The sequence below is a fragment of the Marmota flaviventris genome, chromosome 14 (assembly GCF_047511675.1).
Source record: "Marmota flaviventris isolate mMarFla1 chromosome 14, mMarFla1.hap1, whole genome shotgun sequence".
Lineage (NCBI taxonomy): Eukaryota > Metazoa > Chordata > Mammalia > Rodentia > Sciuridae > Marmota > Marmota flaviventris.
Window position 1 is genome coordinate 94,688,495 of NC_092511.1, and position 576,716 is coordinate 95,265,210.

Sequence of the window (576,716 nt, forward strand, 5' to 3'; positions counted from 1 at the left end):
GGCAGACATCCTACCTGTCTTCATGTGGATTCCTCCATCAGTGCTGCTGAGTACATCATCAGTTTTGCTAAAAATCTGACAATTCAAAGTGCAGGATGGTTAACAATATGGAAAAGTAGACTCTGAAGATCTTACTGCCATTTACTGTGTGACCCTGAACAGCCATCAAACCTCATTTTTATCTGTGAATAAGCAACATGTGGGCGGTGACCTTAAGGGTAGGAAAAGGGAAATACAATCTTCAAAAAGCATTTTTTTGAACCATAAAACACAGTATATGCAAAATGGCTAAACAACTATTGAAATTAAGACAATTCAGAGAGAAATTTTAGTGTGAACCTTTTATTTTGACAAAAACAAACTTTACAGAGTTTACATTCTCAAACTCCCAAACTTTCACTTACTCAAAAAATGAGAGACAAGGCATCCTAGACTCCAACATTTTAGGTATGAATAAACTAGTACCAGATTTTTAAGTTATATAAGCTAGTTGCATTTTACATACCACAAAAATAAATTGAGACAAACATTCACTAGTTTCAAGTGTACCCATAAGAAACACATGAACATACCTGTGTTTTTTTTTACCACTCTCATGTCAATAAACATCTAAGTGTTTGACATATCTAAGTGTTTAACGGTAGGCACAATTCTATGAATATTAAATTCTCAAATTATTTGTTTTTTATAATCGTGATTAGGAAACTGAAAAACAGGAATGTAGAGTTCAGTAGCTGAAAATGCTACACTTACTGCACACAATCACATGTGAAAAAGAATGTTACCATAGTTCCCCCTTTTGGGAATGACTTTTTGAAAATTTAAAATATTATTTTACCAGAAAATTTATCTTTGGTGTGAAGAGCAAGTTAAATGATGTACTGATAATCTCTGAAGACCTAGCAAATTATAGATTTTGTGAATAGTTACTAATATATCTTTAAGAGATTAATGCTGACTGTTCAACAGTATCTTCAGAAGGTTCTGAAGTGTCTACTCCTATAGTTGCCATAGCTATACATGTCTATGAAATTTAAGATTCCTCAATGGGAAGTTGTAGCTTATTCTTATATAAGACACAGGTAATATGTAGAATCAGACTGTTTTGCACTCTCAAGGAACCTATTTTCAATTACAGAAAATTACATTGTTTTTTTTTCACCCATAAATGTGAATGAAAGCACTTCTCAAATGTACATGGTCCATTTCCCAATCCTAAAACAAAAGTGAGGGCACACAAATGGATAATCATTTATGTTTTATGTGAATATTTTTTATTCATCTTTAAACAAATCCAACTGCCATCTACAGACAGATGTGACAAATTTGTTACCAATTTCTATGTCTTGGGAAATTAAAGATCTAAGAACTTTAAATGTTGAGGCTATGTGCAATGCATTCCTGGATTCACTCTGCAAGCTATTTTCTCACTCCTCTGTCCTGTAGGGTGTATCAACTTAAGTTTCAATATCAGGAGAATAAAAAGACTAAGGGAAAAGGCCTTGATCAAATTTATCCCCTATGAAAATTTCTAAACTTATTAATGAAAAGACTTAATATGCTTGCGAGATAAATCTTGAAGTAATAATTATAAAGCCATTTACTCTCACACAAATGAGTGAAATGTAATTAATAATCATACTTAAACAAGTCTTTAATTTTAATGAATGGTATTTTTCACTTATATACAAAGGAATTCAATAGCTAGCAGCATTTAAATATGGAAATAGTTCCATCTCTACTCTTTTCCTTATATAAAGTGCCATTTTTAACTGGGCAGATTTAACACCCAGCTTTTCAGTAACTACAGTATAGCTCTTTGAATATATTCAAAGAAAGGTAAGAAAATTGACTTACTATTTTAAACAATTGCAAAATGTTGCACAAAGCATAGAAACTGTGAGTGTATTAGTAAAATAAAAGTCTCTTACCCAAGAATCATTAAGCAGTAAGTTGATTAAATAATTACTTCATAGAAGCATTGGTTCGCTAATATTTATGCCTTTTTTTTTTCTTCTTATTCCAATTGTCTAAACCAGAAATGGTTTCTGCTTAAGCACCATTAGGGTTATGTCAAACAAAACAGAACCAATGGTTGTATGATTCCTCAGAACACAAATCCTAACAAACAGACTTTCAAAATAGGAAAACAAATTAAGTGTCAATCAGAATGAGAGGCAATATTTTATTCAAACACACATAGGCTGCTGAGTGTTCTCTTTAAACAAGAAGGTGTAGTTATAAATAATGTACCGTAATACTTGAGTGCAGTGGAGTTAAGATAGGTGAAATCCAGAGTACAGATTAACTTAAAAGTGACTGTTGCTTAATTCTTTGTTCAGTGATTAAAACTGAAATTGCTTTAAAAAATAATAACTAACCTGCTACTTGCAATACGAATAGATTGCCAACAGGATTCCCATTTTACTCACATTATTCTCTACTCAGTACTTTTGCATCTCAACTCTGATCTTGCCTTCAGTAGTACCTTAAAAAGCAATTACTAAAAGTACAGGGCAGCATGTAGTTTTGTTCACACTTAAAAATACTACCAGTTTCATTACAATTTGCATTTTTGTTGTTCTTGAGAGAGTAACCACTTAGAAAAACAGATACATAAAAAGTGCAACATTGTATCCGTTAAAACAAAGGAATTCAGTTATCAATTCAGTCCCCCTAGATACATTTCTAATCCTCAGAAAAAGGGACCACAGGTCAGAGGGGTGGAATGGGAAGAGGCAGAGGTCAATGTATGATCAATCAATTAATAAAGAAATCTACTTCACCCAGAAAGCTAGCTGGAGGGGAATTCCTCTCTGCCCATCACAATCCCTCACAAAAGAATGCATCAAATTTTTTTTTTTTCTGGTCTCCTTTCCTTACTCCAGTATTCTAATATTCTATCCTGAAGACAAACAAACCTTAGCATTTCTAAAAGAAATTATTTTTACCCAAACACATTGGACTTCGGTCTTAATTTGAATGAGGATGAGTGGCCTTTAAGAGATCGTTCCTCCTCCTCTTCCCCTTCCTCCAGCGGCTGCTCTGGGTCCCTGAAAGTGGGTGTGGTGTGGATGATCTGGGTTCTGAAGCGGATTTTGTTGAGTCTGGGTTTTATCCGCCCACTAGAGCTGCCAGAGGCTTTGCGACCGGGATCCTTTGCTTTGCCTCCAGCCCATCCCTCAGCCAAGTGGAGATGGTGATGATGGTGGTGATGATCCCCCGCATCCTCCAAGACATGAGAGAGTTTATAGGTGATAAGGTGCGACGGGAGCACCTTTGAAAGTCTCCAACGTCCACCCCCGCTACCAGCAGCGCTCTCCCCATCATCGTCATCCAGGGCTCCCACCAGGTTCTTAATCTCCTCCGCGATACTCTGACTCAGGTACTGAGAGGCCTTTTTCCCGCTGTAGTCCCTGATGTCCACGTCTGCGTCGTAGGCCCCCACAAGTAACTTGACCACCTCCACGTGTCCGTGCATAGCTGCCAAGTGCAGGGCGGTGTAGCCGGCGCTCGTCCGGGCGTTGATGTTCACCGGCAGCTGGTGTTTGTTAGCGAAGTTGACCAGCAGGGCCAGGAGCTCTTGCCGGCCGTGCTTGGCGGCCCAGTGCAGACAGGTGAAGCCGGTGATGAAGTCTCGCTTGGTCAGGAGGCCGGGCTCGCAGGTAAGCAGACCTTCTAGGCTGTCCCACTTGCCGTCCGAGGCCGAGAGCATCCAGGCGTGCTCCAGGGGGTCCAGGGTCACTGAGCCGCCGCCACTGCTCTCCTCCTCGGCGGACGACGAAGCCACCGACGCGCTATCCGAGTCGCCCCCGCCTCGGCCGCGACCTCCCCCGGAGGAGCTTCCAGGGCTGCTGCCCCCAGGACACCCGCTCCTCTTCAGTTGCGGGGAGCTGCCCATCACCAGGTCCCGGAAGTTCTGGCGGGCAGATCTCGGGGTGGTGGGCCCTCCAAGGGAGCTGCTGGGGTCCGCCTCCTCGCAGCCGTGCGGGGGGGGATCCAGGTCCTCGCGGGGGCCCGGGACAGGCATCTGGGGTAGGGCCTGGACGCCGCGCCTGGAGTTCTTCCTCCGGGCCCCGCTGTTCGGAGGCTGCCCTGGAGCGGCGCTCGGGCGCTCGGGATCGCTCGGCTCCCGGCCCTGCTCGGGGGGCGCCTCGGGGTCCACCGCCTCGGAGCCCGCTGCCTCTGGGCGCGGGCCGCTTTCCCCGGACCCAGTCGGGGGGTCTGGGGCTTCAGTCTCCGCGGTCACCTCGATGTGAGGCGGGTCTCCGGGAGGCGCGGCCTCTGGTGGCGTGGACCCGGAGCAGAACCTCTTCTTGAGGTAAACATACTTGGCGCCATCGGCGGGATCTGTGCGGACTGTGGCCACGGCGTTGACCAGCTCCTTAAAACGGGCGCGGGCACGGGCGCGCTGCTCTGGCTCACCGCCCAGGACGCCCCTAAAGTGGTCCACCAGTTCGGCCTGCCGGGCTCGTCCCCCATGTTCCGAGAGGAAGGCTAACACGGCCTCGGGGCCCAGCTCTGCTGGCCCCTCCATCCGCCGCTGCTCTGGTTCTCCGTCGGCGGGCGGCTCAGCCCGGCCCCATCACAGCGCGGTCGGAGGTCCGGGAACCCGGAGAGCTCCCGCGGCTCACGGCTGAGGCGGTTGCAGTCAGGACTCAAGACACCGCCTGGCCCCAGCCGCGCCCGGGCAGACACGCCCCCGACAGCCCCGCCCACCCTGTTGGCCCCTCCCTCAAGCCCGCCCATTTCCTGTCTCCGCGGAGGGCTGCAATCTCGGCTCCCGCCGGTCGCTGGCGGCCCCGCCCACTTCCGGTCTCTGTGTGCGGGTCCACAAACGCCGTTCCCGCCAGCTGCCTGAATCGTTGGGACGTTTCTCCTCACGTCTACTTCTTCCTGTCTCAACTTTCCTTCATTCACCCTCGCCCCCGCACCTACTTTTAAGTCCTCGAAAACGTTGAGAGGCACTCCTTTGAGGGGCTTGCCGGGCGCGCGGGAAACGTTTGGCGTGGTCCATGGCGGGTCCCCGCGGCCCCAGGGGCTTGGCCACGCCCCACCCTGAGCCCAGCAGCCGAGGCCACCCCCGCCCGTGGGGCGGCCCCGGCCGCGCGCCGGCCCTGCCCATCCCGAGCCCCGCGGGTGGTTCCTCTCGGGTCACGCCCAACCCGGCCTGCCTGGCCGACGTCTTCCCGGGCCAGGTCTGAAACCGCCGCTTGGCTGCCTCCAACCTGGATCGATGGAAGAGGCGCAGCGCCCGGTGAGTTCGCCACCCTCCACCCTCTGCCGAGGGCTCCGGGGACGCGCGCCCCCAGGGCACTTGCTCAGCCTCCGCCCTCCTGGCCGCCTGTGGTCGCGCTGGGATTGTGATCCGCGCTCCTCCCTGGGCGCGGCCGGTCCCCGGCGGAGATTCGGGTCTGCTCGCTGCCGACCCCTACCCGCTGAGGCGCCGGGCCAAGCTCCGGGGAGATGGGGAAAGATCTTTTTGCTTGACTTTTCAGTCTGTGCCCAAATGGGAAAATTAGATGTGGAACTGTTGGCTGGTCCATCACTTTCCTAACGGTTTCTGAGCGCGCAGTGTAGATTGACACAACCGGAGTGATCTGGTGGAGTGGTGCACACGTCCTGAAGACTGGCTGGGTCGACTCCGGCTTGCGCGGCTTTCCCCAAGCCGTCTGTGGTTTTCAGGTGGTGTCCATTAGGATTTGAACCTTTTCGTTTCCCGCCTTGGCACCCGTGCTTATTAAAAGAACACGGTCCAGCGTTTTAGATGACTTTGTACATTACGTTTCAGGTTGCTTTGGCACATGTATCTTGTTTGCCAGTTAAGACACTGGTTCTCAAAGTGGTCACAGGTATTTTCATAGTAACACCGTGTGTGGTTTGCCTTTTGTAATTCTCATTCTCTTAGAAGCGTACTGAGAGTTTTCCAGAAGCCAATGGGATATGTCTTTGCATATGTGTGGGTTTGTTTTATGGAGCTTGGACAAGAGTTCTGCTCTGATTCAACCCAGGTCTCTTTCTACTCTATCACGTATTTAGAAAAGTCTCAGATTTTCTCTTTGTTACCATTGCCCCATGCTCACGTTGTTGAAGAAAATATCAAAGGATTGTGGTGAGTAAGGTGTGTTATAAACTGATTCGTTGAGTGATCTTCAGTATCAAATCATACTTGAACAGAAGAGAGCACCTCAGTTGATATTGGATTTCTTGTCGATTTCCAGCACTTAAGCTTGCTCTGAAGCTGTTTTCTAATTAAACTTTTTATTTTGAGATCATTGTAGATTCTCATCCAGTTGTAAGAAAGAATATAGTAATATCCCTCTACCCTTTATGCAGTTTTCTCGATATTTGGCAAAATGTAGTAGAACATGAATATTGACTGATACAGTGAAGATAGAGGCCCTTTCCCTCACCAAAAGGTCTCTCAGATTGCTCTTTTATAATCACACCCACTTAGTTCCCTGTCCCATCTCCTCTTTAATCCCTCTTAATCAGTAATTTGTTATTCATTTCCATAAATTTTCATCTCAAAATTTATGTGATTACTGAGTCAGTAATCTTTTGGGATTGGATTTTTTTTCACTCAGCAAAGTTCTCTGGAGATTCATCCAAGTTGTTGCAAGCATTAGAAGTTATGAATGTACCACACTTTGTTTGAAGGCCATCTAGCTTGTTTTCAGTTTGGGGCTATTATGTATAAAGCCGCTGTAAACATCTCTGTAATTTATAATGTAATGTCATGTAAACATTAGGTTTTTTTTTAAATTTGTTCTTTTTCAATTTACATAACAGTAGAGTGTATTTTGACATACATACACAGAGTGTAATTTATTCTAATTAGGACCCCATTCTTGTGGTTGTATTTGATGTGGAGTTTCACTGGTGTATTCATATGTGAACATCAGGAGACTTATGTCCAATTCATTCTACCATCTTTCCTATTCCTACCCTCCTTCCTTCCCTTTATTTTCCTTTGTCTAATCCACTGAATTTCTACCCTCCCCCTTGGTTGTATGTTAGCATCTGCATATCAGATATTAGAGAGAACAGTCTACCTTTATTTTTTGGGGATTGGCTTCAGTTCTCCCAGGCTCATTTATGCAGTTGCTGGGTTGTGTGGTAATTGCGTCTTTAGTTTAATAAGAAACTACCAAACTGTTTCCTAATATGTTTGAACCATTCTTACCAGCAGTGTATGAGAGATCTACTCTCTTCACATCCTTGTCAACATTTAGCGTTGTCCTCATTTTTAGCCATTCCAATAGGTATGTATGATGTTGTGGTTTTCAGGTGCATTTCTCTAATGTCTAATGATGTTGGACATAGATGGTATTTCCTTTTTTGTGTAATGTCTCTTCATCTCTTTTTTTGAATTTTCTAATTGAATCTTTTTTTTGGCTGTTGAAGGATTTTTTAAAAAAAATGTATCTTAGATACCAGTCCTTTTTCAGATATGTAGTTTGCAAATGCTTTCTCATTCTGTACTTTTGTGTCTTCATCCTCTTAATAGGATCTTTTGCAAAACAAGAATTTTAAAAATTTTATGAGGTTCATTTTATTAAGTTTTCCTTTTATGGATTTGTGCTTTTTTGGTGTCAGTTTAAGAACTTTTTGCCTAATCCTAGATCCTGAAGATTTTCCCTTTTTTTTTTTTCCTTAAAAGTTTCATAGTTTACAATTTACATTTAATCCCATGACCCATTTTGAGTTAATTTTTCTGTAAGATGTCAGACCTTAGTCAAGAGCTCATTTTTGGTTTAGGGGGATGCCTAATTGCTTTGGTTGAAAAAGTTCTTATTCCTCTATTGAATGGCTATACTTTTGTCAAAAGCCAGTTGAACATATTTATGCTAGCCTATTTCTGGGTTCTGTCAACACATATACCACTGATTCTCGTAACATTGTAAGTCTTGTAATTTACTTGTAAAGTTGTAAGTCTTGTAACCTTGTAAGTAAGGGTAGACCCATTCCTCCTACTTTTTTAGGAGGAATGTTTCCCTTTTTTTCAAAACTTTTTTAGCTAATTCTTTGCCTTTCTTTAATTTTTAGCTAATTTTTTTGCCTTTCTTTAATTCTTGCCTTTCTTTGTAAGTTTTAGAATCATTTTGTGTATATCTAAAAAAAAAAAAAAAGATCTTTTTGGGATTTTGTTAAGAATTACATTATTTATTTTTAATAATTTTTTGAGAGAGAGTTTTTTTTTTAATATTTATTCTTTAGTGTTCGGTGGACACAACATCTTTTTGTATGTGGTGCTGAGAATCGAACCCGGGCCGCACGCATGCCAGGCAGTTGCCCTACCGCTTGAGCCACATCCCCAGCCCCAAGAATTACATTATTATATCTGTATATCAGTTTACTGAGGATTGATATCTTTACTATGTTGTCTTCTACCTTATAAACACAGTTTTTCTTGTCATTTCTTAATATTACTTTGATTTCTTTCATTATGCAGTTAGCATACAATCCTGCATGTTTTGTTGGAGTTATACCTTCATGCTTACGTATTTAATTTTTTAAGGAAATGTAGATGATAATTGCTTTTAAATTTCATCTTCATTGGTAACAGGAAATATAATTGTTTTTTGTATGTTTATCTTGTATCCTGTGACCTTGCTAAATTCATTTGCTCTAGGAGTTTGGATTCCTTGAGGTTTTCTATGTGGATAATCATGCCATTTGCAAATAGAGACAGTTTTATTTCTTCCTTTTTACCATTTCCTTCCAGCCTTATTGTGTTGGCTGGATTCTAGCCCTTTGTTACTACTTTTTTTTTTTTTTTTTAGCATTCAAATCAGTAACAGTGGTGAAAGCAGAACAGTCTCCTTGTTGTTGTTTTTCCTTCTTTTTGGGGAGAAAGCATTCAGTCTTTTCATGATAGCTATGAAGTTTTTTGTAGATGCCCTTTACTGACTTCATGAGGGATAATGGTCTATAGGTGTATGTATTGTCAGTCAAGGTAATAGTAGCTTCATAAAATGGGTTGAAAAGTATTCTCTCCCTTGAAAGAGATTGTGTAGAATGGGTGTTAATTCTTTAAATGTTGGTTGTTAATTCTTTAAATGTTTGGTAGGATTCTTCAGTGAAACTGTCTGGGCCTGGAGATTTCTTTTTGGAGTGTTTTAATATTAGAAATTCAAGTTTCTTTAATAGTTATAAGGCTATTCACTATTATTGGGAAAGTTGTGGTAGTCTGTGGTTTTTAAAGAACAGAATCATTCCTTCCAGTTTTCAAATTTACATAAGTAGAGTTGAACATAGTATTGCCTTAGTATCCTTTGTTGGCATCAGGGTCTGTAGTGCTATTCCCTGTTTGAGTCCAAATGTTGGTAATTTATGTCTTTTGTCTTTATCAGTTCTGATACCAGTTTGTCAATTTTATTGATCTTTTCAAAGAACTGGCTCCTTGTTTTATTTATTTATTTTAATTTTTCTATCTTTAGTATAAGTAGTGATTTCTGACCTTTTCTTGTTTTCGAAGTATTTTTCTTTTCTTTCCTTGCTTGGGGTTTATTTTGCTTCTTTTCTAGGTTTTTGAGGTTCTTAGATTATTTATTTGAGACTTTTACTATTCTCATGTATTCATTTGGTGGTATGATCTAGCTTTAGCCTTTCTAGAAATAAGATAACAAATGTGCTTTCTTCTTAGGCTGCTACTAGAATTGAAATGGTCTAAGATGTAATACTGTGTACATTGTAGGTTAAATGAGGCATTTGTGAACCTACTCAGGACTATTCTGAAACTAAGCAGGTTACTAAAATGAATTTTTGGAAAATACAACTTATTTGTATGATTATAGTTCATATTAGCTTTAAATGAATATAGACTTTTTGTAAAAGTTCGGTACTGAGGTAAATTTTAAAGGAAGAGATGGCCATAGATTATTAGAGAGTAGCTGGCCAGGTATTTTAGGCAGGAAGACTGTTTCAGATTCTGCTCACACAGTCAACCTTAAAATAACATGAGAAGCTTTTCAGTTGTATTACAAATCTTAAAAATATGGCTTTAAAATTTTTTAACGTATGTTTAAAAATTGAGGACTTTAGTCATTATTTTCGTCTTCTTTTAGTTTAATTTTACCTTTTTAGTAGTCCAATAATCTTTGCAAATGTTAACATATTCAGCCTATTTTTTTATGTATGAAATTGTCTTATTTCTTATTCAATTTTTTATGAAGTTGACTTTTATGGCTTTAACTGTCTGCTCTAGTAATTGAATGTGACCAGATGCTGATGCTAAAGTTCAGTGTGGCAAGTAATTTACTTGTGTTATCACATTTTATAATTTTCATTCCTATTGAGTACTGTTATCTCCCTCCTTCTCTCTTTCTTCCTCTCTCTCTGGATGAGAGTCGACTTTCTCAAATTTGGTTGAACAAAATCTCTCTTGTTTGGTTCTTGTTGTCATTGTACCTCCTTGCCCCAGGCCCTTACACATGGTGTTGCTGGTGACTTAGTGCTCCAGCATTTTGCATCTGTTGTCACCAGACGTAGTTCATTCTAACAACTTTTTAGAACCATACATTTATACTGATGTCATGTTAGCTCTTCTCTGTTGTGACATAAGTCATTGAGATTTTTTCTAGGGACTCTCTGTTTGGTAGAAGATAGGCTTTTTCTTATATAGTAACAGAGATTCTATTGTATAGAAAATAATTATAATTTAGTTTCTGCATCACTCTGAGGCCCAAAAGAACCTAACACTACTTTATAATTTGAACAGTTGAAGAAAGTATTTTAATTTTGTTTTGTATTTGCATATTTCCTGTATATTATATTGTTTATAAAAATTACATATATCAAGAGGACTTTAGTCATTATTTTAATTATTTAGTTTATCAGATTTTTTTTTTAGCTACTGCTTTCCCATTTATTGATTAGTTTATCTTTTAATACAAAGATTCTGTTACTGTTATGGTTTGGATATAAGGTGCACCCCCCCCCCCACCTCCAAGCTTATGTTTATGCAGGAATATTCAAAGGTGAAATGCTTAGATTATGAGGGCTATAAACTTATCCTTGCATGCTAATTTTGAATGACCAGGTGGTAACTGTAGGCAGGTGGGGTGTGGCTGGAAAAGATGGATCACTGGTGTGTGTGTGGGGTCTATCCTGAAGGATGCATCTTCTCTGTGGTCCCTTTCCTTACTCTCTTTAACTCTGCCATTACCTGATCAGGTTTCCTCCACTGGGACCTTGCTCCCTGGGGTGCTGTCTCACCTTGGGCCCAGAGAAATAGAATTGGCCAACTGTGGACTGAGATCTCAGAAACTGTGAACCCCAAATAATCTTTATGCTCTAAGTTGCCTTGTCCCATGTCCTGGTCATGGCAACTTAAAGGCCAAATAAAACATTACATTTCTATGAGTTAACTTTTTTTATTGAAGTATAATGTACATAGACTAAAATCCACCTGTTTTAATATAAAGTCCAGTGAGGGTTTGTTTTTGGTTTTTGTTTGTTTGTTCTCTTTTGCTATGTCAGGGATCCAACTAGGGCTTGACACATGCCAGGTAAGTACTCTACCACGGAGCTACATCTCTAGCCCAGAATTTTGATGAGTGCATATGTTGATGTAACCATAGTTAGGATACTAGTTTCATCACCCTAGAAGTCTCCTTTGTAGTCAGTCTCTCTTGCCACCGTTCTCTGACAGCCACTGACCAGTTTCTCTGCCTCTCATTGTGTCATGTGTAGGTATTATTGTAGCCTTTAAGCTGACCTCTTTGTTAAATGAAATGCTTTTAAGATTAGTTCATGTTCTTGCACATTCCTTTTTGTTGCTGAGTAGTATTCCATTCTGTGAATGTGCCTATACTACAGTTGAGCTCAATTTTTCCACTTAGTGTTTGGGGCTGTTTCCTATTTGGGGCAATTATAAATGAAGCTACTATATGTATTCATTTGTACATTTTTATGTGAATGTTTTCATTTTTCTTGAGTAAGTGTCTAGTTGTGGGACCCCTAAGTAGCAGCTAGTGTATGTTTAACTTAATAAGAAACTACCAAACTGTTTTTTAAAATGGTTATACTATTTCGCATTCCCACCAAATGAATGAGAGTTCTTGTTCCATTTCCTTGTCAGTACTTGATATTGTCAGGCTTTTTTTGTATGTATGGTGATATCTCATTGAGGTTTCAGCTTGTATTTTACAAGTGACTGAAGATGTTGAACATTTTGTCATTTGTTTATTTGACATCTTTGGTAACATGCCTATTCCAATCTTGGACTATTTTCTAATTATTATCAAGTTATGAGTTTTTTTTTAAAATACATATTTTATTAAGTCCTTTATGAGATAAGTGAATTACAAGTGTTTTATTGCCGCAGTCTGGCTGGGCACAAAATAACTGAGCCACCACACAAACTTGTAGATTCCAACAGCAACTCTTTATTCCCGACTCTCACCGGCTCTACACGCACATTCTGGGAAAATTCCCTCCACCGGGCTCTGCGTCCCAAATACTCTCAGAACCCCGCGGGAACTCAAGGAGCAGGCGCCTGAGGCAGCAGGATATGCCCTATTCCCAGCAGGATCCACCCTAAACCCGGATCCACCCTAAACCCGGATCCACCCTGGTCCTTGAGCAGGGTCACCTTTCTCAAACATTCATGCAATGTCACTGCAAATGACCTGGGTCCAAGGCAAACCCATTTCCACAATGGAGAGTCCTCCCTCTAAGTAACATGGGGTAGGCTGACAAGGATATTGCCATGCGTCATTCCTACTTGGCAATGGCTGTCAGCATCTCCCCCCTTCTGATTAATTAAACAACAAGCAATGTGGCTTAGGGACCGTGCCTGTTAGGTTGTCCAGTTCAACATATGGTCCTTACCCGTCATCGGATGATCTGACCTCTAGTCGTCAGCCTCCTGTCTTAGGTTGGTACCACTGCAATTGGATCATACCCGTCACTGACTACCGGTCCAGCATACAGCCATACTTGTGGATAGGCCTATGCATCAGTGTGGGGGCGGTGAGGTTCTTTGCCTCACCTCTGTTGGCCCCCAAATTTGGCCTTGGTGCCAGTGGGGGGGTGAGGTTCTTTGCCTCACCTCTGTTGGCCCCCAAATTTGGCCTTGGTGCCAGTGGGGGGGTGAGGTTCTTTGCCTCACCTCTGTTGGCCCCCAAATTTGGCCTTGGTGCCAGTGGGGGAGTGAGGTTCTTTGCCTCACCTCTGTTGGCCCCCAAATTTTAGACCATCACTAGCAGAAGGGAGGAGGATACAGAAATGCCACGACACCAAGCCAATTGACGGCTCCTTTGGAAAAATTGTATCAACGGTGACACCATCAGCAAAGATACCCCAGCACTACCACAATTTGCTGCATCAACAGATAGTTCACAATGCATACAAGTGATACATAGTCCAGGCAGGTTCTGCAAGCAGTTCAAAGCGGAGGAATCTATCAATATGTCCATTTCCTCCCAAAGTAAATCGACTCCTTGATTGAGCATTACTTGTTGAGTCATTATTCATTGATGCATCAGTTTATACAGTTTACTGTGATAGCTATCAAAGAAGCTGTAGTTTGGTTTTATCTTTGTCTTCACCGGCACTGGGATGAAGATAGGAATTCTGGCAATGATGCTAAAAAGAAATTATGTAACATTACATTATCCTGAACAGAATTATTAAATATAATGAAAAGGAAAGGTGAAAGTAAACAAACAGATCTGTTAACTACCTTTAAAAACAATCCTTAACAGCTGTTTACCTAATTTAAATTAAACCATTTAAATGACGTGAATAAAAAAAAAATTCGGATCCATTTTTTCATGAGCACTCCTCATATACGAAATATGGACATACGCACATACAGACATACAACACAAAACACAGGAGTGCACACAAACGTACAACACATAAGACAATAGTAAAGGCCTTGTAGCTTTACCTAGGTGAAATCTCCATTGCAATGTTTAAAAACTCCACAGTCAAAAAATAAAACTGATCAGAAAAACATTAACCTAGGTCTGTGTGAGCTCAAAAAATAAAATAAAACTTTATGATGTGGGAAAAGGCAATAATAAAATAGATATTGAAAAATCTATTTTAATCTGGTTAATTAATATTTTAATCCTGGTTAATCACTGTCGCAGATGTAAGAATAGCCAAGCTGGAGCTCTGGATATCAGCTGTTATGGATTTGAGTCAAATCATCTTCTTTTTGGTCTGTAGAAATTGCTTTGGTTAGTCTCTCTGGAATCCAAATCGGCTGCTGTTCTCCCTGTGGAAACACACAAACGAGAACCCTGACTCCAGACAATCACTGGGTCAGGACCTTTCCATTGTCCTGTTAGAATATCTTTCCAAAGTACCTTAGGCTTATGTACATTTTTTGGATACATATGCCTTTCTGCAGCACTAAACCCTGATGAATCCAAATTTTAAAAGTTTAGAGTAAAAAGGGTTATTTATTTTAAGTTTATCTTTGGGGGATATATACTCCTTTCCAATTCCCTCTTTTTGCTTTAATAAGTACGTTTTAATAGTTTGATGAGCTCTTTCAATTATGCCTTGTCCCTGAGGTTTGTATGGAATTCCTGTTATGTGAGTAATGCCAAATGATGAGCAAAATTGTTTAAAAGAGGTAGAAGTATAACCAGGACCATTATCTGTTTTTAACTGTTTTGGAACGCCCACAGTGGCAAAATTTTGTAAGCAATGAGCTATAACATCTTTAGTTTTTTCTCCGGCATGAAGGGAGCCCATCAAAAATCCGGAAGAAGTATCAACTGTAACATGTAAATATTTTAATTTTCCAAATTCTGGCAAGTGTGTGACGTCCATCTGCCAAATATGGTTAGGTATCAGTCCTCTAGGATTGACTCCAAGATTAACTTGTGGTAAAAAGGTCACACAATTTTGACATTGTTTTATTATATGTCTGGCTTGTTCCTTAGTTATTTTAAAACGCCTTTGTAAAGTATTAGCATTGACATAGAATATTTTATGAAAATTTGTAGCTTCTTCTAGCGTAGAGAAAATATGTATGTCATGTGTTGTTTTATCTGCTAAATCATTGCCCAAACTAAGGGCTCCAGGCAATCCTGTATGTGCCCTGATATGTCCTATAAAGAACGGATCTTTTCTGTCCCAGATTAGACTTTGTACAGTGGAAAACAAAGAGAAAACAGTAGAGGAAGGAGAAATCCTACCAGCATCTTCAAGGGATACTATAGCATTAACTGTATACTGACTATCAGAAAATAAATTAAATACAGAATCTTTAAACATCACAAAAGCTTGTAATACTGCATTAAGCTCTACCTTTTGAGCTGATTGTTTGGGTACTAAAAATGTAAAATTTTGATCAGGGGTAACTACTGCTGCTGTACCATTATTTGACCCATCAGTGAATATATTTGGAGCATTCATGATAGGGGTTTTTCTTGTCATTTTTGGAAAAACTACAGGATGCTTAGACCAAAAAGACAACAAAGGATTAGATGGTAAGTGATTATCAAATGAAACATTAGATTTACACCATCGCACCTCTCTAGTCTTTCTAATTCCAGTGAATGGAAGCTCCACCTTTCTAGTTATTTTTCACATCCCATATTGAGCCTACAGCAAGTGCTATCATTTCTACCTTTGAAGTAGATCCAAATTTCAACTAACATCTTATTTCTCCCACTGCTAACATTGCTGACGTCATCTCTTTTTTCTAGACTAATGCAGTGGTCTCTTAACTGATCTTGTTTTTATGTGCCATTTTTCTTTTTTCTTTTTGAACTGAGAATTTAACCCAGGGGCACTTAACTACTGAGCCACATCCCCAACCTTTTTTTGTATTTTATTTAGAGACAGGGTCTCACTGACTTGCTTGGGGCCTCACAAGTTGCTGAGGCTTAGAACTATCGATCCTACTGCCTGAGGCTTCCAAGTTCTTGGGATTTACAGCCACCATTCCCAGCCCATTTTTCAGTTTACTCTCAACTGCAAATTGCTTTAATGAACCTTTAAAAACAAGGAGAGTTCATGTTCCTTTTATGCTAAAAACCTTTAAAAGCCAATTCCTTGAAATAAGTCATAAGAACCCTATCTCTGTATGATCTGGTACTCTTCCTATGTAACTGCTCTCTCCCCTTCCTTCTCCCTATATTCTGGCTTTTATCCTTTGTGTGTGTGTGTGTGTGTGTGTGTGTGTGTGTGTGTGTGTTTTGTTTTTTTGTACTCCTTAGGCACACATCTGCTCCTAGACCTCTGCAGCTGTTCACTTCTCTACCTAGAATGCTCTCTCTCCAGATATCTTCCTCATCTACTCTGTTCCTTTGACCTCTTCAGATCTTTGATGAACTGTCACCTTTTTAGATGGGACTTATCAGACCACCTGGTTCAAAATAGCACCCATCCCCATGCCAAGCCACTGCCACATTTCCTCTTTCCCTTCTATTTCTTTATTGTGTTTATCATTATATAGATAGCATTGTATTCTTTACTTTGATTTTTGTTAGGTCTTTCCTAATTTGAATAGAAGCTCCTTAACAGCAGGAATTTTTTCCCCCTCTTTTGTTAAGTTATATATCCTCAGTGCCTAGGATAGTTCCTAGAGCTGACTAGTCACCCTCTTAAATCAACACAGCATCTCCCCACTTCCAGTGAGCAACAAATTAAACAGAGGGAGTACCCCTGCAGTGGAATCTCCTAAGAACCAATCTAGAAAGAACTTGTAGAGGGATCTTAACAGCTAAAAGTTGTTGAAACCTCCTCTTCCACACCAAGAACATGGGAAGTGTGGTGGAACGGGCCCACTGGGAAGTGCTCACCCAATTCAGCTCTCCACACAGCCTCTGCAGGAACCCGGGCAGTGCCAGAGTGGATGTCTGGTATTCGCAGAAGTGAGAGTGCAGATCCCAGCAGCAAGACAGTTTTGGATCCATGCAGAGGAAAGGGGACAGGGAAGCCAACATTACTGCTGCTGCTGCTGCTGCTCACTGACACTGGGGATGGGGGAGAGGAACTGCAGGCAATTGCCTGAGTCTTAAAAAGCCTAGAGGAACTGTTGCCTGATCTCTCCTGCAAAGCTACCTGGATATCCAGTGGCATAGAAGGATGGTTCCCAAATCATGTAAGCAGCTGGTGGAAAGCCATGATGAGAAGTTGCCTGAGTCCCCAGGAAGCTTAAAGGGGAAGATGCCCAGATCATTACCGTAGCCCAGGAGAAGTCAGCCAAGGAGGAAAGTTTTCTGTTTCCAACCAGAGAGCAGTGGCTTCCAATCTGACCTGGCCTTCAGCCTCATCCTCAGCCACAAATGCCAAGTGTTTACTGTTTGGATACTGGCTGGCCTGTGCCTTGGTTATAGTTACCAGAGGAAATCGGCACCTGCCTTTCACACCCTGGGGTAGTGGAAGCTAGAACCTTGGTGAACCAGCTGAGTAGTAAGGGCAGTACCCCAGTGAATTGAATGGGCCACAAGGAATATTTTTGCACCACAGATCACCCACAGAGAACCCATAACCACAGGACCTGTGCTTTTAGAAGTTACTAGGCTCTATGCCACCATGCAAAGGATCCTGTAGAGGGAAGAGGGTACATAGTGATTCATAGCAGTCACAGAGACAGTGCAGAGCCCTGCATCTGCAACTCTTGCACACTACAGAAACAATCAGCAGACACAACACCACACTCTGAGAACAGTCACCTGCAGGACCCTGAGCTGACAAACCAGAACCAGCTGGTGGGCAGTCCATAGCAATTGGGAGTGGCTGCTATGCCCCAGCACTTCTGGAAGGATACAAAGACGAAGAATGATGGACATCTTCTAAACATCCCAAATTCTAATGAAATCCAAACCAAGATTCAACAAGAGTTTTCTTCAGCTTGGCATAGTTTTCTATAAATAACTCTTAACATCAACTTTGATCATCTGTATTACTCTTTGATTAATAGTTGTTACCAAAATAGCCCACATTGTACCTTCAACCCATTTCAAAGTTTTTCTTCTAATGGTTTAAAGCATTAATTACATTCATTTGGTTTGTTTTCCTTACATTATTTGTTAATACCTCAAATAACCCCCATTTTTTTCTTTTTACCTTACCTTATATTATTATTTTCTATCTTTCTTTCTTTTGCTTTGTCTTTTCTTCCGCCTTTCAGCCCTCATATAATGTTATAGCAATTTTATTATATTTAATAACTAAATTTTCAACCTGTTCCAGAGCTTTACTACAAGTTTATACTGGGACTAGAAGAGCTGTGGATAATCAATATCAACACGTTCTTTGCTATTGATAAGGTTGAATAGTATATGACTTGGCTCTGATGTGATTGTAGTAAATAGAGTTAAGTGACTTCTCTCAAAATGATGCTAATACTGGGATCACACATTAAAGTATCAATACCTGGATATTTACCTAACCCAGGGCTTTTCAAGAGAAGGAAGCTCACCAAGTGGTCCTTGCTTAAAAGAAGCAATAATAGCCATACCAGTTGATGGGTAAACATAGAAGCAATATGAAAAAGCAAGGGAACAAGCCACCCCAAATAGCGCATAACAATTCAGCGACTGATTCCATTAACAACACAGTGGAGGAAAGGTCAGAGAATTTATGATGTTCATAGTTTAAATGTTCATTGAGCTAAAAGATGATGTATGGAGTGAAATTAGAAATCATGGGAAGTGAAAGATCACTTCAACAAAGAGGAAAGATTCTGAAAAAAAGAACCAAACAGAAATCCTGGAAATGAAAGACTCAATAAACCAAATTAAAAATTCAGTGGAAAGTAGCACGAATAGGTTAGAACACTTTGAAGATTTGCAGGCCTTGAAGACAAAGTGTATAATATTGCATATAAAATTAACCATAAAGAAAAGATGTTAAGAGACCATGACTAGGATTTTCAACAAATCTGGGTTAACATCAAGAGACCAAATTTAAGAATATGAAGCAATGAAAAAAAAAATTCAAAAACAACAAAAAAAAAGCACCATAGGGAAGAATTACACTAGAATTAACATTCAATTAAAAGAGAATCAAGTCTAAATTAAATCAAATGGCAGAAAATAAAAATTACCTTTCTGTAACAATACTGAATGTAAAGGATCTAAACTCTTCAATCAAAAGACATAGTAGATAGGCAGATGGGATTCAAAAATAAGACTCAACAGTGTGTTGTTTGCAAGAAACTCACAGAGACATCCACAGACTGAAGGTGAAAGGATAGGAAAAGATATACTATGCAAATGTTACCCATAAACACAGGGATAGCTATTTTCAAATCAGACAGTGGGCCTCAATGCAAAATTAATCAGAAGAGACAAAGAAGGTCACTTCATACTGGGAAAGGTAATTATCCAACAACAAGATAAAATGATTGTAAATATTTATGCCTGAAACTGTGGTGCATCTGTGTACATAAAACAAACTCTTCTCAATAAAGAATCAAATAGACCACAATACAATAATACTGATACCTTTCTCACCACTAGATAGGTCATCCAGATATAAATTAAGATTCCTAAGAACTAAAAGATACTATTAATCAAATGGACCAAACAGACATCTGTAGACTATTTGATCCATTAATGAGTGAATTAACTTTCTTCTCATAAGTGCATGCAACATTTTCTAAAAAAATTTAGGCCATAAAGCAAGTCTTAATAAATATAAAAATTAGAAATAATTCCTTGCATCCTATCAGACCATAATGGAATGAAATTAGAAATCAGTCACAGATAGAATACAGCATACACTCCAACACCCAGAGATTAAATACATTTTTGAATGACAAATGGATAGCAGAGGAAATCAGAGAAGAAAGAAAAAAATTTATTAACAAATGAAAATAGTGATACAATGTATCAAAATCTCTGGGAGAGTATGAATGCAGTTCTAAGAGAAAGTTTATAGTAATGAATTTATATGTTAAGAAGTAGAAAGATAACAAATAAATAATCTAACTGTACACCTTAAGGCCTTAGCAAAAGAACAAACCAACACAAAAATCAGTAAAAACAGGAAATAATTAAAATCAGAGCCAAAATCAATGAAATTAAGAATTTTTTAAAAAGCAAAGGATTAATAAAACAGAGTGTTGGTTTTTTTGAAAGAGTAAAGCAAGATTGATAAACCCTGGCTCAACTACTCAAAAGGAAGGAAGACTGAAATTAACAAAATTAGAAATGAAAAGGGAAATATCACCACAGACACTACTGAAATCCAGAGATCATTAGAAACTATTTTGAAAATTTATACTCCCAGTGAGCTAGGAAATCATTAGGATATTGACAGATTCCTAGAGATGTATGACCATGAAGATATAGAAAGCTTACATAATCAGTGTCAAGTAATGAAATCAAAGCAGTTTAAATATTAAATAGATCAATCTCAGGTAATAAAATTGAAGTAACTATCAAAATCCTTCCGACAAAGAGAATCTCATCAGAGGGATTTTCAGCCAATTTCTGCCAAAATTTAGTTCTCAAATTATACCGTGAAATAGAAAAGGAGGAAACTGAGAAAATCATATTATGTAATCAGTATTACCTCGATACCAAAACCAGACACAACAAGGAAATAAAATCAAAACACTGTACAGATTCAGTGCAATTCCCATGAAAATACCAATGACATTCTTCACGAACTAGAAAAAGTAGTTAATAAAATTAATTTTGAAAAATAAAAGATTGGGATAGCCAAAGCAATACAGAGCAAAAAGAACAAATCTGGAGCTATCACAATACTTGACCTCAAATTATACTACCGATCTAGAATAACGTATAGAATGGTACTGACCCCCCAAAAGGCAAGAAAACCAATGGAACAGAAGACACAGACAAACCCATGTAAATAGTTAACTGATACTATACAAAGGTGCCAAAAATATACATTGGAGAAAAAATAGCCTTTTTAACAGATGGTGCTGGGAAAATTAGGTATCCCTATGTAGAAGAGTGAAACTTGACCCCTTTCTCACCCCGCACAAAAGTCAACTCAAAGTGCATTAAAGACATAAGCATTAGACCAGAAATTCTGCAACTTCTAGAAGAAAATGTAGGCCTAACGCTCCCAAAATATTGGCACATGGATTAACTTGCCTTAACAAGTCTCCTAAAGCACAAAAAATAATAAATGGGATGACAACAAATTAAAAAGCTTCTCCATAGGAAAGGAAACAAGAGCATGAAGAAAGTGCCTACAGAATGGGAGAAGAGCTTTCCTCAGATAGGACATTAATATCTAGAATGTATTAAGAATTGAAAAAACTTAACACCCCCCTCAAAAAAAATCCAATTAATAAATGGGCCAAAGAAGAACTAAACATATTTCTGTTTAGAAGGACGAATAGCCAAAAAATATATGAAAAAATGTTCAACATCTCTTGCAGTTTGGAAATTCAGTTCCAAAGTACATTCAGATTTCATCTCATTCCAGTCAAAATGGCAGTTGTCAACAATCAAATAATATTAAGTGTTGGAGAGGATGTGGGGGGAGTGTACTCATACATTGTTGGTGGGATTGTATATTAATGCAACTACTCTGGAAAGCTATATGGAGATTCCTCAGAAAACTAGGAATAGAACCACCATATGACCCAGCTATCCCACTCCTTAGTATTTATCTGGAAGTATTTATATATTTTAGTATTTATCCAAATTTAGCATACTGTAGGGATACAGCCACATAAATGTTTATAGCAGCATGGTTTATATAGCCAGGCTATCTAACCATCCTAGGCGTCCTTCAACAGATGAATGGAAAAAGAAAATGTGATATATATGCACAATAGAGTATTACTCAGCCATAAAGAAGAATGGAATAATGGCATTTGTCAGTAAATGGATGGAACTGGAGACTATTATAGCTAAGTGAAATAAGCTAGACCTATAATGTCAAAGATTGGATATTTTCTCTGATATTTGGAATGTAGCCCATAATGGCAAGGGTGGGGAGAGGAGGGAGGGGTAAGAAGAAGAGGAGGGGAAGGTCAGTCAAAATACAAGAAAGATCAGTGGAGTAGTTAAAGGGGATTGAGGGAGAAGGGACAGGATAAGGGAAAAACAGAAGAATGACTCTGACAACCGTTTTTTTTGGTACTGGAGATTGAACTCAGGGGCGTTTTTACCACTGAGCTACATCCTCACCCTTTCTTAATGTTTTTATTTTGAATATGCCGCTATGCCTACTACTTCTCAAATTTGATTTTTTTCTATCACCTTACCTTCTCCCCAAATTCAAGCCATCTACTTTTCATTTAAATAAGCCTTCAGATTTAGTTTCAAGGTTATCACACACAAGGAGATATACTTTTATTGTGTCTTTTTCCTTAATCCGTCCTGTCTATACATGCATTTTCCATGACTTATTCTTCATTCTTCACCATATCACATTCTTATGATTTCTTGTTAAAAGTGAGTCATACTGTGGGAGGCCGTCACATCATGTGACCAGCGTTTTTCCTCTCCTGATTGGTTTGAGGCACTGTTGGTCATCCCCTCCCGCCCCATGATCTGGCTTCTTTTTTAAGTAATGTAAAATGCAGCCAAATGTGTCTTCATGCGTGGGCATGCAATCTTAAGGGTAGTAAAAATGCAGCCAAATGTGTCTTCATGCATGAGCGTGCCTTTCTACATCCCCAAGGATCAAGCTGTGTTCACCTGTTCCTTTGTGATATAACCCCTTGCCCTGTTTGGGACAGAATGTTCCATGGAAACGCCCTTTGGGTGTCCCCTTCTCTTACTGTGCCCTTGGGTGTGGCCTTCCTAGATGTCAGTCAGCCTGCTGACAGCAGACATCATGAAGCTAGACTGAGCCCCTTGAAACCTGACCCCTTATCTCATTTGAATGGCTTCTCCTTAATAAAAGGGGTCAGCACACTCTCACTCTCTCTTTCTGAGGACTCTTAAGGTCAGAGGAGCTGTCACAGCACCCCCAAAGAAAAAGGTATTTCTGTCTCTTGTGTGGTTATTTCTCGCAGCCCAGTTCCCCTGGAGTGACCCCTGAGTGTTTTAGTCGCATGCAACGCGACATCATACAATCTTGAGTTGTTCTAGTTTTCATAGGGGAGGGGAAAAGTCATATGCTGAGATTGCAGAGATTTATTTTATACCTCAAAATGCAAAACTTACAGGCATTTTCTTTGTAAGTTGTTAAGACAGAAAAGGCATTACTCTCCATGCTGTAGTTTCATTCATTCACTGGGAGGGGCTGGAGTGTAGCTCAGTGTTAGAGCACTAAGGTGGGAACCTTAGAAGATCTTTAACTTTGCTTCCTACTCAGCACAGGACCGCCCCTTGGTTCTCTGTGAAGTTCAGAATATCTTTTCACACTATGAGGTAACCAAAATGCATCTAGATTTTGTCCAAGTTCTTTTATGTTTTCACGTATTACACCTAAATTTTTTAAAGTTCTGGAAAATACTTTCTAGTACTGTGCATGTCAAAGAAACTTGATTTTCCCCCAACGTTATTAGCTTGTTGCACCATCAGAGGATCAAGGGGCAGCAAAGTGTATTCAAATATCTGTGATCTACCTTGAGGCAGAATTTGACACAGTGAAAGGAAATTACTGAGGGCAAGAGCTGTCTAATGAGGAGAGTGGCCTGCTTGTGGGGAGCACAGGCTCAGACCCTGGAAGGTTAAGCAGCAGTGTAGTCACATGAGTGTGGCATTCTTCCTGAGCACCAGCAGGGACACAGAATTTCATATTTGGAGAAATTAAACAATGAATTTGGTAGAAGAAAGGGGTTCACTGGTCTTAGGCTATGAAGATATGAATGACGTTAGAGGAATTGATTAGTATATAATTCATGAGTGGCTGAGTGAGGAAATTATTCTGGACTCCACAAAGACTCCACTTAGTGCCACAGAAAATATCTGGCTAGGGTACTTGCTCACACCTTTGCATTATATAAACTGAGTAAAGCAGTAGAACATTCTATGCTCAGTGTCACTTATTGACATAATTTACCATCTGTTCACACTTGAATGTGTATGTCTATTGTAAGCAATATGCCACACACCTGAGTCCCTGAAGCTATATTGTATTCACTGGTCAATTAAAAATTTTAGTAAATTAAGTTCTTAAAAATTACTGTAAGAAAGTGGCTTTCAGTTTTTAACCTAATGATAGTTTGATTAGATTTTGTGAAATGTAGTTGGGTTGTTAAGTAAAAGTTGCTTTAAAAAAAAGGTTTAGAATGCCACTATTATGTACAATTATAATGTACCAATAAAACATGTTTTTTTCTTTTTTAAACAGGGAAAAAACAAACAAAAATAAGATAGGTTTTATATTCATTCATCATTAAACTTTGACTAATAACACCTAGGTTTAATTTATCTAAGTTCATATCAGGTATTTGCTTTTGTTGATTTATTTACAGTGGTCACTCAATCACTGAGCCACATCCCTAGCCCTATTTTGCATTTTATTTAGAGGCAGGTCTCACTGAATTTCTTAGTGCCTCACTTTTGCTGAGGCTGGCTTTGAACTTGAGATCCTCCTGTCTCAGCCTCCCAAGCTGTTGGGATTACAGTTGTGTGCCACTGTACCCAGCTTATTTACTGTATTTTTAAAAAATATTTTTTAGTTGTTGATGGACCTTTTTATTATTTTATCTACTTATATGTGGTACTGACAATTGAACCCAGTGCCTCACACATGCCAGGCAAGTGCTTTACCACTGAGCCACAACCCCGGCCCCATTTTCTGTAGTTTTGAACGTCTGCCAAAACCTACATAAAATCTTAGTGTGTAAATGTTCTGACCAGGAAGCATGAATAAGTCATATAAAAGTAATAGGAGGAGCTGGGGTTGTAGCTCAGTGGTATAGCGCTCACCTAGCACATGTGAGGCCCTGGGGTTCAGTCCTCAGCGCCACATAAAAATAAATAAAACAAAGGTATTGTGTCCAACTACAACTAAAAAATAAATATTTAAAAAAATAAAAGTAATATGAATAATTGTTTTTAATATTTTCCACTGGTACTACTTGACAACTCAAATTTCCAAAACAAGTTTTACTTTAGAAGCAGTTTTTAGAAGTTAGCAGGACATCATTTAAGGTAAAATAACAAAGAGAATGATAATTGAGTGAATGCCTCAGTTGGCATACAAAGAGCTTGATATATTCCTAAGAAATCCTACAAAAAAAAAAAAAAATCCTGCAAATGGAATTCCAATCTGCTAGGCCATTCACCATTCTACTTATTTTGAATAAATCACAGCGCTAGCTCCTTGGAGTTTCTGAAGGAGTAAGACATGACCCTTGACCTTATGAGTCTCATAATGTCAGTGATCCAGTGATCTTCCTATTTGTGACAATCTCTTTCCAAAGTACAAAAGTAAGGCACTAACAAAATCACAACCTACCCTTGATTTAAAAAAAAAAAAAAAATATATATATATATATATATATATATATATATATATTTAAAAAAATATATATATATATATTTTTTTTTTTTGGTGGACATTTATCTATCTATCTATCTATTTATTTGAGGTGCTGAGGATCGAACCCAGTGCTTCACATATGCTAGGCAAGTGCTCTATCACTGAGCTACAACCCCAGCCCCCAATTTGCCTTTTTTGTAGTTTATATTTCATATGTGTGTGTGTATTTATGTGTGTATAAGTGTAGTGCACACAAATACATATTTTTAGAAACCTAGATATCAGTAATTTAACTCCTACCAAAGTCTAACAAATACTTTTATAAAAAGTTGTAGTATTTAATTAATCATAGCAAGAAGTGCCAGAACATTGGGCTAATTGGAGAAGGATCAGATTCTCTACATTCTTTAAAATCTCAGTTTGGAACAGGGAGAGCCATACAAACAGAGGCACATGTTTTGTCCCAGGGCCCTTGGGAGACTGGCCTTTTCCTGCCAGCTAGCTGTGGGGAAATGTTTGGTTCTTTCCAACCAAATTGATACCATCTTGATAACAACTTTCCTTCCCTTACTGGGAAACATTCTGCAAATGACTTATGGCGTTTCCTTGGATAAAACAATGAACTTCTAGGGACAGAATCCTTATCTACATAATAATAGATATTTAGCCTAGATTTTGTTAAAGTTTAATGAATGAGTGAGTATAAAACCTATCATTCTTTTCTAAGAAAATTATTATATTTACCAACCCAATTGCCTACTAAACTACATTTTACAGAATTTAATCCTATGCTATCAGATTAAAAGCAGTGTGTGTGGGGGGGCTGGGGTTGTGGCTCAGTGGTAAAGTGCTCTCACCTTCCATGTGTGAGACACTGGGTTCAGTTCTCAACTTAGTACCACATAAAAACTAAATAAAGCTATTGTGTCCCTCTACAACTAAAAAATATTTAAATACATACATATATATATATGTATATGTATATAATATATATACATATATATTTAACAAAAAGCAATGCCACTTTCTTACCATTCGTGTTTTTAAAGTTGTATGGTTGACAGGTAAATCAGATGTGTGGCACAACACTTACAGTAAACACATTCACACATTAAGGTATGAGCAGTTGGTAAGTTGTATCAAGAAGTGACCACAAGCATTGAATGTTCTGTCTAACTCAGTTATCATTAGATAACGGGGCCCCTAACTAGGTATTCTCTTTGGCACCAAATGGACTCTTAAGTGGACACTTCCAGTTTCCCCTCATTTGTCCCTTCCAACCTCATTCATACTTTGCAGCTTATGACTAATGAAAATGAACCCCTTTCTCCCACTAAATTCTTATATTCATAGTTTACTTCCTCCAAATATGAAATTCTCCCTCCCTTCTAGTGTTATTTTTCAACTCATGAAGACACAAGAGTATCTGTATGTTCGTAACAAAATTTTTGTTGTGTACTTCTATATAGGAGCAATTTTCATCCCGTAAGAATCATTTCATATTGGAAGAATACATTCATCTAGTTAATAAAGATTTGAAAAACGCTCATTTTTGTATTGTTAAGTCACAGTAAAGAGAGAGTGTCCATGTGTACTATATAGTAGTGTGGAGAATAGGACACTATACCATAGAATGGGAGAGTAAACAAAAAACCCTAGTGCAGAGTATCAGATGCTACCATTATATATAGGAAAGAGCCCTGTACCAGCATGTGTGCTTATATTTGTATAGTCTCTTTGGAAGGATACATAAAAGGCTGGCAGTATCCCAGCAAAAGATCTGAGTTCTAGGGAATCAGGGATGAGAAGGGAATTCATTTTGCACTGTTCTTATTGGTACTGTTTATATAGTTTATTTTACTACATTCATTCATATACAGTTAAATATATGTGTGTGTGTATATATATATATGTATATAGATAGATAGATATTAGATATACAGGTACATTCTTTTTCTCCAGTTCTGGGGCTTGAACTCAGGGTCTTGTAGCACATATTAAGCAAGTGCTCTACCACTGAGCTATATCCTTGGCCTTTTAATATTCCTTTTCATTTTATTATTTATTTATTTATTCATTCATTCATTTATTTATTTTGGTACTGGGGTTTTAACCTAGCAGTGCTTTGCCACTGAGTTACATCTTCAGCCTTTTTTTTTTTTTGAGAAGAGGGTCTCACCAACTTGCTGAGGTTGCCCTCAAACTTGCAATCCTCCTGTCTCAGCCTCCTGAGTCTTTGGGATTACAGGTGTGCACCACTAGGCCCAGCTTAGTATTACTTTTTAAAATGTTGCATTTCATTGTATTTTATGCTGCACTAGGTTAGCAAGTGCCTTGAAATGAACAGAGCTTCACTTACACCTCGTGTTTTAGTTAGCTTTTTGTCATTGTGACCAAAATATCTGACAAGAACAATTTAGAGGAGAAAAAGTTTATTTTGGCCCACAGTTTCAGAGATTCACTTCATGGTTAGCCAACTCTGTAGCTCTGGGCCTATGGTAATGTTATGGCAGAAGGGTTGCTGGAGGAAGGCAACTCAGGACGTGGCAATGAGGAAGCAGAGTATACCACTCACCAGGGACAAAATATAACCTCCAAAGGTATATCCAGTGACCTACTTCCTCCAGCCACACCCTACCTGCCTGCAGTTACCACCCAGTTAATTCATATCAGTGTGTTAGTCCACGAATTGGGCAAGAGCTGTCATAATATAATCATTTCACCTCTGAAAGCATTGCCTCACACATGAGTTTTAAGGGACTCCTCATATATATATATCATAATACTTCTCATCCATCATTTTCTATTGTTGCAAAAAGTGACATTTGGTATTTGGTTTGCAACTTGGGCCATTTAGAAGGAGCACCAACTTTGCAGTTGGATCAGACCTGTGTATACAGCTACTGGATTGTATGATTATTCAGCCTTTCTGATTCCTAATCTTCTCTATTAAGCTGTGAAAATGGTAGTAAGTATAGCTCAGGGTGTTATAAAGATGAAATAAGAAATTGTATTAAGTCAGGGACAATGGCACATGCCTGTAATCCAAGCTACTGGGAGGCTGAGGCAGGGTGATTGCAGGTTTGAGGCCAGCCTGGGAATTTAGTGAGACCCTGTTTCAAAATAAAAAGGATTGGGAAGCTGGGCACGTGGTGTACACCTGTAATCCCAATGGCTCCGGAGGCTGAGGCAGGAGGATCACAAGTTCAAAGCCAGCCTCAGCAATATAAAGGCCCTAAGCAATTTAAGGGACCAGGGATGTGGCAGAGTGTTTAAGCGCCCCTGGGTTCAATCCCTGGTACCAAAGGGGTGGTAGGGTGGGGAGGGCCTGGTAATGTGGTTCATTGGTAGAGCACTTGCCTAGCATGTGCGATGCCCTGGATTTAATCCCTAGTACACACACACACACAAAAGAGAAGAAATTGTACTTTATGAGCTAACACAATGATGGGCATAGGAGTTCTGTAAATAATAGTTGTTTTTATTTTATTTTAATTTATTTTTTAAATAAATGACAGCAGAATGCATTATAATTCTTATTACACATATAGAGCACAATTTTTCATATCTCTGATTGTATATAAAGTATGTTCACACCAACTCGTGTCTTCATACATGTACTTTGGATAATGATGTTCATCACATTCTACCATCCTTGCTAACTCCCTGCCCCGTCCCTTCCCCACTTTCTCCCATGCTCCCTCTCCCTACCCCTCTATGAGTCAGTCACCTTATATCAGAGAAAAACATTTGGCATTTGTTTTTTTGGTATTGGCTAATTTCACTTAGTATTATCTTCTCTAGGGCCATCCATTTACTTGCAAATGCTATGATTTTATTCTCTTTTATTGCTGAGTAATATTTCATTGTTATATGCCACATTTTTTTATCCGTTCATCTACTGAAGTACATCTAGGTTGGTTCCACAGTTTTGCTGTTGTGAATTGTGCTGCTATAAGCAATTCACAAAACTCAAAGTGGATCAAGGACCTAAGAATTAAACCAGAGACTGTCTAAATAGAAGGAAAAGTAGGCCCTAATCTTCATCATTACTAAGACTTCCTACAGCGCAAGAATTAAATCCAAGAATCAATAAATGGGATGATGGATTCAAACTATAAAGTTTCTTCTCAACAAAAGAAACAATCTGTGAGGTGAATAGAGAGCCTACATCTTGGGAGCAGATTTTTACCCCTCACACATTAGATAGAGCACTAATCTCTAAGGTATATAAAGAACTCAAAAAGTAAAACACCAAAAAGAAAACCAAATAACCCAATCAATAAATGGGCCAAGGACCTGAACAAACAATTCTCAGATGAGGATATACAATCAGTCAACAAATATATGATAAAATGTTAATCATTTTAGAGAAATGCAAACCAGAACTACTCTAAGATATCATCTCATTCCAGTCAGAATGACAGGTATTATGAACAAACAACAATAAGTGTTGGCGAGGATGTGGGGAAAAAAGTACAATCATACATTGCTGGTGGGACTGCAAATTGGTGCAGCCAATATGGAAAGCAGTATGGGGATTCCTTGGAAAACTGGGAATGTAACTACCATTTGACCCAGCTATCCCTTTCCTCCTCGGTCTATACCCACAAGTTATTTTTATTTTAATTGGGTGACTAAGGGACTTGTCTAAGTTTTAAAATCCATACTTTCCCAGCCCTTGGATCATTCTTAACATTTCTATTTCCCTGGCATGCCGCAGTGGACCATAACTAGTTTTGAGTACCACCTTGGCTTGTAGAGTATTTTATTAAATATATATATTTTTATAACTTTATTTTGTTTATTTACTTTTTATGTGGTGCTAAGGATGGAACCCAGTGCTTCATCCATGCTAGGCAAGCTCTCTACCACTGAACTACAGCTCTAGCCCCTCATGGAGTATTTTTTAAGTGAAATAACTTACTTTCTGTTTTAATCCTGCAGAGTCTTTTAAATAAAAGCAGCAGTCTTTGCCCTTCTCTCTGTAAGTGGGAGTTTACTGGTTTCTTATAATTTTTGAGTATGTATTCTTGTATATGGTGAATATTATTTATTTTTTGCTTATTTAGTAAGCCAAAAAAATTTAAACATGAGTCCATAGTATAGACTTGCAAGTCAAAACTCAGTGATGACGGCAATATTAGATCCCATTCCTAGTGTAAATATATTATTTAGGTAAATGTTTATAATGTAATGTATTTGTTTTATTTTTAAAGTCTTTTTTTTTTTTCTTTTCCAGTTCTTTCATTCTCACATGGCATTCAGAACAGCTTCTATGCCCTCCCCATTATGTGAAGCTGAAGAGAGAGTGAGTCTTTTTTTAATATATTACATATTGTCCCTAAATACTTTTATAATTTAAAAATAACTACTTATAGAATTTGTAGACTCTTATGTAAGTATGCATAATGTTCCTATTAAATTGTTTTCTATTTATTTTTTCACTTGTTATTTATTTTTTAGTTCTTTTGTTTCTGGTTTTAAGCAGATTAAAACTCCAGGTGCTTCAACAACAACATTCCATAAAAAGACTAGCATGGTTAGATTCCAGCACAATTCTGGGAGGGGAAGAAATAAAGACTAGCACTGCTTTGGGTGGGCACATTGCAGAGCATGGTAGGGGCAGACAACTTTGGATGACAGAATGTGGAGACCAACTGGGTGGCCTCGCCAGATGCTTTTCTGCTGCAAGATTAGACCTGATGTTTCCAAGGTCCTTCTGAGTGTGCCTGTACAGTAGGAATGGTTTGGTAATGCATATTAGAAGTTATATTTAAAAAAAAGGGTAAATTTAACTTGATGAAAGAGCTATCCTGTTAAAAACAGAAAATTGCAAGTAAAGCATGGTAATTCAATGAGATGAAATAATTTCCTTTAGTTCTGGGCTCCCATAGCTAGAGTCCCTTCTTGTTTTCAAGATGGTTTCAGATGGCTGGGTTTTTATGCAGAGCTCCCCTTCAAGCTCTTTCAAGTTACTGGCTGAACGCAGTTCCTTGCTGACTGGCCTTCCATTCGTTCCCAGAGACCATTTTCTTTTCCTTGCCACATGGCCTCTACTATTCTAAAAGCCAACCAGGCAGAACTTCTGGCAGGTCTTATCTTCTTTGGGTTTCAGATTTTTTTAGCCACATCCATCCCCACCCCACCCCCACCCTCCGCCAACCCCAGATCTTTTTAGCCAGGAATGCCCAGACCCTGTTAAGGGCTTGCTTAGTTAGGTCAGGGCATACCTATGATTGTCCTTTTTCTAGAGCTACCTGAGTTGGCACCTACATCACATATGCAAGTTTTCTCAACTGAACCTAGATTAGTTTTATTAAATAACTGAGAGAAGATGTGTGCATACCAGAGGCTATTTCATTATTCTGCCCACTGCACATGGTAAAAAGCAATCCTTTCTCACCTGACCTGTGTCTCCTCCCTAGTGGTTAGTCTGTCACTACCTTTTGAGATATTTCCTTCCATATTCATATAGATATAAGAATATATACATACATAAAAAAAGTTTATTTTCACACAAATCACAGTAAATAAATCACTGTTTGGATACTTAGTTTAAAAGAGTCATACATGTCCTGGCATGCATCAGTATATGCTTCAATTTGTATATCTATACATTTGAGTTGTTTCTACTATTTGACTATTAGGAATAAAACTGCTATGAATGTGTGTCCTTGTTTGGATGTATGTTTTAACCTCCAGGTTGGATTTTTGTTTTTATCTAACATTTTTCCAAATTCACTGTACCATTTTGTATTTGCACCAGCACATTCTCAGCATTCCATTTGTTCTTCTATCTTCAACACTTGACATCATCAGTCTTTTAAATTTTAGTTATTTTATGTGCATCCAATGATATCTTATGCCTTTTTTGGATTAATGAGTATTTTTATGATTGGTTCCATTTTATCTCCACTCTGTTTTTTCTTTTTAAAAATGTTGATCTAAGCTTTAATTTATCACATTTTACCTTCAAATAATACCATAGTATATATAATATAATTTTTCTTTTTTATTATATAGTATGTATCATGGAGGTGCTAGATTCTTCTTCCAGCTTTGTTCTAACAGGCTGATAAATTGCTGTCTTATCACATTGATCACTTTGAGACTTGGTTATCAGCTTGGTTAGGGCCAGTCTATTTCAGTCATGCCTTCATACTAGGGAACTTTTCTAATTCTTGGGAAATAGTCCTTAATCCTAAAATGTGGACTATCTAAGATTGAGGTGTTTCTGAGGCCTCTTTAACTTACAGACTTAAAATTTAAGAACCTCCTTTCTCTCCAGGATGGTACTCTTTAAAAATGCTCAGCTCCTAGTGCTGCATGACAGAGTCTCAGTATTCCTTTTGTCCTTGTGCAGTTTGGCAGTTAACCATGTATTTGAGGGGAATGTGTTTGCATATTTTGGGCTTCTTCCATTCTGGAATTCCCCCACCCCCCCTCAATTTCTAGCCAGTGTTCCTGCCCCAATTTTCAAATGACTTCTTAACCCAGTAAGACTATTTCAGTTCTTCCTGAGCTCCATCTTTGTACCCTCAAGGGAGAGTACAAGTGGTTGGGGGTGTCCTGAAGGATTTGCTGTGTGAATATGTATCTCACAGAGTAGATTCCCTTCCCTCTAGAGTTTTCATTCTTTCCAGAGTCTGTGTCCCTGTGACTTGAAAGAGTTGCTTATAATTGTTATCAGCAGGGAGGTAAGTTTGACGTGAGTTATACTGTCACTACTGGAGCTGAAACTATAATTTTGTATTGTACTTTTTTTTCACTTCATGTCTTAATGAAGGATTTTTCCAAGTCATTAAAAATTTATCGTAAACATTCAATGACTTTAAATTCTCCATTTTGTGAGTGAATATGACATATTTTATTTGAATGTTTTTAGAAATGAAATGTTTTACTGTTAAAATTTGTGCTGGACTTTTGTATTGAAGGGAATAAGAAATTTGTGTTTTGAGGATCTGGACACTGATTTTTTTTTTTTCCTCACAATGTACTTGATCATTGTCTTAGGTGAATAGTAATAATTGTAAAATCTTTACTTCCTTTGATAAATTCATCCTTTCAAGTGTGCCTTTTTCCTGTTCAGTCAAGGTCATTTTAACTGTGGCTGTTGTTTTTGTTTTCTTCAGAAAAGAGAAAATATCCGATCCTTGACTATGTGTGGCCATGTTGGTTTTGAGAGTTTGCCTGATCAGCTAGTCAATAGATCCATTCAGCAAGGCTTCTGTTTTAATATTCTTTGTGTTGGTGAGTGCCACTAACTCTTCCTCTGAATTCTTCCTCATGTTCCTTGTGCTCATTCCGTTGTTAGTATAAGCAGTATGAAGCTCATGTTATCAGTTTGAGATCATGAGCCCAGGGATTTTCTTACTTATTTAAATTATTTCAGTTTTGTTTTTCTTAGCTTTAAACCTTTTGTTGTTCCATAAACATTTTAGTGCTCTTTTCGGAATTCTGAGTAACTTAGTATACACATTAATTTCTCTGCTGATGACTTAGAACCAGCATTATGTATTTTTTTCATGGACAACCCTATCTTTAAAATATTTGCAATCCTTGAAACTACTCTGGGAATTCGCAGCTGTTTCTTCTCACCCATTCTATGTGCCTATGAAGATGTACCTTTCTTTCTTTCAGGGGAAACTGGCATTGGAAAATCCACACTGATTAACACATTGTTTAATACTAATTTTGAAGAACATGAAGCCTCACATTTTTGCCCAAATGTTAGACTTAAAGCTCAGACATATGAACTCCAGGAAAGTAATGTTCGGTTGAAACTGACCATTGTGAATACAGTGGGATTTGGTGACCAAATAAATAAAGAAGAGAGGTATGTGTTTTCTTTATGTATTAAAACAAGTTTTCTTATTTCAGGATCAAGACATTTGCCTTTTGCCTTGTGAGCTTTGGTTTGATTTTCCTCTATGGCAATCCATACCTTTCCTCCCATACATTATTATTATTATTATTATTTTTTAGCAATTAAGCAATGTTTTATTCTTATTAACAAATTGACATTTTTCTGCCAACTTGTCTATTTTCTTTAGAGTAATTTGAATCAAATTACTAAAATGTGTATTTCAGCAAAAATAGTTTTAATTATTTCCTGATATTTGGTGTATATTCAGTGATTGATATTAGTTTTCAGACCAAGGATGATTATTGTTGAAAATAAAATATATACAAGGCCAAATATATACAATGGGCAAATACATGGTTCATGAGTTATTTTTGCAATATGCCAACTAAAATAGTTATATTAGTAAGCATTGTAGGAAAGTTTTAATAGTGAAATTTTAATTTATATTTTAGTATATATTTTCTATATTTTCCTATAGTATTATGAAGATTAATGATAGATTCTATATCAACTTTAAGCTGCGAAAGAAAGGGGTAAATAGATTGGGTGAAATTAATTACTTTTTGTTGTTTTTTGAAATGTATATATTTTCCTTATTATAGGCAATTTTTTAGAGGGAAAATATTTTGTACAAATTGACCAGATATATATTTGCATATAGCCTTTTCGACACTGCATTGTGTTTTAAATATGAAGAAATTATTTATGTGGATTAGTGGCAGGTATAAAAGCCTTTGATACCTTGTTTTAAATGTTATTAATATTTGTAAGATGGATAGCAACTTAGAACTAATGAAAGTATTTTTAATTCAACTTAAACATAGTGTCATTATAATTGGCCTGCTAACTAAATTTCTTTGTAGGATGAAATAAATTCACAATACATTTAGCTTTCTATGTAAATTTATCCTTGAGTTTTAATTTGCCTTTCTTCATTAATTTATTTGTTGGATTGTTTTTTGGCAATTACCAAAATAATATGTAGATACGTTTTCACTGCATATCAGTTGGAACCCGCTTTGGTCATCTCCTCAGGCCCTGTCCCATTTCTCTCCCCAGAAAAACTACTGCTGTGAATTAGGTATTTTCCCAGATGTTTTTCAGTTTTTTTTATTTTAACAAAGATTTATTGATGCATAATTTAAATAGAATAGATTTCATTGCTATCAAATATACAATTCAAAATTAGTTTTGACAAAACTTGCAGTTTTGTAACCACCATCATTTCTTTAATATAGGAAATGGCTTTGGGCTTGGCATTTGCCTATCAGTCCTTAGCCACAGACTTTAGGAGTATGCTCTTCAGATCTACAGAGCTTTTTGTCTGCAGCTCTTCTCTGTCTAGTGTTCTGCCCCACAGATTTCAGTCATCTTGGTCTCCCTAAACTTCTTAGTCTTTGCATCTTGGTGAATATATAAGGCTACTTGCTGTCTTTCAGTATTCTGCCCAGTAAATCTGTTTCCATGCTGGAAGCTGAAAAAATCTTAGTGTTCCCCTCATTTATTCCTTTTTCAATGATCATAGTTTTATACTGCCTGTTGTCCAACATCCCAACATCCAAAATCCCTTTTCTCATATATGTTGTCTTAGTTTTTAGGTTTTAGGTGGAAAGGTAAATTCAGTCCCAGTTATTTCCATAATGAGTAGAGACAGTTTACTTTTCTTTTCTTTTATTTATTTATTTTTTTAATTCTGGACTGTACTAGGGAGGATTTGTGTATTTTGTTGAACAGTAAGGAGTGATTGAGGGCATCTTCACCTTATCCTCATCCTAGAGGTAAAGCTGTGTTTTTTACATGTGTTAGGGGTTTTTTTGTTTTCTCTTGGTTTTGGTTCTAGTTTTGGTTTGTTGACTTTGAGTTTTGTTTTAGATAGAATAAGAAAGTTTATTTTAGTAGTACATTTTTTAAAAATGTGAATAGACAATGTTGGTGTTTGTTTTTCGATGTTGGGGAATTGAACTCAGGGGCTCTTTATCTCTGAGCTATGTACCCAGCCCTTTTTAAATTAAACTTATAATCTTGGATACCACTTTGGGATCACTTTTTCATATTGTGTTCTGTTCGGTATTTTTCTTTTAGTGTTTTTGTAATTGTTCATTTATTTATTTATTTGCTATGCTAGGAATTCAACCCAGAGCCTTACACATACTAGGAAAGTGTTCTACCACTGAGCTATATCACGCCTTACTATTCCACAAAATACACAAATCCTCCCTAGTATAGTCCAGCATAAATAAATAAATAAATAGATATTGTTAGCTTTCTGAAATGAGATTGAAGAATTTTAATTCTTTTTCTATTTTTTTGGATTAGAGTTAGTTTTCCCTGAGATGTTTGCTAAAACCAACCAAGAAAGCTAATTTGGAGTTACTTAACTTCACTTAGTGTTTATAGGACTATTCTAGAGTTGATCTTTTTTATTTTTTGAAAATGTTTTGGTGTTATATTTTTCCAGGAATCTGTTTTGTGTAAATTTTCAAATTATTAGCCTAAAAATATTGGTAATACACTCCTACTATCTTTGTATTGTCTATATCATCTGTAATGATACCTATTTTACTTTTCAGATATTGGTTATTTGTACTAGTTTTCATTTTCTTTTTTTAAATTTTTTTTAGTTATAGATGGACACAATATCTTTATTTTATGTATTTTTATGTGGTGCTGAAGATCAAACTCAGTGCCTTGTGCATGCAAGGCAATACTACTGAGCCACAACCCCAGCGTCTTGTTTTCTTTTTCTGTTTGATGAGTCTCAACAGAGCATTGCCAGTTTATTTGGTCTCTTCAAACACCAAGTTTTGACTTTCTTGTTCTCAATTTTATCCTTTTTTTTCCTATTTCACTATTTCTATTTCTTATATTCTGTTTATTTAGCAAAAAATAATTTACGGATTTCATTTTCAAAAATCGAAAGCAAGGCATTTGATAGAGGAACATTCACATGTAGGTCACACAATAGGTCATGTTTTAAGTCATGAATAAAAGCTTCTTTGGAATTTTTATATCAAATATGTAATTGAAACAAATTTTACTAGTATTTTGGGAAGGGAATCCTGTTAGGTTACATTTAAACCAGTTTCCTAGAATTACTTACTGATGTTCATAATAATCACTCTGATAATGAAGTAAATTCTTTATTATTCTAGTTCTTATAGCAAACAGAATTATATGATCTTTGTCTTCACATTGTTTACCGTCTGGACAGGGAGAAAAGGTATTCTGTGGGTTTAAAAGAGGTGATGATCCTCAAGAACTAGAATTGTCAGGCAACTTTATAGAAGAATTAAGTTCTATCCACATTTATCAAGTTCTTTAGCTGCACAAGGTACTGCTCTTTTTGGTCTACAAAGATGATTGCAAAGGTGACCAGGGAATTTGAGGTAGGAATTATTTGCTATTTATTTTCACTTGGATTTGTTTAAGGAGGATAGTTAAGGGTAGAAAGGTAAGTTGAATAGGCAATGATTTAACATATCATAATGAAGTAGGATGTTCACAAACTACTCTTGAATTGCTGTTAGCACACTGGCCTGCATGTGCCTTGTGATTTGATTTGCATCCTAAAGGATGAATAGACTGAGACAACCAGAGGGAAGACAACATTCTAAGGGGGAGTTATCTGAGTAAGAACTTGGAGCAGAGAACATGATTGGCCATTTCTTTGTTCATAATTAGCGAAAAATAAAACCATGCCAATCAGTATTCCTAGATACTTTCAGCTGATGTTTGCTTTTCCTCTTTACTATGTTCATGCCTTTACAAATCTGATTTAGAGAAAGTCCTGGACTTTGATTGAAATATATTTTTAGTTGATACCCCGAGCCTTTTAGTTAGTTAAGTAACATGTCATGGTTACAAACTAGATTCTTAGCTTTCTTGAGCAGTCTGATAAGTATGGGAACCTTTATTATAATGGGACACAACATGTGAATGGATATGGAAATGAATCATTGTAATTCATTACTGTATCAAGCACAGTTTGTTCTGATGGTTTGTGAATATTACCTTTGTGTATACGTTATACACATTGTTTTTTTTTTTTTTTTTTTCAGTAAGTTATGTGTTTAGGTTAGCATATAAACCCTTTATTAATTGGTAAAAATACAGTCCTCAAACTTGAGAGTTTTACAAGTGTCTTATCAAGGTAGCATAGATATGTTGTATTAAATATTTAAATAATTATATTTTCAGCTACTTACCAATAGTTGACTACATAAATGCTCAGTTTGAAGCCTATCTCCAAGAAGAACTGAAGATCAAGCGCTCTCTCTTCAACTACCATGATTCTCGCATCCATGTGTGCCTCTACTTCATCGCTCCAACAGGCCACTCTCTGAAGACACTTGACCTCTTAACCATGAAGAATCTGGACAGCAAGGTGGGTTAGGAAAGTAATCAATAAATTAGACATTAAATGTGTGTGGACTGCTTAAATATATTTATGGATAGATAGTGTATGTATTGTGACTTTTATCTGTGCATCTTTAAAACATCTATTACATTTCTGTCAGCTTATTTTCTGGAGGAATTCAGTTTGGAAGATGAGATGCAAATACAAAACATTAAAATAAAAGTTCAGTGTCATTATTTTTAATATAGAAATTATGTAACACTAGTTTTAGGTTACAACACTATTAAGCAAGAGGAAGAACTTCATTGACAAAGATTAAAGTACAATGTTTTATCACATATTTAGTGAAATATGTTTTAATTTGAGCCATACCAAGGTAAGTTGATATGAGCCAATATAAATTTAGGGAGCTTTAAAAAGACTGTAAATTGACTCAAGTTTAACTTTTATTTAAAGCTAAATATATTGCTTAAATATATTGCTTTATAAGTTAAAACTACTTACTGTCTTATACCAAAAGAAAATTCAATCCCAAGTAGTGAGAAAGGCAGCTTTCAGAATCCTGGATACTAATTTTATAAAGTATGGTTTAAAAATATAAGGGCATTCTGGTTGTTCTGCTTTCCTCTGTATAGTAATACAGTAATTGATGTGGAAAGCATGAAGACTACTAGTGAAACCTTTGTGCATAGGTTGATTTACTTTTGGCATAGTCCCTAGGCTTTAGCAAAAACTTGGTGAAGGTTAATAGACTTATCATGTGAAGAGATGTGATAGACTTAATCATTTAACCAGTTATCTTCATAGTGGAGCCTTATGTGGGAATTCATATTTGTGAAAGGAACATAAAACCAAGAGCATGGGAGTGAGGTTGTGGTTTAGCGGTAGAGCGCTCATCTAGCACATGTAAGGCCCTGGATTTGATCCTTAGCACCACATAAAAAATAAATAAATAAAACAAAAATAAAAGGTTAAAAAAACAAGAGCATGCAACATAAGCTGGAGAGAAGAAACGTGACAGTAGTATAAAGTGTGAATAAAGACTAGTGCAGTGGCACATGCCTGTAATTTTAGCAACTTGGGAGGCTGAGGCAGGAGATCACAAGTTCAAAGCCAACCTCAGTAGATTAGGGAGGCACTTTGCAACTCTGCGAAACCTTGTTTCTAAATAAAATACAAAAAAGGGCTGGGGGTGTAGCACAGTGGTTAAGCACCCCTGGGTTCAGTCTACACACCCCCGTCTTCCTGCCCAAAGACAGTAGTGTAATTTGGTGCCTATGGAGTCTGGTTTCAAATGTTGGATCTGTCGCCTATTACTTATTTGATCTTGGGCAAGTGCTTTTAGCCTTCTGAGTCTCAGTTTTCGTACTTATGTACAAACCAGCAAGAAGCCCTACCTTAAGGCCCAGGTGTGAAAATTAACTAAATTAATCCATGTAAATAGAGGGTTTAACAAATAGACAATCTTAGTAAGACAGCTATCATTACTTTGTGAGAATTAAATGAGATAATGTATTACAAAGTCCCTGTTATATTGTGCACATGAAATACAAAATGTATAGGCATGCAAATATGTTGGTTCACATTTCTCAGTGGTCAGAATATAGACTATATTTCATAAAGTTTTTTTAGTACAGTGTATAAATATATATTATATAATCTCCAGCTTTGATGATTTAAAGATGTTCTTTACTTTTTATGATAAACTATAAACTACCTTATAAAAAACAAGCACCTGCTTCTGTTATTTGTATAAGAATGCTGTTTCAGAGTTAGCTGAGGTCTACAGGCTTAATACACTAGTATAAAATAGATAGTAGGAGTCGGGTATGGTAGTGCGCACCTGTAGTCCCAACTGCTTCAGAAGCTTAGGCAGGACGATCCCGCCACACCAAGATTTTGAGGCTGACCTCCTCAGCAGAGTGAGACCCATCTCATAAAAAAGATAGGACTATAGCTTAGCATACAAGGCCCTTGGTTCAGTCCCTTGCAATACAAAACAAAACAAAATAAAACAAGAAGTTAAATATATATAAAATATAAAGTAATATAAAATAGGCCACTCACTGGTTCAACTTCAGTCCAACTACATACCAGCTATTGCCTTTTGGGGCAAACTAACTAGGCTTTAGCTTTTACATTTGTAAAATAGGAGTACATGCTCATGCTTGTTATAAAGATTACCTGATATCCTTCAGCAGATGAATGGATAAAGAAAATGTGGTATATATACACAATGGAATATTACTAAGCCATAAAGAAGGGTGAAATTGTGGCATTTATTGGTAAATGGATGGAACTGGAGAATATGCTAAGTGAAATAATCCAATCCCAAAAAACCAAAAGCTGAATATTTTTTTTAATGATATGCAGATGCTAACACACAATAAGGTGGGAGAGGAGGGAAGAATAGAATTTCACTAGATTAGACAAAGGGGAATGAAGAGGGAAGGAAGGGAGAATGGGAATAGGAAAGACAGTAGAATAAATTATAAATTTCCTGTGTTCATGTATGGATGTACGACCAGTATAACTCCATATCATATACAACCACAAGAATGGGAAGTTACACTCCATGTATGTATTATATGTCAAAATACATTCTACTGTTATGTATAACTAAAAAGAACAAATAAAAAATTCAAGAAAACAAAATAAAACAAAAACCCAAAAATAAATGTATCAAAAAATGGAAGATATTATTAATAGGAAAACTGTGTGAGGGAAGGAGGTATATGGGAATACTCTGTACTTTCTTTTTTTTTTTTAGAAAGAGAGAGAGATAGAGAGAAAGAGAGAATTTTAATATTTTATTTTTCTTAGTTTTCGGCAGACACAACACCTTTGTTTGTATGTGGTGCTGAGGATCGAACCCAGGCCGCACGCATGCCAGGCGAGCGCGCTACTGCTTGAGCCACATCCCCAGCCCACTCTGTACTTTCTGGTCAGTTGTTTTGTATACATGCTGCAAAGAACAGTCTTGAAATTAGAATGCAAACAAAAAAAATTACTCGAGATAACTTTAAACATTTATCACAGTGCCTGGCACATAGGAAACACCTATGTTGCTTATTATTCTGTTACTTGAAAATACTTTTAATTAGCAGGCACAAACTTGTTCAGAATATTCATATTTTGGTATTAGAGGTCCTTACTAACCTGATGTCCACCTTTAGCCTTCAAGTCTTAGAGAAGAGTTAGCAGGGAGTAATCTATATTAATATGATCCCTTAGTTGATTTTCAGGAATAAACAGGAAAGATAATGATCACTTACTTGTTCAGCAGTCCAGTCTGCAAACTCTTAGAAAACTAGCTCTAGATGCATATCATGTACTGCCAAAGACTTTGGAAAGCATCACAATCTTGTTTTGTTATTTGCAGTGCTAGGGATCGAACTCAGGGCCTCAAGCATTTTAGGCAAGCACTCTGCCGCTAAGCTACATCCTTGTCCGAGTGTTATCTTTTAAATAATACTGTATTTCATTCAAACAAAATGAAACATTTTATGGTATTATAAAAGAAAATCTGCATCATGCATTCATTGAAGATTGTCATTACCCTGTCGAAGATTGTTGCTGCTCTTTTCTGCTTTATTCAGTTGATGGGAGAAAAATGCTAAACTTGGGTCTTCTTTATCAAAATCCTGCCTTTAGTTTTCTATTGTATAAACCAGACAGGAATGTTATAACTAAATTTTTGTACATGTTTAAAGAGAAAACTTGAGGCATGCTTCAATTATGTCATTTGGTACTTAACATATATGGATGTGCAATATTTTTATAGTAGCAACTATTACCCACAAGACACCTGGCAGGCCTAGAGCCTAATTTACACAAGAGTACTAGATAAAAATGAGCAATGATCTTAGTTCCTCAGACCTCCAGCCTTTCTTTTTTTTTTCTTTTTTTTTAAAGAGAGAGTGAGAGAGAGAATTTTTTAATATTTATTTTTTAGTTTTCGGCAGACACAACATCTTTGTTTGTATGTGGTGCTGAGGATCGAACCTGGGCCGCACGCATGTCAGGCGAGCGCGCTACCACTTGAGCCACATCCCCAGCCCCCTCCAGCCATTCTTAACATAATTTTCTATTATTCCTATAAGCCAAACACTTGACTACTTTTTAAGAAAGTTACTTTTACCTTTTGTAGAGGATGAAAAGTGTCCATCTTTGGCAGTATGTATTTTTTTCTCTCCCTTTGATAGGCATGTAAATGTTAATGTTTAGCATTCAGTTCACTTCTGCCTTTTATTGTGGAAGTAATCAGAAGTTATTGACCTGGCATAATTTATTGAATATGTAAGTATAGAATACTGAAACCAAGAACTTGTTATCCAATCCCCCCCACCCCGCCCCTTGGTGCTGGGGATGGAACCCAGAGATGCTTTTCTACTGATCCACATTCTCAGCTTTTTTTAGTTTGATTCAGGGTCTTATTAAATTACTTAGGTCTTTACTGAGGCTGACCTGGAACCTGCTCAGACCTTCCTCAGACCTCCTAAAAAGTTGCTGGGATTACAGGTGTGTGCCATGGTGCCCAGCAGTATTCAATTTTTTAGGTAGTTTAACATGAAACCTGTTTACTAACAATTGTAAAGTTTTCTACCATTGATGGGAATTTAGCTGGAAGAACATCTGTCTCCTTGGATCATATAGAAGACTGAAATATCCAAGTATATATACTGAATCATTGTGAAATTGGAGAAGATAAAAGTTTAAGAATGTGGGCTGGGGCTGTAGCTCAGTGATTTTATTTTTACTTTTATTATTTTGAAATTAACATTGCCATCTCACTCTCAAAGGACTGGATTTATTTATGTGTTAATTGATCTTCAGGATCCCACATCTCTTTCTCCCTGGCAGTGATAGAACTTTGAATAATGCTAATGAAGTTATTTCTTTGTGTCATGAAGACTTGTAGCTGGTATTGGTGCAGTTTCCTTTCTGTGCCATATAGGTAGAAGTCTTTGATGACTGGGACACTGATAGGGAAAAAATCAGGGCTAAAATGGGAGGCAGAAAGAGAAATGTCACTTGTTTTTTCATTTTGCTGAGGGACCAGTCACTAATTACTTAATGCTTAGATTATTAAGAAATAAAAGTTGTTAGTGAATTAAGCAGGCATTTTCAGTTTACTCTTTATTATATTTTACATATTTTCTGTGTGATGGAATTGTAAGACACTTCAAGGGAGAGAGAATTAAATGAGATTTCTAAACCGGGATTGAACTCAGGGACACTGAACCACTCGAGCCACATCTCTAGCCCTATTTTGTATTTTCTGTAGAGACAGGATCTCACTGAGTTGCTTAGCGCCTCATGATTTCTGAGGCTGGCTTTGAACTCTTGTTCCTCTTGTCTCAGCCTCCCGAGCTGCTATAATTACACACATGTGCCACAATGCCTGGCCTGAAAGGTTAATCTCAACAAGAGCTCTGCTTTCTTTGTATTATTATTATTGTTATTGTTGTTAGTGTGTGTTTATGGTGTTGGGGCCTTGCATATACTACACATACTAGGTAAGTGCTTTACCACTGAGCTATACCCCCAACTCATTGGGTCTACGTTTTAAAAGCAGTTACTATGAGGCCAGTATCTATAGGGATGACTATGTAAGGGATATGTGTGTTTTTGAGAGAGAGAGAAAATGTGTGTGTGTATGTGTCAAGTGAAAGCCAATGATTATCTGAGTCAGAGGTCTACTTATTTTTTCTGTAGAGGGCCAGAAAATAAATTAGGCTTCCAGGCCACATGGTTTCTGTGGCATCTACTAGTCTCAGCTGTTGTAATAAGAAAGTAGCCCATGAATGAGCATGGTGATGTTCCAATAAGTCTATTTATATAAGCTGGAACATAGTTTATCAATCTGGTCTGGGGTAAGGAATTTTATTTACAGAGACTGAATGGTTTTGTGTGAACAAATAATTACAAGATTAAAAATGAATCCTCAATTATATGATTTTGTATTTCTTTCTACCTAATAGGTGAACATTATTCCAGTGATTGCCAAAGCAGATACAATTTCTAAATCTGAATTACAGAAATTTAAGATCAAGCTCATGAGTGAATTGGTCTGCAATGGTGTCCAGATATACCAGTTCCCAACAGATGATGATACTATTGCAAAAATCAATGCTGCAATGAATGTAAGCTCCTAAAGGAATGTCAAGGCTGTTTTACATGTGAAAATAACTTGTGATTCATGTCACTGCTACAGTAGTCTCCCTTATCTGAAGTTTTGCTTTTTGAAGTTTTAGTCACCCATGGTCAATATTAACTAAAATATTGAAAATATTAACTAGCAAATTCTAGAAATAAATAATTTCTAAGTTCTAATTCATTGTGTACCATTCTGATTGATGAAATCTCATCACAGGCATTGTGTCAACTTACATTATAAAAGGAAGGATGGGCATAGCATCATGTATTTTAAGAGAGAGTGTCCTCATTCATGTAATTTTTATTAGCAATATATTGTTAAAGTTTTCTTATCTTATTATTAGTTATTGTTAATTTCTCTTTGTGCCTAATTTATAAGTAAATCTATCATATATATTTTATGTGTGGGAAAAAATAGTAAATATAGGGTTTGGTACTATCTGCAGTTTCAGTTATCCAGTGGGGATCTTGAAATGTATTCTGTCTGGATAAGTGGGGATCATTGTGGTGTATTTTCCCTTGTGTTTTCCAAAAATACTTCAAACAAAGTGAAATTTTTAAAAAGCACAAGAAGAAATAAGCATTTTTAAAACTATTAAAAGATAATGAAAATATATTTCTAAGCATTTTTTCCTTCCTCCCTGCTTTCATCTGAATAAAGCTATGCAGTTGTGAGCTCTGTTTAATTTGTGGAGCTCTATTTAATTTGTCTAAGAAAGATTGCCTTTCTGTCCTGTTTTAAACGAATGTGAGCATACTCTACAACCTCCCTTGGAATGTTTTAGAGTCTAAGTCTTCAGGGAGATCTCTTCAAGCTGGTATTCATGTACACCCTCCTTTATAGTACCCATACATACATCCGAAACATTGACTAATCAAGGATGACTAAATTCTTTTTACTTTCTTTAAACTATCACGTTTCTTAAATATCTGGTGTTATTTTGAAGGATTGTGGGATTGGGACTAAGACAGATTTAATCATATGCTGTATAAGAGTTATGGACCTCCCCAAGACTGTTAACTAATCTATAAAATTAGGTTAATAGTACCTATTTTAAGAGTTGTCACAAGGATTAAGTGATACACTCCTAGTTAAGTACCTAACAGTGATAATCTTTAACTGGTTTTTTGTTTTGTTTTATTTTTTTAGAAAATGAAAGTAAAAATTTATTATACAAAGTAAAAATAATAGTTTGCTTTAGAGTAGGAGTCACTTATCACACAAAAACACATGGGATTCTTGAGACATCCAACTCCATTCTGGCCTTTAGGGGTCATTCACATATTGTTTGTGTTTCATTAGTTCATTAAAACAACAAATGTTTCTTGTTCCAGGTACTTCTTTTTTAAATTTGTTTAAATTAGTTACACATGACAGTACAATGATCTCAACATATCATACATTTGAATCAGATGGGGTCTAATTTCTCATTTTTCTGAGTATACAGGTTGCAGAATCACATTGGTCATGCAGTCACATATATACCCACAGCAATAATAATGTCTATTTTATTCTGCTGTACTTCCTTTCCCCCCTTGCCCTCCCCTCCCCTCCCATCACTTCTCTCTACACAATCTAATGTGACACCCTTCTTTTTTTTTTCCCCTCACATCGTCATACATGTATTCTGTATAACGATGAGGGTCTCCTTCCATCTTCCATGCAATTCCCCTTCTCCTCCCTTTCCCTCCCACTTCTCTTCCCTATTTAGTGGTAATCTTCTTCTCATGCTCTTCCTCCCTACCCCATTTTGAGTCACCCCCCTTATATCAGAGAAGACATTCGGCCTTTGTTTTTTAGGGATTGGCTAACTTCACTTAGCATAATCTGCTCTAATACCATCCATTTCCCTGCAAATGCCATGATCTTGTTATTTTTTTAGTGCTGAGTAATAGTCCATTGTGTTTATATGCCACATTTTTTTTATCCATTCATCCATTGAAGGGCATCTAGGTTGGTTCCACAGTCTAGCTATTGTGAATTGTGCTGCTATAAACAGTGATGTGGCTGTGTCTCTATAGTATGCTGTTTTTAGGTCTTTTGGATATAGTCCAAGAAGGGGAATAGCTGGGTCAAATGGTGGTTCCATTCCCAGCTTTCCAAGGCATTTCCATACTGCTTTCCAAATTGGCTGCACCAATTTGCAGCAATGTATGAGTGTACTCCCCCCCCCCCCCCCCCCGCCCCCCACCCATCCTGTCAGCATTTGTTGTTGTTTGACTTCATGATGGCTGCCATTGTTACTGGAGTGAGATGGTATCTTAGAGTAGTTTTGATTTGCATTTCTCTGATTTCTAGAGATGGTGAGCATTTTTTCGAGCATTTGTTGATTGATTGTATATCCTCTTCTGAGAAGAATCTGTTCAGGTCCTTGGCCCATTTGTTGATTGGGTTATTTGTTTTTTTATTGTTTAACTTTTTGAGTTCTTTGTATACTCTAGAGATTAGAGCTCTAGCTGATGTGTGAGGGGTAAAAATTTGTTCCCAGGATATAGGCTCCCTATTTACCTCATATTATTTCTCTTGCTGAGAAAAAAACTTTTTAGTTTGAATTCATCCCATTTGTTGATTGTTGGTTTTAACTCTTGTGCTATAGGTGTCTTATTAAGGAATTTGGGGCCTGACCCCATGTGATGGAGATTAGGGTCAACTTTTTCTTCTATTAGACGCAGAATCTCTGGTTTGATTCCTAGATCCTTGATCCATTTTGAGTTAACTTTTGTGCATGATGAGAGACAGGGATTCAATTTCATTTTGTTGCATATGGATTTCCAGTTCTCCCAGCACCATTTGTTGAAAATGCTATCCTTTCTCTATTGCATGCTTTTAGCATCTTTGTCTAATATAAGGTAGTTGTAATTTTGTGGGTTGGAACTTACCTCAACATTGTAAAAGTAATTTCTCTGTTTTGGTGCCAGTACCATGCTGTTTTTGTTACTGTTGCTCTGTAGTATAGTTTAAGATCTGGTATAGTGAGTGATCACCCGTTTCACTCTTCCTGCTTAGGATTGCTTTAGCTATTCTGGGTCTCTTATTTTTCCAGATGAATTTCATGATTGCTTTTTCTATTTCTGTGAGGAATGCCATTGGGATTTTGATCGGAATCGCATTGAATCTGTAAAGTGCTTTTGGTAATACGGGCATTTTAATAATATTAATTCTGCCTATCCATGAGCAAGGTATATCTTTCCATCTTCTAAGGTCTTCTTCTATTTCTCTCTTTAGGGTTCTGTAGTTTTCATTGTATAGATCTTTCACCTCTTTTGTTAAGTTGATTCCCAAGTTTTTTTTTTTTTTTTGAGGATATTGTGAATGAGGTAGTTTTCCTCATTTCCGTTTCCGAGGATTTGTCACTGATATACAGGAATGCCTTTGATTTATGGGTGTTGATTTTATATCCTGCCACTTTGCTGAATTCATTTACTAGTTCTAGAAGTTTCTTGGTAGAACCTTTTAGGTCTGCAAGTATAGGATCATGTCATCAGCAAATAGTGCTAGTTTAAGTTCTTCTTTTCCTAAAATTATACCTTTAATTTCTTTCTTCTAATTGCTCTGGCTAGTGCTTCTGGAACTATGTTGAATAGAAGTGGTAAGAGAGGGCATCCCTGTCTTGTTACAGGTTTTAGAGGGAATGCCTTCAATTTTTTTCCATTTAGAATGATGCTGGCCTGAGACTTAGCGTAGATAGCTTTTACAATGTTGAGGTAAGTTCCTGTTATCCCTAGTTTTTCTAGTGTTTTGAACATAAAGCGATGCTGTATTTTGTCGAATGCTTTTTCTGTGTCTATTGAGATGATCATATGGTTCTTATCTTTAAGTCTATTGATGTGGTGAATTACATTTATTGATTTCCGTATATTGAACCAGCCTTGCATCCCAGGGATGAATCCCACTTGATCATGGTGCATGATCTTTTTGATATGTTTTTGTATCTTATTTGCCAGAATTTTATTGAGGATTTTTGCATCTATATTCATTAGAGATATTGGTCTGAAATTTTCTTTCTTTGAAGTGTCTTTGTCTGATTTTGGAATTGGGGTGATGTTGGCCTCGTAGAATGAATTTAGAAGTACTTCCTCTTTTTCTATTTCCTGAAATAGATTGAAGAATATTGGTATTAGTTCTTCTTTAAAGGTTTTATAAAACTCTGCTGTATATCCGTCCAGTCCTGGGCTTTTGATAATCTTTAACTGTTGATTCTCTTTCTTACCTTTTATTTTCTGATTTGTTTATTTATTTATTTATTTATTTGGTGGTGCTGGGGATTGAACTAGGGACTTGGGCATACAAGGCAAGCACTCTTAACAACTGAGCTATGTCCCCAGCCCTCAGACTTTTTTATATACCATTTTTATTAAGAAATCTAAATTAATTCTATAAAAATCTAATATAAATGATCTTCATTTATCAGAAAAATATATATTTACAACTTCTATTTATAATTTATATATTAAATATAGATTATATTTAATTTTACTTCTTGTGCTAGTCTAGAATAATTTTTCAGAAAGGAACAATTAAGAAACTAAATAATGTCAGTTCCTTAATATTAAACTAAATAGTACTCAATACTTCTTGCATTAGAGTTTCCTCTATATTAATCCTCAACTTCAGATAAACTTGTTTACTTTCAGCCCCTGAATCAAGTTTTTTGTTCACAATCTCTTTTCTTCTGCTAGTTGTTGCCACTCTGCTTGATCTGTCTAAATCCCATCCTTCCAAATATAGCTTGGTTTATATCTTCCTGCTCCCAGTAATCTCTGGCTTCTCTCAATTTCTGTAGCATTTACTATACTAGCATAATTTGGAACTTTATATCTTAATTTGTATTAGTGCCGTATATTCTGAATCTACCCTAAATACAGATACATAATTTTATTATCTACATAGTGATATATGTATAATTTCTTCAACACTGTATTTTAGGACTCTCTTAGGGCTAAGGTAATACTGATCAAAAAAAAAAAAAAGCACACTAAAAATTATTTCTTTTTTTTTTTTTCTTTTCTTCCTGTATTCCCAACAGCATAATGCCTTGCATTGGGAGATGCTCAGGAAAGAATTTTCTTCTTAGGGCCCCGAATTGTTTTATATAGTATAGTCAGTACATATTCAAAGCCAAGTTTTAAATCTGAGGCATAGCTGGTCATTAGATTTTTATAGATTTGTTGCTTAATAAGTTATTCTCTATTATTTTCATAATTTTTATAGCTTATCAGTTGTCATGTTGGTATGAGAAAAAGAGATTGATGTTATGGTTCTTTTACAGGAGCATTTACCATTTGCTGTTGTAGGAAGTATGGATGAGGTAAAAGTTGGAAATAAGATGGTCAAAGCTCGTCAGTACCCTTGGGGTATTGTACAAGGTAAATGAGATAAACAATGACTTTAAAAATATATATATATATATATAGTACGAATTATGGTGGCACATAACTGTAATCCTGGCAAGTCAGGAGACTGAGGCAAGAGGATTTCAAGTTTGAAATGAGATTGGCAACTTAGGGGGAGACTCTATCTCAAAATAAATAATAGAAAGGGCTGGAGATGTAGCTCAGTGGTAAAGTGCCCCTGGGTTCAATCCCCAGTACCACAAAAATAAAACAACAAAAAATAAAAGAAAAAGAAAATAAATTATCTGTGTTGCCTCATAATCTGATGTATTTAATATATTCTTTTGAGGTAATGCTTATTTTGAATTATGATTGGTTGTTAAAGGACTTAACTATATAATTTTTTGGCCAGTCTGTAGTGGTAAGGCAGAGTAACCTCATTCTCACTGTAGCACTCCCATTTTATCTCCCCTGAAGGCATGCAGAAGGTGAGAAGCACTGGTTGGGTATTTTGATCAAAATTTGGATTTTTTTTTTTTTTTTTATGGGTGCTTGGGATTGAACCCAGAGCCTCACTGAGCTACATACACCAGCTCTTGATCAAAATTTAAATGTGTAAAGTGGTATTTAAACATGATATATAAACTAATTACCACTTAACAGTAGGGAACAATAAATTATGTTCTTGTAAATTTATATTTTTTTTTCTGATCAAAATAGGGAATAATAAATTATGATCTTGTAAATTTATATCTTTTTTTTCTGATCAAACAAATAAATCATTGAACCAAGCTGAAAAAATTAAATCCACTTGACATTTAGGTTATCTGGCATTTAGTATTTAGTACTATCTGGTTCATTTATTTGTGATATTAATGGGGAATAGAATACCCCTATCCATTTACTGGCCTTCCAAATACTGCTTTTTAAAAATTGACAACTTTTTAAATTTTTATTTTTAATACTTTTAATTTACTAAAAATATAGAAGGACCAGGCATGGCGGTAAATGCTTCTAATGCCAGCTACAGGAGGCTAAAGCAGGAGAATTATGAGTTTATGGCCAGCCTGAACAACAAAGTGAGATTCTGTTTCAAAAATAAATAAATACATGTAATATAAGATTGTTAGTCACAGTAGCATGTTTATTTATAGTCATTGGTCGCCATAAAGTTACATAAAGGCCATATTAGTATATTCACTAATTTTGATTTCATAAATGTATTATAGAAAACGAATTTGATAATTATGTATAAATGATATTCTTAAGTTTGAACAGTTTTCTACTTTGAGGTGAAATAATATTACATACTCTTAAGAGTACTATGTGAAATGTTATATTATTTGTAAATATTAAAAACATTCGTGAAATATCTTGAGCATGTGATAATATATTTCTTTACCATTTTCTGTTGGCTATTAAATTTAAAGTCAGTCTCCCAATCTGTTAATTAACATTGCCTATAATACAGTGTGTATAAGGTAAGACTTTGGTTACTTGTATAAAATAATTGTAGCTATTAACCATATCAATCATTTTGATGTTTTTCACATGTGTTATTTATTCATTCAACAAACACCAATGTGTATGCCAGGAATTAAAAGCTAATGTTGCTTTTTCTTTTTTTATGATTAGTGGAAAATGAAAACCACTGTGACTTTGTAAAGTTGCGAGAAATGCTCATTTGTACAAACATGGAGGACCTACAGGAGCAGACTCATACTAGGCACTATGAGCTCTATAGGCGTTGCAAACTGGAGGAAATGGGCTTTACAGATGTGGGCCCAGAGAACAAGCCAGTCAGGTAAGGAGTCTTTCTTGAGAAGCCAGTCAAAAGAGGAAGTTAGAAAGGATTATACCTTTTTATGTATATATTTATATACCAGTATAATGGGAATATGTTTTTTAAAAATTTCCAAACCCAGGAAATTGAATCATTTAACAATGAACATTTACTGTGCTTTTTGAATCACTTGAATCCTTCTTGCTTCTGATGGGTCTTTAACTCCTTGTCTGAATCAAAGCCCATGATTTCAGAATACACTGGAATGAATAAGTGAAGGAAAAACACTCATTATTTGGTTTTATTTCTGTATTTATCTGAAACAGATGAAAGTATATTGAATAATTATCATGCAAAAAGTTGGGCTACAAATCATATTAAGTAACCTAAAACTTGATCATTTGGTTTTTATCCTGAAGAATGTTTTATGATGACTGAAACTTAGCAAAGCATTTTGTAAGGAAAGAATGCAACTACTTCTAGGGAGTTCGAGATTAGGTTGTTTCTTACATTATTACAACATAGTTATAAGAATTTTTTAGAACCTGAAGACCTTCTTGCTTCAATGATTAAAGCATAGAGAATTCAATGTTTCTATAAATGTCTTTGGAAATTTTATATGGTACTATAGCCTTGCCCTTTTTTTCTTTTTTGGTTGAGACATGTACACTAGAAATCTTAATCCTTTATATCAAATCTGATTATAGCATTTTTTGTTCAGTTTTGCTTGGAATAAAGCATGAGATCCTTTGGGCAAACACTATTTTAAACTTTGTTTTGAGACTGAAGATTCCTTTTTCATTCTACTATTTATATTCCATTTTCCTGCCTGTTAGCATGTGCCCCAGAGTAAACACAACAGTCAAGAACAGGAAAGTCCAATCAGTGTTGTAATTGCCCTTGATCTTCTGGAAGATTAAATCTTAGATGAAGTTAAATTTTATTAGTATATAATATTGTAGCATGATAAATTAAGAATTATATGTACTTGATCTTTCCTCACCAAATTTGGGTATGCTGTATTCTGGTCATGGACCAATGATTGTGATAAACTAATGATTTTCTTATTTTATTGTATTATATCTTTACTAAAGATTAATCATCTCAAGTTGGCTTCCGTAGTGTTTCCCAAAGGAGGCTTCGCTTCTCGTTTCTTCCAAGCCTCAGGGTCAGTGCAAAGGTCTCTGTGTGCACTAAGGAGGCAGATACCCTGAGAGAGCAAGCGGGACAGCTTTGGAGTAGTACTCTCTAAGAAGAGGGATCCAGGTTGCCTGGTGGACTCATCATAGTCACCTGTAGATGATTAAGAAATACAGGGTCAGAATTTCCAGGGATGGAGTCTAGAAATCTACATTTTAAAATGCTCATTCAGTCTTGCAGCCAATAATTACTATTTGTCTACCGTCTGCTCAGCATGCTAGACTTTGGGTACGTATGCACAGTGGGTCAGATGGACCTTCTGGGGTGGGTGTGGAAGGAGGACACTCTGCCCTGTGTGAGCAAGAGAGGATGGGTGGTAGTCAGTAGTGGAATTGGGAGACCAAGTTTGGAGACCAGGTACAAGTTCGTAGAGACTTAAAAAAGGTTGATAGTGATAGAGGAATGAGAAGCATTTTTAGGATATATAATTTTAAGAATCCAGTGGTGGATTGCTTTGATGTGGGATGCAAAGGAAAGAGAATCAAGGATTACTTCAGTAACTCGTTTTATTTATTTGAACCACTTGGTATCAATCCCAAGGCCTCATGAATGCTAGGCAAGTGCTCTACTACTGAGCTACATCCTGAGCCCTCATCACCATTTTTATCTTGGAAACAGGGTGAATAGATGTCGTGTTTATTCCTACATGAACAAGGTGGGACAGGGAGAATTTAGCATTGGCGTTGTTAATTGAGAGGTTTTTAAAATATTAAATTTAAGATGCTTATTAAATATTCATAGCTGGCTGTGGTGGCATATGCCTGTAATCCCAGCAACTCAGGACAGGCAAGAGGATCTTAAGTCCAAGGCCAGCCTCTGCAACTTAGCTAGGCCCTAAGCAACTTAGCAAGCTCAGTGGTAAAGCACTCCTGTATTCAATCCCTGTACCAAAATAATAACAATAAAAATAATGATAATTATAATTTTAAAATTCAGTTAATGTGTTTGAGTAGGTTATTACATAAATTAAAAAAATTGAAAATTTGGAATTTGAGAAAATAGGGATGAGATAGTAATTTGGGAGTCACTAGTGAAAAATACTAGATACTGGATAAAATCATGAGTGGTTTTGAAGTGTCTGCTTTTTTGTTGTTGTTGTTGAGTTGCTGGGCATGCATGCTATGTACTCAGCTCTACCACTCCCCACCTCCAATGTGTCCAAATAGGGTGGGAGCAGTACGGAGGGGAACTGGATCCCAGTGTGAGAATAGCTTCTACTTGTTTCCCTTAACAGGGGAAATTTCTTTGGTTTAAGCTGAGGCAGAGTATTTCTACCAGTGCTTTCTTATTTGTTACTAAATGATGTGATGAGGCTTCTGTAGCCTGATATATCGGAAACTTTCATTTTTTAGAGTTTTCAAGAATTTACATTTTATTTTCAGGTGAATCTTTCATATTTAATTTGGTAGTCTCTATAATTTGGTTGTCATGTAAAATGTATATTAATCTAGCAATTTTTAAAAGAACTTAGATGCACTTGTTAGGATGACCTTTATTTCTCTTTGTCTTCATCAGCCCTCTTCATTGGTTTTCCATTTCTACTTATGCTGAGTCATAGTTGGTATCCTAAGCTGCCCACAGTGATCATGTATATCCAGATACATGGCATTATACTCTTACTGGTTTTAAAAACTTGATTTTAATGTTTTATATTGGTTATTTAAACTATATGAAACATGCTTTTATAAAATTTTGAATCCCCAAGTTTAAGAATTTCAGATTAGCGTACTAGTCTTTTCACAGTTAATTACCTTTAATATTTCAGTACAAAATCACTATCATTTAAGGGTTGTAGGACCTATAGTTTTGAAAGGAAGATTTATGTAATATTTTAGAGTTGCTTATTATATTAACATTTTTTGTCTTTGGAGCCCTCAAGAGATAAATAACTCACTTTCTGTGTTTAGTCAAGAGTAGACTTAGAAAAAAGTTCATCAATCATATTCAAACTATACATGAAACACCCAAACAGGTCACCTAGAGAAGGGCGTGGGGACTTTCCTTGATGGCATGAGCATCTGAGAATGTTTTTTTCTTCTTTGGTTTTCAACTTTGTCAGTGAGATCTGCAGCTATAACATGTGGTCATTAAATGTTCATAACAAAGCTACTTTTATACTTAGGAAAGAAATAGTATAGCAAGAAAGCTTTTTCATTTAATAAGTCTATGATATAGTAAATAGTGGTTGCAGTCATTTCACAAAACTAACCCTACAAACTAGTCATTTCAGATCCCCTAAGAGTTTCTTTACCACCTTTTGAATGATAGTGCAGTTTTCTTTAATTAAAATTGCCCTCATAAGTGTGTGTTGTGCAAAGTTGAAAAGTGGTATGATATGATGGAAAATATTCAGAAGCAAGCACTTTACTCTCCCTTCAGAGAATGCCTTGCTTGAAGCAGTCTGATTTATGATGTTTGGGAATAGGGGCTTTAGAAGAAGTATGATCTGGTTCACATCCCAGCTTATTACTTTAAAGCTATGTTATTTAGAACAAATTATTTTACCTCTCTGAACTTTCATTTTCTTACCCATAATATAAAACCAATGCTTGTTCTTGAATGTATGTTACTGTGGAAATTAAATATTGAACATGAGTTCAAAAGTGTTCATTGCTTGTGGCAGATATTCAACAAATGTTAGGTCTCTTTTCTTTATCCTGTAGATTTATTTTCTTCCTAAGCAACTCCAGTACTTGTACAAAGTCGTGAGGCATTTTTTAAAGTTACATTTTATGTGACTTCAAGATATTATGTCAATTGAATTTGTTCTTAAAGGGTGTCAGTCCAGTGTGATACCAATAACACGTGGTGAGGTTTATAAAATTTGTGAAGGGAGCTGATAAATGTAGGGGCTTTTAAAAAATGAGACTCAAACAGGAAACAAAAAAAAATAGTACAAAGTAAAACGCCTCTTTGGGATCTGAGGCAGTTTATGTGGTACCTAAGACATTTTATACATTTATAAGCTTTGCTCATGCATGGTAGGAAAACCCTACGACTAAACTACATATCCAGAGTAAGCTTTGTTGTTGTTTGTAGTTGTAGATTGACAGAATGCCTTTATTTTATTCATCTATTTTTATGTGGTGCTAAGGATCGAATGTGGTGCCTCACAATGCTAGGCAAGCTCTCTGCACTGAGCTACAGCCCCAGCCCCTTAAGCTTTGTTCCTTATGAGGATGTTCTTACAGATGTTTAGCTTCAGTTCCTGGTATTATCTACTACACATATCATAAATTTAACTATCAGCCACAATAGCTATTGTGCAACATTTTTTACTGTTTTTCCTTGAACTTTGTCTAGTTACAATGTTTAAGATTAGTCAAATTCCTTAATTTCATCACATTTTGAAATTTGTTTTTATGTATTTTCATAAGTAGTAGAAATTTCTAACTGACACAGAAGGAAAGTGAATTTATATTACCTGTCAGATCTTCAGGGTATTCTCTCAGAGATCTAAAATGGAAGAGATCAGCATTTCTGACATATAAGTAGGTTAATTATGCCTCTGGAATATCACTAGTAAGAAAGGGTAGTTGTCCATAGAATTCCAGGACAATCTTTGCTCTGCTTGATTTTATCTGCCTCTACTAACCAGAAGTTTCTGTTACTGAACAAACATTTATGAAGAGCTTTGCTAGATAGCCAAGTGAAGATGACAAATGGAGATCCCATTCCTGTTCTCAGGATTTGTGATCTGTTAGGAGAGAGAGTCAGCCAAGATATAAATGACAAGAAGTGGCTTGGAAGGAACAATTGATTCTAACTAAGAAAGTGGAGAAGCCTTCTAGAGAAAGTTGCATCTGCATTTGGCCTTGAGGGATAGAAGAATATGAGGGCAGAAGGAGGGTGGGGAGTAGGCAGCATCAGAAACAAAGAAGGTACAATACAGCTTGAAATGTGAGGTATGTTTTAAGAACAGTAAATAGATTTGTGTGGCTGGAACATTAAGGGAATTGGATTTGTTTGTTGGGAATGAATCTGGAAGAGTAGAGTTGAAGGAGGTGGGACCTTATTCTATAGAGAGCATAACTAATTGGGAGAAAAATTAAGGAGGTCTATGGTTTTGGTGGAAAATCTAAGGAGTGGCAGGAACAAAGTGAAAAAAAGAGGACCTAGAAGTCTAGAGATGATTTAGGAGATTATTTCAACAGTAAAGGCAGAAAATGCAAAGATCAAGTTGGGCTGTAATAGGATATCTGTAGAAATGGAAGGAATATAGACTTTAATGATATCAGATAGAGAAAAGTATAAGAGATATATCCCAGGTGACTTTATTTCTTCAATGTTTCTGGAGTTATGCCAGTTAACAGAGACTGAAAAAGGAAAATGTTTGGGAGGGTACTTTTGTGAAGGACTTTTTTTTTTTTTTTAATTAATTCTAGTAGCTACATTAGCTGTAGCACTGGAGGCCTTTTATCAAATGCTATAGGACATGGCATGTTTCAGATTCTGTACGTCAGCAGCTACTGGTACATCCTATTATATATCTGAGGTCTACTTTGAGGTATGTGAGATTTATCAAATTTATTACATCATCTTTTGAACATGAGAATAACACAAATAACTTTTTGTAGTGTTCAAGAGACCTATGAAGCCAAAAGACATGAATTGCATGGTGAGCGTCAGAGAAAAGAAGAAGAAATGAAGCAGATGTTTGTGCAGCGAGTAAAGGAGAAAGAAGCCATATTGAAAGAAGCCGAAAGAGAGGCAAGTTTGATGTGATTTTTTTCGGTGTCCTATTTCTTTGGATACAATGTAGTTGAGACACTTTTTACTTTTTTTAAAATTTTATGAATTCTGTCTTTAAGAAAAGCAAGTCCTAATATCCATTTGGAAAGCATACATTCAAATTAGGATAAAAGAAAAAAAAAGAGAAACTAGGATAGGATCATAAAATAGGCAGGGGTTAGACAATAATAATACTGCAATAACTTGTACACAAATTTTTCTCTGAACTTCCTTGCAGCCAATCCAGAAAAGGAAATCTTATCAGCTCTCATAGGCATTAAGTCTGCACCAATAAAAGCCTGATAAGCAGGAATTAGCAGAGGGCTTAGGGTACAGAAGTGGAAATAAGCATTGGTTGTGGGCTGTCACAATGCTGTTCTGCTGTCCAGAATGCATCACAATGGAAAAGGAGTACACAGCTTTACCAAGACTGTTGTCTGAGCTGCTTTGTTTACTCAAATTGTGTAATGGATGTATAAGTGAGAATGCTCAAGTGTTGGAATCACATACTCATGTTGCGTTGACATTTCTAGGTTTCTACTTTCTTTTTGTCATTGAGTAAAAAGGAAAGTACTTAATGCCAACAGGTAACCAGTTTACAAGAATCCTATTGTGTCATGAGTAGGGCTAAAAACAACTCATTTCTGTTGGTATTGTGAGATAATGACTAAATCTTCATACACTGATTTCAGACCTCACCTAGGTTTGGCCATATGAGTTATCATCTTGCATGATGATAATAAAAATATTTTTATGTGAAAGTTTTAGTTCATGACCATGTCTTATTGTACCTAATTTTAAAAAGTATTACTGTGAATTACATTGTTGGTCTTGTTTCATGCTTGGAAAAACTAAATTATAATAAAATATGGAGCCAGGAGTAGGATGATGACACTGGGGCCTGTTAGTCTTAGTTCTGTGTGCAACACTCTTTAAACCATTTGACTTTTTGAATTTTTCTTTTATAATGTGTTCCCACATAGTGATATTGATACATTTTGGCAGTAGATGTTCTGAGGTGGCATAAAAGTTGAGAACATGAATCTCCTAATATCTGGTGCTCCTCATTCTACCCTGAATTGAGAATATTGCCTCCCTCATGAGTTGTTAGGATGCGGACACATGGGAAACCAGTGGGAATAGTTGGCCAAACATTGATATTTGCTAGGAAGTTCTTTCATGAGAGCTCGTTGATTCCTGCTGTCTGAAGGGCTGGAGAGAAGTGATGGTTGTAGAGGTCCAAGGCATTGCCAACCTGAGATTGAACCTGGACCACAATCTCTCAGTCTTAACAAAGTTTTTTCCATAGACCAAGTTTTTCCCACTCTCCTTCTCCCCAGAAGACCCAGGGTCAGCAAAATGGGTCAGGTCCAGAATGCAGATAGTGTGTGATGAAGAAGGGTAACATTTAGCTGCCTTAGGTAAATCAATAGGGCCATAATAAAATGGAAACTGTGTCTGTATGAGTTACTTCTGATGGAGTCAGTAGTAACCATGTGATGTATACTTTGGGATAAAAAGCCTTAAAAGCTTAAAATCAAAACTCCAACTCATTCCTTTACCCCTCTATCAGCAGGTCTGCTCAGGAGACAAGTTTATTCCTATGGATCCTGCTCCTCTGCTCCATCTTTCTAGTTTGTTCCTATGGATCCTGCCCCTCAACTTTTAAAGGCTACATTTTAAAGTAGCTATTTTAGCTGGGCGTGGTAGTGCACACCTGTAATCCCAGTAACTCAGGAGGCTGAAGCAGGAGGATCTCAAGTTTGAGGCCAGCCTTAGCAACTTAGAAGTACTCTGTAACCTTTCAAGATATTTTAGTATGCAAATAAAGTATGTCACTTCGATTTAAGTAATCAGAGATTCGTCTCTGTTTACATAAAACCAATCTGCCTGTATAGGCTCCCTTCCTGAGCTTCTACTCTGCTCGCCTCCCATGTGATAGGGGTGCACCATGCTCAGAGAGCTGTGACTCTTACACCATTGACCTGCTTTTTGTTTGTATTTTGTAGTTCTGGAGACAGAACCCAGGGCCTTGTGCATACTGGACAAGTGCTTTCAACCACTGAGCTGATCCAAGTGATCTATTTATTACATCTCTTTTTTTTTAATATTTATTTTTTAGTTATAGGTGGACACAATATCTTTATTTTTTTATGTGGTGCTGAGGATTGAACCCAGTGCCTCATGCATGCTAGGCTAGTGCTCTACCTCTGAGCCACAACCCCAGACCCTACATCTCTTGTTTTGAAAAGCAGAAACTATTTAAATAAGCAAATACTAAGGAGCTGATACTTCTCAGAAAAGGCATCCTCTGGAATGAAGGAATTATAGGTTAGAAGGGCCTTACTTAGTCATGTTTCAACCTTGTCTCATTTTCAATACTTCTGTCAGGGGCTCAGTGGCTCTCAGGACCATTTACTTGTTCCATGTATGGAACATGAAATTTTTATTAGGTAGAATTTAGCCATCTATTGTTTCTACCCTCATTCTCTGACTTAATGAATTATTTCCCCAACTATTTTGTTATTGTTGTTGTTGGCATTATAGCAGGCATTACAAAGCCATAGATTGATTTTTTTTTTAAATTTAAATTTTATTTCTTTTTTTAGGTATACATGACTATAGAGTGTATTTTTCCATATTACGCATACATGGAATATGACTTATTCTAATTAGGATCCCGTTCTTAATGGTTGTATGATGTGGAGTTTCACCGGTGGTGTATTCATATACAAACAAAGGAAAGTTGTGTCCAATTCATTCTACTGTCTTTCCTATTTCTACCCTGCTCTTCCCTTCATTCCCCTTTGTCTAATCCCCCCTGTCGTGTGTTAGCATCTGTATAACAGAAAATTTTGCCTTTGGTTTTTTGGGATTCACTTATTTCACTTATTAGTGATAATGTCTAGATGCATCCATTTACCAGCAGAAGTCTTGAAGTTATTGTTTTTATGGCTGAATAATATTTCATTTTCTTTATCCATTCATCGGTAGAAGGACATGTCGGTTGGTTCCATAGCTTAGCTATTGTGAATTGAGCTGCTTTAAACATTGATGTGGCTGTGTGCTGATTTTAAGTCAGCACATTTTAAGTTATTTTAAGTATATACCCAGGAGTGAGATAACTGGATCCAATGGTGGTTCCATTCAAAGTTTTCGGAGGACTCTTCATACTGTTTTCGAGTGGTTGCACCAGTTAACAGCCCCATGAACGTACCTTTTCTTCCACATCTTTGCCACTATTTATTGTGTTACTTGTATTTTTGATGATTGCCATTTTGACTAGAGTGAGATAGAATCTAACTGTAGTTTTAATTTGCATTTCTCTAATTGCTAGAGATGTTGAACATTTTTTCATATATTTGTTGACCATTTGTATTTCTTCTGTGAAGTGCCTGTTCAGTTCCTTTGCCCATTTATTGACTGGGTTATTTGTTTTTTTGGTGCTAAGTTTTTTGAGTTCTTTATATCCTGGAGATTAATGTTCTATCTGAAGTGGAAGTGGCAAAGATTTTCTCCCATTCTGTAGGCTCTCTCTTCACGTTCTTGATTGTTTCCTTTTCTGTAAAGAAGCTTTTTAATTTGATACTCTCCCATTTGTTGATTCTTGATTTTATTTCTTGTGCTTTAGGAGTCTTGTTGAGGAAGTCAGTTCCTAAGCCAACATGATAGAGAGTTGGGGCTACATTTTTTTGCTATTAGGTGCATGGTCTCTCGTCTAATGCATTGGTCCTTGGTCCACTTTGAGTTGAGTTTTGTGCAGGATGAGAGATGGGGACTTAATTTTATTTTGTTACATATGGATTCCCAGTTTTCCCAGCACCATTTGTTGAAGAGGCTTTTCTCTAGTGAATGTTTATGGCACCTTTTAGATAACTGTATTTATGTGAGTTTTTCTCTTATCTTCTTTTCTGTTCTGTTGGTCTTTCTGTCTGTTTTGGTGTCAATATCATGCCATTTTTGTTACTAGAGCCCTGTATTATAATTTAAGGTCTGGTATTGTGATGCTTCTTGCTTCGCTTTTCTCACTAAGGATTACTTTGGCTATTCTGGGCCTCTATCTGGTCTTGGGCATGTCTTAGTTGGTAGGCTTTGGATGGCATTTTTAATTTCATTGCCTGAAATTCATCTGTTTAAGTTTTTCTATGCCCTCTTGATTCAATTTTGGTAGGTTGTCCTAGAAATTTGTTGATGTCTTCAAGATTTTCTGTCATATTGGGGTATAAATTTTCAAAATAGTTTCTGATTATCGTCTTTATTTTCAGTAGTGTCCATGGTGATATTTCCTTTTTTTTTTTAATCATCGATTTTAGTAATTTGAGATTTTGCCCTCTTTCTCTTGATTAGCTTGGCTAAGGGTTTATCAATTTTTTATTTTTATTTTTTTAGAGAATGAGCTTTTTGTTTCATTGATTTTTTTTTTTTAATTTATTTTATTTGGTTCTTCAATTTCATTGATTTCAGCTCTGATTTTAATTATTTTCTGTCTTCTGCTTTTGGTGTTGACTTGTTCTTCTTTATCTAGGGCTTTGAGATGTAACGCTAGGTTATATATTTGGTGACTTTCTATTCTTTTAGTGAATTAGCTCAGTACAATGAACTTTCCTCTTAGAACCGCCTCCATAGTGTCTCAGAGGTTTTAATATGTTGTGTTGTTATTCTCAACATATTTTTTTATTTTTTCATTTCACCTCTGATTTATTCTGCCATCCATTGGCCATATATATAATAGTGTAATATTTAGTCTCCAGGTGTTAAAATAGCTTCTTTTTAAAATTTTATTGTTTATTTCTAATTTCATTCCATTATTATCTGATGGAATACAAGCAAGGTATTATCTCAATTTTTTATTATTATTTATTTTTGTATTTTCTAAGATTTGTTTTGTGGCCTAAGAATGGTCTGTTCTAGAACAGGATCTGGTTGCTGCTGAGAGGAAAGTGGATTCAGTCATTGATCGATGAAATATTGTATGTATGTCTGTTAATCCTTTTGTATTTTTTAGTTCTGTAACTTCTTTATTTAGTTTTTGGAAGATCTGTCTAGTCATGAAAGATGTGTGTTAAAGAGAGGTGTATTGTGTTCTATTTGGTTATTGAAATTGAGAAGCCTTTGCTTGATATACAAAGATACTGTATTGTTTGAGGCATACTTATGATTGATATATCTTGTTGATGTATAATTCCCTTAAGCAGTATGAAATAGCCTTCTTTGTCCCTTCTAATTAACTTTGGCTTGAAGTCCACTTTGTCTGATATGAGGATAGAAACCTCTGCTTGTTTACGAGATCCTTATGAATAATATGTTTTTTCCCATCCTTTTACCTTTAGTCTGTGGATATTTTTGCCTATGAGGTAATTCTCTTGGAGACAGCATTGTTGGGTCTTGGTTTTTAATTCAATCTACTAGTTCCTGTCTTTTGATTGATGGGTTTAGGCCATTTACATTCAATGTTATTATTAACAAATGATTTTTAATCCCTGTCATTTTGATTTATTTCTAATTTTTAATTTGAATTAATTTCTCCTTTGACTATTATTCTAGTGTAGTTCTTCCCTTTCCTGGTTTCAGTTTTATTTTTCATAAAATATTTTGAGTATATTTTGTAGTGCAGGCTTTCTAATTGTGAATTCTTTTAACTTTTGTTTATCGTGAAAGGTTTTTATTTCATGATCAAGGCTTAATTTTGCTGGTATAGTATTCATGGTTAGCATCCATTTTCTTTCAATGATTGGTTTTTCTCTAATATTACTTCATTGAAAAGATTGTACATTACTTTGGTTTGTATCTCTGAGTCTTCATCTATCCCAATAAATCTTATATTTGGTCCTTCATGGTGGACCATATTTCTTGGAAATTCTGTGCATTGTCTCTTATCATCTTTTCTCCATGGTCAACTTTATTTTCAAGATCCTATTTTTTTGTTGTTGTTGTTGTTGGTTAAAACTCTATCTTCCAAGTGGTCTAGTCTGCTGGTAATGCTTTCCATTGAATTTTTAATTTGTTTTATTGATTCATTTATTTTGAGGATTTCTGCTTGCTTTTTTACAGAATCTCTTTATTGATCTTTTACTTATTGTATTTTCTAATTTTACTCTTTACCTCATCCTATACCATGAACTTTCTAAACTGACATTTCTTCCACTGTGGTGTTGATGGATTCTGTTATTGAAGTATTCTGGTTTGTTGGGGCAGTTTGTTTCCTTGCTTTTTCATATTGTTTGTGTTTCCTTGCTTTTTCATATTGTTTGTGTGTCTACCCATGTAACAGTATGGGTAGAATTCTACTTTTTGGCTTATAGTGTCCCTGAAGATTTCCAGTAACTCAAAATTTAGGGATAGGTAAATAAATAACAACAACCTTTCTGTGACATCTACAATGCTAATTGTTACAATAAACAGAAATGATCTAATCAGTTATAATAGTAAAAAGGTTTACAATTTCAAATGCTGAATAGGGAGAGCACAGAAGAGATCTAAGATGTGATGATTATGAGGGAGAGGAGAGAAATATAAGTTAAAAACTAAAGGAAGAGTGAAAGAAAAATAGAGTTTGTTAGCAGAGGAGAGAAAGAATCAAAGGAAACAGATAAGTGAGAGAAGAAATTGTAAAAAAAAAAATTTAAAAAATAAAAGAATACAAAACAAAACTGAAATGTACTAATCAAATATCCCAGTCCTCAGTACTTAGTCATAAAAAATAACTGCCTTCAAAAAATGCTTGAAGTTAGAAAAAATTGACAACTATGTATGCATTTACATCACAATTAATGAAAAAAAAAAGAAGAAAAATTTCCCCATGAAAAGTTAAAGAATTGTTTCCTTTGGAGTTCAAAAAATTCTCAGCTTCCCTTCTCCTCAGTGTTAGGTGTAGTGGGATAAAGTGTGACGTCTGCCCCACCCTCAGAGTGTGGTTGTTATTGTATGAAAGTAGATCCTATAGGTGGAGCTTCTGGATGTGAAGTTTAGGCCTAGATAGGTTCTAGGTTCTTTGTTGAATAGCAATTGATTTGAAGATTTTAAATTGGCACACCTCCAGGGCCCAGTAGTTGCCTGTCCACGCTAGGAGACTATACTCCAGGAATCTCCCCTAGACCAGATGTGCAGTAGAAGAGCCAATCCTCTGTCCCCTCCATTACCCCTGGACCCCTGCGTTTCATGTTCATTCAGGTAGGTGCCTGACCCTTTCGAATTTCTGGCTGGTCTCCTCTCCCTGCTTGTATTGCAAGCAGCTAGATTGGAGGGGGAGGGCTTTTGGCCAGGTGGGTATCCATGACCTCTATTCCCCTGTATAAACCCCTTTCTGTGTTTGATTTTCTCCTAGTCACTTAGGCACACTCTATGTCATGCAGTGTGTGTTTGCCAGGCCTATATTTTGGGCCCAGCTTGGGTTCACCAGGTTCTGCTCACCCAGCTGTTGGGGGCTAGCAGCTTGGCTGCAAAATGGCTCCTTCCTCTGTCTTCCATGGACAGCTGGGAGAGATGCACCTTCTTTCCTGCACAGTGATCTTGTGCAGCATGCCTTTCAGGTTAGTTCATCATTGTTTTAACCACAGGCCTCCTAAAAATGTGGGTTCTTTAATTCCTTTATCCATCCACTTTGCTCAAGCTTGGTGGTGGTGGGGGTGTTTTAGCTTGCCATGACGGTGGTGCTTGGGATTTCTTCTTTATTTTATAATATTCAGCTTCCTGAGTTCTTCATATGCTTTGAATGACCAGCATTAATTTCCAGAAAAGTCACTTATTTTTCCCACCCACCTGCTGAGAAGCTGCCTATTTGCTTTCTTGGTTTCACATCATGAAGCAGCCAGGAAAGTGACCTCTTCTATTTCTCCATCTTGAAACCCAACTATGATTATATACCATCTTTTCCAAATACCAAGTCCAACTATTGCCCAAACCAGGTACCTACCTGGATCCTGACTGATGGGATTCATCTGCCTGCCTGTATCAGAAATAAGCAAATGATGTAAAAAGATAAAATAAATTTTATGCAGTTTGATCAAACTGGGGAAAAGCAGATAGATTGTTTTTTCCCAGGTCCTAAGATAATGGTTATAATTTATAGAAATATGTGTAAATTTAACTTGGCTATGTAAGACAGTGAATGTGTCAGTTAAAAACTTTGTTTTCCTTGGTACAGAAAGGGCCAGGGGGTATTTTTCAGTTTTCAATCTCAGCTTGAGGAAGTTCAGGATGCAGAAAAGAACTTCAGGATGCAGAAAAGGGCTTATCAGGAAGTTGCTTTTTATTAATTTGCATGAATGCTCAAGTGCTACACAGAACTGACAATATTAATCTCAGTATCTAATCAGACTATAGGACAAAAAACAAGTTTATCTTTTAGATTTTAAATTCTGCACTTTGATGTTGGTAGGCATGCACATAGTTGATTCATGTGGAGTCTGCTCAAGTCCCCAGATTGTTATTTTTAAGGTAAACTACAATTAAACTAGCTTTACGTGTTAAAAAAATCTTTGTCCTTATACCCAGTGCTGATCCAAATAATGAAGACAAGGTTTTGAAAAAGATGGAAAAGACATTTATTGATTTGCTTGAAAATGAGAAGAGTAGTAGACTAGTATCTCAAGAACTATTGTTCCCATTACAAGGGGGAAACAAAGGAGTTTTAAAGGGAAATTCGGGGACCAGGCTCAGGGGACCAAGCTCAGGATGTGCCTATCAGAAGATATGATTCCTATTCAGATGGTGGCTATTTTAGTCAGCTTTGCGTTGTTGTGGCCAAATACCCAAAAAGAACAATGTAAAGGGGGAAAGATTTATTTGGGGCTCACCATTTCAGAAGTCTCAGTCCATAGCTGGCTCACTCCTCATTCTGAACCCAAGTTGAAGCACACATCATGGTGGAAGGGCCCAGCAGAGGAAAGCTGCTTAGCTCATGGAGGGGTTAGGAAGCAGAATAGGAAGCAAGGAAGGGGCCTCAGGTAAAAACCACCCTTGTGGGGTACACACCCAGTGACCCACCTAATCCAGCCATGCCCTGCCAGCCTGGTTACCATTCAGTCAGTGCATTCAAACTAGGATGGACTGCTTATGTTATAGCTCTCACAGTCCATTCACTTGACCTGCAAATATTCCTGCATTAACGCTGGAGCTTTTGGGGACAGCTGTTATCCAAATCATAGCAGTGGCCTTTAGATAGCCGACTGCTCAGACTTGGCACAGATGCCTTTCTTCTTTTGATCAGTGAGCTGAAGTGGATGGCCTGAAATGGGAAAAAAAAACATTAATTTGAATCCTTGAGGTTTTGGGGGAGTGAAGAAGGAGAGGAGGAAGGGTTGGGGGCAGTACATGTTAGTTTTAAAATAAGCTACCAGAGGCCAAGCAGCTGGGTTCATACTCAAAGCATGAAGTTGACCCCCATTTCACACCTTCATTCCTTGTGTACTCCATTAAGCTTACTTGCAGCACTTCCCATACATTTTATCTGTATGTCCTTTCATTACTAGTTCTTCCATTATGTTTTGCTGGGTGCTAGGAGTAGAAAGATGAAAAAAGCAGAGCTCCTAAGCAATCCTCAGGAAGAAGTTGCTCATACAATTAATTATAACATGGAGTGCTAAAGGTTTCTTTGATGGCTGTAATAGAAGGGTGGAGAGAGCTGCGATTCCTTGTTTGTTTTGTTTATGACTAGTATTTCTTGAGTGCTTATTCTGCCAGACATCATACTTTAAAAATGTTAAGTACCGCCCCTCAATTTTTTAAAAGCTTCCTTTTTAATAAAAATGCTATTTGTTTCTCAGAGTTTTATGCCATTCGAGAAATATGCCTTCTGTTGTTCGCATAAGGAATTCCTTAAATTGGGGAGCAGAATAAAGTTAAACACAGGCCTGCCTTTAAGTTGACAATGTTCCCTTCATATGATTTATCAAAGTGATTTTCAGCCCCAAGGAAATAAAAGTTTACTGGCTAATGGTCTTTATTTTTCTTTCTACATTTCTGCTTTTTTATGAATAGGGAAAGAAGAACCCCCTTAGATTCTTAGTTGGAACAGACTTCTTGTTTTCAGATTAACACGAGAAAAATTGGAGCTTTACTAACATCTATACTTCACATATACATGAGAGATATCCAGTCAATGAGTAATTCTCAGAGAGGTGCTTTTGAATTTAAGATACTATAGAATCTTCAACAAAGAACAGTGAATTTTTAAAGAATTAACAAGAGAAAAGAAAAGGCAGATAAACGCTAGTTAGTAAGGCTTGTGAATAAAAGGTCTTCTGAGGCTTTCTCTAGGCTGCTGGTAAAACCTTTGTTCTCCTTGTGAGGGAGATGCAGGGTACTCTTTGTAAATCTCTGCCCTGCTTTTAGGCATTATAAGGAGAACAGAGATCTCTTGTACATCTGTTTCTTAATTGTCTTCAGCTAAGTAGGCCTTCATATTTTAGAGGGGCAAATTCAGGTCTCCCACAGCTGCATTGAATGTATTTAGCCTAAATTTATTTATTTTTTACTGTCTCTGTTGGATATGTAATCTGTTTTTTTCCCATTATAGTGTAAATTCTACTAAAATATTTTTCAAGCTTTTTTGAATTCAGGATTTCTTTGTTTGTATTTCAAGGAGTTACTGAATGACTGTAAATATGCAGTATATTTGTAAGGTTCTTGACAAACTGACAGCTAACATTTGCTTTCTAGTAGGGTTTGCCAGTATAACTTCACATTAGCTTTATTAGGAAAATAAGAGGCTATTTTCTTTATGATAATTTCCTTCTGCTCTTTCATGGCCCTTATTTTTTTTGAGCATGGTCTTGAGAAACTTTATTAAAGAGGCTTTGAAGAGACTCTTGTAAAGCAATAAAATAAAAAACCCAGAAAAAGGTCAGTTTTGTTAATGAGGCTATGGTTTTATTTCATATGGTTCAAGCTTTTTTTTTGCATGGGAAATCATTATTAAAATTATCAAGGCAATTCCATATGTAAACTTTTACTTGAAGCATGAACTTAGCATTAGGAAAATGATGACCATAAGTAGAAGTTGGGGTTATCTAGTTGCTAAGCCAGAGAGCATTGTTGTGCATGTGCTGCCACACTGTGTCAGTAATGGAAATTACATTTTTATTTCACAGCTGCATGCCAAATTTGAGCACCTTAAAAGAATTCACCAAGAAGAAAGACTAAAACTTGAAGAAAGGAGAAGAGCTTTGGAAGAAGAAAGGATCCTTTTTTCTAAAAGGAAATCTAGCTGTGACATATTGTTGAACCAATCCTATATGGCATCGGGTAGTAACATAAAGAAGGACAAGGACCGTAAGAAGTAAGAGCCCCTACCACTCTGCATCTGTAGCCCTTCCCTCCTCTACTGTCTCCTGGCTCTGCTCCCTGCCCCGCCCCCCCCCCCCGCCCCCCCCCCCCGAAATTCCATACTGGGGATCAAACCTCCAGGGCCTTATGCAGTGCTAGGTAAGCATTCTAATACTGGGCCACACCCACAATCCTCCTGGTTCTACTTGATCTTCCTAATTCTAGTTCCTATTTACTTACTCTCTGCCTGCCTCCTGAAACTCAAACTGCTGCTCCTTAAGAGCCCAAGCACAGACCTTATCCTTCTCATTTACTTCTCTTTTCCCAAAGCTAGAACAGTACCTGGCACATACTAGGGGATTTGTAAATATTTGGCAACTGAATGAACAAGATAAAAATATACATCATAGTAGAAAAGGGTCAGTTAGCTGGGAAAAAATTAGCTATTTCACAGCCCAGCTGTGCCCTTAGTATACAGGTAATGACTGTTGACCTACCATGAGTTATTTTGTGTCTAAATTGAAATTCTGTACTTTGTTGGGGGAAAAAACCCTAATTCTTAGGCTCACTTTTCTTTTAACCAATCCTTTTGATTATTGATTTTGTGAGAATTTTTATTTTAATAAGGGACCCAGGCTATCGATTCGAACTCCTGTGCTTTGATGTCAGAACATGTGAAACCAATGATGGACGTAAAGATGCAGAGGAAGGTAGAGAGGGCCACAGTACAAGGGGGCGGCCATGAGTAGCAATTGGATGATAATCTCAAGCTTGTAGGTTTTGGTATGTGTTAAAATCAAAGTTACCAAAGTTTTAGAAAATAAGTTTTTTTCCCCCCCTTTTTGATCTCCTTCTGTACTTTGTGTCCTTCATTTTATTTCTTCCACTTAAAATGCCCTTATCGGTTTACCTATTTGAATATAGTGAAATTCATGATTTGTTCTGTTCAGAATGCTCCTTTGTGGTCTTTGTCTCAGTTTACTCCAGCCATCTGTGCCCTAGCAAAGTCATGTCTTCCTATGATAGACCCAGAACAAGACTTAAATTTTCTCAATGCCTGTGTTTCTTGCAATTTTTTGTTGAAATAATGAATGTGATAGTATAATAGTGATATTTGATTCAAGCATTGGATTTCAAAAGATAGACTGATATTATAATATTATAATAGTACTGCTTTCCAACATACTTTTTAAAAATTATAAAGCTAAATAATATTTTGCTGTATCCTTGTATCTCAGATATTACTAAAATTAATTTTCCTTTCAAATTAAAGACCGCTTACATTTACATAGTAAAAATTGTCACCCTACTGCACTTGAAAACCATGCAGTTTGCAAAATCAGAACTGAATTCATAGAGCTTAGAATTTATCCTCAAGAAATTATGGTTTGGTGGTTGTTTTTTGTTTTCTTTTTCAAAACGCTGTAGCTAAATATCCTGTAATATATTTTCTTTGTAAAATCTTTGTAAAACTAATGACTCTGGTAATTTTTACTTCCTGTATTGTTTTGTGTTGTACCAATCAAAAGTTTTTTTTCTCTTTCCAGTTCCAATTTTATGTAACACAGGAGTTCCAGAGCACAGAAGGTCATCACAAGCAAAAGTAAAAAGTTATAAGTATGCTTTGATTTTCTTGTTGTTTTTATTTGCTTTTATCACTATATGTGTTTGGCACATGTCCACTGTTACTGACATTTATGGAAAAATATTTCAAGTATAAGGTCGATACATAAGCCAGAGTAGATGATATTACTTAGATATTCACTGTAGAAATCTCAAGTTTCTGTTTTGCAATGAATGTAGATATCGTCTCCTGCTGCCAAGTTATTTTGTCACATATTATGCCAAAGAGCAAAGACTCAGTGCCATCAAAAATACAGAACTCCTTCATACTATGGCTGATTACATTTATATTCCAGGATGAACTTTTTTCATATATACTAAACAAACAAATACACAAAAGTGAGGGAATGTTTCAGAATGTATTACATAGCTCAAACTCTAACTTCTCAATAGTTTTATAGAACTTTGAAGGTTTTTTTCCATTATCCCATTGGTAATATTCCTACCTTTTGTGTCAAATTATGTAACTGAATGACTTTATGCCTGATTTATGCCTTGTTGTGGTTGATGTATTGCTGTGATGAAACAAAATATGTTGAAAAACTAACCAGGTATATAAACCCTTTTACCTAGTGATATTCCTGAACCTGGGTATATCATACAATTTTCATTAGGGTATCTTACTACTTGTTTAAGGTTGTCTTTCAGGGCAAAATATAAGAAGATTGAATCAATTTTATTAAAAATATTTCTTTACGAACTTCTGAATATTAAATACATTATTTCAAGGAACAGTGCCTTAGTATTTTCACATTTTAGTGGTTCTAACATTTTCACAATGGTTGTAGGTATGTAAATTTTTGTATTTCAATATTCTAAATAAAACCAATATTCTTGAAAAAATACATATCCACATATTTGCTAAAAATGTGCTTGCTTGCTTTATTTATTTATTTAGTTAGTTTGGGGGGGCATACTGGGGATTGAACTCGGGGGCACTCAACCACTGAGCCACATTTTGTATTTTATTTAGTCACAGTGTCTTACTGAGTTGCTTAGCCCTCACTGTTGCTGAGGCTGGCTTTGAACTTGCGATCCTTCGTCCTCAGCAACCAAAGCCGTTGGGATTATGGGTGTGCGCCACCACACCTGGCTTATGATTTTTATGGGTGATAGTGATATTTCACTACTTGTATACAATGTGTAATGATCAGATCAAAGTAACTAGCATATATTCATTACCTCAGATGTAATCTTTTTTTTTATGTTGGGTACATTCAAAATTTTAAAATATTTACGTACTTGCTATTAACCATAGTTACCTACTGTGCCATAGAAGTTATTCCTCCTATCCAGCTGTACCCCTCTACCCATTAACCATTCTCTCTCCATCTTTCCCCCACGTACTTCTCAACCTCTGATAACTCTATATTTTGCTCCTGAGGAGCATCGGTTTTAGTTTCTACACATATTTCTGGGCCTGACTTTACTGAACATAATTTTCTCTAGTTATCCATGTTGCTACAAAGTGACAGGATTTCTATTATTATTATTATTATTATTATTATTTGTTTTACTTAGTTGTACATGACAGCAGAATGCATTTCAATTCATCGTACACTAATGGAGCACAACACAACATTTCAATTCTCTGGTTGTACATGGTGTAGAGACGCACCATTCATGCAGTCATACATGTGCCTAGGATATTGATGACCATCTCATTCCCCCATCTTTCCTACTCCCATAACTCCTCTCTTACCTTCCCATTTGCCCAATCCAAAGTTCCTCCATTCTTCCCATTCCCTCCCCCCACCCCCATCATAGATCAGCATCCACTTATCAGAGAAAACATTCGGCCTTTAGTTTTTTGGGATTGGTTTACTTTGCTTAGCATAATATTCTCCCACTCCATTCATTTACCTGCAAATGCCATAATTTTATTCTCTTTTAATGCTGAGTAATATTCCTTTGCTTATATATACCACAGTTTCTTCATCCATTCATCTGTTGATGGGCATGTAGGTTGGTTCCACAGTTTAGCTATTGTGAATTCAACTGCTGTAAACATTGGTGTGGCTATGTCACTGTAGTATGCTGATTTTAAATCCTTTGGGTATAGACCTAGGAGTGGGGTAGCTGGGTCAAATGTTGGTTCCATTCCAAGTTTTCTGAGGAATCTCCACACTGCTTTTCAAAGTGTTGCACCAATTTGCAGTCCCACCAGCAATGTGTGAGTATACCTTTTTCCCCACATCCTCTCCAACACTTATTACTGCTTGTATTCTTGATAACTGCCATTCTGACTGGGATGAGTTGAAGTCTTAGAGTAGTTTTCATTTACATTTCTCTAATTACTAAAGATGTTGAACACTTTTTCATATATTTATTGATGATTTGTATATCTTCTGAGAAGTGTCTGTTCAGTTAGCCCATTTAGTGAGTGGTTTTTTTTGTTGTTGTTGTTGTTTTTTGTATTAAGTCTTTTGAGTTCTTTATATATCCTAGAGATTAGTGCTCTATCTGATGTGTGTGTGTGGTAAAAATTTGCTCCCATACCGTAGGCTCTCTCTTCTCCTCATTCATTGAGGATTTCATTTTTCATATGGCTAAATAATAATATTTTTTTTTGTGTGTTAATTATCCATTAATCTGTTGATGAATCCCTAACTTGTTTCCATATCTTGGATATTGCAAATAATGCTTCATTAGACACAGGAGTGCAGATACCTTTTCATTATGGTGATTTCATTTTCTTTGTCTCTAATCCAATCATAGAATTGTTGGATGATGTGGTAGTCTATTTCTGGTTTCTTGAGGAAGCTATACTGTTTCCATAATGGCTATTGCTAATTAGCATTCCCATCAGTAGTATATGAGAATTCCTTAAACTACATCCTTGCCTATATTTGATTTTTTTTTAGAATAGTCAGTGTAACTGGGGTGAAAATGATATCTCATTGTAGTTTTGAATTGTATTTCCCTGATGATTAATGAAGTTAAGAATTTTTTCCATATACTTGTTAATTTTATATCTTCCTTTGAGAAATGCCTGTTCAAATAATTTGCCCATTATAATTGTTTTTTCTTGATGTTGAGTGGTTTGAGTCCCTTATATATTATATGTATTAATCTTTTATTGAATAAATAGTTTACCAATATTTTATTCTCATTTTATAGATCATCAATCAAGTCTGTTTTTTTTCTTGGATACATAGAAGCTTTTTTGTTTAGTATAATCCTCTTTGTCTATTTTTGCTGTTATTGCCTGTTCTTATGGGGCCATATCCCCAATTTTTTGTCTAGACTTACACCCTAAATTGATTCGCCTATGTTTTTCTCCTGGTATTTTAAATAGTTCAGGTTAAGTCTTTTCTTGGTTGTGTTGATTTTTGTATACATGGTGAGTGATAGGTCTCTAGTTCTTTCTTCTTCATGTGGATATTGAGTTTTTCCAGCATCAGTTATTAAAGAGATTGCCCTTTTCCAGTGGGTGTTCTTCTTGTCTTTGTAAAAATTCAATTGACTATAAATTTGTCATTGTTTCTGGTTTCTCTATTCATTTGTCTCTGTGCTGGTTTTTTATGCTTGTATTATACTGTTTTGGTTACTATAGATCTGTAAGGTTTTTTTTTGGTTTATTTGCTTTTGCAGTACTGGGGATTGAACCCAGTGGCTCTGTACCAGAGAGCTACATCCTCAATCCTTTTTATTTTTTTGAGATAGGGTCTCACTAAATTGTGAGAACCTAGAAATTGCCATTCTCCTTTTCCAACCTCTCAGTTTTCTGGGATATGAATCATTCATCATATCTGGCCTGTAGTCTGCTTTGAAATCAAATATTTGTTGATGACTCCAGCTTTGTTCTTTTTGCTCAGGGTTGCTTTGGTGATTTGGGGTCTTCTGTGGCTCCATATTAATTTTAGGAGTTTTGTTTTTATTTCTTTGAAAAATATCATTGGTGTTTTGGTAGGGATAGCATTGAGTCTGTAGATTGCTTTGGGTGGTATGTATATTTTAATAATATTAATTCTTTCATTCCACATATGTGTGGTGTCTTTCCAGTTTTAAAAAAATTTTAGTTGTAGATGGACACCTTACTTTTATTTATTCATGTGGTGCTGAGGATCTAACCCAGTGCTCCACGCATTCGACGCAAGCACTCTACCATTGAGCCACAACCCAGCCCTCTTTCCAGTTTTTGTATGTTCCCTCTTCCATTTCTTTTATTGGCGCTTGATAGGTTTGTTGTTGTTGTTTTTTGTGTGTATGTGTGTGTGTGTGTGTGTTGAGGGGGTTCTTTCATTTCCTTAATTCAGTTTATTCCTAGGGTTGTTTACAAGTTTTTTGTTTTGGGGTAGCTATTGTAAATTAAATTGCTTTCTTGGTTTCTTCTTAAGCTAGCTCATTATTGGTATGTAGAAACACTATTTTGTTTTTATATGTTAATCTTCAATCCTGCAACTATAGTGAATGAACTTGTCATTTCTAACAGTTTTTTGCTAGAGTCTTTAGATATTTCTATATTTGAAATCCTGCAAGAGTAGTTTGATTTATTGCTTTTCATTTTTTTCTTCTCTTGTATTTCTTCTCTTGACTAATTGCTGTTAGTAGAATTTCTATTACTGTATTAAATAAGAATTGTAAGAGTGGACATCCTTGTCTTGTTCCAGATCTTAAAGGAAAAAAATTTTCCTTATTCAGAGGTTTGTCATATATGGCCTTAATTGTATTGAGATATGTTCCTTCTATATCTGATTTGTTAAAAGTTTTCACCATGAATAGATGTTGAGTTTTGTCAAATGCTTTTTCTGTATCTATTAGCATGATCATATAGTTTTTATCCTTCATTTTATTGATGTAATGAATCACATTTATTGATTTGCATATGTTGAACCAACCTTGCATCCCTGGAATAAATCCCACTTGATCATAGTATATAATCTTTTTAATGTGCTGTTGGTTTCAATTTGCTAGAATTTTTTTGAACTTTTGCATCTGTATTTATTGGGGATATTGGTTTGTAATTTTCTCTTTTGGTTGTTTTGTCCTTGTCTGGTTTTTGGTATAAGGGTGATGCTGGTTTTGAATGAGTTTGGAAGAATTCCCTCCCTTTCAACTTTGCAAAATAGTTTTAGAATTGTGTAACAGTACCTTTTTTTAAGTTTCGCAGAGTTAAGCATTCGAGCTATTTGATTCTGGGGTCTTTCTTGGGAGACTTTATTACTGACTTAATTTTGTTAGTTATTACAGGCCTAAGTTTTTGTTTATTCATGTTCAATCTTTGTATATTATATGTGCTCAGGAGTCCATCTATTTCATGTTTTCCAGTTTGTTGGTGTATGACTAATAATAATCACTAATCATCCTTTGTATTTCTGTAATATTAGTTGTAATGTCTCTCCTTCTCCTCCTCCTCCTCCTCCTCCTCCTCCTCCTCCTCCTCCTCCTTCTCCTTTTTGACCTTTTTCCCTTAGGCTAGATAAAAATTTGTCAATTCTGTTTCTTTTTTTAAAAACTGACTTTGTTTTATTGATCTTTTGTATTTTTTTGTCTGTTTCATTTATTTCTGCTCTGATGTTTATTATTTCTGCTAATATTGAGTTTGGTTCATTCTTTTCTATTTCATTAAGTTGTATTGTTAGATTTTTTAAAATTTAAAATCTTTCTACATTTGTGTGTGTGTGTGTGTGTGTGTGTGTGTGTGAGAGAGAGAGAGAGAGAGAGAGAGAGTTTATGATTCTGGGGATTGAACCCAGGGCCTTGTGTATGCAAGGCTAGCACTCTTAACAACTGAGCCCTGCTTTTTTGATTATAGTCATTTATGACTGTGTCTTAGTACTGCTTTTATTGTACAATATAAATTTTGGTGTATTGTGTTTCCATTTTTATTTATTTCAAGAAACCTGAAATTTCCCTTTTAATATTTTTTGTTAATCCATTGGTTGTTCAGAAGTATTTGTTAATTTCTATGTATTCACACAATTTTCTTAGCTTTTATTGTTGATTTTTAATTTTTATTCTGTTGTGGTCAGAGAACATGGTTGCTATAGGTTGGGTCTAGAATATCCTCCAAAGCTCCATATGTTAAAGCTTTGATTCCCAGCTTGCTTTTACTGGGAGGTGGTGGAACTTTTAATGGTGGAGGTTTTTTTTTTTTTTAACACTATTGTTATCTTTATTGGTTGTTCAAAACATTACAAAGCTCTTGACATATCATATTTCATACATTTGATTCAAGTGGGTTATGAACTCCCATTTTAACCCCGTATACAGATTGCAGAATCACATCGGTTACACATCCACGTTTTTACATATTGCCATACTAGTGACTGTTGTATTCTGCTATCTTTCCTATCCTCTACTATCCCCCCTCCCCTCCCCTCCCATCTTCTCTCTCTACCCCATCTACTGTAATTCATTTCTCTCCCTTGATTTTTTTCCCCTTTCCCCTCACATCCTCTTATATGTAATTTTGTATAACCCTGAGGGTCTCCTTCCATTTCCATGCAGTTTCCCTTCTCTCTCCCTTTCCCTCCCACCTCTCATCCCTGTTTAATGTTAATCTTTTTCTCATGGTCTTCCTCCCTGCTCTGTTTTTAGTTGCCTTCCTTATATCAAAGAAGACATTTGGCATTTGTTTTTTAGGGATTGGCTAGCTTCACTTAGCATAATATGCTCTAATGCCATCCATTTCCCTGCAAATTCCATGATTTTGTCATTTTTTAGTGCTGAGTAATACTCCATTGTGTATAAATGCCACATTTTTTAATCCATTCATCTATTGAAGGGCATCTAAGTTGGTTCCATAGTCTAGCTATTGTGAATTGTGGTGCTATGAACATCGATGTAGCAGTATCTCTATGGTACAATCTTTTAAGGTCTTCAGGGAATAGTCCGAGAAGGGCAATAGCTGGGTCAAATGGTGGTTCCATTCCCAGCTTTCCCAGGAATCTCCAAACTGCTTCCAAATTGGCCGCACCAATTTGCAGTCCCACCAGCAATGTACAAGTGTACCCTTTTCCCCACATCCTCGCCAGCACTTGTTGTTGTTTGACTTCATAATGGCTGCCAATCTTACTGGAGTGAGATGGTATCTTAGGGTGGTTTTGATTTGCATTTCTCTGACTGCTAGAGATGGTGAGCATTTTTTCATGTACTTCTTGATTGATTGTATATCCTCCTTTGAGAAGTGTCTGTTCAGGTCCTTGGCCCATTTGTTGATTGGGTTATTTGTTTTCTTATTGCTTAATATTTTGAGTTCTTTGTATACTCTGGATATTAGGACTCTATCTGAAGTGTGAGGAGTAAAGATTTGTTCCCAGGATGTAGGCTCCCTATTTACCTCTCTTATTGTTTCTCTTGTTGAGAAAAAACTTTTTAGTTTGAGTAAGTCCCATTTGTTGATTCTTGTTTTTAACTCTTGTGCTATGGGTGTCCTATTAAGGAATTTGGAGCCCGACCCCACATATGTAGATCGGAGCCAACTTTTTCTTCTATCAGACGCAGAGTCTCTGATTTGATATCAAGCTCCTTGATCCATTTTGAGTTAACTTTTGTGCATGACAAGAGAAAGGGATTCAGTTTCATTTTGTTGCATATGGATTTCCAGTTTTCCCAGCACCATTTGTTGAAGATGCTATCCTTCCTCCATTGCATGCTTTTAGCCCCTTTATCAAATATAAAATAGTTGTAGTTTTGTGGATTGGTTTCTGTGTCCTCTATTCTGTACCATTTGTCCACCCGCCTGTTTTGGTACCAGTACCATGCTGTTTTTGTTACTATTGCTCTGTAGTACAGTTTGAAATCTGGTATCGCTATACCTCCTGATTCACACTTCCTGCTTAAAATTGCTTTTGCTATTCTGGGTCTTTTATTTTTCCATATGAATTTCATGATTGCTTTATCTTTTTCTACAAGAAATGCCATTGGGATATTGATTGGCATTGCATTGAACCTATAGAGAACTTTTGGTAAAATCGCCATTTTGATGATGTTAGTTCTGCCTATCCATGAACAGGGTATATTTTTCCATCTTCTAAGATCTTCTTCTATTTCTCTCTTTAGGGTTCTAGTTTTCATTGTATAAATCTTTCACCTCTTTTGTTGGGTTGATTCCCAAGTATTTTTTTTTTTTTTTTTTTTTTTTTGAGGATATTGTGAATGGGGTGGTTTTCCTCATTTCCATTTCAGAGGATTTGTCGCTTGTATACAGGAATGCCTTTTATTTATGTGTGTTGATTTTATATCCTGCTACTTTGTTAAATTTATTTATTAGCTCTAGTAGTTTCTTTGTATACCCTTTTGTGTCTGCTCAGTATATAATCATGTCACCTGCAAATAGTGATAATTTAAGTTCTTCTTTTCCTATTTTTATGCCTTTAATTTCTTTCGTCTGTCTAATTGCTCTGGCCAGTGTTTCAAGAACTATATTGAATAGAAGTGGTGAGAGAGGGCATCCCTGTCTTGTTCCAGATTTTAGAGGGAATGCCTTCAGTTTTTCCCCATTTAGAATGATGCTAGCCTGAGGCTTAGCATAGATAGCTTTTACAATGTTGAGGTAAGTTCCTGTTATCCCTAGTTTTTCTAGTGTTTTGAACATAAAGGGATGCTGTACTTTGTCGAATGCTTTTTCTGCGTCTATCGAGATGATCATATGGTTCTTATCTTTAAGTCTATTGATGTGGTGAATAACATTTATTGATTTCCGTATATTGAACCATCCTTGCATCCCAGGGATGAATCCTACTTGATCATGGTGCACGATCTTTTTGATATGTTTTTGTATCTGATTTGCCAGAGTTTTATTGAGGATTTTTGCATCTAAATTAATTAGGGATATTGGTCTGTAGTTTTCTTTCTTTGAGGTGTCTTTATCTGCTTTGGGAATCAGAGTGATATTGGCCTCATAGAATGAATTTGGAAGTTCTCCCTCTTTTTCTATCTCCTGAAATAGATTCTTTTTCATTCTTTAGTATTGGTATTAGTTCTTCTTTAAAGTTCTTGTAAAACTCTGCTGTATATCCATCCGATCCTGGGATTTCCTTGGTTGGTAGTCTTTTGATGGCTTCTTCTATTTCCTCACTTGATATTGGTCTGTTTAGGTTGTTTATATCATCCTGACCCAATCTGGGTAGTACATATGTCTTAAGGAATTTATCGATGCCTTCACTATCTTTTATTTTATTAGAGTATAGGGTTTCAAAATAATTTCTAATTATCTTCTGTATTTCTGAATTGTCTGTTGTGATGTTGCCTTTTTCATCCCGTAAACTAGTAATTTGGGTTCTCTCTCTTCTTCTCTTCGTTAGCGTGGCTAGTGGTCTATCAATCTTATTTATTTTTTTCAATGAACCAACTTTTAGTTTTGTCAATTTTTTCGATTGTTTCTTTTGTTTCGATTTCATTGATTTCAGCTCTAATTTTAATTATTTCTTGCCTTCTACTGTATTTGCTGCTGATTTGTTCTTCTTTTTCTAAGGCTTCGAGTTGTACTGTGAGGTCATTTATTTGTTGGCTTTTCCTTCTTTTAAGGAATGAACTCCATGAAATGAATTTTCCTCTTAGTACTGCTTTCATAGTGTCCCAGAGATTTCGATATGTTGTGTCTGAGTTTTTATTTACCTCTAAGAATTTTTTAATTTCCTCTTTGATGTCTTCTGTAACCCTTTGTTCATTCAGTAGCATATTGTTTAATCTCCATGTGATGTAGGCTTTTTCCTTTCTCATTTTATTATTGATTTCCAATTTCATTCAATTATGATCAGATAAAATGCATGGTAGTATCTCTACTCCTTTGTAATTGCTAAGATTTGCCCTATGACATAATATATGGTCTATTTTTGAGAAGGATCAATGTGCTGCTGAGAATAAAGTGTATCTGCTTGATGTTGGGTGGTATATTCTGTATATATCAATTAAGTCTAAATTATTAATTGTATTATTGAGCTCTATGGTTTCTTTATTCAACTTTTGTTTGGAAGATCTGTCTAGTGGTGAGAGAGGTGTGTTAAAATCTCCCATGATTATTGTGTTGTGGTCTATTTGACTCTTGAACTTGAGAAGAGTTTGTTTGATGAACGTAGCTGCACTATTGTTTGGGGCATATATATTAATGATCATCAATTCTTGTTGGTATATGTATGTAGTGTCCTTGTTTATCCCTTTTGATTAACTTTGGCTTGAAGTCTATTTTATTTGATACAAGTATGGACACCCCTGCTTGCTTCCGGGGTCCATATGAGTAATATGATTTTTCCCAACCTTTCACCTTCAGTCTGTGTATGTCTTTTCCTATCAGATGAGTCTCCTGTAGGCAGCATATTGTTGGATCTTTTTTTTTTTGTAATCCATTCTACTAGCCTATGTCTTTTGATTGGTGTATTTAAGCCATTAACATTTAGGGTTACTATTGAGATATGGTTTGTATTTCCAGCCATATTTGATTATGTATGTTACTTAACATGATTTGTTTTTCCTCTATGATTAGTTTTTCCTTTACTGTACTACCTCCCGCTGTTGGTTTTCATTTCCTCTTCCTGTAATGTTTTGCCAAGGATGTTTTGAAGAGCTGGTTTTCCAGCTGCAAATTCTTTTAACTTTTGTTTATCGTGGAAGATTTTTATTTCATCTTCAATCTTGAATCTTAATTTCACTGGATACATGATTCTTGGTTGGAACCCTTTTTCTTTCAGTGTTTGAAATATGTTGTTCCAGGATCTTCTAGCTTTCAGAGTCTGTGTTGAAAGATCAGCAGTTATCCTGATTTACCCCTAAATGTAATCTGCTTCTTCTCTCTTGTGGCTTTTAAGATTCTCTCCTTATTCTGTATGTTGGGCATCTTCATTATTATGTGTCCTGGTGTGGATCTCTTATGATTTTGTACATTCGGTGTCCTGTAGGCTTCTAGTATTTGGATTTCTTTTTCATTCTTTAAGTCTGGGAAGTTTTCTAGTATTATTTCATTGAATAGATTACTCATTCCCTTGGTTTGGACCTCTATACCCTCTTGTATCCCAATAACTCTTAGGTTTGGTTTCTTTATGTTATCCCATAGTTCTTGGATGTTCTGCTCATGATTTCTTAACATTCTCGCTGAGCTGTCTATGTTCTTTTCAAGTTGAAAAACTTTGTCTTTGTTGTCTGAAGTTCTGTCTTCTAAGTGTTCTACTCTGCTGGTAATACTCTCATTTGAGTTTTTAATTTGGTTTATTGCTTCCTGCATTTCCAGGATTTCTGTTTGTTTGTTTTTTTATATCCTCTTTCTCCCTATAGAGTTGATCTTTTGCTTCTTGGATTTGTTTATGTAATTCATTGTCAAAGTGATCTTTCAGTGTCTGAATTTGCTGTATAATGTCTTCCTTGAGACTCCAGATCATCTGAAGCATGTATATCCTGAACTCTTTGTCTGACATTCCATCAGCTGCAGATATTACCTCATCTAATGTATTGTTTGTGGTCCTTTCTTTCCTTGTCTTTTCATACTGCTCATGATTCTTTCTAGATTTGTGAAACTGTTGTGTTAATGTTTTTCCCCTTATATGTTTGTATTGTTCTTGTATAACTCAATCCCTCTTTTGCGGAGAAAGACAATGTTAACAGTTCCCAATATCAACAGTACATTATCTAAGCACAAGTTTTCATTATTAATACATTTATAGTTAGATTCTAAGTCTATAGATATTGGTTTTAATTATTACTTAAGAATACATTCATTAGTTTCATAAAAGGCATACCATATCTGGTGGCATATAGAAAACTTTATTTCAGACGAAGGATGTTATAGAGGGAAAGGAGTGAGGGTATGAGGTTAAACGAACTTAGTACCTTTGGAGAACTCTAACCAATAGACTGGTAATTTATGGAAGAATGAATAGACTCAACCTCCTATCTGTAATTAGATAGTTACCCTACATATAGATAGCAAAAGTTAGGAGATTGAAAATGGGATAGAGAGAATACGAATGAAAAAAAAAGAAAAAAAATAACAAGGAAGAAAAGAGAAATAAGAGAGAAGGAAAAGGAAAGTAAGATAGAAATAAAGAAAAAAATGGGGGGAAGGTGGGGTATATGCAATTCCTCTATATTATATTACTTTGGTGATTCGGTTGTTCATGCACAGTTCTTGGTTTCACATATGTTGAAGTTGTGGAAGAGAGAGAAGAAAAGAGAGAGAGAAAGAGAAAAAAAAGTCTCTCACAACACTGTTTTCCTTGCTTCCAGTAGGTGGCGTTGTCTATTCCTAGCTTGAACCTCTGTATTCAGGGTGGTGGGTATAGCCAGTGTGAAAGGACATGAGCTTCCACCTGTATCTTCCCTACTCTAGTCTCTGAGGTAGAAACCAGGTGCCTGTACAGTTGTTGTTTTGCGTTGATAGCTACAACCCCCCAAAGCTTGTGGGAAATATTTTGAGTTATCGCAGCTAAGGGTGGGGGAGTTGGAAACCAGGTACCTGGATCAGTTGCAGAACCGTGCTGGTAGCCACACCCCTTTGATGGGTTTTAAGGTTTGATAGGCTTCCTCTGGACTAGCACACGGGGCGGGGCCGGGCGTCCTCCTCCGGTCTGGCTTGGCGCCAGGCGGCTTCCTCCTCCGGTCAATGGTGGAGGTTTGTGACAAAGCTTATTGGGATTTACCCTTGAAGGAGATTGTGGGACCCAGGTTCCCTCCATTTTCTTTTCTTGGCATCCTGGCCCCAAGGTGAATGGAAATCACCAGAATATTGGAGAAGATAATGCTAAGTGAAGTTAGCCAATCCCCAAAAAAACAAATGCCGAATGTTTTCTCTGATATAAGCAGGCTGATTTATAGTGGGGTAGGGAAGGAGAGCATGGGAGGAATAGACAAACTCTAGAGAGTGCAGAGGGGTGGGAGGGGAAGCTAGGGGGCAGGGGGTTAGCATGGTGGAATGTGATGGACATCATTATCCAAAGTACATGTATAAAGACATGAATTGGTGTGATACATACTTTATATACAACCAGAGATATGAAAAGTTGTGTTATATATGTATAATAAGAATTGTGATGTATTCCACTGATATTTATTTTTTAAAAATCAATTTAAATTTTTTTTTAATTTAAAAGAAAGTGAATAAAAAGCACCAGGATGTACTGCTTTGCCACTGCTTCACCTACCCAAAGCAAGAGGTTCCAATTGATGACCTTTGATTTGAACCTTCCAAACTGAGCCAAATAAAATAAACCTTTCTCTTTATAAGTTAATTAACATAGATGTTTGTAACAGTAATGGTAGTCTTTCAGATTTGTTGGTTTGTTTTGATTTAGTTTGGTGGTATTGGGAATTGAACCCAGGACCTTATGCATGCTAGGCAAGTGTTCTACCACTGAGCTACATCTCTAGCTCTCCATGCTTTCAGTTTTAAAAAATCTGTGAGACTTGTTTTGTTGCCTAACATAGGATCTGCCCTGGAGAATGTTTCATCTTCAATGAGAAGTGTGTGTATTCTAGGTGGACACAGTGGTACATGCCTATAATCCCAGCTGCTCAGGAAGCTAACACAGGAGGATCACAAGTTCAAGACCAGTCTGGGCAATTTAGCAAGACCCTGTCTCAAAATAAAAGGGATGGAGAATGTAGCACAGTGGTAGAGCAGTTGCCTAGAATGTACAAGGCCCTGCATTCAAGCCCCAGTTCTGAAGGGGAAAAAAAAAAAAAAAGAATGTGTATTCTGTAGCAGTTGGATGTGACAAGGTTTCCTACTTGATTTTTTTCATCTGAATGATCTGTTTATTGATGAAATGAAGTATTAAAGACCCCCATATTTTTCAGTCTATCTCTCCCTTTAGTTCTAATAATATTTGCTTTATATTTTTTAGTGGTTTGCTGTTAGGTGCATGTATATGTCTAATTGTTATGTCATGTTGCTCAGTTTATTCTCTTCCTAGAGACTTTGTACAGTTTTTTACTTAAAGTCTTCATCTGAATATAGCTATTCCTTTCTGGTTTGCGTTTCTGTTTGAATAGAATATTTTTTTCTACTCTTTTTACTTTTATTATGTGTGTCTTTATTGGTGAGGTGAGTTTCTGGAGGGAGCATGTAGTTTAGTCATGTTTTTATCCATTCAGCTCGTCTATAGCTTTTAATTTGGGGCATTTAGTCCATTTTTTCAAGATTATTACTATTAATTAATTTTGTTAAATTATTTGTTTCTTTTTAAAAGTATACTTTGTCCCTTTTTTCTCACTTATTGATAATCTTTGTGATTTGATAGTGGTGTTTTTATTTTATTTCTTACTTGTGTATTTATATTTCCAGTGAATTTTATACTTTTATGTGCTTTCATGATGGTAGTTATCATATACGTAGGATTCTCTGAAGCATTTCTTGTAAAGCCTATCTGGTAGTGATGAATTCCTTCAGGTTTTGCTTGTCTAAAAAAGTGTTTCTCCCTCATTTCTGAAGGATAGCCATAGTGTTCTGGGCTAGAAGGTTTTTTTTCTCTCAGTTCTGTCTGTGAATATATCATTCCCATTCTTTCCTGACCTGCAAGGTTTCTGCTGAGAAATCTGTTGTCAGTCTAATATGGATTGTCTCATATGTGACTTGAAATTTTTCTCTTGCACCTTTTAGCCATTCTGCTAATGTCACTCATGCTTTTTATTGTTGTTGTTCTTCTCCAAGCTATCATCTTATCAGAGTTCATTTAATTATGTATTTGAATTGTTTTAAGACATGAGGTATTTGCCAGTATTTTAAAATAATGATTTATTTAGGCTATGTGAGATTCTGAACAGTATCCTTTTTTAACAAAGCTGTGTAAGTTGTAAATAAAATCTTTCATTTCACAGCACAATTTATCTGAACAAAACTTTAAATTTAATTTTTGTATTTGAAATTCACAGATATCTAACCTTTTGAAATTTTAGCAAATTAAGTAATAAACATCATTAAATAGCTCTGAAGCTTATTCTCAGGAAATATGACACCCAGGTTGTGGTAGGTGGCAAGTCCTTAAGGGCAGGTGATGGGTAGTATAAAGCCAGGCCAGTATCACGGTTTTTAGTATAAGTCTAGCAGATGGCTCTTTGGGGGAGGTCAGTGATGTTTATTATGTAAGTTAATATTACATGTAGTCATCATGTTTGTCCAAGGTATATATATGTCAGCTCTCCTTAGCTGTTATAAATTTTTTGTTATGTGCCAGATCAGCCATTGGAATGGTAAACAAGTCATCCAACTTTGTAGTTGTGAAGAACTTAATGTAGATCTGCCTAAGATTCTGGATTAATTGGTGGGCAATCATTTTGTGCTTTTGATGACTTTGATATGAGAAAGCCGCAGAGACTGAGCAGACTGGGGCAGGCTGACTCTTTAGAGACACTGCAACTTAATAGTTGTCAATACTGGGCACACAGTAGAGTCATCTAAGGCATATTATACTTCAGCTAACCACAATGTAAAGTTATGAATTTTTTGTGTGAATTTGGAATTCCATGCAAGATGTTAAGAGTTCTGTAAAGAAGAAAAAAACAAAAACAAAAAACTTACACCAGTAAGTTCAAGTTCTAAGTATATTAGAAAGCTAATTTATTCTCAGTTTTTTAGATGCAAGGTTAGAAACTGAGTTTTATTTTCCCATTTTGTTTAAATTAATAAACCTGGAAACAAAATAAAGCTAGTTTTATTTTGTTTTAAAAATGTCCTCATTAAATATACCAAAAAAAAAAAAAAAAAACCCAAATTGCCTCTAACCAACAGCCATTACTAATATTTGAAAACACTCCTCTGATCTTTCAATTTCTTTTACATAGACTATGAGCTTCAAGTCAACACAGAAGAAAAAATTATAGGGATTATTATTTTCTCTACATTGTAGATGAATTTGGTTTTTAGGTCCTGTTTTTCTCTTGGTCTAGAAATTGGGAACACAGACGTGATTCAGGCTATTCTCTCCATGCCATCAGGGAGCAAACAGACCAGTATGGCCAAGTGAGCAGATTTATGTGGTCTCTTAAAAGAGTACTTGCTACCCACAGAGCACAAAAAAGCATCCAGGGAATAACTGGGTTTTGAAGGATTGGGAGCATCTTTATATATCCACTATATGAAAGGAAAAGTGCAGTCCAGATACAAGTAGAAGCATCCTTTCAATAAAACTTGTATGCTCTGGAAAAATAGCTAATATGTAGGAGTAGGAAAGGAATGAGGGTAATAGGTTTTAGAAGTAAATAAGGAATGAATAAGAAATAGTTTGTAAAATTAATATGGCAGTCAATAGAGCATTTGAAAAATTTAATCCTACAAGTTTAGACATTTCTCCAGAATTTGTGGTAAAGAGGTATTGGGGGATAGGAGGGAGCTAGGCTGGGGCAGGCTGACTCTTTAGAGACACTGCAACTTAGTAGTTGTCAACACTGGACACACAGTAGGGTCACCTAAGGCATGTTAAAAAAATATTGATGCAGAAATAATAAAAATGGTGGCTATAAAGGTAAATCCAAACAAATAATGTATAAAACAATTACATCTTTTGGAATTGAAAATATATGGAGAATTAAAATATAAGATAATAGTGTCATAAAATTTGGGAGGGTAGAGTAAACCAAGTAGTCTAAGATTCTTGCATTAACTGGGAAAAGGATAGAAGTCCCAGTCAACCAGGTAAGTCAAGAGTATGTGTTACAATCAATAGGATGAAATGTGTAACTTCCAAGCAAATAGAAGGAAAACTGGCCTAAGAAAAATTGATAATCCATAAGAAAGCAAGAACATAGAGGAAATAGAGCAAGTATGACAATCAGAAAGCACACACTGTTATGGTGAATTTAGATTCCAAATATGTCAGTAATTACATGGGATACATGCTCTAGTTTTGTTAATTTTTTTTTTTAATCAGCAATGCAGTGAACTAAAACTCTGTAGACACAGAAAGGTTAAAAGAAGATAGGAAAGGATAAATTGTGAAAATTAAAGCTAATGTATAGCATTGCTAAGGATGAAGAGGGATATACTTCAAATAAGAGAATAAATAACAATTTTAACATTTCAAAATTTCTTTGAGCAAAGTAATAGTCTCAGCATATTTAAAGCAAAGTTGACGGGACTACATGATGAAATATGCAAATCCACACTTAGTGGGAGATTTTAACATACCTTTTGTGTATGAAAGAACAAGAAAACCTAAAATAAGTACACATGAGAAGCACAAAACACATATTTAAACAATTTTGATCTGGTGAACATATCTAGAACAAGTGTTCCCACTGCTGCAGAATACACATCATAATCAAGTACACTCGAAACATGGATAAAAATTAACTGTGCTCATCTATGATGAAAGCCTCAATACCACAATTTGAATCTAGTCATACGAATTATGTTCTCTGATCATAACATAATTAAAGTGGAGGTCAATAATGAAAACATAACTTACAAGTTCCCATATGTTGGTACTGGGAAAACTGAAAATCCATTTGTAACAGAATGAAATTAGACCCTAACTCTCACCCTGCACCAAACTCAACTCAGTGGATCAAGGATTGAGGTATTAGACCAGAGACCTTGTGCCTAACAGAAAAATATGTAGGCCCAACACTCCATTATGTGGACTTAGGAACTGACTTCCTCAACAAGACTCCTAAAGCACAAGAAGTGAAATCAATAATCAACAAATGGGATGGTATCAAATTTAAAAGCTTCTTCACAGCAAAGGAAACAATCAAGAACGTGAGAGGGAGCCTACAGAATGGGAGAAAATCTTTGCCACCTGTACCTCAGATAGAGCATTAACTTTCAGGATATAAAGAACTAAAAAAAAACTCAGCACCAAAAAACAAACAAACAAATATAGACCCACCTACATCATCCTCTGCAGAGCCCAGACACACAGCAGGCCTGGTCCACCCCTTCAGGTCTGGTCCACCCCTTTCCCAGTGAGGCAGACACTGGCAGAGCCTAGACTTTGGCATAGGATCACCCCTTTCAACCAGCAGACTACCACTAGAGGTCAAGCCCAGCGGCCCAGGTCCCCCCACACATACCTCTGCAGGGCACAGGTGCACAGCAGGCCTAGTCCACCTGTTTCCCAGCGGGGCAGACACTGCCAAATCCTACCTAGCCTTTGGCACATCACTGCCCCTTCCAACCAGCAGACTACCACTGGAGGTCAGTCAAGCCCAGCCCAGATCCACCCACACCAGCCCATGTGGGATTCAGGCTCTCAGTAGGCCTGGTTCACCACTCTCCCAGTGGGGCAGACACTTCCAGAGCCTAGCCTCTGGTGCAGGACCACCCCTTCCGACCAGAAGACTATTAGGAGGGGGTTAAGCCCAGCAGCCCAGATCCACCCACCCCATCTTATGCAGGACCCAGACTCAGGATGCAGTAGCATTCATTGAGGGACACCAGCAGGGTCTGGAAGCCCAACATCAAGGGCTTCCAGACATGAGGTACAGATATTCTGCATGGATAATACAAGAATATAGGTAAGAAACTGTAATATCTCAGATTCACACTGCAAGAAAGGAAGACACATAGACAACACGAAAAAACAAGGGAGGAAAGTGCCCCCAAACAAACAAGGACACTATAACAACAGAACCCATGGACAGCAAAATTGATGAAATGTCAGAGAAGGAGTTCAGAAGGTTCATAATTAAAATGATCTGTGAGTTAAAAGAATGATCTAAATGAGCAAATACAAAAATTGATCACTCCAACAATGAGATAAGAGAGCAAATACAGAGAGCAAAAGATTACTTCAACAGATGGAGACCCTGCAAAAAACAAAACAAAACCAGAAATCCTTGAAATGAAGGATACAATAAATCAAATTTAAAAACTCAATAGAAAGCATAACCAACAGACTAGATCACTTGGAAGAAAGAACGTCAGATAATGAAGACAAAGTATACTATCTGGAAAATAAAGTTGATCACACAGTGAAGAAAGTTAGAAACAATGAACAGAACATCCAAGGATTAAGGGACAGCATCAAAAGACCAAAGAGTCATTGGGATAGAGGAAGGCATAGAGATTCAAACCAAAGGAATGCACAATCTCTTCAACAAGATAATATCAGAAAATGTCCTAAGCATGAAGAATGAATTGGAACATCAAATACAAGAGGCTTATAGGGTAGCAAATATACAAAATTACAATAGATCTACACCAAGGCACATTATAATGAAAATGCCTAGCATACAGATTAAGGATAGAATCTTAAAAGCCGCAAGAGAGAAGAATCAGATTACTTATAGGAGTAATCTTACCATTACTCTTATAAGTAATTACAATTCATGTATCAGCAGATTTTTCAACCCAGACCCTCAAAGCCAGGAGATCGTGTAACAACATACACCATGCTCTGAAAGAAAATGGGTGCCAACCAAGAATCTTATATTCAGCAAAACTAAGCTTTAGATTTGATGATGAAATAAAAACCTTCCAGGATTGTTGAGGGCCACAGCTGAGTCGGGATGACGCATGGCATTCTGCCAGAAGGGAGTGGTTGAGAGGTGATGCCAGCGAGCCATTGAGATGATGATGGTTATGTTAAGCTGTGTATTCAGTTGTATATGGACCCCTGCTATCCGGCAATAGGGTGGCTCCTGCTGCCTCAGGCGCCCACCCGCTACTTTGGAGTTCCCTTGGAGTTCTCACCGTCCCGAGTGGGGTAGACGCGGAGCCTGAGGGAGAGCAGAGAGAGTTCCCGGGGAGGGTGCGTGGAGTGCTGGTGGAGTTTGGGCAATAAAGTTTCCTGTTTGAACATACAATTGCTTTGTGATGGCTCGGTGATTTGTGCCCAGCCAGACTGCGGCACAGGATAAACAGAAGTTAAAAGAAAGCCTGTACTACAGAACATCTTCAAAATATTCCAAGAAGAAGAAATGGAAAAAAAAATGATGAAAATCAGCAGAGGGAGGGAATTCTAACGGAAAATCTAATCAGAGGAGAAATCAAGTCACGTTAAATACCAAAAATAAACATGTCTCAGAATGCAAATCATGTCTCAATAATGGCCCTGAATGTTAATGACCTAAACTCACCAATCAAAAGACACAGACTAGCAGATTGGATTTAAAAAAAAAACAAACAATATGCTGCCTCCAAGAGACTCATCTCATTGAAAAAGACATTCACAGACTGAAGCTGAAGGGTTGGGAAAAATCATACCACTCACATGGACTGTTGAAGCAAGCAGGGGTTTCCATCCTCATATCAAATAAAGTAGACTTCAAAGTAACGTCAATCAAAAAGGATAAAGAAGGACACTACATACTGCTCCAGGGAACCATACACTAACAAGACTTAGCGTTATAAATATATATGTCCCAAACAATTCAGCAGATATGTTCATCAAAAAAAAAATTTTCAAGTTCAAGAGTCAAATAGACCACAACACAATAATTTTGGGTGACTTTAAACACACCTCTTTCATCACTAGGTAGATATTCCAAACAAAAGCTTAACAAAGAAACTTAAAAACTCAATAATAGAATCAATAACTTAGACTTAACTGACTTATATAGAATATTCCATTTTTCAAAAAGAGAATATACTTTCTTCTTAAAAGCACATGTATCTTTCTCTAGAATAGACCATATACTATGCCACAAAGCATCTCTTAGCAAATGTAAAATAGAGATACCTTGTATTCTGTCAGATCATAGTGGAATGAAATTAGAAATCAATGATAAAATAAGAAATACAATCCACTCTAACACCTGGAGACTAAATAATATGAACAATGGGTTACAGAAAACATCAAGGAGGAGATTAAAAAATTTAAAGGTGAATGAGAACATAGATACAACATATCGAAATATCTGGAACACTATGAAAGCAGGTCTAAGAGGAAAGTTTATTGCATGGAGTTCATTCCTTAAAAGAAGAAAAAGTCAAAATAAATGACCTACCATTACATCTCAAAGCCCTAGAAAAAGAGCAAATAAATCAATACCCATAACAGCAGAAGACAGGAAATAATTAAAATCAGAGATGAAATTGAAACAAAAGACAGATTGAAAAAAAATTGACAGAACAACAAGTTGGTTCTTAGAAAAAATAAATAAAATTGACAGACCCTTAGCCATGCTAAAGAATGGAAGAAGAGAGAAAATTCAAATCACTAATGTGATGAAAAAGGAAATATCACAAAAAATACTACAGAAATACAGAAGATAATTTGAAATTGATTTGAAAACGTGTACTCCAAAAAAAAAAAAAAATAGAAATACAACTAAAGTCATATAATTTGCCCAAATTCAATCAGGATGATATACACAATTTAAATATGATCAATTTCAAGTGATGGAATATTAGATGCCATCAAAAGTCTACCAACCAAGAAAAGCCCAGGACCAGACGGATACAACTGAGTTGTACAAGACCTTTAAAGAAGAACTAATACCTATACATTCCAATTTATTTCAGGAAATAGAAAAAGAGGCAGCACTTTCAAACTCATTCTATGAGGCCAGTATCACTAATTCCAAAACCAGGCAAAGACACATAAAAGAAAGAAAACTTCAGACCAATATCTCTACTGAACATAGATACAAAAATTCTCAATAAAATAATGGCAAATCAAATACAAAAACATGTCAAAAAGATCATGCACCATGATCAAGTGGGATACATTCCAGGGATGCAAGGTTGGTTCAACATATGGAAATCAATAAATGTAATTCATAACATCAGTAGACTTAGAGATAAGAATCATATGATCATCTCAATAGATGCAGAAAAAGCATCTGACAAAACACAGCACCCCTTCATGTTCAAAACACTAGAAAATTTAGGGATAACAGGAACATATCTCAACATCATAAAGGCTATCTATGCTAAACCCCAGGCCAACATCATTCTAAATGGAGAAAAATTGACGGCATTTCCTCTAAAAACTGGAACAAGACAGGGATGCCCTCTTTCATCACTCGTATTTAACATAGTTCTTGAAACACCCAGAGCAATTAGATGAAAGAAATTAAAAGGGATACACCTAGGAAAAGAAGAACTCAAATTGGCACTATTTGCTGATGATATGATTCTGTACCTGGAAGACCCTAAAAGTTCCACCTGAAAACTTCTAGAACTAGTAAATGAATTCAGCAAAGTAGCAGGATATAAAATCAACACCCATAAATCAAAGACATTTATGTATATCAATGACAAATCCACAGAAAGGGAAATGAGGAAAACCACCCCATTTTCAATAGCATCCAAAAGCATAAAATACTTGGGAATCAACGAAAGAGGTGAAAGATATATATAATGAAAATTACAGAACCCTAAAGAAATCAAAGAATACCTTAGAAGATGGAAAGATCTATCTTGCTCTTGTATAGGCAGAATTAATATTATCAAAATGACCATACTTCCAAAAGCACTATACAGATTTAATGCAATTTTGATCAAAATTCCACTGACATTCCTCATAGAAATAAAAAGCAATCATGAAATTCATCTGGAAAAATAAGAGACCCAGAATAGCTAAAGAAATCCCTAGCAGGAAGAGTAAAGCAGGTGGCATCACTCTACCAGATTTTAAACTATACTACAGAGCAACAGTAACAAAAACAGCATGGTATTGACACCAAAACAGACTGGTAGACCAATGGTACAGAATAGAGGACACAGAGATTAACCCACAAAACTAAAACTATCTGATGTTAGACAAAGGTGCCAAGAACATGCATCGGAGAAACGATAGCCTCTTCAACATGATGCTGGGAAAACTGGAAATCCATATACAACAAAATGAAATTAACCCCCCATCTCTCACCATGCACAAAACTCAACTCAAAATGGATCAAGTACTTAGGGATACAACTAGAGACCCTGCATCTAATAGAAGAAAAAGTAATCCCTAATCTCCATCATGTGGGACTAGACCCCAACTTTTTCTTTCACAGTTCTGGGCAAGTTAACCCTTCAAGGACAGCACTTGAGAAGGGGAAACTACTTTTCCCCTTTCTTCACTCCCCCTGCCAGCTGTTACCATGGAGCCCAGTTAGTAACCTCTTCTCTTATATTTGAAATATAAACATTTCTGTGAAGGTCCCACCAAAGGCTAGAGACTTTGTTAAAGGTGTCTTATCACACTTGGCAATTGCAAACACATTTCCAGCTTATAAAAAAAAATCTTTTCAAACACTAAATACATACATTGTTACTTATACTAGATAGTTTTTAGTAAAGGTGTGTTTAGCACCTGGAGTGCTGATCTCTTTCAGGATGGCCAAATATAAGTATTGTAAGATAGAGCATCAGGAAATAGGAAGCTTAACTACCTTGAACTCTTTTGTAGAGATTCTTTTGCTGATAGTCCTAAGATAGATTGTGATGAAGATTTCTGGGGAAGCTTAATTGAGATTTTCTTGGAGGAGGGGGTGCCACTACAATACTGCTGGTTGGAATGCAAAATGGTTCAATCATTTTGTAAAAGTTTGGCAGTTTGTCTTTTTATTGCTGGTATAACAGATTACAAACAGTGGAAATATAATATTCTTAGAGTTTGGGATGTCTGAAGGCTGACATTGGGTCTCATTTTGCTAAAATCAAGGTGTTAACAAGGCTGTGTTGCTTCTAGAGGCCCTAGGGGAGAATCCTTTTCTTTGCCTTTTTCAGCGGCTACCTTCATTCCTTGGCTTGTGGCCCCTACTCCCACCTTCAAAGTGGATTAGGCAAGTTGAGTCCTCACATTACTTGAATCTGATCTTTTTCTCTGCCTCCTCTTTCTTTCTCAAAGATCCTTGTGATTATATTAGGAACATCAGAACAATCTCCCTCTCAGCCTTAATTCCACTTGGCATGCAATTTACATTCACAGATTCTGAAGATTCGTATTTTTAGGGGAACTTTTTCTGTTTTGCTGCTGAGCAACTCAGCAGTCCCAGTCCTAGAAATGTATTCCAAGAGATTTTAAACATATTTCTCTTCAGGGAGCTGTTTAAATGTTTATAGCAGCTTATTTTCTTCAACAATATAGATATTTATCAGAACAATCCAGATATCTATCAACTGGTAAATACATAAACATGTGTGAGGTTCATCTATACAATGAAAATGAACAAAGTACTGATTTTTTCTTATATGACTTTTACATGTATTATGCTACGTCAAACCAGACAAAAAAGACTATGGGCTATGTACTGTTGTTATGTTTTGAAAGTTAGGTATCCCTCAAAAGTATGAGACAATGCAAGAATGTTCAGAGGAGAAATGACTGGGTTGTGAGAGTCTCAATACAATCAGTGAATTAACCCCCCAAGAGGGATTAACTATATGGTAATTAAAGTGGGCATGGCTGAAGGAGGAATTAGGGCATGCTTTGGGGGTTTATATTTGTGTCTGGTGTGTAGAGTCTCTCTCTACTTCCTCATCACCTTGTGAGATGCTTTTCTCCACCACACTCTTCTGATGTCCTGTATCACCTTGAGCCCTGAGGAATGGAGTCAGACTCTTAGGGACCGAGACCTGAAACCTGTGAGCCCCTAAATAACCCTTTCCTCCTCTGTACGTGTGCTGGTTGGGACCTTTAGTCACAGCAGTGAAGAAGCTGACGAAACAGTTCTAACTATTTATCTAACACCTCTCCCACAAGAAGTCAGCTATGGTGTCAGGCCTGCTGGGAGTGGTGGAAATATTTCACATCTTTATTTTGGTGGCAGATACATAGCTGTGTACATTTGAATAAAGAAATACAACTGTATACTTAAAGAGTTATTTATAATATGTAAATTATACCTCAGTAAACCTGATTTTTTTCTTACAAAGTAAAAGTTAAAAAATGCAAAAATGGGAATTTTTTAAAGGATATTGTAACAGGGTAGATATTAAAACCTTGTCAATAAATCTGAAAATATAGGAAATGACAAATTTTTTTTTTTAAAAAAATGTAAGAGTTCATAGAAAACTTCTTAATAAAAGAATTCTTAAAAATTAAAGTCTTGGGGACTGGGGTTGTGGCTCAGTGGTTGTGGCTAGTATGTGAGGTGCTAGGTTCAATTCTGAGCACTACATATAAATTAATAAATAAAAGGACCATCAACATATAAAATTTTTTTTTTAATTTTTGCTAGGTACAGTGGTACACACCTGTAATCTCAGCAACAAGTTCACAGCCCTAAGCAATCTAGCAAGACCCTGCCTCAAAATAAAAAATTAAAAGGGTAAAGCCCACCTGGGTTTAATCCCCAGTACTAAATAAATAAATAAGTCTCCATGAAAGTTAGACTTCAAGTTCATTCAGCAATCCTGTGAGACACTGAAAGAATAAAGCCAGTATTTCATTCCTCATGGTAAGTAATACTTCTCCCAGAAACACTCATGCCCTTATTCCTTGGACTGGTGAACATATTACCTCACCTGACCAAAGGGACTTTGCAGATGTGTTCAGGTTATAGTCCTTGAAATGGGGACTGGACTGTCTGGGTGGACCCAGTCTAACCACTTGGTTCTTGAAAAGCTGTGAGCCTTACTCAATTGTGAGCAGAGGGAGAATGATGTGATGACCAAAGCAGGGTCAGAGAAATGTTGTACTGCTGGCTTTGAAGGTGGGAGGGGCCACTAGCCAAGGAATGCATAAACTGGAAAAGGCAAAGGAGCAGATTCTCTCCAAGAGCCTCCAGAAAGAACACAGCCCTGATGACACTTTGATTTTGGCCCAGTCAGGACTGAGTCAGATTTCTAATCTTCAAAACTATACGATAAATTCATCTTGTTTTAAGCCACTAAGTTTGTGGTACTTTGTTACAATGGCATGGAAAATAAATGCATTCCCCATGAAAAGGTGAAAGAAGCATTCTCAAACCCAGAAGGCCAGTATGCTTTTATTTCAAAGTCTGAGGACTTTGAAAAATGATAATAGGATTTCATTCATGAACAAAGATGTAAAAATTCTGAACAAAGAATACAAGAATTTCAGGAATACATAAAAAAAGAATAGTACCTCATGTCTATGCTGGTTTACTCCAGGAATGCAAGGTTGTTTTAACATTGGGAAATTAATTCACAGCATGAACCCTAAAGAAAAAATCATGCTTATCTTTATAAATTCAGAAAATATCAATATAATTTAGCATATTTTCTAAATTTAGAAAACTAATGAGAAAAAAACTCTTAGAACACTGAGTAAAAAGAAATGTTATTTTGATAAAGGATATTTACCAAAATATCCAGTAGCAAGCATATATTTAATAGTATTTTTTTCTTCTTTTTGGTAGCGGGGATTGAACTCATGGGCACTTGACCACTGAGCCACATCCCCAGCCCTATTTTATATTTTATTTAGAGACAATGTCTCACTGAATTGCTTAGCACCTTGCTTTTGCTGAGGCTGGCTTTCAACTTGCAATCCTCCTGCAAGCCTTCCTGCTGCTGGGATTACAGGTGTGCATCACCATGCCCAACTAACAGTGAAATATTAAAAGCCACTTCCTTTGGAAGTAAGCCAAGGTTGGCCACTTACATTCAACATTTTGTTGGAGGTTGTAGCCAATACAGGAGTGGGACATGGTGAGAGCTGTGTTGGAAAGGAAGAAATTAAAATGTATATATAGCTGATGTGGTTTGGGTTATTATAAACCCTAACAAAGATGTAGACAAAGTTTTTAGCAAGTTTTGGAGGTACAACTGCCCGCCTAATAATTTAAGAATAGTTGTCTGTAGCCTGGTTTTAAAAACCTAATTCTTTCTATACCCTGTGCAAAGAATGTTTTCTTCCTAAATTGTCTCCTTGGCCCCATTGTGTACTCTCTTCAGCCTCAGTGTCTCTACTGATATTTACTGGTTTGGGCTCAGGCTTTTACTGCCATACACCTATGCTACCTGTAGTTCAACCCACTCTCTTGGGTTCAAACAAATGAAATTGTGTCTTTGCCAGGCCCAAGCAGCATCACATGAAACCTAGCCTTTGATTAAATTCTTACCTCTATAGAAACAGTCACTCACCTGTGGACAGAGTCACAGCATTTAGCAGTCACTCACAGGTGAAAGCAGCATAGGCCTAAACCTTAAATTCCAGAAGTAGAAAGCCAAATACACAAAGCAACCCACTTGGCCACGTAATATTTTGTAGATTCACCAAATCTATGAAGCCAGAAATCTGAATAATGTTCACTTCCAGGGAGGAGGAGGGACTGGAAGACAGTCTTAGGGGAATTTGGTGCTGACTAATTTCTTGATCATGGTGAACATGACTATTCTGTGAGAATTCATCAAGTTGTATACTTAAGATACACCTTTCTGCAATGTTATACTTTGATAAAATGCTTAGAAAGAAGGGAGAGAAAGAGAGAAAGAAAAAGTGCTGAGGTACACACCTCACCAGTTTCCACAAAGCCTCCTAAGGCCCTTTGGTCTGTGTCATCCATTCTGTGTTATCTCCCACTGTCCTGATCAGTGCCCTAAATGTGAGAATTTTCCATGGGCCTAAAACCCCCATCTTCCTCATCTGAGTTGTAAACAAATTCAATTAAGAGTGGCAGCTGAAGGCATGAACTGATGATCCTGATTTCCAACAGAGACCAAGCTTAGTGGGAGGTGTACTTTTCAAGGGAAGTCCAGGATTGATCAGATTCACCCTCGCACTCCCAGGCAGTGCTGAATGGTGCAGGCCTTCTGAGAATCATGCACTCCAAACTCACTCAAATTACCACCTTTAGTAGGATGAAAGCAAAAACTAGAGTGATGTCTTAAATATAATATGATCACCTATTTATGTGCTGCTGTGGCTTAGTTGCTTTTAAAGCTTAAAAGCCCCCAAAAAGCAAGTGGACAGGTAGAGGAACTGAGACTAAGAGCCATGAATGAGATGGTGATGGCAGTGCCAGGAATGGATTCTGGTCTCTCCTATCTCCACTCCAGGCTGAGCAAACCAGGCGTCTCTAACTTTTCAAGGGTTGTTCCTCCAGGTAACTTGGCTTAGTGTGTCTTATTCATCAACACAGGCTTGTCACAGGATATCTATAGGCAAAAGTGAGCTGAGGGCAGTGGAAACAGCTAGTAATGTCCCTCAAGTTGGACAAGTTAAGGAGAGAGCACAGTGTAGTATTCCCTAGGACTTGACCTATATCCCCAATTTCTCATTTAGGAGTTATTAGTTTTAGTGTTAGGTGTTACCCCATATGGGATAAAGAGTAGCTTTACAAAGATGTTTAAAGAATAAAATGTCTTCAAGACAAAGTAATTTGGTGGGATATCAGGAACTGGGGAAATTTCAAAAGAAGCCCCCAGGACCTTTCAAATTATATAATATAGTAAAGGCTGTTTTTCTATAAAACTGTTTAGAAGTTATATTTATATGCACTAAGTAGATTCACGGTTTATACAATGCTGTCAATCCAATTCTTATTTTTCATTTGCTGAAATCTTTCCTTTTAAAAATGTTTAGAAAATTATTCTGTAAAAAAAAATAAGTGAATATGACACTGAATGAAAAATACTGTTAGAATGATATTATTGAAGTGCTCCCTTTCATATAACTTCCTCAGATCTGTGATTTTAACCAGTATTTCCCATGGAATTCCACTCCAAAATTTCTTAGAAGATAAAATGTTCTACTGTTTTTGACTAGCAATATCCAAGTGAAACTTAATTGTGTTTTCCAACATAAAAAAGTGTCTAATATTTCTTTTAAAGATACAAAGAAGTACACAATAATGAAAAGGGTAAGTGTATGTCTTGCTATTGCTTGTGTGTGTGTGTGTGTGTGTGTGTGTGGTGGGGGGATCCATTCACACTCATGTTCACATCCACCCAGTGTTACCAGTGGCAGAGAGTCATCTCTCAAACTGTCTGATGTTCCCTAGCCACTTATGTATTGGTATAAATTGGTATACTGATTTTTCAAATGCTTACTTCTTAAGAATTAGGAAAGCAGGGAGATGCTACTTTCCTTTTTTCTTCCTGTACAGCAACAAAAAGTAATATAATAAAATCCCTGGTTCTAGACTTTTCCTAACAAAAATATATACAGTTTGCCTTAACCAAAATAATTTTTTTTCAAACAAACGGAGGTGAAAAAAATTCCCACCAGTAGATGAAGCTAAGGTATCACATTGAGTTGGAAGTGACTATCTTAGGCTCTTAAAATAGCTATCTTTTAGGTGAGCAGCACTGGTTTTGTGCAAATTGCAGAACAAATGTAAGGCTTTCCCAGTGTCAAAGTGAGTAATGCCAACTTAAAGACAAGTAAGGATTTAACAAATTATTTGAAACTATCCAAGAAATACCTGAGAGATGTCCAAGAGTGTTATAAATCATAATGGAATATTCCTGGAGATGGCTGATTTAAGGAAAATCTCTTGGTATCTTGTAGAAATCAGTCATTTAGATAAAAATAAGATGAACAATTCTTTTTTTGCCTAAGAGCCATGTAAGACCTTAAATAATGACATATTAATTATAAAAGGAATCTCTAACTCTAGATAAATTATTCATCCTGATGATTTCTCTGATGTGTTAAGACAGATGGATAATCATCCAGCCACACATTTCCTCCATCACTTTATGCCTCACATTCAGGTAAAGGTAACATCATTCATTGCGTATTCCCAAAATGCCCTCTTTCTACTTGTGTTTTCAGGAATAACAGTAATGAATGAGCTGAGACCCCTGCTTTTCCTGACTTTAAGGTGTGACTGTTATTTAATATAATGCCATTACACAGTATATACCAAGTACTTCCTAGGATGTTGTATTATTATTTCATTGATCTTCAGACTACTCCAAGCAGTAATTGGTACTATCCCCCCTTATAAAGATGATGAGACAAGTTCAGGGAGATTAAGATCCATTCTCACCCACTTCCCCCACCTTGCTGATTACTCCTTTTCTACCTCCTGGGTTGAATCAGCTTGTCAAGAGAGTGATGGGCTCACTAGGCTTCCCTTCTCAACTTTACTACACCACACCTCAGCCATGCACCAGCAGCTCCATGACTGAACCTATGACCTTCATCTGTCTCCTAAGCTTCAGATTGATATTTCTAACTATCTGTATAAATCTCCTACCTATGTGGTCCAAACAGCAGAAGGTTCACTGGTCCTAAGTGGCCTATGAATGCTCACTCCTCACACTGTGTACCCTAATATCACTAATAGAGCATCATCTGTCTCCCTTGCTTACCTGGCTCCCCAATCTTCAGGGCTTTACCCCCATGTCAGCTCTGTGCAACAGCTTCACCTGTCTCTGAGCACCTGGATCCAAAACTGCCAACCTTGGTCTATGGGACTTTGTAACCAAAGTTGGCTCAACTAGGGAAAGCCACCTGACTCAAGTGTGTACTGGAAACCTGCTGGGTTAATGAATGCTTGGAGAGCTGGGGAATAAAAGGTCTTGACACTGTATATGACACCTTGTCTTCATCAACCAGGATGACAGAAGCTTCACAGGCACAACTTAATATGGGGAACTGGTTGTATAGATTTTGGAGAGGAAAATGGAACCCTCAAACAGGAGGAGGTAGTAGTTGCAGTGAGCAGTATCCATTCCAGGGCAGGGAAACAGGAGTAGACAGCCCTGCTGACAGGTGCAGCAAGCCATGGGATGGAGATGCCTCTCCCCACTTGCCTGGCAGCACCCACTGGCTCCCTGTCCTGGCAAAGCCAGTGTGTTCTGAGGAGTCCCAACCCAGCATTGCAAAGAAGGATAAGTATGCATGGGTGTGAATTCTTGGCTACAGAACCAGTCAGATTCTCCCTAAAAGAGTTTGGATGCAAGAGAGTAGTGGTCAGGAGCTGCAGTGGGGTTGATGGAAGTTTGGGATGCACTGTCTGTGGGCTGTCCGCTGATGCTCACCCTGCCCATTGAGAGTCTAAATGGAGTAAAACCCAAGAAGACACCACAGAGAGAAGTGACAATGTTGATCTTCTAAGCCATGTTTTCCTGCAAAAGAGCAAAGGTCAAGAAATCCTCCTTCCTTTGGGTTCCAGAAAATGACTTACTACCCAAACTGCCTTTCCCAAGAGACTTAGAAATGGTACTCCTGTCCATCTAGGATAAGGCCAGCACACAGACCCTCTGATTTCCCATTCTTTGCCTCATAAATGATTAGTTAAAGTACTCATCCCACTGATAATTGAATTTATTTTAAATGATCCCTTCCAGAACTGTAATTGAGATATGCTCCTTTCCCCAGGGCCCTAAACCTGAACCCCTAAACCTGAGCCAGCAAACAGCTCTCCTAGGGCCCTCTAGAAAATGAGTTGGCCAGTAGGGAAACCATTCTCTTCCTGCCACTCTGCTTCCTCACAGAAGTTCTTCTGGCCTTGCTTACTTGATACCAGAAAGTCCTGGAGACTCTAGCAGGCCTTATATCAGCATGTTCTCTCTATTACAGAACCCCCACCTACTTAGAAGAATCTTTTCAAATAAAATATTTGTTTTTAACTAAAACCAGATTTATTTTTTATTTGAAAAAGGCTTCCTGGAAAAAAAAAAAAAAGGGCGGGGGGCGCAGAGAGAAAAAGAAATAATCAGGTTGGTGATAGAGTCTAGGTATTTGGGGGACACTTACAGTGGGAAGGCATGAGAGCTGTGGTCTAGGAACCTAGGGAGAGGTTTCAGAGGGTTGGATAGCAGGACTGCTTCTGACTTTGGGTCTTGGCACAAGAGGACAAATGACAACCAACCGTCTTAGTGGTTTGTCTTAAAGAAATTTTTCAATTTCATATGTAAAATTTGGTGGCATCAATCTTTATGCTTCTTTGTTTTCCTTTTAACTTCTAGGATCTGTGATGACATCTTCACTTTGATTACTAATATTGGTAATTTCGTACTCTTTTTTTCCTTCTCAGTCTTGTCTAGCTTTTCAAAGAAATATCTGTTGATTTTTCTCTGTTTTCTATATTTTATTTAACTGATTTCTGGGGTTTTTTCATTATTTCTTCTTCTCCTGTTCACTTTGGATTTATTGGCTGTTTTTCTACTTCTTAATATGGAAACATTAATTTGAGAACTTTTGAAATTCCCCTCTATTGTCTTAGCCATACCTTATATATTTTTATTTATTGTATTTTTCTTATCGTTAAGTTGAAAGTACTTTCTAAATTTAAGATTTTTTTTTGAGCCATGGATTAAAAAAAAACAAGCAAGTGTGTTGTTTAATTGCTAAATGAGTTTAGGAATATTTCAGATATCTTTCCATTATTGCTTGCTAGTAATTCCAGTGTGGTCAGAAAACATTCTTTATATAATGTCAGCTCTCTTAAATGCATTGAGGTTTCTATTATGGTAGTAAATGTGATCTATCTTAGTGAATGTTCTGTGTATATCTGAAAAAAATGTGTATTGTGCTTTGTTTGGAGTGATCCACATATGTCAATTAGATCAAATTGAATGGTGGTGTTTTTTAAGTCTTCTATACCTTTATAGATTTTTTTGTCTACTTGTTCTATAATTACTGACAGAATAATTTTCAATTATAGTAGTGGATTTGTTCTGTTAATGTCTGTAGGTCTCTTTTTAGTTCATATATGAAGTTTTATTTCCTGTATTTTGAAATTCAGTAATTGGGTACATATTAAAGATTGTTATCTTGATAGAGTGACCCTTTTTTATTAAGAAATACCACACTTTATCCCTGATAAAGTTTCTTATTCCAAAATCTATTTTGACTTTCACTAGTATAGCCACTTTTGCTTTCTTTTTATTTGTATTTTTATGATCCTCTTATTTTTAACCTACTCTGTACTTTCTTGTTGTTAATAGTAAGTCATTGAGCTCTACTTTAAAATTCAGTCTGACAATCTCTGCAATATTAATAGTAGAGTGTATAGACCATGTATAGTAATGTAGTTGGGTTTCTTTAGTTTTTTTATCCCTTTTTTTCCCCCTCTCTTTTCTCAACTTCCTTGAATTAATTTAGTAGGTTTGATATTTCTATTTTATTTTTCAGGTTATGTGTCATACCTTTTTGTTTCAAAAATCTGTGATTGCTTTAGAGTTTATAATATTTATCTTATGTAATAACTAAATTATAAGTAAAAATATATGTATTGTACCAATTCACATATTTTGTAAGCATTTTATTATAGTATGCTTCCAACTTCCATTTTATTGTTCTCAGTTTCTATGTTTTTGTGTTCATGCATTTTATTACTTCTAATATGTTCTGAAGTCCACAGTAGACACAATACCTTTCTTTCTTTCTTTATTTTTATGTGGTATTGAGGATAGAACCCAGTGCCTCATGCATGCTAGGCAAGTGCTGTAACTCTGAGCCATAACTGTAGCCCTAATTGATTGTCTTTTAAAGTGATCCTTAAACATGAGAAAAACAGCCTCTCACATACCCACCCCTTTCCAGTGCTCTATATATTCAAGTTTCCTTTGCCTAACCTTTTTCTTACATTCATATTTTTAATAAACTGTGTGTGCCAGTAAGGAATTGTTTTGTCTTTTGTATGTCTTTGTTTCTGAAAGGTAGTTTCACCATATGGAACTTTGAGTTGATGTTTCTTTTTTGTTCTGTACTTTGAAAGGTCTCCTTCTTATAGGGTTTGCATTGTTAAGATGATCTCTCATCCTTAACTTTGTTCCTCTCTACGTAATTAATGTACCTTTTTTTTTTTCCCTCGGACTTCTTTTAGATTTTTGTCGTTATCACTGGGTTCGGCAATTTGATTATGCTGTGCCTTTGTGTGTGTATTTTATATTCTTTCTGCTTGGTGTTCACTGAGCTTGTATCTATTCATTTATAGATTTCATTCATCAAATTTGGAAAAATTTTGATCACTATTTCTGCAATTTTTTTTCTGTCCACCTACCCTCTTATTTTTTTATCCCAAGTACAAATATATTAGTCCACTTGATACTGTTGTTGCTCACTGATGCTCTCATATTATTATTAGTCTTTTTCTGTGTGCTTCACTTTGGGCAGTTTCTGCTGTTCTGTCTTCAAGTTCACTGATGTTTTCCATGAGTTATTTAATCTGTTGTTAAGATCATACAGTATATTATATCAATTTTAGTGTTTTGTCTATGCTATAAACTTTTTGGTTTCTATTTCTGTTGATTTTTCTTACTATTGTGAGTCATATATTCCTATCTATCTGCATGATATGAAATTCCTTATTGAATGCCAGATGTTGTAAAGTTTACTTTCTTAACAAAGGAGTGCTAGGGTTTGTTATATTCCTTTAAATAGTTTTGACTTTGTTCTGGATGCTATTGAATTCCTTGGAATCAGTTTAATCTTCCTGAGCCTTGGGTTTAAGCTTTGTCCAAATAGCCTTATTCTGGGACTAATCTAGTCCCCACTGAGGCCTCCCTCTTTTGTAGGGACTGGTGGCCTCTTGTTAGGTGGCTCCTTGTTGTTTGGTGGGAGTTCAAACCATTCCTGGTCCCATGTTTTTTCTGGGATTTTTCCTCCTTCTCCTCACTCCAGTTCTTTCTCAGCCTTGGATGCAGACCATAAAAACTCCAACACTTGGACCCTTTTGCAGCTCTGCAGATTCTATTTGTTTTCTTGTTTTTTCCCTGCTTTTTGGTACTAGGTTCACAAATTCTGCTCACCTTGGACTCCAGGTCTGTCTCCATTAGCTCAGGCTCTGTTTGGATTTGTTTTCTTGTGCCACAGCCTACAAACTCTCAAGGAAGTGACCCAAACCTTCACTGGGTTCACCTTGTGTTATGGATTGAATGGTAGCTCATACCACAACTCATTTGTGAAGTTTTAACCTCCATACCTCAGAGTTTGGCTATATTTGGAGATAGACATTTTTAAAAGGTGGTTAAGCTAAAATGAGGCCACATAGGAGGACCCTAATCAATGGTGACTGGTGTCCTCCTAAGAGGAAGAGGCTATGGACAGAGACACACAAGGGTACACACATGGAGGAAGGCTGTGTGAGGTCACAGTGAGAGGTGGCCATCTGCAAGCCAAGGAGAGAGGACTTGGGAGAAACCAATGCTGCTGACAACTAGATCTTGGACTTCCAGCCCCAGAACGGTGAGAAAATGAATTTCTGTCATTTAAGCTGTGGAGTTTTGGTATGGCAACTTGAGCAACTAGTTGACTTTGTTCTGGATGCTATTGAATTCCTTGGAATCGGTTTAATCTTATTTCCTTTCTTTCCCTCAGGAATTGCAGAACACCTGTGTTCCAAAGTCTATATTTGATCTGGTTTCCCATTACATAAGTAGAAGGGAAAATCCAATTCCTGCTCTTCCACTGTGTCTTGAGGCAGATGTCAGAACCAGCTTTTCACTACTCAGCAATATCTACTCCCACTATAATCATGACCTCAGACATGACCCCTCACAGAATATCAGATAGTAGAGTTTGTAAAACCACAGACACATAGAGGAGAAAGGTTAGGCAGCTATAAGAAGGACCTTAAAATGAAGGTGACTTATAGAGATGTAAGCCTATGTGACACTTTTGCTGACTCTACACACTTGACTGGACCAGAGCCCCTCTTCTCATTTTCCTGATGACTGGAATTCACCCCAGAGATGGCTTTCTGCACCTATACACAGACTGCAGAATAATGGGAAGGAAGAGGAAAAGCCACTTCCCTCCTAGGGGTGTGAGCAGAGTCTGCATGTCACTGCCACTCATGTTCCTGGTGGCACACTGTACCTCACTGCAGGCTGGTCTGGGAAATGCATCTACAGAGATATGGTCTGTTTGGATAGGATTTCTATTTCTATTCTTATAGAAGGGGAGAATAATAATTCATCCTGGGGGTGCCATTCTGACAGTTGTTTCCACACAGATGAGACTTTTCTGTCTGATGAGAGTGGAAGAGATGCCTTTAAGTGGGTTACAGGAGGGGAATTTGAAATCACAAAGCCCTGTTTATCAGACAGTATCAACAGTAGCTGGGTGCCACAGTTGGTTACCATGATAATTGTTTGGAGATAGTGCATTGCTGCTGTCTCATGGATTTGAAAGGTGTCTGTGGAATGACTACACAGGGATGTCCTTCAACAGCAGTTTTATGCCTGTCAGTGAAAGGAGCTGATGAATGAGTAAACCTAAGAGCTTTGACCCAAAATCAATTCCTGAGGCAAGCTGGAGACTATAGAATAGAGAATATAAAATGTAGGGGTTGAAAGCAATTTTGAGACATAATTGATGTAGTATCTTCCAGGAGCTTTATTAGACCATTATATGCCAGCACAAATGAATACTTATCAGTTATCACAGAAATGTTAGATAACAGAGAGAGTGTATTTGCCTGAGAGAAATAAGAGCCAAATGTACATCAGGGTCTATTGCCACAGCAGACTTCCAGCTATGTTCCATGTAGGACCTTTAAGGGTATCACAGGTAGAGGTCACCCATGCACATGGGTTTCTAGGCCCCCATTTCTGTTTCAGGAAGAATCACTCCACTTTTATCTGTTTTACAAATCTTAGCTGACTTCCAAAACAGATTTCATTTGAACCTAATGTTCTAGAGCTTTGGAAATAAAGTATAAACAGCTCTTTTCCAGTTTTACTTAGGATGCAATTTGGACATTTGTACTAATATATAATTCCAGGGTCTGGAGAGTGACCTGTTTACAACTGAAGGGAAACTTTCCTCCCTTGTAAAGGATCTACAGAGATATGGTCTGTTCAGATAGGATCTCTATTCTTATAGAAGAGAGAATAATCATTCATCCTGGGGGTGCCATTCTGACAGAGACGGTTCCAAACATGACCCCCAAAGGCCATACTGGATCACTCTTAACCATTCTCCAGTTTTCAACGCTGTACATCCTTCTACGGCCACCTCATCTGAATTCCCTCTGGGGCAGGTGGCCAAGTACAGGGTGCAATGGGACCTTCAGTGCTCGCCTGTATAGTCAATTTTGCCACAACTGTATTATCCTTCTGGAAGAACACCCATCACTGAAAATTATCTTTGATGCAATACCTTGCTGGTTTTTATATATGTGTATATGGTTTCACAATTATTCATACTGATACATAGGGATTAATATTAGTGCATTCATTAATACTTTCCTTTAAGGTGGCTATGACCTTGATTCAGCCATTGTTTAATCTGCCTGAGTTTTGAGTAATTGGTGGATAGGTATTTATGTCTTGATGTCTTGATCTAAATTATTGACATGTTTTCCTTGACAAGTCAAGCCCTGTAGTGTGCCCTAGACGCCTCCCTTCAGATTGACAGTGATTTGATTTGGCCCCATGGAAGATTCTGAAGTCTTTGATTAAAATCTAGGTCCCTTGATGAGTTAATTGAAAAGATATAAATCAATCATGCTCTCAATGAACAGCTGAAAACCATGCCCAGACTGATTTACATTTACTGGGGCCATATGCATACTTAAGAGGAACATTAAAGGGCTGAGTTCAGGGTGAAGTATTGAATTTGCCATGATTTTAATAGCTCAGCAGTGTTATAGAATCTGCCCTGTCCTTCCCTTTATAAGTGCTCAACGACTCATGGCTGTCATCAGAGAATAAAGAAGAGGCCAGGAGTGAGCCTCTTAAGAGTCGGCATCTCTGCAGTTGTACAGAGCACATCCTGACATCTTGCAAGGGCTGACATCAAACACAGTCAGTCTGGAGAGTGAGGTGTTTCCATGTCAGAAACTGAGCATTAGAATTTTGCCTTTGAACATCAAAACCAAGAGAAAAAAAGCCCCAACAGCATTGATATCCACAAGACAAGCTCTGAGACCAAAGATTGGCGTACTTGTGTCCAGTTCTCTCAGATACAGGGTGCAGGGCCTCCGTCCTGGCTCTGCTCTCTGCTCTCCCTCTGTTTAACTCTGCTAGGAGGGTTTTCCAATTTTTATTACCCCAGTATTTATTACAGAACCAAGTAAACAGAAACATGCATATGTACTTTCTCATTACACTACTTTCTTAAAATAGTAACACGCTTTTTTTTTTTTAATTCTACACCTTGCTTTCTTCATTTAACAATCTGTGTAGAGATCTTTGCAAATTCAGCCTCACTTCTTCAACCCTTTGCAGCCAGGTAGGCTCCATGGCATGGAGGTGCCATGACACTTTCACATGGCCCCACATGTGGACACTTGGTACAACAGTGCTGCATTAAATACCAGAACCATATGTTATGTCTTTGTGCACAGGTGTGTGGGTGTGGGTGTGTATGACTTCACTCCCCTTTCTGGGTATGCTCTCTGCCTTCCTTCTGGCCTTGCCAATAAGGCACAGTCACACTGCAGATTCTGGCCAGTTCATTGGATGAAGAGCTATGTGTCAGCATCCTGTGAATTTGCTTTTCTCTGATAAATGAGGCTGAGCATCTTTCCATACAGAGTGGGATCATTGCTGTTTCTTATCTGGGAACTGTGTTCATTACACACATCAGATAAAAAGCAGGAACATCAGTCTTAAAGTTAGAGCAAGCAGTGTTTATTTTTCTGTTTTCTTAGTACTTTGTTGCTCTGATTGCCAAAAGGCCAAGGGCCTAAAAGATACAGAACATGAGATTTGTTCCATAAACAAACAGCAGGCTGGGATTATTTAAGAGAATTTTCCATGCCCCAGAGGACAAGGAAGCTCAGTCAGTTGGACTGGAGGGAAGGACAGTTTGGAGCTGCCAGTCCCTGAGAAGGGTCCCCATGGTCCACCCTTCTCATCAGGTTGAACCCTGCAGGTGTGATTGGTGAGGTGATCTTTTATAACATTCAGATCTATCCTTCCACCTTTTGATCTAGTTCCCAAGTCACTGTAAGTCACTCCCCACATGCCTGGCTCCAGCCGACTGGCCTTTTGCTGCCCTTTACTGTCCCTATTCAAACAAATCCAGAACCAGTGTGGGCATCCCTTCAAGCCCTGCAGGCAACTCTGATGCCTCAAATTTAATTCAGAGACTGCAACAGGATTGGCTGTCGGGGGCTCGGCAGCCTGTAATGCTGAATTACTGGAACTGGGTGGTGGTGACACATGTTTATTATTCTACCATTGTGGAGGTCAGAATTCCAGAGTGGACCTTAGTGGGCTAAGATCAGTAGGCAGGCTGGTCCTTTGGGAGGATCCAGGGCAAGCAGTGTACCGTCATTGTCTCAGCCCCTTCCTCCAGGGTCAATGCCAGTGATGCCTTGTGTCCTTCTTACCTCTCTTTACTCCAATGCTCACCTGCCTCCCTCATCCACTTTCAAGGAACCTATGATCACTTGGGGCCCCATGATGAATCAGGACATTGTCCCCATCTCAAAAATGACTGGTTGGCAAACTGAATCTCCCTTCATCTTGAAATGGAACAAAGTCATAAATTCTATGGGCTAGGATACCTTGGGGGCCATCACTGTAAATCTTCAGAATGTTTCTGTACTGTCCTCACTCCCTGCCACTTTCTTATCCCACTTCCTCAGAGTTGCCAAAATTTTCAAAACTGCAGATTCCTTCTCTCCTTTCTGGTAGAATTGGTCTCTTCTCTGGCTCAATCAGGCTCAGACTCCATCCTTCTCAGGAGGACTTTAGATATAGGGATGGGCTCTGGAGACATTTTCACCCAAATTATTTGTAGCTTCAAAAGTCCCACTCCAAACACTCTGCATTCATGTTTACTGTGATTCACAGAGTATACTTTCTGTGTGGGCCCCTGCTTGAGGATAGGCTTGGAAGGGAGGAAGGAAGATGTTCAGGATGGAACAGAAAGGTGGAAGGAGAACAGGACACCTGATTAAATTGTAACATGTCCTTGCAGAGCCCTGTGGAGTCCAGCTATGCCAGATCACAGGTGCCCTGTCTCAGCCTGGATATCTCTGAGCTATATTCTAGTTGCTGCCCTGTTTAACATCCCATGTCTTCTCCAGAAGGGAGCAATGCTTTGGCATCACCCTTTCCTGCTCTGCTCTGGGGCCTGGCTGGAGTTTCAGTTGATCCTTACACATGCTGTATCCTTAAACTGCTGAGGGTATAGGAGCACATGACCTTCAGGTGCTGTCCTGGAAGAGCACTCTGGACCTTGCCCACCAATCGGGGCCCATGGACTGCCCACTAGTTCATCTATAGGTTACAGGGATCTTTTGCTCTGTTCCCAGATCTCTACCCCACATCCCTTGGTCTTCTCCCATTATAGCCCTCCCCTGGTCTCTCAGTCAGTTATTAGCAGCCATTCTCTCCTTATGGAGCTGGAAAGGTAACTTTAGTCCTGAGTGACTCTAAAAAGGGGGAGAATTAATTACATAGCAAACTTGCTAAGATTGACAACCTGTCAGCCACATCTACTTGTCAAAATCTTCCATTTAGACTTATAAAAAGTTGTAAAAATAGTACATAATTCTTGAATGCTTTCCTCCCTGCTTCTCCTAATATCAAAAACTTACACAACTACAATAAAACTATCTAAACCAGAAAATCAGCATTGACACAGTGCTAAATACCCTTCTACAGACTTTACTCCAGTTTGTCTCTTGTCCCACTAACATCCATTCTCTTGCCCAGAGACCCATACTGCCTCTGTCAGTCCTCTTTAGTCTCCTCACATCTGTGACAGCTCCCCAGTAGGTTAGGACTTATCAGCATATCTCAAATATGGGGAAGCACCTACAAGATTTATGTCCCTATCTTTTTTTTTTTTTTTTGGTAGTTGTAGATGGACAGAATATCTTTATTTTATTTATTTTTATGTGGTTCTAAGATCGAATCCAGTGCCTCGAATATGCTAGGCAAGCACTTCACCACTGAGCCCCAGCCCCAGCCCCACTGTCCCTATCTTACCAAACCCTTTCCCCACCAAAGGGAGGAAGGGAGAAAATGTCATCATTGCTCAAACCTACTGTATTAAGTGCAGCCTCCTTGACCATGTGGCATGTTTTTTATGGAAGTGGATATGTGGGGTCCCAGACTCTCTCTAGGACCAAAACAGTGCCTCACTGAGCTAATTCAGGTAATAATCCTGGTATGTGTGAGCTTGTGTGAGGTGTGGCAGCTGCATGTAAGTATTTGTCAGAGTTTGTGTTGTGTGTGTTTATGTGTAGGTTTCTCTAGCAATAGCTATTCTCAAAGTCACATTAAGCCATTTAATTGTTTCAACCAAAATCAGACAAGACTCAGCCTCATGGCAGGCACTCTGATGAGACACTATCCTAAGTTCTGGGAAAATAACTTGCTTATCAACAAGATGCTGTTCCTCCCTGGGTACGTGCTGATCTTCAATGGGAAACAACCCTGCTGACTGGGGTAGATTCCGCGGCTCTGGAAGCCCGAAGGCCATTAGGGTAACAAGTCTGCTTTTCTTGATGGGTAAGAGCAATGGCCAGTGAGTTACTGTTAACTTTCTGGCATCTTGTGACAAATGGGCTTCCGGTAGGTTTTCTGATCTACCCTCAGAGGACCAAGGAGTCTTCCAGGGCTTCTGCCCTATCCTAAATGCCAAGCACTGGCTTCCTTAAATGACCTGTTGCACCCCAGGGGTTGCCCTGGACATACCAATTTTTCCACCAGCATTTACTCAACAGCTCTTTCAAGAAGCAGATGCAATGCCTGCTACCAGGAAGGAGGACTGGGTGTTGTGGAAGGTCAATGTCAAGAGTATAGGGTCTCCAACTGTTTCTCAAAGTGAGATCTACGTTGAATGTTTTTTATAAGTGGGGGTTCCTGGGTTATAAATAAAGCTCAGTGATAGGGTGCTTTCCTAACATGCACAAGGCTCTGGGGGGTAGAACCCCAACATCACAAAAACAAACAACAATGAAAAACAAAACGGGTTCCTGAGTACCATTTGACCATCAGATTAGTAGTTCTCCCTTGAGAAAATTTGCAGCATTAATGTGCACCAAGGGACTTCATACCCACCAAAGTCAGAAGTTATTCAGGATTTTTTGATTATTGTTGTGTTGTTTAACCCATGACAATAAATGTTTTTACTGATTTTTAAAAAAAGTATAGGGTCTTTGGATGCTGTGGGCAGGGTGAGGGGCAAAGTCAAGGGTGAAAATAAATAGTACTTTCAGTCACAGAAGCCTGAAAACTTCCTTTATTGCATCTGTTGAGTGGTAAGACACACCCAGGGAGGCCAATAGCAGGCTTCTAGAGAGCCCTAGTGAGAGATGTATTTGACTCTGCATGGACTCCCTCAAAGTATGGACTCTACATGATGTGGTTGTCTTGGCAGGAGAGGATAAGGTCCAGTTATTTCACCTTGCCATCCTAAGAAGGCTTTTCTCGGGGTTTGCCAGAGCTGGGGTAAAATTGCTGCAAATGCAGTTGGTGATCAAGGCCAGCACCAAGCTGGAGGAGACCCATTGGTGAAGAAAGATGTTGGGCATCCCACTCAGTTGCTGGAAGGCCTTGGGAGAGCTGTCAAGGCTGGAAGTTCCAAGTGCCACATTGTGCCTTGTCCACCTTGGGAGGATGCTGAGAAGTCAGCACATGAAGGCCAGGATTATCCAGGTGACATGGCACCCACTGTCCTCAGTCCCACAGGGACACAGACCTGGCCAATTACAAGTATCTCCACAAGGAGAATGCTCTGGAGATATAGACCATTTCATGAATTTATCATATTTGATAGGTATGAATTTACCCCTGACTCTGGCCTCTCAGGTATGATACCTTGCCTCTTCAGGAGTGACTTGTGTCATAGAGACCTGGGAATTTCCATTGACACACGAGTTACTGAGGGGCACAGCTGACTTCTCAGCTGGCTCAGCTCCCATAGATAACTTAATTGCTTCCACCTCCAGCTTCAGTCCACCCTACTGACCCTCCCCCTGAGCTGTCTGGTTGCAGTCCTGCAGTACTGATAAGCATCTATATCATCTATTCATGGCTGAGACCTCAGGGATGGGGACATAGGCCACCTGCAGCACAAGATTTCCCCATCTCAGACTTTTCTATTTGTGGTGCAAAGCCTGCTTTTCTGCTCTAATTGCAGCAGTTCCCACTGAGCCACATCCATAAATAGCTGAGGTGGTGCATAGCCCTGCTGGTGTCGATACTGGAATCACAGCTGCCAACCTGCATGAGTGGGGACAAGTGAAGACCTCATCCTCTAGAGTCCTCAGATGCCTTCCATGCACATCTGCCCAGCCTCACCTGCCTGTTACCTGCTAGGCTTCCCTGGGACTGGGTAGGCTTCTGTGTCCCCACATTGCACATAAGCTTAGGGGCTTGGTAATTCAGATGCACAAGGCACTCTCTGTTTTACCAGATTAAGTGACTTGTCCAAAGGCCCCAGCTGGCCGTAGAAAATCTGGCACTCTAATGACTGCACCCCACTGCAAGGTAAGCTCATTGGCCATGCCTTCTCCACCATTGTCACCATGACTCTGGGGGACCTTGGTCTGCAGTGGATTCTGTTTCATAATAACATGTGAAACAAGCAACCATAAAAGAGAGAGCTACTAGCATTCTAAGGTTGACTGCTAGTGGATTTCATTTACATATAATTGTGTCCTGTTTCTAACAAAGGGTTGAAGTGACTCCACATTTAAAAAGGATGAGAAGAAATGGGCTGGGTTTGTGGTTCAGTGGTAGAGTGCTCACCTAGCATGTGCGAGACACCACATAAAAATACAAAAAAATTAAAGGCATTGCATCCAACTACAACTAAAGAAATTTTTTTTTAAAGTGGGGGGACAAAAAATAAAAGCAAAATAGAAACTTAAGAAGCTGTAAAGCAGGACTCCTGCTGTGCGGCTAGAAACTCTCAGGCTGGCTTCCTGCTGATGTCCTGTATTGGCAGGCCCACAGCTCTGAACCTCACAGAGTGATGAGAGCTGGATTAAGATGGTGTGAAGGCATGAACAAATGGTGGCATCACTTAAGTGTATAAGACAAAGAGCTGTGATTTTAGGAAACTGACCAGAACTTTTTATAGATTGAACTTTTTATAGATTGTGGATTGAAACAAAGCAACACAAATATTCTAGGGGGTGCAGTCATGGCTCAAAATAGGGAATCACCTAGCCCCCCCAAAAATGTAGGTTTTATTACTTATTTTTGAGTAATTTTATTCAAATTTGCAACCTAACTCCTGATTATTTTTTGTTATTTTTGAAAACCAATTCAACCTCAAAGTACAATAATCGGCCAGCATTGAAACATTTCCTACAGGGCTAGAGGCAACCTTGGTGAAAGCCAAAGTTTCATAGTCGGGTGGTATAACTGGCAGAAGTGTCAATGGAAGTCCACTTTCACATAAACCCACCCTGTACTACACAGGGGTATTCCCTGTCTCCAGCTCAATGAAGTCAAGCCTCAGAGCCACACGGAAGTCAAGATCTCTGACTTAATCATCTAACAGTGACAAGCCACTCACAGTGGTTTAAAATATCTGCCATTTATCTGCTCAGAAGTCAGACACTGGGTATAGACTCAGTGGTCAGTTCTATTGGTGTCCTTGAGGTCCCCCATGTGGATGCAGTCACCAGGCTAGGAGACTGGGCTGGCTCTGGGTCCATGGTGGCTATGGCTATTGGCTGGGCTGCATATCCTCAGCAGTCTTACTCTCAAGGCAGTGGAAGAGGTTCCAGCAGCAAGAGCAAGCAAATCCTGAAGTGCAAATACCTTTCCACCTGTGCTTACACAGCAGTTGCTAGGGTCCTCCCAGGCAAGCCATGGGCTAGGGAACAGGGAGACCACACAGGGTGGGTCAGACTTCCTGTGATGAGGGACCTTGTTTCTACACCACAACTGCCTATAGCAACAAGCACAATAGCACTGCTCATGGCTTGTAGTTACTGACAAGCTTCCCTTCTGAGAATCCCCTCACCAGCTAACCATCAGCAACAAGGTCCCCAGAGGAGGGCAGTGGCTGCTTGCTGCTGAACCTTACAGTTGACTTTGAACTTTTCTATGAGTGTAACAGAGACATGGAAACTATGGGTTTTGAATGGGCAGATCTACTGACTACACTTATTTCCATCACATAAGGCTGCTTTAAAATTAGTAAAGGTTTCTAAATTAGAGTATTTGCTATAGAAAATATAGGGACAAGAATGAAGAAGAAGGAAAAAAACTACATGGAATCTGCAGGCTTAGGAGCTGATATATTGATGTACATCTTCTAGTCATTTTCCTGTCAGCATAACCCAGAGGTGACAGCTTAACCCTGCGTGTTCATTTAGTTTTGTCTCCACTCCCGCAACAGTGTCTGTCTAGAGCTGCCAGAATTTTCCACACTGGTGTCCATTGTAATCTAGAAAAACAATCTCAAATGTTGAAATCCCTAAAGATCAAAATCAAGTCTAAACTAACTTCCCCAAAATCACAATCCTGGAAGATTAAAATCCTGAACATTGAAATCCAAAAAGCTAAAACCCCCAAAGGCACAATTATTTAAAGGTGGCAGGGGGACTATCAGAGGGGTGGAAAGTGGAATTCTGTGGAAGGGATTAGCACTTTTTCAGCTGCATCAAGTTAGGCTGATTGAAAATCTAGAAATATGATGCAGCATGATTTTGAGTGTCTACAAGGACGTTTCCAGACGTTATATGGATTAGGTGGAGAAGATCTCCAGAACTTCAGCAAAATTGGCACCATTAGAAAATGAATGTGCAGAGAGCCATGCGCTGGGGGCGGAAATGTAGCTAGCTATTCTTTGTGATGCAAGATTTCAAAAATTGTTAATGGTCATGAAAATCAGCCAGCTCTTAGGGATCACCCCCACAAAATTGCCCATAAGTTATACCTGTAACGTGCTTGTCCAAATGTCAAATTTTCTTTCCAATTTTTTTCAAAAAACTATTTTAAATTGTTAGCATTATATTTTTATATGCTGCATATTTCATCTTCACATCATTTCTAATATTGGAAGTATAAATTGCACAGAGACTTTTAGAGAGTTCTAATTTGCGCTTTTTTTCAAGTTTGATTCTACATGAAATTGACAGAATTACATTATATAAATATATGAATATAATTACAGTGAGTTCCATATATATATAAAGCACCAATTTAAAAAAAAACAATAAATAAAAGACCAGTAAAATAGAGGAAGGTGAATAGGGAATGACGAAGCACTAGGGACTAAAGTCGAGCAAATTATATTCCATGCATGTATGATTAACCAAAATGAACCCCACTATTATGTGTAACTACAGTGCATTAAACATTTAAAAAAGAAAAAACTGATTCCTCTTTAACGCATTAGCACAATGTCGATTTTGTGAGCATTACGCATATATGTAAAAACATTGACACTTCCTCAATAAATGAAAAGATGCTCTTTTTGTACATCTGTATTTATGAAAGATAAAATGTCTTAAGACCTTGGCTCCTTGGGTGACTGCATATACTCTGATGACCCAACAAGATTTTTGATCAATCGCATCAGAAGAATTATATTGTTCATCACAGTGTTTCAGATGACCACAGTTATAAAGCTGGAGGACACAGTGACCAACAATAACGATGTACCCTTACACATTTTTGTGTTTTGACCCATTTCTTTAAGAATTTAGTTTAATTGCTTATAACTGTTGTACCCATGTGACTTGTTTGTATACCAGTGCTTGGGAAAACACATTATTGCCTATTTTATTATGAAAAGTAACCTGCAAAGTGTTCTGTTATGTTTTTATATATTTCTCAAATACACTTTTTAAAATGCAAATTAATGTCTCTTAAACAATTTTTTAAATAATTTTTTTCCAGAATTATATTTCTGAGATTTTTATTTGGGAGGATTTTCAACTTTAGGGACTTTGATCATTTAGATTTCGACATTCCAGATTTTGGTAGGATTTTGTATCATGGAATTATGACCCAAACACCATTCATTCATATATATGTACACACACACAGATGCACATATATCATAGAGGAGTTATGCAGTTTCCTGTGGTTGGGCGTTTAGGTGGTCTTTCTACTTATTTATTATAGTTAATACTTCAACAAATATCTTTAGATAAATTTTTTTGTTCACATCTCGGATTATTTCCTTGGTTTGATTTCCCAAAGCGCCAGAGAGTAGGAACATCTTGAGGCTCCTGGTACATTTTGTCCAACCTAAAGCTGCCCTTGGAAAGCTCCATTGGCTGAGATTCTCTGCTGACCAGTCCATGGGGACTCCTGTCACTGCCTGGGGCCTAACTTGGTATCTGCCATGGAGATCCTGAGTAGAGTTCCATGTACTCAGCCCTTCATGCCACCACTGCATGACTGTGGGTAAGTCTCTGGTGTGACAGGCCACTGGATGGTGAGAGGTTTGTTCCCCTGTTATCTTCAGAGGCCATGTGGACATCAAGAATCTGTATCCTTTTAGAGGGGAAGAGCTCAACCCAGGTAGCAGAGCTGTTGACCATGGACTACAGAACAGAAGGCTGGTGCTTCAGAGGCCAAAAAACACATTACATTTCATGATGATGCCCCTGGTGCTCAATAAAGTCTTGTTGAGCATGGAACCCAGGGAGGATGGAGTCAGCAGTTGTGAAAATGCCCCCAGTGGCCTGTGGGTGGGAGGATGTTAGAGGTACAGATCAATCCTAGCAGGAAACAGTGACAGCTTCCTGATGTGGACGTGTGTGTTGTGCCTTCCAGCACTTATAAATTGGCACATCTACAACTCATCAGTGGAATTTGAATCTACACAGCTCCATCTGAATACATGTTTGTTTGAAAGCATACCTTCTCTGCCTTGTTCTCATGGGCAAGTCTGATTGCCATGTGCTAGCTGCCCAGGGGCAGACTCCCCTGACTTCGGAGCTCCTGTTTGCTGACATGAACACAGAGAGCCACCGTTCCTAAGTTCAGCAGCATCTTACTGTCTCTGGTAGCTTGTAGAAAATGCTGGATCTGGAGCTTGGTTCCAGGCCTGTTGGACAGGATCTTTAGGGGAGGGCTGCGTGCTGGCACTTTTTTCTGGAAGGTGCTAACTTGCAACTGGGTTGAGAACCATGTGACAGATGACTGGAGAAGCAAAGATGTCCCCCTTATAACTCACTTTCTAACATTTGACGGATCTTAGCTATTAGGAGACAACAGCAAAATTTGCCTAAGCTCATTCAGCAGTTTCTTTTTTAAAATGAAATTGTGAAGAGCATTTCTGTTGAAATTTTAAGTGTTTCAAAGTAAAATGCTGCTGTCGTGGAATGATGGCTGTCCCATATACGTGGTTACCCAGTCCATGGCTGTCATTAGACTTGTGGGTCAGACTGAGGCCCTGGAGCTGCAAGTGCCCTCTTCCCTGTGGAATAGCAAACTTCAAAGACTTGGCTTTAATTAGCACCTCATGAAACAAGTCCTAATAAGAAGTACTTAGGTAATGAACTGATTATAAAACTGTAAATTAGAATGTCAAAAGCAGAGGTCCCCAAGGACATAAGCTGCAGCCTAGGACTGCTCAAGGGATCCACACTGTCTCCTTTTTGTTGAGAAGAATGCTTTCAGGTGATGCTTTGCAGTCAGCAATTTCTTTTGGGTATCCAGATCATTAGGACTCAAATCAAAGAAGTAGAAGTAAATAGAGTAGAGCAGAATAGACTTCAATGGAAAAGTTAAATCATTGGACAGTGAGTAGACACCAAATGCTGACTCTGTGATCATCTGTTTCAGCCTGAAGCAGCCCTGACTGTACTGGGGCTCTGCTAAGGGTGGGAGCTCCCTGCTTTACAAGGCAGTCCAGGCCCCCCATTGGGTGTACAACTACAGTAGATGAGGAAATCCTGGATTTCCAGACGGGGTTCTCAGTCACCTGGGGAGAGTGACCTCCAGTGAGTCTGATTTGGCCATTACCATGCCTAGCACAGCCCAGGACATAGCCACCCACCCCTTTGAGTGGCACTGCTTATCCTTATCCTTCTCTGTCTCATGTGTAGGTCATGCTCCTCGATGGGGAGGCAAACATCAACTGCCTTCTCTCTGGCATCTCTAGCATCATCTCCTTCCCACTCTTAAAAACTTTCCATTTTGTGATAATTGTGGATACACATGCATTTGAAGAAATATACAGATTCCTTATACCTATCATCAAGTTTCCCCCGATAACATCTTACAAAACCACATTTTGAACTATGTCACCGCAAATTGGCATTGCAGAAATCCCCTGACCTTATTCCGGTGTCCTGTTTTACATGCACGTGTGTGTCTCTGCCTGGGTGTATATACAAGTGTCTAGTTTTCTGCAAGTCTAGCACATGTGTAGATCCGTGCAGCAACTCCCACAGCATACATGACAAGGGCCCCTCCTGCCACTCTGTTGCACAGCCACCTTCAAACATTCCTCCTTCACTCTCATCCCTACCCACCTCTGGTCCCTGTCAACCACTCATCTATTCTTCATCTCTAGACATTTATAAGTTTTAGAATGTTATTTAATGGAACAGCAATAAGAGCAGGCATAGAAAGCAACACCCTCACACACCATTGGGGGAATAAAAAAAAGGATAAACGCTTCATCCTTCTATCTATCTAAAGCCTATCTGCATCTATTAATGAAATGGTAACAAGCCAAATGTCATGTATGCATGTTGTGATTTAACTTTTTTTTTTTTTTTTTTTTTTTTGTGGTGCTGGGGATCGAACCCAGGACCTTGTGTATACAAGGCAAGCACTCTACCAACTGAGCTATATCCCCAGTCCCAATTTAACTTATTTTTAATGCACATCGTAAGAGTGCGAATTTAGCATTTTCATGTCCCAAGTGGCCCTGGAAAAACTGATGTGATCTCCCCACAACTTTAGGGAGCCTATCAATGGTGAGCTGGCTCCAAGGTCAAGACTGCTCCCACACAGAGCTTATCTCTATGCCTGGGTTGCTCTTTTACTGAAGGTAGAACAATATGTGAGTCTGTGATCCTGGAAATGCAAGTTTGGGTAAACCCACAGTAAATAACTATGCATTGGGACCCAAAGCACATTCTAAGTGAGAATTTTTCTGGCATTTTTGAAAATTCCAGAGAAGTCCAGTATGTGCATATTAGCTTTACATATAATTCCACCAAATAATGTTAATCATGGGAATGTCAGAAACAACAAAGTAATGTTTCTTAAGGCAGGAGCCCCTCCGTTAGAGTGAACAGACTGGTGATGCAATGTGTCTTTGTGAAGCCAAGAATGTAGGCTCCGGAGAGGACTAGGAGTGTCTGTCTCCCAGTTGGGCTGATTGTTTGCTATAAGACTTGGGGAAATTAGCTAACCTCCCTGAACCTCTGCTTTCCCATCTGCAAAATGGCCATGACAAGAGTCTTTATATGTAGAGTACTGTAAATGTAAATGAGATAATCGTGAAAATTGTCTTCACGGGTGCTTAATCAACAACAGCTAACGTTGCCTGGGCAGCCGCCAAAGAAAGCGGCTACTGCTCCGCTCCAATGGTGTTTAGAAATAAGATTCATGCAAACATCCCTTCCCAAAAGCTCAGACACAGATTGATCTAGGTAGCTTGAAACTGGGAAAGTGACTCAATTGCCAACATTTATTTTTTTTGATCATGTTTCAGTTAGGGATTTGTTTAAGAATTCAAATGCCACCAATTAGAGAAACAAACAGCAGTGGATGTCATGGTTTACACCAGGTGTAGTGAGTTTGCTGCTCAATTCAGCACCTTCTTTGGCAGAAGGGATTCAGCTTCACATTTTCAACTGCGTCTGCCTCCGTGAGGTTCTGAAGAGACTTGATGCCATGCCTCAGGGGCAACTTGCCCAGACACCTCTCAGGAGACATATCCTCAGCTGTTGTTACTCTCACAAGGGCAGCCGTCTGTGGGATAGAACCATGTGTCAACCTTGCACCTGCCCTATAAGGTACCTAGATTCCTTAGGTCACCGAGGGAAGAACGGATCCAGGACATCTGACCCCATGTTTGTGGGTGTGCTCCAGATTTTCAGAGTAGTGTCAGCCATAGCTGTACCATGGGCATCTGGGAGACTTCACCTCCGACCTGCCATCAGAATCCCCAGTAGTTACCCAGGGTGGGACATGAAAGCTTTCCAGGTGTGGCCAAGGTGAAGAATTGGGGCTGTGGGCACACAGGGGCCAATCCTCTGGGCAGTGTGGAGTGGGTACCTCCTTAAGGCGGGCAGGTGGGGCTGGCAAGAGAAGATCCAGCACCCTACCGACTGCCTCCAACGGCTCTGGCAGTTTCCCAGCCACATGTCCAGGACAGGGGACCTCAACAGCAAACAGCCAGGAATGCACTGCCATCACCAAACCAGTAATTGTTGGTCTCTGTGAACTCTCCTGGTCATACAATGCTTGCTGCTCCTGGCTACTTGGTGCTGCCAAGTTTCTATTAAGTTTGCTTCCAGAAGCTTAGAGGATACCTCTCACCTCAGCCACCACACTGAACTAAACATCTGGGCCAAGTGCAGGGTTGGATCCAGACCCTGCACAAATGAGGTGAGCCCCATGCCCAGTAGGCAGAGAAATTCTGTCCTCAGAGGTCATGAGTGATTTCCAGGTTGAAGGTCATCCCTGGGCTCACATTCGGACCACAGGGCAAGGTGCTGCGTGCAGGACAGTGGACAGGCGGTGTACTCGGAGTCTTGGGCTAATGAAAATGGAGGGTTTAGGGAGAAAGGCGTGTATGATGTGGAGTAGGAGGAAAGTGGGAGAGAGTGGGTGACTGAGGAGGAAAAACCATGTAAACTGAGGTAAGGAAGAAGCGGGCAAGGAATTGACCACAGAAAATGGGGGGCCGGGGTGGGGGGGACAGCCTCCTTCCCACACACCCAGATGCCCAAGAGAGTCAAGCTGTCCACTTCACACAATGAAATAAAATACAAATAAAAAATTGTGAATAAAATAAAATACGAATAAAAATGAAAATAAAAAATAAAACTGCAGGAAAAGTTCCAGAAACCAATGTAACTTTTCTGTCCCATGGCAACAGAAAGTGGAAAATAAAAGGGAAGACTACCCCAGTCCAGTCTGTGGCCCCACACAAGGCTGCTGTGGGCTGCCGTGGTTTTTATGGTCCTGGAAGGAGGTGCAGTGGAATTGAGGCCTGTGGGTAGGGTGGGTGGTTCATGGGGGAAAGTGCTCACCTCACCCACCTACACCTTCCCAGCAGCTGCCCATCCGGCCTGGAAACAGGCTAGTTTTTAGATATAGCCAAAATGCCCAGACCTTAACTACTACAGGGCCCCGTTTGCCTTTTATGCAAGTTGGCCTGAGATGTTTACAAGCACTAATTCATGAGAATTGGTGATGGAGCTAGGAGGGCAGCAGTGGTGGGCACTCCCACACTCTGAGGTACATGTTTCTAGCAGTGCTGGTCCATGTTGTGTAATGTGGTTTTCTGGGTTCAAAGCAGAAACTCCATATTTACCAGCTCAAAGCTGTAACCAAGTTATGAATCATAATAAGATTCTAGGAACAGCCAGCCCAACACATGGGAATTCCCAGGGAGTTACATAAGCTCAGAATCTGGCTGAGGTTTAAGTTTCAAACAAATCTGAGAGTTGCAAGAGCATTCAATGGAAGAGACAGAAACTGGGCTTGCTGCCTTCCTGAGGGATGTGGGAACACGTCCATTTTAAGGCATTCTCTGAGTTTCAGGTGGAGAGAACATGGGACCACAGGCTCACTGGGGACAAGAAAGGCTGCTTGGTCTTCTGGTTGGGACACTTGCTCCTCTAGAATTTACTCATCTGCCAGCATCCAGGCATCCTGTGCGCCCAAAGGTGGCCATGGTTGCTCTGGGGACTTGGTGCCCGGTGTTGGCTGTTGAGGTCACTGGGCTGAGGGGGTGGTTACCACGGGATGTGCCTGTGGTGAGGGGTTGGGCTGCTGGTGACTCCACTTCCCTGTAGCCCTGGCCACATCCTTTGTAGCCACAGGCTGGTTCTGGAGTGAGGAGGGCTCAGGCTACAGCCTTCAGGGTGCTCTCCCACGCCTCCCTCCCTCGTGGACTCCTCTTGTTAAAGCTTCATTCCTGCTAGAAGGAGAGAGAAGGATGTGTATGCAAATGTGAGGCATGTGTGCATACATGTCCCTTGTGTGCGCACATGGCACACACATGAATCATTGGGAGCCGGGTGCTGAGACTACTACTGTGCTACTCTGCAGTGACTTTCTCTGGAGATGGAACTCCAGGGACCCAGAGTAGAAGGCAGGAGTGAGGCAGCTCCATCAGGCTATCTCAGAATCTCCCTGGGAAAAGAAGGCTCCACCCAGTGGCGCCATTGCTGCCCTCATACCTCCAGGGTCATGCAGGTGAAGGCACTGGGTGGGCTCCCTCCCTGAAGTAAACATGAAACCCCAGGACAAATGTGCCACCGAGACCAGGCACTATCAGGGGACCCTCCCATGTCAAGGTAGGTCTGGAGGATCCAAGATGGGACATCCAGCAGCTGCCCCTGCTGGCTCCGGAGGAGACAGAAAGGGAAGTGGGTATTGAGCAATCTTGAGTGTCAGATGTACAGAATGAAGGTCCTCTGAGAGAAGCCTGGGATGGGGCAGAAAGATGAGTGACCACAGCTGGAAGGGGAAAGTAGCAAAAGGATGTGGTAGTTCTTGGGCATCAGTAAAAGGATGTGCTTGCAGGAGCTGGGATGAGGGGTGTGGGCACATGGTGATGGCAGAGGGGCCGGGGGCACAGGAGTCAATCCAGGCCAACTGCCAGGAGCTGCCCCTCAACTCAGGGAAGAGGCAGAGGCTGCATTGAGCATGGGAGTCCTTCAACTCGAGGAGAATTTCAGATGCAAAAGCATCAAAACCACCAAGGCTGGGCATAGGGAGAGAGGGCAGGGGGCCAGGGCCAGTGTGCACCAGCTGGAGAAAAAGAATCAGAGCCCATCACAGGTGAAGAGCCCAGGAAGAGTTTTTAGAACAACAGTTGCCTCAAGCAGCTAAGGCAGAGCAGGCAAAGGAGCAGAGGGCACCAGGTTGGGTATTGAGACAATTATTGTCACACAGCCCCCCAAAAATCTACAAAGAAAGTTTATCCTTCTGCCTGATGGGGCTCCCGTGTGGCCAGGAGGCCACTTGGCACCTAGCTCAACTCCCACCTGAAGAAGAGGCAGAAGGGCCATAGCTTTTTCTCAAGGGACATGGAGTGAACAAGGTCAGATGTTGGTGGACTGAGGAGCTTTCCTCCTTGTTAGGGCTTGGTTTGGCAATAGTTAAACCAACATGGCCCCAAGTGATGCTCCCTGAATCTGGTTGCAGGATGGTGGCTATGCTGCCTGGAATAAGAACTCAGACCCTGCCCATGTTCTCATAAGGACTCCCAGGGGTCTGGGCACCTGTGGTAGGAATACCTGTCATATGTCTGGTAACATGGTATTCGGGACACCTCAGTGTCGACACCAAGAGCCTGAGGGCCCAGGGTCTAAGCTCGGCTCCTCTTCCTAGCCTCCATGCTATGCTTGGATGCAGATGTTTGCCTTCACAGCCTCCAGGACACTGGGGTGGAAACACCACGGGCAGGACATTCTCTAGTATGTGTGACTGGGAGTCTGTTGTGGGCAGGCACCAGGCTGGGGTCCACGAGCTCTTCAGATGACTTCAGATGGACTCTCCTCACAGGTGCAAACTGCCTGCCTTGCCAAGACCCTGCAGGAGCCTGAGGTTACCTCCTCATTTGAGATTTCTTCCTGGGGATGGAGGGGAGCAGCAGACATCAAAATGTAGAGAAGTGTGGATTAGGATTTGTTGGGCAATTATACAGAAGAGAATTTAACATTGGATGAGGCAGTCTTGGCCCTGTCCTCAGCCAGGGCCACAAAGTCAGTTGAAGGCAGATATGAGGTTGATCCTACCCCTGACTTCTTCCTACTCTCCCCATTCTGTGGGTCCCACTCCTTGTGTGGTGGCCTTTGCCCTTCACCCTGTGGTCCAGGGAGCTCCAGGCACTGTAAGCCAGGCTGCAAGAACACCACCCTCAAGGTTTTCAAAGGACTGCACCTGCAGATAAGAGGAGGGGTTTTCCCCCAAACACTGTATTGCCATCCAAGTGGAATCGTATGGCACGCTGGGCCACTTGGGGCTGTGTTATCAGAGACCATAGAGGGACCGTTGAGAAAGTGCTGTGGCTGCAAAGAACCTCACCCTCCTATTGTGAGTACAGTTTCAAGAAACATTGTCATTGTACACAGGAAGTCAGGTGGGGACGTGGTTGATGAGCCACTCAGCCAGATCTACCAGCACCAAGACCCAGCTGCTAGGGTAGGAGTATGGCCTTTGGAGCCAGACGGCTGGAGATGGAATCCCAGCTGCTCCACATTTTGGTCACCTGCTGAAATGAGATGGTAAATAATTCTGCCTCCATTTCCCCAACTGAAGTGGGGGTGAACATAGTTCCTGCCTCATAAGGCTGATGGGAGGACAAAAATGAGACAGTGCATGTTGAGCTCTAAGCACGGGGAGAAGAGATGAGTGCTGAGTGCATACTTAGTACACACTTGCCGTCATCCCAGACAAGGATGCCACAGAGCTCAAGGGGAGACCTGGCCATCCACAGTTCCTGTATTAGTTCTCTGTTGGGTTCTCTCTTGCTCCCTGTGCTGCTGCGGTCTCTCTGTTTTGCGTTCAGCTTTCCAGCAGGAAAACCTTTCTTGCTTTGGCTGGAACCCCCCACCTCAGTTCTCATGCTTCTGCTCTAGTTGCTGGTGCTAAAGTGAACCAACCCCTGGTCAAATGGGTCCTGTTCCCCAGAAGTGGGGTGGTGAGGAGGGGGTGCCACAGGCACACAGCAAAGGGGCTCACTGCAGGCTTTGCTGGCTGTCTGTTCTGCGGAGAAGGGGCTGTGTGTGCACCCAGAGTCTCTGGAGCTGGCCAGAAACAGAAATGCAGCCCTGGAGCACTGTCAGCATCTAGGCCAGAAGAACCACACATCCAGGGAGGAAGGAGAGGGTGGAGTCTGGTCCTGTGTCGAGTAAAGATGCAAGTCTCTCACCCGTGTGCTAAGGAGGGCCTGGCCCCTTGCCCACCTCCCCAACAGTTCCACAGGACCTGCTAAACAGGGGCATCCTGATGGGTCCTATGATAGGCCCAAAGTTGGAGGTTTCTGGGCGTCCTTCAGCCTGCCCTCTTCCCTTCCTCTCCCTTCCTTCCGGAGTATTCCTGATGCTCTTGTTAAGAAATGATTGCAAATGTGTGAAGACCTGCCTCAGGATGGCCTCCCTCCTGGACACGAGGCTAGCTTCCTCCTCGGCCTCCTCATTGGCCTCGATTATCCCAAGAACCCTCAGGGCTGAATGTTTCCCCCACATCCTTGCTGCTACCTTTGTCAAAGATACCATCACCTCATCCCTGCCCTCTGCAGCGGCTTTCTCACAGGCTTCTCATTCTTAGATCCATTCCCCATAGTGCCAGCAGAGGGCGCCTCAAAACCCTGGGATGCAGTCAAGCACCATTCTAAGAGTCTTTTAAAGGTTTTCTTTGAGAGGGACCGAAGGGGAGGAAGGGAGAGGGGGGAGAAACACTGGGTAATGATATTGGCCAAATGATATTGTTAAAATGTGTGCATTCATGAAAACATAACAACAAATCTCACCATTGTATATATCTATAATTATTTTATAGTACTAACATTATACGCAATCAAAAATATGAGGGAAAAAATAGAGATTTTTTCTCCCACTTTGGTCTAGAAGGCTCTGTGGGATCCACTCCTGCTGGCCTGCCCATTATCCTCTCAGTCCCCCCCCCCACCCTCTCCCACCCCTCTTTCCCAGTTTCTTGACTCTACCAAGCTCTCCCCGGCCTTGGGCATATGCATTCAGAGTTCTCCCACCCACACATTCATCCCCCTCCCTTTGCCTTGTTGATTTTTGCAAGAGATTACATTGTGAGGATCCAGATAAGACGCGGACACTCTCCTGAAGTGGCCTCCATGCCATCCTCTCCCCAGACTAGATCAGATCCTCTGGTCATGCCCTGATTCGCTTTACTAGAGTGACTATTTGCCTCGTAGCTGTTGTCTACTTGTGTTGATCATTTAACTTTTGACATGGGTACTGCCCGCTCTGCATGAGCACAAGCACTGCTGTGGGCTGGACAGTGTCCCTCTCAGATCCACATGTTGGACCCAGCACCTCAGATCCAGACAGCATCTGGAGGCTGATTAAGTCAATACGACATCAATAGATTGGGCCCTAATCCTATGTGACCAATAACCTTATAAGAAACGGATATTCAGGCTGGCTGTGGTGGCCTGACCCATCAGTTTTCAGACAGCAGCTCTGGGAAGGCTTCAATATCTGGGTGGGGTCACTGCCTTCATTCATCTCTGGGACGCTGGTGCCGGGCCCAGAGCGGAAAGAACTGAATGTGGGAGGAGAGGCTGCAGGCATGAGAGAAGGACACAAACACAGGGCTGAGTCCCGAGGTGACCTCGACAGGGGACTTCCCTCCATTTCTCCCCGAGCTCACCGGCTTCAAGAGTGGGAGTCCTGAGGAGCTCTGAAGGGTTGACTGTGTCTGCCCTTCCCAATCCCCAGGCAGGAAAGCACTGGGGGATTGTCCTGGAGGGGCTGCATTCTTCTGCTGCCTGCTCAAAGCCCCCTCTCCTCAGTCACAGCTGTTTGTGGCTGTGGTTACCACATCTGTGTCGCCTTTCTTTCGGACGGGAACTCTGGGCTCCTCTGGGCTGTCTCACCCATCTCTGAGTGTCTGTTCATGGAGAATGAATGAATTCTGATGGAGCTGGAGCAGACCAGAGACACCCCCCCGCCCAGAAGACTCTTACCATAATTAAGCAGAAACCCTCACCATATTTGTAATGTATAAGTTTCTCTTGTCAGACAGCTTTATAACAGAATATCAGCAAAAATTTCTGAGAAAAAAATCAATGTGGGTTAGAACTACCTATTCTCTGTATGGACTGAATTACTCTGTCTTGCAAAAGTTAAGTTTGGCCAAAGACTTGATGATGTTACTTCTGCTTTTGTGGTAAAACCTTTAAAACCTCTGACTAGTCTAAAAAATGGGACAAAAAGCATTTTCTGTGAACTCACACACACAAATATGTGTGTGTGTGTGTATAAAATTTTGTTATGTAGACTCCTACAAAATGTCAATCTTCAAGCCCCTCCTCCCACTGGGTATAAAGTTCAAAGAATTTTCAGATTCTTGGTCCAGAGAATGTTTTGGGTGATAGCCTCTCTGGACTCTGCAATCAATGATCCTGATTCTTGAAAACGCCTTAGATATGCAGCCTCCTCTGTCCTACATCAGAGCCACTGGGGGAGCATGTGGCTGTTTCCGCCATGACACATCCTTGCCATATGCAGACTTTCATGTGGATCCATCTTTTAGGACATTAAAGAATATGACTTATTCCAAACTGACATTTCTTTCTCCACATTCATAATTATGTCCAATTCTGTTCCTCTGGGACTTTTTCTTAAAATATATATTTTTTATAATTTTATTTATTTACTTTTTATGTGGTGTTGAAGATCGAATCTAGTGCCACACTCATGCTAGGCAAGTGCTCTACCTTTGAGGTACAGCCCCAGCCTCGCTCTGGGACTTTTTAAAATCCACTTTCTACGTCTCATTTTCCTGTCTGTGGTATCGTGACCCTCTGATGACCTACCTGCTGATGAATGGCTATAGCCTTTCTGGGGCTGTGTCCTGGGGAACATAGGAGTCTGTGCCAGCTGTTTTTGCATGACTTGTTGAAATTTCCCTCCCATTTTTGCTAACACTCTTCATCCCTGTGGTTTGGGTGAGGCTGACACTGTTCACAATGGCTGAGTCAGGGAGGCCAGCCTGGGTCCAAACTCACTTAGCAAGAGTCAATGCCAAAATTTGACTGGACCATTGGAAAAGAGCAGTCCTATTTGTGCAGGTATTATGATGTCTTTCTAAACCTGTTAGTAACTATATTGCTGAAAAGTGAGCCAATGTGGAGGACAGCAAAGCCAAGTGATACTCAAGAACATCATCTGAACGCCTGGATCCGTCAGCGCCCACCTCAAATCCATCTAAACCAGTGTTTCTTAATGGACTGACTCACTCTTGGCATTTGGGGCAGGATCTTCCTCTCTGTGTAGACATATTCTACTCATCACAAGATGTTCAACAACCTCAGTTCTGACCAGCAAAATGCAGATGTGTCCCTGTCAGTGGAATACCAAAATCCCCCTCCCACTGTTTCCGCATGTCCCGCTGACTGACCACGGTTTTGCAGTTATTTGAGTCAAGTTTTACTTATTCACTTGGTTTTCTGGCATTTCCAAAGGAAGGGTCCCTGACCAACAACACCCTGCCATCACTTTCTTGGGTGTCTGGGGTTCAACCCAGGTGGTCTTGGTGTAGCCTCTCAAAGCACAAGACTGATGGAGGGAAGCGTCAATGGATGGCGATCGTGTGGCCAACACTTTACTCATGCGCATGGATGGATGAAGAATTGCCCATGGCGAGTCCCAGAGAACAGCACAGAGAAGACAAGTGTCAGTGTAGTGCAGCCAGCCTCTGACACTGGGGACAACATCCAGAGCTGCATCAAACAACAGTGCCCACCTCATTTGGTGGTTAACACTGACAGCAGAGTCTTCATGGTTATAAACGGCACTTTAGTATTTCTGCTGTGTTCAAGAAAAGTCCAGAGATTGGAAGTCGGGAATCCTGGCTCTGCCATCCACTTAACTCAGAGCTAATAATAAAATTTACAAAGTTGCAATTTCTTCATCTGTTAAATGGAAATGATGAGAACCATCTCCAAGGGGCTGTTATAAGAATTACATAATATACATGAAGATACTAAGTAAATAGAATTTGGAATATAGAAGCTCCTTGGACTCCTGTCCCAGTATCCCCATTGTAAATTGAAAATATCGTACGTGGAAGAGGCATTCAATGCACCCACCCTCCTCCACATCTTAGCCCCCAGCACAGCACGCTGTAGGGTGTCAGTTGTTTTTTCCTGGTGACAGAGGGAGTGACATTGCAGCTGCCCAGCATTGAGTGAGGGGAGAGAACCGTGTATTGATAGCCTGGGGAAAAAAATTCAAACTCAAAACAAAGAATATTTTCTACTAAATATACATTCCTTCCCATCATCATAAGCTGGCAAACTGTAAGCTGAATCATTGTAAGTCAGGGACATCTGTAGCCTCTTCTCCCTCTATTTGAAAAGCCTCTACTCTTCCCACAGTGCTCTGGGAGGAACACTGAGGAGTCCTCAGCCAAGAAGCTTGGCTCCCTCTCCTGAGAGTCCTCAGGAGACTCTTGGCATCTCTGAGATTAATCCATCCTGCACAAGGCCAACGCAGCGTTGTCTTCCCGGCTCTGCTGAAGACTCAGTGGGGACTCTCAATGCTTGTTTCTCACCCTGCAGCACAGAGTGGGGAAGGTCACGTGAAGGGCTGGGCTATGGAGCCTCCCCACTGGGAAGAAGACCCAGTTTTCCCATGTTCAGGCACACACCCTGACAGTGTCAGTCAGAGGCAGGCATGCTAGCCCTTGCTCACAAGATTCACAGAGGCTGAACCTCTCTGTTCTGGAGGCCCTGTCCACTGTGGATGATGAGAAATGTCTCTGCTCCTCAGGCTGAATCTATAAACTTGCCTAACACTTTCCTCTAGTTGTTAAATTAGAAAAAGCAAATTGGTCCTGTCTGCTCAGTGTGCATGGATTCAGATGAGCAGGGTATGTGATTTGAATGTAAAATGGCCCCAGGCCCTAAGGGGTTGCTGCCTCATCTCTGCCTGGCAGAGGGACCTCAGTGGCTGCCATACACGCTTTCCAGATGAATTGTAATGGACACTGCCTATATTCACCTCTTCCCACATTCACGTACTTGATGTTACAGTCATGCGTCACTTAATGTTTAAATATGTTCCAAGAAACAGGTTGTGAGGCACTTTCATTATTGTGCAAACAGCAGAGTCACACAGACCTAGATGGTGTAGTCAAAATCACTGGACATGGCCTCTTGATGCCAAAAAGAAATATGGAAAACGTGAGATGTATGAGCTGCTGCCAGCTTCATACAGTGTACGGTCTCAAAGTAATTTTTTTAATAAGTAGAAGTATGCTCTCACAACAAATAGTATAATAAATACACAAACCATTAAAATTTGTGTTTTGTCATTATCAAATATGATATCTTATGCATACTTTTGTGTGTGTGTGTGTGTGTGTGTGTGTGGTACTGGGGATTGAACCCAGGGCCTTGTGCATGCAAGGCAAGCATTCTACCAACTGAGCTATATTCCCAGACCTATGCACAATTTTTTTATGTACTCTACTTCTAATGATTGGCAGCACAGTAGGTGTTTATACTGGCATCTTCACAAATGTGAGTTGTGTTTCCTAAGCTTTTATGAAGGCTAAGACATCAGTAGGTGACAGGAATTTTTCAGCTCCATTATAATCTATGGGACCACTGTCACATGTGTGCTCTGTTGTTGACTGACATGTCATTATGTGGTGCAGTCCTACATTATGGCTATAGTCCTACAGAGGACTATGGGTTGGCACCCTGATTTGGAGGTGGATGGGTCAACTTGGCATTGGATAAACAGACTGGAGCTTGAGGCACAGCAGTTCCGTAAGCTCTGTGACCTGGGCCAGTTCATTTAATCTCTTCTTACCTTGATTTCTCATGTAGCAAAACAAGCTAAGAGTTTCTTCCACACAGACATAGCGTAATGCCTTACTGCTCATCCCTCTAGCTCCTATCCATGCCGTTAAAAACTCTATACAAGTTCACTTAAGTTTTAAAGAAAGGTAAATTGGCTCTGTACTAAGCCTCTTTCTAGTTCAAGGGTATATATATGTGGGTACACATCTCAGCTAAGAGGGCAATGAACCTGTTTCAAGAAACACACAGTCTCCTTGGCATGCTTCCGACTGGTAGGCCAGTCCTGCTAGCTGTCAGTCAGATCAACTTGGGACAGACTCCCCCTTTCTGGAGTCCCTTCCTGTGGCAGGGGGATTCAATGTACCCTGTTGAGAGCCACAGCCGAAGTGGCCCCAGCAAACTTCCAGCTGATTGGCTCCTCTGCAGTGATGCTCATTGGGCTGTTTCCCTGCCCTTTCAGACCACAGAGCTGCTCATTGGGGGACTCTTTTGGCTCCGCCCACACGACCCAGCCAATTGGCCTCAAGAGCAGGAGGAGGGGGTGTTGAGAGGCTCGCTGGAAGCCGGTGGCAGTTGGGCTCTGAGGGAATTCCTGAAGAGCTCCTGTGGTGCTGCATGTGTTCTAAAAATAAAGTTCGTTTCTGCTTGACAAGTGGCTCTGAATTGTGCCCAGCCAGGCTGTGGCAGTACCCCTATCCTGCTCTTCAGAGAACATGGTATGGGCACCCCAAGAGTCAGAGATACAAAATCAGGGCCATCAGTGTGCTCACTGGAGTCTATGCCAGGCAATTCTGGTTGACAAGGACTTAAATAACTACAAGAAAGGAGAGAGGCCGAATCCTCCATAGAATGTCCTCTTTCTCTTCCAGGCAAATGAACCCCTGGAGCAGAACTAGAGGTTCTGGCCAGCCTCTTGGCCGGCCTAGCTTCTGTGGCATACTTCTGACTGTCCAGCTAGTGGACCCTCAATGTGTGCTGGGTATGCTTCATGTTCAGTGACACTTGCTGGCCATGACTACCCAGCCTCCTCGATGGCCCAGCACCCGATACACATAGACCAGGTGTCTTCCTGGTAGGAACATGAGGTGCCAGGTATGCAAGCCCTGGGAATGGGCCATGGGCATGCAAACAGTACCATCCCAGCTCCACTCCCACCCAGGGCTGGGCCTTTCAGCTTAGGCCTTGCAGCCTGTACCCCAGCCCCGCTGTCCCCATCATGCAGACACAGGCCTTTCCATGTTCATTTTTATTTAAAGACTCAGAAACACAGGCATCATAGTTTGTCACTACTGTCAATTCTTCCAAAATCACACGCTGACATTGTGTATAACAGAAACACTATGCGTGTGTGTGTGTGTGTGTGTGTGTGTGCGAACTGTGCAAAGTACAAAGGATTTCCCAGTTGGTTGGCTGAGCTGGTTTCAGGGTGTTCAGCCTGGCATTCAGGCCCCGCTGCCTACCATCCTGTCTCCCTCCCTCATCCCCTTGACACTCCGGGGGGCCAGGCTGTCCTATCTCCTAGGAGTCTGCTGACCTTGCTCAGTCAAAGCTATGGACCCTAATGTGCTCCTCAAAGAAAATCACCTTGGCTGCCGAATGCCACTGCACAATTAGAAGTGGACATTGTGGGGCCAGGATGGGGTATGAGGGTTCAGGACAAAGTGCTGGTTTCATCTTCATCACTGAAACGTCTGTCCTGGGAGGCAAGAAGGCCTGAAGGGAAGGGCTACTTCTGCTCCTGCACTGTTAAGAAGGCTGAAGGACTTGGATATGTTGAAGACACTCAGACAACACATGGGGGCTGGTTGTGTATTTCTCCCACTCTCTGGCAGCCCAGTGCCCACTCCAGGAGCTCCACCCACCTGACAGCAAACCCTGGAGTTGGCTGGGCCCACAGCATCGTTCTCCTTCCCAAGAAGGGTCCAATACTCATCCCTGACTCTGCCATGAAAGGGGCCAATGTCCTCCAAAGACACCTAAACACTTGCCCCAGCTCTCTATCATGAGGTGGGGGTGCTCGGCTGGGTGGGCTGAATCCCCACTCACAATCGCTAAGTAGTGGAGCACATTCCCACCATGAGCACCATGTGGGCAGAGACTGGGAGAGGAAAGTAAGCCCGAGTTAGTAATTGTTGCTTGGTAGCTGCCCTCTTTAACAAAAAGAAAAAAAAAAGACTATTTTTTACCTGGAGACTCAAATTAGTTCTGGTTCTGCTGGAGAATGTTTCTCACCCAGGGTGTTAATCTCTTTGGTGACAGCATGAATTTAAACATGCACAAGATTTTTTTGTGTGTGTGCATGGTGGGCAACTAATTTGGCAATGATGATGACTAGATCCCTTCTGGTTGTCACGAACCCAGTGTGTAAACTAGATTTTCTCTTTGATTCAGAACAAATTTCTCATGTCCATTAATTCTATTATCATCTGGAGGGAGAGGAAGAGCCATTTTCTAGATGTGATTCCCCCAGTGTGGAAGCCACCTGGCAGTTATACATAGCCAAGTCATGTCCCCAAATAGGAACTCGGAAAATAAGTGGTCTTCATTTCAAAGTCTTTATGCCAGGCAAGCGAATGCATTTCTGGAATGTGCTGCATCCCTGAAAAACACTGACAATGTCCACTGCCAAAGGCTAATTATTCAGCCTAACGTAAGGCTGAGTGGTTTTTGTAGAGAGCAGGGTTATGCATTACGACTTTGAGATGATAAAAATACATTCCTGAGGTAAGTCTCAAGGACAAAACTGTCTATGACAGGGCTCCTCAGGTCACTTTTCATGGGAAGGGGCTGTTACACTAAGGAATACATATCTGTTGATGTCACTTGGGGGAGGTCCCAGGGTAAAAGCCACTCTTCCTCCTTCTCTCTCTTCCCAGCACTCCTGGACCCTGCAAGTGTACAGCACAGCATCACAGCCCTGTTCTCACTGTATCTCTGGTCTCTAGCAGAGGAAGCTCTGCAAGGCCTGATATGGGAAGAGTTGTTTATTTTTCAAAAATAAGGAGAGAGAGAGAGAGAGAGAACCTTTGAACCTTTGCAAGGTGGTGATCTGAACTGCAAATTTTAATAACAAAAAAAAAAAACATCATGTTTTGAGAATGCTAATTACAGTCATTCTCTCATAAGGAATTTTAAAAAAAGCATCTGCCTTCCTAGGCAGGGGTCAACCCGCATGTTCTTTTACCGCCACACGAAAGGGCAATTAGAGTAACCCTCCTAGACACATTTCCAGTCCTTGAATAATAATCATCACTGTCTAGACAGAGCCTGGGGTTTTGGTAAGGATTTAAAGAAATTGGCTGTTTCCAACTCCCTCCAACCACCTCGGCAGACCCGCTCTCATCCCAGGGAGCACTGGCCAGCGCTCTGATGTTGAGGACAGGGGTTTCTCAGTGTGCTCCAAAATTCATATGGTAAATATAAAAACCCTGCCCTTTGATGTCGCCTCAGACATTTTTTCTTTCAAGCTCACCCAAGTCATTACTAGTTTTACAAAAAGGCAGCACCAGATGTATGAAAAATAGGCAATGTCTGACCTATTAGAAATATATAAAGTCTAACGGCTGTACGTTAAAAAGATGTAAGAAAGAAGCAACGCAGAGGGACAGCAGCTGTGAAACAAAAGGTGTAGCTTACAATCCTGGCAGGAGACAAAGCCACCGGGATTCTGTTCCAGTGCCCAGCAGGAGCTGCGCGGCAGGCCGGCAGGGATTCCCAGGGTCTCAGGGGAGGCCCCCTGACCCCTGCCTGCCCAGGAGGGGCTAGATGGCAGGTGACTGAGGTATATAGAGGGGTGATGCCCAGGGCAGCCTGGAGAGACATTCCCCAGTGCTTCTGGCCCCAGCCCACCTGCCCAGCCCCGAGGCCTCTTGCAGCTCCCAAACTTGCATAGGTGGCAAATAACGCTGTGGCGCCCTTCGAGGGCAAAGCGCGGATCTGCCCACGTGGGCATCCTCTCCTACAGTCTACTCACAGGGCACAGCGACCTCCGCCAACAGCCCGGAGGGCGCACTGACTTGGGCTTTTGGGTGAAGGCAGGACACCTGCACACTTCCAGACCCCACCCCGATCCAGGTGTCCCTGCCAGGTGCCTTGGAGAGGACCCGGGACCCTGGGCGGCTGCGGCTCCCTCTGCTCCTGGGCGGAGCTTCCCGGGGCGCCACCCCCGGTCAGTGGCGCTGGAGCAGCCGTCCTCAGAAGCTCTCCACGAAGCTGCCCGGGAAGAGGCCCGTGCGGCCGTTCCGCTGCAAGGTCCCCTTGTACCAGCCGTCCTCGCGCTTCTTGTGGACGAAGACAATGTCACCTTCCTTCAGCTCTATCTCCGCCTCGCTCTGGGGTGGGTAGGAGACCACCACGCGGTACCTGAGGGACAGATGGCGTAGCAGGTGAGCCTGGTGGACAGGCTGGCTTCCCCGGTAACCCCCAAACCCTGCCGGCCGGACCAAGCCCGCGACTCTGCTTTTCTTCTGCCTCCCCTCGGGGTGAATCTTGCAGTTTGGGACTGCTTTTCCCACTTCACAAATGTCTATTTTTTTTTTCCCCCAAAATTCTTTTCCACTTAATTTTTTTTTTAAAGAAATTTCCCTTTGTGTCTTCTTGGACACAGATCTAAGACTAGCTGGAACGTTCCTTCTTGTTCGTCCCAGCAGCACCCCGTCACTTCACACTCTCCCTGTGCCCTGACTGCGCAGAGCCACTGTGCCTTCCCGGGAGAGCTGCAGGGACTGAGGAAGGCCAGAGCCTTGGCTTTGTCCTCAGCCTGTTCTGACTGTGTGCCTCAGGCTCATGTCCCCAACTTGTTCAAGTGTCAGTTTCTTTGTCTAAAAAGCAGGGCCCCTCACCTGCGCCACTAGGTCGCAGATGGCTGTGGCTCGTATGATGTGTAAAATGTGATTGGAAGATGGTTTTGTTCCAATGGTCATTTTTCTAAATGTGCTTCAGAATCCTAAAATCATGTTGCCTTAGCGCTTCGACTAGCTGACGCCATGTCACCAACATCCTCCAGAACTCATTTTCCCCACAAGAACTGGGCTCCTCCCTCTCTGAAGCCTCCAAGGCCTCTCAGAGTCTCTGTTTTCAGACCAACATAAGATGAAATGGGACCAGGATCAGAAGCCTTCCCTCTGTGGCCTCTGCATGCACTGAGATGGATGGCTTGCTGTAGGCTGGAGCTGTGACCAGATGCAGCCCTGCAGCCTCTCTGGGCTGAGGCAGGTGCTCCCCAGATGTGAGACCATGGTCTGACCCTCTGGCCAGTACCTTGCCAAGGACCCAGAGTCCCAAGGTCTGCACAAAGCAGACCTGACAAGCCCTTAGCTATAGCCCCGACAGACTCTCTCCTTCACCAGACCCCAGCCAGGCTCCTTGAGCCCTCTTCTCTGTTAGGTTTCACCCTGGTCTATAAAGTCTTGGACAAACACTGACAGTTTCTAACAGCTCAAGCTGAAACACTAGCATGGTCCTAACTCTTCTTAAAGTACCTACCTAAGAAGTCTCAAGGTGCCAGAAGAATTCACTGTTTGTTCCAACAATGCTTGAGGATAAGGCCTCAGCCTCAGTCTCTGGGAGGATGGGAATCCAGCTTTACTCCAGTTACCAACCCAGTTGGGTTTCACATGGATCTAACACCCACTTTCTCTTTCTGTAAATTTCTACTCCTTTGACACTCTTGAGCCCCTACTCCTCCTTAATCCCTCATTTTTCTTTGAAATGCTCATTCACTTAAATTTGAATCAGAATTCAGTTCATGGTGAATTCCTTTCCCTGTGGCAAAAGTATATCATATTTCTGCTTAAAGTCTGTCCAAGGAAGAGGAGCAAGGCTGAGGGGCTGCCATGCTCCCCTGGGGACCAGCCTGCTTCTAAAGTATTCCCAAGGGAATACAAGTGCCAGGGAAATCCCTATTGTCCCTTCTGGCAAGGAGGACCTCTAGCGACTGAGGAAGCTTTGCAGGGGCACATGTGCCCAGTGTCTGGCTGGGCCTCTGCACCCTCTACACTTAGGGCAGGTAACAGTTGTGCAGCAAAAGCTGGAAGAACACTGCATCCAAAGCACACCTCTGGTCCAAAATCCAAATCCTAAAGGAATGGGTTTTATGGCAGCCAGGATATAGCTGTTCTCTCTCAGGGAAAACCCCACCTGAAAGTTATTATAGCTATCATTTTGCTGAGGTGACACTGAGCTAGTCAGCAGAGCCTAGGCCTGGCAGGGAGAAGGTTCTTAGCACCCATGTCCCCCTAACAGGGCATCCATCTCCAAGGACACTGGGGCTGCCTGAGGGACACATACCAAGGACGTGCTAGGTGGCCTTCCTGTAGGCCCTCCTGGCCTTATGGTCATCCATACTGGCCTTCCTTTATACCATACAAATGGAAGACAGCACTGACACATTCTGGCCCTCCTCTGCTAAGAGTGTTCACCACTTCCCATCTCTCGCAGAGTAGAAGCACAAGCTGAGAAAGGGCTTCTGTGTCTGGACATCCTCAGTGCCTGTGTGCCGCTCAGCATCCTCCTAGCTCAGCTCTGCTGGCCCTAGGTGCAGCAGGTGCACCGACCTCAGGCTCCTGCATTCGTGGTCACCTTTGCCTCCAGTGCTCTTCCCTATCATGGCCAAGACCGTCCTGCCCTACTCACTACCTTCGACAGGCCTGTCTGTTTACCTGTTTCCTTGTTTATTTTCTGTCTGTCTGGCCCCTTGGCAGCAAGCCCCGTGGTGGCACCTGCTCCCTGCTGCATCCTGTACCTGGAATAGGAGCACTGGCGAGCAACTACCTCGTCAATGGCTGCGGCTCTCTGCACTGTTGAGGACATGCGGCAGGGGAGGCTGCAGGCCTTGTGTGGGACTGGAGGGTGGAAAGCTAGAGCTACTGGGAGGGGCCTCATCAAGTGCCAATTAGCCACGCCTCCTGGCCAGTTCCTTCTCCCTGCAGGGCTCTTCTCTCCCTCTTGTCTCTCCTTTCTCAGAAAGCCATAATCTTGTTCCTCAGCTGTCAGTTGGCCTGTTGGCCTCTCCTGTGGGCAATGGCAGGCAATGGGACTAGAAGAGCGCAGGGGGCCACTCAGGCAGAGTTTAATCACAGACAGCCAGCAGTCCTGCAGGCTGCCAGCAGCTACCCCACCCACACAACACTGACTTGTCCTCCCGTCTACACTGCTCTCTGGGGCCCGCCCCTCCTGCCTCGCCCTAGGCCCTCCTCCTGAACCTGGACCCAGCTGTCCTGTACACTAGGGAGCCTCTGAATCATGGAGGGAGTTATAAAGATTAGGCACCACACCTGGCTCTCCCAGGTCTCCTGGCTCCAGACCTCTTACAGTCCCTTTTCTTCTGAAGAGCACTTAAGAACCCCGGATGACATGCTGGTTTCTGACAGTTGGCATCTACGTTGGGTGGACCTCAGAAGCTCAGAACTGACTGAAATTCTCAGCCTGAACCAGGGGGCACATAAGGAGGCCAGCACTGCTGTCCCCTCCCATCCTGGCAATGCTGGGACCAAGGCCCTAGTCTACTGGCTAGGTGGTGGTGTGGGAGAAATAGGCAATCCTTTACCTTTCATCTTCCTGGCCAGCCAGCTGGGAAGACCTGTTCCCTGGGGCCTGCCTCTTCCTCCCTGCCCCGTTACCCACAGCCACACAGTGGGACCTGAAGGAGACCTGCCTCATCAACAGCATCTGGCTATCTTGAGGGGTCCTTAAGGTGCTCACTATCTGGAGTCTCTGACCTGGTATATTCTGGTCTTAGAAAAGTTGGGACCTTACAAAGCAAAAAAGAGCCCCTAAGACAGCAATTGTGGCTCATGGATTTCAGGAGCCCTTGAGGCAGATTCCTAGGCCTCTACTGGGTCTACTTGATAACATGGGGCTAAAGACTATGGATTTTAAACAAGTTATGGAAGAAAATATTTGCATGCAGGTCCCTTAGAATCGGAGCACTGAGAGCATACAAGTTGGAAGGAAGATTCCATCCCTTCCCAAACCAGCCTGCTCACAGTGCACGTGTCTGGCTTGGCCTGAGAAGCCATGGTTTGGGGGAAGCTCGTGGTGTTATTGGGCTCGAAGAAGGGGCACAGACAAAAAGCCCTAAGCCCAGCCCCAGAGAGCCTACAGCCTACGGCACATGGATCCAACTTGCTTCAGACAGGCAAAAGCAGGAGGCAAGGCTTGTTGGGTGTGAGTGCTGCTATTCAGAGGCAGCAGGGCTAGCCACGCTCCAGGTTCCAGTACTGAGTCAGACTGGCCAACTCGATGTGCTTTGGGATGGTTGCAGGTGCAGCTGGACTGGACCAGTTCCCATTGATGTCTGAGGGCAAGCCAGACACTGGTTCTCTGGAGAGTGGAGGAGGAAAGGAAGTAGAGCGCCTCCCATCTCCTCCCAGACCAGTGTCTAGGAGGACAGATGGCCCCTGGGATGCAGCCAGCATTCTGTGAAATCAGACAGCATGCACACAAACCTGATGGTCCCTACCCCACCAGCACAGAGGCTGCATGTGTCCACCAGGACTGGGCTGTCCTACCTGTGGCTTCCTGCCATCCTCCACTTCCTCTCTGAACACCTGATCCTTCTCTCTCTTCCCCAAGGAAAGAAAGGCAAAGGGCAAGATGATTTCTCAGACTCTGAACGCAAGTTTTGGCTTTTGCCTCAACAGCCAGATGTGAAACAAACAAGCGACTTTAAAAATGCAATTTGTTAGAGAGAAGTAATTTGGTGCTTCTGAGCAATTCAATGATTTAATGAGCCCAGATGGATGTGAGCTGAATTTATATGAGATAAGTGTTTAACGTTTCTGTCCAGATCATTCCAAGACTCTGAGCTATTCTCCCTGCTGCATGAAAGTAATTGACACTCCCTGTTATAGACACAAAGGGCCATGTAAGCAGTTGAGGATGACAGCTACTCTTATGTCATGATCATGGCTTCATAAATCAGAGAAAGACTCTGCCCTACTGAGTATAAATAAGGTTTGTCAACCACAGCTAATATTCACACACAGGGCTCAGGGAATCCACACAGACAAAATCAGGAGGAATTCTTATTACTAGTGCAATTAGCTCCATGTGTGAGTTTGGGGTGTCCCGACTTTATCTAGTGTCATCTGCTTCCCTACCTGACAACAGGGGTCACAGGGTGGCCCTCCCTAGGGTGGCCTTTTCAGAGCATTTACTTCAACATGGTTGAGGACAAGTGGGCCTCTGAGAGGTGGCACCAGGTGGTTATGGAATAATGTCCTGCTAGCAACTTAGAAATGACCAAAAAATGCATCTATACCCTGGACACTAAACTGTAATGCATTACAGATGCTCCTCAGCTTATCACGGTGTTACTCCTCAGTAAACCCATCATAAACTGAAAACATCCCAACAGGAAATATAGAGGTAGTAGAGTTTTAACCTGATACCACGTGAGATTCACATCCTATAACCATACCCCAATAATCAGTTCCCCAAATAACTTTCAAATTTGGCTTCTTGAGCACATTGTCCACAGGGTAAAAAAAAAAACATGTTTAGGTGGCCTGAAGATTAAGTCCCCTTGGGATGGATTGGTAACCAGTCCTTTGATTTACACAGTAGTCTGGGGGTGTGGCTCAGTCAGGTCTAGTCTGGAGACATATGCGTTGTCAGCCAGCTGATGTGGCAGGTTTACCAGAGCTTGCCCAGGTATACTCTCCTGAGTGGCCTCCCTCGGGGCTCCCTTTGCAATACTTTTTTTTTTTTTTTTGGTACTGGGGAACGGAACCCAGGGGCACTCAACCACTGTGTTCCAGCACCCGCCCCCCCTTTTATTTAGAGATAGGCCCTCACTGAGTTGCCTAGGGCCTTGCTAAGTTGTTGAGGTTGGCTTTGAACCCATGATCCTCCTGCCTCAGCCTCCCAAGCCTCTGGGATTACAAGCATGTGCCACTGCCCTTTGCAGCACTTTTAACCTAAACTTCCTTCCGCTAAGAGCACTGAGCAGCCCCCACTGTCTTCCCAGATCCTCAGGAGAGCAATGGTTGAGACTTGGGGTGGGGGATGGGGGAACCTGCACCAGGAGTTTCACAAAAGACGCAAGAAGGACACTGCTGTGTCTGGAACTCAGCCACTGCTTCAGCACTGCAGGATGGACCCCTCGACTCTGACTGCCCCACAGTGCCCTCCTGCCATATTCCACCTTGCACGCCTCCGTCCTTCCATGAATATCTGTCCTGTGAGCGAGGCAGCAGGACCCTGGGGGGCAAAGACTCTTGCAGCTGCATCCCACTGGCTTCCCTCTTCCAAAACATGCTGCAAAATGAGGTTTCTTTTTAAGAATTTTTTTTTAGACTTTATTTTATTTATTTATACATGGTGCTGAGGATTGAACCCAGGGCCTTGCATGTGTAAGGTGAGCACTCTACTGCTGAGCCACAACCCCAGCCCCTACCAAGTGAGTTTTATTCACAAGCCTGCAGGGCCAGATTCCAAATGCTGTCTGGACTGGAGCTGTCTCAGCCTAAAGAGCCAGCACGTCCATAGTCACAACCTGTCCAGGCTCCGTGGACACCAGGCGGCCTGTGGCTGCCCAGGTTGAGGTTGAGGGGAACATTCCTGGGACTCATCTGCAGTTTGGTGTCAGGCTATTATTTTGCAAACACTGCTCTTTAATGAGCTCTGCAGAGTGCTTGGGGTCAAGGAGCATGCCCAGAGTCTTTAGGTATAATAACCCCCTGATTAGACCAGATATTCTGAGAGTGGCAGTGGCTGTCTGAATCTGCTAGTTAATCAGAGACTCCCATGATTTTTTAGAATAGAGTCTTTCAAGATTTCTTATTGAGGAGTCTGGAAGTCACGTCTTTGAAGATAGACTTAGAGGTGTAGGGAGCAGGTACCCATGGGAGATACAAGAACAGCTATGAAAGATCTAGAAGCCTGTCATTCTTCTGACAAGCCAAAAGACCCACTCTGTAACCTGCGATGAGACACTGGGACCCATGTTCAGTATTCACAAGGCAGTTGGTGTTTGCCCATGGAGGGAGGAGATTCGGACAAGAAGGAGCTGCCCCAAGTTGGAGGAGGCTCCCTTGGGAAGGGAAGTGGGAGAAGGCAATGTGCACGTGTGGGAATATATTTGTGTATGTGTTCCAGAGTTTGTGTGCATTTTGTGTGAGTGTATGTGTGTTAGCAGAGTGTGTGTATGTGTGTGGTTTGCGTGTATGTTCGTATGCTATGCAGGTATGTTCACATGTGCCTGTGTTTGGTGTGCGTGTATATTTGTAAGTTATGTGTTTGGTATGCATGAGTGTATGGTGTGGTGTGTTTGTAGGCGTGTGGTGTATGTAATATGTGTGTGAGGTATGTGTGGTGTGTTCACATGGTGAATGTGTAGTGTATCATTATATTATGTGTTTTCATGCTGTGGGGGGCAGTGTGAACTCGATCACTTGAAGGTCCAGGGTCACCATGGGGAAGGCAATTCCCTGCACAGCACTGTTGCATGAAGAGGGGACACAGCTGCACCTTGGGTGGACAGGGCAGTGCTCCTGGATTCTGGAGGATTTGCCAGGGCTGTGACTTGCTCCGCACTATTCTCAAGCTAAGGATGTCAAAGTCCCTTTATAGGACCAGTGAGCATCCTCTGAAGGGGGCTGCTGTCTATGCACCCCACAGAGTAAGGCTTTTCAGAGTCTGGACTCTGTGGTCAGAAAGCCCTAAGCCGAATCTTTGGTTAAGCCACTAACCCATCTGTGTGACCTTGAGCAAGTGATACAGCCTTTCAAGAAACCTCAATTCTCTCTTCTATAAAATGGGGAGGCTGAATTCACGGGATTGGTAAGGAAGATTATATCACATAGAGGGCACTCGGAAATGCTGGCAGATACACATATCATGCGATGCCTGACCATCCTGGTGTCCACAGCCAGCAACTCTCCTAACTCTGGGATGTTCTGAGCATCACATCTGTGCAGAATATTCAGTTGACCTCAGCCTGCTACTGACTGCTACTCTAATAGTAGGTTGTAACATGGTGCCACGCTTTCCCTCCTCGGCCTTGTGGAGACACTGACCCTTCCTGCGGCCCCAGTTGATGCTCCCAGAGGCACAGCTCAAAGGCACCATCTAGATATCTGTCACTGCACTGAGAGCTAAGAATGTTGCTCATTTTGATATGGTTGAAAAGGAAATCCAAGGCAGATTTTAAAACGTGAGAAAGTTGTAGGACACTTAAATTTCAGTGTCCTTACATAGAGCTTTCTGAAACACCAGACTATTTGTCTACATCTGGCCTGTGGCAGCCTTCCTACTAAATGGGTAGAGTGACGAGTTGCCACAGACGTTGTAAGGCCCACCACATCTACAATGTTTTTAGTATGCGGCCCTTGACAGAAAATGTATATGCCTTCTTTGGTCTAGATGGAAACTTATCTAGCCCCTTGCTGGAAGTGGTAGTCTCAGAGGTTCGCAGGTGCTCAGGATGGTGGCTGCCTTTTGGGGCTGTGGTGCTAGCACGACTGAGCAGCAGTATTTTAGCAGAAATGCCAAGATTGTTTTCTTAGGAGATGGTTCATATTTTTATTACTTAAGCAACATCCTAACATGTAGGACCTGAGTAAGGAAAATATCTTCTTGCTATCCTAATCGCACATATGGTAATCTTAATCCTCAGGGAAGCCCCAAATGTCCCTGTTCCCCAAATCAGCCTCCAGACCTTGGGGGACCACCCCGAAGCATGGCCACAAATGCTGCCAGCCCACACTCCCCTTACCTCTCTCTAGGCAATGGCTTAGGCTCAGGACGGATGGCAGCCATGGAAAGAGATGCTTGCCGGGAAGGGGACAAGGAGAAGTTCAGATCCAAGGAGCCGGCTTTCCTGTGCAGTGGCTCTAGCCCCATGGCTCCCTGCATCTCGCTCTCTATGGGGCAGGAGCCTGCCCTGCCATGGATGGACAGCGAGGATACTTCGGGGCCCATGGCGCCCTGGAGTGAGGTGTCCAAAGCCATCTGAGGGTCATGGGTTGGAGAGATGGATGGCGGGGAGCGCGACTTCTTCTTGGTGGATGCCCCAGCTAGAAGTTTCAGCAGCCCACTCTTCTTCTCTTTCTAGAGAGACATAAGTTTGAAACCAAATGTGTTAACGCTCCTAGAGAAGTACAATCCTCTTTGGAACTTTAAAGATTATCTTGTGAAGCTGGTTAGAGGAAGAAAACAAAAGCTGAGATTGAAGGCTCATTGTGCTTCTTTTCTTAAAACTTGGAAGAAGTGTCCCAGACGGACCATGCAGCTCTGGGGCGAGTTGGTGCCATTCCCTTGGGAAGATGCTGCATGTTGGCCATTCTGACACACAAGTCCCCTCCCCACTGCAAGGCCCTGGTCCAGCCTGGAAACTTCATGGGCTGAGTCAGAGGAACCAGCCGATAGCATTATTTGCTTTCTGAAAATATTTCTGGTGGGGCTTCACATGAAGCAGGGGTCACAGTGGGACCTGGCTCTTCTAAGAAGAGCCCCCAAAGAGTCCCTGTGTCATGTCTTGCTGATGTCACACAACTTTTGAAAGAAAATTGCAGGGCTGTGCAGCCTTACCTGAGGGGTTGCTTATTCCAAATTGGGCTTCTTGACATAACTCCCTCACCCCCTGAGGATGAGCTAAGGAATGTGTTTTCGGTTCATTTGGAAACCTCAGCAGCATTTTCTATAAACTATCCTTTGCATAAAGTGGCTGATAGAGCACACAGAAAGTGTGCTGAGGTGTGTGTGTGTGTATTCTACATGTTCCCAGCAGAGCCTGCATGCCAGGGAGGAGTGCTTGTCCCTGAGCAGAGGGCAGCTGTTCCCTCTCACACCAACAGTGCTGTTCCCTCTCACAGCAACAGCAGCGGGAGGGTTGGGACCCTGCTCTTTGGTTCACTTTTCCCTGAATTCCCTTGCTGGAAAATTCCCTGGTTCAATCTCTACCCTAGCTTCCTTTCCTTAAGAGAGAGAGAGAGCCGCTATGGGATGAAGTTGACTGTTCTCATGTGCAAAACGGGTGAGTCAGCTGGAAGGATCTGTGCTTACAATCACCAGCTCGGTGTCCACGTCATCCCCTGAGGATGTGCAAACCCATCTCCTGGCATGGACAACCTTTGCACCCTGCAAATGGCTGTCTGCTGGCAGAACAACAGCCCCAGGGTTTTCATCAGCACCCCAGGATTTCTCTGAGTGAGCCTCACCCAGTAGGTCCCATGCTTTATGGAGTCAGAGCTGGCTCTCCATCAACACAGGACAGCCAGGCTGGGCAGTGAGACCAGCCTAGAAAAGGAGCCCAGGCAGTGTCCCTGGATGGCCTGGAGCAGCTTTCAGGTGTGCCACTCCTGTCTGTGCTGGGTTCTGTGAGCATAAAGGTTAAGTGGATGGGGTCTGGGCCTCAGCCTCCCTCAGCGGTCTGTGGTGATTACTTGGAAGACATTTAAAACATTGCCCATCAGCACTCTAAGAAAATTGTACTGTATCCCTTCATTGAGGCTGGGCTCTGTGTGTGTGTAAGTACTGGTAAGCATGTGTGTGTGGGGATGTGAGTGTGGACGTGTAGTGTGTGAGGTTTTCATCGCTGTGAACAAAATACCTGACCAGAACAACTTAAAGGAGAAAAATTTTACTTTAGCTCATGATTTCAGAGGTTCAGTCCATGGTCAGCTGACTCCATGGTTTGGGCTGAAGGTGAGGGAGACCACTGTGGCAGAAGGGCCTGGTAGAGAAGGGCTGCTGCACTCATGATGGCCAGGCAAAGAGAGGAAGGGGAAGGGGCCACGGGGAAGATGAACCCTTCCAGAGCACACCCCCCTGTGACCCACTCCTCCAGCCACGCCCCACCTGCCTACCATTACCACCAGTCAGTCCATTCAAACCGGGATGAACTGGTTAGGTTATGGCTCTCATGATCTGTTATTGACACAGGAGCTTTGCGGAGAAACAGAGAGAGAAACACAAACACTGACTGGGGTCCCACTGCATACTTGTACCCAGACTCTGGCTCAGCTGACACCAACAGTCTGGTTGCCTGGATAAGGTGGCTATGGCTGCCCAACTGCCTGCGCTGTCAAGTTGCTCCATGTGGCATCTGCAGGTCAGAGTGTCCCGGTTTCGTTCACTTTCTGGGCTGGAAGCCCTCATGGCCAAAGCCCCACCCTGTGGTGTGCAGGAGCTGGGCCTACAGGAAGGTGGATCAGGCTGTACCAGATGATGTCTGCAATTTTCGTTAAGTGTACATAATTATTGCATAGACAACTCAGTGATTTTAAGTTTTGGGTACTCAGCTGCTGCTCATGGTCTCATGGTAGAAGACTGTCATCATGAGCAGCTGCTCATAGCGCCTGGTCATGGTGGCCACAGAAGCCCCAGCTGCTTGGGAGAGAGGGACATCCTAACATGACCCAAGTCGGCTGCTACTCCATACCCATGGCCTCCTCACTGGGCCTGAGGCTCACCTGAGCTGGCCTTCCCTCATCATGGATGGTATTTAGGACATCTGCCTCCATCCTTCCTACCAGCATCAGTGTTGGCGGGGCCCTGGAACACTGAGGCCCCCAGTGCTCCAGGCCCATGGTCTATCTCCCCTCATCCTCAGTCTCCCCCAGGAACATTTCCTTAATGTGTTGTGCATTGTGCTAGGCCCTGGAGGGAGACCGTTATGAGAATAAATGGGGAAGAAAACCTTTAACCTGATAGACACAGGTCTAGTTGGAGTATTACCATGCTGGTAGCTTAAGGGGAAATGTAGCACCAAGTCTGTCTCCACAGGATCCTTTTGGAGACAGCCGTATTCCCAGGAACACACTTTGGGAATTGCAGTAAGGAGGGCTGGCTAGGCTGGGGACAAGGCCATGCACAGGGGTGATCTTGCCCCCAGGGGACAGGTCTGAAGAAATGTTGAGTTATCACATCCAGGGGGTACCTCTAACATCTAGTGGGCCAGCGTGCTCCTAAATATCCTGAAACCCAGGGGGTAGTTCCCATGACTGTTGTGTGGCCCCAAACATCAATCGTGCCAAGGCTGGGTATCCCTGGTCCATAGGAAGAGGACAGGAGCCAGGATGTGTGGAAGGAAGCAAGGCCCACCTGGGTATGCAGCCTGAGCTCATGGCCCACTCTGAGGATATGGCCCTCCTCCACTCCCAGAAAGGCAGGTCAGAGGCCTGGCAGTGGGCTTATGACCTGCTGCACAGACCCTGCCCCCAGACTTTTCCCAACCACCTCTATTTCCTCTCCCCTGAGAGAAGGCTAGGCTGCTACCCATCCCTTCCAACCTCTCGAGGGGTAAGGCTGTGTTCATCTTGTTTACCCCAGCACCCAGGGCCTGCTGCTGTGCTGGCACACAGCAGGTGCTCAATTCACATTTGCCTAATGAACTGAGCACAGCAGTGAGCGCTCTCATGGTGCCAGAGCAGAGAACAGACTTAGGGCACAAATGCTTGCTCACAGGGTGCCACAGGCCATGCAGGCCTCGATGGTGCATGCAGGTGAGCTGGGGGAAGACGAGGCTCTGCCATCTGGCCCTGGGCCACTGAGAGCACTGTGGTACAGCCTGAGCGGTATGTTTAGGAAAGGGGAGGGTGGGCAAATGTGATAGGTAATTTTCCTATCTCAGATTTCCAGGATTAAATATGACTGATTATTTTCTTAATTTGAATCAGACTGGAAAATATGTTTGCCTTCTAGAATGGGATTCTGCTAAGGCCTGAGGCATCCGGTTCTTATGGATGGCTGCAGGATCCACATGATAGCCACCATCATGCTTGTGGAATTCATGGAATATGGAGGTTCCAAGCACTTCCTTGGGGTTTGTGACGCAGGTAAGAATCAGCCCAGGACCACTTTTCATGTGTCCAACAGGCTGACAGATCCGTTTGGGGGTCAACACTGCAGGAGATAACTGGCTTCACAGGATGTTCTGAACTAAGAGTTTATGTTTAAAAAGGTGGATTTGCTGGGATCGGGAATAAATTAATGATTTTCATGAGCAGAGTGGGACGAGAATGCTGTGTGCCTTTCACATTCTGGAGGTTGCTGCTTCATCACTAGTGTTCCCAGCAGAGCTGTGTCTCCATCATTGCTGACACTCCTCTCCCCTGGGGGCAGATCACCAATGACCACCACAAAGCCAAGGTCCAATCAGCCAAACTGTCTGGAACCAAACTGTCTGGCCAGGCGCTAGTGGGCTCCAGGACTGGGCAGGGCTGAGGATGGCAGGCAGGAGAGGTGGCCAGAAGCTCCAGTTGTCAAGATCTGGAGCTGAAAGCATCCCTCCTTCCACATTTACCCAGAACACCATCACACGAGCCATGTGTGCACACTGCTCACACTTACACATACACACACACTATGAAATCAAGTTATGCTCTACTTTCAAACAATCACCATCTGGACTCATATTTAAAAGAGATCTGGGGGGACTGGGGAAGTAGCTCCGTGGTTGAGTACTCGCCTCTCATTTGAGAGGTCCTGGGCTCAAGCCTCAGCAATGCAAAAAGAAAAAAAAAAATTGTGAAGGTGCTCATTCATATTGCACACATTAGAGGAAAACTTTAAGGTACGCAAATGGTATAGTAAAATTTGTTATGATTAAGATAGGCGCTTACCTAAGAACCTTAACTGTTTTAGAGAATAGTAGTATAAAAACTCGGCAAAAGGGAAAAGAAATTTGAAACTTAAATGAACATCTACTGTTAGTCAAAGATCAATCAGAAGTTATGGAAAAACTGTATGAAATTATTAAGAAAGTCTGTGTATGAGGGAGAAGTCATGTGCCAAGAAAAAAAGCAAGGGAAATCCAAAGGCCAGGCTTACTCTTTTTTATGACTTGATCTCATGGGAATTAATTAGGATCTCTCAAAGACCGTACTGATTCCTTCTGAGGGCAGCATCCCCAATGACCTAACCATCTTCCTCTAGGCCCCACCTCTTAAAGATCCCATCAGTGAAGGGAACAGAAGTTGATTTTTTTAAAAGCAGCATTAACCTTTTTAGAGATACTGTTTATTTCATTCAATTCATTTTTTTTCTTTATTTTTCTGAAACGGGGTCTCACTAAGTTGCTGAGGCTGGCCTCAAACTTGTGATTCTTCTGTGTCAGCCTCCTGAGTAGCTAGAATTATAGATATGTGCCACCACACCTGGCATTTAGAAAATACATTATATATTATATTACATACAAAAGTTTTGGTGGTTCTGGAGATGAACCGCAGAGCCTTGAGCGTGTCTGGCGAGTGCACCACCATTGTTCTGCACTCCCGAGCTGCTTTCTTTATTAGCCTGTGCTAAAGGGGGCGGCCATAGCACTATTTCTCTCCAATAGATTTGCCATCTTAATTCCTTTTTGTGTAGGGCAATGTTTAAAATCAGTTTGCACTGGCTGGGCACAAACCAAACGTCAGTCCAGATACATATGGTGAGAAACAGGCAGAAGTGGACTTGCTTTGCAAAGCTTAGTCCTAGTAACCCGGAAGACCCTCAACTTACAGGATGCCAGACTGACTGTACCTGGGGGGCAGCCACAAAAACTGGCTGCGCCCACATACCCATCCCCATTGCTTCTAGCTTTGCCATTGTGTCAAAACCAATCCCAATTCTCAGTCTCTACAGCAATCTATTAAACAACATCAATATCTCGGCCAACTCAGCAGTCAGTACTAAGGAAGCAAAATGAGTTTAGAAAGAGGATCAAAAAATTCTCAATGCCACCTCAATCTATAAGCTGTTGGAAAGGGCAGGTGGCAGATGGCAGAGACCTGTAGGAAGCCCTGGTTCAGAGAAAGGAGCACCTTTTATTCTCCAATACCTATGAGAATGACCCCCAACTCCATGGTGATGAAACAGCTGGTAAGTCAGAAACCTGGGCAGAAGCCTGGTGCACATGAACTTGGCAGGACAAACAATGCCCGAGGCTTTAAGAAGCTTTGAGATATTCAAAAGAAAGAAACAAGGGTTGAGGGAAACATGGAATCCTTATCTTTGTTGAGTCTGGCCCTAAGGCAGCAAGTTATACTTGGAAGCTTTTTGATTATTATTTTATGTTTGGAAATCTTCCCATCAAAGATGGGGAAAGGGCAATTAAAAGCTAGGCCCTGCTAAAATTTTAATGGAGAAAGGTTTCTGCTTGAAAACACAGTTCCTGGAATCACAGAGAAAGGCTTATAACAATATAAATATACAATACAGTCTCAGAGAGGGCAGAGGGATAGAAGATCCATAATGAATAAAGAGGAAGAAGTTAACAAGCTAATTAAAAGAGACAGAAAAAATTGTGCACTGAGCTATTGGGTATTTTAAACATTAAAACGCATCTTCAAAAATACCGCATAGCAAAAGACAGAAGATAAAAAAGGCTAGCTCATAAAAATAGTGAGGCATGGGAGGCAGCAGAGAGTGACAATCTGACTGTGCTTTCTCCATCTTTTCTATTTCAAGTGGAAGAGCTGCCCACTGCTTCGTGTGGCTTTTCTTGCTTTTATCAGAGGTAAAGTCTTTGCGGGCACCCTTCTGCCTGTGGCTCTGCACTGGGCACTTTGAACAGGGAGCAAGAAAGGACGGAACGGAAAGGAGGCATTTGTCCTTCCCAGCAGAGCCACACACATCACCCCAGGGACAGCAGACTCACTCAGAACTAGGGTGAGGAACAGAAGGAACCCCAAGCTCCCCCTCATCTGGGTTGCGACACGTGGGAGCAGGTCTGGATGATCAGTCAAGTCCAACACGGCATGAAACAGCCCCTGAGGGGAGGAGAGGTCTCTCTGAGGAGCTTCAAGAAGATAAACACCTGCATCACTTGGGTGTGTGAGAAGCCCAGGATCCTGTGCCAGCTTGGAAGACAGATGGAGCTGGGTGTCCGTGTCATTTATTAGTTGGCCCATCTTGAACAAGTTACTCATCTGTTCTTAGCCTTAACTCCCTCACATGTAAAATGGATTACACGAATATCTAAATATAAGAATTCTATTTAGAAAGAAAGCTTCCTAGAAGCCAGATGCTATACTAAGTCTTACTCATACATTACCTCGTTTTATTCTTTTTTTTTTAAATTTCCATATGACAGCGGAATGCATTACAATTCTTATTACTCGTTTTATTCTTAAAAAAAAAAAAAGAAACAACTACAGAACAAAAGGTGGCTCTGAGATGGTAGATGACAGATACAGGGTAATCAACTAGAAAGTTGCACAATCTGGACTTAAACCCAGGACTTGTTGAATCCAAATTTTAACTGTGGTTCTGTTGTGTTGTCCTGAGAACTAAATAAGACAGTGCATGAGTCCCAGGATGGCATTGCCATTTGGTACTGCTATCACAAAATACTTGAGGCTGGGAAATGTATAAAGAAAAGATGTTTATTTAGCTTCCAGTGTGGGAGGCTGAAGGATCAGCTGGCCCCATCAGATAGTTCTGCCTCACTACATGGAAGACGGCATCATGGTGAAAGTTTGTTTATGAGGGAGAAGTCATGTGCCAAGATAAAAAGCAAAGGAAATCCAAAGGCCAGGCTTACTCTTTTTTATGACTTGATCTCATGGGAATTAATTAGGATCTCTCAAAGACCTTACTGATTCCTTCTGAGGGCAGCATCCCCAGTGACCTAACCATCTTCCTCTAGGCCCCACCTCTTAAAGATCCCATCAATTCAACATTGCTACACTGGGACCACACTTCCAGCCCATGAGGCTTTGGGGGGATATTCTCAACCCATATCCAAATGGTAGCAGGCATTCAGCAAATGGATGACACCCCTCTAATGCACTGTTCAGATTTTCTCATAAGTCAGTTCACGGGTGGGCACTGAGGTGTTTACACAGATGATTCCAAAACTCTAGCAGGGGTTCTGTGCCAATGCTGGCCAGTTACTCATCCACCTATGACACGGGCTAGCACCCCCCTTTCCCAGCCTGCTTTAGGAGAACATTTCGAGAGTAGCTTTCACAGTGTGGTAGGGAGATTACTGAGCCCTGTGCGCGGAAAAGTGTCTGGTACACAGTCCACTCTCAAGACAGGACCCCTGAGACTTAGGTCACAAGTGATCCATGCCAGAGCTCTTCACCCATGCATCTGGCACCTCAGTCAGCCCTCATTTCCTGTTAGTACAAGCCTCATCAGAGGAATTACAGCATGTCTAGTTTATCTTATTAAACTTTAATTTTATCTTCCTTACATTTTTTTTTGTGGTGCTGAGGTTGAAATCCAGGGTCTCACAACATCCTGAGCCCTGTGATATCTAATTTAATCAACCTGTAAGGATGAGGTGAATAGGACTGAAGAGTCGGCTACTTCTCTATGGTCTTCTGGAAACCTCTAGGGCTCAGAATGTTCTCGGAACCCCCAAAACAGCCCAGTCTGGACCGATTCCTGAAAATGTCTCCGAAGCTCTGAACCTGAAGTAACACACCAGTCTCTGACCTACAAGAAGGAACACTGAAAAGCACAATTAACATGCTGTCTAACATGGCACAATTAACATGTCGTCTTTCCATATTTTGTTCAAACTCAGTTTGCAGGGTGAAAGGCACCGGGTGCACTGCTGTCAGCTGCCCTGGTGAGTCTGGTGACAACACAGTGCCTGGAACCCTGAGACATGGGGTACACCCACTGGCTGGGCCCTTGCCAAAGGAACTGGCATCTGTCACTCCCCACTGGGAATTTCAGATTTCTTGTACTAGGGCACCTTCTCCTGCCTTTATGATCAGCTACTGGGCTCTTCTGCCAGCACCCAGGTGGACGTGCTCCTCAGAACCCCCGTCCCTCCGTCCTGTTGGGGTGTCCCTGCCTGAAGCCACTAACAGGATTGGCTCTTCAGTTCTGCTTGTGGTAGGAGCATTTCTAATCCAGCGTCTCAGATGAGCTCTTGGTCTTTCATCTGCAGCTTCATTCAAAGTCTTTTAACACAGAAATCGTACCAATAAAACCACCAAAAGATGTCCCGAGGAGTTCCCTTCTGCCCAGCCCCAGCTAACGGAAGCTGAAAGTAAGAGTGTCCTTGGTCCTCGTCCTAGGTGAGTGGTTAGGAGAGTCCAGGGGATGCAGGGGCCAAGGAGGGGAGTGAGGCCAGGACGGGGCTAGCATGGTCTCCATGTCCTCGCACAGGAATGCTGCTTCACCTCCTCCTCCTCCTCCCTAACAGAGGACAGAAGTCTGAAGGCACCCAGGATGTGGGGTCCAAACCTCCATATCTGCTAAGAGCCACAGCCAAGTAATATGACGCAGGGCAGTTTTGGTTGAAAGGTGACGCCAGCTAGCCATTGAGATGATATGATTATGTTAAGATTTGCATTCATATGGATATTGGACTCCTGCTGTCCGCCTCGGCCTGCTACGGGACTCCTGGAGAGTTCCCATTGGTTGGGGAAGTGCGGTAGGAGGGAATTCCGGAGGAGGGACTTCCGGTTGGGGTCCGGGAGAACACCACATGGGTCGGTCAGCAATCTTCCCGGGAGCATACGGGGCATTGGCGGCAGTTTCAAAAATAAAGTTTGTTCCTGCTTGAGTGGCTCTGGATTTTGTGCCCAGCCAGACTGCGGCACATATCCAGTGAAAATATCCGAGTGACAGCTGATGCATGACCCCACTGGGATGCTCCTGGGCCACTCTGGGTGAGGCAGAAGGGATTCTGGTGCCCACGTCCTTTGTGACCTTGGTTCTGTGACTTCATACAATAGCGTATAAAACATACAACATTTGGACTTTCCAGTTAAGCTGGGCTGTCAAAGACCAAGTGATCCTGGTCTTTCAAACAAACTCTGAAGAGATCCTGGGCTTTCTATGAACCTCTAAGAGGTGATTGTGAGGATATTGTCTCTGAGTGAGCACAAGCCTTGGGATGCCCTGTGGGATCGTCAAGTTGGGAGTGGTAAGGACACAGGACCTTTAGCAGATTCACAATGCAATTCACGCCCCTTCCCTGACATTAAGAAACTGGTTGTTTAATTCATTTGAAAAAAGAGGGGACTAAGCGCAGGGCTCTGCCCAGTGTGTGGGTGGGCAGCACTGACTAGGCCAGGCCTCCCTAATTGTCCACTGCAGAGTCCTGCATGGCCATGTCTGGCACTGCCCCAGGCTAGATCACGGGTGGATGCTGGAAAGCAAGGCCCCCCAGGGAGAACAAAGAGAATAGAATGTATTTTCCCACTTCATTAAATAGTACCAAGGCAGAGGAGCTGTAATTAATAAGATTAAATACTCTACCTGAACTCAAGGGAACAATGACAGACACAGAGCTAGGAGGGAAGCGCTGATAACATGGCAAATTGCCTTTTCTAACTATGTAACACTGTCTCCTCACCTACTCCCCTCCTTAGACAGTACTTTGGTGCTCCCCTGGCTAAGTGTGCCAGGGAGACCTTTGTAACAGCCTCCATGGTTTCAACCCAGTGGAAACAGTTTTATGACTATTGGATGGACCCAGAGCAGCCGTGAGCTCCCTCTCAGAACCCAGCTGCCATGCTGTGAGGAAGCCCAAGCTACAATCCCATGGGGGAGGCCCGTGCAGGTGAGGTTCCAGACCACAGCCAGCCTCAACTGCCAAACACACAAGCAAACACGTCTCCAGTGGCCCTGGCCCCTGCTTGCAAATCATCCTCAGCCTACAAGTCCTCTCAGCTGAGGCCTGGACATGACGGGGTAGAGAAAGCCACCCTGCCATTCCCATCCAAATGCTAGAACCCCTAGAAACCGTGAACACGACAAAGCGATTGAAGTTTTAAACCCTCAAAGGATTAGGGTGAATTGTTATGCAGCAGGAATAACTGGAGATTTCATTTTCACCTTCCATGAGATATCCCAGTGCCAGATGACACTGCTACGGTGAGACTATCACTGTCACTGACTTTAATTACAAAGATCTTATTTATAAGCTTCAGACTCTCTCTTACACACAGCATTTTAAAGGATGCAAAGGGTTGAAACTAAGGGCATTCTACCCTTGAGCTAATCATTTTAATTAGGAGGACTCTCTGTTCTCCTTTTAGGGATTTCAGGAAGGGTTCTGGCCTTTTTTGAGACAGGGTCTCACGAAGTTGCTGAGGCTGGCCTCAAACTTGCTATCCTCCTGCTTCAGCCTCCAGAGTCACTGGGATGACAGGCACGTGCCGCCACCATCCCCAGCTATACGCAGCATTTTTTAATGAACAAATGTGAGACAGGAACATGAAAGCATGTCCCAACTGACTTTTTTGGGAGAAAGTTTACAGAAATATTGGAAACATGTCTAATTGAACGCACACAGGCATCCAAATAATACATGAGAAGCATTCTGCAAGGAAAGATGTCAAGACTTGAACTTCAAGTATGTTTTTACTTGATAATCTAATGCAATCAAACCAAACAGCAGAGTCATAAAACCAACAAGAGAACATTTCACACTGATGGGGCAAGTTTGGAACTAGAAGGTCTGGTCTCAAGTTTAAAACATAACTGGGAATCGAGGTCGAAAGATTTTACTCAAAGGACCCATATTTCAGACAGCCCAGGGAATCCAAACCATGCAAGTTTGAAAGTCTAAGAGAGACGGCCAGACAGCTTTATGGGAACTGAGAGGGAGAGAAGGACAGAAAGTGCAGCAATGGAAATGTGCGACTTAACAAGTCCATTAGGTCATCAAAAGCATTTAAATGGCTTGCCCGAGAAGTGGCCTCCCATCAGCTGTCGACTCCTCTTGTGGAACGCAGAGCCCTGGAGGCTCTTTCCTCCCTGTGGTAAATGGCACACTTAGGGGACCTTCTTCTCAGGGTCTCAGCCTTGTGATCATTCCTGTAATACTTCAGTATCAACATGACAGCTGAAGAGGCACTGTGTGCAGAAATCGGCCAGCAGAGGGGAGGTTTCCTCTGCGTCCATTCCCAACAAGCCGCTGTGGAGCATCTACTGAGTTTGTATTCCCTCAAAATTCATGGTTAAGGGGCTGGGGATGTGGCTCAAGCGGTAGTGCGCTCGCCTGGCATGCGTGCGGCCCGGGTTCGATCCTCAGCACCACATACAAAGATGTTGTGTCCACCGAGAACTGAAAAATAAATATTAAAATTCTCTCTCTCTCTCCCTCGCTCTTAAAAAAAAAAAAAAAAAATTCATGGTTAATCCCAACTCCCAGTGTGATGGTGTGGGAGGTGATTAGATTATGAGGGAGAGACCACGTGACCAGGATTAGTGTCCTTCACAAAGAGACCTGAGGGAGTCTGGTCGCTCCTACCACCATGTGAAGACACAGCTAAAAGGCACCAACCATGAACCAGGAACGGGCCCTCCCTGAACTCGGAGTCTGCTGATCCTGGACGTGCTGCCTTTAGAACTGTGGGCAATTGATTTCTGCTTCGGATGAGCCATCCAGCTGATGATATTTTGTTACAACAGCTAGAAGGGACTCAGACAGGAGACAGGAGGCTCATCATTTTAATTAGGAGGACTCTCTGTTTTCCTTTTAGGGGTTTCAGGAAGGGTGTGGGGGGACAAGAAAGGGGCATCCTCCAAGGACCAGGGCTGAACAGGTGTGGTCTCTGGGTGTGAAGTCTGTGCCTTTGTGGGGGAGGAGGGAGCAATTTTCTCTCCCTTGGGTCAGAGGTCCTAATAGTCACTGTGTGAGTGTTGTGCAGCCAGAGAGAGGGGTAAGGGGTGTGAGCGTCAAGGGCTTCCATGGTCCCCCAAGTCTCATGGTCACTCAGAGACGATCTCTTCACAATCACCCTCTTGGAGGCTCATGGAGGCCCCGAGAACTCTTCAGAATTTATTAGATCCAGGGCTGGGGTCATGGCTCAGAGGTAGAGCCACACGCCTAGGTGAGGCACTGGGTTTGATTCTCAGCACCACATAAAGCAAAATAAAGACACTGTATTTACCTATAACTTAAATATATATATATATGAATTTATTAGATCAGTACCTCTTAGTCTTTGACATAGTAGGCCCAGCTCAACCTGAAAGTCCAAATAGTTTGTGCATTAGACTTCGCTGTCTGAAGAGTGTTATACCAATATCTCACTTTGGGGTACCCAGTATGACTTTGGATGACCCAGTACCTCACCTTTGGGCTACTCAGTGTCTCAACATGGCGTTACTCAGTACCTCACTGTGGGTCCTGTCATACGTGTTAAAGCCATCCACATAACGTTATCTCGTTCCATCTTCAACCTGAGTCCCTGTGGCACTGTGCAAGCCCCCACACTGTTCTCTGGGGTTGGAAGTGAGCATGCTGGGTGTGAATGAGGCTGACTGGAACAACTCAGGGGAGCTGAGGCCGAAGGCAGGCCAGCACTCAACCACTGAGCTCCAGCGCCAGCTCCCTGGAGCAGAAGGAGAGTTTCTCTCCTGCAGGGTCTTCTGCAGTCTTCAGTCTTATGCTAATGAGCTAATTTTTCTTCAATTTTATTTTGGTAAGAATACTTAGCATGAGCTCTGCCGTCCCAAAACATCTTTAAATACACAATACAGCCCTGCTGACCTCAGGTGCAATGTGATACTGCAGACCTCCAGAACTCACTCATCTGTGGGCATAAAGTTTCAGTTAAGCAAAACGAATAAGTTCTAACAAGCTAAATTTTACTACAGGTTTTTTTTAAATTTTATTTTCAAAGAAGATAGGATGCTAAAGATTTGGAAAATAATTACTTGCCCAAGATAATCAATGCCAGCATTGCTGTGGGCACGGTGGGTTCGAGGGCCCACTCCGCGTGGTTTTAGAGACACAGCTGGTTTACATACCTGCAGTTCTCAACCTGCATGATTTTGCCCCCCGGTGGACATTTAGCCATGTAGACATATTCTGAGTTGTCACAGCAGCAGCATACTGTTGGCATCTAGCAGATAGAAATCCAGGGTGCTGTGCAACATCCTACTATGCACAGGACATTCTCCCACAACAAGAATTATCTGGTTAGAATTGTGCCAAGGTTGAGAAGCCCTGGTTATGATAGGTGCCAGGCTCTGCCTTGTCCCCCTTGTTTTGTGGTACGGTCAATCACAGAAGCAGAGTTGCCTGGGTGGACCAGCTACACCTGGGCTGCTTCTCAGCATCCTGTTTCTCTCCCAGCTGTTCCTAAAGACCTGAGAAGCTGCAGGTAGAGTTCTGAATAGCCCTTGGGAGGCAGCTGGGCCAGCGGCCACTTTGTGTGCATTGCCCTTGGGGATGAGGAGACGGAGGAGTGACAGAGTCCACTTAGCAGGCAGATCACACTGAATGGAATCTGGGGATGGGGGTGCTGCCCTTCCTGGGGCTGCATGGGGCAGGCTGGGGCTTTGGAATAGTGTCTAATTTGGACTAGTGTCTAAGCTATTGATCCCTGTGTCAGAGAGTATGGAACCATAGTTTATCAGAGCCACCTGGACCTGTCCACTGTTTCCCATGATGGCAGAGAAGTGTGTGACACCTTGGAGAAAGGCAGTGGGAAGTTTCCAGAATGCCTGAGCCTGGGCTGGTCTGAAGTGCCGATGACCCATAAGCCTGTGGCCTGTGAACCCAGTTGCTATTCTGTACTCACACCCATTCAAAGGTGTCATGCATTACTGTCACAGGTCCCCAGAGCGATATGTCCTACTCCTAATCGTGCCATGTTTTTCCTGAGCAGCATACCCTATGGACAGCCCCCTACCCCTAGAGCTCTGGGGCACGTGAGTAGCTCACCCTTGCAGCCTAAACGGCCCATAGGACTTTCTTTTCTCACCTGATACACAATTGTCAGCCTCATAGCCTGTGCCCTTCTTCCTATCTCGAATAACAGCCGCCGACAAACATGCCATCCCCACCTCCCGGTCCTGCCCAGCCCCGTCCTATACTGCAGTGCTGCACATCAAATGGAGGCCACCAGTCACCCCAGCCAAAGCTGAGGAAGCCCGAGGCATGAAGAGTCTCCGGCCCTGGAGCCCCTGTCAAACCCACACTGACCTCCAGCTGCACAGGACAAGGATGGTGTCTAGTGACTTTCTGCCTGTGAGGGGTGGGTCACCTGAGGAGTAACGACAGCCCTGCTGAAGGGCTGGGGGACAGAAAGACGCCCCAGGAAAAGGACCCCCTGGGCCTTTGGTGGTGGACGTATCCAGGAGGCTCAGGGGCCTCTCAGCCAGGCTATTTGAGTTGAGGAGCAGGTGGGCCAGCCTGGGCAGCTGCAGCAGGACACTAGCTCATCCTCTCCTCCTTCCACCCGAGAGCAAGTCCTCCTCCAGTTCTCCCAAGAGACTCGTTCAAGTTTTGGTTGCTTTTGGAAACCATCTCTGACACCTTGACTAGTATTTAAGAAGTTATTTCTCCTTTCTCTCCACTACTGTGTCCCCTTGCATGGATTCAATTATCCATGGTGAACTGTAACCTGAAAGTGTTCTATCTGGAAAATTCTAGAAATAAGCTTCCCTATTACTTATTTTTGTTAATCTCTTACTGTGCCTAATTTATGAACTGAACTTTCTCATAGGAATTCATGTATAGGAGAAACATACTATAATATAGGGTTTGCAACTATCCATGCACCCACATGAAATCTTGGAATGTAGCCCTCGTGTATAAGGAGGACTACTCTATCTTATGCGCTTGCTACAATGGACTGTGAGGGTTCAGACCTTAACCGTTTTGTCCTGTATCCAGGGCTAAGAGCTAACTTGGCTAAAGGGCGTGGAGGCGTGAACCTGTAATCCCAGTAACTTGGGTGGCCAAACTAGGAGGATCGCATGTTCAAGGTCAGCCTCAGCAACTAGTGAGACCCTGTTTTCAAAATTATGTTTAATTATCTGGGAGTGGTGGCGCTCACTTATAGTCCCAGGGGCTTGGGAGGCTGAGGCAGGAGGATTTCGAGTTTAAAGCCAGCCTCAGAAACAGTGAGGCGGTCAACTCAGTGAGACCCTGTCTGTAAGTAAAATACAAAATAGGGCTAGGATGTGGCTTAGTGTGATTAAGTGACCGTGAGTTCAATCCCCGGGGGGGTGTGTAGAGGGGAAGTACAATTAAAAAAGAACAAATAAAAATTTTTAAAAAAAATTTTTTTAAAGGACTGGGGACTTAGCTTGGTGGTAAAGTGCCCTGGGTTTAATTCCCAGTACAAAACAAACAAACAAATAATAGTGGGCCTAGAAATCTCTGTATTCTGAGCATGATGTCAACTTGCATTTCAAAATTTTTCATAATTTGTAAAGCTGCCCATGGCCAGGGATATGTCCCATTCAGGCAAGGCGTGGGGTCAGTTCCAAGTTCTCAGAGGTACCCAGGCATGAAATCATGTCCAGACCAGACCCTGGGGGCTGCTTATTTGCCCAAGTGTGGAGCTGCTCTCCTTTCTTTTCCTTTCCTTAGGAAAACTCTCTCACAGAGTACGACAGAGTCTATCCATTTGGATTAATACTGTTAAATGAGGGAGGATTAAAATGCTGAGGTTTCAGTTCTCTGCAAATTCTTTTGGACTCAGCATCTGAGAAGCAGGAGCAATGCCTTTCGCTGTTCTCTCGCTCCCTTGCCCCAACACCATTATCTTGTCACTAAGGTAAGAAAGGCCCTGCTAACCCAGTAGAATTTATAACATAAAATTAATTTCTTTAAAATTGTTTCAAAGGAGATTAGGGCAAAAGGCAGGATGAATACAAATAAGAAGCCCTGCTTGCTCAATGATGTGTCTGGGCTATGGGACAGTGTTTTCCCATCAGGATAACTTTGCTTTGTGTTTCGATCCCCACCAGGCCTCTGGCTTGTTTTCTGTAGAACAAATACAGTGCCTCTGTAAATTATTAGATTAAATGAAATGCATTCAAATGCAGTCTTGTAAAATCTGGCATCCTTCCGAAAGATACCTGGAATGGAACCAGAGAGACTGAACACATTCTTATTTAGTCAGGTGTGCCTGAATATTTCTTAAAAATGAAACAGATGGATGGAAATCACTTCCTCCAACCAGCAAGGCAGCAGCAGGTCGGTTCAGTTACATACGGGAGAAGCAGCAGGCTCCGTGCATGGGGCCAGGATTTCTGAAACGAATCGAAGCTATTATTTCCATTAGCACTTATTGCTGGTACATGACATGCCAGGCATTGCCAGGTGGCCCTGCCAGCTCCGTGGGATCTGTTGGATTTTCTTCCTGCCTTTGTCTGGTTCTCAAGGCAGACTGCTTCCAGGAAACAAGGGATGCACACACAACCTAGAGACCACATCAGAGACGCAGGTGAGGAAGAACTCAGGGGGTCCTCTCCTGCTGCCACTCACTGAGACAGCCCAGAACCCTGTCCAGGTAGCACCTCCCTAAATAATTGCCCTGCTTTGATCTTTTCTCCTTGTCTAAGGATTCACCACCATGGAGTCACATGTGGTTGTTATTATCAGATAAAAATCATTAGCGAGAGCAAGAACTGGAAAGATACTGAGATGTCAGAATCCAGGTGTGCACCCGTCTACACGTTCACCCAGTCCAGGGGCCTGTCTGCTTTTCCCTGAGTCACTAGTATAATCCTGGGAGCAAGTGGCATACCTCTCAGACCAAATTACATGGACTGCCATCCAGATAGCTCCTGGCTTCTACAGAATGGTCCAATGTGTACTTTCCCTGTGGCTGAATAAACAGTCTTAGCAAAGAAGAATGGGGGAAAGGTTTAACAAGATGTGCTCCGTGCAAGAGCCAGATGACTTATCCTTGGACTTTGCATTTAGCTTATCTCCTGTGATTAAACACTTGGGACCATTTTCTACTGAGGACATGATATAAAGGCTGAGTCAGTGAGGGGAGAGTAAAAAAAGAAGGGTCTTAGCACCCATCCCAGCATCTGTTCTGGTAACATGTGTGGCAGCCCTCTCACCCACAAAGTACAGCAGCTCCTGACCCCACATGAGCTATTCCTATGATGACTTTTGTCAATGATTCTGCCTTAGGCAACGGAAGTGATGTCTTATCGGCCAAGAGGAATGAAATGTCAGTACCATTTGCCTGTTGAACTTTTCTCTATTCAGAATGAAGGTATTTCTGCCAAGGGTCTAAGGTGCAGTCTACAGAGCTGGGTGCCCTGGCTCAGACCTCCACTTCTGGACATCTCTTCATGACCCCTGCTCCACCAGCATGGGCCATACTAGGCGAGGTCACAGGTGCCTTCACCACCCCCCCCCCAACCTGGCTGCTCCAGGCATCAATCATTCAGGGGCTCCCTCTCTGGGTTTTCACAACACTGTACATGGCACTGTCTGAGCTGCTCCACAGAGCTTGGTGAAACTGCCCGTCCTCTTCCAGACTAACTTGTCTGAGCCAGGGCTTAAAGGAGGCACTTCATGAATATTGTTAAGTCAATGGGTAACAAAACAAATGAGTGGGGCCTAGACCCCACCCCAGCATATGTCCCGAGAACTTTCTGCCAGGACATATGTAGAGGGCAACTGCCCTAAATCTGGGGTTGTCTCCCCAGATTTGCAATAGGGAAAGAGTGAATCCTGGGAACCAAGAGATCACAGGAACTTCGTGTGACCCAACAAAGTTCTGGAAGAGCTGATCTTACATATGGGGTGTGAGTCAGCGGGTGACTGACAGCAAGATCTTAGGCTCGTGCATCCTCAGCACTGCACACTGTGGATCTGCTTTCCAGCCCTAATATTCTTAACAAGGAAATAAGTCATTCTGAAGTCCTGTTATTCCCTTTTGGTGAAAAAACCCCTGAGCCCTTAGATGAGAGGTATTCTCAGCCTGTTGGCCATGGCCCTACCACCACAGAGGGAACAGGTGAAATCTTTCTTTATGGTTGAGAATATAGACTTGCCTTTCCTCATCATAACACCTCTGTGCTTGCCCATGGCCAGGAGGGGCTTCACTATAACCCAAACACACAATTCTTTCCATTAAAATGGCCAATATTGAGCAACTCCAAGGAGCAGGATAATCATGCACATCTTCCATAGGTTCTCCATCCTGGAACATGCTTCAAAACCATTCTTGTCTAGGCACAGACCCTCCACAGAAGCATAACCAAGATTCCCTGTGGTTGTGGTGACTACACCTGGCTCCCAACTTCATATCTGAGCTACTGGAGGAATATGGACTTACTTCCCAGAGCAAAGTTGGTTTTCTGGCTATCCTTCATGAGATCTGGGAGTTCTTTAGTTTGTCAAAAACATACTGGCCAAGCTTTTCAGTATTCGCAGAGAATGCCAGTCTTATTACTATTTGCTTGTTTGGATCTTGTGGGTTTGTCTGTAAACAGAAGTACATAAAATTGCATTGTGATGTAACTCTGAGCCACCTGGGCCCAGTTGGGCCAGGTACCCAATTTCTATCAATGAGTTGGGGGAAAACTTGTGAGCCAATGGGATGTGTGTCATTTCTGGGCCGAAACATTTATCTTCTTGGAAGAAACCCTCCAGGGGTCTCTCTGTATCTGCCATGGCAGACCTCAGTGGTAGAATGCATCCTGGGAGAAGGGGTGTAGATTAGTCTCTGTCTAAATGGCATAAGAGGTATGTTTGCATGAAAAATGAAGCAGTGTTTTAAGGTTCTCATATGCTACCCTGAATGATATAAGACAGACTCAGAAATGGTCAGATCAGGAAGGGAAGCAGTAGAGTAAGATCAAATCAAAGTAGAGGTACTATTTCAAATATTGATCTGAAATAAATATGTAAATCATGCTCAGTCTTCTGGCTCTAAAATCTGCATATTCACAAAAGTATGCTACATTCTTTTTTCTTTTTTAAAGAAAGTAAATTTATTGTCTTAACTACTTTTGATACCGACTCGTTTTGACATAGGCATGCCCCTGAGCCACCACACAATCCCTGTGACATGCTTTCCCTCTACCACCAATTTTTTGCTCACGAATCTCCCTATCCCCAAGAAATCACTGAGCTGTCATTATACAATACTTCATATTTTCCAAAATTTCATATCAATGGACACATCCAATATGCATTCTTTTTTTTTGTCTGGTTTACGTAATGATTTCATGCTTCATCTCTATCTTTGTGTGTATCAGCACCTCATTTCTTGTTATTGCTGAGTTGTGTCCCACTGTATGGATGAGCCACACTATTGTTTCAATTCTTTAGTCAATTGACAGGCTGTTTCCAGTTTGAAGTTGTCACCAATAAAACTCCTGTGATTATTTACGTGCCAGTCTTTGTAAAGGCATACATTTCAATTTCTTCTGGGTAAATAGCAGTGGATGGCTGAGTCACAGGTGAGTATGTTTAACTTCTTAAACATTTACTAACCTACCTTCCTAAGTGATTGCATCATTTTACATCTCCATCATCAGTGGATCTGAGTCCTCAGTCTAATCCTTTAATTACTCAGAAAAGTATTTTTTTCTTTTTCAGTGCTGGGGATCAAACCCAGAGCCTCACGCATGTGAAACGAGCACTCTACCACTGAGCTACACCTTCACCCGCAGAAAAAGTCTTTTAAAAAAATGTCTTGAGAGGATGACTTCTAATATCAGAAGGATTATTTTTAAAAGGGGAAATGCATCATAATATGGTAGAATTCACAGAAGTCGGTAAATTCTGCATGTTGTGTAGTATGTATGTGAGTCCGTGTATGAGTTCATTTGTTTATAAGTGTATAGGCATAAACAACTGAAAACATGATGTATGCACATGTATATGTAGGCCTACTTTACACACATGGATATTTGCATGTATGTGTATATGCCTAGGCTTGTGTGCTGTGTATATTTGTGCATGTATGTGAGTATGCATTTATACACACTGTATGCTTATATGCATGTGAATGTATGTATATGAGTGCACATGTGTTCACTCTGTACATTTAGAGTCAACACAAGATAAACCTTTTGACAATAGTTCAGCCATAAAAGCAACTCTTTAGGGAATGAGCTGACTGTCCCTGGAGGTATGTTAGCAGACTCTGAAATGATCCCCTTTAGAAATCATGCAGACAAGACTGCTGGGTTAGTGGGTTCCAGTGGTTCTGCTCATGCAGCTAATATCTCTCTTTTCAATACTGAGCTCCATGAATGGGAGCCCTTGTGATCAGAGGGTCCCTGTGTCTTCTAGTGACCTCTTGCTGGGTATAGCTTGTACAGGTGACTTTTTTTTTTTTTCCTGAGAGAACACTCTGAATGTGCATACCCTACCATGTCTACATCACCTCTGGCTCTCAGAGGCCTAAAAGCCCATCTCAAGAAATCAGAGAGTTCTACAAAGGATATAAGCCATTCATGCTGAGAAATGCACAGTTCCTCCACATCTCTCAGTGTTATTGGGGGTATTTTTCCCAATGATCCTGGTATTTTCCTAATATCAATATCAGAAGCTATGGTTCTTTATGGTGTCGAGTCGTTTAAATAGCTCGATTTCAGTGGAAGCAAATGTGAACATCCACTTCTATAAGTCTTGGGAAAATGATGGGTTCTTTCCCTGCTGCTTCCAAAGTACCTCCTGTTTCCAAGTTGCACAGTCATCAGAAATTTGAAATGTTCATACTTTCTCCCATCCCAGAAGGGTCCAGAGGACACACCTTTCACCATGACTGTAAAAAAAAATAAATGTGTGGAGAAAGCCTGGCATGATTGGAGAGCACTGTGATTGCTTTTCACCGTGGACCAGCCTTTACAGTGAGACCTGTGGCCTTTGGGTTGAGAAACCTGGGAGTAATTGGATCCCAGGGTGATAAGGGTCAAGGGGTGGCTCTGAATTGCCAAACACAAAGTGGGCATGGTTACTATAATAGATAGCAGTCAGTGCAGAAATCAAATCAGAAAGCTCTGACTGGTGCCGAAACCTGAGCATTTGGCTAGTTGATCCTGTTGTCCACAGAAGAGAAACAGATGGGCAGCCTACTAAATCTACCTGATTAGTGTAAGCAGAAGAGTTCTAGGCCTAGTGAGCATAAGTCAAAAAAGCAGAGAGTCAGAGCCTCTTAATCGATTCCCAGACTTGAACCAGTTTATACACCCAGAATCCCCAAGATGAATGGGAGGAAGATTTCCTTGAGAAAGGACCCCAGGAACAATGCCAAAATTTTATATTGTTAATCTTTCTTCCAGCATTCCCCCAAAGGATCTACTTTACTGGGTAAATGTGCACTGGTAAAAGGACATGATCAAATTTTGTGGGGACTGCGGGACACTGGCTCTGAACTGACACTGCTTCCAGGTAACCTGAAACGTCACTGTGGCCCCGCAGTCAGGGTAGGGGCTTATGGAGGTCAGGAGATCAATGGACTTTTAGCTCAGGTCCTCCTTGCAATGGGTCCAGTGTGTGTGCTAATGGCTTCTATTTTTTTTTCCACAGCTGTGGCACGTATAATTGTCACAGACAGCAGCTGGTAGAATCTCCATACAGATTCTCTGACCTATGGAATGAGGGCTATGACAGTGGAAGAGGCCAAGTGTCAGCCATTAGACCTACCTCTACCTAGGATAATTGCACACCCAAAGCAATTCATCATCCCTGGAGGAATAGTGTCACCATCAAGGACTTGAAGGATGCAAGGGTGGTGGATCTCACCATATATATATATATACTCATTGATTTGCCAATTTGGCCTGTGTATAAAGCAAATGGATTTGGAAAATGACAGAGGATTACAGTACGCTTAGCCAAGTGGTGAGCATAACTGCAGCTGCTGCACCAGATGTGGTTTCTTTGCTTAAGGATATTAACACGCCACATCCTCTGGTAGCTGGTGTGTAGCAATCAATCTGGAAAACACTTTTTTTGTTAGTAAAGACCATCAGAATTAATTATATTGTCAGCTGGTACCTTCATCATCTTAAAATTTGGGGTCTCCTAGAATCAGGGTCAGTAGAGCAACCTTTCAGTCCTGTGTCATAATCTAGTTCACAGTTTCTGGATATCCTTTCCCTTCCCCATAGTACCACACTAGTCTAGCACATTGATAATATCATCATACTGATTGGACCTAGTGGGCACGAAGCAGCAATTACTTTAGACTCATTCATAAGACATTTGTGTTTCAGACGGTGGGAAAATCTGACTCAAATTCAGTAGTTTTCCATCTCGGTTTTTAAGGGTCTAGTGGTGCTATCCCTCCTCCCAAGGTGAAGGGTAAGTTATTGCACTCGGCCCCTGCTATACCTATTAGGCTTCTTTGGATTTGGAGGCAACACATCCCTTACTTGGGTGTGTTATTCCAACCCCTTTACTATTGAGTCCCCCCAAACACTAGTTTTTTAAGTGGGGCCCAGAACAGGAGAAGGCTCTGCTCAGGTTCAGGCTCCTGTGCAGGATGCTCTGCCACTCAGCCCATGTGATCCAGCGGATCCAGTGGTGCTTAAAGTGTACATTACAGATAGGGATGCTGTTTGGACCTCTGGCACCCCTTATATCTGAATTACATGCAGGCCCTTAGGATTGTAGAGCAAAACCCTGCCATACCTCTTCCAAAAACTATTTTCCTTTTGAGAAATAGTTTGGGCTTGCTACTGGGCATTAGGATAAACTGAATGCTTAACTGTGGGCCCCTAAGTGACCACAATCTGGCAGCTGCCCGTCATGATCTGGGGTTACACCAAGCCACAAAGTTGGATATGCACTGCAGCAAACCAATCCTCAAATGGAACTGGTGTACATGAGATCAGATCCAGGCAGACGCTGAGGGCACAAATAAGTACATGAGAAAATAATGCCACAGTTCCCTCTCCTGCTACACTGCCTTCCTTCTCCCAGCCTGCACCTGTGGCCTCAGCGGATACTCCCTTACAATCGGATGACAAAGGGAGGGAACGCTCAGGTTGATTTAGAGATACACAAGAACCACTCAAGAGTAGACAGCTGCAATGCTGCAGCCACTCTCTGGGACATCTCTGAAGGACAGTGGTGAGGGAGTTCTCCCAGAGGGCAGAACTTTCAGCAGTGCACCTGGCTGTGCACTTTTCTTGGAAGGAGAAATGGCCAGCTGTGTGATTATATAATGATTCATGAGCTGTAGCCAATGGCTTGGCTGGATGATCAGGGACTTGGAAATCACACAATTGGGAAGTTGGTGACAAGGAAATTTGGAAAAAGATATGTGGATAGCCCTCTCTGGAAAAGAAACATGATGCTATTTGCCTCCCATGTGAATGCTTACTGAAAGGTGACTATAGCCAAAGAAGGATTTTAATAATCAAGCAGATAGAATGACCTGTTCTGTGGATACCAGTTGGCCTCTTTCCCCAATCATCCCATTGAGCTCATGAATGGCCATGGTGGCAGAAATGGAGATTATCTATCATCACCATGCATGATGGCCATGCTATGGCCAATGCTGAGTGGCCAATCTCCCAGCAGCAGGGACCAGTACTGAGCACCCCCCCCCCCCCAATAAGGCACTGTTCTCCAGGGTGATCAGCCAACAGCCTGGTGGCAGGTTGATTATACTGGGCCAGTCACATCCATCATGGAAAGTCTGGTGTTTGGCCACTGGAATAGATTTGCCTTCCTCGCAAGGACGGCTTCTGCCAAAACTGCCATCCAGGGACTAGCAGAGGGCCTTCCCCACTGTCATAGTACTTTGCACAGCATTGCTCTGACCAAGAAACTTACCTCACAGCCAAAGATGTGCAGCAATGGGCCTGTGATCATGGAATTCACTGGTCTTGCAATGTTCCCCATTTTCTAATTGTTAATAGAACAGTGGCATGGTTCTTCAGAGACTCAGTTACAATGCCAGCTAGGTGACAATACCTTGCAGGGCTGGGGGATGCTTCTCCAAGAGGCTGTATATGCTCAGAATCAACACCCAATATGTAGTGCTATTTCTCCCATAGTCAGGATCGTGGACCCAGAAGTCATGGGTGGAAATGGGAGTGGCACCACTCACTATGATCCCCAGTGATCCACTAGCAAAACTTCCTTCATGTTCCCACGATGTTACGCTCTGCTGGATCTCTTCATTCTAGAATCAGGGGTGCTTCCACCTGGAGGCATGACTCCACTGAACTGGAAGTTCCCTCTGCCACTTGGCCACTTTGGGATCCTGTGCCTATATATCATGGGCATAGTAAAGAATTGCTGTGCTGGCTGGGATGACTGATCCTGAGTACCAGGGGTACTACTAGTACTGTTGTACTAGACTGGATTTGCTGTAAAAGTATTCTGTAGGTGTTATTAAAACTTACAACTAAATAAAATTAAGTAAAGGAGAGGACTTCAAATGTGTACCTTGATAATGTGGTGGGCTTTGCCTAACCAGTTGAAAGCCTTAGGGAAACTTAGATTTCCTGGAGATGAAGAAATTCTGTCTCAAGACTATAGCAAGAAGTCCTGCTTGAGTTGCCAGTCTGTTGGCCTGCCCCACAGATTTTGGATCTGCTAGCCTTTGATCATTTGAACCCATTCCTTCAGATAAATAAATTATCTATATCCATCTGCCCATCCATCCAACTATCCATCCATCTCTGCTATAGGTTCTCTGGAGCTACAAACCAATAATTACTTTTTAAATGTTTCCATGGGTAGCAAAAGACATCATTCACATTTTAATATTAAACAAACCTAAGGTATTTGTGAGGTGATTTTAAATAAGAGAACAAATGAGCGGAAGAAGTCAGGCTCTGCAGTTAGAGATCACCCATTCCTGTTAGTCTTATGAAGAGATCCTTAAGCAATAACATTTTTATTAAGTTGACTCAATAGCCCTATCTGAAATATGGCTCAAGTGTGAATTCTCTGAAAAGATTAATGAGCTTCATTCTTCTACCATATGCAATTACATCTTGTAGTCTGTTGAGATGTGGCCTGGAAGAAATTACCAAGCATGTAACATATCAAGCAAATAAAAGTCAAGTCTGGCCAAGAGTGACTTCACCCTCCAGGGAAATGATGGTAAAGTTGTCTCATCCCACTGAAGTGACAGAGCCACCCACCCCCCACCACCTGGGTGCGTGAACAAAACACAATAAAGTCACAACCAACACAAACATGACCCCACTGCTATCTTTTTGTGCTTCCTCAGCATGGCCTGTAGGTACATAAGCACCCAGCAATTCTTCTGAATGTTCAGCAATGTCCCACCACACTGACACGGTCTGCTTCTGGTGTGTCTGTCTGTGAGTCTAAGCATTACTTTCTGGTGTGTTTTATGGGGCATGTATATGTCTTTCTTTTGAACTGATGCCATCAGCTGAGTTTTTCTGGGCGAGGAAGACTGGAAAAATATATCCATGTCTTTACAAGCAATACCAAGAATAGATCCACTGAAAAGGAAGAGGGTAAGGCAGTAGACTTTTGAAGGGGAACTTCCCACATACTTGATGTGGGAATCAACATGCCCAGCAGCTCCTGGCCTCTCCTGGGCCTGTGTCCCACATCTCCTGCCGTGCTTTCCAGGAGGGCTAAGCGGTGTGGCATTATAGCACAAAACCACTCAACAACCCTGATGAACTATTAGTGGTTGCCTGTGAGGAGGGTGACAGGAACCCTGTGGCGATTACATGTGACTCACATGATTCGATTTCTAGAGTTTATTACTATTTAAAGATGAATTTTGCTTTAATACCTTGCAGATGAAACTGTACTTGTGAATAAAATAGTTTTCTTTTGGTTTCCTCTATTGTCAGGTTATAAACTGAAACTTTAAAAATCCTTTTCTAGCAGGACGTGGTGGCGCACATTTGTAATCCCAGCTACTCGGGAGGCTAAGGCAGGAGGATCACAAGTTCACAGCCAATCTGAGCAACTTCGTGAGACCCCATTTCAAAATAAAAACAAAAGGGGTGCAGATGTAGCTCCAAGTGGTGGAGTGCTTTGCCTAGCATGTGTGAGGTCCTGGGTTTAATCCCTAGCCCCCTACCCTATCTTTCTATCCAGGTTTCTATGGTGGACACAGGAAAAATGAACCAGGAAATGGTAACTGTAGAGGATACAAATGAATACCATGTTACAAATAGGTTGCCTCAAACCATTAGGATTCATTTTTGAGTAGCCTAGCATCTCAATTTGGTGACGATAAGCATATTTTCTTCTAAATTGCAAAATCAGCTCTCCTTTTGATCTTTAATGGAAGCCTCAGGGAAGAAGTCCTACTCTGTATCTATTTCATACCTATGGGATCCTCAATCAACTCTCATTCTTAACCTCTTATATTTTCATCCTAAATACTCTACTATGTACTCATGAAATTAGTTAATTCACTCTTCCCCAAAACTCAGGATGGTAGGTGCTGTCACCCCATTTTACAGGTCAGGAAACTGAGACCCAGGGAGGAGAAGGGATTCGTTCAAAGTCACACGGCTTTGAACAGGAGTCCCAGTTCATACCAGGCACACCACCCCAGGTCCACCCTGTATGTTAATTAATCTCTCTGCCTTATTTCTCCAAAGTTAAGCTTCACTCATTGTTGAATAATGTGGGTTCCTGCTGCCCTCCAAAACCTGTCTGTTTCCTGAGTGCTCAGTGGCATGAACCCCTGGGTACCCAGGAAATGAAGGTAGCTGGTAGAAGCTAAGGGCAGAAAGTGGACAAAGGGGTCTACTTTTATGCCCAGTCATTTTCTAGCAGTGTGACTTTGGACAGGCCACCTCATCTTGCTGGACCTTCATGTCCATAATTAGTCTCTGAAAGGGTCCTAGACATCCTCAATCAACCTGAGGTCCAGAGGATCACTGATCAAGTCCCAGCCCAGTGCAGAGACCACAGAGTCTCTATGGGAGAACGTAAGGGATGGCCCAGCCTCGCGTGCCTGAGAGAGACACACATAGGAAGTCTCTATCCACCCCTCACCTCCATGTTGACCAGGTCAGGACACCACCCTGACCTACTTACTCATGGTCTACTCCAGGCTGAGAGATCCATCACCATGAGTAAGAAGTGGCTGTCCTGTCTCAGGGAAGTGATACTCTGGCACATGCCCCATCCAAGGAAAGCTTGCCTGTATGGACAGCTGCAATTCATGCTTTTCAGATGGGTTCATTTTTAGCCTGGAAATTTCTCACCAGCACATGCCCCGGTCCTCATCTCTTAGCAGGCGGCTGAACTACAGGCGAGGGAGGAGCAGCTCTGAAGTCACCAGGGCTCCTACCCACATGGAGCTGACTCCAGGGCCTTCTGCCCAGCCAGGTTGCCAACATCGGTTCTGGGGACGATAGAGCTGCCAGCAGGCATGTGCCAGATGGATGTGGGCTCCCCCAGCCCACAGCGGACTGACTGCCACATGCCTCAGTGTGCAGCCACAGGGTTTCCAACAGTCCCACGGTCCCGGGAGCCCAGGGACGTCTCAGGTATCATCCTGCTGTGGCCAAGGCAACATGTGACAACCGCAGGGTCTCCATATGTTTGGGCCTGACCCACAAGCCAGCCAAGGACAAGTCCTCCCCCAAGATCAGAGTGAGGATTCTGCCAGAGGTACAATTCACTTCTGGAGCTCAGACACAGAACTGAGTCAACATTCCCAGCAGGGCACCCCCTGCCCTGGATGGGCTACGTTCACCCCACCAGAGAGAAGGCAGGAGCACAGATGTGGCTTCAAAGAAGTCTAGAAACATCTTGGCAGTTGCTGAGAAGTCAGGGGCAGCAGCCCCCTTCCCAGGCTGCACTGGGGAAAGAGTGAAGGTGGGATCCTACAGGTGAAGGCCTGCTTATTGCAGGAAGCCCCAAATTGAGAAAAACAAAAATCTATAAGCTAGTGATTCTTCACTACAATAAAAGCTGCTGGTTGTTCCAAAAAGCATCATCCTCAAGACTTCTTCAGATTAGACGTGCCTGGGCTTTTCTTAAAAATATGATCAAAATCCTATGGGATATGTGCCTTTTAGAAAAAAACTATGTCATGCATCACCGATACACAGGAGACATATTTCATACATACATGCATATGTCAACAAGTTCATCTGCAGACTCTTTTCCCACACCTTCCATGCCACTTGCAGGGCCCCACTGCTGTTGCTATGGTCACACTGCTGAGATCCAACTTGTTTCCCACGGTCTTAGTTATACAGGCCATGTCATCCACGTGGACTTGGTCAAGGGCTTCACTGAAGTTGAGTCTGACGTGGAACTGAAGGCTGACACCTCTGGTTCATTCCCCATCTCCAGGGCCGGCCAGCCTCATAGCTTCCTGCCAGCTACTACCCTGGATGGCTCCTTGTGGGACTCCCAGACAAGCCAGACCCACCTGGGGCCATGGCCTCATATGGACTGCGAGGCCACCAAGTCAGCACACTGAAGCCGAGATGGCCAAAACAGAAGAGTGAAGAGACCAGAGTTCTTGTGCCCACTCTGCTGCCAATGCTCTATGGCACCTGGCAGATCTTTCAACAACTCTGAGTCTCAAGAGCATCATGGAAAGTTGGATGTTAAATAAAAAGATCCTTAGAGGCTCTTTCCAGTTCTAATATTCTATTATTCTGTGAAACTGGAACTATTTTATCCATAAGCAGAAAGTTAACTTTCTTCTGGCCCATAAAGTAAAAAAAAAATCCCCATAAATCATAGAAGCAAACTTATGGCCAGCAGATTTTCCAGCTCTCCTTAGCCCACAAAGATCACCAGATGCTGGGCTCTGAACAAGGCACTCTTTAAAGGGTATGGACCAATGGTTTTGTGATTTTTTTGAAATCAGTTTTATATCAGGGTTCAGCACACATGATAGCATCAGTGATGATCTCTCCCCAGTACACTGGCACCTCCTGTGTGTGGTTATGTGTGCCGATCCATTCTAGCCTATTGCACTCTATCTGTCCTATCCAAAAGAAATCGAAAGCATTGGGCTAAATCTACTAGATGGGGCTTTTTCTTTCTTTCTTTTCTCTTCTTTCTTTCTTTTCTTTTCTTTTTTTTTTTGTTCCATGGATTAAATCCAGGAGCACCTAATTACTAAGCCACTTCCCCAGTCTAGTTTATTTTTTATTTTGAGTCAGGGTCTCACTAAGTTGTTTAGGGCCTCCCTAAGTTGCTGAGACAGGCTTTGAACTTTCAATCTTCTTGCCTCAGCCTCCTGAGTCTCTGGGATTACAGGTGTGTCTCACTGAGCCTGGCTAGACGGTTTGAAGAGGGCTGCTGTAGAGATCACCTCGTGGGAACACTGACACCAAGGAGACAGTTAAATAAACTTTAGGTGCTTAGCAGGAGAGCTGTCTCAGAATGGGGCACAGCTGCTGTAAGAGGAAGACTAAAAACAGCCAGGGGCTCAGATCAGAGAAGGCCAGGCACCTGACCCATGTCCTCTGATCGGGCCTGAATCCCATCTTCCTGCCCAACCCCAGATAGAACACAGGGCTGAGCAGTGGCAGGTAACCAGGACCTTCAGGAGGTGCTTTGCTCCTGCCACCTGCCCATGGACCCCTCACCTTAGGCTACATCCTCTGGCCTCTGGTCAGGCTGTCCCTTAGCAGGGAGGGTCTCCCACTTGTCCCCTGGGAAGACTTGCCTGTACCCTGTTGACCATGCATCTTCTTGCTGACCCTTTGTCCCCTGTTCTTAGGCCTGCAGCACTTTCCTGCAGTTGGCTGTTTACCAGTTACCTGAACAGTTACCTGGACTGGGCTCTGCCTTCCTCCGGGCCAGGGCTGTGCCTTCTATCACTGTAAGCCCCAGTGCCCTGTGCTCTTCCTGGCTTGTGTATGTTCCCTGCAGTAAACAGATGAGTGTGTGAGGGACCAATGAGTGTGAAGGGCCTCTAATTGGAGGTCAGGGACCCTGACTGTGGCCCCATAGGGGGGCACAAGCACCCTTCTCTTCTGGTGACTTTCCCCTGGACATCCTCTGAGGGATGATCAGTCCATCTGGTGCTGATGTGTCGGTGGGGACTCAAAACCAGAAAACTATCACTAATGGACCCAAAAGGTGGTATTTGATGGTTGTTTTTAAGAGTAAAAGAGTAACTTGTATCCTATATAGCCTCTTAAAAAGGTTTCCACTCTATGTTTTGTGGATACCATATAATTATTCCAAAAGTTTTATCCAGACCCTTCTTTAAAGGCACCAAGACCCTTGATGGGGAGACCACCAATGATGCCTACCTGCTGCAACTTCTGAAGACCATGACGCCCACATCCAGGTCTCCACACTCTGGGATCTTCCCCATGCCCTAGAGTGCCTCCAACCTCTCCAATCTGCGGACTACAAAGGAATCCAGACAGCCCCGAGGAACCCTACACTCAACAGTGACTCCAGGGGTCCGGTCCAGATTGACAGCTTCAGAAATGTCCCTCTGAGGTCACCCAGGACCACCCTGAGCAGACACATCTCCAAGCAGAACAGACTCCTGGTCAACCCAAATGAACCTGGATTTTGGAAGGGTCCCAAGTGCTGTCGAGAACGCTAAACATATCATCAGACAGTTATCAGAACTGTCTCCCTCCTAACCCCATTCTTAATCCACTCTCCACCATGGCACAGTTGCTCAAGGAGGTGTTGCAGGCTTGGTCTTCAGTGGATGGTAGGGCCCCTGGTGACCTGTGTACTTCTGGGGAAGCAAGAAGCTCTCTAGAAAGGAAACGCTGGTGGCCCAGTCACAGTGTAGCCCATCAGGGAGCAATGTGAGCAGGTAGGTAGGCATTTGGTACAACAGCATGGAAAGGCTCCTGCACATGATGGTAGATGTCCAGGTCCCAAAGGAGAGCTCTAGACCTGGACTAAGACTATAGAAAGAATTGCCACCCTGACAGCACTTGCATTGTCTTGAAGGACTCCATAACACATAGGCTCAAGCAGGGCTGAAAGGCCAGTCCCCAGGTGTAAAACAGCAGAATGTTGGCCTCCCAGGACCAACCTCCAAGAAACTCTACCACAGCAAAGAACACCATACAACATACAGCTGGGTCTGGGGTCTCTTGCTCTGCACACCCAGGGATGCCAGAGAATAAGCCCGCCATGCTCCTAGAAGACTACCCAGTTTCCTCTCTTATCCAAGGGCCCCATCAATCATAGGTTTCTCTCATTCACATGCTTAGAAGCACCTGGATGGAATTCCAGCAGGGCTTGGTGTTATGGAATTCCACACTGGCACTGAGGTCTGGTCTCAGTGAACAGCAGAGCTGGGAGCTCACTGTCTTTTCCTAAAGAAAATTTTTCAAGAGAAATAGCCTAGTAATAAGAGAGAGAGAGAGAGAGAGAGAGAGAGAGAGAGAGAGAGAGAGAAACAGTCTAGAGAACACCTCCAAATACATTTTGAAAGTCCTTTCATCATAATTTGGTACCTGCATGTCTAAAATGAACCACCAACAAAGATGTGAAACTGACCAGTATGTGCCCAAAGTCTGTCCAGATGTAGTCATGGGAGGACAGGGGGCTGCTTCAAGTCATGCCTGTCTCAGAACCTGGCTCCTCGCCTGTGCCTGCACCACTGGTTCATTTGCTTCTGATTAATGAATAGAATCTAAACCACCACGGTCACAGCTTTTTGCTACCAATGGCAACTGTGGATGCTTTGTGCCTTGCTGTAAAATAGAAAAAATTCACCAGGAAATACAGACGGGACAAACATTAGCAGGTGATCTTGTTGACCAGTGTTATTTCTGCTTGTCTGAGAGGTGAGAAAGGAAAAGTGCACATCTTTGGGGGAGAACCATTCACTTCTCTCCTGGGGCTGCTGAGCCTCTGAGCCGGTGCTCAGCTAGCCTCACACAGCCCAGACGACCTCCTACCTGGGGGCACGCCATGGCCCGCTCCCCATGTCGTCCTGAGTAGTGGCCTGGGCATTTCTGTTGCCAGAGATGGCTTAGGGACTACCGGAGGAAGAGGGTGCTCCATCACACGCAGGGTTACCCAGGAGCCTCATTTCGAGGGACACTTTGGGTATCTCCTGGACTCAGCTGCTCCCTGCTGAAGTAGGAGGACGGCTGGCAGAAGGTAGGGTGAAAGCAGAATACCTGGCAAGCGCCCCCAGGCATGTTGGCAGTGGTCCTGGTTGGCTTTCACTAGCTGTGCACTCGGGAGGGCAACTGCGGGGAACATGTCACCCTCTGTGTAGATTTCTACAAGCCTGACCCTGTGCCACAGAAACCCACTGGGTAGCAGCCATATTGAAGCCAGGCCGACCTGCTTCCTGAACTAGAGGGAATCCTGAGGCCAAGAAGCAGAAATGTTTATAGAACTCTTATGACCCTTGACTTTCTAAGACTGGCCCCTGTTCCCTGGTTTTCTTTCTCAGCAGCTCAGAAGGCCAGAAGATCGCCTCTTTGGGAAGCTGTCCAGTGAAAGGGCAGGACTGCACCCGCCACCTCTACCTCCCAGTGACACCCAGCTGCACCTCAGCACAAGGGCTGTGAGGAGGAAGGGAACTGATTTTCAAACAGATATGGGCACAAAACACAGAGCAATCATGTCACTTCTTGTTGGGTGCCTGTTAGTCTCAAGTAGGTAGGAGCTTTACCAGCCGAGAGCGTAGCCTCGGTTGGTCATAACGAGGCCTCTTCCAAACCACTCAGCGTGGGAGTGACCACAGTTCTGGGCCAGATGAGATGGGAGATGCTGAGGCCCTTTGGAGTGTGGGGTGGTCCATCTCCACAGCTCACCCAGGTTCCTGCTGAGGTCTGCCTCCAGGAACATGGGTCAGAGAGTCCATGCTGAGTTCTAATGTCCCTGAGAGAGAAGTGGGTGCTGTCACGCACCCTCTGATATCCTGGGTGCATATGCAAACACGCCAACACGCCCTCATTCAAAGACTGATTTTACATGGAAAGGCTTTAAGAGAATGTGGGATAATCAAGAGAGAAGGAACAGTTGTTCACACATCAAGAATACACAGAGTGGTTCCCTGCCGAGAGCTGGACCTGCTGTCCAATACAGCCACAGCAGCAGGTGGGCCCTGAGCACTGCAGAACAGCTCACTGGGTTTCACACAGGCTTTCAAAACTTAATGTGGGAAAAAAAGAGTAAAATATCTCATCAATAGTTTTTTTTTTTTAATGTAGATTATATGTTGGAACAAAAATATTTTGAGAACTCTGTTTTATAGAATATGCTACCAGATGGATTTCACCTTTTAATTTTATTTTAAATTAATTTTACTTTTCAAAAGCACGGCTACTAGACAATTTTTAATTTTATTTGTAACTTGTATTATGTTTCTGCTGAACAGCACGGATTTAGAAATGTGGATTCTAATCCTGGCCAGTCCAGGGTCTAGCTGGCTGGCCACAGGGTCCAATGCATTCAGATTTTATGAACTCAACTCAGCTTTCTTTGTAGCTAAAAAAAAAAAAAAATAGCTGAAAATTCTGTCCACGTCAAATATCAGGTTGCCATCATCTTGACTTTCTTATTTCTCCTTCTCCTTTAGGCCTGTCCCATATGGTTGAACAGGTTGTGGACTACACAAGAATGAAAGGGTGGGGGGGGGGGCTGTTCACACTGCATACATGCGGATTTATATACTTATTACTATATTATCCCAGCGCATGAAAATAAGTATCTTGTTCTAAGGAGATGGGTACATTAAACTTATTTTCAACAGAAGAAACTAAGGAACACATGACAGCGAGTAGGGAGACATCATTTTCTGATTTGTGTGAAACTGTAGATAGTTTGTGTTGGCCCTGCCAGAATGCCAGATTCCACTCCAGCCAGCTGCTCTCCTGGTTTGGACTCCCTCTGTCACATGTCGGGGGTGCATCGATGGGCAAGAACCTGGGCACACACTCAAGCCTCAATTGTCCAAGGTGCCGCTGGCATCCGGCGCAAAGGGTTCCGATAACCAGCTGGACCAGGCCCAGGGCTGGCTCAGGAAGGACCACTTACCTTTTCATTTTTCTTGTCATCTGGCTTGCATCCTGTGTTGGTAGGGCTGGACGTGGACAGGCCACAGATGGGCCCTCCTCCTGCCTCCCCGTTGAGGTTGGCGGCGCTAACGTTGGGAGGTGTGATGGCTGATGCTGCTGACGTGAGGGGGATGGCCGGCCGAGGGCACATCTGCATCGGGGGCTGCTGGCTGTGCTGTGGGGACACCACCATGCGGGGCCTGAGGCTGGTGGCGGGCAGGCGGGATGGAGAGCTCTGAGTGCGCAGGGGTGACACGGTGGCAGTAGGTCGGTCCTGGGCCTGGGCTGAGGGGTGGGCAGCTGGAGCATGAGGTTGGAGAGACAGTGGATTGAAAGGTCAGTGTGCAGCCTGCTGTGCAATTGCAATCCACCCCCAGGCTGGACCTCCAAGTGCTCTGAGATCCTCCCAGACCTGGCCACCAACACAAATCTCTCCCTCACAGAAGGAGAAACTGAGGCTGAGCAACTCTAAAAATGCATTTCTATTTTCCTAAAGCCTGAATTGATCAGCGGGCTCTGCTATTGCTGAAAACAGTCTTTCCCTTGGGAGAGTCAATATCACTTTTCCAAGGTTCCTGTGCACAAGGGCACATTCCCAGTTTTCTATGAAGTGCTTTGTATCAGTCTGTTTTCCATCACTATAGCAAAACACCTGAGGTTGGGCTTATTTAGCTTTAAGGGTTCAAGGGCATGGAGCCTACCACATCATCTTGGCTCTGGTGAGCACCTCATAACAGATGACATCACAGTGGTGAGTGACATCACAATAATAAGAGTGAGTACAGGAGGGAGAGGTCTCATGGCAAGACAGGAGACTAGATTGAAGGGAGATGCTGGGCTTGCTCTTTCTATAACACTTTCTCAGAACTCACTCAGGAGCCATGAGAATTGCCTGATTCCGTCAAGGGTGCATACGCTCCCTATGACCTAAAGAAGTCCCATGAGGCCCCACCTCTTAAAGGATCTACCACTTCAACCGAGGATCAAGCTTCCAACATGTGAACCATTGGGGAACAAACCACATTCAAACTGTGACAGATCCATGTCCTCTGAAGAGTTTGAAAAACATTCTGGTTAAAATGATCATAAAACTATTAGACCAGAAATCCTGCACCTACTAGAAGAAAATGTAGGCCCAACACTTCAACATGTCAGCTCGGGAACTGACTTCTTTGAAGTCTTCCTTAAAGACTCCCAAAGCACAAGAAGTGAAATCAAGAATCAATAAATGGGACGGCATCAAACTAAAATGCTTTTCCACAGCAAAGGAAACAATCAAGAACGTGAAGAGACAGCCTACAGAATGGGAGAAAATCTTTGCCACCCACACCTCCAATAAAATGTTAATTTCCAAGATATACAAAGAACTCAAAAAGCTTAACAAAGAAACACCCAATAACCCCATCAATAAATGGGCAAAGAACTGAATAGCGCTTCTCAGGAAAAGAAATGCAAATGATCAACAAATATATGAAAAATGTTCACCATCTCTAGCAATTAGAGAAATGCAAGCTAAAACTACACTGAGATTTCATCTCACACCAATCAGAAAGGCAACTATCAAGAACACAAGCAATGGATGTAAGGCAGGCAGAGCCCAGAGAAAGATGGGGCTGTCGTAGAGGCTAGACCCAACTGCCATGTTAGGGTGGTGGATGAAGAAGCTTTAGAAGGAGCTTTGGAGAAGGGTAAAGCCAGCATTAATTTGTGGCTGGTGTACATAACTTCAGCCAAACAAAAACTTCTCAGAAATAAAACAGGCAGGTCAGGAATGGATGAGGAGCAGAGGTAGAATAGGAACCACGGGAAACTGCAAAAGAAAGGTAAAAGGAGATGCTCAAAACCCAGACACCAGCAGAATGTGTCCCTGTCACCTAAGGAACCAGAAAAGGGTAGACCTGGCAGACCTGAACAAGAAGTGATGGCAGAGAGCTAGAGAAGAAGGTGCCCAGAAGGATCCATGTTTACCCAACCTGCGGCGGGCCAACCCAAACCTGCTATGGGGTTGTGAGTCTTTGTCATTTACTGAGGTCATGTCAAGGACAAGAGGCCAGAAATGGGATCAGAAAGCCTCAAAACGCTGCCCAGTTTAGTCCTGCCTGTCATTTCCACAACCTAGGACTCCAGATCATGAAGCCAAGTTCAGCCTGACTGGCGGTACACACAAAGACCTGGTTTACAATAAATACGGTGCTGAGCTTCTTGGAATCTGTCAAAATTGACTCACAGCCCTTCTGTCGGAGCCACCGCTTCCTCTGCAATTAACTTGAACTGGGTGATCTGTGCTGCCCAATTCCTAAGATACTTACTTAAAACTATAACTACTTCATAGATTTTTGGCGCCCTTGTTTCTGCTTAGGATAATTCTCAAAAGATTGAGACAGGCTATTCAGAAAAGTTACCAAAGAAGGACAAAAATCTGAGAAGTTTTGGTTCTTGAGTGGATTGAAATAAGGAAAAACAAATGCTGAAACTGAAAGTCATTATGAAGAGTTTGGCAGCATCACAGTGGAAATGACACAGACTGATCTCACAGCAGGGTCTCTGGATTTGAATTTTGAGCCATGGCTTAAAGCTCTGGGAACTTGGGCAAGTCACTTCACCTCTCTTTTCTGTCATTTTTTTCATCTGTCATATGGAGATGACTATGCCCCATAAAGATGTTGTAAGGGATTAAGGTGAGAAGCACCTCACAGACTAGAAATAAAGAACTAGTAAGATTAGATGTATGTGAACATATTTGCAAACTGCAAAGAACTGCACAAGTATAAATAACTATAAAGAGTGAAAACCTAATAAAAATTTTAATATACTTCAAAAAAAAAAGAATGCAAGTAACAATAAATGTTGGTGAGTATGTGGGGAAAAGGGGTACACACTCACACATTGCTGGTGCAACCACTGTGGAAAGCAGTATGAAGACTTCTCAAAAAACCTGGAATGGAACTTTGAACCAGTTATCCCGCTGTTTGATATATATTCAAAGTATTTAAAATCAGCTACTATAAGCAGCCACATCAATGTTTATAGCAGCTGAGCTATGGAACAGACCTAAATCCCTTCAATAGATGAATGGATAAAGAAAATGTGAAATATATACACCATGGAATATTACTCAGCCACATTTGCTGGTAAATGGATGGATCTGAAGACTATAATGAAGGCCAGTCGCAAAAAACTGAAGGTCAAATGTTTGCTCTGATATGTGGATACTAATAGGGATTGGAGGGAAAGAGTAGACGTTCACTGGATCAGACTAAGGGGAATGGAGGGAAGGGAGAGGTGATGGGAATAGGAAGGACCGTGGAATGAATCTGACTTAACTTTCCTATGAACATATATGAATAGATCACAGTGAATCTCACCATCGTGTGCATCCACAAGACTGCGACCCCAATTAGAATAAGATATAGTCTGTGCTTGCATAAATATATCAAAATAGAATGTACTGTTATGTATAACTAAAAACTAATAAAAATTAATACAAAAATCCAATCTTTTCAAAACGACAGCAACAAAAACCCTGGCGCCTGTGGAAGCATCTTGGAGAAGCTTCCCTGTGGATCATTAAACACTGCTGCGCCTAAGCTGGCCACAGTCCACAGCCTGACCAGTAAGTCCTGACCCCAGAACTGGCCAGCCCAGTCCTTGGTTTCCAGGCTGGGCACTGGACTTGCTGAGCAGGAGCCTAGAGTGAGAGAGAGCTTTGCTCCTGACGATCACAAGAGGAAAGCCGGAGATATTCCCTCCTAGTGCAGACTTAAGGCAAAGCTATCCATGCCGCCATCTGCCTGCATAAGAATTTCTGGATTTATGACTTGGAGTCTGGCAACTGAGAATGCACCTTAAAGATGAGAATAACATTTGCAAAAGTCTTCCATTTGCAAAGTTAAGGGTCTACCTAAACACAGCCACATATTCACATTAATCCTGCTATGATTTGTGCTCCATTTAATTGAAAAGTTGTCTATTAGATACAGATGAGAATATGGGAAGAGAATGACAGTCACCAGGGGAATAGTGAACTGTGACTTGGGCTGTCCCAGCAGAGACATCGCCTTATGCCAAGCCCTCCAGCTTGTACCAGACAACTCTGATCCAGTGGATTTTGCATTTTTTTGCCAGACAAAAATTATATGTCACGCTGTGGTTATTGGTTACCACCAACATTTGTGGCATTCCTGGCTTTAGAAGATGGAAAAATACACACAATACAAATATTCTCAGCCCCCAAATATGCCTTGAATGCTGAATACACTTGTAAATTCTTTAGCCTCCAGCGGATGTGAAGCCACTCCACACCACATAGGACCCTCCATCTGCGAGCCGGGACCTTCTTCAGCGCACCCTGTGGGAAGAGCTCACGAGATCTAACCATGTGATGGTAGATTCTCTGGGGCTAGAGACAGCCCTCCTCTGTTTCTACAGGGTGAAATAGAAAAAGGTTGATTTTATGGGTTTTTTATTTATTATTAGTTATTTGAGGTTTCAGATGGGTGGAAACCCATAGTGTTTGTGCCCTCATGCAACATGACCCTCATCTAAGAGGAAGAGGGGGTCAGACAATTTGGAGAATCTATGAAGCCACTGGGGTCACTTAATCACCCTTGACTTGGAAGGCAGCCTTGAGAGATTGATTTGCTTCTGCCCAGCCGTGCACTCTCCTTCACCCCACCTCGCAGTCCTGGAACACAAATAATGCCCGTCAGGGAAGCACAATTGCCCTGTGGGCTCATGAGATCAGTCTCCAGGGCCGCTCGAGGGTCTCCTGCCCAAGGGCTCTGCACAGTTCTCTACTTTAGACTAGCTTCTGCAAGACTGTCCCCATCCTCTTGCTAAACCTGACCCAAGTATGAGAGTGTTCCAGAAAGTTCTCAGCCTGCCTCTAGGTCATCTCTCCAACCCCCATCTCCTAATACTCTCCCCTCAGCCTCTCTGGTCTCCTGGCCACTCCTCACTATAGGCTCAACTCAGAGTCTTGTACTGCTGTCCCTGTTCCACACACCACTCTTGCCCCCAGAGATCTGCGAGGAGGGGGCCCACTCCAGTGTTTCAGTTCAGCTCAGATCCCCTCTTCTAAAGAGACAATCCCAAACAGCCAACTGCATGGGTATGAACTGCCCCTCTGCAACCTCCATCTCTCTTGTTCTAGTTTTTCTTCTCTTCCAAGATGCTTAGCTCCTCTTAACAATCTATATAATTTACTTATAATATGCTGATTGTGCACTGCCTGTCTCTCCCCACTACGATGTTAGGTCTATGAGGATGGGGACAACAATTGTTTAATTCATGGATATAATGCATTCCACACCCCTGGAATGATGCCTGACATATAGTAGGTGCTCAATTCAATTGTTGAATGAATAAGTGAAGGGAAAAGGGAATCCCAGATAAGAAAAGGGAATCCCAGATAAAACATTATCACAGATCTCATAGAAGTGCACCATTGGAGTAGTACTCTTCATGAGCAAGATAGGCATGCTCATAACACTGGTTGGAAGAAAGAATAATTCTGGAATCCACTGATGGTTGGAGGGATTTACTTTTGATTTCACCTGCTCTGTGCCCCCCCCCACCCCGCCCCAGCCTTGGGCCCACTTAGACTACTATTGCACTGGTGATCTTACTAGTTAGTGATGTCAAAGCAGCCTATGCTATCTTTGAAGAGTCAAACCTATAGGTAAAGGTTATTGGAGAAAATGCTATTCTATAGCCTGTTTTCCCTTTTCCTCCGCTTTTTAAACCCTAAGGATGTATGCTTCAGTAACTAAGGTCCCCTGGATCCCATTGTCCCTCACTCAATTCCCTGTTCTGTCCCTAGTCCTTGGGACTGTGCTTGACTTCCAGTAAATATTAGTTGAATGAATAAATAACCTACTTTGCCATTAACTTTGCCCTTTCTTCATTTTCAGGGATGAAATGGAATACTGGCCATAGCTACCATGACTTCAGGTCAACATGACTCACAACTGACCCTCAACCCTCCTTTCAGTTTATACTTTGTGTGTGAGGATTTGAACCCCTCCTCAATTTTGGAGATTTCTCTAATTTTTTCTTTGAACCTTCTCTCTCTCCTAGCTGCACAAATTATTTTCTATTTTTGGAAGTCCTGCAAGAAGTAGTCTGACACTCCTCAATCCTTCCTTCATGTGCATAATTTTTCATCTCTGATCTGTGTTCCAGATAGATTCCTTTGTATGACTTTCCAATACCACTAACTGGGTGGGAACTTGATTAGTACTCCATTGAATCTATGGGTCAAGTTTTAGAGAATAAACATAAACAACATTAAGTCTTCTCATCCACAAAATATATCTTCCTACTTCTTTAGATCTTCTTTCATTTCTCTTAGCAATGTTTTGTAGCTTTCTTCTTTATCTTTGGTCAGATTTATCCCTAAGTAATTTCTATTTTTTGATGCTATTAAATTTGGTATAGGTTTTTTAAATGTTGTCTTCTAATTATTCATTAATAGTACAGCAATTCCTTGGTATTCATGGGGGATTGGTTTCAGCACCCCACATGGATATCAAGATTGCAAATGCTCAAGTTCTTTAGAAAAATGATATAGTATTTACAAAGAGCCTGCACACATCCTACCATATACTTACAATTAGTTTACTTATGGTACCTAATACAATGAAAATGCTATGTAACTGAAGATGCTATGTTATACTCTATTGTTTAGAGGAATGATGTCAAAAAATATCTGTACATGTTCAGTAAAGATACAATTTTTTAAACAAATGTTTTTTGTTAAATATCTTCCTGTACTATTGAAAAAAATCATTATTTTTATTTTTTAGTTTGTTAATAAGGTGAATTACATTGACTGATAAATGCTAATCCAATCTCACATTCCTGAAATAAACCTTACTTGATTCATCATTTTTCTTATTTATTGCTGTATATTTGATTTCCTAAAATTCTGTTTAGAATTTTTATGTCTATGTTTATGAGGGATAGTGGTCGGTGGTTTTATTTTCTTATAATGTCTTTGTCTGGTTTTGGCATTTGGGTAATGTTGGCTTTACAGATAAAGACAGAAATATTCTCCCTGCTTTTCAATTTTCTGGAAGAGTTTCCATAAAATTCCTATAATTTCTTCCTTAATTATCTTATATAGTTAGTTACTTAAGATACCTGGAGAGTTTTCTTTATGAAAGACTTTTAACTACTAAGTAAATTTATTTATTAGATATAGGATTATTTGGGTTATTTAGTTCTTCTTAAGTCTCATAGTTTATATCTTTCAATGAATATTTGAATATGCTCATCTAATTTATTGAATACAAAGATTTGGAAATAATCTCTTGTAATCCCATAGAATCTGAACTGATGCCACTTCCTGATATTGATAACTTGTGTATTTTCCCCTTTTTGATTTTTCCATCTAGCTAGAGGTTTATCAATTTTATTACTGATCTTCTCAAAGAACCACATTTTGGTTTCATTGATTTTCTCTATTGTCTTTCTATTTTATTGACTCCTGTACTGATCTTTTTCTACTCCCTTTGCTCTTTTTATTCTAGTTTCTTCAAGTAATAGCTGAGGCCATTGATTTGACATCTTTCTTCATTTTCTATTGTAGGTGTTTAGTGCTATAAATTTCCTCTGGAGGATTGCTTTAGTGACATTCTACAAATTTTGATATGATGTGTTTCCATTTCAGTCAGCTCAAAATACTCCAACATCTTTTTCTGATTTCTTTTTTGATCCATGGGTTATCTTGAAGTATGCTATTTAGATTAATATCTGTGGGGCTGGGGTTGTGGCTCAGTGGTAGCATGCTTAAATCGAGTGGCATCAGTTCAGATTCTATGTGTGAGGCACTGAGTTCAATTCTCAGCACCACATACAAATAAATTTTTAAAAAAAGGTCCATCAACTAAAAAGTATTTTTAAAAAATAGATTAATATCTGTAATAATTTCTGATATTGTTTTTGTTCAATTTCACTGTGTTTAGGGAATCCATTTTGTGTGATTTGAATTCTTTAATGCATATTGAAATTTAAATATTATGGCCCAGAATATGGTATGACTTGGTAAACATTCTATGTGCGCTTGAAAAGAATGTGTAATTTGATGTTGTTGGGTGGAATGTTCCCTAAATATCATTTAAGTCCAGTTGGCTATAGATATTGTTCTAATGTTCTAATTTTCACCAATTTTCTGCATACTTGTTCTATTAGCTATTGAGAGAGGTACTGAAATCTCTTGACTATGATTGTGGATTTCTATTTCTCCTTTCAGCTTTATCTCTGACTGCTTATGTATATTTGAAGCTCTGCTATTCTGTGCATAAATATTTAGAATTGTTATGTCCTTTTAATGAACTGACTCTTTATGATTATGAAATTGGTTTTAATCCCTAATAATATTCTGTTATAAATTCTACCCTGTATGTTATTAATATAGCCACTCTATCTTTCTTTTGATTAATATCAACAGGGTACACCTCATTATTGACAGATTTCATATTTGCAAATTCTCCTAATAGCTATCATCGATCTATCCCTCCCAAGTCAATGCCAATAGAGCTTTCATGGTCATTTTCAGACAGGTGCAGAGTGGGAAAAAATTTGAGTTGCCTGACATGCATCCTCCCAAGTGAGGCTGGACAAGGTAACTCTCTGCCTCTTAGTTTCAGCTCCCTGATATGACAGGAGGATGGGCAGGGAGGGGACAGTGCAGAGAAGGACAATGTAAAGAGCTCTGTCTCCAGGGCCAGTTGAGCAGCATTTGAATCCCAGATCTCGCATCTATTAGTGGAGCTGCCTCAGGCTGGTCATTTAACACAGCAGAATCTCAGTTTTCGCTTTTTTAAAATAAAGAAAAGAGACTCAACTAGGATGAGATTGTGATCTGTGTGAGAGGTGTGTACACACACGTACAATTCTACCTCGGAGCAGTAGTGCAGTGTTCACTCCCTTCAGTGTCCATGGTAACTGTAAAATATAGCTACTGTGAATAAAAGAGATGTGTATAACCTTCCATCCTTTTTCTTTAATCGACATGTGTCTTTAGATTGAACATATTAAAGTATGTTTCTTATTCATAGCGCATAATTTTTGTTTATTATTATTATTTTTTGCTTGCTTGCTTTTAATAGCTGAAAAACCTAAGCCCAGTTCAGCTTGGGGTTATTTAGACCATCTACACTGTGATAATTTATGATTAGGTTCCAACCTGTCATCCGACTACATGTTTTCTCTTTGACCCATGTATTCTTTGTTCCCCTTCCCTTTTTGTATCATTTCTTCCAGATTTGTCGCATATTTTATTATTTGATTTTTGTCTCCGCTAGTGGCTTATTTCCTATAACTCTTTGTTTTCCTATTTAGTGGTGGCTTATATCTTTAGTTTATTAGAGTCTACTTACCAGTGATTCCGTAACTCCCCACATATAATAAGGGAACCTTATACTAGTATATAGTACTTCCATTTCTGTCCTCCTAATCTCTGTGCTTTTGTTATTATACATTTTATTTTTACATGTAAAATTTTAAATTCCAAACTGCATTGTTTAAATTTTTACTTATTTTAATTTTATATTTTAAAGATATTTAAATAATAATTTAAAAAATCTTATCTATTTGTTTATGTAGCTGTCATTTCTGGTGCTCTCCATTCCTTCGTATATTTCCACCTACTATCAAGTTTCTGAAGAACTTTGGTTTGCATTTCTCATAGTGTGGATCTATTGAAGATGAAATATTTGAGCTTTGCTAGGTCTGAATGATACTTTTCCTTTGAAGGATCATCTTTTTCCTGGGTACAGAATTCTAGGTTGACAGATTTCTCTCAGTCCTTCTTTTGGTTATCCCACTGTTTTCTCAGAGTATTCTTGACAGGAAATCTACCATCATTCCTGTCGTTCCCCCTACTTTTTATAACCTATTCTTTCTCTGGCTTAAGATTTTTCTTTAACACCAGATCTTGAACCATTTGATTATGATTTTCCCTGGTGTTGTTTTCCCCCATGTTTCTTGTGCTTGGGGCTCACCAACAATCTTTGAGCAGTGAGTTGATCATTTTCATAAAATTTAAAACAATTTTGTTCATTATTTCTTCAAATTATTTTCCTGTCCCACCTCTTTCTCCCACTTTGGGGTATCCAATAAACATACATTAGGCTCCTTCAAGTAGCCCATTGTTAACTCTGTTCATTTAAAAATAAATTCTTTTACCTCGGTTTCATTTCTCCTAGTTTCTATTGCTACATCTTCAAGTTCAGTAGCGCTTTTTCTTTAGCAATGTCTAAGTTGCCATTAACTCCCTCCTGTATATTCTTGATCTTACATACTGTATACTTTGTTTCTAAAAGTCTGATTTAGTTCTTTTCAATATTTTCCATCTCTATTTAAGTTTGTGAATACAGGGAATGCAATTAAAATAACTTTTAATGTCTTTAAACTAATTTTAATGTTTATGTTAGTTTTGGGTGAGTTCCGTCCGAGCAATTAATTGATCTCTTCATTGTGAGTCATATCTTCTTGCTCCTTTGAAAGCCTGGTAATTTTTTTCTTGGATATCAGACATTGTGATTTTTATGTTGTTAAGAGCTGGAGATTTTTTTATATCTCTATAAATATTCTTGAGCTTTGTTCTGGGGTGCAGTTAAACTAATTGAAAACACTGTGAGCATTCTGAGTTTGACTTTTAGATGGGTGGGACTGGAACAGAACTCAGTCCAGGGCTAACGTTGCCCACTCCTGAGGCCATGTCCTTCTGTGCAGACTACTTAATGCCTTGTGAACTGATAGGTTCCCCCCTTCCCCAGTCTGGCTGGTGGGAACAGGCACTATTTCCAGCCTGTGTGTATTCTGGGTGCAGTTAGTGCTAAGCCTTTCTTTCCTTCTTTTTCTGGCTTTGGGTATTTTGCTCTCATGCATATGCTGATTAGTTCTCAACTGAATACAGAACACTCTCTCTCTCTCTCTCTCAGCTCTCTCCTCTCTGATCCTCTGTCCTGCCAACTCCACCATCTTTGTTATGGCCTTCTGGGCTGGGCTCTACCTGTGCCACAGCCTGTAACTTCCTTGGGGATCACTGTCTTTGGTTGTCTAACGTCTACTGTCTTCAAAACTTTTATATATCTGTCTGCTTCTTAGCTGTTTCAGGTGGGAGGGTAAATTTCGCCCTCATTATTTCTGCTTGGCCATGAGCAGGAGTCTAGCTTGATCTTTCAAAGACAAAAACCTGACTATATCTATTATTTAAAGCCCTTTAATGTGTCCCACTGCCCCGAGGATAGAATCTAGATTCCTTGACATGGTCTAAAAGAACCATCATAATCTGGCCCTACATACCTTTTCAAAAGCCTCATTACGAGCCTTTCTCTGTTCTGCCAAGCAGACCTTACTTCTGTTTCTGAATGCACCTGGCCTCTGCTGGCCTCTGGGCTGCACACATACCTTCACTCCGCCTGGATGCTTCTCTCACCCCACCCCACCCACTGCTGCATGCTGTGTACTATCCATCTTCTAGATTAAAAGTAAAGCCTATCTCTGCTGAAAAATGGTCACCAGCATACTGGACTACTTCTTACACATCAAACTAAATCAACGGTAGGAACTATAGTCTTTCTCACTGCCATGTCTTTGCCTTTGCTGGCTCCTCTGCCTCTGATACCCTCCCTACTTTGCCCAGTCACCCTTTGAGATTCCAGGCGTTATCATCTCCTCTTGAAAACCTTTTGTACACCTCTTCCCATCCTCTTGGCCACTTTCCTCCCCCATCTCAGTGAACTCTTTCTCCTCCATGCTTTCTTCATACCCTGCCTGTGCCTCCACCACAACACTTATCAAATTCTATTTTAGGAATTTGTTTCCTTGTCTTTTTTTTTTTCCTAATTGGGTCTGTCTGGTTTTCTCTGTAACCCCAGACTCTCTCAGAGCACTGTGAATCTAGCTCTTCTTTGGGGTGCTGTTTTGGGGGATAACTAAGTGGCTGCAGGAGCACTTGCCCCTACTGACGTGAGCATCTAAGCAACGGGGGCACTTTGCAGGGGGTGTGCTGCCCTTGAGAAGGGGAGTGACATTAATCAAGTAGAACAAATCATATTGGATGCTATGGCCGATGCAATTAAGCCTTTGTCAAACCGCCTGCCTTTGGCTGGAGATGAGAACATTGTTGAAACGCCTCCCGACTGCCAAGGCTGGGGTCTGCTGAAATGGGCAATTACTGCAGCGAACAATCCATTACTTGTACTGTCAACCGTGTTTTCTCGCTCTCTAAATGCAGAATGAAGTGGAAAATGCTGTGGGAATTCAGCGGCATTTAATTTACTGATATGCCTCAGCAGGAGCCACTCTCTTACCTGGCCGTGACAGCGACGGCACGGGGACAGGCGTGAGGCTGGGATGCACAAGGGGAGCAGTTTAGCCATCTTGTGCCTCACTCTGTCTGTATGTAAAATTAAACCGATGCAAGAGAATGCTTGTCACACCATCGTGGTTACTATGGTGATGGACGACGGAGACACGACACAGTGTTGTGCTGCCCTGAGCCGTGCCAATTTCTTTTGATACTGCTTGTTATTGCATAGAGGGAGAAATGACTGGCAGGGCTCCATTATCTTTTTGAATTGGGAAAGTTTCTAAGCAAGGCTTGGCATAGAAAGGCCATTATGCTGGCTATTTTGGGGGCAGATAATCCAAGGCTGCTGTGCCAGGGTGCTCACTCACCAGGAGGAACAGCTCTGCTTAGCCTTTCCATGTCATGGTGCCCAGAGACACATTGGTATGGCATGCTGGGGGATGACTGGACGTGATGTTTATAATCAGAAGGAACCTGGCCTGGGCCATTCGCTGCCCCTGGTCTTGCCCAGTGCTCCAGGAGCCATAGAGGCCAGCATTTTGGCATGCTCTGAGCAGTCTGGAAGCTTTGCTGAAGGTGATTTAATTGCTGACTATCACAATAGCTGTACCCCAAACTGGAGGAGGGTACCAAGGAACACTAGCAGATCAATTTAAACCATGGCATACATGTGACTAATCAGATAAGGGGTCAGGGGCTGGAGGTGAGGGGTCTGGGACCAGACAATATTATCTGCTACAGAGAACTTGAGGTACAGAGACAAGTACTTCTTTCCCAGGGCTCCACAGTCTAGGGTTGCAAAAATACAGGTCATATTTTGAGTTGATAAAGTTTTTAAAAAAAGATATATAGAAAAGACTAGTGGGCACTGTAGGATCTCTGGCTTGATAGAGTTGGTCACGGAGGCTCTACAGCCAGTGCGGTACTCAGACCACCTGTGAGACTTCCTTGGTGCCAACTCCACCTCTGCTGGACACCACCCAGTATGAGGTTGGACACCAGCCACCAAAAATCTATCAGAATTCCACCCTGCATCCGTAGATGATGCTGAGCACCAGGCACCTAGACCCTATCACTCACTGAAGATGCTGGACACCAGGCACCGAAAGTCCACCCTGGCTGCTCCTGAAAAATTAGGTGGTTTTTCTTTACCCCCAGAAGGGATCCACATGGCACCCCATGTCTATTCTTCCGAATGTAAACACCTGCAGAAGAATCAACTCCCAGAGGAGAGTGATGTGTCTCTTCAGGGTAAGCTGCAGGTGCAGGGTTGCCTTCTACCATGGTGGCTGAGCCCATAGGGAGGGAGGTGGTCTCAAAGCAGCCAGGAGCCCAAGGCAACCCACTACACTTCTTGAAACCACATGGCTAAACCTGGTCCATCATCTTTCACCATAAACCAATTCCCTTCTGGTGTCTTCCAGGCCAGAATATGCTATTACTACATGGACTGCGCTTGGGTCCTCAGATCACCTTGAGCACCTCCACACAGAGTCGTAGTCACTCTGTCTCTGGGATGATTCATCACCCTGTGCCCCTTGCCTGGTCGGGTTCCTTGCCACCTCTCGCTCTCTCCAGCTGGCTCCTGACTCAGGCCAGACTGCCCCATGCTCTTCTCTCCCCTGTGCCCTGGTGGTCTGTGATAGTCTTATCCCCCTGGCTTAAAATCCCTCAGAGGGTCCTCACTGCCTTTAAGGGAAATTGCAACCCTTGAGAATCTTTGGTAACAATTCCTATTTACTTTTTAAACTTCTCATACATTGAATATTATTATTCTCTAACGGAATAAAAATAGCCACCATGGGCTGAGTACATACTAGGTGCCATGCTAGGTAGCCCTCACACAAACCTCCTGGGAAGTGAAGGCTGCTTATACACCTATTTCACAGAAGGGGGAAACTGAGATCGCAGCAATAACAGCAACCCTGGCACTTGAGCATAGGTCTGCCTGTCTGCTGGCCAAGCTGAGACCTTCAGCTAGGCCTCTGTTTCAGTGAGGGTCTGTCCCAAGATCTCCACTGGATGCCTCGAACCACAGATAGTACCAAACCATCTAGAAACCTTTTCTTCCTGTTCATACCTATTTATGATAAAGTTTAATTTACAAATCTGGCATAGTTTCAAACAACAGTAAATGATAATAGAACAGTCATAATAATATACTATTATAAAATAGTTTTGTGAATGTGGTCTCTCACCCTCTGTCAAAAAATCCTGATTGAAATGCCTTTGCCCTTTTTTGTTGACGGTGGGTACCTGAAACCACTGGGAGCCACACTGTGGGTAAGGAAAGTCTTCTTCTGAGGAGCCTTCTCTACCATTTCCTTCCCCTAAGGCCCCACACATCCCCTCCCTCCCTCCCCGGTGCTCCCTGCTTCCCTGATACAAAAGACTGAGAGCAGGGAGGACATCCTGTCAGTTGGCAGGAACACTGACTGTAGTGGACTGAACTGCAAAGCTCTCAAAGCAGTCCACGTTAAATTCAGGATCCTGCAAGCGCTCACTAGAATGCTGCTTTTCCCACGTAAGCCTGAATCGCATCAGCGTGCGGGTGTGCAGGCAGGCTACCTTCTTCAGTTTCAGAAGGACCAATGGAACGGGCAAGAGGACAATGAGCTTTGAATACTCCCACCCCCTTGTCCCATCAGCTGTGACTCAGGAGAAAATGTCACCTCTGCTATGTGAGGCTCTGCCTTGACTTCTCACTCAGGACACTGCCTTCTGGAGTGCTCTGAATAGGTTTGGTCCTGGCTGACTAGTCTCCAAAGTACTGCAATTTACTGCTAGAAAGAACTTTCATTTTTTTGCCCTCTGAGTTCCACTTCTGAGAGGGTAGAGATGGGGTGAGAAGAGAAATTCTGGGTTACACACCCTGTCCTGGGTCACTTTCACCTTTAGGACAGTGTCACTGGTTTTGGAAGGTCACGGGGTGTGGGCTCCCGGGAGGCGTTCTTTAAGTCAAGCTTTGATCGTTCTTACTAGCCCGATGCTAAGCTTCTGAGAAATATGTGCTCGCCTTCTTGATGCCTTCAAGGGCCGCTCCATGATTTCTTTTCATTGTATACTGTCCTGGGGCCAAACTGGTTTTTCCTAAAGTTCTGTCAGCCTACTGACTGTCAACGCTGCCGTAAAGGTGATGAGCCAAGGACCACCATTCCTTCCAGCCTCAAAAAATTTCAGAAGGGACCCCATGACCTGTGCCTATCACCAGCCCTGTCCTGTGAGCCGCTGCCCAGCTGAGGAACGCTGAAGGGTCTAGCAACTGGGGCCCTCCGTGACCAACCCATAACTGCCTCGCTGGGGAGGCGTCGCCCATGTTGATCTTATTAGTCCCTACAGTCCTCTTGCCATAGCAAAAATGTGTAAATATTTGTAAATTCTTTGATCCATTTCAGCTGCCAGGATGGGGCAACACGATAAGTGTACTTCCTGGAGATCAGCAGACTTCAAGATTGTGACGAGAAATAATAACCCCCCCACCTCGCCACACACACACACACACACTGTTCTTTACCCGAGACCTGGGCCAAAATGTGGTCTCATGCTTTGTGTTCCAGAAAGCTCTCCTGTCAATTTCCCAGCAAGGTGAGAGCCTGGGAGTCTGTGTCCCTACCTGTTGGGATGGTGGCCCGGGCCTGGCTGGCAGCCGGCTGAGCTGCATGCCGCAGACAGCTGCCTGTCGGTGGGGAGCCTGCCAGGTGCTGCGGTGTGGTGAGGGGCAGGGCCGGCCTGGTGGCAGTGGCTGGGCTGCTCAGACTTCCGCCACCAGGATGCATGGTGGTGGTCATCCCTTTGGCCAATGGAGATCCTCCAAGCACATTATTTCGGGGTGGCCCAGCCCCTCCTCCAGGAACCCTAAAGAAACAAGCAGAATCAAGTCAGTGAGAAGGCTCAGATGAAATCAAGCCTTTGCCAGTGGCCCTTACTTACAGGTTCTAAAAGAAGGGGAAGTGCTCCAGGAAAGTCCTAATTCAATGGCAAGACATTGCTTTAGTTGAAGGATGCCCAGAGGTCAGATTTAACAAGAGCACCCTTTATAACACCTCCATGGAGCCAACTCCCAAGGTGAATACTCAATAAATAGCTAAAGAACCCTAAGGAACAGAGGAATGATCCAAATCACATATTTAGCACCAGAGCGACTGCCTTGGTTCCTTCTCACAAACAGCTGTGTGTCTCCAAACACAACCAGAAAAAGTGGATGGCTCAGTCGCATCTCACAAAGCTCTGACACATGTGGCACGTGGTGAGGACATGATGCCAGCTTCTCTGGGCATGGCACCATCATGTTTCTACTGGCTGATGGGAAAGGGCACAGGCAACATGGTTTCTTCTGAGGATGTCAGGGAGCTTGCAGCTTCATACCAAAAATAGATGTCCTTTCACCCGGCAGCTTCCAGTTGGAACCACTTCACATAAGAGGAGCAGGGTAACTTTGGAAACAAGGCTTTTAACCCTTTTTCTCTGCATGTATTCACTTTCTGTCCGTGCCCTGGCTCTGGGAGTGTGGGATACCGCAGAATTTGGGGGCTTAAAACGTTCTCTGGATTTTGTTTCACGGGAACCAGGAAGTCTTCAGTTTGCCCAGAAGCTGGGTAAACTTGTGTTCCTGTTCCTTCAGGGTCTCTGTCTCACTTCTGAGGCAGCAGAAGCCACAGTGGAAGAAGACAGGTCCTGCCAAGCCCTCTACCTCTCCTGGGTCCTGGCTCATCTCCCCATGGCAGGGTATCACCAGGCTGGGACCTTCACTGGAGGACTTCCACAGCACTCAGGAAGTGCTTCTGCAGAGCAGCTGTAGGAGAAGAGCCTCCCAGAAAAGGTGCCACCTGAAAAGGAGCCACAGGGCAGTGTGACCCTTCCTCAGCCTCAGAGCTACTTTGAAACTCACCTCTGCCTTGCAGCCCTGACAGCCAGTGCAACCCATGAGTTTATAAATCACTTATTTCACATTTAGTCTTTAAAAGCAAAATAGCCTGGGCTTTCATACTGGCAAGGTCATGTCACAGGGGTGAAGGTGGCTAATGCAAACACATCTTGAGTGGCAAGGTAAACCCCTCCCTCTGCTCTGGCAGCGGGATGGCAAGGCATCCTCCAGCTCTTAGCTCCTTAGTGCAGAGTCTCATGCACCCTGGGGTCCCCACCTTTTTGAATGAACTCTGACTCTCCTCCACAGTTGCAAAGCTGCAAATCACTTGTAAATGTCAGAGTCTCAAGCCCAGAGCACTTTAGGATGGCTGGGGCAGATGCTGAAGAGTAGATCCTGGTCTGCGTGCATAGAGGGCTGGGCCTTCACCTGTCTCTCTGACCTCTGTCCTGATAAGGTATCAAGTTTCTGCTGAGTATTTATTCATTTGTTTGTTTGTTTATTTATTTTAGTTGTAGGTGGACACAATATATTTATTTTACATTTATCTGGTGCTGAGGATCAAACCCAGTGCCTCATGCATGCACTCTCCCACCGAGCCACAACCCCAGCTCTTGCTGAGTGGTTTTGACAATTTTTCTAAAGAACAGTGAGGATCAGAGAAGGTATAATTCCTGGGAGCAGAGTCACAGAATCAAGAGGCAAGCTTTTCTGCTCTGTGGTGAGGTATGGATCCCACAGGGGAAGTCTGAGCCTATGATATAATGACTGAGGGGCTCCTGATGATTCCTTCTCTGAGAGACAGGAGAAGACTCCAGGGAGTGACCTCTTATTATCACAGTTACCAGGTTTAGAGCTGGAGGGACTTCTGTTTAATGATGTCCATGGCTCTGGGCTGCTTTGTACCTGGATAAAGATCAAGAAAGTTCAAGGGAAGTGAGTAACTGATGATATTGCCCAAGCTAGAGTTGAGCAAGGTGGCTCAGGTCACCCAAATGGTTCCAGTTTCATTAACCAGAGGATGTCCCCATAACAAAGTGCCTGGCACTGTGGGAAGACAGTCCTTGGAATAAGTTTTTTATCAGAGCTACCAGTTTTCACTTATTTACTTAATGTACATTTATTGAGCACCTAGTATATGCAAAGAGTATACAAGGAGCTTATAATGCACAGATAGAGATGGTTGCTATGCCTAGGGACTGAAGGCTCTGCACAACTTTGATGACCCACAATGAGCAGTACTCACAGACAGGTCCATTAGGACGATGTGGTAGGTAGAGCCATCCATTCTGACCATGTGACTTGGGAAAGAGGAGGTTTTCCTTAGCAACTGGACTTAGGACTGTGCTCCTGAAGGACAGATCAGGTTTATTTGGGTAGTGGGAAGAGTTGGGAAGGCATTCCAGATTTGAGGCGGTGTATGGAGGCAACCCTGGCTGCCAGCGCCCACTCCCTCCCCACCTGAGGAATTCAGACAGAGGACTATGTCTGCATTGTGTAAGGGCCATGTATGGATGAGCAATTAAGGCCAAGATGCTTGGGGGAACCTCAACACTGATGGGGAGGGGTAGACAATGAGGGCCAAGGTACTGATGAGTTGCATCAGACCCACTGGTGGTCCCTCAAAGCACTCGAGACTTCAACCCTAAGTGCAGCTGCAGGATGAGCATGCATGGGAAGGCTATAATGGAAACTGCAGACTAGATTTCCCTGTTGAAGAGAAGCCCTGGCTGCAAGCACAGAGCAGGCTGCCCCACACCCATAAGGAAGCCCCAAGGGGTCCATAGGAAGCTTACACCCTAAGCAGCCATCCCTCCTCTTAGAAGGATGGACTTAGGGCAGAGGGCTTTTCTGAAGTCCCTCTTCAGTGTGCTGCTCATTCTTTTCCCTGCGAGGGTCACCTGAGTGGAGCACTTCTTGCTGCTCACCTTCCTTTCCCTGCAAACCTTCGGGGCCTTGGGATGCACTGTCTTCCACAGGTCTCCACTGGGCACCAGGATCCCTACTAACCTAAGCCACTAGAGGCAACTCTGCATGTGTGTCCCCTTGGCCTTCTGAAGCCGCTCTGACAGGGGTGACTCAGTCTGGCAATCAATGCCAGGGATAGGTACAATCATTTTTTTTTTTCCTGTAGTCCTCTCCTATAGACTGTCAAAACCCAAGGGCTGTGTCTTCAATTTCTTTGCCCGTCCTGCAGCGTCCACATAGGGCTATGTCGCCGCGGGGCACAGAACCAACTGGAATAGAACTGAGCCGCAAACCTCAGCTCAGTGGAAAATTCTCAGACAACTCGGGATTACCTCTATAGTGAATTTTTAAAATGACTTTTTCTATTTTATAAAAGTTGAATAACACAGAATTTGTAAAACACTGGAAGGCACAAGGAAGAAAAAATTTTAAATCACCCACAATGCTTCCACTCAATAACATTTGTTACTTTGGGGAACACATCACTCTGCCTTTTCATAAATGTGTATGCGTATTCTGTATGATAGATCCCATGAGTGATGACTCGCCCCACACATGCACTGCATATATGTGCACACATGGTACTCAATGCTATACAAATGCACACATACACATATACGCATCACACTGACCATTCATGCAGACCCTGTACACATGCGTGTGCACACACTGTGCTTACAGCACATGCACAGGCACAGGCATACACAGGTAACATGAACACCCACTGTATACACACATGCATTTGCTAAACACATGCACTACACACATTGCACACATATGGATGCACACTAATGTGGTACACACAGTGCACATAAACGTGTACACTGGAACACACACTACTCATACTATACACATCATTACACACACAGCGCATACACGTGACACACTAATGTACACAAGCTGTACTCACTGTATATACAATGCCTGCACACAGGGTCCATGCACACACACACACACACACACACACACACACACACACACACACGACCTTGCCCTTGGAGAGTTTCCTCTCCCTGCTTAGTTGCTTTTGTGCCCTTGACTCCAGCTCCTCCTTCTCCCTTTTAGGTCCCCCTGGTGGCCAGGGTCCACTGGAAAGCCAAGCAAACCCAGCTCAGATGCTGGAGCTGCAAGAATAGCTGAGTGCCCTCACTGCCTCTAGACTGTCTTCAGGGGGACCCAGGCCACAGTGTGGTCCCCAGCAGTTGCCACAGCATTAGGAGAATGTGAACCTTGCACCCTTCTTGCCCAGGCTGCTGGACCCTCACCTGGAGACTGGTGTCACATAGTTTCCAGGAAACACCCCAGAGACCCCAGTCCTCAGTGACGCCCCCTTGAACCAGCCGTCCTGGCACTTCTCAAGCACCCGGTACATCTCCCCCTTGCGCAGCTCCAACTCGTCATTCTTCTGGGGCTTATAGGCATAGAGCGCCAGATACCTGGACAGAAGACAAGGACAAGGGTCAGTGGATGCCTTTCCAGGGTGTGGTGGATGGCAGCTGGTCACAGGCACATGAAGCTCATCTTCAGATGGATCCAGCCTGAGAGGAGCTGATGCCTATGGGACTCTACAGTTGACAACGGGCTCACACCACTCACCGAGTCACTCCTCCCCACGAACCTGAGAGGCAGGCAGGAGGAGGCCAGGTGTGCTCCTCGTGCCTTGAGTCCCAGAGAGCCACAGGGCTGCCCTGGCTGGCTGGAGAAGTAGGCCCAGGAGCTGTGTGTGGGAAGGGGAAAGGGGGGATCCCTTCATCGTGCCCACTGAGGCAAAGTGACTCCAAGGCGATGAAGGACACCTCAGAACTGGATTCTGAGGCCCTCTCTCTGGACTCCACAATCTTCTTCTATTCTTTATGTTTAGCTTAGAGTCTGATGCTCCGAGCAAGAAAACCTTAGGGAAACCAAGTATGAGCTAAGTTAGCTTCAGGCCTGGCTTACCTGCCTGGCTTATCCAATCAACCTGAGCTGGAAAAGAGCTCAGTCCCTTTTAAAAACAAGGGGGGTCTAGTTAGGGAGTTCTTGGTCACATATTTCCTTGCAATATTTGTACCATGACTGATTTTTTTTTTGGCTTACGCTTTTCTTTTAAATCTGATTTGCAGATGAGGCTGAACAGACTTAGTGGTTAAAATTTTGACCTGAAGTTTGGAAGCTGTGCCTACAAGTTAGCCATGGCCTTAGGGAAAACCGGTTTTGTGACATCCCGAAGATAATTTGATACAACCTCACGGGTGCTTGGAAGGAATACATAAACTTGCAAAAGTACTCCGCTTCTTCAGGATTGGGGGAATAGCTGGTTTTGGACTGATGGAGCAAACTGTATCAGATAATTATTTGCCTCATAATTATCTTATAAGATTCACCTAGGAAAGTGGGAGGGGGGCCTCAGTTCAATAGGAGATGAAAAATAAATTTCAGGGCTGGGGATATAGCTCAGTTGGTAGAGTGCTTGCCTTGCATGCACAAGGCCATGGGTTCAATCCCCGGCACCATCAAGAAATATATATATATTTTTAAAATAAGGGTCCTTTTCTGGATCTTGCTCCAAGACGGTCTGCTTGGTGGGCATGTGACTGTCCCATCCAGTGACTGTGGGTTCCTGGTGGCTTGTGCAGGAGAAGGGCTCTGAAACTGAGGGGCTCACAGACACCCTGCAGCACTCTCCTGGCTCTGGGCGGTGCAGTCATAGGAGGTGAAAACAGAAATGAGGCACAGCTTACTAGGGTTCAAGAAGGAGGCCCTGAGGGATAGAAGAGTTCCATCAAGACTAAAGACTTCTTTGTCTTAAAAAAACAGTCTGCCACCCCTTTCCAACATCTGAATCCTACACACAAAGACCTCTGCTTCCACTCAGTGAGGTCGCTTACTTCCTTTGTTTATAGTCCCTTCCCTTAGGGACACTCCTTGGGATGAGACACGGTTTGCATGTTGTTCTTTCCTGGTTCAAAAAGATGAACACTGACAATTAGGAACGCTCTGGGCTTCCTGAGGATAAACAGAGCCATAGGGAGAGGACCCCTCCCTCCTGCTGGTGGGTCTATAGATTCCCATTGTCAGTGCTATGCCCAGGTGACAGATAGAGAATCTAGGCCGTCATCATACTCTCTCGTGGCCTCGGAGGAAATACTACAGACAGAAAAGTCACGTGAGGTCTGAATTGACACAGCCAAACCCGTGCGCAGCAGGCACACTGTAGCGGGGAGCCTCAGATGGGGGCCAGGGCGTGGGTGAATCCACAGAGCTGGGGCTGAGGTCGAGGGAGGAGGAAGGGAGCTGAGATGGCCGGGATCAGGGGAACCGATAAAAATGATACATGATGTTGTGGGCCTGTTCTCAAGGAAATAGAATTGAAGCATAAATCCTGCTTAGGTTCGTCTCCTTCGTCCTTCTGTGATGTCAGAACAATGTGACTGTGACTATGAGCAGGCCGCCAAGCCAGGTGATGGCTTCTGAGGCATGTATGGGTCAGAGTGTGACTCAGACCTCACCAAGGAACTATGTGTCTGTCTGTGGTCATGGGGGGAGGGACCCCAAGCTGACTTTGCTCAGAAAGCGGCCTGGGGGTTCCATCGGCTGCCTGCGGGGATCAGGACCCAGAACACCCTCCACAACCTGTTACCCAAGGCTTGGGACCCACTTCTCTTCTTCTCCCTCCTAGTGCTGTGCAGGACCCAGTGGACACAGAGCTGAGCGGGGGCCTGGGGCCTGTCACCTGCCAGAGACTAGGATCCGTGAGCTCCAGGCTGCAGCCAAGTCCCTTTCTCTCTGAGCTGCCGCTGGCTGTTGGACACATCTACGGGAAACATGGGCCACCAGGGCCACACCCCCTGTCCTGGAGCAGAACTCTGCAGGTGTCCCATCTGGCTACATACCTATGTCACTGTGCAGCATCCTGCACGTGTGGCCTCGGATCACCGAACATGTAAGGGAACAAGTGTCTCAGGGAGCATCCCAGCTCACAGAATACACCCACAGGGCAGCAGCTCCTGCCAGGACCTTCAGTTTGTTTCACTGGAGCTCTGCTTTATGAAGAACGCTCTTCCAAATGGCCCTTTCCGCATGCAGAGGCTCCAAGGCAGGGCAACCTCTTGAACCAGAGTATGAGGGGTTTCTCCCTTCCTCATAGCCAGGCACAGTGGCGTGTTCCTGTGATCCCAGAGACTCAGAAGGCCGAGTAGGAGGAATGCAAGTTCAAAGCCAGGCTCAACAACTTAGCGAGGCCCTAAGCAACTTAGCAAGACCCTGTTTGTCTCAAAATAAAAAGGGCTGGCTGGGGATGTGGCTCAGTGGTTAAGCAGCCTTGGGTTCAGTCCCTGGCACCAAAAATAAATAAGTAAAATAAATTATTTCTTCCTCTCTCATCTTCCAACCCAGCACACCTGTAGGGGTCTGAGGGATTCTGAGCAGCTGTGTTCTCTTGGGACAGAGACCTCTTCCTAGCAGGATCCCAGCATGGGCAGCCACTTGGTGACCTTGGTCCTATCTACAAAGGTCCCAGCTCAAAAGGGCCTAGAGGAAGAGAACCAGCAAATCCTGCTTGGGCAAGCATTACTCCAAAGTGTTTCCTGAAAACATGGAACAGGCTCCTGCCTCAGGACCTTTGCAGGTCTCCTGCAGGTCTCCTCTCTTGCCGCCTTAGTGTATGCTCTATGAGAGTGGGATTTCTATCTGATGGTTCAATGCTCTCTCTTCACTCTCAGGCACAAGGTAGATTCTCAATAAATATTTGTTGAGAGAAAAATAAATCAGGGGCCTAGGCTTTGCAACTAAGTGCAAGAGTGCTGTGTGTGTGCGTGTGTGCATGTATGTGTGTGTGTGTGTGTGGTATTGGTGATGGATATGTGCATATATGTGTGAGTGCAGAGCTATAAACAAGGAGACTTGCTCTGAATCTTTTTGTTGTTTCCTACAGCAGGAGGGAGCCCCCTCCAGTCATCTGCCAAGTACGGAACTGCCCAGAAAGAGGGCAGGGCCTAGCAGCCCGAGGGGCAGGGCCTAGCAGCCCGAGAGGCTGGGAAGGCACCTGCCTACACCTGGGCTCAGTGAGCTGTATCCATTAGCATCCAACTTCCTCAGCTGGGAGTTCACACTCCAGATTTCAAACAGCAAGTGTTGGCAGCTGTGATAAATACTCCACAAACCATTTGAACTGTTTGACAGTCACGTTTGTGATCCTGGAGGAACAGCCATCAAATAACTGAAGGTTAATTACCATTTGGGAACGAAATGATGATCTTTTCCTCAGTATTTTAGGATCCCTATGTCATTAATGGGACAAGGACTTTGTGATTACATTTCAGCAATAGAAGGGGAGTTTCCACTCTTCCCCATCAAAATAAAAATGAAAATTCTTTATGTCGGAAGCTACAAGTCACCTTCATACCTTTCAACTGGAGAAGGTGTCAAGCGTGGGCAGCCACCTGCTGACCCTGGTCCTGTCTACAAAGGTTCCAGCTCAAAAGGGAACCTTCTTCAAACTTCCATTTTTATTTTAAATGAACACCAGACATGGTTCTTAATGAAACAGTAAAGGAAGGGAAATGGAAAATAAAGATGAACTTGACTCGGCATCCACCCACCACCAGATTTGTCCACCATGTACCAAATATGTTGGGCACACCTCCACGGAGCGGGGACGCCAGCTGTATGCACCCTTCCCTTACTTCCGAATCTGCTGAGAGATGCATCCTTTGCGTTTGCATAAAGATAGGCTGGGATGTTGTGCTGAATTAAGCCTCTTTGCACAGGACGACCAGCTTCTTAGCAGTAGGAAGCTGGGGTGTTTACGAGATGCTCAGTGATGCAGACAGCCCGGGGTGCTAATGTCCACAGGGAGCATTTCCAGGTGCCATCGCCCTGAGGGCTGATATGCCCCTTTCTTCTCAAAGCACTGTCACCAGATAACTTTCCCCGAGGCCTTATTTAAAAGGTGTCAGCCACACAGAGCTGCGTGCCCACCACAGGGCCACCAAGTGAGGCAGGGCAAGCGGAGCAGGACAGGCCCTGACGTCTGCCACGTGCTAGTCACATGGTCTCATCCAAGGTCCACATGGACCCTGAGGTTTCACAGTTGAGGAAACTGAGGCTTGGAAACATGGAGAACCTATCCATGTTCCCACAGATTCCCAGGCAGGGCCAGGTCTGCTGCTCAGATGCTGTCGGCATAGCCCAGGGACATGGCTGGCTGTGCCCTCCCTCTGAGAACAGGCTGCCACATAGAGAGGTCTGCACCAATCTGCACCAGGGCACTAATGTCCTTGGTCTTTTTGTCTTTATGTTAAATCATTTCTGTCCGATGAGTAATCCTTTTGGTCTCACAATTTCAGTTCAGCCTCTAGGTGTACGTTGCTGGGGAAACTAGAATGTAAATAAGCCTGACTTCACCTTAAGAAAATCTCTCCTCCTCCTCCATTTTTCCCCCTTTGGGTGCCTCAGTGGTGAAACCAAAAGCAGATGGATCTGCCGGGTGGTTTTCCTGTGCGTGGCATCTGTGTATCTGGCACGCGGCTCCTCCGGGGTGGGGCGCTGGCCCGAGTGGGGAATGTGTCACGCTGCATCTGCTTTCCCTTCTGAGTGACTCAAGAGAATGCATCCGGTGGGCCACGCTGGAAGAGTGGTTTGTACTCTGAGCACGGCCCCCGGGGCCTCTCTCCACCTGCTGCCATCAGTCCCTGGGGATCTCAGCAGCCTGTCTCCTGCACTGGCTGTTTCCCAGTTCTAAGTGACAGCCACAGAGGCATCACTCCTTATCTGTCCCTCAGCTGCCCTGCCCTGCATGTGTGGATGCTCCTTGGCTGAGCTGGGCAATACGCATGGAGCTCAGTGTGCTGAGTGGGTCCCCGTGGGCACACGTGCCCAGGCCTAGCATGGAATGGGGAAGAGGAAGGTGCACCTGTGGGTGGCATGGTTCTCACTTTCCTGTCTCCCACTCTCCCACTCACTTCAAAAGACCTTGGAAGCTCAGGCCAGACCTCCACAGAGAGCTCACGTGGTCTCCCTAACACATCCAGGTCAGCCGGTCTGCCTACCATGCTCAGAGATCACCTCTGCAGACTCTCACGCAGACGTGAGAGTACTAAAAATACTTTTTTAAAGGCAAATGTATGATCTTTTGGAGTTCTTCACCACAACTCTATACCTGGGTGGGGTTTTGTGTCATTTCAAAAAGGACTCCTCTTGCGAGCAGGTGGCTGAGGAAAAGACACCTCTCCTGTGGGCAGGAGCAGCCCTGCAGGTGCCCAGCTGAGCCCACAGTCAGGTGTCATCCCAGGCCCCTGTGTCTGGAGCCTAGGGGCAGTACACAGGCTGGACAGGCTGGCAGCCGTGGTGATTTGGTGTGGCATGGTGCAACGTCTGTGTCCACGTCCTTTGTCACCCATGTTACTTCTACCTATAGCAGGATCTTCCCTGGCTGTAACAGCCTGCAGATTTCCATCTCCCACTGCATCTTAGTGCCTTAGAGTGTTTCACACCCTTCCTCCTCTAGATGGTGGCTTGCTCACATTTCTCCTAACTAAGTGAAAGATCTTCCCTGCTCCTCCTAGAGGATTCTCTCCAGGTCATCTCTGCTCCTTCCTCTCGCATCTCTCCCCCTTCCCCACCTGCGGGAGGCACCAGTTCTCGGGCTCCTCCCCTTGTTCACACTCGACTGCATCTTCTTAACTCCAAGGGCAGGAGCCACTGGCGCTCATAAGGGCTGACCTGGAGGCTGGGACTGGTGTGCGGATGGCTGGCCTCCAGACACTTCCAGGGCAGGGACCCCGGCCTTGCTGCTGCCCGCCTCAGCCCCAGCCTGAGCAGACTCAGTTCCCTGTGTCCCACTGCACTGACCTCACACTGATCCACTCCACGGCAGGGCAGAGCTGGCCTGTTCCACGAGTTTGTGATGGAAGACCCCTTCCTGATTTGGGCCTGGCTTGGTCACCAGTCCTCGCCCAATATCCCAGAATATGGGGCCCACACTGTTCTTCAGGGTGATTTGGAGGCCTTTGACCATCAGGAAAGGTGGTGGCCAGGTGGCCCCTGCTCACCCCACACAGCCTGTCTCACCTGACCAGCACTGACCACAGAGTCAAGGACCCAGTCTCCACCCGGCATTGCCGGCTGCTGCTTCTCCTGGTGTTCCCTTTCCTGGTCTGCAGGCCAACCCCTCCCTCTGCCGCCCCAGTTCATGATGCCTAGTGGCATCTGGGGAGCCAGCTGCTGTAGGCAGTGCTGGGCTTTCCTGACAGGTGACTGGAAGTTCCTTCTCCCATGGTAAGCTGATGTCCAGTCTCAGAGCATGGCTCTAATGTCCAGGAGTTAGGGTTGCCTGCGGTGCACAGGCACACGAGCCAGCACTGAGGAAGGCTGGGATCCTCCTGAAGGCAGGTCTGATGCCACACCCAGTTTGTTATCTGAGGACTATGCTGTTCCTCCTGCTTCAGCACCTGATGACCAGCATCAATCACACGAGACTCTGACACTGCTGGGGGTGCTAGACGGGCATGGTGTAGCTCTGCCACTCTCTTCCCCATCTCGTGTCAGAGCTACTCAGCCATGGGGGATTCCTCTGCTCTGCTCTCTCCCTAACTCCTTGGTCCTTCATGACTAAGATGCCCATGGAGAAGAGGAGGGAATCGAATCCAGCGTCAGAGGTGCCCCACTCACAAATGTCCTTACCAACCTCAGACCCTCCAGAGAGGTCATCTCTGACCTTCAGATGCTCACATATCTGGCCTCCAGGAATCCCAGCAGGTATCTAGCAGAGAAGCCCCAGAGCCAGAGAGAATTACCAGCACAGCACAGTGGAAAGGGAGGGCATGGGAGTGGGTCAACATCTCCACAGAGGAGTGGTATCTCCATGTCCTGGGTGGGCATAGTCAGTTCCCCTGTCTGTTTGCCAGGGCAATGGAAACCCTCAGGAAATCAGTGACATGGAAACCTTTTATGTGCAAGAAGAAGGGGCTAAGGGCAATATCCTGTCACCAACCAAAAGGCCTAGGAAGCCAATCAGGGGTTGGGTTTCAGGGCACAGGACTTGGCTGTGGAAGTCAAAGTCATGCAGTAATGAGGATTATGAATGAGGGTCCCCTGGAGTTGTCGCATTACTGGTCCCTGTGGTATCGGAGTCCCAAGGCCATCAGCTCAGCCTGGCAGACCCCCCGCACACTGCTGAACGTGAGCTCAACACGAGCTCATCTCATGTTGCAGTCCATTCTTTTGAATATGATTTACAGATTCTGTTTTGGGAAGAGTGATTAGAGAAGGATCAACCATGCCCCTGTGCTAGGTATCCGCTCTCAGGGGACCTCTTGGAACTAAAGAAGATGGCCAAGCGATCAGGCTAGTCTGACTCGATAAACTGACAAGGTCCATCTGATCGATCGTTCCCCAGGAAAAACACAGAAATGTGCTTTCAGTGCTCACGTTTACACAATGGACCACGCATATTGCGGCAATGTGTAGGATATTCCCCAGCCTGGGCCTGCTGCTCACACAGACATCCAAGGACCCACACACAGAGCTTGCCATGGCCAGCCACAGGCCATGCCCACTGTGGTTCATTGGCTGTGTAGATGACCACCATGTCACCGTCCTACCCGAGAAAAATGATATCTAACGGGAGTCTCCCTTCCTGCTACCCAGATAGATGCCTCAAGCTAGAGACACCTACACTCTAGGGGTGAGACAAGGCAGGAGAGAACAGAAGTCTGGACGCACGTCCCCATGGCAGAGTGGGCCAGGGAGGAAGAAGACCCTCTATGCTCGGCACCAAAGTGAAGAGGCATCCAGAACACAGTGTGTCCACGGGTGATGCCTCCAGAGGGTGTCCAGCATGTTCCCAACTTGGGTCTCAAAGACAAAGCAGCTTTCTCTGTGACTAACCTGACATGTGGGAGTGGAGATCCTCTGTACCCAGGAAGGGGGTGCCTTTGAATCTCAGGGAACAACAGGCATTCAGCTAGTTGTGGGGACTCAACATGAACAGTCTCATTACCCTGGCATCAGAGCCATATCCTGTGGACGTGGGTCTTCTTCAGGGATGACGTCCTGCATCCAGTTCTTCAGGAGGAGCCAACCTATTATCCCAACTTCCCCAAGAGCCTCCTCAGGCCCTGGCTGGGGTGAAACTGCATGAGTGGATCTGGGAGCATGATCAGAAAACACTGCTGACACCCCCAGTATCTAAGGTGATTTGGTTCTAGGAGCCCCACGGATGCCATAATCCTCCTTAATCAGCAAGTGTTCAATTCCCTTATACAGAATGGTGCTGTATATTCAACCCATGCACGTCCTCCTGTAGACTTTAAATCACTTATGTAGAATGATATTAATGAATACAGTGTCTATAAATCACTTCATGCACTTGGGTTCAGTGTAGTTCCTGGTGCAGAACAAATTTGAATTTTGCCACTAGGAAATTTCTGGAATGTTCTTCCCTTCCTTTCCCTTTCCTCAGTGCTGAGGATGGAATCTAGGGCTTTGCAAATGTTAGGGGCAAGCACTCTATCACTGAACTACATCCTCAGTTGGCTCAAAAAACTTTGATCCAGGTTTGGTTGGGGTTGGGTGTGTCTTCTGTCCAGTGTTGGTGAAAATTTGAATTTCAACATAAAGACATCTGTAATGTAGCTGACTATCTGTTCCCCTGGAGAAGCTAAGTGAAAACTGGATAAACTTCAAATTTTCCATTGAGTCAGTTCTCAGCAGGCAGGATAAGGGTGAGATAAGGATCAATCACGCCCCTGTAGTAGGTATCTGCTCTCAGTACTCATGGGACCACTAGGAAGGGTACTTGGTCACATTCCTCGCCACCACTGGCCGAAGGCTGACATGTCAACTTGGTCTAACCAGCTAGGTGAAAGTGTGCCAGGACCGTTAAGCTACTTCTAGGAAACCTTTGAAGATTGGCATGGCGCTTTCTCCAAAGCCACATTTTTGACTTTTCTAAAATACATTCCATTCTGCAACCACACAGGTTCTGAATGTCCTTCTGACAATACCTGGATTGCTGGAACTTTCTGTCCTTGCCATTTTTTTTTTTTTGCCCAATTCATACACTCCACCTTAAAATCCACTCAAGAGACTGAGCTCATCGGTAAATGAAAGAGCCGAAGGCTGCCTAATTCTTCAGAACCCTACTTAGATGGGGAATTTTTAAACTGCACGTAGAGAAAGCTGTAATTTAACGGAGCAGATTTTTCTAAACAAGACAAGTGTCTCACTTCCTAGCAGTGATTCAGTGGGTTATATTTGGGGCTGGTGTGCAGCTGGCCCACACTGGGATGGCACTCAGGGTGGATAAATACTCACACGTCTGAGTAGTCGCTAACTAGCTGCTGCCCCTGAGCTCCCGAGGCCACCAGCTACTCCTGCCACTTCCTCCCCCTTCCCTCCCTGAAGGGAAACGAAGGGAGGGAAGTGCTGTGTCTGCTCGTTTCCTGATTGACCAGTACCAGTGTGGTCCCATATTTTGAATATACCCTCCGCTTATTGTAACTGACCTTGGGACAACGATATTAAAATACCCTGCTAGACATCTGTTCCCCGTACCGACCTTCAGGCAGTGTTATCGGGTGCACACAATTGAAAAACCCTATAGAAACTACATGTGTGAATGCTAGCATGCAGGGGGACCAAGGACGTGGGGTGGGGGGAACACAAGGGGCAGCTCACACGTTGAGTGGCAGCTGGACTTTGGGAGATGTGCCCTGCTCTCCAGCCACTGCAGCAGTTCGTGGGACAGCCGTTGGGATGGGTCCAGCTGAGGAAGAGTCCTGAAAACAGACAAGAGGAGACAGGAGTGAAGGGGGGAGATCCCGGCCAAGGGGTGGGGGGGGGACACTGGTCAGGCTGGCATAGGCAGCCAGGTGCTCTCATCTCAGCTGCCTGAACTTCTTTCTCTCCTCCCAAACTCTCAGGCTGTGCTCACCTGGGCTGCTAATAATGCTGTTTTCACCCACTGGAGGGAGCATGGTGGCCTGGCACACCTGTCCTAAGGTGTCTTGTTCAAAGAGCCTCTTCTGAGCAGTATACCATGGTCAGCACAGGAGAAGGGCATCTCAGGAGGCCTGGCTTTATTCGTTTTTGTTTGTTTTTTACTATCATAATTTTTTATTGTTGTTTTCAGATATAAAAGACAGTAGAGTGTATTGTGACATATTTACCTACATGGAGTATGACTTCCCATTCTTGGGTTTGAACATGATGTGGAGGTACACTGGTGGTGTGTTCATATTTGAACATAGGAAAGTGATGTCCGATTCATTCTACTGTCTTTCCTATTCTCGTCCCCCACTCCCTTCCCTTCATTCCCCTTTGTCTAATCCAATGAATTTCTATTCTTCCCTCCTCAACCCTCCTTATTGTGTATTAGCATCTGCACATAACAGAGAATATTCAGCCTTTGTTTGGGGGGGATTGGTTAATTTCACTTAGCATGATAGTCTCCAGTTTCATTCATTTATTGGAAAGTGCCATAATTTCATTCTTCTTAATGGCTGAGTAATATTTCACTGTGTATAATACACCACATTTTCATTATCCATTCATCTGTTGAAGGGCATCTAGATTGGTTCCAAAGCTTAGTTATTGTGAATCGAACTGTTTATGAACATTGGTGTGGAATTTGTCACTGTAGTATGCTGACTTTAAGTCCTTTGGATATATATACTGAGGAGTGGAATAACTGGGTCCTGTCTTTATTCTTAGAATTTGAACTAATTATTCTTGTATCTGTTAAAATTCAGACAAAACCTTTCATACTGCAAAACATGAGCTTATTTCAAAATGGCACTGTAGGAAGCTGAAGATTAAAAGAAAGTCAGTCTCTATTAGTGGACAGTGGCAGGCTACAGGGTGGCCAAGGTTTACAGAGCACAGCACCTGCTCCCAAGACCCTGCAGGGCTCTTCAAGGGTTCTTTATGCAGGACATGAACTGAGGAAAGGTCTAGTTCAAGGTGGTACCCTCTAGGCATCAAGTGTGTGCTGTGATCTATGGTCACTATGGGGTTAAGGGTGGCATAAGGAACCTGAATGCCAAGGAAATTCCTGCCTGGGGAGGGGAATCTTTAGACTCGGCCCATGAGGGCCAGTGTTGTCCCCGAGTCCCCTTGCTACCTAGCCTACTATACTGCTCCCATCCTCCATGGGATAGCTGTCTTGTCCTCTTCTTCAAAGGTATTAGGAGGCATATGGGTTAGATTGTGCCTCCATCCCCCAAAAGATAGGTCCAAGTCCTTACCTGGCACCTGTGAACATGACCTAATTTGGAATAAAGGTCTGTTGCAGCCAGGGTAGGAATACTGAGAAAAGAGTGCCTTTGATTAGAATGGGCCCCCAGATCCAGTGACCAGTGCCCTAATACGACACAGAAAGAGAGAATAGAGACAGAGGGGAGGGAAAGTCTTGGGCCACGAAGGCAGAGCCTGGAGCCAGGTGTCTACAAGTCAAGGAAGGACAAGGACTCCTGGCAGCCTCTAGAGGAGAGGAGAGAGGCACGGGATACATTCCTCCTCGACCTCTGGGGGGAACCAACTCTGCTGACAGCCTCATTTTGGATTTCTGGCTTCAGAACTGTGAGAGAGTGATTTTCTGTTATTGGAGCCACCCAGTTTATGGAAGCCCCAGGAAACAACAGAGAGGTGGTTTCAGGGTGCCTGGGGAGAGTGAAGATCCATGTCCAGCATCGAGGCTGACAGCATCTACTCCCTTCTAGGGCCCCGGAAAGGAACAGAAGAGGAATCCCGACAGACCCTGGAGCCAGGTGTCTGTGGGCCAGACTGGCACCTTGGCAGAAAGCAGGTGGGTCTGGGAGTTGCCCACGTGTGTCTCGGATTGTGTATCCTCAGGTGGACAGAGGTCACTAGAAACAGAGGTCACAGAGATGAGAGGAAAGAGCCCCCTGGAAAGCTCCCTGCACCTAAATGGACTCACCCCCACTTCTTAGCTGGGAGGGACCAACGAGGTGCTGCTCACAGACTCTCGGATGAATTCTGACCTTGCCCAGCGGATGCGCTCCATGGCCACAGCACACGTGCCATCTCCACCAGCGGAGATTCGGGCAATGAGACCACACCACCGAGAGATGCAGCTTCCTTGCACCCAAGGACTTACTTGCCTTTCCGATTCTGACACTTGGGAGGGGACCCATAAATTTTTAAGAAGCCCCCTGACAAAGAGAAGGCTGGGTTTCCCAAGGCAGCCTCCACACAGATCTCACCTCTGGGGCCTCTGGGCATGGAAAGGCTATGTGGGGGCTGGGCCAGAAGTTGGGGGACATTCCTTCCTGTCAACAGATCCTGGGGTCCTCTGTTTCCACACTGCCCTCTCATTTAGGAAAGCAGTGAAAAGGTAGCCATGGGCTCAGACCTACTGCCTCATGGGGGACCCATCAGGAAGCTCAGCCAGGATCAGGGACAGGGAGCAATGGAGCAGGAAAGGGCAAGGGTGCTCTGAGCACTAGCAGCCCTCAATGCTAGGGGCCAAATATGGCCTGGGAATGCGTATTATCCCCACCAGAAACTTATAAATGGGTATTTTTTTTTGAAGAGAGAGAGAATTTTTTAATATATATTTTTCGGTGGGCACAATATATTTTATTTTATGTGGTGCTGAGGATCGAACCCAGCACCCCACGCATGCCAGGCGAGCGCGCTACCGCTTGAGCCACATCCCCAGCCCATAAATGGGTATTTTTAAATCGCCACTTTACAAAATGAGGAAACTGAGGCACAGAGAAGTCAGGTGGAGGCTCACATTCACACAGCCAGCGAGCAGCCAAGGCCAGACTGGAACTCCTGCAGGCTGGTGCAGGATCCCACTGAGCAGCTGCTACTCCATCATAGTGGTCACAGCAACACAGATTTGCTGTCTTAGAGCCCTCAAAGTTACAAGTCCTAAAGTCAAGGTATCACGGAGGCCATGCTCCTCCTGAAGGCGCTAGGGAGGTCCGAATTTCTAGTCTTTTCAGCTTCTGGAGCCACCGGTGTTCCTCAGCTCTGGCCCCTCCCTACACCCTCAGAGTCAGCAGCATCTCACCCTCCCACCCAGATCCATAATCCATGCCTCCATCATATCACTACCTTCGTTGACTTTGATGCCCCTCCCTCCTACAGGACCTTGGGATTACACCGGGCCCACCCGGCTCACCCGGGATCATCTCCCCATCTCAGCATCCTGGTCCCTTTTGCCATGTGCAGTAACCCCTTCACTCTGTGTGCCAGAGTGGCTCCCACATAGTCGGCTCTAAGTCCTAGTTATCTGGGCTTCTCTCTTTTCAAGTGGGGGAGAGAGAGAGAGAGAGAGAGAGAGAAAAGGGGAAAAAATCCTGTCGACCTAGCAGTTTCCTATCAAGAATGAATCCTAAAATAATCGGAAAAGTCAGAATAGAAATGCGGACAAGGACTTCACTGCAGAACTATTTATAGTGTGAACAAATCAAGCGACTAGAACTCAAATGTCCCACAGTAGAAAGCCGAATGGCCGATGACAAGTCAGGACACCATGCCGTGCTAGAATCTACAGAGATGGGCCGAGGGGGTGGGGTGGAGTGCATGAAATGGAAAAGGAGGTCAGAGAAGTGGATATGGAGGATTACCTCATCGCTATAAAAAATGTATGTATATTTTCTGGCCAAATCTGGAAATTTACATATCAAGTGATAACACTGGGCTTTGTGGGAGTTGGGATTTGGAAGAATTTTATTAATTTTTTTAAAAGTTTAGTCAGATGCAATGGTACACACCTGTAATCCCAGCAGCTCAGGAGGCTGAGGCAGGAGGATCACAAGTTCAAAGCCAGCCTCAGCAACTTGGTGAGGCCCTAAGCAACTTAGTGAGACCCTGTCTCAAAATAAAATATAAAAAAGGGCTGGGGATGTGGTTTAAGTGGTTAAGCACCCCCGGGATCAATCCCTGGTACGAGAAAAACCAAAGTTTATATGTCCAAATTTTATGTCACTTAGTATGAAGTGACAATGGTTTTCTGTACATTCACATTAATATAAACTTACAGGGTTAAGTCGTTGAGGTCTGTTTACAAAGCAAGCTGCAGTTGGTAGTGAGTCCATGCCTTCCTGCGTCCACATGTGCCATCTTTGTGGGTGATGCTGGGAGCTGATGGGAAGGGCCAGGGGTGAGGCTGCAGCATTAGCGGGAGGGCTGGCATTCGTGTGGTCAGGCCCAGGTGGCGGTGCACAGTGGCAAGACAGTCAGGTGGGCAGCAGGAGGAACAGATACACAGGATAACTGACCCAAACCAGTCCCATGACACCTTCCTTAACATGTCTCCTTCTCCAGAACAGCCAGACTAGTACTCCACATGCAGAGCACCAGCCAGTGTAGAGGTGGGGACTGCAGAGAGCATGCCCAGAGTCTGCCCTAGTCTGGCCACTGAATCGCCACCTTTCCAATGTGCCCAGTGGCCTTGAGCTATTCAAGACATAATTCAACAGAAGGAATAATGCATTTGTCGAGGAGAGACAGAGAGATGAATTTTCATCTGCTGGAAGGGCAGGGAGAAGTCTTGGCTGAGAAGGTGAATTTTGCCGGAGTGTGTCTCACAATACAGCAGCATCAGGCAGCCTCCTATTCCCCTGGGTAAGCCAAACATCAAGCACCCCATAGGGCGTATGTGAGGAGGCTCAGAAGGACTCGGCTTGGGGGACTAAAGGACTCATGGCAGAAGCAGCCACAGGGCCCCGTTGGTGGTATTGGCCATCAGCTGCTAAAACACTGACTGAGCCTAATGACAGCTTAAGGGAGTTTTGCTGGAAATCTGGCCCTCAGTTGGAACTTGATACGACAAATACATAGGATTTCACAATTGTACCCTACTTAGAATTGGAACACGAGCAGACAGGTGTATTATGGGCGTGAGGATGTGTATTTTCCCAAGATCAGGAGGAGAAGACCTAAAACGGATGCTCTGCAGGGCCACGTGGCTCACCATGGCCGTGCCTTCCTGGCACCACTCTGCAGCAGTGCTCAGAGTACGGGTGCCTTGGAAGTCCTGCTGGGTGGCAGCAGTACCAGGTGGGCTCTGCCCTGGGGGATACAAAAACTAAATATGCCAAAGAATGGTGGTGAGCTGGTCATGACTTCCCAACGCAGATGGAGTTGGGTCCTCCTCTGAATCAGATCCTCATCTTTGTCACCATCGATGCCAGGATGGGAGCAGGGGCTGGGGAACCCTCTCACTCACCAGCTGAGCTATGGCCTAGTGGGGACCCCAGACCTCTATACATGGAGCATGACTGCCAGGATTGTGGGGGCTGCTCAGTGGCCTGCAAGCCAGCCAGGTGCAGCTGACCCCAGCAGGAATTGCAGGGTCAAAATGATTCCGATTAGAAACTGACTGTAAAGGGCATCGCATAGGGATCCCAAATGACCAGCACCCTGCTGCCCCTCTTGCATGCTATAGAGTACTGCCCTAATGCACTTCCACATCCCAAATGAACAACTTCTCCTGAGATATTTATGACTGTCACAGTAGCATATTATATGAGAGAGAAGTCCAGTTTGAGATCAACTTTGATACCAGATGTCAGGGTCCTTACCTTCCAACTCTGACCACATTCCACAGGGCTACCTAGGTCCCTGTCACGGGCCAGCTTCCTCTTCACTGCAATGGCCTCTCTGATTCTGCTTAGATTTTCAATGGCTTCATTTTACATGATTCTCAGCATTTAGGGCAAAAGTGAGGAAGTCAGGCAATGATTAAAAATAAGAAAAGAGGAGGGGCTTTGATTGCTTTGGAATAAACACACTGGGGGATGCTGCCCTGGGACAGACATCCATCTTGGCTCTGAGATCAGCTGGTGGAAATCTCTTCTTTAATTTCAAAGCCAAGTCCAGCCCTGTTCACCACAGAGCTGTGCCCATCTGCCCTTTTGCAGGAAAGAACATTGACTAATAAAGTAGGTCTGCATCATATTATTTGTGAAAGACTCCAAAAGGGTCACGTATCAGGATTCCACTTGGGGGTCAACCCATAAATGTTGGAGAGCCGGCCAACCAGGCAGGTGGCTTGATTCTCAGATTCACTGATTCCACAGAACAATAATTCAGCAATCCCTTTAGGTCTGATGTCTAAAAATACAGGTCAAGAGCGTTTAACAGGAGCCCAGAATCAACTGGGTGGGACCCTGCAGCATCAGCTGGCAGGGTCATGAGTCAGTGAGGATGCCTTCATCAGATGGAGTTCACCATAGTGCCAGCAATAAAAAGAAAATGTGCTCAGGAGCCTGCTAATGCTGCATGGCGTCCTCCAATACAACAGAGCTCCGCATAGGTGGCTCAGGGGCCAGAGCTTGACATGACCGTGCCATGCTCTGAAGCCAGGAAAGACCCTAGCTCCTACACCTCTTTCTCTCCCCGAGGAAGAAGCTGCCCAGCCGAGTGGACATGCACGCCTTGGAGCCGCTGGTCAGTAGGAACTGGGCTATCCTTTGTGATAGTGACGTGCTCAAAGAACTCACAGCCTCCCCAGTTACTGGCATCAGCTTCTAGCTGCCTTGCTGCGGTTCCCCGATTCTAAATCGTCAGGTTGTTACCAACACTAGAGGCCCCTTGCTACAGTTTAATGGGCCCCTAAGTAGTTGCAGGGAACCAGGCCATATTATTTGCTGTTGGGATTAATAAGAGAGAAAAATGTGTGTGTGGCGGGGGGTTGTGGGTTGGCAGGCGGCATAGGGGCTCACAGCTACTTTCTTCCATATTGGCACAGGCGAAGACCCTGAGAAGAAACATCTCCTCATTTTAATTTTTAATATGAGTCCAGAAAACACTGTCATCACCCCGAGGAGTAGTGAACGAGCATGTTTTATTCATCACTCGCTACCATTCCATTACGCACAGTGTAAATCAGACCCTTATGAACTTGCCTCCCAAAGAAAACTTTAGAATAAAACATTTATGGCCTGGTTCCTCTGCTTAGTTCTGCAAAGAACGGTGAGCAGCTTGTGTAGCCAGAGGGCCAGGGGGCAGGGCAGAGGCCCAGGAGCCCAACCGAACAAGAGAGCTGCCCAGGGGGAGGAGACTGGCTGGCCTTTTGCCCACATAACTTCTGCCATTCACTCACCACCTGAGGTGGAGGCTAAATTTACCTCCACGACTGTTGGCCACCCTCTCTGCCCCCACCCCAGGCACTCTAGGTTTGCTTCTGAATGATTATATGCTGGAGCAGCCCAGCTGCTGACTGGATTGTCTGGCTCCGAGACCAACAGACTCAATCACATATCTGGCCCAGAGTCCCTGCCCCTGCTTCCGTTTTTGTGAATGAAGTTTTATTAGCAGCCAGACACATCTACCCATTTACATGGCCTCCAGCTGTTTTGACCTTGCAAGAGCAGAGATCTAGAGTTGTGACAAAGCCCACATTACTCCCCAAATCTAAAATATTTACCATCTGGTCCTATACCACAAAATATTTGCCAACCTCTGCTGCAAGAGTCTATCACGAGAGCATGAAACACCAGATTCTGCTGCCAACTTACCGGAAAATATTTTGGACCAACAAACCACAGCTGTGGCCAATAGCTTGACAAGTCACCCCATGACATCATTAAGGAAGATAAACCAAAGAAGGAGACTTGAGAGACTGAGGCAGGACCACAAGTTTGAGGGGAAACCCTCGGCAACAAACGGAGCCTCTCCTGTACTGGGAGAGGATGCAGAAGGAATGGACTGAATTCAACTCTAATTCAGTGTGAACCACACTATCCACCTACTTCTCTGTGGTCTGCATGCTGCAGAAACATGCTCTGCTCAGCGCCGCTCGTAGGCTGGTCTTGTGGATCGGCAATACCAGGATGACAGAGGGAACACCGTGGCTCACGCAGCCTGGGCATGAGAGTTCAGGGGGTGCATGGGGTCAGGGGAAGCAGCTGGGACTCCTGCCCCCCACCCACTACACCCTGCCTCCAGATGCTGCCACAAGATGGGGAGACAGGTGGTCCAAAGCTCAGCACGGAAGAAATCAGAGTAAACTCTGGGAAGACAGAGAAGAGAAGGGTGACACAGCCAGGGGAGCCAGTGATGTGGGGAAGGTTCTTAAATTCCTCATCCTGCAAGAACCACGTGCACCTTTGTACCTCAGCCCCGAGATCTGGACAATCCTGGAGGAAGCCAACCTCGGTGACACTTGGTGTCTCTTCTGACTGGGTTTCTTCCCATTTTCTGTGTGCTGATCTGTGGTCCTTCCTACCTTCCACCCTCTGTGGCACAGATTCTGTTCTCATCTCCCAGGGGACTGGGTGTCCCTAAGAGGATAGGGATCCATGACAATCACCTCCCTGTATCTATCCGCCACCGGGTGCAGGGAAAGAACCAAGGCAGCCCGGAAGTCAGCAGGCATTCCTGGGCCAGCAGGTGCTCCTGGGTGCTCACCCCTGCCAAGGGGACACCTCCCTTGATGGTGTCCTTCCCTTGTCGGCCAGTGGAGGACCCCAAGGCATAGGCAGAAACCTGCAGATATGGCTCCTATCTCACCAAGCAGAAAAAAAAATTAAATGCCATCAGCACCTAATGTTGTGCGTGAAAAGTTTGGAACTCAACAAAAGTAGAATCAGGGGGTTGGGGCTGTGGCTCAGTGGTAGAGCGCTTGCCTAGCATGTGTGAGGCACAGGGTTTGATCCTCAGCACCATAGAAAGAAAGAAAGAGAGAGAGAGGGAGGGAGGGAGGGAGGGAGGGAGGGAGGGAGGAAGGAAGAAAGGAAGGAAGGAAGGAAGAAAGGGAGGCATTGTGTCCATCTACATGTAAAAGTAAAAATTAAGAAAAAAATAGAATCAGGATGCTCAGTCTTGGGCAGCCAAAGCATTCTCTGTCCCCACTTCCAGGCTAAGTCATGCAGGCACAGCTACTTCCAGATTTGTAGGGAAAAAAAAATCATTTGGGGGTGAAATCTTCACCATGGGATTTCTTGTGTTCACCTGAGCTCACTTGGTAACTTTTTTTCTTTTTGGTTTGGTTTTTCATGCTTCCTTATAAAGCATATAATTAAATTCATAACTTTCTAAAAATGATTTAAAGGAAATAAGCCCGGGTGCTCGGTCATGCCGGCAGCTCGTGCTGTGCAGGTGGGTGCAGAACCAGCAGGCTGCAAAGCCAGTAAGCAACTGAGACAAAACAGCCTCCGAACGCCAGGCCTGGGGCAGCCAAGCTTGTCATTTTCTTCGGCTCTTTCCCAAGCACTTCCTCCCACTCGGAGCATCCTGTCCACCCATCCCACGGCAGAGATAAGACCCAGACAGCAAGGGGAGCTGCACCTGCAGAAAATGGCAGGTTGGCGATGCATTTTAAAGGTGCCCAAGAGCTTCCAAGCAGAGCTCTCCTGATTTATTTCTCAGACACGGAGACACTCGAGAAATGTTCTTTTGATGTTCTCCCAGCTGAATTCCAAACACCTCCCCTTCCACCGATTTAAAAGGGCATTTCCCCCATCTCAAGGGGTTGCTTTCATGGGATTGATCTGTGGGCCATCAGGCCCTCAGCAGCTGAGAGGCGGGCGAGGCTGAGTGAAGGAGACTGCACCTTGGCTGCGCAGGAGTGGGCCTTTGTCAGCCCCCATGCGGGGGCTTATTGGGGACCGTTACCTATGCAGGTTGTCAGTCCTGCAGAACCAGCGCTTACCACATGGACAGTCCAAGGACAGCCATCAGATCAGCACCGGCCTGGGCTGTTCACAAGTGTCACCTCATCCCTCAGGTCCGTCATTTTCTGCAAACAGCTTTGCCTAACCTCTGGGTTCAGCGTAAAGACTTAGAGATAGAGACGGGACCCTGGGAAGCAGTGTTCTGGCCTCTGGTAACCAGGACTTGGGTTCTCCTCCTTGAAGCTTCATTAGACTCTGCATTGCCACACCCTTCAAGGGGGGCAGGCGCGTGAGACGGGCCACTGCATTGTTGCCACCTTTCGGCCCTGCCCAGTCCCTGGAGACATCCTGCAGCAGGGGTCGGCAACTTTTTCCTGCAAAGGGTCCCATAATAAATACCTTGTGGGTCATACCATCTCTGTCACGGCTACTCAGAACCTCTGCAGTGGCCTAAAAACAGCTATAGATGTTAGGCAAAGGGGTGGGCGTGTCTGCATCCTGAAGGAACTTTGATTTATTGAAACAGGCAGTAGGCCACTTGGCCTGTGGGCATTTGGCAGTGTCCTGGTATGAGGACACTATAGAGCTAGGCCCTGAGCTGCCTGTGATTCACCCAAGTGTGAATAGGAAATGAGCCTGTTGCTTTATGTCTCCAAGAGTGAGAGAATGTTTGTTACATGGCATCACCAGCTAATGCTGACTGATGCAGAGTGCTCCCTTGTGAACTGGGTCCGTTGAGGTTCCTTCACTAGTTTGGTGACTACCTGTTTGATTTCTGATTTGGTTTATGAGGAGATTCCTCTAAAATGTAAGTACAGTCATGCGGTGCATACTGATGTTTTGGTCAATGATGTACTGCATATAGGATGATGGTCACATAAAATGATAAAGGATCTAAAAGCATTCCTGACATTTAGAGATATCATAACCACAGGCATTCCCCATGTGTCTGTGGGGACACTGGTATAGACACACCTACTAGGCTGCCGGTGGTATAAAAGCAGAGCACATACACGTGTGTGTACAGAACATAATACCTGTTAATGATAGTAGATGACTGGTTTATGTATTTACTTCTCTGTGGTACTGGTAATTGTGTGTTCACATTTTCTATATGTATCTTTATCGTTATTTTAGAGTGTACTCCTTCTTCTTAAAAGAAAAGGAAAAAAAAAGACTGTAAAACGGCATGCTGTGCTACACCGGCAGCGACCTCAGGCCTCTTGTGTTTACTGTGTCTCCTGATCACATCGAGAAGCCCTACTGAGTGAGCGACCCACCCTCTAGGTTTCTGTAAGTACTCTTTCTGTTTGCAGTATGACAAAATCAACTTGCAATGCATTTCTCAGAACATGTCTCCGGCTGTCACATGACTTGCAATCATTTCCCAATTTGATTCAATAACTTTGATAAGCAAATATCTGAATTTGTACTTATGGAGTCAGCCCCAATAGCTACTCTCCCCCTCTCCTTCTCCATGACATCCTTCTTCCCCCAGGGGAAAGTTCCCCCAGGACACGTGATTGCGACTCCATTATTCACAAGGAGATGAGCTGGCCCTCTGACCTCTCCAAAGAGCAGGGAGAAAAAAATTCTTTGGGGTATAAATGTGAGCAGGGCAGCCATCTGAGGCTCGGCCTGACCCTGTGCCCCTTGGGAGCACTCAGCAAGACACCTCACAGCTGTGCCCTCTCAAGTCCTTGAAGTGATCTGGAGCCTTCAAGGAGCTGGTAGTGATGGGAGCTGTCCTTGTGGGGAAGGCCACCGAGCCCAGCAGGCGTCATGTTATTTTAAATGTAAGACCATTCATGGTACAATGCTGCTGACCCAGGTCAGAGGTCACATGGCCCACCCGAGAAGAAAACTGCTACCGATGGGTCAGGTATGGTACACAGGCAAATGGGACCCAGTTTCTGCCCTGAGGCACCCAGAAACCTAAGGACAGGGACAGCCCTACACACAAATCAGTTTCTGTGGTGGACATGGAGACAGCTAAAGAATCAGTCTGGTTGGTGGAAAGATGACAGGGAGCCACAGAAGGCTGCAGAGAAGAAATGAACATTTCAGAGGGCCACAAAGAGTGGGCAGGAAGTGTGTGTGTGTGTGTGTGTGTGTGTGTGTGTGTGTGTGGTGTGTGTGTGTGAGGTGGGCAGAATAGTCAAGTCAAGGGACAGCGAGAAGAGATGAGGGTTGGTGGGAAGGAGTGACTTGCCCAGGTCTTGGTGAGGGATGGTGGGCCTGGAAGGCAACCTGGGACTGAGTGTCAAGGGCTTCCAAGATCACCTGGGCAGCTCCAAAGATCCACTTTCCTGCAGGGAGATTCAGGAGGGAAGGCCAGGCAAAGAGACTGAGCTTGGGAAGATGCAGGGTCTTGGCTGAGGACACTGGAGACAATATATTATCCTCAGCCCCACACACACTCCTTTAACCACCACCCTACAGAGCCTCCAGGGTCCAGCACAGCATCTACCCAGAGAAGGAATACAGGAGAAGAGAGAAATGACTTAAATACATGAGGCTCTGAAGCCCTAAAAGTTCTCTCTGGAACCTCAGGCTGGTGATTCACTCCGACTTCCTAAGCATCAAGCAAAGTTGCTGGGGCCATCATTCGACACGCACACACACCAGGGAGGGGTGCCTTGTGTCTCCTCATCTCACATCAGACCACACTGGGGGAGGCACAGCGGCTGTGTCACTTTAGAGACAAGACAACTGCGACTGCAGAAGATGAGGTCAGGTGCTTTGCCAGGGTGGCAGGTACTGAAAATATTGGCTCTTAACTACCAGCTGATAGGTTCAGAGAAGCTCAGCAACTCTCCCAGGGGACACAGCCAGAGAGGAGCCTGAACTCCAGTCCAGGGCCCTGCTCTGCACTGTACTGAGTCAGGTTTTTGCCTCAAGGAGAGCGAGAAGGGGGGAGAAGAGTGACCTTATGGAGCACTGCTCCCTGCAGACATCCTCTGCAATCTCCTGCAAGGTCTCTATGCCCCGAGTCAGCCCTGTGCACTTGAGAGGAGAGGATACGAAGGGTTAAGGGACATCCTGGCTTGTCCCGACCACTCCTGACAGCCCGAGTGGGCCAGGAAGGCAGGGAGGCTGGCCAGAAGCTCAGCACTCAGTCGACCCCCAGGCGCTGGGCCTCAGCTTCCTCGTCTCTAAGATGGAAGGATTAAACCTACTGGTTCACTGCGTGGCAAGGTGAGCCACCAGGGCACATGGGGGGAGCTGAGAGTGACGAGAAGCCAAGACAGAGGGTGTGAGATCAGGGAAGGAGTTATCAGGCCGTGTGGCTAGAGGAACAAACCGCAGACCTGACCCTGGCCAGTCATTCTAGGGAGACCAGCAGCTGGACAGCTGTGCACCCTCAGGCTTCACAGTACTCAGAGCACTTGCCCGAGAAGCAGGGACACGGGGAATGGCCTCTAGTCTCCTCTGGAGAATCCACAGGCCTCGCTCTTCCTTTCCATTGTCAGGTAACACAAAAGAGAGAGAGCAAGTGAAACACGTCAGGTGCACCGAAGAGCTGAGTGAAGACTCAGCCAGCTGGGACCCTTGCCCTGATCTCTGCCCACCCACCCAGACTGGGCATCAGCTACCACGGAGGCTCCATGAAGGTGTGCATCTGGTCTGCATTTAACTCACCTTCGGTCACAGGAATTTAGAATCAAGCCAATTAAAGGGCACCACAGCTGGCGCCTGTTTGGGCTGCTCTTTCTGATGTATGTCTGTCTGCACACACAGCTTCCTCCAACAGCACCACGTCCTACGAGGCACATGCCCTGGCAGAGCCCATTTTGCCCATGGGCCTCTGCTGAAGCCAGCCTCACCACGAAGGAGACTTAGCATGGGGCCCAGTGAGTGGTCCCTTTTCCACTCCCGGCTGGCCAGGCTTCTGGGGCAGATGGCATGCTGTGTGCCCCTTCCTACAGAACCCAGCGCAGTGTTCAATAAGAGCTCAGTATCCATGTGACAACAGCTGCACCCCCCGTTTTAGTCAGCTATTTCGATGCTGTGACTAAAGGATCTGACCAGAACAATTGTAGAGGAGGAAGAATTTATTTAAGGGCCCACAGTTTCAGAAGTCGGTCCATAGAAGGCTGGCTCCATTCCTCGGAGCTTGAGGTGAGGCTGAATATCCTGGTGGCAGAGTGTGGTGGAGGGAAGCAGCCCATAGCATGATCAGAAGGAGAGAGAGAAGTCTCCCCTTTCCAGATCAAAATATATAACCCGAAGCCACGCCCCCAATCCCCACTCCTCCAGCTGCACCCCACCACTTCAGTTACCAGTCACTTAATCCCTATCAGGGGATTAATTCATTGGTTGGATTAAGGCTCTTGTCACCCACTCATTTCTTCTCTGAACCTTCTTGCATTGTCTCTCATGTGAGCTTTGGGGGACACCATATCTAAACCATAACGCCCCTCTCTCAAAAAAAAAAAAACCCACACTGGGACACTTGACACAATATCCTACAAACCCTGTGATCCTCATGGCTCAAGAGGAGCTGGGTGGGCAGGTTGAAGACTGCACATGCCTGTGGGTCAGCGTGGGTTCCAGATGAGCATCCTCACTGACCTCGCATGCCTGTCACCCCAACCCCTGGCCCGCAGGGGCCAAGGATTCATCAATCAGTCAAGATGTTCTGTGTCACAGCCTGAATGGACAGAGTGGGTCTCAAGGGGCCCATGAGGGGCAGGGCCTGCTGCTGTGACCCTCAGCATCACCCTGTGCCTGTGGGCATGGAGGAGCCTGGGGCAGCAAGCCCTCCTTCTCTCCCTACCCTGGCCCATGCCCATGGTGCTGGTGCTGCCCCACAGGAGGCCTCTGCTTGTGGGAGAACACAAACAATGATACTGATTTCTTCAGGCCACTGATGGCTAAGCCCAAGTCTCATCCACTAACCACAGAATGCTGGCTGGGGCTCCTCTCAAAGGGCACATCTAGCATGGTGGGGAGAAAAAAAATCTACTGTGGCCGCAGTCAGACCTGGGTCTGGTTGGCCTTGGCCACTTTGGATGAGTCCTCAGGCCAAGGGACTTCCTGATCAGAGTCATGGGACCAGGAAAGTGACAGGAACCAGGAAGACAGCACAGAGCAGAGGGCAGATCCGGAGAGCTCGGTGTCTGGGCACAGGCAGACCATGGAAGGACCCTTCAGCCTCAGGAGGAGTGCAGAGTTCACCCTCTGCCACACCTGCAGGGGTGCCCTTTTCCGTTCTCAATAGCTCCACTAAATTAGGACAGGGAGACAGGCTGTGACTACTTTGTTGGATCTCTCATCCTTTAGAGTGACCCAAAAGACAGTCCACAGCCTGCTCATGACCTTCAGTAAAAGTCACTGCTGAAGAAAGGATCCTGGGATCCCAGACCCAGAAAAATCAGCTGGTTCAGATCCCTATGGAAGAAGACGGTGCACAAGTTGAAAAAAAAATGTCCTTCCTTTCCCATGGGTGCTCTACAGCAGACACCAGACGACAAGCCCTGGGAAAGGGGCCCTCTGCTGTATTAACACAGGGGCCTTGGCAACAGGGGGGCCAAGCGCAAGTGAGGATGAGAGGCCAGAGAGAAAAGGGGACCCTGCACCTATCTGTGCTGAGACCACGACTCTGGGGTCTAAGGAAAAGTGCCAGTAAAGATGCTCCCATCCCACAGAGACTTGGCAGCAGCTCCACCAAAGTCTGTCAAAAAGCCCTGCTGGGCTCCTTCTTCAGAATTCCCAGGGAGCACTGAGGGGGTGATCCTTAGACCCCCCACCCACGAGCTGTGGGGCTGTGGGCTGGCGCTACCTGGAGGCTCCAGGACCACCTTCGGATCAGGAACAAGACTCCTCTCTCCTGACTCTCTGCCTTCCCTCCTCCCTTTTATTGATAGGGGTCCCCAACTGCAGTGGGGGTGAGAAAAGTGAGGAAGGCGAGAAAAGAGCTCCCCAGGTGGAGCACAGGACAGCGATCCTGCGCCCCACTCCCCTCCGTAAGTACTTCTGTCAGCCCCGCTGCTGCAGCTGCCATCTGAACTGAGTGTGTCATAGAACACAGATTTCAATTGTCTATGTCATCAGCAGCTGCCCAGGCTACCAGGGAGAGACCAGCGCTCTGGACCAGAACTGTCGCAGCTTAATGGTCGTGGTGGCTAACAGAGTGCGAACGCCATCTAGTCTTAGTACCGCCATGACAATGCCACCCACGCCTTGCTGGGGCCTCTTACTCAGCATCTCCAGGTCATTGGAGCCAAAACCAAGCAAGACCCTGCTGGAAACCACTGATTTCTGCCTTTACCCCCTGGGTATGCATGGTCCAAGGAGCAGGGCAGTGTTGACCACTGAGCCTCTGCGCCCCTTATGGAACAGCTCTAAGAGTTTAGCCGAGGTCAGAGGGCAGGGTTAGGGTCCAGATCAGATTGCACCTACCCCCTTATAGAAAATGTACCCGCACCAGCCCTTCATCACTGTGAACAAACTACCTGAAAAGAACAACTTAGAGAGGGAAATGCTTATTTTGGCCCATGGTTTCAGAGGTTCTGTCCATGGTTGTCCAACTTCATTGCTTTTGGCCCAAGATGAGGCAGAACATCATGGCAGAAGGGGAAGGAAGAGGGGTGCTGCTCTGCTCACAGTGGCCAGGAAGGAAAGAGAAAGGGGAAGGGGTCTCAGAGAAGATGAACCCTTCCAGAGGACACCCCCAGTGACCCACCACCTCCAACCATGCCCCACCTGCCTACAGCTACAACCCATTAAGTCCATTCAAGATAAGATGGAGTGGTTAGGTTGCAGTCTCACAACCCAATCATTTCACCTCCAATCAGCCTTGCATTAATCCAGAAGCTTTTGAGGGACACCTCATATCCAAACCGTAATAGCACCAACAAACCCTAAGGATTATTTCCTGGGGAACACCGAGTCCAAGGTGTAGATGCTGGGAGTTTCCCAGCAGTGGGAAGCTGTGAGGGCTAAGAAGCAGGCAAGCAGCGGCCAGTGAACCTCCAGACACAACGGCACATTCCAGACCCCGGCCCCAACCTTGAGTGAGAACCAGCATTTTTGTGTGTATGCTAGGGAAATTGTACCCCCCTCTACGTAGTTGTGTGTGTGTGTGCAGCATGAGTGCATTTGTGTGTTTGTGCAAGTATGTGTATATGCATATCTTGTCGCCAGTGGATATGTGGAGCTGTGCTGTACACAGGTGTGTGTATACATGGTGTTTGTATGAGTGTCTGTGTGTGTGCCGTGTGTGTAAGTGGCACATTCAGATTAATGTGGCACATCTGAACCAAACTGAAATTCTGCAGAAGCTCAAGTATTTGATTTTTTTAAAAAGACAATTCTCTGTGTAAAGTTAACGGAGTTAACTGTAATCTTGAAAAAGATGGTCCTTCCCTAGCCAGTTGCTTACTGGTGTTTTCTCTAGTTTGGGACATAAATTGACAACTTGTTCCGAGACATGTCCAGGGCAATCAGGGGGGGCACTGATGGAAACATGGAGAGAGGCTTGCAGACGGACCTCAAGGTGAGAAGATGCAGACCAGGGAGAAATGGGCACTCCCACGTCCAACCTGTACAAAGGTACACGGTCATGGAGAAGGCTGGATTTGGAGGGAGGAGACCACACCCCAGTGGGCACATCTGCCTGTTCCCCGGTCTCTCATGTGAAAGGGTGACAGTTCAGCAGTGTGGCTGCAGAGCCGTCCCTGCCAGGGCTGGGAGAGCCCCCCCCTTCCTGTACTTGATCTGTGCATTCATAAGGGAGAAACTTGCCCAATTTCTGCTCGCCACTGTGACCAGTTTTTCCAGACCTACAGATAACCACTTCCTTTCTATTCTTTAAACATCTTGCTTTGGTTACTTAAATCTACAAAGAAACTGTGGAAAACACAATCAATGTCACGTCCAAAGATAAAAGGCATCTGTAGAAATAACACTCATGAAAGTACTCAACAGCACAGTTGATTCTGGTTCTGAGCTCTGGCCCTTTCTCTGCGAAAGGGACATCAGCCAGCCCTACAGAGATGCTCAGAACATCCCAGGACTAAGCCACGGCTTTCCCCAGGACAGAGCCATTCACACTGAATGCCAGTGAGATGGGAGGAACTTTCTCCTGAGTGGCCGCTACTCCAACACGGTGTCCTTAAAACACACAGAGGGTACCAGGCACACATTTATAAGATTCTTGGAGGTGACTCGTGGCAGGCAGTGGAGAGGGAGCCCCAGTTACCCCCAAGGGCAGTTCCAGGGTTGCTTCCTTCATGCTAGTTCAGAAATGAGCTGCTTGGCACAAAGGTGAGGATGGAGACCCCGAGAACCTACGTGGGCTGGCCCTGGGCTATGGGACATTACCTGGGTGGGTGCAGCGCATGACAGATGAGCGAGCTCCCCGATCCTGGCTGCAGCGCGGGGGTCGCTGGAGCTGATCAGAACCGGAGCGCTGATTTCCATGGAATGCCTGTGGCTAGCAGCCTGCGAGGACTTGTGCGTCACACTGAGTGCGGTGAAGGAGTGGCGTTTCTTGGCATTCTTCTTGCCGTCCACACGCCGCTGAAAGGCACTAACCGCCCCTGAGCTGCTTAGAGTGGGGCCTGGGGCCATGCTGGCCCCTGCGCCAGGATCAGAGAGCAAGGGAGAGTCACAGCCGGATGCGGTGGCGGCAGCGGCAGTGGGGCACGGCTTGTCCATCTCAATGAGCTGCTTGGCTGAGTCGTTGAGCTGAGTAAGAGGAGAGAGCAGAACGGGCTTTAGTAAACAGCTGTCACATGCCACGGCAGGCTTTTGTGTGCTCTCCCGGTCGCGTTCCCTGACAAACCAAGGATGTGTTCACAAGGGTCAAATCTTTCTCACAGCATCTTTTGGCCCGAGTGGTGCAGGAAAAGCAGAAAGAGGCAGGAGTGACATCTGTGGGTTATTTATTTATTGAGTGGGGCTGGGGGCCAAACCCAGAGGCTGTGCAAGAAAGGCAAGTATTCTATCTCTGAGCTACACCCCTGTGCCCACATTGGTAGGTTTACTAAAAAGGTTTCTAGAGCAGCCCAAAGGCCCAGGGAGCCAAGATAGAGGGCAGGTGGCTCCTCAGACATGGGGTGGGGGAGTTTCACAGGGGCCAGGCACCTCCGTGATCCCAACCTTTTCAATTGACATTTCCAGGACACTACATGCAGCAATGCAGAGAGAGAAGGAGCGGAGGTCAGAGAAGAAAGGCAGGCCCACCTCACTGAGACCCCGCAGGCCCTGCATTCACAATGACCATGGGTTCCTGCCTGCCCTACACCTCTGGAGAACTCAAGTGTGTGTGGTCACACACACTTTCTAATGGTGCGACTAATGGTGGCTCAAAGCCTGCTCTGCTTAGGGTGAGCCATGGAAGCCCTTTCCAGTGATGACCTCCAATTGACACGACTGTCACGAACCAGACACTGACCTGAATTGTAACCCAAGAGGATTCAGAGATCTATTTCCCTGGATGGATTCGGCAAGGATTCAGGATACCACTCCTTCCCGTGGCCCCCCACCCAACCTACCATATAGCAGAGTGGATTCACAGTGGAGCTTGCCTTTGACGAAAGTCTTATTTTGAGTGGGACATATCTGGAAATGTAGGATGACAGTTGGAGACTATGAGTAGCCTATAATTACTGGGAATGAATACTCCAGGTGGGCTAGGCCAGGCCTCTCTTTCTGGGCTGTGCCACCTGGGTGGCACCTGAGTGGGTTGCCTCACACACCCACTGTGGCCCTGTCAGTCACTAGCTGACCCAGCTGTGTGGGCATCGGGTGCAGCCTTGGGTTAGGTGATGGGTCAGCTCACTGTTATGGTCTGGATATGAGGTGTCCTCCCAAAGCTCTTTTGTCAATGCAGGCGTGTTCAGAGGTGAAGTGATTCGATGGTGAGAGCTGTGACCTAATCGGTTCATCCTCGCCTGAGCGGACTGACCAAATGGTCACTGTAGGCAGGTGGGAAGTAGCTGGATAAAGCAGGTCCCTGGGGGTGTACCCTAGTCAGATAATTTGGGTCACAGCGGTGAAGAAGCTGACACACTCACCATCTAGGATCAATACTGTCCCCTGACTCCTCCACCTGGAGGGTGCTTTTCACTTAAGATGCCTGACAGGGCCCCGATCTTCTTAGTCTGTATTTGGCTCAGTCTAAGTTCCTATCTAACAGGGGATTTACTGTGATTTAAAAAAAAAAAAAAAAAAGACAGAGAACTATGCATTGCGAGTACAAGGTGTCCAGGAGGAGAAAGTGATGCTAAGATCTATTTGGGATTATCGCCACAAGGCGGGTTAAGCAAATGCCACAGTGCTAGGTAAATGATTGTGAGATTCCATTCTTTCTCCAGCACCTTTTCAGAAGCAGTCGAAGAGGCTAAGTAAATGCCAGCTGGCCCTTGGGGTGACCGACCTCCAGGAACACAGAGTTAAATATCAGGGAGCTCTGGACCCCTCTCTGCTTTCTTCTCAGATATTCTGGGCTCCAGCAGGGCCGGCAGAGCTCGTCTTTCAGGGTAACATTTGGGGCTCGGGACCCACATATTTCCCGGGCACCGTGACTGTGGGCACTACCACAGATGCTCTGCAGAGAGCAAGAAGGTGGGGTGGTTCCTGTCCAGTGGCTTTTCAGACATTGCCAGAAGGCTGCTGAGGGCAGCTGGAGGCCTTTGTGGGGGAAACAGGGCCCAGCAGAGTCTGGAATTCAGAGGCGAGAGAGGGGCAAGGAGTCCAGGAAAGTCACAAAGTGGGGAAAGATCAAACAGGAAGTGGAGGCCAGTATGGACCCAGTTGCGGACCCCCAGGTCACCAGCAGGAGCCATGCCACTCCTCTGGCCTGCTGGGCAGGTGGAGCTGTGGCATCTTGTATATGTGGTACCCTCTTCTTTGCGAAGTCCTCTAATGGGGCGAGAGGCCAGGTGCATCCCCCCGCCAGGGTCTCACTCCCCCTGGGGGCAGAGTCTGATGTCAGACTTGGCCTAGGAAAAATCCCCTCAGTCTGGTAACAGAGTGAAAGGAAGCTCCAGGTCTCTCTTGGCAGGAGCTACTCCCTGGCAGCGCCTAGAGAAGGGCTAGTTCTCCCCACAGGGCCTGGCTCACTGGCGCTCTCCCTGGCGGGCGGGCAGGCAATCACCTGTGCAGCCTGGCTGGCTCTTCCTGCTGCCACCAGACCAGCTCAGGCTCTGGGTGCCCCCATTTCCATTACAAATACCTGTCTCTCAGAGGGAGAGGGTGTCTCTCACTCCAGGCTCCCCCCCCCCCAAAAAAAGTGTGATCTCAATCCAGGATTATTTTGTTTGAAACGTTTCCTTCAACGAGGCTCAGCTGTTTTGCTCTACTTTATGGCATTATTCGTTTGCTTCCTCGGAAGTGCTACTCAAAGAACAACTAGGCACCAGTTCGCTCTCACAGCCCTTTCGGGGGCTCCCTGAGTACCTGGATCTGGAGTTCCAGCTGCTGTTCCCCAGGGCCCAGAGGAACAAGAGAGGCAGGAAGCATGATGCCTTCCATCCATGGGCATCAGGACATGTCTCACACCACCTCCACGTGTCTCCCTGGAATGTCACTATGTGGAAATAGTGACAATGTCAGGGGCTGGGCTAACAGAATCACCTTCCTCCCCAGAGAAGCACAGCTAGTGCTTAGTTTGCCCGTGGCTCTGTGGAAACTGGTATTAGAAAGTTCGCTTTCTCATGGATCTACCATAACTTGTTGATGGATCTGAGTGATTTCCAGTCTTGGGTAATTAAAAATAAAGCTACTGTCAATAATAATAATAAAAAAAATTCTGTTTTCAAAACCAGGAAATCCAGGCACCAGCAGGTTGGTGCACACATCCAGGAATCCTGGGTCACCATACGAATGATGGTATGAATTTCCAGGTTTCTGTTGTCAGCGGTGGCCATGGCAACCAATGGTACCGCTTGGCAGTGCCATATGTCACCTCACAAATAACCACGCTGCACCCCCTGAATGACGGAGAGCTGGGGGGGGGCAGCCTGCCTTTTCCCTCTTACCCTTAAAACTCCAGGCCCATGGTGGGTGCCAGAAGTGAAAGCAAATAACCCTTCCCTAAAGCTAGGTGGGTTCAAGAACCCAGAGGGGAAATAACACCTTCTGCCTCCAAGCAGTGAGCTCTCCACGCCTCCTAAGTGCTGGCGCCCTTGAGATCCCTGCAACAGGCTTGTGGCCTGCCATGAAGGCCCCTCAGGAAGGAGAGAGGCACTGTGGGTGTATCCTGTTTACTCAACTTGCCGCTGTGACAAGAGGCTTCTTGTTGGAGCCCAGCTGCTTCCTGGGTCTTCTTCCTTCCTGCCACAGGTCCTTGTTCCAACAGTCCAGAATGGACTGAGTCTGGGGTTCTCATTGTGCATCATGACACAGGACACTAATGGACCATGTGCCCGGGGCTGGCTGGACTGAGACACACACAGTGGACCCCTCAGATTCTGTGGACCCTACAGAATCTGAGACTGCTGATGTCACTCTGTGACTAGGTCCCAGGGCTAAAACTCATGGTCCGGGGCAGCTGGCCTTGTCTTCCTGACACATTTCCATTATCACATTGCAAAGATGGGCTGCACCTGGTGATCCTGGGGCATCTCCCCTCAGATGGCGCTCCTGGGCCTGCAGGTGCAGGGTACCCCCGTCCACTAGCAGCTGCCCACAGCAGCAGCTCCTGCACGGGCTCTGTTAGGAGCTGCCATGGTTTTCACTTTGTCACATTCCGAGTTGGCAGAGAACCACACTACCAACAGGCCGCACCCTCCGGGAAGCCCAAAGGCCGTTCTTTTGCCTTAGCATGGCAACTCCAGTCCTGCCGCACCAGGCAGCGGGTGTACGGCCCAGTGGCCCAAGAGTCCTGAGAGAGGGGGAGCATGTCAGAGGAGGCTTCCCCTCACCTCCCTTCACAGCCAGAATGTTCTGTGCGTGGCTACTCACGGCTGGCTCTGAGGGGCAGGTGTGGGAGGTAGATGATGTCTCCCGAGATTCCACGGGACAGGCTCCTCCGGGAACAACAGGGCTCTGCTGCTCAACCTGCCTGTGGACGTGTTTGTCCAGTGGGCACCTCCAGCCCACACAGGCTTGCTCACGCTCAGCTGTAGCCCACACAATCCCCAAAACTCACTGTTGTTGTTTTTCTTCTAATGGAAACAGGAGACGTTTTCAACTTCCACATGAGGCAGCGAAACGGTATCAATGACCTGTTAAGTCTTGATGAGTTCATTCACTTCTCATGAGAACTCTCACTAGCACCAGGACAGGAGGTACCCACCACAGAGTCTCCCTCTATGGGTGCCCTCTGTAGGGCCCAGCCCAACCTCATTATCCTGGGAACACGGGGTCAAATGTAGGTGGGGAGGTTAGCTCAAATAGATGGGTACAAGGTAGCCCATAGGGCAGGATGGTCAGGCCAGGTTTGGAGGACCCTGTCTGTCAACTGCTATGGTGTGAATGTGCATAATTGTTTGTGTGTTGGACATTAATCCCAAATTCACATGTTGGTGGTATCTGGAGGTGAGGGAAGTAATTTGGATTAGATGAGGTCATGAGGATAGGGTTCCCATGATGGCATTTGAGGCTTTATAAGAAGAGGAAAAGAGGCGCAAGCTGGCACACTTGCTCTGTCTCTGCCACGTTATGATGCAGCATGAAGCCCTTTGCCAAATACTAAGCAGATGCCAGCACATATTCTTGGAAGCAAGAGCCAAATAAACTTCTGTCCTTTATAAATTATCCAGCCTCAAATACTTTGTTATAGCAACTGAAAATAGACAGACACGGCTGTGAGCTCTGTGACTGCATGGCTGTCTCGTGGCTTAACAACCGTTATTCCATGACTTTGTCTCGCCACCTTGATCAGTTTAGATGTAGTATTCTTCCACAACTACTCTTCCTTTTTAACTACAGACCCATGTAGAGCCAAAGAGTCTCTTCTATCCATTGTTAAAAGAGTTCCATGGAATTACTACGTTCTGCGTATATCTGAATGCAGGGGAGAGGCTAAATAAATAGTTCTCACTCTTCAGGTCTATGGTGAGCCCAAGGCTAGCCTGGCACTTTAACATTTGGTCCATGACAGTATCAGAATACTGTTACCCAGAAACCTCTGGGTCTAATGAGAGGACTTTAAACGGAATGGATAGAGAAATAATTAATTGGAGGGCAGGGGGAAGGAATGAGATCGGGCAGCCAGACATCAAATAGCAGAACATGAAAGGATGGTGGGTTGGAAGGTGCTCGGTAGCTAATAGCTAACAAGCAAGATGTCTACACCCAGGCCCTGTGTTCTAACTCAGGGCACAGGAAGTACAACCTCAGCACATCTGCTATGAGGAGGGGTAGGGCTTGTGACCCTGATCTCAGGGAGGAAATGTGTCCTGAGACCCACATCTTCATGGAATTCCAGGAAGCCAAGATGCATGGCGGAGAACAGGTGCTCATGGTTTAACATAGCCACAGGGGACTCTTCTGGGCTCATTATTCAGACAATCAATAGGGTCAGCTCCAGGTCCTTGCTTGGGCTCCACATGCTGGATTCAACCCCACATGTTTGATTCAATTATTTTAGGTGTGGACTAAAAATAATTGAAAAACATTGTGTCTGCACTGAACATGTACAGATTTATTTTTCTTGTCATTTCCCCCTTAATAATACAGTATAACAACAATTTACAGAGCACTTACATTGTGTTGGTTATTAGAAGTAATCTACAGGTGATTTAAAGTATACAGGGGGATATGCATAGGTTATATGCAAATAGTACATTATATACAAGGGACTTGAATATCTGCAGATTTTGGTGACCATGAGGGTCCTCGAACTGATCTCCCTCAAATAGTGAGGAATGACTGTATTCACAAAAAATTGCCTTCCCGGACCTTTGTAGATGGGCCAGTTATTCCCAAGTCACCACTGAGACCCTAATCCAGTGTCCTGGTGATGTTGGTCCATGAGGCCATGGATGCTGAGGGACGACTGTGCTAGGCATTTATTTATCACATCCCAACTCAGTTGAAGATGCTGGAATGCTCTAGGGGAAAAAAATATCTGCTCTACACAGTTCCTGTTCCAGTGTGCCTCAAAGTGCCAGGGATCTTTGTGAGGATGCTGATTCCGGCTCAGTAGATCTGGGATAATGCCCAACTTCCTGCATTTCTACAGGTTCCCAGGAGCTGCTGCTCCTCCTTGGCAGACCACGATCCAGTAGCAAGCTTCCAGAAGGCCGCCTACAGCCAGGACAGCAGCATGGCGGGCCTCCTGCTTGGCCTCCGCCTCTACCTGCTGCTCCCTCCCACCCGGTGGCTGCATAGAGTTCAGGTCATCCTGCTGATAAGTGGCCCATTATTCCTCAGAGCTGCACAAACTTAGGAGCAGATGAAGAATGGCCTTTACCTGCCTGAGGCTGTCATCAGAAGAAGTCTCAGGAGGTGCTCACTGCCTCATCCAGATAGGCATGCAGGGGCAACTGAGCTCTGAGCGGAGGTGAGTTTTGTTTGTTTGTTTGTTTGGCACTGGGGATTGAACCCAGGGGCACTCAACTACTGAGCCATATCTCCAACCCTTCTGAGTTGCTTAGGGCCTCACTAAATTGCTGAGGCTGGCTTTGGACTCGCGATCCTCCCGCCTCAGCCTCCTGAGCTGCTGGGATTGCAGGCGTGTGCCATGGTACCTGGAAAACACTTTGTTCTTAACCAGACAGCACCACCAGCAAGGCGGGGGGGAAGATTCCCTCCTGATGCTGGCTTCCCTAGAGCCTTTGAAGGAAAGGCTACCAAAATTAGGGGCTCTTGGCCATTGACTGAGCTGGTCAGAAGCAGGTGACCTGGTGGCAAGCCCTGGCCAAGTACATCTGAGATCCACCTTCATCACATGGCTGCTCACCTGACCCTTATCAGCCACCTGAGGCAACAGCAACATGGTTGGTTTACAGATGAGGAAACTGAGGCTCAGAGAGGTTGAGTGACTTATTCTGGACAAGTGGCCTGATGACCCTTGCTTACTCCGTTTCTGCTGCATCTCATGGGATTCTCTTGGGATGCATATAACCTCTGCAAAGGGATGCCTTTCCAATCTTGCTCCATTTTTAGGTTTAAAAAAAATAATAATGCATTCATGGAGGCATACGTATGCCCTTAGCAACTAGAAGAGTTTGGATTCATTTTAGAAATTCAAATGTGGGTATCCTAAATATCAACCTTTTGTTGTTGTTGTTAAGCCTGAAATGAAAATTAGGTCAGCCAAGTCTCACACCAGAGGACACCAGCTATGGTTACAGGGTGGAGGGCATTTCTTCTCCCTTTTATTTATTTCCTTACAGGACTGATGACAATGCCAAATTTTTCTTTACCGTGAATGCTGAACTCGGGAATACAGATTGAGCATCTCTGGACATGAAGTCTGGTTATGGAGCATCTAAAGATGTCAGATTTTCAGATAATGAATATCCAACCAGCAAAACTTATGTAAGTATTCCAAAATCTGAAAAATGTGGAAATCTAAAACATTTCTAGACCCATGTACTTTGGATAAAGGATCCTCAGAGGGTGCTACAGCTCTGAAGTGGCTCTCTTTCATTCATTCAAGTAACACTTCTGTGCACCTGCCACGGAAGTGGCTTCCACCCTGGAGGAAAGCTCCACCCTTGGAACTATGAATTTTAAAAAGGGTGATGCATACCAGAACAGCGCAGGGGTGTGACAGAGACCCACCTGAAGGCAACCAACCACATCCAAGTACAGTCGACATCCTGACTGCTGGCCTGGCCCTGCAAGACCCCCACACCCCACCATCAGGCGGAGGCTATGTGCCCCATCCCAGTACGGCTGTATTTGCACAGGTCAGGCGGTGGCCATTCTCCAAAGGGGCCAGTGAACCAAGGCAGTTGTTCATATAACCGAGACTGATCCAGCGATGAAGCCGAAGGTGGGTCTGCACTGCACTGCACAGGTAATTGCATAAAAAAGGCCTAGAACAGGCAAAGGTTTTGGAAGAGATGATGCCTGAGAATTACAGGAGGGAGAAAGAACAGCTTTCCTTTCAGTCTTCTCTTATCATAGACTGAAGAGGTCCCCATCCCTGTCAGGCATAGGGCAATAGCAGGAAAGGTAGATTGTGCTGTTTTAGAAATACAAGGCCTGCCTTGCCAACCTCTGGGTGCTGGACACTCTCAGGGGAGCAGACCGAGCCAAGCCACATGAGGAACGTCTTTGCCCAATCTGCCCACCTGCCTCTGGGTGTCACTCAGATCACAGTGACACCCACACAGCACACTGCCCTGCTGCTGTCCTGATGGTAAATTCCTGGGAATTGGTGGGCATCCTCTGCAATACCCTATGACATGGCAGGTGGGTGAGTCTGCAAGCCCTGGGCCATGCTGAGAGCCCTGCTCCCACCCTGTGACAGAGAGCCCAGAAAACTACCATCACATGCAGGACCACCTCCTCATCCTCAACACCAAAGCCCCCTGAAGAGTCCTTCAGCTGCCCGGCAACAAACATCGACACATCCTTACTGAGCCCCAGCCCTCCCTGGGGCCTCAGTTCAAGGTTAAGTCCCCTTCCTCCCTCATGTCCAGGGAGAATTGAGGTCCACCTTCTTTGAGTTCAGCCTCCGGATACTGAGAGATGTTTCCTTCCTATCCATCAATCTTACTCTCAACTCAATAGCAAGGACCATGCGAAGGAAGACTCCAGGGGAGTCTTGATACAAATTAAAGCAAGAAAACTTCCCTCATTTGCGAAGAGTGTGTATAAGTCCTAAAAAGGCCCAGGAGCAGCAAAAGGGCCTGATTTGTGCCTCATCAGAGGGACCTGTTATTGGCAGTTTCCAGACTAGTGTAACACCCTGGGATAATCTTGCCTGAAGGTAAATTTAAAAGGAGACAAAAATGGAGGTCTCTCAGCAAAGAGAGGTACACACGAAGGGCCTTTCCTCCAAGAACACTGAGGAAAGTCTCTCTGCTGGGCACTGGGGAGACCCCAGACTGTGCCAGTCTGATAAAGACAGTCTAAAGAGAAATGAGGAAAGAGATGATGTGTAAGAGATGACGCTGCCACAGAATTCAGGCAGAGACAGGTGGCAGCGCCACCCGACACGTTCCCGGGGCCAGGCCAGTAAAGCAATTTTGAGCATGTGCCTCCAACCTATATTTTCTAGTACACCAAATGTTATTTACACCATAGACATGCAATGTATATATTTTGGTTATGCTTATTTGGCACACTAAATACACACACACACACACACACACACACACACACACTAGACACACACGATGAGGTTTGAATATGAGCTGGCCCCCAGAAGCTCCTGTGTTAATGCAAGAATATGAATTTGGTCACGGCAAAACAAATATATGTACCACAAAAAAAAATATATATATATATGCATGTGTGTATATGTGTATGTAAAATATGGTCCCTAGTAGACTGCATATTTATAGTACGAAATATATATTTACATTATAAACACAGAAATAGTAGAAACTAAAACTGACAAGTTAAAAAGTTTTAAATAATAAATCCAAATAGATGTTCTCCTGCTTTCTGTCCTTGCCCATCTCCATAAACCCCCACTTTGGGGATTCTGGCTTAGAACAGTGGTTTTCAAGCTGTGAATTTATTGGGTCCTGACCAGCATTTTAAAGATCTGAAATGGAATAAAAGAGAAAACGTCAGAATTAGCACCCCATGTGGCAAGGATAAGAGTAGTTTCACGAAACGTTTGTTTAGCCTCACATGCACACGTGTGCGCGCCTCGGTCGGGGTGTAAAGTGCACTTCTCATGATGAGTCACATTCTCAACGACTGAAGGCCGTGTCACGGGATCAGGGAGAAGAGAGACGTCTCCCCCACTCTACGTAAACAGCCTCCACTGCTCTGCACAGGGAGAGAATCCCTGGCACATCCAGGAGCAGGGCCCTGGCCCGCAGTGCGCGCCTCTTGGCAGAGGGCTCAGGGGTCCTTGCTGAGGACCACGAGGGGGCGCTCACAGTGTGGTTCACACACAGACGCCGCGCACCTGCTGAGGGATGGACATTTGTGCTTCTGCAGCCCGGTGACCCTCCACGTGCCAGAAATCTACTCCCAAGGTCTGTGAGGGGAGCTGACCACAGTCCTGTGTGGCCATGAGACGGAGGGGCAGCGACTGCTTAGCCATGGTTTAGAGAACAGCTGCCAGATTATCACTGCACTGTTCTGCTACTGCAGCCTTGACCCCTTCACCACCACTTAAATTTAAACCATCTTCTATTATTTTAAAGGCCGGCAGATGACAAGCGCCCCACCCCCAGCTTCTCTCTTCCTCTCTGATGTCCTGGGGAAACCTCTGTCAACAAAGTAAGCAAGATCTCAGAGCTGACCATTAGTTAAGAGAACCAGAGCCTGCTTTATCCTTTCTCAAACATCTCATTTTATGGATGGTTCAAGAGCTTAGTACCAGGCACATAGCAGGTGCTCAGTAAATACCTATTTAATACACGAATGCAGTGAACATTTGCATGTGTGCAGTAACATCTGTTTTATTGAGTATATTCTAAAGACAGTGCTCAGCACTCCTCACCCCTTTCGCAGAGCTGTAAATAACCCCCCCACACACTTTGCAAATATGGGGCCATCAGCCAGGAGCAGGTAGGAAGCCTGCCTGGAGAGGATGGGGTGGAGACTGGTGGGTCTGAGTGCATGACCTTCATTGCCTCCACCCACCGAGCACCTGCTGTCAGTTCAGTTGTGTTCCAGGGAAGAGGCGGCAGGTGAAGTTATCCACAGAGGAGCTTTCCTTGGGGATGCATCCCATGGTCATATAATTCATTAACACAAAAGGAAGGGTGCTGTATTTGAGAAAGTGAAATAGGGAAGAAGGCATCTCCCTTCACAGAGAGGGCCCAAGAGTCACAGGAGTGTTTCAAGGCATTGGAGAGGCACAGGCAGGAACTGGAGGACGTGGTACACGATGGTGTGAGTGTGAATGTGTGTGTGCATGTGATGTGTGTGCATGTGTGTGTGTGCATGTGATGTGTGTGCATGTGTGTGTGTGCATGTGTGTGTGTGCATGTGATGTGTGCATGTGATGTGTGTGCATGTGTGTGTGTGCATGTGATGTGTGTGCATGTGATGTGTGTGCATGTGTGTGTGCATGTGATGTGTGTGCATGTGTGTGTGCGTGTGATATGTGTATGTGTGTGTGTGTGCATGTGTGTGTGTGCATGTGATGTGTGTGCATGTGATGTATGTGCATGTGTGTACATGTGATGTGTGTGCATGTGTGTGTGTGCATGTGATGTGTGTGCATGTGATGTGTGTGCATGTGATGTAAGTGCATGTGTGTGCATGTGATGTGTGTGCATGTGTGTGTGCGTGTGATATGTGTATGTGTGTGCGTGTGATGTGTGCACACGGATGAACATGAAGCCTCTGCTGACTTTTCAAAAGAGCGCTAATAAGCTCCTTGGAGTTGGATAAGGAAGATCTAGGGGTCCACAGGGAGTCCCGGATCAGTGTGGCAGCAGTGGGATGAGATGGGAAGTCCCCCGTGTTCAGGTGACTGGCCAGCAGGGAGGAGAGACCCCCCACCCCCAAACCATCCGAGGTCGATGATTCAGGAGGATAAGTCGTTCTGATTATCAAGCACACACTGTATGAGCAGCTCTGCTTGGCACCATAGGTACATCAGTGGGGGAAAAAATCAGACAAATCACCTGATCTCAAGGAGACTCAGAAACTACATAAGAAGCAAATAAACATTTCATTGTATAGAGTACATTGAATAATGAGAAGCATATGAAGGAAAAAAGAATAAGGGGAGCATGTGTCAGGGTGGTGCAGGCTGCAGGTTAAATAGGGAGGTGAAGGAGGGAGCCAGCTCCACCACAGTCTGAGAAAGAGAGACAAAGAAGCAGACACTGCATGTACAAAGGCCCTGTGGTAGAAGTGTGGCTGGAGCATTGAAGGAAGAACAAGGATGCCAGGGCAGCTGAAGCAGACTTGTGTGCATAAATGAGGTCAGTGTGGCTGGTCAGATGGAGACAGGCTTTGGGGCCTCTAGGACGTCTTAGTTTCCCTCTGAGTGAGGTGGGGGGCAGGGGAGGGTTCACAGTTAGTAGCAGGACATGCCAAGATCCCCAACTACTGTGCTCAGAAAAGATTGTAGGGGTGAGGCATTCTAAAGCCACTGAAATAATGTCATTGGGAAATGCTCACGATTTAATGAGAAAAGAAAGATGGAAATATTGATACAGCACAACCCAAATGTCCCCCAATATATGTAAATTTATACATAGAAAAGAATGAAGGGAATTGGGCAGAAGGCTCTGGCATGGGCAGCCCGCGGCCAGATGTGGTCCAAATGAAGTGGGTGGGGCAGGTTGGGGAGTGCATCAGCCGTAGGAGTGAGGAGGTGAGAGACAGCTGCAGACCTGCACGCCTGTGCCCTCCCCACCAGCTATCTGATGGTGGGGTGAAGCTCTGCTGGCCACAGAATTTTTGTGCTGCTCTCAACAGACAGGAAGGGAGAAGAAGCACGGGCAGCCAGCCAGCGTTCGCCACTCCTGCTCTGCGGGGGCCTGCCCTCCTCTGCCGTTCTTCTGCAGTGTTTTAAAGCAAATCGCAGAAACCATAAGATCCCACCTGTAAGGGTTCAATGTGTCCCTCGAACAGGTGGCCGCATCCACGTCACCAGTCCACCTGGAGCGCTTGGAGAAGAAGCTGAGAGCCCCTTGGGGACACTTCCTCTTCCAAGCCATCAGCTCTGATACAGGCAAAGGGGTTGGCAAAAAGCCTCAGCCCTCTCTGGGGTGGGAGCATCCCAGGGTCTAGGCTCGCAGGGAGAGCTAGCAAGTTCTTAGACTTTCAGGTCTGATCACCATTATTCTCTGAGATTTATCCAGCATGACGCTCACACTTCATTTCCATCTCTCAGAGGTCCATCTCATTCCTCAGTTGGACCCAAGAACAGGGCGTGATAAATAGCTATGCCTACGACGGCCACCATGTCCCAATGCATTTCCCCCAACACTGCATGCTCAAGAGCGGGTGAACTTATGGACTGGGCTGCACGTTTAGCCACGAGGAATATCAGTGAGCAGAATTTTGACTATATAAGGGTCTCTTTGTTAATACAAAAAAGGTTTACAGACATATGAATGTGACCTCCTGGGCGTATTTTTCTGTCCCTGATCTCAACCTGCCTCTGCTTAGAGTGCAGTCAAGTCACTGGCTCCTGACACATGGGTAGGGTGACACTGCACTTGAATATCTGGTTCCACTGTGGGGAAGGGGCTGCACCCAAGCTCGGGTCCCACCCAATTCCTGGGATGCCGGTGTGAGAGCACCATGGGGACCACTCACCGGCCTCCCTACACTGAAGTGCAGAGCTCAGGTTCTGCCCCACACGCCCCTTTCCTGGAAGTTCAGATAGGCTCCCCTGACCCATCCTTGTGGAAACCCATCCTCCAAGTGGTCAGTTTCCTTCACACTGAATGAACTGTTAAATTGAATGCAAATAGTTTCTTTTAAAAGGATTGAAATTCTCCCTTTCTGATTCATAGTGTACTCTCAAAAGCCACAGTCTAGCACTGATGTGCAATTTTGTAACAAAACTTGGGGGTTTCTTACTCAAGAGAGCACTCCTGCTCACAGGGAGCAAGAGGAGACGTTGGGTTACGGGAATGATCATTTCTAACACAGCGTTTTCTCACTCTGCTGGTTATTGTCTGGAACTTCACCTGTCTCTGATTCCATCCTTACAAGACCCCTATCAGTAGGTGAAGCTATTACCCCATGTTATGGTTTGGATGTGAGGTGAACCCCCAAAGCTCATGTGTTAGATATGAAAGGTTTAGAAGAAAAATAATTGGATTACGAAAGGCTTAACCCAATCAGGGAATTAATTCCCTGATGGGATTAACCAAGTGGTGGCTGAAGGCGGGTGGGGTGTGACAGGAGGAGGTGGGTCAGCGGGGGTGTGGCTTTGGGGTATATATTTTGTTTCTGGCGAGTGGAGACTTTCTCTCCTGCCTGATCATCATGTGAGACACTTCCCTCTGCTACACTCCTCTGCCATGATGTCCTGCCTCACCTCGAGCCCTGAGAAATGGAGCCAGCTGTCTAGGGACTGAGACCTCTGGAACTGTGAGCCCTCAAATAAACTCTTCCTCCTCCACAACTGTCCTGGTCAGGTCTTTTAGTCACAGCAGTGAAAAAGCTGACTCACATACCCCATCTCACGGATGAGAAAACTGAGGGATGGGGATATTAAATGACGTACCCAGAGCCTGGTGAGTGACCGCTGGATTGGAGCCTGCGGAGTCCTCTGCTCCATGCTAAGACAGGGAGGGGCCTGGCCCATCAAAGGGACAGAGGAAAGCCAGCACACAGGGGCCATGAGGAGGGCTCGGATGTGCTGGGTCAAGCCCATGGTGGAGGACTGTGGCGGCGAGTCTGCTTATTCTAAGAGCCACGGACCCCACTGGAGACTTCCAGCAGGAGTGAGGTGGTCCGAGTTAACTTTGTAGAGATGGTTCTGTGGATGTAGGAAAATGGACCATGGGGAGGTGAGATGGGCAGAGGCCAGCTGGGAGCTGGGGCTGGGCTGCCCTGAGACCATGTGCTCACACTGCAGGGCTCCAGAAGACCCTGTGGGCTCCCTGTGACTGTGCCCAAAACCTTTAAATCTACGAAGTTCCCACTACATTCATTTACACTATCAAAGCTCACGTCGGCACAGGTGGGGGTGGGATCAGAGACGATGAAGACAGGTTTGGGAGATGGAGGCATTGAAAGGAAGGGGCCTCCAAAATGCAGAGTAAGCACTGAAGTCTTCAGAGTGATCTGGGAGACCCATAAAATCTGCCTCTTACTGTCTGATACCACCAGCATCTCTCCCTATCCCCCAGTCCACTCAGTCACCCTGGCCTCTGCTGTGCCTCAGAGGGTCATCGTTGCCTGCAACCTGCCCTCCACACTCCCTGCCTTGCCCAAAGGCCCTACCTCAACAGGCTCTGAGCACTGTCACTAAAACTGTGGCACCCGCCTCCCCAGCATCCCCTGCCCTTTTCCAGCTTTGATACCCTCCAAATTGTCTAAGCCTCATTGTTTGTCTCCTCCCAGTAGGATGCAGGCTGCTAGATGGTTCTCTCACATTTTTTTTTCCCCATGACTGCATCCCTGAGGCCCGGCACCTAGCAGGTGCTTAGGAAATGAATGAATGAGTGAACAAATGAATGAACGACGGCTCCCCGGTGGCCCGAAAGGGACAGGGTGGAGGGTATCCCACAGCAGTGGAAACTTGCTCTTTCAGTTGAGGACTAAGCCACCCACAGAAATGTGAGGCCCAAAGAGCAAGCAGACCTCCCAGCTGCTGGCGGTGGCTCTGGCGATGGGTGTATTCCTGTGTTTTGCAGTTGAAATCAGGATGAAGGCTCTCCTTGAGACTCCAGGCACTGTCAGGAGGGGCCAGCCCCAAGTGTCAGTGTTGGTGACAACTAGGAAGCCTCTAAACTCATCCAAACACTCCCCAGAGAGCCAGGCAGCTCTGCTGGGCACCGAGGGGAATGTTAAGAGCAAGAGTTAAGAAGGAAAAATTGCTGAAAACAAGACGTCTGGGAAAATGCAGTGATCAACCAAACCTTGGCCTTGGCTTCCCCACAGAAAGAGAGCTCTGATAGCTTCAAATAGAGCTCTAAATTGCTCTCACTTTGAGGGATTTGAAAGACAAAAAGCAAAAGTGGCTTTTAGCTCCTGGAGTGGGCTGAGCAGGAACAAAATGGAGGCAGAATCAGCTGCCTTTTCTCATTTTGCAGTAACTGGTTGAATGAGGAGGCCACACAGTCTCCCGAGATGCCCACGCATGGAGACGCACGCACGTTAGCTGGATGGTCAATGTGCCCCACCACCCGCAGCTCGCTGGCTCTCCTTTCTAAACAGGAAGTGTTAACACAACTTAAACACAAGGAGAAGTGTAAAGACAGGGGAGGCATCTTCCCAATCGGCCTGGAGAGTCGAGGATGAATGGAGACCATGACTCTAAACTGCAGGTCGGTTCCTCACACAGGCTGGTTCTGCCATGAAACAAGGAGGCCTGGAGATGCCCCAGAGCCCCCCAGTGACTCCGGATGGAGGTGTGAGGTTCCAGTTGCAAGATCACACACACCATTCCCTTTGCACTAAGCATCCCCGAGCTCAGCCGAGAAGTGTCCTGCCGTCACCTTACAGGCACAGAGTTCAACCTCTCCGCGGCTAAATCTGGTCTCACCCCCACTTCTGAAAAACTCTGCTACTGACCAGGCCTGGCTGAGGGGTGCTCGCCTCAGAAGCGGGCCTCTGCTGGGTGGGTGGCTCCCACCTCCCCAGTCTCACCCATGGGGCTGCGTGGAATCTGACAAGTTTCCTCCCCAACTTCTTTGTTTTCAAATTTTTTAATGACCTAATTTTTAAGTGTTACTTCCCTGGGACCGCATCTTATTGTGTTGCTCAGGCCGGCCTTGGACCCCTGGGCTCAAGCAATCCTCTTGCCTCAGCTTCTGGAGCAGCTGGAACTATAGGCACCTTGCCTACAAATCTCCTCCCGGTGCAGATTTGCTACAATATGAATGGACCTGGAGGACGTGAGCCCGAGTGAAATAAGCCAGACTCAAAAGCAAAACAGTCAATGACCCCACTTATGTACAGACTTTAAAAAAGAAAGTCAAATGTACAGAGAATAAAATAGTGGTTACCAGGAAAAGGAGGGAGGGGACAGGCCGATGTCGGTCAAAGGACAAGCAGGAGCAGATGCAGGATGAACAAGTCAGAAGAGCTAGGTCCAGGGTGAGGACGACAGGTGCTAACAGTGAATAGTGGATCACATTCCAGGTTTTTTGTTACAGGCAGAGCTACATGAGTGCCTGCTTTTTGCCACAGGGGAAAATGAGTAATTATGTGGGATGATGGATATGCTAATTTGCTCTGCCATAGTAACCATTTCCCTGTGTATATATGTATCTTATAACACGTTGTATACCTTAAATATACACAATGGCATTTGCTTTTTAAAAGCGCGGATGACGCTTCCTTGGGCTCATCTCCAGGTTAAGACCAGTTCCCCGAGGCGGTCGTGTTCTGAACACCCTGGAATGCAGCCAGCAAGGTCCTGGAGAATGCAGTTCCAGTGTGAGCCCACAGAGAGGCGGCGGTTGCAGACCCTGAAGGTCAGCTGGTAAGGGCTCCTAGCTCAACTGGGAAGTGTTTCCTCCCCAGGATTCCTGACAAAAAGAATATTCAGATAGATTCTGGCTGGAAGCATTATCAGCTGTGGGTCCTGGATGGGGCTGGCTCATGGGGGCTGCTCACCAGGAGAGCAGGAGCACTTTCCCCCAAAGATGCTCTCAGATTAGATGCAGATGGAGAACGTCTGAAGACATGACAGGGCCTGGCATTCCAGGGAAGGTCCCAAGAGGACACCCCATGTAGCAGCATGAGGGTCAGGACCCAGGATGAGACAGGTGGTTAGGTGTGCCAGGGGACTCTGTTTCAAAGTCGTATAGCCAAGGAACATGGCAGTAAGAGGAAAGGGAATGTTTAACATAGAAGTTAGAAGGATGAGGACTGAGGAAAGGCCACTGGGCTTGGGGTCAGGAGGTAGCAATGGCAATGTGAGGGGGACCCCACAAGCACTGCTCAGGGGTGCTGTATGGGCCAGGGCTCTCTACTGCCTCAGACTCTCAGGGCTAGGATCAGAGCTTTCAGGTGACTTTGATGCTCACTGAAATTTGCAAGTCACTGCTCTGGACATTTCAGATAGAAAAGGCCCAAATGAAAAGACCAGACAGGGGCTGGGGATGTGGCTCAAGCGGTACCGTGCTCGCCTGACATGCGTACGGCCCGGGTTCGATCCTCAGCACCACATACAAGCAAAGATGTTGTGTCCGCCAAAAACTGAAAAATAAATATTGAAATTGTCTCTCTCTCTCCCCCCCAAAAAAAAAGATTAAAAAAAAAAAAGACAGGAAATCTTGTGTTTACAGCATCATCTTCCCTCCAGAAGGAAGCTAAGTCAAGGTACTGTGCACGCAGTCATGGCAGAGGGTGAGGCAGGCAGGAGCAGGCGGCTCAGGAGGCCTGTGGGGCGCAGGTCTCAGACTCTGTGACCCCTGAACGGCAAGATGCACAGACCATGGATGAGACAGGGACACACTGAGGTTAACAAGGAGACAGTGGAGAGAGTTTGAGTCAGGTGAAAACATCCTGTCACGCCCTACTTGGTTTATGTCATTGAGTCATCGCTGTCTCTGTGAGTAACACAGCATGGTAAGGAAGAAAACCAGCTAGAGCCTACCCACAGGCAGACACTCGACAGGCACACGGCTATTTCCCACAGGCCTCCTGCAAGCTCCACTGCCCCAGGGCCAAGGTGAATGCGGCTCTCACAGCCTTCCTCTCTTCCAGATCCAGAACAAGGCCCTGTCTTCTGCGAGCATGGGATTGCCAACTGCTGACAGACCGCGTGGAGGCTGACACTGCTCCTGAATCACTGGGTCTCGCAACTGCTGCTTACCACAGGGGTGGTCCCCACCTTGCATCCCAGTCATTCTTCTCCTGACTAAAGCGATCAGCAAACCAACAGAAACCAGGAACACTGGGTTACTCTTGGGCAAATCTCTCTCTGGCCTGGACTGAGCATGTTGTCATGAATTAGTATCTGCTTATAGAGCCCTGAGTTCTCTGGAGGAACTGGCGTTGTGTCTGCCCAGCCTGGCTAAGGTGGGTGGGGTAAAAGCCAACCTCATGAACTGTAGCAGGAAGCTCCATTTGCCCCTTGGTCCCACCAATGTTTAGGGTGGGGCACAGAACCTACCCACCCTGTGGCTGTGGTCAGGGCCACTCATTGTCCCCAAGGAAGTTCCCATGGAGGCTAGTAGGTAAAGACAAAGGGTTTCACAGGAGGGTCTCAGAATGTCCTGGGTCGCTTATCCAGGTAAATGTGGGATAAACTTGTTTCCGAAAATCTAGGGAAGAGGGGAAGAAGGGGGGAGATGAAACTGGAAAAATAGTTGAGGACCACCCTACAGAGGGCCCAGAATGCCACAGTGACAGGACTTTACTCTGTAGACAAGGAGACAATGGCAAACATTGTTAACGAACGTGTACTGGCGTCCACACACCAGCTGGTGGGGGTGGCATCACGAGCTCCTCTTGGACTCTCAAGGCCTGTGTGCCAAGTGGGCAGGTGGAAACTTCTCGCCGAGTGAAGTGCAGGTCACTGGTGGGAGAACGTGTTGGGCAGCAGAAGAAGAGCTAAGCCTAGAACCAGACTGCCTATGCTCCACCCCAGCCTTGCCAGGTATCAGCTGAGGGGCCTGGCAGCCCTCTGTCTGCTCATCTGTAAAATGGGGGCACTCATTGTTTTCAGATGCCCGTATTGTTGGGAAGATTAAAGTAAGAACGACTGACAAGTATTTGGCACTCGGACTACACTAGCTGAAATAATTCTTATAGGACCACCTTAGTGACAACAGGATGTAAGCATGTGGCTGGTCACGAATGTCCATGCATCGCCTTGCCCTGACGAATGACGGACACACCCGCTATGGCAAACACTCCTCCACACAAACACCCCATGGCAGACTGGCATTTCAGATGGTCCCCGCTCAGCAACTCTCCTACCACGACCGAACCCGAGTGTTTCCTGGCTTCAGAAAACAGATAAGAAATTGAGAGGTCACCTTTGCTGAGTGACTGGGGTGCATGAATGACCCAACAGCCCCAGAGGATGTTTCAGGTGGCTGGCAACGTTTGCTGACAGTGTCTAAGGAAATGCTACCTCGGTGTAGACTCCTCTCCCCTCGGGTTAGGAGACAAGTGCAGCAGGACTTGGGAGTCTCCAGAACATGGGTGTCAGGAGCAAGCATCAGACAGAAGGGCGAAGGCTGCATGTTCTGTCCTCCTGGACCCAGGGTGAGAAGGTTGTTGTGGCCAGGCCTGGGATGGACCAAGTCAATCCTTAGCGCACTCGTGGGGCGATCTGCATGGAAGACCCCTGTGGCAACTCTGTCACCTCAGCGCTGGTGAGTGAGTTCCCCCTGGGAAAGGGGTTCTAGGGTCAAACCACACGGCAACTCGGGAGGCGAGGGACTGGTGAGCTTACCTCCACGTACAACAGGGGGAAGATCCCAATCTTGTCTCCCAGCATGCCTTCGGCCCAGTTATCGTCCACTCTTCGGATCACGGTCAAAACTTCATCCTGAGGTTTCCGGAGCCCACCAAGTAGACACACACGCCAAAAAGGGAAAGAAGAGACTGGTCAGTCCAGCTGAGGCCCAGGAAAGATCCTACGAAGGGGGCATCGCCCATGCGGACCTTGGTATGTGAAAAAGCAGAGGTGCACAGCTTTCCACAGTTTTCCTCTGCTTCTCTCTGTCTCTCTGAGGCTATTGACCCTAGCTGCAGAGATCCCTCAGTGGGAAAGCCGAGCATTTTACAGTCTAGTTAGCACTTTAAAACACGGGCTTCTATTATTTATTTAATGAAATGAAAATATTTTGAATAAAAATAAATTCAGCTAAGTAGAAAATGTTTCAAGTTTCTGGCTTCATCAAAGAACAAAAAAGAAAAATAACCCGATCCAACTACATTTATTTAGAGTCGTGAGTACATAAAGCTTTGAATAACCCTCTTAAATTCTTTGGCGTGTCAGACAAGACCAAGTATAAACGAACAAAGTGGAAACAGACGGAAGGAGACGGGGAGAGGCCGGGAGGAGGAGGAAGGAAGAGGAGCTTTCAAGGGAGCCAAGCCTGGGAGACAGACTGTCGGTGAGGAAGGAAATACCCAGGTATTGTCAGAGGTGCCAGGGGCCCCAGAGACAAAGGGCAAGGACGTAGGGTGACAGAAAGACAGGCCTGAGAGGAGATGGGGATTGACAAGGGAAAGTCATGGGAGGAGCCCTGGAGAGACAAACACAGCCACAGCTAGTGCCAGGAGGGCAGAGACCACTGCAGGGATGCCCTGGGCAGGACTGGCGGTGCCCCCCGCCCCCGCCCCTGACCAAGTCACTCTCCTGGAACTGTCTTTCCTTTAGCAAGCAGCACACAATGGGGAACCCTGCACCCCAGGGCTGTCTGACTAAACTCCCATTGAAACTATTCTCCCATTGAAACCTCCCTGACCCCTGTCAGCAGCTGGTAGGAGCCCAGCTGGCACTCTGATAGGAGGGACGGCCCAAGGCAGCCTAGGGGAATAACCCCCATTAGATCTGAAGGGGCCATCTGCCTTCTCCAAGAGCCTCCGTACTGTCCCTTGAAGAATTAAATGGGCCTCGTGTTCGGCAGACTTCCTGTGGTTATCGGGGAAGCTGCTGCACTCGGGGAGATGAGGAGCTGCACAATTTGGGGTGTTCGTCAAAGGTGAGAGGGAACCACCTGAAGAGAGCAGGTCACACCCTACAGAGAACTCAGAGGGAACAGCCAGGTTCAGTGCTCTGCACTGAGAACATAGCTACTGCACTACCATCCATGGAGAAAGTAGAGCACATGAGACTATGTACAGCACATAATACTTGATGACAATAAATGACTGCTCCTGGTTTATGTATTTACTAGGTTATACATTTTAACCATTATTTAAGAGTGTATTCTTGCTTACTGAAAAGAAAGTTTACTGTAAACAGGACGCGGTGTTACACCAGCAGTTGCCTCCTGCGTCTTGTGTTTACAGCATCTCTTGATTGCATTGATTTCTCTTGTGCTTGATTTAACTCAGGTTGTCATCATGGCCCTCAGAACAACAGGCTAGGCTTCAAATGTGTACCATGCCTCCTAGGTATGGAGTAAGCTTCGCCACCCAGGTTTGTGTAAGTACCCTCTGTGATGTTCACACAATGATGAAATTGCCTACTGGTGCATGTATTTATTGCTCAGGAGCGTTCCTGTCATTAAGTGACACGTGGTTGTACCCCTTTTTACGATTTATATCATACGCCAGAAATATGCAACAGGCATTCAAGGGAACCAAGTCCCTTCATGTGGGTGAGGTAGTCAGTTCTTAACTCCAAGATGGTGTTTTACAGAGCTTTCTTCCAGCAGATGCTCAGCCCTGGGAGCGTGCCAACTAGAGCCAAGTGTGGAAGACTGATGGGAGGGACATGCACACAGAGGAAAAAGACACCAGATTAATTCTGGTTAAGAAAATAATCAAAGATCCATACCACTATCTAATGCTATTTGAGAAATTAGAGCCAAAGAAATAAAAGAAGATAAAGTAAGAAGTATAAATATTAAAAAGATCTAGAAAAAGAGTAGCAACTAAAAATCAGAATAAGAATTTGAGAAAGGCTGCCAATTTTAGAATAAACTCATAAACATCTTTGGCTTTCCCATATACCAGCAGTAATCGGTTAGAAAATGGCTGACCATTAAAAACACGGTTCTGTGAATATGCCAAAATTAATTCCATAAGGATTAAAGGCATGTTTTTAAAAACTTGAATACCTAAGAAGAAAATATGAATAGATGTTTAATCTTGAGCTGGGGAAGGTATCTTGAAGTAGGATAACAAAGATTTGGCTGAAGAAAAACCAAATCCTCTATGTTAAAAATAATGAATGCAAAACAAAAAAATCAAATAAACTAGAAAAATATTTGCAGAATATAGGCAAGATAAAGGCTTCCTATCCTAGCTATCAAGAGACTTTAAATGACAGTGGGGGAAAAGACAAATACTTAAAAGGAAAAATAAGCCAAGGGCAAAAATTCAGGAACTCACAAAAGAAGAAAAGCAAATTGGCATTAAACACATTTTTAAATGTTAGACCTGACTGAAAATCAAAGAAATATAATTTTAACTGAGAAGATTCTCTTTTTTCTCCTTTGTTCTTTTTGCCTGTCAAATTAGCATGGATGAATATGAAAGTGACTCACCATGGCGGCCAGTAGGCAGGGAACAGGCACGCTCCCATTTTGGTGGGGATATAAATTTAGGGCAGGCAATCTGTCAGTTCCCATCAATCATCAAAGCCTTGAAAGCTTGTAATACCCCCTGACCTGAACATGCCATGTTTTTTTCCTAAGAAAATACAGTGTCTTGGAAGACTTAGCTCTGAGGATGTTCACTTTGGTATTTGTCAAACTAGAGAAAAGCTGAAGTCAAACGCACAGCAAACATAAGCATGTGGCTTTCAAAAATATGTAAATGGTAGCACACCCTCCACACTATTCTGTGTCTTGCTTTTTCCACTTTTTGGTCAAAGAATTGTTCAATGATTGTGCATACAGATCATCTTCACTCTTTTAATAGCTACACAGTAACATTCTGATAAAACATATCATAATTTACTAAGTGGACTTGGTAGTTATTTTTATTTTTTTTTAATGTAGTTTTTAGTTATAATTGAACACAATATCTTTATTTTATTTTTATGGGGTGCTGAGGATCAAATTCAGTGCCTTACACATGCTAGGCGAGTGCTCTATTTCTGAGCCACAACCCTAGCCCCAGTAGTTATTTTTAAATGAAAAAGTAAGATTCAAAACCCATTTGTATAACATCCATTAAATGAACATATCATAAAATATCATCCAATTTTTAGGAAAAAAAAATAAAAAATACATACACTTAGAAACAGTGGGACAATGTATATGCAAAAAATTGCATAGCAGATAACTTTAGGAGAAGGAAAGGGTAGGTTGGCTTCAATTAATGTGCCCTTTTATATTTTCCAAATGTTCTACAATAAATATGAACCTGTTTCATAATAGAATTGTCTCAGAAACCAGAAAAAAAAATACAGGAGGTAAACAAGAGGCCTAAGATTTTCTTATACCTCTGGATATGTTCACTTCACTTTGAAATCTTTAAGAAAATAGAAAAATCAAAAATCAAAAGTTCATTTTATTTTTATTTTCCACTTAAATTTTGGTCAAAGAATTGTTCAATGATTGTGCATATAGATCAGGAGGGTGGGGCAGGAGAATTGATCGCAAGCTCGAGGCCAGCCTAGGCAACTTAGTTAGCAAGGCCCTAACTAGAAATAAAATTTAAAAAGGGCTGGAGATGTAGCTCATGGTAGAGCACTTGCCTAACATCCTGGGTCTGATCCCCAATACTGCTAAATAAATAAATAGAAGTGTTTGTTTTGCTTTTGTGAAGAAAAAACTGATTTGCACACAATGCAACAGGAACAGATAACATGTAAAGTGTCAGGACCTTAGCTTTCCACTACAATCACTGGCAGGGGCAAGTGATACAAACAAAAACGTCCAATTTGTCAGATAATCATAAATTCCTGCACTTAAGCTAAAAATTAAATTATAATAAATGTTCTTTGATAAGAAATAAAACAGCAACTAGGGCTTTGGGGCCTATGGTTCAATACAACCTCTGCACTGATTATCATTATGATCTGGTTGTCAAAGTTGTGTCAGCACACACACACTATCCAATCAAAAAAAGTTAATAGTGTGACTTCCAGTTTCTAACCTAGCACCTAAGAAGTGGCTCCATCTTGACAACATATAGAAAAGCTGAACAAATTGAAAAACCAACTGTGCTTCTCAGATCTGCAAGAGAACTGGGGTCACAGGAAACCTCTGCCCCCCAAAACTGCATCATCAAGAGGTGAATATAGAGAATCACAACCCCCTGGAGCAGAAACCCGGGAATGGCCACTTCTCCAGACACCAGGGCCAGGCAGGGAAACCTGACTGTGAGGCGTCAGCATGCACAAGTCTGAAGGAAAAATCTTCCAGGGGACCCAGTCACAGCAGCCTGCACCTTTGTGACTTGTACCTCCAGGAGATCCACTAGATCCTTATGGTAAATGTTGAAGAAAAATACCCTGTTGGAAGCAGGACAGGAAAGAGAGCCATTTTGAAAGGTGCCAGTGCTTGGTATTCTTCCTTACAAGGTCTGTCCTGGGGAAACTAGTTAACCAGACACAATCCTGTGGGGGTTTATCAGAGTATAACCTGTTGGGGTGAAGGTAGCCCCTTCCAAATATCTTGGCCCAACTAATGGGCCACGTCACAGGGACTAAGAAGGAAGGTGGAGTTCGTAGCCCAGAATCACAGGCTCATAAAGACTGAGACCCAACCACAGGCCTATAGAACTCTCAGCACACCTGCACTCCACACACCTGACCACGATACCACTGAAGGCTATTCACACAGTTATTCCTTCTCTGAAGTACAACATGTCTGGCTATCAAGACAAAATGGCAAGACATATTAAAAGGCAGAAAACATGGTTTGAAAATGAAAAGCACCAGACTCAGATTCAGATATGGCAACTGATGTGGGGATTAGCAGACTGGGAATTTAAAACAATTGCAATTAAGATGCTATGGGCTCTTGTGGGTAAAGTAGACAGCCTGAAAGAACAGATGGGCAATGGATATATTCGAAGAAACACTAGTGATCAAAAACACTGTAACAGAAATGAAGACTGTGTTTGATGGGCTTATGAAGAGACAGGACATGGCTCCTCATGAGGAAAGAATCTCTGAGCTTGAGTATATCATGACAGAAACCCCCCAAACAGAAAACAATGATGAAAATAAAAACACAGAACAGAATATCCAAGAACTTGAGACGAAATACCTATAATGAGAATACCATAGAAAGAACGAAACAAACAGGAAAGTACTTGAAATAATAAGATTGAGAATTTCTCCAAATTAATGTCAGGTATCAAAGTCACAGCTCTAGGAAGCTCAGAAAACACCTAGCAGGATAAATGTCAGAATAACTACACCTACACATATCATTATCGAACTAGAGGAAATTAAAAATAAAGAAAGACATAGAATAAAAGCATTTCCAAAATTATCCTTCAAAAAGTGAAGAAGAAATACAAATTTCTCAGACAAGCAAAAACTGAGGGAATCTGTTGCCACTACCTTGCAAGAAATATTAAAAGATACTCTGAGGTTATGGCTCAGCAGTAGAATGCTTGCCTAGCACGTGTGAGGCCCTGGGTTCGATCCTCAGCACCACATAAAGAAATAAAATAAAGGTATTGTGTTCATCTACAACTAAAAAAAAAAAAAGACACTCTTTAGAAAGAAGGAAAGTAAAAAGGGTTAGAAACTCAGACCTACATAAAGAAAGAAAATGTTTAACTGCTGGAGAGAAGGAATAAGTAACAGTAAAATGGCCCTGCTGGAGATTGGGCCCGGGGCTCATGCATGCTATGCAAGGGCTGTACTGCCGAGCTACAGCCTCAGCCAACTCCTCGTGTTCTTAATTGATCTAACAAATAAGAATTTGCTAGAATATCAGAAACTACGCATTTGATTATGCCTTGTTCTGTGAGTGTGTCTAGATACACACTTACATATGCTTACGAATTAGGAAAATAACAGCAATGATACAAGGGATGATAGGAAAAAGTAAAGACTATTTTGTGGCTACAAGGTACTCACACTACCCATGAAGCAATGTATGGTTATTTGAAAGTAGACTTGGATTCGTGGTAAATGTATATTGCAAGTTCCAGGACAATGACTAAAAAAAAGTAATAAGAAAGAATGCTTAGAAAAGAGACATATGAAAATTATCAAAAATGCTCACACAAAACCACAAAAGAGAGAAAAAGTAGAAGGCATAAAGGAGCAAAAAAAACAAGGGCAACAAAGATGATTTAATACAAATGTATAATCACTAATCAATGATATGATATAAAAATGAAGAGATTGTCAGAGTGGGTCAAAAAACAAGACCCAACTCTATGTTATCTATAAGAAACATACTTTAAATGTAAACACACAAATTTGTTAAAAGTAAATGGATGGAGGAAGATATACAGTATTTACATTTATCAAAAGATAGCTTTCTTTATTTCAGACAGAGTTGTCTTCAGAGCAAAGAGAATCATGGGGGATTAGAGAGGGAGCACTGCATAATGACAAAGAAGTCAATTCTCCAAAAAGACAAAATCAAGTGTCAAAAGACACAGGGCAATAACTGATGGAACTGCAAGGAAAAATAGATGAATCCATTGTTATTGTGGGCAATTTTAGCACTCTTGTATCAGAGATGAACAGATCCAGCAGGCAAAACACCAGTAAGGACATAGTTGATTTCAACAGTACCATCGATCAGCAGGATACAATTGACATCCACAGAATACTTCATCAAACAACAGTGAATTACACATTCTTCTCAAGCTCACAGGGGCTATTCACCAAGATAGTGACATTTAGGGCCATAAAACACATCTTGACAAATTTAAAACACTAGAAATTGTACATTGTCTACTCTCAGACCACAGTGGAATTAAACCAGAAATGAGCTACAAAATGATAGCTTGGAAAATCCCCCAAATATTTGGAAATTTAACAATATACTTCTAAATAACACTTGGGTTAAAGGAGAAAACTCAAGAAAAATTTCAAAATGTTTTGAACTAAATAAAAAAGAAAATATAACATACCAAAACTTGTGGGATGCAGTGAAAACAGTGATTAAAGGAAAATTTATGGCATTAAATACATATATCAGAGAAGAAGAAAGACCTAAAATTAATAATCTCAGCTTCCACTTTAGGACACTAGATAAAAAGTGAAATCTAAAGTAAACAAAAATGAATACACACTAAAAATTAGGACAGAAATCAATGAAATAAAAAATTAAAAAAATCAACAGAGAAGATCAATGAAACCCCAAAAGTGGGATCTTGAAAAGATAAATAAAATCCATAAACTTCCAGCTAGGCTAATTAAGAAATAAAGAGGATGCAAATTACTAATATCAGAAATAAGAGATGAGATCACTACATGCCCAATGAACATTAAAAGTACAATCAAGAAATACTAAGAACAACTGTGTCCACAAGTCTGATAACCCAGACAAAAAACAGAACAATTCCTTGAAAGATACAAGATAATCTAAATAGGTCTATAAAGTAGGTCTACATCTATTAAAGAAATTGAATCAGTAGTAAACTTCCAACAAGTACCAGGCACAGATGGGTTCAATGGTGAATTCTACAAAAATTTAAGGAAGTAATTATACTGATTTTTTACACTCCCTTCCGGAAGAGAATAGATAAGGAAATACTTCCTAATTCATTCTATGAAACCAAAACCACCTTAATTCCCAAATCAGGCAAAACATCACAAGAAGAGAAAACTATAAACCTATGTCTTTAATGAACATGGACAAAAAACCTTCAACAAAATCTTAGCAAATCAAGTCCATGAACAAGTGGGATTTATCCCAGATATGCATGGTGAAAATTAATTAATGCAATTCATCACATTCATAAGCTCAAGAAGAAAAACCCCTCGCTCATATCCATAACTCAGAAAAGAGTTTGACAAAAATCCAACATCCATTCATGATAAAAAACCCTCAGAAAACTAGAAATAGAAGGGAACTTCCTCAACTTGACAAAAAATAATCTTTTAAAAAACCTACAGCTAATATTATCTTTAGTGGTGAAAAAATTGAAAATTTTCCATTAGAATCAGGGATAAGGCAAGATATAGCTTCTTACCATTTCTTTTCAACATTGTATGGAAAATCATAGCTAATGCAGTATGAAAATGAAATAAAAGGTGTACAGATTGGGAAAGAAGAAATAGAACTATTCTTGTTTGCAGATGACATGATCGTCTAGGTAGGAAATCTGACAGAGAGGCATTTATCCCAAACAGCTTTAAAAAAAAATAAAAGAAAATCTGACAGAGTCAAGAAAAAACTTTTGAAGCAAATTGACAGGTTGCAGGATATAAGGTTAATATAAGAAAGTGGTTGCTTTCCTGTACACTAGCAATGAACAAGTGGAATTTAAAATAAAAGCACAATACCATTTTATATGGCCACCCCACAAATTAAATACTTAGATATGAATCTAACAAAATACGTGCAAGATTTATATAAGAAAGGTATGAAAGGAGCTCAGTGGTATAGTGCCTGCCTTGCATGTGTGAGGCACTGGGTTTGCTCCTCAGTATCACGTAAAAATAGAGATATTGTATCCATCTACGACTAAAAAAAAGAAAGCTATGAAAATCTGATGGAAGAAATCAAAGAAGAACTAAATAAATGGAGACATATTATAAGTTTATGGATGGTCACAATGTCAATTGTTCCTAAATTAATCTATACTTTCAATGTAACCCCATCAAATTATCAGCGGGTTATTTTATGAAAATTGAGAAACTGATTATAAAGTTCCTATGGAGAAGCAAAAGACTCAGAATAGCCAACACAGAATTGAAGGAGAAAAACAAAGACTGATAGGCCTGATCTTAAGACTTAAAGTTGTGAAGACAGTGTGGCATTGTTGAAAGAACAGACAAACAGATCAGTGGGACAGAACAGAGCACCCAGAAATAAACCCACATCAATACAGTCAACCTTTGACAGCAAAGGAAAAGCAATGGAGAAAAGATGGTTTTTCAACAGATGATACTGGAAAAACTGGATATGTTGCAAGAAAAAAAAATTTAAAAAAAGAAAAGCACAGACCTGACACCCTTCACAAAACCTAAATCACAATGAATCCCAGACATAAATGTAAAATGTAAAACTACATAAGTCCTAGACGATGATGTAGAAGAAAATCTATATAACCTTAGATTGGGCAATAACTTTTTTTTTTTTATCAGTCCTGGAAACTGAACCCAGGGGAACTTTACCACTAAGCTACATCCCCAGCCTTTTTTATTCTTTGAGACAGGATCTCGCTAAGTTTCTTAGGCCCTTGCTTAGTCGCTGAGGCTGGCCTTAAATTTGTGATCCTCTTGTCTCAGCCTCCTGAGTGGTTAGGATTAGAGGTGTGCTTGGCTTATAATGACTTTTGTAGACAACATCAAAGGTACCATCCATGAAAGAATTGATAAGCTAGGCTTCAGTAAACTTAATACCTTGGATTCTGCAAAAGACAATGTCAAGAGAATGAGAAAATAGGCCACAGACTGGGAGGAAACATTTATAAAAGATATGACAAAGGACTATCATTCAAAATATACAAAGGACTCTTAAAATTCAAAATAAGAAAAAAATCTGATTTAAAAATGCATCAAAAAACCTTAACAGGCATTCTCCAAATTAAAAATATGAAAATATGCTCCATGTCATATGTCATCCAGGAAATGAAAATTAAAACAATGAGATACCATAACACACTGATCAGAATGGCCAAAATTCAGAACACAGAGAATACCAAATGCTGGCAAGGATGTGAAGCATTAGGAACTCTCTTTCATGGATGGTAAGAATGCAAAATTATACAGCCACGTGGTGGCAGGATCCCCAAATTCCTTATTCAGTTGAGCTAGGAGAACAGTGGAGTACAGGGAGCTGGCCACTCTTCACACATAAAAATAAGGAACTAACTTTGCCTATGAATGTTTAGGAAGGTTTCCCACAGGTCTGCCTCTGACCCAAACTCACACAATGGGGACAATCCCCAAAGAGGACTGCATGAGTGCTGGAAATGAAAAAAAAAGCCACTCTGGCGTGTTGCCAGTATGAATTCTGGTATGTTCTGGAATCAATAAGGGCTTCTCTAGGCCCCAGGGTGGGTCCAGGAAAAAGTGGCCAATTTTTCATAGGCTGGATCACAACAGGTCTTCCAGTTGGTTGTCATGTTTCAAAAACTAGTGCTTTCAGAATGACAAGGAAGGAGGAAATAGTATTCTGCAGACTCTTTGGTACGTGGAGAAACACCTACTTAAGATTCCATGAAGACGGCAAAGGTTCACTGCCAAGTTTTTAGCAGACACTTCATGGAGAAGGGCACCCCTGTGATGCCCACTCTCTCTCCTCACAGGCATCCACCAACATGGCGGCTCCTGGTTGCCGTGGACAGAGTCATGCTGGGTGACATACAGGGACAGAACCTGTGCACTTGGCCTCTGTAGAGCTGTGCTCTATGTCACAGGTTGATACCCATATTCTAGAAAGGATCAGAGAGTAAACATTTCAGGATTTGTGGGCCGACTACTCAACTCTGCCTTTGAAGCATAAGTGCTGCTGAATACATAAATAAATGATCATGGCTGCATACCAATAAAACTTTATTTTTAAAAGAAAAAAGGTGGCAGCAGGATTTAGACAATGCATCCTAATTTATCAGTCTTTGCCTGCTGTAGATGAGCAGATAAAACCAAACTGGACACCAAAGACATCACTGCTAGGTGAATTAGACATGCTTCTGGGTTAATATGGCAGCATTCAAGGATTTTATGAATGAAAATTGCTTCCACGACATCATTTCCCTTTCAGAGGCAAAACTCAATTTCGTTTTGAAATTTTCATGTCAAGTGCTCATTACTCACTGTGGGCCAGTAGACTCCATATGCTGTTTTCCCTATTCCCTGATATTTCCAAGTTTTTGAACACACACCAAATGCTGTTGCCGTATGGCTATGGCTGGCCTTGGCATTCAGGTGATCGCTGGGTGGTCCTAAATGATTTTAAGTTTGGGCTGTAGTTTACAAAAAGACTATGTTGCCCTTCTTCCCAAGGCTTGGTGGGGAATAAATGTGTAAAGGACTTAGGTGACACAATCACCACCCCTGATCTATAAGGGGCATTTACATGTGTTTTTAATTCATTTGCCTACCTCCTCCCAAGTCTGTGTTCATTTCCACCTGGGAAAAAAGAAAGCTGAGAAAAACAGATGGGCCTCTGTTAAGAACAGCAGCTGAGGGTCAGAGCACAGACGGCTGACCTTCCTGCCCTTTCTGGGCTGCTGCGGGTGGCCAGCACAACATACTGCCCTTTCACACCGCCTCACAGGTCACAGCTTGGTAAATCTCCTAGCTCATATCAAGCATTTTGGGGCTCAGCCTGAAATGCCACAGGAGCTAAAACGTTGGAGATTTGGAGAATCCAAGTCCCTGATATTTTACTCTCCTAAATCCAAGTCTCCTAATAGTTTTCTCTCAGCTTATTTTTTTTTCTTTTGAGTATTAGGGATTGCACCCAGGGACACCCTGCTAGTGAGCTGCATCCCCAGCCCTTTTTGCTTTTTATTTTGAGATAGGGTCTTGCTGAATAGCCCAAGCTGGCCTCAGGCTTGCTGTTCTCCTGCTGAGCCACCTGTGATGCTGTGTGTCAACATCACATGTGCAACTCCTGGAGATCGCTCCCAAAGAGGGTATGAAGACCCAACAGCCTTCTCTCCTGGAGGCCACAAAACTTCCTTACGTCTGCTCTCTCCTGCAGTCAAAACCTTTCTAAGAAGCAGGAAGAAACCAGAGCCCAGAGATGGCCTTAGGTGACACCCGGCGGCCATCAGTCTCATGGGTCTGTATAAGCGCAGGATCCTATGTGCTCCCAAGCCTGCTGCAATCTGACAGTGACCTGGCTCTGCCACAGGCAGCAGGCCACAAATGGAGTTCTCAAACCGTTCTATTTTTTCCAACAGAAGGGAAACTTTTAAAAAGTTAAAGCTCAGAAATACCTCAGTCTTTTTTCCCCCCTCCCCTGAGAAATGACACAGAATTGTGCCTCTGATCACTTCTGCCTTTTGTAGTAAGACTTCCTGGACTCATTGGCTGCCACTGATCCCACAGAGCAGGCCAGCCCTGTGGCCTCTGTCCTGGTGCTGGTCCTGGTCCTGCTGCCATCTCAGCAGCTATGACTTACCAGATGGCTTGCTCACCTGTCTGAACTCCAGAGGCTGCCAGGGGCCCAGGGCCACTCAAAGCAAGGCAGAGGCACACCTCTGAGCTGGAAGGAACTTTCAGTCACAGCGTGGGCCCAGGAGAGAGGGAAGAGGTCAGAGGTCAAACCCTCTTGGTGCTTGGACCTACCCCTACTGCACACACAAACACACACACATGCCCGGGACGGTCTTGCCTGTCTGTCCATCCACTGTCAGTCATGGGCATTTGAGGGTGGGACTTTGTGGTGCTTACCTCACTACCTGGCACCAAGCTGGCTCCTGGAACACAACCAGGGCTCGATATATCTGGAGAGTGAATGAATGGGCCAAGGACCAAGGATGGGAAGAAGTGGACACTGTCGACAAGAAGACCCTCACTCAGGCCATGCAGAGCATTTTCAGCTTCATGGTCAGATATATCTCCATTGTCCCTCCTGGGTGTCCCATGCTGGGGATGGACAGTAAGTGATCATGACCCGCCTTCAGGGCTGCGTTACAAATCTCTGTATCTCAGGAGGAGAAGGGTGGAGTACAAGGTATACAAGGCTCCATCACACAGGGTTGGGGCACGCCTAGCGAGGACAAAGGCCTTGCTGTGAATGTGGGGGGAGGACCCCAGGCTGTGGGAAGGAGATGCACAGGCCCTTGGGGACTCGGTGGTCCCCTGGAAGCGAAAACCATCAGGAGCCCACGGTAGCCAGGCAAGGTCAGAGGCCAGCAGTAAAAGGTCTGTAAGAGGGTGCAGGTACCAGGTCCTGGAGCCAGTAGAGGCTGTGCCAGTGACTCAAGGGGAGATGAGAGCCATGGAGAATTCTGAGTAGAGGCCCTACCATATGATGCCACCTTGAAGTCACCCCATCCACCCAAGGAGAGCAGGCTGAGGCGCCTGCACTGACGAGTGCTGGGGCAGGGCCAGGCTCCCTGGCACATCCGTGGGAGAAGCTCCCGTTCTGCATGCAGGGGACATATTCTAACAAAGCCTCAGATTCAGTTCGAGCTTTACCTGCAAACCAAAACTGCAAACACTTCCTCTGAACCCTGCCTGATGTCAAAAGAAGCGGCTGGGCTGGGTGTCCAGCAGCTGCCACCAGGCTGCCTCGTCCCCTCCCACTGTCCCTCTCCCCGCATTCCCCTGAGTTGGGCAGTCAGAAAAAAACACTTCCTTCCTGGGAGGCACAGAGGCACAAGGAGGAAGCTGCAGGGTGACTGCCAAGTCGGGAAGGAGGACTCCCCCTTGTAAGGAGCACGGGGCCCCTTTGAGTGTCCCTGGTAACGGTTTATTTTTTTTTCTTTTGAGTATTAGGGATTGCATCCAGGGACACCCTACTACTGAGCTACATCCCCAGCCCTTTTTACTTTTTATTTTGAGATAGGGTCTTGCTAAATTGCCCAAGCTGGCCTCAAGCTTGCCACTCCCCTGCTTAGCTGCCTGAGTCAATAGGATTCCAGGCATGTGCCACCCCATGTGGCCCCGACAACTTTTTCAGGGTACAAAAGCCAAGTGAGAGGTGTTATGGTTTGGATATGAGGTGTCCCCCACAAATCTCATGTCGGATAATATGAGAATGTTCAGAGGTGAGATGATTAGATTTAGAGACCTGTGACATAAGAAGTGGATTAATCCATTTGATGGATTAATAATCTAAGTGGACTACTGGGTGGTAATGGTAGACTGATGGAGTGTGGCTGCAGGAGGTAGGTCATTGGAGGCATGTCTTTGGGGATTATATTTTGTCCCTGACTCCTCTCTTGCTGTCTGTTTCCTACCTGCCATGAGCTGATAAGCAGTCTCCTTCGCCATACCTTTTCACCATGAGGTTCTGCCTTACCCCAAGCCCAGAGCACTGCAGTAAGCTGACCATAGACTCAGATCTCATGAGCCCAACAAAATTTTCCTCTTCTAGGTTGTCTTTTTTTTCAGTATTTTGGTCACAGTGATGAAAAGCTGACTAACACCGGGGGTGCTCAGGAGGGGGGAGAGAGTGGTTAGTAAGCCCCGCTCTTCTGGGGGCTCATCTCACTTTGAGTCATGGAAAAAGCAGAAGGCAAAAATTCTTGAGTCTTTCCAGCCTGGAAAGCATCCCAATTCCCACTTAGGAGGAAGCAGGGATGACAGAGTGGTCCAGAGGCTGGCCCAGTTGGCTGGCTCTGCTGACCATGGAGCAATGGTACCAATATAAGGTGCTGGCCCATATCACACCCTGAGCAAACCTCTCTAAGACTCGGCCACCAGGAAAGTAAGAATGCAGCAGAGTAGCCCTGGATATCCTCAGCTGTGCATGCAGTATGTGTCTTAAGGAGACATTTATGTTCTATGAGTTAGTTATAGGCACAACCACAACTTTTCCTGAACCAGGAAGAAAATATTCATGGGAATACCTATTTGAGCTCTGTTTTTCCAATGGCTTTGCTCCCCTAATCCCAATATCAACTCCATTTTATAGTGAAAAAGAGCTTCAAAGACTAAGTAAATGCCCCAAAGTCACTATACAAGAAGAGTGACTTGAACCTACAACTGACTTGAGAACCCAAACTCTGTCTGCATTTAAGTTTTGCCCATCTCAGTTTATCCCCTGGGTCAGAGAACATCATCTGGGATTCATGCTGGATTGGCTTACAAAGGAGAGAGCTCTACTTTTTGTTGTTGTTGTTGTTACTGGGGATTGAACCCAGGGGGCACGTAACCACTGAGCCACATCCCCAGTCTGTTTTTTATTTTTTGAGACAGAGTCTCAATAAATTGCTGAGGTTGGCTTTGAACTTGTGATCCTTCTGCCTCTGTCTCCTCTGGGGCTGCTGGGATTACAGGGTGTGCTATCATGCCTGGCGTGCCTCTATGCTTTTGATATACGGTGATTAACACTCAGGGAATGACTTTAAGGAGGTCACATGACAGGAGCTGATGGAGACACCAACGGTGTTTGTCAAATTTGTCAACTTAAAGCATCCTTTTGGCCCTGTGGGTTGGGAATAGGCAAGGGAATGAGAGGTGAGGGCCCGCAACGCAGCTCTCTCCTCACATGGCAACACTGTGAGGAGTTGGGGTGACCTGGCAAGCCTAGGACCCTCTGTAGTCAGGTGCAAAAGTGGTTCTGTGAGCGGCCAGGCACTGCCTTTGAGGATTCCTGGATATCGCAGAGGATATACATAAGGCGGGCCAAGCCCTCCAGAGCCAACCACAGTTCCCTAGTGATGATGACATCCTTGTGAACAGAAAGTTACATAATAGGGGCTCAAGAAACATTTATTGAATTTCATAGTTGAAAGGAAATAAGAGATTGGGATTAAACTGCCAAATACAAATGGCATTCACCTTGCCCTCTGTAGACCAAGCCCTAAGCTCTGCTCTGCTCTTAGATCGTGTATCACTGACCCCTTAGACTGGGCACTGGTGTACTGACATGAAGTCAAGCCACTTTGGACCAGCAAGGTTAAGTGTCTTCCTAAAGCCACCAGAGCATATCCCTGGGTCACCATCTGCACAGGTGCCTCTCCACGAAGCCCAGCCCCGCTGTGGACTCAGAGGGCACAGGTGAAGAAGAGCTGCGGGCAGCACTCCTGAGCCCTGTTGGCAGGACCTGCCCTTAAGTCTTTGTGTTTGCACAAGCCCAGCTTTGTGGAGTGGGACTACTGAGAAGTCATAAAATGTGCTTTTTCTATCTGCTTTACAAAAGGTAACTATTCATTCTCTTCTTAAATAAAACAAAGACTGGTTCTAGAACAACTTTAATGAATGCCATTTTAACAGGACTATTCAACATTGAAGGTGAAAAATCTACCTTTGATTCACCTGCTTCAAGATTCTTTAAGTGCCTCCAATCGAACACAATGATGTGCTTTAGAGGAAAGTTTGCACCATTTTTGGAGACCCCCCCCCCGTCCCTACAGATGCCAGAAAGGAACATATCCAAAGGACAAACTGGTCTCTGGAGGTAAATCGGCTGGCACTAGCCAGAGAAGCTGAAGTACGAGTGCCCGGGGTCACCTGGAGTGTGAGCAAGTGGAGGTTGTTAGGACAGTGGCCATGTGTGTCTCCGCATTGTTCCAGGTCCTGCCAATGAACAGGGCCAGGTGCCCCCACTGGAGGGAAACCTCAGGAGACTCAGGAAACAGAGATCAAGTCGAGGGCAGTCTTGAGGAGCTGCCATGTCTTTCAGAGCCTGGATATGGAGACATTTAGAACTGAGAGGTGCCCGTGGAGCAGGACAGTTATTAAGGTTGCTGTCCCCTCTCCCACATCTCACTCTGTGGGGATCATAGGACTACAGTGAGGGTGGGAAAAAGGGGATGTGGAGCATGGTGGGAGGCGGCTGTCAGAGCATGAATATCTTTGAGAATCGCATCCAGGGGTCTCTAATTCTCCATAGGAACCCATGGGATTCAAGAAAAGAAAGTCGCTATGAATTCAAGAAAAGTCAGCCCTGTAGGAACTGTCATTGCCTCCAAGTAACAGGAAAGCCCAGACCCTCTCCTGGCTGGCACCTTTGCTCCTCCATCTCAAGGTCACCTTCGAAGAGGCCCTCATGGCAATGCTTGCCTTGGGGACATGCTCACACAGTTGTGCACCCCCAAACATGCTGAGCACAGAATAAGTCCAAGCGGAACACAGCTGACAGGTGTCCCTGAGAACTAATTTGTTGTCTCCCTTGAAGGTTTGAATGGACTCTTTGGGAATTTGGGACTCTTTGGGAATCATTGGGAATTTGGAGATCCTCACTGCACATGCTTCTAGGCATGATCCAGCACAGCTCATCGTCCTCTGAAGTTGGCGTTTGCACACTTAATTCTCTTGACTTGCCTGTGGCCGGGGTTTCCCCAAGCTCAGGACTTCAGGCTCCAGAGTGTGCAGGGAGCCTGCCTGTCCTTGGACACAGCACAGTGCGCAACATGGAACCAGGTCCTGTACGTTTTTGTAGAATAAGTGGGCAAACATCCCTTTGTCTTTTTGTCCACAGGGCTCTGGTCTTTACCTGGAGTTGAGTCCTGGCCAGAGGCACCTAGAATGGAAAAGGCTGTGGCAATGGTAGGCAAGGCAGACATGCGCTTCTACAGGGGCAAGCTGGACCTGCCTAGAAGCTCCTAGACACTGAAGCTGTTCACGTGGAGTTCTCCTGACCCAGAATTTCTTCCTAGGAAGTCCTGGGAGGAGGACCTTGACCTTGGTTGTTTCTGTCATTGGAGCCAGCTGAGCCTGATACTGTTCGGTGCCTATCTTCTTAGCAAGGCCATCACTGGATACTATGAGGTCACAAGTGACATCACAGAGGATCAGCAGCCCCCAGGGTCCTCTCAGGACTGATTCTCCAGAGTCCACTGGGCAGAGAAGCAAGCAAGGTACCTTGGGAAGCCTGCCACTCAGAGAGAAAGAGAAAGAAAGAAGGAGAGAAAGAGAAGCCCCCCCCCACCCCGACTTCCTGGGAAGTTGCACGGGCCAGATGACAATGGGAATCAGCATCTGAACACCTTGATGAAAGAAAGGAAGAAAGAGTTGGATTCCCTGAATGAAAAATGGATTATTCACTGTCAGGACGAACAATAGAACAAGACATAAATAGCAGCCGGGCAAGGACATGCCAATTTTGCTCAAAAAAAAAAAATGGTGTGCATGGCACTTCTGTAGCCCTCCCTGGAGCTGCGGTGCCACAGCTATGTTCTGCACCAGCAGCTGGGGCAGTGGGAAGGAGGGAGAATCACAGTGGCCTCCAGGAATTGGGAAGAATATGGGCCTCAAAGAGAAAGGGAGAATTACAGCTCTGCTATTTACCACTGGGGAGGGCAGCGGTGTACAGTGGGGGAAGAACAGGCAGACAGAACAAGACAAGGAGAGAGAAGAGAGCACCAACCTAGAGAACAAGGACCCCCTTGGAACCCCGGCGAGGGGTAAGGATAAACTGTGAAAGTGTGGTCAGGCACTTGGAGTAGATAACTAATCAACAGGAACTCCAAGGCGGCCAAAACCAGGCCCTCTGCACAACTCCATGGGCAAATGTATTTTCTGGCCCTGACTATTTCAAACAGTTTCCCCTGCCCGGCCTGGCCTGCCTGCGGGATGGGCTATGATGCCCTGCTTTGGCGTCAGCTATCACATCCCAGTGAGCTGCCCCGGGTCTGTGCAGCAGTTTCTCTGATACCCCATGCATCCTCGAAACTCATTTCCCTGCACTGGAATTAACGCTTAAAATCATGACTTGGGGCAACAGGAGTCCTGCTACTGATGCTAATGGCAGGTCATAGGATGTCATGCTCCTGTGCCACCTGTGGGTGGACCAAGTTTCTGCTGGTGCCATCTCATATCATTCAACAAAAACTCCATGAAGCAGATGCAGCCAGTACTGGTCCTTAAGAAGGCACAGAGCAGGAGGCTGCATCCTTTATCCTGGGCCTAAGGGAGGAGCCAGGGTTCAAACTCAGTGGGAAGGTGCTGCCCTGGCTCTGGGTGGGCCCAGAGGCCGACAGCGGGGCTCTCCTTACCTTGGTGAAGGTCAGACAGTCCTTGTCTTGGTCTCTGTCCTTCATCTCGAAATCATAAAGTGCCTTGCCCTGGGGCGGGGCCTGCGGCAAGGGCCGGACACACTGAATGTAGCTGGCTGGCAGGAAGCCGTGTGTGCCGTGCAGCTCCCCGTGGTACCAGTTCTCATCCACCTTGCGCCGCAGGATGATGATGTCCCCCTTGTTGAACTTCAGGTCACCAGGTTCTTTTCCCTCATAGCTGTACAGGGCCTTGCCGTAGGGCAGCTGGGATAGGTTCTGGAAGCAGAAAATAACATGTGGTGACTTGAAACGGCCCTTCCTGATGTTGGGGGGCCTGCATGGGCAGCCTGGGATTCTGAGGGGCTTTTCTGAGCCTTGGGGATGTTGAGAACACGCTGCAAGTGGAAAGTACTTCAAAGGTACAGACAGCCTGTCACAGGAGCCCACAAGCTTCTTAACCTCAGTGAGACAAGAGGGTGCTTGTCATGGGAGTCCCTCTAAATGGTACCATGAGGACCAGGCATGATCTCCAATCTTTTACAAAGACCAAATCACTCTGCACTGAAAGGTTCTGAAGGATGCAGTCAATTACCTTCCTCTTCAGAAGAGGAATCTAAGGCACCAGGCAGAGGGTAACTTGCCCCGGACCCACCCTTAGGAGTAGTAGGTAGATTGGAGCCAGGTGGTCGGGGCTCCAGAATGCTCCTACTCATTACTCTGTGCTGAACCTTTTCCCACTGGGTGCTGTTTTTCAGGAGATTTTGTCTAAAAGCTACCAGATTTCCTACAAGTATGACCCAACAGAGCTTTCTTTCCCTAGCTTACTGACCCCTCACAGCAAATCAGGACATGTGCAGGGGGGTTTGCGTTGAGCAGGCCAGTCCACATGGCAGCAATCACGCCACTCCAGCCCTGCCGTGGACTCAACCAGCAGCATGTGCTCAACCTATCCAAGCGAGACACAACCTGGCTGAGGAGCTTGGAGGCCGCTCCCAGGTCCTTGGTCCCCTGTCACAGACCAACACCCCCAGGGATGTATGCAGCCTTTTGCTGCATACAGTAGCCTGTCTGTTCCAAAACTATGATTTCCTATCTTCTTACCATCAGGAGAGTGTCCCTGCCTTTCCTGTCAAAATCTGCCCAACCTATCCAAAAAAGGATCTGCCATCCTTGGTGTCAAAGAGTGACCAGCCTTTAAAATGCATCTGAAACAGAATTCTTTACAATCTTCTGTTCTCCAGCAACGAGAGGTCCATCAAACAATCCTAAGGCTTGATCTGATGTTTTTGTGCACTTCCTGGGCTCCTCTAATTGGCCCTGTTTTGTAAAGACCAGTTGGCTGCATGGGTTTCTTTTCCATTTCCTTATGGGTGGCCAACACCTGCTCGACTGAGTGAGCTTTGCCCAAGGTCCATTCTGTGCCAGAGGAAAGCCTTACCATTGTCCCTGTGTCTATACCCAGTGATTTTCCTACCAGAAGCTGCATTTTCTCACCAGGGCTGCCTGTGCCAAGGGTTTCTGTAGTATTCGAATCAATCAATACCAGCACAAAAGCCCGAAGCAGCAGGACATCAAAAACTCTTTGTAGAGGACTTAATAGCACATTGCAACTCCATCATTCTACATTTATGTCTCAGAATGGTCAGGCGACAGCAGTTAAGAGACCCGCTGGCAGACTGACAAACAGCCACCACCACCCAATTAAATAGTAACACCAGAGGATTTTTGATTACAGAACTCAAAGAGGGGGAAAAAAATCAGTTTGTGTCCAATAATACTCATTCTGGATAGCTTTGTAATGTCCGCACAATAGATGGTAAGAGGCCCTGATTTCAGAGAGCGGAGGCCGAGGGGTGATTTGCCATACACGCAGAGAAGACTGGAAGAGGCTGTTGGCTGTGGGCCACCAGAAGAATTTCACTGCCACATAAGGGCCAGCGGCCCTGGCCCAGGGATTCTCAAGTCAGGTACAACTTTGAAGACATTTTTGGTTGTTACAGTGTAGATGCTATTGGCATCTGAGGAGTACAGGCTAGGGATGCTGCTGCACATCCTTCAATCAGGACATTTCCCAACAACACAGAATTACCCGGCCCAGGACGTCAAAAGGTTGAGAAACCCTGGCCCCACCTGTAGGTTAAATTATAAAAAAAAAAAAAAAAAAGTACTTTTTTTTGTTCTATTTCAATTTAGTTTACTTGTATTTTAAATATTAAGTACAGGCCTGGGGATGTGGCTCAGTGGTGGAGTGCTTGCCTAGTGTGTGTGCGAGGCCCCAGGTTCAAGTCCCACCTTTTCATGATATGGGAGTATTTTCACCACTGACCACATGGAGACACTGAGATTTCATTCAGTGAGGAGATTTTAAAGAAACCCATTTTTAAGAAAAGACCTTAAGCTTGAAAACCAGCCCCCACCAGGTGCACCAGAAGAAAAGGTTTACCTTGACACCATGGCTCATCTCCTCTCCATGGCAGAGTAAGAGGGGTTTGCTCAAAGAGCCACAGCCCCAGTGGCTGGCTGGTACTGATCAGTGGTGGGCAGGACAAGCCAGACCTGACCTTTGCATTCCGCTTCTGCCTCCTCCTGTGTCTCTCTCATGCAGTGGAACACAGGCACCTCCCTGAATTGCCTCCTGCATCAAGGGGATTCTGGGTATCCATTCTGGACCCCCCATCCCCAGCTTTCTCTAGACAGTTGACACGGAAACCACTTGCAAGAACGGCTCACCCCCATGATGTACAGCTGTGGCCCTGACTTATACAGTGTGTCCAGGAGGGCTGAGGTATAGGGACAGGGAAACTGAGGCATTTCCTACCAGGGCCAGGGCTGCAGACTGGCCCCCAGGACAGAGGCACTTATATTACCTTCTCCCCAGTCCTGAAAAGGATGCACTTCTGAGCCTCAGGGAACTGTGGCTTCATTGATCCTCCAGATGGTCCACAGGCCACACCATCACTGTCGCCTCAACCTGCCTGTGGAATCTCCACCCAGCTGCTAAGCAGGGGGTCATCCTTGTGTTCATTCCTCCTCAAATCCTGTTAGCTCTACCGATAGGCTCTTAGAGACGCTGTATGCCTTCCACTCCCGATTGCCCCATCCCTCTCTGCTCCCATGGAAACCAAACCCCTGCAACCCACTGTGTGTTGGTTGCCAAGCACGTGATGAGCCCACCCCCCACTGCTTACAAGCCTATAGTGGCTCTCCACATCCCTCAGGGGAGCCAAACTTCTCAGCATGGTGACTGAGCACCCCACCCCCTGAGCTGGCACTGGGTCACCATTCCAGCCACAGTGGGCAGCATCCCCTTTCTCTCAAGGAGGATATGCTTCTGGAAACTGTGGGCTTTACAGACAGAGCTCCATGCTACCTCCTGTCCTGTCCCAGACCTTCAGCATTCAGGTGGGGCTCCTTAGGCCTGGGGACCTCTGGTCCCCTGTACTGACCGTTTTTTAACAGGGGCCCCAGCTCAGGACTGTCCTTTGTCTATCCTGACGAGCAGAACCTGTGAGTGTCCCGGCATGGTATTAGCTCAAGGGAATCAGGTTAGTCTTGAGTCAGGCCTGAATGGGGGACAGGGAGTGGGGAAAGTTAGGAAGGTGTGACACAGGACCCCCGTAAGCCAAGGGACTACACCGAGATTCAGGGAAAAGCATTTGGCCCTTGCTCCAACTGGTGAAGCCGCTCCTCTGGTGTCCCCAGCAGGCCAGGCTGGGGCAACCAAGGGACCATGCAGGCCCTGAACACAGCTCCATGGGTGGTTCAGGCTTTAGCTGACGCCAAGCACCAGTTGCAAGCAAAGGAACCTCAAGGAGCTCTGTGTAGTCATGCACCTGTGCCTGTTGCTCCTTCTGGTGGGCACAGAGGAGAAGAAAGACGTAGGGAAGGACAGGGGCCAGAGGAGCCCACTTGCTCACCCCTCTGGACTGCCCAGACAGCATCTGACAGAGCAAAACTGAGAGGGCAATAAGCCTTTTAAAGATGACGAGACATATTTCTTAGGGAAAAATATATGTCAGAAATGATCTGAGAGGTGGTTAATGCAGGGGGCAGAAGAGCCAGGAACCAGTTCCCTGTGTCAAAAAAAAAACGTTCAGAATGGTAATGCGTGGCCTCTCCACAGTCTTTCATCTTCAAAGCCTTTTAGAAGATTCATTAGTCCACGGAAGGCCCAGAGGCAGGTGAATTCTATTGGGGGGAAGAGAATTCTGCAAATTTCACTGTGGCAACCTGGAAACTTGAGATTTACACCCCCCCACACACCACCATGACCCAGCCTGAGAGGGGGGCAAGCAGGTTGCTGTGCACCCATTTCCTTTTGACCACAGGTGTGTTCAGAGAAGGGATCGGGGGTGTTCCCCTTTGGAGGAATTGTGTTCAAACACTGCCAGGAAGGCGCCATTATGTGGGCTCAAGACATTAAAGAAAAGATATGAAAGGAGAAGGGGGAAATACATCTGGGATGCCTACAGGACAATTAACACCAGCCACCCCTGTGAGGCATTAATAATAATTAAAACTTATAATGTCGATTTCACAGCTCATTACTCGGATGTGGCACACAAATCTTCCTCTGGGCTTAATGTCCTACCCCGTGGAGACAGAGTGCTCATGCATGCATGGCAGCGCATCGCCAGCTTCTATAGGATCAAACGTGGCAGCGGGCTTTGACAAATGGGTTTCCATTATGCCCTGCTAGTATAGGGGCCCTGGGGCAGGCAGGCTTCACAGCTGCCTGCAGAGTGGTAGAGGGGTGTGACCTGGATGGGTCCCAGTCCTGAAGACTGCTGGGGGGGAGAGCATGGACCAAGAACTCCCCTTTTAGACCCTCAGGACGCCATCTGGCTTCTTTCATTCAGTGCCTTCTGTGTGGAGCACTAGCAACCTGTTATCAATACAGGCTCCCTGTGAGCCATCAGGACAGACGGCCTGTTTCTGTTCACTGCTGCATCCCCAACCCCTGGCCTGACATTGGTCACAGGCTCAAGATACTGACAGGATGAATATGTGAAGGTTGTCAGAATCAAGAGGAGTCATTTCTATCAAGCCCTAATCCCATAAAATAAATAAACAAACAAACAAAGCCAGAAGGTTATAAAGGAGAGGATCGCATGCATCTGTGCCTAATGACAAGAACTAGTCACAAAAGACTCTACCAGAACCACAACCTTTCCCCCCCCCAAAAAAAAACCTCACACAAAAAAATACTTTTGCAAGGAAATCTGCCCAGCAATTGTTCAACCTTGGATTCACACCACTCTTGTTATTGCTTGTTGAAGCCAAGGGCTTTTGTTTAAAAATATTTTGTGTAATCCTCCTCATTTTAACTTTGAAAACGTCTCCTGGTCTCAACCTTCTTGCCCATGCCCATAGTTTACTAGAGCACATGTACTCCCATTCCAACACTCTGCTCTTCCCAAATACTCATGATTCCTTGGAGAATCTCTGTGATTATTATTTTGGTTGACAAATACATGGACTAGCAAGCCAGGCCCCTAGGATTAGGGCCTGGACTGAGAGAAATTTCCCTGCCCATTATTTTCCCCCGGTGACCTGAGACTTGGGGGCCTACGTGGGCAAATATCCCATTCTAATAGTGTCTGGGCCGAGATGCATGGGGGGAAATCGCAGCAAATGCCTGATGAGGAGCAGGGCATCCCAGGTGGAGGGACCGGCTAAGCAAAGGCATGGAGTCAGAGGTGGACACGGGTCCCACTCACTGGTTGTCCCAGATCTGTCAGCACAGCACATGGAAGAGCTGACAAGCATTAGGGAAATTTACATGTGGCATGTTCTAGGAATGATGAACTGGCCAAGGATTGGGAGGGCCTGGTCATAAAAAAAAAAAAAAAAAAAAGTTAAAATTTTTTTTTAAATTGCAGGGTCCATGAATGTTCTTGTCTGTGAGAATATTCCAAGCTGAAATGGAAGTCAGACTTTCCCAGCCAAAAATTCATTCTCCAGTCCTCACCTACAGGCAGCCCTGGCCATTTGTCAAAACTTCTGTCAATGTAAGTCAAAATGATTCGTGCACATTCTGGCAGGTTTTAAAATGACATTTACAAGGGAATTCTACCTTTGCACAGGCTGGGTGGGAGATGCGGTAGCGCGTGGGCTGGCATTTTCTACGCAGTGACTATACACAGAGCAAAAGCTGGTCCTTGGATGACCTTATAGAACAGAGCCCTGGACTTGACAAGAAAGAAAGGGAACTAATTGAAGCCACCATATTTTAGGGTTTTTCTCATTCACAGCTTAGCCTGCATCCTGCCTGATTTAGGGGGTCTCGGGTCAATTTATGATTTTTGTAGCTCATAGCATTTTTCAAGCCAAAGCATTTATTTCCTTACCACTCTTGAGGGCTATAATTTATGTATTTTTTTCATTTCAGAACAGAACATTTAACATGAACACTCCAGGATTTAGAAGAGGCACCATTTTGGGCATTATCTTATTTTACAATAATGTATTTAACAAGAGCACCCACCATCTTCTAGTTTATAAATGTAATCCCTGATGAATTATTTCTCTATCACCCTGCAACCAGGACAGTTTAGCTATATTTCAAGTTTTCTCTTCCATTTTTTCTCACTAAAAAGTACCCATTGCGTGGGTTGCGGCAGCACATGCCTGTAATCTCAGCAGCTTGGGAGGCTGAGGCAGGAGGATCATAAGTTGGAGGTCAGCCTAAGCAACTTAGTGAGAACCTGTCTTAAAAGAAAAAGGGCAGGGAATGAGCTCAGTGATAAAGTGCTTCTAGGTTTAATCCCAGCACCTCCCCCAAAAATTTAGTCATCGGGCTGTGACTTTTGTTTCATTTACTTTTTTATTCTGGAGCCCACAGGCTATCAGCACAGGTTGGAGAACTAGAGTTTGCATATTTATTTATGCCCTTTCTCCCTTAGAGACTCACACATTTTTCAAAGTCTGAGAAGCTCTGGAGAATGCACAATTGCTTTCTAAGCACAGCCTTTCCAAAGTGGGTCAGCATAGGACCCACCTTGCTGGCATGGTGTCTTTAGGGTCTCCAGAGGGCTGCTACCACCTGTTATCACATGCTGGTCAGATGCCTCTGCATGAGGCTTCCCGTTTCATTAGCAATCTCTCTAGTTCTGGTTCACAAAGATAATTTGTCAAAACTTGTCGGAACTTCTCATCATGGCCAGTCCTGATGGCTGGGCTGTGGGGGCAGGAGGTGCAGGAGGCAGGGTGACGCACGAACTTCCCAGCACTGAATGTGAACCTAAGTTTCAGCCTTCTTTGCCCTGCTTCTCTGTACCTGTCTCCCTGGGACATGCAGTGTACTAAATGGAAGGCAGAGATGTCATCAGGCAGGCTGCCACCACTGTACGCCCCATCTGCTCTCTCTTCCTCCTGGAACAAGGCAAGATGCTCTCAGAAGCTGTGAACCCAACCTAAAACAAGACATGGCCTGGACTGCGTGGCGGAGATCCTGAGGGTATGTCACTGCGCTCAGTCCTTTCACTGAGATGAATGCAAGCGCTTCCCGAGAGTCCCCCGGGGAAGGCAAACAGCCTACCCTCTGGTCTGCCAGGAAAGCCAAAGTCACTGAGCACAGGGGCAGCCAAGGGCCTGGACAGGGTGGGAACAGAAGGCCTGGCTGTGGCCATGTGGTTTCCAGGGCTCCAGGAGTCTAGAGCCCAGGACAAGGTGCCTCCCAGAGCTGGGGTCTGCCCTTCCTGGCCCACCCCAGCACTGTCATTCTGCTTCCTTCTATCTCCGTGATAAATCTCCAAGCAAGAGTGTGAAAGGGGTCAAGAGTGACAGAACGAGATTTTCAGCTCAGTCGAGATTTTCAGATCTGCCTCCTTTTGTCAGACCTGCTCCCAGTAGTTCCTGGACCCCTACGGGGACCCATTCCCTGCTCGCTTCTCTAACCATCTGCCTCTGCTCCCTGAAGTGCTCCCTGACTGCCTTGGCCACAGCCCTGCACCCTGGGAGGGGAGGGCTGCTTCATTTTCCCTGTGCTTCATTTCATGAACCAACCCCAAAGTGCAAAGCAAGCTATGTAACATCCAGTTCAAAGAGGGAATCAAGATTCATTGTTTGGGCAAACATGAAATAATTAGAATTGCCTGAAAAAATATTAACCTTGGGGTTAGTGCTCCTATATCTGGGTCATTAGTAAGAATATTTTAAGTCCAGAATGCCTCCTTCAGGCCCCTGGACCCACCTTATACTGCATGGAAAGGGACATAACATGGCTTGTGTGTCTAAGTGTGCACATGTGTACATGTTCATGTACACATGTACACACACACACACTCAAATTACAGGATTTGCCCAACACATATAATTAAAAAGGGGAAGAGGAAAAGGGCCAATGTTAATATAGAATCAGAATTTGGCGAGCTGTGTTCTGGGGCCAAAGCCATCCTGCCACCTGTCTTCATAAATCAAGCTTTAATGGGACACAGCAACACACATCTGCTAACATACTATCTTCATGGAGTAGTTGCTTCCGACACCCCAGGGGCTACAAAGGCCCAAACACCTGCTATCCACCCTGTCTTTACAGGGAGTATATAAAGCCCAGAATGGAACCCCAAGGGGGAAATGGAGGTCCCCCTTTTGTGAGTGCAGTGAGTGCCACGAAAGGGCCACATGTCTGGTTGTGAAAGCAGTGATTTGGGAATCAGTGGTGGCCCTGCCATGCACCTTTTGAAAAAGTACCTTTGTTCCAGGAGACTCGCTTTTTTTTTTTTTTTCCCATAGCCTGGAGATAATTAAATCTGTCCTTCCATATTCTCTAGTAATGTCAATAGAATAAAATTGATGATATGTGACTAGTTTTTGTCTGTTAATGAAGAAGGTGCTATAAAAGCGATGATCATAGGCTGTTTGCTGAGGCAGACAGATGTTCCAGGAACCTGGATGCTGGGCCAGAGAGGGCAGGCATTTCTAAGTGTGGAAAGCAGCCAAGAATGACCTCTAACCTTGCATTGAAGTAAAGGTCAGGTGGGTGAAGTGAGCACCTGCTCAATAAATGCATGGAGTGAAAGCAAAACCAGCAAGGGAATAACATGTCCTTCTTAGGTACAAAGACGACCTCTCTTAGCCTCACTAATCTGTGTGCACCTGCTGGGGCTCAAGTGGTACTCACCACCTGGTCTTCTCCCAGGCACTGTTATCCTGACCTTCATCCTCCCCAGCATCTCGGGTGTCCTGTGTGCTGCTTCCTAAATTCAGCCCTTACTGCGAGCCTGTGAGGTTGGTCTTGTATTATCAGCAGCTCACAGATGGGAAACTGAGGCACGGTGAAGTTCAGTAACTGCCCAAGCTCCAAGAGACAGGAGTGGAACCAGATGGCCTGACCTCCAGGCCTGTGTGTCGCCTGCTAACACCTTGCCTCTTAAAACTACATGACCATATGAATGTAGCTGCATGGGTAATCCCACTGTTGCCTACAGGAACTCTGAAGTGGAGATAATCATTGCCATTTTATAAGTGAAAAAGCTCAGACAGGCCAGCATGTTCCACTGCATCTTATAAGAGGGAACCTTTTGTGAATCTTACGTACCACTCTGCCTCCTTCTCTCTCCTTGCAGTGTGAGAGGGGCCCTGTAGTGCTCAGACAACTCTCTGTTTAATTTGGCAAAAAAGGGAGGTTGAATCCCTTGTCCATGAGGCCAGGTGGGTCCAAATTCACAGCTACATCTTAGAAAAGCATAAACACTGCAATACAGTGACAGACAATCTGGGCAGGGAGCGTTCACAGAGATGGTCCACAGGACAAAGGGCTGAGTCTCGTCTCATGAAGATGGACAGCATGTGATTTCATTACACTCCTCAGAATGGTGTGCAATGGGGCTGGGGATGTGGCTCAAGTGGTGGCGCGCTCGCCTGGCATGCGTGTGGCCCGGGTTCGATCCTCAGCACCACATACAAACAAAGATGTTGTGTTCGCCGAAAACTGAAGAATAAATATTAAAAAAAATTCTCTCTGTCTCCCTCTCTCTTTAAAAAAAAAAAAAAAAAAAGAATGGTGTGCAATGTAAAACTTATGAATTGTTAACTTCTGGAATTTTCCACTAATAGTTTGAACTGGCTGGCTGAGGATCATTGAAATCATAAAGACTCCAAGCCACAAATTAACCTTTGAAATAACAAACAGCATTAGCCATCTGTTTAAAAAAAAAAAAAACAAGCCTGAATCAAAGTATACCTGATGGTTTGGGTTTACTTCATGCATAGAATGAATTTGTATACTTTACACTAATTTTACTATTTGCAGCCCACAGAGGCTGATGCTTTGGCTGTGTGGGATCCAGACCACCCTTGGGCCTGGAATACCAGGAACTGAGCCTAAATTCTTCACCACACTAGTTGCCGATGGGCACAGTTGGATCAGGAGAGGGTCTCTTGGTGTTCAATGTCTGTGCAAATTTCCAGAGATCCTTAACTCCAGATGTTTATTTTACAAATGCTTTGCCTGCTTTGTAGTGAAAATGAGCAAAAAATTAGATGTCTTAGACTTATGGTGAACTTCATAAATAAGTTATTAATGCAAATACTCTCACTACAGAGAAAAAAATGCTCTTCCAAGACCCTGTAGCAGCAAGGGTCCCTGGGGTTGGCCTTACCACCCTTGAACAGTAACTGGTTATTTCCACAGCAGTTTTCAGGTTGCATGGGGCTCCCAGTGAACCCTCAGCCTACGGCAACCATGAGCATACTGGTGCATTTCTTTGTGTTCCTTAGTAAAAGAGAAACTTAATAATGACTATTTTGCTTCAAAATGTACTTGGTATGCTAGTGAGTCAATCTGGTTATTTTCTGTTTTGTCTCTGAGAAATTCTTTTTTCCAAGCCTTCATGCTATAATTCAACTCTGACACCATTTTAAAGTGAAATGGGGTCTTCAGTTGTCCTTTCTCCCGGTCCAGAAAACAAGAACTGTTTTCCAGCTTGGAACTGGATTCCCTGGGTAAGGGAACTAGCCAACTTCCAGACCATTTCTGACCTTCCTAAAATGATTTTTTTTTTCATGAAATAGTAAATGTATTCGCACTTCAGGCTTGCCTGAAGTTTGAAAAATTAGGGGTAGGAATGCCCTCTCCTCTAAAACTTCCTGATGAGTCCCAGACTCTGCCAGCACTTGCATCAGTCTTCGGTTTTCAAGGACATCATGCAGCAAGTATGACCCAAAGAACCCTCACCCAGCCCCTCAGAGTTTTCTTTGTTTGTTTGTTAAATCCCTATATTAATAAGTACTCCTTTCTCATTCATTTAGCATTTTAAATTTTTCTAAGCATTTTTCACAGGCCTTAATTACTTAACCTTCATTCTTTAAAACAACCACATTAAAGCGGGAAGTCGTTTCAGCACATTTATGCACACTGATTCAGCCAATCTGGAATGAGGACCCATCATCTGTAGGCCTCTGTTCTGGCCCTGGCAGACCGGCCCTGAACACCACACTCACAAGTTCCCACCTCTGTGGAGTGTACACGGTAGCCAGAGAGACAGCTAAGGTGTGCACCAAAAAAGTAAAATCACCCCTAAATGGTAAGTGCTAGAGCATCAGGAAACCAGGGAACATGAAGTGCTAGGACGAGGACAGGTTGAAATTTTGGATGGTCACTGAGAAGGTAACTCTGGGCTGCACCTGACCATGAGGTGGGGAGCAGGGAGGGGCTATGGGAGGAGGACTTGAGGTAGGCTGTCCTATGGGGCTTGAATATCCCAGTGGGGACTCGGAATAGAAGGCATGCTACAGGGGCCCAGTGTGGAAACTGAGACACAAGATAAAGACAGACATGGAGAAAATATGTGAAAAAGGCCTTCACGCATATGGGGTGGTGGCAGGATGTGCCACCCTAGGTACCCACCCTTCCTCCCCTGCAGTTTAGGGTCTCTAAACCAGGACAAAGGAATGGAATACCACCAAGGATGCTGGGAGACATCCTCTAACTCTGCCCAGGGAATGTACAAATGTCAGTTTTGAAGCAGTAGTGGCCTCATCATGGTTACCTACAAAGGAACCGAACAAGCCCACGGGAGCCTTTGGTGTGTGGGTGGTGAGAAGAACTATATTCGCAGAGCTTTAAATCACAACATTTGGCACGAGAAGATAGATACTTAACACAGGGCCTTTCCAGAAAACCAAGCCTAAAAGAAAGGGGAGAAGGAATCCAGAGACTTCTCAGTAAAAATGCTGGGTTTCCCACATGTCATCGCCTGCCCTCTGGATGCTGTGCCTGCCCCAGAGCCAACTGGGAGCTGATGACAGCGTACCTGAGGTAAGGTGGAAAAGCAAGCAATTCACTCTGCAGCCTCCAGGGCCTATTGTTAAGTTAAGGGGACTCTCCTGACATCTGTTTTCCTTGTCTGTCATAATGTTAGGGGACAGATATGAATGGTGGGAACACAAGGTTAAGGAGAATAATTCTATAAAATGGGTCCACTGTGCTGACCCCCACAGGCTCTCTTTTCTAAGAAGCAATTGACCTGCAGCCTTGCCTGGCTTGAGTGAACAGGATGTGTCACATTTCTCAGCAAACTACCTGTTATCTGCAGGAGAAACGCAGGCTCAAAATAATGCCCATAAGAAGAACCCAAGGTACCCTGAAGGGGCAAGCTTCTTGACCTTTTTCATAGACCAGATCCTGAAACTCAGGGAGATAAGGATAATTGCTCCTAACCATAGAACCTGTCAGAAGGTGTGGTTAAAAATCCAATTAGAACTGGTCAGTATAGGCCAAGGTAAGGTGATCTAGGGTTGTCATGGAAGTGGGGACTGCAAATTTTGATGTCACCCTGATGTTATTCAAAAGAGGTAGACTTGGATAGGACTCTCTGGAAATTTCTCTGGGATCCCAAATAAAACTGGAGTGCAGGAGAGGCACACGGACCCTCTCTTCTCTGAGAGAACACACTCTCTCCCTTGAGAATGTCCCCTTTTCCCTATCCCTTCAATAAGCTCATTCCTGTTTCTCTGAGTGACATGTCTGAAATCTTTCTAACTTGATCACAAGAATTAGGGTTGGTGTGTGTGTGTGTGTGTGTGTGTGTGTGTGTGTGTGTGGTGGGGAGGTCTTGGTACTGCCTTAGTTTCCTGAAAGGCCTCGATCTTATAGCAACACCATTTCATCAAGCAGTGCCCCCCTGTTGTCATGTTGCTGTCCCCTGATGCTGTCTCTTGCTGGAATCTCAGCACAAAGAGGTTAAGTAACTTACTCAAGTCCATAACCTGTAAATGGCAGAGCTGAAGCCAAACCCTGGCAATCCAGTTCCACAGTGTGCCCTTGGGGTCTATGCCAGGAGTCAGCACACTCTATAAAAAGTTACCCTAGGCTGTGCAGGCCATGGGGGCTGGTTGTATCTACTAAACTTTGTCATTGCAAAAACCACAGATGCATAAATTATATGTAAGTGAATGGGTGTGGCTGTCACTCAATAAAACAATTTGCAAAAGCAGCTGGTAGAACAGGATTTGTCCCATGGACTGTGGTCTGCCCACCTCTGCTCAGTGCTATGTGTTGGCTTATTTTATGTTCTGCACACCATGATCGCAAGTCCATACTAGTGAAAAATAAGGTTACATTTTTAAAAGCAAGAAACCCAAAGGACCTGAGTTTCTTAAAATCTGATGTTCAAACCCTTGCATCCACCCAGTTGGTCCCATTCGGCTTCTTGTGCATTTTACTAATACAAGGCAATACAAATATATCCAACAAGGATATGCTGGGGCTTGTTAAAGGTAACAAGAATCACCCTGAACTTGAATTCTCAGCTGCAGGCAGAGCAATGCCTAAACCTAACAAACAGAGGCAAGCAGGTCATCCCCCTCACGGGAACAGGCCTGACACTAGCTGCGCAGGAGGCTGAGCCCCAGGTCACATCAGACTTGGGAAGTGAGCCAGGGCTGAAACCAAAGTCTGTTCTGGAAAAGGGCAGCATGACAGCTGCAGGGCACTGGTCCAGAGCTCAGTGCATTCCCCTGGACAGGCAGGTCCACCCCTAATGGAATCAATACCCCAGCAGGCTGCACTTGCCTTCTGCAGGCTGCTGAGGCCAAGATTTCACTATCACAGTGTATTCCCCACCCCATCACAAGAGCTCAAAGGAACCTGTTGGTCTCTGGTCATTTATTTTGCATGGCAAGACACACTTGAATACATTTGTGAGGACACAATGAACGTAGCATGCAATTCCAAGAGTCCATTGCTTCTTGATGCACTTGAACCATTGTGTAGTAACCTGAAGGAGGTGGGGGGGGCACCCAGTTTCCAGAAAGTCTGTAGGAATCACTCAGCAGAGGGATGTTAACACGGCATTTCTGCTTGGCACCTCTGAGTGTGTTCTGCCCACGTGCAGCCCCAACTGTCCTAGCACTGTGAGATGAGCTAAGAATGGTAGAAGCAGAACAATCACCATCCAAGGAGGCTGAGTGCTGGGGAGCTCAGTCCTCGGCATACAATGGGCACAGAGCCTCTGTTCCTTATTTACCCCAGAAAGGGTCAGGGGTCAGAGGCATCAAGAACCCTTGTGCCTGCTCCTACCTGGATCAGGCTTCAGAGTCGTCCAAGAAGACCCCACACTGCACCGTGTGGAGCTGTGGAGCTGCTGGGCTGTCAGGTGAGCTGTAGGCTGGAGGGAAGGGGAAGTGGCCCAGTGTGGGGTTCTCAGAGCTTAAGCCTGGCTCATACACAGAACCAGAAGCAAGAGCTCTCCTAGGATAAAGCTGGAGAGGACAGGGAAACAAAGCAGATGATCCAGGGATGCCTCTGCCCTCGCTGTGGAGAGGCCACAGAGGACAGAAGAGAATTCATGGGCTCAGACATGGGCAGCCCAAGGGGATTCAAGGACACAGCTGCTTCCTTCTTGTGGGTAAAGCACCTGCCGCTGTCCAGACAGCCTTGGCCAAGGTCCACATGGAAGCCTTCAAGAGACTGGCAAAGTCGTGTCTTCTCTCTTCTGCTGAAGCAGAGACCTGGGGCCATGCTGCTGCCAGGGGGCTGACATCCGTGTAGACATTCCCAGCAGCAGAAAGACCTCGCAGAGAATGGGGCCCAGTTCTGGGGGTGGAGGCAAGTCCTCCAGGGAGGACAGGAGGATCCTCAGCCCTTTTCACACAGAGCTGCAGGAGTAGGGCACAACATTTCCAAGTGTGTTAGTTTTCTGCTTTGCCATAACAAATACCAGAGATAAATCAGCTTAAAAAGAGAAAAAGTTTATTTGGGGCTCACAACTTCAGAGGTTCAAGCCCATGGTGTTTGGCCCTACTGCCTTTGGTGAGGTCAGACATCATGGCAAGAGTGCACGGTGAGGCAAAGCTGCTCATCTCCTGGGTGAGGGAAGTGGGGAGAGACAGAGACATTGAAGGGCAGGGAGAAAGGAAGAAGAAGAAGGGTCTGGGGTCCCGGGATACCCTCATGTCCTCCAGGACCTAACTTCCCTTCACTAAGCTCCACCTCCTAAAAGTTCCACCCCCACCCCATCCCCCAATACCACCACCAGGTGGGGATCAAGCCTTTAACCCATGCTTGTACATTCCAGATCCAAACCATAGCACCAGGGTATTGGAAATACCCTGTGCGATTGGCAAAGAGCTGAGCAAAAGACTTAAGAACTGTTATGAATATATTCATTCATTTATCAAGTATTCATTGGTCTCAGATATAGGTCTAGAAACTGCTAATGTGGTAGAAATAAAATTTTTAAAAAAGGAAAAAAAACCCCTCTGTCTTAAGGGAGTTTATACTTCAGAAGGGGAGAGAGACATACACAAAATAAACCACTAAAAATGAGTAGCATATCAAACACCCTTAGTACTACCGGGGAAGGAATATGTGGAAAGGGGGGTGGAAAGTGTCCAGGGGGTTTGAATTAAGAAGGTGAGAAAGAGCTTGAAGTGGGAAAGGGAGCCTGTCTGCTTTTAGGGGGGAAGTGCTCCAGGCAGGAACACTAACTTGCAGACCTGCTGAAGGTCCCAGTTCTTACGCAAATCAGGTTCTTTATGATGCAAAAGAAGGGGTGCGGGAAGGGGGTGGGGGAGAGGGGGGGAAAGCTGGTGTGTGGCTGTCAACTGATTACCAGGCATTTGATGGCCAGTTCCTGAGTCTCACTCTGGCACACAGCCCTGCAGGGTAGCCCAGGGTCTGCACACACCTCAGAGGATTTCAGTTTCATGAAACAAAACACCCAGTGTCCTTGTGCTCCGGGAAATGGAGATTCCTGCATGGAGCATGAGGGAGAAACCAGAAACTGCCTCTGAGTTTATCTTCTGGTCATCTTGCAAACAGCATCTGTCTGTGCTCAAGGAAAAGCAGAGGAGACGTTTTTAAGAGTTTGGCCCAAAGTCAACAACACATACTACAAAGAATCCAAATGCCTGGCTTTTCAGATGGGGCTTAGACACAACCTTTACCCAACAGGTATTTGTTAGGGACTTCCATTGTACATTCTGTGCAAGATGTCAGGGACAGAGATAAGTGACTTGCTGGCCTTTACCACAGGAATTCATAGTCAGGGTGAGAACAGGCACACTTCTTTACGCATGTGTGGGAATGAGGGTGTCTATCTGTGTAACTGTACACATATATGCTATCTATCTTTATCTAACCAGCTCTGTTCATTCATTCATTTATCCATGTACAATGCATGCATCTATCCATCCATCATCTGCCCGTCCACCCATCCTGCCTCCATCCTTTTATCCATCTGCATGTATCATCCATAAACCCATCATCCTTCCCTCCCCCCCCCTCTCCATCCATCATGCATGCCATCTGTCCATCACATCCATCTGAACATGGCCTGACTTCTGTGCCAGGTAACGTAGACCTACTGGAGATGTAACAATATATAGGCTGACCTCTTTTCTCTCCAAGTTTATATTACAGATGGAAAGTTTATTTAGATTCATAATCTATAGAATATATATGACTTTAAAAAATTAGCAGGGTAAAAGACTTGGATAATTCTGAAATACAGCAAAATGAGAAAAATGAAAGAAGGAAGGGAGGGAAGAAAAGACACTTCTCTGCTTTAGTTCTGTAATAACATTTCACATATAAACCAAACCTGAAGAAAAGGCCGCCTTCTCTCTGAAGCCCACAAAGTTGGGCAGACTCACCTGCGTATTCCAGCAGGACAGAAACTGGGCAGATGACCCGCTTCCCAGCATGCCCCCTCAGAATCCCCCACAGCTACCCCAGGGAGAGAGCAGACAGCATGCGCATACTAAACAGGTATCTGTACCCATCCAGATGCAGTTAAACATTTTTTAAGGACCACGAATGTTATGGTGTCTCCTCAATGCAATGGTTACCAGTCATTGGTTACTTGACTGGTAACCAAGGAATCCATGGGACAATTCTGGACCTAGAAGTAAAGAGGCTTTTGGAAACCACTCATATTGTGTCAATTTTCTCCTCCTGTTTTAGCTCCAAACATTACAAAATGGGCTAAAAGTCAGTAGAAGGTAGAGGTGGAGCATATACTGCTGGGTATGGTAATGCACACTCCTGTAATCCTAGCAACTCAAAGAGATTAAGGCAGGAGGATGGCAAGTTTAAGTTCAGCCGTGGAAACTTAGTGAGATCCTGTCTCAAGCTTAGTGGTGAAGTGCTCCTGGGTTCAATCCTCAGTATCACAAAAATAAATAAATAAACAGAATAGAATGGGGTGGAGGGAGAGAAGGAGCATCTGCTTTGTGCCACAATCCTACAATTTGTTACCTGCCACTGCTTTCTTTTCTTTTTTTAATATTTATTTTTTTAGGTGTAGATGAACACAACACAATGCCTTTATTTTTATGTGGTGCTGAGAATCGAACCCCGGTACCGCCCGTGCTAGGGGAGCGCTCTACTGCTGAGCCACAATCCCAGCCCTAACTGCCACTGCTTTTTAGATTCTTGGTTCTAATCAGGCTGAGCACTGCCCTCATACAGCCCTTGGAGTCCTGTTGATCTTTCCACTGAAACTTCCTCCTCTTGGGGGAGGCCTGTCAGGTTTGCACTCATCAGCTCTGGCCACTCATCTCAGAAACTTGCAAGGGGAAGGCTGAGCCACGGGGAGTGAGAGATAGAGAAGAGAGGAAGAGGGGAATGAGAGGATGACCTTCCATTGTTCTCCAGGTGAGACAGAGGAGATGGTTCTGGCTTCTGGAACCATCTAAAGCCAATGATTTACATCCCCTTCAAAGTCTTAGTGCATCATACGACCTATGGATCCACTTGATCCTCTGGGATCAAAATGATTCCTCAGGGGCATGGATGGTTAATGCAAAAGCCTCTTCTCCCCAGGAGTTGTCTTCCCACCAAAATCTCCAGATAGGTCCTCAAACAGAGAGGTTTAGAGACGGTCCACCAGGCTTCAGTGGGGTCTCGCCCATGATGGGCCCTGGAAATTAGGGAAACCAGAAGGAGACTGAATAGAAATGAAACAACAGAGATGTACAGAGGTACCCACAGAAAAGGACCTGAACTAGGGGAGTGAGGAACATTTTGAGAGGAGAGGAAGCATGAGGTTAGAAAGGGGATGTGTGAAGAAGAAATGTGAAGAAGGTTCCAGGTCTCTGGATTAAGAATGCAGCCTCGTGGACACGTGACCAATACCCCAAGAAAGTAACACAGCAGACCCCAGCACATGGGAGGAAGGACTTGGCCCAAGGTCATTGTAACCACCCCTCATCACCTCCAGGGAGCCTTCAGCTCTTGACCTCTTTGTCAGAGGATGCAGAATGAGACTGGGAATCCAGAGATATGCTGGGACCTTGGACATTCTACTGCTGGGTGGATTCTACCCCCATCTTCCTGTTAGATATTATCCCTTCCCTGACATCAAAGTGGTCATGAGCTTCTATTTGTCTATGCACAGATTTGGGGATAAGGAGGACCACACTGCCTGATTTTAGGACTGGTGACCATCGGCAATGTGAAATGGAGAACATCCTCATCCCCAAGAACTGTGTTTGGACTTTCCTTTCTATCAGTTCAACGGCCCAGGCCTCCAGAAGGACCTTCCTACTCCAAACAACTGAAACGATAGATGAAAACGTATAAATACAGCGTCTGAAACGTGTTGCTGGAAACGCGTGTTCTTGCATGAACTAACAAATATAGCCAAGCCTGCAGATGCTGTCACCAGTCGACAGGAAACATAGGGGTGGAGGAACACAGGAAAATACCACCACTAGGATGTAGCCAGGAATGTCAGGAGCAGGGGAATTTTGCAGGACAAATGACTGGATCCTTCAACAAATGAACAGTCTGTGAAGAACAGAAGGAGCAGTAAAGACTACCAGGAAGAAGTGGAGGAGACATGAACCTGAGCCATGGGTGAACCTTAGGTGGGTCTGGACTCAAGCGAAGTAACCATAAAGAGACATTTGAGACACTGACAGAGAAATGGGCACATAGACTGATAACAGGGAATTAGTGTTATTTTTTCACAGATGTCACAATGCTTTGAATTATGGCATTTTTTAAAGCCATTAGCTGTTGTAGATACATCCTGAAGTATTAAGGAGCAAACCAGGATAGTGTCTGAGGTTGGCTATTAAACATTCCAAAAACCAAAAGCAGTGGAGAGACTTCTGGAATAAGATTGGTCCGACATCGATGATTGTTAATGCTGGACCCTGCTGGACATGAGGGGGTCGTCACAACAGACCCTCCACAACTATGAACATTTGGAAGTATCCACAACAACAAGATGAAGAAAGAAAGTGCTCAGCTGACAGAAAAGAAGCATTAGATAAAGGCCAAGAGTTAAAACAAGAACTCTGGGCAGCTGTATATATGAAAGGCAACTGCTTTTTTATACACCATTAATAGGTCGTCAGAATATATAATTTTTAAAAGATAAGAATTATAAATGCTATTATAAATGAGACTAGGAACACACTTAGCAAAAAAAAATGTACTTTACCTTTGTGAAGAACACTGTGCAATTTTATTGAAAGATATTAAAAGATGATCTAAATAAGCTGAAAGAATTATTATGTTCTTGAGCAGGAAGACTCAAAACAGCTGTGATTATTTTTTCCCCCTCAACTTAGTGCATAGTATAAGTGCATTTCCAATGTCAATCTCAACCAGATTTTCAAGTACTTAACAAATCAATTCAAAATGAATGGGAAAAGGAAAGGCCTTTACTCTACAGGATACCAAGGCTTTAAATAAGCTCCGGTAATTGCAAAAGTGTAGTTGGAGCAAGAACAGGCCGATAGGCCAACGGAACAGAACAGAGTCAAGCAGACGACTCAATTTCTGAGCCACCACAGATCCATGGGGAAAGTCCAGAATGCTCAATAAGGGGTGTTGGCAAGTTAGATTATCTGGATAGAAAAAGAACTGGCCCCCTACCACACACCATATGCTGAATGCAAGCTACTTGACTTAACTTATTATCATAATTTTTATTATTATTACTATGCCAGGGATTAAATCCACGGGTGCAGAACCACTGAGCCACATCCTCATCCCTTTTTATTTTGAGACAGGGTCTTGCTCTGTTGCTGAGGCTGCTTTGAACTTAGGACCCCCCTACCTCAGCCTTCCAAGCCTCTGGGATTACAGGCCTGTGCCACCATGCCCAGCTTGACTTAAATCCTTGACTATGAAAAGCAAAACTATAAAATTTATAGAAGTTAATATATAGCTCCAAGATAGAGAAGACACAAGATAAAATACTTACCACAAAAGAAAATGTGTTTCATTGAAAAACATCAAAACTTTAATACTTCGATTCATTAAAGGTCATTGAAAAGAGAGGGGAAAAATAAACATAAACAGAGAGAAGATATTTACAACACATTTCTGAAACAAGGTATTAACATCCAGGAGATATAAATAACCCCCTCAGTTGAGCCAGAACTGAGCTGTGCAGATAGCATGCTTGGGAGCTGGGATGGGCCCTGCCCAGATCCCAGGAGTTACTAAGCAAGCCACTCCATGTGGTGCTCAGCTTGCTCACCTGTAAGACAGGCATCCCTGCAATGGAGCTTACTTTATTGGGAAGGAAGAAGCAGTAATGGCTCCACTTAAAATAGTGGCAAGAGTATAATCACTAGATAACAACTATTTATGCATCTTTGAGAAAAAGAAATGTACAACTTTTCAAGAAAAACACAAGTAGAGTCACCCTTCAGTATTCATGAGAAATTTGATTCCAGGATCCCTGCAGATACCGCAACCCACAGAAGCTCAAGTCCTGTTATAAAATGCAGAGTATTTGCATAGAATCTACACACATCTTCCCATATACTTTAAATCACCTTTAGATTACTTATAACATCTAACATAAAAACCTTGTAAATCATTGTGCAGGGAATCATGACAAGAAAGTCTGTACTTGTTCAGTATTTATGTAATTTTTTCCCAAATATTTTCAAGGTGAGGTTGGCTGAATCTGTGGATGTAGAACCCTCAGATGCAGAGGGCTGCGTACGAACCTAACAGGCACTGTACAAGAGTCAAAATGCATTATACCGTCATGTATAGTTAGAACAATAACAGCAACACAAAAAGACACACATGAATGGTCCCTAATGAGATGAAGAGTTCTTCAACAGCGCTGGTAATCAGAGAAATGCAAATTAAACCACAACAAGATGCTATTTCACACCCACCAGATTGGCAAAACTTAAAAGTCTGACAATAACAAGTGTTGGCAAGGCTATAGAAAACAATGTCTGTCCCCACGGCTGCTTGAAGTGTCAAGTGTGGCCCCACTGCCAGATACCCAGCTCCAAAGAGGATAGCTGGAAATCTCCGGGTAGGAAGCAACCAAAACTCCCACCAATTGTCAAGTGGATGACAGGGATAGTCTCAAATCACAGAATACTAAAAATAGAGAAAAAAATCAATCAACATCATCTTCAATGCATCAGTGTAGTTGATTTTTTGCTGAGTGGAAGGAGCAAGTTATAGAAGATCACATTCTGATGCTAAGTCTATAATAAAGACAAATTAAATAAAATAAACCATTTGGAGACATATATGTACGTACGTGTCCTGAAATGGCTTTGCCACAGGGAAGAAAAGCAAGCAGGCAGTTCCCTCAGGGGTGGTAGGTGGTCAGGACAGCACCTGAGAGCCTCTGCTCTCCAAGCAGACATGCTGGTGCTCATTGTATTGTTATTCTTTAAACTGTGTATACGCATCATGTTTCACGAGGAAAATATCGAACACAGAGTACAAAGATTTTTTTTCTAATATTAACATCATGCACATGTTTAACCCAGCACAAAATATTTCCTAGAAGTGACTTGGAATGAAAGGATAGGTGGTCCATGTTCTAATCACCATTACCACTGTCCAACGGTAATGAGGGGGGAGCAGTGGGAGCCTGCAAGACATTCAAAGGGACACACGGGGACACCTGGCTTAGAAACCAGGTGCTGAGTGTGGGGTGGGGGATCACCGCTGTTTTGTGGACTTTGATTAAAGGGCCATTCTGTAAAAGCATGTGTGGGGTTGCCCTCAGGATGGAGCACTGACCACTGAGTGGCTATTAACAGGCAGCAGACTTGGAATCCAGGCAGAAATGAACTTTCTGGCAATCGGGGTTAAGGAGGAGATGGGCGGCCTCAGGTAGTCATGGGTTCCCTAAGTGCCTGAGACCCATGAGATTTGAGGCCAGCAGACTGGGGGACGTGGGAAAGGGCTGAGTGCAGGGTAGGCGAAGAAAGCCAGTCCAGCAGGAGGCAGTCCCTGAAAGTCACTTTGCTCCCAAGACTCTAGGATTTCTGGGCTTGCTCTGTGTAAACTGACCCGCCCTGACTCTGGCCAGGACAGCTGCAGGGAAGGAGTGAGACATCGAATTTTAGAGAATAATTAAAGACCAGTGGGTTGTTTCCCAGCACTATAAAGGAAATGTGGCCAAGGAACCCCACCCTGACCCCTAGGGCCTTGTAAGAACCGTGATGTCCTCCCTTCTGGCCTCTAGGAAAAACAAGACATGAAACCCACACACGCATTCAAAAAAAATGCTCCTTACACAGCCAAAGGCCGGTCCCAGGACAAATGTTTTGCTTGCCAAGATTGAGCGATTGCATTTTTCTGTATCACTATTTATTGTTAGAAATGGGAGAGGGGAGGGTCTGGGGAAGTGACATCTCCATTGTTCCCTCCGGGAGCCTGGGTGTCAACGTGCACGTGTGCACATACTATGCAGAGAGGCAAGGGGAGGAAAATCCTACTCCTTGGAGGCTGAAGTAGATTCACAGTCAGCCTCACCCTCAGCCACTCGCTGGTCATCACTCAGTGCACCGACAGCCCTTCTCCTTCCATCTGCCTCCCTCCTGGAAGGTGTCACCGCTTCTGAGCAAGGGATTCCGGAATGAGGATCAACTTCCTCAAACACCATCTTCAAAGGCCTTATTAGCACTTTACAGATATTAGTTTACAGACCCTTAACCTGGTTTATCTTCCACTGAGGAGGTAACTAACTTTCCTTATTATTTTAAAAATGTAAAGATTAATCAAAACCACTCCATTCTCACTGTGACGGCTATAATCACAATGACAATAACAAGCGTTGGTGAGGACATGGAGAAACTGGCATCCTTACACATGCTGGTGGGAACAGAATGAGGGGCAGCCACTTTGAATCACTGCCTGGCAGCTCCACAAAAGGGTAAAGAAAGTTGCCATATGACCCGAAGCTCCATCATCCTAGAGCAATGAAAATATGTCCACATAAAACTTGTGCATAAATGTTCAAAGCAGCAGCACTAACTACTCATGGGGGAAAAAATAGAGCACCCCAAATGTCCATCAGCTGATGAATGGATAAACAAAATGTGGTCTAGTCACGTAATAAATTATTGCTTGGCCATTTCTCAGTTTAAATATGGTTGGAGTATGTCCTCCATGGGTTCATGTGTTGGAAACCTGATTCCCCAGTGTTTTGTAGCATTACAAGTGGGGCCTAGGGAGAGGTCATTAGGTCACTGGGAGCACCACCCTAGAAGAGATTAACATAGTTCTCATGAGACCCCAGTCTGTCTCTGGCTCCCTGTCTTTGTGTGCGATCTGTCCCCTAAGTGCTCCAGCCATGATGCCATCCATCATGATGTCACACAGCTAGGGGGTCCTCACAAGAGCCTGTGCCACATTGTTTGGACTTTTAGCCTCCAAAAGGGTGAACTAAATTTTCTTTATAAGTTATCCAGACTCAGGAATTTCATGATAGTAACAGCAAACAGGCAAATACAGGCCATAAGAAGAATAAACCATTGACACATGCTAGAATCAAAATGAACCTTGACAGTGTTCTGTTAAGAGAAAAAGTACTAGACAAAAGGTTACACCTGTAATTCCAGCAGCTCAGAAGCCTGAGGCAGGAGGATTGCGAGTTCAAAACCAGCCTTAGCCAAAGTGAGGTACTAAGCAATTCAGCGAGACCTTGTCTCTAAATAAAATACAAAATAGGGATGGAGATGTGGCTCAGTGGTGGAGCATCCCCTGGTACCAAAAGAAAAAAAAAGGGGGGGGGCTACATATTTCCTGATTCTATCTATATGAAATGTCCAAAATAGACACATCTTAGAGACAGAGAGTAGATTAGTGGTTGCTAGGGGCTGGGGAACAATAGAAAAGGGGGGTAGCTGCTATTGAGTAAAGGGTTCATTTTGAAAATGAATATATTCTGGAATTAGTAGTGGTGATTGCACAAGTTTGTAACTATACCCAAAAACAGTAAAAGATAAAATACAAACTTAATAAAAACTAAAAGATTAGCACTCAGATATTGAGTGCTAATCAAACTCATCCTAGTTTGAATGGACTAACTAGTGTAGGAAGGTAGAGTGTGGCTAGAGGAAGTGCATCACTGGGGGTGTGCCCTGGAGGGGTTCATCTTCCCTGTGGTCCCTTCTCCCCCCACCCCTCTGCTTCCCAGTAGCCAGGAGGTGAGCAATGTTCCTCCACCATGACCAGCCACCATGATTTTCTGCCTCACTTTGGGCTCACAGCAATAGAGGCAGCCCCCCATTGATTAAGCCTCTGAAACCATGAGTCAAGACAAACTTCTTCTCGAAGTTATTCCTGTCAAGTATTTTTGACACAGCAACCAAAAGCTGACGAATCCAACGTGGTGAGCCAGAGGGTCCTGATGGCCCCCTGCTCTCCTTCCCAATTACGAAGCACACGCTTCCCCTTTCCATCATGGAAGTCGAGGCCTCTCTCTAGAGGCCTCTCTTTGTGCCAGGAGCCCAGGCATGGCTGGTCAACGCAGTAGCAGCACAGTATCTATAAGTTCCCTCTTTGCCTCCTGCCAGAACATTGCAATGAGGTGTAAAGGCACTGGTATGATCTAGTGCCTCTTGGGCACAGCTCTCCAGTGAGCCCACTTCCTGGGACTGGCGTTTGGTGTCTGCCTGCTCTCATTACATTCCAATCTAGCCGGGGTGGGGGGGGGGAAAGCTACCTCTTGGCCCCATCTTAACATTACAAGGTTTGTGCATAGAACTTTAATTGATAACAATAAAACTGCCTGCCCATAACCCAACGCAGAGAGATTGGCAGACATCGGCAGGCTGATTTCCGAGCTGGAGAAGGGCCCTCATTTGAATTCTCATCTGCTGGAAACACAAGAATGAGCTGATAGTCTACCCCTTGATGAATTAGAAATCACTTACGTGGTGGCCTTTGTGCTCAGTGAATGAGTCCTTGTTAAAAGGTTATTTCTGCCCTGGGCCAGCCTTTCACATTCGACTGGCGGCTACTGCAGATTTATTCATTCAGCAAATTTATTCTTGTAGTAGCACTCAAAATCAGCGCACGCTATTATACAGCACAGGCCCCATTTGTGAAATTATTTATAGACTTATTTAAAAATCCAAGCTTCCTCAGGACTGACAGTTCATTGGCTCGACTCTAAGGCAAGAGCACTTGTACACTCCTTGGCTCAGTGTCCTGCACTTCCGCCTTACCTTTCCATGGCCACAGCTGCCCTTGGGAACATTTGGGTAGGTCTGGCTTTGCCTCCACTCATCTTGGACACCCTCAGACTCAGTGGGTTTAAAGAGCAGGATCTGGATGTAGGACTTCTACCGGAATGGCAGCACGCCCAAAGTTCCACAGGGAAGGGAGAAGAGGGCGAATTTTGGGGGGGACCCCAGAATGCTAAAACTCACACTAAGCATCCGTGTATCCATCCCTCCCCGTCTCTCTCTTTCTCTCCCACCCTCTAATCCTCTCTTTCCTCTTTTCCCTCTCCCTTACTCTTTATTTTTCCTTACTGTGCCTTCCAGTTGCCAGGATGATTTAAAAAAAAAAAAAAAAGAGAGAGAGAGAGAGAGTTTCTTCCTTAAAATGTGGCATTTGCTGAATCATTGGGCTAATTATCAGAGCCAATCATTCTCAGTGCTAGGATCTGCCAGAGAACAGCCCCAGCTCCCTATCCCTGAAGTCCTGAAGGACTGACCACACCAGGTCTGTAGGACAGCAGTGGCATTTAGTCCACTGGCATTTGGTCAGACTTTTGGGATTTTCATGGTCAGTCTTGGATGTCAACATGTGACCCACCCGTTCCTTACACATCTCCTCCAGCACACAGGATGGTGGCTGCAGGCAGATTTCCCCTCCCTGCTCTGCAGGGGACCAGAGGGTTGACATTGACCACATATTTATTCATTTTTACCACAGGGTTTTATCTAAGCAAGGCTCCTAAATTGCCACAAGAGGATTTTATCTAGACAAGACTTCTAAATTGGCTTTGAAAAATTTAATCCTCTATCGATTGGTCTCATCTCCTGTAATCTATCTAGTCATTGAAGAGTGTTTGTTAATTTCGATTTTAATAAAAACACCAACCGAAACATTTATCTTCCTTTGTTAAATGGAAACAAAGCATAATCTAATTTTCAAAATACTATAAGCAGATAATCAAAATTCAACAACTGTGTGCCCTGACTCAACTGATTTCCACTTCAAACGCTCCTAATCCAACACTGACTTTGGCAATGAAGGATGATGTTCTGGAATGAGGAAGAGGCAATTTGCATGCCACATTTGCTCTACCAATTTACTAAATTAAGTGGCAAGATAATAAAGGAATGGCGTTTTGATGAGAACAGTCTAATTAAAAGTGAATCCGAGGATACAAGGCTTGAGTTCTATTACCGAGTGCATACCTCAAAGAATGTGAAGAAGGCCGACAAAGATATATTTGAAAAACACATTCATGTACCTTGGCATCTGGTACGTCCACGTCTTTCTTCCCCGAACACTATTCCTTCACCATTAATACTTATCAGTAATAATCATCACTTACACTGATGCAACTTTATCAGTAGTTGCAGCCAGTTCTGAGCTCATCTGGAACAATCTCAGATGCTTTTCATACATTCTAATCTGCATTTGAAAATACTGCAAGATGGGCAAGTTCTTGTCACTGCAAGTTCAGAAAGGTAAACACAGGTGATGGGCAGCAGGGCAGGGATCTGAGTCCAGGTCATTCCACTGCATCATTCTGCTGCCCACACACATCACGCAAAGCACTGTGCCTGAAGAGCTTCCGTTTCCTCTATCAATAAATTCATTTGTCTGACATTGCCTATTCACCTGTTACTTTTGCCCCTGGGGTGACATCTTTGCAGGAGAGGAATACCAATAATTTTACAAGAATGATAGTTCTGCATATTACAGAGCTACTCATTTTGCTGACATACTTAGTAGAGGGTTTAGACATTTTAGGTTGAGAGAGGCCTAACATGCTCCCAGATTAAAAAAAAAATGAAGATCCAACAGGTAGAATAACCTCTTTTAGCAGGGAAATGGTCTAACTGGTCCTGGATTAGAAGATGCAAAGAGGAAGCTGTGACTCATTGCTGAGAATGCAGACCTGGGTGAGTTCCACCATCAGGAAAGACAATTTTGTGCTCATTGTGGTGAGACCTGACATCTTGTGAGCTTGGGAAAGAGACAGAGCCCGCACCTTCTTCTCCAGTGGACTTGGCCATGGACTACTGTGCAGAGAACAGCAGGACATCTCTCCTGTTGGTTCTTATCACCCTCCTCTTCCCAGCCCTCCAAAAATGGAACTAGAGACCTGTCCAACCAGAGTGAAGCCTGAGACTCCAATGGTCATGAAAACTGAGCTGAGAGAAGAGTCTATTTATTTCCATAGATTTCAGTGATCTACTGCTGTACTTTAAAGGGTTTACAGTTATATACTCTCTGATCCTCAACAAAATCCATATGAAAGAGTCAAGGCAACATGACAGTTTCTTTATGGAGCTAGGACAGAGGCGAAGGCTTAAAAGGAGGGGCAGACAAGCTGCTACACAGCAGCAGGAACAAATGAGGGCTGGCTTCACCACAGACCGGGTGGCATTCTAGTTTTAGAAGATGAATGGAGGGTTTCCAGGTAGCAGGAGGAGGGAAGTGGAGGAACCAGCCCGACTTGGGAAGGGAAGCCGAGATGGAGGGATGGAGGGCAGGCATGCAAAGGGAATGACAGGGTTCTCTGTTCTCCGGGAACTATACCCAGTCGTCCCTGAGTATCCGCATGGAACTGGCTCCAGGAATCCTCTCAGATGCCCAAATTCTTTGAGGCTCAAGCCCCTTATATAAAGTGGCCTGACATTTGCTTGAAAACTATGAACATCCTTCTGTATACTTCAAGTCTTGTAACACTGAATGCAGCATAAATGCTGGATAAATAGTTGTGACATGGGGGTACTGTTTAGGAGAAAAGCTTATTTGTTGCTCACAGTTTAAGGGGTCTCAATCGACAGACAGCTGACGCCATTGCTCTGGGCCCAAGGTGAGGCAGAATGTCATGGTGGAAGGCTGGGGAGGAGGAAAGCAGCTCAGGAAGCAGAGAGCTCTGTTACCAGACTCAAAATATAAACCCCAAAGGCGCATCTCCAGTGACCTCTCTCCTCCAGCCACTTCCAAACTGCCTCCAGTTACCACCCATTTAATCCATCAGTGATTAGCTTAAGGCTCTCCCAACCCAATCATTTCACCTCTAAACTTTTTTGCATTTGTCTCACACATGAGTCTTTCTGGGGGATACCTTCTATATAAACCATAGTATACATATTCAGTATAAGCAATTTTTAGAAAATATATATTTTGATGTATTGTTGGTTGAGCCACAGAAACATGGGCTGACAGTATTGCTAAACTGCAGTCATGGCCATTCAGATTAGTACAAAACAACTCACTGGAAATTAGGCATTCTGAGGATAGTGATCTAATTTTGCAGTACAGAGGTTGTGTTAACCTTTCAAACTGCCTGAGGAGTCCATCTGGTAGTCTGGCCATCACTCTTCCTCCTTCCTGCCTGCTTAGGAAGTGGTGGACCAGGTAAAGTCCAACACGTTGGCTTGGCTCCAGACCCAGGGGGGAGCCCTGACCCTTCACTTCCCAGCCTTCAGGCAGGAGCTCCTTCAAGTCCACGAGTGGAGCTACACATGATGGGAACCCTAGGATGGCATGTCCCCTCATTCACCTTGCTCCTGCCAGAAGGGACCCCAATGTAACCCATGGGGATTTCTAAATTCTAAATGCAGGATAGTAGACCTACATTACTGGCCCTCTCTCTTCCAAGGAGACAGAGGAGACTTTATCTGGCTGCAAAAGTCTCCAGGTTGGATTGAGGAAAGAAGGACGGCCAAGATAGGCTGGCAGGAGCCAGGCCATACCCGGCCATACCCCTTGACTCCACTGGGCACTTTTCAGATCAGCACACTTTAAAAGGGGAAGGAAGGTAAAGTGAACAATTTTAAACAACAGGGATGACAAGAGAAGATACGAGAGGGTGGGACTTTCTGCTCTGGAATAAGCCTGTTGGCCTTGTTTTCTGCCACCAGGAGAGCTCCCTCTCATTTGCAACACAGATCTATATTGATTGAGTTCCTCTTGACCCATCACCACCCCAGAAAAGTTGCAAGAATGAGAAAGAACAGTGAGGGTAAACCCAAACTTTGGGCCCAGAGCAGGGAAAGGGAAGCACTGATGTCCCTGGCCTGGCTGAACCTGCAGGCAGACAAATTTGAAGATATTTGTCTCTTTCCAGTGACTGCCCTTCACTGGTTGAGGAAGAGAGTGAGTGAGAGAGAGAGATAAGTTTATATCAAGATGCTGCAAAATTCTTTATCAATTCCAAATAACACAGCAAGTTTAACATTTGGTCCTGCAAAATCATGCTGCTGACACTACTCAGCATCCTTGGGGTGACGGCCAAAAATAAAGCACTGGATAGAGGACCAAGCCACACCCCATCTAGGCAGGGATGTGAAGTTCCTTTTCTGTAGACGTCTATGTGGTAGTCTCTGGGGCCAAAAGCTGCCATTCCAGGCAGGATACAAACAACAGGCCCGCCCAGTGCTGCCTTGGGAAGGAAGACCCACTCATTTCCCATCTTTAATCCCCACCGGAGGAGTGCTTTGATCTGTCTGGGCTAGACGCTTTACATAAGGATGTTCTCAGCGAACCCTTGAAGTAAGGCTTCATAGCATATTTAATCCACTTGGCTCTACCTACCGGGAGACAAGAAATCCTAGTTGAGTTTGGTTCCAGAAGTTCATTCCTCCTCCATCTCAAAGCCCATCTCTGCCTTTGAGTGGAGGGTGGCCCTAGGCCAGGCTAATTGGGGTTTATCTTTTAGGCTTTGTCTTTAGATCCTAACAGGAATATTTGAATGATCAGCACCTGGCAGCCAGCCAGGGCTACTCCACCTTCTAGCCACAGCGACAGCCAATGGGCCATTTTGGTTTCACAGAGACCCTGATCTCACCTGCAGGCTGAAGGAACAAATGTTGCCCCCGGAGTGCCAACACACGTGATTCCCATCAGAATCTTATGTTCACCCTGACTTTGGAGCAACACAGTTCACCACAGCAAACCTGACATCTCTGACCCCACAGAGTCCAAAATACTCGTGTTGCCATTCACTAACTCTGATAAGGGGGGTATTTTGAGATCTGTCCTGACTCCCCCATAGAACTCTCTCTTACCTAGCCAATCAAACAGTGCTCTGTGACATCTCCTTCATCCCCAGACATGTGCAGCAAGCTAGCAAAGAGCAAACCCTAGGGCTGACGTTGCAAGCCTGGGAGGTTTGCAGCCAGTCACGCGAGGAGGAACAGCCGAATGGTAATGCCCCCAAACATCTGGGGCTGTGCTTCAAATTTCAAAGTGATTCTTCTGCTTGCACAACTTTACAATCTTGGCATTTGCCAAATGCTTATGTTTTGCTTAATCTGAAATTAGGCAAGGATTTCAGCTCTCAATATCACTAGAATGGTTCCCCCCCCACCCTGCTTAAAGGGAGCATTTTTTTGCACAGTGAAATTCAGCCTGCCTGCAGCTTCAGGAAACAGGAGAAGCAATCCCTATTAGCCTTCCTCCCCACCCGCTGTGGCCTCTGGGCAAATGCAGGTCCTCCCTTGCCTTTCCTGCAGTGCCAGTCAAGAAAGGTGGCAGAGTTGTCCAGGGCCCACAGTGACTGTCAAGCCCAGTGAGCTGTCAACTAGCCACACACCTCTCTCCTCTTGCCTGAGACGCCAGGTAAGTGCCTTGGTGAGAAACCTAACCAGAGACAGATGGGCTAGTTCCTCATGCCTTGGGACACCACGAGGGTGCTCACAAGCAGAGATTCATTCTGTGGGCTTTTTCTTCTTGAAAGGGAGGCATCCCTCTTACCTCACTGCACTACTGCGATACAAAAATGGAGGAAACTCATATCCATACATCTGTTGTCACTTAAACTTGGCTTAGTTCTCTTTTTCCAGAAACAGCCATTCACAGAAACCAAAGAGGACTCTGAGCATCCTATGCCTTAGATGAGCAGCTAGAGAGGGGAAGGCAGGGCCCATTACAGTCAGGGCCAGACCGAGGCCCTGCCCTGAGCTTGGGCCATATGCTGAAGCCACGCCTCAAGAAGCAGCTTCCTGGCTGAGTCCTGATAGTGGGAAGAAAGAGCCAGACCTTGGGGGCCCTCCTCCCCTGCCCCCTCTCTCCTCAAGTTCACTCCCCAGGGCGGGGTTGGCTCACAGACAGCTCCCTCCAGGACAGGTGGCACTATCAATGTGGTGACCCAGATGACCTTGGGCAAAACCAGACATCAACTCATAGGCGAGAAATGTTACACTAAGAACTGGGAGGTGAGCTGCAGCCCCTGAAGCCCCAACACCCCCCGAAAAGGAGGACGAACGCTTAACATCCAGGCCAAAACCTGCCCAGTAAAGTGTGCAGCTGCTTTATTCATAAAGTGCCAAAAAGCAGAAGCAAACAAGATGTTTCTGGGAGGTAGACAACCAAGCTGTAGTCCATCCAGACAGTGGAGTGCTATTCAGTGGCAAATAGAAATAGATCACTGAGCCATGAAAAGACACAGGGACCCTTAAACATAGATTACTAAGTGAAGAAAGCCAAGTCTGGAGAGACTCCGTACTGTATCCAACTATATTATGTTCCAGGAAAGGCAACACTATAAAGACAGAAAGAAGACCAGAGGTTGCCAGGGGTTTAGGGAGGCAGGGAGGAACGGGCGGAGCACAGAGGATTTTGCAGGCAGTGAAACCCCTGTATGGTAGCACAGTGGTGGATGCACACCATCATGCATTTGTCAAAAACCACAGACCATACTGACCTGAAGAGTGACCTCTAGTGTCAACTGTGGACGGGGTGACAAGGACCTCTCCATGTAGGGTCATCAGCTGTAACAAATGGATCAACCACTCTGCAGGGATGTTGATAAGAGGGGAAGCTGTGAATGGGTGTGTGTATGGGGGGGTGTGGTTCCAGGGCACAAGGGAAATCTCTACCCTCTGCTCAGTTTTTCTGAGAACTGAAAGCTGATCTAAAATATAAAATAGGGGCTGGGGAGTCGCTCAGTGATCGAGCATCTCCTAGCATAAAGCCCTGGGTTCCATCCCCAACACTGCAATAATAATGATAATAATAATAAAATTTTAAATGAAATCTATTGTAAAAAAACATCAGAGAGAATCTCTAAGGGACAAGTCTTCCTCATGTCATGGCTTTGTTGTTAAAGGCCTCTGAAAGGTAGTGACAATCACAGTGACATTGTACCTTTTGTTCACCTGCAGTGAATTCAAGGCGAGATCAGGGAGAAACACCACCCATACCAAGGCTCTCACCTCTACGTGATGACCCCCTCCTTCTATCAGGCTTCCTGGCATCTGCCCAGCCCTGGACTGAGACCCCTCATCACTGACAGCCCATCCTGGGGCTAGGCAGACCTGCAGCAAGAGATGAAGAACAGGATGCTGAGGGAATGTACTCCAGACTCAAGTTCAAAATTGCTCTGAGGACCCTCTCCAGCCCTACTGTTCCCTCCGCCCCCAGAAGCTCCATGTTTTTCCTCCTTGGGCTACATGTTGGAAAGATATCTTTCTGACCACATCAAATCTCTAAATACTAGAAATCTTTTCAATGCAGGTGAAAAACTAACATTTTGCAGGAAATCTCTCATGGCCAGGTCAAAGGACTTTCAAACACATTTTAAAAAGCTCTTGTATTCTTTTGTACAACATAGGGGCAAGGAACTGCTATGGCCATAGGTAATATTCTGGGAGCTGGTGGCTTCGGTACTTGGGCCTTGTCTTTGTCCTTCAGGGTGAGAAAGCTACATTCTGAACCTTCCACACTGAGGTAGCAAACCACACTCACCTGTCCACCTCCTAAATGTCATAAGAGCCAGACGCATTGCTAAGAGCGCCAGGTGAGGAAGCCCCAACAGGACAGAGCTTGCCTCTTAACCGGCATCAGGTGAACCCAGCAGTCACCCACCCAGGCCTGTGCACCTTGTATGTTACAGACTAGTCCTGGTGTCTGTATGATAGGCACAACAGGCACACTGTTGTTACCTTGCTAATACCACACGCTGATTGCCATACTCTCGCTATTCATCTTAGAACATGTAGGCACATTCTATGGAGGTATGCTATGGTTTTCCTGAAACTTTCCTATGGAGACAGGGACAGAGATTTATCAGGCTCTGTGTTTCCCCAGCGTTGTAAGACTCTGGGGGAAGAGAGGCATTTGGTATGACTCCATTAACAGCCCAACACCAGGGCTGGATCCAGGGCTGGATCCAGGGCCCCTAAGGTGACGGATGTTTCCCACTGGAGACTGCCTTATTATGGACAGACACTGTGGGACTGTCCAACTTGACAACACAGAATAAGCACCAAACAGAACCTTTATCAGGAATGCTCAGCCCGTAAAAACTGCTGTCTTTTTACTCATTATTCTGGAGCAGTGCCATCCAATGGCACTTCTTGCACTGATGGAAATGTTCTCTATTTGTGTCCTTCAACCGGGGAGCCATCTGCCAAGTGTAGTTTGGGGCTACCTTTTGGGACGGCAAAGCTCTGGAATGAGTGCGGGGGTCTGAACCGAGACTGTTAATGGAGAGTCACTGTCATGAGGAGGGGACTCTGAGCTTCCTGCTCCCTCCAGTGACCTCTCAGCTCAGTTCCTCGGACACAGACGGGGCCCTACTGATATGTTGTTTGCATTTCCTATTTTTGAGAGAAATTCTATGCCAGTCATACTCCATATTAAAAACCAAAATGGCAGATAAATTTTCAAAGAAAGAAAGAAACTGTCTGGTGAAGATTATTCACTTTCAGAAAGACTCATCAAAGCTTTCATGAAGGAGCACGTTTGCTTTATGCATGTAAAGAAGGGCTAATTTGCAAATTTATACACAACCTTAAAGACCATGGAAATGACAGACACATGCAAATTAAGATGGAGACATTATTTATGAAGTGGCAGGAATAATAAAAATGTAATTCATTAATGGTTTTATTCAGATGGTGGGAAAATGCATTCTTGCAGGGAGGTGAAGTTTGGGGAGGATTCACTTTTCCAGTGGGATCCTGGTCCCCACCTGTACCCCAGCACCCTGGCTGCAACACAGCATGGTTATTCTCACTCCTACAAGGTCCATGGGACTCACCCCTTCAAAATGTCATTCTCTGGAATCCAGAACCTTTGGGATAATTGAGGATTTATGAGTTTAAAATTTCAAGAAAAAGAAAACCCTTCTAAAATGTATTTCAAGCCCCTGCATTCTTAAACAGGCTGCATTAAATACACATGACCCAGTGTCATTCCTAACCACATGGCTTCCAACTCAGGGGCACCTACCCATGCTACCCAGCACAGTGGCACCTCAACTCCGCCCACATTTAGGAAACTACTCAGGCCTGCTGCTTTCTGCTCCTGTGGTGTCCTCCAAGTCCACACTATCCCAGGGCTCATGCACATCTTTCTCCCCTTTCTCTGTCCAGCGTCCAGGGTCTTGGTACTCCTTCAGGCCCCTTTCCTCCCTTGCTCCAAAGCCTCTATCACGCCCTATGACACTAAGTCCTAATGCCTCATTTTATGGACAAAGGCCCACAGCACCTGTCCAAATCTCCCTCCATCGTTGCTCTTCAACCTCCAGTGCTCCAGCCCAACCCAGCTCACCCACTCTCTCTGCAAGTGCACCCAGAATGCCAAGCCCCTGGCTCTGCTCATGCTGCCACAACTGTGTGAAGCCACAAACCCCCATCTCTACAAATAAACTTGAAGCATCTTCAGATCTTCAGGCAAATGCCACCACCCAGAGAAAGCCTTATGTTCTGTGAACCTAGAGAATCAGTCTCTCTCTCTCTCTCTCTCTCTCTGCAGCTCCCAGGAGATCTTCTCGCCTCTTCTCCATGCTCAGCTTGATGGGAAGTGAGCCTACTGCTGGCCAGTGCCCAGAACTTCCTCACAGCTGTGAGGCTGTGGGTAAGAATGAAACCTCTCTGGCCCTTAGCGATACTATGTCACATCGCCACTGCAATGACTACCTGATAGGATGCCCAGAATACCTGAATGCATACCTGAATACATACCCAGGTGGGCTGAGTCTACCATACGTGAATGCACACACATGAGCTGTGTGGGCTGGGCTCGTATCAGTGCCTCTTATGAGCACGTCTTACAATCTGACCCACAGTTCTCATCCCTGGTTGTGCATGATGATCAGCTATTTTCACAACAAATGCAACAAGAAACACAGATGCCAAGTCCCTGTCCTTGAGTTCTATGTTCAGGAGGTTTGGGATAGGACCTGTGCATCATCAAGGAAAGGATGGATCCAGATGTCACGTCAAGATGGAGGGCATTGATACAAACAGGTTCCCTAACCCACTTCCAGGACACCCTGGCTCTTCCAAGCCCAACCCACTTACACTGATGAAGCCGACATTCACAGGAAAAATGTCACCAGCTAGGCAAACCTGGAGCACTGCCTGCCTCTGCGGCTGTGTGGCTTGTTTGTGGCTCCCTGTCTTCTGCCTCTTCCTAAGGCTGCAAGTTTGCCCACCTGTAACAGATGGGCCCTCTTCTTCTACTTCACTGCAGATAAAAGTACAATCCAAGAGCACCTCTAGAAAAATGGTGCAGTGGCTCTTCAGTGAGTTACACCTAATGTGACCCTGTGACCCAGCAATTCCACTCCTAAGTTTTGCACCCACAGAACTGAAAACAGGCAGGCAAACAAATCCTCAGACATAAATGTTCAGTGCAGTTCATTCACCAGAGACCAAAGGTGGAGACAGCCCAAATGCCCATCAACAGATGCTTGGTAAACAAACGTGGCATGTCCATGCAGTGGAATATTCTTCAGCTAGAAAAAAGGAATGAAATTCTGATTTATGCCATAACACTGACGAACCTTGAAAAGACTAAGTGAAAGAAGCTAGACATAAAAGGCCCCATATACTATGATTCCATTCATAAAAAAAATGCCCATAATCACCAAAGCCATAGACAGAAAGGTGTCAGGAGCAGGAGAGGAGGACGAATAGGAATAACTGCTCAGTGAGGACAGAATTTCCTTTGGGGGAGATGAAAATGTTCTAGTGCTAAGAGCCAAGTATATGATGCATGGCATTTTTAGTCTAAAGGTGACGCCAGCTAGCCATTGAGATGATATGATTATGTTAAGATTTGCATTCATATGGATATTGGACTCCTGCTGTTCACCTAGGCCGGCTACGGGACTCCTGGAGAGTTCCCATTGGTTGGGGAAGTACAGTAGGAGGGAGTTCCGGGGGAGGAGCTCTCTCTGCGGGTCCGGGAGGAGGCCGCGTGGGTGGAAAAAATCTTCCCGGGCGCGTACCGGACATTGGCGGCAGTTTCAAAAAATAAACTTTGTTCCTGCTTGAGTGGCTCGTGATTTTGTGCCCAGCCAGACTGCGGCATTCTAGAACTAGATAGTGTTGATGGTTGCTCAATGGGGTGAAGGGTTAATCACCACTGAATTAAAATTGGCTTAACGGGTGAATTCTATTTTCCGTATATTTTAAAATTAAAATAAAGGAACTCGGGAGTTAAATTTAATAGAATTATAAGGAAGAAGAGCATAGGGACCTTGTCCACCAGAAAGGAGGGCAGGATCTCAAGCCCAAGCTCTGGCTCGCTTTGTCCCTCAGGCCTTGGTGTTTTGGTTGCTAAATGGTGTGAGGTTTTTATTCAACGTGGTCAGCTCTTGAGGTCTGAAATAAACAGAACAGGCTATTCTGGATAGGTGATGCAGTTTTGCACTGACGACACTGTAAGGAACTGTCAAAACGCACACACCACAGTTCCCCATCTACCACTAAGGGCTGGACTGGCCAGCGGGCTGCCCAAGAGGGTTCAGAATGTCCAGCAACAGCCAACTTCATCCAGCCAGAAATTACCACCACACAGTGGCAATTCATAGAAAATGCCAGCTCTAGGTTTGTGTGACTCTTTCCCATCCATGCAAGGTCATGCCGTGGGTAGAGGAAAATGAGAAAAAAGTTTCAAAGTTATAATTAAAAATAAGAATGATAAATGAAAGGCACAAGACATCATTTTAGTAAATTTCACTGATGGAGCCATATGATCAGCCTTGATGTGACCTGTCACTTGAAATTAGTGCTCTTTTCAGAGTGAAGCCAGACACGGAAAAACAAAGCAACCACTCGGGTATATCAATCAGGGAAGTATTTCTACAGACTTGATCTTTAATCAAGTGCTCAGACATCCTTCGGTTCAGTCATCAGGGACCACTGCTTTTAGAAAGTGACTGAGCCAAAATAAAAATGCACCTGTCCCAAACTTCAGTATAGAGCACAAAGTGTCATGCTTGCCCACAAAATCACCCCTTTCCCAACTTCTAGCAAGTGCTCCTGTAATGACACTAGAGGACCATTTTCAATGTCATGTACTTCAACACAGATTTAAGAATTACATCGATTGACTATATAGAAGTTCAATTTGTGAAAAGGTACTTATGTATATTCAATTTCCAAGTGCACATCTCCCAGCAGTAGAAACTAAATGTGGACATTAGTTGAAGAACCGTACAACGGGCACAGATATTTTTCTATTTCAAGTCTCTCTGAGAGTAAAAATAAAGAACTTCTGTTGATTCTGTAGAGAATTGAGGAATAGACATTAGAAGTCTCTCATTTACAAACTAAACTGTAGCACCATAATCACACGCACCCTAAATTATGTCACCTAAGCCATAGGCACCAAACACCAAACAACTGAGCAATGAACTCCCCAATCACTCGATCACAATGAGCCAAGCATCGCGTGGCATGGGACTTAGTCACCACACACACGCAGCAATCTGTGTGCATAGAGTGGACAGTCTATCAAACAGCTCTGTGATGTTTAAATTTCTTCCTGGATAACTCCCAATGCAGTCACCAAACGAGAAGAAATGTGATCCTGCCATTCCAGGTTGGATGTGTCTTAAATAATGGGCTAGGCTCTAGGGGCTTTTAAGTTGACTGACTGTTGCCTGCTCTGAAGTCAGTCAGTCATAGCACGCGGCTTCCTTCTTGAAGAACAAATACCATGGGCCACTGTACAAAGTCAGAGAAACAGCAGCCGCAGGGACAGTTCAAAGCTGCATGGACAGAGGAGGCTGCCCTCTCTCTCAGGCGCAGGAGCAGAGGCGCCTGCCACCATGTGAGCAGCCTGCTTGCGAGAGCAGCAGCAGCGGGCTGGAGGAAGCAGCCCTGGGAAGCTTCCAGGAGGACTCTATTCCCAGACAACACTGCCAGGTGCTGCAGGAGCACAGGTTTGAGGACAGGCACATGCAGCAGTCAGAACATCTGCACCACTGACACTTCCAGGGCAGGCACTTTGCTGACTCTGAATCTCTCTGAAAGCTGGTCTGCCCCAGTCATTTTAATGGAGATGGCGGAGGGTGGTCCTCCTCTGTGAGCAATGTGTCAAGGGTATGGTATCTGCTTCTTGCTGGTGTTGGGCAGAACACCCATAGCATGAGGTGGGGCAAGAGCAACATTCCTAACACATCTCACTGAGAAGAAGTGAACTCTTCAGAAGGAGGCAAGCCAACCCCAAAGTCACGCTGAATGTAGCAATGGCTGGCTCTACTATGCCCAGGGAATGTTGTCTGAATGAACAAGGAATAGACAGCTGGAGGAACAATACCAAGAGCTATGCTCAGAGGAGCACCAGACTCACAGAAGGGCTCTGAGTAGCTTTCTTTCTTTTCTGTAGCCTAACAAGTCACAATGAGGGCTCCTGAGCAGCCCCAGCCTCTGAGAACACCTCCAGCAAGTTTCATGGCTTCTCAAGGGGCAGCGAAGAGCCCTGCCTAACAATCTGCACCCTCTCCAGTTGCATCTCCCCCGCAGAACTGGGAATCCACTGGTTTTGAGCAGACCCTGTATACAGATGGGGCCCACTGTTGCAGGGCCCAATTAAGCAGATGCCCTCATTTAGACATTCAGCTCAGATCCACTTCAAAACAGGAATAGCCAAGGAGGGCCGTACAAGGTACCTTTGGACACTCTAAGGCAACTTAGGGCATCAGCCTTTTATTCTTGCTGTTGCCAGCCTCATTCTGGCCCCCAGTGGCTCACAGGCCACCTGCAAAAGCTTCCTCACTGCTTTCCTTGTCTTGTCGCTAGTACTGGGCACAGAAATGCCATCTAGACGTGATACCCCAGGGGTCTCCACCCTAAGTACATAATCTCAACCTCCGATGCAACACATCTGCTTGCATAAGATCCCCACGACACAGTTGCAAGAACATAATACAGGAGCTGGCAATCTGGTGTGTGTCCCTCTGCCACCCTCAACTTAAGCCAAAAGCCCCTAAGAGGATGCCAGCACACTCGGCCACAGGGGAAGGAAATGCAGGCAGAGCAGGCGCAGGCCGGGCTCCAGCCCCAGGCTGCTGCCAAGGCACATTCGGCTCTGCAGATCTTTTCTGTGCCAGGTCTGGGGAAGGGCCACAGACAAGGAGTGGGTGTGTGTGTGTGGCCCTGGCTGCCCTGCTGAACTGGAGTGACCACACGTCCTGGTGTGCCTGGACAGTCACCATCTAGAGCTCTTGGACTGGGGTACACGTTCACTCTCAATATCCTAGTCTCCTAACTAACACCAGCCAGTGTCCCACAGGGTCCCCAGAAGTGGGGAGAACATCAGGAGCCCCTCAGGCTGGAGTTGGAGCTGTGAGGTCTTCAAGACCCCTTCCCAGCCCCCAGGCAACCTTAACACTGTTCTGGAAAAAATCACTTTATTCCTAGGGAGTCCTAAGAGTGCCAAGAAGCTGACCAAGGCTCTTTAAGCCCAAAAGGACCCTTGTCTGGCAGCCATCAGAAATTAAAAAAAAATAGACAGAAAACTATTTCTCTCCTTTAAAAAAAGGAACGGATGAATGGATGTGTAGATGGGAAAAGATTTCGAACCTGAACATTTTATAGAAATAAAACTTTCTATTTTTTTCTAACCAAAACACAATGAGGTCTTTTCAGAAATTTATGTTCAACTGATAGAACACGGAAGGGATGGGCTGAAAACCTCTTAATACAACTCTGTTCAGCAGCCCCTGTGAGTCGAGTTTACCTTTTTGTTTTCCTCCTTTCTTCTGAATGACAATGATTGCTCATTTTGCTGGTTTTGATTTCAGCAAAGCAAGGTGCTCGTTGTTTGGAGTTTGCTTTGGAGTGCTTTCTTTTCGATAGTAAGATGGTACCGTGGGCATAAATGTGTACAATTACTTTGTGTCACTTCTATTTTCTTGGTTTCTACCTGCAAGGTTCAGGAAAGGTACTCAAAGAGGAGGGGAAGGTAGAGTCTGTCTGCTGGTCCTCTCCATCCACAGTCCTCACTCCTGTCCACACCGTCCCCAGCTGGCCTGGTCCAAACCATGCTCCCAGCTCCTGGACACCTCCTTTCCTCCTCTCCATTGCAGCCCAGATCCCACCTCTTTTCCAGGACTTTGTTCTGGGGTGTTGGGGACTCCTCCTCTGCTCCCTGCAGGGCCTCCTCTAACCACACCCACAGAGCCCTGCTAGGGCTTGGGAAGCTGGTGCACCTGGGCCCAGAGGGCCCTGAATTTCCAAATATAGCCCAGCAGGCATCCTCTTTCTTTGACAATTACACCCCCATTTTTTTTTTTAATATCTCGAGCATTTCAGGCAGAAAACCTTGGGGTTTGTATGTTTCAATGTGAGATCTCTATTTCTGTGGTCCCTAAATAATGAAAGCCCCTTTGGCTTCCAGATGTGCATGGCCTGAGGGGAAGAGGCGGGCAAGCAAGGCAGCTGCCCTGTTAGAGGCAGTCAGCTGAGGAGGCCCCTCCTCTTCTCTGGAGACTTTGGAAGGAGCCTCCTGCAAAATGCTCCCCCTTTGTGGACAAGGGGTACAGGTTGTAGTTGGATAGCAAAAAATCACTTCCAATGGTCTATGGCACAGTCCACTATGATTGATAGCAACTAATTGAACGTTTCAAAGTGGCTGGTTTGAAAAAGAGGATTTCATGTTCTCCACACACATTCTACGTATGTCTGAGGTGATAAATTTAGCAATCACCTTGATCAGATCACTACACACTATATTCATGCAATGAGATGTCACTCTATATCCCATAAATGTGTACAATTACCATGTGTCACTCAAAAATAAAAATATATTTTAAAAATGGTCTCACTTTGGTATGAATCACCGAGCTTCTGAGGAACTCAACAGGCTACAAGTGGCCGAAGATCGGATACAGGAAAACCTTATAACCCTGGGAGTCAATCCAGAAAATCAGAGTACCCCCAATGTATCCTTAGCTCCTTCCTAAGAGATGAACATTACCAAAATAGTCAAAAGCATCTTAGAAGGCAATTTCACTGAGTGGACCCAGATAACATTAGATGGATCACGCTGAGCCCAAAGCCTGGGACAGACACACAGAACCGGCTAGCTTGACAAACCAGGTAATGAGACGCTGACTGGGCAGCTGTGATGGAAACCAGCCTGTTGGTTCTTCACCCTGATTCTTCTTCTCAACGGTGTCACACTGTGACTCCTCGAGTTTCCACATTTCCTCTGGCCACCTACAGTTTCACAGCTGCTCTTGGGGGTGGGGTGGGAATGAGCACCTGTGGTGACCTCTACCTGGCTCAGTTAACCCTCAACTCCCAGATTAGGGTCACAAGCTATTAAGCACTCTAAAAAAGGGTTACTGAGACTGAGAAGCTGAATGTTTAAATTTAGCCAGTTTTACTTCATTTAATTCAAGCCTGAATTGCTCTAAGGAATCTGAACTCAAAAGGCCCAGGGCAGTGCTAATGGGTGGGGGGGGGGGGGGTGAGAAGTTAACAGATGTTCCAAAACTCAAGCCAGCTCCGCTCACCCCTGGGGTCAACAGAGAGAGGACTCAGGACGCAGGTCCGAGAGGGAAGCTGGAGAACCCATAGCTGACAACGTGGGGCAGTATGACCTCTAAGAAGAAGGTGAGCCTGCCATTGTGACAATCCGGAGGAAGCTGCAGGAAGGGCACTCTGCTAGTGAGATAAGTCAGACCCACAAACCCGGTGATCTCACTTCTGTGTGGGTTTAAGCCAAAGTCACAGAAATTTGTGTGGAGAGTAGAATGGTGGTTCCCAGGGGTTGGGGTGGGAGAAATGGGTGGTGCTAGGTCCTAGTCAAGGGGTACCAAGGTGAGTTTTGCAAGGTAAGTAAGTCTGGGGGCTCTACTGTATGGCAATGGGACTCCAACTGATAATACTGCACTGTATACTTAAAATTGCCAGGAGGTTAGATCTTAACTGTTCTTACTTTTAAAAGCTAATAATAATAATAATAATGATAATAATAGGAGGAGGGGAAAGTTGGGAGGTGAAGAATGTGTTTATGGCCTAGATGGTAGTGATGGTTTCTCTCGGTGCACACTTATTACCAAAGGAATAGAGACATATCCTTTAAATATGTACAGATTTGTATATGTCAATCAAACATCCTAAAGTGGTTTTAAAAAGAAAAAAAACCCACAGAAACCAAATGTGGGTCAGAGGTCCCTGGGCCTGCCGCTCAGCTCTGCGCCTCCCTGTCCCTCAACAGTCTGAATGACAGCACTATCTGGCCACTCCTGTGACACTGGATAGGCTGCTTTCCTTGAAGCTAATCACCAAACTTTACTGGATCCCAGACTGTAGGTCCGGAAATGTTTTCATATTTAAAAAGTTTCATCATTCTTAGCATTCCACAGTAGACACAAACTCTACACAAAGATCATCTTAGATTAAAAAGACGTCTGAACCCGGACAAAGTCCTGCTCTAAAACGGAGCACTCCTCACCCTCGATCTAACTGAACATGTATTCTGTCTTCATGCTGCTGGAGATGGGCCCTTTCCTGCACACGGTGTCCCAAGCTCACTCAGAAGCACACGGAGAGAGGCCTTTCATCCAAGGCTTTGAACTACCCTGTCAAAGCCTGGAGAATCTCTCTCCAAGTTCCCCGGTTGCAGTGGAGTTAAAAAATTCAGGAGATCACATAATTTGGTTTCCAATTCAGGTTGGAGATCACTAGCATGTTCCCTCCTACTCCAGCTTGCTCCTTTTAACTTATTTCAGCCCCTGAGGGGCAGGTGAAATCGGGTGTCTGAAGAGGGAATCCAAGAGAGCTGTGATGTCTCATCTCATCTCCGGGAATCACTTCCTGCAGGCCAGGCTCTGAGGAAACCACAGAGGCCCCACACCTTCCTGGGCCAGCCACAGCCGCTGGCCAGACTGGCCCATGTATAAACCACTGGGCAGCAGAGAAATTAACTGCTGTCAACAAGCACACAGCAGATTCCCTGCCTGTTCTCCAAGCTCCCGGGGTGCCACAGAGCATCATCGAAGCCACAAAGAGCTCCCTAAGAGGATGCCACCTGACGGGAGGCATTTGGAGGGTCCCTGTTACTTTGGCTCTGGGCTCTGAAGCAGGGCAGGTGGCCCTGTGTGTGCAGCAATGACTCTGCTTCCTCTCGGTCAACTCCACCCCCGTGTCCCACCCTGCTACCCTCCCATCAGCCTCCATCCTAGTGAGGACAGTGGAGGGATCGGCCAGGCTGCCAGCCACCCACATGCACGGGAGCAGGTGTGAAAAATGTTGGCTGTTTTGAGCCACTGAGACTTCAATGCCCTGCCCCACACCCCTTCCCTATCCTGATATTTTTATGGATTATAAAAGTCACCAAAAAAATGACTGAATTTGGAGACGTCGGACATGAGCAGCCACCTGAAAACATCACACGCTACAAACTGCAAGTTTCCCTGGGCAGGTTCCCTGAGTGCAAAGCCAGCTCTGCAGATCTGCGTTCAAGGGGAGGTCTAAGATAATAAGCCTCTCTACTGCCTTCCTGCCATCAGATCAAACACTAAGCCTCTGTACCGCTTCCTGTGTAGGAAGAGAGGAGAAAAAGCAGGCAGGATTCTGCAGACACTAAAAAACTCCAGAAAAGGCACCCTCAGTGCTGCATCAGTGCGGCTTCCTAAGGAGAACAGAGTCAAGCAATCAAAGTACTGAGAACAGCCCAGAGCAGGGAAGAGGTGAGGGAGAGGCTGAGGGAATGGTGACACGGAAGGCTTATGGGGACACCTTCCCTGGGAGAACAAGCAGGGATGCAAGAATAGCTTATAAATGCATCTGCATCCAGGACTACTGATAAGCCACTCTTCTACAAAAACTACGGTTCATGGACTTGATGGAGTTTCTGGGTCCAGCAGCAGCGTGGTCTGGGTTGGCCTGCGGCAGGGAGGGCACTCTGCGTCCTCAGAGGAGAAGGGAAGGTAGGGTCCAGAGGGCATGCTGCTGGAGGCCGCTGGTTTGCCTGCTCGGAATACACAGCATCCTAACAAGCCCTCTGCTTTGCTCTGTGGCACTGAGCTATCCCCAAGTGGCTTATCCTTGCACACATGTGACCCCAAGGCAGAAAGGGGTCCCCTGGCCTCCAGGAGAGGAATGCAGACATGTGGGAGAATTGCACCAACTCACGCACACACGTGCATGAACAGACACACACACAAAGCACCCATAACACACACTACATATACATACAGACCACACACACACACACATGTGCACACACATCCACAGACACATAGCCCCATACCACACACACACACAAGCATACACACACAGTATATACCACACACTATACAGACACACACACACACACTACACGGACACTATCCCCACCACATAAACATACATACCAACTACTACACAGTCACATACTCACATTCACACCCACCCACCATGTGCATGGGTGCATGTGTGCAGCATACCTGGCAGGTGTGGCCTCGTGGGAAGGTATGACAGTCCTGGTGTAAGCAGCCTGGCTTCTGCATACAGCCACAAATGACCCAACGTGATCCCCTGCCATCAGTCCATGTGGAGAAACCGAGGCAAATCCCTCAGAGCATGTGCTGTCTTTGGACACGTGTAGGACTACAGGAAGCCAGCTGGCACTCTCAGGGTACCGAAAGAGCAGTCATCACTGACTGGAAGGTGACTGTGCCGGGCACTTCAGGCACAACCTTATTGAATTCTCTGAAGTAGACAGGCCCTGCCCTTTACAGACGAAGAAGTGGAGACTTCCACAGGGTTAGTAAGGTGCCAGCTTCCCAAAGCCAATAGGCAGGGGGTACAGCCAGCCACATTCCAATGCCTGCACTTAACCACAGCCCAGCTGCACCCAAGGCAGGCACAAGGCCTCAAAAAAAAAAAAAAAAAAGTTTTTCTGATTTAGCAGGAGCCCTGGAAGATAAGGACTGTGTGCTCACAGGTGACAACACGCAAGCCTGGGACAGGAGCTGCGGGCAACCCACCAGGGCAGGGCACTCTGGCCTGTAGACTCTGAAGAGTGTGCACAGCTGGAAGCCACAGGGGGTGGGGAGGAAGAGGAGGAGGGCAGGTGGAAGGATACTCACTTCTCGCCCCAGCTCTCCCCTGTGGAAAGGGTGTCTGGCATCTCTGGAGCCTGGATTTGTGTGTTCTTTCTCCGGAGCTAGTGGGACAAATTCAGATTCCATCTCTAAGCTTACGCTTCAGAGTCACTGTTCTCCCCATCCCCACCTGGGCAGGGACCGCACATGCGGGGCCATGGCCAACATGTCCACTGCTCCTATTCTTGCCGCACGGAAGAGCTGCCCACCCCACAGTGTGCCAGCTTCTGTTCATGTGCTCAGCAGCCACGAGTTAGGACCTCCGGGTTTCTGAGTTCCAGAAGAAAGGGCAAGATAAATAAATAGAACAAATCCTTTCCTGCTTAAAGCTTCATCATTTGATCCTTTGCTTAGAGATGGCTCTGCACATCCTACTTGTCATTCAGTAGTTCTGAATTTTCATTTCGGGCTTTAATTGAATGTTCAGCCTGGCTGTACATGCTGGGTTCTGTAAGCATTTTAATCAATAAATAAATTAGCCTGCACCGTGGCCACATCCTCCATCTGGTGCTGACAGCAGAACAGAGAGTGAAAAGAAAGGCCTTGCTTGAGGATTCGCTCCCTCTCTCTCTCTCTCTCTCTCTCTTTAAAATCCCCCTGATTATTTAGAATATTCCAGACAGAACCGGCTTTTTAGATTCATCAAGTACTGGGCAAAAGAGGTGTTTTGTAATTCAAGGTTTCCCATGAGCTTCTGTGAAGGAAATTCAGGAAAGGAAAGGTCAGCAGGGGATGATTCTAGGACCTTCCCCTGGGCAAACAGTCACCTGCCCCCTGGAGACCCAAGGTCAAGGTCCTGGGAAGCACATCATGGTGCTTCAGAAGGCCCCCAGGGCTCAGCAGACTCCCCTTTAAGGACAAGCACTTGAGTGTGTGTTGGGGACCTTTAGGTGCCAAGCACTGTTGCAGTAGTGACCCAAACAGGGAAACGTCCCTGTCCATGTGGGTTTCACATTTTAGTCAGAAGTAGACAACAAAATGTACGAATAATACCCAGAAGGCCAAATGGTGAGAAGGGAATAGGAAGGATCTGGGGGAAGCGGGGGAAGGCCCTGGGAGAAGATGGCTTGCAGGCAACCTGCAGGATAGAGGGGAGCAACTGGTGGGGGGCGAGGAGGCATGAGCAAATGTCCTGAGGTGGCACTGGCCTGGTAAGTGGCCGGAAAGGCAGAGGCCAGTGTGGTGGGAGCAGGAAAATGGGGCAGGCACGATGGGACAGAAGTGACCAGAGAATCACTGACCAGGGGACACTGGTGCATGATCTGACTTGTCTTTCAACAGGATCACTCTGCCCACCTGTGAGAGAGACGGAGGTGAAAGGGCAGAAGGAGAGAGTCAAGGCCCAGCTCCATTATCAAGGAAGAGATGGCTAACAGAGCAGGGGTGGGGGAGCTGTCACATCGAGGATAGTTTGGGGGCAAGCTGAGCGGGGACACCACGGAGGTGCCAATGGGCTAGCATGTGTCCACAGTCATGGACCATGTGATGGCCTGGCCTGGGAGGAGAGAGTCCAGGAGCCTGTGACCTAGGGCCTCTGGCTGGCCTTCCTGCTCTTCCTCCTGGCCCTGGCTGGGGGCCCTGACCTGAACGGAGGATACTGACCTGGGTGGAGGACCCCGACCTGGGAGAGGGAACCTGACCTGGGAGGAGCCTCCTCCGAGGTGGCTGCTGGGACTCTGCTCTCCTGGGTGCGGAATCTCTCCTCCTCCCGCGCCCCCCTCCAGTGGGCTGGCTCTCCACTGGCTAGCCGAGCCCCATCCAAGAGGGCCGGGGAGGTCCGCCTTGGCTGTGACTTACTGCATTTGTGTCGATGGCCATCGGGCTGCAGGTCTTGGTGGCATCGCCCAGCCACTTCCATGCAGAGGCCCTGCCTGCCTGCCCCTCTTCCTTCTCACAGTGGCTTGGTGCTCCCTTCCTCGTCACCTCTCCCACCTGGACCAGAAGCCCTGATCTGAATCATCCCATCACCCATTCAACTCGGGGACAGCCACCAGCCCCGCATGCAGCAGGTGCTCAGGCAGTGCACGTTACACAAATGAACTAGGAAAACAGGTGAATGGTTGTCTCCCAGGGCATCCCCCAGGGCGAGCTCCCAGCACCCTAGCCTAATCCTACGGGCTATCTGTAGGATAGTGGTGGTGACCAGGGGACCCATCCTGAGCCCCAGGCAGCAGTTCTGCTGGCGTTGGATGGCATTTGGGCCATCGCGCCTGTTCCCACAAGCCCTCGGCAGGTCCTAGACCACAGGCGTCCTCACCCCTCTGCTCACCCCACAGGACACTCCTGCCAGAACCTACCCCACAACCCCAGCCTCCCTGCAGCTGTTCACTGCTGTCCACACCCCCCAGACCAAAAAGACCACCTCTCCCTGGGGGCTCCCTGGACGAAGGCCGTGGCCCAGCGTCTGCGTCACTGGCCGGCAGACTTCACACCAACTGTGAGGTGCTTGGACTGCAGAGGGAGAGGGCCAAGAAGCAGGTCAGTAACCAAATAGCCAAAATATGGGACGAGATGATATAGAAAAATGAGCAGGTCACTGTGAAGGTGAGAGCCTGGTGGGACAGAGGGCAGGGAAAGTCTCTAAGAAGGTATGTTCAAGACTGGAAGTACAGGGAGGAACTGGGAACAGGAAGGCCTGCAGGCAGAATGCTCAGTGTGTGCAAAGGCCCTGAGGTGGGAACAACATTCCCACTTCAGTGCCCAGGCAATCCAGCTAAACTGAGGCTACACTATGATGAGAAGGGAAGAGGAGCAAGTGGGGACAGTGCAGGGCGTGGTCCATCTCCCCAGTCAGTGGGAAGCCACTGGAAGTTACGCAGAGGCTGACTCCCTCTCTGATGAAGTCCTCTAAAGGGTCATTCTGCTCAAAGTAGAAACCAGGAGATGGGAAGAGGTCAGGGGGAAGATCCTGACATGGGCAGGGGGAAATAGTGAGGGAGGGAATGGCCAACAGAATTCACTGAGTCACTGCAGGTGACTCATGAGCACACCCAGGTGGCTGCAGGCTAGCTGTCAGCTGTCAGCCATGTGGCCAGGATCAGGTCCCATTGTGGCCCCCCACGTGGGTGCATGCTGTGGAGCTCACCAGTCCTGCACCTTCACTAGAACGGCAAAGCTGTCAGGGTCCAGCCCTGCTTCACCTCTCAGTGTGTGTCCCACACACCCTTTCCCAGCTCTGCCTTTCATGGTGAATCCAGATGGCTCAGGTTCCAAGGACAACAGAGCTGAGCAGCCTGGGTTACGGTCTGGCCGGTGCCACCAGCTGCGTGACCCTGGGCAATCAACAGAGCTCTCTGATCTGTAGTTTCCTCAAATTACACAGTGGGGTGACATCAGGACATGCTTCACAGAGCCACGTAAGGCTCGGGTGACTGGGCACACACAGTGGCATCGGGAGGGCCAGCCTGTGTGTGAGGAGGCCCTTGTCATCACAGGGCAGCGTGTGGCCAGGGTGTGTGACCTTCCCAAGACATTTTGTATCCTGCACTTACTGAGGGTGGGACCCTGGGTGAGATGACGTCACTGAGTCTCAGTTTTCTCATCTGTGATGTGGGTCAACAGCAGCACCTCCCCACTGGGGTCCTGAGAACTCCTCCACAAAATGGCATAGAATGGAGCCCGGAGGTCGTCAGCATCAGTGGTGATCAGCTACAATGACTAGTGGAAAGACACTGCCTCCACCGCCAATACCCTCCTGCCTCGTCCTGTCACTCCTTGCTAAGTCTTCTTTCTTGCTCAGCTAGCACCTCGGTTGGGCCAGACCTCCTCACCAGGTCAGGACAGTCCCCCTGGTGGGCCATGTGCCCATGTCCCTGAGGGCAGTGCCACTTCCTTCAGCGGGAGCTGCAGCTTTCTCCCGGTGGAGCTCCTGCCACCAGGCTGCACAGTAGATGGGCAAACCCTGGATGGTGGGGAAGAATTCGGGAGTCTATCCGACAGAACACCTACCTCTGAGACCAGCTCCAAAGGTGTGAGCAACACCTCCTACCAGGGTCTTTGACACACTAATGTCCCACTTGACACAACAGCAATAAGACTTCTGGCTAGAGTGACGTGAGTCAGGGAAAGCTGTTGAGAGCCACAGCCGAAGGGGCCCCAGCAAACTTCCAGCTGCCAGCTGATGATTGGCTCACAGCGGCCCCAGCAAACTTCTAGCTGCCTGCTGATTGGCTCCTCTGCAGTGATGCTCATTGGGCGGTTTCCCCGCCCTTTCAGACCAAGGAGCTGCTCATTGGGGGACTTTTTTGGCTCCGCCCACACGACCCAGCCAATTGGCCTCAAGAGCAGGAGGAGTGGGGGGGTTGAGAGGCTGGTGGGAAGCCGGTGGTGGCAGTTGGGCTCTGAGGGAATTCCTGAAGAGCTCCTGTGGTGTGGGGTGTGTTCTAAAAATAAAGTTCATTTCTGCTTGACAAGTGGCTCATGAATCGTGCCCAGCCAGACTGCGGCAGAAAGCCACAGAATGAGCCTCAACTTCAAAAGAGCTCCTTCCTGGTAGCCAGAAGGACACATTCATGGTCACTTTTCAGGCACAGAAAAGATCATGACAAAAGGGACACAACACAGCCAGCCACTTGGCCACCAGTGGTCCCTGGATGCGGGGCTCCCAGCCAACACAGAGAAGGGTGGTGGGCATCAGTCAAGAGCCGGGGCAACTCAGTGAGCGGCCTCAGGCCCTTCCCTGGAGGGATGCCTTGGAGGCTGGCTCCCCTTTCCCTGACTCCTGACCTCATACCTGAAGCATCTGCGTCCTCTGGGCGAGGGGAGATTCTCTTCATCTTGGCTTTGCACAGTGATTTCAGGATAGGCTGACAGCGACCAGGGGTGCTCAGATTGAAGACTTATCTTTTGGCATAACTCACCCCAACATCAAGAAGGTGCTGCCCAATGACAATTGAATGAGTTTTATAAACTGGCCTTAGTTTGAGAAAGGGGATCCTCGCGTGGGACCGTCTTCATGCCCTTTATCATCCTGTAGTCCAAGTGCTCAGTGGAGGATGCTCATCTGACATGGAAACCTAGTGACCCCACCAGCTACTCAGGAGGGTGGGTGGCCAGGGATGAGGCTGGGAAGAAGTCTTCCCTTTGTGATAGTGGAGGCTGTCAGGTCCTGGCAGTAAACTCACTGCCCAGATAGGTCAGGACAAGAAGCAGCACGGTAGCTCTTCTCCCCAACTATACACACAGATGGACATGTTTGTGTCCTGCAAGCTGTGATCCAAACTCAACAGAAACGGTTATCTAGGGGGGGACCCACTTTTTTTGACCACAGTGTCAGATATGTTTCAAGGAGAATGTTTTAGTCCAGTTTGTGCTGCTGTAACAGAATGCCTGAGACTGGGAAACTTATAAACAAAATATTCATTTCTTACAGTTCCGAAGGCTGGGGGAGGCCTAAGGTGAAGGGCCTGCGGCTGACAAGGGAGTCCTTGCTGCATCAACCCTTGGCAGGAAGTGGAAGTACAAGAGAAGGAGAGAGAGGGAGAGAGAATACGCAGGAGTGGGAAGGGGGTTGGACTCATTCTGTTTTCTGGAACTCACTCCCATGATAACAGCATGAATCCATTCATGAGGAAAGAGCCCTCCTGACCTAATTACCCACTTAAATATCCCTGCTCCCAACAGGGAGCCCTGGGGATTAGGTTTCCAACACAGCAATCTGGGGACACTTTCAAAACACAGCGGAGGATATTCCTGTCTTCTGTTTGTTCCTCTGTCACGTGACGCCCTGGGGCAACATGAACAGCCAGTAAGTTTCACGACATGAGATCATCCAAGAGGCCTACGGGGTTCTTCCTGGGGTCTGCCTCCGGTGGCACCTTCTTCCTACCCTGCTGTGTCGAGGCGACCCTGCTCTGTTGGCCTGCTGGCGAGGAGGGGAGTTCTGTGAGCTGAGGGCTGACAGACTCCATTTAAACGTCAAAGAGTGGATAAGTGAACCAGGCAGGTGCGTGCTCCCCGTCAGCACCCACTTGACAAGACACTGTAACAGGCAAGGAATCTGGATAGAAAATGGGCAGAAGAGAAAAAAAAAAAATGTTCAAAATAGAAACTAGGAAATGTAAGTTGAAGCCATGGGGTAACACGATTTAAAATAGAGGAAAAGGTAGAATAGGCCGACATGTCCGACAGGTGAGTGGCTATGTAAATCAGAGGAAATATTTGTCACAGAGTTCTTCCACAGCCATTAAACATCCCACTCTGAAGGCATTTTAACAGAGTGAAAATATCCTAATTAAATATAGCATAAAGTGAAAATACCAGGATAGAAAACTGGATGTTTACCATGATCCCTACTGGGTTTGGAAAACAGATCCATATGTAGAACTCCAAAATACTAACAAGGGGTTTCTACGGATTACCAAAAGGACGCGCCTTATTTCTTTTTTTAAATATTACTTTTCAACATGTATACATCACACATTTTCTGGAGCATGCATAAATGATGTTTTTAATTAGAAGGAAATATTTAAAAGTGCAGATTCTTTTCTGACGGAGGAGGCATCAAACATGGCTCGGCTTTTAGCAGCTCCCCGGCGGAACTCTTGTCACTTGAAACTAGTGACCTCACCAAGTTCAAGTGCTGGGGATTGAACCCAGGGCCTCATGAATGGTTGGCGAATGCTCTGCCACTCAGCTACATATCCCGTCTTGTTCTCCACGTAGAGCTGGCAGATAGACCTGGCCTGGGAGCAAGGAGCGACTAGTGGGGCCACAGGAGCCTGTGCCCCAGAGGAAAGGGAGGCACCTTTGAAAATGCCTCCAATGTCAAGGCTGCGAGAATGGTAGGGAGGGCACCGCCAGGAACAGACAGGGCTACGTGGCACGTCCCAGGCACCCCCCTGAAGCACGAGAGCCTGGTCCCCACCGTCCTGCCTTGTGACACCCGCCAGGCAGCAGGTGCTCCAAGCCATCACAGAAACCGAATGGCACCATCCCCACTTGCTTGCTGGGCAGATGGGCCTTGTCCAACCCAAAGCGACAGAGGCAGCTGCAGGCAGAACACTGAAAAGCAAGACAACCTCCCTCTCCCTGGAGCATCATGCAAAAAAAAAAAAAGGGATTTCTCAGTTTCTCTTCTCCTGACAGCCTTCTGTTGTTGCCTCCCTGGCATTTCTCCATATTATCTTCCCAGCATTTTCCAGGGAGTTATGCTAGCCGGTCCACTCCCACCCACCGCGCACCCACAGAATGAGTGCCCCATGTTAGATTCCCCCTCAGCCACTCAGTGCCACTTCTGGACACCATGACAAGGGAATGGTGGGATCATCTGTTGCATCAGGAACATGTGAATGGAGGACCCAGAGCAACAGCTTCCGAGGATGGGTGACCGGGGTAGTCAGCTTGGTGTCCACTGTGCAGCTGCTCTGTACCCAGCACTGCAGGGCACTCCAGAGAAAATGCTGCCCATATTACACTATAGGAATAAAGGTCATGTTTAGACCTTGGATCTAGCTGCGAAAAGGCATTGCACACAGTTGTTAGAAGCCATCAAGCGCACCGTCTGTTGGAGCGATTCTGAAGCCCAGTTCCGAGCCCAGGAACGGTGTGTGAGCCGCACCAGTGCCTCAGGAGCACCAGTGGGGTCAGGGTCTGAATTCTCCTCCCAAAGACTGGGGTGCTACCGAGAGGGAGGATGTTTGGGTTGGAGGCATCCTGGAGGCTTCAAGGAGGAAGGAGGGTTTTCGTTCATTAGAAAATGAAAACTTGGGCGAGTTCAAGGACAGTTTGGTCAGAGGAAATACAATACCAGACAAGGGATGTGCAGGAGATAGTGAGGCAGAAAGATAAAAGCTGAGTACTGTAGCTCAAGGACATGAGGTTGGGCAGGTGATGGGGGATTCCAGATCATGAAACCTGATATGGCACAGGGATGGGTTTTAGGGTACATATAGGTCTGAACACATTGTTTCTCCTTCCACTCATTTAATGTCTTAAGTATTTATTGTGTGCCTAGGTGTGATGCATGAGATTACTAGAAATTGAAGTTCTCACACTGCCCCCTTTATCTGTCTTTATTGCCAAAGAGAAGGAAAGATGTGATAAATCAGGAGATTTGAAAAGCCACCTGGACCTGAGGCACGGGGATGAAGGAGGGTCTGGCTCACCCAGGACCATCCAACCTCAACCGTCACCCTCTGTGCTACTCAAACTGTGGTCTGTGGACTAGCAGCATTGGCATCACCAGCGGGTTTCTTTGGTTAATCCTGAATCCCAGGCATCTCCCTAGACCTAAAGTCAGGATGTGCATTTTCAAAAGATCCCAGCCCCGCCGTAATCTGTCTGAAATCTGGAGCCCCAAAGGCTCAGGAGCCAAGAACTATAAGCAGAGCTGGGAGGAGTCTCAGCTGTCATCTAATTCAACCCCACAACTTGCAAGGTGAGGAAACTGAGGCCTAAAAAAGTTGGATGATTTCCCAATTTTCCCAGTTTTTAGGATTTCACTGTCACCTGGTTTCTGGCTCAAGAAATCAACAGTGATTCTATACAGCCACACAGCCTTCCTCAGCACAATGTACCCCTGGGAGTCACACCATTCTCCATCCCCTGTGCTGTGAGGTGCAGCCACAGCCCCATGTCATCCACAGCAAGAGTACAGAAGAGGGTGAAAATCAACACAACTTTCCACCACTCAGAACCACAAACCAAGACATCACATGTGCAAGAAAAACCATTCAGGTGGCCTGGTGGGGACCATCCTTATCAAGACCTTTACACAGATTTCTACCACACCCATAGTCTTGCCACTTGTGAACAAGAGATTCTCTACAGAGTAGAATATAAAACTCTATTCAAGTAACTCTCTGAACTGGTTGTTTTTTAAGACTCCTCTGTATGAAATCCTGTTCCAGTTGGGAGTAAATATGAGAAGGACCATCCCAGGCGGTTGGTGATAATGTGGCATTCGTTACAATACTGCGTGCACATAGAGCCTGTACTCCAAGTCATGTGCCAGTAGAGAAGGGCGCTTTTTCCCCCCAGGAGCCAGAGTGAGGATGCAGAAAGAGATGGTTAATAATTTTCTTTTCATTTGACAGCTTGGAAAATCCCAGTTTGGCTTTATCATGCCAGCTCTTTGGTTATAATTTAACACCTATTCCAAGAAAAGGAGACGCATGAATGTCAGCGAGCGACACAATGCCACTTTCTTTGCCAGCCAGAACGATCTTTTTATGTCCTTGATAAGCCCACAAATAAATTTGTCAATTTATTCATAGCTGTTCTTTGGAGTCAAGATGCAACCTCTTATGTTCTGCAGACATGGGTACCGCTTTCTTTACGGTCCCCCCATCTGTTTTTCTACCACATGGGCATAAAGATTTGCAGAAGCTCCTAAATAAGAAAGTGATTTCAATCCTCCTGTAGTAGCTCCCTAGCCATCTGCCATCATATCCCATGTGCACCCCGTCATGACAACCACTTTGACTGTTTCAAGGCAAGAATTGGGGACAGTGATCTCCCAGACTCCGGGCAGGACTCCATCATGCAAAGAGGAGAAAAAAAAAATCGTCGCAGAGAGTGAGATGAAGCCAGTCTCCTTTGGTGACAACGCCTTGCCTTGCAAAAGTCCCAGTGTGCTGTCAGGAAACAGAACAACCCTCCACCAAAAGGGAGTGAAGTGACTTTAGACCTATAGGACAAATATTCTGTTTTGGGAGGTCACCTGGTGTGCCTAATAATGCAGGGAGAAAAAAAATTCTCTTTAATGACATCTCAGTAGGCTCTCATACTTCCTGGCTTTCCCAGTTGTAAGATCTGGCATGTTCAAATGCTTCCTTTGTGAAGTGGTCTTTAGATGAGAATAGCTTTGCATGTTCATGTTCCCTAATACATCAAGAGCTGTGGGCAGCCTCCCTGGGCTCCAGGCCTCTGGTAACTCTAATTGGAGTTATGCAAAAGCAATTACAGTTAATGACAGTCATCCTGATTTTTAACTTCCTTTTTCTTATGAGGCCCAGGGATTCGGATTCCTTTGCCTGTTCTAAATGGTGCCAAGCAGGGGGCATCTAGGTTTCAGAGTTCTTGGAAACAGAAGTTCAGAGTATTTTCCTGGTAGCTTTACCTTGTGGGCAGGATAAGAAGGCTTAGGGACATGAGACCGGATATGACTGCATCAAAGCTGATGATATTACAATGGGTCATTCAACCCCAGGGGTGGCAATCAGCCAAAGGTCACAAAACTGTCCAAGCCGAGGGTCTATCCACCTTTCAAACGAGAATGTGAAGCCTTCTCTTGGCTTGGTTGTTTTAACAGGCAGATCATGGAAGAAGAGAGATGATGCACTCAACTGGGAAACTGAAGAGTTTGCAAAAGGCAACTGTATGCAGTGTGGGTTTAGGGAACTGCGTACGGGAGCGTGGCACTCTAAGACTGGCCACAGTGGGCAGCTTTAAGCATCCAGGGCCTAAATGTGAAAGAGTCAAACAGGTCTGCAGAGGCTAGAGAGAAGAGCCCCAGGCCCTCATGGAGGGAGGCAGCACCCTGACCTCAGGGTCCCTCCGCTCACACTTGCCTCCTATCAGACAAATCCAAGTACCTGCCTAGGCACCCAGTGCAAATGGCTCAGCACCCTGGCCAAGGCAGAGGTGGCTCTGCAAGGTGAGTAGAAGTCACCTGAGTGTGGTGTCCCCAACTGGCATTCTCAGAAACTCTTGGGCAGCCTAAATATGTCTGAGAACATAAAGTGGGGGAACAGAGAGAGACTGATTCTTTCAGCCCTTGCCATACCCTCAGATAAATGTGTCGGTTCATTTACACCCGTGGTTTGGGGATGCAATCTCACATGATCTTTAGACACTAGTACTTCTCTACCAGGACATCAGGCATCGGGGTGACAGTGATTAGTGGGAAAGTTTGGGGACCACCATACAGAAGAGATCAAGTGGCTATTCACAGGACTCTGGGAGAAAAATTCTAAAATGCAAATTTTGCATGCAAAATTCCTGCCCATGTAATTACCACCTCTTTTCAATCTCTAAACATCCCCCTATAGGGCTGATACTACTGTCACTTGTGGGGTTCAAATGAAACCCCTAAATCCAGACAGCAAATGTGGGCACAAGCCAGAAGGGTGCCGAGCAGGTCACAGGCTTGGTGACAGATGACACAGAACACTTAGGTGCCTAGTCATGACAGCTGGCTTATCCATAGGCCCCAGCAGGGTCAGGAAGAGCTCCCTTATCCTTTTCAGTGAAGACCCACTTCGGATGGGCTTAGGAATTGAGAGAGATCGCAATGTTAGAGGGGCAGGATGTTCAGAATGCTGGCAGCCCTGTGTGGGGCAGTTCCTTCCAGAGTGCTGGGGCAGCTCCTGCTGAGCGCCTCTCTCTGCAGGCAGCAGGCACACCTGAGCCAGAAGGACTCAGCACTGTGGTGGCACAGGGCAGGTTTTGCCATCAAATGGGTGTGTGCCAAAGGTAGGAGAAAGGCCTTCCCGCTCACACAGCTTTGGAGACTTTAGTGAGGCAATTCCCCTGGGTGCCCATGGAGGTGTCTGGGTCACAGAGACAAGCTGTGAGCCAGCCATCAGCCTGGCATGGAAGACCCTCAGGGGGTGAGCCAAGAGGAAGCCTGGACCTTGAGCAAATCCCTGACTTTCTACAGTTTCAGTGAGTTTATCTGTCACACCTGGGTGACAGGAACGGGCTCCCTCAGGGGTTGTGGAGAGCCTGAGAGGACTGGGGCTGGCCAGTGGCATGTCCTGCAGACCATCCCCTTCTCTGGGTCTCCAGGCTCCCACTTACCTTCAAAAGACAGAGTTGTTAGGTGTCAATAAAAACTAAGTAAAACTTAAGAGAAAATTGCAAAAGAAGGCCTCCTCGGGTACCTTCTCAACACATCCGTGGACCACGCCCTGTCATCATAAGAACATCCGAGTTTCACACAATGCGTCTCCTCTCTCTGAAAGAAGTCGCCCCGGCCTCTGGTCTCCCCCTGAGTTTAAGAGCTAAACGTGAGGGCTGCCGTGGGGGAGGGGGCTCAGTGGCAGAGGACTTGGGTTCCAACTCCGGTGCAGCACCAAAATGAAAATCAAAACCCAAACAACAACACTGAAAGTGAAATGAAATTCTCAAAGCGACTTTGAAAATCCACCAGAGACACAGCACCAGGCCTCCCGGGGTGAGGCCACCATGTCAATTTCCCCCTTGCCCCATATTGGCACTTGGCTGGATGTCCACCTCTGCATGTCAGAAACGTCATTTATTCCTAAGCATAAGACTGGGTTTTTACCAACCCCTTACTTATGTACCATCATGGGGTCCTAAGAAACTGTCTTGCAGGCCCTGGGACCTTAGATCTCAGAGCAGAACAGAGAAAAACTGGGTGAGAGAGGAGACACAGGAGCCCCTTGGAAGATACACCCAAGCATGGCAGGGAGAGGTCCCGGCTAGATGCCATGAAGAAGCTCTGTCTCCGTTCTCCGGAAGTAGGATGTTGTCTGACCCTCAGACCCTCACCCTACAGGACCCAGAATCTAACAGGTACGGCTTCTGCACACTGGATACAAATGCTAAAACAAGCTCTCAGGAGCCCCCAGGGAAACCGGTGTCCTGCAGAAGTCTCTGAAGGGACATAGGTAGACAGCACAGACACACTCTGGGACCTGAACCTGAGTCAACAAGGCATGCCCCTCCACCCCAGGGCTCTCACTGCCAGGCACTCGATGGACCTGCCATTCCAGGGGCCCTGCATGCACTGTTAATATGCCAACTCCAAATAGGCCAGCCAAAGGGCACCACACGGAGAGCAAAAACCACAGGAGAATCAGCGGTTGGTGCTTTAAGTCTAATTAAGACAAAACACTTTGTATGATTGCTTTGGGAAGCCATTCTATTGATTCACAGGCCGACTTAACCCAGCTATTAACACTTGATATTTCAGCAGGTTTCCAGGTGGCCCGGCAGGGAGGCATGGGCCAGGAAGCCGTCCTTTGCTTTATGCCAACTGGTTCTCCCAGTGCAGCGCCAAGATGTACTCTCCCAAACCAGGCCGGGGCTGGGCATTTTTCATTTTCACCTTTGCATGGAAAGTTCCACTCTGGACCGTACCTCCTGCCCCTGGGACTCTTTCTAGGTTAGATGTAGTGCTGCCTGGATCCTGGGTTAGTGAGGAGGGCAGCCTGGCCACAGAGGGAGGCCCTGCAGCACAGCCCATGGCCAGCAGGCCCTCCAAGAGGCAGCTGTTTCCTACACAGACTTCACAGTTGATAGCATGAGGCCAGCATATCTTTGATAGTTTCCCAAACCCTGTCATCAGGGAGGCAGATGAGCCCAGTGTGGATTTTTAAAATTCACTATATTCAACAGCATCATCCTACGGGGGGGGGGGGGGGGGGTGGCACAGATCCTTTTAACACGCACGCATATTGCATAGAGATGGGCTTCGCTGTGCTATGGAGTTTGCTTTCAAAGGTAAACACAGAGGATGATCTGTTCTCCCCTGACCTGGGGAATAATCTCAGAAAAACCAGCAAATCTTCCAAAATAAAGTTTGGCCCCTAAAATTGGCAAAAGCTTCCCACACACTTACAAAGGCCACAGCGTGCCCCTTATCCAGCCAACACCACCCTGTAACTGCCCCTGGTGTCACTGGAATGCAAGGCTCCCTGCATCGGTGTCTCAAGCAGCTTCCCCAAGAATGGGCAGCAGGAAGGCCAGACCCTGAGAGCCATGGGAAGGGAAGTGTCCTCCTTCCCCAGGCCTATCCCCAACCCACACTCCCAGGCCAGGAGGCCCGAGCTTAGCCCAACAATCACCAAATTTCATTTATTGCATTTGTTACAACGTACACTATATTTTTGGTACTATCAGACTCCAAGTAAAAACACCCCTCAGTTACAATCACCGTCAGCAATGGAATGAATGGGGGCTCTGGAGGAGACCTATAACACCCAAAGGATGTGACCTCCAAAAAAAACCTCTGAGGGACACTGACACATGAGAAAACTGCAGTCCCCTCAAGGCCCCCCCGGAACTGACCCTCTGTGAGACCCATGGCTCATACTCTTATGAGGGGCTGTACTTCCAAATCCCACTGATGCTGTGTGTCTTCCTGACAGGGGAGGCCCCAGTGCCAGCCTCCTGCTCGGTCCACTCAAGCCCCTCTGGAACAAAACCTTCAAGCAGAATTCAGGAAAGGGGGGCAGTGCCTGAAACACAGAATCCTCACACTGAGGTGGCACTTGGGGTCCATTTTATGTGCTAATACTTCTCATAGGACCCTTGCCCTAGGACTCCTAGGTGCTGAGCGCAGAGCTGGCTGACCCTCCCCGGAACTGGAGGCTCCCTCCTCTGACTCTCAAATCCTTATCGACATAAGGGAATTAATGTCCCCTCCTTCCAGGGGCACTGGACGTCACCATGTGGCACACGTGCCTCCCTCAGCACAAGATCCAAGATTTGTCCATCACTACCCTGCCTTTGCTACCCCTGTTTTCTCCCAGAGGTTATTCTAGACTGCCCTAGGGATCTTTGTGTTCTCCACCATTTCTGAGGGCTCCTCCACAGGGTAGTGAAGCTCCCCTCCCTCTGAGACCCCAATGCTGCGTGGAAGGGACACTGAAATACTCTGTTTCCACCCCTGGGGCAGGGAGTGAGCAGCAGGTGCCCAGTGAGGCTCACTGAGCAGGTGACACGCAGGGGGCCTGCCAGGTGGAGGGAAGGCCACTGCAGCATCCAAGTGGCTCCAAGCTGGGTACCAGAAGGCAGGGAGCAGAGCTGGGCCACAGTCCCCCGTGTCTCCTATGAGCAGAGACAGTCACTTCTGGCCTATAGACGAGGTGGTTTCAATTACCTTTCAGCCTCTGCTGCCCATAAACATGGTAAGGGCCAAGCCTCAACTTACATCCTATCTGCAAACACATTTCCACTCAATTCTCACCCAGCCATGGCAAATCTGTCACCATTTCCTCATTCTCCACATGAGGAAATGGGACTCCAGGAGTAAACAAAAGTGTCCAGCTTACTGTGGCCTGAGTCCAGAGGGGCCCCCAGACCCAAGACTCCTCCACTCCTCCACCCAGCAGTCCCCACTCAGGGGAGGCCCTCGCTCCCACCCAGGGAGGCGCACCGTCTCCAGTCCACTGGAACACACTGCAGAGCTGACCCTGCAGGATGCACCAACAGCTTCTCAGGGCCTCTCTGCTCTATCTTCTCCTCGAGGCATTCTGACTACTAAACCATGAAGCACAACTCCAAAGGTGAAAAGTAAAAGAAAATGGTCAGTTAGACCCATTTAAAGGAATCAGTCCAAGCAAACCAGGTGCGCCATCAAGGGGAGAAACGAACAAGTTCAACGGCTCCCCATGCTGCTCAATTCAGTAGATGCACCCAAGCCCTGCGGGTGTCCCCTGGCAAGGGGCAGTCCTACACCATCTCTGACCCTCTCCCCAGGGTCCACTCAGCCTTCCTGATATGCTCAAGACCTGGGGGCCCTGGAGCAGGGCAGGAAGTCTCCTGGAGCTCACATACCCACTCTTCACCGGTGCTTTGGCATCACGGCAAAACCTGTCTCCCTGATGTGGATTCTTTAGTTTAGCAAAAGGCACGGAATGTGTACCACTTACAAACATGTTAGACTGACTTATGCAAACCCAACCTGCACACATTCTCAAAGAGAATCTCTGCCTACATGATGCATAAAGGAAAGATGTGCACTTAATCCCAATAAACACACAAGGCAATAAGATCAAATAAATAACCGTTGCTATCCATCATCAAATCAAAAATTGCTCCTTAGGGAAGGTGACAAAAACTGAAAACCACACAGAGCCAGTAAGCGAGCAAGCTTGCCTTCTCTGGGTTGGGACACAGAGGCAGTGGCGCAGTGACACAGCTCCAGCTCAGGCTAAGTTCAGCCTCCCCTCTGGCAAGGGACCAGAGACATGGCATATTGAATCTGAGTCCTGGGTCATCTCAAAGACCTGACGGTGCCATTCAGCTGCAGGCAAGGGGACATGTGGAGGACTTGCCTCCCCCCAGACAGGAGATGTCAGCTCTAGTTCCCCCACCCAGGGTGGGTTGTAGGTCCCCCTGATACTCCACCTCCATGGTTAGTGGTGCCCACCTCCCCAGGATGGCTAATGTGCTCATGGCACAGAATGTCTGTGCAGGCTTGCTTTAGGGTCTGCAGCGCCCCCCCCCCCCCATTGTGGAAAATAGAGAGGGACTCTTAATTTCCTCTACCTTAAATCTAAGAACTATGAAAAATTTGGCAGCCGCTCACTCAAACACATTGCATTCAAATGAAGTATAGCCCCTTTCCAAAGAGCAGACCTAGTGCTGATTACGAAGGTCCCCATCCCTAATTCCCAGAAGTAAAGCTCCCACCGTCTTTCCTTCCCACATACTCGGCTGCTGCCAAATAGCTGGAAGATACACACTTCAGAGACAAAACAGCCACATTTGACTTACATTTGTCCATGTGCTGGACATGGGAGATTTAGGAGAGAATCATGTTCTTTTCTGTCTACACCTTTTCTCATTATCTGACCCTAGGAGTGGAATTTATATTGGAGAACAAAGCAAGTTGGAGCAGGGACAAGGTGTCTGATAATGCTCCATCCCAGCAAAATTCCCAGTGCCGGATGTCCGTCAGCCTCTCACCACAGAATGCTTCTCCTCCAACAGTTCAGCAGCCAAGGGCAGAAGAACCCAGAGTTGTTGTAGCACCAGGGAGAACCACGAGTCACAGAGTCATTTGGAGAGGGGGCTCTGTTTCCTATGGCCTGGATGACATGGGTACCTACTCCTATCTATCAGGATTTGCAGCAAACAGTTCTTATTCTCTGTCTCCCCCTGCCCTGCCATAGGAAGGAGCTCTGGGGACAACATGACTCAGTTGTCACGAGCATGAGGTTCAGAGGCTGCACAGGTCTGTCTACACTGGCACCACCATTTCTACCCATGTGCCCCAAAGTAAGTTCCCGATGGGGTAGAGCTCCAGTTTCCACACTTGCAGTGAGGATCACACATCCACTTCCAAAGGCTTATTATAATCGGTCTGTGATGGCGTGTGAAGGATGTACAACAGCAGCCCGCAGAGTAGATGCTCAATAAATGGAGAAAAAGGTTCCTGCCCTAAAGGAAACCCACAGCACTCTTAAGTCACCAAAACTCAACCCATTTGGGCTGAGGCCATTTCAACTTCTCCAAAAAACCGCAGGCAGGCAGTCCCTGTTCTGTGCCAAGTAGCAGAAAGTTTGCTTCCTTCACCCAAATTGTTTGAAAAGTAATCTTGTGACAGGCTAGCCTACGGGCATCAAATTTTTCTTTCTTTCTTTCTTTTTTTTTTTTTCTTGAGCTTGGGAACTCCTTGGGAACATCCATCACAGATTAGATGCCTGTGCTCTGATTACTAGGCCTGATGTGGGATCATCAGCCCAGTTCAGCCCCAGTCTAATCAACAAGCAGGAAGGGGTCCCTGTTGCTCCCTTTGTCCTTACAAAGTACCCGCTAGGCTGGGTCCCTGACACCTGACGGCCCTTGCTCAGCCAAGAGTGCACAGGGTGGGACACTGCTGTCTAGAGACTTCCAGAGCCCATGATCCCAACTGGCTTTGGGGCCCCCTCTCTGGGTCTGGGTTTCCTTGCATGTAAAATGAGAGAGCTAAATAGGCCTCTGGACTCCCTCCGGTGCCAGCACTCTAGGATTGTACTGCTGCCTTCTCAGTGGCCAGCTATTTCACATGTCTTCCCCCAACGCAGAACATCCAAGTTAATGTCAGATACAGGCTGTTGATGATTCCGAGAGAGCACTCCGACACAAAGGAGGAGCCCGAGCCTGCCTAGTATCCGGAAGTCCCAAATCTGTACCACCCCACCTAACAACCTTGAGAGCATCTGTTTGGGGTGCCCTCCCTTCCCCTCACCCGAGCTCCCATTCCCCCTCCCCAACTCTACCCTGTCATTTCCTGCCTCCCCCCCATACACTGCCATATTCCCCAGATGGCCCATGGCTCCCAGGGGCTCACACCCTAACCCCTGCTACACATCCCACATTCCTGATATAGCCTCCCCGTCACCTTCCTAGGCTGCTGGACAGATCAGCAGCTGTAATGGTTTAGTGTCATGGCTCCCAAGGTACCAAATTCCAAAGGAAATGCCAGCTGACACGAGCCACAAAGGTAGGAAATCCCAAAAGGAAAAGGTGGTGAGGACCTTTCTGGGAAAAGGTGAGAGGCGGGAAGATTGCCCTATTTCCCTGAAACCCCACTACGGGCGGGCAGCCGTGTGGCTCTTCCTTTCAGCCCGGGGCCTGCAGGAGACCAGTAAGGGAAGAGTGATGGCGTTCTCCCCAGGCGAAGCCTCAGCAGCAGCCAAGTGAGGTGGAGAAAGATCCAGTGGATAGAAAAGGCCACGGGGCGCCAGCTGCACACGCCACTTCCACACCAGCTCCTGCCCTGCCAGTCTATCAGGATTTCATCTTCACTGGACACAGACATCCTTGCCGGGCGTCATCTTTGAAGAAGCGATGGAGACGGCATGGAGTGAGGTCTCCTCTCTCAGAAGTGCGCGAACTCTCCAGCAAAATCATCAGCCTAGGAGAGCTGCGACTCTTTCCAAAAATGCACCCATAGAACCTGGACCACAGATCCTAGTCTGCCACTCGATACCACATGGATGATTTTCCAGAGAATAAATTTATTTGTCTCGAAATTAATGGCCAGAGCAGTTCCTAGGACCTCCTCACTGTCCTTCACCCCTGGGAAGAAAAAACACTCATAGGCACAGGCCTACTAACTTTGGGATGCAGAATCCAAAAGCCTAAAATCTTTGGTTTCTTCCGGTTGCTGAAAGCTCATACCTAGGGTAGGATTTTTTTTTTTTCATTAATAAGAACAAAGATAACACTTATTCCTATACTGACAAAACCTGAAATACAGATTCGCAAGTCTCAAGTGACAGCATTCTACAAGGCTAGAAGGCAACAGGGTCTATGTTCTGAGTACCTTTTTTTCCCTAGAAAAAAATATGTGCTTTTCTTCTACTTTAGAGAATAAGGTGGCAGCATTTTTCTTATTACACATTTTTAAAAAACAAAAATGTTCTAAAAATACACATTTTCCCAGAGAAAAGGGAAAGTAACATGTTATAATGGTACCACATCTAACCAGCAGGTAAATATTTAATTTTGTCAGGCCTCAATTCATTCTTTCATAAAAGTGGGAAACTACTTTTTTTTTTTAACTTCAAAAGGTTGTTACATGGATTTGATAAGGTACAAAGAAAAAAAAAAACTAATGAGTGAGCACAGGACAAAAAGTAGGCCCACACTCAAGTTTTCTGGTGAGACTTCCTAATTTCCTGTGGTAGATTATTTCTCAGCAAATACTCCGCCACACACACACACTTCTGTGGAGTGCTCGTTCGCACCCTTGAGTTGGCCACCCCACTTATGGCCAGCAGGATGCTGCAGGTGAAGGCCAGAGGTGGGTTTCAGATAAGCACAGGTGAACTTTCCTCCTTGAGATCTTGCTTTATGGAACATGGCTCAGTTAGCTGCTCATCCAAGAAAGGTAAAATGCAGCTGGCCTGGGCCCAACCACAACACAAAGCCAAGGTGAGCATACCCCAGCCAAGCCTCCCAAGTGACAGACCATAGAACACACTGATTGTTGCACTAACTTTGGGGGCTGGATTGCTGTGCAGAAATATTGGGGCACTGGATAACTGACAGGATGCTCAAACTTCAGTAATTACATGGCGGTTCTTCTCAACGGCAAAAGCATGTTGTGAACCAGGAGTCTTTGTTCATGGGGCACATTTATTCCAGTTGAGCAGAGAGCACTGAATGCTGTGTTAGGAGAAGAAATGCCTCCATTCCCTCTGAAGTATTACACCATTGCAAAGTGACATGTCCTGTCTGATGCTCCTCGCCACACCTGCCTTGGGAGCCAATCTGCTCCTATGAGTGTGCCAGAGCTGCCTAAGCAGCAGGTCCCCTCAATAAAGGATCTGCCCTGGGCTCACCAAAAAACCCTCACAAATGAGTACAGACAAAATAGTCCTGGGGAATTACTGAAATGGCTTTAAGCAAAAGAAATTCCTCTGTAATGCATTTTCATGAGCAAAGATTCTAAGTTACTTGGTCACTGTTTCTCCACTTTCAAGATGTGAGACTGTCAGGCAGAAGAATGTAATTTTCCAAGTAATTATTTCTTGAAAGCTCCACATCCATCCACACACACTTGGGGTCAGTGATCCTGTTGTCACACAATACATTGGGGACTCCTCATGAGTGGGGAGGTACCCTGGATGGGAGAGATGGAATCCCACCCAAGCATTGCCTGTTCGATTCAGGGTTACTTCTGAGCTCCCTACAGAGGAATATAGGGGGGAAAGATAACAATGATGTACACAGTAAGTCTCAGGGAGGCAGCAAATCAACGCCTGTTACTTGGTATTCCAGGGGCTATTCAGAGAGGCAGGCAGCTGCTAAAGGCACTAACAGAAGCAGGACTCTCCACAAAAGATACTAAATCTTAGGAAATTACACAGTAATTGAGAACATGAAGATGATTTCCATAACCAAGTTCTGGGTCACAAAAAGAGCTTTAAATGAAATGACACTAGGAAAATAATCAGTTCAAAATCCAATCAAATCATTATCTGCAAACCTCTGTAAATCCAATTCCAGAGTTGCATTTAAGTTCCTGCACAAATGAGGGAGATACCAAATGTGAAAAACCCCAAATGGCAATCAGGCCTGGCACCAGCGTGGCTAAACATCTAGGAATCATTTCTAATGACATAATGAAGAGACACTAAAGGCCTAACTCAGAAACTGCATGTCCCCTACCCCAGACCTATGGTCCTGAGCACCTGAGGGACAGCCTGTGGGCAAGTGGGGACAGCCAGTGGGCAGGCGGCTTCACATCCATTTCCAGCACCGGGCACAGTGCTCGTCATTTAAAGGGTGCTCAGGGAAAGTCCGTTGGAGTTTCCTCCATTTGTTGTGCGCTTTGCTCAGAAAGAAAACAAAGCGTCCCCCAAACACGACACCTGCTCATGTGTACTTTCTTCATCTCATTGATTTTTTCTTCATGTGAATTTAGACTCTTTAACTATGTTATTTCTGTAAGGCACCTTAAATCCTTTCAGGAACAAGGTGGGAGAGATGTAAATAAATAAAAATCAATTTCTTTAGATGCAAAACTATAGAGGAAGTTGAGATATCACCAATGCTGGGAACAAAAATGAAGTTTGTTTTTCTTTCCTCCCCCCTCCCCAAAAAAAATTGTCAATATCTGACTTAAAATATTTGCCTGGTAGTAGTTCAGATCTGTCTAGCGTTTTAGCCCGAAGTGCTCATGACCTGACACTAATCTTATCATTTAGTTTCACAATATACACGTGAAACAGAAGTTTCCTTCCACTGCTGCCCGCACTGTACAGGTGGGGAAATAAAGAGCCAAGTGAATGAGGCTCCCTATATACACACTGGACTAAGGCTCAGGCAGTCAGTCCCCAGGTCCTGGAGGACATTCACAGTCTTCCCACAGGCCTGGATTCAGAAGTCACTGACTTCACTCATTGATGCTACATCTATCAAGGGAAACATCTTTGCCATCAATGCCACTCATATCTCACAGACCTAGCCCTACATCCCAAAATGGCAAACAAGTCTGGCACCAATGTAGCTAAAATTATGGGAATAATTTCTAACTACTTGACGAAGACACTATCTCATCATGACCCTTTTCTACAGCAAGGGACTCTTCCTTCTAAGATACCAGAGTCTTATTGTCATCTGTAGGGCTGCTCATGCTCTCCACCCATATGGTGACATGGGAGAATACCAGAATTTTCTCTGTTTTTTTTTTTTGTTGTTGTTGTTGTTGAATGCCGGCTCCTACAGAGTCAGCACTCCCACCCCGGAGAATGAAGGGCCTCCTCCCAACCCTGGTGGGTTCATCCAAAGGATGCCCTCAGCCATCTCTGGGTCTGCATCACTCTGCCCCCAGGGAGAGCAGATGTCACCTGAATGAATGGTTGTTGGGCTCCTCCCTGACAGCTGAGCCATGAAATCCTCCTCCAGGATGAAACACTGGGCCCTGCCACTAGGATCAACTGGAGTGTGCGTTGTCTCCCACACCCAGCTGCAAGGGATGTGGGCTATAAATCCATTCCACAGCCGCAGCCAACTAATGTTGGATGATAATGAGTTTTCCTCTCCATAAACCTACAGTAGACTTAAAAAACCATCCGACCTTGAAGGGAAAAGGCTAGATCCTATTACCACTCCCCCTGAACCCTTCAGATCCTTCTAACTCGCGCCTCGCCCCATAAACTATCATTATCCAGGGAAGCAGGTATGTGGCTACGTGGAGAGGAGGTGGGGGCAGCTAACGCAAAATGAAGAATGGGCCTTTTAAAACTGACGGAGCTAATCAAGCGCCCAGACAACCTTGGCTGATCTTGAACTTGGAAGTGGCAACTGTACCACAGGCAGGAGATAAGAACGGGTGTAGGGAGTGCAGAGTGTAATTTCAGCACTTATCAACCAACATACACATCTAACGTCAAGATTTCTAGTTGCCTTGGTCATTTGGAACAATCTAGAACTCCGAGATAAACAAGTAATGTTCCAAAGCAGTGAGAAAACCTGCTGTCCCAGCCCACAGCGGCTTTCCCATGTCTGTCCAGCTGAATGCGGGGTCAGGGATCCTCCTCAGACCACATTAGCAAACACCCACAGAGTTGTCACTGGCTGCCGGCCAGGCACAGCGCTGAGCAACTGCCAATGTCATCGCAAGTGTGTGAAGGGAAGTCCAATATCTGATTTCCCCTGGAGTGACTTGGGCAAGTCTCTCCTACTGTGAACTGGAAGAGAGCGCACGGTGACATCAAAGCTTTCTGAAAGGTTCCACCCAGGGTGCTAGTCCAGTGTGATAAGGCAAGTAGGCATGGAACCCGCTTTTCATAAAGAGGAACGTTGTTCTAAATGAGGTGTTCACACAGGACAATTTTGCATTCTTTGTACAGGTCTGAATCACAGAAGGGAGGTGCAATATACATGGTACTTAGAACTAGCCTTTTTAACATCAAGGTCAGACTCACATAACAAAATTAACCAGCTTAAAGCGAACGCTTTGATGGCATGTGGTACTTTCACAGTGTCAGGCAACCACTGCAAACGTTTTCATCACTCCAAAAAAGAAAACCCTGTGTCCATTAAGCAATTCTCCATTCTCTCCTCCCCTTCGCTCCTGGCAACCACCAATCTGCTTCATGTTTCCATGGATTTTCTCATTCTGGATACTGCATATAAATGGAATCTCATGATATGAGACCTTTTGTGACTGGCTTTTCTCCCAGCATACCATTCTGGAGAGTCATAAAGTTGTCACATGTATTAGCACTTCATTCTTTTTTATGGCTGAATAAAAGGCCACTGTATGTATATGACACATTTTCTTTATCCACACACCCATTAAATGGGCACCTTTTGGCTACTGTGAATACAAATACAATTATTGTTTAACCGTGTGTGTGTGTGTGTGTGTGTGTGTGTGATTTTTATACCACGTGGGATAAAATCCAGGGCCTATATATGGTAGGCAAATGCTGTACTACTATACTACACCCCCAGGCTGGGCCCCTGTTTGCAATCCTTTGGGGATTATACCTAGGAGTGAAATTGCTAGAACTCATTTCTGATATAGAAAATATCCAAAGCTATTATATATTTAGGACCAATAAACTTTCAGTTCCAAATCTACACAATGTACCCAGGGATGGTTAGTTTTTAAATTTTTAATAGATCTACATTCTAGAAGACTTTGAGATACAAGTTGTCTTTAGTACATTATCAGACGCATGGAAGCAACGAAAGTAATAATAGCAATAACGATGATAATAATGGCATAGAGGGTAATAGTCTCTGCCACTATAAGCCCAGAACTATGCTGAGAATTATATGTGCCAGAATATGAACATATTCTCATTTTCAGCAGAGAGAGTCACATAGCACCATAGCACGTGAGCCCCAAGTCCAGCCCTCCATTCAAAGGACTCAAATTCTTTATTAGGATGCTTTTTTCATTTTACACAGAGCAACTCATTTATAAGCAACTAGTATTTATCTTGAGGCTGGTCTCAAACAGGACACCTAGTTTCCCTCACAACCGGCACAGGCCATAAATCTCTGTCTGGTGCTGGGGGCACATGCTTGTAATCCCAGTGACATGGGAGGCTGAAGTAGAAGGATCAGGAGTTCAAAGCCAGTCTCAGCAATTCAGCAAGATCCTATCTCAAAATTAAAAAAGGGCTGGGGATATTGCTCAGTGGTTGGGTCTCTCTGGGTTCAATTCCTTGCACTGCCCCCCCCCCACACACACACCAAAATAGAAGGCCACGAAATGTAAATCTATGACTCTGCAGTGTGATATCCCACCCTGCAACCTAGCAGAGCTCATGTGTTCAGCAGTCAGGCTGGTTTGATATTCGTCATCATTATGAAGCCAGAAACTCCATCAGGTGCCATAAGCTCCAAGAGGAGGGACCTGCATCTGTCCCACCACAAACCCCAGTCCTAGCATGGCACCGGGGTATTGCACGCGGCTGCTAAACACCCGAGGTCTGCTGAGCTGCTCCTCCACAGTGTGCCCTGGAGACTCAGCTCTGCCTTTTCTTCACCCTTCTATGCCCAGTCCCCGATGGCTCCCCTTGGTAAATACAGGTCCACACATCCCCTCTGTGACCTCCTTTCCTCATCCAGAGCTCAAGGCTTTCATCTCTCTGTGGTGCCGGGATGCCCAAGGTCACACACAAGGTCACACACTTCCCAGACAGGCCCAGAAAAGGCACTGCTCCAGGGGCCTGTGCCCCTGCCCCTGCATCTGCAGGACCACATGGGGCTGGCCTGCCCAGCCTGGTAGAGACAAGCATGCCCAAGTCTCAGAACATACCTGGGAGCTTGCTAGTTAACGGGCACTGCTTGCCTTTCTCATTTGGATACTTAAAAATTTGCCCCAAAATCATCCAGATGGTCATCCAAACACTAGCATTTCTTCAATCCTAAATACTCTGTAGACAACTTCTACTTGAATATTGGTTTCCATTTCATTGGCAACACTAGAACCTATTTTATTACAGGTGACCATTTTCTTTTCCTCTCCGGTAGCTTAATAGGGGGGAAATGGACCCGTGGCGACCCTTGTAATTGAGGCTACTAGGACGCTGTCTTGGCATGAAGCCAAAACTGCACTTGGAAGGTGAGGAAGCCCTGGTTCAGGTGTACTAGCAGGTGATACTACAGAGTATTTGCTGATGGAAGAAAGCAAGTCCGAAAGCCCAGACACAAAGCCACCATCATGCCGCGTGCTGTGTCCTCGGCTAACAATGCCCTCATGCACCATCCACCCCAGAGAGCTCAGCACTGCACTGAGATCTGAAGCACCACACAGTAGGGTGTCAGCACAGCCCTGTGCCTGGCACAGACCACACACAGCTTTGCCTGAGTCATCTCCATGGCGACCGAAGTCTGGCTGTCAAGAGAATGGTCAGGGAGTGGATTTGTGCATGAGAGGCACGTGCTTTTTACTAGTAGCAGGATTTCCAAGGAAACAACTCTCCCCTTGGCCCAAGTGGACATTATCTTTGAAAGAACAAACAGGGCCTGGGGTGTAGCTACTGGTGGTGGAGTACTTTTCCAGAATGTGCAAGACCCTGGGTTCAATCCCTAGCACTGCAAAAGAAAAAGGGAAACAGACAAACCACTCAGCGCCCATGGTGTAATGACAGGGAAGTGGCATCCAGCTCCCCAGGTACCGAGACCACCCCCACCAGAGCACAGGCATGAGGGTCCACAACCACTAGCTGACCCTGGGCTCATCCTAGGGAGGACCCAGCACAATTCCACCCCTCAGCTGCTCTCCTGGGCCTCATTCCTCAGAAGCTTTTGCATTTCAGAGGTGACCTTCCTCCTAGGACACGCAGCCACTGGCTTCAAGAAGCTGTATGTAGTTCGGCAGTTGCTAGAGATTTTGCCTAGAAAAGCAAGCAGCTGCTTAAAATGAAAAAGACTGTCAGACTGTCCGTTGCAGAGGGCTACAGGGTTCTGAACAAGGGGTAAGTCTTGGTCCCCAGACCAGGGAGGAAGAGTCCAGATGTGGGAGATCTGACATAACACAGCAATGGGTCAGGACAGCACCCCCACCTCCAGAGGTGATGTACCCACACTCCATGAACACAAGGCCCCACAATCTGAAAATGATCCTCACTACCCAAAAGAACAAAATAAACAAATAAATAACCACAACAAAAAACCGCCTGCAACTTGTTTTGAGTCACACCACAGGTAAAGACAGTGAGTTATGAATTAACCCAAGGGAGAACGTGCTAACAGTCAATGTCAACTAAAACAGGCATAAACTGCCATGGTTATCCTTGGTGGAGATATTGTAAATCAGACCCAGGACCCTAGTGGAGATTGGAGTTCATGATCTTTTAGTTCTTTTTCAACCATGAGAACTGATGTTTGCAAAACTAGAGCAGAGAAATGCTCAGTGTTCGCTAAAGAAAATGTTTGTGGACTTCTCTGAGCTACAACCACAAATATGAGTGGCATCAATGATTTTGCTTGCTGTAATACAAGTTCATGGTAGACAGGTTTTAGTTACAACTAACTTTAGCTACTTATATTGAGAAATAGATAAAATATGATCTTCTACAAAAAAAAATAATACACAAGCCAAAGAATCCAGGGTTGAGAGTGCTTATCAATAGTGATGAGAGTTTAGTTTCTTCTTTGGCTAATAAAAGCCATTCCCCAAAATTAGTTTACAGGACACATATATCAGTTCAGATTTACAACACTTAAGGATGGTCAGCTGGCCTTCAGGTTTTGGTATTAACACCACAGACTCCAATGGGGTCACACACGACTTGTACAACTCAGCCATGAATTGACAGTGGGGGAAGCTCTTGGTCCCACAGTCACCGTGCAGCTTGTCTCCATGTCTCTGGATGATGGTGCTTTCAGGGGATCCTAGAGATCACACGGGGTCCCACTCCCTGCCCTCCAGGTTGGGATGCTGTAGAACTGTGAGTTAGACTATAATTTGCAATGGAGTTGGAGGGTGTCCACAGGGTTCTTCCTCCCTGCCTCAGTGTTGGCTGATAGCAAAATATTTAAGTGCATTGAAGGAAACAGCAATAGAGACTGAATCAATGCTTTAAAACTCTTCTCCACAAAAGCCAAATGCTGTACGTTTTTGCTTTTGCTCTTTTTAAGTCTTCTTGGCACATCCATCCAGGTTCTTCACGGGAGGGGTTAAGTGTCACTGAGAAAAGTATCTAAAATCCAGAGGCGTTTATGCCATCCCAAGCAAGGTAGGAGGCCCCTTGGTGCTGGGGGGAAGACTCTTCTGGAACAATTCATCCTTGGCTTCCTGTCGCTTTTCCATTTCAAGCCAACAAACCTTGTTCTGTTCATTAGTAAACACTCCAGGAAGGCAGATGCCGTCACTTGCTCTCTCCTGCTCCCTTTTCTCCATGGTCACTGACTTAGAGAAATTTGAAAGCGTTATCGTTTGAATTTTAAATGTTCCCCCAAGGCCTGTGTGTTAAAGGCTTCGTCCCAGCCTATGGTGCTAGTGGGAGGCGGTGGAACCTTTAGGAGCTGGGGCCTGCTGCAAAGAAGTTAGGTCACTGGGGATGTGTCACTGAAGGGGATGTTGGGACCCCAGCTTGCTCCCCACCCTCTGCTTCCCAGTTGCCATGAGGTGGGCAGGCCTCCTCTACCATGCTTCCCCCCCATGACGTATGTACTGCTACGGGCCCAAAGTGACCATGAACCTCTGACACCATGAGCCCAAATAAATCTTTCCTCCTTTTTAACTGTTTACCTCAGGTATTTTGTCACAGCAGCCTTGGGCACCCTGGGCCTGTCCTACAGCACCCTGGGCCTGTCCTATGACCAGTCCACAGAGCTGCCCTGTTCCTCCCAGCACGGCTTGCTGCTTTATGGAGGGGGGTTTCCTATGCATTCTGAGAGCTGTGACCCACACCTCAAGTGACCAGACTCATCTCAAGAAGGTCCTTTCAGGTCTTCATCCTAATATGCACTCCTCCCCACCATGCTCCTCTGACTGCCCTGTTTTGCTGATCTGAAATCCAACCATGCCTGAAAGACCCCCCCAGTGAGGCTGAGCCCACAGGCAAGGTTGGCAGGACCTGGGGTAGGGGAAGAGCCTCCTCCCCCCTCTGTGCCCTCTGAGCTAGTGACTCGCTGGGAAAAGATCCACCAGGCTCTGGCCTTGGCTTCCTTGGGCTCCAGACAGAGCCGGTGGATTAGCAGCTTCAATCCGTAATCTATTAAGTATTTCATCGTTCTCTTTCCTAGGGCTTCATTAACTTTCTGTACAGCCAGGAATTCTCTGCACAGCTGGCTTATTAGTACTAGTGACATTTTGCTTTTCTGCCGTGGGGACCCAGGGACTGAGACTGATGTAATTAATAAATGCCTGAACCACGCAGGAGTTTTCTCACATCTTGGTCCCAGTTCTGAAAAGGCACAAGGATCTTGGCAACCATCTATTGAGCACTATCTGGTACTTGAAATCAGAAGGAAGTGGGGGTTGGAGGGGGGGGGGTGTGGCTCCCTAAAGTATGAAGAGAAGGAAATAGTAGTGCTTAATCACCAGACAAGGAAACTCCAGAATGACGAGGTCGACGGGGTTAGGAGGAAGCTTCGGTGTTTTCTGGAAATAGCAGTGTGTTGTTGGAGGCCTTCCCTCTGTCCTCAGGGGAGAGGGAAGGTTATTGGATCTTCGCTGCTGTTATCATTCTTGATTTGGTGACAGTCATTCTCTATCAATGTCAAAAAATCATGAATGAGAACTCCAGAATCTGATTACATCACCGTAGCCTCTCTCTCTCTCTCTCTCTCTCTCTCTCTCTCTCTCTCTCTCTCAGGACAGAAGTTAATGGGAAAGCATCCCCTTTACCCCCTCTGTCCCCTATGGGGCCCTCCTGTGAGGTACAGGCTTCTAAACCTCTCTGGTTCAAAAATCCCAAATATGGGTGGCCCTTGTGCCACCTGGGTATGTGAGGTCAGAGCACTGTGTAGTTGGAAGCAAAAAATCTGTGACTTGGAGGTGGAGGTATTCAAAGCCTCAACAGATCATTGCACACTTTCTGGCTCGAGAAGTCCTCACTGGACATTTCAAAATTAGAAGAAAAAAAAAAAAAAGGAACGAACAAATACATGACTTGACTTTGCCAGTCAGGGCTCAAGGCTGTCAGCTCCACCTAAAAATTACTTGGGAAGACAAACCTATCCAGTTTGCTTCATTCTCCATTCCGTGTGTTTCCTGTAACACCATCGACATCAGCAATTTGAATACCAGAGGTTACCTGAACCTCCAATCACCCACCTCCCCAGCCCCCTGAACTCCTCTGCTGTGGGCTCCAGAGGGGACTGGAGGACAGGCCCAGGAGACCACTAAACCTCCGAGGGCTGGGCACAGCATCTGAGAGCCCTTAGACAGTGACAGGGTTTGTACATGTACCCCCATGTGCTTGCAGCATGGACCCTAGTGTGGCAGGGTTGAGGTGGTGGGCCTTTAAGAGTTGAGGGTCAGTGGAAGGGGTTTAGGTCATTGGGGGAGCTGCCCTTAGAAGGAAATAAAGTACTTCTGTAGAACGCCAGTTGGTTTCTGAGAGAATGAGATGCTAGAACAGTGAGCACGGCCCCTGAATCATTTCCTGTTTCACCATATGATCTCTCCCTCTTACACACACACTCCTGCCATGATGCCCTCTACCATGATGTGATGTAGCCAGGGAGGTCCTCGCCAGAGACTGAACAGGTAGGGTCACCCAGTTTTGGACTTTCAGCCTTCAAAACTATGAAATAAATAAACCTCTTTCCTTGGCAAGTACCCAGCCTCCGGTATTTGTTAATAGTAACAGGAAACAGATTAATACAGTGGAGATACTCAGCTCAATAGCTCAATCTCTGGCAGGACTGAGACAAGAGGCACACATCATCTCCCACCCTATCCCCAGAGCCCGGGGGATGTAGCTCCCCACTCTCCTTAACCCCTGCCCCACTGCCTGGGCTGCATCTCCCACTCCCCAGGGGTCTGCTCTTCAGGGCCAGACTCACAGCCTCCCTCCTGGGACAGAACCACGGCTGCATGTTCTGTTTGATGCTCCCTGACACGCAGTGAAGACACGGGAATGAGTGAGAAGGGGAAGCGGGGTCTCCTGGTGGGGCCCCTAGCTCAGAATCAGGGGCAGCAGCCTCCCTGGCTCCAGCCCTCCGTGTGACACACCCAGGCAGCTCCGGCCCTCCCGAGCCTTCATTAGGAAGTGACTTTGACAGGTTCTGTTGGAAGGAAGCGAGGCCAGGGAAGTAGGAGGCGCATTAGCCAGACCTTACGCCCGTGGCTCAGAAACACAGTTTTGTCCTATGACAAGGAGCCCAGCAGCAAGGCTTCCTCCCAGTCACCTCTTTTCTGACCTCTGTGCTCTCCTTCCGCACGCTCAGCACATTACAAACTGCAGTTATCTTTGGTCTGTTTGGGTTTTCTTCGGGCTGGCCCTGCTGTTTGGACACTGCCCTATTGCCTGACCGTGACCCTCCTCCAAGTCTAACAGGAAGGTCTGTCTGGTTCCATTGTTTGCCTTGACATGCATTTCCTACTTGGAGGGAGGGGGATTCCTAAAATCTATTACTGAGTCTCAGCACGTACAGGCAAAATAACTGATAGGAAGCAACTCCCACCCAGATCAACCACCTCCCTGTTACTAGGCGACCACTGCCAGAGGCTGGAGGAATCAGCGGCGCTTTAATTGATAATACGTTTCAATAGTGATCAATGCTTTTATTCATGTCTGTCTGCAGGTACTATTATTTCCTTCTTAAATCTTATAAAGATGTTGTAGGTTTGCAAATTAAACACTGATGCTGATACACAATTGTAAATAAACCAGCTCATAGATAATATCCTTTACTGCTTGGGGACATAAATCAGTCTGTCCTTAGCGGGAGGCTATCTGCAGCTGCAGCATTGGTCTTTAACTCTGAATATCTGGAGGGTGATTAGATAAGATGGGATGGATCCCCCCCACACCCCCACACCCCCCCATGGCTTTCACACAAATGCTTGAGGGCACACCCACCCCTTTCTCCTCTCATGCTGTTAGTGTGTTATCACTGCTGGTTGGCCAAGGGACAAGGCTTCTGAATCTGTTTCTGAATGCTGCCTGCTGAGCCACTCTTGGTAGCGTGGGGGGCTCACACTGTGCTGAGTGCTGCTCTTCACACCAGGCACAGGGGCCCCGCTGGTGTCACCAGTGGTGTAAGGATTTCACTCTAGTTGGGGAAGCAATGACAGCAGAGGCAGCCAGATTAAGGATACCCAGAGGAAGCTTTCCCAAATGTAGGGGACAGGGACACATCCTCCAACTTGTTCCTACAAGTCTGGGGACAGCCTCTTGTCAGATGCACTAAATGGATTCCTAGAACACAGAGGCATACGTGGACACACCACACACACACAACAGGGATACACGCATATATAACATATACAGCCCCCACATGTACATGCAATGCACATGTAAGACATGTGTGCATGCACAGCACCCAGGCACATGCACACATACAGTACACATGTTGGCACATACTTCACATATGCATATACACCATATATGCATACATGACACATGAGCCCATGTGTGCGTACATACCACACACATATAGCATGAACAACAACATACAAACATGTACACACATACACACACAAGCAAACTTCTGTGCTCCTAAGGGTTTCTCCAGGCCTATGGCCATTTTGACTTTTCAATCCCTGAAACACTTCAGATTGAGCAGCTAAAAGGGGTCTCAGTGACCCAGCTCAGTAGTGTCCACCTCTGTAGCCCTGGGGACTTCTCATCATTCCTCACCACTCTGGCAACTTCATATACTAAAAGCTTTTAGCTGTCAATCTCTCTTATGAAATAATTTTTAATTTTTTATTACTTAAAAAACTGCAATTGCTCATTAGAACTTCCAGCCCTAATTAGATGACCTGTGGCTATAAATTCAACCCAGAGCAAAGACACGTTCTGTTTTAGCATAAGACCTTGGCTTCCTTTGGCCTGCAGCTGCCCCATGGTCCACAGACCAGTGCTCTGAAGATTAGGAGGGTCCCACTGTCCCCGTGTGGGGTGACTCTCACCCCTACAAGGTGGTGTCTCCCAAGGCTCTCTGTTAGTATCCGGCTTATTTTCAGAAGGAATAGCGTCGTGTCCACCACCTGAAGTTTTAATTATGTGAGAAGGAAGGGTAACAGGAAGGGTCGAGCTTTCTTCCGCCGTGCAGCACTGTGTGTTTCCTGCACTTCCCTTTCCCTCAGTTGTATTCCCACCCCCACCTCCCACCCCCCACACCACCACTGGCAGCTGCCTAGGCCTCTTCCTGCTTGGGCTCTTGATCCGAGGCATAGCTGTTCTCCATGCTGCCCCTGCCACAGGAATCCTCAGGGCTTTCTTAGATGTTCCTTCTCAATAATAAGAAAGGAAAATCCCCCCATTTCCCAAGGAGAGGCAGAGTCCCTGCAGCCTGCTCGTGCCCCAGGAGCACGCCACTGCACCCCTGTGTCCAATAGACTTGGCCGCAATTCCCCAGGCTGAGCAGTGCCTCAAAAGCAAGCAAGAAAACACATGCCCAGCATCCAGACCAGCTTCCGTGGGCAGGCACTGGAGGGGCTGGGTGATGAGTGACATCCTAAGGGATGCAGCTAGGGAAGATCTTGGGCAGGACCCGCACTCTGGAGACAGCAGTGGGCCAGTTCTTGGGGTTCCGACTCTAATGGAGACCCAGTACATTTCTCTCCAGCTTGCAGAGCACAGCCACCTGTTGGGAGGGCTTGGGGTGGTGCTGTTGGTCTAGGTTCCACTTTCTACCCTTGTAAGCTCAGCTTCTCATTTGGTGTAGGACCTGATGTGCCTAGTGACCAGTGGACCGAGGGAGTATGTAGCACAGATGGTGACAACACGCCCTCCTCATGCAGCCTTCCAGGTGTTAATGCCATCAGCACTGCTCTGCCTGGTCTTTAGACACCTCCCCTCAAATGGAGGCCAGGAGATGATCCTTATCTGATGAAGAAGAGAAAGAATCCAAAAAAAGGTGACTGTCTACCCAAGACCCCTGTTGCTTTGTGTTGGGAGTTTCCTGAACAGAGCCAAGAGACTCTTTTGCTCTTGAGAGTAAAGATTTCTGATTAAAATCAGAAATACTGGGGTTGAGGGTGCAACTCAGTGATAGAGCTCTTGCTTAGCATGCAAGAGGCCCTGTTTCCAATCACCAGCATCACTAGGGAAAAAGAAAAAGACAAGAGAAAACAACATAGAACTCCAAGTTGCAAGAATCCTCCCTGTATTTCAAGCTTTCTCTGTCTGGCCAAACTAACTTGTGGCAATCTCCCCTCTGTTGAACACCTGTAAAATTAAAGTCTGGATAATTCAATTGTTAATCAAAACCATGACTTTGCAAGAGCTTTACTATTTATCTCAATATGCAAATATTCACATCTCTTTTCTTCCCTAGAATTATTGCTCTCTCTCTGTTGAAATCTCCCCCAAACACTCCAGTGATTCCATCTCTGTCCTGTCTGGACATTTCTAGAGAAGATGAGAAATCCTTCTTTTATAAAAGCATGTGCTATTTGCCTGTTTATTAGTTTGTCTTGTTGAATTGAAGTGTGTATTTAAAATCTGTCAGGTTGACAATCAGTATACGTGGTGGACATTTCCAGGATTTGATCATGGATTTCACAGTGTTTTGAGAGCTGGGAGCACCCTGCAAGCCAGCCACTCCAACTTACACTTACAAGGGGAAGCAGAAGCTTGCCCTCTCTGTTACATGGGCATGCTACTCTCCTTACACAAGATGCATTCTAGCAACTAACTATGATGTGCACTAAAATTCTCTAAAAGACATATAGCATTCTACTTCATTAGATCAGGAGAAGAGGTCACTAGGCTGTATACAATCAGGTCCCCTTGAAGGACACAGTACAGCCCAAAGAGTAGGAGGCCTGTGGCTGATCCTCCCATCTACCAATCCTGGCAGTCAAGCAAGGGGGAGCTAGCCCAGGATCACCTCCTTGCCAGGGGTGCGACTGGGAAATGTTATTATTAGCATGCTGGGGTCTTTTTCCCATTACATTGACAGTTGTGTATTTTTCTAACAAAATCTTATTTAAAGAAGATCATCATTAAGATTCTGCATTGAGATTTCTGAGGCTTGAAACCTTGCAGAGAAAGTACTTGGGTAATTGATTTTGTAAATGAGAAAGATAAATATCTCAGGTGCCCAGAACTTAAAATCATCAGAAAGAGCTGATGGTGAAATCAAGGGGGCTCTCCCAGCAGCAGGGCTTGGCCTGTGGTGACTGCAGAGCTCTGGAGCTGTCACCTTCAAGCCCTGCTTCAGATGCCCTGGAGGTCTCATAGGATCTCCTGTGGGGTCCCGCTCTCTGCAGCCTTGGAACCTACCAGACCCTTCCCTTTTGGCTTGAGATCTGAGGCTGTTATGTTCCCTCCCTCAAAGTTTTTTAAAGAATAAATAATAGAGTAGCTAGAACACAGAGAATTTGAAAGCCCCCTGTGGCTGGGGTGTTGACACATAGAGAAATTGGTTCTCTGAGGTTTTTTTTTGTGAGGAGCCAGGCAGAGAATGTGCCTTTCAGGAAATGGATTTTCATCTCCTGAGCAAAGTGGGTAGATGAATATAGGTTGTTCTCCCAGGACAGCCTCTCAGCGAGAAGATGGTACTAGAAAGGGTCACTTGGGTACAAGTGAGAACCTGCCAGGCCCCTGCTCAAATCCAGCCACAGACATATCTGGAAAGGTGTCACTCACCACCCAGCCCCTCTGGTGCCTGCCTGCCACGAAGCAGATGGGAGGGGCATCACCCTGTTTAAATAGCATGCACCATCTGCTTAGTCACCCCCAGCTCACAGTGGGCTGCCCTCTGCCTCACACTGTCTTCCTGCCTGTTTCTGGAGCAACCTGTGTGATATGACATGCATTTGAGTTGACCAGCATGAAGCCAAAGGAGTGCGTGTGGCTTTCTCAGTTCCAGCCTGGACGGACCTATTCTGGACGGCCACGCATGCATCCACGTGGCCACGCTAGGTGCTCTGTGCCTCTAAACAGGACAGGGTCAGGATGGCTGCCCTTAGGGTAAAGCAGGCAAGTGGGGGCTTCCTCCACTGCCCTTCCACTCACCTGGCAGAGCCCTCACTGTCATACACCTTGTCCAGGGGCCTGGCCAGCACACCCTGGCACTGCACGAGACCGAAACAATCAAAGAAGGTAGCACTTCCTTCAGCCCCACACCACTGTTTTGGCTTCCCTTTTGATGCCCAGGTTTGATGGCTTTGAAAGAAAAGTGGCGCAGGACTGATCAAACACACACCTGGGATAGGGAGCAGGTTTATTTGAAGGAGCCTGGCGGGCTGCTCTGTGCAGAGAAAGAGCAGCAGCAACTCCCCTTCGAACGTCACCTTTTCTGGGCCAGAATCATGGCCGTGCGAGAGGGGCAGGTTTAGTCTTGGTGTCTGGCAGCGCAAGCATCACCTGATTCTGTGAAAGGCAAGTTTGCTTCTCGGGAACAGAGAGAGGCAGTTCTCTTATCTCTCAAGGAGGGAACAGAGAGAGACGGAAACGTCTCCAGGGCCTATTCTGGACGGCCTTTAAGCTTTATCTCGGACTAGTTTCTATTTCTTGAGAATAAGAAAAGTATTCATAAAGTGGGGGTGGGGAAGGGAAGATGGCTATAATTATGCCAACAGGCTTTTCAGACGTCTGCTGGACTGAGGAGGCACCAGGCGGAGGCACACACCAGCGGGGAGGCACACACACAGGTGTGTCTGGTCACTGAGCACACTTCTCGGGCTTCTGACACTTCCAGAGCCATGACTGCCCTTCCTCAGCTTGTCTCCATCACCCCCGTGCACATGCTGACTTTGCACGCCCCTGTTCCACAGATGGCTCCTTTTGCTGCTCTGTTGTCATTGCAGTAGACAAAAATGCAAGCTTCGGGATTATCTAGCACCCCTGCTTCGCGCAGCTAGCATGGTACAAAGAATGAGGCTTCCCCAAGCCCTAGATAGGAGACAGTTGCCGCCTACTCATTGCTCTGTTCTGCATGAAAGAAAGAGCCATCAGCCACGGGGGCCTCTAGCATCCACACCATTACAACCAGAAGGCTGTCACCTGGGCTTACCCACCTGCACCGGGGTGACAACACAAGCAGTGCTTCTGAGCCCGCACACGGAAGCACTGGCCTGTAGCCCGGGCCACCAGGCTCCGACTGGGTATCTTGGCAGAAAGAGTCGCCTCGTCAGCCATGACGGGCCCCGTGCCCACACTACTGACCTCCTTCCTGCAGACACAGCTTTGTCTAGGGGAGGAGCAGGTCTGAGAATGGCTCTCACACCTGCCAACCCAAGAAGCCATGCTCTTGTACTGCCTGGGACAGGAAGGGTCTCAGAAGTCAGCCCACCCACCTGGTCTCGTCTGTTACCTTGTTGATTCTCTGCAGAGTAAAAAAGAAGGCCCCTCCTCTTAGAATCCTGGTTAGGAACCTGTCCATTCTCTCACTGGACTGTCAAAGGGCAGGCTCGGGTCGTACCTTTGTGGATCTCTTCTTCACCCTCACTCTCCTCCGCCCTGGACAGCCTCAGTCACAGAGCACCTCCCCGGATCAGACCCTGCGTCAGGCACTTCACATGTCAGATGGGGAGCCTCCTGTTGACCAGCAGGTGCTCCTGAGCCCAATCTACAGATGCAGATGCCCATCTTGACAAAGGCAAAGCATGGAGCTGGGGATAAGACCCGACTCGGCAAGACTGCAGATGGATGCTTTCTCCACTGTGGTCTGGTCTGTCCCCACTCCCCTAGCAGACGCCCCTGCTCTCCTCCATTTTGGACCTCGACTGCTCTCCCGACTCCTAGAGGAAGGAGGCCATGTGGATCCCTGGTCAAGGGCAGAAGGTCCCCTCTCACCCAGCTCCCCCGGGATCCCAGCTGAGGCTGTGGCTTCAGCGTTGGAGGACGGCAGGCCTTTGTACACAGGCATCCCCTTGCATGGTTTCTCCACTAGGGAGAGGAAAGCTAGATCACCCTAGTTAGCATATTGCAGGTTTACAAACAGCCATCCAGAGAGTCTGAGGAAGGCATTTAGTCCCTAAATGCACTGAGAATTCATAAAATGAAAAGACCCCAGAGGATCTCCCTGCTCTCCAAAAAGTATTCCCAGGGTTGAGATAAATATCACAAGCATCGCTTTACTAAAAAACATTATGATTAGCACTTGGAAAAGGTCTCTGGTGGTGGGGGTGGTGGGCGTGGTGCAGAGCAGAGAGCACACATAAGCAGAGAAGCTCCCATGGTGTATGAGAAGGGGGGGCGCTGGCTGTTTGTAGGAGCCCCTGCCTCACACAGCAGGTCACAAGCACAACTCCGGCAGTTTCCCCATCCCCCAGCCAGAGGCCAGCCAAGTGTTGGAAGTTCACTGAGCCAAACATGGAGAACTCCCAGGGATGTCAAGGGGGCCCCACCTTGAAAAAGTTCCTTTCATATGCACCTACAGGAAGCCCTACCTAGGAAAGGAGGTGAAAGGAACCAAATTGGGGGGGAGCAAAAAACTTTTTTCTTTTAGGTGTAAGAACAAGCATAGAAGTTGTTATATTTTAATTTACATCAGGTTATCCTTCCTGTCACCAACTTCTCCATAAATAACATGCCTCTGAAATAAAGTAACCCCAGGGCACTGTGAGAAAAATAATATGAACAAGCTCCTGAGGAGACCAAGGACTAACGGGCCCTGGAGAGCCCTGATTTTGCAAAAATGGAGAAGGAGGTATCTGGAGGCTCCTGTGGGTGATACAGGTGGGCAGACTTCAGTCTGACTGCAGGCCAGGGAGCCCCCTTCTGTGACCCCAATCCACCAGCAGCCCTACTACTATAGTCTTTGGTCACTATGTCACACTGGCCAGCAGAAATCAGAATGGGGAAGCCTGGCAAGTCCCAGCCTCCCTCCCTCCAGGTCTTTAGTGCTCCCCAACTCTGGATGGAGGTCCCAGGAGGACCCTCAGGGAAGCTCAGCTGTGTCAGAACCAGGCCAGTCCGCACACATAGAGCCACTTCTTCACGAGCCAGCTGCAGCGTGGTGTCAGGCACCTGCCCGGACTGCATGCTCCCCAGGCCCAGTGGCACCGCTTCATCAGACCCACAGAGCCAGAGAAGCCTGAACCCCATGGAATCCAACTTCTGAAATAACTTGACCCTGGAGCCGCACGCATATGTCACAGCTATTATTTATGATTTGGCAGTAAGTGTGCACCAGAAATTGTCTGATGAAACCAAATGAAAATGAGGTCCCTGGAGGCCCAAGGCCATCTCTCCTCTCTAAGGCAGCTGATCTTCCACTGCTCACCCCCGGAGAGAGGGCATGGGGGAGCATCCCATGGGCAGAATCAGGACCGAGCTGAGGGACAGAGGGTCTGCAGTTCTTACTGAAAGACAAAAATCCCTGACCACAGAATGTTCTGGACGAACAGAGCACAGTTGATGAGCTCCACGAGGGCAGATCCCCAGCAGATAGCCTTTCCTCTGGAGCTCAGCCCAGGCCACTGTGCCCCGACGCATCCTGCTCTGACCTGGGGACACAGGTGCCCCTGCCAAGAGGAGCTGAGAGCAGAGCAGGCCACTGTTCAAAGCAGCACATCCTGTCTGTGTGTTTGAATAGCCAACTAGAACATTCTGGCTGTCATCGCTCAGCCACTGGCTGTCACAGCTGGGGTCCCGGAGGTGCAAGTAGCCAGCTGGTCAGTGGAGGAACTGACGTTAGCAGCGGAGACAGCTGTGCCATGCCTGGTGCAGGGAGGGGTGACTGGATGGATGACTGCTGGGGATGAGGACAGTTGGTGACGCACCCTGGCATCACTGAGAGGCTCTGCCTGCGCGCCAGTCCACACGGCCGGCTTGCCTGGCGGGAGTGCATGGAGCTGACGGCCCACAGGAGGTGCTCGCCACATGCAAGAGGTAACAGGAAGCTCAGAGACAGTGGGCTTTGAGAGACCCTCAGGGAAACCTCAGCCTCATTAGATTTCGCAGTCCTCTCCACGGTGGTTTCTCGTTCTTCAAAATGGGGACAAAACCTCAGCTGGCTGTCCAGCTGGGCAGCCGCATTAGGATGCCCCATGAATATTCATCTCATTCCCTCCTGACAGCTCTAACTTGGCCCTGACTCCTAGGACTCCCGCCACTAAGCGTTATTAAGGTAAATTTATTCTCATGGAAGTGTAGGTTAATGGGGTAAACTCCTCCCAGCCCCAGCTCTGGTGCTGCTAATGTTTGGGCCAGATGAGTGCTGATCCTTCCCTCCGCCTCTGTTGAGAAAATCAGTCTTAATAGGGAGCCTGCTTCGTGAGGGCAGAGGGATTCCTGGGGAGCCCAGAGGCAGCCGGGCTGCCGAGACAGGAAACAACACAGAGCATGCATGAGCACAGGCACCCGGGCATGCAGGCTTGCATGTGTGCAGGGGCATGTAGACGTGCGTGTGCATGGCCATGTGGACGTGCGTGTAGACCTGTGTGTGTGCACACGTGTGGCGCTGACCAAAGAGCAGAGAAGGCTACTGAACCATGCTGTTGTGGGGGACAGCACACTCTGCCCGTGCCTACGGAGGCCCACGTGGGAACACAGTGTCCCAGTGAACCTCACCTGGGTTTCCTCAGCAGAAAGCACCCATTCTTGGTCTTTGGTTCTGCACTCTGGGTCCCTCGCCCGTCTTGGACACACTGAGGCGGGGAAGTTCTAGCTGCTTAATTTAGGAAACAGGTCACTTGTCAGAGGCTTTCCTGGGGGACGCACCAGCCTCAACCAGACAGTGCCCCATTATGGGCTAGTGGCAGGCAGAGTCCATCCTGTCCCAAGGACTCCAGGGGTGAAAGTCGTGCCAGCCTGTCCCCCGCCCGCCCCCTCCACACTGTGGATGCAGCCACAGCTTCCTGGCTGGCCCCCTCCCCAGCAGTGCTCAGACACAAGGGGCATCTACCACTCACAGTGAGCCACGCGGCTCCTTCCTGCGCCTCCCTCCCTCCCGTCTCCCTGAGCCCCCAGGAGGTGTCCACTTGTTGCTCAGTGCATTGCCACATATGGACCGAGTGGCTTGAGGCTGCCTGAGGAAACAGGCTGCAGAGGAAGCAAGGGACTCTGGTGGCTTTCAGGCTGCCTAGACTGAGGAGCCACAGCCACCAAAACAGATGGAGCTCATTCTAAGTGGGTTTTAAATGCAGGGACCCGGGAGCCTGGATGGCGGTGGAGCCTCAATGCTGGCCACTCCCACTGGGGGATCCTAACGAGAGGTACCTGAGATGCGCTGTGTGTGACTCCTTCCTCAGGAGAAGCTGCTGGCTCTCCAGAGTCTCCAAGAATCTCCCTTCATGAAAAATACCTGACAGTACTGTTTTAGGGGATCGGGGACTGATGACCAGTCTCTGGGGCCCCGGAACACCTGTAATGCCACATTGTCACCTGGCAGCTGGGATACTTCCCTGGCTGAATGAGTCATTCTCCAATGATTCACTCATCCGTAGTGTGGTGTTTTCCAGTTCACTGAGTACAATATAACTCTGCCCAGAGAAAATGAGAGAAGAAAGATATAGAAAACAAAATTCAGGTAATGAAAACTAGGAAAAAAAGGAGCAATAATGGAAAGTATGGAACAACCTGGTAAGGCAATCCCCCTGAAGCTTCAGGCCCGGTCACAGCTTGGCTCTGAGTGTCCCTCAAAGGCCATGTGCTGAAGGTTCACAAGATGGCACTACTAGGAGGTGATGGACCCTTTAGGAGGTAGGGCCTAAAGGGAGGAAGTTAGGTTGTTGGGGGTGTGCCCTTGGAGGGAATACTGGGACTCTGGCCTCTTCCTCTTGCCTTTTGCTTCCTGGCCCCCCAGGAGGTGTGCTCCCATGGTTACTCCCACCAGGATATTCTGCATCTCACAGGCCCAAAAGCTATTGAGCCGACCAATCATGGACTGAAACTTCTGAAGCCACGAGTGGAAACAAACCTTTCCTTCTTTAAGTTGCTTATCTCAGGTATTTTGTCACAGTGATGAAAATGTGACTGACACAGGCCCCTACACACCCAAACCAAGGGACTCCCCGGCATATGCCACGCCCCTTTAAATACCTGCTCCCAAGCCTGGGGAGTGGACTAAATCTGAATTCTCTAAGTATCTGTAACTGATTTGGAATCTCCCTCCTGCTCCATGTTCCCATCAACCCTAGATCTAAAACATGTCCATTTCTCCCAGGGACCACACGGCACTGGTGTCTGTATCCATCATGAGATTAAAATCACTTCCAACTGACACATCAAGAACGCCTAAAGTTCACGCATCAGCCTCCTCCATTCCCAGGTTTCCACAGAACCGGGACCACCAGGAAAAGGAGAAGCAATGGGTGCCCTGTAACTGACGGTCTCCTGTAAGTAATCTTCCTAAAGTGTCTCTCCTGCTCAACTCAGGGAGGAAGTGCCTGGGTCGGGGGGGTGGCTCTGCTAGGTGCTGGGGCCAGAGAGTGCCATGTGGCCTTGGCCTCTCTCTCTGGAGCAGACCACCTGGTCTATCCACGGTGATGAATATTTAACAAGCACAGTTGTCCCAGTGTCTGCGCAGGAAAGGCTCCAGGACCCCCCTCGGAGGCCAAAATCTGTGGATGTTCAAGTCCCTTATCTAAAATGGTGTAGGATTCGCACAGAACCTACAAACAGCCTCCTGTAGGCTCTAAATCTCTCTAGATTCCCTGTAACACCTCTAACGTGATACGAATGCCGCGTATAGTTGCTATGCTACATTCTTTTTCTGACACAGAAAAATGTGTGCTGGAAAGACACAATTTAAAAAAAAATGGTTTTGATCCACAGTTGGTAGATTTTGCACAGCTGGAACCTGGGGATACGGAGGATCAACTGCACGTGTTCACATGTGGGATGAGGAGAGAGAGAGAGCTGAGAGGCACAAGCATGCACGGGAAATCCTGCTCAGGGGCACAGCGCGAACCAGGGGCTGGCGCAAGAAATGGAAGATTTTTTCTCTGCCTGTTCCTTCTCCAGGCTGAGACGGGAGAAGTGAGGGGGGCCAACGAGGAAGGCCAATTTAGCTGTCTTGTTCTCCTGAAAAGTGCATATTAAAAGCACCAGCAATAGCAACACGGTTCATTCTATTGTCCTCATTAAACCAGGAAGACACGGCTTCAGCTGGAATCCTGGCTCCAAAGCAGACTGGTGCTTCCTGGAAGCCACCAGGAGCCACCGCCCCAGGGTCCTCCTCATGTCTTCCGGCAGACAGATCCTTTAAACAACTCGCAAAGTTGTTCCCAAGGGTCCTTAAAAGGCATCCAACTTCCTACGCCCACTTCATTTAACATTTTCATAATTACAGAGCTTACAGCAACTCGGGTAGGAACAACTGTCAAGACTACTTTGACGAGGTGCCTTGCTAATTTGGCATCTTTTGTGAATAAAGATACCCGGTCGGTTGACTGATGTAAACCTTGTCTGACTCTCAGATAGCATCCCATATTGCACGCCCCTGTGCACTGACCATTAAACCACCCAGAGAATCACCATTAACGACCAGACTGATAAAATAAGGTAGCCCGTGCCCGGTGCTCTGTACTCTTGGAACGGCACCACTGGGGCATCGCTAGGGCATCGGGTGGGGTCTGCGGGGCCCTGGGGTGATGGCTCACTGAAAGAATTTCAAACTGAATGGGCCATCCTGCGGGCAGCCTACCTCTGATTAGGAAAGAGAAATGCCACACACAGGTGAAGCAAGAGTCATGCACGCGCACGCGCGCGCACACACACACACACACACACACACACTCTTCTCTCTCTTTCTCTCTGTCTCTGTCTCTGTCTCTCTCTCTGGGGCCAGTGCGTACTGTTCTATCTGCACAATCCAGGGAAAGCTACTGCCCTCTTTGTGCCTCAGTTTCCCTGTTAGCAAGCCTCTGTTACAGTACCCAAGGCCTGGAGTCACTTATTTGTTTTTAAAAGTTTTATTTGGTGCAGAGTTGGAGGTTGCAGCCCATGATCAGCTGGCCCTGTCGCTTTGGGCCTGCAGGGGCACGCCATGGTGGGCGGATGGGGTAAAGCAAACAGCTGCCCACGGCCAGGCCAGAGGCACACAGGGGAAGAGGAAGAGCATGCCCAGTGACCTAGAGACTTCCCACAGGCCCTGCCTCTTAAAGGCTCCACCGCCCCCCAACACCACCAAGCTGGGACACCCAGCTTTAACCACAGAGGTCTCTGAGGGGCACGTAAGGCCCAAACTCTGCATCTGTAAAATGGGGCAGAACTTTCCTTACTGGGCTGCTGGAAGGGTTAAATGGACTGATGCTGTAAAGTACACAGCCCAGCGCCTGACTCACTGGCCAGAAAGGCCACCAGCCTTGTTCTGCTTTGCTTCCGATCGTGTGCCAACGCACTCCTGTTCCTAGCCACACGGCATCTTGGACTCTGAGGGACTTGCTGGTCTTGTACTCTGAATAATTGTTTTCGTAAATCACCTGTTACAGATCTTTACATGTAAACCTAGATGGCAACTTTCGCACCCCCATCAAAGAGGAAGCACATTCTCCACTCTGAGGACACCAATGGACGGCTCACCACCTGCTCCCAGGATCGCACGAGAAAACACCAGGTAACCATCAGTTTCTTTGTTTTCTTCTGAGTTTGCCGCCCTCTGTCTCAGCATAATCCCTGGATTACACAGTTAGAAAATGATGGCACTGGCTCCTGAGGCTGAGCTCTAAGCCATTCTCCTGCTGCACATCAGAAAATTTAGTGAAACAAGTCAGTGGTCCTCAAGTCAGACACCTAAAGGTCTGGAATGGGGAAGGCTGTAAAAGTTAAGCAGAAGAAAAGTTTCATTCCCTTCATGATTTCTTCTAAGTATCTTTGCTGAGTGGTTGTGAAGGCAGTCACACTGGCTGCCCAGGGAAATTCTTGTGAGACAGAAAATGCACAAATCTAAGTTAAATTTGATGTGAATGGTGTCTACCTCCTTAGTCGCACAGTGTACAGCTTGCACAACCACACATGGCAATCTTAGGAACTGTGGGAAGGTATTTAAAGGCTATAATGTAGAAAGAAGAGAATGCAGTTTAAGACAAAATGCACACATATTACTTCCTGATCTCTATTCCCTGAATAATTATTTTCTTAAATTACATATTATAAATCTCTATATGTAAACCTCGATAGCAATTTTTGCATCTAAATCAAAGAGAAACCATGTTCTCCACTTGGCCTGGTGGTTTAATTAACTACTAGCTCTGTGTTCTATTTTCCAGACAAATTCTTTCCCAAATGACCCAGATACAATCAATTTTTAGCAAAACTCAAAGCAAAAGTCCAAACCAAGAGTCTTTAAATTAATGAGAAGAATCAGAATACGCTGCCTCAACATGAAAACTGTGGATGTAGACAACACTACTGTTACCTGGGTTAGAAAGTAAGTTGCCAGTGTGGGAAATGTTAGAGTTGGGCAACAAGCAACTTCCTCTCGCCAATGGCGCTCACCTCCTGCCCCCACCTGGCAGCCAATCTGGGACCTCTCACTACATAAACATTTCTGCCTCCCACAGAAAACAACCCAACCAAAAAAGTAACAATCAAATTTAAAGCTAAATGAGCAAGTATAAGTCTGAACCAATAAATTTTGTTTCGCAAAGTTCGTGAAGAACGGGGAAACTGGCTGGTCCCCAGCTCCAGCACTGAGAGATCCACCTCTCAGGAAACACTCAATTCCTGGGAGCACCAGGACAGCTGTTCGATCCACGAAGAAGGTAAAACCAACCAAGCACCCATGGTGGATGTTCAGAAAATTGAACGGAAAGAGATCATGTCAAATGTAAACATTAAATTCAGAACATCTGGAGAATTCAGACTCAGAAACTTCTTCCCTCGTCAGACACTTTCAACTTTCTAGGTTAAACCTTGTATTAATCAGCTTCACCTTACTATGAGGGAAATACCTGAGGCGGTTAACTTTAAAAAAAGAGAAAGTTTATTTTGGCCCACAGTTCCCGAGGTAGGTTCCAATCCAAGACAGGTTTGGGTCTGGGACAAGAGCAGCACGTTATGGCAAGATCAAACTAGATCTGGAGCAAACTAGAGAAGATGGGTTGGGTCCCACAATCCCCACTGAGGCCACGCCCCCAATGACCTAAAACCTCCCACCAGGCTCCGCCTCCTAAAGGTCCAGACTACTGCCCAATAGCGCCACCCTGGGGATGAAGCCTGTGAGAGGTGGACCTTAGGTGGACACTCATCTAATCCACGATAAGCCTTGAATTCTGTTGTTGAAAGCTCTACCTTGCTATATTTTGGGGGTATTTTGACCTATTGAGGAACAACTCTGGAACCTAGAATCTATCCTCTTTAGACACAATATGCATCTTAAAGGTATTAGAAACTCGAATTTTAAAAAGTATTAAACAGTTGGTAGTCTTAAAGTACATCTAATTCTCTATTTAATATAACTGTATAAAAAGGTTTTGCCGAATAAAATACAGATTCCTAAACATACAAGGCTTACTTAGGTATTTTTAAGAGAATCTTGAAAAAAGAGTGGCACTTGGTGGAATTCACTCTAAGTAACCTGGTTTTTGCTGTTTTTTTGTTTGTTTTGTTTAATTTTTACCCAGGGCTTCAAAATTCCTGAAAATACTAATTCTCTAATGAGGCAATGTTTTTTTCTAAAATAGCTAATTACTAAACTGCAACAGACACAGTGATTCAGTAGTTTTTTTCCAGTTCCTCCTTTGAGACAGATTTCTTTTTTTGTATTTACTTCACACTGTACAGTTTTCTAAATTTGGCCCAGAGAACATATCATTATTATTCTTTTGTTAAAGATTTTCCTGCATTTGCCATGTTTAAGAGAAGAAAGCAAGGTTAAGTTACAGATTCCTTAAAATCCAGTCCATTATTACTCCGATCATTTTATTAATAATTAAGAATAAATATTTAAATCTGGTACATATTCTGAGTATATCAAAATTTATTACAATAAATGATAATTTCATGAAGAAACAAGTCATGTATAGTACAACTTGTGTTGTTGAGCTCAAATTAATTCAGAATTGTCGGGAGACTTGAAATACGCTGCCCGGGTATAAACTTCCCTCCCTGTTTCGCTCTGCCCAACCGGTGCTGGGTGAAATGCTTCCCCTGAGATCCCAATATTCCAGAAATTTCATATAACAGTAATTACTGAATTAAATCAAAACCTTAGGGAATATTCCCAGGAATAGAGAAAAACCTTAAAAGACAGAAAAACACAAGAACTGGAAAGAGAAAAAAATAAATGTAGCACCTGTTGTTTTGCCATGAAAAACACCAATGCTGCCATAGTAAAAATATGAAGGTTTTCATGTACATTCTATTTGATTTAAAATTTTGTGGGGAGACAGTTGGTGCTGGGGAAGGGAACATAACACCTCTACCATGACTCTCCAGAGACCTAGGAGGAACAGAAGGACACAACAGAAACTTGGCCAGTCCTGGCCAGAGCCACCCAGGCCACTTAATCCCTCTGAATGAATCCCAACCAGCCTCCCGTGAGCTTTGGCCTCCTCACAGGGACTGTGTACGTCAGCTTTCCATTGCTATGACAAAATGCCTGAGAAAAAACAATTTAAAATAGGAAAGATTTATTTTATCACACAGTTTTTGGAGATTTCAGACCACAGTCAGCCCCATCACATTTTAGCCTGTGGTGAGATTACATGGCTGAGAAGCTGCTCACCTCATGGCAGCACAGAGAAAGGGTAAGCAGCCAGGGGCAGTCCCCTTCAAGGACATGCCCAATGACCCGACTTACTTCCTCTAACCCTCACCCCCCATAGGTTCCCGCTCTTCCCAACAGCGCCACAGGTTGGTGAACAAGCCTTTAACACACAGGCCTTTGGGGGACATTTATGACTTAAACTATGAAAATGATACCAAATTGTGAAATGGCTTTTATGAAAATTAAATGTTAAGTTTCCTTTCTTCCATATTGAAATTTTCTGCCCAAGCCTCTTCTTTTCCCAAATGACTTTTCAACAGAATCCTGAAGGAAAGCACCAGGTAGGAGACAGGACAACTCAACTGACCCTGAAGAAATATAGTTCTTCATTTTCATCTTCCCTTACCAAATGTACTGATTAATTGGCTGGCACTTAATTATTCAAATCATTCCATATGCGTATGTTGACTAATGTCTCAGTGTCTGCCTGCATTGCAGTTGTCTTGAAATTGATTGAAATTGAATAGAAGGTGGGAACACCCGTTTGATTCCACAGGGAAAACATCATGTGCAGAGCAGGTCTACGTAAATAATGTTGAAGAGGAGAGGAAAGGGAATTTGCTTGATTAAAGGGTTTCTCAATTACCCTACTAAAATGAAAAAAATGAGAATGATAAAACTAAGCACTAGAAGCAAACCATAAAAAATGTCAGGAGCCAATATAGAAGAACATTTTTTTATGACCTCAGGGGAGAAGAGTTTTAAAAAATACAAAAATTAATTAATCAGAAAAGGAAAAAATGGATATAGTTCACCTTGCTTATTTAAATTAACAACATCCATTGATTCAAAATTAACATGGAAAGTTATAAAAGAATTAGTATCTAGAATATATAAAGAACTCCTACCAATACAAAAGATCAACAATCAAAAAAAAGCAAGACAGTCAGTGGCCATTATGGTGGATTGTGCAGTAACAGCCTCCAGTTGATCCATGTGACCCTGGATCCAGGCCCTTGGGAAGCTCTACTCTAAACTGATTCTAGCACTCGTGGTCACGTGACTTGCTTTGGCTAATATGAACAATTATTGGCCAAATTATACAATAATTATGATGCAAAAGTGCTTGCCCACTGGAGCCAGTGTTCCGTTGCTCTTATTACGACCTTGGCCCACCACATGAAGAAGTCTAGTTAGCCTTTTGTAGGTGAACAAGCCACATGGAGAGGGGCCCCAGCCGTCCCTGCTGTGCTGGTAACAGGACCAACACACAGAATGGTGAGCTAAATAAATGACTATTATTTCAAACCCCTAAGTTTGGGGAGTATGGTTATGTAGACAAATGCTGATACAGGAAAAAAAAAATACTTAAAAGATGTTCTTCAGTGAAGAACATTGGAGCTGGGAACTAACAATGGAAGAACCCACGCCATTGGGTCAGAGCTGAGGAGTCGGGGAAACTCATGTCCCTGTCTAAAAAGGGGACTGGCTGCCGAGTGCAAGCAGGCAGGGACTTCTGCATAGCAGGAGCCCAGCAGGCTGCACTGACTGAGCACGTGTGCCCTTCTATGGCAGAAAGAAGAAGGGTTTTAAGCAAAGACTTCAGAGCATGTCCTCACGGGAAGGGTCAGAGGCAGCCAACGCAGGTGGCAGGCACCTGAAGGGCTCCTGTGGGAGCTCAGTTTGCCCTGCTGGTTTTCTTCTAGAACGTAAACCTAGATTAATGAGCGTGCAGGAGTGCAGAGTCGTGGAGGACAAAGCTCTGTCCAAAGCCATCCCTGGCACGTCACTGGCCACCCCAGGCTAAAGGAATAAACTGCAGCATGAAATCTGTGGGCATCGGTGTGTGGGTGTGACCTAATCGTGCTTTCTGTTTCGTGACAGCTCCTGTGCCCCTTGCAAGCCCAAATTCCAAGTTTGGTATCTCATGGGATTATACTCCCTCTAAATATGCAAAAATTAAAGATTAAAGTGGTTTCACAGCCGAACGCAGTTTGATTACAAGTAAGACGTTGCGTCATCTTAAATAGTGATAGGTCCAACCAGAAGGAAACAGACCACCTGCCGGCAGCTCAGGTCCTCCTCCTCCTCCCCTGGAGACCTGTCCTAGTGGTTGTGCTGCAGGGTTCACTGACACCCTGAGTCAGAGGGGCCCAGCGCCAGGGCTCTCTGTCCTCCCCATGTGTCTCAGGCACTCATTGCATGGAGCGAGGTCTTCTCCAGCACTGCTCACTGTCAGAATGGACGTGTGCGGGCAGAGCCAGGGTGCAAGTCGGAGGCTCCCCTCAAAGCTCACAGGGCATTCTAGGCTTTCGTCGAATCTCTACCCCACACCCAGCTGCCCGTCAGGCTATCTAAGCAAGTGCATCAAGCTTTACGACAATCCACAGTGACTCTACTAGGCGCACTGACTCCACAAGCTATTAAATGAGACCCTGGCGTGCTGGTGGGTCAGCTGCTGCTGTGGGAGGGAAAAGAAGAGGTGGCCTCAGTTCTGGCCCATCTGTGAAGACCTGTCATCCTACTGGGTCTGCAATACCTGGGCCTCCCGAACCCCCAAGGTAACGGCAGCACAGTCCATTTCCTGTTTCTCTAAGTATTGTCTGAGGCTGGGGACTTCATAAGCAAAGAAGTCGATTCAGCTCACAATTCTGGTGGCTGTAAGGTCCAAACAGCATGGAGCTGACCTCTTGGCGAGGGCCCCTTGGCTGCATCATAACATGGCAGAGAAGCAGAAAGGCAACCTCCCACATGCAGAAGGGAGAAAAGCAAAGCAGGTAGCAAGGATGGGGGAGGGGCCAGGCTCACCCTGCTGTCCAGGGAACTAATCCACCCTTCCCAGACCTGACCCACTCAAGACCAGCATTAGTCCATTCAGGAGGCTGGAGCCACCCTGACCTAATCACCTTCCAGTAAGCCCCACCTCCTAAACTTTCACCCCAACACAGGCTCACTGGAGACCAAGTATGCAACGCATGGACTTTTGGGGGACACACTGCATCAAAACCACAGCAGACCATAATAAAGAGCTAAGGTCTTGGAGGGTGATAAGATCATGCAGTCAGAATCTGCAGGGTTGGGATCGGTGGCCCAATAAGAGACCCCAGAGAAATGCTCTGCCCTGTCCCCCATGTGAGGACACAGCCAGAAGGCACCATCTATGAACCAGAAGATACAGATCTGCTGGTACCCTGATCTTGAACTCCCAGCCTCTAAGACTGTGAGAATTTCCATTGCTTATAAACTTCTAAATTTATGGTGTTTTTGTTACAGCAGCCTGCATGGACTAGGACAGCCTACTTTCACTTCACAACCACCCTGCAAAGTGGGCATGATTCCACTTTGCAAATGGACAAACCATAGCTCCAAGCAGTTGAATAACTTGCCACGTGACATCACGGCCCTAGGTGTGAACCTGCAATGTGGACACTGGCATTCTGATTTCAGAAATCCATACTCTTTTTCGCTTCACCACATCATGTTCTGTGAATGAGTCAGCATACAGTGGCATATTTTTTTGTCCCTTCAAAAGACTTCCTGAGTCCAATAAATAAATGTCCAGGATTGTGTGAAGTACTCTAGGTTCTACATCTAAGAGGCCTTGATTGCAGGGGATTTACAAACTCCATCAAAGATCTGAGAGTCCCTTGAGGCAGCTTTAACCAGAAAGTCTGCAGGTCAAGGGGTTACAGCAAAAATAAATATATATATATATATATATATATGATTTACAATGAAGTTCCTGACTAGGTTAGTATAGACTACAGTCAAGTTTGAAGGGAAATCTTAATGAACCTGATCTCAGTTCAAAAGATACAAAGCACACATGGAAAATCAAAAAGCTATTTTATACATGGCCCTAAATGTGTCTCTCAGAGCCCAAATTCCTACAATAAGTCAGTCTAGGGATGTAGCTTGTCCAAGAAAAATAGAAAACAATTTACTTTTGATTTCTGGTTGACACTTGGAAAGGAAAATCACTGACTCACACAAGAAGAAGTGATGCACACAATATTCTGCCAGACGCTGAGGGTGGGAGTATCCAGACGAAAACCACCACGAGGAAAGAAAACAGACACCCTAGCCCCAAGAGAGAAGTCCAGTCACAGTGGAAGGTGATGCCGGCCTGGAGTTGGCCCCAGGCCTCACCTCGACCATGGCAATGGGCAGCTCTGCTCCCATCTGTGTCTGAAAACCTCAGAGAGCAACGAGCTGACCCTAAAGAGACGGGGTCTGAACGTCCAACAGGAGCACCGAGCGCACACCTCAGGAACTCGGGTGGACCCAGGCAGGGGAAGCTTCTGGGGAGTCAGAATCCTCCCTCCCACCTGCCAGAATGGGCCTGACCGTGGGTCCCTCTGCAGAAGGTTGCCCAGAACACCCCTGGAGAGATGCCGTCTCACAAGGACAGCAAAAGCCGTGTTCACCTTCAGACACCAGCACCTGCTTAAGAGCTGAAACCCAAGGACAAGGATGAGGGCCACCAGCCTCATCTTGCTTCTAACTTGTGTGTGCACCATGCAGAACAGGACCCCACTCCTGATGGGTATGGGAAATTTCCCCTGCCTTCAGCAGAGGGGGTTGTTCTGGGGCCACCCCTTTGAGACCAGCTGCCCTGGCCCGTGGAGACCTGCCCCGGGCCACCGGCTGCTTGAAGACCCAGGCATCTGGCTCTGTGCGACTCAATCTGTCTCTGGAGGTTCTGATAACACCATTTGGATTTCCTCCCAGTGTTTATTCAACAGAAATTCTGATAAGATCCTCTCTTCCTGACTGGCATGTTTGGATTTTCCTCCCTTCTACCAGTTTATTCCTATAGCAACCATTAGGGGGAACAGCTTGCATCCTTAAAACATAGTGCCACACTGCTCAGGGCCCTATAAATTTAATTTTCAATCTCAGGTTTGGCATCTGTCTGGGGGTTTTTCCAGCGCATCAGGAAGACAGAACTGCATTCATGCCTACTGATGGTTTCGCCTAAAGACTTAACAGAGTATTTATTTTCTTAATACGACCAGAGGTTTGTATATTATCACAAATCAGCTACATGCCTTGCTTTGCTGAGCTGCTCCTAAATGCAAAAAATGTGCACGTTTTCCAGAGAAAACTTTTGCATAATGCTGTCGTGATTTGCGTGTGCTTCTTAAATGTTTTATGTTTCCCCTACATTTTATCTCTAGCTCAGATTAGAATCTATTGTTTTGCAGTCCATAAATATACATCCTTCCAACAGCCCAAGGAAAAACAGAAAAATAGCTACAGAGGATTCACTAAATTTTCAGTTCAAGGAAATCCTTCTTTCCATCAGAATACTAGGCAGCCTGGGACCAACAGAAGAGAAAATACCCACCACTACCACCATCACCCACTGCAGTGTGTGGTGATCATCTTTGACAGCTGGAGTTTCTGCTTATGAACACACATGAGCTGGGCAGGGGAAAACCTGCTCTCGAGGTACCAGCTGCTCAGGGCTCTGATGCTGTGTATGGAGTGGGGACCAGCCCTGCCTGGGTGCTGTGTGTCCTTCACCCACCTGCTCATCCGTTTTTCTCCTTCACTCACACTCACCCATTCACTAGCTCACTTTCTCACTCCTTCGCTCAGTCATCTTTCACTTCCTCCTCCATCCCCTGGCTCACTGCCTCACTCACTTGCTCAGTCATCAGTCAGCTCAACCGTTCACTCCCTCACTCGTGCATTAGCTTGTTCATTCATCCATCATTGGCCCATTCAGTCATTGACCCTCTTCATTCGTGCACACACCCATTCACTCATTCACTCATTCATTCAGTCCCTCACTTACTCATCCAGCCACTTATCTGGTGGACATCTCTCCTGTGTCAAGTAGGCTCATGGGACTTTGACCGTCCTGGGCTCAGAAGTATGACAAAGATGGAAAAGAGAGTCCCGGCCCATACGTGTAGTCCAGGGGAGAGACAAACATGCACACTTGGCTCCAGTGGACAACACGCTCTCACACGAAAAGCCATAAACAGTGTGCACTGCAAACTAATGCCGATCAGTCCCTGATGGAAACTCAGGTGTGCTCCAGTGGGGAAGACACTCAGGAAGAAGTCTAGCTAAGTAGGATTTGGGGAGGGTATGATATGCTCATTGCACATTCCCTCTGCAACTCAGTCCACGTCCACTGGGTATGTGCAGTGGTCACTGTGGTCCTCGTCTCCATGGTCATCCATCCTGCACAGGCGCATTCCTCTCTTGGCATCCGCGTCTCAACCTCTCTTGGCATCCTCTTACCCCCTGTGTGTCCGAGTGCTCAGGTCTGTCAGCATCTGTGCTCTCTCTCCGAGAGTCCTTTCCAGCCCCACGACTTTAAATACCATCTCTGAGGAAGGTGATGGTTTAAATACAAACCAGTGTCCTGCTGAGAAGGGAAAGGGGTCCCTTAATAGTTGACCGAACAAAAGGTGTAGACCCCAGGGCTGACCTTGGAAAGAAGAACACGCAGCCACCTTTTCTAACGGCATTGAGTCCATCTGTCTCTGGCTGGTGCAACCAGAAAACTACTGGATGTCTAAGAGACACCTCAACCTTCACATGTGCCAATTAGAACTTTTTATATTCCCTCAGCTGCCAGCAAAAACTTTCTAAACCAGACTGTGCATTGCTCTGGTTTAAAAAAAAAAGCCCTTCAGAGAGTCCCCAAAGCTCTGAGAACACAATCCCAACTCCTTCCCTAGGTTGCAAAAACATTCAACCCTCCACATTGTTCCCTGGAAACACCAACCCCATTCCCACCTTAGCACCTTTGAAGCCTGGTTCTTAGCTGACTTTCTCACCCCTCACATCCTCATGTCTTGGACAGCACCTCTTCTTAAATGTCCCTACTATAGTTTCAATCTGAAAAGGTTCCCAGAGGCCATGTGTCACAGGCTTGGTCCCCAGACTGTGGCCGACTGGGCCTTCTCGGAGGCAGTTGTCACTGGGGGCAGGACCTGGATGTGGAGACTGGGTCACCAGTCTCTTCCTGGCTTTCTTTGCAACTCTGCCACCATGAGGTGGACAGCCTTCTCCACCACAAGCTCCCCACCACGGTGTCCTGCGGCCACGGGCCTGATGCAATGGGTCCAAGCAACCGTGAACTGAAACCTCTGAAACCGTGAGCCACGACAAACCTTTCCTTGTGAGCTGAGTGTCTTGGGCGTTCTGTCACAGTGACGCAAAGCTAACACAGCCTCCCCACTTTACCAAACAGACGAGTAATCATTGTGTCGTTCTCCATGATGTCTGTACTGCTCATTATCCACATATCATCTGGCCCCATCTGATCATTTTCACAAATATTTCATGTTTGTAGTTCCCCTCAAGGGAACGTAGACTTTGTGAGGATGCGGACATCCTCTTTGTCATTCGCCACCCCATACTTGGTACAAGGAGAGATGACGGGCACTCAGCAGGCACTCCCACAAGCACCTGGTAGGTGGGTGGGTGAAGGACTCAGAAGAGACAAGAGCACATCGGAGGAGAGGGGGTATGTGCAGTGTGACATCCCCTCAGGCCCATGGACTGTTGGTCACTAATGAGAGTCCTGTCGGTCACTGGGACTTCCCTCCAAGGTTTTCATCCTGGAGCACAACTCCAGGGGCAGTGGGTCAGGGAGGAGGTGTCTCTGGGTTGACCAATGCTTCAGGTGGGCCAGCACCAGGGCATGGTGGCTAAGTGCAGAAACAGGTTTCCCACTAGCCTCGTTCTCCTGTGGCCACTCCAGGTCCAGTCCTGGTGTCTGTGCAGCAGTAAGGCCTGGTGGCATCCCTGACTCTAGGGACAGATGTGTACCAGGTGTGTGACCATCTCACATCACATGATGGTGTGACCTTGAGTGGACAGACTGGTCCCCAGCACTGCTGCCAGCAAACTCACTGGGAGAATCATGACTCCCAGTGCCAAGCTTCTACACAGATCACTGACATCAAAACCCAAACTCAGGACAGTCAGAGTTCCTCTGACACTGCCAAAGAGAGAGGACCGTGACAAACAGGACACAGGGACTTACTCTGCCTAGAGCAGGTTATGACCAGGGAAAGTCCCTGTGTGGCAGGCCGTCCGTGGAACCTCCCTCTTACACCAAGCCACTCACCAGAGGGAACGCTGGGAAATGGAACCCTCTAGTCCAACTCTGATTGCTCCAGGATCAGGCCAGGGAAGCAGGCTGAGGGGAAGCGCCCGGGGGACATGGGTGGTTCAGGTCACAGCAGAGTGAACAGGTTCTTAAGGAAATAACAACACACACACAGAGAAGCAGGAAACTGGGAAATACTGAAACCAAACAGGAATGATGCTCAGGGAGTGGGAGGGGACGGGCACAGGCCAGAGCGAGCCAGTGGCCACAGAGAGGACGTGGTTCAGGCAACAGGAGTCAGTGTGACCCCGACCACAGACATGATGGTATGAAGCCAAAGGGTCAAACCCGAGGGCTGAGCTGTGACTGTCACAGCAACAAGGAGAGGAAGGGAGGTGGATGGATTGTCAATCTGATTTTTCTGCCAACCAAATGTCAGACAAGCTGACTGTAGGAAATTTAAAAAGACCAAAACAAATTTATATATATATTCCTAAAGTCACATTTCCTGCCTCCACCCCCAGAAAAATATACAAGGGGACTGAAAATAGGAGATCACGTTACACACAGAATTTTGCATCCTTTTTCTACTTCCAATGCCCAATATCTCTCCGATCTTCCATAACAGCTTTGTCATCATAACTAACTTCTTTATCAGTGAATTTTTTTTTGTAAGACAATCAGGCTGGGATCACTAGGTCAAAGACAGACTAGAGGCTTTTCAAAGAACCTGCTCTTTGATGCGCAGAGTGCAGACCTTTCTCGTCATCACTGAACATTGACTTTGTCTACCAGGCAGCGAGGGCCCTCGTTCCTACAGTGTCTGACGGAGGTCACTTGTTTCAAACATTTATTTCCGAGTTCTGTTTATTTCCAGGGATTCTGCTGATGCTCTGTGGAATTCTTTGGGGATGCGGATTATAAGAAGGTGGGGAGATAAGACATAGGAGTGGGGGAGGGATCAAGTTCCACAAGAGACCGAGGAAAGAGGGTCTTTCAGGTCTCTGTGATCCACAGGTGGGGGAGGGGAGAGATGCTGAAGGTTTGAAACCTTGGAACTGCTGCAATGAAAAACCTATCTACCTAAACATAAAACTACCACCGATCTACATCAGGGGACTATCCCACTGCTTGATAGGAAAGGGACCTCTAGTCCAACCATGCCTTTGCATATGAGGAAACTGAGGACCGGGGGGCGGTGGTATTAGGTGGATAACCCTGGGTTCGTTAAGAAGAATGACAGAGCCAGGACTAGAATCCCCAGGTGGCTCGCCACCATGCATTACGATTCCTGACTCACATAAGCCAATTTAGAATGCAGTCTGAACCAGAGACCTCGTGGCCTCTGCAGAACAAGCATTGAATCTATTCTCACTAGCGGCATGGCCTCCCAGACTGCCCAGCAGCCTACCTGGCAGACCCTATTGCACCTGGAAAACATTTCTGAAGGAAACCAGCACCCTGCTCCTGGGTGACTGAGTGGCTCCTCACCTTTGGCACACATTTTCCTAAGCCTGAAAGGAAACCCATCAGAGACTCCCGAGGACACTGTGAGTACAGTGACTTGGGCTGCATATACGTCTCCAGCGATGAAAGGCAGGTAGCCATGGAAATCCATTCTCCTGAAGACCTGGGACACCCACCAGGGCCACCAGCCCTTCTCCACACGTGGTTCTGTTTAAGCTGCAGTTTAAGCTATTTAAGCTCTCTTCTCCCAACATCTATTACTCAACTAAGAATACTCTTAGGAATCATCACCTTCCCTTGCCTCTATTTATTCCCTATTTTCCTGGAAGATCAAACCTGCCTGTGACCTGTCTTATGTTGGTAAACAATAGTGTCTGCCCCCTTAACCCCTTTCGCCCATCAGAGTTCAAAGACAAATTAAGGTCTAAATGCTAAGCTGTTTAGAACAGCCTACCTAGGTCACTGGATCTAAAAAAAAAAAAAAAATGTGGACTTTGATGGGAGGGGAAAAAAAAAGGCCCAAAGCTTAACTATGCAGTTCATTTCTGTGTGAGGAGACAGAAGTGGATTCTTTGGAGTTGACCCACGGAAAACTTAGAGCAGAACTATTCCCTTCTGATCACGAGGAATGCATGAGAGCATCCCTTGCAGAGGCCCCTGGGAAAACCAAGCGCACACGAGAAACCAAAGCTGGGTCTGTCATCTTTTGCTCTTCTGCTCTGTTTTATGTACTGATCTACTTCTATTCCCACCACTGTGCTGGGTGCCATGCACTCAGAGAGGAGTCAGAAATGCCTGCTCGGCACTTGCTCTTCATCCACTGCTCCTGGTCCAGAACACACACAGGGCCAAGCTCCATCCCCTCCCACGGCAAAAGGTGGAAGGACCTGCCCAGCAGGTCTGGGCTGCTATCCACCCTGTTCCTGACCTTGGGCTTTGGTCAAGGGCTTTCCCTCCATACCACAGGAGTCACACTGGCAAACACCATGGAAGGAGGGCAGAGGAAGAGACAGGCTGCGCACCAAGGTCACCCGCCAGCTCCCTTCCTTTCCTTTCATCACAGTTGAGGTTTAAGAAGCTGAGAAACAGGGACATCAATAATGCTAAAAATAGCTCTTGTAGAAAATGTCCCCTCCATATTTCTTAATAATGCAAAATAAAGATGTCACAACAATTTTCCAACATGCTTCCCATAAAGCAGAGTGCTCTGCTGTTTCTGGGTCACAGGACCGCCCTGCCCAGGGCAGCATCGCTGGTCCTCAGAGTATCAGGCGTGCATCGGGGACCCATCCAGAGCTTAGCCGCCAGAGCCCTTACTCCTGTCTTCTCTCCTACCTGCTAAAGGCCACCAAGTAGATCACCCAGTGGCTCCTCCCCACCCCCAACCTCTTCTTCATCCAATCTTTTTTCCAAACTTTGGTATATGAGTGAGCGCTGCCTTGAAAGGCAGCAGCGACCATTGCACAAAGTACTTTTCATGACCATCACCCAAAAGGAATTTCCAATTAATTAATTAATTAATCACAGTTAAGTCAGTGATTCTCAAAGCGACACCTTGCATGAGAACAAGTAGGGTCTTGACATAACAATGAGTGTCTAGTACTCAAGAGCTTCAAGACTGAGTTTTATTTTTATCATTGCTCAAAAGAACACGGAATGATAAAGAAAACTGTAAAATGTGGGGGAAAAAAATTAAAATGTTGTCTCCCAGCCTCTTCTCCACACACGGGTATGTAAGATTTTTTAAAAAAAATATCATAATATCAGTGTATGCACCAGTTGGTATCCTGTTTATTTTTAAGAGCCAACTCTTTTCTATTGAATTAGTTGTCAAAAAAAAAAAATCCTTTCAAATCAGATGCTTAACATCAAGTTACATAAACAAAGAGTTTCTGTTAGCAATCATCAAACCATTAATAATAATCAAAGTATTCTCCATTTTTGCTCTATTTATAAATCTAAAGTGAAAACTTTGTGCAGAGAGTATTTGGAACATAGATGGGGCATGTCTTGTCTCTATTTGGAGGATGCCTTTCTTGTGACAGATCCCCAATGCCATCTCTCAAAGACACAGATGTTTTATAGGTTTCCAATCTGTCACACTGGGTCCCCAAACTATTCTCTGATCAACCTGCCGATGCAGCCTTCTCACTTTTTTGAGTTCTTTGTTTACTTGAGAGCTGAGAAATGATACCTTATTTTTATTAAATGTGTACCTCTTTGCTTACTAAGATCATTTTTTTCATGCTTTGAGTTGATTGTCAAGATCAATATCTTCCAACATTAATTACTATTGGTTCCTCTATTATAAATTATTTCTATATATTCTTTGGTATTGTATATGAATCAGGTTTTTAAACAACTTAAAATAAATTCTTTGTGTATTAAAAACGTTTGAAATACATTTTGTTAATGCTTATCCTCCATGTGTAGTTCCATCTTTTTTTTTTTTTTTTTGCTTGAAGCTTTTGTTTACTTTTGAATTTGCTTTTCCACTGAATGTAAATGACAACACTACTTTCATTTGTCACCTTTCTCTCCTTCCAAGTCTGGCTGACACATTGTGCCAGGTCTTGGTTCTTCTGTCGTTTCTGTGGCCTGGGTTTTTAATATTTATCTCTTGACCATTGAAATTTACCTGGAGATTGCTTCTCCCCGTGCCCCATCTATGTTCCAGCCTGGTCACCTGAGCTGAAGCACGGGTCATGGCAGGATTTTGCAATCTGCCACAGTACGTGTGGTTTTGACCGTGGGGGAAGGTATCCTTACCTGTAGGGTCCCGTCTCCTCGGGCCAATGAATCTCACCACTTCTTGGTTCAGCTGCTGCATGTGTCTATAAGCAGGAAGCAGTTCCATGGGTGTGGGGAGAAAGAAGGAAAAAGAGGGCAGGGCAGCATCCTCAGAATTTCCTTTCCTCTGCCCGGACCTTGAGGCTTCCTTAAATCTCCCCATTTAGGCAGTTTCTTGTGCTAAATGTTGAATGACACACTATTTCTCAGCAAAACAGAGTCTCATTCATTGTCACCTCCAACCAAGTGCAGCAAAGAAATAACCGTAACAAAATGCATCCTTTACTTCCCCCAGTGCACTGACCCAGGAAGACTTTCCTGTGTCCTGGTAAACATGGCTCATCATGGTGCCTATGGTGTATTTGGGGAGGAGGAAAGTGGGCACTGACACCAAGGGTGTTGGATGTGGTTCCAGAGGGCTCTGCCGGGAGATTTGCCTTCTCTGCAGGAATCAAGCACCATCTAGGGCATTCCCTCCCCCTCATCCCTAAACCTGCCCCTCGCCTGCAGGACAGCCTGTCCTCTGGGTCCCAGGGGAATCTGGTCATTAATGAAGAGCCCAAAGTATGTAATGGGGAGCCAATTTTCACTTCCAGAGTTTTCTCTTTTAGGCAAAGTGAAAAGAAGTTTTTAAAATGTCCCTCAGAAGGAATCCATTGATCTTGGAGAGGTTTAAAGCCTGGACAGGTTAATGCCTAATACAACAGGTCAAAGTGAAGTGACTCCACGGCCTTCTAAAAAGAGGGCAGGGAACCCAGGAATCCCATCCTATGCAATTTGGTTTTCGGGGTTAGGAGCTCTTAGGAACCCTACTGGCTTCATTGATTCAGTGGGCGGGGAAGAGGGACAGACATGTGGTTGCAGGGTGAGTGTGAAGATGCAGTAAGAATGGAGAGGGAGGTGCCTGGTATAGTCACAGAAATGTCATCGGGACTCACACTTCCCACAGGGATGGCTGGATTGCACATCTTTTTTTCCCCCTCTCTTTGCAGGGCCTTGTGCACACTAGGCAAGCACTCTGCACTGCATTCTCAGCCCTGGGCTGCCCACCTTAAATATCTACAGTGGCAGACGTGTGCAACCTCTTTCTCTCCCTCTACTGAAACCACAAAAGAGCAAAAGCAAAGCAAACAGCCCTTGAGGCTCCTGGGCACAAGGTCTCTCCCACCCAGCCCAGGGTGCTCCTGAAGGTCACTCCAAAAACACCTCCTTGCTCATCTCCAGGTGAACAGATGGCATTGTGTGCCACTGACACCCAACCATCATGGTAGGAATGGTAATAGGACTCTTTTGCTCTGGATTTATGTATGTGGTACCTGGTCGCCCTGGTCACCCTACTCAGATAACACAAAGAATTAGAAATGATTACAGTCTCCCTAACTGGACTGTTTGTTGACCCACAGAGATCACGGGATCTCTGGGAAGAGGAGAAATGGGAAGTGGAATATTGTTGGGCAATCCTAGTTACTGGAGGGAGGAGAGAGGGAATGAGGGAGAAGGAAGACCCTGTAGTGAGAATCCTCAGCCCACCCACCTTATTTCTCCCAGAAGCGCTCCTTCTGTATTTTGCAAACTGACTCTCCCTGAACAATCACAAAAGTACTATGCAAAGCACAGAAGCCAGACTCAAAGGCTGCACACCTGTGATCCCATTTACATGGCATCCGGGAATATGCAGAACTGTGGGAACAGAACACTGATTGTCAGGGCCTGGGGAAAGACGGCATGATGGAATATTTCTAGTTGACACACTGTGGGGTTCTGCAGGGATTTGAGGAAAGGTTCCTCCTGCTCTGATGTGTTTGGGGACCAAGGACAAGACAGCCTCTGACGGACACACACACACACACACACACCACATTCACTGAAACTGTACTTTTTTATGGTCTGGCTCAGAAGTTCTGCCCCATGAGAAAGGAAGAAATGATGACCAAGTGGTCAGAAATAAGCAGGGTAGCTGTTGAAGAAGGTGCTGGACACACACACCCAATAGCCTAATGGACTCCAGGATCCTGGGACAACATGCCCTAAGGCTGACACTCATTCAACCTGTCAAACACAGATACTCAGAAAGAACCAACCTGTTTGCCCTGAGTACTTTAGAACCTGAGGCAGTAACCAGGATTGCCCAACAATATTCCACTTCCCACTTCTCCTCTTCCCAGGCCCATGGCAGGGCTGCATTTCCCAAGGAAGTCGGTATGGTCGTGGAACTTGTTTTGGCACGTCAGGGTAAGTGGACATGGCATGTGTTGCTTCCAGGCAGAAGACTTAAGAGCCAGATTTGCAGTATTCCCCATTCATCAGCCTGGGCCCCTGTGGGAGAACAACAAGAAGCAGCGCCCCTCGCCTTCTGAGAGAAACATATGGCAATAGAAACCAACCAACGAGAGTGAGAAATAAACCTTCACTATTTTAAATAGCTATCTATGAGGAGTGTTTGCTATTGCAGCACAACAAAGCCTATACTGACCATAACCAATATAAACAGATTTCACATAAAATAGAATGGATTCATTCAGAAAAAAAACAACTGTGTACTCTAGTCCAGGATTTCCCAGAATTCATTCCAAAGAATACTAACTCCATAAGACCTAAGTGGTCAAATAAATCTAGAAAAACTGCACATTTCATGTCTCTCCTGAAGGGCCACAAGCTTATGGCACTAACAATCTTGCAAAAAATAAATAGTTTAGTTTTGTTCAGCCTAAAGCTTTCCATATGACTCTATAGTCAAATTCTGAAAATGTATATATGAAAATCAAGATAGGAACATGTTCTTAGATACCAATTAATAGTTATAATTCAGAGATTCCAGTTTGTTAGTGGTTAAACTATTAGCTTCGTGAGAGACATACTTTGGAGAACCTGACAATTTCCTATAAAAGAACCATTATGTGAATGTTTGGAGTGGCTTTATTAATATAGTAACTACCCAAAACCGGAAAACAGTTCAAATGTCTATCAGTGTTAATTGGATATACAAACTGTGGTATATCTGTGCAATAGGATACTACTTGACAATCAAAAACGAACAAGCCACATATAGGCACAAAAGCAGGCACACGTCACAGATGCAGTATGTGAAGCGAGGGAAGCCAGAGTCAGAAGCTGCACCCTCACTCTGGAATACGAGAAACTATGGCAACAGAAACCAACCAATGAGTGATTGTCAGGAGGACGACAACATAATGACAAAGAAGCCTGACGGAACACTCTGAATTGACAGACCTGGGGTTCTTTGGATGGCGGTGGTATCACTTGACCGCAACGGCTCATCCAAACTTAGAACTGTATAACCAGAAAGTACGTGTAAATTAAACCTCAATAAAACTGCATCATCAACTTAGTCTCCAGCTATAAACTTGAAGGCTCCACTGTGTTTAAATGACCCTTGGAGCATCATCAGGAAAATTTAGGGACCACCCTGGAGCTTATGTTCCCCACCCCTGATGCCTCCAGTGACTCATCTCTGCACAGCCAGGATGACCTCCCATTTCTCTAAAGTGCACTGTGGGTTAATCACTATTCCAAAAAGAAGGGAGTGACAGGTAGAAGAAAGGGGTAGGGACTCAGAGATGGCCTTGCGGATGCACAATGACAAAGGCTCACATTTATTGAACACTGTCATGTGGGAGGTACTGAGCTGTTTCACAACCCCCGCCCACTGCCCCCAGTCAATCCTTCCACGGATCCTATGGGGCAGGTACAATCTGCCCTTAGTTTATAGTCAGGGCAAACGAGGGCTCCTAGAAATTAAGCAATTCAGCCAAGTAACCCAGGTAGTAAGTGATAAAGTACTGACCTGACCCATATCTACACTTCCAGTTATTCTACATCATCTCCCAACTCTTAAAAAAATGACACCACCAGGAAATCAATCTAATCAATAAGACAACAATAATATGTGTTGGTGAGGGAATGGAAAGGTTGGAATTCTCGTGCATTGCTGGAGGGAGGGCAAAGTGACATAGCCGTTATTGGAAAAGAGTCTGGTAGTTCATCAAATAGTTAAACAGTTATCAATGACCTAGCAATTTCACTCCTGCCTATATACCAAAGAGATGCAAACTTCAGTCGACAAAGAAACTCACACATGAATATTTGCAACAACATTATTTACAACAGCCCCCCAAAATTAAAAAAAAACCCAAGCACCCAATATCTGAGGAATGAATATGTAAAATAGGGCATATTCACCCAATGGAATACAATTCCACAATAAAAAGATATATACATGATCTAACATTTCCTTTAATAACAGATATGCGACTCTGTGAATACACTGAAATCCAGCGGATAGAAAGAACGCTTTAAGGGGACAAGTTATACAGCACGTGAATTATATCTCAATAAAGCTGTTTTTCAAAATGGCACACACCTAACCCAGTTAGAGTAAAATCTACATTCTAAAAATGAGTCAGAGGGGAATAAGGAACAGAAGATCCAACACAACAAATAAATGTCAAATGCTCTGGAGTTTCCTTTAGAATGCACAGTAAGATTCAATTCGGAAGCAGACTAAAAATACTAATTATATTTTTACTTAGGCTAATGTTAAAATTAGCAGGTAGTCCTCAGCCACATGTCAGCCGAGAGCAGAGGGAAGCAGCCCACTTAACTAGTGGGTGGGAGGAGGAAGGCTATCATGGGATAAGGAGAGAGAGCAGAAATCCCCAGGGGGAAAAAAGCGATGAACAGATAATGGCATTCACTCCGTGTCAATGTTTTTTTGAGGAAAAATAAAACAAGAATCAACCAAAAACAAAACCCCCAGCACTTCCAGTTGGAATATGGGTGACACTTGCTCTGCAGGAGAAAAGAAAAGGCACCCTGGCCCAGCCAGGCACAAACCTGCCAGCTCTAACGTGGTGATAACTGCATTAACCTTCTCCTATGGGAGTTATTTTTTATTGTAACACACTTGTCAAAATGTCATCGCATTAGCTTGCCTCTCCCACATCCGCCCACCGATTCCTCTCTGCTGTAGAAGAAAGAGCAGTAATTAGAGGAGGAAATGGCCCCTGGATGAATAACTGCTTGGAGCCTGACAGTTCATGGAGACAGTCCACAAAGAGGCTCTGACCAGACTACTGGAGGGAAGGTGGGGTCACCAATCTCAGGGGAGCCAGGACACCTAAGGTCCCTTTCCAGTCAAGGACAGTGAACAGTAATTGCATCCCAGCAACCAACTCTGCAGCCCATCTGAAGGTTGACATTCAGGAAACTCCAGGATTAATTGCACATAATGAAGTGGCCTTTTGTGTGGCACGTTCAACCCCAGCTCTACAACCAGGAATGGATGTGACCTTTCCTGCCTCCTTGCAGAGATGGGAGGAGCTCCCCAAGGGCGGGGGGGTGGGGGGTGGGGGGGGTGGGGAGCCCTGCTGGCCAAGTTAACTCCCAGGGGATTTGAAGGAGTGGAATATTATGGGTCTTCTTGGACAATGAAGAGATGAAATGGATAAACAAAATACAATAGACAGATACAATGATGCAACAGTAGGCTTTAAAAGGGAGGCCATTCTGACACACGCACAACAGGGATGGACCTTGAGGACACTGTTAAGTGCAAAGGACAAGTGGTGTGTGCATACAGGAGGAACTCAGATGTATTAACCGCGTCTTATTGTCTATATTTTGAGGCCCTGCTGACCCTGGAGGGGCTGCTAGTTCCTGGAGGAGTAAAGGCTTGCTGTGAGGGTGCCTTTCAAATGCAAACCAACCAATCCAGCGCCCTCCCCCACAGGCTCCCACACCCTGGCCACTCCTGGCCTGTCCTTCTCACCAGGGCCAGTCTGAAGAGCTGTCATAGCCCAGAGAAGCCTAAGAAGATAGGATGACTGTGTGCAATGTGTGGTGGTTTCCTGGATGGGATCCTGAAGCAGAAAGGGAATTAAGAACTAAAGGTGTCCTAATAGGGTAGAAGCGTTATTTAACATATCGAGTGTGCCACACTAATGTAACAATGTTAGTAAGAGAGGAAATGAGATATAGGGCACAAGGGAATCACTCTGTACCGTGTTCACAAATATTCTAAAATAAAAAGTTTACTAAAAGAGGGGGAGAGGGAAGACGTAGGAGTGTGTGTGTGTGTGTGTGTGTGCGCGCGCGCGTGTATAACAGGTCTTCATCCCTGGTTCCTAGCACAAAGCTTCTAAAACCCTTATGATTTCCTGAGCAACATAGGGTGCCAGGCACATCTTTGGTTCTAATATTTGGTCTTTTTGTGACCCCAATACCTGACACAGAGCTCCTAACCTCTTGGATTTCCTAGACTCTAGGAGCATTTTGTTCTAATGACATGATTCTTGGTGGGTCTCTACATGGGGACTGGTCAGCCGGAAGATCAGCCCCGATGAGAAGCTTGGAACTTGGAGCCCTGTCCCCATCTTCCCAGATGGAGAGAGAGAATGGAAACTGAGTCAAGGATCAATCATGCCTGAGTGATAAAGTTGCCATCAAGACCCCTAAAAGGTGGGGTTTGAAGAGCTCCCAAGGTGGATGACACTTCTGTGTGCCAGACGGAAGCTCCTCTGCTGGAGACCCTTCCAGACCTCCCCACCACCATGCACCTTTCTATCTGTCCATCCATTGTATCTTTCATCATCTCCTTAATTGATACACTAAGCTAGTAAAGGTCAGTACGTGCTTCTCTGAGTTCTAGGAGCTGTTCTATCAAATGATCAAATGTGAGGAGGGGGTCACGGGAACTTCTGAATTGTAGCCACTTTGGACAGAAGGTGGGTTACCTGAGGTGAATGCATCTGCAATGGGGACAGTCTTGTGGGACTGAGCTCTTCACCTGTGGGGTCTGCACTCACTCCAGGTAGATAGTGTCAGGAATTAATTGAATTATTGGATGTACAGTTGGTGTCCACAGGGAACTGGAGAATTGCTTAGTTCTTGTGGGGGAAAGGCCCACCCATCTGGTGTCAGAAGGGAAGTTTGGAGTGTGTGGAAAGGAAAACAGTTGGCTCTTCCTATCCAGAGTGACATGTGGAGAAAGAACACGCATCCCCAAACATCTTCAGACTAACAAAGACGCGTCTACAGCACACGACATCGCACCTGCTCATTAATGAGACAATAAAAGCCCTTGGGGAATAGACTCGCACAGTGTAACACCTGCCACCAAGCACATTCCTGGGGACTATGAAGGCCGCTGATTGAATTTCTGACAGTATTATAAGCAAGTGGCGCAATGTTTGCCAAACATTCCAAGTACATAATCTGCAGCCTGAAAATTTAGCCATTAGAGACCATCTGTACGGATCAGGAAAGAGCCAAGGTATCCCCCTAGATACACACACCGTGTCTGGGTACCACTCTCCTACAAAGAAAGAAAAACACTGAGCTGACCCCACTCTCTTTCCCATCCACAGGAAATCAGTTCCACGCCCCTGAGTCAGCAAAGCACCAATGTATGTTCACTGAGGAACAAATCAGTAATGACAGTCATCACTACAGAAGTCTCCTGGTCACAAGGACTGTAGATACACAGGGGTAAAAAGAAGTGGCACCCAAGGGCCAAGGGTGATCCCCAGAGGACCCAGGAATTCCAGGAAGGAAGTGCTGACCTGGAAGAGGGGCAAGTTGTGCTGAGCCTCAGGGACGGCTGAAGTCTGGCATCTGTGGAGGAGTGGATGCGGCGATGGGCAGCGAGGAAGCCCTCTGCAGAGCCCGTGGGCACGGCCGGGCCAGCTCCAGGGTTCTCTTCCACACACAGACCATCCCCAGGGAATCAGCGAGGGATGAGAGTCAGGGGCTGGGTAGACACAGCAATGCAACATGAAACAGCCCCTGATGTCTCCAATGTCTCCCTCCTCAGAATGCCACTCACATCATGACTCCTTTAGGAGTCCCTTGGTACAGCGACTTCCTGGGGTGAGCATCCTTCTCCCAGGAAGTATTCACTCCCCCTCTTCTGGAAATAGTCACCGATTTTCTCATGTGCATGTCCGGCCCCTGCAATGGGTGTGAGTAGAGAAGCTGCATTTTGAAACAGTAAACAGTTATTTCCAAGTCTCTCCACCCTGCAAAGAGGAATACCCAGCCTGGGCCCCACGTATTTCATAAACCTTGTTTTCAAATTATTAAAAGAGGTTGGAATGAAGCTCAGGGGTATAGCACTTGCCTAGCCTGTGTGAGGTGGCCCTGGGGTTAATAATAATAATAATAAATAATAATAGAAAGAGGAAAAAGAAATAAACTAAATTAGAACTTTTTTGTATTCCCATTTGCTAAGAGTGGAATAAGACAGAATCCCAGGACTAGAAGAAGCCATAGAGTTTCATTTTACGCATGAGTAAACTGAGGCCAGAGAAGGTGGGTACCTATTTTGATGTTGCCCAGCCTAGCTGATTGCTAGAAGCTGGTATAAAGATAAAAGTGCTAAACCAGGTACAGAAAAGTCTTAACTCAGCCCAATGATCTTTCCTTCAATGCTCAAAATTCCTTTAAAATTAAAAAATGAGGTTATGCTACAACTCACTGTCAGGATAGCCACTAGCTACATATGACTATTTAAGTAACAATTTTAGTTGGATGAAAATAAATGAATTTGAAAATTCAGTTTATAAGTCATAGCAGCCACATTCAGGTGCTCAATAGCCACATGAAGCTCATGGCTACTCTCTTGGACAGAGCAGTTTGATGCACACAAAATGCCAATTATGGCTTTTGTTTCCTTTTACATCAGAAGAAAATGCAAATACAATGTTTTAGAATATTTTTTGTTTTGGTTTGGTTCGGTGTTTGGGGTTTTTTGTTTTGTTTTGGTTTGGTTTTGGTTTTTAGTCTTTGGGTTTTGTTTGTTTGTTTGTTTTGGTACCAGGGATAGAGCCCAGGGGTGCTTAACTCCTAAGCAACATCCCCAGACCTTTTCATTTTTAATTTTGAGACAAAGTCTCACTAAGTTGCTTAGAGCCTCACTAAATTGCTGAGGCTGGCTTTAAACTTTCGATCCTCCCTCCTCAGCCTCCTGAGTCACTGGGATAACAGGTGTGCACCACCATGCCCAGCCAAATATAATATTTGGATTGAACCCAACATGCCATCAAAAACAACATGCACATCTGCAAATTTCTTAGTTGCCCAGTATGTAACATATAGTTTTAGTATCAAACAATAATATCAGACAAATCTTATTTTATTATGCTAAGTACAGGTCTAATTCTGATGTTTCATTAGCTGTACAAGCCAAGTGTACACTCTAACACATCCCCTCCACATGCACACTTATCTAAGCATGTCAAACAGGAGGCAGAAGTGAGAGACTGGGCCTCCATTCCTTTCTATAAAATGGGAAAGAGAAGGTCTAGACAGCCTCCAAGGTCGATTCCAGTTCTAACATCCCATCCATTTATGAGCCAAACTGACAGATTTTAATTTCACTTCCTGACCAAATATGCATTGATCAGTTTTATGTGCACGAGCAGAAACAAGGGGGTAACTCAGCATCTATCATTCAGGGCTCTGCCTAAACAACAGGACCTCCACAGTAGACCACTGTCACATGGATAAGCAGAGGTGCAAGGACATTCAGTCACCAAGAAGCACAGAGAGGCTGCAGAGAGGCACTGGGGAACTAAAGTCGCCTCCACGTGGGCTCTTGGCTCTTCACAAACAGCTGAAGCAGGTGCCCATATCCCTCATCCCCTTCCTCCAGAATTATTTCTGCTCCAAGCCCTTGAGAGCAAAGATCCCCAAAGCTTATTTCCAGCTGCTGACCTAGATGGGTCATGCTCCCTCCCAAAGGGCTGCCTGAATTAATTTAGGAATCAAAGTGTTTCCACAGCCCAGTCCCAGCTCCTGCAGTGCTCTGGGGCCTCTCCTGCTGCTTCACCTTTGGGATGTTTCTCAGAGGTCCTGGGAAGCAGACCTATAAGGGCTGCTCACTGGCTGGTAGAGAGTGAGCAGAGACCCCCGGGTTCACGCATCACAGCAACAGCCAGCGCTCATTCTAAGGTGCACTGAGATATGCAAGGGGTGGCAAAGAGAAGGATAAAGCATTCATGACCCTTAGCAGCAATAGCTGCACCTGGTTTTTAGCAGAAAGTGACAACCACATACTCCTGCCCCTCTCTCCAGCCACTCACCTGCAATTTGTCTGGGACACAGAGCATCGGGCCATGGGTGCCAACCTCTGCCTAGAAAACAGGATCCCCTCTCTCCAGCCACTCACCTGCAACTTGTCTGGGACACAGAGCACCAGGGCATGGGTGCCAACCTCTGCCTAGAAAACAGGATCACATCGCTGGATGGCTGCAGGGGTGGACAGTGTTCGCAGAGCCCTCCTTCACAATGAGGGCACAGTGCCTCTCAGAGCCTGTGAGGGGGATGCTAGCCCCAGGCAGGTGCAGGCCCATCCCTCTCATACCTGCATGAGCTCCAGCATGGAGCACACAGAAGCCACAATTCCTTTGGGAAGTGCCATGTCGTCAAGGGAAACAGTCACTGGCTGAGAATCTGGAAACACTATTTACTTGCTATGTGTTTTGTTTTGTCTTTAAGCAGACCAGAAAGTCCTTAGGCAATCCCCTAATTTCACAGAAACACGGAGCTGATAGCTTCAAAAGAAATGAGCCAATGAGATCCCCAGGTTTTGCAAGAAGGAGGCCCAGGCCAGGCTCAGGTAGGCCTGCTGGCTACACCCCCAGAATCTGTCCTTCTTCCCAGGGGCTTGGACAAGGACGCAGGTATGCAGCCAATGTAGGTGGCAAGCATGCTCTGACAGCCTCGTGCACCCCAACATCACTGCTACACCTGTAAGAACTAGGACTTTGCAAACTCGCCCTGACCAGCTTTTTATTTCTGCACAGTCCCACTGTGTGACTTGGGGATGCCTTTCCAGTTCTACATCATCCAAGAACAGTAGGTCGCTGATCCATGCTGGACCACACTTTCTGCACATTACCTACCGATATCTAAATGCAACACATCATGTGCGCTGAGATGAGGTCCCTGTCCCAGACTGGTAAGGTCCAACCAGAATGCACTTCCCTAACTACAAGCCAAATGTTTCTTGATGATGCTCCAAGGGTTTGGCCCATGTCTCAGAGTTCTGAACCGTTGAGAGAGCCAGACTTGAAGCCCTGTCACCTTCATGGGGGGGAAATGCCAGCATCCAAGACACAGCTGCAGCTTGCAACACTGCACCTCTCTAAAATGCATCAAGGACCACAACTGACAAAAGGTGAATTGTTCCATCAAGCTGCAAATAACATTGCCCTGTCCAATTTAGAATCCCTAATTGAAAACCTCTTGTCAAGAAAGCAATTACACATACTGACATAAAAGTTTATCCTTTAATTTTTTCTGTAGTCAAAATTGACACATTTCCCTTTTTTTCTGCATAAAAGTGCTTAAGCTCTTTGTCAGGAACAGTTGTCTTATTCAATTTAAACCCTTTCTACTAAAGAAAAAATTGTGGCAACATATACACCTAATGTGCAATTAACTATTTTAACCACTTTAAGAGTATAGATCAGTGACATTAAGTACATTCACACTGTTACCCCACCATCACTACTTCCAGAATTTTCTCATCCTCCTAAAGAACAAATCCACTCCCGTTAAGCAATAACTTATCCTCCCCCAGGCTCCTAGTAACTGCTCTTCTACTTTTTGTCTTTATCAACTTTTATTATTCAGGTTTTTGTTGTTATTGTTGTTGTTTTGTTTTTTGATGGTACTAGAGATTGAACCCAAGGCCTTAGGTGTGCTAGACAAGCACCCTACCACTGAGCTACACCCCCAATCCTCTTCAATTTGACTACTCTAGGAACCTCATGTAAGTGGAATCATACAGTAGTGTCCCTTAGTGACTGGCTTATTTCATTCAGTATAACGTCTCTGAGCTTCATCCATGTTGAGGCAGGTGGCAGTTCCTTTCTCCCGTATAAGGTTGAGTAGTATTTCATTGTCTCTATACACCATATTTTGGGTCTCCATTCACCCACAACAGTTGAGTTGCTTCCACCTTTTTCCTGTTATAAATCATGCTGATATACAAGAATCTGTTTGAGTCTCTGTTTTTAATTCTAATGGATGAATATACCTAGAAGTGGGGTTGCTGGATCATGTAGTAATTCTAGTTCAAATTTTTGAGGAACTACCAGAATGCCTTCCACAGCAACTGCGCCATTTTGTATTTCCATCATCAATGCACTAAGATTCCAATTTCCCCATACCCTCACTCACTCTTTCTTTTCCACTTTTTGAAAACTGTCATCTCATTGTGGTTTTGATTTGTATTCTCCAACACCTAATGATGGGGAGAATTTTTTCATGAACTTGTTAGCCATCTGTATATCTTCTATGGAGAAATATCTACTTAAATCCTTGGCCTGTTTTTTAATTGGCTGGCTATTTTTCATTGTTTCGAGTTATAGGAGTACATTCTAGATATCAAGCCCTTGTTAAATAATGATCTGGAAATGTTTTCTCGTGTAAGTTGGGTTTTCATTTTTGTGATAGTGTTCTTTGATGCACAAAGTTAAAATTTTGATGAAATCCAAGTAGTTGATCATTCTTTCTTTCATTGCCTGTGCTTAAAAAAAATCATTACTTAATTCAAGGCCATAAAGATTTTCACCTGTGTTTTCATCTAGGAGTTTTGTCATTTAGCTCATAGGTTTAGATCTTTGATCATTTTGAGTTGATAGTGTTAGTGAAGGGTCTAACTTCATTCTTTCACATGTGAATAATCCAATTTTCCTAGCACCACAATTTTTTTTTTAAGGAAGACTGCCCTTGTTTATTGACTGATCTCAGCATCCTTGTTGAAAATAAATTGACCACTTATATCAGGGTTCATTTCTTGGGTCTCTATTCTATTCCACTGGTTTATATGTCTATCTTTATACCAATACTACATTCTTTTGATTATAACTGCTTAATATTGCACTTTGAAATCAGGAACTATTTTCTATACATAAGGTCATTTTGTCTATAAACCAAGACAATTTTACTTCTTCCTTTTCATTTTGGAAGCTACTCATTTCTTTTTCTTGCCTAATTTCTTTGATAAGTACTTCTCATACCATGCTAGATAAAAGTGTCTGTCCTTTCTACCATTGTGCTCATTGTTTTATTAAACAATGATAAAACTTTTTAATATTTTACTCAACCAAATGGAGAGGTGGAAACCCTATGGAGTTAATTTTGGAAATTACATTCAGCCAGAGAAAAAAAATTAGAAAAATGAAACTCTGATAGGGAATCGTGGACATCCACAGAGGACAGAGCTCCCACCTGCTTCTGGTTCACGGAGGCCATGAAGAGGCCAGCCCGGGGCCCCCTCCCCGTCCAGAAGGATGGACCTGCTGAACTGTCCCATGTTATCTTGGGTCCTGGTGGATCACACAGGCCAAAGGGAGCCTTGCCCCCTGCTCCCCAATGCCCATCCCTCTGGTGTTCCACTTTTGAGAAACCTGATAAGGAACAGGTGGCAAAGGAAAGAGATCTGGAGAGCAAGAGGTGGCTACGGCGAGGGAAAGAGCCAAGTTCAGGAGGAATGAGAGCCACAGGAGTCACAGAGAGGCAGCAGGCAGAGAGCAACTTGAAGAACTCTGTGCCTCTATGATGAAGGAACCGCCCGGGAGAGTGTGGGACCCAAGCCTGCATCGACGCCATGCTGTGCAGAGCCCTGAACAACTTTCCTCCTTGGATGCCTGAGTCACCTGTCCCCGAGCACCAGGTGAGGAGGAAGTTCTTGAAATGAACAGAATTATGTCCTGCTCCCTGTGATTCCGTGGAGAGTCCCCTGGCCTGGAGTAAGAGGCCTGGGGCTCTTGTCCCGGCTGGTACCACCTTACGCTGAGGTGCTGGGGAGTCCATGGCACCCTGGTGCTAGGTCCCACAGTCTACAAAGAGGGTCCCTCTGCCTCGGTGGCCTACGTCGGAAAATGGCCAAGACACATGAGAATGACATCACAAGAGGCAGGGAGTGACAGCACAAAGGAGACAGCTTTCACACGGGCACTCCTGAGGGGCTCTCTGAGAACTGACTCTCAGGCCCCACCCAAGACCTGCCACATCAGAAACTCCAGGGTCAGGCCTGCTACCTGTGTTTTAAACAAGCCCTGGGAGTCAAGTGTGAGAAGCGCTGCTCTGAGCAACAGAGACGTGTAAATGCACACGTGCACACAGGCGCACACATGCACACACACACACATGCACGTGGGCCCACACTGGTTCTGGCTTCCAGCTTTGAAAACGAGCCTCAAGGCTCTGCAAATGCAGCCCCAGGGTTGAGGACGCCAGTTCTGGGATCGAATCTCAGCTCCGGGTTTCAGGCTGTGACTTCACGGTAGGCTGCTTCAGCTCTCCAAAGGCCACTGTGTCGAGGGTAAAGCAGGAACAAACATCCCCCACGTGTGTCTCAAGACCGCTGTGCAGGTGCAGAGGCCATGCCAGAGAAGGGCCCCACCTCAACCCTCAGCCCTCTTTGTCACTGCTCCCTTTCTTTGGTTATTGCTGGGGATCCCCCTTCCTGCAGCCTACTCTGTGAACTTCTGTGGGAACCAAGACAGAAATGCTCCTTTTGCCCCAAGTGTTTCTAAATGGCTTCCCAACAGTGGAGATGGCAGACACCCGAGTCCTTGGGACTCCTGGCCCCTTCTTTCCTTGGGTCACTAGGAAGCTCCGAACTTGGTCATTAGGCAATGGACCGCCTCCTAGCCCAGCTCTTCTCTGCTTCCATTTGGACCCTCAGCCTTGTGTCTCCCTTTGATCTGATCTTTATATTTTTCCGATTTTTCTATTTTTCAGATCGTGGTTTTTCTGTGTGTAAATTTCTTTTTTGGATACATCACCTCAAATTTATTTTTAGAAGGCAGAGGAGCATTAAATAAATGTCATCAGAGCCCTAGTACGGCGCGATTTTCCTTTTTGCTTAGAGAAAAAGATGCCAAAGTACAGCCAGATGAAAGGGAAAGCAGCACACCCACTCACCCCCCGCTGGCCGCGGGACCTGCTCCTGCGCCCACGTCGCAGTTTTGGGTTGCTTTTTGGCTGCATGGAGAGGTGAGGAGGCTGCGTTTGAGCCGAGATGAAAGGGCCCATTGTTTGGTTTTGTGGTCACAAGGCGTCGGGTCCGCGCCCCCTTTCATCTGCTCTTACATTTCTGTCTAATAAGCAGCAACACACAGGTTCGTCCAGCAGAAAGGAAGTGGAAATTGAAGCTCATTCCTGTCAAGCATAACACTTCCCTCCAAGACGGTTCCAGAACAGTTCACCCGCGGCTCAGAAGCCCATATTTTAAATCAAAAGAAGGACAACTTCGGGTGAAGTAGAAGGAACGCATGCTTTTCTCTAAGCCACCAAAAAATGAGGTCAAGGGAGCCGGGGGAAATTTCAAATAACGTCCCTTTTTGTGCCGTGACATAGGAACGAGTCCCAACTCAAACTCCACGTTTTTGTCACGTGACCCAGAAAGCTGGGCGAGCCAGCAGGATCTTCTTTTCTTTTTTCTTTTTTTTCAGGGCAGAAAAAAGAGAGTAGAGCCATTTTCCACCTCAACTCAGTTTCCAAAGCCTATATCCAACCCCGTGGCCATCGCTACACGCACGGCCTGCCTTCCTTCAGCCATGTGCGTCACTGCCTGGTGGCATCTGGGTCCATCAAAGCAAATACAGAGGTACACACGCCCGAGGCAGGGCAGACACAGGGCAAGGGAAAAGACTTCAGTGTGTTCCTGGCTGAGGGTCCCAAAAGGCCTCAGTGGCCATCAGCTTCCTGTGCACCAGGCCTCCCCAGAGATCCTCCTGCTGGTGTGGGGACAGGGCATTCCCCAGCCTGAGCCATTCATGTCCCCACAGAGACCACCAGGACATTGCCGAGGTTCCTTCTAGAGTTAAATGGTCAGCTCTGCTTCCTGTGCACTGAGGTTGGGGAAACCAGGTCCGGCCTGTTCTACCCTCTGCGGGTCCCCCCTTTTCACAGATATTAAAATTCCCCATTTCCTTTCCTACTGCATTTCCTCTCTTCATAAGAAGCTTTAACATTCGCAATGAGGTAAGCCGTGGATGAATGAGCCAAAGAGGGCAGCTCTCTGTCTGCACCAGGCCAGGGAGCATCTCAGGTCAAAGGGAAGCAAGTCCAAAGGCCAAGGTCGCGGATGCTGTCCCTGGCCAGAGACCGCGTTCAGTTTGCAGCTCACTTGTCAGAGCTCCCCGGGATCAGGAATGCGGCATACCCAAACTCCTCACCACACTCGGACTTCCCACCCGGGACCCAGGGTACAGGATCTGAGGATGCACCTGTCCTCTCAAGAAGGGGAGTCCCCCAACAGCCCCCTTACAGTCTCCAGAGAATATCTAGAACTTCAACAAAAGAGGAACTGAGAGGGAAAAGCCATATCTCCCATGGCTTTTCCTTCTTGCTACAGTATTTTATATCTTTTATTTGTTATTTTTAGCTACACATGACAGCAGAGTGTATTTTGACCTATCATACATACATGGAGTACAACTTTCCATTCTTGTGGTTGAACCTGACATGGAGTTACACTGGTCATGTGCTCATATATGAACATGTCCAACTCGTTCTACTGTCCTTCCCATTCCCACCCACCCCCATCTTCCTCCCATTCCCCCATCCCAATCCAGTGAACCTCCACTCCTCCCCCTGCACCCCCCCACTTATTGTGAGTCAGCATCCACATATCAGAGAGAACATTCAGCCTTTAATTTTTTGGGATTGGCTTATTTCACTTAGTATGACAAGACTCCAGTTCCATCCATTTACCGGCAAATACCATAATTTCATTCTTCTTTACAGCCGAGTAATATTCCATTGTGTATATACATCACATTTTCATTATCCATTCATCTGTTGAAGGTTGGTTCCATAGCTTAGCTCTTGTGGACTGAGCTGCTGTGAACATTGATGTGGCTGTGTCACTATAGTATGCTGATTTTAAGTTCTTTGAGTATGTGCTGAGGAGTGGGATAATTGGGTCAAATGGACCACCAAGTTTTCTGAGGAATCTCCACACTGCCTTCCAGAGTGGCTGCACCAATCTGCAGTCCCACCAGCAATGTACGAGTGTGCCTTTTTCCCCACATCCTCACCAACGCTTCTTGTTGCTTATATTCTTGATAACTGCCATTTCTGACTGAAGTGAGATGGAATCCCAGTGTAGTTTTGATTTGCATTTCTCTAATTGCTAGACATGTTGAACATTTTTTTCATATATTTGTTGATTGATTCTATTTCTTTTTCTGTGAAGTGTCTGTTCAGTTCCTTTGCTCATTTATTGATTGGATTGTTTGTTTTTTCTGGTATTAAGTTTTCTGAGTTCTTTATATATCCTTGAGATTGATGCTGCATCCGAGGTGCAGGTGGCAAAGATTCCCTCCCATTCTGTAGGCTCTTTTGTCGTGTTCTTGATTGTTTCCTTTGCTGTGAAGAAGTTTTTTAGTTCGATACCATCCCACTTATTGATTTTGATTTTATTTCTTGAGCTTTCAGAGTCTTGTTGAGAAATTTGGTTCCTAAGCCAACATGGTGGAGATGGGAACCTACTTTTTCCTCTAGTAGGTGCAGGGTCTCTGGTCTAATACTTAGGTCCTTGATCCACTTAAGAGTTGAGTGCTGGGCAGGGTGAGAGACAGGCGTCTAATTTCATTTTATCTCCGTATCTCCCATGGCTTTTGAAATCTCCCTGAATTGTCGCAGCAGCAGAGCTGGTGTGGTGAATGCCAGCTGAATGCCATGGTAAGTTTTCTTCCAAAAACGAAGACTCTTCTCTCAAAACCAGGATGGCCCAGAACACAAGGAGTGACGAAAGAGGCAGTGTTGGGGCATCCTTCACGTCACCCACAGACGCAGGGTCCTATCTCGAGGCCCAGAGGTACTGATGGGGCACAGCTGGCCCCACGGCCACAGCCAGACTGGTGTCCACACATTCTGGAAAAAGAATCAACAGATTCTTTTCCACGGAACTGAACTGCTTTTCCATTCAACGGAACTGCTGGGTTATCTGACGTAAACAGCACCCCTCCTCCTCCAAAAGCTCTTGAGATGTCCATTCTCCTGGCTGGTGGGATAACGTCCTCTGGGTTTTGGTCTGTCTCATTCCCGTCCCAGGCACCCTGTCTCCATGCTGATGGACTGACTGCGTCTACCAAAACGTAAGCAAAGTGGTGGGTCCTAGTAGGGAGAAACTGAGGCGGAGTCTCAATTCTAAAAGCGCTTGAGGTCTGGGGAAGGCCAAGCTGACTTTCTCCTCTTTGTAAGATAAGGAATGAGCCTATTTGTCCATCCTGACTGCAAATCTTGAGCTGGGAAGAAAGAAAAGCAGTATAACAGACTAGGATCAGGACCAGGGGTGGCTCACCTGCAGCCAGGGGTAGTGATCCCAGAAGAGCCATCAAGAGATATCAGGTAAGGTTCCGGTGGCGTGTCCCACACGGTGACCAGGAAACCACGAAGAGGGAAAGGAAGGCGCTGGGGTCCCTAGATCCCTCAAGGGCACAGCCCCAGTGACGTAACTTCCTCCCACTTTGGGACCCATCTCTTCAAGGTTCCGCCTTCTCCCAAGAGTGCCATGGGCTGAGGATCAAGCCTTTAGCATGTGAGCTTTTGGGGACATTTAAGATCCAAACCATAGCAGGTAGGAATTTGAGTTCCAGCCTCATTCATGATATGGTAACTGTAGTCCCAACCACTTACCTGCAAATGGGGCCACCATGGTTCTCCTAGGATGCTCTTATGCTAAACACAGTATGGTAAAAATACGTGCAAGCACTTAACTGAAAGACAGAATCAACCTGTAACCATTGATAGAAGAGCAGATGAATAAAATGCGGTGCACACATACAGTGAGATATTCAGCTTCAGACAGAAAGGAAATTACGCCACGTTATAACAGGGATGGACCACTACTGTGTGCCTGCATTTAAGTCATCGGATCCACAGAGACAGGAAGCAGAGTGGCAGCTGGGACGAGAAGGAAAGGGAGATCCGTTACACAAGAATGTGAACACACTTGACGCTATCCAAGAACACAATTTAAGATGATTAAGAGGATGGTCGTTTCTGTTATGTCTGCTTTACCATGCTGAAACATGTATTTCTGTGCCAATTTCAATCAGGTGCTAGGGGACGGCTGGATAAGCATATGACTCAACGGCTCTGCCCCACAGTGGTCACTGTCAGGCCCCCTGACTGGAGTGGGAGGGAGGTCCCAGTGCAGGACGGGCTCCGGGTGGCTTTGTGATAGCTGTTGTAACTCCATGGCTAAACCTCTCCTGTGCAGTAAACACTCGGTCCTACCCTCAGGGTTGGGGTTCACTGTCTCCTCTGACTTTCTGTATCAGGATCACCCGGGCATGAGGTGCAGGACTCAGGTTCCTACTCTGCAAAGTGGATCTCATTGTCGCAACACAGAGGATGACTTTGGGCTAAACTAACCGAGATAATACAAGACGTGGAAATACTGTGCCTGAGTTGGGTTCATCCAAAATGGGGAGGCTGTTTTCTGTCATTTCATTTCTGCCCTATTTCAGGACTCACGTTGGCCAAGGAGAAGTGGGTCAGGTTTTGGAAGCAGGCAGTGAGGCAGCGGCCAGACGCAATGATGGGCAGGCGTCTGGTGAATTCCATCTCACTCTCTCCTCTCTGACCCACCCATGCTGGGCTCTGGGCCGGAGCCCACCAATTGCTCCCGGGCTCCCCCTCTGGCAGCTGACATGCTCAGCTCCTTGGATTACTGAATGGTATCTCTCTCTCATCCCTTGCTGCCCATCTGCCCCACATGTGATGGTCATAGTCATGGTGAAGTTGGAGACTCATAAGTTAACAAGTCCTGGGAAATGGGCAACTGGCCACCAGTCCTGATGCCCACGTGGCCTGGGCACAGTAGGAGCCCGGTTATATATTCAGCACACTCGGAGTGGACACCACTGCTTTCCTCCGGCTCTCATTCTGAAGCCTGAAAGTGGTCTGAAGTGAGACTGGCTAACCCACACGCTGAGAAGACCATCTAGGCTCACTGGTCTTTGCCGAAGCCTGTCTTCTCCGTAGAGCAACCTCTCCTCGCCAGCGTCAAACAGACCACCCTGGTTCCAATCACAAAGCCGCTGTGATGAAGACTCCTTCATTCTCTCTTAGTCCATGACCCCAAGCTGTCTTCTGCCCTACCCGCTCCATATTAGCTCGGGGCAGGGCATGAACAACGGACTTCCTTGTTCCAAAAGTGAGACATGCTCGGCTCAAGAAAGAGAGGACAGGGGGACAATGTGGATACTCAGCATGATGCCTATGGGGGTTCATATTCCCAGCTGAAATTTTAATACTGTTCATTGGTGGGGTGAGGTGAGTACTGCAGATTGAATCCAGGGAGCTTGACCACGGAGCTACATCCCCAGATCTTTTTAGGAGAGTGGGTCTTGCTAAGTTGCTGAGGATGGCCTCTGACTTGAGATCCTCCTGCCTCAGCCTCCTAATTCACTGTGATTACAGGCATGCATCGTTGTGCCCAGCAATGCTGCTTATTTTTTTTTAACAAGGACAGCATTCCTTCATTCTTAATAGAAGTATGAAAGCTGTCTTCCTAGATTATTTGAGTTTCTGCTCTGCTACCAGTGAGATAAATAAGTAAGCTAGGGAGACCTGCTCATTCTCCTTGGTATTCCTAACTTCCAGTGTTTAGAGCAGTCTCCTGGGCCAGTGTTCGTGGTTGCTACTAAGAGTGCTTCTTAAAGTATCAATGCTTGAGTTTCCTCCCAGAATGGTCAAGCAACTGGCCAAAGGTCACAAAGCTAACAGGTACATCGGCACATCCTAGACAATTCATACAAAACCATCTGCCACCACCGCCCACGTTAGGCATCCTCTTCTCCCCCTCAGGTTAGTAACCTCAGACCTAGATGCAGGTTCTCTAGCCCTGTCACTTTAGAGCCCATCTACCACACCATGACCACAGTGATCAGGTCTCATCCCTGATTAAACCATCCTAGGCTTCCCATTCAAGTTTAATAAAGGACAGAGTCCAGACTACATAGTGTGGTCTACATAGTGTGGCCTGTCCCTAAAGCACCTCTGCAGCCCTAGAAGAGCCCAGGTACCTGCCCTACACTGGAGACAGGGCTGCTGATGCCAGAGATTCACTTCCTCAGACTCTCTCGAATTCATCGTGTGGCCACGAGGGTGTGCACTGCCACCTGAGGAAAGACTGACCTCCCTAACAAGAGAAGAAAGGACTGAGAAGCCCTGACCCCTCTCTTTCCTATCATTAGGCACTGTCACCCGAGGACACAGGCCTGGGCTGAGTCAGCCGCTACTCAACCTCAGTGCTGCCGTAGCAAGGGGGCGGGAGGGCAGAGTGGGGAGCAGCCTGGTCCTGCTGACGTCTTGGAGCCCAGAGTCAGCCCCAAGACCAGCTCCTCCCGCGGCCCTGGCCAGCCAAGATGAGGAGGCTCCTCACGCTGAGGGCATGTTCTGGTCGGCTTTCAATACTTGTGGCCATGAGCATCCCAACAGAGGCATCAGCTGGCTGAACCATGCCATCAGAGGACTCTGACCCCACATGGGTCTTCGGCCAGCTCAGACCACCAACGCTGCTTTCCTGCCTACCCCAGACACCTCTCAGGGCAGGGCCCCTCCTCCAGGAAGGCAGGCGTGCGCCTCACCATCTGCCATATTCCCCTCGTCTCTCTTCCCAGTCCGCAGAAGGCAGGGGCCGCGTCTGATCCGTGGGTTCCTCCGGGGCCCACCTGCTACGGCAGCTTTGCCATGCAAGCTCATCAGCTGAATCCACTTCCCCAGCCCTCCTCAGTGCTATAATGAAGCCACGGAACACTATAAAAATGATTGCGACACATTCATTTTGAGACCTCTATCTTTTCCATTGTCCGGATTCTAAATGACATGCTAAATCGGGATCCATAATCAGCCAGAAGCAATCAAAGCAGCCCCCCTAACCCTTAAAACAATTGTACATATTAGGATTTAACTGAAGACCGCCTGTTCCCCTGATCAGCCAATATTCCCTCCTCCTATAGAAAGATGTCGGTTTACATCTTGTCTGGGCTTCTTTCTTGGGCTTGGAGGGATAGAAGAGTAAAGGAGAAGAGGAAGAAGATTCCAGATCAGGCAACAGTGGCCTGGTGCCCGACAAATCAGCTGGATTCCGCCCCAAGGGGAGGCTGTGCCAGCATCAGGCAGGCTGTGCCAGTCACGCTGGTCACCAGCACGGATGGTCTGCTGTGCTCCCTCCAAGTTCCAGAACCTTCCTGGAATTCTGTGCACTAGCTCCACTGCACCAAAGCAGGTGTTCCATAAATGCTTTATTGAATTCCACGAAGTTCAGGTTCAGGGTTCTGGAAAGGGGTGGGGCGGGGACTAAGATGCAGAGGATCTGCACCTGATGTTCCCCAACATCCTCAGCTCCACGCTCATTCCTCCTATCTGTAATGGCCCCCAAACCCTCCTGGTATCCCCACATGAGATAAATAACCGTGCAGGCTGGCTTCTCCCCTCCACTCTGGGTGCGTCCTTCCTATGGGAGCCCCAGGCTGTTCCCTCTGAGCATTTCTAACCTCTCCAGGGCTCTCCATCACTGCTCTCCATCACACCTCCCTATTGAGCATCATCTGAATTTCATTAAATGACTGTTTGCCGTGGCTTCCAGCATCATTCATAAAGATGTTAAACAAAACCCAGGCGGGACAAACGCCTGCTGCCCAGGGCAAGGTACCCTCTCCCCACTTACCCTGCGGCCATTTTCCAGGGCCTCCTACCCTACCCTGGAGCAGCAGGCCTCAGGTGAGGCTGACTTCTCCTTTAACTGCCCTTAATTCTGCAAGTCAAGCTTTCTCCAGAGGCCCCAGGGACGTGCATGATTGAAATGGGTGGATTCGCCAGACACGTGCTCTTCCCAGGAGCCAGAGAAAAACCAAATGGACCCCAGAGCTGTCAGCAATCACCACAGGGTGGGCCCAGCATGCAAGCGCTCCAAACACCCCTCAGAGCCATTCAAGCTCTGCAGGAACAAGAGATGAAAGCAGTTGTTCTGTCTTGTGTGGAGTTCAGTGGTTGTTTTTCTCCTCTTCAATTAAAATTAAAAATAAAAAAAAAAAGTTTCTCACCTAGGGTTTGTAAATAGATTTTTTTGAATTTAAAGAGTCACATTTGTGGTGACTCATAATTTTCAAAACGAGCACTTCTTGCCAGAGGAGCAATCCACTGACTCAGTCTCTCCTCGCCTGAACCAAGAGACAAGCAGCCACCTCCTGGGTCTCCACTCTGGAAGGGGCTCACCTGACACTCCTCTCTCGCCCTCCAGGCCCAGCCTAGGCCTGGGTGCTTCCCTGAGTGGGGACACAGCCCTCACCTGCAGGGCCACCTGCTCAGGTCACGTGCACTGACTCCGGTGAAGCCTCTGATATCTCATCTGATTATTCAGCTGGTTTTCTCCAGCCCACCCTGTCCCTTGGGGACAGGGACTCCAGTCCCCACCATGCCACTCATGAGCTGGACAACCTTCAGAATGTCGCATGGCCTCCCTGGGCTCCACACACAGACAACATGAAGAGCTTAGTGGAGGACAATTCTTTCCCACTTGGGACTTCATAGACCAGTTACATTAAGAATTTAGAAATACTGCATCAGTATTTGTCACCGTAACCAAAACATCCAGTGAGAACGATTTAGAGGAAACGTTCTTTGGGCTCGTAATTTCAGATACTCTGTCCAGAGCTGGCTGGTTCAACCGCTCTGAACCGGAGATGAGGCCAAGCATCATGGCCAAAGGGCAAGGTGGAGGTCGGCCGCTTCACTCCTGCGGCAGGGAAACAGAGAGAAAGCAGGAGGACAAGGTTCGATCCCCAACACACACCCCCGTACCCCACCTCCTCCAGCCATATCCCACCTGCCTACAGTTACCATCCACTACAGGAGTCCTTCCAAATTATTGACCCATCAAGGGATTAACCTGTGGATTAGATTACAGCTCTCATGATCTAATCATTCACCTCTGAACATTAACACAGGAGCTTTTAAAGGGCATTTCATATCTGAACTATAACAATCACTTCTAACCACATTCTCAGAATTGAAAGTAGGCACCCAGATATGTATAGACCCATGGGCAAGAGTGCACTATTAACTGTAGCCAACAGGTAGAAACAACCCAAATGTCCATCAACAGATGCATAGGTAAAGAAAATGTGGTCTATCCATGCAGTGGATATTATTCAGCCTTAAAAAGAAAATCTGATGCAGGCTCTAATGTGAATGAATCTTGAAGACATTATGCTGAATGAAATCAGCCAGTCACAAAGGACAAATATGATTCTACTAAATGAGGTCCTGGGAGTAGTCAAATTCATTGAGATAAAAAGTAGAATGGTGGTCACCAAGGGTTGGGGCAGGAGGAATGGAGAGTCTTGACCAATGAAGAGAGTTGTTTCGAATAAGGAAAACATTCTGGAAACAGTGGTGATTACACAACATGAAGGAACCCAATGACAACTGAACTGTAACTTGAGACTAGCTAAAAACGGTCAATGTTACATTACGGGTATTTTACGAAAACAGAAATAATAAACCTTGAAGTATGAAAGTATCCCATTCTACTTGGTAGAGATTCTCTCGGAGGAAAGAAAAGGATAACATGAGACGATCAGTATCAATGTGAGCCTTCCACATCTCAGTTGTCACAGTGTGGCTACTCTGTAGTGTGGAATAGAATGTCCAAACAGGAACGTGTATTACCTTATATGGGAGACAAAGAACTAGTACGTAAGGGAAACTAACATCAGTATTTAAGGCTATGCCCACCCCCCGTCCAGAAGGCTCAGCCTCTGGATGGGAATCCGTGACCTAGCGCTGGCATTAAACAACACTGCTTCCTGCTGAGAGCCATGTCTGGTGTTGCCGTCTGAGTATCCTTCAGCAGTACCAAGTGAGCACATGAGTCGAACAAACGCGTCCTGTCACCACCAGCTCATGAAAAAAAGGCCATCTTAACCCCCAAAAGGGGCTATGAATAGACAGCTCAGAGGAAGGGAAATCCTCCCCACCTGGCTGGTACCTTTCCTCAGAGAATAGGTAACCTTCAGACTGCACAGCACACCCCATACCATCCGCCTTTTCCCCAGGGTCAGGATGGGGCTGGCTCACACTAGCTCAAGTCCCTACCAGTGACCTCACCTTGGTCGCCTGGAGTTGGCCAGGGTGGAAGTACTTACACACTGGAAATTGGAAAATGCTCACAGTCAAAGCTTCCCCCCTGCCCAGAAAGTCAACAGTTCATTATTTGCCATCATACCACTGAACTCAAGAAAACCTAGCCATCCACGGTTACCAAACTCACCCACACAGGACCCAGCATGAGGGAACTTCCAAATCTGATGACCTCTCAGTTTTTACACAGACCAGAAATAAGTTATGATGCCAGAGGACATTGGCTCACCTGGCCTCAGCTGTACAACTAAGATGTCCACACGGTCCACAGCACGGGGAGTTTGGATGCACGGAAGGCCTGGGCTAGGTGTGTCCTTGCTGGTTGCCAAGGAAACACAGAAGCCCAGACTAGCACTGGCTGTGCCCACAAAAAGACTCCTCTGACTTGGAGCATTCAGCAAAAGATGGGCAATATTGGTGGGTTCAATTGGAGGCACCTGGTGATGTGGAAAGTCGGTGCAGATGGCCAGGGCCCAGCCCCACTCTGTTTATTCTGGACACGTCCTGCCAACATTAGACCTCCATTGGGTGCCACCCCCCACTGCCCAAGTCACCTCTGTCCACAGCCTAGATCCTGCAGGCCTTCCGCATTCACCCACACGGGCCTCTTTACAGAGCTGCTCCAGGACGTCAGTAGGGGAGAATTCTGAGTTCGCCTTGATCAGGAGATGCACCTCATCCTTGAGCCATCTGCTCAACACATGCTTTCCCCGGGCGCATACCCCTCGATCTCACTTCCTCTGACAAGGATATTCAACACTGGCATGTTCCCAGAACAACAGGATAGAGTTAAATTTAAAAAAATATATATCAGTGGAGTGTTCTAATTATCTACTGCTGCATGACAAACTGGCACAAAGTTGAGTGTCTTCAGACAACAGATACCTTACTGCTTGCAAATCGGCAAATTTTATTTTCTTCTCCTCCCCTCCCACCCCTCTATTTTCTTTTTTGTAGTGCTGGGACCATGCCTCATGCATGCTAGGTAAGTGCTCCACAACTGAACTCCACCCCCAGTCCTACAAACATGCAACCTGAACAGAGCTTGGGGGGAAGAGCTCATCTCTGCTCCATTTGTGAACAGGAGGGTGGTCTGACTGGAGCTGGACCTTCCTCCTCAAGGAAGTCACCTACAGGGAGCTTAGCGGAGATAAGCCTTCACTCCTCTCCACATAGACCCTTCCACAGGGTGGACTGCACTTCTTCACGTGATGGTTGGATCCCAAGAGCGAGTGTTCCGAGAGACTCTCACATTCAACACATTGACACAAATGTATTAAATCTGAGAATCTGAAAACCCAGAAACTGGCAATGTCACTTCTGCTGTGTTCTCTGGGTCAGAGCAGCCACAGGGCTCAGGATCAAGGGAAAGGGGGCATGCCCCACCTCCAGGTGGCAGGAATGCCCACAGATTTGCAATCCTCTGCTTGCCTAGTCTGAACAGAAAAGGAAAAAAAGGGAGATGTAAACTAAAAGTCTGGCTCTGTTTGCAGAGCCCTTGTATGCCAAGACAGCCACACATGTTTTAACAGAGCCTGAACTCAGTGAACTTCCTGGAGGTCTACACAATGCCCAGGATGGGCACTCAATGAACATGTGCTGGCTTGCTAAACCGAATAAGTCCCAGGCTGAAGTTTCTGTTTCCACTTAAATCTCATCGGAATTCTAAACTGGAGGAAGGAAAGAATATCAACTGCATATGAGTAAAATGAAAAAAAAAAATCCAAGGTAGAAAAAAATTAATCAAGACCTGGGAAAATAAGAGGGAAAAAACAGGTGTTGATTTGTTAAACGGGGCTCGAAAACAATGAGATATCATTAAACAAAAAAAGGAGGGGGGGGGGTGGCGCCTGGGGTTGGGGCTCAGTAGGAGAGCACTCTCCTGGAATGTGCGAGGCGCTGGGTTGGATCCTCAGCACCACATAAAAATAAATAAATAAAATAAAGGTAATGTGTCCGACTACGACTAAAAAAATATATTTTAAAAAAGGAGAGCAGAAGTAAATGGTGCCATTCAAACTAATCAAAAACCATTATTAATCAGAGTACAGGTGATTTTAGTTATTTATGAGGTTAAATACTCAATGTAGTCTGAGGGAAGTCTTCCTAAGTAAACGTTTCCAAGTGAAGATAGCTTTCCAGATTCTCTAGTGGCACATGACATCATGTAGCAATACACTCCTGGAAACAATTTTAGGGGCTCTTGTTGCATCTTTATCATCCACAATTTTGATATCCTAATAACACCCAAATAGCAAAACAGCCCAAATTGTGGTCCTCATAGAAAACCCTGCTTCACAGTAAAATTCCATGACACACATCTTTCCAAAGGCAGATGGCTCTGCTGCATAACATTATTTTATATATAATTACCTACATCACAAATATTTCCCAAACCGAAACTGCTAAGCTTTCTTGCCTGTCACTTTTCCTTATGCCGTCTCCATGGCAACCTGCTTCCCTCCCCCAGAGACAAAGAGAACCTAGAAGACATCTTTAAATTGGCATAAATTAGAGACAAATCCTTTATTTAATCAGACACAACTTACTCTAATGATTATCATATACCAAAATTATCTAGAACTAATCATTGTAGCTCATAAAAATGAACCACTACAAACAGAGAGCTCTGTTTACAAAAGATGACAGCATAATTAGAAAATACGACGCCCAGGATTCTAGCGTCATCCTCACCCCCCAGTTGATCACCCGTTCGTTGTAGGCACACGTGTAGCCACATCGGCCCTTTTCCTGGCCACATGGCTCCACACCAGTCCTTTCCTCCAAATGAGCCAGGACAGGTTCTGTCTCAGGTGCCCGAGGGTTCATTTACCTGCTCACACACAGCTCGGCCCAATATAGGCACGCCAGAGTCGATTTCATCAGCCATGAAACAGACTTACTAAACCCCAACTAAAGGAGCCCACAGCTGGAAAGAGGGTGCTGGGGAGTGATCGCGAGTAACTTTGTTCATGGATGCAGAAATAGCAAATGCAAGAGTTAAGTAACTCTTTGTCCCCATTGCCACAAATCCTGCAGTTCTTGACCACAGTTAAAAAAATACTCTGCCATACTCTCTGAAGTGGGAGAACTGGCCGAGACTGCCCATGTACCTACTTGCAGTTCCTGAGACACCTGGCCCACCTGGGGGGGGGGGGGAAGGGTGACATCAGAGTATAAATGACAGTTCACCAAGTGGCTCTCCAACAGCTACTGAGCCTTGAGATGCTTTGGTAAAAGTAAGTGTGGTAAGTCCCAGTATGACACAGAGTGAAGACAAACATACTCCCATTTTTTTTTTAATCAACAAATAATTCATGACCCTGCAATTGGTTTCTGTGGAAAAACAGGAAGTGAAGAGGAGAAAATTCTAACTGGAGGCTAAGAAGTGCAAAATGTGTGCGTGTAAACACACACAAACACACACACACACACACACCCATATACACACAGTGCTTCCTATCTCCCACCCTCCCAGCTGTCCCAGGTGGACACTTATGAAGGCCACACGTAGTCTCCTCCCTTCTCAGAAACACACCATTCTCCCCTCCAGATTTATTAAAGAGAGAGCATTAATTTCTCTACATTTAAAGGTAGCCTTCTAAGATTATTAACTGGAACACAATAAAAGCTTTAGTTTAGCCCGTTTCCACTTTACAAGAAAAATACAAGAAATTTAGCGGCACTACCAAGAAGTGACCCAACAAATCCAAAAAAAAAATGAGACATTTTGCAAAATAACGGGCTGGGTTTCTTCAAAGGGTTGGCACCTTGAAAGACAAAGCTTAGGTGAGTGTTCTAGAGCAGTGATTTCTCACACTGAGGCACTGTGCCTGTTGCGGCACTGGACACTGTGTACAGCAGGTTTAGGTGTCACAACTTGAGGCGGGGGACAGCCCATGCTGTTGGCCACCCGTGGGGCACGGGCCAGGAACAATGCAGCTAAGCACATACAAATACCCCTCGACGGATCATGGGGCCGCATCCTGCAAAACACGTCATAAGCTGAATACACCATCAGTGAAAAATGCATGAACGCCCAACCCACGGCACAGCCTAGCTCAGGAGCTCTGCAGAGTCGTGGTTTCCCCTGTGACAGGAGCCGTGCCTGGCCACCACTGCCCAGCATCAGGAGAGAGGGTCGTGCTGCCTATCACTAGCCTGGGGAAAGACCCAAATTCAGAATCCAAAGCACAGTTTCTACAAAATGCATGTCACTGTAACTCCACTGCAAGTCAAAGAATCCTAAGTTGAACCACCAAAGTTTGGGGACCATCTGTACTTTTTGTGGCATATTTGAATAACAGTGCTGCTACTGGGAAACCTTAGTCTAGACTGAGAGAGACTAAGGAAATAAAATCCAAAAGAAAGGGGTGAACCTGGTTTTAACCAAGACCACAGAAAGGTTTTAAGGGAAAACTGAGGAAACTCGAAGTGGACTGGTATTTGATAGCGATTTGATAGATGAGATTAGGAAATTCTTCCAGCCCTCTGAGGCGGGATAACAGTACTATAAAAGAGCGCCCTTATTCTTCGGAAAGGTTTGCTGAATTATCCAGGGATGAAATAACTTGACATCTGCAAAAAATGAGTTTCATGGTTTACCCAAGACAGACAGACAGACAGAAGGAAAAAGCAAATGTGGCAAAAGTAATGGTTAAATCTTACAAGAGCCAGGTATGGGCCAGACTCTTGGTCTTCTGTCCTCCTTTGAGACTGTTCATAATAACAGCTAGAAGGCAGTGAAAATTCTGGTTCTTTGTAAAAGACAAATGCAGACTATTCTGTTTAACACTTAGAGACTCTTGGAGGTGCACTGCCATGTGTGGACGCTACGCAGGGAGGCCTGAGGGCTGCAGTTAGTGTATGGGAGGATGCTACCCTCAGAAGACTTGCAAGCCACTAAAGGGACAAGACATGGCGGAGGTGGAGTGGGGCACCCACAGGAGAAAGAAAATACTCCAGGAGTCCAGATGAGCGTAGGATAAAATGGCCAGGGTCAGTTCATGGAGGATGTGACCGTAACATTGGTATTTTGAAGTGGGCAGAAGGGGATTTGGGGCCCCAGGAGTGCAAGGTGCAAGGTGTACAGGGAACATAAAGCCATTGTGTCCATCATACCAAAGGGGAAGTGAAGGAAATGGTGTCCCGTAAAGCAGAGTGGATGGCACAGTCCGTCCTCAGGTCCCAAACGAGGAGGGGCAACAAGGAGCCATGAGACTTCTGAGACTTCAACAAAGCGACTGAAGGAACCCGACTTGGGCAGGGATTCAGTGACTGCCCGGCCGAGGCTCACTCACTCACGAGGATGCTGAAGCACCCATCCAGGGCTGTCCACCTCACCATAGGGCAGTGCTGATGACCAGAAAGCTCTCCTACATTTCGGCCACCGTCTGCAATGTCCACCCAAGGAAGCCACTCGTAGCCTCTTAATTATAGCCATGCAGTCAGCCCCTTCCAGACTCTGTCCTTCTGCTCTCTGAAGAGGCACCCTGGCCCCGCACCACCCTGTCCTGTGGGCAGAGCATCCTCACTGGGTCAGCGGCAGCTGCTGGGGGTGAGTAGGTGGGAGTGGGATGATGCTCCAGGGGACCTGAGCGATACCAGCCCGGTGCTCCAGGTAGGATGGAGCTTCTGCTGACAGAGGCCTCCTCCCTCCTAAGTGCTGCAGTGCATGGCCAGCCCTGTGTCCCTGAGACCTGTGTTAGGATAAGACAGAGTTCCCACTACATGTCACAGTGAAACCGGGTCTTCACTTCCTCCATGTAACCTATACTCTAAAATGTGCCTACTGGGACCCAAAACTGTGCTAACGAGCCAAGCAGTTGTTCATTCTATGAATTCTGCAACGAAGACAGAAAACGAGGCCTGGCCCCTCTCCAGGAATGTGGGCTGTCTCTCCCTTCACTAAAATACGTGCACAAGCCCAAGAGCTCCACTGAGATGGGAAAGGGCCTGCAGCCCTGCAGGCAGGTGCTGTGGCGTGGCCTTGCCAGATGAGGAAACTGAAGCTCAGGGGGAGAAAGCACTCACCCAAGGCTGTGCACTTTTTGTTTTCCCAGAACCCAGGATCTCAGGGCCAGGCCCATGTTCCCTGTGCTATGTTCTGAGGCAAGAGTAACCACCCCCCCCAAAAAAAAAAAAATCACTGCTGATCAGGAGGGAGAACAGGGAGTAAATGGCCGTGCTAGCCGTTGACCAGCTGCACAGTCATGCAGGGAACAGGAATGGACACAGCCACAATGACACAGGAAAGAAAAAAAAAACACAACTAAAAAACGTGCAATTCAACTCATCCTGTGATTGCTTCACATCTTGAAATCCCAACCAGAGTGGAAAGACCCGTGGAGCTGCTCAGACATGGTCACAGGATTATTTCATTATCACCCACCTCTCCTTTCAAAGGGGTTCAGGATCAGCCTTGCCTCAATCTGGAGAGGTTGAGCTTCCTGGGGCTGCCCAGGCCGATTTCCGGAGACCAGGCCGGACACTTGCCTTGTGGTCCACAGGCAGACTCCAGGAACCAGCGAGGGAGAAGGGTGTTTTCTTCCACTCCATTTCATCTACAAGCTGTAGATAATGTCCACTTGCCAATCTGTTGAGATGGGGAAGTGGCCGTGTGCTCCGACCAGCTGCCGCTGGAAGACCAAGCTCACTCTAGGGAAACGGGGCATGCCAGCTCCCAGTCACCCAGGAGCAAGACCCAGCCGGGCTGCAAGGCAAGTCCAACGGTGGCCTGCATCTATTACTTGTGTCCTGTGGACATATACCAAGTGATTCTCATTAAAACATCTGTTTCATAACCAAATTTCTCTTTGAAGCCGTGTACTCTGACAACTCTGACTTCAAATGTGTCAGAGGAATTGGTGGGGTGCTGGCCTAAGTGACACAGGACATGATTCTCTTACAAGGGCATTATGTCCCCATTGAAAGAACACGAAGAAATGTGCTGAGCTGGGTTTATGCAGGCGTCCTAAAGCTCATTAACACCAACGTTTAGATAGGTTTAGATAGTTGGTCACCGTGGCTGTGCCTCTAAGCAGCATGTGACTGTCCTGTGCCGAGGGTAGACACTCTGATTCTTGGAGGGCTGAGCTGGGGAGGAAGTGAACAGACATCTCACACAGGAAATTGCACATGGATTTTATGGAGACCATCTCATGAAAAGCCCCATGGAGACTCCCAGACATGTCCATAGGTGTCTTAAAAATGAAGGAGGACGAGAAAGATCTTAAAAATGAGAAAAGACTTGAGTTCAAGATAATAAAGTGGGGGGTACCCTCGGGAAAGAGGTGAGGCTGAGCTGGCCTGGGTTGTGGGTGCAATGCCAGAACTCAACTGAGATAGAGAGCGGGAAGTAGTTTGCATACAGGCAAGAGATGGAGGCCCAAAGCCCAGCCTGGGTCCCCATGTGCCCAAGGCACAATACTTGAGGTACAATGCTGGGCTAGGGCAGGGAGCCGCCTGTGGGTTTCAAATACAAACCAGCCAGTTTTCATTTTGTAAATGAGTTTGTAATCTTGTTGCAAACGCAACAGGATTAAACCCCGGCTTGAGGAAATGTACCTTGCAACCCGGCGGAGGATGTCTAGGGAGAAAGCAGGTAAGCGGATGTGGCAGCTGATACAAAGTAAGGGCTGAGCTGAGCTGGGCGGAGAGGCAGGACTGAGGATGAGGATGGTCGCAGGAGCTCAGAGCCTCAGCTCACACGTGGTACCACTTGCCTCCCAGGACTGAGATTCTCAGCCATTGTCCCTACAGCCACCAGCAGTGTGTCCTGGATGCTCTCCTGAGCAGGGAGCTGGGTCCTAGGAAGAGTGATGCTAAACAGCCAACAGAAGAGCCCACGGCAGGCCGCAGGGAGACCACATTGGGAAAGGCTCTCATCCTGTGCTTTCTTCTTGTGCTCAGCGTGCCCTAAAGGACCTGGTCATGGGGTCCAGAAAGGGAGGCAAGGGGCAGATGACCAGGTCAGACCCAAGAGCTGTCAGACAGGAAAGAGCAATAAAGCTGAGGCGGATGAAGGAACCCCAGGCCACCGTGCAGGGACAGCTAAGGAGAGGCGGCTGTTGGTGTTAAAATCTGCTACAGGGGACTGCAAAGGTCTTTTAGCCTTAGACCTAGCCATGAGCACCTTTATGCAGACCTTAACTCACAGGGCAGGGCCCCTCTCACCACCCCTGCTGATGGGGTGGTTCTAGAGTCCCTGTTTTTGCTCCGTTCTCTTGAAAACTGGAAACAGTTCATCCCAACAGACATTGTAAGAGACTGGGGACAGGGTGTCACATTCCCTCTGCCTCATCAAGACAACCCCCCCACCATCACCCCCAGCACTGGGGACACTGCTCTGTGGTGGGGGCTGTCCTGGGTACTTTAGGAGCTAAGCCGCATCTCTGGTCTCCACTCACTAGATGTCCTGTAAGCTGTGATCACCAAAACTGTCTCCTGGGGGACAGATATTATAAGGCCGGTGCTAATGTCTGTGTCCCCCCACCCCAGATTTCCATGTGGAATCCCTATCCCCAAGGAGATGGTGTCTGGAGATGAGACTTTTGGCAGGTGATCAGGGGACGAAGGTGGAGGCTCGGGAATGGGATTAGTGTCCTCATAAGAAGAGACACAAGAACTGTTCTCTCTCTCTCTTAGAATAAGGCAGCCACATGCCAGTCAGGAAGAGAGCCCTTCTTGGGAATGGAATCGGCCAGCACCTTGATCTTAGACTTCCAGCCTCCCCAGTTGTGACAAATACATGTCAGACAGAAAGGTCTGCTGCTGCAACCACACAGTCTGTGGGCTTTTGTTACAGCAGCCTGAGTAAACTAAGACAGCTGGCACCCGACAATTTGTGGTGGGCAGGGCATTCTGGAGGAGCCCAGCCTGCCCCTCTTCTCCCCCACACCGTGGCTGCCTGGCACTGTGGAAAGTTTATTCTTTAGGGCCATAAATTTCACCGCTCTGTGCAGCCGGGGTCTCACAGGGTTTGGACTGCAGGTTCATCTGTTTGCTTCCATTTACCACATATGCAGTCGATGTCATTTGCAGCCCCAGAAGGTCCCCAGGGTGGCCGTCCCTGGCGTCAGGCAGGACCTCTGAATGTGCTGTTGAGGGCACCAGAGACTGCAAATGCTGGCCTTAGGGCTCACTCTCCTGGGCAGCTCCTGAGAGTCGCTGACCCCACAATGCCCCCACGGCCCTTTTTGCTCCAGAGGGAGGAGGAAGGCCGTGGGGACCTGAATACGCCGAGCTTAGCAGGAGTCACACTAAAAACCCAGCCCCATGAAAATCAAAACTAAGGCCACCCCGTAGAACCAGCTGCCTGATCTGTGCAAAGCAGTACAGACTCAGGGGCAGGATCTTTCATGGGAAAAGGCTTTTGCCTTTCTTCCGTGCTCTCTCTCCTGACCTGCCCGCCTGCCGTGGCAGTTTATATCTGCTAGTTCGTGCCAGGCTTCCCAAGGCAGGACTCCGGCAAGGGACTCACAGGCACCAGGGCCACCCGTGGACATCAGGCACCCTGCTGACATGCTCAGGTTCCAGTCATGAGAAACAGAAACCTCTGGTGGTCCCATTCTAAAATATAGTATTCCGCCTTTATTGGATCCAATTGTAACCATTTTAATTACAGCCCTTCTCTTTACCACCCTAATTTTAAAATCAGCTAATTGTGTAGATTGTACCCTGTGTCCTCCAATCAGGGCGAAGGGCAGCGCTGCATTAGGTATATAAATAGGCGGACTGCACACCCAGGCGCGCGTACTAGCCAGGTCCTCAACAGGCCCTTCACAGAAGAAATACAAGTCGTCAATGAATATATGAAAAAAATGTTCAACATCTCTAGCAATTAGAGAAATACAAATTAAAACTACACTGAGATTTCATCTCACTCCAGTCAGAATGGCAGTTATCAAGAACACAAGCAACAATAAATGTTGGTGAGGATGTGGGGAAAAGGTACTCATACATTGTTGGTGGGACTGAAAATTAGTGCAACCACTATGGAAAGCAGTATAGAAATTCCTTAGGAAACTTGGAATGAAACCATAATTGGATACAGTTATCCATCCCACTCCTTGGTTTATAACCAAAAGACTTAAAATCAGCATACTCTAGTGACACAGCCCCTCAATGTTCATAGCAGCTCAATTCACAATAGCTAAGCTATGGAACCAACCTTGATACTCTTCAACAGATGAATTGATAAAAAAAAAAAGTGTTATATGTACACAGTGGAATATTACTCAGCCATAAAGAAGAATGGAATTATGGCATTTGCCTGTAAATGGATGGAACTGGAGTCTATCATACTAAGTGAAATAAGCCAATCTCCCCCATCCCCGAAAAAACAAAGGCTGAATGTTCTCTCTGATATGCAGATGCTAACACACAGCAAGGGCAGGGGAATAACAGACATTCATTGGATTAGACAGTGGGGAATGGGGGGAAGAGAGGAGGGAAGGGAACTGGAAAGACAGTAGAATGAATCGGACATCACTTTCCTGTGTTCATATATGAATACTCGACCAGTGACACTCCACCTCATGTTCAACCACAAGAACGGGATCCTAATTAAAATAAGCTATACTCCATGCATGTATAATATGTCAAAATATACTCTACGTCATGTATATCTAAAAAGAACATACAATTAATGAAGAACTTAAAAAAAAAAGAAGCGAAAGTTTGCCTTGCCCACCCACTTTCAAGCACACGTTTGATTTCTGTGGCATTTTAGTATTTCTAACACGATGACTCACAAAGCACAAACTCAAAGGTTGAGAGCATGAAACCCCAGGCACTGAGTCCCTCCGCAGAGCTCACTGTGGCTCCTCCACACCGCCTCCTGCTCAGGCACCAACCCCAGCATCCTACAAGGAGTATCTGTGTGTACATGGACAGACCTGAGTCCTGCGTCCCCCTCACCAACAGAATCTCATGGGCCTCTGCCCACTGGATTGTTTACGGACGGAGAAACACAGGATCCAAGCAGTTTAGCCACTCACCTGGGGACAAGAAGCATGCATTAGGTACAGGCAAGACTGAAATAAAAAACCCAGGTGGGCTGTCCCGTCCCTTCTCCTCCCCTCTGGCTTCAGGCAGAGCAGCAGCCCCCTGCAGTGAGGCCCAGCCCTGCACTCCAGCCTTCCAAAGGGCCCACCAGCCTCCCTGCTGGCCCTTTTCCTGTGAGATTCAACAGCAGGTAGGTAGAGAAATGCAGATTCCACCGCCTTTCTGGGCCAGGGGGCTCTAGCTGTGTGAACTAGGCCAGTCCCTCCATCTCTCTATCTCAGTGTACTTAGCTGCAAAAAGGGGAAACACTGGCACTCACTCACAGGGCATTGCCCAGTGCCCAGTGCCCAAACCAGGGAAGCCTCTATAGGTAAGAGCCCTCACACTACGCAGAAGGTGGCCCGGGGCCTCTGCAGAACTATGTCCCAGGTTTCCAGAGGATGTTCCTCCAGGCCCACCTCTGCCTCTGCATGGGAATGCCCCCGGGTCATGCCTCAGGAGTCCAACGGCAAGTCAAGGCATCATTGTCCCATGGAGGCCTGGTCTCATTTGGCCATCCGATTAGTGAGGCAGCCTCTCCTCCTGGCAGGGGGCACACACCTGCTCAGAATCCACATGGCACACCCCCTCACTGCTGGCAGACCTAAGCCAGCCCATCCAGGGTACGGCAACAAACAGCACAGTACCCCCCCCCCCCCCCGTCTCCCCCAGAGCTGCCAGACCCTCACAAGAGGACAAACTGACAGCCTTCTCAGCACACATGCTAAGCTGCTTGTCCCAGACATACCAAACAGACTAGAGGGGAGTCAGCACTCCCTCTCCCTGGCAGAGCTGCCCAGGGCAGAAGCACAGCTGCAGGAATTACACTGCAAGGGAAGCCTTCGTGCCATGGGACCAGGTGACAGTGAGGACCAGACGCAGGCCCCCAGCAAGTAGGCAGGCAGGGTGAGGGAGGACACAGGGACAGAGTCAGGGTGAAGGCTGGCGAGCAGCCAGGGAGTGTGCAGGACAGGCATGGTGGACGGCTGCAGACATCACCACTCTTGCAGGTGGACTGTCATGGTCTTGGGAACTGGCCGCACCCCAAGTACACTGGACAAGACCTCAAGGTGGAGAGGCAATCCAGAGAGCTGCTGCCCTGCAACTAACCAGCTGAGGAAGACCTTTGCCCTTGTCCCACAAAGAACACTTTGAATGACAGCCTGAGGACCCCTCTGTGGTCTCCCTATGGAAATACAAATGCACCTACAGATGGGCAAAAGCAGTACGTGTGTGGAATTTTGAGCGTCCACTTCTAGAAGGCCCAGAGGACGGACACAATAGCCACTCCTTTGGCTGCAGGATGGAAGCACTCAGGAACCAGGCCACACACACCAGGAGGTAGAAGGGAAATTAGAGAAACCTCCAAATACTGAGGCTTATTCTATGCCAGAATTGGGAGATAACAAGCAGGTTATTTAAAAGCAGAAGGGTAATTTTAGAAGGCCAATTGCTCACAGGAAGCCCACAGGCTATTTTTAAATGCCTTATCAGAAGCCCAGGTCAAATGAGTGTAAGAAAAAATAAAAATAACAAGTGCTTAGAAAAATAAGACGCAAATGCTGAATTTTCTGGCACACGGTCAGAGGCTGCCTGTGGGGAAAGAGGCATCTTTCCAGAAAATGATGTAAAAATAGCTCCATCCAGAGAAACCCACCAAATATGCCAGAGTTAGGTGTAAATGGGAACTTAATTAAACAGGTCTCCAAAGAACATGGGTTTCCAAAATAAAACCATCAGCTTTTTAGCAGCTAGGCTGTGAAGGGGTGGAGAGGACCAATGGCCACACATTCAATAGTAAGAAGCCAGCCCTGGCATCCGCGGGCCAGGACTCTGAGCAGCAGCTCAGCTCCCTTTTCCCAACTGGCCCCCCCGGCTCCCTCCCTGGACACCGCCTGGCACACAACTCCAGCTGTCAGACCTCCTGGTCACCTCCCCATCCTATGGACTTGTGTGTGGGCACCAGACAACACCTGCCCTACTCCCGTGAGCTCCCCTCACTTCAGAGAGAGCCAAACTTGTCCTTTCAGTCATTTTTTTTATTTTTGACCATTTTCCACCTGCAAATATTTTTGTCAAATGCTTTCCTTTTTAGTCAAGGAGCCAAACTATTGGGATTCCCTTTTTTTAAATCGCCCTCCTTTCTCATATTTCTTGCACTTTGCTCCTGAAAAATCTGCCTTCAAACTCTACAGGCAGGGTTCCTTGAGTTGCTCTGCCGGCTCCACCCAATTCTCACTCCACTCTGTTCCTCTACTGCCTGCCACCTTGGAGTTTCCCTCTTTCAGTTTCCCAACTAGCATTAAAAAAACAAACAAGGAAAAAAAAAATTGAGTTGGAACACTTGGAAGTCCTGTAGGTAGCATGTACAGCAGTGTTAAGTTTGGGGCTTTTTTCGGTCATGTGACTTCCCGTTGCCTCTGGGGCCATATTTTGGGCAGAGATCATGCATTCAGCATTAGGAAGGACCCGCCTGCAAGGTGGTCCTCAGTGTGGGGAGAACCAAGCCCATCGCCTGCCCTGATGAAACCCAAATTCTAGTGGTCACCAAGCCCGTGTCTACTCCAGGCTATGCAGGAGATGCACACACCTGGGCATGCACCCCCACCCCCAGCCCACCTGCTCTGCCAGGGAGTCTCTATGCATGAAATCCAGCACCCGTCACAGCTGCAGGAGTGAACAGCCTGTGGCTCAGATTCAGACCGGACCCATCAGTGGAACCCAAGTAGCGTGACTCGACTCGGCTGCCAGCAGAGCTCAGTCCAGCACAGCGGGCAGCAGGAAGTGAGAAGGCACCATGTGCATGACCAAGAAGCAGGGGTGCAGCAGAGACTCTGAATGAGGAAACCAGGGAACAGCCAGGAGCAGGTGAGCCAGCTGCAGAAATGTCTTCCTACAGGGCAAAATGGGCATTTCTGAGGTTGGGGGATGGTGATCTCCTGAACTGAGTTCTCTGATAAAAGCACCTGAGCCTGTTGTGGGATTTCCATGAGTGTTGGGGAAGAACGTGGAGACATATGAGGACAGTTCAACAGCCACCATCCACAGTCAAGTGTCTCAGGGGAATCTGTATGGAAAAATGGCTGCTGAACTAAGCTGATATCCCGGTCCACTGGCAGGAGATCTTGGGAAAAGCTTGTAATATGAAGAACCCTGTAAGCAGGGAAACCAGAAAACCTACCCTCAGGTTAGATGAGAATTTAAGGAAATGTTGTTCAGGAATATTATTACCAAGAACCACATAAATGTAACTGTCCCTTTTATTACACTTTCATTGTGAGAAACACAACGATTTGGATCTCAAAAGGTATAGTATAGATTTACATTTCTACATAGTCATTTAAAGCAAATTAAAAACAACCCAAACGTCTATCACCTGATCAGTGGATAAAGAAAATGTGGCATATCCATATAATGGAATATTATTCAGCCCTAAAAAGAAATGACACATACTACCATGTGGATGGACTTTGAAAACTTAGTAAAAGAAGCCCAACACAGGCCATCTGTTGTATGATTCCATTTGTATCAAAGTCCAGAACCGGGAAATCCATAGGAGATGTTCAGGGTTGGGGTGATGGGTACAGAGTTCCTTTGGGGGGTGATAAAAAATGTGCAAATATTGACTAGTGATGATAATACATGTCTGCTGAATATAGTAAAAATCACCAAACTGTACACTTTGGGTGAATTTCATGATATGTGAATTCTATCTCAATAAAGCAATTAAAAGAAAAACGTAAACATTAGCTGGATGACCAGGAAGATATTTTTCACTCCCCTTGATGATCTTCTAAGGAATACAAATGATGTGTTCTGATTCCAGTTCTCTTAAAATATGAGATCTCTGGCATATCCTTTGGGATCCCAAATCCAATTGTTATAAGAGTTAAGAAATTTTTCTTCATCATTTTAACCTATTTTTTTTTTTGCACTGACATCTGTTGCTAGATCTATAACTTCTCCAAGTTGCTGATTCCTAAGTCACGGGAGCACCCGTTGTGATTGCGCTCCTTTTCTCAGGCTGCCCTTAATCAAACCACAGCTACCTTAGCAGGATTTTGGCATCTCGCCTGAAGAATGTCATAAATTGAAAATTCATAAAATCAGGACACATAAGCAGGTGCTCCGTAACTGGATGGTGAATTGAAGTCATCCCGATGTCCTTTCATATTTGTCAAAGTCTGAACTCATTTGTCACTGCGGTGACCTCCACGTGTGGCAGCCCCGGAGGCCCCAGGGATAGAAATAAGTCCTTTGTGGATTTCAAAATTTAAATCCTTGAGAGAAATATGGCTCACTACCTAAAGTCTGGCTCTGCAGCTGGAATGCATATTTGCGCTATCTTTCATACGTTCAGTTAACAGCTTTTTTCCTGCCTCACACACCATTCCAGGTTCTGTTTCAGAATGAAAATCCCACTCGAGGACCACGCTGGCACAGTCACAGAAATGACCAAATCTCTACACACACCACTTAATCCAATCAATGCCCATGTACACCAGGGCTAATGAAAATCAAATTCCCAATAAGGAAAGTGTACTTCCTCTTACTAATTCGGAAATGAGTGTCTTCACTGAGTAACATATGCTACAAACACTCTGCATTTTGAAAATGATGCCTAGTGAAAAGAAGAGATTTAAAAAAAAAAAAAAAAAACCCATTCTCTGGCTTTTTTAATCCAGACAGCTCCAATCACTTTTCAGAAAGCCAAGATCTTCCCAAACACCCCCAAGAGACCCAGTAGCAGCAACAGGCTTCCTTTTTAGAGACAGACAGAATCATGAAAAGGTTAAGGACCCTGCTGAGCAAGCAGGTCTTTGCTGTGTGCCTAAATACTCTTAAGGAACCCATGTGGGAGGCTAGAAGAACTCTTGAGTCCAAAATGAACCCATTTTGACTTCCTTTGGGAGGCTTCCTCATTTGCAAAATAAAAGCACCTGGAGACAAAACTGTGCTTTTCAAGCTACCCCCTAATGACTCCAAGTATGGAGTCAAGGGGAGGGAGAAGGAGAGGGCTTGGGAAAATAGGACCCTCCTCCATCAACCAGAAAAGTACCACCTCCAACTGCTTTTGTTAAGCAGAGGAGTCATCTTTGTTTTAAATATATATTAGATAGATCGAGATATAGTTGTAGTTGGACACAATTCCTTTATTGATTGATTGACTGATTAATATGTGGTGCTGAGGATCAAACCCAGGGCCTCCCATGTGCTAGGTGAGTGCTCTACCACTGAGCTCCAACCCCAGCCTTCTTTTGAGAATCTAATAAGAATAATGATGCATATTTTTAAAATGCTGGCCCAAATAATCCTAAGGACTATACTTTTTATAGTTGCAGAGAAGAGAAATCAGTCTCAGACTGAGGACCTCACGGGTCCAATGACTAGAGGACCCCGTGATACAGGCCTGGCCTGTGAGCTACCCCTGAAATCAGCAGGCACAATGAGGAAAGCACAGACCCACCTGGCACATTATCTGGCCACGGGCAAGTAGCTCTGCTTCTGTGCATTACACTTTCTCAATTCACATTTCTTTATGTAAAAAGTGAGGGAATAGCTCTCCCTAGAACTAAGTGACACTGGAGACAGTACCAAGCTAGGAGTGGACCTTTGGAAGGGGCTGTCTCCTCCCTCTCCGGTCCCCACTCCTAGGCTGCTGAGATTGACTGGAGAGACATAACCCAATCATGAAACTGGTTACAACCCTAAATTCACTGGTTCATAATTAACCCTATTTTCTTTTAAATGGGATTCACAGTAGGTATGCATCAGAGTCAAGCTAACCAACTTCTCCAATGGGACCTCAAGGACCCTCTAGAATCCTCACGGAACCCAGCTGACCCTACCAGAGAGGACACCCATCCTTCTCCGTCTCCCAAGGGCCCTCTCCTCTTGGAGTCAGAAAATGACCTTGCCATCCACCTTCCTGGGCACACTCTGCACTCCATCCCTCGGTCCCTTTGAGTGGCAGAGCCACTATCCCTCCTCACACCCTGCCAATGACACACAGGGATTCTTCCACTCTCCTCTGCAATCCCGCCTGGATTTTCCCCGCTCATTTATAAATAGTGTATGGCTACCTTCCAGTTCCAACAACTGAGATTAGGTGATATGTGGACCTCAAAGCCCAAAATATTTACTCTCTGTCCCTTTACAGAAAACCAGCAAAGCCTAAAATGTTTGCTCTCTGACCCTTTACAGAAAAAGACTTGCTGACTTCTACATTAAACCAATTACTAAAGCTAATTGGAGTTATCTGGCAAAAATATTTGCTCCTAGTAGGCAAGATATTACAATACTCAATATTTTCTCATTAGGTAGAACACGGCGCTCTGAACACCATAGTGTTTAATCAAACATTTTCTGAATTAAACAATCCCTAAAAATGATTAATTTGAGCCCAGGCCTGTCTGACACCTATTAGTGAACCCCTTCTATGGTGTGGGTCCTTCTATTGGGAAAAAAAAAAATCTACCAGATACCTATCGAATATTTTTTGTTTAACAATCTGCAGGTGATCGTAAATGCACACAGCCTGTGGAAATAAAACAAAAAGAAAAATTCGTACCAAGTCCCTGCCATTTAATTAGGTGCAACGGGATCTTGGCAATTTACCCATCTCCATTAACAATCTGTTCATTCAGGTGTTGTACAATTCCACAGGAAACAGAATCAACGTTTCGGAAGATTACAAGCCATCAGCAACAACCTATAAAAATAAGATGCTGATTTGATTGTCAGAGGGAAAAAAAAGATTTCCGCCTCAGTTTTTGTTCAAGCTCACATACACAAAATCATCCGCCTGAATGTAGGGAAAGCTTAAAGCAGACAGTCACCGTCAGAGAGCACCCGGAGGCTTCCTCTCCTCTCTACTTCTGCTGGCTTTCTCCATCCTGAACCTCAACAGATCTGCCAAAGAAACCCCAGGGGATCATGCCACACACAGAGTTGACATCTGACCTCACACAGGCCCTGCCAGGGAATAAGTGCATGCAGCCCGAGATCTCCAGACGGTGGTGCTCACCTCTGTGTGGTCTTTTTTTTTTTTTTTTTAAGAGAGAGAGAGAGAATTTTTAATATCTTTTTTTTTAATTTTAGTTTTCAGTGGACACAACATCTCATTCTATTTGTATGTGGTGCTGAGGATCGAACCCAGCGCCCCGCGCATGCCAGGCGAGCGCGCTACCGCTTGAGCCACATCCCCAGCCCACCTCTGTGTGTTCTTAAGACCGTCATCTTCTGTCTCCATCAGCTTGAGAACTCCGGCCAGGGTTGAGAAGTGGGACTTGCTTTGGGGGAAATCAGTCAAAGATCATCAGAGCTGCCGGAAGCTCTAGACAGTAAGGGATCCTAATACGAACATAAAAGCTGTATGTTCCATATTTTGAAAATTCAACTTTGGTTATTAGTGACATCCAACTGATGAGGGGGCGGGCAGTAAATGGAGAATAATGATGTAAATAGCATAGGGCCTTTGCATTTTACTAAATAAATCCTTTGGGGGGGGGGAAACTAATCCAATGGAGATAATCATTGTTCTCCAAGCAGAGGGACCTGAGCAGCCAGCAAGTTGAACGGATAAATTCCCCTCCTGTACAGCTGTCATGTGGGGAGGTGTCAGAGGGAGCCAGGGGGGTACAAGTCCGAGGACCAGGTAACTCCAGAACATGCTTGGCCAGGCCTCACAACATCTCTGTAAGACACCGGAGGTTTCTCTATCACCTGGGGGTATTGAAAGCAGCATTTTCCATCCCAGGAGAAACACGAGACTACCGGTAAGGTCACACAGAGGGACTAGGGACGGCTGTGCCAGAGGGCCCTGGAAGAGCCTCCCCAGACCTGTAAGCCTTCTGGTCCAGAAGGCTTCAGCAGGGGCAGCAGGAATCACTTACTGAAATTCTCCCTTCACTTTCTGCCCCTCCACTTTCTGGAGAAGGTGGGAGGTGCTGATGCACACAGGGCTGTCTCATTCCTTCAGAGGAAAGTTCCGTTTTCAGGCTGAAAAGAGCACTTTAGAAATATTTTCAGTTTCTTCTGTTAAACAAAGAGAAAGGTGATAGACTAAATGCCAGCTGCTTTACAAAGGCCCAGAAAAGCAAACACTTTCCCATGTCAATTGCACTTAGCGAGGCAGCCTGGAAAGTGGGAACTATTTTTATTCTATTCATGGCTGTCAATAAATAACCCCACTATAATAGTTTGCTTTTGCAATCGAGTCTCTCAGACAGTCTCAAAGGCCACATTGACAGCAAGCACCGTGTGATGGGATCTTGCAAAGATGCCAGCGATCCAGGGCCCTCTGTGTTTCAGGGCTGGGTGGGCAGCCCAGGGCAAGATTTCCTTGGCAGATCTGTGTGCACGCTCACCACAAAGCAACCCACTGTGGGAGGAAAAGGAAAGGAACTGCCCGTCCCTCCAGACACAGTAGTGAGGGTTGGGCACTTCTTCTCTGGACATGATCTTCCATCTGGACAATGAACCAAATCCGGGCACTAGTAGGGCTCCGATATAAAGTGTGACTCTCCATCCAGGGCTGCTGCCACGGTGTCTCGGCCCTGGATGAGCAGTAGCCTGATGGAGCTGTGGAGGCGGGGATGGTTTTGAAGGAGGTGGCATCAGGAGAACTGGCTTCAGAGCAAACGCTGTGTTTCTTTTCTGCTTCTCAGGTCTCAGCAAGACCTGCACGGGAGTCTACTGGGGTCGGGAGGAAGGTTCAGGAGGAACCGCGGCTGCTCCGGGGAGCTGTGCAGGGAAACTCCTCCAGACCAGGAACAGGGGCTGCTTCCCCATCTCTTCACTGTCCTGAGTACCCTCTGTCCCCCCACTCATCAGATGCCTAAGAGCCCTGCACAGAGCACCCGCTTAAAGGTGGGGAAAGTCCTCACCGCCCTCACAGGTGGCCCTGAGGAGCCAGGTGCAGCCACCATCCAAGGAGGTGGCGTGGAGTAGGGGAGAGTCCCGGTCTTGTATGTCTGTCCCCTTCCTCCCCACCCCAAGGACAGGCTTCTTCTCTGGGAGGAGTCCCAAGAGGCATGACAGGCACACACACTCTGGGTTCAGTGGAAACCCGGCCAGCGGAGGGCAGCACAGGAGGGCACCCCCGCTGGGCTGAGGGAGCTGCCAATGGGGACCTCTCCAGGAGGGCCAAGTCGGAAGCCAGCCGCTGGGGGTGTGCCATATGTGTGACGCGTGTTTGCCTCAGAGTGGAGACACACGCACACGTGGATCCGTAAACAACATATTGATCTTTCCTACACGATCCACATTTTTACAGTCTACAGTTGTTCGGCTGGGGCTGGGGCTCAGTGGTAGGTAGCATGCTCGCCCAGCACATGTGAGGCCCTGGGTTTGATCCTCAGCGCCACATAAAAATAAATAAATAAAGTCATTGTGTCCAACTGCACTTTAAAAAAAAAATAAGTCTGGGGTTGTCTTGTATATTCTAGAACAAAAAAGTATGAATTATAATTCTAATTGAGACGAAACAGGGATGAACCAGTCAAAGAAGATCCAGTAGCTTTCTTTCACAGGAATTTCAACCATATTCTAAAACTCGGTCTAAGAGAACAAATGGTGAACTGACACTTTGGGGAATAATTCCTTATACAAAGAGGTGGGCTGTATGTGGGGACAGGGGTCCTGAGCCAGCGTGGAATGTGGCCTTGGTGCTCCACAAATCGTGCTGAAATCATCTGTGACAGGCTGGACAGTGCTGATGGGGAACAGAGTGCCAGGGCCCAGGCCAGGTGTGGTTTGGGGAACCTAGGTTCATAAGTTTCCTCCCGGTTCTAACACACTTTACATTGAAAACTGGGCAAAGGGACAGACCCACAGAGTCACACATTCACTCACTGCACTCAGGCCTGACGGCCAGCAAGAGGAGGCGGAACATGATACAAGGAGGTCCCCCATACTCGCCAGTCCTCACGTACAATCACCCCAAGGTCACATCGGGTTCCCTCGTTAGGACAAAGACTTGTAAGATCATCTCCAGCAGGGTCTTCCAAGGCCTTGCTTCCTCAATTCCAAACCCCATTCCTATGTAAACCGCTAATTCACTTGGAGGCAGGGAGATATTTGTTTGCTTCAGCAGGTGTTGACAACGTTAAACACAGATGAGTTTGTCAGGTTAGGTGGGAGCAGGAGGCCTGACACGCACAAGCATTTGACACCACTGCACTGGCACCGGGCCATCCAGCATGGTGGTAAAGAGCTGATACTCTATAAAGCCTTGGGCCCTGGGTTCACGTCTGGGTTCTGTCTCTTCATGCTGGGTGACCTCACACAAGTTACTCAACCTCTCTCCTCAGCGTCCTCATCTGCCCTACCTCTAGGGCTGCTCGGGTCATATGAATTAATCTGTGCAAATGCTAAAGAGAGTGTCTAGTTTGCTGTCCGCAGTCCCATTATCTTCTTCTTCGTCTCTGTGAGCAAAAGCAGAAGGGTCAGTAATGACACTTTCAAACACTAGGACAACAACTGGAAGGAACATGTCAATGACACGGAGACGGGGCCTGTCCTCCTGTGAGTTCGAACCACTCTGGGAATGTAAGACACGGGCAGCGACCCTGGGGTAAGCACACAGCAGACATCCTGCGACTGAATCACTGAATCATCTGAGTACCAAGTTGATAATTGAAATTAATGTAATCAAAAGTAAATAAATAGTAATTTAAAATCCTGGGTGAGATTTATTTGTCTGAAGTCCCCATTTCCTCTTCAAAAGAAGCCTTTCCTGCCAAGAGCCGTGCGCTTTGTGAACTAAGGTGAACAGAAGTGTCCTCAGCTGTTCGGAGCCGGACCTCAGCCTGGGCTTCTCTCCATTTCTGGGGACAGGAAAACCAACCTCCTGCCCCACAGCACTGGGGACTCCACCCCAGCAGTCTGGGAGATGTCACTGCCCTATGACATCTGCACTTCTCAATATGTTCTTTGACTCAAGTAAATGTGACACCCTGAGTTGATTTTTCTTAAATTGATTTGCCTCTTCAGATCAAGGACTTTACAAGATTCTTTATTTAAGTTCCCCCGAGAAGAACAAACACAGCTGTCTTCACTCTTCCCTGACACCCTAACCATCCCATCCTTCATTGTTTAAAAAAAAATATGCTCGTGCATTGAACGTCTCTTAACGTGAAATCTTATTCACATCAGTTGGGAAAGAACTGTTTACTTGATAACATATTCCTGTCAAATTATTCCTCCACTCGTCAATACACGGAGAAATAACCACCTTTCAAATCCCAACAGGAGAGAAACTCGAGCAATGAAGGAAGAATATTGAGGATACGGCTCCGTGTGTATATTCCACTCTGGTCACATTTTGTCTTCCCCATGCCATAACCCGGTCCTAGCAAAGGGAATCAAATACCCGAACAGAGCTTGGCACGGTGGTGCATGCCTGTAATCCCAGTGACTCGGGAGGCTGAGGCAGGAGGACCACGAGTTCCAGGCCAGCCTGGGTAACTTAGTGAGACCCTGTCTCCAAATACATACATACATACATACATACATCAAAAGGGTTGGAGGCACAGCTCAGCGATAAAGCAACCCAGATTCAACCCCCAGCACTCAACACACACACACACACACACACACCACACACAATTTCCACACTTCAATCAGGTTTGTGTAGCTACAAGATGGGTATATTCCTAAGCACCCACAAGTCTTTTCCTACTTTCAAGTGGAAATAAATGGAAAAATGTGCATATTTTCTTATACTCTCTGTTTGATGAGGCTACTGTTGCCTGGGGACCAGACCCAATGACCAACATCAACTTCTGCCCGGTTTTCTGAACACTGCCTCACGGGGCTTGGCAAATACCTTCCAGAAAGTGTCATAACTCCCCAACTCTGCAAACCCCAAACAGAAAGGCTTGCCAGGACAGAAGCCTGCGCACCCAGGGGGAAGCTGCTTCGAGGAGGCCGGGCCAGAGCCAAACCCCTAGCAGGTGGGTTGAGGGGAACCCGCTTGCTCTCTCAGCAAGTGTGGGAGCACACAAGAGTGTCACGATTCAGTAGGGGGGACCGACATCGGGGAGGAAGGACCTAAAGCTGAGCAGCTGCCCTACCCCAAGCCCATTCCCGTGGGACCTTGAGAGTCCCTGGCTGGGGCCAGGAGACCAAGGCTCCCTCCCACCCCAGGGCCCTCCTACTGCCAATGCAAGAGTCAGACCTGATACACCTTCCTGTGTCATCTGAAAAGCTGCCTGTGTTTCATTCTGTTGGCAACTCGTGCTTTTGTGTGATACGAATCTGTTTTTATGAACAGGGATTGGCACTTGCTCATTTGAAGTAGGAGTGGGGAGACAGAGTCTAACACTAGTTTGACCAATCCAAGAGGCTTCCAGAACTCCCAAACAAGAGAGGAGAAATGCAGAAGAGCACCTTGCAGAAACAGGGATTTACCCAAACACCAGAGCAGGCGCCACCAGCCAAGAGGACCAAGCAAGCACCCTGAAGAGCACGTAGAGATTCGTGGAGCTCAGACATACCACACACACGGCGAGAGGGTGGTGCACTGGGCTCTCAGGCAGTTCATCCTCTCTGGGCCTTACCTCCTTATCAGTGAAGGGTATAAATAATTCCTGCCCTGACAGAGCTGCTGTAAGGATCAAATACTTCGCGTAGGAAAGTTCTGAGAGATTGCATCAGCTTCGGTGCTATTTTCAGGGCTGAACCGTACATTTTCAGAGTCAAAGAGTGAGAAGGCAGGATAAGGAAGAGTTAATTTCTTGGTTCTTTTTTGCTTTTAAAAAAGAGGTTAAGATTGAATTGTGAAGAGCTGGTGTTAACACTCAAAAGGTTCTAGTCCTGGTTTACACACAAAAGGCCTGGGCTTCAAAAGGCCATTGAAACCTCTTCAGGCTTTGGTCTCCTGATCTTTAAAGTGTGGGAGTTGAACTACTATGTGAACCTGGATACCGGGTTGAGCTTTGTTTCCAAAATCACCCAGCGCCAAAGGGAGGAGTCACTTTCTCTTTGGTACCCTACACAGACTCACATTGCAAAGAGCTATGCCATTTAAGAACACCCAAGTAGTATTTTGTCCGTAGTATTTTGCAGAAAAACACACAAGCCTGAAAGGAGCTCAATCCATAGTGCTCTTAGATCATGGATCAGGATTAAAAGTGACCAGAAAGTACTTCTCACAACACAGTCAAGTATGGGGTGATGTGCTCTGAGACCTGTTAGGAGACCCAAAATGGGCTTCCAAGATGACAAAGACCTCGATGTCAAATATTCATGGGAAATTTTTGAATTTAATGATCTTGTGTAATATGAGAGTGAAAAATGTTTTAAAGTAAGTTCATGTTATTTTAATATGGATGATAAAAATCAACTAAATATTAGAAGCAGACATTTGAGGATTCCATTTACATTCCCAGAAATTCAAATATCCAAGTTGGCCTGACACTTGGTTTAATTTTCATGCAGGGAAAATGGGAAGTAACTTAAATTGAGAATTACTTTCGTTTTAGACAGATATGGCAGATGCTATCAAAGACATGATCACCAGCCAAGCCTCAAAGCAGAATTTATCCACTCATTCATCCCCCTCATTCACTGGTTCATTTAACAAATATTTCCTGTGCAACGTGCAGGTATCTTTCACGTTCCAAGAACATCGAGGAAGAAAAATACCCAATTATGTGAGATATGATTGTGAAGACTTTTTGCTGGAATCTTCTCATATTTCAACAAGTTAAGTGTTTACACAATTGCAGCTTTCTGTCTTGCTTTGTTTCTTTTCTTTAATTAATTTATTTATATATGACAGAAGAACACATTACAATTTATATTACACATATAGAGCACAAATTTTTCATATCTCTGGTTGTATACAAAGTATATCCACATCAATTCATGTCTTCATACATGTACCTGGGATAATGATGTCCATCACATTCCACCATCATTTATAACCCCATGCCCCCTCCTTCCCCCTCCCACCCCTCTGCCCTATCTGGAGACTGAATTGCAGGGCCTCGAGCATGCTAGGCAAGTGCTCTACCACTGAGCTACAACCCTAGCCCAGTGTTTTCAGTATATTCATGTTTATCGTATGGATAACTATTTAAGTATAAAATCAAGCTCCTGGTTCCCTGGACAAGTCCCTTACAACTGTGACAATATAGTTGCAGTAAGACCTGAATGGAAGACCAGAGAAATGCTAACAATGTAAACTAGATTCCAGCCGGGGCATAAAAAAAGAGGTGCATGTCATGGGGGGGAAATGGTGTTTAGAAAGTGGCATGAAGGAAATATGTTCAAAGATATAAAGAAACAGGCAGCAAACACAAAGGCAGAGAGGGACAGAATGCCAGCATCCCCTACCTAGCCTGGCCGCAGAAGAAGGAAGAGGTGCGGGTACATGTGCTCAGAGGGTGGGAGGCCCTCAGGGCTGGCGAGGAATCTGCATCTGCTATGCTCAGCAACAGGCATCTACTAGAGATCCTCAGGCCAGAGGGGAAGGTTTATAAAGCAACTTTTAATGAAGAGGAATCTGGTGAAGGTACAGTTGCATAGTATGGGTTTCATTTTTGTGCTGTTAGTGGTGATGTGTATCAATGGAATCCTTGATCCACTTGATCCTTTGATAAGGGACAGGTAGGTGTGAATGGTAGGAACACAAGCTTAAGAGAATAATTCCATTTTTAAAAAGTGTGTGGTGCTGACCCCCACGTGCTTTCTTTTCCAGGAAGCAATTTACCTGCAGTCCTGCCTGGCTTAAGTGGACAGGATATGTCACATTCCTTACCAAGCTACCTGTTACCTGCAGGAGAAATGGCAAGCCCGAAACTCTGAAGGGGGAGACTTTTATGGCTTTTCACAGACCAGATCCCTTAATTCAGGGAGATAAGGATAATTCCCTGTAAAAACAGATTCCGGTTAGAACCCATCAGCCTGGGTCAAAGTGACCTGGAGTGGTCATGGCAGTGGGGAACTGCAAGTCTGATGTTCTCCTGCTGTCAGTCCAAAGTCAAGAGGCGGACCTGGGTGGAACTCCCTGGAAACTTCTTTGGTATCCCCAATAAAACTGAAGTGGAGGAGAGGCACACTGTCCCTCTCCTCTCTGAGAGAACCTACTCTCTTCCCGGAGAGTGTCTTGTTTTCCCATTTCCCACTCCTTCTAATAAACGCAGGCCTGTTACCCTGGGTGTCATGTCTGAAATCTTTCTGACTTGATCACAAGAATCGGGGAGGGGGGGCAGATGTCACGCTGCCTCAGTTTCCCAGAAGGCCCCAGCCCTGTAACACTTTCTCCCTGCTAAATCGTGCATAGCTAAATGCAATGTGGCACTCTGGATGGATCCTGGAACAGAAAAATGACATGCGTGGAAACAGCAGCGAAACCCAAGTAAAGTCCGCGATTTAGCTGATGGCAAGGTACTCCTGTTAATCTCTTACTTTTGACAAATGTGACAGTAAGCTGTTAACATCAGGGGAGACTGGGTGACCGGTATCCGGGAAGTCTCTGTACACTTTTTTAAAAAAAAAAAAAAAAAAAAAAAACTTTTCCATAAACCTAAAATCTACTCCAAAATAACAAATCTATTTGAAAAAAAAAAAAAGTCTGACACAGAATTCCAACATTGGAAACAGATGAGCTGGCAGGGCCTGTCCACTCCACCCACGGATCCCACCTCACTACCTCAGCCTGCCCATGCCATGTGCGTGCGACAGCAGGGAGGGACTTTGTCAAGAAGTGAACATACCGAGACCAGCAGGATTCAGCCTCTCTCCATCTGGGAAACTCCTGCCCTGGAGAAAAAAACTCTGCCAATATAAGCCCTGGTAGAGCACCCTAAACCGCACAGTGCCTTCTAGTCCAGCTGCCTGGATGCCGTCCCCAGGTCACTCCACCACACTGTCAGCTCCCTGGGCAGGAAAAGTCACCTGAGCCCAGCTGAGTCAGCTCACTGGAGAAGGCTACGTCCTCCTGGGGAAAAATAAGTCCCTGGGCTAATCCGACTGCCCCTATGGGTCAGGGAACTCTGGAGCCCTGCAGAGGACTGTCCATGGACGCTCCCTGGGCAGCCGGGCCAGGCACCTGCTGGAGGCAGGGAGAAGCAGAGAGGTAATAAGCTCCCACCTTGGGGGAACTGGGGTGAGTCTGCTTCCTGCAACCAAAACAGTCTTCCAAAAATAACTTGAGGCCAGAACAACCCAGCCTCTGGCCCTAGGGCTGAGTTTTGTGGGTCTTGTCCTCCTGTTTTTCCCCCGACAGGGAGCACTTCGAGGGGTGAGAGACCATGTGGCTGAGCCAAGAGGACCCTGGGCTGGCAGTGACAGCTCTCTGGGCTCCCCACCAGCTCAGGGTCACGACTCCCCGCAATTCCCAGCCGCTAGATTCTACTTCTTCATCTACAGCAGGGAGCGTTTGGCCTGGTTCCCAGCAGCTTCGGGAATCTATAGACCGCCTTTCTTTACATCAGCCTCTGGCTCCTGGACCATCACCTCCGGAATCCAAGGATGAAAGGGCTGCCTGTCACAGGGGGAAGCAGAATCTAATGATTTTGATGCTCTCGACTTCCACACAGCTGTGAGGTATATATTTCCCTGGTCACAGGCACCGTACATCCTACTCACTTCCCCTCAGCTGCCACAGTGTTTTCCGGACCCTTCTGAGCTCAGTTAAAGGATCTCAATCCCAGTTTGCTTCCAGTCTCTCTGGTTTAAAACTATACACACGTGCATACACACACACGTGCATACACACACACGTGCATACACACACGTGCATACACACACACACACACGTGCACACACACACACTCTGTCTCTCACAATATTATTACAATCTAAGAGAATGACAACTTCTATCCTCCAAAACCTCCAAATACACACAGAAAGTCCATTTCAATATCTTACCACGGCGACGTTCGTCTGTAGCTACCTTCTCAGGAGATTTCCATGAAGTCATCACTTAATTCGTTTATTAATTCAGTGGATATGTGCATATTCATTTCACTGTAACGCAATTATTGTGCTCACTAAACATTTTGTGCTGCCAGGGACACCTATGAAATCTAATAAGCAGTTTCCAGAACTACACAACACGTCTATTAAAAACGTTAATAAGGTCTAAGTGAACAGCGAAAGAAAGTTAACAAAGTGAAGAGGAAGAGGTGCTGATCCACAAGTCAGCCTACAGCCTGCCTTGCTCTCCCACCACGGGCTCTTTTGACTCTGAAAAAAATACCAATTTTGAGTTCAAATGTCTGAGGTTAAAAAGTCGATATGAATAATGCATAGCCACATTGGGAGAAAAAACCCTGAATGATATACTTAGAGAATATAAACTATCCAAATATAACAATACCTCTAGAGGGCCTCCCATAGAAAACCACCTAGGGATGACAAAACAGAAAAGCCAGTTAATGAAGGCCACCAATATTATTCATCATAATACTCAGTAAACATTGTGTCTAGCAGAGGCAATGTTGCTCAGTAGAGCCCTACAGATTGATATAGAGAATATTCATTAAAAAAAGGACACCCGTAATCCCAGCTACACAGGAGGCTGAGGCAGGAGGATTACAAATTCAATGTCAGCCTCAACTTAGTGATACCGTGTCTCGAAATAAAAAATGATAGGGCAGGACCGGGTTGTGGCTCAGTAGTAGAGTGCTTGCCTAGCATGTGTGAAGCATTGGCACCACATAAAATAAATAAAAACAAATAAAATAAAGGTATTTTTAAAAAAACGTAAGGACAAGGGAACAGCTCAGTGGCAGAGCACTTGCTTACCATGGACAAGGCCCTGGGTTTGATTCCCAGCACAGCAAAAAAAAAAAAAGAGTTCTAATGAGGATAATAAAAATGTGACAGCTATGTGCCTAAGAAGTTATGCAAGTTGATTCTGTTATGTATGAAATACACGTGAAGGTGTTTCACCTGGCACAGGGGTGCCTAGTGTTTTGTTGTTGTTGTTTGGTTCTGTTTCGTTCAGAGAAAGGCTAGACTTGTAGACAGCAGCACAGATTTGGTTTAGATATGAGAAGGAAAGTGCTTCTGGTTTTAGGGTACACTTGTTTGCTTATTTCTTGGCACGGAAACAAACTTGAACATTAGAAGAAAAGATGTAGGCTTATGGTTTTCTGATCAAGTTAGATACTTTGGGAGCTATGATGACAAATCCAATGCGACTCCTGCTGTTAGAAACTTCCAATTCAGCAGTGAAATCCCACCTCAAGGGAGGAGGATCCATTAAACAAACAAGCTGACCCAACTCTTCATCAGGCAGCCAACAAATCACCTCACCTAATAAGCTTTGAAATCCCTCACGTCTGAGACCTATGAGGGATTAAGTTGCGGGGACTTCTTACCATTTTCCTCCAGAATAAACTCGTCCTAAGTTATTCATAATGTCTAGATTCTTTCACTACAGCAGAACGACCGCCCCGTGAACCAGACAACCATCATGTCTCCTCTCACCCCCACCCACCCTCCTTGGGTCCTTGTTCTTCTCTGGATCACTCACTCTAACCTTGTGGGGATTAACCACCCACCCACCAACCCCAGAGCAGCTGACAGCTACATTCCCCAACAAAGTGAAACATCAGCTTCACATATGGTCCCAAAGGATCACAGGGTTTTCACGTCCCTTCACAGACCTCTAGTAAGTCACAGGTCCCAAATTTTTAAAACTTCTGCCGCCAACTATTGCATGTGCAACTAATTCATGTTATTACTTGACTCAAGGAACACAAAATAATTCCTTACAAGTTTGTTTCCCCCCACTATTATGTGTTGTTGTGTATTGGTTATTACCTTTTGAGTTCTCAATACTTAGAACTATGGCAAAGAAAAGAGCCAGCACCAGGCAATGCAGGTTGGCTGAGCAAGCTTTCCCAAAAGCTGAAGGAGCTAGGGATGTGGCTCAGTGGTAGACTGCTTACCTAGCAGGCATGAGACCCTGGGTTCAATCCCCAGTACCACAAAAAACCAACAACAAAACTACCTATCAGAGCCTTCTGGTGTGATTAATGCATAAAGATTGTAATCCACTCAATTAGGTAATCACAAACACAATCTCATATTGTCAGAACCTGCGTAATTAAAAAGTCAATGCATCACAAAAAGCAAAAGGAAATAGATCTCTTCATGGATAGAAAATACAGATTACCATTTGGACCATGTGGGTCTTGTCTGCTTGCCTCTGATTTGCTTCAATGCAAGTGATCCCGATAAAGGAAGTAGACTCATAAAATGTTCAAGGAACTCGGGTGGGGTGGGGGAATCAGGGCTTATCCAATTTGTAAGATGCAAAACTACAAGGCATGTTTAAACTACTCCCACAGATTGAATATCCTCATCCAAAGTCTGCAATCCAGTAGTGTTTCATATTTGGGATTTTTTATTTTGGCACATTTGCAGGTACATACTGAGATAGCTTGGGGATGGGACCCAAGTCTAAATACAAAATCGTTTATATTTCACATACACTTTGTACACAGGGCCTGAAGGTCATTGAAGAGGACATTTTGGTGCACCTGCATTTTTATCATGACCTGTCTCATGAGGTCAGGTGTGGATTTTTTCCACTTATGGCATCATATCAGCTCTCAAAACTTTATACTTTAGAGTATTTCAGATTTCATATTTTCAGATAAGAGATGACTAGCTTAAAGCTGGTATAACAGCTTAAAGCTGGTTTAAAAAAAGAAAATAAGAAAGAACCCCTACTTTAAGTTGTTTTTCTATGAAGTCTATAGATGACACTGTTCAAAATTTCTCACTTCCGTATTCTATTCATTCTACCTAGAAAAGTTCCTTAGCTGAGACAACCCTAAACGTACCCTTTCCCTGATTATGGAGATTCTTTTTTTTTATTATGTTTTTAATTTTTTTTTTAGGTGTAAATGGACACAGCACAATGCCTTTATTTTTATGTGGTGCTGAGGATTGAACCCGGGTCCTGCCCGTGCTAGGCGAGCGCTCCACCGCTGAGCCACAATCCCAGCCGGGATTATGGAGAGTCTTAAAATCAAGGTTTCTGCTCAGATTTCAGTTTTAAGCCAAAGCAGGAACTAAGATTTCAGGTTACTGTCATGCAACTGAGAAGTCACAGGCCTAAGCCTGCTAAGGGCAGCTGTGTGCTCACCCTTGTTGGCTCTCAGTCAATGCTAGTTGAGTCAATGCACAAATAGATGCACACGCCACATGCCAATGCACAAAGCTCCCTGGTTAAACACGACTGCCAAGAAATCTGCATTTACTTTCAGTTTCCATGATACGGGATGAAATACACACACATACACGCACGCGCACACACACACACACACACACACACACACCAGTGACTTCATTAAAATAAAGTTATGCAAAGATTGGAGGGTGAGAGGGGAAATGACGAAATTCCAAGTGCCAGGTAAGACGTGCCTCGGTGCACAACATCAACTCACTTCATAACCAACTCTGAAAAACAAGGAACTCAAGATTTCCAGTGAAGAGGAAATATGGTGAACAGGCTACAGTGGGAATGACTCTGACCAGGACTACCAGCAGACATGAGTGCATTCCTAAGTGGCATCTTAAGATACAGTCGTCCCTCCATGTACACAAGGGATTTGTTCCAGGACTTCCCCAAGGATACAAAAATCCTCTGATGCTCAAGTCCTTTATAAAAAAAAAAAAATGGCATAGCATTGACATAGAACCTTTGCACACCCTCAGGTATACTCTAAATCATGTCTAGATTACTTGGGACACCTAATACAACATAAATGTTATGCAGACCGTTGTTCTACTGTGCTGTTTACAAAGCGATGACAGGGGGAAAAAATGACTGTAACGTGTTCAGTATAGATGCAATTTTTAAAAAAAAATATTTTCTATCGGTGATTGGTGGAATCCACAGATGCACAACGCATGGATATGGACGGGTAGCTGTACTTTAAAAAGGGGATTTTGCTGCTAGACTCAAATAAAGGGTATTTCCAGATGCCCAAGACAAACGGGCAATGTATTATTTTGGAAAGAGGTATAAACTACTCTCTAAATATATACCCTGTTCTAGACAACTGGAAGGAATGTCCTCATTAGATGACATCAGTGTTGAACAAGCCCAAAGACAACCCAAAATATGTCAGGAGAGAGAGGCAGAGAAAGCTGCCGCAGGTCCTGGGACACAGGCTCTGAGTCCCTGCCCCCACTGGCTACACAAGCCAGTTCCCAGGAAATAATCCTACACAGTCGGGCAGAGCTCCTAAATTTTCTTTCAAAGATGCTGTTAAAATCCCTCACCTTGGTTCATGAAACCCACCCAGGAAAGATTATTATCTTCTGGGTAAAGTGCATTTATTAATCATTCATCTTCCGTTCCTTATCAAACACAGCAAGCCTTCTGCCATCTAGACAAGGACACTGTCACCACACCAAGGGAATTCCAGACGCCACAGGATGCAGCAGAAAGACCACAGGCTGTGATTCAAGGACCATTTGCTGCCCTGACTGGACCACTTACCGGCTGAGTGAATGCAGCCTGATGCCCGACTGCCGACATCAGGGTCGCTTTGCCCCTCCCCACACCCCAACCGTGAAGTGGAGACAGCAGAGGGCAAGTGGCACCAGGCACTGTGGAGATAAAAAGTGAAATAAAACAAAAAATATCCAGCATCTCCAGGGTGTGCCAGAAGGATCCCCAAATGTTCTTCTTCCCCTTTTGCCCAAACAAAGCAACATGGTCTGTTTCCCTGTTGTAGTCAGCTGGACCATGCCCACCTTACTCTGACACTGTAAAATGGCTGGGAGGGTCCAGGGCCACTTTCACGGACTCCCCAGCATCCAGGAGCCTCTGGTTGGGATGTTGGGCTTGATGGCATGGCTCTGGGGTCCTGAGGGCACTTGGGACCATTGCACACTTAGGGAAGGTTTTAAGGCACCTCAGGAGCCGCCCACCAGGCAACACTGCCTCACCATCCTCTGATACTTGGTCTGAATTGAGCCCAGAACTTGCTGCAGATGCTGGTCTCAGGACTTAAGGCCTGCAACCTGTACCAGACATCTGCTTTAAAGGGAATAAGAATTGGCCCACGCCATCCCACATTCCACGTGAGAACATTCCAGATGAAGTAGTGCAGTGAAAGAGCTGAGTCTGAGTATCTGCTTCCAAGAATGACAGTAGCTTTCCAGCCATCGCACGCCTGTGGTCAGGCCCCCACCTGCAGCAAAGAGCAGTTTCGGGTTCTCCGAAGAGTGGGCTTCCCTCTCTTACACTAAGGGTCCTTACCTCAGGTCTTCAGCTAGAGCCTTAACAAGGGGCCAGCCAAAGGGCCAGAGAGTAACTACGCCAGGCCTATCAGACGTGTGGTCTACCTGCAACTGATCACTCTGCTATAGCGGAAAGGCAGCCCCAGAGGGTATGTCAGCCCACAGCACATTGGCCACACCTAAACGCTTCCTGTGGGCCTGGCCTTAACTGCAGAGGAAATGAAAACTATGCCACTAAAGCAAGTTATCCCGATCCAGAACAACCCGCCTTTACCTGAACCAGCCACATCTCAGACACCCAGGTCAGGGGCAGCTTGGTTGGCCCCAGAGAGAACACAGGAAGTAGAGTCATTGAGAGTGCTCAGGGCAAGCAGTCAGCACTCATCTGTAGTACAGACAGCCTGTGAGGCGCTCTCCAACTCTCTAATTCTAGAATTCTAAGAACTCTGACTCAGTCTGTATTCAATTTCCATGAAGAAGAAAAAAAATATTCTAAACCCCTCAAAAATTGGAAATCTTAAAAATCTGAGTTTCAACTCGGTATATGCTCAGTATATGCTCTCGGGAAAACTGATACACCCAAAAATATGAAAAAGAGAGTACAAATTCCCCTGCCACCCAGAGATGATCCACTGCACATTTCAGTAAAATCCTAACACTGTGTAAAGGTAAACACGGCATTACATATGACATGTGTGGTAGTCACACAGCCACCAGTCATAACAACGGTACCCACAAATAAGCAATCCCTTTAAACCTTTTGGAAAAGAAATAACTGGACGCAATGAAAGCAATACCTTGCCACAATATACACCAACTGAGATCTAAGGCTGGGACCGGGAAGCCGAGGAGACCACTTCTGCAATCCACAGGTGGTCTGGGTTTAGCTGGGACTGAGTCCAGCTCCCAGCCAGAGCTCTACATGGGCAGCTGTGTCTCACCTTGTCAAGGAGAGAGGAGGAAAATGAAAAGTACAGAATGCAGCGTGGCTTCTCAGAGTCCAAACAGGTGCCGCCCTACTGTGGGATCCAGCAAGGGGTGCAGCCAATTAACAACCATGTGGGGAATAATACAGCTAGGAAGGAAGGGAGAGAGGAAGAAGGCGAGAAAGGGAGGGAAATTACACAAATAAAGGGTATTTTTTGCTTATAACCCCTGGAGGATTAAAGTTTCATATCTCAATAAACACTATGCAATGTTTTTACGTTATGGACACCGTCAAAGAAAAAGCAAGACCACCACAGACAGTGAGGGAGGACAGCTGGGTTGAGTGCGTGGAGAAGAAGTCTCGAGCTGCTGCTCATTTTCAATCGGAAGGCCAGGGAGAGGTGCTTTTCAGGAACACGACATCCAGTGCAGAGACCTCTTCCTGCAGATATGTCTGGTGACTCAATGCCTCAGAGACTGAGTTCAAGAGATGTGGCTGCCTGAGATTCTGCATCTTGGAGCTGACTGACAGCTCACTCACCAGCACATTCCAGATGGTTCTGGCAGAGACAGGGCTCCCTCACTCTGCCTCGGGCTGTTTCCTAGAATTGGGAAGTGATGTGCATATCAAGTTTCCCCTCAAACTCCAAACCAAGCAACTAAGCGGGCTCTGATGAAGCCCACTGTGCCCTGTGCGGCCTTTTATTGGAAAACGGGGGCAACTCTGCTGACAACCACTCTGAAAATGAGCAATTTCACAACAACCCACGGGAAGAATAAGGGCTCAGCTCCCTGCACACCCGTGCACCTCCTGGGAATACAGAATGAGGTTTTCAAAAGTTAATCTGTGTAAAACGACCAGGACGTCTTCATTCCCAGAAAGACACCGGCTGGAACCAGGCACTCCACCCTGCTGGGGAACAGGGCCAAGCTCGTGGGCACTATGAGAGCATGCCAGGCACGGCAGGCTACACCTCTGGAAGGCATTAAGGGGACCAAACTCCCAAAGGCCCAGACTAAACACACCAGGGAGCCTGGATTCCAACCCCCCAACAGGAAATGTCTCCGCTGCAGCTTTGCACAGACCAGAGATGTGAGACGGAAATGTACCATGCACTCTGTACTCTAGTGCGCGTTACCATGGGCCTATGTCTCAACTCATAGTGCCTGTGACCTCCAAGCAGACAGAGTCCAGAAAAAAAGATGGAAAGAAAGAGGTAACGCATAGAGCGTGGAGGGTAATCATTTTTGGCCAGAAGGATGTTTCAAGTCAATAAATATCTAGTTTTCCCTGAATCTGAATGATAATTAATAGCAAACTACCATCACTTTTAGGAAGATGACAAAAAAAAAAAAAACCCTGAATTCTTAACAGACTATAAGTAAGACACAGACATGGCAAAGAACTGAAAAGACATTCAACCACAGATACATCTAAACAACAATAACAACAAAAATCCAGCACACTGTTAAATTCTGTAGGTCACTCGGGTAAAGCCAACTCAAACTGCAAGAGAGCTATATAAGCCAGCACTTCCACAAACCAAACCAGGATGCAGACTCGTGCACCTGAGGAGTCTGACATCTGGCTTCATGGTGGTCTGCTCACGTGGGCCTTCCCAAGTCCAGCGCTCCAGGAAAGTGCATTCTGTCCAGTCTGTGTACGCTGAGCACCTGGATCAGATTGGGCTACCTGTAAGCAGAGGATCTGTCCTCTGGGAATTAAGGAAGACGACCCCAGAGACACTCCAGAGGGGCAGAGTGTGCTGTCTGTCTACTTGGAGACTGCCCTGTGCCACTGCCAACTTCCCAAGAGAAGCTCATTGGTCATCTGCACCCCTTTAACCCCAGGGTTGGGCACAGCATCAGTGCCAGCCAGTATTTGTTTAATATTATTTAACAGATTACTACCTCAGATTTGGAGCAAGACGAACCCTTAGAAAATATATCATCCCGCTCATCTGCAGACACGGAAATAAGAGCCAATAATGGTATCAGTGCGTATGAAATCATCACACTTCAAAACACTTCACGCCCTACGGAAACTTGCAAAGATGTGTGAACTGTAGCTTCTGGCAGGGTGTTTACATCAAAATGCCACGTGTTAAAGGCATGGTGTCCAGATTGGCACTATTGGGAGGTGGTAGAACCTTTAAGAAGTAGGACCTAATGGGAGCATATTAGGTCACCAGAAATGTGTTCTGGAAGGAAGTACTGGGACCCCAACCCCTTCCTCTCTCTCTTTGCTTCCCAGCTGCCATGAGACCACAGCTTCCTCCACCACTCAGTCCCGCCATAATGTGTTCACAGGCCACAGCCCAAAGGCTAAAAGGTCGACCAACCAGGGACTGAAACCTCCAAAACCATGAGTCAAAATGAACCTTTCCTCTCCCTAAGTTGATTTATCTCAGGTATTTGTTAACAGAATGAAAAGCTGGCTAACACACGGGCATAGTCCGGACAGCCACAAACCATTAGACTTTAGGAAGAAACCCAAGTCAAGTGTGAGGATTTATTACAGGTGGGCCCCTCTGAACAGGCAACCCCTCCCTGGAATTCAGGTAGGCTCTAGAAAAGTCACTGTTTTCCCATTCATCTCACTCCTCAGCACTGGGCTCCAGACAAAAGTAACACTGCTCTGAGATTCCCCCACTAAATAGCCAAAATTAAATAAGGTCAGGAATAGCATTTCCCAAGTCAGACCCTACAGCAGATGGTAAAAACATAAAGTTTTGATCCCTCCAGAAAGGCTCTCAATTGTAATCCAGTGATGAAATGTTTGCAAATCACAGTCTTCTTCACTGTATTGACCCCCAGCAAGCAGACACTATGAGCCTAACAGGGAAGCTCTCAAGGGTCTGTCCTGTGTGGATTTGTAGGACAACTTCACTTTAGTAACGGGGAATCCCACACTGCGCACACAACAGGCTCCCCTCCACGCCCCACAGACGGGGGATCCTCATGTATTACTCTCACCTCTTACAGGGCTGTACACCATCAAGTTGTCCCAATATCCTTAAATCAAGCATGTCCCAAGTATGAGAGAGCAACAATGGTTCAAGTCATGTTCTGCTGCAAATGTGAAAAGCCATCCTCTTCTAATGGCTCAATCGTGTCTTCTGCCCTGTGATTTCTCTTAAGTGGCTAAATAAATTGGCAGTCACGTGCTGGTCCAAAACTATGATTCTTTCCCCTTCCCCTTTTTAAAATATGGGCTGCACTGGTTCTGGAAAAAGAAGAATAAAATTCCACGTGCCAGGGACCATACCAGACCATAACAAATATGTAAGAACTATTTCTCAGCCAATTTTGCTACTAATTCGATTTCTGGATTCCCACTACCTTCCAGGGGATGCCCATGGGAAGCTGACTAGTTGCCTGTATTGTACTTTCAAAGGTGTTCAAACTATCTGGCTTGCTGAAGCCTGGATCAAGGGGATGGGCATCTGACAAGAAGGCAGATTGATGGATGCATCCGGGAACATGTATAAACACAGTGATGTTATGTTTTAAAGTAGTAAGCCCTGGGCAAAATTTATAGCTAAAAAACGATCATTTAAAATCATACATGGGGGTGGGGGTGTTATAGTTTTATAATTAGGCTTAAGTATAGTTTTACTCTGACAGTTTAAACAGAAACACTCCTAATCTAATCTAAAAAGCTCTGATATTAGAAATGTATCAAAATCTGAAAGATTTCGAGTGCAGACATGACACAATGCCACAAGAGACCCATTTCACACCTGACCTCACGTGAGAGGTCACCATCAAAATGCAGGTGCACCAAAAATATTATATCAGATTATCTTCAGACTATGTGCATAAAGTAATATGAAACCTAAATGAACATCACACTCAGTCTTGGTTCCCAACCCTCATTATATATATGTAAATATTTCAAAATCTGAAAACATTAAACACTTCTGGTCCCGGACATTTCAGATAAGGGATACTTGACTGTATAAAGACTGAAGCTACATGCCAGAAGCCATGGTCATTACCAGTAAGATGAAGAAAAGGGAAAAAGACAGTCATGCATACTGCCTTAAAGAAAAATTTGAGGTCTTTTTAAAAATTTTCTGTCCCCTCAAATCTTCCTGCTCACGACCTCTCCCCTTCACTCTCTCAATGGAATTCTCTCAATATATTTTCTTTGAATGAAGTTTTCCCGAATAATTTTTTTCTTACTATTCTGCTATGACTCAACCTGCTGAGGGTGTCTGAGCAAAGAGACGAACAATGACACGTGGCCTTGATGTCACATTGTAGGGCCCCTTTCCCTTTAATACTAAGCTTAGGACAAAAAACAACCCCCAAAAAGGGTTCTGCACCATTTCTCGTACCTGGTCTATTCTTAAATTCTGCCCTTGTCCTTTCTCCGAAAGGTACTGAGCTCACTTCGAGGTACTTATCTGCACAAGGATCAGAAAACAGGGAATAGGACTACAGTCTAAAGACAACCTGATATAGTATTTTTGGTGCACCTGCAGTTTGATGGTGACCTTTCACGTGAGGTCAGGTGTGGAATGTTCCTCCTGTAGCATCATGTCATGTCTGCACTCAAAACCTTTCAGATTTTGGCACATTTTCGATTCTGGAAAAGGAAAGGAAAACAGAACTGAAGTCAGATGCTAAAGCCTAACACTGAAGACTGTCCAGTTCTCAAACACAACAGTCACACGCAAAAGCACTGAATGTGTAGGCTGAGTCATAGGTAGATGGAAGTGCACTAAAGTAACCTTATCATCCTCATGCTCAATGATGATTTAGTATCTAAAAACAGAGACTCTGAGTTGGGGCAGGGAAGACTCCTGGTCCCCACAGTGTCACAGGCCATGGCTTAGAGAGTGACATCACAAGCCCAGTAGTCAGTCATTGTGCTGTGGCTGCTTTAAGATAGAAGATGGCAATGTTTCTGTCAAGGGGCAGAGAGTGCACCTTCTCAGCTTTGCAGGTCACACTGTACCTGTCAAAGCCACCAACTGCACACAAGGTGTGCGCATGAGGAGGAGCAGCCGTGTTCCAGCCACGGGCTGCTGGCTGCCAGCCCATCTTAAGGTGCCGCAGGCCCTTCAATCCAAGCTTCATTTGTCTTCTAGCATGGGTGACAGGTATCCTGAGCACACTGCCCTTGCTTCTCCAACTACCCTGTCAGGTGACGACACGTGCCAGCATTTCCCATGTGCCGCGGGAAGGAGGCCGGAGGTGTGGGAGCACTGGCCAATGTGGTCCCACACTAACACATCACATGAGCGGGTCATTGATCCTCCAAGGTCACATGAAACCTCGTTGGTATTCACGGTAAAGAGCCATTCACACCATCTTTCCCCCAGCTTTGGAGGGTGACAGTTAAAGTGGGGTTTGGCAGGGAGATGAGGAATCCAGGAGCAATGTCCAGCCCCATACATAGAATGCAAAATCTCACCACGGCCCAAGGCATAGACGGATAGAAAATGATCCCCTGAAAGAAACTGGCCTTCCTCTTCATTATGCCAAGGAATATCATGAGTAAGTGGGCTTAAAAATGGAAAATCATCACAACCTCTGCCTTGTTACACTTATTTGCAATGCTCCAGGGGTGGTCATCAGTAAGCGCTTTTGAAACCTTAAGGAACTTGCAGCATTGGTGAGAATCAGGGGCAGCAGCCAGTTTTCACCAGCTGGCCTGCACTGACTGCTAAATTTCAGAGGTTTTGCCAGCCATCAGATATCACGTTGGAAGCTTGAAAGAAACCATAGTGAGAGTATTTACACCTTAGAAATTGGCAAAGTACAAATCGTGCTCCTTTTTTTTTTTTTCTTTTTAATCCTTCCCAGAGATCCAGCATTTGAGCTTTTACCAGCACAGCCCTGCCCAGCAGAGTCCTGGAAGAGGAACTTTAATGGGTAGAAGAGTGAATTCTAGCTATAAACCAGGAAACAGGCCAGCTTGGCCAAAAACAACAGAAAAAAATAAAATAAAAAAGGAGGGCATGAAACCAATCCCAGACCAAGAAGAATTCCTTGAGGATTTAACATCAGTAGACGAAGTGCGGTCCCTTTGTCCCCCCACAATCCCTGGGGTTCACCTTAGGAACAGATACGTAAACACAAAGATATGTAACAATCTCGTTGTATTGAATGCATTAAAGCCCCAGGGAGGGTGAGGGGGGAAGGGAAGGACATCATCGAGAAGTAAACACACGTCCAGATCATGAAATTGAAATCAGCCTTATTCCCTCTATCAGATGCTAAGTACATTCTTTCATTCATACTTGGTCCAGCCACAAATAGTTGGTAATAGACCAGAGAGATCATGAGAAACACATTGTTTGGGGGAAAGCAGAGCAATTACTAAGATGTCTCGTTCTCACACAGAGCTGCTGACTATACCCAGGGCTGTGCTACCCATTACTCACCATGGGGTCATGAAATTTCCAGGCTTAAAATGTTAGTTCTTAGTGAATCTATTGAGAGCCCCGGTCTGCCCTTTTATGACTCTTAAACATTCACTTATAATTTCCTTTACTCCGACACTATAATCACCTGTTTCATTAGAGAAGAAAACAGAGATGATGCCCCACGGTCAACACACTACACACCAAATATAACACTGTTTAAGCCAAAGCTGCTCATCAGTTCTTATTTCCGTTTCTAGGCTCCCTGGGCCTCTGGCTGGGTCCTGCCCTTTGGGCAAGGTAAACAGGTTTACTACTATGAATCTAAACTCCAGCCTGCAATGCAGTGGGACTGTACATGAGCCCTGCTTATCACCATAAATACTTCAGGGATTTTCCCTTCAAATCAAAGTGGACTCTCAAGCAGAGAGTGAATCTCTAAGGCAGCTGACAGCTTGAATGATGGTGCCATTCAAGGCAGCAGCAGAGTGACTCTCCCCATTCCCCACCACACCTCACCCCTACACTCACCACCACCCACCCCCATCATGTTAAGGAAAGTGGGGGAGGGGGTGTCTGGTCATTATCTGCGGTCTTTGACCTTTGGCATCAGAATGCAAAAGGACACAAAAAGGACCTATAAAAGAACCTTTCTTCTCATTGCTAAAGGATGCCACATAAAGGAAAAAATGAGAGAGGCCCTGGTATTCTGAGCGCTTGCAGGTTGGTGTCCCCTCTTGCAGTCATTCTACTTACATGAACACTAGGAAGGAATTTTAGCCACCCTGCCGAGACGTTCCCTGAACACTCCTCCTTGGTGAGACTTTCCCAGGAGGCCATGCATCAGCATACGCAAAGCAAGCGGGATCCCTGGCACCTGTCCTGGGTCTTTCCAGAGTCAATTTTAGGGCTAAAGCATTCACAGAAGAAAGCAGCCAGTGTCCTTCCTCAGCTCTTATCTCTGCAAACCTGCAGAATTCTTGAATCTGAGGATGTGCTCCAAAGACAGGGCTGGAGGAGGGACAATACTTATAGACCCCTTCTCCGTGATGGCACCTTGTGATGTGTGCGATATTCGGGACCCAATCCTCCCCTCCCCAGGAGGCTTCATCCAGGTTCCCATTAGACAAAAAGGAAACCTTATCCTGAGGTCACACAGCAAGTGGGTGGGAGAGACAAGCCTGTCCACGCCTTGCAGGCCCTACACCCACCACGATGATGTCCTGAACTAAACCAAAGTGACCTGTCCCTGACTCAAGAGGGGAGCAACGCCTCACCTCTCTATGCACCCCGTGATTTAACTACTGCTCCAAGACAGAAGAGGAGCCTAGCTGGTGTCCTCCACAATTTCATGTACAGAAGCCAGGGGGCACATTAGGGATCTTCTCTTCTAAATGAATGGTCAGTGTCTGTGGGACCTTCCATCAGTGCCCAGTGCCTGTGAGACCTTCCATCCCTCTCCAAATTCACACCCTTCACATCCAAGTCAGAGCCCAGGTTCAGTCTTCCCAGGTATCCCCACCTCTCCAGACCCCTGGGCTATGGCTCTCCTCACCTCTCACCCCTAGCACCCAGACACCTGCTGTGGGTGACCATCCATCTGCAGTCCTGATGTTCTCACCCAGTCCTGCCCACTGTGGAGGACAAGACCACCCAAATGCATATCCTGACATCTTGCCTCAGCCGAGGGATGCAGTTCACACCCAGTGGCCTACAGCCCCTCCAGAACTGGCTTCCAGAGTACGGACATGGCCCTGCAGTTGGAGATTTGTGTTTGAACTTAGCTCCACCATGTCTGCATTCTGGAACCCAGACAGCTTCGGGTTCCCCCCCCACTGGAAACTGGGCTCACAAATGTGCTTCCCTCAAAGAGTCACTGTGAAGATTAAATGTGATGAAGACTGAGAAGCAATGACTAGAATCCAGCCCACAGAGGTTCTCCGACAGGGGACCTTCAGGGCTGCCTCTCCCACCCTCAGCTTCCCACCCTGGTCACCTGTCCTTCCCTGAGGGCACAAGGCAGAGTCTACCAGCTCTCTTTTTTTTTCCATTTCTAACTTTAGTGCTGCCCCCACTTTAGGGACACGTCTGATTCTCTCCCCTCACCCAGCAAAGCGTGGGCTGCCCTGTCTTCCTGCAGGAAGCCCTGTCTTGCCTCCTCTGTCTTGAGCAGGTGCCTCCTGCTTTTTGGTTACTGCACTGGTCACCCTACTCGGCCACCACCAGCTGGCTTGGCTCTTCATCATGCATGACCCCTGGCTCCTGGAGAGCAGAGATATGACTTCAAAGGGACACGTGTCCCAGGTATCACATGTCCAACACTCTGGGTCCATAAATCAATGGATAATGTCATAAATCACAACTGGATTTCTCATGGGTATTCAGTACATGGACAACAAATTACAAATTAGGATTCCTGGGTTAACAAGAAAACCTAATGCAAAACAAGTTGATTCTTTACCCAGTAAAATCCACAGTAATAAACCAGATATATGTTTAAGAAATCCCAGGGCCTTGTGTCTCTGTGATTCCCAGTCCTTCTGCACAAATGCACCCCTCACCCTGGGACCAGACACAGCTGACAGCACCCCCTTCTACAAGATGAGGAAACTGAGGCACAGTAAGGAGAAGAGATGGATGCTTCCTGTGCCAGGTTAGATCCTGGAAACAGAGCCCAAGGACAGGTGACAGAACGGAGACCAGCCCACCTGGTTCAGGCCCGGCTCTGCCCCTAGGCAGCTGAGACATCCAAGGGTGCCCATCACAGGCAGCCAGTTTGCTGTAGGAACAAACCAAGCTCCTACGGGTAAAGTCCTGGAGTGGGGATGCAAAGAGCGAGCACTGGGCAACGCTTTTCTTTACTAGAAAAGCCGGCTGGGAGGAAAGGCAGGCCAGGAGGTGGCCCCGTCCAGGACCCCAAGTAAAGGTCCTCAGCCAGTAACATCATCCTTTTCATAACATTATAACAGTCTGGGAAATCAAAGCCGAAAGATCCAACCCATCAGAACGTCCTGGGGGCACAGCGAGCCATCTGCACTTACCAGAGAGGCTCAGGGAGCCCTTGCCAGGTAGAGGATGCAAACCCTTTGATGTGGAAAAAAGCTGGAGTCATATGCAATCTGTGTGTGGTTTCAGGGAGAAATAAAACCTTTATTAACCTTTACCTGGCAGTCTTTAAATAAGAGAGGGTATTCGAACTGGAAAGAAAGCATTAAGTGTCTCCATTAGCCACTGACGATGAACCACAGGCTGTCTCCTCACGCCTTGGCTCTGCGTAGGTCTAGTTTTCCCCGCACACTCGGGTGAGCGTGCAGCCTGCATTTCTACCTCCTGCAGTGACCCTTCACATCATTAGTCTTTAAACTGAAAATCTGTCCCTTGGTGTTTCCTCTCCTTTGAATCACTCCAAGGTCAGAAACAAACACCTGAGAGGACACTTCTTCCCCCTGCAAGATCATCACCCAGGACACAGAGCCTCCACAGCCCAGCAGGGGAAGATGTGAGCGACAGACAAGACACGTAGCGTGGGGTTATGAACATGAGCTGGTGTGGCACGCGTGCAGGGGCCAAGCCAGCAAGGCCAGCCCTCCCACACAGCACAGGGTGATCTCCTCTTCCTCCCAGGCTGAGTTCACCGAGGTGACAGCTGACAGCCAAAGTGGAGAGGAGACTTGGGCTTGCTGCAATGTGTGACTTCACACAAGGGCAGAACAGTCACACAGAGTATCCCTGGGCATTGCCAAATCACAGTAGGCATCTTTCACAGGCCTGCAGGATGACCCCAAGTCACTGTGTTGGTCCATTTTGTTGTTGTTGTTGTTGTTACTATAACAAAATACCTGAAGTTGGGTACTTATAAAGAAGAGTTTAGTTTGCTTCATGTTTCTGAGCCAAGGTTGAGAAGCTGCATCTTGTGATGGCTTAGTGGCTGGCACAGTCCCAAGGTGGGAGAGAGCATCCACATGGCAAGAGATAGGACACATGTGTGTGCCATGGGTGTGTGTCTTCTAATCCTTCTCTCTTCCTACAAAGCCATAGGTATTCAATCCTGGGGCTCCAGTCAATGAACCATTTAATCCTAATCATTTCCCAAATCCCACCCCCAACACCATAGTCAGATTAAATTCCCACTCTTTCTTACCTCACAATAGAGGTTACATTTCAACACAGAAGCCTTGGGGACACTCTCAAGCCACATCCAAACCAAATCAGTCACCAAGCAAACCTTAACCCAACCCAATATACCTGTTACAGCAAATATAACAAGATACCCACAAAACAAGGACCACACAGCTTTAGCATTTTGAAGGCTAAGCATCTGTTCCCCCAATGAGGCCCCATTTTAAATTATTTACACACACATACATGCATACACGATGATACATACTAGGGGACTCCTCCGGTTTCCCTCCATTTCCCACTTCTGTCCCACGTTGTCACCCAAGTAAAGGCAAAAGATGTCACATGGGTCCCATCAGATGGACCCCATTCAGAACATTTTAAACCCAGGAGATCAGAGTGTGGCAGCTACAGCACACTGACTGTGTCCTCGCGATGCATCAATTCAGAAGGTTCTGATCTGCAGGCCTGTGCCCAACCAGCAGTCCCTGACCAGGCAAATGCACACTGCTCATGTGTGGCTCAGTGCTAGGTGGTCAGGGGGTGGAATTCTTCATAATTCTGAACCGGCACTCCATTTTACACCAGGCCCAGCAAATGATGTGGCAGGTCCTGACTGCTAAATGCCTCGGGAGCTGGGAGGCAGTTCTAAAGAGGCCAGCTGTACCAGAATCTGCTTGATGTCAAGTGGGGGGTTAATGCATAATTAAGCCAAGATGCTTGAAAAAGCCCAGCTGGGGACAAAATACATAGCCGAGTAGGTCATCCCTAAGGGCCAGGTCAAGATCCATTCCCAATATGTCAGAAATAGAATAATCTGAGCGGTGCATGCCTCCCTAAACCTAGTGGCAGAGGGTGTGGCTGAGGAAATCAGAACATGGCAACCAGGAAACAGAGGTTGAACTCTGCTCAACAGAGACAAAATAAAACCCCCAAAGTGTAGCCCCAGTGACTTCCTTCAGCCATACCCTACCTGCCTTCAGTGACCACAGTCTAGATCAATGAATGAATCCACTAATCAGGTTACACCTCTCACAATCTAATCATTTCACCTCTGAAAATTCTTGCACGAGCTTTTGAGGGACATCTCCTATCTAAACCATCACACCCTCTCTCAAAAAATCAAAAAGGCTGGGGATGTACCTCAGGGATAGAATGTCCCTGGGTTCAATCTCCAGTACTACAAAAATAGAAAGAGGAAGAGAGAGAGAGAGAGAGAGAGAGAGAGAGAGAGAGAGAGAGAGAGAGAGAGAGAGGTGGGTGGGGAGAAATCTGAGTGACTGTACCGTCTGCCATAACGTGCTCACCCAGGGCGGGCAGCTTCCATACACATGGACACACCTGGGGTGCAGCCTCATGAGCAGGTGACATCACCTGGGCCAGTGCTTCATCCACACAGGACCTTCACATTTGTCCCAGCAAATCACAGTAAATCCTCTGCCCTTTTATACCTTCACACTTTTCTTCTCACCAACAACGTGTCCAAATTTGGGGCACCATCGGCATTATTACCTTTCTAAACCCCAACACAATTTAAAAAAAAAAAAATCATTAAGGTAGGGAAAAAAAACATATGATTTAGCTTTTTCTCAGGAGCCGCTTCTCAATTGTCCTTCAACATCCATATTACCATCCAGGATGAATTTAATTTCTTTGATCAAAAAGTTTTGGCCTCACTCACCAGCAGCTCTAGGCAAACAGCGGAGTGCAAGGTCCAGACATAGCTCTGTTCTATGACTTGCCCTGACGACTGTGTTCATCCTCTGAGGAACGGGCTTCTAACAACAGCTGCAGTGACAGTCTCTCCTTTACAAGCAGTCACTTCTCTGTAAACAGGGTCCATTTCTGCCCATCAAAAAATGCTTCCTTGCCAGGCACAGTGATGGGAACCTGTGGTCCCAGCTACCCTGAAGCAGAAGGATGGCTTGAGTCCAGGAGTTTGAGGCCAGCCTGGGCAGGATAGTGAGACCCCATATCAAAAATAATAATCATTTTTTTAAAAAAAGATTGGGATGTATAGCTCAGAGGTAAGTACTTTCGAAAGCTCAAAACTAAGCTGCATCAGTGGTTTGGGGCTTAAGCATCATCCCTACCAGAGATAGCAGCTTTGACCAGGAGTACAACATCTCCACTTGAGGGAAGAGGAGACTTCTGAGATGCACTCTTCAAGTTCAAAGGACATGGTGATATTCGCTGTTATGCTGCACTGTGAGGCAGCCATGTGGAAGACAGGCTGGGCACTGCACCAGGAGGCCTCAGAGGGGACAGTTGTAAGTGACACTCCAGGAGCCCCTGCCCACACCCACTCCAGCCGGGCCCTATTAATTGGATTTACAATGATGAGCTGAAACCATGAAAGGCTAGATCTTTATTAAATAATGCCATTTAAAGAGCACGATAATCCCCACAGCCTTAAATATAAATCTGATAATTCACAATGTAAATAATAAAAGGAAAAAGAATCCAATTTCCACGCAGTGAACTACCAAACACTTCGTTGTTTCCAGTAAATTAGCTTTCATTGTGATTGCTGTGGTGCTACCATAGGCACATCAGGCACCCCGAACAAGGCTATTATACACCCATCCTTAACTTGAGACACGAGCCCAGAATTATTTACTCAGCTCATTGTGCATGTCAGCTAACAGAAGCACTGCATGAAGGATTTCCCCAACACACCAGAGAAAGTACAGGTCACCCCTCCCACACTTCCCAAAGTCATAAAGATGTAACACAAAGACAAGGGGAAAATATCCATCTCCCATTACTATAGGTACCACCTGTCACCTCAGAAAACGGACAGCCGGGCAGGTGACAGTTTTGTAACCACTTATTTCTAAGACACTGAGCACTTTTCCTAGGAAGGAATGTGAAGCGAGAGACTGAATTTTGTTCTGTCCAAAGAGAGGGTAGGAGAAAAACAAAATTAGACTCAGTGTCCATCAAGACCACTGAGAATAGATTGCTGATGAGACTTGTCAGAGAAGCAATAACTTCCCGTGGAGAAATTTAAATAATCAGCTGGGTATGAAAAATATGCTCATTCTGGGTTTTAGACCAATTTCTCAGCATGTGTTTTATAAGCCCTCCAGGCTGTTATTACATTAAGTTCAAACCAAAAATTCTTGCCATCGTTTGCAGATTCGATCACAGTGACAATTCGGAAATCAGAGGCAGCTTCACGGAGTTGCCTCTAAACCTTGTGAAAGTACATTATTCAAGTACACATGTATTAAGTTGCCAGAATCATGTCAGCATTGGAACTTTATCATGCTTATCTAAAACGGTCCGATGCATTACAGCCAAGTTGTCCCATTGGCACGATGTCACTGCTGAGCACTGGAAATGCCCATCCTAAGTCAAAATGGGCTGTAAGTGTGGAACAGACTCCAGGCTTCAGACTTAGCAAGGAAGAAAGGATGGAAAAAAATAGCTCATTAATAACTTTATAGTGATTACAGGTTCATATGATGAGATTCTGGATGCAGTGGGTTAACGAAAATATATTATTGCAATTAATTTCACCTGTTTTCTCTTTGCCTTTTGCAATGCAGCTGCAAGAAAATTTCAAATCACTTATGTGGCTTGAATTCTATTTCTGTCGGACAGTGCCGCTTTAGAGCTTAAAATTAAGAATTCAGACCATCAAAAGATGGTTTATTTGAACACCTGTTAAACCATTAGCTTTTTGTAAATGTTTTCGAAACACGCAGGCACAGATTTCCAGGGAGGAAAAAATTCTGTATTCAGTCTGTCTCCATGGCCACAAATGTTGAGCTCCACAAACATCTGGGCTGATTTTAACACTCAATCCAGAGGGAAGGAGACCCAGATGGCAGGGAGAGGTATCTAGGCAAGAAAGCTTCAAACACTTCAGGGTGTCCTGGGCCACTGTACATATTTTCCATAATGATCACTGCACTGCATGAGTCAAGAACTAATCAAAGAGAAACAAGAACCCACAGATCATCCCATCCCCCAAATACACCAGTGTCCTGTTGTCTTCTGTGCAATGAAGCTATTAAATTATAACCGTGCCCATAAGCAGGGTCAACCTTCGTTTCTGTTTCAGTAATGGAAAGGTACAACCTCCCTCCTCCAAATCCCTTCCTCCACCAGCACTAGGAATTAAGCAGTGTCTTTATAAATGCCCTTATGTTCCGCCATGAACTTGACTTGCACACAGCTTTCCCCCCCCCCTTACTTTTACAATATGGTAAAAGATAATGCAAAATGTTTTTAATTTCTGGGTGGTCTGAAGGTGGGTAATTCTGTGAGCTCTGAGGCCAGAGCCTGCACGGTGGCCTCCTGCTCCGTGAAATGAGGTTCAGAGCAACAATCCCACAGGAATGTAGACCTAGCACCACAGCCAGAGTCACCTGGCTCAGATCAGCTCTGCTATCCACAGCTGCATAATCAGCTACAGGACTTCTCTGCGCCTCGCCTTCCCCATTGGTAAAAGAGGGGTAATCATCGCACCTATTTCACCGAGCTGTTAGGAGGAGTAAATGCTGTTAGGAGGAGTAAGCGCACTCATTGAGCTGGAATCTTGTTTTTTGTTAAGAAATTATTTTTCTAAGGAATTCTTAAGTGAATTAATAAACAGAATAGTGCCAGGCTCATAAATAAAATGGCTTTGACAGCCCTCAGTTTGAAAAGTAAAATGTCTACATGGTGCTGGGGACTGGATATAATTTGTCCCTCAAAGGTTTGCAAGCTGAAATCCAAAAAAAGCCAAAGGCTGAATGTTGCTCTAGTAAGCAGAGGCTACTCCATACTGGGGGGGGGGGGGGGGGGGGTGAAGGAATTTTGGATTGTGCAGAGGGAAGTGAGGGGAGGGGAGAGTGGGAAGGGCAGTGGAACGAGGGGAACATTATTACCTTAGATACATGTATGACTGCACTACTTGTGTGACTCTACACGGTGTTCAGCCAGAGGAAGAAGTTGTGTTCCATTTGTATACAATGTATCAAAACGCATTCTACTGTCAAGTATAACTAATTAAAACAAATTGAACAAAATTTCAGTGGGGGAAGGGAAAAAAAAGTTTGCAGGCTGGGGGTTTGGTCCCCAGTGTAATAGTAGGAGGAATAGGTGGGTCCTCTAAGAGGTGAGGCTCAGTGGGAGGTAACTGGGTCATGGGGGCACCGTCCTTGAAAGGAATTAATGCTCATCTTAAGAGAATAGGTTAGGTCTTCAGGGACTGTACTCACGAGCAAGAAGGCAAGTTGTTATTGAGTTAGGCCATCTCATGTGTTTAGCCTCTTCTGTAACCAAGGCTCACAACTCTCACTTGTGCTCCTGGTGCATGATGTCACTCGATACATTATCACACAGCAGGAGGCCCTCACCAGATATAGCCACCTGATCTTGAACTTCCCCACCTCCAGAACTGTGAGCTGAATAAACCTCTTTTCTTTATAAAGATCCAGCCTCAGACAGTTTGTTATATAGCAATGGAAAAATGGACTAAGACACATGGTCTTGCACCACTTGCCCCATCTGTTCTGTCCAACTTATTGATGGTCCCCCACGACGTCCCTATCATCTTCTTTCAGTTTCTCATTTGCTCTAAGCTCCTTGAAACAATAGGGCCCCAAGCCTACTACTCTCTCTGATGGAATACTGTCTTCCTAACCTCTTCGCCTGGCTAGGTCCTGCTCACCTTTTGAATGCATACCTGGCAAGGCTTTGCAAGTTGGGAATGGGTTTCCAAGAAAATTTTCTCCCACTCTGACTTTTCCAGGCCTCCTACAGTTTAGATCATGCTGCTCAGTCCTGGTAACAGCACCATCTGGGACCTCTGAACAACCCAGTGCCGGGCTGCACCTGGATCAATCATGTTGGAACCCCAGGGACAGATGTCAGTGCTTAGGGAAGTTCCCCTAGACTTCAACATGCAAAGTCAAGAACCACACACAGCTGCCATATGTTAAAAGATGATTTTGACCTTCTAAAAGGGTTAAAAAAAAAACATGATTGTAAAAGGAATTCCCTGAAATTAGACAGTCTAAATTCAATTAGAGTACAAAAACACATGCATTATAAACATCTCTGCCCTACATCAAGTTTTTTGTATGCCATTTTAAGTCAGCATCTTGATACCCCCATGGTACCAACAGAGCGTAAACTCCAAAGATCAGACACTACCTTGCTCTTTGCAAAGGCAGAGAACTGTGCCTGGCCCGTGTCAGTGCTGGACGGATACTTGTGGGGTGACTGACAGGCCTCCTCCCATGGGACTGTGTATGACAGGCAACAGACAAGGCGCATGTCCTGCACAAACCCAAACCCAGCCTGTGCTGACCCACTTGCTAGTTGATCGAGTACATTCCCCCTAGGCTCCTCCCTGTGGGAGAGAGCCCTACTTCTTCATTTGGAGCCATTCATCTGTGGTTCGTGAAAGGCGGTGGTAACCTTTGAGATGAAAAGAGGTTTAGAAGTGCAAATGACTGTCAATATGAATATTAATAGCAACGTGATTAATCACTGAAGTTGTGTGCCAGACACTTGACTCCTGATTAAACAGAGTGGAGCTCAAGCCAAACCAAAGACTTTGCAGCTCTGAGCCAAAGGATCTACTGGAGAACTGGTCCCAGCGGGGGCAGAGGAATGTTCTCAGTGTCTGTCTCGAGAAGTCTCGGAATAACATCGGGTCACCGCAGGCAAAAGACAGCACAGCCCTGCCCAGGGCTCCCCAAGGCGGGACTCGGCTCCTGCTCTTCCCTGGAGCCCAGTTCAGAGCCTGGTCCACATGAGGTGTTCAATCTGAGCTTCTGAAGATGGGAGGAAACAATGAATAAATGAAAGAAGAGAAGGAGGAATTTGGAGTTGAAAGCCAGAAAGGATAAACAGGGAAACAAAAGATTCCAGGGCTCCCCTGGGCTCTGCCAACTACACAAAGAATGAAATGTAAGACTTCATGTTTTGGTAAAACCACCCGTCAGAGCTGTTCCACAAAGCTGTGAATTCACCTCAAATGCTTTTTTTTTTTTTTAAATAACTGCCCTGGTTGCTACCACTACAAATATTTGAGACTAAAATGAACAACAGCTGCCCTGCCCAATAAGCAGTCTGTCTGTGACCCAGGCTTGCAATGTCAAGGCTCAAACACACTGTTATGTTCTGCTTCTTCAGTCACGAGTGTACTTTTCAGCATTAGAAATTATCCCTTTCACATTTTCAAATGCTGGGGCTTCTGCCTGACTAATGCCATCTTTAATTATACATAATCGAGTATTTTACTATGATCTAATGGGGTCTATTACTCATCAAAATGGCACCAGTCAGCAATAATATTCCCCAGAGCCAATTACTCAACCCTTCTTTCATTCTTCAGAAGTACCCAGCCCGCACGTGCAGAAATCTGTACACAGTTCAAGCTACAGCATCTTGCCAATTTGTCCAAAAAAAAAAGACAAAAACTGTCTTCAAAAACCCTTTCACAGCTTGCGGGGAGCTTTTGAATAGACACACTAATGACAGTGGATGGAGCCGTAACCTCACAACGGGTGCTGGGCAAAGGTCCCTGTGGTCCCCACCACATGTTCTGCACAGGGGGGGCACGGTCAGGCATGCCACACAGGAGGCCGTGGATGCTCAGAAGGTCAGCATCTGCCCATGTCTTACAACAAGGAGGTGTGAGAGCCAGGATCTCACCCTCGCTGACAGCATCCCACGGCCCCACCACACAAAGACCAGAAGAGTCACAAAAGGGGCTGGAGAGCACACAGCACATGACTCTGCCAGAGGGTCTTGGATCCCACAGGTGCCACATGACAAGCCACCCAGATCACCCTGTCCTACACAATGTTTTGAGGTTTGAGTGATCTTGAGCAAACCTAAAGATCATCAGAAATTAAAGTCTCCAAAACTTTCATTCAATGGGATGAACTGCCAAACCAGTTAATAACTATAAACCCAATTTATAAGAATTATAAGGCTGGGGGCCATAGCTCAGTGGTAGAGCATTTGCCTAGCATGCACAAGGTCCTGGGATCAATCCCCAGCCTTGAAAAAAAATAAATACACACACACACACATATATATAAATGGACATACATATTGTTATGTGTTAGTGATTAAATGAAAGATGAATGGGTCAGGCTCCAGTGCTGAACATTTCACCTAAATAACTGCTGGTTAACTTCCAAATACAAGAGAAATTAAAAATTAATAAACCAAGTACCCTAAGACCCAGAGCAGGAAAATATACTAGTAAGGTCACTTGATGGACAATGGGCAAATAAATCATTTTCAAGGGAAGTGGGAATCAATAATGAGCAGTGAGACCTTGATATGCCCCCCTTGAATAATTGACGAGGCTTCTTTTTTGGACCATTTACAGTACTATGTTTAGCATTCCATTTAGCACTGCAAAATAATTCACTCAAGTGTTGGCTCCTTATCAGATCTGTTGACCAAGCAGCAGATGGCAAAGAATACACACAGATCTAGTGTTTCTTTGGTGTACAAACAGCACACTGGAGTTTCTATTTAAGAACTGCCCCTCATTCAGCCTAGCGACCGAACAGCTGCCTGTCAAAACACGGACCCAATACCATCCATCAAAGCATCCTCCGGGGTCCTGACACACAGAGCAGCACTGTCCCCTCCACTCACTTCCTTTGAGTAAACCTTTCAGGACCAACTGATGGTTACAATTCAAAGAAACAGGCACCTCGGCCATTTCCCCCAGGTACCTCTGGGAAGGTGCCCGCCAACAGTTCTTGGGTGGACAAAGAAGAAGCCCATTCTCTGACTCAGTCCCCAAGAGGGAAGAAAGAGACCTACACTGGGAGGGAAGTGTTGGGGCCATCGTGAGTTGGTGAGTGCCTTTACCTAGGAGGAAGACTCGGAGGCCACGGGACTAGAAGAGGCTAGGGGAGGCTGCAGGAAGAGAGATGAAAACAATGTGCCAGCTAGGGGAAGAGCTTCCCGGTATCAGCCAAGGGAAGGGGAAGAGAAGGGAAGGAAAGGAAGGGTCTGGAAGAGAGGCAGTAGAGACAAAGGACACCCATAATTTGGGAAATCAAGGATTGGAAAAAATAAAGATATTCCTATGTCAACCCTGTGGGGCCCTGCAATGCAAGCCCTCATGTGCCTCTTTGGAGTCCCAGCCCAATTTTATTAGGAAGTCACTCCCTCTCAGAGCTTTGTGCTGAGGGAGGTGGTGTGGACTCCCCACCTCTAGAGGAATAGCCAGGACCCAAGGTGTTCGTGAGGAGAAAGGTGTCTTCAGAGATTGAACCCAGGGATGCTTAACCACTGAGCCACACCCCCATTCTTTTTATTTTTTATTTTGAGACGGGGTCTCGCTAATATACTCAGGGCATCACTAAGTTGCTGAGGCTGGCTTTGAACTTGGCTCAGCCTCCTGATCCTCTGAGATTATAGGCATGCACCAGAGGCAGGTTTCTTGGTTCCTAAACAGAGAACCAAGGATTTGCCCACCACCACTGGAGGCCTCTAAGCACAGGACAAATGCAAAGAACTGAATGGTGGCAGGCAGACAGCCCTGAGGAGTGAGTTATTGCTGTTATTATTTTGCACCTAAGACACTGCCAACTTTGGGGGAACTGGAACCATCTCTGCCAATGCAGTCCAGTGATGTTTCAGAGAACATGACTCATGCCATTTGCCTGATGCTTAGTCTGTCTAAATGCAGCCAGAGGCAAGTGCCCAATAAATGGGAGCCCTAACCATAACAGCCATTATTATGGTACCATCCATTCTAAGACTTACCATTATGAAAAACTAAGGCTCAAGAACCATAAGAGTCATAATGGCTCATTCTTATTCAGTGCTTACTAGGTAGCCAGTATTTTCTCAACACTTCACATAAGAATTCCCTCAGTCTGCACAATCCTTCAGGAGGTGGATACTCTAATTAGGCCCCACCTTGCAGAGGAGCACACGGAGGCCCAGGGATACCATTTCCACGTCCAGTGGCTTTCCCAGGGACACACAGTGAGGACCCATCAAGAGGGAGATGGGAGCCCAAGCTTTGGGCTCTAGGGCTCCCTGCCTGCCACAGCTCTCCACGGCACGTTTCTCCTGCCTGACCTTCAGCCTGAAGCAGCACTGCCATTGACCATCATGCTTTGGGGACCCCAAGAACCAACAAGCTGCACCTAGACTGGGTTTCTGCTCTATCATGCAGGGAGCCAGGTTCCATGGGCAATGTGGTTCTGACCACACTGGTCCTAAATATCTGCATGGGAGGAAAAAACCCCAAGACCTGGAGAAAAAACAGAAGATGAATTCTAGAGAAGTGCTCTTGACGTTCAATGGGAACACAGGAAAGTGTGGTGACAGTAGTGCAGAGGGTCATTCTGTCAAGAACCAGGTGAGGTACTAAGGGACATGCAATGCACTCATGGACAACCTGGTGGGCACAAAATGGGTAAGGAAACACAATACAGACCCTGCAAGTTACCACGTGCCTTTCACAGCATCCTAGAACAGAGGAAGGACACGTCAGTCCTTCAGGATGGAGGGATCAATAGTGAAGGTGACAGGTCTTATGTAAGCAAAGAACCAATAACAGAAATGAGCGCACTGTGGGAATGAAGAGCAGGCAGGGCTCACGTGGCCATGTGACTGGGGCCAGGAGAAGCAGATCCACGGGACCTCCAGCCTGCTGTGAAGTCTGGCTGAAAGAGGGGCTGAGAGGGCTGGTGACAACCAACAGCTTTTGAGGACGATTCTCCAGACCATGGGCACAGGTGTGTTGGGATGAGTGTAATCAGAAGGGACCCTCAAGGACATGGGGGGCCAGGCATGGTGCAATCTTGTTAAAAAAAAAAAGAAAACAGAAACAAGCATTCATTGTCCCTTTCAAGGGAAAGAGATGATAAAACTTGGGGACACAGACATAACCACTGAGGGAAAACTCAAAGGATCAGGTCAGACGCTCCATGCTCAGCTTTGCATTATGAACTTCCACAGAGGGCTCTGCCTGACCAGGCGCTCCCTGAGTTTTCTTACATTGGACCCGCTGGAGTCAGAGCCAGAGGGCGAAGCCCACTGCTCTGAGGTCAGCACTGGCCATGCCCACTCCAGAGCTCATCTGTGTCCATCTGTACCAACCAGGAGCACTCACGCTGTAAGAACAAAGGACTTGGGACAAGCCCACTTTGAGCATCTCTTGGTTCCAATCCTTGCATCACTGTCTTGCTGTAGTTCGGGACCTCACCAGGCACCTGAGAAATTCAAACAGGGGAGAAGACGGCTCTGAGCAGGTGTGTAACCAGGAGCCACAGAAGGGCTGAGGGAAGCCCAGCCTGCACCCAGCTTGGCACTCCTGGGACTCAGGAACACATCTCTCTCTTCACCTGTTTTGCCATGTTGATCATTTCAGCTTTATATCAATTCCAAAGGTGGCTTTTCTTGCAATTGCTATTTGGGTTTAAAAATTTTTTAAAAAAGCAATTTTTCCAAACACTGTCTTCCAAGCAGAAAAATGCTGTCCCCATTTCTCATCTTCACCTTATTCAACCCTCTCTCATCTTATAAAATCCTCAGCACACCCAGAGCCGGGTCACCAACAACTGTGATACAGAGGAAAGAGGGGCACTGGAAGACAAATACCAATTTGCTGTGGGGAAATGGAGTCTGCTTATTCTACAACGTAAGGCAGTTTTGTGGGCTTTTAAAGATAGCTTTTATTATCATGTATAATTTTATTCCCCAGCCATATCTGGGGAATATAAAAAAAAATATATATATATATATTTAAGGTATACAGCATGATGACACTGTGAAACTATTGCCACAATCAAGCTGGTTAACATCTATCACTTTACAAAATTACTTTTTTGTTGTTGTTGTGTGTATGGTAAGAATACTTGAGATTTACCCTGTCAGCAATTTCAAGTATGCATTGTTATTAAGTACAGTCACCATACTGTACATTAGATCTCCAGAACATATTCATCTTATAACCAAAGGTAATATACCCTTTGACCAACATCCCTTCAATCTCCTCACTTTTGGGGGGAGGGGGACACTAGGGATCGAACCCAGGGGTGCTTAACCACTGAGCCCCATCCCCAGCCCTTTTTATATTTTATTTTGAGACAAGGTCTCACTAAATTGCTGAGGCTGGCTTTGAACTGCAATCCTCTTGCCTCAGCCTCCCAAGCTGCTGGGATTACAGGTGCACACACCATGTCCAGCAATCTCTTCACTTCTTAGCCCCTGGTAACCAGAGTTTTTCCCTCTGCTTCTGTGAGTTGAATTTCTTTAGATTCCACAAATAAGTAAGATGGCAGTATTTGTCTTTATGTGCCTATCTGATTTCATTTAGCATGATATCCTCTGGTTGCCACATACGGCAGGATTTCTTTCTTTCTAAGGGTGAGTAACATTCTGTTGTGCATACGCCACAATTTCTTTGTCCTTTGATGGACATCTGGGTCGCTTCCACCTATTGGCTCTTATGAATAACTCTGCAAGAAACAGGGGGTGCAGTATTTCTTCAAGCTTCTGACTTCATTGTAACTTAAGACAGTTTTTATCCAAGCTATAGACATGCATTCCTCATCTTCACAATGTTTACTTAAGGAGTTTCTTTAAATTGAATCATTTTTTTATTCAAATTTGTTTCCAAATGAAACTCTATGTAACTGCTATATTTTTTTCTTAAATGCACCTCTTGACATAAATTAAAAAGGACCATTAAAATTCACATAAACAGTAACATAAAACTCATTCCCAGGTACTGCCCAGGACCATCTGGCATGCCCCCCCACAGTTGGGTTCCCTGTGCCCAGGCCGTCACCAGGAATATCCCCTCCCCAGTGGCCCTTTCCCCTTCTGCATCCCCCGCACAAGGTCCTACTCCAGCCGCCTGGAGGCCAACTCAAAGTCCCCATCGTTCAACTTGAACACCTCTACGCTGCCTCTCAACATAGCAATTGTCACTTTGAAAACTGACATCCTTGAAAATGTCTCCACCTGACAGAATGTTTCCCACTTCAGTGTAAAGAGTGAGAGCATCGCTCCATGACAGCCACCTTTCCTCACGTTTACTGACAAGCTGACAGCACTTCCTTCACTCCACAACAGACCCCAAGTGCCTGGGAGGGTGAGCCAACTACCAGAAAATTAAAAAATAGAAATAAAGGAATTTCAACACTGCTGATCACCACGGCAAGGCAAGTCAAAACTATCATGAGCTATTAGTACCTCACTGCAGCCAGAAAGGCCACTACCAAAAGAATCAAATGAAGCAACTGGTGAGAATACAGAGAAATGGGAAGCCTCACACACTGTCGGTAGGAATGTGAATTAGGACAGGCATTAGTACAGAGTTTCCTCAGAAAACTAAACATAGAACTAAAAATAGAACTACCACGTGTACAGTGCAGCAATCCCACTTCTGGGTATATCTACCCCCCAAATATGAAATCAGAAGGTGGAGATGTCTTCATTTTCAAGTTATCTGCAACACTATTCACAACGGCCAAGATATGGAGTCAACCTAGGTATCCATCAACCTATGAATGGCTAAAGAAAACATGGTACATATACATAATAGAATACTAATTCTGTCAAAAAAGAATGACGTTCTCAAACGATGGTTATTTGGGGCAACACGGATGAACCTAAAGGACAATTATGCTGAACGAAATAAGCCAGGCTTGGAAAAAGTACCAGACGATCTCATTCATATGTGGAATCTAAAAGATCTTATATAAGTTAAGAGCAAAAGAGTTTATTAGTTAGTTTACTGCTGCTGTGACAAAAATTCCCAACAAGAACAACTGAGAGGAGAACAAGTTTATTTGGGGCTCATAGTTTCAGAGGTTCAGTCCATGGTTGGCCGGCTCCAAGGCAGATACATGATGGGGGAAGGGTAAACTGGGGGAAAGCCAGGAAGGGAGGTAAGGGGAGGGACAGGGACAGAGGGAGAGAGAGAGAGAGAGAGAGAGAGAGAGAGAGAGAGAGAGAGAGAGAGAGAGAGAAAGAGAGCTTGAGGAGCTAAGAACAAAATATAATCCCTAATGGCTACAATCCCCAGTGACCTACTTCCTCCGCCACACAGCACCTACTACCATTATCACCAGGAAGGAGTTCATCAAAATTATTAATCCATCAAATGGATTAATCCACTGATTAAGTGTAGCTCTCATAATCTAATCACTTCACCTCTGAATATTCCTGTACTGCCACACCAGCTTTGGGGGAGTGGGGGGACACCTTATATTTAAACCATAACAAACAATGGTTACCAAAGGCTGGTGAGGGGCCGGGGGGCAGGGGGATAGAGAGAGGATGGTTAATGGGTACAAACCTATGGTTAGATAGAAGGAATAAATTCTGGTGTCCTATTGTGCCATCCAGTGAATATAGTTAACAATAATTCACTACATATTTCAAAATAGCTAGGAGAGAGGCTTTTGAATGTTCTCAACATAAAGCAACGATAAATGCTTAAGGTGATAGATATGCTAATTACCTTGATTTGATGATTCATACATACCTATATGGAAACATCACAGCACACCCCACAAATAGATACAATTACTGTGTGTCAATCAAAAATAAAATTTCTTTAAAAAAGGAAAAGAAACCTCTGGGACCTGCCAGGCTCCACTCAGTTGACCTTACCAGGTGTCTATGAGCTAGCAGGGGCTGTTCTTCCCACAGAGAACCAATCAAAGCTTGAATGATGGGTCCAGCCCACTGACAAAAGTCACACTTGAACCCTTCTTGAGTGCACATCACTACTGACTCAGCACAGACTGCCAGGCTCAACTCTGAGCCTCTGAGCCTAGGTGGCAGCCTGCCCTCACTGTGGGGTCTTCATCTGTACAGCTGTGCCAGCCAGCTGGGGTGCATGTAGGGTTCTGGGGTGGGCCAAGCCAGGGAAAGTCACGGGACACACACATCTGATTCCAGATCTGGGCAGAAAAGCCCCCAATGTGATATTAAAATCAGAGGAAGCGCCTTCTGGATAGAACGTAACATGCATATGAATTTTTAAGAAGAAAATCTTCAGACCACAAATAAACACCTGCTCCTGAAAGAACCCCAGTAGAAAGGGTATGAGCAGGAGACAGGGAAGTGGCCAGAGAAATGGGAATGCACAGCTTACCAGATCTCACGGAGTCACGGAGAGTCCCCCCGGAGGGGACAGAGAGTCCGCCCAGAGGAGAATGGACCCACCATGGCTCCATGGTGAAAGGACGATGGGACAGCGCCATCTCGGCTGTCCAGGCAGCTGAGGAAGGGAGGCAGGTGCCTCAGGGTCAAAAGGGCACATGGCTCTCCCTAGAGCTCAGCGTGATGGGGAGGGTGACCAGAGGGTGAGCCCTGTTCAGCACCGAGGAGCCAGAGGAACGGAACCAAGACAGGATAAGTAGCTGGTGCCTCCGGGAAGCCAGATGCTGACAACTTTAAAGGGGCCAACAAAGCAGTAATTGTCAGGAAAACACGCAGCCCACGGAAGGGAAGAGTGAAGACAGAGCACTGAAAACAGATTGAGAAAACTAAAATGGAGCCACATGCTTCCCAGAGGCAACAAAAGAAAGGAGACAGCAGGCTTAGATGGGCCGGGTCGTTCCTGACTTCTCCCCTGATAAAGTCCATGGGCACTGGGTCAGCACCAATCCCTCGGCTGACCAAACCCACCCGGATACCACCAAGACAGACTGGTTGTCACAGGTGTTTTAGATCCAGTTCATCACGACCCCAGAGGGGCATGCTGGGCTGGAGAAGAAAGGGGCTTCTCGGCCCACGAGGTTCACAGATGATGGTCACAGAAGCATCGATGAGTTTGGGGACACAGGAAATGCTATGATTAATATCAACCGCATTCAGACTTACAACCAGCCCCTGCAGAAAGAGGAAAGAAAAGGGGAAAAAAATCTATTATCTAAAACACCTAAATTTTAACAAGAAATTGTTCAAGTTTGGGGAAACACAGAGAAGGCATATCAGTAAAGTCCCCACAAGCACAATTACAATTCTCACGAAGGACAAGTGGATCATGGGGTCAGTGGCTGGATGTGGCTGATATCCGTAAGAGTGGAAAGTCCAACCATGAGCATCAACCATGTGCACCAATGTGTGGTGTTTAGAAAACATGCAACAGTGATGGCTAGCAGAGAGGAGGCCTGCCCAGGGCTTGAATGGAAAACCTTCTCCTGGCCTGTCCTCTCCCCTACCCCATCCTTATCATGTGAGTTATGTGGACACAATTCAGTATTTCATGACTCCCTACCAATGCTCAATAAACCACCCCACTTCTTTAAAGCAGATCCATGTAAGACAAACAGCCCCCACCTGCCTACAAGTACAAATTCGTGTACATTAAGCTCCCATGGTGCTGTCCCCTTGGACCTGAGCCCCTATCCATGCAACTCCAGACACTGATCTGCCAAGCCACCAACACGTCAGTCCTAGAAATGGGTGACTGGAAAATTGAGGAGCTGCAATCTTCTGGATAATGGGAACTGCTCTATACCATGTATCTTTTAACTGTGAGGTTTAACTGCATCCCCACAGAATCTGACGTATGTCAATTTATTTGGGATGCTGGAGGCAACACCTTAATCCAGGATAATATCTATTTCTATTACTGTGCATAGGTCAAGGCTGTCTGTTGAACAAAGATACCACATAAACTCCCAAATCCACAAAAACCATATTGCTAATTTTAAATTTTTTTAAACCAGGGATTGAACCCAGGGGTGCTTAACCACTGAGCCACACCCAGCCCTTTATATTTTTTTATAGTCTCGATGCTAAGTTGCTGAGTGAGGCTGGCTTTGAACTTGTGATCCTCCTGCCTCAGCCTCCTGAGCTGCTGGAATTATAGGCATGTGCCATGACATCAGGTCCATATTGCTAAAATTAATGAAAAGAAAACAATTTTAATATTGGATGATTTGCCCCCTCTGAGATCTGCAACACAAAACCAGCCATAGAAGGCAAAAGAGAACTGCTACTTGGCAACAGAAGAAGGTTGTTCTTTTTTAGGAGTGCTATAGGGATCAGCATCCATCTTTATTCACACATGTTTAGACTACAGACTTGGTCCAGACAGTTACTATTACTGATAAAATTAACCCATGACCCTGGCAAACTAAGTAGAAAAAGGTTAGTCTCAATGGTCATCTTTGTTCTGTGCCCAGCTCAGATCTTAATGTTCAGCACCATGGAAAGGCACCTGCTTCCATTCCCATTCCTTGGGAAAGAAAAAGAAGGTGCAGCTTGTGAGATACCTAGAATTTGGAGTATTTTAATAAAGAGTTAAGGAATCCAGTGGTTTATCCATAAATAGCAAATACGTGGGTACATTTAGATAAATACAATAAGCTACATAATTGAATTCAGAGTCACAAAGCTGTGGCTCGATCGTAGGCGGGTTCTGGTTCTCCATCTTCACAGCTCTAATCGCAACTTGTGATGACAGATCTACTGGATATTTGTTTATTCTGTGTCCTCTAAACTGTCAGCTCCAGGAAGGCAGGTAGTATTTCTGGGGTTTTCGCCCCATACATATTCCAGCATCCAACAAAGTGCTTTCAAGGAAGTGAGGAGGCGATAAATGCCTGTGGTCTGAATGAATTATCGACATCACTCATTGGAGACCAGACTTCAAGAGCAGCTCTCAGGCAGAATCAGGGTGACAGCTCCCCAGTTCCAGCCCCTGGGCTACCATTCGCTCTGCACATTCCTTACAGCTGCCATCTTCAGGCTGGGCATGCATGCCTGGAGGATGAACGGGCCAGCTTCCAACTGTGAAGAAAGCGAGTTACAGGGGGAAGAAGGCAAGCTAGAATGAACCCACCACCATGGCTGCCCAGGGGCTACTCAATGACCCCTCTCTAAAGGAACCAGTTTAATATAATACGATAATTCCCAAACAGTACTCAAATTTTGCTTGCTACTTTGCCTGCAAATAGAGCACCAAGCTAAAATTTTTAATCAAACTTGAAGTTCTGGCAACGTAAAAATTATACATTTTTTTGAAAATTAGATGGCACATTCCTTGAAGACCACCCAAGGCCCCTGCAAACCTTTTCTTCATGTTTGGTGATCATCTTGAGGAATCCTCTGACCCTTCAAATCAAACAGTAACATTGCCAGGAAACACTGCAGAGAATTAACCAATTCATCAGAAAGCAAAAGCAACTGCTCATTACAACTAACAATGTCTGATGAGATTAGTTAACCTCCCTTGCCTTTCTCCCTTCTCGCCAGTATCTCTGGGCCCATCCTAGTTAAACAAATAAAACAGAGTAATCCATTAATATGTCTCAGATCCTACCTGATAAATCCAAATCATTTTCTCCTAGGCTGGTAGTGGTGATGAAAGAGACTTCCAAAAATCAAAAGAAGCCTCCACCAATATGCTAGACACACCTGACCTCCCTCCACTGCTCCAGCTCCTCCAGCAAAGTCCCACAGCCTCCTGATCACATGGTACTCTGGGAGCCTCCACACAAGAACCAGCAATGGGCACCATGTGCATGACCAAAATGCAGACGAAGCCAAGGAGTGAGCAGCAAACTTTCTTAGAAAGCATCCACTTACAGAAGATTCCTTCTTCACCATTTCCATCCCCACTTCAAAGTACTAAAGATCCTGAAAAAGAAATGCAGAGTCCTTGTTTGATGACCCCAAACAATGAAAGAAGAAACTCTAGGAATGGGGAACCAGTGGCAAACTCACAAAGCCCTAAATCGCACCACTGCCACTTTCCTCATGAGAAATTCCTGCCAGCAGGTTTATGAAGCAACTCAGTGGGAGAGCACTTGCAGATCATGTGTAATGCCCTGGGTTTGATCCCCAGAACTGGGGATCTCTGTTAGGTAGACAATAGAATAAAAGGATACAGACACATGCATTTCTCTGATCTAGTCACTTAACTAAATGGAAAAAAAGTGCATTGCATTACAAATAAAAACTAATATAATTTTTATCCCAGGTACCCCCCACACACACCCTGCAACCACCACCATGCTAGTGGAATGACTGGTACACAGCATTCAAATGACACTAGAGACAAATAATGCATCAATAGCCCTTTTCTTGAGTAGCCTCTAAAGTCTCACTGGGAACTCGTTTCTCTGCACCCTTCTTCCTGTGAACACTGTTGAGGAGCCCCCCACACACACTATTCTCCACACTTGTCCTGGACTTGCATCTGCCCGTGGAGAGTCCCTTTTTAAATTCTCTCTCACACTTCTATTGGCCTGAGTTCCTGTGGCTAATCCGAATTCATCTAAGTGCATATGAATTCACGTGGGCATTATGCACACATACCATTAAGCAGGAATGCAAACATCCTAATATCTTCATGTTTGCAGATAACTATTGTATCTGTGAACAGTGTGGAGCAGAAGAGAGAAACTTGTGTGGAGCAGAAGAGAGAAACAGCTCTTCTCGAAGGCTCTTTCAGGTCTCCCACGGGAGTGAACACTTGCCAGCCATTAAGGGCCAAAAGTGTAGCTTAGAGAAGCAGCAAGCTGCGGTAGAGTCAAATTGTACTCATACTTTATATACTTTTTCATTCAAGCTTCACTCCGTGGGCAAAGGGTAGCCTATGTTACAGTGTGTTAGCAGGATCTATAAATCACCACTGCCAACACCTTGGGCTTGATACCCTATTCTTCTCAGGTTAATTAAAATTCCAATAGGATACACAGAAAGCATGCATTTCTTATTCATCAAATCTGAACATCTCCCAAGCAAGGCAAATCTGATAAAAACTGACCTGCACCTCTTCAAGTGGTGCTGTAAAAAGCATTTGCCCCTAACCAAATGCTTGCTGATATTTTATTTAAAAAAAAAACGTACCTCTAAAAAGATTGTGCTAACTGTAAAGATGGAGATTTAATACAGGTTGAACTGAAATACCTGCTGAGACCCAATTTGGTCATGCTCCAGCAGGCAGGAGGCTGCTCTCAAGAGCCAGAAAGAAGAAACACCTGGATAGAACTCTGCTCAGCTCCATCACACTGAGCAGTCTGATTCCGGGCAGTTGTAGACAAGCTCCTGGGTCCTACAGATTAAGGAGGCGGGCTCGTTTTCAGGAGAGCCTGCCAACCAACTGGATCAGCAACTGAGAAGGATTATTCTTCCCTGCTGCCTTTCTTAAAACAGATTATAGTTTAGGATTTTTTTTTTCACCTTAATGACACTTGTAAAGACCAGGAACACTGACTCTGATAACAAAGATAAAAACCTGGAGCAATTTAAAAGGTGAAATAGACTCAAACAACCATTCAGCTTAGGTGTCCATTAAAGATCCATAATCCAGTCTCCATAAAACAGGCCGACTCTGGGGCAAAGTCTGAGATCGGACTCCACACGCCCACACGCACACCACCTATCCACATCCACATGCACACACCTGCACACACATACCCTTAATTTAAGATGCTATGTACCTGCCTACCACAGGCCCCGTGAGGGGTGCCTCAGAGATGATGAGAGACTTGAAATTTTCATCTTAGTAATATGCACGAAAAAGACAGTCAACTATGTGACTGCACACATGTGATCTCATTTATCCAGTAAAGCAGATAAGAGCCCTAATTCACTGATAAGAAGACTCACGGAAGCTAGCCCGCTTGCCCAGGGGGTACACAGTGAGGAAGTGAGGAAGCCAGGATTAAATCCACCTGTCCTGAGACTCCCAACCCCTGGGTCACACTCAGCCACCCATGGAGTCCCCTGCTCGCTCTCTCCTTCCTCCCCAACCTCCACAACCCCCAGGAGAGGAAGGTCATCCATGTGCCAAGGTCCCAGCTAAGCTGTAGCAGGCTCAGGCACCAACCAGGAATCACAGCCAGCCCCCAAGGTGTGAGGGGAAGCATGTCAAGGTGACCAGGTCATGCTCTGCTGACCGACGTGGAGAAGGGAAAGAAACCCTCTTTCTTCTAAGTGTTGTCATGGGGATGTGACAGCAGAAGCCACTGCCACTCCTGAGACCAGGGGGTGGAGCTGGGGATAAGGCCAACAGAGGAAGAGAAGGATAGACACGCAGGCAATGAAGCCACTAGCCTGGCCACGCAGATTCCCAGTGTGCTGTTCATATCACTGCACAGAGGGGTGCCTGTCACAGGGCTGCTTGCACCCCAGTCATAACCGATACAGTCGTTACTCTGTGGGGTTCGGGGGTTTACAAGATGGCAGCCACAGGCTGGAAGAGCATCTGTGGCTTTTAGGTGAGGTGAGCTGAACAAGTCAGTGCTGCTTATATTTGGCACTATGGCCACCAACTAGCTATCTGTCACAAGGGAAGAAGACTCCTCTAACCAAAAGGGCCCTAGGCCCAAAGTCCATCTTTCAAGTATTAACCTTACCAACTGTATCCTTCACCCAAAGGAACTTAGGCAGCCTCATTTTCCTCACCTGGGTAACTAGCTACCCGAATTGTCATAAAGAAGAGATGAGATATGCTTAAATCACCTGACCAATCCTTAGCCTGGAGTAGCCTCCAGGAACCCAGTATACAATAAGTGTTCAATGAAAGGTAATTTAGACTGTTCACCAACTGGCTACCAGCTGAACACAGCATTGGTGTAAGTCTCAAAGGTGCTCAAGCCTTCTGAAAAGACTGCACTGTGGCTCAGCTGTCATGTTCACCAGGTACCTGCTACCCTGTGGGATGTCTGACTCTTTTCAAGATCCATACTTGTCCATCCTGCCATGGGCTGGCCTTTTTCCCCTGGAATCCTTATTACATCCAAGACTAAACCACAACAGTGTCACAACCATACTGCCAAGAATAGAAGGGCAGAGAGACGGAGTCGAGGGACACTATCCTGAATGAGCCATTTCCTAGCTCTCACAACTACCTACGTATCACTTTCTCTGGGCCTCCAAGTAGTCATTACACCAACCACTTAAGGATTGTGGTGAACTCTCCATAAGGCCATATATGTCAAAGTGCCCAGCACACAGCAGCCCTCAGTAGCTGTTAAGTAAAACATCTCAGGCATAAGCTTCCCAACTGTCCATGATCAAAGAGCAGGTTAATTTGCTTGGAGACGCCATAGATACCCCACTACTCTGGCCTCCAGCTATCTGACAAGCTGGACTAACTAAAGTGTCACGGCCTCTGCAAGATGGCCCAAGGCACTCACCTCCAAGGAAGGCTGCAGTCCCCTCCTAGCCAAGCAGGGAGGTCTGTCCTTATCAGGAATCTGTCCTCTTTATTCACAACCATGTTTATGCAAGTTGTACTCACAATGTTAAAAATATATTTTAATTAAATATTATGTAACCAAGGAAGCTGGGTGCAAAAACTATGTTGCTCCCTCGAAGACCAAGAGGACTGCTTCAAACAGACTCAACAAAGGCAACGTGCTTTAAAATGGTCAGATTGGGTATGAACAAGAGCATGAAGCATTGCAGGGGAGGGGCTGTTTAAACTCTAGAAGGATGTGCCACTTAGTTCTTTGAAAGTCTCTTGAGTTCTCACTCCACTAGAAAGAAACAAATAGAAAATCATAAATGATGGCTGTGGCTTAAGCCAGAAAGACAATTTGGAACTCAAAAGAAAAGTCTTCAGCCCTGCATCCAAAAAAAGAATAAAAGAATCATATATGTGCATTTCTATAATAAAATTCTTAATGCATATAATTTTTATGATTCTCTGTTAATTTTACATTTCCCATTACTAGGTCCCAGTCACACTGCCTGAGAGATATAGAGATTTTTCAGATGGGTCCAATTTAAACATATCCTACTGTACTTCAGGATATAAATAGGACTGGGGGTGTGGCTCATAGGCCTGTGGATTTGATCCACAAAGTAAACACACACACACACACACACAAACACACAAACACAACACAAACTAATTAGGTTCTAAAGCTTACTTTTATGTCATCAAAGGCACTGCCCACACTTTCTATAGTCCTTTAATTTGTGAAAATGTCCTCCCTCTTAAACCTCACAAAGTTCTGGGCTAACACCAGCCGTGGTGCCATCAAGTGTCTCCTGAGAGCCAAGAGCAAATAGCTTCCCTCCCTTATCCCCTTATAATCTCCAAGAGAGCCCAAGAGTAGTACCTGGCACAATGTAGGTACTCAATGAGTTCTACCCGGGCCTAAATAAAAGGCAAGGAATATTTTAAAATAAACAAAATAAAAACCATTCAGAAAAACACTGAAACTGTTTTATATTTAAGTCCTTTTTAAACATCTCATATTAAAAAGTAATCTTTGATTTACTCAATGTAGAACCACAAAACCCTTTCGGCAGCCTCTCCTTTGGTTTTTTGTAGCGTTGGGTATAGAACGCGGGCCCTCAAACAAGGTAGGTGAGTGCTCTATCACTAGCTATATCCCCAGCCCCAACAATACCCTTTTAGCAAGGCCTACTGCCCTGAAACAATTTACCCAGTGTTAGTGTAGGGTATGAAATCAGTTCTCTTGAAAAATGTAAAAACAGTCAACAAACAAGATAGGCTGGGAAATTTAGCACGCATATGAAACTGCTATAGTTGACCATTAAAAAAGGACTTTTAGGGCTCAGGATGTGGCTCAAGTGGTAGCGTGCTCGCCTGGCAAGTGTGAGGCACCAATGGGTTGGATCTTCAGCACCACATAAAAATAAAATAAAGATATTGTGTCCACCTAAAACTAAAAAATAGGACTTTTAAATATCACCTTAAGAAGCCACACAGTTGTACAACTGCCCAATGGTGCACACCTGTAATCCCAGTGATTCAGGAGGCTGACGCAGGAAGATCACAAGTTCTAAACCAGCTTCATCAACTTAACAAGGCCCAAAGCAACTTAGTGAGACCCTGTATCAATGTAAAAGATAAAAAGGGCTGTGAATGTGGCTCAGTGGTTAAGCACTCCTGGGTTAAATTCTCTGTATCAAAAAATAAAGAGACCAACAATCCCAGGTTTGGGCTCTAGGAATTTGTAAGTGTGATGGGTATTTCTAGGGGCAGCATCATTAATTGATTCCAATAAAAGGTCTCATCTCAAATGGTTCCGGTGAAAGCTGAGCTGACACGGTCTGCTAACCAGGGTAGGGGACTCCAAGTATGCTGGTGTGCATAAAAACCCCGATGAAAAGATGCAAATGAAGAATCTGGACAAAAGTGAAACCAAATATAAATGAATACATTTTTGTCTGATTCCATTCCAATATTTAACTCAATAAATAAGCTGAGTAGATATTTGTCTATCTACATATTTTTAAAGTTTATATATCCCCATTGGCCCAAAATAAGGTTTGAGGAGTTTCTAGATGTGAAAATAGGGGACTGTCCTATTGATGGTTACCTATGGTGAGTCATATTTGGTATTTGCTGAATGATGAAAATGAGTGCCCACCTATTAAGCAACCTGCAGCAACATACAGCATTCAGCTTTGCTTGGAGACAGCAGTACCATTCCAATAGATAGTAAAGCACCAACAGTCTATCTGGAAGTAATGTTTAACAGAAGTCTTCACCTGCCAAATTCATGGGTGGCTTAATGCGTAACACTCTTATCTCAGTCCCTTTTGCCTTCCCTATCCATTCTCTATTCCCTGAGAGGATGCACCCAGACCTAATGCTGTTACCCCAGACTGGTAACAGTAGTTTAATATGCAGAACTTCTGATTAACCAGAAGGATTCCCAATGACTGTTAAAAAGCAGTGGGGTTGTAACTCAGTGGTAGAGCACTTGCCTCCAATGCGTGAGGCACTGGGTTTGATCCTCAACACCACATAAAAATAAATAAATAAAAATAAAGATATTGTGTCCATCTACAGCTAAAAAATATATATTTTTTTTAAAAAAGCAGTGGATATGGGCTGGGGATATAGCTCAGTTGGTAGACTACTTGCCTCACATGCACAAGGCCCTGGGTTCAATCCCCAGCACTGCCAAAAAAAAAAGCAGTGAGTCTGTTGGAGATTGTGCCTCAGTGATGGAGCCCTTGTCTAGGATTTTCAAGGCCGTGGGTTCAATCCCAGTGCTACCAAAAAAAAAAGGTGGAGGGGCACAGGTGGAAAAATCAGCAGATGAAAAGCTTTATAGTATTATAATCTTATAATCCCTGCTTCCACGATATTTTCTTCTCTGTAAACAACCAAATATGACTTTGGATTTAATTCAGGCTTTTCCCAGAACCTGAACTTAATCCCTTTGAGGTGGACCCGTGAAGAAACAGCAGAAGGCTACACTTAGTTGACACAGTACCCATAAAGAAAATGCTTTCTAGAAGTTCCCTAAAACATGGCAAGTCACAGTCTGTGCGCCCCTACAAAATCAAAATCTAGTCAACTAAACATCAATTCCCTGTTATTAAGCATCATTACTCACAGTTACAACCTTCCAGCCCTCTGACAAATTCTAAAGAATGCCATAACAGGCAAAGAGTTCCAGGAGCCACCCCAAGGCTGTGCCTTTTGAGTTTCAGAGGTTATCTCTGAACCTCCTGGTCAAACACGATTCCCCCAACATAAACTAGGAGGGCATCATAAATACACCATTGCCAAAATGTCCCAGGGTCTTACTAGAGACATAGTTCCAAAAAATCACATAATTATTCAAACAGGAGGAGGTAACCTGCTTATTTGGCAAATAAAAATCTTTAATTATAATACCTTAAATTAAAAACAGCAAGGATAGGAAAGAAAAGTTTGCAAATCTAACTGGAGCATGTAGCTGGACTTAATCACAATTAAAACCAAAGGACAAAAATACCCCTTAGCAATGACCTCAAGTAGGAACATTCCTTGACTGTCCTTGATTGTTCATTCTTCCATATCCTTAGGGAAAAAAAGCAATTCAGCAATGTATGGCATTTACCTCAATCTCAACATCCAAGGGTTTAAGTTCTTGTTAGCAATGTTGAAGTGCTGAGTAATTCAGATGCTAGCATTTTCCCAGCAATTCAAGATTGTAGGCACTGGAAGAATTATGCACCACCACCAACTCCTTAAATGGTCAAAAGTAGAGGAATACGGTTGTGTTTTCTAAAACAAATGACAATTCCAACATATCTACATAATATTTTTTAACATTAAAATGTGTTTTCTTCATTTAGAGATATTAAAACACGCAGGTACTTTGTGTGTCACTCAAACCAGCATGGGTGGGCTGCCACCCCCCCACACACACACACACTATATATATATATATATAGAGAGAGAGAGAGAGAGGGAGAGAGAAGTGGCAGAGGGTATGTAACAACATGGAAGAAGAACCTTTTGAAACCAAATCACTGAAGCTCTCCAGGGAAAATCTTTCTTTTCAAGTAAAACGGAAGCAGTGGAGACTGTACAATCTATGCGCACACAAAATGAAACCAATAATAAAAATTGAAAATAACGGCCCACATGGGAATGTAACCCTACTTAAGAGTCCATGGCTTAGTGACAGAGGCTGCCAAGTCAAGTCCAAAAAAAAAAAAAAACTCTGGGCCAAAACCCTCCTGGGGGCTCCAGTTTAACTCCTTCCCTCCTGCTAAAGGAAAAGTTTGTAGTCTTCAGACACCACATCCCTCTTTTAGCTCCCTAGCCAGCCTCACAGGCAGGAGGCCACTGACTTCCTGAAGCGATCAGACTAGGGGAAAAATAAGCACGAACTTTCCTCCAGGAGGTCTGAGGGAGCAGAGAGCCTGAGGGTCCAGGAGAAGATCACGGCTTCTGGGGAGATGGGACCAGAATGCAGTTAAAGGCAGGGCCTGAATGGGGAGGCAGTCAGGATGAGCAAGCAGCAAGCCCAAAGGCACATCCACCGGAACGGAGGATGGGGTGCTGACTCACATATGAACAGGTGGGTGCAGGGGGACCCACAGTAGGTGTCAAGAAGTTTAGGGGAACAGGGTGCTCAGGAATGTACCCAAGAATTAGCAAGTGAGAACTAAGAGAACATGCCCAGAGTGGCTGGAGGGAGGCAAAGTTAGAGAAAGAAGAGCAAAACAGAAGAGTGGGCCAACGCAGGGTCACGTCTGGTCTCCTCTGCCTCTCATCACTACCCTTACGCCCACGTGCCCACCAACACTCGCGCTCCCACACACCAAGCGCCAAGCCGTGGGGCAGATACCCACCTTTGCCACTGGAGCGCCCCTGTTAGTAGCCAGGTCGCACAGGCTGGCGGTGGCGTTGCCCGCCGCCGCGGAGAGGAAGACAGGGGAGCCCGGGGCGCTGCCCACCGCGCCGCCCCCGCCGCCAGCGAGTGCGGTGGACGCACTGGAGCCAGGGCGCGCAGGCGGGCTGCCGCCCGGGCCGAGGCGCGCAGGCGGGCTCCCGCCAGGACTGGCGCCCGCACGGGGCCGCTGGCGGATGCCGTCCAGCAGGCGCACCAGCAGGATGTTGGCGGGCAGCTCGTCCACGCCGCAGCCCACCAGGATGCGACACTCCGGGCAGCGAAGCTCGTGGCGCGAGCACACGATGCTCTCCAGGCAGCGGCGGCAAAAGGTGTGCTGGCATGGCAGCACCTTGGCCGTGGTGTCTAGACGCTCCAGGCATACGGAGCACTCCAGTAGGTCCAGCAGCGACGACTCGTCCATGTCCTCTCCCGTCCCTGAGGCCGCCCCCCGCCGCCGCCGCCGCTCTCCGGGCCTGTCCTCGTCGCCCTCGCTTTGCGCAGCAGCGGCGGCCGCCTTGGACGCGCACAGCCAGGACGCTCCGAGCAGCATGGGGGAGGCGCCGGCGCCGGCCACGCGCAGCTACCTAAGTCCGGGGGCCGGAGTAGGTCCCGCAGCGGGCAGCGAGCATCAGGACCGCGCCCAGGCGGCCGCTGCCAGAGAGCCGGGTTTCGCCGCGACTTCCTTCCCCCGAGGCTCTCGCCGCCGCCGCGGTGCAAAGTGACGCGCCGACCGGCCTGCGTGGCGGGGACCGGAGTTCCGTGAGCAGCTAGCCAACTCCAGCCAGCCCAGTCCGCTCAGTCCTTCTGAGCGCGACGCCCGCCGCTGCCGGCTACACCTGTCCCGCCACACGTCTGCCCAGCGCCAGGAACCGCGGATGCTGCCGGACACGACGCTCAGCCAGCTCTGCGCTCCAAACGGCTGCTTGAGGCCGAGAGCCCCGCGGCAGGAAGTGCGGGGAGCGGCCGGCCGGGTCCCCGGGGAGGCCGGGGCGCGGCGTGCGCGCTCCCCCGCGCTGCTGGCGAGCCGCACCGCCCCCGCGGCGCCTCCATGCGCCCCTGGCCTGCTTGCGAGTCGCTGCCTCTAGCGGGTTCGGCTGGAGCGTTCCTCTCCCTGGGCCACGAGCATGTGTGCGGGGGGCGCGCGGAGGTCACGGTCACTGCGGGGCACTGGGCAAGAGGCGCTGAGCCCGCTAGACTTCCTTTGGACTCGGCGCACGCCGGCGACTGGCCCTGCCCCTGAGGGCACCTCCGGGGTTCCCGGGAACAACTCCTAAGCAGGCACGGCCCTGTCCCTTCCGTAGGGCTGAGTAGTCTTTGGGTTCTCCGCAAGGCTCAGAGGGGGACGTTTCCTCCCAACGCTGCTGCGAAGGAAAGTTTGGGCGGCGTTATCCCGACTGCTTTCTTCGCCAGCGCTGGCGAACGGCTGGAGGACACAGCCGACGCCCAGGCAGGCATCCTCCCCGACGACTGCAGGGAGCGCTCCGGGTCCTGTTCCCTTTCCAGGCGGCAAACAGAAGTGACAGCTGCGGGTGTGGGTGGGGATGCCCCGTGAGGCAGGAGGGGAAGGCGCTCGGGTTTGGCGAGAACGCCCCGGGACCGTGCCGACCCTTCTCAGCAGCAGCCTGTCCTCTCCCGGTGGCCGGGGAGAGGCTAACGCCTCTTACCCCCGCACCAGCACCCTCTTGCCGGGCAACCGGCTCCGCGCCTCGGCGGCGCAGCTCCAAGGGCTCTAGCGCCCGCTGCGGCGCGATCTGGTGAACCGAGTCCAATATTTCCTCCCAAGGCGCAGAGGAGGGGGAATTCGCGCTTTCCTTCCCGACGCCCCGGTTTCTGGGAGCGTCAGAGCAACGGAAGTACGTACGGGAGGATCGGGAGCAGCAGGGAAGTTTGGCTGTGGGCTGGGGTCGGTGGCGAAGATTCCCTGCCGTGCGCTGCCCCCTCGTGGCCACTTTGTGTTCCCAACGCTCCCGGGTACCCATCTCTGACCCGACACCAACCAAGTCAGTTTTTGCCTGTGCTACATCAGAAGTGGGCACGCCTACGAATTGGCAGTGGGCTGTCCTGTGGTTTGAGTTCAGTGTGACTTTTCTGATTTTTCATGGAGAAAGTAATATTTTCTGGTGCTTAAATGCCAAGAATGTGCCTATGCATTATTTTATTGAATCCTCTAAACAGTCCTGTGAGGTAATTATTTTAACTTCATTTTACAAATGAGGCAAGGTGAGATGTACTGTTAAGACTTTGGGGGCTGGGGTGGTAGCTCAATTGGTAGACTGAGCTGCCTTGCACATGTGAGGCACCGGGTTCTTTCCTCAGCATAAAAATAAATAAATAAAATAAAGGTATTGTGTCATCTACAACTTAAAAAAAAAAAAAAGAAAAAAGCCTGCAGAAGCATTTCGGAAAAAAAGACTCCTTAGGGCTAGATTTTATCTTTATATGAAGACCATATGCCATAAGAATAGAAGCTGTCTTGAAGGTATTTCTTTTGCACTGTAATATCTTCAGTGTCTGGGGCAGTGTCTTGCACATGGTAGGTGCTCAATAAATATTTGTGGGGTGACTGAAAAAATATCTCGGTCTCATCACCTAGTTGTGACTTGAATATATATCTTAGCACCTCCATTCCTGATATCCTGTATTCTATCAGTTTGTGATACCCTGAAAATTTGGCTCCTGATGGCAGCAGATGGCCTTCCCAACCTAGAAGTCTCTCAGTAGTGTGGATTTCCACATACATTATTCACATCAGTGCTGGCAGCAGCATGAGATGGAAGTTATCCTTGAGCTGCCTGGATCCCATGAGGAAAGGAAATGCTCTGCTGGGTGCACAGAAGCACCCACCTGAGCCACTCTTGGGCCCTTGCTTGGGAACAGTCAAGAGGAATTTGTGAGAGGACCCAGAATGCTTGATCCAAGAGCTGGTGACAAGGACACAGGACAAGGGAGAACATGACAGGGAACCCTTCAGGCACAGGGAGAGGTTGCAGAGATCAGAGGTTGCTCCCAATGACACACCCTGGCTGTTACAATAAGAGACATCTTACAGGACCCCGAGCTAAGAACTGAGCCAGATGAGTGTAGATTGAGTTCCTGTTCTTCCTCTCTTAAAATGATGACTCATTCTTTCAGACTATGGCACCAGCTATCTCCACTTCTAACCCACATGCCAGAAAACATGGACCAAGCTCCAGGAACATCCAACTGACAGGCTTATCAGATGCTGTCATGGGCTAGAAGTTTTAAAATCCTATCACCTAACTTGGACCAGTGGTCACTTTCTGGATCTGTGAGCATTGGCCATAGGAGGAGAATCATGTAAAACCTGGCAGCACCTTCAACAGTAAAACAGAAAAGAAGTCAGAGTTGGCAGAAAAACAAGTGGCATGGTAGAGAGACAGAACAGATGCCTATGCCAGCAGCCCAGGATAGATCTCTGCCTTCAATGTCCCTTGTTATTATGCACAACCAAGACCAAGCAACAGCTGCTGAGCTCCACTTTGCCCAGACTGGTATGCTTCCACTTTAGCCCCTGCCACAGCACAGAGGCTGCAAAACTAAACATACACAGAGACTGGGCAGGGCAAGTGAATTAATGAAACAGCTAGGCGAAGGCATCAGGGCATGAGCTCTCTGCTCCTTCTAAAAGGAAGATTGCTACTCAACACCAGCCAATCACTCCCTGTCCTGTGACCAAGTATTGCCACATCTTCCTACCTTCCAAGAGAGTTGGGGGTTCTGCTTTTTATGTGAGATCTCCTGATGTTCAACCATTGGCAACCAATTCAGTTCTCTAAAACACACCCTAATAGCCAAATAAAATAAATGTGCAGGCAAATTGAGCCAAAAACCATCAGTTTGCAACTTCTGGCTGAAGTAACCAAGCATACTATACTACAGTGTAAGCGAACTTAAGGGTGTGAACTAAATAGTTGAAGTATTACAAATACAGTTTTATGTTTCTCAGTTAAATTTGCACATGTTCAATAAGCCAATTATATAAGTAAATGATGGAAGACCTGGCTTAACAGCCATTTATATGAAAAGATCTGGGGAATTCAGTCGACCACAAGCATAATATGAGCCAATATGAGTCATCAATGTAGTATGACTGTCTAGAAAAGTAATGAAATCCTAAGATGTTCTAATGGAAGTTAAGGGGTTGGGATATGGAAAGAAATAATCCCATTGTACCTTGGGCTTGTCAGACTTCATTTGCAAGACTGCATCTAATTCCAGGTACCAAAAATTAATGACAGAATGGTAGGGGATCTGGAGACCTCATCCATGAAGTTAGGATAGAGAAACAGAGAGCGTCCATCCAGAGAAAAGAAAGCTCAGAGGGAACAGGATGGGTTAGCTAGATGTCAGGTTTGGGGCTGCCCTAAACCTGAACTCCTTAGGTTTGGAAAATTGTTCACTTGGTGATAATCAGATTATTTTTCCAGTGGTGGTGTGGGGATGTGATTCAGGTTTAGCCAGTCAAAATCTATGCCCCCCACCATCCACTGAGGAGTTGAGGGAGGAGAACAGACACAGTCCATGGAGTTCCCACCACCACAGGGCAAGCAGGCAGCCTGCAGCAGTGGTACCCACAACCCAGCAGAACAGCCAGTAGCATCTTGAGGGGACAGACTGTCCTCAGCAGGCCAGGTCCAAGTGTGACTGCATTGATGAGCCTGGGTTGTGGCCTCTACTGCTTTGCTGGTCTTCATTTTGGCCCTAAAGATTTCCCTACTTTATGTAATTAGTTTCTTCTTCATTAAATCAGCCAGAGTTTGTTTCTATTGTTTGAAACTGGAAACTCTAATTGATACACATTATTTTTTTTATCATTCAGAGACAATATGAGTATTAATGGTAGCACCTGAATATTAATGGTAGTCCCTTGGCCTTTATGCTTGAAAGGCATCCAAATAAGCTGCGAAGAGAGAGCACCATTCATTCATTCATTCACTCAACAAACACCTCCTGAGTGTGTCCTACAATCAGGCAGACACTGGGTGACAGCAGAGTCAGAGGCAGGGTGGACAGGGAGTGAGTGGAGTTTGGCTCTGGGGCACAGAAATCCCCGTGGGACTGATTGAACCAAGTGACATCACTTCTCTGGGCCAGAGCTATGTTTTCTGCAGACTAGAAGATGGAAATGTCTCACCTCCTTAGAGATACGAAGCATTTGAAATCTCTGAGATTGAATAACAAATTGGAAGAAAAAAACTTCTTTTTGCCTTGTTATTGGTAGGTATGATAGTTAAGTTTAGGTGTCTATTTGGATTGGGGAATACCTAGAGAACTAGCAAAGCATTATTTCTGAATGTGTCAGTGAAACTGGTCTGTGAGTCAGAGGACTGAGTGCGGAATGTTCACCCTCCATGAGGATAGGTATCATTCAAATGGAGTGATTGCATTCCCCCTCCCTCCCTCTCTGTTTCTCTCCCATAACCCCCACTTCCTGAAGCTGGGACGTTTTTTTCTTCTGCCCTTGGACATCAGAGCTCAGGCTCTTTGGCCTTTGGACTATGGGACTTAACACCAACAACCCTCAGGGTTCTGAGCTACGACTGCAAGCGATGATGCTATCAACATCCCTGTTACTGAAGCCTTAGGATTTGGAATGAGCCACACTGCAGGCATCCCTGGGTCTCTGGCTTTCAGAAGGACTGTCATGGGATTTCTCAGCCTTCGCAATTGCATGAGCCAATTCCCTTAATAAATTTCCTCTGATCTATCTATCTATCTTGATTCTGTCTCGGGAGAACTCTGACTAATACAGTAGGAAAAGCAAAATGAATTAAAGTTACGGGAGGCAGACATTAGTTAAACATGGAGAAGGGCTTCTTAATCCAAATTGTCCCACCATGGCCTTGGCAGCCTTATGAAGGAGGAGCTTCACATCACTGAAGGATTCAAGCACAAGTCATGTCTGTAAGGAGATCTCATTAAGAGATCAATATTGGTCTTTTTTACCCTGAACCTTTGTACCTTCGTAGTGGTTACCTGGTGCCAGTGGGTCCAGCACCTCTTCCTTTGGGGACCTTCCTCACTCCCAGACCATGTGGCCTTCACAGGTTAACACTCAGTGTCTCCACCTTTCTTCCCAACAGAGACAGGGAGTGGCCTAAACTGGATGTTCAGAATAGTTCAGCCCTGGAGGTAATCTGTTAAGGGACAGGCACACAGGTAAATAGCACCCTTAAGCATCTGACATGAGATTTGTTTATGGATGCAGATACTTGTGGAAGAGGGGCAGTCTCTCTTTATTTTGGACTCCAGGATTTTCAGTGACCACCTTTCCGGCCATGTGAAAAAGGTGCATGTAAGAGTGTATGTGGGAGTGGGTGAGAACAGGGTGGGGGCTAGAAAGAGGAAACACTTATCCTGGTGGTAGGGCACCATCCTAGGCCCCAGAGAATCAGCAGGGAGAAAGTTCAGATTTCACCTTCAGGAGGTATGCAGTCTATTTGTGAAGTCAAGCCAGCCACAGATATCTGTTACCCTGGGGGACCAGAGGAGAGTTTTTTCCAGGAGTGTTCTAGGGATGAGACGTGCGAGCCTCCTGCCTGGGTTAGACATACTGGGCTGAACAACAGACATCCCCCAGAGTAAGCAAAGGGGTATCTGCAAGGTCCCAGAGAAGAGTCCTTATGGGCAGGAGAACTAGGAGGTATGGGCTGGGAAACAAAGTCAAACTGGTAGGCTGCTGCACCCTGGAGGCCCTACAGAGCCACCAAGGGTCTCCAACACTGCAGATGCCATGTCTGAGGAAGGCTTAGTTAGGTAGCCCTGAATGGAGTCATTTGGGGCAAGTAGAAATCCAACTCAGGGGGGAACAAAATTGAAACTTAGTAGTAAAATAATAACATAGGATGACAATAATACAAATGTACTTAATGGCATTGAACTGTACCCTTCAATGGTTAAACTGGTGAATTTTATATCATATGGTATATTTATGACAATTTAAAAAAATCAAATAATATAGGAGTACGGAGTGGGGTGCTAAGGATCTTGACTTTTAGAACTATCCATAGGAATTCATTTAACAACCTGTAGACTAAGCACCCACTGTATACTAGCAAGGTTATCATCCTTTCCTTCAAAATGCTGGAATTCTCTAGAAGGGCAGGAAGAAGCTGCAAGGCCAACAGTCATGGAGTGAGACCTAGCTGCCAGGAACAGCCCTACCCGCGCCAGGCTGAGGAGTACCTTTCACCCACCACAAGCCCTGAGAGGGAGGCATTCAGAGAGTACCTCCTTTTGACAGGTGAGAAAACAGAGGCAATGAGACCCCGAGTAACCTGCCCAATGTCACAGCCACTTAATGGAGTAGTCAGAGTTTTCATCCTGATGGTGGGACTTCAGGGTCTATTTATATCCATTCAACTCTTAGAGCTCACCAATATCATGGATAAGACCAGAGCTAAAAATGCAGACTCGAAGCCAGGTGCATGCACCTGTAATACCTGTAATACTTGGGAGGCTGAAGCAAAAGGATCTCAAATTCAAGCCCAGTCTCGGCAATTTAGTGAAACCCTGTCTCAATGTAAAAAAGTACTGGGGGTATAGCTCGGTGGTAGAGCACCCCTGTGTTCTAAATAAAATAAAATAAATTTAATTAATTAAGTAATTAATTAAAATTAAATGAAAAATAATAAAAATGCGGGCTGGAGATGTGGCTCAAGAGGTAGCGCGCTCGCCTGGCATGCGTGCGGCCCGGGTTCGATCCTCAGCACCACATACAAAGCAAAGATGTTGTGTCCACCGGTAACTAAAAAATAAATATTAAAATTCTCTCTCTCTCTCTCTCTCTCTCTCTCTCCCCCCCCCCACTATCTCTTTAAAAAAATAAATAAATAAAAATGCAAACTTGGAATCATCAGCTTATAGCAGGTAGTAGGAAGACCCGGAGAAGCAGATATTTTCCATCTTGGAGAACAAGAAAGAGAACTTGCTTAAGGCAGAGCACCGTGCCTCAGGAGAAGGAAGAAAAACCACCAGAGTCCTCAAAAACTAAAGGGTGGTAAAAATTTGAGTCACCTACCTAGTTAGCATCCAAAGGAAAGGCAGATTAGAGGTGAGAGTGACTGAACAGGACTACCAGCTTTTTTCTTTAGTTTCGGTGCTGGGGATAGAACCCAAGATCTTGTGCAGGCTAGCAAGTGCTCTACCACTGAGCTCCATACCCAGCCCCACACCAGCAATTTTGCCCTGCAAGGCTCAGGACAGCCACCCACATTCCCAGACCTCCACTGAGACCTCCCCCTCCATACAACCATCTCTGGTCTCCCAGCTGTGTGGTGTCCCACATAGCAGGACTATGGGTTAAAGGGGCAGCCAGGCAGGACTTCAAGTCTGTTTCACCCATGACCAGGTCACTGTCTTTGTGCAAGCTGCCTTGTTGCCTGAGACTCAAAGTGAACAGAATTAAATCAACCTTGACAGGTTGTTGGGGCTTCAGGGGAGAGGAGGCAAGTGTAACAGAGGCTATCAAAGCTTCAACACTCTCCTGTAAGTCCTCAGACTCCCAGTCCTGGGGGTCTATAGCTTGGTCGCCGTGTCTGACCACACAGCACCTGCTCTACTCATTTGCAGGCTATAAATGACGGTGCCTCAACCATGGCAGACCATGGATCTCCTGCCCCTTGGGAGGGCTAAATCTACACTGGTTCTCGAGTGCCCTAGCAGGGGTAAGCCTTATTTGCCCACAGTGGAGCTCTTGATCCACGATGTTCCTTCTGTGTGTCTCACTCCACACCTCTGTTGATATTTTCTAGGAATCTCTCCTGAATTAATTACTTGCCTTCAAATCCTTTTCTCTGAAAACCACAACAATGTATAAAATACTGAGCAAAGAGTGGGCACTTCAGACATTGACACCTTCTCCACCAAAAACGTGTTCCCACCCAATTCCCCTCTGAAACCATTTGTGTTCTTCCATCCTTCCCATGGAACAGTGGCTTTGGTTTCCTTTCCTGAGTTCCCTGAGTATTTGATTTAAGTCTGTGTCCTCATTACCAGCAAGAAGAGTTTGGTACACACAGCAGGTACCAAACAGACACTTTCTAAATACACACAATTTATCCCTCATTGGTCACTAATTAAATACCAAAGGAAAGAGAGCATGAGAAATCACAGGCACCCTTGACCCAAAAGGGAGTCCAGAGGCACCAATTTAAGGGGCCACATATTGAGTTTTATTTTAGATGCATGTTTGAAGCACTGGCAGGCCAGGGAGGGGCAGATGTCTGACAGTTAGAAATGTGATTCAAAAAGAGCTCCAGAGGGAGGTCGGGACTGGGGGTGTGAATCTGGGAGTCATTTTCCTGGAGGTGATGGATGGAGCCTCCAGAGAGAGAAGGAAGCCTGGTTTTCACTAGGGAAACTGCAGGGAGGCGCCTTCCCCACTTGCTGAGCAGAGGGCGGAGAAGGAGCTGGCGGCAAGGGTCTCATCAGTCACAATCACTCAGAGCACTCCATCTGCAGACTGCAAAATGCCTCACAGATGTGATTTAGTGCTACACAAATGTTGTCGTCCCCATGACAGAGAGGGTAGCAGAGGAAAGTTCTCAAGCTTGCAAAATAGATGCTGTGTATCCATTTCACGTTTTCAAGCAGTTGTTCCAGATAATTGCAGTGTAAATATCATTAGTATAAGTGAAGGGCATTGCATTGCGTGAGGGGAACTCAGCTTTGTTTCTTTGTGAGGCAGGAATACCTGTTTGGGCAGAACGACTTTTTATCCCCGCTCTAGTGGAGGAGGGGGGGGTTATTGAACCCAGGGACACCTAACCACTGAGCTAGACCCCAAACTCTTTTTTATTTTCAGGCAGGGCCTTGCTATGTTGCTGAGACTGGCTTTAAACCTTCGATCCTCCTGCCTCAGCCTCCCAAGGCACCAGGATTACAGGCATGTACCACCATCCCTGGCTTTACGACTCCACCTGCAAAACCCGCCCTCTGTGAGGTGCCAGCCTCCTTACTATGTAGGCCAGGCTCCAGGCACCTTGAAGTGAGCCTTCTCTGTGCCCAGAGATATGTCTGAGTGTTCCCTGTGGCTGTGGACATGTGAGAGAGGCAGGTGTGTGCTGCCAAGGAGTCAGTGAGACCGTTGTTTGTGACCTTGTGGAAGTCACTCCTCCCTGTACCTCTTGTACAAAGCCAAAAGGTATGAGCTCATTTTCACTGTGCTAAAAGGAAAGGCCACACTGAGTGCCAAGTGGTCACTCTAACAAAGAGAGGTATTGGATGGTCTGCTGCCCCAGGCGGTGTCATGGAATGCTGGATCAGCAGCCATACCTGAGCTGGAAGGCCTTCCCTACCCATCCTCCTCAGGACAGTGGTGAAATTGTGAGAGTAATTTCAAGAGGTGTCTCCTGGGCTAAATGTGGCTTGAGAAGAGAGAATGATCCCTTTAAAAGTCCCTTGTCATCCACCAAAGCCCTGGTTTTCTGCTAGGTGGGACCAGGCCAACTGAGCATGTACTAGCGGTCTTCCTCTATCTTTTACAGACAAGCAGAGGCCAAAGTGACTACCACCGTGCAGGGACATCATGAAGATTCTGGGTGGCTATCCTCACACTCTGAATGGCTTTGGGACCAGTCCCTTCAGGCTGAATAGTTCCAGGTCAATGCCAAGAGGCATCCCAAGACATGTATCTGGACCTCTCTTAATCTGATCAATGGAAAATTGGAAAGATAAGCATGTTTTTAGCATGAATCTGATCAAGCTGATGGAATGGGTCTTTCAGCTCTATTTCTTTGGGGCCATAAAAATCTTAATAAACAATTACAATTTATTCAACTCTAAAGCAATGCACATTTTACTCTGATGAGATATCCCCTTTTTACCAACAGCAGTTTCCATAGCACTGTGACAAAAATATTTCGAATTCTTCTTGGGTATTAAAAATAATCCTGCAGTTGTCTATGTTTTCTTTCACAATCTTCAAAAGAATTATAATAAATTCTCTCTTCCAATTTGGAGACATAACACACTTTATTTTAGTTTGGCTCAAGACCTTGGAAGATGCTTAAGCCTATATGCATGGTACAGTTATTAAACTAAAGCACTACATTGATAATACATTTAACACAATAAAGGAAATCCCTCATTTGAATTATAGTCATAAGCAGAATGAATGAAAATTGAATATAAAAAAATCTCCCAGAATAATCACAGCATAATTGACATTGAATAATATTTAATATCTGAATTCATGCCTTGGCAGAAGCACATCCTAAATCATCCAAGGGGAGATTGTCAATTATAAATAATACCAATGTGTCTTCTAGAAAAATGTGAAATACTTTATGAAAGATATGGAGCAAAAGTAGGATAATCAATTTCACGAGAAAGAAAAATGGGATAATTTCATGGATAAGATGGTATTCACTTCCTTCTGAGGAAAGACTAGAATTGTGAATCTGCTAAAAGTTGTTTTCGTTCTGAGCTGTAGTTAAGTACATAGACCTTTCTAGAATAAAATCACATGCCCAACATTTGCACACACCGTGATGGACATTATAACCAGTGACTGCGGTGCTGAGAAGGCCATCTTGGGATTTCCCAGAGCTGCCACCAAAGAAGGATCCAGACACTTCTTCAGAAGCTAACTCAGAGATTCATGTGCACCTACGATGACATTGTCCAAGAAAAGGTTCATGAAGGCAGCAAAAGAGGTTCAGTTTCAGAGTGGCAGGGTCAAGCTTAGAGCATCCCTCATTCACCCTTCACACTTTCTCACCCGCCATCCCTACAGCAGCCAGGGGACCACACACCTCTGCTTGGTCGTTGCCTGTGATGGAAAGCTGCTGTATATTTCAACTCTCAGGAAACGTAAGCCTTTGAAAATTCAGATCTGCTTGTGGGTGGAGGGATTTGAGTGGTTTTGTATCACAGAACTTAGGACAGTGGGTGGGAGGTCGTGAAAGGGGAATTTTGATCCATGATAAAGTGTGGTGGTCCATAAATTCAGAAGTAGAGCTACCTTGCAAAGCAATGAGTTTTTCAATCTGAAGTCCTTAAACAGTTACTGGACAGTCATTGGTGCTTCTAGTCTCTGTAATAAGCCAACCCTGAGTTTTTCATGCCTGAGTTTTCAATGAAAACTGATCCCTGATTCTTGGCCAGTGTGAGCATCCTGTTAAATAGGTGACCCTGTGAGTGGTGATGTAGGGACCTACCACCTCTGTTCTGTCACACTATTGGGCCTTGGTAGCCTCTACTTCCAGCCACAGAACTGTGCACGTGAACACAGCAGACCCAAATGACACACATGGCTTCTACTCTCATTCACTGGGGTGAGCTAGTCACTTGATCTCACCTGGATGCAGGAAGGCAGGGACAGCTGTCTCTATCAGCGACTCTATACCACAGAAGAAAAACTATAGACCTTTAGTGGCCAGCCTGCTTACTCTGTCTCAGTCAATTTGCTGAAGAAACTCTCTCATTGACTGGAGGTTAGACCAATTATCTTTAAGGTTCCAGCAATGCTAAGATTCTATATTTCTAGCAGTAGTATATTAAGATTTTAAACACTGCCAAGTCAGGAGCTTGGAAAGATGTCTGCCTCCATTCCAGGTGTTCTTTTGATAGCAGATGATACTGATCTGCCTTGTGGCTTGGAAGGGAGCTCCCACAGATTCTGATCCTCTCTAAACACAGTGGGGAAAGTGATCACAAGATTAAGAATATGGTTATATTGGATATGTGCTGAGAGCCATAGCCAAGTAGGAATGACGCAGGGCATTTTTGGTTGAAAGGTGACCCCAGCAAGCCATTGAGATGATAATGATTATGTTAAGATGCGCATTCAGTTGGAGATAAGACCCCTGCTGTCTGCCTAGGCCTGCTACTTTGGAGCTCTGCAGGACTCCAGGAGAGTTCCCATTGGTTGGGGAAGTGCAGTAGGAGGGAATTCCGGAGGAGGGATTTCCTGTTGGAGTAGTGTGTCCTGGGAGGAGCCGCGTGGCATGGTTTGGCATTTTTTCCCGGGAGCCTGTGTGGAGTGTGCTGGTGGAGTTCAGAAATAAAGTTTGTTCTTGCTTCAGTGGCTCGTGATTTGTGCCCAGCCAGACTGCGGCAGATATGTGCTAAATTCCAATGATTTTAAATATCATCCTCTTGTGTTAATGCTCAGAGACGATCAGGTCTCCTTGCAATTTCTAACACCCTAACTCTGTGGCCCCTGGTATAGTCTCACTCACCCACAGAGCTACTGCCACATGCCAGGAAGGCAAATGTGGAATCCTACATATCATGTACACCAGAGGGATGGACACCCAGGCATCATTGGACAATGAAGATTTTACTTAAATTCCACTATGGATTTCACTTAAAATTCACCATATGCTCTTGTACAAAAATACCTACATGTATGAGATTCCAGCATCCCTACTCTAACATCCAGCCTTTTGCCTGAAGCAAGACCTGAAGACAGAGGAAAGGTATGTGCAGGGCCTCGACTCCAGGCTTCAGGAGCTGAGAGTGCAGAGGTGCCTCCAGGCCCATTAGAAGTGATTGACTCTATTTTCGGGGTCTGTTCTAAACGACACTTGGCACAAAGCCCAGGGAAAGGAGGATTTGAGGATCTGTGTGCTCAATTTCCCATATTTAGTGTGGCAGAATTTAAGATCAAAGGTTCTTTTTATAATGAGAAGAACATAAAGAAAAATGTAAAAATCATCCCAAGACTCTATCTCATGAAAGAAAATTGACTTGATGTCCTTTTAACTTCACCTAATTGCATCAGAGTTAGTGCCACTGAGTCTTAATCTATTGGTACAAGTTAAATATAATCTGCACCTACATTTATGAAGTCTTATTTTGCCTGTAAAGTATGATGGGGTAATAAGTATTCATATCATGTAAATAGAAAACTTATTTTTATTAATCAGCAATGAGTCGCATTTGAAGGAAGCAATTTAATTTAACTTGCAATACAATAAATAACTAGTCATTAAAAACCTATTAGTGTTCTTGGATTTCCTGTGTCTGCGTGCCTTTAAGTAATCGCTTGTCTATACTTACCTAGGTTATCTATAATTAAATACAAAAGCTATTTTAAAATGCCATTAAGGCCCTGAATTACATTCACTTTCACAATGAGATGCCAAGTTAGAGCTTCCACTTTGTCACTATCTCTTAGATCTGCCTGCATCCTGCTTGTAAGGGGCATAGACTTGAATTCAATACCCTGATGGTAAGTTTCAGAACAGTTCTCTGAACTTCTCAACGATAAAACAATGAACCTCCTCAGAAAGGTACTCTGCTTTTTATTCATTATTCATTATATTATATTCATTCATCATATTCATTCAATTCATTCATTCATTCATTCATTCACAGTCAGGCACTGCTAAGAATACCACTGTGAATTAGACCAGACCCCTGCCCTCTAGAACAGGAGAGAGAAAATTCTCTCTCTAAATGCACACTTACTATATAGGTGGATCAGTAATAAAGTAGTAGTCTGAAAAGTAACATCATATAGGAAGAACTGGGCAACGTTTATGCCCAATAATAGCCTGAATTGCCCAACTGCATCCTGATGCCAAAGGACTGGCATTGCCCACGTGTGTCTGGACCCTTCCAGCTTCTCCTCTCTCCCTGGACTAGAGAGTTCCTGGTCTGCCTCATCAGTGCACTCATGGATGGGATTTCCGAAGCCACTTCTTTAGGCTTCGGAATGCAGAAAGGAAAGAAAGGTAGTAAAAGGGAAGAACCAGAGGCGGGCAGGCGGACTCAGGAAAGAGTTCTAAGGAAGCAGGTGAGACGAGGCCAAAGGAACTGGCAATCAGGAGACCGCAGACACCAGGTTTGCCTGGCACACTCTCAATTTTTGTTCTTTGTTCTGTGCCCATTTAGCTAAGCAGAAGCTCCATTTCCCAGAATTCTACTTCCTATATATTCCCAGGTTAGGATTGGCACAAGAGAAATGTGGGCAAGCTTCGGAGGCAGAGGTAGAGCTGTTTCGCTGCTTTCTGATGCAGTGAAGGGCACTGGGACCACGCAGCTCTGTGTGTCCAACACCTGTGGGTTGCGGCCAACTCCTAACCTCATCAGGTCCCTGCCCCTGCATGTGTGGCTCTGTGTGGAAAGAAGGGCAAGGCTTCCATTCCAGGTCAACCCTGTGGATGGAGACAGATGTGGCTCCTATGTGTGCTTGCTCTCCTTCCCCTGAAGTTCAGCTTCTGTTCCTGACTGTCACCCCACTGACCTCAGGCCAGTACCTAGTGGAGGTCACAGCCTTGTGTGGACTTTAGCAGCTCCCACACTGCCCGGGACTGGATCCAATGATCAGTCCTTCACTTCATACCACTCACAGTGGTTCTGCCTCTCCATCAAGCCCCAACCCACACAATTGTCTCAGCACAATGATTAATGATGCTTCCTGCTGCTTTAACTGATAAATAATATGTTCACCTAAGTTGATGGGGAAAGAGGATGAAATGGTAAAAATGGTTGCTGTGGATTAAATATTTATTCACAGAATGAAAGACGCACATACTTATGTTGAAATTTCTTTTTTTTTTTTTCCCCACTGCAACTGAGTTTTTTTATGCAGACTTCTTGAGACTGGACCTTTAGGGCCATGGCTTGATAAGTACACACTGTGCAGAGGAGAGAATCCTGAAAATAATATTTGAAAGAATATAAAGAGACAAACAGAATGGATCTGTCCCAGCTAAAGATCATCACATGGCAGAGCTATAAGACTAGAAATGGGGTACCACTCCTGGACCCATTCACAGTAAAGAGAGTGCACAGGTAAGAACACAGTGTTTGCTCTACTTGGATTCATTTCCTTCCTCTTTGTCTACCTTCTGCTGTTTCAGGCACCTGTATCTGCACCTGTATTTATCCCCAAGCAAGGGGGTCTAGCTTAGCATCCTGCTCATTGTCCTCTTCCCTTGATGATCTCTGGAGTCCTTTTGAACTGGAATAAACTTTGGCAGCTATAGAAAAATGGAGACAGCTTACAGAACAACTGTAAGCAGAAGATGTATATGAAGAAGAAAGAACCCAAAGAGTTAGGATTATTTTTCCTGAAAAAAAGTAGCTCATTTTGGAGGCTGAGTTGACAAATGTGATAAGACACTCCCCAAAGGGGCAATTATGCAGTGCCAGGTGGATCGCTCTATTTAAAAACACTTTGGGAGATTAGGTTAGATGCATTGTGATCCCCAAGGGCAATCTTGTGGAAGGCCACAGTGCATTTCTTTAACCAAATTAGTGGCTTGCTTACATTCATAACTAGTGGTTCACAGGTCCTTCATCTCTGAAATGGGTACTTACAGTGCCTCCCTCACGTAAAGTGCTTGGAATGATATCTAGCAAACAGCATGCCTTCAGTGCTGTAACTGTTTGTTTTCCATCACCATCACAATCCTCACCATGTTTAGGGGTGATGCTGAAGCTCGAATGGAGCCCCCTGCCTTCGCCTGCAGGCTGTTGCTGCCACCCCACCTGTACAGCCTGGATGGCCCAGCTAAACTTTTACCCCACTCCAGTCTTTCTTGTTTTTGATGTCAGAATGCCCAAGGCCAGGTACTCCTCCTCTTCAGTGGGCTGGCTGAAACTGGTTGCATCTAAGAATGACCCCAGGCAACCTCTAACTTCATTATAATAAAGGACATTGCTTTAGTCGGCTTTTTTTTTTTTTTTTTTTTTTTTTTTTTTTTTTTTTTTGCCACTAAGACTAAAGGATCTGAGCAGAACAATTTTAGAGGAGGAAAAGTTTATTAGTGGACTCACGGTTTCCGGGGTCTTAGTCCATAGAAGGCCGGCTCCATTCCCCAGGGCTCAAAGTGAGGCAGGACATCATGGCAGAAGAGTGTGACAGAGGGAAGCAGCTCATATGGTGATCAGGAAGCAGAGAGAGAGGTCTCTACTCACCAGATATAAGTACCTATTTGTATATATATTCCATAGCCACACCTCCAATGAACCCCTTCCTCCAGCTATACCACCTGCCTCCAGTTACCACTGAGTTAATCCCACAAGGGATTATTTCACTGATTAGGTTAAGGCTATCAGGGGACACCTCATATTCAAACCATAACATAACATGAATATTCCTCCCCTCGTTAGCCGATCTCTCCCCCTCATTTCTTTACCCTACATCCATAACCTCCTGACCCACAAGGAGTGATCTGTGAGGTTAAACTCCCATTTTTCCTATTCTTGGCCAAAAATAAAAGTCTCCTTTGTGCCGCAGTCTGGCTGGGCACAAATCACGAGCCACTCAAGAGGAACAAACTTTATTTCTGAACTCCACCAGCACACTCCACACATGCTCCCCAGGAACTCTCCAGAACGCCACACGGCTCCTCCAGGAACCACCAACCGGAAAATCCCTGCTCCGGTTTTACTTCCCCAACCAATGAGAACTCTTCAGGAATCCCCGCGAGAGCTCAACTGGAACTCAGCAGGAACTCTGCGAGAACTCAACAGTCACCATCTTCATGGCTCGCTGGCGTCACCTCTCAACCACTACTTCTGGCAAAAATGCCATGCGTCATCCCGACCCGGCTGTGGCCCTCAACACCTTTGAGTCTCAGCTCAACTGGTGCTTGCTCTTATTCTTGGTTCCATGATTCCTAAAAGGAAGAAGGACCCAGCCTTTGAGGTAGAAAGTCAAAATACATTCTGCTATCGTGTGCATCTAATTTGAACAAATTAAAATCAACCAATCAATTAAAAAAAGAATTAAACAATATCAGTAACACCGTCTTCCACCAGGGCTGACCCCTCAGCCCCAGGAGCAGTCAGCAGGTGCCGCATGCCCAAACTCATCAGGGTGTGACACACAGTAGGTGCTCCATAAATGGAATATTCCCCCTGTTTTAAGTCATGCAACTCGCTGCCATGCTTGTGTCTAAACTGCTCCCTGCCCCCTGGAAGCCTCCTTCCCTTTAAGAAGAAAACCTGGGTGCTTTATGAAATTCTTTGCTTCTTTTCAATCTGTTCCGCCCCCACCCCCGTATCCCTTCCCAGACTCCTTTTCTTAGAACAAAGCAGTGCATTAAATAATTTACCGGAATACTTTTGTTCTCTCAGCAGTGACTTAGTAGCTCACATTATTCTCTACTTCTTACCACATCTTTTGAAATTGAAAGCTAAGAAAGGAGAGACACCTTCCACTGCTTAGCTGACAGGCTCCAGGGCTCTGCTCCTCAACCTTATTCTCCCACAAGGCTCTCCCGGGTACATGTGGACAGGGGATGGGCCAGAAAATAGCTCTAGATCATTATTTCTAACTACCGAAGAATATGTCAAGGGAGAAAAAAAACTATGTAAGTGCTGTTTTCTCCTCATTAAATTATTGAAATATTTTGAGATTAAGAGTTAAGAGGACTTTGATACCCGCTGAATTGCTTATCGTTTGATTTTTTTCTTTTCTTTCTTTGTTTTTATTTTTTTGAATAGGAACCTTTTTGCATTTATACATTGTGCCATTCCTGACTTTTTTTGACTGTTCTACACATACTTGAGGTTTTTGCTGCCAATTTTAGGAAATTTACCCTCGTCCCTCTGGCTGGAAGCTGGTGGGCCACCAGGACGGTCAGCTTCCAGTCTCTTGACACACTCTCTAGTCACCTTTTAGACACAAATCTGAGCTCCCTAGAGTCTGAAACAATCTAAAGCCAGAAATCGTGTCCCTGAATTTGGGACAATTTAATCCTCCAGCACTGCCCCCTGCCCCTAACCCCTGTTCCTGGCTTCTTCTAGATTTTCTGCTTGATCTGTCCTTTTGAGGTAGGATAGAAGAAGTTTAAAAACAAATAAGTAGAAAGAAAACAAAAAGGAAACACCAAGAATCTCATTTTCATCAGAAGTTCTACATGCCTTTCCAGACCTATCACTCACAAATTTCTGGAAAATCTGTGAATATTAGAGTTGTTTTAAATAAAAATTACCTTTTGCACTGTTAATTAGCCCATCAATAAACCAATTAAGCAAAGACGTGATGTTTTAAAAAACCTATAACTTAGAGGACTTTCTGATATTATTTACTGATCATATTATTTAGACCATTGGCTTATGGATCCCAAGAATGACCAGACCACCATAAACCATCCTGTGGTCACCAGACTGATGTCATCCCCATACCCTTCCATGCCCATCCCTTACCAAGTTTCCTTTAAGAGATGAGCTGGGGTCCTCAAAAGCACATCTCTCTGGAGACAGCCTGAATTCTCCCTTGAGTGTGTGTCTGCTTTCTAAATAAAGCTCTGTGTCTCAGACTGGTGCATGCTAAAATTCTTTTCCATCATGTGGGTCAAGGACCCCACTTGTCCTGAGTTGGCCCCTCTCTCCAAGAACCCCTCCGTCCTCTCCTGGCTCTTATCATCTTGACCTACTCTGTTTCCTACTCTTATTCTATATTCTGCTTCTGTATCCTTATCTTTTAAACATTGTGTCACACAGAGTAACTGTGCAAATACTATGGATAAATTGCATGGCCTGGGATTCTTCTCAATTTTTATTTTTATCAAACTAATATTTGTACAAGGGATCAACAGAGTAAATCAAGCCAGTGGAGAACAAAAAAAAAAAATGATACATTTATGTGGGGCTAATTAGGATTGTAGTCTGGGAAAACACAGATTCAAGTAATCTTGAAAATGTGTTAGGAGGTTTACAAATGGCTACTATTTATAGCTTTAAACTGCAAAGGGCTAAATCATGTCATTTGCAGGAAAAATGGATGAAATGAGACCATTATTTTAATAAAATAAGCCAAAATCAGAAGGACAAGGGTTGCATATTTTTCTCTCATTTGTGAAAGATAGGAGAAAGGAAAAGAAAGATGGCGGGGGAGGGGGGCAGTTGGCAGGAAATCAAAGGGAGATCAATAGAGGAAAAGGGACCAGGGGTGGGAGGAGGGGAGGGAAGGGAAAGTGCTGGGGAGGGATTTGGCCAAATTATATTGTTGTATTGTGTGCATGTACCAATATACAACATCAAATTCCACCGTTACGTAGAACTGCAATGCACCAATACAAATATGTGAAGGCAAACAAAATCCTTCAAGGGGCTGACAGTGACATCACTTGTTAATAGGAATCATGGACAGGTGCTGAAAGAAAGGGATCGAGTGTGGTCTCTGGGCAGATGGAGTTCCTGTTATAGAAGGTCAGCAGAGGTTAAAAACAATGCCTCAGGACTCTGTGGTTTGGCCCCGTCTGAAGGTCAGCTCAGACCTGGGCATGACTACAGTCCATTTCAAAAGTTCAGCAGATGTGTTTGAGATGGGATTACCTATGGCCTTTCCCACACCTTAAGTGTCCCAAACCAGTGTCACTCCATTTTGTTTATTTTCCTTGACAAAGATAATGAATGAATGACCCACTAAAGGGAACTTGTACAGAGAGCCGCTGCCTGCACGCCCTCTCTCACGCAGGCCACTTCCACCACACCTGGTTTATGCTTCTACCCGTCTCTTCATGTCTTGTGGACACGTGCTCCTGGCCCTGAGCTTGGAAGATGTCTGAACTAACAACCGGGGTTTACTCCTCCTTTCTACCATTCCGCATCCTCTCTTCCCTCATGTGATATTTCGTTATTAGTTTTGAAGGGTCTTTTTACATATTTATTTTTATTTTTGATTGACACATAATCATTATACAAATTTATGGAGTACAGTGTGCTGTTTCAATTCATGTTTTCATCATATAATGATCAAATCAGGACAATTAGCATATTCGTCACGGTAAACATGTATTATTTTTTTGAGATAAAATCTTATCTTAGCTCTTTGGAAATACACACTGCATTATTTCTATCTGTAGTCACCCTACTGTGCAACACAACACCAGAGCTCACTCCTTCTGATGGTAACTTTGTACCCATTGATCAACTTCTCTTCATCCCTCTCTGTCCTGATAACCACTATTATACACTCAAACTTCTGTGAAAGCAACCTTTGAAGATTCCACATGAGTGAGATCATGCAGTACTTGTCTTTCTGTGTCTGGCTTATTCTACTTCACATCATGCCCTCCAGTGCCATACATGTGTCACAAATGACAGGAGTTATTTTTTATGGTCGAATAGTTTGTGTGTGTGTATATATGTATACATATTCATATACATTCTCTCTCTCTCTCTCTCTCTCTCTCTATATATATATATATATATATATATATATATATATATATATATTCTTTATTGTATTCTTTATCCATTCTCCAATTCGTGGACACTTAGGTTAATCCCATGTCTGGGTTATTGTGAACTGGTTAGCTGGATGTCTTCACCTAATTGATGAAATTCTAATTTGTATTCCTAACAGTGTTACAACAAACTCTGGGCTTTGTAAACTGAGGGTGTTAGCAATCTTACCTTTATCTTACTTTTCTTTGAACTATGGTTGGTTCTGTTTATTGGGGGGAGGGAGTGTTGTTTTCATTTTGTTATTGTCTCCCTTTTCTTACATTATTTATCTTTCTCATAACCTCAGTTGTTTTTCAAGAACTCGATCATCCAATTTATTCTTTGGGATCCTGCTATTCCCCTGTAAACTCCCCTGGGGAGACCTCTCATCTCCTATCTCACTCAGTTGACCTTGTTTTTTCCTCCTGGTTGGTCCCACTATTGTCATCATTGGGCTTTATTCTTTTCTTTCTTTATTTTTAAGATATGTATTTATTTTGCAGTATTGGGATTGAACCCAGGCCTTGCACATGTTAGGTAGATGCTCTATCACTAAGCTATTTCCCCAGTTTCCTCGGACTTTTTAATGTTCTCCTGGGGTAGAGCCCTATTTCATTCCTCTTTCTTGGTTTATGCCCTCATTTGGTTTTTAGTACATTCTCAAGAATTCCTAGGTAAGCGCTGACTCCTTCCAGTCCCCCTCCCCCGCCTCTCTCCACAAACCCAATGGGGACAAGCAGCTACTAACTAAAACCTTTGAAATGGTGAGCCAAAATAAACCTTTCCTTCTTCGAGTTTATTTTCTCAGGTATTTTGTCATAGTGATGAAAAGCTGACCAACACATGTACCAAGAGAAATAGAGTCATGGGTCTTATAACAGCATTTCACTCTCCAACAGACCACATAGATGATGGTAGTACTCTAAGATTACAGTAGAGCTGAAAATGCCTCTTTCCTACTGACTCCATTATAGCCATGGTAACTTTGCAGCACAACACATTACGGTTGTGCTTGTGGTGATGCTGGTATAAACAAACCTACTGCACTGCCAGGAGTATAAAAGCACAGCATGAGGCACAGTACATCACACTGATAATGATAAAAGTGACTGAGACTGTTTTGTGCATTCACTGTACTATTCTTTTCATCAATATTTTGGAGTGTACTTCTACTTAGAAAAGGCTTAGTGTAAAACAGCATGCTGTGTTAGGTCAGCTGCAGCCTCGTAGAACCTGTGTTTTCCAAGTCAAGACCACATTGAGAGACTGACCTAGACCATCTAAGTTTGTGAACGTTCACGCTAAGATATTTGCACAACAATGAAATTGCCTGATGATAAATTTCTCAGAACATGTCCCTAGTGTTAAGTAAGTGGCACGTGACTTTATAAAGACAGAGCATCATTGAGAGGAATCGTCCAGGACAAAGCAAGCATCTGGGAAACCCTCACTTAATACTGCTCTGCTCATTTCCTCTTCTCTGTCGTCTCTTGTCATCGCTTCCTGGGCCTCCTGTCAATCAGCTGTCAGGCCTCTGAAGCTGCTCCTTTCTCTCATTCTGAGAGAGCGATGGGTGTGGAGAAGACAGAAGCAGATTCTCTTAGACTCTGATCCTGTAACTGGTGGGTGGGAATCTAAGAGGCAGAGGCACAGGGAGCAGGGTGGCTTTGGGTGAGAGCCCAGGGAATCTCCTGGGATGTGCTCATTGCCTGCTCTCTGAGGTGGTTCATGCTGATTAAACTTGTTGAGAGTTTTCTGTCTTCATCTCTGTGCAGGTTCATCCAGCCACAGAGATAATCTGACGGCACTTCCAATGTTCACTGCATGTCTTCATGGTTATTCGGGAATCACTTCATGATTCTTCAACACGTCATAAAAATCACAAACAATCAGATGCATTAAAGACTCAGGGGCTGAAGATGTGGCTCAAGCGGTAGCGCACTCGCCTGGCATGCGCAGGGTGCTGGGTTCGATCCTCAGCACCACATAGAAATAAAATAAAGATGTTGTGTCCACCGAAAACTGAAAAATAAATATTAAAAAATTCTCTCTCTCTCTCTCTCTTTAAAAAAAAAAAAGGAAGACTCAGAAATGCATGCAGTGTTCAGGCACAATGTTATGACCAAGTATTTAATACTGTAATCTTTAGGAATTTTATCAGATTCTTCAAGTGTATTCAAATTATTCACTTAATTTGAAAATGACTTTATATATTGATATTCAACATAGAGCCTTCCTTCCAAGCACCCATAGGTTACCTGTTAGAATCAGCAAATGAGAAAACACCCATTTTCATGTGGTGACATGGGATAAGCACACTGAGCTGTTTGCTGGGATAAGCTGAACCCAGGGGACACATCCCTAAGGGATGCTAATTCAGAGGTATTTTAACCTATCCCACCCTCTGCTGGTCTCAAAGAATATAGAGCTGCTGTTACCTGGAATGTTTGTTTTCATTTTTTATTTCCTCCTATTCTAACTTCAATTGCTTGTTCTTTATTCCACCCTGACCCCCGTCCAACTCTCCTAAAATAAGGATTCTTACACTCCTTCCACGGTTGTCTCTCCTTTCCAGGGATGTTACTAATTCTGCTATTGCTTTTCATCTCTTATTTTGGACCCAACTCTGTCTTCCTTTCATCAGCTCATCCTCTGGGAACCTGGCATAGATAAACCCCTTTCTATTTTTTAACCACAAGGATTACTTTTATTTCTTATTCTACTGAAGACAGGGCTGTCTTCAGCTTCCCACACTAAAACATTCATTCCTAGATGATTTATTTAGCTACCTCTATGCCTTGTTTCAGCCTCTTAGGCTGCCCGTGCTTGGACCATAAGTTCAACTTCCCTCTTTTCCAAGGTGAAGTTTTAACTGATCCTTTTAATTATTTATTCTGTACCACTAAACCTGTCTTTTACCTCAACTTAATTCTTTTCAGCAGTTTTTACATTGGTTCCTGATTATACAACTGTGCCCTAAAAGAGGATTTTTAAGGCTTGAGCCTTGATCTGTCTGGGGTGGAGTGTTTATTACCGCTTCCTGTTGGTGCCCTCGGGAGCAGGTTCCCCTCCATGCCCTTGGTCTCTGGTCCCATCTGTTCTCTGGATCGCTTCTCTGTGTTCCTCCCACAGACAACTGAGTGGCTGGGGACATAGCCTTGGCCCAGATTCTCTAGCCGTGACCAAAGGGCCTCAGCCCTTCTCCCTGCACACTATCAGACAGCCCAGAAAGACAGTGTCAGCTAGCCCTGTGCCAGCACAGCTTTCTATAGGGGTATTTAATCTCCATTTGCCTGCTTGTATGACTACGTCCCATTTTCAAATTAAGTTCTGATCTTGAATTCCAAAATCCCACAGTCTATTAAATTCTTCTCTCATCCCTGATCATTGCCCTCCTGATACAATCTCCAAAGTAAACCTACTTCTTTTGTTCTTCCCAAAGGTCACTGCCTTTCCTAGAAGCTTCTCACATCTTTAATGTCTTTTCTCATCTTTAATGATAATGCAATAATAATAAGATGATGATGATGATGCATAAATAGCTAATGTTTATTGAGCAATTTACTTTATGTGCATTATTTCAATTTATCCTCAACACTTCTATGAACAAGATTTGTTATAAGTATATTCACCTCACCCATAAGGAGAACTGGATTTTAACAGTGTCAGCCAAGTTGCTCAAGGCCACACAATACAGGAGACAGAGTCACTCTCTGGTCTGCCTGGCATCAGTCCCATGCTTAAACCTCTGTGCTCTGATTCTTTAAGAAGCTGAACCATAAAATACCCCCGCCCCCAGTATACACACTCTCCTCACAGGGGCCTTCTTACTGCAGAGCCCTGCCAGCATGTCTACTTCCTCCCCTATTTTCTAACCACACCCTTCAAAGCTCCCAGTGGTAGATCAGAGGTCTCACCCACCGTCCCCCAGACTGGGTGTTATTGCCTCCATTTTAAAGATAAGGAAGCTGAGGCCCAGAGAGTTTCAATAACTGGCTTCAGCTAACAGTAAATGTTAGCACCAGACCTTGAGCCCTCAATAGACTTGCTTTGAGTCACCTGGCCTGAACTGTTGTGCTGTATGGCCTGACAATTAAAATGCATCTCATTCTCAAAAGAATCCTTGTTATGCAGCAAACAAGACAGGGCTCAGGGTTGGGAAACACGAGTCTGGGTCTGCTCTGTTTTGACAATAACTTTCTGTAGGTTTGGATACAGAACGCCTTGGTCTCTCCATCTGTGAGAGGAAAAGGAGGGAGCCAGGAAAGACACTTTTTTGTAAAGCAACACAAGGACAAGCAGGAAAAAAAATGAGGCAGAGAGAAGTCACTTCTGTTGTCAAGAGTCCCCCAGAGTATTTGTGGCAAGCAGCTGGACCCAGGAATGCTAGTTCCTGAGAAGGACATCTGTGTGTCTCGTGGATGGCCACATCCAGCTCCCTGACCAGAGCTCTCCAAAAATTTCCAGCAGCCCCTAAGAGAACAGAGGGCTCCATCTGGCTCAGGAACAATTTTTCAGTTCACTGTCTTGTCTTTGGGGAGTTCTCTGTCCCAACTTGCTACCTAAAAATGCAGATGTTTTCAAAAGACTTTATAAAAACCTTTCAACCAAGCAAATGCTAATTCATCCTTTATCTGATGGAAATCTTTGTGCTCTGGGCAGGAGGAACCTAGCATCAACATTTATGAAGAGACAATTTTTAGGGACAAGAACAAGCCTTGGTATTGGAGGTTGCAGGTAAGGGAGATAAGAGGTCATGTAGGCAGGGTCACACCATTTCCAGCCACACACAAGACCCCTTTCTCTGGTCTTGCTGTAGCTTGGCAAAGATATGACTGTACCCCAGGAAGTTTGCAGCCCGAGTGTCAGAGAAAGGCATTCCTGAGAACAGAGGGGAACTGGATCTTGCAGATCACAGCGTCGTCCTAACCAGCAGTGGGCAGTGTCTGCATTACATGGGAACCTTATGAAATGCAGGTCTTGGGGCAGGACCTCCTGAGACAGAAGCTAAACTTTAACAAGACGGCAGGAGGCCCACTCACTGGGAATGAAAGTCTGAGAAACCCAGGACTGACCTCAGGGAAACCCACCTTGGTTGGCACCAGGGATCTGTCACTCACCTCCACAGAGCCTCTGGCAAGTTTCCAAACTGAGCCTTATCTGTGAAATGAAATAAAACATCTTACCTCCTAGGGTTGTTTGGAGAATTAAGTGAGATCACATATTTAAAAGGGCTCCACATGGCATTTGGCACATGGTAATCAAGAATATTAGGTCCCTGTCTCCAAGAGTTCCAGGAACTTCTGTCAATAGCAGGAATGAACAAGTGCCTTTTTAAAATGATACCTTGCAGACTCAACAGATGTCTGCACACCCATGTTCACAGCAGCACTGCTCACAACAGTGAGAAGGTGGAAACAACCCAAGTGTCCATTAACCGATAAATAAACAGAAGGTGATCTATCTATGCAATGGAATATTTATTCAGTCTTAACAAGGAAGGAAATTTTAACACATGCTACAACATGGAAGGACCTTGAGGACATTATACTAAGTGAAAAAACCCAGGCATAACAGAACAAATACTGCATGATGTCACTTGTAGAAAGTACCTAGAGTAGTAAAATTCAGAAACAGAAATTGGAATGATAGTTGCAGGGGCTGGGGCAGGGAAAAATGGAGAGTTTGTGTTTAATTGGGGACAGACTTTCAATTTGAGAAGATGGAATTCTGGAGATGGACGGGGGCGATGGTTGCACAATAATGTGGAGGTCTGTAATGCTACTGAGCTATATGTAAAAAAAATGGTTAGGAGAGCAAACTTGATTATGCATATGAGATCACATTTTTTAAAGATTTTTTTTTTAGTTGTAGATGGACACAATATCTTTATTAGTTTTTATGTGGTGCTGAGGATTGAACCCAGTGCCTCACACATGCAAGGCGAGTACTCTACCACTGAGCCACAGCCCCAGCCCTGGACCACAATTTTTTTAATTGACTGCCTAGTCATTGTGTCTTACCCGGTGAGTCGTGAAGCCAAGGAGAGCTGGGCTTCTTCCCCACTGAGCTCACAGGGCAGGAACCAGCCTGGTCTTCACCCCTGCAAAGTCTCAAATTCTCCCACACTTGTGCCTCTGTTTGCTGCATCTCACATGCTCCCCCAGAACCAGCTTAGCCTTGGAAGCTGCTATCAATGGTTTGTGAACAGAGACAGAGCTTCTGACTCAAGGGAATCATCTAGAAATTCCCCCAAATCCACATCTCTCCCCTTGTTAAAATTCAGGGCATTTTCTTAGCCCAGCTCTGTGGACTATCTTATTCTTTTGGATGTCTGACCTAGCGGGCAGGAGCTGGACATGTATCATTTAAGAAGACCCTGGCTGATTTTTCTATGCCCCGGAACAAGCTCAACTGCTCTGTGATTGCCTGAGCCGCCCCCAGCTCAGGTTCAGACATCTTGCCATGAGTACTCTCAGAATGTGGGCTGTGATCTGTCAAGACCTATGGAGGCCAATCCCCCCACAGTTGTCTTCTCCACCTTAGAGTTCACCCTGCTAGTATTGCTCTGCCCTCTACCATTGGAGGATCACACTCCCTGAGAGAAGGCAAGCAGAATGTGAGGAGCGTCTCTCTGATTTCACATTGTCATTGACGACAAGCACTGGCCCCTTTCTGTCCTCAGAACTAGGAATGCCCCGTGTTTTCTCAACAGTCTCACAAAGCTCAGCTCATCCTAATTTATTTTTTATTGGTGCATGACAATTACACACAATAGTGGAGTTCCTTGTTACCTATTTGCACATGCACATAACTTGATTTGGTCAGTTTCCCTCACTGCAACATCTGACAAAGTCTGGCTCCCTCCACTGAGTACGTGGGGATGAGAGACCACATCCTTTTTAGGATCCTGTAGGTATGGCAATGTCACCAAAAATCATCATCTTGGTCTTGGGCCAACTCATGTTCTAGAAACTTCCAGGAATCTGAAAGACGTGTGTGTTAGACTTCTGGCACTTTGACAAAGTACTTGAGGTAATCAACTTAAAAGAAGGAAAGGTTTATTTTGTCTCACAGTTTCAGAGGTGTCAGTCCCTGGTCAGCTGAATCCATCATTTTGGGGCCTGTGGTGAGGCAGAACTTCATGGCGGGAATGTGTAGCAGAGCAAAACTACTCAGCTTAAGGTGGCCAAGGAGCAAAAGAAGAGAAGAAAGAGCCTGATATGCCCTTCAAGGGCACACTCCCAATGAATTACCTTCCACCCACTAGGCCTCGCCTTTTAAAGTGTCCAGCATCTCCCAAGAGCACCATAGAGTGGCGATCACACGTTTAGCACATGGTCTTTGGGGGGACACTTAATTCCACACCATGACAACTAGGAAATCTGCTCCAGTATCATTCCTCACTTGAAGCAACAAGAGTCACAGTTACCACCCATCAATAGTGCCAAGGATTTGGCAGGTACTTTTTTTGCTGGAAAATAAATCTCCTTAGTGCTCAGTCTGCGAATTTTCATTACCCCTCACCACTGTGAATATTTTCATAGATATTTTCTAGCATCGATATCCCAGATGAGATTGGTGGATATCAACATGAAGGTAGAACTTTGGAGACATGAGACCATGCTGGAATCGAGCTAGTTTGTTTTCTGTTTGGGAATCCTTGAATGGCAGGCTTTCCTCCAAAAGAGAGAGAAAGAAGATACTGAGCAGCAAACAAAGGAGCCACAGTTGAGCTGAGCTGGGGACTGGACCTGTGCTAGGAACAAAACCATGAAAGCTCCACCAGATGGGCTTTGCAATCAGGTTGGGCAATTCCAGGACGCTTGCAGGGGAAGAGAAACCCAAAGCATTCAGGTCGAGGCAAAGAGGCACCATGTCTGCCCGGACCACTTGCACCGGCAATTCTTTTCACTCTAAGGCTGAATTATCTACTGGAAAAGAGTAGGGTTTGGGGGTGAGGAACGAGGCGACTAGTCAAGGGAGACAGAAGCTTGAGGAAGTTGAAAATGGCAAAGCTGCTGAGGAACACGACAAAGGAAGGCAATGAGACTAGGGAGAAAGACAGGCCATGTGGGCTGCTGGTGAGAAGGACAGATGGGCACCAAGGTGTACAGAAGGATGGACATCTCTAACATAATTAAATCCGGAATCCCTGTGTGCTCCAGCAGTCCCACCTCAGGGCATCTGCCCACGGGGATTGAAAGCAGGGTCCTGGAGAGAGATTTGTCATCCATGTTCATTCACAGCAGCATTTGGCTCACAACGGCCAAAATGTGGAAGCCACTCTAGTGTCCCTCAGTGGATGAATTAATAAACAAAATGTGGTATGTACTTACAATAGCGTGTGAGTCGACCTTTGAATTGACACATGCTACCTTGTGGAAATTCTGACACGTCACCTTGATGAACCTTGAAGACATTGTGCCACATGAAATGAAGTCACAAAGGGGCATATATTGTATAATTCCACTAATATGAGGTACCTAGAATTTTTTTTTAAATATGAGGTACCTAGATTCATAGTAACAGAAAGTGTAGCGAAGTTACTAGAGAAGGTTCTATTGGGGAGCTAGTGTTTAATGGGTATGGAGCTCTGGGTGGGAAGATAAGTTCTGGGTATCAATGTTGGTGATGTTTACACAACAACGTGAAGGTACTTACTGCCACAAATTGTTCACTTAAAAATGGTGTAAGCCATCGATTTTATGTTATATATCTCTTACCACACACATGCAAAAAAAAATTTTAATTTTAAAAAAGAGGTGCCGAGGAACACTAGCAACCAAATGAGGTTTGGAGTCATGGTTGAGAGCTGCTACCTGAGGGAGGTGGTAGGTCTGCAAGGCTTAATATCATCAAAGATGTAGACATATTTATTATTTTCCAGTTAAACATATCTGGTGAGTTCATGTGCAAATGGATTCTGGACACAGCTATAGCATAAATGGGTAACTAATTTTAGGTCAAGGACTTCAGGAATTGGTGTGGTGGTGCAAGCAGCTGAGGCGGTTTGTATGGCTTGTTGATTAACAGTCAGTCAATGGTGGCATACCCCAGATAGAGCTGAGATGCCCAAAATTCATGTATGACGAAGAGCGGGGTCGGGGGGAGAAGTAAAAAACTAAAACAGTTCACTGTGTTCCCATATCATCCTCACAGGCAAGTCCATCAAGAGAAGAACACCGTGGACTGAAGGCAGGCTGTGGGTCTTCTATACAGGCCGCAATGCTACTGCCTGGCCCTCCAGTGGCACCGGACTCCACAGTCTCATCCAGAGTGCGTTCTACTGCTTGCAACTGAGAATTTCAATTAATGTACTCCCCCAAGTTCTGTCCTATGATTTTCTGGATGTAGAAATAAGATTACACACCTATAGAATTTCACTTCTTGGAATACTGACATTTTAATAATGGGCATTTTTTACCCCCAAGGGTAATACGGCTTTTATAAGGTCTCCTTTGCAGATATTAAAATAAAGAAATGAGAGAATGTACTCAAAAACAGTTCTTCCTAGGTTGATTGCTTTTTCCAGAGCAAATACATACACACACACACACACATACATTTGTTGATGTCCTATTCAATATTGCATAACAGACTCAGAGGCGTCAAGAGTCTTTGGGGCTGGTTCTGTCCCTCATTTCTGTTTTTCTTTAATTGCCACGCCCCCCACACCAGGGGCTTGAGTTGGTGCCTCCTGGCCTATGAGCAGGCTTCCGTTTCCTCCATCCTACAAACCCCACCCCTGGGTGCCTCGTCCTCCTCCAGCAACCTCCCCACCCTCTTCCATCCCATTCTTACGTCAGCTCCCAAGAGAGCTGTCTACCCTGGATGTTTCCACATCCTGTCCCCCACCCACGAACTTCTGCTGCCACGCCACCGACACTGTTCACCGGGATGCCCCTGTCAAGGCCAATACCATCTTGTCTTGATTCTTCACTTCCCTGACACCTCCTGGCCTGATCTTGCTCACCAAGCCCTCCAAGGCCCCTGAATCACAGTCCTCTATTCTTGGGTTCTTCTCTAGTTCTTCTTCCTTCGTTCCACATTCTGTTGGTGTGGCCCAGATTTCTGTCCACTGTCCTCCTTCCTGCTCACTCATATATTCTCCATGAGAGGTCTTACCTCACCGACCTTTGTTTTAATTCTCGTATACCTAATTGCCGATGCACCCCATTTTATCTGTGCAATCTGCACTCCTGGGTCTTCTCTCCTAGCTTATTCACTGATAACAGAGTCGTGACTTGTGTGAGGGTGGGAAAGTTCCTCCTCTTGAAGTTGGGGTTGATACCTGACCTGGCTCCCAGTGCGGAAACAGCTCAGCTGGGCTTCTGGCACAGCCCTTGTGCATCAGGCTCTGTAGGCAACTGCATTCACCTAGCTCCTTTTCCTTCTGGCTGCCTGATCAGGGACACAGTCTTAGAGATGGAGCAGCCCTTTTGTAGCCAGGAAGCAGAAAGGTAATAGCCACATGTTCATCAGAAATAAGAACAAAGCTCCTTGGTGCTGAGGCTTGGAGGCCAGCCTCTGTGCTGCTCAATAGGGGAGCAGTCTTGGTTTTGCCCAGTTTTCTGTCACTTACACTTTAACACAATCCTAAATGATTCACAATCCCAAATGTTTTTCCTAGTCTTTAAATTGCACATCTAACGGCTTGCTGTGTATCTATGCTATAATATCACACTTTGAAGAAGCTATGTATGAGATCATCCCATTCCTACAAACAAGCCCTCCCGCCACAGGCTTCCCTCTCTCAGCTACAACACTCCTCTGGAAACCCATCCTGAGAGTGGAGTCAGCTCCTCTTGCACCTCCCATTTTCAAGCGTCCATTAAAATCCTGCCTCATTTCACCAAACTGCAAGGATCTGCTGATTCCATCTCCGTTTTCCCTTCCTGTACCATTGTTCTAATTAGAAGTCTCAACCTTTCCTGCCTCAACTCCTTAATCGCCAGCGGAGGTGTGCATAGCCCCATCCTGACTGCTTTCCTCCCCCTACACTCCTGAGTGGGCATGATGGGCTCCAGGGCTCACTCCCCAGGCCTCCGCCTCACAGCTGACACTGCAGTGACACGTGGTCTGCAGTGTGTGTGAGCCTATGCTCACATCATGCCCTCTGCCTGAAATTCCCATCTCCCGTGCAGATAATTCCTGCTCCTCGTGGAAGGGTCGCATCTCCTTGGTGCAGGCCCAGTTGGGAGGACACCATCAGGGCCTCGAGCTGTGGCATGGACTTGAGGACTGAGCCTTGTTCATCTTTGCATTCCCAGCACACGGTGTCCCAACGTGTCGATTGACATCTACTCAACGAACAATGAAATTACAAGTAGGTGAAGATTCTCATGGACCTCTCTGCACTTCTCTTCCCTGACCTCCCCTCCACACACACACAGTCTTGTGTGAAGACACAAGAGCCCTCAGCTACATACTGCCCCCACCCCGCGTCCCCGACATCACCTCCTTCTCCTCCCCCTCCCCCTTCTCCCCCTCCCCCTCCCATATCTTATTTAACAACATTACCATTTGTTCAGTCATCCCAGTAGAAGTTTTCCAAATCATTTTTTTTTAGATTGTGGTGAATTACACATAAAATGTACTACCTTAACCCTTTTCAAGTGGACAGTCGAGCAGTCCTAAGTACGTTCCCACTGTTGTGTGACCATTGCCACCCTCCATGTCCTGAAATCCATTTCATCTTTCAAAATTCAAACTCTGTCTTCATTGAGTAATAGCTTCCCATTTTCCGCTGTCCACAAATCCCCAGTGACCATTCAACCTCCTGTTTCTATGAATTTGACTGTCAGTACCTCATATCAGTGGAATCATGTAGTAGTTGCCCTTTCGTGACCAGCTTCTCTCACTTAGCACAATGTCCTCAAGTTCCCTTATATTGCAACATGTGTCAGAATATCCTTCCTTTTAAAGGCTAAATGATATTCCATTGTACAGTAGGTACCACATTTGTGCATCCACTCATTCATCATGGGCAATTGGGTTGCTTCCAATTGTGAAGAGTGCTTCTATGACTGTGGTATGCAGACATCTGTCTGAGTCTCCGCTTTCAATGGTTTGGGGTACACACCCAGCAGTGAAATCGCTGGATCTTATACCAGTTCTATTTTTAAATTTTTAAGGTACTGCCTTCTATTTTCCAAGCAGTTGCCTCATTTTATGCTAACATCAGCAAAGCACAAAGGTTCCAGTTTCTCCACATCCTTGCCAATATGTTATTTCTGTTTTATTGTTTAATTTTAGTAGCCATTCAAATGGGTGTGAGGTATTCAGATCATCATTGATTCCTGCTAGGCCAAATTCCCATTCCTAAACTCTTTTCATTGTGTTTCTGAAATGCTGTTTCTTCCCCACTTGTTCTGATATAAAGGCCCCCTCGGGGGTGTCTCGTAGCCTGTCTCTCTTCCTTCCAAGAAAATGAAATATTTGTGCAATACTTTTCCAGCCCTAAATCCTTCCCCTGGCTTTCAGGGTTCTTTCTCGGGTGCTCACACATGAGCTTCCCAGTCATCTCTTACCTGCCTTTCCCTGCCCTTCAGCCCCTAGACATAGGAGGTGGGAGATTTTTCTTTGCAATTGGAAGGAAAAACTCCTCTCTGGGATAGGACTCCATGTGTTTGAAAGGGAGAGCTTCTTAAAATACTCATAGATCAAGACTTCTATGAAAAGACCCAATAAAAAATACTGCCAACAGAATTAGTGCTACATGTGAGACACAGCGCATGGGACATGAGAGGTAGGTCTGTGTCTTCGATCCTGCAAAGGTGTCCCTACATGCTCTATGCCACTGGATCAGCTTGGCTCTGGCTACACGGTCATCCTGAATATCTCACCTTCTCTACACACGCAGGATGGCCATTCATCCTTTTCTGCTCAGGTCAGCTCAGTTTCAGCTGGCTGCCCTATGTAGTGGCTCTTAGTGCCCTCTTGTACTTTCAGGATGGTCCCAGCACCCTCCAGTGCCATGTGATTTCATTCCTGCATCACTGATGCTGTATCCTTTGACCAACAGCTCCCTGTTGCCCCCACCCAATCTCAACTACCTGCAGCTCCTGGTACCCACCATACTTTCTGCTTCTACGAATTCAACTTTTTTGGATCTCACTTAAAGAGAGACCATATCTTTCTGTGTTTAGTTTCTTTCTTTTTTTCACTTAACATAGTGTTCCTCCATCTTCCCTGTTGTCACAAATGGTAGGATTTCCTTCTTTATAAGGCTGAATAGTAATGCTGTGTGTGTGTATGTGTGTCACTTTTTATCTGTTCGTCTGTCAATGGACAGTTGGGTTGTATCCAATGGCTGTTATAAATGCTGTTCACTGCTACAGTGAACATGGGAACACAGATATTTCTTCATGATACCAAGTTCATTTCCTTTAGATAGATCCCCAGAAAAGTCATGGCTAGATAATATGATAATTCCAGTTTTTTATTTTTTGAGGAACCCCCATAGTGTTTTTCCTTAATGGCGACACCAAGATTACATTCCCACTTAGCTTTACTCCATATTCTCACCAGCACATGTTATCTCTTGTCCTTTTAATAATATATGTCCCAACCAGTATGGGACATCTTATTCTAGTTTTGATTTACATTTTCCCAGTGATATTGATGTCAAGCACCTTTTCATGTGCCGGTTGGCCTTCTGTGTGTCTCCTTTGGAAAAAATGTCTATTTAAGTCTTTTGCCCTTTTTTTTTTTAAACCAGGTACTTAACCATTGAACCAATCCCCAGCCATAGATAGACACATAGATAGATTGACATATATATATATATATATATATATATATATATATATATATATATATTTTTTTTTTTTTTTTTTTTTTTTTTTTTTTAATTTAGAGACAGGGTCAAAGTACCTCACTAATATGCTGAGGCTGGCTTTGAACTCACCATCCTCCTGCCTCAGCTTCTCAAATTCCTGGGATTACAGTCGTGTGTGCCAACACGCCCGGCTTGTTTTGGTTTGGTTTGGTCTTTTCGTTGGGTTTTTGCTGTTGAGTTACATGAGTTATTTTTTGGGGGGGTAGATATTAAGCCCTGATCAGATATTTGATTTGCAAACATTTTCTCCCATTCAGTTCTTTGTATTGATTGTTTCCTATCCTGTGCTTTTCAGTTTAATGTCATCCCACTTGTTTATATTTGCATTTTGCTAATTTTTATTTTTTAGTTAATTTTTATTTTTTAATTTTAATTTTTTAGGTGGACACAATACTTTTATTTTATTTTATATGGTGCTGAGGATCAGACCCAGTGCCTCATGCATGCTGGGCGAGCGCTCCACCACTGAGCCACAACCCCAGCCCCTATTTTGCATTTTGTCAGTGTTTTTGGTGTTGTATTCAAGATGTCACTGCCGGGAGTGATCTCAAAGAGCTTGTACCCTATGTTTTCTTCTAGGAGCTTTACAGTTTCTGATCTTATGTTTAAATGTTTATTCATTTTAGTAAATTTTTTTTATGATATAAGACAAAGGTTTAATTTCATTCTTTTGCATGTGGATACTCAGTTTTCCCAACACCATTTATTAAGAGATTATTCTTTCCTCGTTCTGTATTCTTGGTACTTTTGACAAAATGTAGCTAACCATATGTTTATGGGCTTATTTCTGAACTCTCTACTCTGTTATATTGGTCTATATGTCCGCTTTTATAGTAGTATCATTACTATTTTGATTTCTATAGCTTTGGAGTATAATTCAAAATCAGCAAGTGTCACATTTTTAATTTTGTTCTTTCTCAAGATTTCCTTAGCTACCTAAGGTTTATTGTTGTTCCATATAAATTTTAGGATTATTTTTTCTATTCTTTGAAAAATATCATTGATGTTTTTAATAGGGATTTCATTGAACCTGCAGGTTGCTTTGGACGGTATGAATATTTAAAAATGTTAATTCTTCTAATCTATGAAGACAGAATGGCTTTCCATTTATTTGTGTTTCTTTTTGATTTCTTTCATCGATGTTTTATGTTTTGCATCATACATATTTTTCATCTCTAGGATAATTTTATTCCTAAATATTTTATTCTTTTTGATGCTATTGTAAATGTGGCTGTTTCTTAATCTGCTTTTCAGATATTTCATTGTTGCTTTAAAGAAAGACTACTGATTTTAATATATTAGTTTGGTATCCTGAAAATTTACTGAATTCATTTATTAGTTCCAACAGTTCTTTATGAAATCTTTAGGGTTTTCCTCATAGGAATATGTCATCTGCAAACTGAGTGTTTTAATTCTTCCTTTCCAATCTGGATGCTATGATTTCTTTTTCCTGTCTAAGTGCTCTGGCTAGGACTTTCAGTACCATGTTTAATAGATGTAGTGAGTCAGGGCATCCTTGTACCTGATCATAGAGGAAAAGCTTCAGTTTTTCCTTACTATATTATCTGTGGGCTTTTCCTAACTGGCCTTTAATGAATTAAGGTAAGTTCCTTCCATAGCTATTTCGTTCAGGATTTTTATCATTAATGGATATTAAACTTTATCAAATGCCTTGTATTGTCAGCTTCCTGTCACTGGGACCAAAATACCTAGTGCAAACAACTTAAAGGAGGGAAAAGTTTATTTTGGCTCATAGTTACAGAGGGTTCAGTCCATGGTCAGATGGCTCCAAAGCAAAAATATCATGGAAGAAGGGTGTGACAGAGGAAAGCTGTGCAGCTAATGAGAGGCAGGAAGGAGAGAGCTGGGGGGCAGGGGAGGGAGATAAACCCTCAGGTCACACCCCAAGTGACCTACTTCCTCCAACTAGGTCCCACTTTCCATTAGTCTATTCAGCTATCAATGGATCAATAGAGCACTTCTAATCCCATCATGCCTAAAAGCTCCTGTATACAGGAGACTTTGGGGGACTTTTCAGATTAGAACCATGGCATGTTTTTTTCTGTAACCATTGAGATGATTATGTGATTCTTAATCTTTCATTCATGTCATATCACATCAATTGATTTGCATAGGTTAAACCAAACTTTCATTCCATTTGATGCTGGTCTATAAGCTTTTTGATGTGCTGCTGTTTAATTCAAATTGCTAGTATTTTATTGAGGAATTTTGCATCTATTGTTCATTAGAGATATTGGCCTGTGGTTTTTCTTTTCTTGTAGTATCTGTGACACTGCTCTAGGGTGATGCTGGCTTCATAAAATGCGCTTGGAGGCGTTCCTTATTCTTCTGTTTTTTGGAAGAGATTAAGGGGATTGGTATTAATCCTTCTTTAAATGTTTGGTAGAACTCACCCAACAGTCATTTGGTGCGGGGCTTTCCTATACTTGGAGGTTTTTGTATTACTGTTGTAATCTCCTTATTTATTATTAATCTGTCTGGGCTTTCTAATTTTTCTTGATTCAGTCTTAATGAGTTGCATGCTTCTAGGAATTTATCCATTTCTTCTGTTATCTAATTTGTTGTCATATAACTGCTCTTTTATTTTGGGGGGGGGGTACTGGGAATAGAACCTGGGGGCATGTAAACACTGAGCCACATCCCCAGGCTTTTTGTATTTTATTCAGAGACACGGTGTCACTGAGTTACTAGAGTCTCACTAAATTGATGAGGCTAGCTTTGAACTCACAATCCTGCTGCCTCAGTCTCCTAAGCCACGGAGATTACAGGTGTCCTTTAATTATTTTATCGTTGAATTAAAAGTGATTTACCTACCACAATACAGTAATACAATGGTCTTATTTTGTCTATATTTTGACCTTTACCAATGACTTTCATACTTTCTTATCTTTCATGGTGCTTTCTAGTGTCCTTTCATTTCAACTTGAAGAATTTCCTTTAGCATTTCTTGTAAGTAGCCCTAGTGGTGATTAACTGCCATGGCTTATTGGTCTGAGAAAATCTTTCTCTCTCCTTCCTTTTTTGAAGGATAGGTTTGCTATTCTTACTTGGCAAATTTTCCCATCAGCACTTTGAATTTACCATCCTGCTCCCTTTTGTCTTTTAAGATTTCTTCTGAAAACCCACTGATAGTATTACAGAGGTTCCCTTGTAGGTAACAAGTCACTTTTATCTTTTGATTTCAAAATTCTCTCTTTGTGGACTTAAAAAACAGCATACTACAGGGATGCAGCCCCATCAATGTTTATAGCAGCACAATTCACAGTAGCTAAACTGTGGAAGCAACCTAAATACCCTTCAGTAGATAAATAGATAAAGAAAATGCGGTATATATACACAATGGAATTTTACTCAGCATTAAAGGAGAATAAAATCATGGCATTCGCAGGTCAATGGATGGAGCTGGAGAATATAATGCTAAGTGAAAAATCCCAAAACACCAAATGCCCAATGTTTTCTCTGATATAAGGATGCTGACTCATAATGGGGTTCCGGGCAGGGGTGGGGGGCATGGGAGGAATAGATGAACTCTAGATAGGGCAAAGGGGAAGGAGGGGAAGGGAGGGGGCATGGGGGTAGGAAAAGTAGTGGAATGAGATGGACATCATTACTCTAAGTACATGTATAATCCCTGAAAGTATAGTCTTTTTTTTTTTTTTTGGTGGTGCTGGGGATGTATGAAGACACAAATGGTGTGACTCTACATGGTGTACAACCAGAGATATGAAAAACTGTGCTATATATGTGTAATATGAATTGAAATGCATTCTGCTGTCATATATAACAAATCAGAATAATTTTTTTAAAAACCCAGCTACAAATGCCAAAAACAAAATTCTCTCTCTGTCTTAACTTTTGACAATTTAACTATTACATATCTTAGTGTGGGTCTCTTTGATTCATCTTATTTGGGGTCTTTTGGGCTTCCTGGGTGTTGTCGTCTATTTCTTTCCCTAGGTTTGAGAGTTTTCAGTCTTTATTTCTTTTAATAAGCTTTCTGCTCTTTCTCTCCTCTCTCCTCCTTTGGAGTATCCTTACATTGGTCCATTTGGTGTTTTCTCAAAAGTCCTTCAAGTTATCTTCACTATTATTCATTCTTTTTTTCTTTTTGCTCCTCTATCTTTGAGTTTAGTCATACTTTTCTCCATTTGACTTCTCTGATATTGAACCCTTCAATGAAATTTTTCAGTTATTGTATTCTATAGATCTATTATTTCTGTTTGGTACTTTTTAAGATTTTCTGTTGATGTACTGGGAAATTCTTACTTTGCTCATGCATTGTTCTCACCTCTGTGAACATCTTTATGACAGGTTATTTTGAAATTTTCATCAGGTAAATCTCATATCTCTTTCCATTTGAGTCAATTTCTAGGGATCTATCATTTAAAAGAACATGATAAATGATTTAGAACATATTTTCTGGTTTCTCCATTTTCTTTGACCAGGAATTTTAGGTGCCTCTTAAACCTCTTGCTTATCCCAACCACTGGCCTTGTTCTTAGTGGCCCCCATAAGATTACATTATTCCAATTCATATCATTGCCCCAAGAAAGTTGAGATAGGAGCCAGTTCCTTGAATAGAAGCCAGAAAAGATGGGTTCTAGATATATGGTCCTATTTCTTCCCTCCTCGTGGAGTAACTTGGAAGTTATTACCCACTGGCTCTGTACTGAGCTGAGAGGTGGAGGTGTGGCCAATGCCTGAATACTTGTTCAGATTGCATCTTTGCTTTGCTCTTGGTCACTCCTAGGATACTGTTGTCAGGTCATGTCAACCTTATATACAGATATTTTAGAGGCCAGATCCCCCGGTGGGGGGGCAGCTAAGAAAAGTTGAGGTCTGCATGGGTAGTCCAACTCCTTATAAGGAGAATCAAAAGGTTTGCAAACCAGGGCCTTTTGGGAGAGTCTTCTGCTTCCAGAACCCATGGCAGGGCCTTTCAGGAGAGCATGGGTAGTGAAGAAAACCTGTGGCCAGTGCAGTTTCCTTCATGTGGTCATGTGTGATTTCATCCTCCAGAGTAGTGCTGATACATTGATTTAGGGAGACACACTCACATTGCACCCAGGGTGAAGAATCTTCAATTGCACAAATTGGTTAATAAACAAATACATAAACACCTCTTCTTACTCATTATTCTAAATCTTTGATATATCACTACATCCCACACAGGCCTAAGAATTTGCAATATATTTTTAAATTATGTTGCTTGTATAGACAGGGTCCCCACAATAAATAGTTGCCCAGGGTCCCACATAACCAAAGGCAACTCTCCTCAGTATTTCCCTGACACTCTGCATATACTTTAGCTATAGTGCATTTTAGCAGCATTTGACACAAACACATGGCTTTTGATAGATTTTCTGTCATGCTGTCCATGATAACACTCTTCTGCTTTTCCTTCTACGGCCACTTCTGCCATGTCCTTCTCCATCATCCCCCAAGTGCTGGAGTATTCTCATGCTTGCTTCCTGGGCCCTTTTAATCTAACTCCCTTCCTCCAGTCTTGTCTACTCTGTGGTCTTGAATGCCATTTACATAATCAGGAATCCCAGATCTTGATTTCTGGTCCTGATCTCTCCCCCAAATTCACAACCTGACATCTTCACTCAGATGTCTCACAGGCACTGGAATGTCACAAACCCAAGACCTCATTGGTGATTACATACATGTATGCTTCAAACCCTCATCCTTCCCCATCTTCCATATCTCTGTACCCAGTTGCTTAAGTCAGTGACCCCGGAGACACCTTGATTGTCCCTTTCCTTTTTGGTTTGAGACTTCCATCAGCAATGCCTATTTTTCTACCTTAAAGTATATCTCAAAACTGTGTTTCTGTCTCCCATCCACCCGGATCGAAGCTGCCCCTCTCTTGCTGCACTAGTGTGACAGCCCCCACTGGTTGACCTATCCCCCACTTCCCCTCCTCAATCACCCATCTCTCACAGCAGCCAGAAAGGTTTTTTTAAAAAAATTAAGTTCAGTCCGAATATCTCGTATGTCTTCTTAAAGCATTTCAGTAATTTCCCATGCCTCTTAAATAATAAATAAATTCACTCCCCAGCGTGGCCTTCAATGTGCTGTACACCACCGGCTCCTGCCCGGCTCTTCAGCCCACCCCCCTTCTTTATCAACCCTCACTCCCTCTGCTCAGGCCACCTGGCCCCCCTCCTGCTAACTGGCTCCTGCTCAGACCCTTCCTCTCTCCTCGAGAGGACACCCGGCCGACCAGCTTCCTTTCTCAAAGGCGTCACCTTTCCTGACTGGCCCTCCAACCAGCCCTCTTCTGAGATGAAAAGAGGCCCTACCGCATCAGGATCTTTCCCCCGGAGAACGCTCACTACAACTCTGAAATGATTCTGCTGACTCACTTGTGTATCCGTGGGTTGTCTCCAGACTCTGAGCTTTGTGTGGCAGGGCTTGTCGACTTATTTTTTCACAAAATTCTTGGGACTTAAAACTCTGCTCAGAACAAGTTCACATTCAACAAGATTGTTGGATGAATAAAGAAAGGAGTTGATGACTCAGGAAGAAAATAACGACTCCCTGAAAGAACTGAAAGAAAAAAAAAAAGGAGAAGAAGACAGAAAAAGAAATGAGTGGATTCTGTTGCTAGGTAAATAATATTGACATTCATTTGGTATCAGCATCTCCAAAGGCTCTTTCAGGTTTAATCCCCAGTGAGCCAACAAGGTGGAATGATGCACCAGGCTCTGGGACACAGTGTGGTGTCTGGGGCTGTCCAGCCCGCGCCACTCACTCTTTGATGTTGCAGATCTTTAGCTGAAGGCCCTTGGGATCTGTCAGGAGAGGCCATTCATTGCCAGCGGGGCGGAGGCACTCCCTGGAACTTTGCTCCTAACGACTTCGTGAATGATGAAGGAAGCCGTCAAGTTGGTTGTTTCTGCTCTCCAAGGCACACGTTTGCCAACATTTCTGCAGCGATGGCCGAGTGCCTTTGATGTTTCATTCATAAGAAGAACACGATCATGTTGCAGGAAGCCCAGGGTCCAACTCCAACATCTGGGGTCCTTGCTCTCAGAAGCAGCCTGATGCAGCCATGAGCCATGCCCTTGATTTATAATCCCTCCCCTCTCTTTTTATGATCTTTATTTTATTGGGGTTTTCTTTAATTATTTTCCCTTGGTGTATGTCTGAGAAGCATCACTCAAGGTAGAAAATTTATAAGTACCATTTTGAACATATTGTCTGAATTTTAAACGCAAAATCTGTTCAATGAAATATATGTAGGATGTGTGATGTATTTAAAGGTCTGAGGTTTCCTTTTCCTCTCTTGACATACCTGTCTAAGGAAGGGTCACAAGAGCAGGAACAGAATCCCACAAATATTATGAGTAACCATTCCTCATAACCAACCTAAGATTGTCAACCATGGTAAAGTCCATTTTTGTACACAATGACAATAACTTGAAGATGTTTACTATTTACAAACATTTAACATACTATCATATTTGTTCCTCCCACCAACTGACCAGATTAAAAACAAAAACAAATTTTACTCTAACTTAATAAATGAAGAAATAAAATCTCTGAGAGGTTAAATAACTTTCCCAGAGACACACAACTCATGATGGCCAACCCGCAGATCAGACAGAGGTCGCGGACTCCAAGCACAGTACTCCTCCTCTGCTGTCACAGTGCCCGGAAAAAGAGCAGAAACCTTTCTAAAAACCTAAGGGACAGAAATAACAATCAACATGCACCAAGCGCTGGGTATGTATCAGTCTGGTTTGTGCGATGCTTGTGAAGCATCTATGACACCAGGCCCCGCTGTGAGGGGGGAGATGAACCAGGGAAAGTAGCCCTGGCTCTCATGCAGCTTATGCTGCAGATCCGGGCTTCTCAGCCTCAGCATCATTGCCACCTCGGGTGGGTGATCCTTTGAGGATGGATGGGCTCCAATGCATCCCTGTCTCTTCCCAGGATATGCCAGGAGTGGCCCCCTCCCCACATTCATGGTGTCCCCAAATCTGTGCAGACACTGACACTTGTCCCATGGTTGAGAACCACTGTTCTGGAAAGAGGAACAGGTCAGCAAAAAAAAAAAAAAAAAAAAAAGGCAGAAGTGAAGGAGTGGGCAGGCGGGGACCACCGTCAGGGAGCCCCAACTGAGGAGGTGACACTAGATCCAGGCCTGCAGGAGGGGGGTGCGAGCAGGCAGAAATCTGGGACACAGCATTCCCAGAAGAAGGAAGAACACGTGTCAAGTCCCCAAAGTCATAGAGAGCCAGTCTCTTCACAGGGCCCCTGGGAGGCTGTGTGGCCAGAGGAGGCCAGGAGGGAACCAGGGGGTGGCAATTGGGGTGGAGCAGGATGGCTTCTGGGTGGATTTTGAAGCTAGCACCAACAGACTTTACCAACGGACTTGATGTGGGGTACAGGAGAAAAAGAGGTGTCTGGGCAATTCCAAGAATCAGCCTGAGCTGCTGAAGGATGTGGAGACCAGAAGAGCAGATCTGGAGAGAAGAGAGGCATTCCTGGTGTTTTCCATAATATAGAAACAGACACGGGACCTTCCCAAGAGCAGAGGAAAGGGACACTACTGCATGCTACCTACAGATGACACTCCAGAACTGCTAAGCAAGGTGCCCAAGAGGCCCCTGTGCCACCCAGCTCCCATGAACGTCACCCCAGTGCAAATGGGACTTAGGAAGAGCCCTTGAAAGGTCACACAACGGCTGATCTTTGGGGGCATTGCTGCCTGGGGTTTTTATAGAGTGAATAATGGCTTTAGTTCATCACTGCTAAGTTGGCGGAGTAGTAATTACATAAAGCAGGATCAAAGAGCTGACATTTCCTGCTCCTAATAGCAGTGGCATTGGGACCCCCCAGGAAAGCACAACAGGGACCAAACAAAGCCACAGAAGCACACATTCCCCTTGCTGTGTGTTCTGCCCTGCATGATCCCCCAGGCCCACCTCTCCCATCTTCCATCTCTCTCCTCCCTGTCTGGTTTCAGTTTATTCTCCTCTTTCTGCATTCATTTTTATTTGGCCTCTCTGATATATGTTGTGTTCTCCTGAGAAGTTCAAAGGCTATCTATACCCTAGGACAAACCATTGGGCTTTCTGTTCCATACCTTAGAGCTTTGCAGAAGGTGTTATAAGGAAAGGATGATTTTGTCAGAGCACCTTGGGTCATCTCTTGGCCTCAGAGGGGTCTGCATGGCTGAGGGGATCTCAGTGCCTGTGTGACTGCCCTCTTTCCTTGTCACCTGCCTCCTTCAATTTCTGGCTCTGACATTATCTGCTGTGGGCCTCAGTTAGTCCTGGACCAGCCTCTCATGCCCCTCATCCCCCACCCCTCAGCTAAGGCATCTGTCAACATGGGTCCATGACCATCCTCCCATAGGACTGAGTGGCCCCACAGGAGGGACTGATGTCTGGAGAGTCAGATGGAGCCAGTTAAATGGAATCAGAACTGACTCTGTGGGCAGCAGCAGGGGAGCCTGTGCTTTGTTTTTTGCTTTTGTTGGTTGGTTTTGTTGTGTTCTGGAGGAGAGCATTGGTACATCTGCAGTGAGGCTGTGAGGGGAGATGGGTGGGGCAGGGGTGCTGCTAGGGCTGTCCTCTGGGTCCTCATGGGAGTAGATAAGGCATGAATGGAGAGGTAAGTAAGCAAATGCTGAATCAGGAAAAAAAGTATCTTAAATACAGAGTTAATGGAAATCTCTGTCAGACCACTAGCTGACCACCAGCTCTGGGACCAGAGACTTCAGGGAGCACACAGGACAAAGAATACAGTCTGCCTCCTAATGTTGGCTTCTTCAGAAACGAGGTCATCAGCATTTGCTGGTCTGGCCTGTGGCTAATCATGGTCTTTCCATGTGGCGTAATGATAAGCCAGCACTCCCCACATCATACAGCTCAAGTCCGTGATCTGAATCCCCGTGTTAGTTATTATATGAATCCCTATTATGTTCCATTTTATCATTTAAACTCCTAGGATTCTGTCTGCCAAAACCTTGTGAAGTTTTTATTATGCTATCCAGCTCAGAGACTATCCATCCTAGATAAGGGCTTTCTATGTTTTCTAAAGCATCTTGTCTGTGTCTTCCATTAAAGTATTGATTACACAGGATCAAATGGTACTGAACCAATTCAGAGCCCAGGCCCATCACTGAGGTCCCCATTCCAATAAACCTTGGTTCTTTGGGACATTTATTCATCAACAACAGCCTATATGGGTGTCTGGAATCCCAGAAGCTGCCACACGGGAAAAAAAAATTAATTTAGTTTGGCTTGAATTGTCTGTTTAAAAATCTGCTTTTTAAACATAAGGAATGCTTCGCTTTATAAAGAAGTTTAACAATACCTTCTCTTGATTTTCATTGAGTTACATCTAACTCCTTACCTTGCACTGAAGGCTCAGTTTTCATTTAAAGGTAAGGGCTTCGTGTTGAGAGAGTTGACCTCAAATCCAAGTTTTGCCACTTGCCACTTTTTAGTCAATCTAAGCCACATCTTTTTCCTGTTCCCACCTTACAGAATTATCATAGAATTAAACAATATAGCAGCAGTGAACACAGGCCGTCTTCTAAGGTCAGTGTAGACCCCAGCCCAAACACACTGAATAGTCACAATGACCTGACCTATGGCAGTCATTTTGTAACCTTGCAACAGCAATCATTAGGATAAGCCAAAAAGAATCACAGTTACAAATTATTTCTGAAAACTTGAACCAAAACCACAATTTGAGCTGGATTTTCTGTTACTTGCAGGTACTCCTTTTGTCCAGACCACCCAAACTCAAGTCCCAAACGAGATATGATTTGTCATAAGTCACACTTCCAGTAAAGGAAGAAAATCAGTTAGGAATTTATGGTGCACATGTGACTATCTGTCTCATGTGTATCTGTCTGTCTGTATGTCTGTGTACTCAGGTGCCTACAGGTAAGTTCAAGCTGTTTGTTCATGAGCCAACTCTAGCTATGGGGCAAGATTTCTTGGGATTTTTCTCCCTTGCGCAGGAGGGAGAAAGCAGCAGGTGTTTTAGGCAGCCTCCTTGGGGTTTGGGGAGCCTCTGCTACGCCCACCTCACATGCACTCACTTCCTAAGCTGAAGGGCTTCCTGCTGACTGAAGGAGAGGTCATGGCAAAGGCTGGCGTTGCCGGCGTGGCCCCACCATGTGGAGGTGTCCCGGGGCTCCTGAGAAGGGAAAGGAAAACCCAGGCACAGGGCATTTGGTGAGGCGGGAGCCAGGAAATACTCAAAGGTTCGACCTGTAATTTGAAGCCAGATCAAAAGCCCAGGAGTGGGTGGCTCTCGCCAGCCTTCCCAGCCCCTGGGGACATACAAGCGCAGTTGGAAGACCTCCAGGTCTCACTCAGTGCCCAGAGACCTGTAGGCACAAGGCAGAGGGGAGGGATGTTGCTGCAGGGCCCCAGTGGCGAGGCTCGCCGGTGCTCGCCGGTCTCAGGCTGGCATGGGGTGGGACAGGAGGAGCACACTCCAGCAGGTGGACGAGAGGAGGAGGGACAGTAAGGATGTGGGGAGGAAGGGACACCAGGGAGGTGGGTCCTCGAGCCCTGACTCTGCAGGCCCATCTGTAGCCCTGCCTCTGCCTGGTGCTAGGCCTGGCACAGGGGTGGCGTGGGTGGTGGGCTGCTTGCAGCTGGCAGTGGTTCTATCAGCACAGGTGGTCGCCCTCAGGCAGACAAAGACAAGAGGAGGCCAACACCTCCACCCCCGCATTCGCCCAGCCTCCCCATCCAAGGGCTTCCACGTGGAGAGAAGACTTGCACTGCTCTGGGGCTCACAATAGGGGGTGGTGTAAGGAAGGCTTTGCTCGGGGAGAATGGTAGGAGATGGGGGCTGGACCGTCCAGGCCCTGCCTTCTGCAAGCTTTGGCTACCTCATCTGTAGCCGGGAAAATGCTTCCAGTTAAATAGAGACTGTGATCCGTCACAATGAGACCCACTAGCGTGTATAATTATAATGCAACAATCAAAAATTAATTTAGAATAATAAATAAATAAATAAACAAAGGTTGTGGGCAAGAATAAGGCTGTCAGGGAACCTTCCAGGGTGCAGAAGCCTCGTTTTGATCTGAGTCATGATGACCTGAGTGCATGCGTTTGGAAAAATGCAGCCAGCTCTATACATAAGGCTGTGCACTTTACCACATGTGCACAGAAGGAACTGCCTTAGAAATTGGTGGGAGTGGCCCATCGGCTGTGATCTGGTTAAGGAGCCCCCAGGCACATGGCCTCCAAACACTTCTACTTTTCCTGTGTCATCGATGCTGGAAATTCAACAGTTGAAAATGAACGCCCTTGGCTTGAGGTAAGGATCTACCTCTGATTGGTATAGCAAGAGAAATAACTTATTTCTTTATTTTACCTGCAATTCAGAGTATCAGCAGAGGGATGGTCAAGAATGGAGAGTGAGAGCCAAAAATATGTTTCCCCCTCAGACTGTGAGCAGAGGGCTTTGGCAATCCTTCTGGGAAAGGAAAAGGACCAGATTGAGAATGGACAAGGGTACCCATACCCCTAATCAGTCATTCTGCCTCCCTGACAAGCAGGAATCTGGGCACTGAAGGCTGTGATGGCCCAGGGCTGTGAGAACACAATAGGGCTCTGGCATCCTGGGGCGCTAACAAGGGAGGAGCCTGGACGTCCACCCTGACAGCTACACAGCTGGCCAGCCCCCAGCTGGGGATGTGGATCCTGCTGCTATCTGACCCTGGAGGCACATAACCCCTATTGGAATCAATAAAGGGCAGGTGAGACTATGGGACCAGGAAACTTTGAACTGCCAGGCTCAGAAGGGTCGGCAGTAGTCCACATCTTGAGATTGACAATTTTTTAATTTCCTAAATTGTACATCCCCCCCCCACCTAGGATAGAAATCGTAGAAACCTTAGTAGGAGTTTCATGCTATTCATAATACCCTAATCTACTCTGAACTGGGGACTATTTTTCAATTATTCCATTTATCATTGTAGTTGGCAGCCTTGATAGGATCGACTAGTGTTTGAAATGTAGCTCTAAATAAGTGTGGCAGACAATGATTCTGAGCTGGAGGCCTGAAGGAAACACCTGGCCTTGTCCTGAAACCTTCTGGGTCCCGTGGGGACTGAGGGCTTGCTGTGCACTCGGGCTGGTCATAAGCCCACCAAACAAGCAGACGCAAACTAACAGAGATGAGCAAGATGTCCTCAAGGAGGGAAATCCAGCAAAGATAAAGGATCACCCTTGTGCTGAATGAGTCACTTGGCATATACATTTACTAACATCAAGAATTTCCCAAGAACGCTGCTTCAGGCAGAATGCAGCCTAAGCTTGGGGAACCTGTGTGTGCGTAAGTACACACACACACACACACACACACACACACTCACTCACAAAGAACCAGTTTATGTTGTATAACCCCCAGGGACTCCTGGACCCAGGCCACAGCAGGTGGCTAAAGAAGACAGGCTTCTATGACCTGTGTCCTAAAGACCCTCTGTTAATTGAATACCAAGGACATCCTCGGACATCAGAGGTGCATCCTGGCATCCTGGAAAGCCCAACTCAGATTAGCCTTGCTGTTAGTGGTAGTGCCAGGCTGCTACCCCAGAGAGCCAGCTGTCCAGGTCCCTCCTGTGACCCGAGCCAACACCTTGACAGGTCTCCACATCTGTTATGGTTTGGATCTTAATTGTCTCCCAAGGGCTCATATGCTAAAGGCTTTGTCACCAGCCTTCGGAGGGAGCTATTGGGAGGAGAATCTTTAGACTGGCACCTAGTGGAAGGAAGTCGCGGCATGCCCTTGAAGGGATATTGAGACCTGGCCCCTTCCTATCTATTGTTTTCAATTCCTGGATGCCAGGAGGTGAGAAACTTGCTCCCCCATACATTCCCACATGGATACTATGCCACCACATGCCTAAAGCAAACAGGACCAAGTGACCGTGGACTAAAACCTCTGAGAGCCAAAATAAACCTCCCCCCCCCCCTTTAAGTTGATGATCTCAGGTATTTTTGTCACAGCAATGAAAAACTAACACAGAATCCTTTCCTGGGATACAAGAGCATGGTCCTCATGAACTCTAAAATCAGCAGTGGCTCTCTGCTTTTCACTGTTTTAAGGCAGATAGAGGAATCTCAGCAAGCTCCAGGGAGATTTTAAACCACAAAAGAAATAACAGGGCAGAACCTAGGAGAGAAAGTGACAGTGCTGTCTTCCAACTGTTCCCTTTAGTTTAGGTTCCAAGGCAACGTCTTGGAGGAGCAGCTGAATCTCCCAGTTCTGCAAATACAGCAACCAAGCTGTGGTGAGGTGCATGGGGTGGGCACACCTCGGAATGTCTATGTGAACCTAACGGTGTCAAGAACTATCATCTACACACTGCTGGAAAGAAAGCCTGCCCTGAAAAAAGAAAATGTATATAGATAGATATACATATATATGCATAATATGTATGTATATATAATTACATATAATTTTATATATCATATAATATAATTTTATATATATAATTATCTATATATGTTTGAAGGAGAGAAATTATCTGAGTGGAAGACAAATAGATTTCTTTATACCTATTCTTCATAGAAATGGAGCAAGTTTTAAGATCTGTGTTACTAGAAGAATATCCTATATCTAAAAATATCAATATTGACTTTCTTGGGATGCTGGGACTATGATTGATCTTCTGCTACTTTTTTTTCCCAATTTTTTTTTGAAAATAAGCATGTGAATTAGCTGGATACATATTACATTCATAATTAAATTTTTAATCCCAGAGCAAATCACAAAATATGAGAGGTTATTAAAGGTCCCCGCTGGGGCAAGGCATCATCCAGAAGCACATGGGTAAATAGGTCCAGGTGGCAGGTGGGACCATCCTGGGACTGGTGTCTACCTTGGTCTCTGCACGTTTGCTCAGCGGAGCTGCCACTGAGAGAGCAGCCTGCACGTGAGAGATGGGTCCAAGGCTACAGCACCAAGGTTACTCTTACTGCTCTTTGTAGTTCAGAAAATTGAGTCTGCTCTATTCACAAGGTTCTAAAAAGGCCTCAGGGAGACGCAGAGAGGGAGAGGGGGGGAGGAGGAAAGGCAGCTCTGCTGGTCCCGATTCTCTCCCCTCACATTTAGTAAAATGGGAAACGGCAGCACGTGGGTGAAGCTCTGTCAAGGTTCAGATCCCTTCTTTGCTTATTCCAAAGGCACATTTATGCCACGTGTGACCAATCCAGCCTGGAACCAGACGAACAGCTCCCGGAGCTGCAGCTCAGGAGACACGTGGCCTTGGTCACCAAGAGATCAGCTCCTTATGCTTCTACGTTTTCGGTATCTGAGTACCTGCTTTAAATCCTCCATTTTAAATCAGCTTGAACTGCAACGTACTCTAAGGATTTGCTCATCATGCCTCACAAAGACACACCAAAGTGACTGATCCTAGGATGGAAATTGTGTTCTCCGGAGCTAAGGGCACTCTAGAGACAGAGAAGCAGGTGTGCAAAGGAGGAGCTGGGAGTCCTTGGTGCCCTGGTCAGTCTTCAATGCCAGGGTCAGGGAGGCATGACGCACTCAGGCCTGTGAGGCTGCACAGCACATTCATTCCCTGACCTTCCTGAGCGCTAGCACCTGGCCCTCTGGATCCTCCTCCCTGTGCTGCAGGGTTCAGGGCCATGACTGCATCCCAGGCTCTGCCATGTCCAGAGCCCTGAATTCAGTTCAGGATCGCCCTGAATTCTGTAGGGGTGAGTGGCCACGGGCAGAAGCTCCTCCAGCCACAGAAACTGAAAAGTCAGCTCCAGCACACACACACACACACACACACTCACACACACACACACTCACACTCACACACACACACTCACACACACACTCACACTCACACACACACACACTCACACACAGTTTAGATTTGGGTCTCATGTCCCAGAGCCAGATATGAGATACCTAGTGGAGGCCACCCCCGGCCAAAGTATAGTAGCTCTCTGCTTATGCACAGTGGCCATGCCATCTGACCTTGACACTAGCAGTTGGGACAGGGGATGGCTAACCTTTGTTTCTCTGTACTATTCAGTGATTTGTGGACTCCTGATTCCTTGGAACAGTAGAGTAGCCTCTGTCTCATGAGCTACACCTTCACCAAGGTCCGGGCTTTAGATGCAAGTTACCCTACTCCTCTTCCCCAGTCCCCTGAAGAATGATGGGGCTGGGAGGAGACAGCTTCTTTGGCCCCCGTGGTCCATCGTCACTGTCCTCTGTCCTCCTGGTTCCTATGTGCCCTGTAATACCTGTGGTTGCTTGACACCTCTGTGTCCCGCATACTCCCCCCTACAACCTGTGACAATGACTTTCTAGCCCCCCCGCCCCCGCCACTGCATGTGTGCACCACCCTCTCATCAGAGGCCAAAGGAGCCCCAAATGAGACCTTGCTTTCCTGGGCCCTCCCTATTGACTTCTTATGAGGTGACCCTTCCTCCTATAGCCCTGCCTTGGAGTCTGGCTCTCCCCCTTCCCTAGCACCCCAATCAATTCCAACCTTGGCTTTCAGGGGCCCAAAGTATTTATCAGAGTTCCCAGTCTATAAAAATGATGGTCCCCAACTCCTGGTTCCGACAGGTAAGCTGAATAGCAGCACCCCGGCAGAATAGTTGTTCATGAACTGCATTTCAAAAATGGTGAAGTAAGTGCGAAATAGTGGAGGCCAGAAAATAAATTATTAAGTATGCACCATATGTATGCAAATTCCTCAGGCCAGCTGTAATCTTCACCATGTTCAAAGGTCCTGTAAATATCTCAAAGAAAGGGGGCAGAAAACACCACACCTTCCTTAAGGGGACTGGCTGCGGCAGGGCCAGGTTGGTGGGGGCCTTTGGCAGAAGCTACAATGAGAATGTGAGGTTTTTAAGACCTACTACACGTCCAGTGGCCCCAGTCCCATCTCCACCTGTGGCTAAGCACCCAGAGGTACATAGGGCGGTTAGTCACACAGAGTGAGAAGGGGCCAGATCTGAAAGCTGCTCACCTCCCAAATGTGGGTGGAGTTTTTGTGACCATCCCCTCTGAACAAGGACAGTATGGCCTTTGGGTATCACAGAGCAGGATGAGCCTGAAGGCCTTCACCACCAGCACAGGGGTGAGCCTCCACTTTCAGGCTTCCCCCAGGGACTCTCAACCCTGCAGAATCCCAAAATTTTAAGCAATTCTCCTCTTGTCGTGAAGTTCCCTCCTAGCCATAGAAGTACAAACCTAATCAGTAACTCTTGGGGGAGACCATTGTCATCTCCTTGAAAAGTCATCAAGGTCTAGTCAGAGGGAAAGTGCTGCTGGCTGCACCAGGAGCAGCCAGACACACCCAGATGGGAAAGAGCACACTAGCGGAAGAGGAAGGGACCAGGCAAGTGTCCACTCCCAGTTGGTCAGGGCTCAGGAGGAACCCCGTGTCTTGCTCATCATAGGGAACCAGGTTCCTTAGCTAGTACTGGTCTCTGCCATCCACCCTGAAAACTGTGAGGTTTGAAATGGTCTCCACTCTTTCCACAGTTGACCAGTCGCTGAGTGGCCCAAGCCCCACCACTGGAAGTGGCTGTCCCACAGAATTCAAAGCCCCACAGGAATTTGAGGATGGCTTTGCCCTTCAATTCTGCAAATCTTCTCACTGCTCTCTGTACATAATATTTATTAGATGGCAATTATCCTACCATAAATGTCAGAGTCAAGGACAGAGCCACCATTCATCACTGAGACCTATTAGAAATAATTTGAGATATCACATTGTCATTTATATCACTGGAAATATGAAAATCCAGTTTCTCTTTACATAATTCATACATTGCCATAGATCAAATTAATAAACACGCTGACCCCTTTCTTGAAAAATAAATGGCTCTAGTTTGAAGTAGGAGAGTGGTGGATTTATGGGGGGTACTGAAGATTGATTGAAGAGGGCTAATTAGATCTTATTATGCATACTGATATTCTCTCAAGTGAGCACTGTAGGAATAGAAATGGACATCTGCAAATGTCTTTCCTAAAACCCCAGAAACCCTAGATAATCAAAAACTCATTTCAAAAGATAACTGGGTGATATCAAAGACACATGAGGAAACGCTTGATTTCTAATCAAAGATGAGAAATAGATTAAACCCGAGAGACTGAAAAACAGGAACATAGCAATTTTCTCTCTCCCTGTCAGAGTCTTCCCTCCTCCACAAGTGACTTTCAAGGACAATGTCGTCCTCTGTTAACCATGTTACAGCCACACAGTCTTTCCTGTAGTCTGGGTAGCGGGGGCAATGCTCAAGCGGTCCTGGAGCATATGCACTCATTTTACGCAAGGGGCATCAACAGACCTGCTGTGTGCCAGGCACAATGGTCATCATGGTCCAGGATATCAGAGACCAGTGTCGAAAAAGCCTTCACCTCCATGGGGCTTGAGAAACAGTTGACCTTAGAGCACTGTACTTGACAAAGAGAGTCCTGAACCCCTTGCATTCATCAGGAAGTTATCATTCATTAGGAAACAGAACAAGGATCTGTTAACCTGGCTACAGATTCAACATGAAGACAATCCATCAATCAACAAACACCGTCAAGGAAGAGAGGGCTTTGGGCTCTTCCCCTGGGGTGGAAAGAGGAGATATCAAGAACAGAAACCAAAGCCCCCAGTTTCAAAACTCTATTGTTGTGTAAATTGTGACAACACCAGAAAAATTGAAAAATCCTAACAAAAGATACTAAGAGCTTTCACAAGGATTCTTTGTGACAAAGATTCATGTTGAACAGACATGAAGAAAAGTTTAGGAAGACACTTAAGAAAATAAAAAGTCAAGACACAAACTGAAAGAAAACATTAGCAATGCATACAGCTGAAAAAGAACCATTTTCCTTTCAATAATAATAAAATAAGCAACATCATTCTTTTTGTTTGTTTGTTTTGGGTACTGAGGCTTGAACCCAGGGGTGTTAACTACTAAGCCACATCCCCAGCACTTTTTATTTTTTATTTTGAGAAGGGTCTTGCTAAGTTGCTTAGGGCCTCACTAAGTTGCTGAGGCTGGCTTTGAACTTGTGATCCTCCTGTCTCAGCCTCCAGAGTGCTGGGATTACAGGCATACACCACCATGCCCAGCTAAGCAACACCATTCTTAAAAATGGGCAAAAGCCATGAATAGATACTTCATAGAATAAAATACATGAATGGTTAATAAGTACAGGAAAAGGTATTCACTAGTCATCTTGGAAATGCAAAATAAAATCACCATGTGATACCCCTATGTACTCAATAAAATGGCTAATATTAAAAAGACTAGAGCTTGGGTTGTGACTCAGTGGTAGAGCGCTTGTCTAGCATTTTGATGCACTAGGTTCAACCCTCAGCACCACATAAAAATAAACAAATAAAATTAAGTTATTAAAAAAAAAAAAGACTGACCATACCTAGTATCAGCAAGGATGTGGAACAACCAGAAATATACATTTCTCGTGAAAATGCAAAGCAGTACAAGCTTTTTGAAAGGGTTCAGTGGTATCCTTTTAATTAGAAAAATGAGCCAGCAATTTCTCGCCTATGGATCCAAGAGAGATTAAAACATATGTCCACTCAAAGACTAACATAAGAATGTTCACAGCAGGAAAAAAAAAAAAAAAAAACACTTGAAATTTCGACCTAGGATTCCCATCAACCCACAGTGAACACATGTACATATTCAAGACCAGATACTACTTAGCAACTAAATTACTGCTGACATATATGGCCACATGGGTGAACCTCAAGAAGGCCTAATGTCCATTCCATGTGTGTGACATTCTAGAACTGGCAAAAGAAGCCATGGTAGTAGACGCTGGAATTCAGGTGCCCGCAAGGACTGCAAAGAGGCCCAAAGGAAATCACTGATGACAAGAACATTCCACGCCGCGACTGGAGTGCAGGTCACACACAGGAGGTGTTTGTCCAAACTCATCTCACCCAGCTCTTAAGATCTCTGTGTTTGGGTTTATGTGAATTACCCTCCAATTAAAAAAGAAAGATATTAGGCAGAGAATGGGCAGATCTACATAGGCGTCCAGGATGCCCTGGGGAGCTGAGGAATGGCACCTCCCTCCTTTTGAAGCTCAACTTGAGGAGACAGTTCTGATGATCTCAATTAGGAACACAGGCAGGAAGGGAGAAGGGGCTCCAGGGAGGGCAGGTGACCAAGCAGCGGGTGTTTGCACCGCCGATCCCAGCACGCCCCAGACTCCGAGGGGAGGAGGAGAGGCTGGTTTGGGGACTGGCTCCTACTTTTGATCTCTGAGCACAAGAATAAAAAGAGGCCGCGTGGGCTGGGTGAGCTGACGCTGGGGTACACTGTATCTGGGTCTCCTGGAGATGGCAGCCTTCCCACTTTCCCTTAGAACAGGCCCTGGGATGGGCCTGGCCCCACAGACAAAGCTCCTGGTGCCTCTGGTCTGCAGTGTGGCCTGTGAGTGGGCACCATGCAGATGACTTGGGTGGGAGGAGGTGGGAGAGGGACATGCTCTTCAGACTCAAGCTGGTGAAATGGCTTTTGTGTGGATTCCTGCAAATGGAATCCTTATCCCTGCAGACACCGTCTAGAGCAGCACTGGTTACCAACCTGTCCGAATCCCGTGAGACAGAACACGCTCATAATGCAACTGGGTACATGAAGCAAATTACTTACAGAGAGGCAGCAGGGGCCACCAGATGCCTAGGATTCATTGTGCTCCAATTCCCCAAGGCTCCGCAAGCCGCCCAGTGTGGTGCAGTCTTGTCTGCCTGTGCCCCACTTTTACACCACAGCTGAGGGTCCCTGCTCGGACTCTACCTTGGGCTTATACCCAGGGCAACAGGGTGTGCAGGGCCAAAGCTCTGAACGACCTCCGGTTGCTATGGGGCCTGGCACAGAACTCGAGCTGTTCCATCCCTCCCTCCTTCCCAGGATATTGTTTCCCAGCTTATCCTAATTATTCTTGAGATCTACAAGTGAAAAGGGGGAAAACTGGGTCAGGCCAAGTTCACCAGGGGAATTAAACTGCACACTCCTCTTTGAACAGCATGGACTTCCCTCCCTCTTACCCCTGAGTTTTCTCTCCCTAAGCCCCACTCTTGGGCAAGGGAATCTTTGAGCACAAAATCCCCTGGAGGTGTCGATACTGCTTGAGAAGGGTGGGTGCATACGGAGGGGGTGATCCACAGAACAGTCCGACTGGGCCTGGGTCTTGGAGAGTCCTGGGTGGCTCCACCCGTGGTCCCCTTGGGAGGAAATTCCTCACCCTGATGTGTTCGGCCAGGGGTTATGGGACTGTGGGCAAGTCCGTTTGAGCAGGAGGATCTGGGGAAAGTGTCTCATCTGAAAAGACCTGGGAATGGTGGAGTGACCTGGGGGAAAAACACCCCAGGCAGAGGGAACAACACCAAGGGAGGGAGCCACTGGGGACCAGAACTTGATGGGAAAATGCAGCCTGGGGGTGAAGCGGGGAGGGCAGGGCCTCAGGGCCTCAAGGCCAGGAATGTAGCTGGGCATGACGGAAAGCCACTGGAGGTTCTGCACCAAGAACTGATCAGAGCCAGGGAGTTGCGTTTGTTTGCTTTGTGTCTCACTTTTGGGCACTGCTAATTGAACTCAGGACTTTGTGTGTGCTGGGCAAAGGCTCTACCACTGAGCCCCAGAGCTGAGGGTTTCTGGGACATGTTCTGCCTGCTTTCAGGAGGTGACCACAGAGGACCACCCCTGCCTTACTCTGCCTGCTGCTAGTTGTTCTCCAAAAGCAACAGAGCTTGGGGACACCAGTCTGTCACTAAAGCTGCAGGCCCAGAGTGGACCAGCCAGAGAGATGCCAGCATCTGCCCCTCCAAGCTCTAACCTAAGGCCTGACCAGACTCCTAGGACAGGAGATAGAACTCAGGCCCTTCCTGAACATGCCTCCCAGGTGGGACGAGGACACTGTCCAGAGTTTCCATCACTGCCTTACAGATGCTTACATTAAGCTGAAGGCAGTTTCTGGGCACCTGTCTTCTGTCCAGTCTAGTGACTTGAATGCAATGCGCCCCCTGAACAGGAGGCCTAACTGTGAGGTGGCCCCCCACGAGGTAGAGCAGAAACCAGCCCCGAGGACCAGAGTACCCCTGGAGAAGCAGGAGGTGCCCGAGTGAGCTGGCACGTGCTGGGACTGGTGTGAGGCCAGGCTGCTGTGAGCTCTGAAGCTTCTGCCCGCTGACCACCCAGGTCCACAGAGGAAGAGATGACAGAGCCATCACTCCCAGCACGGCTCACTGAGAAAACAAAGGAACTGATCACTGTTCACCTTCTGGAGTTTAGCATGAGCCCCAAACAAGACACTCATTAAGGACCCACTTGATTCTTCATTCCTAAAAAAACTGGCAGGACCTGGCGCTGGAGGGCCACGGCTGACTGCACCATGAATGGACAAAGTTTGTCTTTTCAGTCAGCCTCTCCACCTGGGGCCAGGTAAGTTCCTGCCGCCCGACGCCCCCTCTTTCCTGTTAGTGCCCTTAGGATAAACACCAACAGAAGCAGCTCTGTTGCCTCCAGGTGGCAGAAACTACAGAAGCCACTTTCTTTAGTGGCTCTCCAATAAATTTTGGAAAATTTTGCCTTTTCCCACTTTTTTCCCTAGAGACCATTTAGAATCAGAAAATCAGATTCTATTTAGAAATTAAAACTAACTCCAAAAAGGAAAAATAAATGATTTCCCAAAAGAATAAATATATGCCAGGCTTAATGTAGCCAGTCATGCGATATAGAAACAATGTTGCAAAATCACCCTTTCTATAAACTATGCAATCTGCTCATTTTTATTCTAATGAATGAATCTTACATTTTAAGGGCTCACTAACATTTTTTAGAATGAATGGAGAATTCTTGAGGCGTCAGAAATTTTTTTTCTTAACATTTATTTTTTTAGAAGTAGTCGGACACAATACCTTTATTTTATTTATTTATTTTTATGTGGTGCTGAAGATCGAACCCAGGGCCTTGCGCATGCTAGACGTGCACTCTACCACTGAGCCACAATCCCAGCCCGAGGCATCAGAAATTTAATGCTGGTGATTACTGTCCAAAGTATGATTACTGTTAAGTGATCAAAGTCCAACACTGAAAAAAAAAGGCAGTGAACACACACTCTTTCCATGAAATTATTTCTGTACTCCATACCATTTATTAAGCACTGATTACTTATTAAGTAACCCAAGTCTTTAAAAAAAAATAACCAGGGCTGTATAAATTGTTAGAAAGTGGCTTCAGATGGGAATGATCTTTGCCCCCAAGCAGCAATAGGATCCTGGCCCTACGGACAAGCAACTTGGGACTATACGATGTCAAAGAATGATCAAGTCCAGCAGCTCCTGGACCTGCCTAATAGTTAGCTGGGTTTAATAAAAACAGTTCACAAAGCATCTCTCACCTGGAGTTTGTCTCTATTTTCTCAAGCCATCCAGAAGCAATTCATTTCATAAGCACACTCATCCAGAAATTTTAGTTGCAAAAAAGAAAAATCAGCAAAATGACTAATGATATTTTATTGAATATATCAATATTCAATATATTGAATATATTTTATTGAATTATAATAAAAACAGAAAGATACTGCTATCCTATCCAGTTGACTACTCTTTTTCTTTTTTAGTTTGAAAGGCACACTCTTTAATAAAATTTACCCCACTCCCCCTTTAGGTTATGATTTTTAAGGTTACGATATACCCAATATTTTTAAGGTTCAGATATAACCAAATATTGGTTTTCCCCAAGAAACTACACAAATGCTACACTTGTGTGCAGCATGGACTACCTGGTTCTCCTTGCCTCTCTGGCTGATATGGATGCCCCTTTAGTGGGAATAGGAGATGAACTGTTTTTATTGGGTAAACATTTTGATCACTGTTTGAAATCATGGGGCCAGAGATGGATGTTTCATAGTGAAACACAGAAAGATTGCAGATCTCAAGTCTTTCAGCACAGAGGAATCTTTATCATTTTGAATGAAAGTGAAAATTATTCTCTCACCAAAAGCCAGGAAGTGTTATGAGGCTCCTTGTAAGATCATAACCCAGAGCAGACAAGAAAGGTGGAAATCAGGCAAGTGGCTGAGTGCTCACAGCAGAGAGGACAAAGCCACTCACCCAATGGACAGAGAGTTGCCACCTGCCAACGGGCCTGCAGGGCACCACCAGGGCAGTCCTTCTCCCTGGAGTTCCTGCTCTAGAAATAGAGACTGTTTCAAAAATTCACTGAAGATTATATTTCAATCCTCCTATTGAGCATTTCAGTCAGAGAGGCTGACAGCTCTCTCTGAAATGGGTGTCCAAAGTCCTGATGGAGATTGGGGGGGCAGGTATTCTATAATGGAAAGATTGAAAAGTAAGGGATTACAACAGTGAGGGAAGAGAGGCAAAGCAAGCTGTATTTACTCCAACCTGGCTGAAATTTTAAGATGTCTAGTGAGGAGGGATGGAAAGTTAGTACCCAAACTAAGCCTCATTTGCAGAAAGTGTATGTTTTTATATATTACATATATCCCAAATGTGCAGTGAATTAAACTGTACACAGTCTCTTTTGGTAGTATGGATACAATTATTTGGTTATTTAATAATCTCTTTCTCTCTTTCTCTCCTACCCCCTTCTCTCTGTCTCCCTCTTTTCTTTTGTGGTGCTAGAGATCAAACTTAGGACCCTCATGCATGCTAGCTAGGCAAGCACTCTACCCCTGAGCAAAACTCTGAGCCCCTGATGTCTCTCTAACACATTTAAGCACATCTAAATAACACTTCCTAGTATCTTGAATGACATATTGGTCTCACTGGACCCAAAATGGCTACTCTAGTCAAATGTCAGGTGCCCAGAGAGAAAACATCAGATGTATAAATCTTTAAAATTTTGTGTTTTAGGCAGTATGTGCCCTATCTGCACCAGAGATGTCCCTAAAATACATAAGCTACATATGCAACTTTAAATCTTCTAGTAAAAACATTTTTAAAAGAAACAGGTAAAATTAATTTTAATATTTTTTATTTGACCTAGAATATCAAAGTATTATTGTTTCAATAAGCAATCCATAATAAGACAATTGACACATTTTACATTTTTTCATGGCTTTTGAAATCTAGTGTGTATTTTTTACTTAAGGCACATCTCAATTTAGACTCAATGTATTTCAAAGGATCCAAGAGAAACAGTGTCAGGGACTAGTGGCTACAAATCAGCCTGCCCAGGTAAGTTATGTGCAGTTATAAACACATGCCTGTGGTGTGTGAACACAGCCAGCCGCTGAACACAGCAGAGAGAAGAGGAAAGCTCTGATCTAAATGTGCTGGTCAGCCCACTGTTACTGGTTTTATTGTTTGTTCTAAGCAAATGAAGAATTGCTCCAAAGGGAGAAAGCCTGAAATTCTGACCATATTTTTCTGGTAATGTTTTTGCACTACTATGATCCAAAGATGTTATTTGAAAGTCCTGTAAAGCTGAGGGTATAGTTCAGTGGTACAGAGCTTGCCTAGCATGTATGAGACCCTGGGTTCAATCCCAGCACCACCAAGGGGGGGGGGGGGGGAAGGCAAAGAAATAAATAAAAGCCCCATAAATTTCTGTGCTTCATAAAAGCTTGACAGAGAAAGTAGGCAATTTCTCAAAAGTAAGGAGCCTAGATAATGAAAGTCTGAGAACATTGATAGAAATAACTATGAAAAGCAATTTAATCAGATCTCATAGTGCTTATTAAATCAAGAAGCAGGAGGCCTTCTGTCACATTTCTGTCCTCGGATACCAAAAGAAATACCATCTGGAATAAGCCTGGTCACACACCATTACATCCAAGGAGGGGCACTTCTTCAGAGGACAAGAGAAGAAATGCTCCCTGTGAGTGTTCTCTGACTCCCACTGAGCCCAGCAGCTGCTCTAAGAAAACCACACACTAAAAATACACCTAAGCCCACCTCCTGGGGCCTGTGTAGCAAAGGAGTGTGAGGAAGAGGAGACTGTAGAAAGGAAATCACAATGGAGAGGAAGAAGAGGAGATTCCAGCTCCTCTAGAAAAAACAGGGCCAACCCTGGCCCATTAATTCAATGTGCCACCACTTACTTCTGTGGCCGCCCCAGCAAACTCCTGGTTCCATAGACTCCAGGACCATTCTATAATTAGCTCAGCAAGAAAAGATCCTCCACACCAGGACTCCTAGAATATCCAGTTAAAATTACTATTGTTTGGGGCTAAGGGTGCAGCTCAGTGGCAGAGTGCTTGCCTAGCATGCATGATCCGGAAACACAGATTTTCTTAAAAAGTACCATTGTTCAAAATTCTTCCTTCTGGGTACTGTAGGAAACACTGTTTCCTTTCTTCCTTATCTTATTCACAGAGGGTACACTTAATACCATAAACATTAAAGATTCTTTAAAAGAGAAACAGAAAATTGTGAATGGTCCAAAAATGAAAAACATCATACAATCTGGTGATGAGATTTCTTCTAACATTAAGAAAACAAAATGCTCCTTTTTGGGGGTTCATTAACTCTCTTCTGCTGGGTTTTCATGGTCCACATACACGAATATATAATTTACGAGATGGACCACTTACTCCTGCTCTCAAAAATGTTGATTTCTTTATTCTGTCTCTGACCCACGTGAAAAGCAAAGGTGTGGGTTTATTTTAGGAGGTGGTCAGGGCTGTAGGGAGGTTTATAGACTGCAGAACTGCAGCCCCTAGAGATCCACATTCCAAAAAAGATTGACTTCACTTTTCGCAGTAATTAAAAGAGAAATGGAAAGAGGAATATGGATGGTCTCAAAAGAGCAGACACTGAAGAATAGATTTGGGAGGCTTGATGTGAATTCCCCACAATTCAATTACTGGATGGAGACTCAGGCCAGGATATATTGTTATTGTACCCTAGGGGAGGTCAGTCACATTTCAGGGTCTCAGCTCCTGTTTTGTCACGAATATAATGTAGATAAAGACTGGATTCCACCTGTTTGCAGCTGCTGTAAGCTAATTTTCCAGGATAGCATCAAATAATTGCCAAAGATGATTAAATTCAATGTCCCCATGATATTTTAAGTTATGTCTTTGGGGAGAGAGTCCGAGCCTAATATTTAATACCAAAGATATGATTAAACCCTGAAAAGTAAATAAATAAATCATGCCTGGGAAGAAAGAGCAAAAATATTCAGTGGCAGCTATTACATCTTCAGACAACAGTAATGACCTGAATGCTTAGAAAAATTAGATTATGCAGAATTTCTAAGTATTCTATCAAATTACTTTTCTCCATGTAAATTACTCAATGTTCAGATATCTTAAAATTCTGTTGCACTTCAGTGTATATTAACTGCTGAATGGGATGAAATAGAAGGGCTGGGCATGCTGGATTGTGCCTCTCCTGATGTCACTGGCTGTCACCCACCCCCAGGTCTAGATTTAGGATGGGCAGAGCAGCCAGAGGCCATCCAGTTTGCTTGCACAGGAACAGCTGTAAAGTAGAAGCACCTAGAACTGGAATCCAGCCCCAGCCTTGTTCTAGCTGTGCATTTTTATTTTATTTATTTATTGGTACTGGGGATTGAACCCAGGGGCACTTTACCACTGAGCTACATCCCCATCTCTTTATTTTTTATTTGGAGACAGGGTCTCACATAGAACCTCACTAAGTTGCTGAGGCTGGCCTTGAATTTGCAATTCTCCTGCCTCAGCCTTCAGAGTCACTGGGATTACCAGCATGTGCCACTGGGCCCAGCTGTGCTGGGTGTTTTGAGACAGGATTTTGGTTTTGGTTTTGAGCCCTCCAAGCTTGGGCTTCTTTGCAATATGGAGGCTGCCCGGGTAGGGAACCTAAGAGCAGAGTGTGTGATGTGCAGAGGCTGGGACATGCAGGTGTCCCATTGACTCATAAGGCATTGACTCATAAGGGTTTCCACTCACTTGGGGAAAAAACTCCCCGGGGCCCTAAAACGGACATGGAGCTGTGGTGCACTGAAAAACCACCAGCTGTCATCCCTGAACCCAGCTAGGGACAAGGACTGTGGCAGGACCTGAGGGGAGTGTTGAGACAGGGTGGCCCTGGGCCAGTGTGGCCGCACAGGGCGGGGGTGGGGATCGCGCTAGGCCCAGGAGCAGGCTCCTAGTCACCTCCTGCTCTACTCCAGCCTGTCCCAGCTCCTCAGAGCCTGGCTGTCTAGACACCACCGCGGGAGCCCAGAAAAACAGCCAGCGCCTGGGAGGACACGCGGGCGGGTGGCAGTGCTTTGTCTCTCCAATTTGTTCAAGTGTGTGCAGCCTTAGAGCGGGTTGCATTTTGAATAGTAAAAAGCTACACATGCTTGTTGTAAAATTTTCGCCTAACTATATACCAAATAAAGAAAAGGTGGGAAAAAATCACCCATAATGTCATCACCAAAAACAAAAACCAGTTTGGATTTTGTTTTCATAAAAATGTATACACGTGCTCTGTACAGAGCTAGCAGGGACCTTTCCCAGAACTGTGCTCACCTTGGGAATCCCCTAACCCCCATGGCAAGAGGATGCAGGTGAAGCCAGAATTAGACAGGCAGTCAGTATGGATAGGTAAATCGAGTCAGGTCGGATCCAGGAGGCCAATTTTGAGTGAATCGGGCAAGTTGGAGACTGTCCCCTGAAGGATTGAGATGTTAATTCCTTCAGAGCCCTTCCTCCACCTTTATCAAGAACCTCCCCCTGCTCCATCCTGTTGCCAAGGTAACCTGACCCAGGAATTGCCCCTCCCTACAGGAAGCTATAAGGTTGTTAATTAAGGTGTCCTGGGCTGCTCCATCCTGCCCTGCCCTTCCCCCTCCAGCCCACCTGTTTCCCCCCTTTAGGCCGTCCCACCAAGCAGCATTTTCTAGGCCTACTCAGGCATGCAGGAGGGAGAGTGATAAGGAGAAGGGGGCAGAACACAGGAAGCCTAGGACATATAAAAAGGGCAGTGTTGAGAGCCACAGCTGAAGGGGCCCCACCAAACTTCCAGCTGCCAGCTGATGATTGGCTCCCAGCGGCCCCAGCAAACTTCCAGCTGCCAGCTGATTGGCTCCTCTGCCGTGATGCTCATTGGGCTGTTTCCCCGCCCTTTCAGACCACGGAGCTGCTCATTGGGGGACTTTTTTTGGCTCCACCCACACGACCCAGCCAATCGGCCTCAAGAGCAGGAGGAGTGGGGGTTGAGAGGCTGGTGGGAAGCCGGTGGTGGCAGTTGGGCTCTGAGGGAATTCCTGAAGAGCTCCTGTGGTGTGGGGTGTGTTCTAAATAAAGTTCCTTTCTGCTTGACAAGTGGCTCCTGAATTGTGCCCAGCCAGACTGCGGCAGGGCAGAACACATCACTTCTGGGGATACCAGGATACCAGCTATGGCCCCCTTCTCCCTCGTGGGACAAGTCTGTGTTACCCCTTCTTAAATAAGCCCTGCTTTATAGGCTTGCCTGGGTGTGCTTCTCTGATGTTCAAACTTCCATATGTGGGGAAGCAGTGTCGCTGGGGAGGACGATGCTAAGAAAATTCCATGGGAAAGGGCACTGGGATGCAATGTTTGCCCATGACTCGTGAGGCCCTGGGTTCTATCCTCGCTTCACAAAAACCACCACCTGCCAATAATAAATAAACAAATCTCGGGGTGCCAGGATCCTCCCTGTCACACCTGGCCTGCCCCACAGCCTCTGACTCACTTCCCCTAGGTGCCACTCGCTGCTCACATATGACCATCCAGCTCCAAACTTTGATTTTGTTATGTAAAAGCCCTTTCTCCCTAGGGTGGCTGTCCTCCTGGCTTAGCACTCTTGGAAATTGTTTACCAGGAACACTGAGAAATATGTGGATTTAAGGTTCAAAAGATAATATTCCTATTGGGTATGAAACACACTGCTTAGTAACCCTGGTCAGTTTCAACAGGATGGGTCCTGGACCCCTGTGGATACCAAATCCCAGGAAACTTGGGTCCCGTATATAAATTGGTGTTTGCGTAGGACCTGTGCACATCCTCCTGTACGCTTTACATCACTTCTAGATGACTAATACGATGAAAGTGCTAGTCGATGGTAGCTAGATTGTATTGTTAGGGAATAATGACAGGGAAAACAATATGTACACACGTTCAGTATAGACACAATTTTTCCCCAGAATTCAGAACCCTCAGGTAGCACGGCCCACTGCAGGTAACACAGGATGAGGAATGGGAAAGAACTGTTCAATGAACCCTTCTGTGATATGAAATTTTATTTTAGTAAAACAAGTCAGATAAAGATAATTCTGTAAACATTGCTTTTAACTGAACTTGATGATTTACCTTACTAAGTTTATTTTTAAATTTCTGTTCTAATTAAATAATAATGAGAAATTAGTACCATGGGTTTTCTCTGCCTAATCATTTTCTTGGGGATAAAATAATTCTGGTTTTTTTTTTTTTTTTTTTTAGTTCTATAAAGATTCTCTAGGATTTTCTAGGATTAAACACCACTTTTTTTTAAGAGAGAGAGAGAATTTTTTTTTCTTTTCTTTTTTTTTTTTTTTTTTTGTAGATGGACACAACACAATGCCTTTATTTTTATGTGATGCTGAGAATCAAACCCAGGTCCTGCGCGCCAGGCAAGCACTCTAGTGCTGAGCCACAATCCCAGCCCAGGATTAAACACCACTTTTGATTTCTCCCTCCTGATTTCTCCTTCCACTGAGGAGACGACCAGCACATGGGACCTACTGGGAACACCCCTGCAGTCTCCAGATCGGCCTTGCCTCTCCCCCACTGCTGCCCTACACTGACCAGGCGTCCACCACCCTGAACTTCATGACGATAACCAGGTGACCAGCACCAGGCTGCCTTCTCCAGACATTGCCATGACCCCAGTCACCTCTCTTTACAGTTCACTAAACTCACAGTGGCTTACGCCAGCCACTCATATAATGTAAGCCACCACTCATATAACTATAGAATGAGTTCCAACTTCTTCAGCATGCTGTTCCAGTCTCCTGACAGTCTCACAAATGGATCAAGGACATACCCATTTTCTTCTTCTGATGTCTGTCTTCCCATGACTAGCTTCAGCTGGCATTTAAATAACTGTGCTTGACATTGCTTATAAAATATGTTCATGTCATAGAGTCATCTTCTCTATTATAAAGACCTCTTATGCAAACATGGGATTCTATTGTAATTCAGAGGTAATCTGTAGCAAAGTTTACACTTGTATTAACTGTTGTTTAAAAAAGGAGTTGGCCAAGCAAGTGAACAATGTAAATAGAATTTCAAGAAACTGCTCAATCGCTTAAGTGAATAAATTTTATAAAGTAATTCAGAAATCAAAATTTACATGCAAATGACTCACTAATTGTAAGTTAATCTTGATTATTCATGAATTCAGGAAGACTCCTGCATTACCCCCTCTGGTTAGACAACCTATTTCCAGGCCTCCTACAGAGCCTTGTGGGCAAAACTTTCCCTTATTTTCCTTTGTAGTGGCAATCTTTAGCCATGGTGACTGTTATCCTTTGTACAGATTAATAAAAGAGACCCCTCTGGGTGGAGAATGCCCCTTGGATGAGACTGACCAGTTGAATATGGACCACATTCCAGGGCCCACTTAATCCCCTGGCCAGGAGCCCTTGTGAAGTGGACAATGGCCTCACTGTCACTAGCCCTGGTTGAGTTGAAGGGCTTCATGAATGTTGGTGGAGTTGTGATAAAATGATGTTTCTTGAATTCCTTTAGTCGGCAATATTTACCTGTTTATCGACCAAAGAACTGAGGCATTTATTATGAGCTGTTACTGATTTTGTGTGTGTGTCTCTGGCACTTGCATTAAAAACTACTTTTCAAGTATTTGAATATTGTGCACAAGCAATAAAGCACTTTGTACACAGATGATAAAGTAGAAGTTTATTTTTATAGTTCACTAAACTCACAGTAGAATGTGATTAGATGGAAGTTTCACCGTCAATGAGTTCTAAAAGCAAAGTACACGTGTTGACTAGAACAATGGTTGTCAGGATTTCCGTGTATGGTGGAATGAACAGTAGGGCAACTTCCTTCCTAGGCCATCCAGAAAAAATAAATTATTTTGAAAATCTGCTTGAGGTCATTGGAGAGCTAACAACATAAGCAAGAATGTCCAGGAGAATGCCAAAATCCAGAGCATGGCCAACCCCTAACACTGCTCCTGCCCAGTAGTCGCTGGCTGAGATGAAAAGAATGGCCAAAGGCTGGTGGTGTTTTTGACAAGCTCATGGAATTGGGGATTCACTAGGGGCCAAGTACCTTCCAAGGGTAGGCCAGGTGAGTTTGGGATTGGACCTAGAGATAAGGAGAGCCAAGAATAAACCAGCTTTCACACAGAGTTTAATACTTCATGTGCTTTTCATGGTTCGTAACAACTCAGTCCCTGATGCTGGATCAAGGGGACCTCGTACTAGCACCCTCAAGAGCTTAACAAAAAAACCTCTTAAAGCTTCAAATTATTTCTGCAAAATAAGTCCAAATATAGTGTTCCGCATAAAATAAAAACTGAACCAGGCACATGAAGAGACACAAGATCAAAACTAAGAGTCGACAAAAATAATAAACAACAAAATTACAACCACCAAGGCTCTGCATACTGGAATATTAAAGCAAGACTTTAAAATAAATAAGAAATAGAGTCTCTGGGAGGGAAAACAACTGAACTTAGGTTAACAGAAATAACTTAGATATAAAACTGAAACTTTACAAATGAGTTTAACAAAAGGAGACACGACTGAAGAAAAAATTAGTGAAGTAGAAGATACATTAGAAAAAAATTATCAAGAAAAATACATTCATTGTACTGTCATGTGCAACTAATTGAAACCAAAAAAAAAAGAAAAAGAAAAATACATGAGGATAGAGAAGAAGATATGAAGCAAACAAGTCAGGAAAGATAGTAAAAGAGATGAAAGATGGGGGGAAGAAGAAGAAAAAGAGAGGGCAAACGAAAGTGTGCCAAACCCAGTATCTGAAGAGATAATGGCTGAGAATTTGTTAAAATTGATCAAAGATGTCAATTAACATATGCAAGAAGCCTAGCAAACCTGAAACCGGAGAAATACAAATACATACATAATAATAAAACCACAGTAATCAAAGTGAGTTACAACATGGACTGAATTCAATTACTTACAATCAGATTTCCCAATAGGCATCATGATAACCCAAATACAAAAATATTATATCTTCAGTATTCTGGAAAAAAGTAACTGCCTTCCCAGAGGACTATATTCAGAATAGGTTAAAAAAATAATAACTTACTTAATGAATAAGACTTAAACTTGATACCAAAACTAGGCAAAGGCATTATACAAAAATGTAAAATAAGCAGCCCATTTTCTCTCATGAATGTTTATATGGTAACCTTACACAAACTGTAGTCAAATCGAATCTAGTTATATGTAAAAATATGTCATAAGCAATTTTCATTTTTCCCACAATGCAAGATTTGTCTCACATTAGAAAAACAATCGTTGTAATTCACCACATTAACAGAATAAATGAGAACAAATAATCTAAATAGCTCAATACATGCAGAAAGGCATGTGATCGAATGGTTCCATTAATGAAGTTTAAAAAAAAAAAATCTTAGCAATCTAGACATAGAAAGTTTTATTCAAATAAAGGGTAACTACAAGAGGTTCTGTAATGAACATCATACTTAAAATTGAATTGTAGAATGTTTCCATTTGAAATAGGAACCAGGACAAAGATACCATCAATCCGTGCTTCTATTCAAAGGTTGTTTGAGAGCTTTTAACCATTGCAATAAAGCAAACAAAGAGGAAGGGAGGGAGGGAGAAAGGGAAGAGGCTGGGAAAGGGAAGGGAGAGCTATTATCATCTGTGAATGCTGTAATCATGTAAGTACAAAGTGAAAATGCATGTACACATAAACTGTTGGAATTAATCACTGGGTTTAGCAAGATTTCTGGGTATTAAGAAGTCAATATTGAAAAAATCAATTGTTTTTCTATAGGCCAGTAAATTACAAAAAAAAATGAAACTTGAGGTAAAAAGTATGAGATATAATAGCAAAATTCTTAGATATAATAGCATCAAGAATCGCTAGGAATAAATCTAGCAGGAAATGTGCAAGATCCAGACAGAGAGAGAAGTCATTAGTGAGGGAATTAAAAAGACTTAAATAAAAAACAGGCCCCATGTCTATAGATTGGAAAACTCATAATATAAAGTGTTGCTTCTCCTCAAGTTGATTTAGATTCAATGCAATCCAACCAAAACGAAAAGTCCAACAGAGTTTGAGCATGTGGACTTTCAAAAAACTGATTCTAGGAGTTTATATAAAAGTACCAGTAGTGAAGAGTCAAAAGACTTTTTAAAAAATAAAAACAGAGCGGAAGAGTTTATTGTATTGGATATCAAGACTTATGATGAAGACAGCGTGATATTAGTTCAAGGATAGAAAAATAAAACCAATGGAACAGAATGAGATCCCCAATACACACCAGGCATATATGGACAGCTGACTTATGACAAAGATGTAGAACAAGGGGGGAAAGAGCAATCTTTTCCATAAATCGCACTGTGACAATTAGATATCCATATGGGGAAAATGAAACTTGACCTCTGCCTCATGCCATATACAAAAATTGATTCCAGGTGTATTATGGATCTAGCTGTGAAGCAAAAAAAAATAACAAAGGCTTTAGAAGATAGTATAGAAAAACAATTTCATGTTTGGGGGACCAGAATACAAAAAGCACAAACTTAAAGAAAGATTGACAAATTAGACCCCATTAAAATTATGAATTCCAGTTTGTTACAGGACACCCCTGGGAGCATGCAAAGTCAGATGGCAAGAGAAGGTATTTGTTAAAGTTATTACTACACAGAGCTCAAATGCAGAAGATATTTTCAAATGCTTACAAATAAGAAAAAGATAAATATACCAACCGAAAACAAAGAAAGAGAAAAGATAGGAATAGGCACTAAACCAAAAAGGAAATCCAAACTGCTAACAAACATGAAAAGATGCTCAGTGCATTAAAGTTCTCCAGAGAAACAGAACCAATATGATGTGTGTATTTTGAGAAGAGATTATTCTAAAGAATTGACTCACAGGACTGTGAGGGCTGACAAGCCTAAAATCTGCAAGAAGGCAGGCTGGAGACCTCAGAGAGACTTAATCTTTCAAACTGAGTCCAAAGGGCATCTAGAGATTTATTCCTTCTTCTGGGCAATCTTTGCTTTTAAGGCCTTCAACTGATTGGATGTGGCCCACCACATAATGGAAAGTAATCTATTTTTCTCTAAGCCAGTTAATTTAAATGTTGATCACACCAAAAAAGACCAACTCACAACAATATCTAGAACCTGTGTTTGACCACAAAACTGGATACCAGAGCCTAGCCAATTTGACATATAAAATTAACCCTCACAATTCAACCTCCCTGATAATGGAAAATGTCATACAAGAGGTTCATTCAAGTTGTCATATGCATCAACAGTTCAGTCCATTTTTTGAGCTGCATGATATGTATATACTGCATTGTACATAATCATTCACCTGTTGAAGAGTATCTTGCTTTAGCTGCTACAGTTTTTGCTACTACAGATAAAGCTATTCATGTCTAGGTATTTCTGTGAATGTCAATCATTTTTCTGGGATAAATGCCCAGGATTGCAATTGTTAGGTCATATGGTTGTTGCACATTTAGTTTTGTAAGAAAACACCAAAATGTTTTGCAGAGTGGCTGTGTTATTTCACATTCCCACTGGCAATGTATGAGTGGTTCAGCTTCTCCAAAATCCTCACCAGCATTTCATGTTATCACCATTTTTACTTTAGACTCTGATAGATGTACAGTGATATCTCCTATTTAATATGCATTTCCACAATGGCCAATGATATTGAATATCTTTTCATGTATTTGTCTTCTATCTGTGTATCTTACTCAGTAAAACATCTCCTTGTTTTTATTTTTCGATTGGATTGCTTATTTATTGATTCTTGAGTTTTGTTTTGATACTGGGGATTGAACCCAGGGGCACTTAACTATGGAGCCACATCCCCAGCTCCTTTATTTTTTATTTTGAGACAGGGTCTCACTAAGTTTCTGAGGCTGACTTTGAACTTGCAATCCTCCTGCCTCAGCCTCCCAAGTCACTGGGATTATAGGTGTGTGCCACTGCATCTGGCCTGACCCTTGAGTTTTAAAGGTTCCTTAGTGTACATGCCAGTCTGTTGTCAGATATATGGTTTATAAGTATTTTCTCAGTCTGTTGCGTGCCTTTGGGTCCTCCGTGCAAGGTCTTTTACAGGGGATAAAATCTTAATTTTGATGAGGTTCAATTCATAAACCCTTCCTTTACGTTTAAGTCTGTGATCCATTTTAGTTTTGCATAAGGTTTGAGACTTAGGTCAAGATTTATCTTTGCCTAACGATGTCCAATTTCTCCAGAACCATTCATCAGAAACAACTTTCCTTCCTGTTTTGAGTTTCTTTCGCACTTATGATAAAAATCAGTTGAACACATTTGTGTGGGTCTACTCTTCTGCATTTATCTCTCTGTCCCTACCATACTCCCTTGATTACTGTAACTATATCATAAAACAGGCTGACTCCTTTCACTTTATTCTTCTTTCTCAAGATTGTTTTAGCTGCTATGAGACCTGAGCCTTTCCATATGAATTTTGGGTGAAGCTCATCTAAGTTTATAAAAATGACTTCCAGTGTTTTCATAGGAGATGTTCTTAACTTGTTAATCAGCTTGGGAGAATTCATATCCTTTGGATGTTGCATCATCCAATCCATGAACATGGTATATCTCTACATTTATTTAGATAGTCGTGGATTTCTTTCATCAGGATTTCAGAATTCAGTCATGTGGGGTACACATTCTTCCCAGATGTGACCTGAGTTTTACTGTCTCCTATTGGGTTATTTTTAAAAATGCACTTTACTTGTCTCCACCTCCTTTTTTTTTCTTGCAGTGGGAAGGGCTTCTTGGGGTGAGTGCATTTGGGCATGTATTCCTTAACAGAGGTAGTCTAATCTCTGTTGGCCAGTCGGGGCCCTTCCCTTACGTCCTGTTTGTCAAGGGGCTGTTTAGGTGCATGGACTTGAATCTGACAGGTTTCGCAGGATGTTGTGTTATTGTGTGAATTAACTCCTAATAACCATTTTGATTTATTTTCCCTCCAACTGCTTTTATTTTACACCCATGGTCAATTTACATTTAAGGCCAAATACTATATTTGACTTTCTATTTCTCACAAATGTATCATTAATCTCTAGCTTTTTCAATATTTTTCTTTGTTTTTTTGTTTTTGTTTTTGTTTTTTTTTAGTTTTCAGATTGTAGTTAAGATGCTAAGAAGTTAAATGTGATTTATTTGTGTTGATTACTGTGTTGGTCAGTCTTTCGTTGCTGTGACCAGCATAAGTAACAAGAACAAGTGAAAGAAGGAAAAGCTCACTGGGGACACATGGTCTCAGAGGTTCAGTCCATGGTTGGCTGACCCCATTGTCCAGGGTCTGAGGTGAAGTGGCCCATCACTGTGGAAGGGCATGATGGAAGAAATCATGTCAGCTCATGTCAGCCAGGAAGCAGAGAGAAAGGGCCAGGGACGGGTACATTCCAAGGCCATGCCCCCTGGTGACCCACTTCCTCCAGCTATGCCCACCTACCTACAGTTACCACCCAGTGGTCCATTCAAATTAATCCATTCACGAGGGTACGGTTCTCACAGTCCAATCTGTTCACCTCTGAACCCTGCTACACGTAGCCTAACACGTGGCACATTTGGGAGACATTTTTAGATCCAAACCATGGGACAATCCCACCTGGGTTTGTTCTACCTGGAACTTGGAAGAGTAGGTCCCAGTTGGGGGACCCACACCACTGGGTCTGGGAGTTCCAGCACCTGTCAGCTGCTCTAAGATGGAGGGTACAGCTGGGGTTGATGGCCAGTCTATTCCGCTCACTGTTGATTTGCTGGGGTAGGGTGGGTATTTCCCAAAAGACTTCCTTCTGCCATCAGGCCATGCTTTCTCCACACTTTGAGCAGAGAAATAAATTTTTCTTAGCGCTTCCTTGTCCGTGCCTGATGCTGGCTGCTGTGGGAAGGCTTCTGCAGGATCCCATCAAGGTCAAGGGAATAATGAACTCGGGGGACTCACCCACATGGTATCCCTCAGGTCCTGAGGTCCCTGGGCTGGCTTCCTATTTCTACCTCTCACAGTCTTCCTATGCCTGTGTCTTGTGTTCTGCCCGGGGGAATTTTTAGTCGTAAGAAGAAGGGCCTGGGAGGAACAGGGCTCTCCATGTTGGTGAACCGCAGTCAAACGTATGTTTTCATGCTTTTCCCTTTAGGTCGGTTGTAGTTCGCTCTTTAAAAGAGTGAAGGCCAGAATGGAGATGGCCATCCCACTTGACAAGGTTGAGGAGTCCGGTCTCAGTGCTGTTCATAACAAAACTATGTTTCCTACCAGCAGCAAACGCATACCGAACCAAGCTGGCCCTTCTAGAGAACCCATTCTAAAGAAATTCCTCAGCCAGCAACTCCTCACAAGCCCCCGCCCCCCAGCTCTCTACCACTGGGGGGGTTCGGCTGGCAGCCCCTGCCAATGACAAGACCTCCTTAACCCATGTCCTGCCCCAATCTCTTCTTTCTTTTAGCTGCTCTCCACTTTTCTGTAAAATCTTTTCATATCCTTTTCATGCTCTTCCCTCTTGCCTGGGCTTTGGGGTAATCAGCTGCCATTACTGTTTATTGAACTATTTCCAGGGGATTCTGTACAGAGCAAAGGTTTAACTGAAGCCTCAGCTGTTTTGGAGGAAGTCTCTTCTGCTGCCCAAGACAGCCCAGGAATGAGCTCAGGTAACCATCTCCAGCACTTCATGCCCTTGATTGGCCCACAAATAGATAGTCCACGTTTCTTGCTTCCCTAGGCCCCTGCTCACTGGACTCCAGCCTCTTCCTCCTCTGGGCACAGCACTGGGGTCCCCCACCTGCATCTGCCCTCACGGGTACATCCACATGAGAGGCAGCTGGTCAGTGCCCACCCCATCCCAATGCTTCTGTTTGGCAGGAGAGTCTCAGAAATTGAAATACTCAAAGTCTCAGCTCACATAAATGAGCTAGGCTAAGTTCAAAGTTAAAATGGACAGGTCACACCCTACAGCCTGAAGCAGTTGGATTCTTTCATCCTAGGGAAACTATCACCCCTCAAGGAATGTCCGGCTGATGAATGACTAAATATGGGAGGTCACCATTCGTTCCAGGAGCGGTCACACTGAGGCTTGAGGAAATATATTTCCCGTGGCCAATGTCACAGGCTCAGCTTCCAAGAGCTCAGAGGGATTTACATTTCATCTGTCCATGCTGTGGGTCAAACATGATGCCTCTTTTTCTGGATCCAGGGATAATTCTCCCTGGTCACCTCTGGAGCCATTGTTAGCTCCTAATGGCCCGTGTGGAGCTCCCCTTTAAGTCCATGAAAGCATCAAGCTCTATGGAAGAATTAGGTGATTGCTCATTAACAGTTGCACCTGCAACTCGAGGGAAATTCATTTTCCATCCTGACCTGTGAGTTCCAATCAATGTTAGCTTCAGTCAAATACGGGATGAGTCGCAACTGGAGTTTCACTGAAGCTTCCTGCCTGAGCCAGAGGTGAGGAGTGGCCCAAGTGTGACAGCCCAGAAGACAGGTTCCGTTTGCCAAGATCCCTGGTCTCAGCTGGAGGAGACACTGCATAGGGGAGGGCAGCCTCATTAATGGAGTAGGATGGAGAACGAAACATACCTTTATGGTGTGACAGTCAGGCCATCTATGGAAGCCTAGGGTCCATGCAATTGATTGTAACGCAAATAACAGTTTTACGAGACTGCCGACAATGCAGCTTCTGTCTGCAGACAGGCACTTGAAGGAACCAGGGTGAGGTGTCTGCGTTCTGATTCTTTCTTCTGTCCTCTTTCACCTTCCTGCAGAAGGAAGGGGGGTGGTCAGAAAAAGAGCTCACTCCGGAAAATGCCTTGAAATAGAATCAACAAGATTGATGGGCAGGCAGACAGGTAATAACTTTGAAAGTGAAAGAAATCGCCAAAGATCTATGGCATTTTTAGCCAAATAGGGGGAAGCACTCAAAACAGATCGGTGGTAATTACACCCAGAGGAAGTCCCTAATGATCCTGAAAACAAAGCTCTGAAGAGAGAGAAAGAAGATAAATTCAAAGTATTGTTTACGTAACCTTAGGGGCTTGAACACCAAGAACTTACGGTGCCTATAACTGGTGAGAAAATGAGATGGAGAGCGTTTGAGCGTTAAGAAATAAGAGTTTTTGGCAGAAGGTCAAAGAGAGTGAACGGATGTGTGTGTGGGGGGGGGGGGACGGACAAGGGAGGAAGACGGGGGTGGGCACAGCTTTTATGTTAAAAGAAATTTAGCAAAAATAAAAGCTTGACTGCTGAAGGAAATAGGTAGAGGGAGGAGGGCCATGCTAAGTGGGGACCAGGAAGCGCTGCCTTATCCCACTAGTAGGCCCCAGACAAAGCTGCACAGCCCTCTGGGTCCCCAAGGGCCTGCAGCCCTGGCACTAAGTCAAGAGCACTGAGCACTCTTTCAACCACCTGGTACCACTGGACTGAGCTGGATGGGAGTCGTCTGCTGTGGAAATGTCAGGAGAACGTGGTAGCAGCCTGGTGACTGTGCCTCTCCCTCCGTTCCAACTGAGCGCCCGACTGCACCAGAATCAAGGGAGGGAAACTGCCCTGTGTATTCAGAGTTCAGTCAAGTGCAGAGGAAGGAAGCACCGGGGCTTCTATGGTCTGAAAGTGTGTCCCCCAAAATTCATATGTTAAAACTTAATCCCCCGTACTGCAGCCGTGGGGTCTTCAGCAAGCGATTAGTTTCTGAGGGCTTTGCGCTCATGAGTGGGACCAGTGCCCTTTTAAAGGGCTTGAGGGAGCCTGTTCCCCAACCTCCTTATGCTTCTTTTGTCATGTGAGGGCAGTGTTCCCCCCTCCTGCCACGTGAGAACGCAGAGCAAGAAGGTGTCGTCTGCAAGGAACTGGTCCTCCTCTGATGCTGAATCTGTGACACCTTGATCTTGGATTTCCATCCTGCAGAATGGTGAGAAATAAGTGTTTGTTGTTTATAAATTACCCAGTCTAAAGTGTTTGGTTATAGCAGCAGGAATAGATGAAGACAGGGTCCTGCCCTTTCCGTAATTGAGCAATCCCAATAATTATTAAGATTTGAACATCTTCACAAAGAACCTTTTCATACGTTAGTTCTCTGGGGCTCACAATGACACAGTAAGACAAAAGGTGTTACTGATGATGGTAGATATTCATGTGTATTAATATGCATTTTAGTGTATGTACTAGTCATTAGTATATATAGTAATTATTATTAAATTATTTTACAAAGGGGGAATTAAAAACTTGGGAAGGGTTTAAAAACTGTCAAGAGGCAGAAGTAGCATAAGAAATTGGCTGTATATTGCTGCGTGTGGTGGGCACACCTGTAATTCCAGTGGCTCAGGAGGCTGAGGCAGGAGAATCACAGGTTCAAAGCCAGCCTCAGTAGTTTAGTGAGGCACCAAGCAACTCAGTGTGACCCAGTCTCTAAATAAAATACAAAAAGAGCTGGGGATGTGGCTCGGTGGTTGAGTGCCCTGAGTTCAATCACCAGTACCAAAAGAAAAGTAAAGAAATTGGCCATATAAACAAAAGTGGCCCATGAATTTGTAGGCAGAGGGGACCCCAGACTGGTCCTATGTGCTCACGGAAAATGCAACTCAGGTGGACTTTCTCCTGCTCAACAGCCTGCCTGGCTGACCCTGAAAGGAACCAGTGCCTACTTCTCCTTCTCAGGAAGATTCTCCTCATTAGAAAATGGAGCTATTTCATTTAATAAGTACTAATACTTATGACATATTCTGTGCAAGGTGCATATATGATATATGTTATCACATTTGACAGGTTTTGAGACACCTCTTTATTTAAAAACAACTCTTCCAATAATATTTTTATCTTTATTTTTTTAATATTTAATTTTTAGCTGTAGTTGGACACAATATCTTTATTTTACTTATTTATTTTTATGTGATGCTGAGGATCCAACCCGGGACCTCACACATGCTAGGCAAGCGCTCAACCGCTGAGCCACAATCCTAGCCCCAATAATATTTTTAAATCAACTTTATTTATGTGACATTTACTTAAAACAGAAATTTAAGGAATTTTAAGTAGTATACTATAATTGGATTAAAGTTTAAGTCCTTGTGTTAGTTTTCTGTTACTATAATAAGATACCTGAAATAAACAAACTTAAAAATAGAAAAGGTTCATCTTTGTCACAGTTTTGGAGATTTTAGTCTATGGTCAATTGACCCAGTGGCTTTGGGCCTGTGATGAGGCAGAACGTCATGGTGGGGAGCACATGGTGGAGCATAGTTGCTCACCTCATAAAAAAAGCTGAAAGCAAAAGAGAAAGGAAGGGATTAGGGTCCCAATATCCCCTTCAAGGGCAAACCCCCAAGGACCTTACTTCCTTCCACTTGGTCCCACCTCCTAAAAGTTTTACTACCTCTCAACAGATCCATGGGACTAAGGCCCATGGGACTAAGAACAGGCTGGTGGTGGATGTAAGGGGTCCCCAGTGCCTGCAGTCTTGGGGCTGGAGGAAGGATGGGACAGCAAAGGACTTAGTATTGATTCTAAGGACAAAAGGGTTCAGGCATCCTATTTATGAACAGAAATCACAAAAATCTTACCTTAAACCTTTATTTATTTATTTTTATTTTTTTAAGAGACAGGGAGAAGGAGAAAGAGAGAGGTGAGACCTAAAGAAAAAAAAATCCATCACTGCTAAAGGCGTGAGCATCACGTTCATATATGTATTCTCTGTTGACCCTCACCACCACCCTGAGACCCCTGTGGGAAACCAGAGTGAAGTTAGGAGAGATGACCTCGAAGGTCTATCTGAACACTTATGTCCAGGGTCAAAGATTCTGTGCCTATGTATGGGTGGGGGAGTACAGAGCGCCAGCCAAAAGTGACTCACTGCGTAGGAGGGAGAGCAAAGGCGGTAGGGGAGGGGCACACCCTCTGGGTGCCCACTGGACAGCCTGTTCTTCCTCCAGCAGAGCTAAGTGCCAGGCTGCATCGTGGCTCAGCACTGATTGTGTGCATCCCATCACCATAATGCTCAGGTATCCATCGTGATCTGTCAATCAAAATCCAACATTCTTTTTTTTTTTGCACTAAGGGTTGAACTTGGGTGGCGGAGGTTACCACAGAGCTCTACCCCAGTCCTTTTTATTTTTATTTTGAGGTAGAATCTTGCTAAGTTGCCGATGGCCTTGCTGAGTTGACCAGGGGGCCTGGAACTTGCTACCCTCCTGCCTCAGCCTCCAGAATCACTGGGATTATGGGGTGTGCCAGCACACCCAGCTCCAACGATAATTTTTTTAAAATTACCAGCCCTTCATTACCTCTGCAGGATGCATATTTTAACTGGCAGATCCCAGTCCTCCCTTTGAGGAGGGATCTGTGAGTGGAAGTTCTGGAAGAGACAGAGGCCAGCACAGGCAAGGATGTGGGGTCTGGGGGAGAATGCAGAGGAGGTGAGCCAGCACTGCAGTGGGGACAGACTCACCTGCCTGTCCTGTCCTGCAGCCAGGGCCTCATCAACACAAGACCTTGTCCTTGTCCCCAGTCCTACTCCCAAGTACTCAGAGAAGTACCAACACTCACACAGCACTGTTTCATCCCAGTACTTTATGCCCAATGACCCTGTAAGGTGTATCACCACTTATGGTTAGGAAACCAAAAGCCCCAGGCCACACAACCAGAAGGTGGCCCTCCAGGCATGGAGTCCCTATTTCTTGATTTCAGGCTGCATGGGCTTCCTTGGTTTCATGCTGCCTTCAAGGAGGAATACTACTTTTGTCTTCAAGATCCAATCTGTCCTTGTGGCTTCCACAGCTCTTGTCCTGAAGACCTGCAGAGGGACGGGATATCTGAACTCTGGCAAGGTCAGGAGTACCCTTCAAGGTCTCCAATGTGGGCTAGCTTACCCCATATGCAGACATCATGTCTTTAAAACGTTCTTGATGTCTAATACCCTGCAGTGATGAAAGAAATGACAATGCAGTAACAAACTGGAACGTTATAGAGCCATTTACACTGACAGATACTCACACATAGCAAACAACTCAAAAGCAATATTAAGTGAAAATATTGTAACTCTGCAGAGCAGGCATACAGATAACATGGATGTAGGACAGAAATATGTGATTTGATCTGAGAGAGATATGGATCTAAATTTTTGGAATTCAATTGCTTTCAATGATTTTTTTTAAGTATTTAGCAACTCTGAATTAGCAACCACTGAAAATCATGAGAACCATTGAAAATCGGATAGAAGTGCCTTTTTAGAGGTCCATTTGACGTTCTTCTCCAACAGGGGTGCCGAGCCTTAAGCATGTGAGGAGCATAGTTTGGGGTGCTCCCTACTTGAACACGTTCCTATGGCATGTGTCATATACTAAGAGCGACCCATGGATCCCACGGAGCTGAAAGTTCCTGACTCGAGTGATTGCCCTGCTGTCCCCCTGCTTCAGAGGGAGAGACCAAGGAGACCTGAGAACACCAGATGTGCTCCTCTGAAAGCAAAGAATGCCCACCGAAAAAGAGACACACAAGGTCCCCAGCTTACAATGGCTTGACTCACGATTTTTGGTCTCTACAACAGTGGGAAAGAAATATGCATTCAGTAGAAACTGTACTTTAAATTCGGAGCCTTTCCCGAGCTGGCAATATGCAGTCTGATCTCCTCTGGTGAAGCCAGGCAGTATCACAGGCTGCAGCTCCAGAATTACAAAGGGAAACGACTGACACTCCACAGGATGTGCAGTCGGCGAGGAGCAGTTGATGCCATTTCTACTTAGGATATTTTCAACCTTCGATTGGTTTATTAGGACATGACCCATAGGTCAAGGGACATCTCCTTGTGCTAAATCCTGTCTATCTCCTTGTACTAAATCCTTCTGAGCTACTTTTCTAGGTTTGTATGGACATGAGTTCACTCACCTTCCTTTCTGGCAGTGTCTATGGACCTCCCAGAGAGGGTAGGCATGTGGCCTATGGCTAGAACCTGATCCTTAGGAACAATTATACCAGGACAAGGACAGCAGTCGGGACTGTCTCAGACAAGCTGAAACTTGTGGTCCCCCATCTCTGTGGAAAACTAGAAAACTGGGAAGGAGCCATGAGTCCATCAGAACCCCAGCACAAAACTCTAATCTACCATCTTCCATTTTTTATAGCATACCTTTTACAAAACATATTTTAAGCTCCCTAAAATATATGCCCTAATTTATAAATTATAATCGAATTAGTCCGCTAACATATTATATACATTATAAATCACAAAAGTAGATGTTTAAGATACAAAAAATAGAAATTCCACTTCTGAATAGACACACGAACGAATTGAAAACAGAGACTCAAACACATACTTACTTCTATGCCATTGATTATAGCAGCATTATTTGCAAAGTTAGACACAACCTGGAGGGTCCATCAAGAGATGAATGGCTGCACCAAATGAGGTATGTTCATACAAGGTCATATTATTCAAAAAAGAAGGAAATCCTGACAGGCTACAATACGAATGAACCTTGAAAACTCAAAATGAGCCAATCATTTAAGAACAAATATTGTGTGAATCTACTTACATGAACTCTCTACAACAGTCTAATCCAGAGAGAAGAATGGTAGACAGAGATTGGCAGGGACTGGAAAGATGGAGGAACATGGAGTCGTTGCTTATGGGGTGTGGAGGTTCCCTTGGGGTGATGAAATTTTTTGGAAATAGCGGAGATGGTTGCACAACATGGTGACTCTGGTTAATGCCAATGAATTGTTCACTTGAAAGTGGTTAAAACGGCAAATTGCATGCCACATGTACATGTTTTGCCACAATGAAAGACTACTTGAAATAATCAGGAAGAAAGAAATAAAAGAACAAAAATTGTTAAATATCTTGACAAAAAGAATGAATCTAAGTTGAAGTTCTAGCGTTTTCTTCCCATCCCCCCTGGCTGTGTCCCCCCAGAAGACAGGCCTGCAGTCCTGACCAGGTGGGTTGAGCTTCCAGCTTCTCACAGACCTAGGCTGATACTATTGTTTGTAAGACATTGTTTATAAACTTCCCCAAATTTATCTTTTCATTGAATAAGAATATAAACAAAGTTCTTGTACATTCATGATAATATCTGCCTTATCTCCTTAAAGCCAACACCACCGTCTAACCCAGAAATAAAAGCAGGGGTCACAAAATATGGGCACATTACCTTGAAGGGCAGATGAGAACCATCAGGTAGAAACTAAGAGTTGTAAAAGTTGCTCCCACTGACCTCAGCCAGAAAGTGACAGTGGTGGCTGACAGCCGAAAACTATTTCACATCTCCGTTCAGTGATTTTTTTTTCTTTCATTATTTTGCATATAACAGTTTTCTACAATAAGCCTGTATTACAGTTATAAATAGAGAAAGAGAAAATTTTAAAACCTACTTGCTTTCTCCGTTTTTATTCGTTTGTTCTTTTGCCAGTATTGTTTGGGGTGGGCCGTTGCAGGGGACAGCAGTGCTTTAAGCCCTCGAGTCACCATTGTTACTTCACAAGAGCCCAGAAGCTAGGTCCATCAGGAAAGTCCTGAGCCATCACCGGATAAATCGTTATGTCTCTTCTGCTTAGTAAAGTGCAGGAGTGATCTGTACATGTCAAAAAGATTTTCATCAAAGTCAGAAATTTGGAGGCTGGGCTGTGACTCAGTGATTGCCTTGCATGCACAGGGCCCAGGCTTCAAGGTCAGCACTGGGCAACAAGAAAAAGAAAAAACAAAGAAATTTAAAAAAAAAAAAATTACACTGCAAAAAGGAACCTCCCACAATTTGCAAAATTCACCCTTGTGAACACCCCGTTCCCCAGGGACCCTTGATGATGCTGGGAATGCGTGTGAGTGTAACACCATTGTTCTGCCTGGAGAAGGGCAAAGGACAGAGAGATGGCACCGCCTGCCCCCTGGGGTGGAGGCTGGCTGAGGCCTCTCTGCAACCTGGCATTGGTGCTCCAGGCACAAGCCCTAACCGCTGACCTCTGCCTCCTCTGTGAGGCTGGCTCCTTCCCCTCAGCCTCGCTCCACTGACCCTGGATCAGGCCACCGGGCTGAGGGGTGACCCAGGGCCCCATGGACACGGTGCCCCAGCACAGCCCTATGGTGCTGACTCTAACACAGCAAACAGGCTGAGGCTCACAGCTCTGGAGCGTGTTTTCCAGAAAGCTTTCAGGTTGTGTAAACCTCTGTGCGAGCCAGGGAGCTTGTGTAAGAGCCACATGCCGGGGTCGACGGTACGACCTCCTCTCCTGCTTGGCTCCAGGAGAGCACTTCTCAATCTCTGGCGGAAGGTAAAAATCGTGCCCTTACAAAGTCTCTTCTCATTAGGAAGGAAAGAGAAGTCCCTAAATTTGTTCCGATTTCCAAACACCCCTTGTCTGTTTCTGCCTCTCCTGTCCCATGGACCTCAGGTGGTGCCTGGCAGTGAGTTCAAGGCTCTGGTTACATGCCCTGTCGCTCTGGGTAACCAGTGATGGACAGGAGGCTGCTTGAGAGGCCAGTTATCCTCACCTCTGCTCTTTCTACTTGTCTTTAACACCTGCCTGCATCTTCTGCCAGCCTTTTCCCCCAAAGGCCTAGGATTTTGCAAAGATCTGAAATTCCATGCCAGAACTCACCCTGTAGGTAAAGTCCTCTTTGGCCACTACTTTTCACACAAAGACACTCTGATGATTGTGTTGCTTATCTCTAGATTATCACTAACCAGTTGGCCCTGATCCATAACAACCCACTACAGTAACCCCAACTATCTTCCTGGAACTCCCAGCCTTGGCATGACTCTGGCTCCAGAGGAGTTACCACCAGCTCCCATTTTGGTGGAAAGTAAATTTGAAGTAGTTTCTTCCCTTTAGAGGCAACACAAGTTCTCCACATGGCTTCAAAGTGCCCTTCTGAGATTGAGAGACTCAAACGGGAGCTGTTATTCTCCCCACTGGATTCTTGTCCCTTGACAGACAATCCTGCTCTTTCAACCTCAGTTTAGGCACTCCTGCAAACAAGTTCTTCCCTATCTTAACCTGTTTTCTGGTGCTATAACAAAATACCTGAGACTAGGTAGCTTATGAAAAACAGAAGTTTGTCTCATGGCTCTGGAGGCTGGGAATTCTAAGAGTATGGCACCAACATCTGCTTGGCACCTGGTGAGGGCCTCCTTGCCACATCATAACATGGTGGAGGGCATCACATGATGAGGCAGAGCAAGTGTGCTAGCTCACCTATCTTATAAAGCCACTAATGCATGATAGGAGCCCTACCCGTACCCTCATGACTTCATCTAATCCTAATTACTTCCCAAAGGACCCACCTCCACATACCATTAATTTATGACCTTGACTTTCCAACACAGGAGATCTGGGAAACACACCCAAACCATAGCACTCCTGCAAGAAATTTACCCTTGAAATGCTCATTTCCCCTTTGTAAAATTCTTCTTATTGGCCATAATTTTTTGACAAATCCCTTAACTGTTAAGACTAAACACACTCACTATTGGGATTATGGTTATTAACCAGTCACCTCATATAAAGCCCTGCTATTGACATGTGCTCAACCAGGCTCTCTGACCTCCTGGTGTGGTGACGTCCCAGTGAATCGATTCCTCATTGTCAGATAACTGTTAATGACATTGTTGGATTTCTTCTTCCCACCTGGGCTCAGTGAAGTTGTTAAGTTGGGATATTCTGTCTCTGCCATCTGTAGCAGAGGTCATCTGTCTAACTACCATTCACATCGGTATCTACAACTCCAAAGAGTTTTCTTCTTTGATTTCATTAATAATAGCTCTGATCCCCTCAGCAGTCCCAGGGGAGAGGCTGGGATGGGAACTCCAACCCCAGCCTCCTTTGTTTGATCTCGCCTGTTTCACCCACTGGGGGAAGGGTGATCCTCCTCGGGTTCCTGCGGTGGCTTGCCTCCGATATTCCTTTTAATGGCCCGTCTTTTAACGGCGCTGGCAACTGTCTCTGCTATTTACTCTGCCAGGTTCATGGCTCACGGGCTTCTTTGTTGTTTTTGCAAATGGTGTTTTACAGGCTTCTACATCCTTCTAACACGCCACGTCTCCCAGCAGAGCCCCCCTTCCTGCATTAACAGTGAAGAAATTATGAAAGCAAAGTTGTATAAAAATGTCCCAAACAGTCCCCCTGCTCAAACACAGTTGTCACCTTCAACACACTGCCCCGAAACTCAACCCCACTTTTGTTTCTCCACCTGTTTGGGTTTTGTGTGTGTGTGTGTGTGTGTCTGTGTGTGTGTGTGTGTGTGTGTGTGTTCTGTATCTCTACTCACTTAGAGCAGGTCATCCTCAAAGCTCCACTTCTGGGGTACAGACCCTGTCGGGGCTGATTTAGGTGATTTCAGAACTCTAGTCACTACAAAGAACCACTGGAAATGCTTGAATCAGAGTTTGCACAGGAACCAAATTCAGTAACAAAACGCAGGCCCCAGAGTGGGGCTCATTCCTAAGGTTATTTTTTTTTCTTTTATTATAATGTGAATTGAATGAGGCAGATGGATTCAGTTTATTTGCCTCATAGTTAGAAGGGAGATGGCTATACAGATAGATGGATAGGAAGGGAGTTTTTTTTTTGTTTTTGTTTTTTTGTTTTTACAAATTAGTCTGTGCCTGAATGGCAACTGCACATTGACAAAAGTCAGTGAACCAAAAATCAAAGCAGCTCACCAAACTGCGCTCCACATGGAACAAAACCAAAGAGGATTTGGCTCAAGTCTGACCTGAGGAAAGTCTCTTTCTAGATAACCTCAATGAGGTGTTTGTTCACCAAGGAATGAGCCAAGGCAGGCCCAGTTTCTCTAGAAAAGCTGTCCTGTGACTCCTGGACAGACAGGGCAGCCTTGCTAAGAGCTAGCATGTGCAATGTTCAGCAGCACTCCACGGTGGCTTTAGAACATGTCATTACCCTCCTCCAGCCAAAAGTGGTCCCTGCTTCAGGAGTAAGAATGGACCCTGGGTGAAGGTTCCTGTGCTTTGTAACAACGATGCTAATCTATTCCATTCCAAACTCAGTTGGTCCCTTGACGCTCAGCACAGCACACCTTAGACTCCTAACAACAGCAGCACATGTGAATAAGCCCAGGACTAAGGACTTGCATCTAACTCAAACCTCAAACCTGACTCAGGCACTACTACCCCCTTTTCAGATGAGGACATCAAGGCACTGATTGGTAGAGTGCTTACCTAGCATGCATGAGGCACTGGGTTCGATGCTCAGCACCACATAAAAATAAACAAGCAAAGGCATTCTGTCCATCTACAACTATAAAAAAAAATAAACAAAAAAAGAAATCATGGCACTGAGCAGGTATGCAGCTTGCTGAAGAGTATGCAGTCAGAAAATTGGAGAGGAGGAATCTGAGTCCAAACTTAGATCATAACTTGAAACCATCACACTGGACATCCTCCCTTGCAATAAATGGCTATTGATTTGATCTGATCTGATCTAGAACACGTGCATCTGTGGCACAATCACATTCTCTGGTTGTGTTTTTGGCTAACCTCCCTTTTCTGTTTTCAACAGATGTTTTCTGCAATGTGTCAACACGTTTCTGGTTTATAGGGAGAAGTTTAACGAGAGAAAGATTTGCTCAAACAAACAAATGTGTGACTCTATGGGGGATCAGTGATGTGGTCCATGCTCATACCAGGATGTCTTGGCTGGAAGGTCTGGGGCAACTTCTCTAAGGAAGGAGTGTCAAACTGGAGCCAGTGTAAGAAGATGATTTACAGCACCAGTTGAAAGAAAGTGAAAAAGTATAGAACAGATAGAGGGGAAAGAACCAAACTGGGCTAGGAAAGCAGAGTCGGAAGACATGGCAGATGGGGAGGGTGCCCAGGAAGTGTGAATGGAGAGTGGGAGATAAATCCTGCTGGATTTACAGGCAGAGGGAAGAATTTGGTTCCCAGGTCAACAGGGGGGATTCAAAGGGATTTAATCAGATTAGGTGGGAAATAGCAGGATAACATGATCCTGGAAGCACTGGGGAAAGAGTCCTCTAGCTGCAGAATGGGACAGGGATTGAGGGTCAAGTGCATGTGGGGAGGCCACTTAGCAGGTAGCAGTAGCAGCTCGGACTGCCTGACAAGCAGTTAAGACCTCTTCTAAGTGACTTTGCAGGTGGCTTTGCTCCCAATTCCTCCTATTCTGCATTGAGGATCTTAAGTCCTGGGTCTATTTTCCCCAAAGAAGTTACCTTATACTTTAGATTGAGGCTAATGAATAAGATAGGAAATCTATTGGTTTACCCATGGCAACATTTCACTTTAAATTACCACTTATGGGTTGGCTGAGTCTGCCTGGTTCTGTCTTCTGTTGATTCTAATTCTAAGACAATGGACTGATTTTAAGAGAATGCAAAAGTTCTTTCCTGATCCATCACCACCACCATCGCTTAACCAATGAGGCATTTGTGAGACCTAGAAGTCAAGGAACTTCTCTCTACCATGTACACGAGAATGCTCTTGACGCCAACTGCCATTTCTGCCACCTCAGCAGAGTCTCAGGTGTCTTATTTCCAAGGCAGAACAAGTACAAACCACAATGCGGGAATGCCATGCTCACTCCTCACAGCGGGCAGATTTAGACAGGTGTCTCCCCTCCCAGCCCCAGTGGTCTCTGTTCCCTTGGAACCGGTTCATGATGTGGGGGCTGTTGGTCCCACACAGATGGCCGGATGCATTACTAACACACTATTACTAAGACTCCACACAGATGGCATGAGGATAGACTAAAACGTCCACTGACCTCACACACCAGCCTCTGCCCCTTAAAATAAATAAATGGCCACAGAAAAAAGAACAAGCAAAAAAAAAATAGTCCAACCAAACTGGGAAAGGTAACATTTCAGAGGCCTTTCTTTGCTTCAAACAAGACTTGATCTAAATCTGTTCAAGAGCCGCTGCAGAAAGAGACAGGAAGTAGAAGAGACCAAGACGGATCCCTCCCCCACCTGGGATGACCCAGGTCTCTTGTCGCCTCTACCCTCATGCACACTCTCTGCCTCTCTCCTCAGAAGCTAAGAGGAGAGACGGGACCTGCCCGAGTGCCAAGTCCATACTTCCATGTAGCCTCAAGTTTGCACCAGAGAGCTTAAACCGCTCAGCTGTCCCCCAGCTTTAACAAAAGAGTGACACGGGCCAGGTACGGATGAAGAGACCTTATACTTTCAAGATCTGAATTTTGATCTATCATTTGTAGTAAGACCCTTTGACAAGCAGAGGAAGGCAGGGTTTCCACTGGGTGTGACTTAACACACGTAGGCTGAATGGAAAGCCACCCCAAACTCACTGGCTTCATATGATCACTATTCTGACTCATAGGTTTGTCACCTGGCTGAAAGGCAGCTGACCAGCTGGGCTTGGCTCTGGGCAGCAGTTTGAGTCTAGCCCTCCCCACATATCTCCCCTGATCTTTGGACCCACAGGATAGCCAGGCACATTCTCATGGGTGACAGATAGAGGGCACAAGTGGAAACACACAACACTCTGTCACTCTAACCCCATACTGTTGGCCAAAGCAAGTCACTTGGCCAAATCTAAAGTGCGGGAACTTCAGCGTCACTTTGACAGGCAGGGGGAAAATTGGGAACAATAAGGCCACCTGCTGCATTTGTGGAAAAAAAAAATAAGAATAATCCTGCTACTACTTTGCAGCCCTGACCATGTGCTGCTAAACACTCTTCATATACATTAACATATCTGCTCCCACTGAACCCTCCAAGTTCTATGACTACTTGTAGGCAAGATGAGTGAGGGCCCAAGTCCACACCCCATCCCTTTTGGGGGTCAAGATTCAGAACCCTGTGTCCGGCTCTGCATCCCATCATCCTGACATGCTGCAGCCAAACATCTCTGCCTAGGTGCCGGGGAGGCCCCACCCAGGCTCTGGGTTGGCAGAAACGTGTGGCTTGAAGCTCTGGGCTCTGAAGACCAGGAACTGGAATACAGAAATAAAGGTTACCTGTGTTTTGTCCAAGGTCACTAGTGAGTCACTGACTGCCCAACACAGAAACTGGCTCAGGTATACCATTCTGTTTTTGAATATGACCTGAATATTTTCTAAACAGTGAGTGTCTTTCATCTTATTTAATGGCTATGGACCATAGGCTTGGGGAAAGAGACCCACGCTGATAGAAAAGAGTCCAAATCACAGGGATGCCCTTCCTGGGAGCACGGCCTTCACCACAGAGGAGCACGTCACCTTGATTTTCACTCAAGATCTTCCTGTCTCAGGGGAGGGGAAGGGGGGAAGGGAAGGACAGCAGAATAAAATAGACATTATTATTACTGTGTGTATATACGTGACTGTATGACAAATGTGATTCTGCAACCTGTACACTCAGAAAAATGAGAAATTATATCCCATCTGATTCAAATGTATGATATGTCAAGATCATTGTACTGTCATGTGTAACTAATTAAAACAAATTTAAAAAATTAATAAGATCTTCCTATCTCTCAACCTCCTGTTTACTACAGCAACGGCAACTTGGGCAGCTACCTTGAATCTTTTTATGTAGAGGAGACTTTTATTGTCTGGCAGGAAAGAAATCTGGTTGAGTCCAATAGCTTATTAAAAATTAATCTATTATAGAGCCGAAAGCCTTGCTGGTGAAGCCAGAACGAGACAGGCAATCAATATAAAGAGGTAAATCAAGTCAGGTCAGATCCAGACAGGCCAATTTTGAGTGAGTCTGGCCAGTGGGAGACTGTCCCCTGAGGGATTAAAATGTTAATTCTTTCAGAGCCCTTCCTCCACCTTTATCAAGACCCTGCCCCTGCTCCAATCTGTTGCCAAGGTTACCTGTCCCAGGAATTGCCCCTCCCTATAAGGTTGGTAACGTGTCCTGGGCTGCACCTGGGCTGCACTGAACTGCTCTTCCCCCTTCAACCCACCTGTTTTCCACCTTTTGGCCACCCCACCGAGCATTCCTGGGCCTGGTCACTACTCAGGAAGGATAAGGATAAGGGGGGAAAGGCAGGAGAACAAAGGAAGCCCAGGAATATAAAAAGGGCAGAACATCTCGCTTCTGGGGATACCATGATGCCAGCTATGGTCCCCTTCTCCCTCTCGGGAGAAATCTGTGTTACCCTTTTTTAAAGAAACCCTGCTTCATAGGCTTGCCTCGTGGAGCTTCTCCAATGTTCAAACTTCAACATGTGGGGAAGCAGAACTCGGCACCGGTGACCGGTGGTATCACTGAGAGTGATAGAAGAACCCCTCCACAGCTGATCCCGCACAGGAACCAAGGCCACTCTGCAGAACTGGGTCTCGGACCTCAGCATTAGAAAAGGATTCCGGACTCCCAAGAACTCGCCCACATAGGTCTCATGGTGCTATAAGGTCAGGCAGTGGGCGGCAACCAAAGGAGGCAATTTTTTTTATTATTGGTTGTTCAAAACATTACAAAGCTCTTGACATATCATATTTCATACATTAGATTCAAGTGGGTTATGAACTCCCATTTTTACCCCGTATACAGATTGCAGAATCACATCGGTTACACATCCACATTTTTACATAATGCCCTATTAGTAACTGTCGTATTCTGCTGCCTTTCCTATCCTCTACTATCCCCCCTCCCCTCCCCTCCCATCTTCTCTCTCTACCCCATCTACTGTAATTCATTTCTCTAAAGGAGGCAAATTTAAAAGACCGATGAACGAGGCTTTATTGAGATGTCACAGAGTGGACAGGCGGAGGGTCTGAGGAGAAACCGTGTGGGGGCTCCACCGGACTGGGATTTTACGGGGCTTATGGCAGGAAGGGAAGGGCTTGGGGCAGGAAAAGGGATTTTTAGAGTCCCTTGTCCTACTAGGGTTGGTCAGGGGAACTGGCTGAAATCCAGGACTGGCCAGGAGATCCCACTGATTGACAGGCATATCCATCAGCACCTGATTGATGTTTCTTTCCCACACCAACTGCTTGGTGCTTTGTCCTAAGTCACCACCACCGACCTGACAGGTGCCTTAGTGGGACCACCAGCATCAGCTCCAGCACAGAATTCCCAGATGCCACTCCCACGAAAAACACTCAGCCACTACCCACGTGCAGGAACTCCAGCCGCCACTCCCATGTGGACCCCCATCTACCAATGCGGGGCTCCCCCGGGTTGCCTCCATCTTGGGACTCGACAGCTACTGCCATAGTCCCCTACTTGTGGTCTCCTGTCTGCACCTGGGGACATCACAGGCTCTGAAGAGAGCCAACAGCCACAACGCTGCATGCCACAGTCATCGCACAAGTCATCACCCAGTTCCCTCCACCCAACCCGACACCCCATCATGAAAGCAGCTACCTCCACCTTGGGTCACTTCCATCACCATATTTAGTTGGGGCAACTACCAGTTTGGAACACCAGATAGCCAGGTACCCCTAGTTTTCTAATTCCCCCCAATCCCCAGCAGCCGCTAACTCGGCAGACTGCCCAATTCAAAACAGTCCTCTGCGACAGGTGCACAGCCACCAGAGTGCAGCACAGAAGACCCTCAGAGAGAAAGGTTCCTGATTAGGAAGTAGAAAGGGAGGGGGTGAGGGAGATGCACTTTAGAGACTAATTTAGAGGGCAGGAACTGTGGGGTCTACAGGTGAGATGAGGGGGTAAGACCCAGTGCCCACCCAGGAGCAGACCCCAAAGGAGATCCTTAAGGTGCCGTCTCCTGACAGGCCTGGAGGGTGCCACACCCTCTTCCAGGTGCCCTGCACCCAAGACCAACCCTCACACCCTGGTAACCCCCACCATCCTGAGGGCAGAGATACCCACTAAGAACAGACAACCCCACCTGTTGGATGAGAAGGGAACAGGAAAGATACAGATCTCCAACCAAATCAAGCCTTGTTTCTTCCTTCAAGATCTTTTTTTCTTTCTTCTCCTTCTTTATTCTTCTGCCCTCACATCCACAACACAAGTGAAACCAAGTGCTCTGCACGAATTAGGATACAGAAGACGGAGACGACTGAATAGCGTGTTACAGTTGTGTTGCATATTCTTTTTTTCCCCTTTTTTCTTTTTCCTCTTTTTTTCTCACCAATCTTTACTATTTTAACATTTTTTTAATTTTTATTAATATATATATATATATATATATATATATATATATATATATATATATATATAATATTTATGTGTGTGTGTGTTTGTGTTATGTACTCTACTGTCTTCCCTCTTACTTTTCTACCCAACATTATTACCTCTCTATTCTCCTGCTACTAACCTTCTTCTTTAGGTTTCTCTTTCACACTTCCTAAGCTATAATAACTCTATATCCTCATCTCCTACCTTCTCAGCATATCTTCCTTCACCTCACCCCTGGTTTTTTTGTCCACCATCAGAAACTATAAGCCCTTTTACAAACCTACTGATTACATTGTAGATAGTAATTGAAGTCACCATTTCTGTACATTGTGACAAAACTGTAAACATCTTAATAACAACTATTTGGTTTTAGGTGGTACTTTGTTTATATTGGGATCTGTTAACATTGTCCTTCCCCTCAAAGGAAAAGTATTGAAACACTACAGGGGCACTATAAGCCTATAGTAAAAACAGTAATGCCTCGGATCCACAGAGCTAGAAGGGAAGACACATGAACAACATGAAAAGACAAGAGAAGAAAGTGCCCCAAACAAATCAAGACCCAACAATATGCTGCCTCCAAGACACTCATCTCATAGGAAAAGACATACACAGACTAGAGGTGAAAGGTTGGGAAAAATCATACCACCCACATGGTATGATTAGAATCCATGGCCAGCACAGCAGATGAAAGAACAGAGAAGGAGTTCAGGATGTACATAATTAAAAATGTTCCGTGAAATAAAGGATGACATAAGAGAGCAAATACAGGCAGCAAAAAATCATTTCGACAAAGAGCTACATAAGCAAATACAGAAAGTAAAAGATTACTTCAATAGGGAAATAGAGGTTGTAAAGAAAAACCCAACAGAAATACTTGAAATGAAAGAAACAATAAACCAAATTAAAAGCTCAACTGAAAGCATCACCAACAGATTAGACCACTTGGAAGACAGGACTTTAGGCAATGAAGACAAAATACATAATCTTGAAAAGAATGTAGGCCACACAGTGAAGATGGTAAGAAACCATGAGCAGAACATTCAAGAATTCTGGAACAGCATAAAAAGGCCAAATTTAAGAGTTATTGGCATAGAGTTCCAAACCAAAAGAATGAACACCTATTCAATGAAATAATATCAGAAAACTTTCCAAACATGAAGAACAAATTGGAAAACCAAATTCAAGAGGCTTACAGGACACCAAATGTACAAAATCACAACAGATCCACACCAAGGCATATTATAATGAAAATGCCTAGCATACAAACGAAGGAGAAAATATTAAAAGCCACAAGAGAAAGGAATTAGATTACATATAGGGGGAAACAAATTAGGTGATATGTGGATTTTTCAACTCAGACCCTGAAATCTGGAAGATCCTGGAACAACATATATCAAGCTCTGAAATAAAATGGGTACCAACCAAGAATTTCGTATCTGGCAAAATTAAGCTTTAGATTTGATGATGAATGAAAATCTTCCATGATAAACAAAAGTTAAAAGAATTTGCTGCTAGAAAACCTACACTACAGAACATCCTTGGCAAAATATTCTATGAAGAGGAAATGAAAGACAACAATGAAAATCAGCAGAGGGAGGTAGTACCCTAAAGGAAAAGCTAATCAAAGGAAAAACCAAGTCAAGTAAAATTACAAAAATAAACAAAAATGGCTGGGAATACAAATCATGTCTCAATCATAACCCTGAAAGTTAATGGCCTAAACTCACCAATTAGGTCATAGGATAGCTGATTGGATAAAAAAAAAAGACTCAATAATATGCTGCCTCCAAGACACTCATCTCATAGGAAAAGACATCCACAGACTGAAGGTGAAAGGTTGGGAAAAAATCATACCACTCACATGGACTGCAGAAAACAGGGGTTTCCATCCTCATATCAAATAAAGTAGACTTCAAGCTAAAGTTAATCAAAAGGGACAAAGAAGGACATTTCATACTGCTCAAGGGAACCACACACCAACAAGACATAAAATTATAAATATATATGCCCCAATCAGTGGAGCATCTATGTTCACAAAACAAACTCTTCTCAAGTTCAAGAGTCAAATTGACCACAACACAATAATACTGGGAGACTTTAACACACCTCTTTCACCACTGGATAGATCTTCCAAACAAAAGCTGAACAAAGAAACTTAGAGCTCAATAATACAATCAATAACTTAGACTTAACTGACATATATAGAATATTTCATCCTTCAATGAGCAAATACACTTTCTTCTCAGCAGCACATGGATCCTTCTTTAAAATAGATTATATATTATGCCACAAAGCAACTCTTAACAAATACAAAAAAGTAGAGATACTACCCATTCTATCAGATCACAATGGAATGAAATTAGAAATCAATGATAAAATAAAAAATAAAAGCCACTCCAACATCTGGAGGGTAAATGATATGCTACTGAATGACAAATGGGTTGCAAAAGACATCAAGAAGGATATTAAAAAATTCTTAGAGGTGAATGAGAACACAGATACAACATATCGAAATCTCTGGGACACTATGAAGGCAGTACTAAGAGGAAAGTTCAATGCTTGGAGTTCATTCCTTAAAAGAAGAAAAAAATCAACAAATAAATGACCTAACACTACATATCAAAGCCCTAGAAAAATAAGAACAAATCAACATCAAAAGCAGCACAAGACAGGAAATAAAGAAAACAATTGACAAAACAAGAAGTTGGTTCTTTAAAAAATAAATAAAATTGGCAAAGCCTTAGCTATGCTAACAAAGAGAAGTAGAGAGAGAAAACTCAGATCACTAACATATATGATGAAAAAGGAAATATCATAACAGACACTACAGAAATACAGAAGACAATTAGAAATTATTTTGAAAACTTGTACTCCAATAAGATAGAAAATATTGAAGGCATCAAAAAATTTCTAGAGGCATATGAGTTGCCCAAATTGAATCAGAATGATATACACAATTTAAACAGATCAATTTCAAGCAAGGAAATCAGAAGCCTAATAACAAAGAAAAGCCCAGGGCCAGATGGATACACCGCTGAGTTCTACAAGACCTATAAAGAAGAACTAATACTTATACTCTACAAATCATTTCGTGAAATAGAAAAAGAAAAAGCACTTCCGAACTCATTCTATGAGGCCAATATCACCCTGATTCCAAAACCAGGCAAAGACACATCAAAGAAAGAAAACTTCAGACCAATATCTCTAACGAACATAGGGGCAAAAATTCTCAATAAAATTCTGGCATATCGAATACAAAAACATATCAAGAAGAAATTGCATCATGATCAAATAGGGTTCATCCCAGGGATGCAAGTTTGGTTCAACATACGGAAATCAATAAACATAATTCATCACATCAATAGACTTAAAGATAAGAATCATATGTTCATCTCAATTGATGCAAAGAAAGCATTTGACAAAATACAGCACCCATACATGTTCAAAACACTGGAAAAACTAGGGATAACAGGAACATATCTCAACATCATAAAAGCTATCTATGCTAAGCCCGAGGCCAACATCATTCTAAATGGAGAAAAATTGAAGGCATTCCCTCTAAAAACTAGACCAAGACAGGGATGCCCTCTTTCACCACTTCTATTTAATATAGTTCTCGAAACACTGGCCAGAGCAATTAGACAGACAAAAGAAATTAAAGGGATACAGATAGGAAAAGAAGAACTCAAATTAGCACTGTTTGCCAACGATATGCTTTTATACCTCAAAGACCCAAAAAATTCTACCAGAAAACTTCTAGAACTAGTAAATGAATTCAGCAAAGTAGCAGGATACAAAATCAACACCCATAAATCAAAGGCATTTCTGTATATCAGTGACAAATCCTCTGAAAGAGAAATGAGGAAAACTACCCCATTTACAATAGCTTCAAAAAAAATAAAATACTTGGGAATAAACCTAACAAAAGAGGTGAAAGACCTCTATAATGAAAACTACAGAACACTAAAGAAATAAATTAAAGAAGACCTTAGAAGATGGAAAGGTGTCCCTTGTTCTTAGATAGTCAGAATTAATATTGTGTGTGTGTGTGTTGTGGGGCTGGGCTGGGGACTGTGGTGGTGAAAGACAGCTAAATGCTCATCTGCATGAAGGAAGGCAATAGTATCTAACACTGAAGATTCAAAGATGTAACACCTAATTATGTAATCAAACAATGCAGAGAAAAAAGGTTGAAATAGTTAATACCAAGATGTTCTCTATAGTGATCCTGGGTGATGAGATGATGAGCTGTGATTTTTTTTAAGTTATTTTATATTGTCCCAAATACTGTCACAAGCCCAGATTGTTCCTATTAGTGGAAGAAAAAAATCAATCATGTTATTTTTTAAGCTTTTATATAACAAAAAATCCCTCCACTGAAATTAATCAGTATATCTTCTCATCTAAGCATATAAATGCAAATAATACTAGATATAAAAGAGAAGTAATTATGCATGGGATTTTTCTTTTATCCATGTATCAGTTGCCCAGCCATTCGTGAGTACCCCATATGACTTGGGGGATGGTGTGTGGACCGGGTGCCCAGGACCCCATGTTAGTGCCTGATGCTTAGTATGACTTATAAGAAAGAGCAAAAAGGATCAGTTTTCTGTTAAAATATTTTCTCACTAAAATATTGGATTTATTTTCACAGTTTGGTGTTTGCTAGAAGTCATTTGGAAGTCAACTAAAGTTGAGTCTCCTTCATCTATGGCATCTACTGACCATCTGCTACCCATTCATTGGTTCATTCATTCCACAGACCTGAACTGTGTGGGGAGTCGGAGGTGAATCCTTCAAGGAGCTTGCTCTCCCTTCATAGAAATAGTAGAGATGAGGTGACTTTAACACAGGATCAAATGCAGTAATGGCCATGAAAAAACTATAAAGGGTTTCCAAAGGAATTAGTAGAGGTAAGGGAGTAGGAATACAAACTCTCAACTGATTTAGTGAGGAGCCAATTCTGTTCAACACTTTCTGGTTGAAGGGTTGTTCATTTGCCATCCTGCAAAAAAAAAAAAAAAAAAACTCTTTTTAAAAGCAGAATATTTAAACAAAGAAAAAGGGGTCATCTGGTGTGGGGAGGGGCTCGCCCTGTAGCTCTCTCCACTCCCCTGTCCAGCTACGTCTGGGTTTTTCTTCCATTCCTTGATTATGTGAGCATGTGAGAAGGATGCTTTTTACTGTTTCCAACAGACTCACACATTGAGGCTGTACTGTGTGGGAGGGACTTGCAGGAAAGCTCTGACCCCAACCCCACATCTGGGGACAGCCCCAATCAGGCTGCTCCTGGGCCCTTAGGTCAGCAATGTGCCTTTCATAAGTTAGAGGTAGCAGTCAATAGGGGTGGAATTAGTCTTTATGTGGTTGTACCCCCAAGGTAGTATGATGTATCTTATCTGACACAGATACAGCTAGTTGGTTGTTTGATCAAAACTATTACAGTGGGGAATCCTTTAAAAATACACACATAACCATTTGAACTTCAAGCATATTATTTGTTAATCTTTTGAATGTGGGCCAAGACCCTTTGCTGAGTCCCCAGTAGTCCTTTCTGGAAAAGCCACATATGTAACTCATCAATTTCAATTTCCATATTGGATTTCTTGAAAACATAGAACTTCCAGACATCTTAGAGATCAGAGTTGAGAGTCCTCTGTATGTGAATTTGCCCTCCCCTCCCTTATCTCTCAGGTGTCTCACAGGCATCTAATGTGACAACCATTTGTAGTCGATTCATCTTCACCAACATCTCAAAAAATATTCAAATTAATGCTTGAAAAATCTATTTCTTACTCATTTCCACTTTACTCATCAGTTTGTGAAATAGCCATTAAATTGTATGTTTTGAATAACTTAAGCAGATGGCATAAAAAAAGGCCTAAGAGTAAATCCAGCCAACGCTTGGAGGATAACCAATGCCTGGGACGTTCTAGAAAGAGGCTGCCAGCAAGGTCCGGTCAGCGCCCTGTGTGCCCTTCCACAGGGCTCATAGAGAAATGGTCCCTCGGTCTACAGTCAAATCCGGTCACTAAATGTCCATCCACTTCATGTCTTCATACATGCTTATGACTGGCGGTCACAGGCGCTGCCCTAGGAACTTTGTCAATGGTCCTAGGGTAGATATGGCTAGGCCCAAGCAGGACCAGCACCCCACGGAGGTTGCTCTTCATGCTGCCACAATCCACACGTGAACTTTATTTAACCTGTAAAACTTGTGGCTTTGGGAAAATGAACACCCCACCACCTAAAGGGGCAGTTATGAGAATTATACAAGTCAAGTCATGCAAGTCCTCAGTGCCTGGCTTGTGGAAAGCACTCAGTAACTCTGGACTTTTTTTTATTATTATTTTTATGTATCATTATCGTCCCTCCTTCAAGGCCATGACTCCTGTGTCCTTCCCCAGTAAACGATCCCCAGTTTCCAACCGGTAGGAACCCAGCTTGCCTTGTGCTTTTAAAGGACTTTTCTTGATCTCTTCTTTGGCTCCTGACCCCTCTATGTCTATATGTAATGTTAGCCTGCTCAGCTCTGTATCTCCAAGCCTTTTTCTGCTCCTAGTCCAGTAATTCCTGATAGGCCCGGCTTTTCCCCAGGACAGACACTCTGATCTATGTTCTTGCCCTGTAGATGCTTTGCAGAACTTCAGCCCTCTACCTCCATGCTCCCAGAAATCATCATGTTGCCAGTATTGATCAAGGAAGCATGCAGTTTTATCTAAAACTTTTGGAAAATTCACACCCCACCACCTAAAAATTGCAGCTGGTCTTTGACCCGGCAGGTGTGTACTAGGTATATACCAAGCGGCAGCTTGGGCAAAGGAGCAGCGTATGCAACTAAAACACAGGGGAAGGAAGCAGCACTTCTCAGAAGGCACTGAGAACCAGGAACCAGCCCCTCACCTCTACATCCCTGGCTCAAGCCCTTATACCTGCCCCTGATGGAAAGTCAGAAATCCAACATATAAATGGTCCCTGACCTAAGATGGTTAAACTTAAGAATTTTTTTTACTATATAATGGTGCAAAAGCAATATACATTCAGAATAAGCCATACTGTCATGTACATTAACAGTACATTAATGGTGAGTACCCATATGCTCATTCTATTTTTAACTCTCAGCACAGTGCTCGACCAATCATATGAGATGATCAACAAATTATTATCAAATAGGCTTTATGTTAGATGATTTTGGCCAATTGTAGTCTGCCGCAAGTGTTCTTAGCACATAAGATGTTTGGTACATTAGGTGGATTACATGCATTTTTTACTGAAGATATTTTTAAGTTGTGATTTTATCAGGGTGTGATCCCTCTGTAAGTGGAGGAGCACCAGTTACTTCATTTTCCCCACCACAGTTTTGCAAGAATATAATGGGGAATTTGTGACTTTTAATGAATTAATCAATCTTTGCCCTCTAGAAGGCTTAAAACCTGTAGGGATTTCACAGATCTTCAGAAAACACTGGAACTGACAAGCGTATATAACACGGCCTGTGATTTTTTTTTTCCTTCAGTCTGTCCAAGATACTCCATGTGTCATCAAAGATGATGAGAAGCTTCTGTACCAAAAGATTTAAAAGTCCCAGTTAGTGGCCTGATCTCACAATGAAGCAAATGCTTAACCTCTGATCAAGACCAGGGTTGCCTTTCTTAAAATGTTTAGGAAATTCGTCTCAGGAGTTCATCTAGAATGGATTTGTTTCTTTTGTCCTGAGCTTGCCATGTTGCTGCTGAATCCATAAATCACCCAGGTGAGAGCCATATGTGACTTTATGGAATGAATTGAGTGTAATGATGGTGATGGTGTAATTGCTAATTACTAGGAATAGTAATTAACATTGCTTCACATTCAAGCCAAGCTCCAGCCAAAACCTGTGTGTATACATTCTGCACTTCATATTCACAGGTTCCAAACCCATGGATCAACCATCTGCAGACTGAAAAGATTCTTTAAAAACTCGTGTCAGCCTGGTGTGGTGGCGCACGCCTGCAATCCCAGTGGCTCGGGAGGCTGAGGCAGGAGGATGGCGAGTTCAAAGTCAGCGAGGTGCTGAGCAACTCAGTGAGACCCTGTCTCTAAATAAAATACAAAATAGGGCTGGGGATGTGGCTTGGTGGTCAAGTGCCCCTGAGTTCAATTCCCAGTATCCCCCCTCCAAAAAATTGTGCCTTTATTGAATGTGCCCAGACTTTTTCCTTGTCATTGTTCCCTATACAATACAATAGGACAGCTATTTATATAACATTCACATTATATTAGGCATCATAAGTCATCTAGAGATAATTTAAAGCAAATGGAAGAATGTACATAGGTTATATGCTAATATCAAGCCATTTTATGTAAGGGTCTTGAGCATCCATGGATTTGTGTATCTTAAGGAACAGCTCCCCCATGGATACAGAGGGAAAACTGTCTATCTCACTTAATACTCACAACAATCCCATGAAGTGGGTAGTGTTATTTTTCTCATTTAGTTGAGGAGGAACCCAAGGTTTTGGGAGAGGAGGATTAGCAAGTTATCAAGAAGTCATACTGGAGAAATGCAGTTTATCTGGCACCAAGGTCTCTCCAAACAACTACATTTTTGTGGTGATACAAATTTTTAACTCTATAGTCATTTGGATAATAAGTACATGCAATGAATGAGATTACTTGCAAAAACTCATCTCAGAAAAGCAGAATGGCTTGAGACCATAACCCTTTGATGGTTCTTAAAATTTGTATATTGAAGCAAGTTAGGGCCATGAAGCTAGTGGGGGCCAGAGCCTCAGTATGGGAGACTCAGGCTCAACTTCCAACCTTCAGACAGGGGGGCACCAACGGGCAGGCTGGGGGCCTAATCCAGTCCAGAGACTTTTGGGGCCACACAGTTGGATTAGTTGCCAATATTTAAAAATAGGATGGTTTCACATTTTTTTAAGTATCTAGACTTTGGAGCTTCTCTTGAACATTTGTGAGCTATACTCCCAACAACAATTGGTGACGGCTGACTGGGTCTCTTTGCATCCTCTTCCCCCATTTACTTACTAAGGTCAGTAGCTGGAGCTCATAATGGTCAGATAGACCATTATGAGACTGGGATGAGAAAACACAATCAGAGACAGAAACAATAGTGAAAAAGTAAATACTAAGAATAAGTCCATGATCTCCCCTTTGGAGACTTGGTGAGGGTCCAAGCCCAGCTAGAAACAGGGAGAGCAGGTTTTCAGGAAGGGCTGATAAGCTTGGATTGCATGTGTTGGACAGTTTAGTTTCTAGCATCTCTGAGAATTCCCATTGAGATGTTTCACACTCATAAGATGTAAAGCTCAAGAGATGAGATTTGAGCTAAAAATATAAGCACAGGAATCACCAGGCTGCTACGACCATGAGACTGGGACAATGTGGAGGCCAAGAGTAGGACCCTGGAGGCAGCAGTATGTGAGGGGCAGGTGAAGAAGAATTGCTCTGAGAGACCACAAGTGAGCCATTAGAGAGGCTCATAGAGAGGCCCAGCGGCCTCAGAATGCAAAGGAGCCAGGTTTCACACACAGTTACACTGCAATAAAAAGCTCTATGAGAATAAACGCTAAAAGGCATCTACCAGCTTCAGCTACTAAGAGATCCCTGATAGCTTAAGCAAGAATAATTTCAGAATATCCAAGGGAAAGCCACAGTTCTGGCAGAGTGGATATGACCATGCCATCATGAAATTCAATACAACCCTGTGAAAGACAACAATCATCCTTCAGGTATGCACACTGAGACCTCCTGAGGCTCACCAGTTTAGCCAATGTGCACACAGAATGAGGTTCAGGGCAGGGACTTACAACCAGATCCCAGGACCACATCCTGCCAACCATCCTGCCTCTTTATATGTATGTTAGACAAACACCATTGTCAAAAATACCCAGGTTCTCTGGACATTCATTAGCCCTTAACAACCATAATTTTTAATGTTTATACTAGGCTACCTTCATTTCAGACTAGTGGCTAGAAGTGGAATGGATGAATGGACTCAAGTTGGATAATTTTTGTTGAAACAGAAAAGTTTAGGAAAACGTCTTAGGACATAGATTAGTTAGGTGCTCTGGGAAGAAAGACTCCAAATGGTAGGAGCACAGAATGGAAGGATCTTGGACTTCTATGTCACTGTGTGCAGGAGAACATCCAGAAAAACCACCTAACCCACATCAGAATGTGACATGAAGAAGAAATGGGCCATTAGTGTACTATGCCACTGAGATTTCAGGGATTAGATGTCACTGCAGCATGAACTGACCTATACAGCCTAATATGATGGGAAGAGTACTAGAGGTAGGCACAGGGAAGCATGCAGCACACTCAGATCTCTGAGCTCACAGGCAGGGAACAGGAAGAGAACAAAGGGAGAGGGCAACAGTCACAGGAGTATTGCATAGTTCAAAACTCTCCTGGAACATTTTAAAACATTTCAGCAGATTTTCCAGTGTGGTCTGTTTAGGTCTGTTTTCACCTTGTAAAAAAAACTCATAATAGGAGAAACAAATCTATAGGTTACATAGGAATAATACATATTTATTGATTGATTCTTAAGTACTAGAAATCAATGTGAGTGGAAGTTTCACTAATTTTTCCTCTCTTCCAATGAATCCTCTGGGCCACCCTGTAGACCCCTGCTGCATAGTTAATGGACGCACTTCATGAGACCAGTGTGATGATAGGGGCTCACATCTGGAGGCTTTCTTATACTTTGAGCTTCTATAAGAGGCATGGTTGGAAATTACTGGTCCTCTTGAAGGAACAGGCAAAAGAAAGCTTTGTACCGTCTCTATGGTACCCAGTGCAATTTGGGATTATAAAATACTATGTTAGATCTATATCTCTGCACCTGAGTGTAAGGATTTCCAAACTGTGGGCTAAAGTCAGGCCAAGATCCTAGCCTTATATTTCTGGAGTTCAGACGTTGCCGGTATCTGGAGTTAACACCTCTGATTACTCCAAGGGCTGGATTGTCTGGCCCACTGAGGGCCACCCTTAGGCAGCAGGGGTTATACACACTTCACTTATATTCCTAAATCAGAATATTTTAACATAACCAACACTTCAATTCCTTGAAGAATCCCTTGAAAAAAAATTACATATATGTGTGTGTGTGTGTGTGTGTATGTGTGTATGTGTGTGTTGTAATTGGACACAACACCTTTATTTCATTTATTTATTTATTTTTATGTGGTGCTGAAGATCGAACTCAGCACCTCACACCTGCTAGGTGAGGGCTCTTCCACTGAGCACCCTCGAAAAATCCTTTTATGCTAGGAATGATACCCCAGTAGAACTGATATGAAAGCTAAAATTGCCAAAAAACAGATATTCTTTGTTATGGGTTGAATACGAGGTCACCCTCCAAATCTCCTGTTAATGCAAGAATATTCAGAAGTAAAATGATTAAATTGTGAGAGCTATACTATAACCTAATCAGTCCATTCTAGTTTGAATGAATTGACTGGATGGTAACTGGGAAGGTGGGGCATGACTAGAGGAGGTGGGTCGCTGAGGTTTGGTCTTCCTATGGGCCCAATCCCCACCTCCCCTCTTTTCTTGCTGCCATGAGGGGAGAAACTTTTCACACTGGGCCCTTCTGCCATCATGATGGCTGCCTTACCTTGGGCCCATAGTAATGGAGTTGGCTATCTATGGACTGAGACCTCTGAAACCATGAGACCCAAATAAATGTTTCCTTCTCTAAGATGTTCTTGTAGGGTATTTTGCTCACAATGACACAAACGCTGATGGAAACTTTCTTACACATCACTTGTCTTTAAAAATAAATTGTACACTAAGGTCTTAGAAATTTACCTTCACCAAAACTCAGGTTGAAATTTAATTCCCCATATCATATGTTAATATTATATGGAGGTAGGCCTGTAGGAGGTTATTAGTATTAGATGAAGTCACGATAGTGAGGCTGGACCACCATAGAGCATTAGTGGCTTTATAAGAAGAGGAAGACCTGAGCTGGCCTGCTGTCTTGCCGTGTGATGCCTGACCTACCTCAGAACTCTGCAGAGAGTCCCCACGCTCAAGAAAACCCTCACCAGCTGCTGAACACACGTTGACACCGTACTCTTGGATTTCCAGCCTCTAGGGCCTTAAGCCAAATAAACCTTCTTTCTTAATAAATTACTAGTCTATAGTATTCAGTTCTAGCAACAGAAAATGGATTAAGATGTTTCCCAATTTTTCATAATGAGACTACACAAATTAATTTGGCTTCTCTTAACAGAAGCCTAACTACACAAAGCCTCCTGAAGTCAGGAGGGTTTATTCTCTCTCATAAATGAGGTACATAAAAATTCAGGGCAGGCAGGGCAGCTTTGCCAAGGGACAAAGCTTTTTCTACCCCATCGTTTTTACACCAGCATCACATTCCCACTCCAGGCAGCAACAGAGAGTGGGTAGGAAAGGACAGAACACCCCCCACCAAGATGGGTGACTCCATGGAGGAGCCTTTTGGAGGCTCCACACACTCAGCCAGTTCTAAAGGCTGTGGCCCCACATACCTCTAAGGAAGTAAGAAAAGCAGTGATTCCCCGCTCCCTGGAGCTAGAGAAGTTAAGGATGACTGAGTGGCAGGCAGCAGGAGGCAGCCTAGCCAGCCAAGTTTGGTTCCATTAAAATACTTCTCTGTCTCCATTCTGAGCTTCTTTTGCTGACCACAGCTTTTGAGGTCTTTGGACAATGAGCTCATATCCGTGGTAGATAACAAGTGAGGGAGAATTAAATACCCCCAAGGACACATCAGCCTTTGTAAATTGATGGTTTTTTTCTGACTTACAGATAACCTGGAAAAATGTTCCAATAAATGTGATTTTTTTAAATCCATTAATTAATTAATTTTATTAAATAAAATCCCATAGACAGAGATCATTTTATATGTTTAAACCACGGGTCACATTCCTGTTTTATGTATCCACTGGTAATAGCATATTAATCCCATGAACCACTAACCCCATTACCTCAAAGCCATGATTTATGGTTGAAATATGCACTTGTCTATTGAAACAATGAATGTGTTAGTTTTTGACTAAAGATACCAACGATGCATATCTCTAAACTCGGTCCCCCACCTTAATTCTTCTGATACAGTGCAAATAGGTTTTAAAATATGCCTGTGGTTTCCTTTATTAGAAATGCTAGTGGTCTCCACTGTTGAGCTAAATGACAATATTGCAGGTCATAAAAAAGATTTAGTATTTGAACCTTTGCACTAACCAAGCTCCCAACGTCATTCTCACTGAGGATCAATTTCAATTACACTTTTACTGCTTACATAATGGAGGTGGTTGGGTCCATCAGAGGCCAGGACAGGGAGCAGAGAGGGCTGAGGACCCTGGGGAGCTCACCTTTGCCCTCCACGAAGCCCCCTGACGTGGAGCTCTTCTCCGTCCACAAAGGAGGGTTAATTACGGCATTTTCTTTGTGTGACCAGAATCATTGCTGGCAGCTGAGTTCCAGACCCAGGCAACACTATACTAGTTTTCGTGTCTATGTCCCCCTACAAAATTCGTATATTGAGATACCCCACGAGGTAAGGATGTTGGGAGGTAGGGCCTTTGGGAAATGATTAGGTTGTGAAGGTGGAGCCTCTTGAATGGGAGCAGTGCTCTTATAAAAAGGACCCAGACAGCTGCCTCACCTTCTGCCACGTGAGGCACAGGGATAAAACTGTCATCTCTGTCACCAGGCATGAAATATGCCAGGCACCTTGACTTCAGGTTTCCCAGCCTCCAGAACTGAGAGAAGTAAATATTTGTTGTTTAAACCACAGTATTTTTTGTTATATCAGCCTGAGTTAAGGCAGGAAACTAAGAGAAAGCCAGGATTTCATTTTTTTTAATTAGCAATAGGGTGTTGGTATAGCAAAGTTCAGTTAAAGAACTAGATACAGAAGCTCATTCCCCCCTGGGATAAAATCAGTTGGAAGCCCAGCTTGATCACTCTATCCTCTGCCTGGAGTTGTCCCCCACCTGGAATTGTCCCCTGATTTTGTGCTGGGGAGGACAGGTCAGCTGGGCATTTTAAGAGTGCACTTAGCACTTTACCTCCCTGTGTCTGGCCACCAAAGACAAAAGACCCAGGGTGCACACACTTCCCAGGGGCAGTCTCTCCCTGTCCTCGCTTTACCAGAGGGGGCTGTTCCACTTTTAAAAGCTCCCGTCCTCTCTTCAAATCATGACATACTTAGAATACAGCCCAAGCCCCTTTGCCTGGTCCCCTGTGGGGTCTGCTCTCCGTCTCCCTTTCGGAGCAGGCTCAGCCCCTCTCATCCCAGCTCCCTGTCTGTGGCCACATAGGTTCTCTGGGTTTCCCCAGTGTGCCTGGCCCTTTTCCCTGCGGGCCTTTGCACAAGCTCTTTGTCCTACCTGAAACACCCCCCAACACACACACACACACACACACACACACACACACACATTCACACACACATATATCCTGCAAAATGCCCTCTTTCTCTCTCCTTAAATCTCAGCATAAAATTAACTTTCCTCCTCAACAACTAGTAACGATCCTCCTTCTCAAGCAAAGAACCACCCTTCATGAACCCCCACCTGCATCTCACCTACTGGCTGGGCTCCTCCTTACTATCTGACTCCATTTTGATATTTTGGGCATCTGTGTGCAGGCAGGTGGGGCTTCCAAGAGAGACTTGAATCACTGTTTCCGTCTATAGAGATGTGAGAAGTGCGGGCAGTAGGGTCAGAGGTAACACTTTTAAAACTAGCCAGTCTTTGCTTTGGGGAGGACAGGGCCCATGCAGTGTTCACAGAGCTAGGGAAAAATGCATCTCCTTAGGAAAGCTCAGGAGGATCCCTGGGAGCCTGCTCTCCTCACCC

At 44.9% G+C, this 576,716-nt stretch overlaps 3 protein-coding genes and 1 long non-coding RNA gene across 4 annotated transcripts; 1 reads left to right on the top strand and 3 right to left on the bottom strand.

The window, feature by feature from the left end:
• Positions 1 to 342: 342 nt before the first annotated feature.
• On the bottom strand, positions 343 to 4,674 carry Sowahc (sosondowah ankyrin repeat domain family member C). The gene has a single exon (XM_027948925.3). The coding sequence runs from the start codon at positions 4,535 to 4,537 to the stop codon at positions 2,948 to 2,950; it is 1,590 nt and encodes a 529-aa protein (XP_027804726.3). The 5' UTR covers positions 4,538 to 4,674; the 3' UTR covers positions 343 to 2,947.
• A 152-nt stretch (positions 4,675 to 4,826) lies between these two features.
• Positions 4,827 to 70,694, top strand: Septin10 (septin 10). Its single transcript, XM_027948941.3, has 11 exons — positions 4,827 to 5,257; positions 30,593 to 30,661; positions 33,486 to 33,603; positions 33,994 to 34,189; positions 38,417 to 38,603; positions 44,561 to 44,722; positions 50,006 to 50,102; positions 51,705 to 51,873; positions 57,630 to 57,762; positions 68,874 to 69,061; positions 70,596 to 70,694. The coding sequence occupies exons 1-11, from the start codon at positions 5,237 to 5,239 to the stop codon at positions 70,609 to 70,611; spliced, it is 1,356 nt and encodes a 451-aa protein (XP_027804742.2). The 5' UTR covers positions 4,827 to 5,236; the 3' UTR covers positions 70,612 to 70,694.
• A 65,050-nt stretch (positions 70,695 to 135,744) lies between these two features.
• Sh3rf3 (SH3 domain containing ring finger 3) lies at positions 135,745 to 471,158 on the bottom strand. The gene is made up of 10 exons (XM_027948923.3): positions 470,568 to 471,158; positions 268,270 to 268,545; positions 249,329 to 249,424; positions 228,562 to 228,927; positions 210,317 to 210,417; positions 199,924 to 200,094; positions 195,440 to 195,681; positions 179,485 to 179,804; positions 144,658 to 144,992; positions 135,745 to 136,301 (listed from the first exon to the last, which is right to left on the bottom strand). Exons 1-10 carry the CDS (start codon positions 471,156 to 471,158, stop codon positions 136,133 to 136,135), a joined length of 2,667 nt encoding a protein of 888 aa, XP_027804724.2. The 3' UTR covers positions 135,745 to 136,132.
• A 78,106-nt stretch (positions 471,159 to 549,264) lies between these two features.
• LOC139701840 (uncharacterized) lies at positions 549,265 to 552,147 on the bottom strand. Its single transcript, XR_011704445.1, has 3 exons — positions 551,324 to 552,147; positions 549,662 to 549,709; positions 549,265 to 549,585 (listed from the first exon to the last, which is right to left on the bottom strand). It is a non-coding gene; the product is annotated as an uncharacterized lncRNA (long non-coding RNA).
• Between the last annotated feature and the right edge of the window lie 24,569 nt (positions 552,148 to 576,716).

Excerpts from the sequence above, each read along its gene's own strand:
- Septin10 (XM_027948941.3), top strand. The coding sequence starts at position 5,237 with ATGGAAGAGGCGCAGCGCCCG. Across the intron at positions 34,190-38,416 it reads CAAATAAATAAAGAAGAGAG|CTACTTACCAATAGTTGACT; the intron begins GTATGTGTTTTC and ends TTATATTTTCAG. Across the intron at positions 51,874-57,629 it reads CCAGAGAACAAGCCAGTCAG|TGTTCAAGAGACCTATGAAG; the intron begins GTAAGGAGTCTT and ends AACTTTTTGTAG.
- Sh3rf3 (XM_027948923.3), bottom strand. The coding sequence starts at position 471,158 with ATGCTGCTCGGAGCGTCCTGGCTGTGCGCGTCCAAGGCGGCCGCCGCT. Across the intron at positions 268,546-470,567 it reads GGGGCGCTCCAGTGGCAAAG|AACCTATCCCAGCTGCCCTA; the intron begins GTGGGTATCTGC and ends TTCTGCTTCCAG. Across the intron at positions 210,418-228,561 it reads CATGCGCTGCACCCACCCAG|GACTCTTCCTCAGCTGGACC; the intron begins GTAATGTCCCAT and ends GTCTGTTTTCAG.
- Sowahc (XM_027948925.3), bottom strand. The coding sequence starts at position 4,537 with ATGGAGGGGCCAGCAGAGCTGGGCCCCGAGGCCGTGTTAGCCTTCCTC.